General features: G+C 42.4%; 2 protein-coding genes across 6 annotated transcripts; both read left to right on the top strand.

The window, feature by feature from the left end:
* The first annotated feature begins 207,340 nt into the window (after nt 1–207,340).
* Nucleotides 207,341–297,731, top strand: Slc4a7 (solute carrier family 4 member 7). 3 transcript variants are annotated; one of them, XM_059274198.1, is made up of 26 exons: nt 207,344–207,506; nt 235,009–235,090; nt 238,785–238,931; nt 243,811–243,949; nt 244,655–244,815; nt 247,059–247,247; nt 249,872–250,240; nt 253,225–253,340; nt 255,264–255,421; nt 257,558–257,645; nt 259,685–259,831; nt 263,115–263,221; nt 265,232–265,406; nt 268,412–268,545; nt 269,675–269,920; nt 275,333–275,438; nt 276,643–276,804; nt 277,343–277,456; nt 278,641–278,802; nt 278,964–279,215; nt 282,155–282,223; nt 283,426–283,599; nt 286,677–286,808; nt 290,032–290,129; nt 292,136–292,243; nt 293,825–297,731. In XM_059274198.1, exons 1-26 carry the CDS (start codon nt 207,459–207,461, stop codon nt 293,904–293,906), a joined length of 3,765 nt encoding a protein of 1,254 aa, XP_059130181.1. In that variant the 5' UTR covers nt 207,344–207,458; the 3' UTR covers nt 293,907–297,731. The 3 variants fall into 3 exon arrangements, 2 of the variants coding, with proteins under 2 accessions (XP_059130181.1, XP_059130182.1); XR_009381412.1 differs by lacking the exons at nt 292,136–292,243; nt 293,825–297,731 and adding an exon at nt 289,144–289,273 and having other exon boundaries at nt 207,341–207,506; XM_059274199.1 differs by lacking the exon at nt 249,872–250,240 and having other exon boundaries at nt 207,347–207,506.
* A 3,324-nt stretch (nt 297,732–301,055) lies between these two features.
* On the top strand, nt 301,056–498,005 carry Nek10 (NIMA related kinase 10). 3 transcript variants are annotated; one of them, XM_059274195.1, is made up of 37 exons: nt 301,057–301,288; nt 312,017–312,127; nt 312,376–312,436; nt 317,762–317,892; nt 320,204–320,302; nt 331,485–331,569; nt 335,440–335,481; nt 337,514–337,592; nt 338,693–338,760; nt 340,485–340,564; nt 341,467–341,553; nt 344,103–344,327; nt 347,024–347,163; nt 348,654–348,715; nt 350,718–350,795; nt 353,280–353,344; nt 354,817–354,919; nt 355,009–355,137; nt 356,237–356,374; nt 358,753–358,798; nt 360,799–360,920; nt 361,034–361,136; nt 381,170–381,245; nt 422,543–422,672; nt 423,265–423,335; nt 429,759–429,972; nt 444,738–444,927; nt 445,006–445,092; nt 446,955–447,009; nt 454,192–454,229; nt 463,121–463,150; nt 464,726–464,826; nt 472,183–472,293; nt 485,176–485,284; nt 488,859–488,911; nt 488,988–489,043; nt 492,475–498,005. In XM_059274195.1, exons 2-37 carry the CDS (start codon nt 312,054–312,056, stop codon nt 492,530–492,532), a joined length of 3,396 nt encoding a protein of 1,131 aa, XP_059130178.1. In that variant the 5' UTR covers nt 301,057–301,288; nt 312,017–312,053; the 3' UTR covers nt 492,533–498,005. The 3 variants fall into 3 exon arrangements, with proteins under 3 accessions (XP_059130180.1, XP_059130178.1, XP_059130179.1); XM_059274196.1 differs by lacking the exon at nt 463,121–463,150; XM_059274197.1 differs by lacking the exons at nt 485,176–485,284; nt 488,859–488,911; nt 488,988–489,043; nt 492,475–498,005 and adding an exon at nt 475,755–475,921 and having other exon boundaries at nt 301,056–301,288.
* Nucleotides 498,006–558,992: the final 60,987 nt, after the last annotated feature.

The raw sequence follows: 558,992 nt of genomic DNA, 5'->3' as shown, positions 1-558,992 counted from the left end.
GCTGGTCCCGAGGGCAGGAGAACTGGCTCCACTCTTGCTGAATGTTGTAGTAGATTTGCTAGCCATGGCAATGCTAGAGACCTCGACCTGGTGGTGTGGATGATAGAAAGCTGACAGGCTGACCAACCCGGCTACAATCCAGGCCCAGAGCCAGGCTATGGGTTGGCCCAGCCCAAAATGCACCTTATCTGTGAACTGCTGGAGCATGTGAAGAGGCCAGGCCTGCAGATCCAAAGCTACAGGATCTCCATGACATGGGGCAACAACAGGATATTCAAGAGGAGTCCCAGTGAGAGCCTAGTATCAAGGATGTAGCACAAGTTAGAGGCCTTGAATCAGACCAATGACTCATTGCAAAGAATATTTACAACTAAAGATGTATGGACTAAAGTGTATACTGTGTGGCTCACTGTATCACACTACAGCTTCCAGGCTGAGACTTTATGTTACATTTCTCTTTTTGTATGTTAGTTTACTATTTGTTTTTGTTTTCTTTTAAATTTTATTTTATTTGTGAGGTAGAGGTTGCAAGAGTAGAGGGTAGATATAAAGGGACAGGGAGATAAATGGGCTTGGGACACATGATGTGAAATCCACAAAGAATCAATAAAAATAAATAAATAAATAAATAAATAAATAAATAAATAATATGTGAATATATTATATGTAAACATTTAATAAACTTATAGTGCTTGAAGTGATAAAGCTTTCCCCAAAAAGCCATATACTATGCAACAAAACCCCCAGTGCCAGGCATAGGAAGCCTTTCTTCACATAGTTGTTTGGGGGTATGGGTCCAAGGGATTTCCAAAACAATATAGGCTATTACTGTTGTCCTTATTTTCCTCCAAGAACTTGAAGATAAGACCTTATTGCTGAAGAAATCACACACTTTGGACATAGGAGTTGGAAAAATTGAGTTGAAACTTATCTAAGAGTTTCTTCCCTAAGGACTAGTGCTTGTAATTTCTTTTTTTTTTTTTTTTTTTTTTTGGTTTTCCGAGACAGGGTTTCTCTGTGTAGCTTTGTGCCTTTCCTGGGACTCACTTGGTAGACCAGGCTGGCCTCGAACTCACTGAGATCCACCTGGCTCTGCCTCCCGAGTGCTGGGATTAAAGGCGTGCGCCACCACCGCCCGGCGTAATTTCTTTTTACCAGAGCCAATTCTCTCTCAGTCTCAGCTGACAATTTGCATTACTACTTAAGTCCTTATCACCTTGTAAGGTTTGAAATAAATTACTTAGTTCTTGAGTAGTTAATCCAATTATGGGCCATAGCCAGTTAACATCTCCCAGCTATTTTTGAAAATCATTAAGAGTTGGCAATTGAACTCTCCTGATTTGTACTTTCTGTGGTCGAATTTTTTGTAAACCTATCTTATATCCTAAATAATTAACAGAATCTCCTCTTCGTATTCTTTTCAGGAGCAATTTGCAACCCCCAGCAAGACAAAATTCTCTTTACTTTATCAAACATTTTTTTCTGAAGTATCTGTATCTGAAACAGTCAGTAAGATATCATCCATGCAATGAAAATTTTTAGATTGAGGAAACTGTTTACAAATTATTTCTAATGGCTGTTTTACAAAATAGTGACAAATATGAGGCTGTTTAACATTCCTTGTGGAAGTATTTTTCACTATGTCTTTTAACAGGTTGAACATTATTATAAGTAGGCATTGTGAAGACAAATCTTTCTTTATTCCTTTATTGTAAAGGTATAGTAAAAAGGCAGTCTTTTAAATCAATCACTGTAATAGATCATCCTTAGGTAATAAAGAAGGCAAGGTAATTCCAGGCTGTAAAGAGCCCATTGGCTGAATCACCTTATTTGTGGCTCTTAAATCTGTTAACATTCTGCATTTTACTGACTTCTTTTTAATGACAAATATAGAAGTTCAAGGACTTGTTGATGATTCTTCAATATGTTGAGAATTTATCTGCTCCTGTACCCATTGTTCCAGTGCCTGTATGTCAAATGCCATTGTTCCACCCACACAGGTTTGTCAGTTAACCATTTTAATGGTGGGACTGTTGGTACCTTTGAAAGACCAACAGCTGTTTGTGTCCTGCTTATGAACAACCTGAATGGTCTGTATCTGTTCTTGATGACACCTTCTAATATTTTCTCAGAAGCACTCTTTATTTTAGGGTTTGTTTCTGATATTGGAAGAATGTTAATCTGTGCTTTCCATTGCTGTAACAAATCTCATTCCTATAAATTCATGGCTATATTAGCCACATATGGTTTAATTTTCCTATTTGTCTTCCTGGCCCTATACAATTGACCCATCTTACATTTTGTTTTACTTGAGATAAAGTTTCAAATCCCTAAAAGCTGAATAAATATTGTCCTAAAGAGGCCAATCTGGATGCCAAGATTTTGGTGAAATTATTATTACATCCACTCCTCTGTTTATTAAACCTTCTATTTCAATGCCATTTATTTGTGTTTTTAGCTTTGGTTTCTGATAATTTGCCAAAATACTTGTTTTCTGGTCTCTCCTGAATTTTTTATTTTATCTATTGAAGCTGTTCTGTCCTTGATTACATCCAGAGTAGTGTTGTTTTTAACAACAGGCAGTAAATCTTTAATTGCTTTGTGGATGAGTTTCTCAGATGTTGACAGGGAATGACTGAATCAAATTTGATATTGTGGCCTGTAGGAGTTCCCTTAGGGAATTTCCTGATGGCAGATGGTTATCTTGCCTATCCCTTGTTGATCTGCATTCATTAGTCCAATGCCAGCATTAACCATACCTTCTGCATGCTCTAGAAGACTGGGGCCTTTGTTTCTAAGAATGCCATGCCTACAATCCCTTTTCAAATGACATTGCTTACTATAATTAAAACATCTGGCATTTTTATTTTTTCTTAAACCTTTTTGAAATTACTTCTATTATCAAAGCAGCATCATAAGCATGAAATCCAATATCCATTCATCTATTGGTGCTGATCTTGCCTTTAAAGGCCTAAGCACCCTTTTGCATTCTGAACTAGCATTTTCAAGAGCAAAAAATGTGATTAACAATTGTCTGACTTCTGGATCTGATACTATTCTATTTACAACTGAAGTAATTCTTTGCAAAACAAAACAAAAAAATCTGAAAGCTTCTTTTGTGCCTTGTATAATTTTAGTAAATGACTCAGACCTTTTTCCTGATTTTTCAACATTGTCCCAAGCATTCAAAGCTGCTAATAACGTAGCACCAATGTGTGATCATCAAATCTGCCTTTGTGACTCAGCACATTGACCTTCACCTAGATATTGGTTTTGGTAAGTATTCATTCCTCTAGCCCTATTTTGTTGTTCCATAGCCCTAACTTCCTTTTTCTACCATGTCCACCATTGTAAATGAAGACCAGCTTCCAATACTTGGGCCACCCTTCTTCAATTTTATTATGTTGTGGTACATTAAGTTCTTATCTAAGTTGCTCTGTCTGAGTCTGAGCATTTTTCTTATTTTCATTTACAGGTCTTTCTAATATTTGTGTCTTATCAATCCACTTTTCACATTTGGCACAAAAGACTACTATGGCTATTAAGAATAAAATACAGGGGTTGGGGATTTAGCTCAGTGGTAGAGCACTTGCCTAGCAAGCACAAGGCCTTGGATTCATTCCTCAGCTCTGGGGAAAAAAGAATAAAATAAAAATTATCAGACTGATGCAATTATCAGTATTATATCAATCTCAGTGAAGTCATTTATCTTTTTATTTTCTGCTTCTATTTTCAAACCATATAAAGTAGCATTATGTAGGGTCTTAATGCCCTCTATTATGATATTTCCCATCCTTAATGTAGGAAAGAATTTTCCTTTTAATATTACTTAACTCTCTCTTTGAGGACTTCCCAAGTGTGTTAGCAAATCTGATGGCTTCTCAGTTTGTCCACAGCTGGCATGATTTCTCTCTCTGTGTAGTCATGCCACATGCTGGAGCACCAAATGTTATTTTAAACTAAATCTCAACTGTTTGATTTTAACAATAAATATTCAGGAGCCAGATGCTGTGGTGAAAGCCTGCCAGCTCAGAGAGGCAGAGACCTCTCTGACCTTTCTCTTCTGCTGATGTCACAGAAAAAGTGACTTTTTCCTACACCTTCTCAAACAAAATTCATCAAACTCAATGTTCTTCCTTGTACTTCCTGTGCATCTCCCTATCCATCCTCCTGGCTCCCTCTTACTCTCTGAAGTTATTTCCTGTCAACTGGTTGCTTACTTTGCCTTTTGACCTATGGTTGACTTTATTTAATTCTGTTTACAATAAAAAGAAAACTCTTACATTAAAGGTGTGTGCTAAGGCTGAGCTACACACTAGAAATAGGTTTTTCTAGTGGATAATGCAATCTCTGGGTTCATGATGTCATCAAATAACCTGCAACACAAGCACTAACTAACCTTAACCCTAACATTGATCTTAATGCTAAACATATCCATAATCCTGAAAATAAATCCAGTTCTTACACTAACCTAAACAGTACCCTGGCCCAAACCATAATTCTCACTCAACCCCTAACCATAAAACTAATATTAATCCTACTCATAATACTAACACTAACCCTAGATTATTCCTAGCATAATCTTGTACCCTAAAACTTGACTTAAATATAACATGTATCATTTATGTAACCCTAATCATAGTTCTAAATATAAACCTGACACTAAATCTAACCCTAATTTTGGCACTAGACCTACCTCTAACCAATAATTCTAACCCTTGTCCCTAACCCTTTACCCTACAACATTTCCCTAAAAAATAACCTTAATCCTAATACTTACTTCTTGATTTAATTCTACCCTAAGACCTAACCCTAAACATTAATCTTAAATTTAACCTCTAAGCATAGCTCCTAAACTGAAATTCAACTCTCATCCTAAACCCTAACCTTAACCTTAAACCTAATCCAAAACTCTCATCCCCATGATGGCTATTCTTGGATGTCAATGAAGCTGGATCTGGAATTAACAAAATTGCAAGCTTCTAGGCACTCTCATGAGGGACTTTCATGATCAGATTATTTGAAGGAGGAAGGTACACACTAAATTAAAGTGGGTCTTTGTGGTGGCAGCCCAGATTAGAGGACACAGAATCAGAAAACTGCATTTTGCCTCCTTGCATTTACTCTTACTGAGGAGTTCATGTATATTGATGCTCAGCATTCCTTCACTATTATTCCAACCATCTTATTTGAACTTCCAACATAAGCTGAAGACCAGCAGCTCTCCAATAATCCTCCATGCCTTCAGCACCTGATTGAAACTGCTGAGAGATCTAGCCTCCTGAAATGGAAACCAGTGGATTTTCCATCTCTCCAATGTGACACAGCAATTTTTGGATTACTGGGACCATATCCTATAAGGCAGTCTAAAAAAAATCCCAAGCATATGTATTCTATAAGTTGTCTTCCTTTAGAAAGCACTAACTAATACAATCTCAAACCCAAACATACCAGAAACAGAACCTTAACTTTAAGCCAAAGTACTAAGCCAAACCCTAGCCTAAACAAGCCTAACCCTATAGCAGGCTTTCTTGGACCTCCAGTCCCCAAATTATGACAGAGACTTATTATGAATTCTTAGCCTTATCTAAGCTTGTTTCTAGCTTGTTTTTTATGTTAACTTAAATTAACCCATTTCTATTAATCTACATGTTGCCCTGAGGCTCATTTACCTTATCTATGTACTGTCCATCCAGCTTCCCTGCTTCCTCCAGGTCTGGCTAGCTGGCTCCCAGCTGTCTGGCTTCCAGCTGGCTGGCTGGCTCCCCTTTTCTCTCTGACTCACCTATCCCTCCTGTGCCTAGCTATTGGCTGTTCAGCTTTTTATTAGATCAATCAGGTGCCTTAGGCAGGCAAGGTGAAACAGCAACACATCTTTACATAGTTTAACAATTATTCTGCAACACAAACAAATGCAACATATTTTTACATAGTTAAACAAATATTCTATTCCACAACACTTTCCCCTTTTGTCTAAATAAAAAAGAAAGTTTTTAACTGTAACATAGTAAAAATATATACAATAAGAATAATTATCAAGTAAGAATTACATTTATAATATCCATTCCATTTGTATTTGGCAAATTCAGAGAAAATAATCCATTATTTATCCTATCTTGGTGAGTCCAAAGTTTGTGCCTAATTTACCTTTTATTATATCTAAGGAAAACTGTAACTATAACTATCTAGTCTTCAACTCAATCAAAGACCCCAGAAGGATATAATATTACCTGGGTAAACAGGAAGTGCATTGCAAGTCACCTCCAAAACTATAGACATGACAGAGACATCTGGTTTCCTGGACAGTCAGCCAAGTTTCCTCTGCATCCATCTTCAACCTACAGGCCTAGAATATCTGGTAGACTTTTCTGTGAAGCAGGAATTTTGAAAGACTATCCAGCTTTGTCTTGCCTAAGTTTGGCAGTTGCTTTCCTTTGTGCCCTGCTTGTCCAGTTTGGATGGTATACTGTCATTAGTCAAGACAAGGACAGCCCAAATGGCTAGCTTTGCCACAATAAAAGCAAACTCCAAATGGAAGTTCTTTAATGCCCATCATTCTTTTATGAATCAAATTGGTGTTGCCAAGAGCAGACACATCTCACTGTCATGAAAACCTTAGGTTATTAAACATCTTGAATGCCATATTCTTTAAGTCTCTGAAATGTTTGAAGAACACCTATCTAAAATATATCTGTTTAACCTTGAAACATGCCTAATATGACTACAAGTTTTATTATTATAGATAACTACTAACCTCCATTTCTAATTATACATTATATTTTTAAATGAGTTACATAGCAAAATACCCCAAATAAAAGTAGAAACATACATACAGTATAACAAAAAATAACTTTAAATTTGTGTCAGTATACCAAAATCCATACCAATGGATTAATAGTTGTCTTTTTTATCTTATATTCTTATATCCTGTGCCCCCTAAATGACCAAAAACACCATAACCCATCAAATGACCAAAAACCACCTACCCTGGCTCTTGGGAATGTAGGTATTGTGTCTCTAGACTGCTTCCTACTGTCTGAGGGTGACAACATTTGGGGAATCCTGAGAAAATTGAGATAACGGTCAAGTCCTGGGAAAACTAGTTGTAATATTTTGTTGTCCAATCTCAGAACTGTTCCCATGCAGAAGGATTAGTATATATGTCACCTGACTTGTAGTTTTTCTTGGTTTGTTTCTTTATGTCTGTAGCCAAGATTTTCAGGAAGTCTCCTCAATCAATCTTTATCTCTATTAACCTTTATCTCTATGAACCTCAGCCTTCTGTTTCCTGTGGAAACAAAAACATAACTTCTCCCCCAATGCAACATATTTCCTGAATTCCATTCAGGAAAGTTAATATATCCCTAAAATACCTAGACTGGTTTAATTCAGCAGTCTCTTTCACAATCCAATGTCTCTCAGCAGTTGTCATTCACATATCAGCATTCAATATATTCAGAGTCAACACAACACCATACAGGATCCAGATTACCTGTGTATTTTCCACCTTTACATGCCTTTTCTCTTTATATTACTTTACTCTCTCTTAAAACTTTATTGTTTTTAAAATGTTTATTTTTTCCTATGACTGTCTATACCATTTTCTTTTCTTTCTTAAGCACTTACATACAGTGATATTTTATTTGCACTGAAATGTGATTTGTACATTAATAAATAAAGTTGCCCAGGGGTCAGAGCTATTAGCAAGCCATAGCGAAAGCTGGACGGTGGTGGTGCATGCCTTTAATCCCAGCACTTGGTAGGAAGAGCTAGGTAGATCTCTGTGTGTTCAAGGATACAGCCAGCATTGGAGACACATGCCTTTCATCTCAATACCAACAATAGAAGACCTGGAGGTCTGTACAGACAGGCAGTGACTAGGAGGTCATGTGGTTGGGTTTACAACCAATGAGAAGGCAGAACAGAAACTCTATAAAAAAAAGACAGACACAGGAAGTAGCTCTCTTTTGGAGAGGTACAGCGACAGTGAAGTATAAGGTTTTTAGCTCTTAGCTATTGCTCTGACCTCTTGTCTTTCATCTCTGTATTGGCTCTGTGTTTCTTATTTAATAAGACAGTTGGTTACATCTACATTTGGCACCCAAAGTGACAAGAATCCATTAAAAAACCACTTGGCTTGGCTTGACAGCAGGTCCGGTTTCCCTCGTGGGCAGCCCGGCTCCCTAGCATAGGCCTAGGTCAGCTTGGTCTCAGGCCAGACTGACCATAGCCCCAAGCAGTTAGCTGCAGCTGGAGCTACTTGCTTAAAGCCGGTGCTACAAACAACTCAGGCCTACCCTGCTGAACAGGGCCTCTGCCTGTAAAGCCAACCCACATGGTGGGAGCTTAAGGAAGCCGCAGCCCAGGTTTGACTCAGCTCAAGCAGGAACACGTGGCTGGATTTAAGCTTTTAGCCAGAACTTGTGGCTACGCTTCCTCTCTCTCTCTCTCTCTCTCTCTCTCTCTTTGGATTCACACCATGGACACTAGATGGCTGTTTTGAAATTCTTTCGGATTTCTACTGTTCTACGCAGACTTGGTAAGTCAATTAAGATATCAGATATTTTAAAGAAAGCTATTTAAAAGAGAAAATTTTGCCACATTTTAAAAAAAATGGGTTTTATGTGTACATTGGAAGAAAATTGGGCTTTGTTTGAAATTTTAGGCAGTCTGACAATGGAACAACTATATGAGAAGATTAATGTTGATCGAATTATGTACTTTATTACTTTTCTTATCCTCATTTTACTATTTAAAAAGATAGTCAATTTAAGTGCCAGGATAAAAGTTTTAGAAAAACCTGTTAAACTTGTTAAAATGAATTATAAAGAAACTCAAATTCAGACAGAAGAAATTAACAGTGAAGTTGTTTCAAGATTGGATCATAAGGTTACAGAAAGAAAGCCTGTTTTTACACAGTCACCCTTAATTTATCCGGTAACCATACAGCAGCTACCTGATCAAGTGAATAGACAAAATATTTGGACTCCAACTGAAATGTTAGATTTACAAAGGTTTAAGGAGGCAATAGCATTTTATGGCATGCATTCCCCATATGTAAAGCAAATGTTAAACACCTGGTCAACTTGTAATAGGATTATACCACAGGACTGGCAGGAGCTGACACATGCTGTTTTAGAACCCAGACAAAATCTTCAGTGGCAAATGTGGTTTAAAGAGGAGGCTAAAAACATAGAAAAACAATGGAGGGATAAAGGTATACAAGTCTTCCAGGATCAGCTTATTGGAGAAGGCCAATATGCTTTAATACAAACACAATGTTTGTATGATATCCAAACCTTAATTCTATGTTGAATGGCAGCCTTGAATGCATGGGACAGAGTTGAGGAAGCAGAAAAGAAAACTGAGCCATTTACAAAGGTTATACAGGGCCCCAAAGAATCTTTCACAGATTTCTTGCAAAGATTGACTTCAGCAGCAAAGAGAATGGTCCTGAATTCAGAAGCCAGTCAGATAATAATCAAATCTTTGGCTTTTTTGGCAAATGCAGCATGCAAGAGAATAATCATGCCATTAAAGGCAAGATCTACACCTTTGGAAGATTGGATTAGAGACAAGGTTAATGTTGAGGCTCATGACCAAGATGATATGTGGGTAGGAGAAGCAATTTCAAGATGTGGAAAGCAAGGACATTTGAAAAGGCACTGTAAACAGGTCATCCCTAGAAACAATGTTTCTTCAAAGAACAATGGTAACAGAATGCCCCTTCCTTCTGGAGTATGCAGAAGGTGTGGTAAGGGAACACACTGGACCAACTAATGTAGATCAACAAGGGACAAGCAAGGTAATCCTTTGCCTTGGTCGTTGGGAAACTCCCAGAGGGGCCTCAGGCAGGCCCCCACAGTAAATCCAGTTCAAACTTTTCCTGCAGTTGTAGAGGAAACCCTTACTCAGAGGAATTAAATAACCAAATGCCTATTGGAATAAATCATGCTGGTCAGGGTGATGAAACAGAGAGAATAGAAAATTCAGGAAAAAACACAAAGAAAAATTTTTGGCAAACTTCTATTAATGAACAAAGACAAAAATTAACAATAAAAAAAATGGTGTTTTGTTGTCTGGTCTGGTAGACACAGGAGTAGACGTTACCATAATGCACCAGAATTTTGGCATCCAACTTGGCCTCTTCAGGAGGTAAACGTTCAACTGTTAGGAATTGGGACATTATCTCAAGTGAAACAGAGTGCAAGATGGAACTATACAGTTCCAGAAGGACAGAGAGGAAAATTTAAACCATATATGGCTAACATAGCTATGAACCTGTGGGGTTGAGACCTGTTGCAACAATGGAATATTCAGATTAACATACCTCCAATCTCAGAAACAAATCATAAACTAGCAAATGTTTCTGAGAGAAATATTAGAAGATATTATTCTAATGAGTGGTCACCAGCCATCCATATTATACAAGAACAGGGCACAACAACTGATGATCTTCCAAAAACACCAACAGCTGTACCTTTAAAATGGTTAATAGACAAGCCTGTATGGGTTCAGCAATGGCCTTTAACAACAGAGAAACTCCAGGCTTTAGAAGAGCTGATAGAAGAGTTAAATGCTCAGTATATTGAAGAATCAACCAGCCCTTGGAATTCTCCTGTATTTTTTATTAAAATGAAATCTGGTAAATGGAGAATGGTAACAGACCTTAGAGCAATTAACAAGGTAATTCAGCCAATAGGCTCCCTACAATCTGGAATTCCTTTGCCTACTCTGTTACCAAAAAGATGGCCTCTCATAGTTATTAATTTAAAAGACTGTTTCTTTTCAATACCTTAACAAGAAAAAGACAGAGAAAGATTTGCTTTCACAGTGCCTACTTATAATAATTCTCAACTGGGTAAAAGATTTCAGTGGAGGGTCCTCCCACAGGGAATTTTGAATAGCCCAACTCTGTGCCAATATTTTGTACAACAGCCATTGGAAGTGATACGTAAAAAATTTCCTAAATCTATAATTTATCATTATATGGATGATATTTTACTAGCTGACTCAAATGCAGATACAAATCAGATGAAAAGATACAAAGAGGAGATTCTATTAATTATTTAGGATATAAAATAGAGCTACAAAATATTAGACCCCAAAAGGTAAAAATTAGGAGAGATCGACTACAGACTCTTAATGACTTTCAAAGATTATTTGGAGACATTTCTCATCTACGAACTATTGTTGGGGTAAAAAATGATGAACTGAATAATTTGTTCAAAACCTTAGAAGGTGACAAGGCCTTAAATAGTCTAAGAGAAATATCACCTGAAGCTGAGAAAGAATTGGCCTTGGTAGAAAAGAAAGTACATGAAGGACATGTGGATCGTATTGATCCAAAGCTGGATTGCATTTTGGTTATTTTACCTTCTAGGCAGTCTCCTACAGGTTTATTAATGCAGAGGGAAGATATTATATTGGAATGGATATTTTTACCAAATAAACCAAATATAAAATTTAAAACTTATGTGGAAAAAATCTCTGACTTGATTTTTAAAGGAAAATTGAGACTTCATCAATTAGCAGGAATAGACTCAGCAGAAATTGTTGTACCTTTAACTAAAGAGGACATTGAAAAATTATGGACAGAAGGTGAACCTTGGCAAAGAGCTTGCAGTAATTTTTCGGAGAAATTAATAGCAAATATCCCAAAAGTGATAGAATTGATCTTATAAAGAGAGTTGATCAGATATTGCCTCGAATTGTACAGGAAAAACCCATATCTGGAGTGCATACATTTTATACAGATGCCAACAAACAAGGAAAGGCAGGTTACAAATCAGAAAATTTAAGTGAAGTGGTTCAAAGTCCTTATAATTCAGTTTAAAAATCAGAATTATATGCTATTCTGTTGGTATTAATGGATTTTTCAGAACCTCTCAACATAGTAACTGACTCTGAGTATGCTAAAAGAGTGGTATTACATATTGAGACTGCAGAATTTATCCCTGATGCTTCAGAATTAATTCACTATTTATTCAACTACAAGATACAATCAGGAAAAGGAGTCATCCTTTATATATAACTCACATCCGATCCCATACTGGTCTGCCAGGCCCTCTAGCACAAGGCAATAATGAAATTGATAAATTATTGATAGGAAATGTGCTGGAGGCCTCAGAATGTCATAAAAACATCATGTCAATAGTAAAGTTTTAAAAAAGGATTTTTCCATAACCTGGCAACAAGCCAAAGAAATAGTAAAGAAATGTCCTACTTGTTCCTTCTACAATCAAACACCATTACCAGCAGGATGTAACCCAAAGGTTACTCAGAGGAATGAAATCTGGCAGATGGATGTGTTTCACTTTGCAGAATTTGGAAAATTGAAATATTTACACCATACCATTGATACTTATTCAGGATTTCAATGGGCAACTGCTTTGAGTTCTGAAAAAGCTGATTCTGTAATCACTCATTTGCTAGAAGTTATGGCCATCATGGGCATACCTGTGCAAATCAAAGCTGACAATGATCCATCATATGTCTCTGTTAAAATGAAACTTTTTTTGCTTATTTCAATATAAAGCATATTACAGGTATATCCCATAATCCTACAGGACAAGCAGTTATAGAAAGATCAAACAGAACTCTAAAGGATATGCTAAATAAACAGAAAGGGGAAACAAACCCCCCCCCAGAAATAGACTGCATAATGCTCTATTAACTTTGAATTTTCTCAGTGCCAATGAGAAAGGAACAACAGCTGCATAGAGACACTGGATAATAGAAAAAAACTACAGAATTAAATCAGCCTATATACTTTAAGGATGTGCTGACCTCAGAATGGAAACCAGGATATGTGTTACGTTGGGGATGAGGTTTTGCTTTTGTTTCTATGGGAGAAGATAAGCTGTGGGTACCATCAAAATTGATAAAGGTTTGATTTGAGCAAGAGAGAACTCTTAATTAGAGGAGGTTATAGTTCATCAACCAGCATGAACATCCAATTTAAACTAACTTATACTATTAACATATGCCTTTTCATTTAATCATATAATAACTTGCCAAAAAGGAACATCCCCAAAATTAGTCTTGGGGAAAGATTTTTGTTTTTGTCTTTTAGAAGAATGAAGGTTAAGTAACCTGAAGAACACTGGACAAATGAGACAACTTAAGAAAAGGGACAAATCATCTATCCAAGGAAACAGAGTGAAATGGCGTATGGGTATATCATCTAAAAAAATTTATGTCTTCCTAAATGTTTGTTTCTGCTCTTCTCTAAAGATCTAACACTATTGGTCTTCTAATAGTCCCAGTTCAATCAAAATTTAAAGCTGACTTTGGAGTTGGAGAATGGCTCTCCCCTTCTTTAAACTCAAGCATGTTGTTAAAAGGAAAATGCAAACTCCCTGTATTATCCCAGAAGAAAAGAGCCATCTTCTGCTATGGGACAGGAGAAAAACCAAATTAATTAAGGGACTATTCTATTACTAATCTCAACTCTTTGATTCTATTCTGATTCTTTAAACTTTTCTTAAAGTATGAATTTTATATCAAAATTTACAAGATTAATACATATATAGCTATATATACATTTTAAACTTTGTTAAGATATGAATGGTCATATAGAGTACTAACTAATTCTAGAAAAGAGGCTTCAATTAGCTGAATATATATGTCTTTGTGTTCGAGTCTCTTATCAGTTTTCTGCAGGAAATCACGGCCAGGCCTAACATCAACTGAAGTCTCCAGGGAGAAGATGGGGCCCCACAACAACAACAATTCCACATGGGCAATAATAATATGGATAAGCTGACAAACATCATCTACAGATCAGCTTTGAACTACAAACTGCTCAGAGCAATTTTGAGAGGGCTAGCTGAGATGATTCAGTCTCAAAGACTACTTGAATAAGGACTTGAGATAAACCCTGAACTTTGGCATTATACACAGACTGGATAATAAAGGATATAGTTACCTTTTCTAGAATTTGACAATTAACCTAAAATTTTTCTTTTCAATATAAAGATACCTTCGCCCATACCCAGCAGGAAGCAATTTCAAGAATACAACACCCACATTCCCAAAGAGGTGGTGTGGGGAGGGTGGTTTTTTTGGTCTTTTAATGGGTTTTGGGTCTGGGATAATTTTCATTGTTTAGGGGGGTTGGTTACAAGTTGTTGTAAAGGGTTAGGAAAAAGGCTAAGCAAAGGAGGTTAAATTTAAGGTTCTTGTTAAAAAAAAAAAAGAAAGAAAAGAAAAAGAAAAAGACAGTTACTAGTTTTAAATACTTTACATTGAATTGGATTGTACAAATTATATATATTGAAATTGATATTGTTAGAAGATGCTATATGTATATTTCTAATTGTACTTATACTGCTCGTTTAACAATGTAAAGCAATTTGCTGATCCTTGAATGTTATTATTACCAACTATTAGGATATAAAGAAATGAAAGTTAGTAGTTAGACATTACAATCGAACTTGTAGTCATATTAGGTATGTTTTCAAGATCGAGCAGATATATTTTAGATAGACAGGTCGTCTTCAAACCCTTCAGAGATCTACAGAATATGGCATTTAAAATGTTTCAATAACTTAGAAAATTTTTATTTTTTGTTATGACTATGAGACATGTTGGCTCCTGGCAGTACCAATCTACTTCAGAGAAAATATGGGCATTGAAAAAACTGCAATTGGAGTTAACTTTCATTGTGGCAAGTTAGCCACTGGACAACAAAGTATCCTTGAATCAACTGCTGACAAACAGGACAGACATGACATGAAACAAAGGACTACTGATTCTTGCCAAAACAAGTGTGTTTATGGCTTTATCAAAAGGCATCTTCTGAGGCCAGGACAATATGGCACTATCCCTGAAGTGGCCTTTGCAATCCGGAAAAAGTACAGTGCCCTTTTCTTTGAAGGCAGCTGAACAGGCAATGGGCTGATGGCTTCTGATGTGCAGTGGAACAACAGCTGAAACAGTTATTCTTGAAGAGTAACTAAAGTCACAGCTCTCAATAGTAGACTGGCATTTAATAGAAGGATATGGAGAAGAACAGGATGCTGAGATAAAGCCACACACACACACACACACACACACACACACACACACACACATGCATAGCCAAGAAGAATGGACAGCTGAATTTTAAAAAAAAATCAACCATTTCCAGAATTTAAAATCCTGAATCATGACATAACACTAGTGGAATTCAGGTGTTTCTGGTACATGGACTGCTCTCACCCAATGTGAAGTCGAACTATTGACCTTGTGGACATCCTACTTCACAAATGAGTCTATCAGATACGCTAAGCCTACAGGCTGAAGATGATGCCCCAACACTGCAAAGAAACCTCAGGTGACTGTCCAGGCAGCTGGCTCTTTCTGTCAACTCACATTTTTTTTGGAGGCTGCTTGCATGTACTTCCTTTTTTTATTTTTTATTATGTAATGTTATTTCCTTCTTGAGTCTCTGAGGGAGGTGAAGATTAGTTAGTTATAGTTGAAGATTAGTTAGTTATAGTTGAAGAGTAATTAGGATAAAAAGTGAATTAGATACATTTTGGACTTACCAAAATAGGATAGATAATGGAATTATTGTCTCTGAATTTGTCAAATACAAATGGACTAGACATTGTTTAGGTATTTATTACTTGTATATATTGTATATAGTTATTGTACTTTTGTATGTAGTTTTTCTTATGTTAGTTATAACCTTTTTCCTTTTTTCTTTTTATTAAAATAGAAAAGGGGAAATATAGTGATATTTTATTTGTATTGAAATACGATTTGTATATTAATAAATAAAGTTGCCCAGGGGTCAGAGCTATTAGCAAGCCATGGTGAAAGCTGGGCAGTGGTAGTGCATGCCTTTAATCCCAGCACTTGGTAGGCAGAGCTAGGTAGATCCCTGTGTGTTCAAGGATACAGCCAGCATTGGAGACACATGCCTTTCATCTCAATACCAACCATAGAAGACCTGGAGGTCTGTACAGACAGGCAGTGACTAGGAGGTCATGTGGTTGGGTTTACAACCAATGAGAAGGCAGAACAGAAACTCTGTAAAAAAAGACAGACACGGGAAGTAGCTCTCTTTTGGAGAGGTACAGTGACAGTGAAGGGTAAGGTTTTTAGCTCTTAGCTATTGCTCTGACCTCTTGTCTTTCATCTCTGTATTGGCTCTGTGTTTCTTATTTAATAAGACAGTTGGTTACTTCTACACTTACATGCGTTTTTAAACACACTATAAACTGTTTAGAGTTTTTTTTGGGGGGGGGAGTCTGGATCTGCTTTATGGTGCACCTGTAGCATTCTCTGACCATGTGAGCCAAACCTTAAACTTGCCATGTTGCTTTGCCCTGGCAGCTGTCTCCGCCCTCTTTGGGTTCATGACAGCTGAGCTTTATGCCATGGACCTGGCTGAGAGTTGTGTTTAAATGGGAGCTGCATTTAACTGTCCCAGTTCTGGGAAGTTGGTGCCCACACTGTGGCAGGTGTCTTTACTTAGCTTGTTGTTTCTACTTAATGTGCCAGCCACTCAAGTGCTTGCTGTATGGCAGAGCTATACCTCTGTACACTAGGAGAACTGGCCTACTAGGAAGCTATGTTGGTTTTTTCTTTCTTTTTCTTTTTTACCCCAGTTTTCTCAAGCCCTACTTAGAAATATGTGCCCCACATAGGGCACTATAACCTCAATTCCTAACTCTTAGTCTTGACCCTCTAACCACAATCCTAAATCCTAATACTTTAAACTCTATACCCTAAATCAAACTGCTAACCCAAACCTAGCCTTCTAACTGCTAACCCTAAACCCTACCACTAACCTTAAGCAATCACAGCCCTAACCTTAACCTTAAATAAGTTAACCCTAACACCTACCTTTCAAATCATCTAACAGAACCCTAGCTATGCCCTAACCATAGTACCTAAACACAAATGTAAACTCTATACCTAAACCTTACTTTAATCCTGTGAGTAATCATAAGAAACTCATTAATTCATCAAGTGAGTCTTCCATGTGATCACTATTTTGGTGCCAAATTTGGGGCCAACATTTTTTGACATTTCCACAAAGAAAACCCATATACACTTGGTGCCTGAACAGGGACCAACAGAACCAAAGATGATTTGGGGGAAATCAATTACATCATCCTAGTACCATATTGCTTCTTGCAGCTTAGACAGGAAAAAATGGTAAAAAAAAAAAAAAAATACAAATTAACTCTGTGCAAAAGTGTCCTCCCTAGATTCCAAAAATTTGCAAAATCTGGCTATAATCAGAGCAAAGACTAGAACTTAGTAAAGGTGATAGAAAATACCCCTCAGACCCAACCTTTAATTGAGCAAAAAGGAAATTCTGATCCAGCATGCAGACGGGAGCCTTAAAAGTGAACCAATACAACAGAATCTGATAATCATGGGTATTCAGCACCTGGGATGCTTGAGTTGGAAACTCAATTTTTCAATAAGCAATGATATAACCTATTACAACTTAGTTTGTGATATAAGAGAAGATAGGATCAGTCTGAACACTATAGAACATAGTAAAATAGCTATCTGTTCCTCCTTAAGAGAAAGGCTGTGTAACCTGAGTCAAAACAGTGGAAAGCAGTCACTGGTAGACTGCTCATACAAGTCAGTAGGAATACTTGGTTAACATGACTGAAGTCCCCAAAAATATCAGGATATAGAAAACATTAGAGGAAGAACAGGCATTGAAGGAACTAGAAATAGAACACATAATATGTGAGTCTCAGTGCATGGGGCCAAACAGAACTATATTCAGAGGAGCAGTCTTTTGTTTGTTTGTTTTTAAGTTGATTTAACAGGAACTTTGAGACTGGTATTGGGTTTTAGTGGCTTTCCTGAGTCCCATAGTGTGGCATAATATTTACAAGTAGGAGAGGGTTTGACAGACCTGAACTATATAGACTGGTGCTGGGGGATGTCTTTCTGTGAATATATATTGTTCCCATCGGTTAAGAAATAAGCTGCTTTGGCCTGTGGTGAGGCAGCTTAGAGGCAGACAGGAAATCCAAGGAGAGAGACAGGAAAGAAAAAGGCAGAATCGAGAGAGACACCAGCCACCACTGAAGGAGTGGCAAGATGCCAGCATACCAATAATGCCATGGCCATATGGCAATTTATAGATTAATAGAAATGGGTTAATTTATAAGAGCTAACTAGCAAGAAGCTTGCCATAGGCCTTGCAATTGGTAATTAATACAAGCCTCTGAATGATTATTTTACAAGTGGCCATGGGATGGCAAGGCCAGGTAGGACCAGAGAAAACTTTCAGCTACAGACTGCCATTTAAATTGAGTTCATAAGGTTCTAAAGCACTCAGAAGATGAGAGAGAAAACAAAGAATGGGTCCTGTCTGAAATACTCAAAATCACTACGGTTCATCTGGAGTCCCTGGAGGGAAATAATTAAAAGCCTAATGCCGTGTTTGTAAGTCTTGAGAAGGCTTTAGGACTTGATCTGAAAGAATGGAGGAAACAAAAGACAAGGAAGTGCAACTGACCCCATCGTACCTTCTGCTATGGAAGGAGATGTTCTAGGGTGGAAACCACCCAAGCTTCTCCTCTGATGGGTTGGCCAAGGTTACCTGTAAGTAGAAAGCCACAAATATTTTATTGAATTACAGATTCATCAACATGCTATTAAGATCCAAAATACTGGAGCTTTGGTAGACACTGGAGACTAGGTTACCTTAATTCATGGGTACCCCAAGAAGCACCAGGGGCAAGGGAAACAGCAAACAAACATGGAAATAAAATCATACAGAAAAAAGGACCAATGTTATCTTAGGGTTGGGCAATTATCCCATCCAAGAGTCTACAGGATGCATTTTCCACTGCAAGAGAACATTCCAGGAATGGATAGTTTGCTGAGGCAAACTCTTTATATCACCATTTGGAAGTTGTGCCTCAGGATACAAACTATGAAGGCAATCATTTGTGATTGCTCAAAATGAGAACCTGTAAAGTTTCCAGTAAGGTGAGGAATATCAACAGAAGAGACTTCATGCATGTGTAGAAAAGTAAACTCCGAGGCCATAAAGGTGGTTAAATAAAAATCCCAGTGCAAAGAATAAGATGCCTCCCATGACCTGTTGGTCAGGGAGGCTCTTTATACCACAAACCATAAAAAAAATAAAGCTGGATGGAAATAGACCTTCCCTCATTATTGGCTGGCTTTTATTGTGCCAGAAAATGCTATCTGGGTTGCTGGAGAATTGTCATCAACAGCCTGTTCAACTATGGACCCTGCATCTTATACTACCAAACAATATGTGACTCCTGGTGCAGTAGTGGCCTGATTTTCCAATTGGGTATAATGCTCATTCCACAAGAAGGAATTCACGTCTGGTACTGTATTCTAGGACAAAACTCTGTGCTTGGGGTTATCATGGGCCTCATTAGAAGTCACTGCTATCATTTCATTAAATTGTGTATATGTCTGTCAAATTGCAAACTGCCATGTAAACATTTATGCTTATGCACACAGGTCTCTATTGTAGGCACCCACACTCATGCAAGAAAATTTCTTCTTGCAATATATCATGTACCTGAAATTACAGGTGACCATTAATTTTTCTGAAAACTGAAACTGAGATATGGTTACTACTGCTGTGATGAAACACCATGATCAAAACAAGTTGGAGTGTTAAGGGTTATTTCACTCACAGTTCCATGTAACAGTTCACCATCAAAAGCAGTGAGGATAAGAACTTAAGCAGGACAGGAACCTGGAGGCAGGAGTTGAAGCAGAGGCCATGAGGGATGCTGCTTACTGGCTTGCTTTCCTTGGCTTGCTCTGCTGTCTTTCTTAAAGAACCCAGGACCACCAGTCCAAGGATGACACCACCCACAATGGTCTGGGTCCTTCTACTTCAATCACCAATTAAGAAAATTCCCTACAGTTAGATCTTATGGAGGCATTTTCTCAATTGAGGTTGCCTCCTTTCAGATAATTCTAGCTTGTGTCAATTTGACAAAACTATCCAGCACAGTGGCCCAATACCTAGCCATAGATAAACACTTGATCATCCCCTTCAATGCTCAAAAAAAAAGCCACTAGTGGAATGCTTATATGAGCCAATACAAGGTTAACTGCACAAGAGCAAGCCAATCAAAACTCCAGCATGAATTAGGAGAGGAGCCAGGAGACTGAAACCTGCTTATATTGGAGGAGCTACTAGCAGGTGATGGCACTAAGGGAGGAACAGTCACTCTTCTTTGAGGATGTGCCCACTGGTGCATTGCTCATGACCCAGTGGATGGCAACACACCTATGTGCATATGAGCAGCACTAATTAGACTCAGAGAGTTACTAATCATAAAAGAGGAGGACATGAGGCTGAGAGAGACATGGGTGAGGGAAGTTGGGAGGAGATGGTGGTGGGTAGCTAGATCAATATACTGAACTGCAGCACTCCCTGCAAGTTATGCAGAAAGCTCCAGGGTTGCAACTTTTATTTGTTTTCACTTGTGCTGGGATGGGCATGCTGGCTAGTTTTAGATCACTATAACACAAGCTAGTGTTATCTGAGAGGAGGGAACCTCAAATAAGAAAATGCCTCCATAAAATTTGGCTGTAAGACATTTGCTTAATTTGTGACTGATGGGAGAGGGCCTAGCTCATTGTTGGCAACGCCATTGCTGGGATGGTGGTCCAACATTCTATAAGAAATCAGGCGGAGCAAGCTAGGAGGAGCAAGCTATTAAGCAATACCCCTCCATGGCCTCTGCATTGGTGCTACCTCCAGGTTCCAGCCATGCTTGAGTTCCTATCCCAATTTCCTCCAGTGATGGACTACAGTATGGAAGTGTAAGCCAAATAAACCCTTTTCTCTTCAGCTTGCTTTTGGTCATGGTGTTTCATCATAGCAATAGTAACTCTAACTAGGACAGAAATTTGTACCAGAAGTGGGGTATTGCTTATACAGACCTGATCATGTTGTTTTGTGGAGAATTGTGAAAGGACTTTGGAACTTTGGGCTGGAAAAGCCATTTTGTGTTCAAAGCTTGTTGAGTTATTCTGTGGGGGCTTGGAAGATAAGAGTGTTGAGAGAAATGCAGACCATGGAAGCCTCCATAATTCTGGTTAACTGGGGGTGAAGAATTGGATATGATTAAAAAGAGACCAGACCACCGAATTAAAACTTTTGCTTTACTGGGACAATTGATGCTGGTCAGCTAGAGCTAGAAATTAGCAGCGATTAAGAGGAGAAGAGCATCACTGAGGTGAAATCTTCTGGGAAGTGTTTCCTCAGAGTCAGCACACAGAAGCTGTTTTCTAGAAGTGGCCAAGGTTGAACTTGGCACTGTCAGCTGAACTTGGTAATTTGCAAGAGTCACCCAGGTGGTACTGGATTTGAAGGCATAAAGATGTCATGAAGAGTAGCTGAGGCTTGGCACTGTGAGAGGCCAGAATAAGCCATTAAAAAGGAAGCAGCCTCACTAGAAATTGAAGCCCCAGAACTGAAGGTGTCATGGAGAAAAGTTAAGGCTTGGTACCATGAAGAGAGCCTAGGAGAGGCTATTGGTTAAAAAGCGAAGACTAGTTGCAGCAGAAGTCCCCAGCATTTTGGAGATTACCATACTATGGGATGAACAATAAGAATAGCAGCAGCAGTGGAGTGGAATCAGCCAGAGCCTAGAAGGCAATCTATGTGTGCTATAGAGGGCAGAGCCAGAGAAGTGACTCAAGCCTTTTGGAGGAGCCCAGAAAACAGTGAGGGGATCCCAGATGTTAAACATTGAGTTATTTATACACTTGGGAGTTTGGTTTTGCTTTGACTTGATTGTGACTGGGCCCTGGTTCTTTTTTCTTTAAGTAAGAGACTAACTTATTTTTTATTTTACAGCAATCCACAGTTGAGAAACTTTGAACTTTTAAAGAGATTTTATAATTCTACAAAGATTTTGAATTTTAAAAGAAACTGAATAATTTAAAGAGACTGGATATTTACGTGCTTGAATTTTTAAACACAGTGGGACTTTCAAAATCTCAAATGTTTATATTGCAATATCAACATTTATATGTCATCTTGTAGATGAACAAGAAAGGAAAGGTTATAGATTTAACAATGATATGGTTGTTGTCATGCTGGCAAGGGGTGAATTGTGCTGGCTAGTTTTATGTCAACTTGACACAAGCTAGAATTATCTGAAAGGAGGGAACCTCAATGCCTCCATAAGATCTGGCTGTATGCAAGCCTGTAGGGCATTTTCTTAATTAGCAAATGATGAGAAAAGGCCTAGCCCATTGTGGGTGATGCCATCCTTGGGCTAGTGGCCCTGGGTGCTATATGAAAGCAGGTTGAACAAGCCATGAAGAGCAATCCAGTAGGCACCACCCCTCCATGGCCTCCACATCAGCTCCTACCTCCAGGTTGCAGTCCTGTTTTGTGCTGACTTCCTTAGTAAAGGACTACCAAATAAACCTTTTCTTCCCCAACTTGTTTAGGTCATGGTATTTCATCATAGCAACAGTAACCCAAACTAGGAAAAGTGAGATTTGTGCTGATACATGCCTCTGAGTCATTCTTGCTTCTGTATGTAACCCCTTACCCACATTTTATAACTGATAAATTCACTAGTTTGCCAAACTAGACCTTGGTATAATTATTACTATTGTTGGTCAACAATGTCCTATATGATATGACTAGATATTTCTTCACATCTCCCCAGGAAAAAAGCCTCACCTCTAGCCCTAACCATAACCATAACCATAACCATAACCATAACCATAACTAAAACCCTTACACCTAACACTGACCTTAATCCCTAGCCTCTCAAGGTCCCATACAAGACACTTAACTCTGTGCTATATGTGGGTATGGTGGTTTGAATGAGAAAAGTCCAAAGGCTCAGGCATTTGAAGACTTGGTCTTCAGTTGTTGGTGCTGTTTGGGGAGGTTTAAGTGTGGAGCCTTGCTAGAGGAAGTGCATCACTGAGTTTCAAGCCTGTGCCACTGCCTCATTGCTCTCTCAGCTTCCTGCTTGCTGTGGAGGATGTGAGTTTCTAGCTTTCTACCATGTTGTTCTTCTATCCTGATGCAATCTTACCCTCTGAAACCAAATAAACTCTTTCCTAAGTTCCTTTGGTCATGATGTTTTATCCAGCAACAGAAAAACAATATAGTCAGTTAAATGCAAGAACACTGGCCACTGATAAGTATGCAGGCCACTGGAACTAGAGGTCACAGCTCATGACACATCCCAGGTTCAAGCACAGGGTTCCACTGTGAGAAGAGAAGTTCCTTCCTCAGGGTGACAGTCCCTGCTGCTCCAAACTGAGAATTCTCTCCTTGGTCTTTCAAGCTGGGCCCCACAGGCCCCCAGAGGGATGTCCTCTCCTGAGAATGGTGAGAGGCCATGGGAGCATTATGGTGGGCATTTCCCAGCTCCAGCCTCCACTAGGCCTGAGTTTCAGTCAAGTTTCAGTTTGTTTAGGTCTCAGTTTCTGTTTCAGTTTTGGTTTCTAATAAGGCAGGTGGGGGAGATACTGCATACCAGGCATGATTCAGCATTTACAGCCCCAGCCAATCAAAAACATGTTAGTGTGGCTGAGGCTCCCTTGGCCAATCATATTTAGGATAACCTAATCTCCTCCTGGTTGTCTATCATAGGAGCATGCAAGTTTCTCTGGGGCTTATCATTTTGTTGTGTGGCTGACCCCTGCATACAGGAATTCTTCTCTTGAGAAATAAATGCTCTTGCTTTTGCATACATAAGTGGTGGTCTTTGTGGGGTAAGCTGTGGACCCTAACATTTGGGGCCTCATCCAGGATCACCTCCCTTGACACATTGAGCATTTAAGAAACCTGACCAGTAAGTGGGAGCTCTCTGTCTTTGTTCATCTCTGTTTGTTGTATGTGACTCTGTAAGGCTTGATCCAATCCTGAAGGCCTGGGTGAGCCAGGTGGATAGGCTAGTGCCACCCATACCACGTGGGTTGAGAGACATCTCAGACACACCAGAGGGGGACTGGGTCCCATTGGAAATTAAGGCGGGACAGAGCAGGTCCCTCCTGCCAGATGGGGCTCTCTAATAGTGGGAGAAGTCATCTGCCAGATGGGGCTCGCTTACAGAGAGAGAGGCCATCGTCTCAATTTTGGTTCCTTTTTTTGTGTGCCATACTGGTACATTGTCTGGTGTGTTGTGTTGTCCTGTGTTTTTGTCTTATAGTCACTTTGACTCTTTTAGAGGAAATGGGGCAGACAATCTCAAAACCTTTGAAACTTTTGCTGAACCAAGGACTTCCAGACTCAGGCCACTAACCTGGGACTTGTTGCCTGGATAGGAAAGCTCCCACATCCTCCACATTGCAGGAATGAGTGGCTGACTCTCAGTGTAGGATGGCCTGAGGAAGGGGCATTCAATCTCCCCACTATCTACTGGGTGAAGGACATAGGCTTTTGGTCATCACGGCACCTGGATCAGGTTCATTATGTCACTACTTGGCAAGTGTTGGTAGAAAAGCCCCCTAAATGGCTAAAATCTTTTCTGCCACCACCCCAGGTAATAGTTGCAGTGACAACAGAAAAGAAACTGAAACCAGATAGGGAATCCAACCCTCAGCCCCTCCCTACACTGTCTTACCCTCTCAGGAGGTGACCTGGAGGAGGGAATTTTGTCAATACCACCCCCCATCAACCTTAGGGACATGAGAGGGAGGCCAGGCGAGCCCCAAGAGGGGTCAGGAGTCCTTTTCACATGTGTGCCCATTCGCAGAGGAAGGAACCACTGGTGGAGGCTGATTCAACAGCACTTCCACTGCTAACAGTGCCCCCCCATGCAGATGGCAGGCAATAGCTGGTCCACTGGCCCTTCCCCACTAGCAGCCTCTACAATTAGAAGTTATAGAACCCTAAGTTCTCTGAGAAGCCTGCCAAGCTAATTGACATGTTAGAGTCTGTCCTCTTTACCTATCATCCAACATGGGATGACTGTTACCAGTTACTCCAGGTCCTCTTCACCACAGAGGAAAGGAAATGAATACTGGCCAAGACCTGAAAACTGGTGCTGGGTGCTAACAGGAGACTCACCATGAACCTAGAACTTATCAATGCCAGGTTTCCCCTGACTGACCTGAATGGGACTTCAACACTGAGGAAGATAGGGAGAGGTTGAAGGTCTACCACCAAACTCTAATAGGGAGTCTCTGGGCAGCCACAAGGTGACCCACAAATTTGTCCCAAGTAGATATGTCAGGGACCAAAAGAGTCACCAGGGGCCTTTCTGGAAAGACTTATGGAGGCTTATCAGACCTACACACCCTTGGATCCAGAGGCACCAGAGAACTGGTCTGCACTTAGTCTGGCGTTTGTCAGCCAGTTGGCTCCAGACATCTGCCATAAATTACAGAGGCTGGAGGGATTCAAAGGTAATAGACTGGATGCTATGCTTCATAGCCATGGCTGAGAAAGTAAACAATAATAGAGACATTCCTGAAGATAGGCAGACTCAGGGGTTGGCTAAGATCCTGCTAGCAGCTTCAGCCAACCCTGAAGCAAAAATTTGGGATCTAAGGAAACTGGATTTTGGGGATTCAGCATGTAGGGAGAGGAACATGAAGCAGAGACAGGGAAATAGGTCTTGTCTACAAAAAGACCAACATGCCTACTGCAAAAAGCTGGGACACTGAAAGAGTGAATGCTCTGAATGACAGAGCTTGGGGACCAAGGTGTCAGAGCTGAGAGAACTGAGTGATTGATTGGCACCCTCCCTGAGCCTTGGGTAACCCTAAGAGTGGAGGGGAGGTCCATTGACCTCCTGGTGGACACAGGAGTACAATACTCCATCCTAAAAAGTACCTCTTAGCCAAATATCCCAAAAGCAATCATGGGTACAAGGGACCACAGGAATGAACCAATATTCATGGACTACCCAAAGATTGATGGACATAGAGAAGGGACAGGTAACCCATTCCTTCATGGTTGATGCCCATACGCCTTGCTGGGGAAGGACCTGCTGACCAAAATGGGGGCCCACATCCACTTGGACCAGGCTGGAATCATGGTGACAGACCAAAAAGGGGAACCCCTACATGTCCTCACTCTGGCCCTCATAGACAAGTACAAGCTGTTCATATATCTCCAAGAGTAGGAAAGAGATGGGGAGGTAAGGAGCTTGCTACAACAATGGCTCCAGGAAATTCCCCAAGCCTGATTGGAGACTGGAAAAGATTGGAGGGTCAGGACTGGCCAAACACTGGTCCCCCCCATGGTGGCACAACTGAAGGCCAATGCTATGCCAGCTTGCATCAGACAATACCCAATACCCAGAGACACTAAGCAAGGGATTGCCTTGTACATCAGACACCTGAAAGATGTAGGCATCCTTGTCCCTTGCCAGTCTACCCTGCTGCTGGTCAAAAAGCCCAACTCCACTGACTATAGACTTGTCCATGACCTCAGAGATGTAAACAAGTGGATAGAGGACATTTATCCCACTGTCCCCAACCCATATGTTCCCAACCCTTCTTAGCACCCTGCCACCTAAGCAGGTTGTCTATACAGTGCTAGACCTCAAGGATGCCTTCTTCAGCTTTCCCTTGGCACTAGCTAGTCAATACCTGTTTGCCTTCGAATGGTTGGTTCCAGATGACATGTTCAATGGACAACTGACCTGGACAAGACTTCCCCAAGGATTCAAGAATTCCCCCACTATCTTCAATGAAGCCCTCCATAAGGATTTGGGTGAGTACAGACAGGTCCACCTGAGTGTCAGTCTGTTACAGTACATGGATAACTTGCTGATTGTCACAGACTCTCCAGAGGCCTGTTAGACTGCTACTGAGGTACCATGTATCTGCAAGGAAAGCTCAACTCCACCAGACTGAGGTAATCTACCTGGGGTACATACTCAAGGTGGGTAGAAGATGGCTGTTAAAGGCAAGAAAAGAGATCATTCTAAGAATTCCCTGGCCCACAAACTTTTGATAGGTGAGGAAGTTCTTGGGGTCAGTCAGGTTCTGTATATACCTCTGGGGGGAGGGTCCCTAGAATGAACTGAGCAAATGGAAGGGGCCTTCAATAAAATCAAAACAGCCCTGCTAGAGGCCCCGGCATTGGCCTTGTAGGATGTCACAAAGCCATTTCACCTATATGTGGATGAAAAGAAAGGAGTAGCCAAGGGAGTAATAACCCAGACTCTAGGACCCTGGAGGAGGCCAGTAGTCTATTTGTCAAAGAAGCTGTATCCGGTGGCGATGGGATGGCCCCCATGCCTTCACATAATAGCTGCCACAGCCTTGCTGGTCAGTGACTCAGGCAAACTGACTCTTGGCCAGGCCCTCATAGTAACCATATCACATGCTGTAGAAGGAGTCCTCAAACATCCACCTGACAAATGGCCGACTAATGCCAGGCTGACTCACTACCAGGCTTTGCTCTTAAATTCCCCTCAACTCAAATTTACCTCCAGTAGTGCTCTCAACCCAGCTACCCTGCTCCCAGGCTCAGGTCTGGGTGGCCCTCTACATGACTGCAAGGAAATCTTGAGCCATTTACAGGCAACAAGGCTGGACTTTGGTGACTCACTTTTAAAGGAGGCCTATGTCATGGATAGCAGTAGCTTCATCAAGGATGGCACCAGGTATGTAGGGCAGCAATGACTAATCATCTGGTCAGAAGCCCTACCCCCAGGTACCATGGTCCAAAGGGCTGAACTAATAGCCCTAACCAAGGCCTTACTGATGGGGCAAGGGAAGAGACTCAACATATATACAGAGAGTCAACATGCCTTTGCCACTGTGCATGTCCGTGGTGCCATCGACAAGGAAAGCGGCCTCCTGATGGCAGAAGGAAGGACTATCAAGAACAAACAGGAGATTCTGAATCTCCTGCAACCCTAATGGCTGCCCCCAAAAAACATCTGTCATGCACTGTCTGGGACATCAAAAAGGAGAGGACTCTGTTTCTATGGGAAACAAGAGGGCAGATGCAGCCACTCAAGAAGCAGACCTCCAGGTGGTAGCCCCCTTGACGGTCAACCTACCTAAACTAGCAGCCCCAACCTTGCCTGAAACCCTCCCCATACCAAGAAGGAACTTCAGAGGGTTCGAACTTGCACCAATGCCTACAGAAAGGATGGATGGTATAGGATTCCTGATGGGTGGACTATCCTCCCTTCAGACTTTGCCAGCAAATTAGTCTGACAGATACATCAGAGTACCCATTGGGGGAGAGGAAAAATATAAGACCTACTAAGAAGAACACACCTCAATGTGTTTGACCTGAGACAAAAAGGAGGAAGCTGTAGTCCACTGCCCAAACATGTCATCTGGTGAACGCCAAATCAGGCACAGGAGCATCAATAGCAGCAGAGAAAGAGGAGCATGGCCTGGAGTTATTTGGAAAATTGATTTCACTGAGGTAAGACCTGGACTCTATGGCTATAGGTACCTATTGATCTTTATAGATACCTTTTTCAGGATGGACTGAAGCTTACCCTACCAAGATTGAGATAGCCACTGTTGTAGCCAAGAAAATTCCAGAAGATATCATCTCCAGGTATGAACTTTCTGCCTTATTAGGTTTAGACAATGGACCTGTCTTCATCTCTCAGGTAACCCAAAAACTAGTTAAGGTCATAAGGGCAAATTGGAAGCTTCATTGTGTCTATCACTCCCAAAGTTCAGGCTATGTAGAAAGAATAAATTGGACCCTAAAGGAGACCTTAACTAAATTAACCTTTAAGACTGGCACGACTGAGTACCTCTCCTTCCTGTCAATCTTTTTCAGGTTTGCAATTCTCCTTATACCCTGAACTTTAACTTGTTTAGATAATGTGGGCCAGACCACCACCCTTATTTTCCAACCTTAAGGCAGAATTGTTAGTTGAATTTGATGACCAAAGATTTCTTTCCTCCCTACAAGTCTTGTTCCAAGAGCAGGAACAGCTTTGGCCCCAAATATGTGCTGTCTACGAGAAGGCACCTCCACCTGCTCCTCATGGGTTCCAGCTGGGGGACTTGGTGATCATCAAAAGAAACCAAAAGGAGAACTTGGAGCCTGGCTGGAAGGGACCCTTCACTGTCATCCTGACAACAGCCAGAGCTGTCAAAGTAGATGATTTCTCCACCTGGATACACCACTCCCACATGAAGCCCGTAGATCCACACTCGGCCCCTGGACTGTGGAGGACCCTTACACACACACAGGATGCTCTCAAATTAAGAATCCAGAAAGTCATTGAACCATCTAAGTGGTTTTCTTGGTTTGTTTCTGCTAGGGTTTTCTAACCAGGCCACCGCAGAGCATCAACTCCCATCAGCCCTTTAACCTCACTTGATAGGTCATCAATACAGACTCAGGGGAGGTCCTAAATCAGACCTCCCACTCTGCCCCATTAGGGACCTGGTTTCCTGATCTGTACTTTGACTTGGGGGCACTTTTCACTGAAATGGCGAACCAGGTGTTGCATGGGTGCATCTACACTGACCCCTTTATTCAAAAATACTATTTCCATTTCTATGTTTGCCCTGGACATGATAGAACTAAGGCCCAGGAAAGGACCTGTTGGGGAGCAAGTGCCTATTTCTGTGCCTCATGGAGTTATGTATCCACGGATCACCCCCCGTGAGAGGCCCGCATTATCAGAGTAAAAAAGGGCATATGAACCCTAAATCTAAACCCTAAACCCTAAATGTGGCTATAGATGCTGATGTTGGTTTTAAATGCAGTGCTTTTACTCTGCGAGGAAAATGACAAAATCCAGTATCAGAGCTTTATTAGCAGCAGGGAAGGGACAGAAGAGAGTGTGACCAGGCCTGTTGGAAAGACACATGAGGAGAAGGGAGAGATGGGGGATGGGGAGAGAGCAGAAGAGAGAGGGGAGGAGCCTGTGACCAACTTTTTAAGATTCCCTTGCACATGCACATGTGGGCTTACAGAGCCACGCCACGCATGCGCAGATTGAATGACCACACTGCACACATTGCACAATCATACAGCGCACAGATTATGTAGGACGGAAGACCCCTTGCTTGGCTACTGACTATGCATATGCAGTCATATAGCTGGAGGAGTGGCCAGAACCCTAACAGCTGACACAGCCACTCTAGAAAAATCTATCATTCACCTAGAAAAGTCCCTCTCTTCCTTCGCAAAGGTAGTACTTCAGAATAGAAGGGGACTAGATTTGCTGTTCCTACAACAAGGAGGTCTCTGTCTGACTGGGAGAACAATGTTGTTTCTACACCAACCACTCAGGTGTTATCCAAGACTCTATAACCCTCCTCAGGAAAAGACTACATGATAGACAGCTAGAAAAGCAACGAAATGAGTGGTGGTATGAGTCGCTCTTCAACTGGTCATCCTGGCTAAGGACTCTGGTATCTGCCTTGGTCAGTCCCTTGGTTCTTCTGATGCTGGCACTAACTTGTGGACCCTGTATAATTAATGTTCTGGTAAAGTTTGTAAAAAGCCAGATCTCCACAGTGCAGCTGCTGATCCTAAGACAGCAGTACAAATCACTAGGTCAGGACTCTGACACAGAGACATCTCTAGGAATTGAGATGAACCACTACTCAAGGAGGGGGGGATGAGAGGCCACGGGAGCACTACGGTGGGCTTCTCTTGGCCCCAGCCTCTACGAGGTCTTAGTTTTAGTTTCAGTTTTTGATGAGGCAGGTGGGAGAGATATTGCATACTAGGCATGATGCAACACTTACAGCCCCAGCCAATCAGAAGCTTATTAATGGGGCTGCAGCTCCCTTAGCCAACCATGTTTATGATGACCTAATTCCATGCTGGTTATCTATGAAAGAAACCTGCAAGCTTCTCTGGGGATCATCATTTTGTTGTGCAGCTGACCCCTACATACAGGAACTCTTCTCTTGAGAAACAAATGCTTTTGCATACGTGAGTGGTGGTCTTTTGTGGGGTGATCTGTGGATCCTAACAAATGGTAGTTCCCCATTGTATCTGAGCTCAGGTGAGGAGCTGGAGGAAGGCACCAGGACTTCAGGCCCAGCCCTACCTGTGGATACTGGACAGGGCAGGAGACATCACTTTTTTTTAAGTAATAATGAGTCTGTGTAGCCTTTGGCTAAGATTGAAGCAGAACTCTAGGCAGACACCCAACCACAGCTACCACCAAACAGGAAACTGGTCACCGACCCTAAAGACCTGGCATGTGCTAGAGATGTCTACGGGGCTTCTTCTGGCCACCACCATGACCAAGGGCTTCAAGCTGCAGCAGCGGTGCAGACTGGAGCTGGTGATGGGCCACAGGTGGTGACTGGCTGCAGGTGTGACTAGTCCAGGCTGCAGGAAGTGGCCAGTGCTTGCAGTCTTGGAGATTCCTGACCAAACCGGTCCTGCCTGTCAGGACTTTAGAGTCTGGGGCAGTCCACTTCGCTGAACTCACAAGCATTTCTTGACCTTTAAAGGCTCTGACAGTGGTGGCATTAGAGCCTTGCCAGGGTGGAAACCAGGGAAAAGCAAAGTGCTTTTCTTTTATGGCCACAAGAACAGGTCTTCGAGTTTAGAAAGTAAAGTGTAAATAATTAGTTTCAAACTGTTAGTTTTTGTTTCATCTTATAAAAACTAGTAGCTTTCATGGCGTAGTTAGGGTTATGGTATTGGCCTACGGAGTTGAACGTGTTTGGGGACGGTCCTTTGCAGAGTAAGTCAGCCAACCCAGTGCCCTGGCCTTCCCTGGGCTATTTGCTTCCACGCTGCCTTTGCAGGGCTGGGTGAGCTTGACTTCTATTAAGGTTTCTTTTTTCAGTGCTATCAATAGCTGATCTTTAAACAGCATGGGTAGTGACTTAAGGAGACTTTATAATTCAATCTTTTCAAAACCCTGCAAGTCAGATGATTTTATTATCCTCATTCAGAAGAAAAAAATTGGACTGAAAATGGTTATTAGATAAAAAATACATATGCCTAGAGTCATTAAACTATATATCCTCTGCCCTCTTTGGGAAGATTGGGAATTAGAAATGTTTCAGGACATGTTGTGGAATTCTTCTGTACGTCTACCTTTGTGCATAATGTTTTACAGATCCCAGCACTATGGGCCATACAAAGATGAATCTGTCATAGGGTCCTGCCTTGTAGGGACTTTCTGTTGGACAGGTGGGACAAATCTGTGTCAGCTAATATCAGGAAATAAGGAGTATTGACTGTTGTCCTGGTTAATCATCTGGATGGAACCATTGGATTGGCTTTAGGGCCTCTTCTAAAAGTAGGAAGAGTGGTAGTTGTAAGTTGTCTTATGGAAGCTGGGCTTAAAAAGGTGTCTATGTGGTGTGTGTGTGTGTGTGTGTGTGTGTGTGTGTGTGTGTGTGTGTGTGTAAATAAAAATATGTGTAGTAAGAGTATTGAGGGTGTAGAAGTTCACATCTACTTGTTTCCATCCTGGGCAAGTGACTAAATATTTAAATATTATCTTGTTGAGCTATACATGGGCTCAGACCTGTAATCCCAGTGCTCAGAGCATCATTGTGAATTAGAGCCCTGTCTGAGCTACAGAGTGAGCTCTAGGTCTGTCCAGTATATAAGACACTGACTCTAAATAATAATACCAACAACAACACCCTGTTACTCTTCTCCAGAACTTATTAGCCTATAAAGTATTGAAGGAGATGCCGGGGACAGTTTCTGTCCTCTTCCCTCCTTCCCTTTCTTCTCCTCCATGACAATTAACTAGAGCTAAATTTTCATTTAGTTTATTCCAGGAAGTGAAATTTTATGGGCTGAGAGAAAACTTATCTTCAGATTCCTTTTTGCCTTGGCTTTATTATGTGGACACTTGTCTCTATCCCATTAATTGTTCCATGGCCCTTAGACTAAAAGTTAAATCATATTATCATTATTTAAAAGATCCCATTACTTGGTAAGACAGAGAAAAGTTTCTCAAGCTTCTAAGATTCATGTGGAAATTGTATCCTGCAGCCCAGAGCTGGCGCTGGCTTTCGGTGTTTTGGTAGCATATTTTATAAAACTAATTAAATCAGAAGGTACATCCATAAATTGATCATGGCTGTTGAGTTAAGTTGTTCATTGAGTTAAGTTGTTCATTAAGTGAGTGTACATTTTCCCCACAAATGTTGCTGTTTCTTTTCTCACTCAAGCAGCTATGTACTGGCCTTGGCAATGCAAAGCAAATGTCTCATTAGACTAGACAGAAGAGAATGGCTGTTGCTTCCAGATGCTGAGGGTGCCTTTGTGGCTTTGAACACAAGATGGCAGACATTCACCTTTTTAGACTTGCTGGGCTGCAGAGGAGAGGGACTTCCTGCTGACAGCATTGAAGAGTTACATTAATTATACTAATCAAGATGCATGACACTTTGGCCAGTTTTGAGTCTCTGTGTTAATAACCATTTACTGAAAATAGAAGTATCTCACAGGAGGGTTGAGAGATGCCTTAATCTATGTGCATAACAGTAAGTCATTACGAGGCAGTTAAGTATTATGTCCGTTGAACAGAATAATAGTGATAGGTTCTCCCCTATGGCCTTTGACCAATGTAGCCACAGGTTCTTGGCCCAGTAATGGTACCATGTATGGGTTTTATCTTGTAGAGTAGATATAAATCCAATCAGAAAGCGGTTGATGTAAAGATCACAGCCTATGAGTTGTAAGGCTTTTGGCAATTAAGATGTCCACACAAGATTTGTCTTTTGGATACACTCACTTTATTCACACAAACATTCCTTAAAGTATCATGCTAATATAAACAGACATCTCACCAAGCAGGGAACAGTTGTTTGGGCAGAAATTCTGCTACAGGGTTCGACTGGGGAATCTTCTCTGGTGAGGACATTTCAGAAACTTGCAGACTTGACCCATGTCTCAGATGAAGTCCTTCAGCTGTGGCAGGTAGGAGGATGGCACTGATGGAGGATCAGAAGGTCCTTGAGAGTGTTGGCCAGTGGCTGTCACTGACAAGCAGGCCTGTGTGGGCCCAGCGACAGTGCTACAAGTTCAGTGGCCACTGAAGCCAGGGCTACACACAGTCTCCAGTCCTGCCCATGGGTATTAACACTGAGGCTGTAGAAGCTGCATCTCAGGAGTATGGCAGTGCAATCCTAGACCATCCTTGAAGTCCCAACTTTTGTATCATTTTCATTGGACATTCAGGCCACTGTAATCATGGCTCACAGCTTGGAGCTGACTCACTAGCAATCAACAACACCTTGGGGGTAATTCATTAACATATTAATAGCCAGGTTGCCAGGTGTCCTGCAGGGCTTGCTTCTAGGACCTAGCTCTTATCAGAGCTGCCTGGTGGCAAAGTTAGGCATCCTATTTCACATCATACAAAATGGCTTTTTAAGTTCACAAAATGGTCTTTTACTTACGTTCCTGACACTTGGTTGCTCCTGTGATGTTTATGTCACTAATGTACCAATGGGCATCTTGTCAGGCCAGTCATTACTGAAGCTGACAGAGTTCACAGCTGGATAAAATTGATTACTTTTCTCCTGCAGTTGTGTGCACAGCATCTGCCAGCACTGTGAAAGCTTTCAGATCACTGCCAGCTAGGTTTCTCCATGCTCTAGGACTGTGGTGTCTTCAGCAATAGGGTCCTATGGCCATCTTCCGGAGGGTGATCCATAGCACTCACAACAGCCTGTAATGTGTGGAGGTCTATGGAACCTCACTTGTCAACAACTTCAAAAGAGGTAAGCCATTCCTGGCACTGGGATTTTTATTGGCTAGCCTGTGGTGTCTAATGGGGCATTGTTTGTGTGAACTGAGGATCTGGAGTCACCTTGGTTGGGGGGGCAAACCTACAGGCACACTTGTCAGGAATTATTTAGCCTCTGGACTTGGCTATGAAGGATCATGTTGATTAGATTAATTGAAGTGGAAAGACCCACATTAAGAGTGGGCAGCCCAATTCCTGGGCTTGGGTCCCAGAGTGTATAAAATGGAAAGATTGATAAACACAAGTATGCATTACTCTCTGCTTCCTGATGTGGATGTCATGTGACCAGGGCCTGCTGCTGTGACATACATCATGGTGAACTATGAACCAGAATAAACATTTTCCCCTTAAGTTCATGTTAGAGCAGAGGCAGTTGAAATCGAGTATAAGGCATTGTTTTCTTCTCTAGAACTAAAGTGTTTCGGAGGAAAATTTATAAGAAAAGCAAAAATCTTGGAGACCAAATGTCCCATGCTATTTCATTTGCAGTCAGCATGAGCTGTAGACCCCAGGTACCACTGCCATTTGAATGCATGTGGCACTTTTGAGACTGTAATTTGTTCTGAGACCCTGCTTCTCAGAACAGCTCTTGCTTTCTGATGCCCAGTCCCACACCTTCACCCATTTAAAGACAGAGTTATGGGGAGAAATAGTTTTCCTCACAGTGAGTTCCTCATGAAGCAAGGGAAGATTCAGGGAATGCACACTGCTGGGTAGAGTTTCAGATGACCTATAAACATCACTTGAAGCTGCTTATGTATACTTTGGAAAACTTGAGATCCTGAGGAACCAGGCAAGACATTAACTTTTGTCCCTTCAGGGTACATCCTTCCAAAGGTTTCCTGCTAAGTCTAGAGAACAACTGTTTCTCTGGGTACTGCTTATTTCACAGAAGGTAAGCAACACAGACAAGATCAAAGTATGGAGGCAGAAAGATCCTGAGCTTTTCCATAGTTCCTACTGCACGCTGTAATGTAAGAACAGATTTCCTCTAAACCTGAGAATGCTGATGCAGCATACCCCACAGGTAGGGGGAGGCAGAGTGAGAAGCATGTGCAAAGAACTGCTGTGGCTTGGTACATTACATGTACCCAGGCTAGCCACTCTGTTACTGGTTGTGACCATCTACCAAAAGGAGATATGTTAGATTCCAGTTGTGATGTCAGCCACTGCAGAAATCCCTCCCTCCAAGAACCTTTAGAAACCATTACTCTAATTATTATTGCATATAATTTATTTATTGTTATTATTCTAATTTTTCCAGTATTGAGGATCAAACCCATGCATGTTGAATAAAAACTCACAATGAGCTCCATTCCTACGCCTTTATGTTAATGTTTGTTTAAGTTTGAAACTCACTCTGAAGTTCAGGCTGGCCTTGATCTTGTAGCTTCCCCTCCTCAGCCTCCCAGGTATCTGAAATTACAGGCAGAAAGCACCATAAGATTTTAAAAAACATTGTTTTCTCCTTTGGTGAAATCCACCACCACCCTTCTATTGAAAATAGATTATTTTCTCATTCAATGTATCCTGATTATAGTTTCCCCTCCCCCACTCCTCCCAATTCCTCCACATCTCCCCTCCATTCTGGATCCACTCTCTTTTGTCTCTCATTAGAAAAGAACAGGCTTCTAAGGGATAACAACAAAATATAACAAAAAATATAATATGATAAATTAAAAAAAATCACATCAAAGTTAGACAAAAGCATACCAACAGAAGAAAAAGAGCCCAAGAGCAGGCACAAGAATCAGAGACCAACTAGTTCCATAAAAATACTACACTGAAAGCCGCAATACATGCAGAGTACCTGGTGGAGACTCGTGCAGGCCCTGCTTCAGTCTCTGTGAGTTCACATTACCTTTGCTGGTTGATTTGGAGGGTCTGGTTCTCCTGGTGTTCCCTGTCCCTTCTGGCTCTTACACTCTTTCTGCCTCCTCTTCTGCAGGGTTCTCTAAGCTCAGATGGGAGGGATTTGATGAGGCCATCCCATTTACAGCTGTATGTCCCAAAGTCTCTTTCTCTGAGTAAGTCTGCTGGCCTGTGACTCTCTGTATTTGTTCCCATCTTCTACAGGAGGAAGCTTCTCTGATTATGGCTGCATAAGGCACTGATCTATGAATATAGTGGAACAACATTAGGAGTCATTTTATCACTATTTTTCTTAAGACCAGCAGTATTTGGTTATACCCTAGGTCTCTGAGCTATCTTGTCTCTGGTTCTTGGTCACTCAAGCAGTTTTGTGTATGGTTCCACCTTGTGGAGTGGGCCTTAAGTCAAATCAGAGGTTGGTTGGTTACTCCCACAAGCTTTGTGCCACCATTGCCCTAGGATATTTTGCGGGCAGGACAGCATTGCAGATCAAAGGGTTTCTGGCTGGGTTGGTGTTTACATTTCTCTTTTGGTAGCCTGTAGAGTACCTTCCCACACCAAAGACTTTAGAACATAGACGAAGGTTCTATGTAGGCATCAGCTCAACCTCTCCATGTTCAATGACTTGTGTGGGTATTTTCTTCACAGTGTGGCCTCGATGTTGGTGAAATTCTTTAATCTGAGTTTAATATACATTGCCTCCCTTGTATAACTTTGACTCCCATCAATCACACGAGCTAGAAGAAAGGGAAGAGAAGTGCTTGGCTCCCGTTTGTTAGGTCATCATCAAATACAAAACCTCGTAAGAGAAGGGGAAGGTAAGGAATGGGGAAAGCTTGATCAATAAGGTTGAAGTTGCATCTACTTGAGAGTATGAAGTCCCAGTGTGACACTTTGTGGGTGGGTGACTTTTAAAGAGCAATTCTGTATGGTTCACCTCAAAATACAGGAAGAAAATATTTTAAATGTGTTACAATAAAAAGTAATGTTTTTATTTTATTATTAATTAAATTTATTCACTTTTTTTACATCCCAACCGCAGTTTCCCCTCCCTCCTCTCCTCCTGTTCCTTTCCTCCACCCCCTCCCCCAATCCACTCCTCCTCTGTTTCTGTTCAGAAAGGGGCAGGCCTCTCATGAGCGTCAACAAAGCATGGCATATCAAGTTGAGGTAGGACTAAGCTCCTCTCCTTGTGTTAAGGCTGGGTAAGGCAACCCAGCATTAGGAACAGGTTCCTGGAAACCAGCATTAGGGACAGGCCCTGTTTCTACCACTAAGAACCCCACAAGTAGATTAAGCTACACAACTGTCACACATATGCAGAGGGCTTAAGTCTGTCCTATGTAGGCTCCCTAAACTGTTGGTCCAGAGTCTGTGAGCTCCTATGAGCCCAGGTTAGTTGTTTTTGTGGGTTCCCTTGTGATGACCTTTACCTCCTCTACCCCACCCCCCTCCAAGGCTGGAAATGTGGTACATTTACACAATGGAGTATTACTCAGCTGTTAAAAACAATGGCATCAGGAAATTTGCTGACAAATGGATGGAACTAGAAAAAACATCCTGAGTGAGGTAACCCAGACCCAGTAAGACCAACATGGTATGTACTCACTCATAAACAAATATTAGCTGTAAAGTAAAGGATAATCATGCTATAATCCACAGCCCCAGAGAGGCTAGGTAACAAGGAGGGCTCAAAGGGAGGATGCATGGATCTCCCTGGGAAGTGGAAATGGAAAAGATCTCCTGGGTAGTCTGAGAACTAGCAGGGATGGGAATTTAAGGGATGGAGGAGGAGGGTACTGAAAGAGACATCTTGATGTGGGAGGTATTTTGGGGTCAGGTAGAAAGCTGGTGCAAGGGAAACTCCCATGGATCTACAAGGATGACCCCAGCTAAGACTCCTAACAATAGTGGATGGGTAGCCTGAACTGGCCTTCTCCTATAATCAGATTGATGACTACCTTAATTGTCGTCAGAGAGCCTTCATCCGGTAACTGATGGAATCAGATGCAGAGACCCACAGCCAAGCACTGGGCCGAGCTCCAGGAATCCTGTTGAAGAAAAGGAAGAAGGATTTTAAAAAGTAATGTTTTTAAGAGCTAGATCTGTTTAACCTGACTATACAATGAGTGTATCTCTTGAGACATATCACTAGGTGCTCTATTCATGTTTACAATTTTTCCATTTTTATGTACCAGTTAAAAATTTTGATTGGAAAAAAACAAACAAATATAGGGACAGGGCAGATAACTTTCTCCATGAGTCCCCACTTCTCTGCCCTTTCCCTCGTGTCTTGGCATGAAAGTGTGATGAGGCAGAGGTCAGAGAATTGTTGGTGCCTGAGGAGGTAAACCAGGGCCTGAGTCATTTTCATTGCTATTAATATTCCCATCCACCTCGGGCTTGCTCCTTTCAACTCCTCTGCAGTTGATGTAAGGGTCTGTGCCTGAGGAAACCCATGTCTCTGCTCTGACATGTACTCAGGATGCAGCAGAAATGCACCGCGGTTGAACTTCAGGAGGAGCTGGCAGCACATGTCCCAGTTTCTGTCAGTTACTCAGCCTGTCTCACTTTCTCCTCAGCATGAGTCGAACTCCTCACTCCTCTTTATTTCAGGCAGGACTGGCTGAGCAATCCCAGCAAGGCTGTCTCTGTACCCATTTCATCACAAACGTGTAACAAGCTTGGTTATGAGACTTGTCCTCAACCAAGTGGGGATCTGAAGGCAGCACACAGTTCATTCTGACACTGACTCAAATGGGAAGGCATGTTTGGGGTATGTGTAAAGGTTGGGCTGAAGCTGTATGTACACGTTAGTTACTTGTTGAGGGCAGACATAATACAAACAATCAAACAAATGTGCAAATGAACAAAAACAAAACTGTACCTCAGAGAGGGTACCCTCAGTGATCATTTATGGATACCCTATCTCCTCAGCATACTGAGAAAAACAGTGTATTGGGTGGCCCCTCATCTTGAAATCTGCTACCATAACCATGCAGAGAAGGGAGAGATTATCTTAATTACTGTTTCTATTGCTCTGGTGAAACACTGTGACCAAAAGCAACTTGAGCAGGAAGGGCTCAAGTGGTTTATAGGTTACAGTCCATCATCAGGGGACACCAAGGTAGGAACTCAAGGCAGGAGGAAGAACTGAAGCAGAGACCACAGGGGGGCGCTGCTTGCCGGCTTGCTCTCTATAACTTGCTCAGCCTGCTTGCTATACAACCCAGGGCTACTTGCCTAGAAGTGGAATGGCTCCCACTGGGCTGGCTCCTCCCACATCAACCATCAGTCAAGAAAATGCCCCTGTAAACTTGTCTCTAGGGAATCTGATGGAGGCCTTTTCCCAGCTGAGGCTCCACTTCCCAGACAACTCTAGCTTGCGTCAATTTGACAAAAAAAAAAACCAGAAAAGATCTGAATGTTTTTGAAACAAACAAGTAAGGATAAGAATTAACAATTGATAAATGTCTCAAAAATTCAGATGAGGAAGGTTTTAACTGAAGATGGGTGGTGGTGGTACACACCTTTAATCCCAGCACTCGGAAGGCAGTGGCAGGAGGATTTCTGAGTTCAAGGCCAGCTTTCTCTATAGAACAAGTTCCAGGATAGCCTAGTCTACACAGAGAAACCCTGTCTCGAAAAAACAAGACAAAAAACGAACAATATTTTAACTGATTTTGTGAAAAGGACTCAGTCTATGGACCAGGCTAGCCTGGAACTTAGAGATTCGCCTGTCTCTGCTTTCTGAGGGCTGAGATTGAAGGCATTCGCCACCACCACCCAGCCCTTTGTGAGAAGGAAGCAGGTTTCAGTTGATTGGTGAGGAATGACTTAGGGTACCACAAATTTTGATAATTACCTCTGGGTTGTGTATGAGGATTACCTAATATTTTGTTAGTATACTTCCAAGTAGCTACAGGCACCTCTTTAATTCTAGTACAGCCTTTACCTGATTGATATGAGACCCTCTAACGACTGCCCCCAGCGTAGCTTCAACCAGCAGTGCTAGGGCTACCGCAGCTTTTGGACAGAGGCTCTACTCTGATGCAACAACATCTTTGAAAAAATAGGTTGCAGACCTCAATTCTGTCCCTAGACACTGAGTCAACACCCCGAAGATAAGACCTTGCTTTCTGCCACCAATAACAAGAAGGGTTTTTCAAGACTGGGAATGCCCAGTTCTGGGGTTCTGTGAGAGCCTGCTTCACTTGATTAAAGGATTGTACCTGTTGACCTTCTATCTTAGTTAATTTTCTATTGCTTTGATCACATGATGACCAAAAGAACTTATACAAGGAAGGGCTCATTTAGCTTACAGTTCCAAAGAGAGAAGAGTCCGTCATGGCCAGGAGACATGGCTGCAAACAGCTGGAGCAGAAGCTGAAAGCCCACATCTTGAACTGCAAGCACCAAGCAGAGAGGATGAACTCAAAAGGACATGAGCTTTTAAACTCTTGAAGCCCACCTCCAGTGACATGCTTCCTCCAACAGAGTCATACCTCCTAAACCTCTCCAACAGCACCATCAATTGGAGACCATTAAGTGTTCAAATGCCCGAGACTATGGGGGATATCTGATTCAAACTATCACACTTAGGGACCCAGAGTTTGGGTCCTAGATGGCCTCATTGAAAAAAGAAAAGAAAAAAAAATGAAACGCAAAGCCTGAACTATAGTGCTGCCAGTTGTGGAGAAGAGAAGACCATGAATGACTTTGGCTCTCTTGTTTGAAATCACCACTACAGTTAAAAGTCGATGAGGGTGACCCTCCAACCTCACCCCTTCTTTGCTCTAATGCTCAAGGTGCTCTCTGCCTGTGCTGAGGGCATCTCCACAATTGCATGGGCCCACCCACCATCAGGACACGAATTCCCCTGGGATCCATGCATCTCACAGATTAAATGTGCACAGTTACCCAGCAGCAGCTTCCCTATTTTGCATTTCTCAGAGGGCCAAGCACACTCTCTTCTCCTAGCCTTGGGGCACTGCAAGCCTGGAAGAGGAAAGAAAGAGATTGGATCTGATTTCCCTAGGCCATAACCAACCCCCTTTTAGAAATCGCTCCCCCCATTTCCAAGTACTCAGGAAAAGGAGAAATCTTAGCACCGTGGTGCCCACCTCATGCTTGCCCTTCTCCTGTCTGTCTCACCAAAATGACGTGGGCATGGATTTGAGCGTGGAGGTAGCTGCTGGTGTTTCCAGGCGCTTGTGCCTCTTCATATCGAGTTGCATAGAGACATATGAATAGTTACAGGAAAGTAATTCATTAAAGAAGAGATATAGATGGCGGGAACTCAGATGAGACCAGAACCATGACCCAGCTCCAAGACAAGAAGGGGCAGGCTCTCATGACATTTTATGCCTCATTAACATACATCTGAGGCCTATACCTGAGATTTCTCCACTTGGCTGCACCCCATTTCTGATGTTTCCTATTCATGTATTTAAAATGTCTTGATTCATGACTTCCTTTGCTCTGTTCATATAAAAACTTCATGAAACAACTTGCACATTGGCACATGGAATTTTGAGCAATCTAAGTCCATGTTCCCAGGTCATGGTCACTCATATTTGGCTCTAGCAAAATGATCTCTTATCCTCTTGGAGGTGAGAACTGTAGCTCTTTTGCATTGACAGTTGTGCCACGTGTGGTGTTCCAAGAATAACCCACTTTTCACCAGAGGGGTCACCTGGGGGAAGGAGAGGTACTGGCATGGACACATTGAGTCCTTCTGGTGTGAATGTCTATTTGCTCAGGTGGATTGTGGTGAGCTCCTTCTAGGCTCTCACAGACCTCCTCGCTTGGTCCCTGCTCCATTTATTTATTCTGAACTGGTTATTTCAGGGTCCTGTCTGGTAGATACCTTTCTGGTTTGGGTTTGTTTTTAGAGTTTTTGTTGTAAGGTATGTTTTGTTTGTTTGCTTTTGAAGCATTTTGGTCTAGACATGTGGTTGGTCTTTTGTTTGCTTGCATGCTTTCAGAACTCTGATGGCATTCCTGACCCAGTCTGCTCGGCTAGTGTTCAGTGTTTGCTCACTTTTAGACCTTTGAAGGCATTTTAGTTTCTGTTTGGTTTATCTTGGTTTTTGTTGTTGTTGCTGTTGTTTTGTTTTTTGCCTTTGAAATTTTTTGATTTATCACCATTTGACCTTTGTCTACAGACACTTCTCAGATAACCAATTTTGTGTTTTTTATGTGGCTTCCCTTGTTTATTGCAATCTTGCCAAGCCTTTTGCTTAGGAATTTTATGAGTTCCTAATGATAAAGACAGCACTTGTTCCTCTTAGGAAAACACAACAAACATACACTATTCATAGGTCAAAAGGAACTTTATTGGCTCATCCAGGAAGACACGTATAAGGATTTGATCACCCAATGTCTTGAACATCTTCATGTTTCCACAAACATGCAGGATCACCCTGAGACCCATTGGGAGAAGATAGTTTCAGGATGAAAACTGAAAAGTCAGTCCCCAAAGAACATAGACCTGATGTAAAACACACATCCCTAGCTGATAGAGAGTGGCTTACACATTTTCAGGGGGAGGAATGAGAAGCAAGGTTTTCAGAAAGGAGGAAGTGTTCAGAGATTAAGTACCACCCACATTCCTGGAAGCTTTATATGGTGATTAGAAATGGTGAACCTTTATTACTATAGCTCTACAGTAGTGCTTGAAATCAGGGATGGTGATTCCTCCAGATCTTATATTGTTCAGGATTGTTTTAGCTATCCTGGATTTTTGTTTTTCTATATGAAATTGAGTATTGTCCTTTCAAGGTCTATAAAGAATTGTGCTGGAATTTTGATGAAGATTTTGTTGAATTTGTAGATTGCTTTTAGTAAGATGGACATTTTTACTATATTAATTTTACCGATCCATGAGCATAGGAGATCTTTCCATCTTCCAATATCTTCTTCAATTTCTTTCTTCTGTTGGCATAAAAACAGACAGGTGGATCATTGGAATTGAGTCAAAGACCAGGCATAAACCCACACACCTATGGACACGTGATTTTGTGATAAAGAAGACAGAAATATACTATGGGAAAAAGACAGCATCTTCAACAAATGGTGCTGGTCTAACTGTATGTCAGCATGTAGAGAAATGAAAATAGAACCACATTTATCACCCTGAACAAAACTCAAGTCCAGGTGGATCAAAGACCTCAACATAAAACCAGACACACTGAATCTAATAGAAGAGAATGTGGGAAATAGCTTTGAACACATTGGCACAAGAGACAACTTCCTAAACAGAACAACAATAGCACAGGCAATAAGACTGACAATAAATGGGACCCCAGCCCGGTGATATAACCTTCAACCCACAACCTGTCCTGCCTGCAAGATATGCTGGGGCAATGATAGCTCAGAGCTTATGAAAGTGGCCAGCCAATGACTGGTCTAACTTGAGGCCCAAGCCATAAGAGGAAAGCCATGTCTGACACTGTCCAGATGTCCAGGAACCAGAAGCTGGAGGGCTCAGAAACCTAGGGTAGAGAATAATACCACAATTTTCAGCCAAATTTGAAGCAAGCTTGATTGTATTGAGGTGTACCCAAGAGCTGGCCAGTGACTGCCTCCTAAATTGGGTTAAAGAGAGCAGCCTTGAATCCGTTTCTTGGGCCCCTTTTAAGTAGTAAAGTCATAATTAGTTGCAAAGCAGTTTTACAGAAGAGAGACAATGGACACTACAGAAACACAGAAAAATCTCAAAAAACACCATGTGGTTGCCACGCACCACCAGGGAGGGTGCCTGGGGGAGAGGCTAGGGAGGGTCAGGCCATTTTCCTTTGGGAAGCTGCATTCACACTTGGATATATCTTATATATGTTTCTTGAGTGGCTCTTTTTTTTTCACATGAAAATATGTTTATTATATTAGCTAGTCCTAAAATTCCTGTCAGCATTGAAGCCATGACTCCTATTTGGCTAGGTTCCCAAAGTGTAGAGGACTCCTCCTGTGATGCTGTCTCCATTCCCTTGCTGCTGATGCTTCTGGGGTACTGAGATCATCTTAAAGCATTGCTGGTGAGCTGTCTGTTGCTTGCCTTAGTTGTTATGCTGAGCATGGTTTTCACATTATTTTGTATTCTTTTGCTTCTGCTTTTCTAACCAGCGACCACTAAATGTTTGCATGCCACTGGCCTCAAAATTACACATCCCCTAGACCAGTGGTTCTCAACCTGTGGGTCGTGACCCCCTTAGGGTTGCATATCAGATATTTACATTATGATTCATAACAGTAGCAAAATTACAGTTATGAAATAGCAATGAAATAATTTTATCGTTGGGATCACCACAACATGAGGAACTGTGTTAAAGGGTCACAGCATTAGGAAGGTTGAGAACCACTGCCCTAAACACATCTGTACTCTGTTCTCGGGTCAGATGGAACAGTGTGTGGCTTTTCCAGGGAACATCATAAGAACTGACCCCCTAGATGTCACATGAAAGTCTCTTACCTCCAAGAGAGCATCCTGTGACACTGGAGGACCACTTCCCAAAAGCAGTGGTTCCCACCTCTCCTGCCTGTCACCTGCAACCTTACATAGTGGGGAGACAGCTGGCTTCCTGACAGAGGTTACAAGGGCTGACTTTTAAGGTCAAAATAGACTCATTTAGACTCCACATTATTACCACGCACTGAGAGGTTTAAAAAGCAGTTATGGTGTGTATCTATGTCTTTAAACTCTACTCTGGACAGAAGCATTTCTGACCCAATAACTCTAGGGCTGCCTTAGAGGGGAAAGAAGCCATGTGAGTATTAACAATGACCAAATGCTGGGTACATTACTGTATGAGACAGGCCAGTGCTATCTGATCCAAGAGACAGGCCAGCATTACCAGATCTAGGAGGGGAATTCCAGTCCAGATTGACAATAGGTCAGTAGATGATGCTTGCTGAACAGAACACACACACATACCACACACATGCACACACACATGAGCACATGTATGCACACACAAGCACACATGCACACACACACACACACACACACACACACACATGCACACACACAAAATACAAACATAACCTTTGGCCTAAAGTAATACCAGGAAACACACTCTCATGAATAAATGCACCTCCTCAATAGCTGTTTTGTTCTTTTAAAGAGGAAGAAATGATGTTACCTTTAGTCTACAGGATAAACTTCAGATTTTGATCTTTATGCTATTATGCCTTTCTTTATCTTACCTTTTCTCTAAATGGGTGCACCTAGATTCATATAATTGTGTCATATGTAGCTAATATATCATAATTATTTCCACATGTTGCTTGTGCCAAAAAAATTAACAAAATGTGGGCATTTCAGTTTTAATTTCATTTTTTATTACGTGCTAAAATTATTTTAGTTTTTGATATGCCCAATTAAAATGCAATTCACAGTTTTACAAATGTGAATGTTTCCATGCTATATTAAGAGGCCTTATTAGTACATACTTCCTTATAAATTTGGATGCTCTGACCATTTTAAAAACTATTAAAATTATATCTTTTGAGTCTATTAAATGTTTCATAAAACCTTAGAATGCTGTTTATATAAAATAATTTTCATTAGAACCATAAAGATAGCAATTTCATTAAGCTATAAATTTTGATTCATAGATTTTGTAAAGACTTTCTTCCAAACCAGGTTCTAAATAAATATATACTAATTGAAATTTTATTTCATTTGTAAAATGTCATGGATAATGTAACAGGCCCTCACACATTAGCACAACTGACTCCATGATGGCACTCAGGTCATAAAACTCAGCACATAGACAGCACTATCTACCAACTTTGCACATTAGAGGCTACCTATCTTGGCTACCAGTTGAGGGGAGGCAAAAGGAGCCTATCTCAGAGGATTGCTGACGTCCTTCAGATCCCAACTCCAAAGACTAAGAGACAGGTTCATGAGGTCCTGGGTGCAGCCAGGTATTGCTGCCTCTGGACACCAGAGTTTATGAAAACAGCAAGTCTTCTATACACCAGCACACAGTGGGGCACTGAACCCCTAATCTGAACTGAGACTAAACAAAAGGCATTTGAGGCTTTACAGCCTAAGGTGGGCTGTCTCTGCCAGTTTCCAGAGTCAATCTGGAATGAGACTTTTGTGCTCAAGTCCAAACCAGAGGGCCCTTATCCAGAAAAGGGTCACAATGAGAGACCAATACTCTGGTGAACTCTGGGAAAACTGATTTCATCAAGATCTGGCCTGCCAGGGGAAGATACAAGTGCTTGCTAGTTTTTATAGATACGTTTTCCCACTGGATAGAAGTGTTCCCCATCTGGACTGAAATTGCTCAAATGGTAGCTTAAAAGCTCCTCCAGAAACTGGTCCCCTGATTTGGCTTTCTCCTAGAAATGGGGTCCGACAATGGCCTTTCACAGACAAAACTCAATTAACAGAAATTCATTGTGCATATAAAACACAGAGTTCTGGGCAGGTAGAAAAAATAAACAGAATGTTTAAAAACAAAACAAAAAACTCTTAACAAAAGTCTCATTGGAGTTCAGCAAGGGGTGGATAGACCTCCTTCCTTTGCTTTGCTTTGGACCTGCTGCACCCCATATATGGAGGGATTTACCCTCTATGGGATTAAGTTTGGAAGACCTCTTCCACTGCTGCCTTGGCTCAGAGATCAGCAATAGCCAGAACTCTCTAACCACTCCATTCTCAAGTCACTAATAGGCCCTTCAGTCCTCCACAAAAGCTAGTCATTGTATTTCCCAAAAGACCCAGCTGACCTCTGAGTCCACCACCAGTTTCCCTTTGTTCAAGTCTCATGACACCATCTAGGTCAAGCAGGTAGCCAAGGGGTGCTGAAACCCACTTGAAAAGGACCCTACAAGGTGACTTTCTTCACTCTTATGCTATGAAGGTAGGCAGCATTATACCATTGATCAACCACACCCAGGCCAAGAACGTAGAAGCCGTGGATGATGATGCCAAATGGACTGTGTCATAGACTGTGGACCCATTAAGGTTTCATCAGGGCCCAGGCCCTTCTGCTCCCTGCCCTTCTACTTCCTCCTGAGTTTTATGTTTGGTATAAATACAGGATCAAGGTTCAACCCCCACTGCCTTCAGGCCTGGATCTGGGAACTGAGAAAGACAGATACAGAGGAGGTTATAGTTAATATGGCTACAGACCAACAACACATACTCCATCTTGACCTTTGCTCACTGATGCCCACTCTAAGTGTCTGGTTGTACTGAAGAAAAGAAAAAGATGCAAGTTTATCTTTCGAGATAGGAATAAAGAGTTTATAATTTTATGTATGCCTCATAGCAGGGGCCCCCTAGTTGCCAGGAACAAGAGAATTTCCATTCCAAAAGTTGGGTTTGTAAAAAGAGACTTCCTGAGCACACTGGGGCCAGAGTCCCACCTCCTGCTGTCCAGGAAGCCAAGGTATCTACATCCCTGTTTTCCACTCTTGACAAGGTCCACCACTTAATCATTCCCAGCCATTGGTTGGCCACTATTGCTGGTTATGCTTAGACAACAGCCCTATACTACATAGGGATAGGAACTAACCAGGCTGTGAGTCCATTGACTAACAAAATTCACTATAACTGGGTAGGGTGAGGGGCGCAGCCAAAATTAACCTTACGGGGTTACAAGGCCTGGAACCTGTCTAATAACCAAAGCCTTTTCCCCCTTATTCTGATGCCTGCTATTCTGCCTTATGGGTTAATTCATTTTGATATTAGCAATATTACCTGAGACTACCTGGCAGGCATGTATGAATGGATTGACTAAACATGCCTCTTCTGATGTTTTCCAAACTGAGAAACCCCTTTTATGTGACTTAGTACACATTCTGTACCAGGTATTTCTATATAATGGGAAAGAAAAGAAAATACATTTTAATATGAGTCCTGGACTACAAAAACAAAACAAACATAACAACAACAACAACAACAACAGAAGCTGTTCCTGTCCTCACCCCACTCCTGGTCAGAGCAGACTGCTGACTCAATAGCTACAGACTCGTTAGTCTTTATCATGGAAGATAAAAGTTTTTATAAAACTAGGTAGACAGGCTCATCAGGACCTAGAGGTGGTAAAAGTTTCCATTCCTGAATTAAAGCAACTGTTAGATTCCCTTGCAGAAATAGTGCTATAAAATTGGAGAGGCTTAGCCTTACTTCTCATGAGATAAGAGGGACTATGTGTGGCTTAGGAAAAAAAAAATCTGTTGTTTCTGTGCTAATCAATCAGGAGTAATTAGAGAAAATCTTGCTATACATATAGGCATTTTAAGAATTTTAAAGACTTTTTTAATCACCACTGCCTCTTTGAAAACACACACACAAACGGACAAACAGGGTTTTTAAGGTCTTAGTTAAGCCTATGTAAGCTACAACTCTCTCTATTTTTTAATAATCATTTAAAAAACCTGCTTCAAGACTTATAATCTTATTAAAAGAAAGTTGTTTTGTTTTGTTGTTTTTACTTTGGGGTTGGTTTTGTTGTTATATTATATTTTTTTGTTATATTTCTCAAGACAGGGTATCTCTGTGCAGCTCTGGCTGTCTAGGAATTCACTCTGTATACCATGATGGCCTTGAACTCGGGGATCTGCCTGCCTCAGCCTCCTGAGTGCTGGGATTAAAGATATGTGCTCTACCACTTAGCCAAAGTTGTTTTTTTTTTAAATACTATATTGTTATCTAATTTCTTCTATAATGTGTCTTTTTCATTTACTTTTTCAAACTAAATCTGGTAAAATTCCAATATAATAGAACAGATCAAGTCAGGACTCACAGATAAGAGCTATGATAATTTAAATATTAAAGATCAGCCTTGTTCCAGAGTTCTATCTGGCCATTCCTTACAAGTTATAACTAGTTTGCTAGACAAAAGAAAGTAGAATTAAAAGATTATTTTAAATACTCCACATGCAAATAAGATTGTTCATAAGTACAAATGAGTCTAAATACAAGGGGAAATGTATCATCAATCTAGCTTTTTTAATGTAAATTTTGGTTTCTTAAAATACATACTTTCTTTACCTGTTACCTTCACTCCATTAGGCCAAGCAGTATTTTTGATTATTTTAAGTATAATAATCCTATTGTATATCACATGCAAGTGTGGCATCAGACACAGGGAAACAAGTCAGATTTAGATCATGACCGATAGTTGTTTTGATAAGATCTGAGAGTTTCTCTCTCAATGGCTTTACCATTGAGTCTCTCTCCAGAAGACTGCTGCCATGCCTACTACTCAGCCTCACCTATACCAGATCCCAGTAAAAATGCTTCCTTGCTATGTGGGATGTTATATTATAACACTAAATAAATAATATATTGTACCCCACATGGGCAAAATGTGATGTTTGACCCACAAGGGGACGTGAACAAACTGAAAAGAAGCTGTGTCTACAAAGGGTGGTTGACCAGTTGTTCCATGCAGAGAGGGTGGAATGTTGCAGGTCCAGAGCCTAATTACAGTTTGCCTTGGGCTATGTTTAATCCACTAAAGAGCCATTCCTTGGCCCCCTCTGTTTTGGCCCTAACTAGCATCCTGTGATTAAAAAAAATCCTTTGAAATGTATAAACTTAACAAAACCCTATTGTCTACCAACTAAAGGGCTAAGAATGCTATCAGCACTTGAAGCCTGTAGCTGAAATTGCCCCACTTGGCTGTACCCCATCTCTCTGATGTTTCCGCCATTGTATTTGAAAAATGTCTTGGTTTATGACTGTATTTGTTCCATTATTATAAAAATATCATGAAACGACTTGTATGCTATAACATGGATTATGGGGGTAATCTAAGTCTGTGTTACTGGGCCACAGACACTTACATTTGGCTTCAGAACAAGGACCTTTTACCTCCTTTGAGGTGAGAGCTGTGCTTTAGTGTCTAGAGAACAGCTCTTAATTGCAAACTGTTACAGGCACCCAGTTCTCCCTCCCCTCATGGAACAGTGCCAGCTGTTTTTGTAACCAGCCTGCCTGACAGAAATGAAGATATTTCAGACACACTGTGTCCTCCACACTTGGCCTCTCAGGCTGGTGAAAAATTGGGCCCCCCACCCCCTCAAATTAGAATTCTCTGAGGAATCTCCTATTGAGAGAAGAGGGAGCACTTGTCTTTCTGAAAAGTACTCCCATCTTGGCAGATGACCTTGCAAGGGAGACAGACCTCCAGGAGAGATTGGAGCTGAGATAGTGATGAACGAGGGGGTCCTTGTCTTTGTCTTCAGACACATGAACCTGGAAAGCTCTAGTGAGTGCTCCTGAGCCTGGATCCACATCTGTAGTAATGGTAGCCCAGCCTGTGACCCCAGGACTGAAGAAACTGAGTCAGCAGGGTTGTGAGTTTGAGGTCACCCTATCTCAGACAGGAAGAAAATGGGGGGAGGAGTCAGGGAGATATCAAAGAAAAAAACAGAGCATGGTCACTGTACCCAGAACCCTGGCTTTGACAGTCAATATCAAATATGTCAGGCAAGATTTTTAACTGCTCTGTGTCTCAGTTTAGTTGTATGTAAAATCCCAAGTACATCTAATCAATGCAGTCACTTTGAGGATATAAAACATGAAGTCCATAGAACAGGAGTAGAACACACCTTATATGCCCCGGTCCTTGATGGGCTTTCTTTATAACACATTACACATGCACCATATCACATGTGCTTGTCATGCTTTCCTCCAATCTCCCTTTTATCCTTTTGATAAACATCTAAAAACCTTCCTAAAGAGTTTTCTTTACCAGCTCTCAAACCCAACCCTAAGAATTAATTCACCTGTTTTTCAAGACAATGGGATTTTGTATGTACATCTACTTGTGTACTTATAATTTTATGCTATAATTAATTGAGGAGTAGTGTTTGTGTGTGTGTGTGCGTGTGTGTGTGAACCGTGAATTCCCTGAGGGCATTTTACTCCTCTTGCTGCCTCAATGCCCAGTATAGTGGTTCCAACACAAAGAATGAGTAAGTGGATGGGTGAATGAATAAGTGGGCAGGAATATTGGATAGATGTGTAGGTGGATGGGTGCGTGAATGAAAGATATGGATGGATGGACATGTGCATGAGTGGTTGCATGGATGGATTTTCTGCAGGAGATAGGGTAGAAAATATATCTAGAGCCCAATTACCCTCCACTTTTCTTAAGCCTCTAGAATAGTGAAGGAAATCTCCCTCAGTTTTTCATCAGTCTGTTTGCAGCCCCGCCCACCCTTTCTTCCCACCTTGTGAGCCTGGAGGACATAGGATGAACTGCTGGAAGATGCTGAGCACTTGATCTGACAGGCAGGTTCCCGTGTCAGCTGGAGGACATAGCATGAACTGCTGGAAGATGCTGAGCACTTGATCTGACACGCAGGTTCCCATGTCAGTTACTTCTCTTCAAGCCTCGGCTTCCTACCTGGTCACAGCTGGTGGGAGACAGCATAGAGACACTCAGTGGCATTCTCTAGGACAATGCCTCCTCATTGTATGGTCTTAGAAGCTGTGAAGCCTGCTTTTCTGGAGGGATTTGAGGTTTTTGTTTGTTTGTTTATTTATTTTCTTTTCTCTTTTTTTTTAGATTTATGGTGGGATAAGAGCGTGAGAAATGAGCAGAGGGAACCCAAATCACTTTGTAAATGCTCATTAGACCAGTCTCCAGCTCCTACTTCCTAGGCAGGTTTGAATAGTAGTGAAAGGAAGCCTTCTCACTAATGCTTTCCTCCCTTTAGTGCTTAGGAGCTTGGGACACAGTTTCACAGGTGTGCTGTGCTGAGTCCTTGGCTGGAGGACCTGGGCCCAGAAGGACTTGTCCTGATGGTTTAGTGCTTTGGGTCTGTTTTTTACTGGGTCTTTAACATGGGAGGAACATGTTTCCTGCAGGAACAGCTCTAGAGAACTCTCATAATAACAAGCAGCAGTCTGGTGACCTATTCTTAGAACTCTGAACCTGGAGAAGTTTCATTTTTTCCATGGACCCTGGTTTGTTTTTGTTTGGTTGTTTGGATGGTTTTTATTAATGGACAGTGGGTGCCATATGGCTTTTGGTTACATATATTCCAAATGTAATTTTCCTCAGCCAGCACATCTTATTACAGTATTTTTCCAATATTCTATTTAATTGAGGTTTTTGAAACTGTTACTTTAGTAGAAATTGTCTTATCTCTCTTTTGGTAACTGGAGTGAGACAAGAATGAAATAAGTATACCTGGCATATTGAAGAATTCCAACAAAGGCAATTTCCCACTATATTTCTACTGATTGTACTAGTACATCCCCATACATAGCAATGAAATAGTGCCTTTCCTTCTGGTTTGTGTGTTTCTGCACATGTGTGTATGTGTTTGTATATGTGTGGGTGAATGTGAGTAGACACGCATGTGCAGGCCAGAAGACAATCTTAGTGTCAAACATTGCCCACCATGTCTGTGAACACTGCCCACATCTCTCTCTCTCTCTCTCTCTCTCTCTCTCTCTCTCTCTCTCTCTCTCTCTCTCTCTCTCTGTGTGTGTGTGTGTGTGTGTGTGTGTGTGTGTGTGTGTGTGTGTGTGTGTGTAAGAGAGAGAGAGACAGACACAGACAGAGTCTCTTGCTGGCTTGGATTAGAGCTTGCCAAGTTGGCTGGGGTAGCTGGCCAGCAAGCACAGAGAAATCCCACTGCCTCTGCCTCCCTTGTGCTGGGATTACAAGAGAAGGTCACTATAACCAGCTTTAAAAACAGGGTTTTAAGACTCTAACTCGGGTCCTCATATTGGCAAGGCAATTAGTTTAGCAACAATTTCCTCCTCCCTTCTTTTGTTTTTAAAAGTATCTTTTTGATCTAAACCTTCAGCCTGTTTGTATTCCTGATTTCCCCTCCTTTTCAATCATTCTAACTTTGCATCTTGTACTATAGTCTAAGACTGTGAATCTTCTTCCAGGAGTGACAGGAGGTGGGAGGAGGGAAAAGAAGCCAAAGTAGCAGTTTTCTGAGGCATGAAGAATCTGTTTTTGCAGCTCCTGGCATGGCCCTTTACCAGCACTGTGGCAGTTTGAGTACAGGGCTGAAGTAACAGTTCTCATCTTCTCACCTTGGCTGGGCTCTGAGCAGAAGGAAAATAAATTTTGTAGATTGCCCTACACATCAGTGCTGCTTCACACGAGCAATGTTTTTGGTGGGTCCAGGCTACTGTGCTGCCTCTGTGGATTCCCAGGTCGGGGAAACAAAGCATTCCATAATAGTGAACGGCATAGTTGATGGGAATCACTTTTTCCAGGGTGGTTTAAAACTTATTTATCTTTGCGTGAGAGGGTATTGGGATATTGGGGACCGATTGGTCTATCCAAATCCTGACAGTTGCACAGATGTGTGAAAGTATGAAACTGTTTGCATCTGTAGGCTCCTCCAGTCAATTTTACTGTAGAGGCAAAAATCCTGTGCCTATTAAGAGAAATGTCAAATACACATTTCTTGGCAAGTTCTTTTTTTTCCACTTCTTTTTTTTGCCTTGTCGGACATCCAGCCCAGGATCTCCTACATACTAGACAACATTCTGACACCAAGCTATGTCCCAGGGGCTTGGAGACATTTACTAGAGTAAAAAAACTGTAAGTGACACTTAATGGGATGAGGTCAGCTTCACAAGATGATGAAGGTAAATACCAGGACAGGACCTCTCCTTTGCATGGGACAGTGACTAGTGGACTTCAGCAGAAGCTGTCCTTACACAGTCTGCAGTGACTGGTGAACTTCAGCAGAAGCTGTCCTTACACACTCTGCAGTGACTGGTGCACTTCAGCAGAAGCTGTCCTTACACACTCTATGGAAGAAGAAAGAGAAACTCTTTTCATTTTTGTGAATTTCTGGTAAATTGCAGTGACATCTCAAAGGAATGCTGTGAGTTCTCCAGAACACTAGTAACTTGGTGTAGAATACTTTAAGGTGTGTTACTTTTGTTTATGCTGTATTTGTTTAACTCTGTGAAGCTGTGTTACTGTGCCTGTGTAAAACACCTGATGGTTTAATGAAGCATCCATTAGCAAGGCAGGAGAAAGGATAGGCAGGGCTGGCAGGCAGAGAGAAGATAGAGGGAGAAATCTGGGAAGAAAAGATCGAAGAATGAGAGAGGAAGGAGGAGGACATCAGGGGTCAGCCACCCAGTCACCCAGCCACCCAGTCACCCAGCCACCCAGCCACCCAGCTACACAGCCACCCAGCCACCCAGCTACACAGCCACCCAGCCACCCAGCCACCCAGCCACCCAGCTACACAGCACACAGCCACCCAGCCACCCAGCCACCCAGCTACCCACCCACCCACCCAGCCACCCAGCCACACAGCCACCCAGCTACACAGCCACACAGCCACCCAGCTACACAGCCACACAGCCACCCAGCTACACAGCCACCCAGCCACCCAGTCACACAGCCACCCAGTCACCCAGTCACTCAGCCACCCACCCAGCCACCCACCCACCCAGCCACCCACCCACCCAGCCACCCACCCAGCCAGCCACCCAGCTACACAGCCACCCAGCCACACAGCTACACAGCTACACAGCCACACAGCTACACAGCCACACAGCCACACAGCCACACAGCTACACAGCCACACAGCTACACAGCCACACAGCCACACAGCCACACAGCTACACAGCCACACAGCCAGCCACAGAGTAGGAGTAAGAGTAAGATTTACAGAAGTAAGAGAATGGGAAAAGCCCAGAGGCAAAAGGTAGACAGGCTAATTTACAGTTAAGAAAAGCTGGACAGCAACAAGCCAAGCTAAGGCTGAGTGTTTATAATTGAGAATAAGTCTCCATATGATTTGGGATCTGGGTAGTGGGCCCTCCAAAAGAGAAAGAGTAAAGAAAACAACGAACAACATTTTGGCATACCAACATGGTGCTCAGATTTCCATAGTGCCTGAGAAAGCTTTAGGAAAAAAAATTTAAAAGATACAGCTCCTTTAAGAGTTTCTGCTGGTTAGTGAGCCCTTGAGCAGCTAGAATGTCAAATAGGAAAAAAAAAAAAAAACTAAGTAAAAATGCCTGCCACAGTATAAGCATCAGCCTTCTAGAGCTCTAGGAAGGTTGAATGCAGTTCCTGGTCAGACAAGCCTCTGACTGACCATGAGTTTCACACTTGGTTGTCATGGTTGGAGAAGCAGGCTGAGCCAGCTGAGAGCTGTGTGTGGAGGACCCAGGTGTAGGTTAGCAGTTTAAAGGTTTGCTCATACACTCAAAATAGGTTGAAGAAACACAATAAAAGAGGTCCAGACAGAAAAACCTCTAAACAGGTTCCAGAAAAAAAGAAAAAGGGTATAGTCATAGAAAGAAATGAATAGTTTAAAAGTAATAATAAAGTTTTTAAAGAGAGAGTAAAAGTAATATAAAAGAAAAAAAGCCATGTGAGATGGGAAATACCCAGGGAATCTATATGTTATTGTGTTGATTTTGAATTTTATGATTGTTGAAAAGCAAAGGCAGCTGCAAAGAGACCTGGAATTGAAAGAGGGACTGTTGAAATAAATCAAAAAATGTATTTTTCAAATGGAAATAAAAAATGCTTTGGAGTTTTGTTTCCACAGGAGATGAAAGACTGTGGATTCCTTCAGAGTTAATAAGGATCAGGTTTGATCAGGCAAGACCTCCTGAAACTTGACAGGTGATATCTATCAGCAAAGGTTACTATGGTCTTCCCAGAATTTGGTCATTATCTCAAAATTTTCTCTCTGAGACCCTAAAGATACTTTGTCCACAAACAGCAGGAAGCAGTATGGAGAAAACTATGCCCATATTCCCAAGAGTTGGGGGTTATAGGTGGTTTTTGGTTATTTGGTGGATTATGGATGTTTGTTATCATTTAGGGGAATATAGAATATTGATACAAATTTAAAGTAATTTTTATTACACTGTATATATGTTTTTACTCTTGTTTAAAAGATTTTTGTATATTGATAAAAATTTAAGGTTATTTTTATTACAACATATTGTATGTATATTTCTATTTTTGTTTGAGGTATTGCATAGGCAGTTCATTTGGAAATATAGGATGAAGTTCTAGTTTTTGAAAGCTATTATTATAAACTATATAGGATAATCAGGAAATATGTGTTAGTGGTTAGTCATTTATAACAAAATTGTAGATGTTAGGTATGCTTTCTAGATCATACAGAGATATATTTGATTTGATAGATGGACTTCAAACCTTTCAAAGACCTCCAGAATATGGAATTTAAAATGTTTTGTTAACTTAAAGTTTTTCATGACAATGAAACACATCCATTCCTGGCCGCACCAATTTACTTCTGAGAAGATGATGGGCATTAAAGAAACTCCTTATGGAGTTTGCTCTCATTGTGGCAAGGTTAGCCACTGGGCAAAGAAACTGCTTTTGCCTTTGACTGCTGACAAGGTGCTGTGCAGACTGGACATGAAGGACACACAGGAAAAGACTGTTGAACTTTGCCAAAACAAGGCAGGACAGTCCTTCAAATTTCCTGATTCACAGAAGAGTCTGTCAGATACTGTGCAGGACTCACAGGAAACAGACTGTTGAACTTTGCCAAAACAAGGCAGGACAGTCCTTCAAATTTCCTGATTCACTGAAAAGTTTGCCAGATATTCTGAGCCTGTAGGCTGACAATGGATGCACCAACATTACAGAGAAACTTTGGGTGATGTCTAGATAGCCAAATGTCTCTGTTGTTAGATAATGTCACATCTTTCTGGGTCTTTGATGGAGTTGAAGACTAGATAGTTATAGTTGCAATTTTCCTTAGTTATGATAGAAAGTAAGTTAGGTGTAAAACTTTGGATTCACTAAAATAGGATAGACAATGCATTATTTTCTGTGAATATGCTAACTTCAAGTAGACAGAGTATTATAAATGTAATTCCTACTTGATAATTGTTTTTGTGGTATACAGTTTTACTATATTAAAGTTAAAACTTTTCTTTTTGTTTAGACAAAAAGGGGGAAATGTAGAATATTTTAAAGTGTATTACTTTTGTTTATTTTGCATTTGTTTAACTATGTGAAGCTGTGTTACTGTGTGTGTCTAAAACACCTGATGATCTCATAAAGAACTGAATGTCCAATAGCAAGGCATGAGAAGGGATAGGCAGAGAGATAAAATAGAGGGAGAAATCTGGGAAGAAACAGTCAAGGAATGAGAAAGGAAGGAGGAAGACTTCAGGCACCAGCCACCTAGCCACCCAGTCACCCAGCTACACAGCCAACCATGGAGTAGGAATAAGAGTAAGATTTACAAAAGTAAGAGAACAGGAAAAGCCCATAGGCAAATGCTAGACAGGATAATGTAAGTTAAGGAAAGCTGGCAAGAAACAAGACAAGCTAAAGCTGGGCATTCATAAATAAGAATAAGCATCCATGTGATTTATTTGTGAGTTCAGTGGCAGGCCCCCAAAAGAATTAAAAACAAACAACAATAACTTGATGTTTATATATATATATATATATATATATATATATATATATATATATATTCATACTTAATATTCTTTTTCTTAAACATGAATCCTTACATTCCACAAGCTTTAGTTTCTGCAGGACCTGGATCCAGTTTGCTCAAGTGGAACAGAGGTTGTCTCCAATGTTTTTACAGCCCAGTGTAGTTGTCAGTGTTCCTGTTTCCCAGTGCTGGAGTGCCTGCCTGTGACAGTGTGACAGTTTCCCAGTGCTGCTTCCTTTCTGCTCATCTGCTGTGCACAGAAAACCACACAGTGATGCCATGGGTTTACTTAATCATCGACTGAGAATTCAACAATTTCCTGCGTTTGACCATAATGTTTAGAATTTTTTCTCCTTGTTTCCCACCTCCTTTATCTATATTTGATAGCTGGTGATCCTACCTAAAATTCTCAAGTTAGGTTTTTATTATTTTTTTCATTAATGGATGAGAATTTTTCACTTGGAAAAGAAAAACAACAAAAGGAAAGAGGGCTGTACATAGTTGAAATTAAATTCTATTTCTTCAAGCTGCTTCCTACAGGTTTCTTGGACTTAATGAACTCCAATGTGTGCTAGGCCTCCAGTGCTCAGTACCTATGAAGTGGGTTTCAGGAAGCTCCAGAGACACAGGATGCATCTCTTTGTTGTCTTGAGTAGTGTGCACTCAGTAACTCTTTCCACTAGATGGGCTTCTAAACTCAAGGTCTTCCTCCAGAATTAGGGTGGAGTGCTGAGACGTCATTGCAGCCCATGGCCAGCAGGGGGCAGTGGCATCTAATGGCCTCCCAGGTTTAGATTTCTAGGATGCAGAAAAACAAGCAGAGGAAGTCCATTCAATCTCAGAGCTTAATATGGTGAGCATTACATTCTCGCAGCCTCATTCTCCAACTCCAGCTTACATCTGATGTGCATTCTGGTGATAAGTCTTGCTGTTATTATTGACTACTATAGTATTAACATATTACCAGTGCTCATCAGGAACAATAATATGTCCTTTTTGTTCGTTTGTTTGTTTTTGAGCCAAGCTTTCACTATGTAGCCCTGGCTGGCCTCAGACTTGCTTTGTACAGCAGGCTGGATTAACTCACAGAGATCCCCCTGCCTCCACCTTCCAAGCATTGGGGTTAATGGCATGCACTACCAAGTCTGGATAATATATACCTTTGAAAGACTTTGGTCCCAATCAAGATATTTCTTTTCTGACACAGCCAACTTTTGCTGATCGGTGGAATTACCCAACAAACCGAAGCCAGGGAAGAGTGTCATTGTCTTTTACATTCATTACCTGGGGCAGCCCTAATGGGTACAGCATGACTCATGAATCTCATGCCCAGGCAGTCCTTGGGCCCATTTCTGTCTCTAAAGCTGGTGACTCCCATGATAAGTGACTATGAAATCTACTGTGTAGTTGTACTTTAACCCTGACCAGTTGAGATAATAAGACATCGAGTACAGGACATGTGAGACCCGCATTGTTTTCTGTGCCCATTTAAAGGACAGAGGATGAAAGGCTTTCCTGATAAAGCATTGCTGCGTAAATGACAATGAAGTAGCAAATTCAGGGACAAGAGCTTGGGCTCCCAGTTTTGTCCCTTCATCGTGAGATCTTAGCTTCTTCTGACATGACCAGACTGAGCTGGGCCATATGGGGAGAGGGGAGATGGGGGACCAGATGCAGCAGCCAGGAGGCCCAAAGTACAAAGAGAGCTTCTGTAGGGAAGAACAGCCCAGCACCCCTGGACTGGAGAGTTCAGGGTAGTTCTGGTAGCTAGCCAGAAGGACTCTGTAACGGGTAGTAACTGAGGGATGCTGGGAGAACCCGGCTGCCAGGTCCTCTTTAATATGTTAAATAAGTGCCTCAGCCATTTGACCCAGGTCTGAAACCTAACAAATATCATCATGTGTCTCTCACACTGGAATAACTCTTGCCTTTGGAGACTGGACCCTTTCTATCTTTAGAGCCGGCTTGGTGTCCTTATCCCAAATGAGCCCCTTCCCATTTTTGCAGAGAATCAGCAGAGGGCCAAGGAGAGAGCTGGGTCAGAAATGAGGACATTAACTCCTTTACCAAGCAGTGATATGTGGTCTATGGTCTTCATGCATTAAGCTCTTCAGCAGAAGGTGCCAAGAGGCATGGAGAGATTTTGGTTGAGAGTTTCATGCTATTCATTCTGTAATGGATTCCATATGATATTGCAGGTTCAGAAGGTGTTTATTGATGGAGTATAAGCAAAACTTAAATTCTGAGTTCTTCAGAGTCAGAATGTGAAACATACCTAAAAGGACCACCCTAAGAGCAAAACTCCCTAATCCAAGACATCTCGAGGAGAGGGCAAGGAGCAGAACAAAGGAGCCCACCATTCAAGGTGCCATGGTCTCCACTGGAAGCTCCATGTACAAAGACAATGCACTAGTGGTTTGTGTCTCTCTCCTCCGTGGCCTTTGAACCACATTTAAACACCCATGAAGCCTCTGGTACACCGTGGCATCTGCTCTGAAACTTCCATTTTAAGGAAAGCTTTGTATGTTTTGCTGATTTAGGCAGCAGTGGGGATTAATGACGTATTGGGTGGAGTGTTTCAACCCAGATTAAGCTGTTGCCAAGATAACTGTTGCATCAGCTTGTCCTGAGATGGGACGGGCAGCCCCAGAAGAGAGTCACACGCAACACAGCCTGCCCAGACTCAGGACACTGCTTGTGAAAAGGGACCAAATGGTCCCCTTTCTGTGAATGAAGCCTGCATTTAAAAAATCCATATGAGTCTTTGATACCATGACAAATATAGCTCTAGATAAAAGGTGGCATCAGCAAATAGGACACACAGCTGCTGGTTTGGGGGAAGCTGTGACTGTCTGGACTACATAGTTGCGAGAGTGTGTGTGTTGCTGGTAGTGAAGGCTGGTGGTCTCAGATAGACCAGACTGAGGCCTCTACCCAGTGATTCTACATTCCTATCATCGGCAAAGAGACAATTTGAAAAGGAGACAAAATGCAGGATTGGGAAGGAGGTATACAGGCTCTCAAGAGAACTGTATCCCAGTAGCTTCACACAGCTCACCTTGGGAAGGTGAGAAATTCTAGGAAGTTAATTAGGATGTTTTCTAGGATGGAATTGATTCTCTATCCTCTCTGCCTTATAAGGGTTTTCTGGTGTGTTGTGGCATCAAACACATGATGAGAACAGCCAATTCTGCCAGACAAGTGGTCTGGAGATGACAGTATAATGAAGTCAAGGTCATTTTCACTAGCTGTGTGGATTCCAGATGGTGTTGGTGATTTTTCACTATGTGAGTGGTCCCACAATGTCATAATACTGTTCTGCAGTCATGTCAGCTCTGTGTGTCTGCCTCTTTTGTCCCATATGTTTCTAGTCTACCTCAGACTAGACTGAAGAAAGCAAGGTTTCCCTCTCACAGACATGTGGAGTGAATGAGAGTGTATAGAAAGAAGCCTGCAAAAGCTTACTGGCTGATGAAAATTTCAATGATGTAAAACTATTGAAATGTTATAAACTCAGAGCCAAATTGTCTTGGGCTAGCTTTAGCCTCCTTAACACATTTATTTCCCACCTCTGTGTGTGATCAAACATGCTTATGATTATTAGGTAAATTCTTTGGAATATATGAAAAGACCAATCCAATACCAATCCAAAAGCTAGAAATAGCATCACATAACACATGAGGCCTATAGCAAAGTTTTCTCCACCTTGGTATAAACTGCCTACCTGATATTTCTACCAATGTACTTGAAAAGTGTCTTGATTTATTATTTTCTGTGTTCTGTTACTATTTTTTTTAAGTTTCATGAAATTGCTATCATGCTGGGTCATGGAATTTGGGTTAATCTAAATCTGTTTCCCCAGGCCATGGTCACTCATCTTTGGCTTCTGAATAAACTATCTCTTATCCCCTTTGAAAAGGTAACTATGTTTCTTGCATTGACAGAGACATGATTCTTGGCCTGTATCCCACAAAGCAACTTTTGGGACAAATGCCACTCCAGTGAAATAAGAAGCATCCATCCTGAGAGCTGAAACATGACATTTATAGCAAGGCATGGAGAGAGAGAACACAGAATATTATTTCTGCACCCAGCTGCCAAGTTGTCATCAGTGAGCAACATGGGATCTTGGAGCATTTTTACCTCGCCAAGTAAGACACAATGACATCCTCCTTGTGGGCTGTAAACTTGGGGTTTCCTGGCAGAAGGTAGCTGATGTGGCTCGTCTCTGCTGCAGGCACTCTCAGGGTGCTGCGGTTCACTCTGCCTGTGCTATGGACAAAATGGGAGAAACTGCTCCCTTAATTTCTATCATCTCTCAGAATAAGGGGTTTTTATACAAAGTTCAAAATTGATTGGCATCGCTGAGAAGCCCACATGTCCCAGTGTACGCTATGTCCTCTCAGAGTTCCATGATACACTGCAACGTCTCAAGTCAACTATGTGTTAAAATCTTGAGTGAGGTCCTAGGCCCTGGATTCTCAGGCTGCACTTCAGACCAGCCCACTGAGGTTATTATGTGAAGTGACCCCAGGATCCATATATGGTGATATTTTAATTGTACTGAAATGTGATTTCATTTGTATGTTAATAAATAAAGTTGCCTGGGGGTCAGAGCTAATAGCAAGCCATAGCAGGATCTGGGTGGTGGTGGTGCACGCCTTTAATCCCAGCTCTTCGGAGGCAGAGATAGGCAGATCTTTGTGTGTTCAAGGATACAGCCAGCATGGAGACACACGCCTTTAATCTCAATACCAACCATAGAAGACCTGGAGGTCTGTACAGACAGGCAGTGACGAGGAGATCATGTGGTTGGGTTTACAACCAATGGGAAGGCAGAATAGAAAGTCAATAAAAAAGACAAACAGACAGGAAGTAGCTCTCTTGCTGAGAAGGACAGAAGTGACAGTGAAGGGTAAGATTTTTAGCTCTTAGCTATTGCTCTGACCTCTTGGGCTTTCATCTTTGCATTGGCTCTGTGTTTCTTATTTAACAAGATGGTTACACCTACATCCATATGTATGCAAATGTGAACTAAGGTTCCTGAAAAAAGGCTGCACCCCCAATTGAACCTTCTGCCAAGGCCAATTGACTGACTAGAACCTCAATGGGGAGGCAGGAATATTACAGATAACAGCCATTCATTGTCTGACCTGACATGTTTGTGAGTATCATGTGAAACTTTTGGAATACATTAAGGTTGAAGACCACCAGCTTCCATCCAAAAACTAATGATAGTATCATAGAGTACCTGAGACTATAACAGAGGTTTTCCTACTTTACTATATATTATCTGCTTACCTGATATTTCCACCAATGTATTTGAAAAGTTTCTTGATTTATTACTTTCTTTGTACTGTTATGATGAAAAGGTCATGAAGCTTTTAACACAATAGTAAGACAGGCCCATAGGGTTGAGGAAATTGGCTCAAACCAGTTTCCAAGGCATGCATATAACGTACTTCCTTATGAACCAATCTGGAGTCTGCCTGAGGGCCTAGCAATAGGCACTGTCAGAGTTCCTGGTCACTGTCGGAGTTCCTGATCATGTCCAGCCAATGAGAGATGACCACACAATGTCACCAGATCAGAACACAGCCTGGGTGCTGGGAGGAAGATATATAAGGCCTTTCCTGTTATTGAATAAACGAATCTGCTGTTTGCCTTCAACAGACTCCTGGTGTCTGCACCTTCTCACCCTTTCTCCCAAGGGAGCTGTTAGGATCCAGCAATACAATAGAGCATGGAATTCAGCTGTTCTGGTTTATTTTCAGTTGCTGTGATAAGACACTGACCAACGAAAAGCACTTTGGGGAAGGAAGGGTATATTTGGCTAAAGTCCATCATCAAGGGAAGCTGAGGCAGGAACCTGGAGGCAGAAAATGAAGCAAGAGACCACAGAAGAATGCTGATTACTGACTTGATTCCTGCCTCTGCTCAGCTGGCTTCCTTATACATCACAGGACCCCTACCCAGAGGTGGCACCGCTCACACTGGGTAGGCCCTTCTCCATCAATTAGCAATCAATAAAATACCTACAGACATACCCATAGGCCAATCTGATTGAGGCAATTCCTCAGTTGAAGTTCCCTCTTCATACGTGTGTCAAGATGACAACCAAGATCAACCTTCACACTGGGTAACCTGGATCTGTGCTCCTGGGCCATGGTCATTCATATCTGGCTCTAGAATAAACCATCGTTTCTCCTTTAAGGTAAAGGCTGTGGTTTTGTTTGTTTTCGTCAGGTACATCCTTTCTGATGACAATATATAGCCTAGTTTGGGGATCAGCATTTAAGAGCCTGTGGTGTTGTGAGGTATCTACCAGAGAAAACCAGTCACACACAGGTTCAGGTTCTGTACTAGCTGGCCCGCACTACACTGCGCATTCAGGGCCTGAGTGCAGTTCTGGGCCTTTTTCTGGTGAACTTTTAAGCATAAAAACCACATCCTGGGTTGACACACTTCAGTCATAGAGGTCAGTTAGTCCGAAATGGAACTACAGAAGTCGAAAAGCAATGTTAATACATTTAGGGACTTTCCTGAAAAACATGGACTTGGATGGAGTAGGTTTTTGTTCTCATTTTAGCAGGTGTTTCTGCCTGTGTGCTAGCTTCCATGGCCTAAATATTACTTCTGTCAGTTTTGCCAAGATCTGCGGGTCTGGTACATTGGAAATCAGGTGTTGGGACCATGCTCCATGTTCCATATCTAACTGGAGAGAGAGACATTTTCCTGAAGTGAAGAAAGAGAATGAAAGAATCACAAAATTGTAATCTTGATGCCCACAGACAAATGAGGCAGTGTGTCTCTCAGAGCCTCTATCTCTGCTTCAAGAAAAGCACAAACATGTCTCAGAATTGGAATCTTAAACAACAGGCTGAACAGTTATGGATCTTCTAGTTAGCTAGACAGCATCAAGCTGGGATGCCATTGAGAACAGATCCCTTCCTTGTAATCAGCTTTGGACCCTACCTCCAGTTTCCCTAGTAACGTCATTTTTAAGAAAGAAAAGCATCCCTATTGCCCTCTTTGGAATTTAAAATGCCATCCAAAAGGGAGGAGAATGAAGGTGTCATTGCTTTAGTGAGACTAATTAAGGAAAAACTACTTCTGGGTAAAAGATGGAGGTCTGTGCTCTCCCACCGGCCCGAGTGGACATGACATTCTAAACTGTCAGCAGCATTACATACATACCGTTGTCTCCTCCCTTAAGAGTTAATTGGACCTGTCAGTCTCCTGACCCAGAGACCTGACGACATGTTAATGAGCAGGAGAAATAATTATCCCCTTAATGAAACAGCACACATATTCACCCCAGAGGGTCTGCCCTTGAGGCAGTTACGTAAAGATCTTCACTGCTAAGCCTGCTTGTCTTTCTGAATTCTAACTCAATAGCACAGCTTCTCTTTCTCTCCCTTGTGTCTCTTCTTTGGGTACAAGACAAATCCTGAGCACACCTTCCTTACACACTCTCTCACTCTTCTTTGCTGAACATGCCTATTTTCCCGGACCCTGACTCAAGAAGTGTGGCATTTTCCCTTCCTCTTCTCCCTCTCCCTGTTACAGGCAGCTGTCTGGACTGACAGCTAACGTGTCCCGTGCTTTCTCTCTCTCTTATAAAGTGGGCCTTCGGCTTTCTTCTGAGTCCATTTACAAATTCCTTTACCAGAAAGAGAAAGAGTGCACAAAAGAGAACCCTGGTTTTCTGGTAAGAAGTTTCGATGAAGCCGACACTTTAAGCATCCAACAGCCTGAACACATCCAAGTCAGCTGTTATTGGAGATAAATTTATTCTGTGGTCATGGATAGTTTTTTTTAACTGTACTTTCTTTTGTGGGGAGATGGTCTTGAGCAGATGAAACAAACTGCACCAATGTGAGAGGGGCCATCTTCCACAAATGTTGGAAAGCAGACATAGACCCTCCCCCTATCTCTTTATATTTGATGCCTGGTTTGTTGGCTGGGGGCAGGGAGCATACAACCCCTCCTATCTGTTATAGTAAACATTACATTTTGTGAAAGGAGCTGAGCTGTCCCTAGGTAAAACACGGGAGTCTTACAAGTTGCAGCAACTGATGCCTAATTTTGCAAAGTGGGGCCGTGCATGATGACCAGGCAAGCTTGCTAGACTAAGGAAATGGAGGTGTCACTAAAATCAACTCTCAGTAGCTCTTCAGAAAACCAAGGTGTCACCTATAAAAACAACTTTCTGGGAGCATCACCATCTGGGACTATACAGAAGGACAGCATGCAGGATGCAGGACAGGTAAGAGGTAGCATCGTTGAAAGATCCTGATTTCTGATGGCACTCTCTGAAGAGCAAATGTTCTTAAACTCCCGGAGAAGAGAATGATGAGGAAACACTAGCAGGTAGTGCTGTAAATCCTTGGTGAGGTGGCTGCTATAGATCTGCAGCCATGTATGTATAGGAAGGACTACTTTGGTGGATTGTATCTTAATTTAGAATGTTTAGCTTATCAGCATGTGTATGTGTGTTTGCACATACGCATGTGCAAACCTGTGCACTACAGTGCACATGTGGAAATCAACATTCAATAGACAGTTGTCTCCTTCCAGCGTGAGTTCTGGGGTCAAACTCAGATCCTCAGGGTTGTGTGACGGTGCTGTCACCTGCTCAACAACCTCGCTGACCCTTGTATTTAATTTTTAGTTCAGTGAAGCATTATAAAATAAAATTAGAATGGGACAGAAGGTAACAAACTGCAAATTCTCTGAAACTTCGTCACCCAAAGAAAACCATTGTTAATGTTATCCAAAATGTTTTCTAAAAATGCACACACACCACACACGTGCATATATTATACATATACAGATATTCAATGTAGCTTTGTATTTTCACAGACTTGAAACATGATGCACAGTCTACTGTTTACAACTGACTGCCTTTCAGTCAACAATTCATTCTAGACTTCTCTGTGTCAGTAAATATGTCCCCACAGTACTTTCGGTGCCCACCGTTCCCCTAGCTGTCCATGTCAGCACAGATTCTTGAGAAGACTTGCAGAAAGCCACCTTATGACTGTGTCCTCGATTGCCAGAGAAGGAGCAAGCTCTCTGATGCCTGCTCTTACAGGGTTACTGAGACTATTATGAGAGTTCCACCCTGTGACTTTATCTCACCCTGATGAACTCCCAAAGCTCCTATTTCGGAACACCATTACACTAGAGGATAGTACTCCAATATATAACTTTGGCAGCACACAGGCATTCACCCTGTGTATGCTTCTGTTTAAGGACACTGTGTATGACACATATTGTTGTGGGGTTTTTTGTTTTGGGGGGGGGGTTGGCATTTACTTCAGCAACAACAACACTCTAACTTCTACCTTGGTAGAGGTTACCTGACAGCATTTTCTCCATAGAAAAGGTTCTAAAATGTAAAACAAACAAGCAAACAACAAAAGAAACCATGGCAATGAATAGCCCACCAAAAGATATTTGTTTATAGTGTTTAGTAACTATTTGCAGAGCTGAGGCAAGAAAGCAGAGTTGCCACGCTCCTCTTAACCTAGACTATATGAGTCGGACAATTCAAACTTTTCATTATCTGCACATATTCATGAATGGGTAAAAATGCTGCAAGGATTTTGGAGTTACAAATTTTAAGGAGTAAGTGAATTTGAAACTATTTAGGATTAACTGTATTGCTCTAGGATATATTTCAAGATCTTGCTGGATAATAGAATATACTCCTTGAGTATTAATAGATATTGTCAAATTTCTACCCCCCACATATGCTCTATGAAAGGATCTGTTACCTCCTTCTCTTTTTAACTAATAAAAATATGTGCTGATCTTCCACATCCTTCAACTTGGGTTGAACTGAACTTCTATAAATGAACTGTGTCCTATGGTGTCTGGCATACATACATACATAGATATGTCTGTATGTATAGATATGGATATAAAGATAGACAGACAGACAAACAGACAGGCAGATTGATAGGTAGATAGATAGATGAATGGATGAAGAGAGAGAGAGAGAGAGAGAGAGAGAGAGAGAGAGAGAGAGAGAGAGAAAGTCTTACAATGTATGCCTGGCTGTTCTTGAGGTCTCAGAACCTTTCTGCCTCAGCCTCAAGCTCTAGTATGAAGCATCATGCCAGGATTATCTAGTATGTTCTCAGTGCTGACTTAGTGATTGTCCATTGACTGTCAGCTTAAACAAAAACAAGGGTGACTGACACTCTACAGACTCTGCCCTCTCCCCCCTAGCTGAAGGCTTCCTAACTTTCTAGATTTGATCTTGACATTAGTCCCTGGATCTCTTCTGTGTACTTTCCTCCTTAACACCTAATACAGCCAAGCAGTGCAGGGAAACAGAACTTTGAAAACAATTAATAATTTGGGTCCAGTTTTCCTCTACAAATGCCGGAGGCACTAGCAGAAAGCGTGGAAACCTTCATAACCCACTCTGCAACTGGCCTTTCGTTCCAGAAAACTATGGGGCGCTTTGAAACCACTGATGACACCAGAAAGCATGTAGCACATGATCAAGTTTCCCACTTTCATCAATGAGTCTGTTGAGTTGCCTGAACATCACTGAGCAGTGGAGATTCGGGGACCGATACGTGCTTCCCAGCCTGTGGAGCGTGAAAATGAAGTGGCTGCCTCATTAGCAGGGAAAACATACTTCAGTGAGCTTCCACAGCAGAGGACGGAATGAATCTGCGCCCCATTTCCTCCCATTTTATTACTCAATCATTTTACAAATGAATGCAATTATAAATTAGCTATTCAACAGTGCACAATAGAATTCATGAGCAAAATTGGTTAAATAATTTCTGTGACTGAACTGTATGCATAACATCTTTAAAACAAGGACTAGATTCTTAGTTGAACCTCAATTAATCCATTCTCTTTCTTTGAAAAATTCCAGGTTGTTTATTGGTATGGTTGTGTAAACACTGTGCTGAGCAGCCCTGGTCACAAATATGAATCCCAAGGGGGAATGAAAGAGAAGGCTTTTTGTTTTTTGATAAGATCCCCCTTTGTAGCCCAGACTAGCCTGAAACTCACTATCTTCCTGCCTCTTTCCCCTGGGTGTTTTGATTAAAGGAATATGCCACCAAGCCTGTTAGAAGAAGAGATTTTTTTTTAATTTTGTCTTTTAAATATCATATCAAAATTCTATCTTCTGTTGATAATAAAGCAAGTTCATAATAATGTGATTCATATACTGCTGTTTATGTTCAACTAGAGGAATCTAGAAGAAAGTATCTTAGATCCTTTTCCCATTACTGTAATAAAACACTCTGGCAAAAGCGAATTATGAGAGGAAGGGTTTCTTCTGGCTGGCAGTTCCAAGTCCAGTCAGGCAATGAAAACGGATGTGTAGATCAATGGAATAAAAGTCCAGTATAAACCTATGGAGGTACAGCCACTTATTGTTTAGGGTTTTGTTTTGTTTTGAGCAGAGATACTAAAATACACATTGGAGAAAAGATAGCCTCTTCACAAATGGTTCTAGGAAAACTCGATGCTCACATCTAGAAGGCTGAAGCGAGATCCCCATCTCTCACCCTGCACAAAAAATGAATTCCTAATGAATCTGAGGCCTTAACACAAGATCTGAAAGTCTGAAAGTGCTAGACAAAAAGTAGAGAAATCACCTCAAGATATTCAAAGACTTTCTGAACAGGACCCCAGTCACTTAGAAAACACGGCTACCAAAACATGGTAGGTCATGAAATTAAAAGCTTTAAGAGGGTTCAAATCTGTGTGTGTTGGGGGTATATGCAAGCACCTGTTTGCATATGTGTAGAGGTGAAAAAGAAAAGTCTCATATATCATTTTTCAGGAACCATAAATTTTGTTCCATGAAACAAAGTCTCCACTGGCCTGGAGCTGACCAGGTAGACTGTGCAGGCCAGAAAGACTAGGGATCTACTTACCTCTGCCCCCAAGGGCCAGGACTGCAAACCCACACCACTAGGCTTGAATTTTATTTTTAGCATGGGTTCAGAAGGTTTAACTCAGTTTCTTATGCTTGCAAAGCAAACACTTTACTCACTGAGCATCTCCCTAGCCCAGCTTCTGTATAAAGTCATAGATTTTAAAATCAAAATCTGAGTGTCAGATATGGGTTACCTCCCTGTCTTACTCACCGTTCTATTGCTGTGAAGAGATACCATGACAATAGCAACTCTTACCAAAGAAAGCATTTAATTGGAACCTTGCTTACAGTTTCAGAGGTTTAGTCCATTATCAATATGGCAGGGAGCATGGCAGCATGCAGACACACAGTGCTGCAGAAGGAGCTGAAGTTCTATATCCCTATCTGCAGGCAGCTGGAAGAGAGAGACTGGGCCTGGTTTGGGTTTTTGAAATACTTCTCCTATAAGGCCACACTTCCTAATCCGTCTAATCCCTTCAAACAGTTCCACTCCCTGGTGATTAAGCATTCAAATATAAGAGCCTGTGGGGCCCTTCTCATTCAGACCACCACACCCCCTAACAGTGGCTGGCCAAGAAGGAGTGAGAATTCCAAAAACAGGTCAGGGTACTGCCAGAAAACTCTCAGCTTGATTTTTTTTAAAGAAGGGAGAAACTTGGAATGTTTTTGAAAATTTTATAAATAGTAAAGGGATAGATAAGTGTATGAGTATACACAAATAATTTCTAGACCAAAAGGATTTTAGTTTATATTTAAAATGAATAGCCATGGTAATTCCATTAACAAGACACCACTAATGACCTAAAATTGTGTTAATCTCACTTTTGCAGACATTTGCTTTGTTTTTGATTTTCTGAGACATCGCCTCGTGCAACTCACACTGGTTTTGAACTTGTTTTAATGTTGGCCTTGGACTTCTTATTCTCTTCTCTACACCCCCAAAGTGCTGGAGTTATAGGCATGCACTATCATGTCCAGCTGACACTTGTATTTTTATATAATACCCTGTACATGGGTCCTTCCTGGAAATACAACAAAACATACTGAAAACAAACAACCACAAAAACAAAGCATAAAACAAACCAACAAAAAACCTTGAGTTTAAATATGGCATAAAGCCACAATGGAATTTTAATTAGCTGTTAAGAAAAATGAAATGTGCAGGTTTTATAGTGTATAGCAGCATGAAGAGAAGGGATTAGGAACTGAGACGGAGTGGGGTGTAGATGAGGTAGACAATCTGGCCACATATGCAGGATTCAGAGGAAAGAGATGAAAGAGAACAGAAAGAAAAGCTCTCAATTGATCTGCTAGCATAAGCAGGGGAGTGGGAGGCGAGTAAAACAGGGCCGAAGGAGATGAGTGGGGATTAGAAAGGGCACATTTGTCAGGAGACCCTGGTACTCAGAGTTGTGTCAATGGAGAACACAGAGTCATGACTCTATTGTGTATAAATGAGACTTAAAAATTCCCAATAAAGAAAATAATGAAGCACATTTTAGAAGCAAGTGTTGAAACAGTCAGAAAGGACAACTGTAGAACATGCTGGGATGATTGATCAAGGCCGGGAGGGAGCCCAGTCTGGAAGAAGTCCCATGAGGATGATGGCAGCTCTCCTCTCCCTACAAGAACAACCTGGGGAACTAGCTTGTACAACCCCAAGAAACCAAGCTCCCCAAGGACTGTCTATACTATCAGTATTTTCCAAAGGAAATCTGTCCGTGGACGTCAGATTAAGCATTACTTTGTTTTCTAACACTACAAATACAATGCTCTACGAAAAGCTTTGCATCAGCAATATTAGGCAAAAGAAAAGCAAGATCTTACAGAAACCTGAAGAACTGTTGATTCCGCCCAGGCTACTGGGAAAGTTCCTGAGAGAAATCTGAGAAAGTTAATGTCTAACCAAAATTTAATTTATGGTCCAAGTGTACAAACCACTTTCAGGACTATATGACTGACTAATGAATTCATTAGGAAGATTAATGCTCATTATCTTTCATTTTGAGCTGTATTGGTATGTGCTAACTTGATTGCTTTACTTTGGAACATGCTGAAACAGCCTAAGGTTTGACTGAATGGTAGGTGTGTTCAAGCCAAGTGCTTCAGTGTGCTTGAAGTGGGAGTAGAGTTAAGGGAAGCAGGACACTCCCGAGCTGCCTTCTGTATCTCATGGCCCTGAGCCAAGGCTGCTGCAGCACACCCCCACCCATCCATTCTGCCCAGGAGTTGCCTTGGGTAGATGTAGAGATAACTGTCCTCACCTCCCAGCACCTGAGTGCCCACCTCCCTTATAGAAGGCAAATATAGTTCTATACATATTCCAGTGCAGAATGGGAATATTGCCACTGTTACCCACCCCCACCTCATATACAGAAGCAGTCATACATACTGGGTTACCAGGAAGAAATAACCCTTTTCTGGGCAGTATTTGGTAAGTAGGACTCATTGGCTGAGTCCAAATCAAAGCACTTCAAATCTTAGTCTTTTTGGAAAGGGTCCAGTAGGTTATTCCTTGTTTAGACACGTGTTTTTCTTTAGCTCAAGGTCACATGAAAGTAGCCATGGGGATTAAAAGACTTTATCTGATTCATTTATTCTTTGTTTAATCTAGATCATGTAACTTTTTTATTATGGTATATGTGTGTTCCTTTCAGAGAGTTGGTTCTCTCCTTCTAACCATGTAGGTTCCAGGGATCAAACTGAAGTCCTCAGACCTGTCAGAGGAGACTTTCCATCTGCTGAGTCATCTCTCTGACCTTAGACCATCTCAGGATGAATCAGAAATGTTCATATTATCACAAAGCACATGGTATAGTTTCTGCTTATCTGGTCACAGGACACCAAGGTTCTAAAGTGACAGGAGATGTCGCCTAGGAACATGGTTAGGCTGGTGGAGCTGGAGGTACTAGAGCTGGAGAACTTTGAGAAGTTTCTGTTTCAGCACACCAGTGGAGATGCCCTGACACCATGTTGTTGATGCAGAGGCACACGCTGAATTGGAAAACTCTGCAGGTGGCCCTCTACATTAGGATGCCAGCAAAGCCCGTGGGAACACTTCCTGAGTGTGAGGATGTTGCTGAGGATAGAAAGTCAAGAGATGGCCCAGGAAAAGAATCAATGACTGTTTGAGGTCCAAATTCTATCATGTTTGAAAAAACATCAAAAGACAAAATGGGGGTAGAAGAGTACCACTGGCTTCTTAGAAGGATTGTTGATCACACTGTGACACTGAGACTATTAAATAACGTTTACCTTGAATCTTGGGGCAGAGCTAGTGACTAGCTGACCACATTGGCCTTAAAGAAGCCAGGAATTTGGAAAGGAAGATGCACAGGAAGGAAAGGGCTGGGATCTGAGTTTGGGGCTTTCTGTTCGGTTTCAGGATGAGTGAAGAGACACATCTCTTGCTGGGTCTCAGAGCCAAAAAGCAAGGTCAGCTGGTTGCTTCTCAGCTTCTCTGATCTAGCAGATTTCCACTCTCACATACTGACCTCCAAGTCTTTGTTGGTAAATAGAACGCTAGACACCTAGTTTAAATCTACACATTGTGGCTGCAGCAGAGCCGGGGCCATGGGATGGGAAGGAGGCCTTACAGGCCTTGGCCTAAGTGGCCGGTGGGGTGTTGACTGTGGGGCCCTGGGCCGGCAGATGATAATTAAAATAACAGTGGATTCATATGCAGCGCTAAACCGAAAGAAAAACTACAAAGGATTTCCTTCCTTCCTTCCTTCCTTCCTTCCTTCCTTCCTAATAATTTGGTACATGTTCATTGTAGATCTTCTTTGAAAGTCTAGTAGAATTCTGCCGTGACTCCATCTGAACCAGGGATTTTGTACTTGGGAGGCTTTTAATTGTTGTTTCAATCCCCTTTTTGTTATGGGTCTGTTTAAGTTGTTGATCTCATCTTAACTTTGGTGGTTCTGACTAATCTAGAAATTCAACCATTTATTTTCAGTTTTCCTTAATGGAATACAGCTTTTTAACATATTCCCTTTATAATATTTTGGTATATGTGTGTGTGTGTTAATATTTTCCTGTTTGTCTACAATTCTGTTCACTTGAATCTCCTCTGTCTTTAAGAGTCTTTTAATCATGTTTTCTCAAAGAAACAGCTTGGTTTTGTTGATTCCTTATACTGTTTTTTTTGTTTCTATTTTGTTAATTTCTATTCTGAATTTTTATTATTTCTTCCTATCTACTGAATTTGGATTTGGTTTGTTCATGTTTTTTCCGAATTCTTGAAGCCACCATTACGTCATTTGTGTTCTTTCTGATTAAAAAGAGAGAGAGAGAGAGAGTCTATGTATTTTTATTTGTGTGCATGAATGTTTGGCAAGCATATGTGTAAGTGCACCATGCTCATGCAGTACTAGAGAAAGCCGGAAGGGGGCACCAGATGCCCTGGAACTGGAGTTACAGGTGGCTGTGAGCTGTCTCGCAGGTGCTGGGACCAGAACCTGCATCCTCTGCAAGAGCAGACAGTGCTCTTACCCACTGAGCCTTATGTCAGTCCTCTTTTTAATTTTTTATTAATGTAGGCACTTAGAACTATAGATTTAGGGGTGCTTTTAATATGTCCCATGGTTGTGTGTGTGTGTGTGTGTGTGTGTGTGTGTGTGTGTGTGTGTTGTGTTTTACTTTCATTTAATTCTAGGCATTGTCTTATTCTTTTCTTGATTTCTTCTTTGACTCATTTATTATTGGATAACATATTGTTTAATCTCCATGCATTCATGTAATTACTAGAGATTCTTTTGCTGTTGATAGGAATTGTTTTACATTACAGTCAGGTAGGATTCTCTGCTTTTCAGGCACCATGGATTGAGCAGATTTCCTCTGCTCACCCTGATGTCCTGGCTTACCACTAGTCACAATGGAGCCAACTGGTCAAAGACACAAAACTCTGAAACCAAGGGCAAAAATATGTCTTTTCCTCATGAAACTGCTTTTCTCCAGCACGTTGTCAGCATTGAAAAAGCTACTAACATTAGCTCGATGCATCTGGATTGCTTGATTGGGATCATTTCTATTAAATGTAGATTCATCTTCTGTTTCGTTTTTGTTACTTTTGGTTTGGTTGGTTGGTTGGATTTTCCTCTGTTGTATGATATTTTGTTTGTGTTCTGACAAATAAAGCTTGGCTGGAAAACAGAGAAGCAGAGCAGCAGCCACTAGAGACTTCTTACCTCTACAAAATCTTAGCCCGAATGTGGGAGATCCTGTTTCTAAGAATCCTCAGACTGAATAGGGGCACCAAGATCTTGTCTCCACCTGCCTTATATTCCTGTCTTCACCTCCTCATGCTGGGATTAAAGGTATGAGCCTCCCAAGTGTTGGGATCAAAGGTGTGAGTCACCACTGCCTGGCTCTATTTCTCTTTTAGACTGGTTCAATCTTGTGTAGTCCAAGGTGGCCTTGAACTCCTGATCTTCCTGCTTCCTCCTCCTAAGTGCTGGGATAAAAGAAGTGTGCCACCACTGCCTGGCCTCTACGGTTAATTAGCTCTGTCCTCTGATCTCTAGGAAAGCTTTATTTGTCAGAACACAAACAAAATATCATACAATATTCTTGCAATTTTTGGCCAAATGACTGGAATTGTTTGAATTTTATCATCTCCTTGAATTGCTTGAATTTTATCATTTCCTCCTATCTGTATTCACCTGGCTTCATCCTATGAGGTCACTGAACACATTTCTATGACACTTATTTTTCTTATGAATGTGTAGTAGCATCAGAAAATTCGACTACAATTCTACAATGCCCTGGAACTGGAGTTAAAGGCGGCTGTGAGCTGTCTCGCAGGTGCTGGGACCAGAACCTGCATCCTCTGCAAGAGCAGACAGTGCTCTTACCCACTGAGCCTTATGTCAGTCCTCTTTTTTTTTTCTTATGAATGTGTAGTAGCATCAGAAAATTCGACTAGGGGTTGGAGAGATGACTCAGCAGTTAAGAGCACTAGCTGTTCTTCCAGAGGATCCCGGTTCAATTCCAGCACCTATGTGGCAGTTCACAAGCATCTCTAACTCCAGTTCCAGAGAATCTGATGACCTCTTCTGGCCTCTGCAGGCACCAGGCCTTCCACAGACATACATGCAGGCAACACACCAATACACATAAAATTTAAATTGATTAATTTTTTAAATTTGATTAGCCTCAATTTTCTTTTTCTTTGTAAAACTACAACACAGGTGATAGTGCCATGTGCTTCTCCACAGAAAGGACATAAGGTCCATGTGGCTCCTGTGTAAGCCATGTGCTTCTCCACAGAAAGGACATAAGGACCGTCTGACTTCCTTGCATCATCAACACATAATGCTTCCTGCCTAGAGTCAGGAATGTTAAGGGTGATATACTAGCTCTGTCACTCTTTTTTTCAAGGTAGGGTCTCATATATCCCAGGGTGACCTTGAACTCACTGTGCAGCCAAGGATAAACTTAAATTTCTGATCCTTCTGACACTGCCTCTGGAATGCTAGAATTACAGGCAGACACTACCACCTCCAGTTTAAAGTGGTACTGGGGATGGAACTCAGGCCTCTGTTCAGTCTGGGCAAACACTCTATTGAGTAAGTTACATCATCAGTCCTCACTCTCAACTTAATAGCTTGACATTTTCTAATTTAATTTTTCTAGTTCAGACACCTTCACAAATTAGGCAAGCAAAGCACTCACCCTGAGGGGTACCCCTGGTGGTAAGTCACCTAGGCTGGCCTCAAACTCGTGACTCCCTGCCTCAACCGCCCAAGTAGCCTGATTTACAGTGTACACTAATTGGAATTTTTCTTTGAAAACAAAATTTTCACATCAATTCTTGAAACCCCTTTAGTGTGGGGCATTTACCCACCAACCCCACAGCTTCCCAGAGTTTTCTTGAGTGTGAGCAGCAGGAAATATTAGATAGAAGGATTTATTGCGGAGAATCTTGTGGAGATAAACAGAAAATAAAGGATAGCCTCGAGAGGGCCTGGAACCTTTTCCAATGAGCTCTGACTGTCTCTGCCTCAGGGTATTTATAGAGATGCCAAGGGGTGGAGCAAAAGACCTCCTCCCCCAGCACAGCCAAGTGCAGACCATCCCAGACACCGGCACTCAGGCTCGTGGTCCTAATCATCCTCTGTGTGGACCTGCTGGGTAAAGCCACAAGGAACCCGAAAACGGGCTCCCACAGCCTAGTAAAAGCAAGATTAACAGATAATCTAATTCAAAAAATTATTTTATTTTATGTATATGCATGTGCCTGGTTGCATGTATGTGAACCACAGTTGTGCAGAAATGCAAGAAGATTAAAAGAGGACATTGAATATCAGGGAAGCAAGTTACAGGCATTTATGACCTGCCACGTGGATTCCGGGATCTGAACTCAGGTTCAGTGCAGTAGCACTTTTAACCACTGAATTATCTCTCTAGCCCCAATGGGTGATATATTTAAATCTTAGTATTCTTCAGAAGGATTCAGTGTTGAGGGGTGTGTGTGTGTGTGTGTGTGTGTGTGTGTGTGTGTGTGTGTGTGAGTGAATTTCTGTATTTATGCATCTCTGGTAGGGTTAATTCATTATTAATGATAGATTTACCTCAACTTTGCCAGTGAAAAATGTCTTGTTACATCACCTGGGTTTTTAACATGATCCAAGCATCCTTAGAGCTGCCTTACTCTAGCTAAGTGGGGCAATCTCATGTTAAACAATGGAAATGAATAATTTTACAAATTGGAATCAGAGTCAGAGTCGGGGTGCCAGCAGAAAAGGTGATTAGTATAGTTAAGTCTTCTCAGTAGACAGATCCAAGAAATAAAAACTTTTTTATACCATCTTTTTGGGGTACCATTTATATATAATACAATTCACACATGTTAAACACACAGAATTTTGACAAAATATTAAGCATCTAAGCAGCACACTGGTGCAAATTTTTAAAATTCCGTAATTTCGTAATTTCAAACTTTCATTTGTACTTCTGAGCAAATCCCCTCCATTGGTCAGTCACTGATCTGATCCAAGTCAATAGGTGTTGGTTATGACTAGTATAAAGTTCTTATAAATTCTGGCATGCCACCAGCTAGAGCCATTTCTCAACTGAAAAAAAAAATGTCACCATTAGATTGTCCTTTGGGAAAGCCTGTGGTGCATTTTCTTAATTGGTGATTGATGGGGGAGGGCTCAGCTCACTGTGGGTGGTGCCATCCCTGGGCAGGTGGTCCTAGGTACTATAGGAAAGGAAGCTGAGCAAGGCTTGCAGAGCAAGACAGTAAGTAGCAATCCTCCATGGCCTCTGCATCAGCTCCTGCCTCTAGGTTTCTGCCCTGTTTGAGTTCATGCCCTGACTTCCCTCAGTGATTGACTGCTGTGAAACTGTACATGGAAATAAACCCATTCCTCGCTTCTTCTCTGTCCCTCACCCCTCAAAATACCCACCATGCCATGTCTTTAGCATCTTTTCTTCTTAAGAAATTATCACTGTGGTGGTTTGAATGAGAATGGCCCCCATAGGATCATATATTTGAATACCTGGTCCCCAGTTGGTGGAACTATTTGGAAAGGATTAGGATGTGTGGCCTTTGTTGGGGGTGGTGTGTCACTGAATATGGGCTTTGAAGTTTCAAAAGCCCTCTCTCTCTCTCTCTCTCTCTCTCTCTCTCTCTCTCTCTCTCTCTTCTGTCTGCCTCCAACTTGCAGATCAGATTGTAAGCTCAGACCTACTGCTCCATGTCTGCCGGTCTGCCTGCTGCCATGCTCAGCATGATGGTCACTGGATCTAACCCCCTGGAACCATGAGCTCCAATAAATGCACTCTTTCATAAATTGCCTTAGTCACGGTGTCTCTTCCCAGCAATAGTGTGTGTGCACACATGTGCACACCACTGCGTACATGCAGAGGTGAGAGAACATTTGCAGTAGTCGATTATTTCTTTTCACACGTGAGTCTGAGGTACTGAATTCGGGTCGCCAGGCTTGTCAGCAAGTACCTTCACACCCAGTGAGCTGTCTTGCCGGCCCAAAGCATCTTACTGCTATTCAATATGCTCTTGAGATACATCCATGATAGGGTATAATTCATCCATTTATTAGTTATTAATGCCTCATTTCATAAATACATTCTAAATTGCTTTTCTATTCACCTGTTAATGAGTATTTTTGACTTGTTTCTATTTGGAGGTCATTATAAATAAAGTGATACATGTACGTGGCTATTATCCAGCATATTTTACACTTCTCTTAGATAAACACCTGGAAATAGAATTACTTGGTCATATAAGTGTATGTTTCATTTTATAAGAAACAGTCAGCTTGTTTTCCAAGCTGTTTATTCAATAGTCTTTAGAAAAGAAAGCTGCTCCATATCCCATCAGCATCAGCACTATGAGAATCCTACTGTGGAGTTATCATATATTTCCCTTGTGAACACTTTATCATATACTAAGTATATAAGGTTTTCAACTATTTTTTAATCAATGGATTAATCTGTAGTTAGCTAATGATATATTAGCATTATAGTGGGAGTTATAGGGAACAGAAAATTTTTATTTTTGTGAATCATCAGAATGCATCATTTCTCTCCTTAAAATTGATAAATTTCTAAACCACACTGTATGAAAATCTTTTAAAATTATAATTATTATAATTATAAACATTATAATTGTATTTTATGTGGTATGGCCAGTTTTTAATTGTACTGCTTATCCCATACTTTTTACAAAAGTTCTTTATATGTGAAAACAATTATGCCTCAGACACTGTGTTCTGAATAACTGTCCCCAGTCAGTGACTTGCTTTTTCCTGTTTTAAGTATGTAGTGGTATCTTAGAAAACAATATTTTAACTGAAAGAACTTGGGGTTTTTGTTTGTTTAGTTGGTTGAAGGGATTTTCTCATTTCAGTGCTGGAGAACAAATCCACAGTCTTGTGTGCAGGGCAGGCACTCTACCTCTGGCATTCCCAGGCCCAAACTTAAATTTTGGCATATGGTGTTTTCATGACTCAACTTTTTTAAACCTTTTCCCACCTCAGTTCTACAGTGATCTTTTCCTGTGCTTTCTCCTACAGGGAGGAAAGTTTTATTTTATGCTGAGACATGAGCTCCGTTTTAACTAAATGTGTTTTTGGTATAGGGTTCTTTTCTCTTTATAAGTCTGAGTTCTTCTATCAGTTTTAACTCTTAAAATTTTTTGTGTTGTTTGTTTTTACCTATTAGTACTTTGCCTGTCTATATTTGTGTGTACTGCCAGCATGCCTCATGCTCAAAGAGGCCAGAAGAGGGCATCAGATCCCTTGGAACAGAAGTTAAAAATGGTTGTGAGCCACAGTGTGATGCCAAGAACCAAACCCCGGTCCTCTGCAAGAGCAATAAGTGCTCTTAACTCCTAAGCAACCTCTCCAGTCCTAATTCTAATTATTTAAAAGATTATAGTTTCCTTCGGTGACTTATACAAATCTCTTTAACAAAATCAATTGGCCATTATTTAAGAACACAGCTTTGGGCTCTCTCTTGCTTTATTGACCTATTAGCTTTGCTTAAGCTTGCACTTTCTTGATAACTAAAATTCTACTTGAAGTGCTGTTATGTATGTTTCTTTGTCAGGTTAAATCACAGAAGCAGAGCCACTTGAAGGTGACATGTGATAAATAAGGTATTTGATACAAAATTTTCACTGTATATAATTGTAGGACCTGGTCAAATTGTTTCTGGTGGATTGTATTTGTCTGGTGTAAATTACTGTGATCAAAATACCTGACATCACTGTGACTGAAATACCTGACATAAATAATTTAAAGAAGGGAGTTTGTGCTCATGGTTTCAGAAGTTGAAGTCAGTAGTTTCAAGGCTTCACACACTTTAACAGATCACCACAATAGGAGGAATAGATGATGAAAGACAACTCTTCACATAATGGTGGACTGGAAGACAGCAAGTGACAGAGGCAATAGTGTAGCACAAATTTACCCAGAGCCAGATATCAGGGTAAATGCTAAAAGATCAGAGAAGCAGAGCAGTCAGCCACTAGTTCTTACCTCTACGAGATCCTCAGTTGAAAAGACTGAGCTCCTTTCTCCTCCTGCCTTATATTCCTTTCTCTGCCCAGCCAGATCACTTCCTGTCTCAACCTCCCTGGTGCTGGGATTAAAGGTGTGTGCCACCATGCCTGGCCTCTGTGGCTACCTAGTGCTGGCTTTGTCCTCTCATCTTCAGGCAAGCTTTATGTGTTAGAGCATACACAAAATATCACTACACAATAGTGTCTGGTTTTATACCTCCAAATGTTTCCCTCCAGTTTCCTACTATGGCCAGCTAAGACCCAAAGCTTCTACAGCTTCTCAAAATAATGCTACTAGCTTGGAGAACAAACATTCAGAGCATGAGCCTGAGAGGAAGTCTCCATCACTTCCATCCCTGGCTCCTAAAGGTTTGTGGTCCTCTCCAAATGCAGAAACACTCACTCTGCTTTCAAGAGTCCCCATAGTCTTAACAGTTTAACACTGTCCAAAGTTTAAGTTCAGAAACTCTGCTAAGATTCAAGGGAATCCCTCAGCTATAAGTCTCTGGAAAACAAAAAGTTACGTACTTTCAATATCAATGTCACAGAACAACCATTTGAATTTCAAAAGGGAAGAATGACTGTATAACAAGGAACAATTGAACCAAAGCAAGACACATACCTCACAGTGAGTGGAAATATTAAATCCTATAGCTCTACATTCATCATCAAGGACACAGCCCTGCTTTTTTGGCCTTGCCACTGGCGACACACATGCCCCTTCTCTTGATCTAGCTACATTTAGGGTCTGTAGCGTTCCTAGACCCAACATGCCTTTAGGCTTTACCCTCACGGCTACATGAACCACTCCGTCAGGGGCTCTCTGCAAGGAATCTGACCCTGTTACACACCATCTAGCCTCTTAGACTTCCCTTCAAAATCCTGGTACTTATCCTGGGCAGCACTGTCACATGCCTTTAATCCCAGCACTGGGGAGGCAGAGCCCTGCAGATATCTGTGAGTCCGAGGCCAGCCTGGTCTACAGAGCTAGATGCAGGACAGGCACCAAAACTACACAGAGAAACCCTGTCATGGAAAAAAAAAATCTTGGTACTTTCCAGGTGAGATGACATGTCTTTAATCCCAGCAATTGGGAGGCAGACAGGAAGATCTCTGAAACTGGACACCAGCCTAGTCTACATAGTATGACCTTGTCTCGAAAACAAACAAACAAACAAACAAACAAAAAAAACCTAGGTGCCAACTTCTTAACTCCCACATTCTACATGCCTGGCTAAAGTGGTACCTCAATGCCAAGTTCAGCTGTCAGCTTGAGTAGTTATGCCCTCTTGGATCACAGCTGCAGTGTAGACTAAGTGCTTGGATAGCTCAACCCAGGATAACACTTCCCTACATGTTCCTGGGTGGGTGGAGCACCATGGGATTCTCTATTCAAATGCTTTTTGAAACAAAGCTTTTTAATGAGTTTGCAAGTTTACACTCTGGTACCAGTTTTCAGTATTAGATCACTTGTGAGTTGTTGTGACCAAAGTACCTGACATAAAGAACTTAAGGGGTAAAGATTTATCTGGGCTCAATGGTTTCGGAAGCTCCGATGCAAAGCTGATTAACCCATGGGTTTGAACAGAGCAGGCAGGAGTGAGCGGTGGAAAGCAGCTGTTCACTTCATGGTAGACCAGGAAGCAGAGAGCAACACAGGAAGTCAGGGCTGGATATGTACTCCCATTAAAAAAAAGGCCCACCTCCTAAAGGTCCCACAGCCTTCCAAAACAACATCACAGTTGAGGAACAAGCATTCAGTATGTGAGCCTGGGGAGACATTTCAGATTCAAACCTCAGGAACCGAAGCAGGCCAGCAGGAAGAGAAAATGAATATAATGGTGGGAATCAAATCATTTAGAAGACATGGATAGGTGCTAGATCCTCAGGTAGTTTCTCCTTGACGCTAACCTTGACGTGAAGGACCCCCCCCATCCCAGCAGGATACAGGAGAAAGTGCACCCCTCAACACACTGCAGGAATGACAGGTAAGGGACAACCGTCCTGGCCTCTGGCAAACCCATTGCTTCACTTTTGCCCTGCCATCTTACACAGGAAACCTGTTTCTTTAGTCTCTGAAAACACTCAGAGAAAGCAATCCTGGGAAATAATTAAGCTTTGCCAACTTGACATCTTACAAAGCCACACGTCATCCAACTTTGTTGTCATGGAAAATTGTCGTGGTTATTTAGTTCCTTTACATTTTCATGTGAAGTTTGCAGTACCGCTCATTAGTGCACTGGAAAACAAAGCTACTGTTTCCTCAATTGAGTTCAGTTTGATGAACAATGGAAATTCAAACCTGATATTCAAACTTTCCACTCCTCAAATTTGCTCTCTTAGGGACCTCTCTCGACTCCTCTAAACAATGTCAATATGTAGCACATCTTTCAGTAAGTTTATTCCTGCCCCTTAATGTTTGGCTGGAATCTTCAGCTTGACCCTGCAAAAGCCTCCTTCTTGCCTCTCCAATTCCTGCCCACTCAGAGAATCCCCAACAAAGAAAAACCACCAAAAGCCCAGTTCCGCATTCTTGGCGGCGGTAGCTCCTCCCCTAAAGTCTCTGCCTGGAGCACAAACTCAGCTTGTGGCAGGCACATCATCACCCCTCAACTACAGGGTACATAAGTTTCCCGCTTTAATTCAGCCATGTGATTTTCTCCAGCCCCTTCTCCCGCCTGGATCTCTGGGGACTGGAGGACTGACTCATCCTGGAATGGCTTTGCCCAAAATAAACCTGGTCCTTTACTTTTTTAATTCGGCTTGATCTGACTTATTGTGTCAGTGGAGAAACCTGGGGCTACAGAAAATGTATTGTTACTTAATACAATTAGTAAATTATATTTGAAAAATTCATTTTCAATGCTTATCACTGGCAGTTACTTAAAGCTTACACTCTTAAACATGGATAAATTCCTGACTTATACCACTTTAATAGATTCTTTAGGATTTATGTAAATGATCATATTGTCTATGATGTTTATGTTCTTTTTCAAACCTGTGCCCTGAAGTTTTTACCTCTTACCAGAAACTTTCAATCTATATTGATTAAAGGATGAACATTGTCTTGACTCTGGAGGGAAAACATTTCTGTTTGCATCTTAAGTACATAACTGTGGGGCTTTAAATATTACGGCTAAGGGATCTAGGGAGCTACCTTTAGTTTTTCATTTGCTGGGAGGGTTTTTTTTTTCTCATTAGTAAATATTGAGCTTTTTTCTAAAATACTTTCTGCTTCCATTGAAGTGCTTCTCTTTTTATCTGAATTCCATACGCATGTTGGTTGGTGTTTATGTGTTGATTCAACCTTGTATTTGATATACGATTTTTTTTATATGCTGCTGGAAAAATGGTAGGGCTTGCCTCAGGAGCCTCCCTCTCTTCAGGACCTCTGTTCTATGTTGCTTCTTCTCTGATAGATGAAGACATTTGTCTCATAGCCTTGATCCTGCGTTAACATTCATGGTGGAGAGTTAATGCAGTTCACAGAGTCTCTCATATGTAGACTCAGACACTTCATTTACCTTAATCCTTCCTGTCTCTTCCATCTCTGCTCACCTTTACATCCTCGTGACACTTCTGTTCTTCGCCTGTTGTAGAGCATTACCCGTGTGTCCATACATCCTTGTGACACTTCTGTTATTTACCTACAGTAGAGGGCACAGCATACAGATAGCACCAGAAGCCAGAGTTGAACACTCAGGCTTTTTTCTTCAGCAGAAGATATTGACACCTGTTTTCCTTCCCGGAGCCAGTCAATGGATATGTTAATTCCTGGTCATCTTTGCTAGTCTGTAAACCAGCCGTTGTTGACTCCCCCAGCATCCTAAGCCAATAGAACCCATCCTCTTAAAAGAAGTCCAATGCAAAAGAGGTTGCTACTATGTTATTAAAAATACTTCCTTCCTAGGCCCTTATCTTGAGCTCTGTTTCTCAGTCAATGGAACCCATTCTTCTGTAAAGGGTCACAAGTGCTTTGGTAAAGAGATGTAATTAGAAGGGAGTTTCTTTTTTTGTTTGTTTGCCTGCATTTGTTTTTTGTTTTTTGGATACAAGGTTTCTCTGTGTAACAGTCCTGGCTGTCCTGGAACTCTGTAGCCAGGCTGGCCTTGAACTCACTGAGATCTACCTGCTTCTGCCACCCAAAGATGGGATTAAAGGTGTGCTCCACACCACCCTGTCTAGCTAAGGAGGTTTCTATGCCTAAGGCTCAATTGTGATAACTGTTATGAGAAAAACTATTTCTAAAGTTTTACTGTTTTAAATGTGTAAATATTAGAATAAACTGCTTAGTCAGACTGCAGAAGTTTTGGCTCAGTGCTGGCTAACTAAAATCAAACTGAACTGAGTTTTGTTCTTATCTCACCTAAATCATTTCACTGCTGGTGGTGCAGCTTTCAGTTAACACCTCCCACCCCCCACCCGCACCCACCCCCCACCCCCGCCAACACACACAACATACAAAACGCTGTTCTTGTGTTTACAGACCATTTCCTAAAGTGAGCTTTTCTCCATTCCCCACTCATATCTGATTTTTTTTTCCATTCCAATCTTTACTGATTTTTTATTTCTATTACTTGTTACTTTATTTTAGCTCATTTTGAAGTTTCTTGTTTTGCAGGATTTTTTTTAACATGTCATATCCATAAGACATTATTCTGCTCCTTATTCCATTTCTCTTAAATAATGTTGCATAAGATGCCACCATGATTTTTCACTGCTTGAAATTTTTAAATAAATCAATTTTATTTAAATGTGGAAACGCTTCTACTTTCACAAATTAATCAACTCTGTGTGTGACCCCAAACTTAGTGAGATATTCCCGTATTTGTTCTTGTCTTCCTCTTGCCGCCACTGCCCAGGTCCTCATCGGTTTGGATTACGGCTACCAGGTTTTCCTCACTGCGGAGCTTTGTTAGAAGGGCACTGTTGTCTGTCACTGAGAACAGTTTTCCAGCGCTGTCAGATTTCACTGTTTCTCCACTCCTTTCACATGCATGCAGAGGCATCAGTTCCCTGGCTCTGCACAGATCAACCCACCATGCTTCTGTGAATCAGAGTCTCCCTTTCTCATAGTTCTCTGAAAACTACTCACGTTCCACCATTTCATCAACTACAGTTTCTTATTCCAGCCAGATATTGAGGACTGGAGTGGCCGGTGCTCCCTCCTGTAATGGATGGGATCTGTAATTAAACTTGGTTACTCAGGTTAATTGCTGCTCTATTGATAATCGCCAGAAATTGGAAACAACCTAAGTGTCTGGCAGCAGATGAACGGATAAGGAAAATGTGCTACATTCACACCATTAAAAAGATGAAATCATGAAATTTGCAGGTAAATGGATGGAACTAGAAAAAAATCCTCCCGAGTGAGGTAAAAGATAGATAAATACATACCATATTTGCTTCTATATGGTTATTAGTGTTAAATCAATGGTAACCAAGCTACAACCCATAAACCCCCAGAGGTTAAATGTAGAGTAAGGACTAGGGGTGAGGGTCAGCTCTCCTTAGGAAGGGTAGGTAGAACAGATAGTTATGGATGGATGGGGGTAGGTAGAATGGGAGGTTAAAGTGGAGAGCAGGAGGGAAGGGGGGACAAAGGAGGGAATATGGGGAAAGACAGCTAAAATTGAGGGCCGTTTGAGTGGTAGTGTAGAAACCTAATACAATCGAAGCTTCCTAAAATATATACACATATAAAGGCAATCCAAATGAAATCAAATAACGAGGGAGACCAAGCCCCAAATGGACAACTGTTGTCACCAAACAAAGCTTCCAGTACCAGAAATGGGTTATGTATATCATTGAGTCCCATGGGAACCCCAAACAACCCAGGCTATTGTCAAGACTATATTCGTGGCTCTCCATAAACTGATGGTAGGCCCTATTGCTGAAGACAACATCTATATAACACATTGCACACAGAGAGCTTGAACTGGTGCCAACCTAGAGCTTTCACCCCTACTGGCTTGTTCCTGCTACTTGAAGGTACTCTGCATACTCCCAAAAGAAAAACATAAACACCAACCCAGATATAAAACCTCCAGTATACAAAGGTGTTCTGACTGCAAGATACGCTAGTGCAATAGTGGCACAATGCTGTGGGAGTCACCAACCAACATCTGATTTAGTTTAAGACCCACTCCACGAGATGGAATCCATACCCAACACTGCTTGGGTGATCGAGAACCCAAGGCTAGACAACCCAGGGGCCTATGGAGAAACTAAATATACTGTTTGATTAAGGGAAATAGCGATAAAATGACTCCAATTGACATTCTGCTATACTCCCAGATCAATGCCCTGCTCAGCCTTCATCAGAGAAGCTTCCTCCTGCAGCTGACGGGAACAAATACAGAGACCCACAGCCAGACAATATACAGATAGTGAGAGACTTTGAAACACTCAGCCCTAAATGGGATGTCTCCATCAAATTCCTCCCCACAGGGCTCTGGGAACCCTGCTGGAGAGGAGGCAGAAAGAGTATAAGAGCCAGAAGGGATAGGGAAAGCCAAGGAAACAAGGCCTTTTAAACACAGCAGGACCAACATACATAATGAACTCACCGAGACTGAGGCAGCATACACAGGCCCTGCATGGGTCTGCACCAGATAAGGTTCTAGAGCTGAAATGAGAAGCGGACACATGCCCAAAAGCAACCTCTAATAGATAACCACTTGCAAATGACAACTTAGTTCTTTTCTGAGGGAATCTCACTGGGGAAACAAATCACTCTTAAGGGTAAGTGGTACGCTAAGCAGTTGACCAACAGAAAACAAACTCAATGGCATTGAGTTTTGAGGTTCCTTGCCTCATATTGCCATGTCAGGTCATGTGTGTGTGTGTGTGTGTGTGTGTGTGTGTGTGTGTGTGTGTGTGTTAATGTTTTATTTGTATTTTTTAACCCTACAGGTCCTTTGTATATATATTATGGCTTCTAGTTTCCTGTTTTTATAGGATTCCTGAGTATGTGGATGAGAGTCTCCCCATCTACATCTGCTTCTTGTACTCTTTGGGGGGCTCTTTTCCTTCTGTTTGTTTTGTCCTGTTCTGATTTGATTGGTTTGGTTTGGTTTTATTCTATTATGATTCCTTAGATGCCTGCTTGTTTTCTAATGAGACAAAGGAAGTGGATCCAGATTGGAGGGGAGGTAGGGGGAACTGGGAGGAGTAGAGTGAGGGGAAACGGTAATCAGAATAAATTATATTAAAAAATCTATTTCAATAAAAAAAATTTAATTAATAAAAAATGAAACAGCCCGTGAGGTAAGCACTGGGGAGGCTAATCCAGGAGGGTCGGGTGTTTGAGGACAACCTGGGCTACATCACAAGACTGTTTTAAAGACCGATCGATCAACCACCCGAAAAAGAAAAAACTGAAGACCTATAAGCAAATAGCAAAGTTATAATGACTTCATAAAGGCCCAAATCCTGTATCAATAAATGCTAACTTGCTCAGCACTCAATGATTGGTAGTACTAATATTGAGAATAAAATTAGTGTTGCATTTTTTAAAGGTAAATTAGGGTTCTCCAGAGAAAAAGAAACAATAAAACCAATATTATGTCATTCATAAATACATAAGGTACAGTCAGAGGTTGTGATTAGACTGACTTTTAAGTAAAGAGTTCCATAATAACCTATAGTCTGCAAATCTGGGAAGCCAGCAGCTGCCAGTCCAGGAAGCAGAAAGCCTCAGAACAAGAGACCAGGATGGAAATCTGAGGTAAAGCTAATGGCCTGGGAACTCCTTAGGGAACTGCTCTGTCAAGTTCAAATGCTGAATCTGAAGCCTGATGGCCTTGAGCAAGGACAGCAGCAAAAATGAGCCAGCTCAAGAGGTCAAGCTTCCCATTTCTCTCATGTGTACCTTCTGTTTTAGTTCCGATGTTCTTGAATGGAGTAGTCTTTGTTCAGAATGAGATTTCTCCAGTCAGTTCACCGACCCACAAACCTAATAAAATACCTCTCATAAAGACAGACAGCACCGGTCAAGACAAGAGGCTTCTGAAGTAGGAGAAATGTTTATACTTTGATCTAAGCATTGTTTACCATGGATGTTTTCTACTTATAAAACATTATCAAACTGTGTAGCAAATTTTGTGTTTAACAGAATTTCTAGGCACCTTTCAATCCAATCTAGTCAATATATAAGATTAGTCATCATAAAAGATAACCACTGATTTTACTCCTATAATAACTTTGTCTTTTTTTTAATCAAATTGAATTAAATAGAATTGCTTTACAGATGATATGGGGGCTTAGCATCTTTGGCTTATAATTTTCTGTAGCAGACCTATATTTGTAAAGCATTTATTATGTGATTACTAAATAGTTTCTATGTTAGAATACACAATGACTTATGTATTCGTCTTAAAAGTAATGAAAGTTGGCAATAAAATATGATATAAACAGAATATAAAAATATATGAATATTTTGGTAACTTTTTTTGGGTGCAAACAGTGTGAGGGAAATCTCACTGTGAAGCCATGGTGAGGCTTTAATGAATGAAGGTCCTGCTGTGTCACCGGGCTACTCTCGCTGCTTTGCTCTAATTGTTGGGGATCTGTACCTGTCTCTTCCTCCTCAGTGGCACGCTCTTCATTTCTTGATCTCATCACTTTCCTGTTGATCAAGGAAAAGGTAAAGATGCAGCATCCTTTTTGTCGTGACATTCTGTCCTTTTGGAAGCACTCAGCTGTGAGAGTGAGAGATTGTTCTCACGACTTCACTGTGTTATGCCCAGATCGTGACCCCCAGAGAGACCACCAAAGATAAGCATGCCGGAATGCAAAAGCAAGGTTTAATTCTGAATATCCAAAAACAATACAAGCCTAGGCAGGGACTTCATCCAATACATCCAACACAGTGGAGGCTGGAGGAAGAGCCCACCTCTCTGCAAGCTCAGTTTTTAAAGGCAAAAGCCACAAGGTTACATCATTTAGGGGTGCTAGTACAGGTACAATTCTGATTGGCTCACTTCTAGGGACTTTCTAGAAATCATGACTTAATCTTATTTCTAAGGGGGTGGTTGCCCACCACTATTTCTCGTTGGCTGCCCTCAGGTGGGGACATTTTTATGGTCAGTTACCTAGGGAACCAGAGAGAGGACATTCCATAGTCTACCTTGTGACTCTGTACTTTTACACTTCCTGTTTTCTGGAATCTGGACTGACTGGTTTCAGCAACTCATGGCCTATTCCAGTAACTCATGGCCTGTACCTAAAAGGAGAAATCCTAGGCCTTAGTTTTAGGGTGAAAGCATTTCGGTCTTATTTCTAAGATGGCTCATTTTGGTCTCACAACTGTAGGTGAGACATTGAAGTTCCTTGCTAGACAGGTAACATACGGCTGTTGTTTACTGTGGAGAAGCTGTCTTCTTCTGGCTACAGGGAGTAGATGTGGGTGAGGGACTCAAGAATACAAAATGCACCATATGGGTGTGAGGTAGTTAACATTGATTATCAACTTGGCATCATCTAGGATCATGGAATGGAAGGTCTCAGGCATGTCTGTGAGAGGTTTTCAGTATTAGGTTAATTCTTGTGGGAAGATGAACCCTGAGTGTCGGCAGTTCCATTCCATAAATTGGGGTCCCAGAGTAAATAAAAATGAGAAAGTGAGCTGAGTATCAGCATTCACCTCTCTCTGCTTCCAGACTGTAGAGGCAAGGGGACCAGCCAGTACAAGCTCTTGCCACCATGCCCTCCTCACTAAGGTGGACTGAAACTTCTAACTGCACACCAAAATAAACCTTCCTTTCTTTAACTTACTTTTCTCAGGCATTTTGCCACAGCAAGAAAAACTGAGAAGATGTGTTATCTTCTGAAGTCCCTTCCTTGTCAGGAAGTAATGAGAGTAATCTTAGCAACCATTTATTGAATTATTATACCAGGAGAAATATGCAAAATCTTTACAACAGAAACAACGCAGATAAATCAGTTGTCCAGTATACTAGCTGTAACTTGCCCTTGGCCTCTAGGTGGTCAAGCATTCTGACAGTGAGATATTTGGATAACTGAGGGCCATCAGTGATCTTTGCCCTACTGCATAGTAGGCACTGTGCCCAATACAGCAAGTGAGTTGTTTGTTGAATTTTCCCAGCCACTTTACAAGAGGAATACTCTCTTTGCTTCACTTTGAGTGATGGGGAAACTGAGGATTAAAAAGATTAGTGATTTGTCCCATGTCACACAGCTGACCCAGGAGTGCAAGCTCGCTGCCATCCTCTGCAGACCTCAGACTCCAGCTTCTTCAGTGTTGCAATGTGGACTTGACTCTGGTGACTCCCTAGGTGGCTCCCACTCCTTCAGCACTGGTTTTGACTGCTGAAGTGTCCTATGTCCTACGTTGGGACAGCTGCTCTGTCCTTTACCTCTCCAGCATGCCGGCAGCCATTGCTAGACTGTTCTTCCTTTATGACCACACATTAAATCCTTTTGCACCACATATCTACAGACATCCTGAGCTTCAGTTTCTGTTCAGAGTACTGCCTAACACAAAGATGAAGGCTACACTTAATCATCTTGGTCTTTGTGAAGGAAAGCATCCAATCCATGAAGAAATGGCCTTCAATCTGCATGATGAAAAAGGCAAACAGGAAGAAGCCCTGAGGCCCGGTCTGTGCTTAAGCAATTATTCTGGGATTAGTCTGAAGCTTTTAGTACTACAGTAGCCCAGACCAGCCTTCTAGCCTAAGGGAGTAATTTCCAGGTAATTGTCACAAATCCTGACTCCACTCCCCTGTCAACATTAAATGAATTCTGCCTGACTGGGACTTTTGAACTGTTCCATTCAGAGCAGAACAAACAGCCAGACTTGAGGGACAGGCTGCACTGACCTGATGTCGCTGTCCTTTCTGGACCTCCTTGGTTGGAGGTTTTGTTGCTCAGCTGGCAGTGACTCCACAGTCACCACTGCCTGTGGTCCACTCTCACAGTGACCCTTGACCATCTCCAGAGATTTTCTTTTACAGCTGAGAGACACAGGACCACTGAGATCCACATTCCAACCTCTGCCTTCAGGGAATCTCCAGGCTGTGTGACATTTCCAACCATCCCCTCATGCCTTCGTCTTGCTTTCAAGAACATATAAAAGTGTATAATGAATGGGATGATGTCACTAGAGGAATTTTTTAAGCAACTTTTTAATCAATGTTCATCCTCAGCCTCCTGTTCCTGTTCCCTCAAGAGCACCCATTCCCCACAAATCTCATCTCTCTTCTCATACTCCTACTTTTCTTCTGTCCAAACGATAGCCATACATTCACCACCAACTGGCACCCCTAAATTCATTAACTGTTCAGAAATCCTCAGACACCAAAACTCTGAACAAATCCTACACTCCCAGTTACAAGACATAACTAAACCCAAGCCATCTCCTCTCTTACACACAAGCACTCTCATGGCCAAGCCCTCACTTGGGTCCAGGTCATCTACCAAACTCTCCCCTCAACTTCACTGATATCTCCTTCAATGCCTCCCACTGCTTTCTCTGAGCCTCTCTTTGATGGGTTCACAACACGCCCCCATAGTTGGACGTGTTTGCACATGCCCAGTGGACCTGGACACTTCCGCCTAGCCAGTTACGGGTCAAAGTGTCTTGCGTGACCAGGATCCCATGACTTTGCATGGTTGCATAAGAGCGTGCACGCAACGCAACCATGTGATCTGCACATGCGTGGAGTAGTTACGTAGACCTGTGTACACACGTAAGCCACCCAGCCTTTATACGCTGGCACCAGATTCCAGGCTTCCTCTCTCCTCTTCTTCTTCTCTACACACGTGTCTTTTCCACAGGCCTGGGCACTCTCTGTCCCTTTCATCTTAATAAAACTCTTGTTAGCGGATTCTGTCGTGTTTTGTGACATTTCTTCACAGGGTAAGAGCACCACAAAATAACTAACACTCTTCCAAGCCCTCCATTAGTTACAGTCCCTCTCACGACCGATATCCCAGTTGCCAATGGCCCACCCCAACTCCTGACCACTTTTCATCTTGACCATCCAAGTCTCTCTTTGGGAACCAAATCCAAGTTCTCTCAACCTTTCCACAGCAACCCCAAAAACCTGTTACAGACCATCTTTCTCACAATTTGCCAAGACCCTATCCAATCATTCATGTTCCTAAAACATTTCAATTTCAAAACCCACCTAACCCCACAACCCAGGAAAGACTATTCTGATGTAACAAAAACCTCTCAAATTATATTCTTCTCAGTACAACCAGACACCGCTTTCAGATAACATTTGTTCCCCAATTAACCTTATACAGCCAATCTAGATTTTCCTGCCTTCTCTCAAGAACTCTCAAACAGACTCCAAATAAGTACTTCTGTCAACAAACAGCCTAAGTTTCCCTGCCTATTGTCTATTTCTAAGGGTGGGATCTCTCCCCTTCTCCCTCAGTCTCTTTCCCATTTCCCTGGTCTTGGGACTCCTCTTCCCAACTACCAGGGCCATGAGCCTAACAGTTTCAAATGTACATCCAAGAAAAAAAAATTTCTAAACTTCACCTCCATCCCTAGTGTGTATCTCTCCCAACAGATTTCAAATCAACTACAGACTGCTCCAACAACCACAGTGCCAGCCCCAGCTCTTTCCCCAGAATCTCTGTCCTGGTCCAGCCTCACACACTACACTTCACTCATTTCAGATAGTTCTATAGAGCCTGCACACCTGACTGACACAGCCTGCTCTTCCCATCCTTGACCAACAACCCAGCTTCCTTGGGTCCCCTAACAGCACCGTAATGTCAGCAGGAAGCAGCCAGAAAGAACAATACCCACTTACTCAACACCCAGCGACCCAATAATAATACCAAATGGTGGGAATGAAGGGCCTCTGGCTAGCTCAACTGTGGTGGTCATGGCTCTGGCAGGCTTTAGCCTTCTCCCCATTCCCTCTGCCTTGCTAAAAAATGTTAAATTACACTCATAAAGCTATCCCCCAAGGTCTATTCCCTTATTTGGCCATTTCCTCCTCCTAAGGCTGACTACCAAGGTCCAGCTATCAAAGCACTGAAGTCCAGCAATCAAAAGCCCCCTTTGGCTCACCTAATTAACATGCCAGATTAAAATTAAACCTCATCCTAACACAGGGTTTTCCCTTTTACCTCTATAAACCACCATTTTCCTGAGCCACATCTGTCTCCTCTCTATCCAGAGGTGGTCCTTTGCCCCTTTGGGACAAATCTCCCCACCCCCTTCCCCTTGTTCCTTCTCTTCTCCCTCTTCCTCTGTCTCCTGTCTTTGTCTCTGCCTTGCCCTCTGTCCCTCTGGGGAAATAAATCTCCTTTGTGCTGAGAACTTGATCTTGGGGATTCTGAGCCCATACTGATCTCTTACAAGAGGAGGAATGGAAGAAAGCATGTCTAGTCAGATCAAATCTATAGCCAAGCTTTTCCATAATGCTGACATACACAAACGAAATCACATTCTCAAGCTGCAAAGAATGTGTTCTTAACAACTAAGTCCCAGTATTTGTGTTAGCCTTGCTATTACTACCTAAAATACTACCTCACTCCTACTCACCATGATCATAATCATGACAGTTGCTATGCAGGGGGTGTTCATTCTGTTTGGGCACTGTGCTTACTGAGACACATATCATTCATCCTCAGAATAACTTATGAACTTAAGGAATATAATATATTGTGGGTTTTTGTTTTTGTTTTACCATCGCTCTAGAAAATGCCAGTAGAGTCTAGGGTAGAAAAATCAAAATGAGGTGGTCCATGTGGAGATCCATTGTCCACTAATCTCCACCAGCTGTTATCATAAGGATACTGAGTGCAGACATTGCTTGCTATTGACTCTAGGAAACTGTAGGCTCCTGGTCAGTGTTGTCTAGCTGCTGATGCTGTTCCTGTGAGAAGCATAGGCTGTGCTGAGTAGCTGTGCTGGCTGTTGTATCTGCTGGTATCCACAGGGAACCCCTCCTCAGGAGCCTGCTGAGACATCATTGTCTATTGACCATCTAGCATGAGGCATGTCTTTACAGTCTCAACACATAAACAGATAAGCAGAGCTCATGGGACATAATCTACTTGGCCTGTAACACAAGTTTCTGCTCTTGAAGTAGAAGGTGAAGTCATAGACATCAGGCAGGTTTTCAGATATGTGAAAAATTCTGAATGTGGCACATACCTTCCTAGAGTCCAGGGCAGTGAGTGTGGCACATACTTTCCTAGGGTCCAGGGCAATGACAAAATATCCTGGGTTGTTTTAAGTACTGAGTAAACCATGAAATACAGTCTATTGAGACAAACTTTAGGATGCTGTGAATACACATGCAATTTATTATTAGTAAAGATGCTAACAATGCAACAATCAATAGTATACCAACATTGCTATTTTATTGATAGCAGCATACCCACAAATCTCCATGAAACATCACATGACCATGCTCTGCTGTGAACCCTGCTGCAGACAGAGAAGGTGGGCCCAACGTCAGGGAGTAGGGGTTGGTTTTCCATACTGGGCTCTGCTTACTTACTGCCTCAGAGGAGATGGCCCTGTCTCTAGCAAGTGTGAAGGGGAAATATTGATAAACTGGCCACTACTGCATGCAGAAACCAGTCAAAGAGGATGTAATGCAGACAGGAACATTCTTTTGCATCAGATCGTGACCTAGATGGTGGTATTGACACATTAGATCTAAATGTTCTTGCTTCCAAGGTCACTCTAGTCAGAATACAACTCCACATCACCAGTTTCTCATTTTTTTTTTTAATTTTCTTGAAATGTTTCTCAACATCTTAATACATGTTTTTTTCTAGGGTAACATTAAATCATGTGGGAGATTTAAATGTTGATGAGCCCTTTTTTCCCCATACATGACACATCTTCGAGTCTTTGGGTATTAGAAGCTAAAAAAATCTGCAAAGGGTGGGAAGAATGGCTTGCTCAGTAAGTGCTTACCACCCAAGCATAAAAACCTGAATTCAGAACCCTAGTGCCCATGCAGAGATTTTGGCATAGTATTGCATATGTCTGTAATTCCAACTCCAGAGAGATGGGAAGATCCTGGGACCTTGCTAGCCTGCTAGTCTAGCTGACACAGTGAATTCCAGGTTCAGTGGGATATCCTGTCTCAAAAAAAAAAAATACATTGAAATATGATTGACAAAGGCACTTAATGCTGAATTCTTCCTGTACACCCACACACTTAGACCCCACACACATTTGCACATACACACAGAAAGAAAAGAGGAAGAAAAGAGCTATGAGTTCCTCAGTCCGGTGTAGCAGTAGAACTCTGCAGTGACTGACAAGGACGGTTGACGGAGGTGGCTACTGAATCCCTCAGATGTGGCTACTCTGCCTGAGAAATCGAATTGTTAATTTTGTAGAGCACTCATGAACAGACATTTAAACATGCATCTGTGACTAATGTTCCCAACTGGCTAGCAAAGCTCTAGTACAATTTGTTCACAGGCGTGAGTGGTAATGACCTCTCAAAGTCATTCCACAGAGCAACTGGAAGAAAGCATTGAGTGGTGGCTCACTGTGTCCACAGCCTCATTTTCCCCAAGATAAAAACGGCTTTCTGTACATCTACTTAGCATGGCAGGAAAAGGAGAAAGAGTAGGGTGGGAGAAGGTGGGGGAGTGGGCGGGTGGAGAGGGTTGTGGAGGAGAGGAAAGCCATGAACACAACAAAATCCAGCTAGCAGAGGATTCTGCACATACCCTGAAACATGGGGCAGAGTCAGCCTGTTCTCCCAACCAGACATGCTTTTCAGGCACAATATCTGTGTTAACAGTGTGTGTAGACACGCGGTTCTACTCTTCCTTTGTTCTTCAGACTTTTCTCAGTTCCTGTTACCATACTCAATCATAACACATGTCTTCCCTAGAGGATCCAAAATTCTGTAAGAGAGAAAGACTCTGTCTCACCCTGGGAATCACTGGCCACCATTTTCCACAACAGTGATGCCCAAGTACTTCCTGCTGCATGGTGAGCAGGCAGCTGCACAAAGAACATGAGGCAGCAGCAGGTCATTCGGAATTTGATTTCGTAACTTCTAGATGTAGGAGGAATAGACTATGAACTTTGTCGGCATAACCAATGCAGTGAGGTTGGTAAAGCTTTATTTAATATGATAAAATAGTCCAGATTAAACACACATTATTCTTTATATGTAACTGATTACATTTTTTTTTATAATCATAAAGTCAACAACAGGGGATGGGGAGATAGGTCTGTAGGTAAAATGTTTCCCACACAAGCACGAGGCCTGAGTCTGAGCCCCACAGTTTGTGTTCTTAAAAAAAAAAAGCTGGGCATGGTGGTGTGTGCTTACAACCTCAGTGCTGGGCAGTCAGGTAGGAGCACTGCACACTGGCCAGCCAGCCTCACTTACTTGGTGAGTTCCAGGCCAAGTGACAGAGCCTGTCTCAACAAGAAAAGGTACAGAGCATCTGGGGAATGATACCTGACGATGTCCTCTGCCCTCCACACGTGTTCACACATGTGCACCCACATGTACACCCACATGAGCATTCTCATGTGTGTTACATGCACCCAAACATACACACACTCGCACTCGTGCATGTACACACTTGCACAAACATACAAATAAATAACTGCATATGAAGACTTCAACAATTACAGTAAAGTAAGGATATTGATAAGCATGAACTCTATAGTAAGGCTTCTCAATTTTTATTGACAAGTCTTTACTCTGTTTGGATGAGTAACTCTTACCTCTAGTCACTTAGTGCAAACAGCAGTGCCCTAGTCCTAAAAATTGTAAGAATCAATAATATCTGCAAATATCATCCAGAAGCAGTCTCCCATGGCTCATAAGCACTTCTCTGAGAAAGCAAGAACAAAGGCTACCTCATTAGCCAAGTCCCTTCTCTCTGGCAACCTCCCTTTGTGGCTTCTGTTTTCCTAATGGTTTTGACCTTGCCAGTCTTGGATTCCTGTATTCTTCAAAAATTTCCTACAATATCCATCTACAATCATCTGTATCAGATGTCTAGTTTGTTTCCAGGTCTTAAGGATTTGTCCAATAATAGAATTGTTGAACCTGGAGTTCTCTGCTTAGCTTCCCACCTTCAGTCCGAGCCTCGTTTTCTCCTGTAAATGTCAGATACGAGGAGGAGACATTAGACACAGGCAGAAACGGGTCGTTGATGTGTCTGCGCATTTGTGGCACATACTTTTGCCAAGTGTGGTTTGAACTCCTGGTGCACTAAACAGTGGGAGAAATGAAGTAAGAGCGATACAGAATGAATGATTGACATGTCAGAGAGAAGAGGTGATGGGAAAAGAACAGACTCCCTAAGATCTAGTAATAACATTTTTATTTTAAACAATAGCATTCTGGGGGCTAGAGAGGTGACTTAGCCATTAAGAGCACCAACTGCTCCTCCAAAGGACCAGAGTTTGATTCATGGCAGCCACATGGCAGCTGACTACAGCTGGCCTCTATGGGCACTGTACACACATAGTGCATAGACCCCTTACACATAAAATAAAAGATATCATTCTAGCTAAAGAAGTCTTACCAAGTCCAACCATAATACTGCCATTCACATCCACACAAGCCTTTTCTTGTAGTTTTTTTTTTTTTTTCAAATGTCAGGCCAAGCAAAGTAAGGTGGCCCATCACCCACCACCATGAACTGTCTCTTAACACTACACCAATGAATTTCTAGGGTTGAATTTTACAAAACAGGTCAAATAAAAGACTGTGTTGCCAAGAACTGATACATTTCTGAGAGGGTCTGAAGAACTCTGAGATCTACTCAAAATACCCCTCAAAAATTTGCATAATTTCCTCTTTGTGGAATATGAGGGAAAGCCACCTCTCAGGTTTGAACCTGCCACCGAATGCTCACTACCAAATTGGAGCAGGCAAACTCAATAACTCTTCAGGGGATGGCAGAAGTGGACTCAGAGACCATTCAAAACTCTGGAATCAAGCAAGGCGTGTGTACAGGGCTTTCATCCCAGAACTCTGGAGGCTAAAGTCAGGGGCATCCTGGACTACAAAGCTCTGTTTCAACAAAACACCTCTGCCATTCAACTCTGGTCCGTACTTCTGCTGGCCTAAAGCCTCACTGTACTTCAAGTCCCACATGGAAACTGCTCATCACCAAATGTCCATGCCCTTATGGTGGTGTGTTTCATTTGTGTGCATGTAATATGTGTGATATATGTATGTGTTCACATGTGTGCCTGGTACATACGTATGCACATGCGTATGGACCCAGAAGTCAACATCAGGTGTCCTCTTCAATTGCTCTCCACTTTAGTTTTTGAAGAAGACCTCTCATCACTGAACACAGAGCTCATAAATTTGGGTAGGCTGGCTGACCAATGAGCTCCATGGATCTCCCTGTCTGTCTCCCCAGAGCTAAGACTATCATACATGGGTTCCGGGGATCTGAACTCAGGTCCTCGTGCTCACATGACAAGCACTTTGCTGACTGAGCCATCTCCTCTGTCCCCTGTGGTTGCATTTTTATTATGATTTTTGTACTTTAGTCATCCCTGGTTCATTTATATTTGTCCTTCCGAAATGGTAAGCTTCTGAAGGCTGGTATTTTTGTAGTTCATTGTGTGTGCATCTACCTCTGCACAGAAGAGGAGCCCAAAAAGCATTTGTTGAATTTGGACTGAATTTTGTCATGTAAAGTGTATGGGCTGAGGAAAGATGGTGGGGGAAAGGAAGGACAGGGGAGAAGAAGAAAAAGATGAAGGAACACAGGAAGGGAACATGCTGGAATGTTGTTCATATGTGTTTTTGTACCAGACATTCTTAGGAGATGTGATATGCCCTTTGAAACTATAATAGGGTTATAAAGGATAGTTGCCTCTTCAGAAGATAAAGGTCATTATTATTAATGAGAACTAAATCACTACCATTCTCCTCCTGTCCCATGGTTGTAAAAAGGAGTGGAGAAAGAATGTATACTGCAATTTAGGGTACAGATACAACTTGTTTCCCATTTCTTTTTGATTCAAACCCTGCTGTTGCCCAACTTTTCCTGTGGCCCAGCTTGAGAGGATAGGGGTAAACAAAGCACGTCTTTATCCTTTGGCAGCACCGTGATCCTTCTGGTGTGTGAATGGTCTCCATTTAGAGCAGGAACTCGGGCCATTTAAAGGCATTTCCTCCAAATGTAAGATCCATTGCACATCTGGATATTCCATTATAAAATAGATTCTGCAGCACCCTGCAGCTCTGTCCACTGGATGGCCCATGCAGAACCACCATGCCCACTGGCTCACACTGCTGATAAGAGCTTGTCGAGAATAATCAAAATGGAGTGAACCTTGACGTGTAGTAAGGGACACTTCAGATGACCATGAGAAAGATTTCCCAGTCATTGTGGGAGCCTGACAACCAGACTCAAGACACATGGACTTGGCCCCCAGCCTACACAAGTCACATAGACAACCACATGAGATATGCTGTATCAGTTATTTTCTTGTTACTATCTCACCATGACAAGATACCAGATAAAAAGCAATGGAAGGCATAAAGGTTCACTTCAGTTTACAATTTGAGGAAAAAACAATTCACCAGGGAGAGGAAGTCACAGTGGCAACAAGAGTCACTTGAGACTGCTTGTCACAATGCATCCAGTCAGGAAGCCAAGAATGATGAGTACTGGTCTTCAGTTCACTTTCTTCTTTTTATCCATCCAAACTCAGACTCCATCCCACAGAACGGCACCACCCACAGTGAAGGCGGGTCTTCCCACCTCGTTAACCTAACACAATAATCATTCACAAGCATGTCCAGAGGCTAGCCTAATTTAGATAACCCCTCACAGGCATACCCATGGACTGGTCTCCTAGATGGTTTGGCACCCTGTCAAATTGACAATAAGCGCTAACCATCATAGATGCCAGTGAAGACATGGTGGAATTGAGAAGAACCCCTTTGGTTTACTCAGAGGATTTTAGCACCTAATCGTCAGGTAGACAGAATTAAGAGAATACACTTAACACTGGAAGCTCAGTCTAGATGATCCGGTGGATGACTAGGTCCTAAATGCTGAAGATATGGAGCCTTTCCTGGGGTTCATACCCCTAGTGGGTAGGTAGGCTTCAAGGACTTAAGTTAGCTATTAGATTTTGAACCTTTCTCTGGAATTCGTTTCTAGAAAGTAAAAAAAGCAAACTGGTTGACTGAGGAATTAGACTCTTTTTTTTGTTTTGTTTTTTGTTTTGTTTTGTTTTTTTCGAGACAGGGTTTCTCTGTGTAGCTTTGCGCTGTTTCTGGAACTCACTTGGTAGCCCAGGCTGGCCTCGAACTCACAGAGATCCGCCTGGCTCTGCCTCCCGAGTGCTGGGATTAAAGGCGTGCGCCACCACCGCCCGGCTAGGAATTAGACTCTTCAGCAAAGAAAGAAGCCAGGCCCTATGTACAGTCTGTAATTCCTGCCATAAGGCAGGAGGGCCCTGAGCCTGAGGCCAGCCTGGACTGCATAGCATGTTCGAGGCCACCCAGAGCTCTGTAGCTAGACTCTCTCAACAAAAATGAAACTAAGCAAAATCAAAGAACAAAGACAAGTGAGAGGAGATGAAACTTGGACAATTAAGGGATATTTTCAGGGGAGCAGGGCCTAGAACCCCACAGACATGTGCAGCGCATCAAGCCCAGCACACGGGGCCCCCTAAGAGATGGTAAGCGCCAGTGTAGGAAGGAAGGCGCAGACGCCTGTCATCTGCATGCCTCGCACTATTCCACTGACTTCCTAAGGTCAGAGCCTGTATGGTGTGGTGACTCCAACTGCTCTGGACTCTGAATGTTTGATGATGGATGCCTTTCACCGGCTTGCTCTATTATTCATTGGACCATGAGCTCTGTGGATACCAGGGCTGTGTCAGAGAAGCTGACTGAGAGCACATCTGAAGCAGAAGCCAGGGAAGTAGGCGTGTTGACTGAGGAGTACAGAGGATGGCCTTGTTCACAGCTTTATCGGAGGTGTCATAGATACCACGTCCACTGATTGGCTAGAAGCGCGGTCTAACGCCACTGGTAAGATCCTAAGACTGTCTTAGCTCCTCCCACGATGTGGGAAATGCCACTGAGGTACTTTATTATAAACCAACTTTCTCTTTTTCCCAACCAAGAGTATATGGAGTAGGCCCACCTTTTATTTACCTAAAAAAATAATGATGTGAAGAGGAATAAAAAAGATTAAAATGGTGAGAGTAGCCAAGTGTGTTGGCGCATGCCTGTGATCCCACCACCCGAAAGGCTGGGGCAGGAGGGTCACTAGTCCAAGACAAGCATAGACCCATAGCAATAACGTGCTAAAAAGCAAACACAGAAGGGGAGAGCAGAACTGAAGGAATGATCCATTGGGCAAACAGAAGGCAGAGAGCCAGAGGCACAGCATAAGATTCCCTGGCTGGTCCCAGAAGCAAACCTAACCAGCCTCGTGGACTTGATCAGAATCAGCCCCTGGGATGCAATGTACTCGGTTTTAATGATTAGACATTAGGTTTGAGCTTAAAGTGCCTTAACGCATGTGATAGTCAAGACTCACTTCTAGCCAAGCATCCAGGGCCGACTCAGGCTTCAGGGCTGGTTTGCTTCTGCTGAGCGATGGCAGAGGCACCTCAGCTCTTTCCACGCAGGCTTCATCAGTTTCATGTTGGGGCCACCAAGCCTTCATGCTTCCTGATTTTTTTTTTTTTTAAGAAAAAAAGCTGGATTCTAGGAGCTCTTCTCTGAAATTATGTTCTCATCTATCACTGTCCGTTATGTGGGAAAGGCAAGGGATATAAATGTTTCTTCTTTTAGCTCCCACTTGAGCTTGTTTGGGAAGATTTTTACTTGTCGTATACGCTCCACCCATCACTGGGTTACTTGCTATTTGCTTACACAGGGTATTACAAGCAGAAATTCCTACACCAGGAAGCAGAAAGTGTGGATGAGCTAAGCATAGTAACACATGCCTTTAATCCCAGCACTCAGAGGGCAGAGGCAGGAGGATCTCTGTGAGTTCAAAGCCAGCCTTGTCTATATAGCAAGCTCCAGAACAGCCAGGACTACACAGAGACTGTCTAAAAAACAAACAAAAACAAAAACCAGAGCAAAACCAAAACAAAACATGTGGATGAGAAATCAGTTGAATAAGAAGTGGGCTAGCCAACCAAAGTTATATATGACTCATACAGCCCATGCTTACATTTGAGTGGTAAACCCTAGTGTACAAAAACATGATTACATATCAGATAACTCTGATTCTCTAGGGTACAGATGATGTTGTTTCCTTTCCTTTATAAATGAGTACCTAAAGAAGAAAGACATAGACAATTCAGCTGAGGTCCCCCAGCTGGCAAGTCAGGAGCTGTTGGTGGTGCAGGGACAGATGTAGCTCCATGCTGTCCCCCTTGGCAGTCTGCAGCATTCTAATCTTTCAGGGACCTATACTCAAGTCAAACCAGAATTGTGGGTTCAGTGGAGAAAGCAAGCCTACCTTGTTTGAAGTAAAGCTGGAGATTTGATGAAAGACATTTTAATATAGGCTCAAGAACAAGCGTTAAGAGAAAGAGCAGCGTGCAGAAAGAAAGCAAGACACACCCCAAAGCGTGGGGTGGGCTTCTCAAGGAAAAGCTGCAAAAGGTATGACGTGCTCAAGTGTAAGGAAGTGTGTGCTCCTCAAGGGAAAGTTTCAGAGGACAGGATAAAGCCAAGTATGAGGGAGTGAAAGTTAATTGTCTTCACATTAGCCACACACCCCACTTAGGAGGCTCTCATGTAACACCTCAAAGGGTTACTAAGGATGTTTTTGTTGTTCTCCCCCACCCGTCTCTTTTGATAAGTAATACAGTGACTCTGGAGATGCCTTGGGTTGAATTAGAGTCTGATAAGGTAAAAGCAAAAGCCACTAGGGGTGGACAAGGGACTGGATACAGGTCCTTTCCCTGTAAAGTGGTTTCTAGTGGGATTCAGCTAGTAGTCAGCTAATGGCTGGGGAGGGAGAAAGACCTTAAGTGGCTGGTAATCGTGCTATAATTCTTACCTCTCCACCGTCAAGGAGCTTCATCTGGATTCCTCCGTGAGGGCTCTTCTTCCTTCTACCAGCCTCATAATCTCTGTCTCTCTATTCTGCCTCCGAACAGGAATTTGGACTCGAGCTCCCTGAATCTGAGTGTGCAAGCTTAGCCACTTGGCTACACTGCTTTCATGAGAACTTTACAAAAAGATGAATGTTTCATAGCTCAGGGATCCTGGAGACTCTGCCAGTTAGCCAGACAAGTCAATCTGTCTCTACCAATAAACTTACTTTGACAATGAAGAGCTAAAACTCTAGAGTCATATTTTAGAAGGAGTGTTGAGACACGGTCTCATGTAGCCCAGGTTAATCTTGAACTCACTCCATAGATGAAGTTGGCCTTGAACTCCTGAACCTCCTGTTTCCAGCTTCCAAGTGATTATTACAAATATATGCTTTTTAGAATTTTTTGAAGCTACTTTATAAAACGTGGCTATGATGTTATGTTATACATATTTTACCTTTCTTCCATATTTCCCTACCCTAAGACAAGCCATGGAAATTAGACATTCTCTTTCTCAGATGCACCATATAAGTGAACTTCCTCTTGTCTTTCTGTCTTGGAACTGACTATAAGGAAGTCTTTGACTTACCCTGTCTGATGGCAGAATATAAGACTCACTTCACAAAGGATACTTCACAGAGAAACCAAGAATAATCTGGGCAAATGGCCCCTCCCAGATCTATGAGTAGCCTACACACTTTGTTTGTCCAATCACATTTCCACACAATTGTCCACATTTCCATCATGCTTATGCAAGGACAGGGACAGAGAGCTTCTGGACACTCAACCACATGAAGGTTATATATGCTGAAAGGGGTGAGATACTCTGTGCCTCCCAATCTATACTTTACCCTCCTCAGTTCTTCATTTGCACCCCTTGGAAAAATGTTATCTATATGGGAACCAGGTAAAGCAACCTATGGCTGCTGACTGGCATCTGCAGGTGGAGTAGTCCTGTGTATTGAACCTTTAACCTATGGGATCTGAGCTATCACCAGGTAAATGGTCTCAAAATTGCCTTAAAGGACACCCACATGGTGCATACTGCAGAACTGATTGCTGACTGGTAGGGAGAAAGCCCCACATCATTGAGTGGCACAACTCTCTTCCATGCTGAATTTTGTGATGTGAGGTTGGATGGAGAGGTTGCATTTCCTACCTATTGCCCTTTGTACGGGGCAGACTATGAGAAAATTAGGCTTGCACAAGTGCTATCTCAATGAGAACAGATTCTTAGAACCATCATTTTGACTCCTAAGAAACAAATGGGCACAGAAACCTATATGGTCTGTGTATTTGTGTCACTTAAATATTAGCTTCTATTTTCACTTTTGTTCTGAGATAAGGTACTAGCATAAGAATTTCTGTTTATTTGGAAGGCTGAGGCAGGAGGATTGTAAGTCCCAGGTCAGTTTTGTCTTGAAAAGTAAAACAAACAGAACTGGAGAATCAGCTCAGCAGTTAAGAGCACTTGCTGCTCTTGCAAAGGACCAGAAGTTCCGAGCACCTACGTGGTGGCTCACAACCAACTGCACTCCAGCTCCTGGGGATCTGATGATGCCCTCTTCTGACCTCTGCAGACTCCTTCACATATGTGGTGTACATATATACACTCAGGCACACACACACACACAAAAATAATAATAATAATAATAAAATAAAACAAGCAAACAGTAAATAAATTATGTCAGAGCCAATGAAGGAGAGGCATACACAATATCAAACAAAAGGGGCATTCATAAAACATGCTGTGTAACAGTACACTTTATAATCTCTCAGAGAAACTTACATTTGTTTGACCAGAGATCAAACGCTTGGCATAAATAGAGTGATGTCAAAGTCTGCTACAAAGCGACAAGAATAAACCGCAAGTTGAATGGGCAGTAAGAGTTTTTTTTTTTTTTTTTTCATTTTTATTTATTTATTTATTTTTCTATTATCAGCTTGATACAGTACAAATTCTTATCCTAACTGTGAAATGTTTCATTGAGGCTTGCCCAGTAATTGAGTAAAACCAAAACTTATTATAAGCCACAGTCATCCTAGGGTTCCCCCTGCTATATAGCCTCCATGGTTCTGTGGGTTGCAGGCTGATTGTTCTTTGCTTTATATCTAGAATTCACTTATGAGTGAGTACATACCATATTTGTCCTTCTGGGTTTGGGTTACCTCACTCAGGATGATATTTTCTAGTTCCTTCCATTTGCCTTGCAAACTTCATGCTGGCATTGTTTTTCTCTGCTGAGTAGTACTCCATTGTGTATATGTACCACATTTTCTTAATCCATTCTTCAGTTGACAGGCGTCTAGGTTGTTTCAAGCCTCTGGCTATTACGAATAGTGCTTCTATGAACATAGCTGAGCATGTATCTTTGTGGTATGATTGAGCATTCCTTGGGTATATGCCCAAGAGTATGGCCGTTTCTCAGAAAATTGGGAATCAATCTACCTCAGGACCCAGCAGTAAGAGATTTGACTATTTTCTTCTTTCAGAATCATTTCTATCCATAGTGACTCATCCTGTAGTTAACATTAAGAACACTGGCAATACTAATGGTTGGCAGGTATAATGTAAGTGACTATAACCTATTTATGTGGCTGAGGTGACCACTGTAATCATCAACACACAGCAGCTATGGCAACCCACATAAGATCTGCACACAAAAAAAAGACATAAAAATAGGAGAGTGTATTAGTTATTGTAAAACAAACCAAGCTAAGGAAGAAAGAGTTCATTCTGGCTTACACGGCTCCAGGGGTAGAGCCCATCACGGCAGGGGAGGCATGGCCTGAAAATGGGATGGGAAGCCAGCTGATCACACACACAGTGTCCACCATTCTGGCTTATGGCCTGACAGTGGGATGGGAAGCCAGCCGATCACACACACAGTATCCACACACAAGAAGCAGCAAGGGAACAGTTAGCTGGGTGAGGCTAGAAACCCTCAAAGCCTAAGCCCATTGATACGCTTCCTGCAGGAAGGTTCTGCCTTCCAAAGGGTCTATAACCTCCCCAAACAGGACCACCGACTGGGGACCAAGTGTTCAGATATGGAGCCTATGGGGGACATTCTCATTTAAGCCCCCAGAGAGGCTGGTTGGGAAGGGAGGAGAACAGGTAGTGAGGGTGCTGTGGTGGCTGAACATGAACGGCCCCCATAGGCTCATAGATTTCAGCACTTGATCATCAGGGCATGGCACTACCTGAGAGGAATTAAGAGGTGTGGCCTTGTTGGAGAAAGTGTGTCACTGGGGGTGGGTTTTCAGGCTTCAACAAGCCCATTTGAAGCCCATAGTTTCTTCCTGCTGCCTGCAGATCCAGATAAAGAACCCTCAGCTCCTCCTCCAGCACCATGTCTACTTGTGTGCCTTCATGCTTCCTGCCATGATGACAATGAACTGAACTTCTGAAACTGTAAGCCAGTCCCAGTTAAACACTTTTCTTTATAAGAGTTGCCATGGTCATGGTGTCTCTTCAGAGCAAGAGAACACCGACTAAGACAGATGTGCACAGTCACAATACATTACATGCATATAGGATATTGTCAACAATAAAAAGAGGGAAAATAAGGAGAAAAAAAAAAACAATCACTTAGGAAAATTTAAGGTTTTTTTTAGGTACCCTGTGGTCCAAAATTCTACTTCTAAACATTACCTAAGAGAAATGAAAACATATAGTCAAGAACTTAAAAAAAAAAAGCCAAAATATGTTTTAACAAGTGAACAACTGGCTGCCAATACTAACCATTAAAAATAAACTAATGGTCTACACAGTAGTGTATGTGTTCGTGAATAAGGATGGTAGGCCAAGTGGAAACTGCCATCCCTATGTGAAGACAGAGAATTCATGCTGAGAAACCAAGAAGGCTGCCTGAGAAAATACCCAACTGTGCAGGAGCACAGAGGACACTCGCCACTCTGATTATGGTCGAGGTTAAATGATCCGCTCTACTTGTCAAAACTCATTGAAAGGCCATGCATTTTCCTCTGTGTAATTTGTACTTCAATAAAGATAAAAATAGAAAAAAGTAAAGCAACCTGTCATGGTCATAAAAAGGAAATGTGTGACCTTTTCAACTTGCTCTTATCTCCTTAATATGGCCTATTTTAAAATTCATTTATCTTGTGGACTATCTAACTGTCACTCTTTAAGCTGAAAGTACACTTAATGAAACCAGGCACGAAGGTCCACAGTTCACTTCTGTGCTCTCTGGTGTTGAACTTTAATTTTTTTTTTCAATACGGGGTCTCACTATGTAGCTCTGGCTGTCCTGGAATGCACTTTGTAGACCAAGCTGGCCTCAAGCTCACAGAGATTGACCTGCCTCTGCCTTCTGAGTGCTGGGATTAAGGGTGTGAGCTACTACACCTGGCTGACCTTTTTTTAAAATTTATTTATTTTTATTTTATGTGCATTGGTGTTTTGCCTGCATGTATGTCTGTGTGAGGGTGTCAGATCTTGGAGTTACAGACAGGTGTGAGCTGCCATGTGGGTGCTGGGAATTGAACCCTGGTCCTCTGGAAGAGCAGTCAGTGGTCTTAACCACTGAGCCATCTCTTCAGCCTTTGATCTTTACTTTTAAGTCCTATTTTTTTTCAGTGCTGAAGATCTAACCCAGTCACGCACTTGCTAGGCAAGCACTGTGCTAAGGAGCCACAGGCCCAGCCTCGCTCTCTACCTCAGTAACTTGAATGATTTTGAGACTGCTTGTTGGGCTTAGGTACTGCCTCATTAACTGGATTTGAGTTACTAAAGGCACTGTCATTCACTTTCACGTGGAGGTCAGAGGGCAACCTGAAGAAATCAGTTTCCTTCTAACTTGTAGGTCTCAAGTATCAAACTCAGGTCCTCAGGCTTGGTGGGAGGTGCCTTTACCCACTGAGGCATCTCACCAGCCCAGTTCACACATTCTTTCTATAATTAAAAATGTAAAGGAAAACACACAGGTTTTGCCTCGGACCCAGTCTTCTCAGGACTGCAGAAACCATCCACTGGCCATTTGACGTCACCTAGCTGTCTCAAAGATGACAGATGTGCTATCTTCTCAATAAATTACCTATCCTATAGCCAGCAGTCAGTCATTGTGACACAAGAGTCACCGTGATGATCCTCCTGTTGTGATGAAACCAAAGTGCCCTGGAGACTGGTTCCTTAGCAAGCAAGATTTAAAAAAATGTTCCCTTAATTCAGTTTGTCATCAAATTATTCCACTCAGTGTGGGGAACTCCTGAATCAATTAAAAAAAAAAAAAAAAAGAGGCCAGGAGCAGATCTGGATCCCCTTGTGACTGAGATGTGTTCATCTTTCTCTTCTTTCCTTAGACACGCCTTCAGCACCTTACAGTGCTACCCTGGCATTCAGTGGTTATGAACAGCTTGATATACAGCAGATACACATGTATCCTATGCCTGTGTGGAAAACAACACTGTTTGCTGCAATAGTGATCAGGCCAGAGGTGTGGCTCAGAGTGTGGTTCATAGTTTCTGCTTTTGGAAACACTAATCCCTCTCTCTCTCTCTCTCTCTCTCTCTCTCTCTCTCTCTCTCTCTCTCTCTCAAAACTTTCATTTTACTTTTTCTTTGTCTGTTTTTAAAAGACAGGATCTCTCTTTGTAGCCTAAGCTGGCCTTAAACTCCCTGTGTAGCCCAGGCTGTCCTCGACGACACTGCAAGTCTTCCTTCCCCCAGCTTCTTGAAATGGCGAACATGTGCCGCCCCGCCGCCCCAGGCCCATTTTCTCACAGTGAATGTACTTCTTTGGCTCTCGTTTCCTCCAGGTGTGCAGAGCAGGGCCGCACATGATCCAGAGACAGGGAATTTTGTGCGAAGTTCTTCTAAAACCAGGCCTTGATTCTCTTTAAAATGCTGTACAAAAAGGACTTTCCAAGATCAAAAAACAGAGACTCAGGGATATGCTGGATGGGGCAGAAGGAACCCAACCAGGAAGGCAATGCGAAGCAGGACCTCATCAGACTGCTCACCCTGTAGGGGAGCTCAGAGAAGGGAGCTGTCTGAGGCAGAGATGACAGAATAGACACCATGATGGTCACAGCCATTGCCTCCACACCTATAGCTGAAAGCTACCTCAGAGGTGATCTGCTGGCCCTCTGGGCACACATGCGAAGTTAGGTATGACCTCTGCACAGTTCCTCTCCCATCTCCAGATTGATGCCTTTAATTCTCTGCTCACCACTCTTGGAGGACAAGATGGCTGCTATACTTCAAGACATCTTCCACTTAAGGAAAAAAGAAAAAAATGTGTTGTATGGGGACAGTGTTAGACTTGAACCTTTTTGTCTCGCTCTTCTCCAAATTCCTACTACTGTGTTTCTTCTAAATGAGCATTATTTTTCCCTGAGCCCCCCACTCTCCCATCAGAGAAGAGGACATAGCAACTGGTCAAGAAGACAAGGAATCACAGTTCCAAGAATGTCCTAGCTGGAGGCCAGGAATTCCGGGAGAGCTCTGCAGCCTTATTACCTTTACCCTTGTCTGGGAGCTATCTGTGAGGATTGGACTGAATTCACAGCAGGCACCTGGACACCACATAGTCATTGTTAGGATTCTTCCACTCCTCCAGCTGCATGACCACACATGAGCAGTTCAGTAGCTAAGCAAGGGGTCTTACGTCTTACATTATCCGTGTGCTTCATGATTATGTAATACATGAGGCATGGTCATGCAATCTGTGCATATGTGGCGTAGCTCCATAAGCTTACATGCACATGTGCAGGAGGATCCTTAAAAAGCCAGTCACAGACTCCTCCCCTCTCTTCTGCTCTCTCCTCCTCCCCCCTCTGCACATGTCTTCCACAGGCCTGGTCACTCTCTTCCATCCCACCCCAATAAAGCTCTGATACTGGGTTTTGTTGTGCCTCGTGACCTTTCTCGCACAGTAACAGTGCCGTATTTATATTAAAAACCAAGAGTCAGGACAAGTGGACTGATAGCTTGTCCCCTCCCCATATCTCACCTCATTTCTGCCATAAGTCCTTTAAATAAATAATCCCCCAGACTAGCCTCAAGGCTATTCCTTTTTGGGGCATGGGCTCCTGCTGCACAGAGCTAGCCTTTTCTCTTAAGTTCTCCCCTGGAAACTAACAAACTCACCCTCTGTATGCCCTGAGTTTCCTTCTCCAAATGTGTGAGGTAAGAACCTAAGAGTCACTGGTTCAGGCAGACTGGCGCCATGAAGTTTTCCTGAACCTTAGCCCCTTGAGCTAAGTTCACCAAGACCCAAGACACTTTCAAAGGGCTCCCAAATTCCCTTATCACCAGGCAGGAGGATGAACATTGTGCAGTCAGACTGCTTTTCCAGAATACAACTCATCTCTGTTTCCTTCTTTCCAAATAAGTGTGTAAAATGCCACCACCAACAACAACTCATTTGTTTGAAAAACAAAAGCTTTCCTAGAATTCAACAAATTTTCTTTATGCTGTTGAAGAAGTTAAACTCTTCCATTCTTACAACTAAATTTAGATTTCAGTTCTCTGAGAAAGGCAAAGCAGGTGTCTCTCCCACAAAAGGCCATTTATCCACAGTGTCCTTACAAAACACAAGCCCTAATTCAGGTCAGCCTCACAATGTCTCCAGGACAAATCCTGCAGCCCCCTTCTGAGTCACGTCTGTACTGGCCCAAGCTTGTGCAAGTGTGTCCAAAATGATAAGACTAATCCTCAGCCAACTGAAAGTATACTAGCGTAGCTGCTGCTTGTTTAACCAATTATATATGAGATGACCTACCTGTCCCTAAAACCCCCTTAACTGTGCTTAAAAGGAGCCTGCATGTTCCTCTTGAGGTTGTCACCATTTTGTACAGGTGGCGAGGTGGATGACCTCACATTTGATGGTATAATAAACACTCTTTGCCTTTAAGTACTACTTAAATCTGGGGTCTTCCTTCAGTGTTTCCTCGGACCCTTACACTGTGTGTTCTGAGGTCAATCACTTGTCCTTGACAACATCAAGGGAAGCTGGGAAAGGAAGTATCTAGTGACCAGGTGACAGGGGAAGTGGGTGAACACAAGCCCTGGGTTAGCCAATAAGCACTGTCTGCCAAGTGAATCAGGAAACTGTTTGAATTGATAGAGTAATTTGTATTTCCCCAATAACTTTGAGGTCCAAACACAAATCTGCTATAGGCTTTTCATGGTGCTAAACACAATTGTATAAATGTATGATTTTGTGTATTTGTACATAATAAGATTATAGCTTATTGTAATATGTACTATATATTAGTATATTATAAATATATTTTAAAATATATATCCTTGCAGGATAAATTTATAATACTCAGTAGATATATTTTCTTTTCTATTTTTACACATTTTATCTAGCTGTTCAAGTTAGCTGCCATAGTGCAAACTTAGAATTCTCTGATTCCCAGAGGAAAGAGAGGACATCATTTTGAGGAATGTGTGATCTTGAAGATTTGGATAGGAATGGGTTAGCAGGGGCTCACTGAGTTGATGCTCATCTGTCAAACATGGTATGTCGCTGGTAGTACCTGAAATCGTGGAGCCTGTTGGCCTGGGACCTTACACAGAATCTACAGTGAGAAAGGAGAGAGAGACAGCTGCTGGTAGGAGTGACCTTGGCACCATCTGACCTGGATTTTAACCACTCTGTTTACAATGTGCATTTAAAATGTGGGTACATAAAAAGAATGCTACTAAGAAAATAAGAAATCATCTCAGCATCAGGAGGCTGAGGCAGGATGGTTTCAGGCTCAATGCCAACCTAAGCTATATAGTAAGATGCTGTTCCAGGGCATATGGGACACATTTTTCCCATTATTTTTATTACTAATGCAATCACATACTGTTAAATGGTGCTTCCAAATGTAAACCAGATTTTTTTCTTTTGGCAAAATTACTCTTATTCAAGGTAAGACAAATTAACATGTACATTCTTGTTTTTCTTCCTCTTTTTTGGAGGAGGGGGCACTGTTTTGTATTTTGTTAAGAAGGGTGAGTTCTGAACATCTATAAGAAAAGTCTGGAAGCTTTTTATGAGCTTATCATCAGCTGCCACTTCCCCACAGTGTGAGCTCATATCTTGTTACGAAGCTCACCATCAATTATTTACATGTGAGGGAACTTCTGGAACAGAATAGATGAGCACAGATAAATAACTCTCATCTAATCATGTGAAGCATCGAGTCTCTTCCCATCAGGTCAAGGAATCGCTGAAGCCTTATCCACCTTGTTACTGGGTGGGGCTGTCAGACCTACTGTCATGTGTGGCTTTTATCCAAGATGCTCCTCAGACACCCGATCTCCACTTACCATGTAATTTCCTTTATTCGGTCTTGGCTGCATTCTGGAAGACAGAGAAAGGCTAGTGCCTGAGAACTGTGCAGCCTGACCCTCACTGGCCCGTGCAGAGCATGGCCATATGCCAGGTTGTCAGTCCAGAGATATGTCCTTACTCTGTAACAAGTTTGTGTTATTTTCAGACAGGTTAAAAGCTGATTTACATGATAATCTCTTCAAAAACCCATACTATTCATCTTGGTCAGTGGTCTATTGCTGTGAAGAGATAGTATGACCATGACCAAGAATAGCAGAACACTTAGGAAAGCATCTAACTGGGGTTTCAGTAGTTTCAGAAGTTAATCTGTTATTATCATGGTGGGGAGCATGGCAGCACGCAGGCAGATACAGTTCTGGAGAAGGAGCTGAGAGTTCTTCATCTGGATCCAAAGGCAGCAGGAAGAGAGAGATACTGGGACTGGTCTGGGCCTTTGAAACCTCAAAGCCTACCCCTAGTGACACATTTTGTTCAACAAGGACACACCTCCTAATCCTTCTCAGATAGTTTCACTCTCTGATAAATAAACATTAAAATATATGACTCAATGAGGGGAGCATTCTTATTCAAACCACTGTATTCCACTCTCTGACCCCTATAGGCTTGTAGTCATATCATAATATAAAAATTCAGTCCAACTTCAGAAGTTCCTCCATAGTCTATCAAAGTCTCAACAATGTTTAAAGTCCAAAGTTCAAAGTCTCTTCTGAGGCTCAAGGCAATCTCTTAATGGTAACCCACTGTAAAATCAAAATCAAAGAGAAGATCACATACTTCCAACATACAGTGGCACAAAATATACAATATCATTTCAAAAGTGTGAGAAAGGAGCATAATGATGAAATACTGGACCAAAACAAGAATGAAAACCAGCCAGGTGAACTCCAAACTCTTCATCTCCATGTTGTATGTCAAAGTGTTCTTCAGATCTCCAACTCCTTTTAGCTTTCTTGTCTGCAACACACTTCTCTCTCTTGGGCTCGTTCCATTCCCTCTCATTTGCTCTCCTCAACAGACTCTGGCATCTCCAACATCTTGGGGTTTCCAAGGCAATTCAGATTTCATCTTCACAGCTTCACAAAATCACTTCTCTGAGTGTGCTGGTTTGAAAGAAAATGGCCCCCAATGGGAGTTGCACTATTAGAAGGTGTGGCCTTGTTGGAGTAGGTGTGGTCTTATTGGAGAAAGTGTGTCACCTTGGAGGCGGGCTTTGAGTTCTTATATATGCTCAAACTATGCCCAATGAGACAGTTCACTTCCTGTTGCCTACAAGATGTAAAATTCTCAGCTCCTTCTCTAGCACCATGCCTGCCTGCATGCTGCCATGTTTCCTGTCATGATGATAATGGACTAAACCTCTGAAACTGTAAGCCAATTAAATGTTTTCCTTTATAAGAGTTGCCATGGTGATGGTGTATCTTCACAACAATAGAAACCCTAACTAAAACAATGGGCCTTCATGCAGGCCTCCTGACACACACCTGGCCTCAGTGGCTTTTCTTAGCCATAGAGGGAGATTCCATAACCCCTTTCTTGCATCCTTGACTCTAAAGCCAGAACCGGCTGAAGCTGCCAAGTTCTGCTATTTGATGGGCTAGAACTCGGCCCCCTCATTCAATTACATTTGCACCAGCTTTCTATTCTCAATGGTTTCTTTCACTGCTTAAGCATTATTAATTCCTTTCCTTAGCTGAGTGAGGTCTGCCCTGAGGTCACCACTCCCTTTATTTCATTTAGCATCAGGTGTTTCTTTAAACTTTTTATTCCTTTGAGCACTGGACTTGCCTCCAATATCACCTTTTTTTGGTACTTCTTTTCTCCTCAAACTATGTATTTTGTGTTTCTCCTTGTCCATCTTGCTCCTTTTCATTATAGATCAGCATTAAGAGTGGCTATTAATAACCACACTATACAGTCAATACTAGGTAGTCTTGAAATCTTTTCTGCCAATGTCACCATTAATCCAAAACTCTTTAATTTAACTTTAGGCAGTTTTTAGGACAAGGGCAAAAAGCAGCCATATTCTTTGCTAAAATATCATAAACATGGTCTCTGGCTCACTTACTAATGTTCTTCTCTGAAACCTCTTGAGCCCAGCCATCACAATCTACATCACTCTCAGCACCACTGTCTTCCACATGTCTACTAATATGGCCCACTAAGACCAGCTTAAATTGTTCAACTGCTTTCCTAATCCAAAGTCCATATTCTGCCAACTAGCAGCATGGTCAGGCCTGTCACAGCAATGCCCTATTCCCTGTCAACTTCTGTCTAGGTCAGAATTCTGTTGCTGTGAAGAGACACCATGACCATGCAACTCTTATGAAAGAAAGCATTTAACTATGGGCTTGCTTACAGTTTCAGAGGTTTAATCCATTATCATCAGTGATGGGGAGAATGGCCACTGGCAGGCAGACATGGTGCTGGAGAGTAGCTGAGAGTTCTTCAACTGCATCTTTGGGCAGTGGGAAGAGAGAGATGCTGGGCCTAGCTTGGGCTTTTGAAACTTCAAAGCTGACCCCACAGTGACACACTTCCTCTAACAAGGCCACACCCACACACAACCTCTCAAGTAGCACCACTCCCTAATGACTAAGCATTCAAGTATATGGGTCTACTGGGGGGGTGGGGGGAGGCATTCTTATTCAAACCACCACACTACTATTCACTCTGTGCCTTATTCGTTCTCAGTAGAGCCTTCTTCCTGTCTTCTTGTGGTTGGTTTCCACTTAGGAGGCTGAGGTCCCTGCAGGCTGCTATCCCTAGTGATGCCTCAGGGCAAGGAAATAGTTCAGACAGGAAGAAGAGAAAGGAGATAGGTAAAAAAATCAATGAGTGTTCAAGATTATTTATCATACAAATTCATACAATGAAACAAAACTTCATTTTTAGTGTAATTCTTTAACCTTTAGCTGCAAATGCTGGCATTCTCCCCAAGGCCCTTTCCACTGCGTGACTGACAGTGATTGGTGCATTTCCTGTGGCTTCCACTTCTTGTCTGGTTATCACCAAGTAGTTCTGATCAAGTCAACGGGAAATCTGGGAAGTAATGATTCCAAGTCCGCGGCTGCTAGGCTTTGTTCTCATCTTTGCTGCACTCACCCAGATAAAAACAAGCTGCTGGAACCCTTCAGTAAGAGCAACAGCGGCTGCTGACGCAGATCTCCAACGCCTCAGAGTCCCTCTGCCAAAATGATACGGCTGCTTAGAGTCCAGAATAAAATAAAAACCCAAGAAGAGAGAGAGGGGAAGAGAGAGAGAAAAATAGAGAGGGAGGGAGTCACTTACTTAGAAAGGAATGCTTGAGTGCCTGTGTGTTAGAAAAAGACAGGGGGAGAACCCTTGGTTGGGTGATAGAGGAACCTTGATTGGGTGATGAAGAACCCTTGGTTAGGTGATGGAGGAGTCTTGGTTGGGTGATGGAGGAATCTGTTTAATTTAAAGACCAGATTAAGGTTAAACCCTAGGCAATTAACATCCTGTCCTCAAGGAAGAGGAAGACCAGAAGATTGAAGGCCAGATTCCAGGCTAGGGAAAAGCTGTTGGCAAGGTTGTTCCAATGGAAGGTTGCTGTAGCTTGAATTGTGTGAAGAGTGAGGATCTTTTCTGCTTCACCTCAAAATCCGTCTGCTGCTTGTCACTGCCCATCTTAGAAGGGCAGAAAAGGCAAAGTGAATGGAAACAATAAAGAATAGAAAAAAAGGGCTGCTGGGAGCAAGTAAAGCTTCTGGGTATACTGGGTTTGTCCCCCACCCCCACCTCCATCCTGTTTGTTGATTCATAAATGGATCACAGGGTCACAGTGGAGAAGCAAGTTTATTATACAAAGTATCCCAGTCGGAACACCGAAAATTCTGAAAGAAAAACATTATTTACCAAGGGAAGTTCTCCTGGCAAAATGTATACAACAGGAGGCTGTGTGACTCTTTGGAACTGTTGGCAAAAGAAGCTCTAAGGGAAGAGAAAGTATCCAGGCTCGATTAAGACCATTTCTTCATTCTGTTTTTCTTCGGCCATTAGCCAACTTAATGCACCCTTGTTAGCAGCTAAGGACGGGAGATAAAAGTAGAGGAAGAATCTTATTGCCTTTGAAGATTGTGCTAAACACATGAGCACATTGCAGTTCTCTGAGGGACAAGACTCCTGTAATCTTTCCTCAAGACTTATCACCGGAACTTCCTTCACAGACACAGAAAGCTGTAGGGACAGGGAGCATCCTCAGACACGCTTACAAAGAGTTGGAGAGTAACCTCCAGGGGAAGTTGCAGCTTCTGTTTGACGTTTTCCCTCCCATGCATGGAAACATTTGTTTCACGTTCCCTGCCAAGGGAATTGTGAGTGGATGAAACAACACACACCTCAGAAAACCACCTTTGTGAGATTGTACAGGGAGATCTGGAATAGACAGTGAGTTTTCTTTGAAATAAATTATATTATTCTCTCCTGGGAGGTGGGAGGAAAATATTCTGGGTCAACACCCACTACCTAACTTTCATTCCAAATGATGATTAGTAGCTTAATGGACTCTATAAGACTGTCCCTTCTGCACAGGCCTTCATGTTTCCTTGTGGACAATGTATCTCTCTGGCTGGGATGTAGTTCAGTTGGTACTGTGCTTGCCTGGCATGCATAGAGCCCTTAGTTTGATCCCTGGTACTGCCTTAAATCAGGCTTGGTGGCACACAGTTGTTACCCCAGCACTTGGAAGGTAGAGAGAGAAAGATCAGAAATTCAGGGTCACCCCAGGAGACCTAGTGAGTTTGAAGCCAATATGGCAAATATGAGACACTGTCTCCAAAAAGAAAACAAAAGAAAGAGAGAGACAGACAGACAGAGACAGAGACAGAGAAACAGAGAGAGAGAGAGAGAGAGAGAGAGAGAGAGAGAGAGAGAGAGAGAGAGAGAGAGAGAGAGTGAGCGAGCACGCACACCTCTCCTCCGTCAACCTCCCACTGTGGCAGCCCAGTGAAAACAGTTCCCAGTGTTTCTCCTGAGGACTTTTGCAATTACAGGAAATTGACCTCTGTTTGCTGTGCTGTGGACAGGGTCGAGTACCTTTACACGCCCGGCAAGCAACTCTACCACTAAGCTACACTTCCAGTGGTTGATTTTGGAGACAGAATCACACTACACATAGCCCAGGCTGGCTTTGAACACTTAGTACAGCAGCTAGTGTCCTACACCACCACGTCCTGTGCAACTTCTCCTCACTTTCATGTTATCAACAGAGGAGAGAAGAGAAAGGTGGAAAAGTAAAACATCTCTGTCTTTCCACTGTGGTGACATATTGTTACCCTAATAAACTTGCCAGAGGATCAGAGGACAGAGCCAGCCACTAGATTAGACATAGAGGCCAGGCAGTGGTGACACACACACCTTTAATCCTACCCTCAGAAGGCAGAGATCCATCTGGATCTCTGTGAGTTCAAGGTCACACTGGGCTACATGAGATTGATCCAGTATAGGAGAGAAACAGAGCCAGGCAGTGGTGGCACACACCTTTAATCCCAGCACTTGAGATCTCGTGCCTTTGCTTGGGAAGGACACACGCCTTTAATCCCAGAAAGTAATATGGTAGGGCAGAGAATGGTATATAAGGCTCGAGGAAACAGGAACTCACTCTCTTTAGACTGAGGATTTCATAGAGGTAAGAACTAGTGGCTGGCTGTTCTGCTTCTCTGATCTTTCACCTTTCATCCTGATATTTGACTTGGGTTTTTTGTTGTTGTTGTTGTTGTTGTTTGTTTGTTTGTTTGTTTTAATTAAAAGACCATCTAAGATTCGACCAACATTGCATTCTTTCTGACTACTGTTGGTATAACCTTCACATCTTCTGTTTTTATTTTCCGGCTGGATTTATATCTTTTTGTTCTAACTCTTGCTTTGCTTCCTCTCCATGCCACAGTCTGATCTCAGGATGGGAAAAGAATGCAGTAAAAGGAACAGGATCAGCCAAGTTCTGGATCTTTAGTTCTCTTAGCTCTGTCTTCGCTGTGTGTTCAGGATCCAGCCACTTGCCTCCACTGTGGCTGCTGCTTTCTAGCCCCCCTCCATCTCTTGCCTAAGTTATTGTACTTGCCCTCTACCTAGTTACCCCTACCACAACCTTTGTCCCTATATAGTTAACACATCACCCAGGGTGGTCCTTTTCAATGGTAGAGCAGCCAGTCCTGGTGGCACAGACCTGTAATCTTGACTCAGGAGGCTGACACAGGAGTATCACAAGTTCAAGGCCTGGCTGAGTTACAGAGAGAGCTCAAGGCCAGACTGGGAAACTTAATGAGAGCCTGTCTCAAATTTTACAGTAAACTTGGAGCTCTGGGAATGTAGCTCAGAGGTAGAGCACTGGCCCAGCATGAGGAGCTGTGTTCCAGCTCCAGCTCACACTCTTAGAACTCATTCCTAATCCACTTATGGCTTCCCATCTGGCCCAGGACACAAGCCAGGTTCCTCACAGGGTCTATCTGACTGTAAGCACTGTGAGCCTTTCTCTTTTCCCGGTCTTGCTGATGTCCCTCCCTCTGGCTTCTTCCACTGTGGCCACTCTGTTCCTTCTCTGCTCTGCCTTGGGACATTTGACTTAGGAACCTGCTTCTCTGGCTTCTGTGCTTCATTACCGACCTCTCATCAGTGCCCCAAAGAGGAAACCGACCTCTGTACCACACTCCTTTCTATTGCTTTCATTTGACAGCTGTTCCTACCCAATAACTCCTTATCGTTATGTTTGTCTTGCAGACCAAAGTGAATGTAAGAATGTATGCCCTCAGCATCTAAATGCTGTTTGGCAAATTCAGCATGATAAATATTGGTGAAGTGAGTGAATGAACAGTTGTGATACAGCTAAAATATGTAGCTTCTGGCCAGGCACCATTTCTATAATACCTGCATATTCTAAGGCAACAGCATGCTATGGTAAACAGCCATACTGGAACTTGGAGCCCCTACCTGAAGGCCAGCTACTTTTTACAAGCCTGAAGGCCTGTTTTCTTGTCCTTAATTTATTAGGAAGGAACAGCCCAATCATGTGCTTGATTTATGCCCTTCCAACAGGAACAGTGTGCCTGCCCTTTCCCTGTGACCGAGTATCAGGTACTGTGCCCAATGTGCACTTTTTGTTCTTATTCATGGTCATGGTTCGGCCCCACTAGAGTGCTTATGCCCAGACAGTCTTGTGAATTGAAGGTCACTCTTGGATTCTTACAAACTGGTCATGTGGAGAAGAAAGCAAAACCTTTCCCCAAGTGGCATGGAAAGCTAACGCATTCATGCTTCGTCCATCATGAGGCCTTAAAGAGAGTAAGGAAAATTTTAGGTCATGGTGTATGTACATTACTGACTTCTTTTTAAAAGAACGGTAATACTTTTTATTCAAAGAAACTCTCTTCTGGAATTCCTGCTAATCAAATGCATCAAACAGGAGCATCTCCAGACTGTAGTCAGGGATCACAGTGGACTTGGCTTGATCAGCTCCTACCAGGGGTTTCCCTTCACAGCCCAGAGGTACGATAGAAGTTCAGAGACATGAATGGGTTTTATTGAGAAAGAGTTCTAAATTTTTCTTCTTAACTGCTTTGCTGCATCTATTGAGATGATCATGTGGTCTTATCCTTTAGTCTGTTAACATGATGTATCACTAAATAATGTCTTTGTTATAATGTCTTTAATGTCTTTGTTGGCTGAACCAACCTTGTATTCCTGGGACAAGTTCAACTGAGCCATAGTGTATATTTTGTTTTTTAATATAGCTAACAGTTTGCTAGCAATTTTTTTCAAGTTTTTTTTTCATCTCTCTGTATATTCATTGAAGATGTTTGTCTATAATTTTCTTTGTCTAGTTTTGCTATCAGATAATACTGACCTCTTAAGATGAGGGGAAAAGTATTCCTTCCTTCTACATTTCTGGAAGTTTCTATAAAGGACTGAGGTTAGTTCTTCTTCGATATTTGTAAGGTTTTCCTATGGAGTGATCTGGTCCTAGTCTGAGTACTGATCAGTCTTCATGCTTGTTGCCCATCTGTTCAGAATGTCTATTTTAAATCAGTTTTGTAGCTTTGGCCTTTATAGAAATGTGTTCCCATTGTCTAGGTTGTCTTCTTTCTTAGAATACGCTTGCCCATAGCATCCTCACATAATACATCTTTGTTTACTTGCTTACCTATTTATGTAACGTCTTTTTATGAGACTAAGTCTCGTTACATAACTCAGGCTATGGAACTTGCTGCATGGCACAGACTGGCCTCGAACTCACAATCCTAGTACCTATATCTCTGATTGGTTGCAAGCCCCTTTTCCTTTTCCTTTTCCTTTTCACAAGGTTGTCAGTATTGTTATCACTTTCATTCATACTGGTTTTAGTATGCTGCTTTGTTTTTTTGTCAATCAAGCTTTGATCTTTCTGAAGGATCAACTTTGCATTTTGATGATTTTTTTTTTCTGTTTTTCTTCTCCTGAACATTGAAACACAAGCTGCCAAAGCACTGGGAACAAGAGGAAAAGTGAACAAATGGAACAATACTGAACTGAAAAACTTATGTTCAGCAAGGGAAACAATCCTCGGAGTTAAAAAATAATCTATAGAATGGGAGATAATATCTGCAAACTATAATTTGATCAAGGGTTAAAAATCCCAAATATATAGGAACTCAAGGAAACTCAATATCCTAAAACAAAATAAAAAAATAAATAAAAAATGAACATTAGATCTGAATAGACTTTCTCAAGAGAAGTCACACGAATGGCCAAAGCTATACAAAGAAATGTTCTGTGTCATTCAGGAGGACCGGAGTATAGTCTCCAGAATTCACATCAAAAGCAGGATGCAATGGTGCCTGCCTGTAATCCCCAGGGGACCCTGAAATAGAAGGATCCCTGTGGCTTACTGGCCAGCCAGTCTAGCCAAATCAGCAAGTTCCAGGTTTAATGGGAGACCCTGACTCAAAACATAAGATTGTGAAAGACACTGATATCAACCTCTGGTCTCCATATGCAAGTAAACATACAAGCATACAAACCTGCACACATATGTATGCACACACATGAACACATACTCATACAAAAATTAGAATTATTGTATGGTCCAGCAATCCCACTGCTGGGTGTGTGTGCAAAGGAAATACATCAAAAAGACTTCTGTACTCATATATTTATTACAGGAGTATTCATGGTCACCAAGAAATAGAAACAATGTAAATGTCCATCAACTGATGACTAGATAAAGAAATCATGATAAATACATGCCATGGAATGGTGTTCAGGCATAAAAAGTGAAATCCTGTCATTTGTGACAACATGTATGGAACCAGAGATCATTCAGTGAAGCAAGCAAGGCAAAGAAAGAGTGCCACATGCTGTCAACCATGTGTGGACTCTAAAACAGTGACCTCACATACATTAACAATAGAATGATGACTGCTAATGGCTAGGGAAAAAGGAAGAAGTGAGGATTGGAAAGGTAGCTAATGCAGTGTGACTGTGGAGGGACAGGCCAGGGACAACCAGCTGAAAATAAGGCAAATGGTGTGGCCAGTGATCACCTCTATCTAAGCATAGGGCCTTTAGAGTTTGTGAGCAAGAGAATGCCATTTACACTTACATTAGAACAGGGTAGCTGTGAGTAATTTCTAGAGAATAAAATATAGGACAGAATGAGAAGAAGTTGAGACACGAATATGGTAGCTACACCTTCCAGTGGCACCCAGGAAGTCATGCCCTGGATTGGACCTCTCTCTCCTATGTGTAGACAGGACTAATGATCAGAAGCTACCAAAGATGAGTGGTTATCACACTCGTGCTTGGGTCATGAAGAGCCGATCTAGAGATTCACTGGTTACATTATAAAACAACCACCCTGGTGTGAGCTGCCCAAGGACAGGCCACTTGCCAAGAACTGTGAGAGGCACCTCAGACCCAAGGGAGGTCCTTAGCCGGGAGCCAGTAAGGTGCTGTGCCTCTCTTGTATAACCAGAGAGCTGACTTTTGTAGTCAGAAGGTTTCTCAGGTCCCACCTGGCCCCCCTATGGACCCACAGCCACTTGTAAAATAATCATTCAGAGGCTTAATATTATTTATAACCGCTCAGCTATTAGCTCAGGCTTATTACTGACTAGCTCTTACACTTAAATTAACCCATAATTCTTATCTACGTTTAGCCATGTGACTTGGTACCTTTTCTCAGTTCTGCCTTCACATCTTGCTTCCTCTGTGTCTCTGTTGACTCCTGACTCAGCCCTTCCTCTTCCCAAAATTCTCTTCATCTGCTTGCCCCACCTATACTTCCTGCCTGGCTACTGGCCAATCAGTGTTTTATTAAACCAGTGTACATTATCCCACAGCATTTCCCCTTTTCTGTCTAATCAAAAAAGAAGGTTTTAACCTCTAAATTACATATAGTAGAACAGTTATCAAGCAAGAATTATAGTTACAATATCTGGTCTATTTGTATTTGGCAAAATTAAAGAAAATATTCTATCATCTATTCTATATTTGTGAGTCTAAAGTTTCATATCTAATTTATCTTTTATCATAACCAAGGAAAATTATAATTGTAACTATTTAGTTTCAACTACATCAAAAACCCCAGAAAAATATAATATTATCTAAGTAAACAGGAAGTGCATTGTATACAATTTCCAAAAATCTAGAATGGCAGAGACAGCTGGTAGCCTGGACAGTCACCCAAAGTTCCTCTGCAACGTTGGGGCATCCATCTTCAGTCTATAGGCTTAGAGTCTCTCAGTTACTTCTTCCTGTGTCCTGAAGAATGTCTGGTAGTTTCTTCTGCGAAGCAGGAAACTGAAGGACCATTTTTCCTTGTTTTGGCAAATTCAGTGGTCATTTTCCTATGGGTCCCGCATGTCCAGTCAATAAAACATTTTTTCAAGCAGTCCAGGCAAGAACAGTTTCTTGCCCAAATGGCTAACTTTTGCAATAAGGAAAGCAAACCTCATATGGAGTTTCTACAATGCCCATCATTGGTGCTGCCAGACATGTCTCACTGTCTAGAAAGTCTAAGTTTTTAAAACATTTTAAATGCCATATTCTGTAGGTCTTTGAAGTATTTGAAGATCATCTATTTAATTGAAATGTATCTATGTAAACCTAGAAAACTTACTTGTGATTATCATAGATGACTATTAATCTATGTTTCTTAATTATACATTACAATTCAAATGAGTTGCACAAACATACTTTAGAAAGAGTAGAAATATCCATACAGTATAACAAAATTAACTTTAAATTTGTATCAATAAACTAAAATTCATAGCAATGTAAAACATTTCAAACAAGTTGTTGCTCTTTAAAAGTAGGTTCAATAATCTACCCTGTAGATTTATCCTGTCATATTTATATTATCCCCTTTTCTGTTTTAGGAAGAGATTATATTTATAATCAACCTGCTTTAAATAAAAATAAACATTTATAAACAATATTTTGGGAATTTGGTGTAGCTTCTCCTACTACTTCCTGCTGATGGGGGCACTGGTAATCTTATGGCGATCCTGAGAAAATCAAGAATTATGGCCCAGTCCTAATAGTCTGTGAGGTTACATTGTCTGAGTCAGTTGTCTGCAAGCTGATCTGGATGTTGGATCATCTGGGGACCACTTATTATGATCAATCCATGTGAATCTATTAAATGGGTAACAGAATTTTTTAAAATATAAATTGAGGCAATACACTCACAGTTACGGAATGGAATAGACAGTAGAAGTCTTCCTCTAATCTGGCCAGGAGTAATCCACCTCACAGCCAGGAGCAGAGAGAAGGGGCATCTGTCCCTTCTCCAGCTCCTTATCAGAGGTCATGTACAGTGGCAGGTAGCACTGCTTCCTTTGGGCCGTATAGTCCAGGGTCATGGGCAGAGCAAATACCACTACAGGCTTTCACCCCCTGTGAGTGAGCTTGGTAATGGGCTCTTTCCTGCTAGGATCATGGGTTGAGAATGGTCTACAAATACCTTCATTACAGACTGGGACCTGAGAGGGGTGTGTGGTTTAAGCCATTTCTAGACTCCAACCCAGAAAACTTTACAAAGGACATTGTGCAGTTTTAAGATGTCAGTCACATTTGTAGAATTTGTTTCTCAGTAACAGAAAACTAAGACAGCCAATTAGCAAATTGTTGTCATAGTCCAGACAACAGGTTATTTGGATGAGGCTAGTTATCATGGAGATGTGAGTTCAGGTGTGTTTTAACAAAAAGATGACACCATTTTTTTCTTCTTTTTTTAGATAAGGTCTCATTATATAGCCTAAGCTAGCCTTACCCTCTTGAATGCTAGAATTATAAACAAGAAACATAAATTTTTTTCAATAGAATTTGCTGCCTATTTGGAGATGGTATGTGAAAGAAATAAGGAGATTAAGGTGATGCCAACAACAGCCCTGTGAATCCAGGCCTTCTGCTTATAAATCTGCAATTGATTTATATTTTGCAGGCAAAAGCAGTTTGGTCAGTCTCTGCTGGTGCATGGTATCGTCTATGTGATCCAGGAATGTGCATGACCTTCTCCTAAACCAGGATATGTTTGCCTGAACTGCTTTCTCTCCCTGAAACCTCTCACTGAAGGTAAGCAACTTACATTCCTTCAGTACAGCACTCCAAAGTCTCTTACAGCTTTTGTCTCTAGAACTGTATTCAATGAATACCAGGGACATAGATAGTATAGCTGGGACAGTAAAGTGCTGACTGTGCACACAAGAGAACCTGAATTTAATCCCCAGAACCTTCGTAAAAAGCTGTGAGTGGGGGAATAAGCGTATAATACCAGGGTTGGGGAGGCAGAAAGGAGTGGATCCGTGGAGCTCTTCAGCCAGCCAGCCTAACCTAATCAGTAAACACCAGTTTTCAGTGAAAGAGCCTGTCTCAAAAAACAGAATTGAGATGGGGTCTCTCAGTGCACCCCAACACACATAGGCACCTACTCGTGTGTGTGTATAGGTCCCCCATACACACACACAGAAAGAACTGTAATTTATTCCTGTGGTCTCTGACACAAGCAGATGCCTCATTCTTTTCCTCTTTGTTTAGCAAGAGCCCAGAACGTCTAGGACTTTTAGAAAACACTCTATAGTGTCTAATGAATTAAAAGTTATCATCATTAGGAAAACATTTCAAATCACCAGATTGGCTGAATATTGCTTGGTTCTGTCCTTTCAGATCAATGTACCACTGTATGATCAAAGAAAACATGCAAATTGTGTATCCAGTGTGTGTGTGTGTGTCTGTGTGTGTGTCTGTGTGTGTGTGTGTGTGTGTGTGTGTGTGTGTGTGTGTGTGTGTAAGAGAGACAGAAAAAGCATTCTATAAGCTGACAGAAATTTTATTCAATTTGAGTTGCAGATCAGGCATTTACTCTCTGATTGATTGCTTTCCATGCTTGTAAAAGGATGAAAACAATAGTTTTAAAAAGAGTTTGGGGAAGGACACATCAAAATCAAAATACAAAAAAGGAATGGGACAGAGTCTAGGCTTCTTTAGCAGGAGGAAAGGAACATCCTACCAGAACAATATGGCATTTGTGGGCTGCAGTTTGTTCTGACACTGGGGTGATTTTCCAGGCTTCTGTCCAACCTCGCAGAGTCCTGAGCCTCCTCAGGAATGTCCCAGAAAAAAGGCTGAAAGTGGCCCTGAGCTTCAACTGTCCTGAGCACTGCAGTGTTGGTAACAGAGGGAACAAGTTCTGCTCAATATTCAACCCAAGTTAGCAACTAGTTTCCCTAGTTCTGGAACACACACTACACCACACTACACCACACACACACACACACACACACACACACACACACACACACACACTTCCTTCTTTGGCAAGGAACCAGAAATCTCCAAACCAGATTACCATTTTGCTTTAAGCATCGTGGTCTGAGGCATGATGAACTTCTGCCTTTCTGCTTGATCACCATGCTCAAAGTAGCCCTTACTTTGCATTAGTTATTCACAGAATGAAACCAAATCCAAAGTGCCAAGCCTAGATGACACCAGGTCCTCTGTGGACAAAAACAGGAAAGCAGAGCGAACCCTGGGTGCATGTTACCTAATCTAGAGTACATTCTTTTCCTGGTTTGCTTTCTATTGCTATGATAAACACTGTGACCTGCTGTCCAAGAATACATAGCAAATGCCAGACCTCAGAATCTGACGTCAGAAGATGCCAAGGAACTATCACTATTGGAAATGGATAAGAATTAGAACCTGCAATTAGAAAACACATTTATTAAAATCATTAAAGCCCTCATAGACTCTTCTGTTAAGGGAAAGGGAACCAAATACACACCAGAGATTCTGTGAAAATGAACATGCCCAGAAAGATTGTAAGAGCCAAAGGTGGTGGATGATTCCAAGGAAACAGCATCATCCAGACACAACACAAATTCACAGACTGTGGCAGCAGGCGCAAGACCTGCACAGGTTCAAACCAGACTAAATCCCAGCACTGACAAGGGAAAGTGGGCAAAGCCCCATCCCCGTTTGTAGTTGATACCACCCACTGGAAAGGGCAAATGAGTTTCCTCCAACTGAGTGCCACTGGATCCATCAACCGTATTCCAGGGCAGGCCTCATGCCCAGAAGAAGCTGACCAACACAAAATGGACTACGTGGGGGTTTTGTTTGTTTTGTTTTGTGTATTTTTGTTCTAGTATTTTGCTGTTGTTGTTCATTTTTTCTATCTGTTTTCTACTGTTTGTTTTGATTTTCATTTTGTTTGTTTGTTTGAGAAATAGAATGAAGTTGGATGATATGGAGGTGGGAAGAATATCTGGGATGAATTGGGGAAGGGAAAGAATATGTTCAAAATATACTACATAAAATTTTTAAATAAATAAAAAGAAAGAAAATGTACATGCTGGAGTGGGAGGTGTCTACTTGGTAAAGTGTCTGCAATGAGAGGATAATCTGAGATTGGATCCGTGTCCCAGAAAACAGAGTTGGAGAGCAATCAAGGAGGGCCTTCACCATCAACCTCTGGCCTACATGTGCATCTGCATGCACATGTACTGGCACTGTACAACACACATACAAAATGTGCATGCATGTGAAATGGGGGCTGGGGGCAGAAGTATTTGGGAGGCTGATAGAGAAACCCAAATTTAAGGCCAATCTAAGCTATATAGTAAATTCTGGGTCAGAATAGATCACATACTGAGATCCTATCTCAAAAGCAGCAACAACAAAAAAAGTCAATAAACACCAGTTGAGGATAAAACTAAAGGAAAGAAAAATGATTCAAGAAACAAAATGCAGTCTTGGGGTTGAGGGAGGTGATAGCTGGGCGGTAGCGCTAGGTCTCCCTGCAGGGACGCCACTGCCCAGCACCTTCTTCTTCTTCTTCTTCTTCTTCTTCTTCTTCTTCTTCTTCTTCTTCTTCTTCCTCCTCCTCCTCCTCCTCCTCCTCCTCCTCCTCCTCCTCCTTCTTTTTCTTCTTCTTCTTCTTTCTTCTTCTTCTTCTTTTTTCTTTTTTGTTTTTTCTGTTTATTTATTTTTATTTTATTTAATATGTGCATTGGTGTTTCACCTGCATGTATCCTCGTGTGAAGACGTTGGATTCTAGAACTGGTGTGAGCTGCCGTGTGGATGCTGGGAATTGAACCTGGGTCCTTTGGAAGAGAGGCCATTGCTCTTTTTTATTTTTTTTTTAATTAAGAAACTTTTTATTTATTCCACATACCAATCATAGAAGATCCCTCCCTCATCCCTCCTCCTGCCCCCCTTCAACCTCCCTCCCCAACCCCCACTTCCCCTCCTCCTAAAAAGTAAGGCCTCCCATGGGGAGTCAGCAAAGCCTGGTACATTCAGCTGAGGCAGGTCCAAGCCCCTCCCCCTTCATCAAGGCTGTGCAAGGTGTCTCACCATAGGTAATGGGCTCCAAAAAAATAGTTCATGCAGCGGGGATAGATCCTGATCCCACTGTCAGGGGCGCATTGAAGAGGCCAAGCTACACAACTATCACGCCTATGCAGAGGGCCTAGTCCAGTCCCATGCAGGCTCCACAGCTGTTGGTCCAAAGTTCATTCATGAGTACCCACTAATCTGGTTTGGTTGTCTCTGTAGGTTTCCCCATCATGATTTTGATGCCCCTTGCTTATAGAATCCCTCTTCTTTCTCTTCGACCTGGAGCTCGGCCTGGTGTTTAGCTGTGGATCTCTGCATCTGCTTCCATCAGTTACTGGATAAAGGTTCTATGATAACAGTTAAAGTATTCATTGATCTGATTACTGGGGTAAGCCAGTTCAGGCAGCCTCTATCACTGCTAGTAGTTTAAGCTGGGGTCATCCCTATGGATTCCTGGGAACTTCCGCTGAGCCGTCTCTCCAGCCGCACTCCCAGGACCTTCTTGTAGCATGTGCTTGCTACTCCGGGCCCATCAGGAAGGAAGGACGATAACTCTCAAGGGTGTTCTCCATCCTCCCCGCAGCACCACACTCCTCCTAGAGGTTCCACAACCTCCCCAAACAAGCACTAGTTAGAGTTGAATCTCAGACCCTGAAACCAGAACACAAGGTAAACCTACACAAGCAGACGTTGTCAGAGCAGCGTGGAGGATAAACTAGATGTCTTCGGGTGTGGGCACTGGGCAACAGTAAAATATTTCGGCTCTCTGTAACAAATATCATTTACCTCTTAAACTGTACAACTCCATTACTTCAGAACCTTAAGGAAAGTCAATGGAGAAATTCAAGTTCTCAATCTTCTCTTGGAAACATAAAAAAATATAAAGAAACATCAAGACCCCACAATCTAAAAAGCAGCCGGAAATTTCCATTTTCCTATTGTAATCCATTACTGCATACGTTTCAAAGTATCTGCATGTTTGCATATGCAGAACATGTTAAGTAACACATGAAACTAGGAAGGAAAACACTCCTTGCTCAATGAGGCAGAGGTGAAAATGACGTTATCTATGGCAGGTAGGAAGGCAGGCAATGGTTGCTTCCAAACCTCTAAGGGATCTGTTAATGTCTTCCCAGTATGGATGATTGACACTGTGTTTCTGTTAAGTATCACCCCAAGATTCAGGGAGACTTTGGAGGCCAAGCCAGCAACCTTTCGAATGTACACTTTCTCTTCTGACCTACACTCTATTTTCTTCCCCCAGGGGACTGTGCCCAATCCCACTGGACCGCTGGCCAAAGTACCATGCCTAGGTGTGGGGTTGAAGGATTTGGGGCAGGGGTACCTCCACAGCTCAAGCCTGACTGCCTGAGACCACACAGGGTTGGGCTCAAGAAACAAGAGTGAAGAGAACCGGCGAGAGACAGGGAGATCACAGACGTGAACCTTACCCCAGCCGCCTCGAATTACATCTGTCCACACACGTATGTGAAATGCTGCTTAGAAATTAAATGAGGTTAACTTCTCTTTATGAGTTCTCTTTCATCTCAGGAATTCAAAGCGTTTGGTCACAAAACCTTCAACTTTGCCATTTAAAAAATGTAAATGCGAAGTCAGCAAAGTCCTTTAAACTTCTGAGAGAGAAAAAAGTGCTAAAATAAAAGTAATTCCTTTATCATTCTAAGATCCAAGTGGCCAACCTAAGACCACACAGCCAGAAAAAAAAAAAAAAAAAAAAAAAAAAAAAGGCGGTTTAGATGAAAGCGCTCCGCCTCCACTCCGATGGCCTGTGTCTAATTAAAATCACAATTACACCAAGGGGGTGAGAGCGTGACTAAGACTGTAAACCAGATGCAAAGCACTCAGACTGACTCACACAGGATATGTTGGATTTTCTCCGACATTTGGTAAAAAGAAATTCGAGTCCCAGTCATCCTCCCCTGACCCAGTAAACTCCCTCGGGGCGGGTGACGCAGCGGACCCGCAGCCGGCTCTGCAGAGCCTGTGCGAAGAGCCCACCCGGGATCCGGTGGTGCTGTCCACACATGAACTTTTTAGCAAGGAAAACCTTGGAATCTCCCGGGCTCCAGCTTCTGAGTCATTCGTGGGTGTTTGTTTTCTGGGGCCCTGGATTTGAGTCACCACCCTTCCTGCCGTTGGTCCTCTCAATCCAGGGGACGATGAGAAAAAAGAAACAAGAGGAAACTGTGAGTTTAGACTAGACACTGATAGCTTGGCCAGTCTACCTCTCTTTACTTTGAGAGTCGATCTTTCTTCGGTTAAATGAGTGCGTAAGATTTGAAGACTACGGTGGAAAGAGGAAGAAAGGAGTTGAGAATGGAGTCTGTTAAGGATGTGGCAGAGGCGGAAAGAGTGACCAAAGTAAAAATAGGCAGCTGCTTGCTGCGGGCTGGCGAGGCAGCCTGAGTCCATGGTCAGTCCCAAGAGAGCCGGAAGCCTTCAGGAATCTGAAAACGCTTTGAATGTCAGCTCAGTAGAGTGTGGAAATTGAAGCTTGAAACTGGGCCTTTTGTATGCTGCAGGAAACTGTCCATCATCCCTAGCACATATAATTGAATGATGCTGGTAAGACTGCGTGCTATTACCGTGTTCACCAGACTCAGAAAAACTGTCTGTGCCCTGCCTGTACGAATGCTTGGCAGAAATGTCAAGACTGTGAAAACCAACTGAGGTTGCTCAGCCTGGCCACTGAAGGAAGGAGACAGTTACCTGATCCGACTCACTGTCATTTATAGGAGAAAGCACTCATTACCAAGAAGAAAACAAAGATACACTCCGGGTTGTTTTCTCGGGACATTGATATTTTTAAATAAACGGAATGCATGTTTGCTGAACATTTTTACATTAACGTCTTAGTTGGAAGACGTTAGGTTTGTTTGTTTATATTCTCTGTGTAGGGTTGTTTAACTAAATATATGTTCTGGTACAGAATGTGTGTGCAGGGCTTCCTCTGGCCAAAAGAGGGTGATATATTCCCTGGAAGTGGAATTACAAATAGTTGTGAGCCACCCTGAAGGTGCTGGGAATCAAATCTGGGTCCTCTGCAAGAACAAGAAGTGTTCTTAACTGCTGAGCCATCTCTCCAGTTACCATTTTCTTGCTTTTAAATGTAAAAACCTTTACATATTTTTTTACATACAATCTGTATGTTATTACAATAACATACAGTTATTATACAATCTGTGGTTATTACAAAAGAACTCCTGAACTATATACTTTGTAAACACATAGACACATGTATGTAAAAGACACTCCAGGCCTATTCCAAACCAACACACCTAACTTTATGGCTAAGTATCCTGACTCTGGCTAGCAGGAACTATCTACTCTTTCCAGAATAATTCTGCTTATATCTCACTTAATCATGAATATACCTTCTCAGAAAGGGGGCTGATGAGACAGTCTCAGATTTTATCACAGCAGCCCCCACTGCTTCTAAGTCTGATGTCCAGTATGTCCAAGAATCAAGACCCCGGGGTCAAGTGTTCCATGCCAACTTGGTCCTTTAGCCATGGAGCTACCGGAACAGTTTGCACCAGATTCACGTCATGCCTCTGGCACAGCTGACTCGGAGTTTCTCAGATGAGAGATTGGTGATGAATCTTGTATTCTCTTGCAAAAGAGTGTGTGATTTGAGCCTTGAAAGTGTGGTCATCCTTACAATACAAAAGAGGCCAGTTTCAGAAGTAGAGAAATGAAGTCACAGCTGGAGAGATGACAGAGGGTGCTGAGAATTAGTTTGTGGTGTCATGTGTCCTTCAGAACGTTTGGACCACCACTCATTAAAGCATAGTGGGTTTTGTTGTTGTTACTGTTTTATTAACTATGATTTTTCCCTAAGCACAGTAGTGTGTCCCTGGAATCCCAGTCTGGAATCCCAGTCCTTTGGAAGTAGAGATAGGAGGATCAAGACATTGCCCTCTGTTACACAGCTTGTTCAAGGGAAGCCTGGACTACATGGAATTCTGTCTTGATAAAATAAAACAAAATAATCACTCCTAAAGTTTTTGCTTTGTTTTTGGCCAAAGCTGCTTCACATCTCATTTCTTTTTTTTTTCTTTTCTTCCTTCTTTTCTTTCCTTTTTTTTTTTTTTTTAAAAAATGGCACTGGTGTTTTGCTTGCATGTATTTCTGTGTAAGGGTGTCAGATCTCCTAGAACTGGATTTTACAGACAGTTGTGAGCTGCCATGTGGGAGCTGGGAATTGAACCCAGGACCTTTGGAAGAACAGTTAATGCTCTTAATCACTGAGCCATCTCTCCAGCCCCCCACATCCAGTTTCTAACACAAGAAAGGATGCTGACTAAATGCATTTGAATGATGTAAGATTATTAAAAACAAAGTTTTTCTTAAAGAAATTTTATCCAAAGCACTATAAAGAGATACACATTTACTTCATTAAAAAATCTTTCAGTGAAGTGCTTGGTGGCTCGGTGAAGCATGTGGCTCGGTTGGTAAAGCCCTTGTTCCTCATGTATGAAGGCCTTGGGTCAACCCCTAGGAGGTCTGTTGACACATAGCCATAATCCCTGGAGAAGGAGGATCAGAAGTTTAAAACCTTCCTCCCACAAAGAGAGTCTGAGGCCACCCTAGGATTTGTAGGACTTTGACTCAAAATCTCAAAACGGCGTTGGAGAGAGACCTCAGGGTTCAGAGCACTTGGCTCCTCCAGAGGACCTTACACTCACATCAGACAGTTCATAACCACCTATACCTCTAGTTCCAGGGGATCACTCACTCTTCCGACTCCCACACATTGGGCAGCCAATGACACAAACACTCACGTATACACATGAAGTAAAATAAATGAACATTCTTTCAGCAAAGGTCTGGAGAGAATGCACATGGCGTGTGCTCCTTGAGTGCTATTTTTAGGGCTGTATGACAAGACAAGGGCCAATCATCTCTGCCCTTCAAGGAATGTGACATCGTATTAGAGATGTAGTTAGCTGTGTTTCTATAGGAACTGAAGTGTCTTTTTCACTGAGTTTCCATGCTCTGTGAGAACTGAGCAATACAAAGCAGGGATACTGATTTTGTTCACTGTTGTATCCAAGCACCTGGAATGGATCTTTGCACAAAGTAGGTCCCCAAGAACAATTTACTAAGTGGGTGTGTGCGTGTATATATATGTGTATTTGTACATGTGTATTTGTATATGTGTCTGGTTCTTTTCTTGAATAAGTCTAGACATAGAAGGAATAATAGAACTCAATTAAGGAAAAATAAACATTAAGGTACTTGGGGGGAAAAAAGAAAGCTTAATGGTCAAAGGGGATTTTTTTTCTTTTTCTGTCTGTAGCTTAGGCTGACCTTGAGTGCCAGTGCCGAGAACATGGACTCGTGACTTGTACCACCACACCAAGAAAGAACTGTTTTTTAATTTAACAGTTCGAGCTGGTTGTGGTGGCACATGACTTTAACTCCAGCACTCAGAAGGCTGAAGCAGAGGGATCTCTGTGAGTTTAAGCTTAGTCTACACAGTGAATTCCAGAACAGCCAGGACTAGATAGTGAGACCCTGTCTCAAAAATACAAAAACAAAAACAACAAAACAATTAACAATTTGATGGGTGCTTATTGCCAAGCCTGATGACCTGAATTCAATCCTAAATCACTTCCACATGATAGAAGGAGAGAATGGACTCCTGAAAATTATTCTCTGACTTCAACACTCATGCATGAAGAATGAGCATTTGCACACACACAAAATAATTAAATGAACAATGATATATGTTCTGATAAGTACAATTTCATCATGTGCAAATGTCTAGTATGCCAACACAAACCTAAACAGGATAATGGGCAACCTAGCAGGCACGTAGGCTATGTAATGCAGCCTTTTTTTCTTGGGCTATGAGCCTGGACAGCACATTGCTGCACCAAATACTATAGGAAATTGTAGTGCAAGAGTAAGTATTCATGTGTGTAAACATTCAAAAACAGAAGAGCTAGCATGGTGAGTATCTTAGTTTGTGTGATAAATATCGTAACTGTCTTGGTCAGTGTTCCATAGCTGTGAAGAGACACTATGACCATAGCAACTCTTTAAAAGAAAGCATCGAATTGGGGCTTGCTTAGAGTTTCAGGGGTTTAGTCCATTGTCATCATAGTGGGAAGCATAGCAGCATGCAGGCAAACATGGTCCTGGAGAAGCAGGAAGTTCTACATCTGGATCCACAAGCAGCAGGTAGAGAGAGACACTGGGCCTAGCTTGAGCATCTGTAACCTCAAAGCCCACCCCAAGTAACACACTTCCTCCAACAAGGCCACATCTCCTAATCCTTTCAAATAATGCCACTCCCTGGTGACCAAGCTTTCAAATATATGAGCTTATGGGGGCCATTCTTAAACCACAGCAATAACCAAACAACTTGGGGAGGAAAAGGTTTATTTCAAGTTGTATTTTATAGTCAGTCCATCACTGAGGGTAAAGCAAGGCAGGATTTGGAGGCAGGAACTGAAGCAGATGCCATGGAGAAAGGCTGCTTACTGGCTTGCTTTCTCTGGCTTTCTCAGTCTGCTTTCTTTCTTTTTCTTTTTTTTTTTTTTTTGGTTTTTCGAGACAGGGTTTCTCTGTGTAGCTTTGCGCCTTTCCTGGGACTCACTTGGTAGCCCAGGCTGGCCTCGAACTCACAGAGATCCGCCTGGCTCTGCCTCCCGAGTGCTGGGATTAAAGGCGTGCGCCACCACCGCCCGGAGCAGTCTGCTTTCTTACATGCTTCAGGACCCCCTGCCCAGGGATGGCATTGCCCAGAGCAATCATCAATCAGGAATATGTCCCTCAGGCTTGCCTACAGGCCAATCTGTTGGAAGTATTTTCCCAATTTATACTCCCCGTTCCTAGTTTGTGCCAAATTGACATAATTAACTGGCACAGGAAACATGCCAACACCAATGCTCTGGGTGGAGGTCAAAGGTTGGAGGGCACTTAAAGGGCTTCCAGGTTCTCGTGTCTCATCTTCATAAAGCGTTGGAGGCTAGGGACGTGAGACTACGCATAGAAATCGTGACTGTCTACCGAAAGAACACTGCCACGGCTGCAAGTGAGCCAGACAACTAAGGCAGGCAGGAGACACGCAGGCTCTGGGCTAAGAAGAGTCGAGACCCTTTGTTTCATTTACATGGTAGGTTTTCTTAACTCTTCTTGTCCATTGCATGCAGTCCTTGGTAGAAGGAATGATGTTCTAATCTGTGTTTACCAGTTGTTTCCTTTCATATGTTGATCCTGACTGCTGCCACCCTCCAGTCAGGACTCAAGCACTTGAGAAGTAGAGACAAGGAGCCTGAGCTGTAAGAGAGCTTGCCTCGAAAAAGCCAAAAACAATATAAAAGTGAAAAGGCGCACATTCGCCATGCACGTGCATGCATGCACACCTGCTCACCACAGTCTTATATATTTGAACACTTGGTCCCCAGCTGGCAGTGCTAGATTTTTCTCCAACTTGTGGTGTTGGGAATCAAACCAAAGACTATACCACGGCATGAAAACACTACCATACATTTACATCCTCAGCCTCTTTTAAAAATTATTTTAATTTGAGATAGGGTCTTACTAAGCCCAAGCAGGCCTTGACTCTCTTGCATCTGCCCGCTAAGCATCTAAGCTCCCTTAGAACTTATGGGACCACTGTTGTTTTTAAGGTTGATTGTTGGCCAAAGTGTTCTAATGTGGTCTATAACTGAGTCTGTCTGTATCCTACTTTTATCTGATCTTATTTTACTTAGTTACAGATATACTTCATTAGGGGGCATTCACAGGTCCATGCCACCTCGCTTGCTGACAGGGCTGTTTGGGGAGGTTATGGAACCTTTTGACTTCGGGCCTAACTGGTGGGTAGAGCTGGAGGGCACACTTGGAGGATAACAGCTCCACGCCCCCCCCACCCCTGTCCCTGCCTGGCTCCGCCCCCTCCCTGCCTGGCTCCGCCCCTCCTCCCTGCCTGTCTCCATTTCCTTGCCTGCAGAGGTGTAGACCAGTTGCAGAAGCTCCCACAAGCACAGACCAAGCTGTCCCAGCTGCCATGCCTTCTCTGCCGTGATGGATTTTCTTACCAGAACCACGAGCCAAGTTAGTCCTTCCCATCTCAAGCCGCCTCGGCCTGGTATTCTGGCAAACAACTCAGGTGGGCTTCTAGAACCAGTGGCGCTTGCAGGACTAGAAGTTGCTCAGAGTGAGCTGGTCACTGGGCTGAGTTAGTTGCCTTCTGACATAATGCCACTACCAGAATACTCAAACACTGGGCTCTTAGGCAATGCCAAATGTACTAAAATAGCTTCATCCAATATGTTAAAACAAGTTCACAGTAACTATTGTGCTTCATGAGCTTTTAACTATTGTTAACTTTCATGGTAATTTAGCTTAAAATATGCTTAATACAAATGCTATCTTCATATCTTCAGCATAGAAGCTTCTCTCTATTTTTAAACTTTTAACTTATTAATATTTTCATTTATTTTTTTAAATGACACAAAGACGCACGTTAGCCCATGGATCCTCATTGCCACTGCCTGCCACCTCATCATATTTCCCAGCAGGTCTTCAGGAACAGTAACATACATGGCACTGCTGTCTCCTATGATGACAATGCTTTCCTCTAAAATCCTCACCAAGCTGGAGCTGTTTGTAGTTAACCATTTTGATGAAAAATATCATGTAGAAAATACATAGTCTAATAACAGCCATTTATCATCGTCAAGTGTTGCAAACAGCACATAATTATATGTTCTGTGTTTTTATGGGACTGGAAGGCAGTTGGTCTGCTTACACCTGCACTACCACAAACACCTAAGTAATGCATTGTACTGTGATGTCACAACGGCTACTGATAATAAGCTTCTGTCACTATGACAAACATGTCTGAGAAGCAGCTCAAGGAAAGAACAGCACATTGGGTCCAAGTCTCAGAGCTTCTAGTCTGTGATCACTAAGTTCTGCTGCTTTGGGCTGGTCATGAAGCATGATATCAGCTGAAGCAAAGCTGCCAACTCCATAGTAGACATGAGGTAGGGAGGAACAGAAAGGGGCCAGGGACAAGATGTATCTTTCAGAGACACATTCCCCTGTAACCTACTTCCCCAACCCGGCTCCATATTCTAATGGTCCATTAAGTGATGAATTCACCAATGGAATATTCCATTGATGAAGTTAGAACTATCTTCAGAGACACTTCACAGTCAAACAATAGCCACCATGGTGGCACTTATGCAGCAGATATATTTATAGCTCCCTTAGAACTTATGGGACCACTGTTGTTTTTAAGGATGATTGTTGGCCAAAGCATTCTAATGTGGTCTATAACTGAGTCTGTCTGTATCCTACTTTGATCTGATCTTATTTTACTTAGTTACAGATATACTTCATTATATATTCTCCCCTTTATTTATTATTCCTTCAATTTTATCTAAGCAAATGGAAGTCCAGCTCAAAACTGTATTTTTCAGTGTCCTTTGCTTCTAGACGGTTGTGTGACTACATGTTAACCAGTAGGATATTAACAGGAGTTTCACTTCTACATCATGATTGTGAGAGGCCTAAGGAGAGCTAAGTGTGTGGTTTGGTGGTGTGGCACACAATTAGCATACACAAAGCTCTGGCTTCACCCCTCAGCTTGAAAGAAAAAAAGAGAAAGGGAGTTACAGTGGCAAAAAGAGGAGAGCTGAGAAAGAGACAAGAAAAGACCCAGAAGCCTCTAAGTCTGTCAGTGCCTGAAGACCATGAGTCCAGGGCTGGCCTGTGTTAGCTTGTTATCTCAAAAAGCAAAAAAGGGGGGGCGGGGGAGAGGCACTTGTCAATATGCCAAGCCACCTGAGTTTGATACACGAGGCAGAAGGAAAGAACCAACTCCCGTAAGTTGTCCTCTGACTTACACAACATCCATAAATAAATGTTTTGTTTTTGTTTTAAGAAAAAGGGAAGAGGGGGAGGGAGGGAGCAGAGAAAGCATGAGTAAGCTGGTTCCTGGCCTTTTTTCCTTCTTAATGGCTGAGATGCAATGTGCCACAAATTCTGGATGCATGCACTGCTTATGGTAACAGAACAAGATCTCAGGAGGCATCCTGGAGGCCAGCAGCTGCCACAGCTGTCCTTACAGTTAGTCAGGTAACATGAAAGCAACATACTCTTCTGTCTTACAAACGCCATTCCTCAGAGGTCATGGTAGTAAAGAAATGATCAGGCCTGGAATACTTCCTATCTTTGAATACTTCACATAGTGCTCATGACCTGCAGGGTTTCTACAGCTCGGTTGGATGCATCGATCATATTTCTCATTCACACACTCAGTTTCTCACTCCTGTGTGGATTCCCACGCATCCTTAGATTAGAACCTGTTACCTGAGTCCTGTTACCCACTCATTCTGAGTCAGTGGCTCTCCACACAGTGTAAACTTGTTCTCTAATTCCTTCTGCAAAGATTAGCCTGCATAGCAAGATGACACTTGCCTTGAGGGAAGGGACTCTGCTCTTCATTTTCAAGCCCCACCAGGCAGAGCTTAGCACAAGATTGAGCAACTGTTAAGTACCACATAAACGCTCCACCTCTATAATTAGAATCTCCATAATTCACTGGTATTCACATACTGTCACAAATGACTGGCTGACATTTTGGTTGTGTAGCCTAACATAATAGCCAATCTTCATATGTCAAGATAATCAGCAAGACAAGCCTGTGCTAAGTTCCAGATTCAACAAAGAGGAGGGCACCACAATAATTCACCAAAAGGGCAGGGAAAGTCTCTGGAGGAGTTGGCCCCTGTGCTAGATGTCTTGATGCCAGGTGGCAAATTCTTGCTAGAAGCAATAAAGAATGAGCTCTGAGTTTATGGCCCAGAAGGACAGCCTCTGCAGCCTTAGGGAACACAGGACAGAGTGTCATGCTTGAACCCTAAGCCATAGGCAAACATTTCAGTCTCAACAGATGGTGGGTTGAACTCTCAATAGAACGAACTTCATCAAGGACTAGGGTTCCTGGCTTTGCTTTGGTCCATGCCTACATCTTCCAGGCATGGGCCATATTTAGCAAGCAAGACAAGTAGAGAGAGGTGGAAATATCTTCGTAAAAGAAGAGAAAGTTGATCCAAGTGGAAAGGGAGCATGTGAAGCTTGAATAGCAAGTCAGGAAGGAGCCTGTGTTCCAATTCACAGCTCACAGCTCAGACAGCTCACAGGTTAGCATGTAAGAGAACAGGTGTGTTGACTCATCTTGGTTCCCTTTCTCTTGGGAGCAGCTAGTCTGTTCCTCTCTGCGCATGCTGTTGCCCTGCCTCCTACCTTACAGAAGTGATGTGGAACTTAGTCTGGCCAGTGAGTACACTATCCTCCTGGTTGGTCTAGAACAAGTAGTATTCTGGGAGTAAGCAGGTAATCTGCCACCGGAGTCCATGGAGGGTGGGGTAAACTGCATGCAGGGGAACCAGGCTAAGTCCCTTTTTGGTGGCTGTCAAGACAGTAGATTTGGCTGTGTGCTGAGCCTTACAGCCCTGACAGAGAAGACAGCACCGTGGGAATCCTGAGGCTTGAGCTTGCTGTCTCTGAAACAAAATTCCCTACCCCTTGGACATCCCAGTTGCAGGGGCCAATGAATTCCTGTTTTAATCAAACATTATGTACAGCTGAAGGAGGGCTGATTCAGGTAGATGGTAAGTGAAGGTGGTGTCTGAATGAACATTCTGGCATTGATTTTAAAAGAAACAAATGGAGCCATTTAAAAAGGAGCTGTTAAGGTGGTGCAATATGGAAAGAGAATACCATTGACATGACCTCCAGCATTATTACTTCCTGGTAATATGACCACATATTGTGAGCCACTGTCTTCTCATCTGCAAACTGCAAGTCATTACTGGCACCTTGCTGGTGGCTGTGAAGGCAAGCCGAAGTACACAGCGTCTGCCATGACAGCTCTTCTGGCAGGGATGGAGCCAGGTGACAGCGGTGAACGGAGAGAAGAGGGAGGAGAGGGGAAGAAGTAGAGGGTGAGAGCGAAGCAGGGCAAAGGAGAAGGTACAGGGAAGGAGGAGGAGATGGGAAAGAATGGGCAAGCGGGGAGGAGGGAGTGGAGGCACAGAAGAGGAGTGCTCTTCTACAGTTGGCCAAGGAAGGGGCTGACTAGAAGAGCAGAGGGGAAGCGGATATGGAAGTGTGGATCTGAGCTCTGTTACGTGGTGTCACTGGGCTCATGTCAAGACTGGAAAGAGAGTAGCACAGAGGAAAAGTCACCTCCGAAACTGACCAGACTTGAACTTTATCATTTGTTTCAAATGCTGCCAAATATAGGAAAACCAACCATAAAAAATAGCTTTGTGTTGGGGGGGTGGCAACTAAAATTTCTTTGACTATTTTTCCTATTCGCCACCAACTATGTAATCTGTGGGCTTCATGGAAACTGAAAATCCATGAAACTTCAGAGGATTTGAATTGTTCAAATCAGGGAACGCTTTCCTTTCCCTCACATCTATTTCTTGGTCTGTCATGGGGTTTTGTTATTATTGCTGATTGAGATTTGGTGTCACATTCATTTACACATGTACCTGCTAACCCCAGGTACCTGGAGCCTGGCTCTAGCAGCTGACCTATGGAGTGTACATTCCTAAATATGATCCTTCTCACACTTGTTCCCAGACTTTAGGACCAGACCACAGAACTGCAGCGTTCTTTGAGTAGTGGGAGAGTAAGGGGCAAGGTAGCCAGGCACTGGCTTTAGCTTGCAAAGACTCTGAGAGAGCCAGGATTCTAAGATTCTGGGGTGTGTGCTGCTGCCTCCTTAGGCTTCCTGTAGAAAATACAAATTCAAAGATTATTAAACCCTTGTGTGTGGTTAACTCTATGTAACAATGTAACTAGGCCACAGGGTCCTCAGGCATTTAGTCAAATATTTTTCTTGGTGTTTTGTGAAAGTGTTACCAGTGAGACTAACATCTAAATTGTTAGATTGAATACAGCAGACAATTCTCCCTCACATGGACAGATCACACCCAATCAGCTGAAAGCCCAAGAAGACTGGGAAGACTGGCCTTCTCACAAATTAGAAGAAGGCTTTGCAACTTCACATTCAAATTCAAACATCATTTTTACTTGGGTCTTGAGACTGGAGAGATCTTTCCGGTGGAAATCTCCTGGTTCTGTAGCTCACCAGTTCATCCTGAAGATCCCAGGGGCATGGCAGCCTTCAAATTATCATATGCCAAGTCCTTAAATAGCTATCTACACACACACACACACACACACACACACACACACACACACACACACACTACATTGGTTGTGATTCTCTGAAACACCGTGACTAATATCCCTTCTGAATAAAGGGCCTTGTGTGCCTCCACTGGTCACACATCCTGTTCCTATGTTTCCTACTCGTTTGTGCATCACACACAGAGGGAAGCAGAGAGAATGGTTAGTGGGAAGAACAAATGAGCTTAGTTTTAAGGGCTTTCAATCGCTTGCTGTCACTGTAAAGCATTCATAAGTTTTCCACATAGTAATAGAGGAACTCCCGGAAAATAGCTTATGAATTTCTTCTGTTCCAAGGCCACATATTGAACATCATACTGACTTAGAAAAATTTTAATTTTATTTGGTGGAGATAAGAACACAGAAACAAAACTAGCAGAACTGAGGACTTCTCTTTAAGAGTTCATGTGACCCTCAGTCAACGGTACATCATGTACTATGAGACCATAAAGCCTTACCCAAAATCCTTGAGAAGGATGTCAGAAGGCAGAATTTATTTTGAGTTTTAGGAAAGAAACACAGTGTAATGTAATATACACCACAGGATTGAGATAGCATTGTATGGTAAGACATATTGTTGTATCTAGTAAAAACATGTTTGTGCTGGTTAAGCAAAGTCTTTAAGTAACATCATGTCAGATCAGGTAGGATTCTTCTTTCAAATGAGTCCAGGTGAGTTTGGATTTTGCCGCTAAATGAGCTACAGAAACTCAATTTGTTGCTCTTTCTGGAGACTCGGGATTATTGGATTTGAACTTCTAATTCTCATTGCTTGGGCTTCCTATTCGCCCACATTCTCTTTCCAATCATAGTGAACCCTGATGGAAATGTAGAAGGCCAGTGCTCTGGGAGAGCATCCCATGATGTTTTCTAACTTTTTTTTTTTTTTGGTTTTTTTGAGACAGGGTTTCTCTGTGTAGCTTGGCGCCTTTCCTGGAACTCACTTGGTAGCCCAGGCTGGCCTCGAACTCACAGAGATCCGCCTGCCTCTGCCTCCCGAGTGCTGGGATTAAAGGTGTGCGCCACCACCGCCCGGCCTCCCATGATGTTTTCAAAGCAGTAGAAGGGTCAGGAGTGAGGCTGAGGGCTTGACCTTGTAGGTAACTGCCTTCCACATCCGTTGGTCCATATCACCGAGAACTACATGAGCCTAGACACATGTCAGAACCAAGGACAGGAAACAAAATTCCCCACAGACCTCTCTTGTTCCTTCACACTCTGCAGCATACCTGAAGAGACTTCCTCCTGACTCATCCTAGTGGGGTGTGACTGCTTTGGGGCTAGATTGAGAATTTCCTCTAACTTCCTTAAAGCATCAGTCCACTAAGGAAGGACTGGCTCTACTTAACCTTGAAGACAGCCTCAAGGGACTATTGCAGCATCCAACCACACAAGGGATTATTTGGAATCATTAACTTTGATACATAGATGAACAGTGCAGTCACAAGCAACTGGCTCATGTAGAGTAACTGCCCACTCCAGGGCTCCTTAGAATATATTTAGTCATGCATTTTGTTACAGCATCCTGGACATGGTCAGATGTGTGGCTGATGTATGGATGTATTAGAGGTCATCTTTAGATGATGGAGCTTCTAAGTAATTGCACATTGCTTCTTGGAGGACACTGCTCACAGGGGCTTCTTCAAAGTAGTCCATTCTCATCCATCTTGGAATCACTCCTATTCTTAGAGGCTCAGGACTGTCTGCTCTAGAAAAGTCACAGTAAATTCTTCCCCATTCCCGCAGTTGCAAGGGAAGCCTCTGTGTCTCCTGAGTGTCCACTGAACTCTTTCTGAACTTCTTGTGCAATGGCAATGATTTTTTATCTGGATAGACTGTACATAACTCTAGATAGGGCTGTTCTTCTGAAAGGCAATCATTTCCACAGCAGGAGGCTGTGGACCTTAAACCTAGGTGGAAACCTTCAATGGAGGCAGATACAAAGTAAATAATGCAATTAAGGAAATAACTTAGGGCAAATCAATTTTGTGGAAATTTAACTTAAAAATTTCAAGTGATCCAGTATTTTCTAGTAGATAACCAAATAAATTAAATTGAATAGTCAGTGTGTAGTAGAGATTTTTCCTTCTTTGTTGCCAATACCTCATTGTGGTAGTATTTATTAATATGAATACTTATACACTTAGTTTTTCAGTATTTCTTTCCTTATTAGTTTGCTGGGAGAATGAAGTCAGTCTAAAAACGTTTGATCTGATAAGCTGTTGGTGAAACTAAATTGGAAAGATATATTATATCTTTGCAAAGGAAATTAGATTACTCATTAATTACCCAACATTATTCACTACTGACTGTGCAATAATGAAAGTCAAATTTAAATCAGGAAACTCCAATGTGAGTCATCCAACTAGACTGGGGTGGAATGTGTAAAGGAGAACTAAGCAGTTCTCATGGCTGTTCTTAGGAACTTAACCAGATAGTGTTTAGAAAAATGGAGAATGAGAAGGAATGTAAATTAACCAGACTACACAAAACCAGGCCATAGACACTGAGCAAGGAGCCTACATGACTGCACTTATTAGAAACAAAAAGACTGGGAGCAGGGAGAGGGGGTTTATTCATCTCAAACATGATCCCTCGTTAGAGTGAAAGAATTGGTTGAAATTACTAATCCAGTTGTCTGATATGTAGAATTAGACAACTAATTTGCAAGAAACTTAGCCAGATAAAATGCAGAACTATTAGCTAAACTTGAATTCAGATAAACTACTCCTCAGTAGTTGGTGAATGCACTCTTTTCTGGGCCAGCCTCTGATAGTACGACTCATTCGTTCATTTCCTAATTCAATGTGGATGTATCTTTGCAGAACATTGTGACTACTTTTCACCAGGTGGTGATATCAAAACAGCAGAGTCCTATAGTCTAGGAAGCTGATCCAGGTACATAAAAGCCAGTCCCTAAATGTGACAAATGTCATGATTCAAACTTTATTCATTGAAGTGGCACTTACCTCAGGCTTGGGTCAGAAAATGACTTGCAGAGAGGGCTCCTTAGATCAAGCCAAAGACACAGAGTCTAAAATGGAGGGAGATTCTGATTAAAGAGAATGTCCCACAAAGGGAAAACTTGGGAGCAAGGGACGTCCCATCCAATATTAGGCCAGATTGCTGAGGGGCAAGATGATGACAGGAAGTGTGTGCATGAGCCAGTCTGGAGAGACTTTACACACAGCCAGTCCAAACCCCAAGAATGGCGCCAACAGTCACAGTTACGAATCCCTAAGTGTACTCTGGCTCTGGAGCAGAGAATAGCCAAAAGTGAGGACAGGACTGTGGTTTGGGATGGGTGTAGAAAGTAAGTGGATATGAGAACTATATAGAAGATGACTCGGAAGATGTTTGTTTTTTAGATGAGTGCAAAATCTTTAAGCCTTTCTCAGCATTTGTTTGGATGTTGCATGTATGACAAGGCTGTGTTGTCTTACTTTGCAGGGCAGGTTTGCCTCAGTTATTATCAGCAAGCTATCTCAACTAGAAGCAGGTGTGTAATAAGGGGATGTGTAATTGTCTGTATCAGCATATTTAACAAAGTACACATCATTTACCTACAGTGTGGTTTTGGCTTATCTGTGGTTACTTAGAACCAGCCGAGAAAAGGACTAGAGACATAATTAGGCCTTGCTTAGCTGCTTGCAGTTATAAACTATCAATGCAAAGAGCTCTTATTAGTAGAGGAACATGTTCTCATTTTCTCATGAAGATAAGCTAGGCACAGTCAGAATGAAAGCAAGTAATGTTTCAGAACAGAAGCCTGATGTGGAACACCACAGCATGTAGGAACGACGACCCCATGGACAGTCTTCCATTCCCACCATCCTTCAAGTCATGATAAGGATGAGTTTCCTAACACATGCGTCTGTCACTATAGGATCCTCTATTCTACAAAAAACAAAGTTTCCAGCCTGACAGGTAACTCACAGTATTCCCTGACCAAGCGCAGGCCATCCCATCCCCATGTCTCCTAATCCACTCATCCCACAATTATTTCACTATTTAGTCAGCCATCTCATAAGCGAGTTCAAGGAATATCTGTCCAGCTAGAGGACTATGGAAGACAGCAAGGCCATCCTTCACCTCACACCTGCTCTAAGAAGGAATCCGTGAGAATCTCTGAAGCCCACCCACTGACACAGAGAGACTCACAGTGGAGAGGAGCTGGTTGACCTCTGCAGTGGTGGTGGTGCCCCCATCTCGGATTCCCATTCCAGCGTAGTGAGAAGGGAGATAGATCTGATAAGCAGAAGGGTCCAGAGGAAGCACGGGAACATGGTCATGGGAGGAAAGGTCCACAGCAGGAGGGGCATGCACCATCCTTCTGCTACGTCATCCTTCATCCCAAAGTACAAAACTAAATGTAGAAAGCTGAGGAAGGCCAGACTGACCATTACAAGGAGAAGTGGAAACATACAAGATTCTTAAGAAATCCTCTTAGAAGACAATGGAGCAAGGGCCAGAAACAAAGGACCCAGGTGATTTTAACAACTGAATTCTGTGTCATTCCTTCTGTCTGCTGCAGCAGGAGCTATCCCCAGGGAAGCTGTTTGTCCCAACAGTTGTCTGTCTTACAGATTTCCCCTGGTTCCAGGATGTTTCTCTCTGAGGCTAGACAGGTTCCCATTTCCCAAACCTCACCCCATAGCCTGAATGCTCACTCCAGTGATGGGTCATGCACCAGTGTCAAAGTTATATTTACAAATGGCAAGGACTCTGTTGGAATTTATGAAGTAAATAGTAGTCTTAGCGTCCCTTTTGGATTGTCCATCATTACCTGTAAAATGTAATTCATGGGTTGAGGAGAGGGTTCAGTTGGTAAAGTGCTTGCCTCATAAGCATGGAGACCTGAATTTTAATCCCTAAAAACTCACATAAAAGCCAGGCATTTTGGAATATATTTAAAATTGCAATGCTTTTAGAGTAGAGACAGGAGGGTGTCCTAAGCAAGCTCCCTGACCATTAGCCTATACAACTGGTGAAGACTGCTCAGTAGTTAAAGGCATTTGTGGCTAGAAAATTCAAGTCTGAGGACCTGATTTGTGTTCCTGGAATTCACATAGAGGTAAGAGAAAATTAGCTTCACAACTATGGAAAGTTGTCTCTAACCCCCACACATCTTACTATGACAGACACACCCTCACCTTTCTAACACACACATATACACACACACATACACACACACACACACACACACACACACACATACATATTAAAAATTTTGCAAACATTTCATATTAGAATATGATTTTGGGGCTACTTCACCCTCCTTGGCAAAAATTGTGAATGTTTTTAAGAAGTTAAAAAAAAAAGGAAGGAAGAAAGAAAAAAATCTAAAACCCAAGTTGAAACAATGCTATTTCTCTTTATTTCCTCTCTCCAACAAAAGTTGAATTCTAAGGAACTCCTAGGGCTGGAGGTACAACTGACTGGTAGATCTCTAGCCTACCATGTGAAAAGCCCTGGGTTCAATCCCTAGTATGGGCAAAACAAAACCAAAAAACTAGATCCTAATGTTAAGGCTACCTACAGACAATGAAATGGTCATTAAAGTAAGCACAAGATAGAACATAGTATGCTGTGAATATGTGTTGCTCTTATGGGTTCATAAATAAAGCTGTTTGGTCTGTGGCAAGGCAGCTTAGAGGCAGGCAGGAAATCCAGGAGAGAGACAAGAAGAAGAAAGACAGAGATGGAGGAGACACCATCCCGCTGTCCAGGGAGCAGTATGTAATGGCACACAGGTAAAGCCATGAAACACATGATGACATATAGATGAATAGAAATGGTCTGAGTTTAGTTACAAGAGCTAGCAAGAAAATTGAGCTGTAGGCCATGGCCATGCAATTTATAATTGATATAAGCCTCTGTGTGTGTTTATTTGGGTCTGAGCAGCTACAGGACCAGGCAGAACACAAGAAAATTTTCAGCTACATTTGGCTGCCCAATGTGTTGGCTTGACTTTTCACTTAAAACTTGAAAGAACTTAAAAAAAAAAAATTCTAAAATGGAACTAAAAACAGCTTTCTAGTATGTTTCTTAGGCCAGCCACAGCCTGCTGGCTTGAGCTACAGTATGGCAAGTTTGCAGTGTGTGGGCTTGACCTGCAGCATGTCAGATTCCCACCATGGTACACAGGTGTCTCCAATCCATGCAGTACGCTGTGTGGTAGATTTAGCTTTTGCTAGTACAGACCAAAAAAAAAAAGATTTCTTGGCTACATGCTGCTGGATGGAGGCATGGACCCACTGCCTCCCAGAATCAGTGGACAGCATGGCTCCCAGAGCTGGAGGTGAATTACCTCCACCATGCTGGGAAGCTGAAATGGGCAGAGTCAGCAGCCAAAGCTGCCACTTCAGTCCTAAACACATAGTTTAGCAGTTTTAAATTTCTCCTTGTCAGAGAAGGATTATAGGTTCATAATAAGACAGATTCAGTTTTAATAAACCTCTAAATGGTTTATATTATGTATAAAAATGCATGTAGGCTTGGAAGAGAGAGGAAAAGGAGGATTATAGGTTGGAGAGTTTTGTCTCCCAAGACTTAGTTTACCAGGCTTGTACAGGTCCCTTCAGCTATGGATCATGCTAAGCAAATATATATAAACAGTTTTATATAGTTTTATATAGGTAAGCAGATATATAGATAGATAGATAGATAGATAGATAGATAGATAGATAGATAGATAGATAGATATAGATATAGATATAGATATAGATATATGTAGATATATATCTGTAGCTAGAGTTTTCCTGCCTGGCCCACCTCAGGACAAATCTCTCTCACCTGCCAGTCCCACAGCTGCTCAGACCCTACCAAGTAAACACAGAGACTTATATTGGTTACAAACTGTATGGCCATGGCAGGCTTCTTGTTAACTGTTCTTACAGCTTAAATTAATCCATTTCCATTAATCTATACCTTGCCACATGGCTCGTGGCTTACTGGCATCTTCACATGCTGTTTGTCATCATGGTGGCTGGCAGTGTCTCTCTGACTCAGCCTTCCACTTCCCAGCTTTATTCTCCTCCTTGTCCCGCCTATCCTTCCTGCGTAGCCACTGGCCAATCAGTGATTTATTTACTGACCAATCAGCAATACACTTGACATACAGAACATCCCACAGCACTTCCCCTATTTTTTTTTTTCAAAAAGGAAGGTTTTAACTTTAACAAAGTAAAATTACATATAATTTGGGAATTTGGGCGTAGCTTCTCTTACTAATTCCTGCTGGAGGGGGGGCGCTGTATCTTATGGGAACACAAAGAAAATTTTAGGATTATGGAATAGTCCATGATGCTGTATCGTCTGAGCCAGTTGCCTTCAAATGGTTCTGGATGTTGGATCATCTGGGCCATGGTGTCATCGGAGACCTTTCAGGGGGTCTTGGCTGGTCAAACCTGATGTATCTTAATCTGGAACAAATCCATAGCCTCTGGCTTTCTGTGGAAATAAAAGCAGAGCCTCCTTTCCAAAGCATCATATCCTTACATCCAAATTTTGAAGTCAAAGTATCTTTAAAATATCCATATTGGTTTAACTCAACAACTTTTACGATCAAATGTTTTTCTTCAGTTACGAATATCAAAGAGAACATAATCCAGATTCTCTGTGTGGTAGCCATCTTTACATGGCTTATTTTTTATATTAATTTTACTGTCTCTTTAAAGACTTTATTTTTTAAAACTATGTATTTGTTTCTATAACTGTATATACCACCTTTTTTGTCTCTTTCAAGCCTATGTATATTTTACACACATTGTAAACTATTACATCTGAATCTGTCTTATTGTGAATCTATTGCTTTAAACTGCAGCAGCTGTGGCTGCTGGCTCTGCCCACCTCAGCTTCCCAACATGGCTACGTTTACCATCAGCTCTGGGAGCTATCATGGGTCTATGCTTTTATCCAAGCAGTATGTAGTCCAGAAACCTATTTTTTTTGTTTTGTACCTGCAAAGGCTAAATCCACCATGCAGCTTAATGTGCCACTTGCAGAGGCCTCATTCCCGCCATACGGCAGGTCGAGCGCGCACGCTAGGAACCCACAAGTAGCTCAAACCGGCAGCTGCCGCTCATTTGAGAGAGACAATTAGGAACTGTTTTTAGCTCCGTTTTAGAATCTTTTTTTTCAGTTTTTAGGTGGAAACTCTTGCCACCATGTTGGACGCCATTTGTAGCTAAAGTTTTCCTGCCTGGCCCACCTCAGGACAAATCTCTCTCACCTGCCAGTCCCACAGCTGCTCAGACCCTACCAAGTAAACACAGAGACTTATATTGGTTACAAACTGTATGGCCATGGCAGGCTTCTTGCTAACTGTTCTTACCGCTTAAATTAATCCATTTCCATTAATCTATACCTTGCCACATGGCTCGTGGCTTACCGGCATCTTCACATGCTGTTTGTCATCATGGTGGCTGGCAGTGTCTCTCTGACTCAGCCTTCCACTTCCCAGCTTTATTCTCCTCCTTGTCCCACCTATCTTTCCTACCTAGCCACTGGCCAATCCGTGGTTTATTTACTGACCAATCAGCAACACACTTGACATACAGAACATCCCACAGCATATATCAAATAATTATATAAAGTAATAGTCAAAAAAATTAAGTCTTTAAAGAGACAGCAAAAGTAATATAAAAAAAAATAAGCCATGTAAAGATAAAAATTACACAGAGTCTGGATTATATTGTCTTTGGGATTTTTAAATGCAGAAAGACATTTGATTGTAAATGCTGATGAATTAAACCAATATATATATATATATATTTTAAAGGTATCTTGACTTCAAAATTTATGTCTAAGGATATGGTGTTTTGGGAAAAAGGTTCTGCTTTCGTTTCCACAGAAGATAAGAACCTATGGATTGATCTTGCCCAGGACTTCCCTTCTGAAGCACAGGTGAGTGCCCTAGCTTGCCCCAGACCCCATCCCTGGACACCAGCCACTCCGGGGAAGACCTGCCCCAACTTGGGCCCAGGTTCTGGTCCCCGGGCAGGTGCCCTTCTACCCCAACCGGGAAAGATCCCCTTCTCCAAGACCCCTGGCAGACCCTGCAGTCTCCACGCCCTGCCCCCACGCCCATCTGCCTGAGCCCCAAGCCTCTTCCTGAGACTTAGAGGCCGGCCCCCAGCTCCCATCTTGCCCAGGACTTCCCTTCTGAAGCACAGGTGAGTGCCCTAGCTTGCCCCCGACCCCATCCCTGGGCACCAGCCACTCCGGGGAAGACCTGCCCAACTTGGGCCCAGGTTCTGGTCCCAGGGCAGGTGCCCTTCTACCACAACCGGGAAGGATCCCCTTCTCCAAGACCCCTGGCAGACCCTGCAGTCTCCACGCCCTGCCCCCACGCCCATCCGCCTGAGCCCCAAGCCTCTTCCTGAGACTTAGAGGCCAGGCCCCCCAGCTCCCATCTTGCCCAGGACTTCCCTTCTGAAGCACAGGTGAGTGCCCTAGCTTGCCCCAGACCCCATCCCTGGACACCAGCCACTCCTGGGAAGACCTGCCCAACTTGGGCCCAGGTTCTGGTCCCCGGGCAGGTGCCCTTCTACCCCAACCGGGAAAGATCCCCTTCTCCAAGACCCCTGGCAGACCCTGCAGTCTCCACGCCCTGCCCCCACGCCCATCTGCCTGAGCCCCAAGCCTCTTCCTGAGACTTAGAGACCGGCCCCCAGCTCCCATCTTGCCCCAGGACTTCCCTTCTGAAGCACAGGTGAGTGCCCTAGCTTGCCCCCGACCCCATCCCTGGGCACCAGCCACTCTGGGGAAGACCTGCCCAACTTGGGCCCAGGTTCTTCTCCCCGGGCAGGTGCCCTTCTAGCCCCACTGGGAAGGATCCCCTTCTCCAAGACCCCTGGCAGACCCTGCAGTCTCCACGCCCTGCCCCCACGCCCATCCGCCTGAGCCCCAAGCCTCTTCCTGAGACTTAGAGGCCAGGCCCCCCAGCTCCCATCTTGCCCAGGACTTCCCTTCTGAAGCACAGGTGAGTGCCCTAGCTTGCCCCGGACCCCATCCCTGGGCACCAGCAACTCCAGGGAAGACCTGCCCAACTTGGCCCCAGGTTCTGGTCCCTGGGCAGGTGCCCTTCTAGCCCCACCGGGAAGGATCTCCTTCTCCAAGACCCCTGGCAGACCCTGCAGTCTCCACGCCCTGCCCCCACGCCCATCCGCCTGAGCCCCAAGCCTCTTCTTGAGACTTAGAGGCTGGCCCCCAGCTCCCATCTTGCTGTGGATTTCTCATCTGGAGGAGAGAGAGAGAGAGAGAGAGAGAGAGAGAGAGAGAGAGAGAGAGGAGAGCACCCATCCTCCCCCGGACTTCCCTTCTGAACAAGAGCTTCCATCCTGTCCCGGACTTCCAATTTGGACAAGAGAGCTCCCATCTGGACAAGAGAGAGAGACTTCCTGAATCTGTCAGCTCTGAACCAAGTGTGCGAATAAGGCCAGGAACGAACCACAAGGAGATGGGCAGACGTCAAGGCAGAAACACATACAACAAAATGAATAGTAATACACCATCACCAGGCCCTAGCCCTCCTCCAACATCTAGACCTGAACATCAGAAATTGGAAGAAGCAGAAGAAAATAGCCTTATGAATGTCATCATGAAGAAGCTAGAGGCTCGTGTAGAGGAAAAGACAAAAAAATGTGAAGAACGCTGTAAACAACTAGAGGAAAGGGCAAACAAATTAGAAGAAATCAATAAAGTCCTGGAAGAGAACAATAAAATACTGAAAGAAAATCAAGAAAAATCAATGAAACAAATGAAGGAAACAGTCAAGACCTGAAAAGGGAAATAGAAAAAATGAAGAAGACACAAACAGAGGGAATGCTGGAAATAGAAAATCTGAGAAAACGATTGGGAACTTCAGATGCAAGTATAATCAACAGAATGCAAGAGATGGAAGAGAGGATCTCTAGCGTTGAAGATACAATAGAAGAAATGGATTCATCAGTCAAAAGAAAACACTAAAGTCAACAAAGTCATGAACCAAAATGTCCAAGAAATTTGGGACACCATGAAAAGACCAAACCTACGAATAATAGGGGTAGAAGAAGGAGAAGAATACCAACTCAAGGGCACAGAAAATATATTCAACAAGATCATAGAAGAAAACTTTCCCAACTTAAAGAAGGAAATGCCTATGAAGATACAGGAAGCCTATAGAACACCAAACAGACTAGACCCCCAAAAAAAGTCCCCTAGCCACATAATAATTAAACAATTAAACGTACAGAATAAAGAAAGAATATTAAGAGCAGCAAAGGAAAAAGGCCAAGTGACATATAAAGGCAAACCTATCAGAATAACACCCGATTTCTCAATGGAGACTTTGAAAGCCAGAAGGTCCTGGACAGATGTAATGCAGACATTAAGAGACCATGGATGTCAGCCTAGACTAATATACCCAGCAAAACTTTCAATCGTCATAGATGGAGTGAACAAGACATTCCATGACAAAGCCAGATTTAAACAATATTTATCCACAAACCCAGCCCTACAGAAAGCACTAGAAGGAAAATTCCAACCTAAGGAAGTCAGATACAACCTCGAAAACACAGGCAATAGATAAAGCCACAGCAGTAGACCCCAACGAAGAAAAGTACACACACATCACCACCAAAAAATAACAGGAATGAACAATCACTGGACATTAATATCCCTCAATATCAATGGACTTAATTCACCTATAAAAAGACATAGGCTTACAGAATGGATACGAAAGCAGGACCCATCTTTCTGCTGCATACAAGAAACACATCTCAAATTCAAAGATAGACACTACCTAAAAATAAAAGGCTGGGAAAAGACTTTCCAATCAAACGGTCTTAAGAAACAAGCGGGTGTAGCCATCCTGATATCCAGCAAAATAGACTTCAAACTAAAATCAATCAAAAGAGATCAAGAAGGGCATTACATACTCATCACAGGAAAGATCCACCAAGATGAAGTCTCAATTCTGAACATTTATGCCCCAAACACAAGGGCACCCACATATGTAAAAGAAACATTATTAAAGCTTAAATCACATATAAAACCCCACACATTAATAGTGGGAGACCTCAACACCCCACTTTCACCACTGGACAGATCCCCCAAATCGAAACTTAACAGAGAAATAAAGGACTTAATTGATGTCATGACTCAAATGGACTTAATCGACATCTACAGAACATTCCATCCTAACAAAAAAGAATATACCTTCTTCTCAGCACCCCATGGAACCTTCTCTAAAATCGACCACATACTTGGTCACAAAGCAAATCTAAACAGATACAAAACAATTAGAATAACCTCCTGTGTTCTATCAGACCACCATGGTCTAAAGTTGGATTTCAACAACAACAAAAACTACAGAAAACCTACAATCTCATGGAAACTGAACAATACCCACCTGAATCACCAATGGGTTAAGGAAGAAATAAAGAAAGAAATTAAAGACTTCCTAGAGATCAACGAAAATGAAGACACCACATATCCAAACCTATGGGACACTATGAAAGCAGTACTAAGAGGGAAATTCATAGCACTAAACGCCCACATAAATAAGCTGGAGAAATCTCACACTAGTGACTTAACAGCACACCTGAAAGTTCTAGAACAGGAAGAAGCAAAGTCTCCCAGGAAAAATAGATGCCAGGAAATTATCAAAGTGAGAGCTGAAATCAATAAAATAGAAACAAAGAGAACAATACAAAAAATTAATGAAACAAAGAGTTGGTTCTTTGAGAAAATCAACAAGATAGACAAGCCCTTATCCAAACTAACCAAAAGACAGAGAGAGAGCATCCAAATCAACAAAATCAGAAATGAAAAGGGGGACATAACAACAGACATTGAGGAAATCCAGAGAATCATCAGGTCATACTTCAAAAACCTCTATTCCACAAAACTGGAAAACCTAAAAGAAATGGATAATTTTCTGGATAGGTACCACATACCTAAATTAAATCAAGACCAGATAAACTATTTAAATAGTCCAATAACCCCTAACGAAATAGAAACAGTCATTAAAAGTCTCCCAACCAAAAAAAGCCCAGGACCAGATGGTTTCAGTGCAGAATTCTACCAGATCTTCAAAGAAGAGTTAATACCAATACTCTCTAAATTGTTCCATACAATAGAAACAGAAGGAACATTACCAAACTTCTTCTATGAGGCTACAATTACCCTGATTCCCAAACCAAACAAGGATACAACAAAGAAAGAGAACTACAGACCGATCTCCCTCATGAACATTGATGCAAAAATACTCAATAAAATACTGGCAAACAGACTCCAAGACCACATCAAAACAATTATCCACCATGATCAAGTAGGATTCATTCCAGGGATGCAAGGATGGTTCAACATACGAAAGTCTGTCAATGTGATACACCATATAAACAAACTCAAAGAAAAAAACCACATGATCATCTCACTAGATGCTGAAAAGGCATTTGACAAAATCCAACACCCCTTCATGATAAAGGTCTTGGAGCGATCAGGAATACAGGGAACATACCTAAACATAATAAAGGCAATTTACAGCAAGCCAACAGCCAACATCAAATTAAATGGAGAGAAACTCAAAGCAATTCCACTAAAATCAGGAACGAGGCAAGGCTGTCCGCTCTCCCCATACTTATTCAATATAGTACTTGAAGTTCTAGCCAGAGCAATAAGACAACATAAGGAGATTAAGGGGATACAAATTGGAAAGGAAGAAGTTAAGCTTTCCCTATTTGCAGATGACATGATAGTATACTTGAGCAACCCCAAAGATTCCACCAAGGAACTGATACAGCTTATAAACACCTTCAGCAACATAGCAGGATACAAGATCAACTCCAAAAAATCAGTAGCCCTCCTATATACAATGGACAAAAAAGCGGAGAAGGAAATCAGAGATACATCACCCTTTACTATAGCCACAAATGACATAAAATACCTTGGGGTAATACTAACCAAGCAAGTGAAGGACCTATATGACAAGAACTTTAAGTCCCTGAAAAAAGAAATTGAAGAAGATGTCAGAAAATGGAAAGATCTCCCATGCTCATGGATAGGCAGAACTAACATAGTAAAAATGGCAATCTTACCAAAAGCAATCTACAGATTCAATGCAATCCCCATCAAAATACCAACACAATTCTTCACAGACCTGGAAAGAATAATACTCAACTTCATATGGAAAAACAAAAAACCCAGGATAGCCAAAAGAATCCTGTACAATAAAACAACCTCTGGAGGCATCACGATCCCTGACTTCAAGCTCTACTATAGAGCTACAGTAATAAAAACAGCTTGGTACTGGCATAAAAACCGACATGTGGACCAATGGAATCGAATTGAAGACCCTGATATTAATCCGCACACCTATGAACAAATAATTTTTGACAAAGAAGCCAAAAGTGCACAATGGAAAAAAGAAAGCATCTTCAACAAATGGTGCTGGCAAAACTGGATATCAACATGTAGAAGGCTGCAAATAGATCCATATCTATCACCGTGCACAAAACTTAAGTCCAAGTGGATCAAGGACCTCAACATAAATCCAGCTACTCTGAACCTGCTAGAAGAGAAAGTAGGAAGTAGTCTTGAACACATTGGCATAGGAGACCACTTTCTAAATAGAACACCAGTAGCACAGACACTGAGAGAAACAATCAATCAATGGGACCTCTTGAAACTGAGAAGCTTTTGTAGGGCAAAGGATACGGTCAACAAAGCAAAGCGACAGCCTACAGAATGGGAAAAGATCTTCACCAATCCCACATCTGACAGAGGACTGATATCCAGAATATATAAGGAACTCAAGAAATTAGACATCAAAATGCCCAACAGTCCAATTAAGAAATGGGCTATAGAACTAAACAGAGAATTCTCAACAGAGGAAACTCAAATGGCTGAAAGACATTTAAGGAATTGCTCAACATCCCTAATCATCAGGGAAATGCAAATCAAAACAACTCTGAGATACCACCTTACGCCTGTCAGAATGGCTAAGATCAAAAACACTGAAGACACCTTATGCTGGAGAGGATGTGGAGCTAGGGGAACTCTCCTCCACTGCTGGTGGGAATGCAAGCTTGTACAACCACTTTGGAAATCAATATGGCGATTTCTTAGAAAATTGGGAATCCATCTCCCCCAAGATCCAGCTATACCACTCTTGGGCATATACCCAAGGAATGCTCAACCACACCACAAGAGCACTTGTTCAGCTATGTTCATATCAGCGTTGTTTGTAATAGCCAGAACATGGAAACAACCTAGATGCCCTTCAACTGAAGAATGGATAAACAAAATGTGGTACATATACACAATGGAATACTACTCAGCAGAGAAAAACAATGACATCATGAGGTTTGCAGACAAATGGATGGATCTAGAAAAAATCATCCTGAGTGAGGTATCCCAGACTCAGAAAGACAAACATGGTATGTACTCACTCATAACAGGATACTAGATGTGGAACAAGGATGACTGGACTGCTACTCACATCACCAGGCAGGCTACCTGGAAAACAGGACCCCAAGAAAGACACAGGGATCGCCCAACGACAGAGAAATGGAATGAGATCTACATGAACAGCCTGGACATGAGTGGGGGTAGTGAAGGGCGAGGGTCGAGGGAAAGAGAGCTTGGGTGAGTGGGAGATCCCAGCTGGATCAAAAACAGAGAGGGAGAACAAGGAATAGGAGACCATGGTAAATGAAGACCACATGAGAATAGGAAGAAACAAAGTGCTAGAGAGGCCCACAGAAATCCACAAAGATACCCCCACAACAGACTGCTGGCAATGGTCGAGAGACAATCCGAACTGACCTACTCTGGTGATGGGATGGCCAAACACCCTAATTGTCGTGCTAGAAACATCATCCAACTACTGATGGATCTGGAGGCAGAGATCCATGACTAGGCCCCAGGTGGATCTCTGGGAGTCCAATTAGCGAGAATGAGGAGGGTTTATATGAGAGAGAATTGTTGAGACCAAGGTCGGATAAAGCACAGAGACAAATAGCCAAACAAACGGAAACACATGAAATATGAACCAATGGCTGAGGGGTCACCAACTGGATCAGGCCCTCTGAGTGGGTGAGACAGTTGAATGGCCTGATCTGTTTGGGAGGCATCCAGGCAGTGGGACCGGGTCCTGTGCTCATTGCATGAGTCGGCTGTTTGAAACCTGGGGCCTATGCAGGGTCCCTTGGCTCAGCATGGGAGGAGGGGACTGGACCTACCTGGACTGAGTCCACCAGGTTGATCTCAGTCTGTGGGGAAGGCTTTGCCCTGGAGGAGATTGGAATGGGGGGCGGGCTGGGGGGAAGGTGAGGGGGGCGGGAGGGGGGAGAACAAGGGAATCTGTGGCTGATATGTAGAACTGAATTGTATTGCAAAATAAAAATTAAAAAAAAAAAAAAAGAACCTATGGATTGCTTCTAGGCTAATGTGGTTTGATCAGCTAAGACCCCCTGAGAGGTCTCCAGATGATCCAAAATCCAGAACAGCTTCAAGGCAGCTGGCTCAGAGAAAACAGCATCACAGACTACTCCAATCAGGACTTGACCATAATTCTTAATTTTCTCAGGATCCCCATAAGATTTCCAGCACCCCCTTCCTGCAGGAAGTAGTATGAGAAGGTACGCCCAAATTCCCAAAATATTGTTTATAAATGTTAATTTTTATTTAAAGGGGGTTGATTATAAATGCAATCTCTTTCAAAAAAGAAAAGGGGATAGTATAGATATGATAGGATAAAGAGCAACAACTTGTTTAAAATGTTTTAAGTGTTCTATTATACATAATTTTACTATGTTAAGGTTAAAACCTTTCTTCTTGATTAGACAGAAAAGGGGAAATGCTATGGGATAATTGCTTTTGTATGCTGGTTTAATAAAATGCTGATTGGCCAGTAGCCAGGCAGGAAGTATAGGTGGGGTGAGTATACAAAGAGAATTCTGGGAAGAGGAAGGGCTGAGTCAGGAGTTGCCAGCCAGACACAGAGGAAGCAAGATGTGAAGGCAGAACTGAGAAAAGGTACCAAGCCGCATGGCTAAATAAAGATAAGAATTATGGGGTAATTTAAGTGTAAGAGTTGGTCAGTAACAAGCCTGAGCTAATGGCCAAGCAGTTATAATTAATATAAGCTTCTAAGTGATTATTTTATAAGCAAGCTATGGAATTGCAGGGGCCTGGTGGGACTGGGGAAAACTTCAGACTACAGAACATAGCTGTAACCATTCCAGGTAAACCACTGGCCTTCCCAAGCCACCAGAATGCCTTTCCACACACTGAGTCAATAGCTTTATGAGATCCTAGCCCGTGCTCTTTCTGTTAGTTTGGAAAGAATGACTAATCCTTCCCTGTATACTGTTTTTAGAAACTGTTATTTTGGCCAACCTAGAAAAAAACGGACAAAACTAATAATATCTAACATGGTATGCTCACAACTTACAAAGCCTTTTCCATTTAATCCTCACACAGCTCCCACAAGTAGAGCTTTGTCCTTGCCCCAATAACTCCGAGGCAAAGCAGTATAGAAACATGGGTGTTCTGAGCGGTCTTCAGTCTGAATGGGAATAGGACAGGGTAAGCAGGGTAACCAGTAGGATGGCATGGTAGAATCTATTCCTTTCTTAAGCACGTTTTTATTTGAGAATTTCATTCATGTACACAATGTATTTTGATAAAATACCCCCATACTCCCTCCCCTCCAACTCCTACCAGAACCACTCACCATGTATCTCACCTGACTTCATGTACTTTTTTTTCTGAGACAAGGTCTCAATATGCAGCTTTTACTGGCCTGGGATTCACTAAGTAGACAAGGCTGGCCTTCAACTCACAGACATCCATGCCTGTCTCTGCCTCTATCTCTGTCTTCTGAGTGCTGGGATTAAATGCAAGCACCACCACACCCAGCATGTACTCTTTTTCTTAATCCCCTGAGTCCAGTTAGTACCGCCAGTATGTACATGGACATAGGACTACCCACTGGAGCACAGCAACCTATCAGGGCCACACCTAGAAGAAAACTGACTCCTCTAGCAGCCATATAGTTCCTCAAGGTGGGGCTGTTTAAGCCCTTCTTCCATCCATGCTGTAATTTTACCTGCCTTGATCTTGTGCGCACAACCACGGTCCCTGTGAGATTATGTGTACAACACCACTGTCATGTCCAGAAAACCGTGTTCTGTAGCAGTCCTCTGCAACTTTGCTTCTTTCCACATGCCCCTTTGTAATAATCCTGAGTCTCAGGAGAAGAGGTAGTCATATAGATGCCCCAGTTAGAGCTTTAACAGGGAAAATCTATTTCTTATTCTTGTGACAGTAGCACAAGTAGATGGGCTAGCAATTCTGCTCCATGAAGTCACACAAGTATTCACCTTCCCTTTACCCATGGATTGATACCTTCTACACATAGCATCCAACGCACTAGAGAATGGCAGAGAGTAAAGGATCACTTTGTTGGGCTTTGGGCCATGTCTGGAACTGGCTCATATCTCTTCCTGAGTCCCTTTAAGAGAATGTAGTCTTATCAAAGTCAAGATGTCACTCGGCAGCCTGACCAGGCTCAATACCCTTGGGAAAGTAGGCTGGAGAGTTTTGTCTCCCAATACTTAGTTTACCAGGCTTCTACAGGTCCCTTCAGCTACAGACCATGCTAAGCAGACTCTGGAAGTTATCTTCCTTCCATGCAGCTTCCCTTTAGTCCTATCATTCCAAGAACCAATGTTATCTGCCACTGCCTTCTCCCTCCTCAAAGGTGGCTTTGGGGTATTTAATCATTTCCTGTTTTCCTTATCCCATGTCCTTGTTCCATCACAAAACAGATGCCAGTCAAAACCAGAAATGTATAACTGTCACAATATGAGGTCTATTCCCTCTATCCTCCTTAGCCAATGCTCCACTTTCACCCAAACTCAGTTCTGCCCATACTGACAGAGCCTCATTATGTATTAGTGCAGTACTTGCTGACATTTGGGAAAGCCGGAGGAATTAGGCATGGGACTTAAGAAGTGTTCAAAGGGAGACTTAAGTGTGTAAAGGGAGTCTAAGGGTGCAAAGAGAACATAAGTGTACAAAGATATAATAATAAGAATGTAGAAAGTCACTCCTCTGTCTTTTATCTAAGTTCAAATGACGAATGAAGAATCTTAGGGTTAAGGAGACTTGGTGAGAAATGAATTCTGCACTAAGACCATGGGAAGGGAAAAGGCTTTGCTGGAGAAATGATGACCATTTCTCTATGTGCCTACTGAGTTGTCTAACTCTAATGCCTACTGAATTGTTATGTGAGCACTCAACAGGTTGTACACACTACCTCATTCTCAAAACAACCTTTGAAGGGGACACTACTGTTCTTCCCTTATCGAGACTGTAACAGGCATTGGGGAACAGTGTGCTATGAAGGACAGAACTGGTACAAGTGGTATGGTGTGAGTATCACAAGGATGCTAAACTTCTTGATTTTGACAACAGTTTTATGATAATGTACGAGATTGTCATTGCCCATATTAAATGCACCCAAAACTATTGAGAAATAAAAGAGACTTATGTACTTTAAAATCATTCTCAAATATTTTAGAAAGCAATAGCTCTCTTATGATATGTAGATATAGACATGAACACACAGAAAGAGAGCGAAGGGAGAGAGGGAGAAAGGGAAAATTTTTAAGCGAACATGGTAAAATATTGGCAGCTGCTTACCTGTGCTGGCTTGGGCTGCTGTAACACAATACCAAGGGCCAGCATGTTGTTCAGCAGCATCCACTTTCCACAGTCATGGAGAACAACACCCCAGGAGAAGGTAAGCTGCCCAGGTTCTGGTAGGAGCTGCTCCTGGCTTGCAGATGGCTGCCTTCTCATCATGCTCATGCCTTGGTGGTGGTAAAAGCTCTCTACTGTGTTTTCACAAGAACATCAGGAAGCTGAAAATTTTCAAGACAGATGGATAAGGTGATGAGGATAGCAACAGTGTTATAAATAAAAAACAAATATTTGTTAAGAAAGTACTATTTGGGTCTGTGTTACCCTCACTCAGGATGATTTTTTTTCTAGTTCCATCTATTTTCCATCAAATTTCTTATGTCATTGTTTTTAAGAGCTGAGTAATATTCAATTGTGTATATGAGTTTTCTTTATCCATTCTTTGGTTCAGGGGTGTCTAAGTTGTTTCCAGGTTCTGGCTATTATGAATAATGCTGCTATGAACATAGTTGAGCAAGTGCCCTTGTGGTATGATTGAGCATCCTTTAGGTATATGCTCAAGAGTGGTATAGCTAGGTCTTGAGGTAGATTTGTTACCAATTTTCTGAGAAACCACCATATTGATTTCCAAAGAGGCTGTACAAGTTTGTACTCCCACCAGCATTAGAAGAGTGTTCCCCTTGCTCTACATCCTCTTCAGCATAAGTTGTCATTTGTGTTTTGATCTTAGCCATTCTGACGGGTGTAATATGGAATCTCAGAGTCATTTTGATTTGCATTTTCCTGATGGCTGAGGATGTTGAACATTTCTTTAAGTGTTTCTCAAACATTTGAGATTCTTCTGTTGAGAATTCTCTATTTAGATCTGTAGTCCATTTTTAATTGGATTATTTAGTTTTTTGATATCTAGTTTCTTGAGTTCTTTATATATTTTACTCACTCATAAGTGGATATTAGTTGTAAAGTAAAGGGTAACCATGTTACAGTCCATAGACCCAGAGAGGCTAGGTAACAAGGAGGGCCCAAGGGAGGAGGCATGGATCTCCCTGAGAAAGGGAAATAGAGGAGATCTCCTGAATGGACTGAGGGTAGGTGGAGACAGGAACTGGAGGGATGGGGTAAGGGGAAGGTGAATGGAGGGGGAGAGTACTGAAAGAGATGACTGGAAATGAGGCATTTTGGGGTGAAGTAGAAACCTTATGCAAGGGAAACTCTCACAAATCCACAAGGATGACCCCAGCTAAGCCTCCTAACAATAGTGGGTACATAGATTGAACTGGCCATCTCCTATGATCAGATTGGTACCCCAATTGTCATCAGAGAGCCTCCTCAGTAACTGATGGAAAGACCCGAAACCAAATCTTAGGGTGAGCTGGGGGAATCCTGCTGAAGAGAGGGAGGAAGGATTGTAGGAGCCAGAGGGGGGAAGGACATCACAAGAAAACCCACAGAAACAACTAACCTGGTTCATAGGAACTCACAGAGTCTGAACCAACAACCCAGGAGCCTGCATGGGACTGACCTAGGCCCTTTATATATATATGTGACTGTTGTATAGATTGGTCTACTTACTTGTGGGACTCCTAACAATAAGAGCAGGGGATGTCCCTAATGCTTTGGCTGGCTCTTGAGATCCTGTTCCTCATATCAGATTGCTTTCCCCAACCTTAATAAAAGGGAAGTGATTAGTCTTACTGCAACTTGATATACCATGCTTTGTTGATACCCATGGGAAGCCTGTCCCTTGCTGAACAGAAACAGAGGAGTGGATGGGGAGGGGGCAGGCGAGAGGTGGTGGAAGGGAATGGGAGGAGAGGAGGGAAGGGGAACTGTGGTTGGGATGTAAAATAAACAAATAAAATTTAAAAAAAGAAATGGAAAAAAGAATGTACTATTTGGCATTGAGCATTTATCATAAATTGACATTTAATCTTAACAATAATCCTATAACATAGGTTCTAGCTCTTAGACGGACTTTCTGGTGCTAGCTAAGTTCACTCAGCAATGCTACTCCCTTAGCTGTAAGTCCGTGTCAGGTATCTCCTTCGCTGAGGAGAGTGACCTCACCTAATGTCACTGGCAGAGCAACTCAGGTGCAGGACTGACTTATGTGGTATATAGGCTCTGCCTCTTGCCAAGTTCAAGCCAGCTCTGAAAAGTACCATCCTCCTCTCCCCCCACCCCCCGCCCCCGCCCCACCCAATTTTCAGATCTCCCCATGAGGTGGCCTCAGCCCAGTTGGGCCTTCCTGACAGTTCCACTTCTTCATCTGCCCAGCTAGGCTGTTTCCTTCACTTGCACAGGGTGGATGGCAAGAACATGCTCTAGGAAGTCTCTGACACACTAGCCTATCTCTAAGTGTGCTTCCAAAGGAACCAGACTGTGTCAACCAGCAGATCAAGGGACGTGTCTTCTTGCATTGAGTTACTCTTTGCCATAACAGGCCGAACAGACTGGCAACTGATACGCAATCCTAATTAGTCTTAATAATAAAAACCCAGAGTCAGATATCGGGGTAAAAGCTGAAAGATCAAAGAAGTAAAGGAGCAGCCACAGTCGCCTTTTACCTCTCCAACTCCTCAGACCCAAAAGGGCCAAGCGCCTGCCTCCGCCCCGCCTTATCACTTCCTGTCTCCTGTCTGTACAGACCTCCAGACCTCAATGGTTAACTAGTGGCTAGCTCCACCATCTGATCTTCAGGCAAGCTTTATTTGTGAGAACACAAAATACCACAGCAGACCACTTCTTCTGCTACTGACTGGATACAGTGTGACTGTGTCAGCCAAGGCTCATAGGCTGAAATCAATCCCTGCTGTGAAGAGAGTGGTCATGTTAGATGTAAAGTATCTGATAGGGGATTTGGATTATATAACATCATCATGGTGAAGCTCCCATGATTGGATACCAGTGGTTTTATATGAAGACAAACCAGAAAATACACACGTGTACACTCACATGCACATGCATACACACACACATGCATGCACAAACATATACACACATGCACATATATATTTACTCATGTTCCTTCTTGTCTTTTGCACCGTTGGTGGTTGATATTGGCCTTGGTTGCTAATATGACTAGATTAATATAGATATCTTTGAGGGCATTTCTGGAATGGTCATGAGGGACAGTGGTGGAGGAGAGCTGTCTTGAGAGTGGGCCACCTACCAGCAGGCATGTCTCTCTCTGTGCACCTGTCCTGGGCCATCCTCTGCCATCCAGCTTCTTCAGTCCTTTTGTGGGACTCAGCACCAGTGGCTCTCCACAAGGCCAGACTGGAACTGGTGAGATGTCCCACTTAGATTTAGACCATAGTTCTCTGTCTTTTCAGTGTGAAGACAGCATTACTCAACTCTGTCATGTATTCCAATGCTTACAAATCCCTCATATTATATGTATGCGTATTCTATTGGTTCTTCTCCAGAGAATCCTGCCTGACTCACCCTGTGGTGTTCTGTGCCATCTCAGGATGCTTCACTCGATCTTAGCTGAAAGACCAAGAAATGCCTTATCAGGACTCTTGAGGCCAGACCATCACCAAATGCAGGTCCTTGACACTACAGAGATAAACACCCTTGCTTTACAAAGTTAGGCTGGTATAGCTGTTGTAATACTGAAACCAGAGTAATGAATCCTCACAGGACCAAGAGGCCATCACCTTATAATTCACAGAATCAGTGGCATGTCACTAATGAGGAAATAAAATACACCAGGTGGTTCTAAAGAGAGGGATGCCGACCTGGAACTTTGGGAATTCAATTCTGTGCTCAGGTAATATACTTTTTATTGGGGGTCTAAAATTGGCTTTCTCACCTGTGGAAGGAGCAGTAGAAGCTACGGTGCTTTCTATGCTTTGACAACCAAAACTAATCAAGGTCTTAACTTCTGGGAAGACCGGGCGTGGAGGGGTGACATGAGGAAAGCCACAGATTTATACATCTTTCTGTGTCATTTTGACACTTCAGAAGATGCTGACTTCTACTTTTCCAATACAAACGAACAAAGACAACAAGAAAAAAGGTAAAAAAAACAACAGAGTTCATGCCACACTCTCTTCCTTCTAGATTATTCTAGATTATTCACTGTGCATCTTAAGTTTGCCTTGAACTTGCAGTCCTTCTGCCTCAGCCTGTGGAATGCTGAGGTCAAAGCCATGTGCCATCACACCCAGGTTCCTGCCTCTTTAATGTCATAGAATCTTGGGAGCATAGGTGTGCACCCACTAACTATATACCTCAGGTCACTATCCGATCCTTGCTCTCTGCCACTGCCCCTGTCAACACAAACCTGAGAGGGTGTTGTGGTGGCTTGAATAGGAATGGCCCCCATCCATAGACTCATGTGTTTGAGTGTTTGGCCCATAGGGAGTGGCACTATTAGGAGGTGTGGCCTTGTTTGAAGTAGGTATGGCCTTGCTGAAGTAGGTGTGGTCTTGTTGGAGGAAGTGTGTCACTGTGAGGACAGGCACTGAAGTCTTAAATATGCTCCAGCTACACCCATTGTGGCACACACTCTCCTTCTGCTGCCTGCAGATCAAGATGTAGAACTCTCAGCTCCTTCTCCAGCACCATGTCTACCTGCATGCAGCCATGTGTCCCACCATGATGATAATGAACTAAACTTCTGTATAACCCAGTTCCAATTAGATGGTTTCCTTCATAAGAGTTGCCGTAGTCATGATATCTCTTCATGGTAACAGAAACTCTAACTAAGATAGGTCTCAGGCTGTTTCTGGGTGTGTTATGCTAGCAAACACTCTCCGACCACACCAGATACTTACTCCTAGATCCTTGCCAACTCTTGGAACAGTGTTCCCTTCCCTGGCCTGTATTTTCAGCACCACTTCCCAGAACTATTTGTCATTGTATTTTGTAATTTCCTCTCTTTCTTCCTGGAGTGGTGCTTCTAATACCATCTCTAATGGTGTTCTATGCTCCCCTTCAGTCTGTTGTAACAGCAGCAGTGTTCGTACTGGCTGGTTTTGTGTGTCAAATTGACACAAGCTAGAGTCATCAGAGGAAGGAGCCTCAGCTGAGGAAATGCCTCCATGACATCCAGCTGTAAGGCATTTTCTCATGTAGTGATCAATGGGGGAGGGCCCAGCCTATGGTAGGTGGTACAATCCCTGGGCTACTGGTCCTGGGTTCTATAAGAAAGTGGGCTGAGCAAGTAAGGGAAAGCAAGCCAGTAATCAGCATCCCTCCATGGCCTCTGCATCAGCTCCCTCTTCCCGGATCCTGCCCTGCTTGAGTTCCTCCCCTGACTTCCCTCAGTGATGAACAACAATGCTGAAGTGTGAGCCAAATGAACCCTTTCCTCCCTAGCATGCTTCTTGGTCCTGGCGTTTTTGTCTCAGCAGCAATAGAAACCCTAACTAAGACAGCGTTGCTCTCTGCCTGCCTTGGACTCCTTGTCACTCTGGGCACAGTTCACAGCTCTCACCTTTATTTTCCCTTGGCATCTTCCAATTATCACTTTTCTAGCTCAATTTTTTAAAAATTACAACATTAATAAAAACATATGTTTTAAAAGAGAACCTGAAGTAGGCAAGAATACAGAAAAATGGCAAGTACCAAGCCTGCTACCCACGTGGAAGCCAGTTAGTGGTGCTCGCTATGGTGTCCTCTTTTGAAATATTTTGTACTTTTTGAAAATGATCACACAGGATTTAGATATGAATGTAGCATTTTTTAACAAGTGTGTTTTGGTGATTCTCCTTCCATCTCATCTCCGCCCCCGCTTTGCTATCTCTGATTTTCCCTGCTCCAACCACCCCTGCCTGTCTCTTCTCTTCATTTTCCATATCCCGTGTGTCATCTGCCCACCCTTCATCCTTCCTCATGACCTATTTTTCTCCCTCTCTTGATGTCCTGCTAGTTTTTTAGGCTTTACTTAAACTTACACACACACATATACCCCACAGGTTAGGATCCACATATGAGTAAGAACTGAGTTTTTGTCTGAGTATGGGTTACTTCATTAATATTATAATTTTCTTATCCATCATTTTCCTTACAACTTTTATGATTTTATTTTTCTTTACAATGGAGTAAAATTCTATTTTGCACTTATTATCCGTTCATCTGTTGGAGATATTTAAACCAGTTCCATTTCCTTATCACCATCAGTAGAGAAGCAATAAACTTGGATGTACAAATATAGATGGTGGGTATGGAGCTCTTGGGGTCTGTGCCCACGAATGGTACATCTGGGTCATGTGGCAGTTCTATTTTTTATGTGCATTAGTGTTTTGACTGCATGTATGTCTGTGCAGTACATGTATAGGGTCTCTTGCCCATAGAAGCCAGAAAAGGGCACAACCTCCTATGCTAGCTACTCTTACGTCAACTTATGTCCTGTTGCAGCAGAAGATCCCAGTGTTTCAGAGATGTCAGGGCCATGGGATGGCCACCAGAAAGAGCAACATCAGTGGAGTGGAGTCAGCTGGAGCCTAGAAGACAAGCTGTGTGTGCTGCAGAGGGCAGAGCTGGAGAAGTGACCTAAGCTCCTTGGAGGAGGCCAGAAGATTGTGAGTGAATCCCAGATAATTGGACATCGAGTTATTTACACTGTTGGAGTTTGGTTTTGCTTTGTTCAGATTGTGATTGTGTCCTGGTTCTTCCCTCTTGAAAAAAGTATTTATTTAATTTTGATTTTTACAGTCTCCCATAGCTGAAAGACTTTGAACTTCTGAGACACATTTTGGATTTTTAGCAAGATTGGATATTTTGAAGAGATTGAAATTTTAATGTGTTTACCATCTCAGGGGATTGAATCTAGGGCTACATACATGCTTGCCACTTAGAGTTTGCTCAGGCTGGCATTTAATTGCAGTCTTCCTGCATCAACTTGCTGAGTAGCCAGGATTATATACCTGTGTCGCTGTGCCCAGCCAACTACCACTCCTTATTTTCGGAATATGCACAGGCTTTATTTCTTAGAGCAGTTTTGGGTTTACAGAAAACTGAGCACATATTACAGGATCCCAGTTAGTACTTCGTTTTCCTATACTACTGAAATCTTGCTTGGGTGTGGTACATCTGTTCCAACGATGAGCCAATACTGGTTTATTCTCATGTGTAGTCTGTGGGTTCTGCCAAACTCAACAGTATGTCTGTAATCACAATAGCTTTATTGCCCTAAAAATCATCTGTGCTAAAAGAATCCTGTCCTGTGATGTTTGCACCTGGAAACCCCTGATCTTTTTATGTCTTTCACCGGCCTTTGTGGAAGGCCATATAGTTATGGCGATTATGTTATATGTAGCTTTTAAGACTTACTGCTTCCACTGGCCCCAACTCACACTTAAAATCTTCTGTACATTTTTATGGATCTAATTATTTTTAATCAGCACAAATGTCTTTCCATGTCCTTACGTTGACTTCTACCTTTTCTCTTTAATGGTCACCAAAGTATTCCACAGTGTAATTGTATAAATGTCCTTTTATATTTCCTTCCTGACAGACATGTGCAAAGTCTTTTATTGTTGTTTGTTTGTTTTATTGCTGTTGTTACAGTAAAGCATTGTAGCCAATAAAGAGTTGTTACCACTGTGTCCATAAAGAGGACCTAGCTACACAACTTAGAGTTGGTGGTAACTTGAAGCAAGAAGAGGGATGGTCCCACAACTGTGGCAGAGGGGTGGTTTAGGAGAGGAAGGGGTGCTAGGCTAGGGAAGAGGGGATAGAAAGGAGCTCAGAGGAGGTAGAGTTTAAAGCAAGCCTTGAGAGATGGACAGAGACTGGAAGGACTGGACTCTTTGGAGAAGTTAATATGGAGAAGTTGCTGACATCCTGATTCAGAGCCTAAGAGTTGTGATGCTGCTCTGACTATGTAAGGGCATCCCCAGCTAGCCTGCTTCAGCCCCAGGAAGCATGTCCTCAAGGGCCTCCTCACCATTGTAGTGCTTTCAGAGATCAAGGGCGGTGTGCTCAGGTGGCTCTTTTTGGTGAAAAGGGACAGACATAATTTCTTGGCATCCTTATGTCAAAACTGGTTTTGTTTGTGGAAACAAGGAAATACTGAAGTACCAAAGTACTCCAGAATGAGCCCTTGATGTGCAGTCCTGATGTTTGTGTCTTCTCTGGCTCATAGTCAGCCCTCTGCCCTTTCTAACACCGTGTATCCTTGAACTCAGCCACGTTTTGGGACTTCAGTTTCTCTTCTGTCATCTACCATCCCACGAGCAGGGGCTTGCTGGCTGCAGCCAACCAAGCGAAGAGAGCCCGTGAGAAGGCACATCCATCTCTCGACTGTCGCTCCAGAACAAGGGTTCAGAAGCAGGTGGTTTATTTGGGAGTTGATCCAGAGACACCAGCAAGGAGAAAGAAAGCAGGTGGAGCAGGGAGAGAATGCATACAAGAAAGGCTTCTCTGCGGTTCACTGGGGCTTAAGCTCTCAGGGTAACTCTGGGAAATAGTAGAAATGTGCCTCACAATGACTGTGGCCTGGGGAAAGGAGACAGAGATTGTTCCTGGGTGCAGCTGTGTGTGACCCTCCTGAGGACTGCTCCTGGGTGATCAGAACTTCCTTCAGCCAGACACACAGGAGGGTCAGCACTCTACAGTTCCAGAAAATTACCTGTGGTGGATGTGCAGACGCTGGAAGGTGAGAGCTGGCTAGAGCTCTCTGGTATGGGAATTCCGAAGGCTGTGGTAAGGTACATACCACCTTTCAGAAAAACATCCTCAGGAGCCCTCAGTCTTCTCTACAGCACCTGGCACACTAACATAAAACAAACAGCACATTTCAAGGTAAAGGACTGCACTCCCGGCAGGCCTTCTGACTTTGAGCTCTCCCCATCAAACTTTCCAGGGTCGGAACTCACTCCTCCACCTGAGGAGAGCACTCACACTGATTTTGTAAAACCTCCTTTTTTGAGCCTTATTATTTGGGTTAGACTGTCTCCACCATCAGTTTCAAAAGAGATCACTTGGTCAAGGCCTAAAAGGCAGGTATGAAAATGAACGCTCTTTTGCAACCCAGAACTCTGTGTTCACTGTCAGTTTTGATACACATAAGAAGGAACATGAGGTAGGAATGGTGGCCCATGTATTTAATTCCAGCAGTCAAGAGGCAGAGACAGGGGAATCTCTGGTGGTGTGAGTCTAGCCTAGTCTACATGGCGAGTTCCAGGCCAGTCATGGCTACATAGTCAGAATTTGTTTCAAAAAAAAAAAAAAAGAAAAGAAAAGAAAAGAAAGAACATGATAACATAAGTAATGATGGTATTTAGAATGAAATTGGTTCTAAGGAGACTTTATAATTCAAAACATTGGTAAGAAAACAAAGACATACAAGATGAATGTTCTAATTTGTGTACAATAAGTGAAAATTCCCTTCTTAAAAGGCTTGTCTTAGGGGGCTGGAGAGATGGCTCAGAGGTTAAGAGCAGCAGGTCCTGAGTTCAATTCCCAGCAACCACATGATGGCTCACAACCATTTGTAATGAAATCCGGTGCCCTCTTCTGGCCTGTAAGCATACATACAGGTAGAACACTGTATAATAAATAAATAAATACATACATACATACATACATACATACATACATACATACATACATAAATCTTAAAAAAAAGGCTTCTCTTGAACATGAAGTCAAGAATTAAAGATACCTCTCTTACTATGAAAGGATGTTTGTTTCAATGTAGTAAGTGACACATTGTTAATTTAAACCTGCTGGGTTTTCAGAAAGAGAGACTACTTTGATCTGAGCTCTATAGCAAGTCACTATGTGTCACTCTTAGCTACTGGTTAAAAGATGAGCACATGTAAAAAGCTAAGCTCATACTCCATTAGATGAAGGACACTAAGTTCTTTGTTCTACTGTGACTAGTGATTCTATGGATGGAGTGAGCTTGAATGTGGCAGGAACTGTGTACAGTCATGATGGCAACATCAGAGAGGACCGCTGAGGTGAGGGAACAGGGAGACCCCACACGACTACTTGAGTGCCTACATCCAGCTATACTTGGAGCCCATATTAGTCTTGAACGCCTCAGTTACAGGATCATTAATTAAAAACTTCTCTGTCTCTCAGACATTCTCCCACACACTGTCACATGTTCACACACATGACTTTCTTTCATATACAGATAAACACACTCAAACACCTTCCCTCCAACACACACCTGTCCGATGTCATTAAAGTCCTGTGTTCCTGTTCTGAGGAGAAGCAAACATTGCTAACAACCCAAGTAATAAAATAACTGAGAAGGTGGCCTGTGCTCCATCTGCTCTACTCCTCCTTAGGAAAGAGAGGCACATATGCTATCATCTTTTCGTTTTTGCAGCCTGCACACAGACTGAAATCAAGCAGTCTTTATTTGTCACTTCCCTTGACAGTGAGAGCACGCTGGGCACAGGCTGCCACTTTCTGGAGAGCCCAAAAGCTCGGGCACAGCTCTGAGGTGTCCATGGTCCTCCCAGCCTAGCCTGGGCCCCATCAAAGCCCCAAGCAAGGAGAGCACTCCCCAAGCAAGGAGAGCACTGGGCCACACACTAAGGTGTTAATGAGAATTTTAAACTCAACCAACGTGTTTGTTGTTGGTGCACCACTGACTTTTTTGTTTTTCTGTCACTGTTCAACTTGTTTTCAACTTGTCACATAAGCTTGACAAGCGAAGTGCTATCCTGGAGCCAATGTAAGGTGAAAGGAGAAAACTCACTCCACAAAATTGTCCACTGACCTCAAATCATGCACCACGGTGCGCGCGCGCGCGCGTGCGCGCGCGCGCACACACACACACACACACACACACACAAATAATTTAAATGAGGTAAAGGATTTATAATAAAAGAACTGCCCATGGGGGTACTTGCTTGTCTGTATTTTACTGTACCCCAATATGAGCCTTTGTGATGACCATCAACCAAGCATCTGGTGGGGCAGTATCACTGTCAACCCAGGACGTCCTTCACATGGTTGCCGTCAGCAGAGCCTGCTCCCCATCATTGTCTCGGAAAGACATTGTGTCCCAACAACACCCCCACACTCTGTGCTTGGTACACTCTACAGAAAACAAATTTCACAGTGCCATGATCACAGTTTAGTATCTCAGATGCCCTTTCTAAATTCGGAGTGAGTACTAACTGATAAGACTAATGTGTTTAGGGGATGAGGGGGCTGATATCAGAGGCTAGAAGAGGTACCTCACAACCTCACCTGAAGGAATGTTTTGGCCTGCTGCCTAGTTCGCAATCAGATGGCTCTGGGCCTCCGTGTGAAGGAAGAAAATGCTTGCTGTAATTAATTCTGGCTTTCTTAGGATTCAGGTGTTTCAGACTGGCCTATTTTTCATGTCCCTGCTCTCTTACAGAGAACCTTAAAGAGAATTCTTTATGTTGAACAGGAATCATGTTTACCACATCCAGAACAAAGACTCACTAATTCCTTGATTCCTTGCTTCACTGCCGGAAAGAACAAAAATACGAAAAGTTTAGGGTGCAGTCACAAAACACTGAGTGTTGTTTCTTTAGACAAGCCTCTCTATCATGGCATCCATGTGTACACACTGCCCTGTCCCCCCAGTTAGAGGATGGCCAGCCTTGTTTCTGTTTCTGTTTAGCAGACAATGAATTAGAAATCAGGATCTTGAGTGTGTTATGCACAGTCTCCACAGGAGGGACACCCCAGTCCCCAGAGGCTTAGGTCCCTAATTCCTGGGCCACTGTAGGGTATAGGCCAGGCGCACTCACAGAAGTTGGATACAGCGAAAACCTCTCACTAAATCGGGGTGACCACGGCACCACTTGCTAGCCCCTGATCAGTTACAAACCCAGTTTTGTTTCCTGAATCCCCCAGAGTAACTCCTCAGTCTAGCTCCACAGGGATAGTCCCTGTGTCCTTTCTTCTGTGAAGACATTTCCAATGCCCTCGGGCTAGCCACAGCTGCAGCTTAACCCATCTTACTTCCTGTTTCTTAGCCAGAACTCAGTTCAAATTCCCTGTGTCCTGGTCCTATTCTGGCCTGCTTAAAAGTGTTGTGTCTTTCCTTTCTCCTGACCTGTTGAAGATCTCTGAGGCTCTGAGCCTGTGTCTACCCTCACATGTGACCTGGTATGTGACAGTAGCATAGTATCTCTAGAATGGTAGGGCCCTTCTCTGACTCCAGAGCTGGCTTTTGACTTGACTGTTGAACTTCATCTGCTATGGAATATCGGAGAACATTCTCTGCCCCTTTTCAGTGCCTGGAACAGGCAGCAGCGCTGACCTCCATAGTCATCTCCTTTCTGAACCAAAGGAACCAGAAGCATATGCCCCATCCCGAGAGAGCACCTGAACCCAGGGCACCGTGTGGTGGAGCCCTGAGATAGGACATGGCACTGGCTCGGCTTGCACAAGACAGGCAGACAGGACCGTCCTCACAGGTTTGGAATCAGCTGTGCCTGAGTTCTACCCCAGCTTGCTGTGGACTCTGTTTACTGCTGCATAAACACAGCGAGTAATGAGACTTTTTAAACCCAGGCTTCTCATCAGTTAAATGAGACTAATAATAATTCTACATTGGATTAACATAAGAGTTAATTGGCAAGACCCTAGAACTTCTCAATGCTAATTAAGTATGAAATCTTATACTTGGATCTAGATGGTGTGAAGGTGTGTGTGTGTGTGTGTGTGTGTGTGTGTGTGTGTGTGTGTGTGTATGCATGAAAGAGAGAGACAGAGAGAGAGATACTTAGGCTAATCATCCAAGAGATGCTGATGACCTGTGCATCTGTGTAGCACCTAGCATACAGAGAACACTCAAGAAATGTAACACTAAAAGAGAAAAACAGTAAAGCATTAAAACCCAATAGATGGATCAATAGTTCTTCCAGATCACAAAAGGGTAGTAGCTTATATTTAACCTTATAGATTTTATAGGGTTACAACCTACAGTAGAAATTCAAGTTTCCAAAGGGGAAGATGGTCCTTTGTATTTAACTAGAAGGGCCTGCCTTCTTTAAGGGTTGGGGGACATTTTAGTGATGTCTATATTTTTGAAAAGCTACTTCCAAACCTTGGAACATTTCATTTTAGAGTAATCACTTTCAAAATCCAGTTTTCCCCTTAAGTTTGAATACACAACCTGATAGCAAGAGTTGAATCATTTAAAGCCTACACCGAATACTCTGTACTCATAATCAGTAAACCAAGACCTACAGGCCACATACAGCCTACTGGCTGTTTACATAAAAAAGTTTTATTAGAACATAGACATGTCCATTCACTCATATATTGCTCAGGACTGATTCTCAATGTAAGTGGTAGCATTGAGCAGTGGGAACAGAAATTGCATAGCCTGAAAAGTATAACATACTTGCCACCATGGGGCTGGAGAGATGGTTCAGTGGTTAAGAGTGCTTGATGTTCTTCCAGGAGACCTCAGTGCAGTTTCCCACATGCATGTCCTGTGGCCCATGACCATCTGAAACTCCAGCTCCCAAGGACCTCAAAGCCCATTCTGGCCTCTAAGGATACCTGCATACATGTGGCATACGCTCACACAGACTCACACACTTAAGTAATAAAAATAAGTCTTTAGCTTTGGGTGGTGGCATTTGCCTTTGATCCCAGCACTCAGGAGGCAGAGGGAGGTGGATCTTTGTGAGTTTGAGGCCAGCCTGGTTTATATGGCAAGTTCTAGGTCAGCATAGGCTATGCAGTGAAACCCTATCTCAGTACTAATAGTAAAATAAAAATCTTTTTTTTAATGCTATCTGTCCTTTGCTGAAAATGTTTACTAGTCTCTATCCTTTATCATATGAGTCAGGTCTTACAAACTGTCAATTTATAAACGACACATTCTCATGTGTGTTTGGTCGACCCGGGACCCGGCCATGCCTGTGCACAGGTGTGTCTTATCATGATACTTGAACCTCAGTCAGGTGCAAATGCTTTAGAGCCTTGACCCCCTTCACTTCATGTGTTTTCCAGTCAGTCTTCTCCTGTCTAGTCCTATCCTCTGGCTATTTGCCAAGAGGGTAGAGTTGGATTATTCTCTTTACCCAAACTGGTCATTTTCCAAGGACCCAATCAAGCTCTGTGTCACCCAGAAGGGCTCTACTGCACTCTTGCCAGAAGCTACTTCTTGGGGAACTTGTCAGCGACTTTTGTTTATGCCTCTAGGATGCCAGAGATTATTTCAATCCTAAATTAATGACTTTCTTTCTGGCAGGATCTCATGTATCCCAGGCTGGCCTTGAACTCTCTATGTAGATGAGGAGTATCTTGTACTTCTGATCCTCCTATCTTTATCTCCTAGTGCTGGAGTTATAGGAGCATCCTGTTTGCCCACACTGGGGATTGAACCCAGGGCCTCATTCATGCCTTACAAGCACTCCACCAGCTGAGCTATATTCCAGACCCTTCTGTATACTTTTTTTGTATCATGATAATTATAATACCTGACAGGAACAACTCTGGGGAAGAAAGATTTTTTTCTGTTTCATGGTCTCCCAGAATTCAGTCCATCCTGATGGTCAAGGCATAGCAAACCAGTTCAGTTAGTGGCAGTGGGCACACGAGATGCAGGTTGTTTGCATCATGGTAGACCAGGGACCAGAAGCCAGGGCTTTAAAGACCCACCTTAAGTTACCTAGTTCTGCAGAGGCCCCGCCTTCTAGAAACTCCACAGACTCCCAACATAGTGCCACCAGCTGGGAAACAAAACATGAGCTTGTGAGGAACATTTCAGGTTGAAATCATAACAACTTCCTGGATTTTCAGAATCTCCAGGAAGGTAGGTAGCATCTGGTGGGCAAGACACCATGTCTTGTGGTACCACTTGTGGTTTTCTCTATTCCCTTTATCACAAAGTTCTGCGTCACCTCAGGAGACGCAGAGGTAGTTGCGAATACCTTTGAGCTGGCTACAGTGATAGCCTTTCCCTTTCTGTCACTTTCTCTCCCTAGTCAATAGGCCCTGCTCTTCACTTGGACAAACACCCCCTTCATCTCAGTTCAAACAAACAACAAACAAACAGGCTCACGCTTTCCTTTAGCTTCATCTTCTCTCTCATGCTCTACCCTCCTGGTTTTGCTTTTCCAATCTCCTTCCTGCGGCACTCCAGCCCGTCTTTCTTTCCTTTCTGTCTACTCATTCCTTTCTCCCTATTTCTACTCTGTGCCCTCTCCTCCTGTTTGGCCTTCGTCTTTTCTCCTGGCTCCTGTCTGTCTCAGTTTGGTACACCGTGGCAATGACATGTATCTTACATAAACTTTTATAAGAATTATATGCTATTTTACTTTCTTTGCTTATGTGAAAAGTAAGTGATCTTAATGGTTAATGTGTCTTTAAAGAAAAACAACTCTAAATTAATTACACAGTTTTCCTTTAGGGGATGTATTTAAAAAAGATTATCCACCCACACTGTATGACTAGCTAGAAATAAATAATTGAAACAAGATACAATCATCACAGAGTGATTGTGAACACTGGTAATGTCTTGTGAAGTAGTATTTGTTGTTTGCCTGTTCTTTGTGTAGACAGGCCCAAGTAAACCGTTCAGGCCATGGAACAAAAATCTCCTGCATAGGCAGTTTTGTTTGACTCATAAACCTGAGTGATTTTCCCGTAGGAATAGCCTTAAAGAAAAGTAAGTTCTCTTCTGAGGTCATCCTCAGAACAGTGAATTGTTTATTTGTTTTCTGTGATCTCAGAGAATAAATACAAAACGAATTCCATTAACCTCAGACTTGCTATCTTCAAAATAAAATTCTAATCTCTGATTTGAATGTTGATTTGCTGGAGGTTTTGGTTTGTTGTGGTGGTGGTGGTGGTGGAGTGTGTGTGTGTAAAGGTCAAGAGAAAAATGTTTTCCTTAATTGTCATTTTGTATAAAGTATTTATTTCATTTCCTGGGGTGGGGGGGAGTTAAGAAAATGAGTTGGCAGAGGCAGGTGGGTCTCTGTGAGTTCGAGGCTAGCCTGGTCTACAGAGCAAGTTCCAGGACAGCCAGAGCTACACAGAGAAACCCTGTCTTGAAACCCCCTGCAAAATGAAAGAAAAAAAGAAAGAAAGAAAGAAAGAAAGAGAAAGAGAAAGAGAGCAAGAGAAGGCTAAATTTCTTTGGCCTTCACAATTGAAATTCTAGCACCTAAGGGTACTGGCATCCAAGAGATGAGGAACCCAGATGGCAGTCTCAGAAGCTATCCTGAACAATGTGCCTGTTTCGTTAGAAAGGTGAGGAGAAGGCCAATTAAGAGGCTGTCTGTCCTGTCACTCTGGAGCTGCCTGTAGTCCACGGACACAGTGTGGCGGAAGGATTCGAGCTCCCTTTGGCTATCAGGTGTCAGGCACTCTGAGGTAGCGCCCAGCAGACACATCTCTGCTCCTGCTGGGTTGTAGTGGCGCCTAAGCCAGCACCGAAGATCCTTCCAGCAAGACTAGAATTTGCATCAAAAGTGAGTTTCCTCCTTTTACTTCAAACCACAAGGCTGTCTCCCAGTTTGCCCTGTCGCTAGCCAATCCCAGTTAGGCCATAGAGAAGGGAGTCCTGCCTGATGAGCTTTGGGTTACATGAAGAGGCCTAGTGAGAGGAAGAACCACTTGCCAGCCAGAAACCATGGCTTACATAGTAGGAAGCAAGCTTCTATTATGTTCACTACCATGTACTTTAAAGCCTACTTATTATGGCTGGCACGACTGACTGATTCTGTGTCCTAGTGTATTTAGGTTGCTACAAAAAATTCCACAGAAATCTTACAAAGACTAGAAATCCATTCTAGAGACCAAGGGTCCAAACTCAAGGCAGCCAGTACCTGAGGGTGGGTGAGGGCTGCAGCATGCTTCATGCCAAGGTGCTCCATCAGACTCTCCCTCCTGCCTGTTGTCCTTCAGTAGTCCTCTCTGAAAGACTGATTTCTCTTTCTTTGGCCATTCTAAACTCAAAAGAGAAGCCCACCTAAAGCTGAGACACAGAATGACCTTTTTGTAGATGGATAGTAGGAAGTAAGCTCCTGTTATATCTGAATGATTCCTGGTGACTTTGCGAAGACTCCTCCTTAGTTTAGTTGCCATAAGGTTTAACTTGCAGAAAAATACTTTTGGAGAGTTTAAAGAAAATACCAGAAGTGGAGGACAAAGTACAGTTCTCTTGTATTAGCATGCCATAACGAGGAGCATTGCTTACTTTACATGTGAACCTAACCTCAGGAGATTAGGTCCACTGTGATGTTCTGGCCAGACCAGAAGAAAGAGATGGAGGTCCTGCATGACGATGCTGCTCAGCATGCAGACTTTCTGTCCTGATCCCTCTTGCTCTCCTAGAACACCCCTTTATGCCCCTGAGCTCCGTGAGATAGAGCTTCGAGGTTGACCCTCTTTATTATTTCCAGATTGCTAGCCCTTCACCAAACCTGATTCCTCTGGCCAGATCTCAGCTCCTGAGTCCTGATCTTCAGCAGAAACGGTTTGGGTTTTCTCCAGGATCAGGCTCATGAGATTCAGGCACCTCACCAACAACACACATTGTGGAAAGGATAAGAGAAGTCATCCAGGACTCCCACGAGGCCAGCAGTCTCACTGACCAATCACCTCCCAAAGGCACACTTCCCACGCTATCACCTTGAGATCTAGAATTTCAACATGTGAATCTGGGAGTGGAGGAAGACATAAAACAGTCAGGCCAGCATACTATAACATGATAGGAGTATATAGCAACTAAAGGACAAGGTTGTTCCCTCCCCGAGGGCCTAGGAAAGGCCCTCAGGAGCACGGCCCTTTTATCATGCCTTTGTTATCTGGGATAGAGCAGCCCATCTGGTGGCTCCCCTGCCTCAGCCTCCTGAGTGCTGGGATTAGAGCTGTGCAACACTGAGTTTGCCATTTTCTTCCTCGTTTTTTCAGGGTCAATTTATTGTCGACTCTCTACATGTTTCATGTTTCAAAATTATTACTAATAATTTTGTCTCTTCTTCAAAACTTCCCCCTTCCCCCCTGCTTGCCAAGTGTGGTGGAACACACCACTATGTAGGAAGTGGAGGCAGGAGGCTTATAAATTTGAGGCCAGCCTGGGCCATATAACAAGAATTTGTCTCAAAATAAACAACAGAAGCCCTCTCCCCTCATTCTGTACCCATTTACTTTGACTGAGTTTGCAAAAAGCTAGCAAGAATTAGCTGTGCAAAACTTCCAAGGATGAGAATGAGCAGGCAATAGAACTTGAAACTCGTGCTAATTAGGAAGACCTGGTGTGTTCAGGGCACTTGGCTTCTTTTCATCACCGAGGAGGTGAGGAGGGAATCTCATGCCATTGAGGTATGATAGATTGTTTGAAGTGGCTTTTTCAAAGCTGTCAGACAAGGCAGGCAGAGTGTGCCACACCTGTTATCTCAGCACTGAATAGACAGAGGCAGGAGGATTACCACAAGTTCGAATGCCAACCTGGTCTACAAAATGACTCCTAGGCCATCCAGGGCTACATAGTAAGACCCTGTCTCAAAAAACAATAGCAATACACAAAAAGTTTCTTTTCTATTTTATAAGAGCCTGGATAAGATTACATTATGGGGACTGCAGATATGGGGGAAGCATTGATGGCTCTGTTGGTAGAATGCTTGCCATGCCCACACGAGGATCTGCGGATCCCCAGAACATATGGATAAAAGCTGGGCACTGTGGTATGTGACTGTAATTTCAGTTCTGGGAAGGTGGAAATAGGAGGATCCCTGGGGAGTTCTAGTCAGACAGCCTACCTCCAGGTTCAGGGAGAGAACCTGTCCAGGAAAAAAAAAAAAAAAAAGGTGAATAATTAGTTACTGAGAAAGTGACATTGGCCTGTGGCATCCACGTGCCTGTGCATAGATGTATACACACACACACACACACACACACACACACACACACACACACAGAGCCCACACAAGAGAGATGAAAATTTGTAGTCCAAAAAAAAATCTTCACAATTATTTATAAATAAAAGGTATCATAATCTTTAAATTTTGAGATGAGTTTAAATTGTAATTTATTAGTAAGAAAGTAAGACAAAAATTCAGAAAACACCTATTAATTTCCTTTCATACATTAGGTACTGTTACACTTATTTTGTATGTCAAGCAAATATGTATATTTTATTTCTCCCATAAGTTTTTGTTAGTATGATAGACAAATGTATATAGTACCTCTGCATTTCTATGACACAATTTTTACACACCACTAGAAAAGTGATAGAGCTGACAGTGGGTTCAAACAAACCCTGCTTTTGTGAGGTGTTCAGAACCTCAAATACACTGAGTAAATACAGCAGATGCTCTACCACCGAGTTACATCTCCAGGCCAGATAAACACGTTTTTATTTTCATTTCCTCTTTTTTCTGCCTCCCTGTGTGGTGCCACAGATGGAACCCAGGGTCTTGAAAACGCTAAGCAGGAGCTGTGCCACTAAGCCATGATCTCAACACACGTTCCCTTTCTTGGTTGTCCAATCCCATTTAGAAGTTCTGGGGAAGTTCCTGGGAACTGGACACAGATTTTTCTGCAGAAGCTCCATTGGTTGAGCTCTTAGGAACAGCACAATGACAAGCTGGGACACCACAGCTGTGGAGCCAGGACAGCCCTTCAGAAATTCACACAGGGAGGCCAGGCCCAGGCCTCTGGAGTTACTGCTGTCCCTGGGAGTCTGGGATCTTTGGCAAGCTGGCTTCCTCAAGCTCCACTCAGTTTCTGAAAGGAACTGAGTTATGGGCCGTCAGGCAAAGTGGAGTTCCTTGGTCTACTTGGGACTATGAAAGGGCATAACACTCATTTTGTATGTGTTAGGCAGGACATTTTGTCACAAAACGGGAGAAATAAACAGAAAATTCCAGAAAAGAGAAAGAAAACATTGTAAGCAAGGAGAAAATACAGAATAAACAGTGAAAGTTAACTAAAACTAAAACATAGTGTTATGGTGACATAATCATAACTCTGGGGCCAAGGAAGAAAGATTGTTATGAGTCTGAAGTTAGTCTGAGCTTTAGAGTGAGATCCTGTATCAAAAAGCATAAGAAAAATTATTTCTGTTTCTTAATCCTGGACCACAGTTTCACACTGTGCATCCTACGTGAATATAGGGATTACAGCAGCCAAGGTCACCTGCTAACCTCTGTATATGTGTGTGTGTGTGTGAGTGAGTGAGAGAGAGAGAGAGAGAGAGAGAGAGAGAGAGAGAGAGAGAGAGAGAAAGGAGACAGAGAGACTGCGGATTAAACTCCATGCCCTGCCTGCTCTTCTACCAGGAACAACCCTAACCACGAATTAGCAGCTTTGCATCATCCTTAGGATCTGGGGATCTTAGTGGACTTGTTCTGAGATCCATTGCGAGTGCATTTCCTAAACTTTAAGCCTACTTTGAGCACAGGAAGAGAAGTATTTTGAGTTTAGGGAAGTGGTCTCTGACGGAGGCAGATGCCGACAGTCTGAAGCTTGCATGTGGGAGCTGGGAGGTGCAGGCAAAGACCTGCCACTATTTCCTCTCCCATCTTGACAATGATAAGTGTGTCTTGCTTGTTTTGGCACTGAGATTGGCTTGTATCCTCTGAGAATACCTCGTGAATGCTGAGGAACAAGAGGAACCCATTCTGAGATTAAGCGTGCTGTCTGGAGTAAGGACAGGGCAAAATGGAAAGTTATTGCTAGCTTCACTAAGTACCCAGGCTGTGCATGAGAGCCCACAGAGGCAGTTTCCTCTTGACAGTCATTTGGACCACAAGATGTTGAAGCGGAGGTTATGGCGGAGTGGAAAGTTTCCAGGTGGCAGTTCCCTGGCTTCGTGCCAAGTGTGTTACTCAGCACTCGCAAAGCTCCAGCTGGCATTTACCACTCAACAAAAGAGGAACGAAAAAGTACCTCTGAGCTTTTCAGGTCACATTGTTAACAAGGCATGCAGGAGGAAACAATATTACGAGGAAATGAGAGAGACGTTCCTGGTCTTTGTTCATTTTTATCACAGGACCTCAATTATTTCTACTACTTTAGAGAACGTCAGAATCTGAAGTGTTATTTAAGTCTTTTGCCAAAATTTCTTTACGAACTTCTGTATCTGAGGAAATGACAATTTAATCGGCTCACTTCCTGATAGGCTGGTTTCACTCCTGACTCAGATGATAGCAGAGCGGTCAGGGCACAAGCATCCCCTTTCTTCCCCCAGAAAGCTAGCTAAGTAAACAAATAAAGGTGCTTTTCTCTCTGGTATTTGGTTCTGGCTGAATTTTTATTTATTATTATTATTTGTTTTTAAAGATTCCTTTTATGGAGGATCAGGACATTTCTTGCCCCCCATCTTTATTTCCTTAGGACCCCTAGATTACTCTGTGTCCAACTGTTCAACTAATACCAGAAGATTCATTATTGCAAAATTAATTTTGAAACTTATCAGTCACTTCCATGCACTTGAAAGTCTTCTAAGGACTTGTTAAACTTTGGTAGATCCTTCATGCTGCACAGCAAACTGACTATGTCACAATACTATCTCCCAAGCATTTCCTGCCCCTCCATACTACTCTACCCACAGAGCTGAAGAGGAAACACAGACACAAAACCCCTGCTTTTTAAAGGGAATGTAAACCTGTGTCTTCATATTTGACTTCTAGCTTGTCCAAAGATTTGTTCAGTTAATACTTCCTTGGGGATATTATATTTGCTTTGCAGAGTGAGTTTTTTTTTATGGAGAGGGGTGTGACGCCTGCTTGTTGTGGTGCTGTTCACAACAGTCCACTGATGGAACCAGCCTACATGTTCATCCACAGGGAGAAGAAAATGTGTTATGTGCACATAATGGATTTTTGTTCCGCCATAAGGAACAAGGAAACAATCAATTGCTGGGAAACTGATAGACCTGGAGATCATGTCTAGTGTAATAGACCAGACTCAGAAAGACAAGTGTTGTACAATTTCTCTGGTATGTAAAGTGATTTTTTAAAAAGAGCATGAAAGTAGAAGAGAGAGGAGACTAGTGGGAGAGGAGGGAGACGAGAGAGGAGAACAGACAGGTGATGATGACCGAAGTTCATGACATCCATGTACGGAAGTGTGAGGAAACTCAGGATTTTGTACAATTTACATGTGCTGACTTAAACGTCTAGGGTCTGGCAAAACACACAAGACCTGCCCAGGTTCAAGCCAAATAGGGTCCCAGAACTGACGGGAGAATGTGAACGTGGCTCCCACTCCTAACCAAGAAGCTACGTGAAACTGATGCACTCCAGCAAAGGAAACACTAGTTTTCTCCACTGGAATGTCACTGGGTATATCAACCACACTCCAGGGTAAGGCCAAGTGCTCTCCTCCTCCTCTCCTTCTCCTCTTCTTCCTCCTTCTCTCCTTCCTCCTCCTCTTTCTCCTTCTCCTCTTCTTCTTCCTCCTCCTCCTCTTCCTTTGAAAGACAGAGCACAAAGTTGGGTGGGGGTGGAGGTGGGGATGATCTGGGAAGAGTTGGGAGAGGAGAAAAACATGATCAAAATATGTTGTACAAAAAAATCTAAAATGAAACGACAACAACAAAAACCATCTAGGGGCTGGAAAGATGGCTCAGTGGGCAAGACTGATCATTATACAAACACGGTAACCAAAATTCAGATCCACCCACATAAAAAGTCAGGCATAGGGCTGTACGGATGCCTTTTGCCAAGCTTGATGAATTGAGAACTGACTCTTGCAAGTTGTCCTCTGACTTCCACATGCATGCTATGGCACACACATTCACACACACATACACACATAAGCACACAAATAAATAAATTTTTAAGAAAAAAATTAAGCCAGGGGCTGGAGAGATGACTCAGCTTAAGGTAAGAGCACTGGCTGCTCTTCCAGAGGACCTGAGTTCCATTCCCAGCACCCACATGGTGGTTTACAACCATCTGTAACTCCAATTCTGATGCCTTCTTCTGGCCTTCACAGACACTGCATGCACCTGGTGCACAGACATTCATGCACATAAACATAAATAATTGTTTTCTTAATTTAAGCCAAGCATGGCCTTGTGCATACCTGTAAGCCCACGCAGTGTCGGGCAGAAACAAGAGGATTGCTGAAGTCTGTGGCTGCCAGCCTACCTCCAGATTTAGTGAGAGACCCTGCCTGAAAGGAATGAGGTAGAGAGTGGTAGAACAGGTGGAGCAGGACATCCAAAACACACCTCTGGCTTCTGCATACACCAAATGCATGCACACACACACACACACACACACACACACACACACACACACACACGGTGGGAGAAGAGAGAGAGAAAGAGAGAGAGAGAGAGAGAGAGAGAGAGAGAGAGAGAGAGAGTCTAAGTAAGCATGGTGGTTCACGCTTGGAATCTTAATACTTAGAAAGCAGAAGCACGAATATTTCTGTTCCAGGTCAGCTAGAGGTGCATAGCAAGAGCCACGTACCCAAGAATAGCTATTGATCCTTGCTGCTGTGATGACCAGTGAGTGGCACACACCTGCTGCTAGGCTGGCCTTATCCTCCCAAAGAAGCATAGTCATCTGAGGTTGCCCACTCTGGTATATTGGACCCCACCTAGTGATCCGATACTGCCTGTAGAGTTACATGCATTGGGCTGATACTGTTTCTTTTCACAACATGAACTGCTCTAAGAATCTATCTGGTGCGTCCCACAAATCTCCAAACTGAGCTCTGCTTCTCCTACCTTCACCCGGCCGTCTTTGCTTCCCAACTCCCCATGCCAAGCCTGTGCTCTGCTGCCGAGCTCTCTTCTCCACTCCTTGGCACTTGCTTTTCTTAGTGGCAACTTGAACGATTTCTCTGTACCCCAGTCGCTCTGAGTAACTGTCAGCTGCCCCCAAGTGGCTCCCCGCTGCCTCAGATGTTGGAACTGACTAACAAAATGCAGAAACTTATTTCCAGTTACTGTCCGTGATATGTGGCTCCACTGTAGCCAGCCTTCTTGTTTGCTTCTGAAATGCCCTGTGCTCTCTATCCATTTCTCCCGAGGCTGTTTCTTCCACCTGCAGATTGTCTTGGTTTTCTTCCTCTGTATACTTGTCTTTCTAGAGGTCTCCAGGTGCACAATTTCTGTCTTAATTTCCTTTCTTTCTTCTTCCTAGGACGGGGGATTGAACCCAGGACCTTCTGCATGATAGGCAAGCTTTCTATCATTGAGTCATGACTTCAGTTCTTTGTGTTTTATTCTGAGGCAGGAACTCAGTAAGCTGCCCAGTCTGATCTCTGCCTTCTGTTCTCTCTGCCTCACATTCCTGAGCACTGAGACTAAGACAACAGGTGTGTGCTGCTATACCTAACATGTTTTTTATTTTCTTGTCTCTTCTCTCTGGTAGTCAGAAAGACTTATCAGTCAGCCATTGTGGAGCATTTTGTAAAAATTTATTGCTAATTGATGTAGGAGGCCCAGTCCACGGTGGGTGGTGCCATCCCTAGGCAGGGGAGCCTGGGCTGTAAAGGAAAAGCAGCTGAGTAAACCATAGGGAGCCAGCCAGTAAGCAATGTTTCTCTATTGCTTTTTGACTCAAGATCCCAGCTCAAGTCCTAAGTGCTTCTCTCAGTGATGGACTGTGGTAGAGATGTGTAAGACAAGTAAACCTTTTCCTTCTAAAGTTGTTTTTGGTCAAAGTTTTATCACAGCCACAGAGAAACAACCTAGAACAGATACCATGCCCAGGAAAATTTTACATGTCTCATGGTGAATTGGGATTGAAGATAATTTTCAAGTATATATTTTTAAATATCTCAAATGAAATTTAATAAGTGCGTAATGTTCTGGGGTATCCACCAGAAAAGACTGTTCAGATATGGGTTTAAGCCAATAGAAAGTCTTTATAAGCCAGCCGACAACTACACTGGGTGTTCCAGATCCCAGGATAGCACTGAGCCTTTCTCAGGGTCAGCTTTTAAGCAAAAAAAAAAAAAAAAAACATATCCTGGGTTGACATATTTCAGTTAACAGGAACAATTAGCCAGAAGCAGAACTACAGCCAAAAAGCGAGGTTAATATATTTAGAGACTTTCCCAGAACTGTGGTATTTGGTGGATTAGGTTTTGTTTTGGCAGGTGTTGCTGTCTGTGTGCTGAGTTTTATGGCCTGAATGGTACTTCCATCATGGAGTTAGTTGTGCTAAGGTCTGGGGCACTGTTATACAGAATACCTGAAGTGAATAAATTATGATTTAAATGTGGAAGTTCTAGAGTCGATATGTTGAGATATTGTCTCAAGAAAGAGAGAGGGAAATATACAAAGCATATTTAAATAGCCAGATGTTGATTAATTGACTATTTTGTGAATATATATTCAGAACTTGTCTGCAAAAGTTACTGCGTGACCATAGCAGGGCTATTGCACACACTATAGGTCTATACATTTTACATTTTTAGACAATGAATAGTCATTATCTCTCATTTCATCTTTTAAAACTAAAAGGATTTTGGAGAGTTGATGGGGCTAGATATATTATTCTTTGCCTTTATAATTTGTGGTGAGCTGAATATTAGCAGGTGCTATTACCCTGTTCTGTAGTCACTTCTCAAGGGTCTGGCCTCAAAGGAGCAAGGAATTTGAAGTCTTACCTCTCTTATCTCCTACCAGATCTCCACAAAAATATGTTTGCCTGAGTAATAGGCGATAAATATGGACAAGATGTTTGTTTTCCCCGTGAACTTAATGTCTCCATGCACCATGTCCTCTTCTGCCATACTTTCCCAGGGTTGCACGGCCCTCCCTTCAGGCACCGCAGGACCCATGTCAGAGCACAAGGTATCCAGATGCAGGGCTTTCCCTTCAATCTTCAGAGTGATCCAGACAGATCTTCTCGGACAAAAGAAATTTTGATTGATTGATCCAAGAAATCAATCCAAAAAAGTGTTAAGCATGTTAGTCTACTTTCTTTTGATTTTTTTATTATTAAGTTTTTCATACGTTACCTTTAATTGATCTTTCATAGTCACAGTTGATTCTATCCAGAAACAAAGTGAAAGGCAGGTACCATGGCTCATGTTCATAATTCCATGGCTTGGATGGCTGAGGAGGACAGATGCAGTTTTAAGGTAGATGTGCTTCATAATGAGATGCTGGCTCAGAAAAACCAAAACAGAGGGAGAAGACTGATCTGATTTGGTACTTCCTTCTCTTGTACACTCATTGTGACACAGGCACTCGCATGTGTGAACCCCACACTTTGCACAACCAGCATTGCTCCACGGCCATCATCTTAGAGACGCCACAGGGCAGCTTAGACCTGGTGCTGACACCATGCAGGGCCTGTCACGGGGCTGCCCTACACATTGACTGCTAATTGTTGTCAGTCGATTACCAGGTTTTATCTAACTAGATGACAAGTGCAAAGTCCCCATGATCCTCCACTTAGATAATTTTCTAGAGAACCCTTTGAATTTCAAGGAAATACTGGATTTACCAGTGTGTTACAGTCAGAATGTACAGTATCTGTACATTCAATCAACCACAGACCAGAAACACTTGACAGGAAGGGTACCAGGACTGAACATACAAATGGTCTCAACAAAGCATGAGATTTATCACATACTACCTGTACTGCATTGTAGAGATGACTGAAAGCATCTAAGGGAATGAGTGTACCTTACAAGCTTTATACAAAGAACTTCAGTACCCATGGGCTGCGAGGTCTGTGAACACTGAAGCATGATTTCTTTAAGATAATAGATGACATGCTCTATAGGGCAAAGTCTGGACAGGTTCTGTGTTCAGCAGTTCTGTCTCTGTGGCATTGGAAAACAGTGTTCCATGGCCCTGTACATGTGCTCACCTACCCAGAACGTCCCTGTACACAATAATACAGGACTTTGATGGTGCATTGACCTGTAGGCATCATCCGCACTGATTCGACAACCAATCCCCCTCACATCTCAGGAGAACTTAGTGTAGGCTGAAAATACTAAATGTCTAACCGTGGTCTGGGGTCTCTGCTGACCAACCCCACCTAGGAGCAGCTTGTGTCACTTTACCAGAACAGGAGATGTTCCCATCACCCAGAAAATTCGGAGGATTGGCCTCGCTGTGTCAGGAATCAGGCTCCAAAGCCAGATATTAGAACCAAGGATGAAGTCTCACCCCACCTCACAGGGCACGGCATAAGCTGTAGGAGCTCTGTACCAGGTGCTCCTTCCTATTGCTGTCACAATAGCATATGCTCAGTGTAATAGTTTGTATCTAGATATGTGCTAGGTGCCACATTGGGGTGGTGCAGTCACAGGACACATTTCTGTTTTGACAGGACTTACTGCTTGGTAGTAGAAACAGACATTAATATGTTACAGGTAAGGACATCATGTAATTACAACTATCAAGAACTACTAGAAAATAAATGATAGTTTACAACCATGTTTCTCAAACCTGCTCACCAAAATTTTCAATACTTTGCCTCCATTCTAGGATGGATTCCAGGAATTCATATATTTTACAAATAACAGATCTAAAAATACCCTGCTCTAATGTTTTCAAACAAAGGTTGCAGACCTAAAACTACTTATGTTTATTCTTTCAAGTTTTTTAGATTTATTTATGTGTATGAGTGTTTTGGCTTCATGTATGAATATGCACATGTGTGAGCTTGATGCTCTTGAAAGTCAAAAGAGGGAATCAGATCTCCTGGAATTGGAGTCTGGTGTTTGTGAACCCATGTGAGTGCTGTAAACCCAACCCAGGTGCTCTGTAAAACTGCTGAGCCATCCCCTCAGCTCCACCTTTCCTGTTTCTTACGATGTAATACAAAGCTGGGCATGATGGTGCTCACCTGTAACTCTAGCACTTGGGAGCTAAGGGAAGGAGGATTAAGGGTTCATGGCTAGCCTGGTCTGCATAAGCCCTTGTTTCAAGAAAAAGGAAACAAATCAAACAGACCCCAATCAAAGATGCCGCAAAGCTGCATGCAGTAGCCTGTCACTGCCCAGCCTGTTACAATCTTGCAGTATATTCAATACACTATTATAATATAACTCCGTCCTGACAAAAAAGCAACAAAAGCCAAAAAGATAACAAATAAGGAAACGTGGCAGTTCAGGGTGTGGTGGCTTCATTAGCAGTAGGGTGTCCTGAGAGTCCAAGCTTTGCCCTTTGCAGCTCCACTTTCTAGCTGTCCTCAAGTTCCCTTTGAAGCTGTCTTCTTTATATTTCTGAGTTTCACAGACTTCTGTGAAGAATAGATTATTCTTATACTGAGAAAAAGTATGTATTTTGTTAAGACAAAACAATTTAAAATACTAATTGAAGAAGCAAAAGAATTGTTGTGAGTTCAATTCCAGCTTGAGCTACATAGAAAACTACAGGCTGGCCTAAACTATGAGTAAGACTTTGATACATACATATACATATGAAAAATATTATGTGTATATGTTTGTGTGTGGTCTTACAATGGTTTATAAAGAAACTTTTTTTTTTTTTTTTGGTTTTTTTCAAGACAGGGTTTCTCTGTGTAGCTTTGCGCCTTTCCTGGAACTCACTCTGTAGCCCAGGCTGGTCTCAAACTCACAGAGATCCACCTGCCTCTGCCTCCCGAGTGCTGGGATTAAAGGTGTGCACCACTACTGCCCGGCATAACTGGAGAGATGGCTCAGCTGTTAAAGGCTAGGCTCACAGCCAAAAATATAAAGAAACTTTAAAGTTCCATTTTCTTTTATCTCCTTCTTCTTCTTCCTCCTCTTCCTCCTCCCTCTCCTTCTCTTTGTTTTGAGATAAGATGTCACTCTGACCCCTGGCTGCTTTGTAACTCACTATATAGTTCAGGTAGCTAAAAAGTAATGTCTTTCCTTCCTCAACCTAGTGAACTATTGGTTTATGGATTTGAGTTACCATCCAGCTAAACATTACTTTCAAAAACCCTGAGCAGAATGCTGGGGATGTAGCTTAATTGCTAGAGGGCTTGCTTAGCGTGCCTGAAGCCCCAGATTCAGTTCCTAGCATCATGTGATTCATCCGTGTAATCAGAATACTTAGCATATGGAGGCAGTTGCAAAGCTCAGAAATAGCCAGTTTGAGGCAGCCTTAACTGAGCCTACATGAGTTGTTTGTTTTAAAAAGTTACAAAGCTAAGCACATTACTAATAACCAAAGCTAAAAAAAAAAAAAAAAAAAGTCATTTCATTATAAACCAGCCCTAGGAGCACAAGTTTGTACTCTCAGCTACACAGAGCAGTAGAGTAGAAAGTTCAAGACCAGTTTGAGCAATTAAGTAAGACCCCATGTCAAAACAGAAAGTAAAACAAAGCTAAGAGTGGTAGTGCAGGCCAATCATTTCAAGGCTTGGGAGGCAGAGGCAGGAGGATCAATGCAAGTTTTACAGTGTAAAAAAAAGTGAGGTGTGCATTTCAAAAAAGTATGATTGCATCATAGAAAAGGGGGCAGAAAGAGTGTAAGAGGCAGAGGATGGGGAGGCTGCTGTGAACTGCTGTCCTCTGGATATGACATGGTTGTTACATATTTGAGCATGTTATATATATATATATAACACAGCAGCCATGGTTACATATACAAGATGTGCTCAACATCAAGCCAGTCAATTCCAGTCTGGAGAAGGGTGGGGAGCTATTGGCAGTTGATACCTGCTGGAGGAGGAGGAATCCCTTTTCTTCACAAGTGTGGCCAATGGAAGGTTGTCCATGCCCCAGTGAATCAGTCCATGCCCGTGTGCATGTAGGCAGCACCAACTGGTCACAGTGGGTTAAAAAATAAATGAATGAATTATAAAAGAAGGACATGAAGTTGAGAGTGGAGACGTGATGGAGATTCTGGGGGGAGTTGAAAGGGAAAAATAAGGAATAGATATGACCAACATATATTATATGCACATATGAAAATTTCAAAGAATAGATTCAATTTTTAAAAGTGCAACTGCAATATGAAGACACACATGACCAGTTAATGAGGGCTTCTCTATTGCAGGCTAAGCCAAAGCTGAGTGGGTCAAACATGAACTTTCTAAAGACCTATGGTGTATGCAGTGAATCTTAAAGAATGTGAGATTCTCAGAGCAGAGAGTAAATATTTTCCATGACATCTTTTCTGGATAAGGGAAGTAAAAAGAGCATTCAAACAAAGAAAATGAAGGACTTTCAGAAAGTGTTATGTCTAGGAAACAAAATCCAGCTGGTAGCAGACATTGCCTGGCAATATAGAGTTCCACAAACATTTAAATCCATAGATCATCGGTTCTGGCAAACACAAATTTGAATGTGAAGAGATTTCCACCAACTTTTATAAGCAATCTTCAAAGACTTTCCAAACAGTCCTTTAGAATGAAGGCTCCTAAGATTACCAGCTGGTTAGGAGCTAGGATTTCCTTCTTTGTCTGAAATTCTGGTAGGCCAAGATTTCCTGTCTTGGCTTATGTAGAAATATTGCCTGAGGTTGGGTCCGGCTCAGCTTGCCTGGCCTGTGAAGGCTCTGGGAGCCATCCCCAGCATGGGGTAAGGGAGGTGCTAGTTTTTCAAAGTTGTGTGGACTTTGCAACTGAGGAAGGATTGTGGGCTGCTGCACTATTTCCATTCCTCAAGTGACATGTAATACCCATCTCTTCTCTTCTGAGTGGTTTTTGTTTGTCTGTTTACCTTTTTGACACAGGCTCTCAGTAGGTAGCTCTGGCTTACTCAGAACTCACTATGTAGACAGGGCTGGCCTTAAACTCACAGAGATCCACCTGCTTCTGCTTTGAGTGCTGGAGTTAATGATGTGCTTCACCACTCCTGACTCTCCTCCGACAGTTTTAGACTGTATTGATTGAACCTAGGACCTAGTATGGTACCCCTAGCCCTTTCTTAAAGCCATCTTTGTTTGAACTCACTCCGGAGCCCAGGCTGGCCTTATGACCCTCCTGAGCAAACCTATTGAATAGTTGGCATTGCAGATTACGGGCCTGCACCACCATGTCTGGCTTCTTTCTTTCTTTCTTTCTTTCTTTCTTTCTTTCTTTCTTTCTTTCTTTCTTTCTTTCTTTCTCTTTCTTTCTCTCTCTCTCTCTCTCTCTCTCTCTCTCTCTTTCTTTCTTTCTTTCTTTCTTTCTTTCTTTCTTTTAAAACATAGTGTCTGTTTCTGGTGATCAGTTTCTGTCTTAGTTAGGGCTACTATTGCTGTGAAGAGACACCATGACAACAGCAACTCTTATAAAAAAAACAAAAACGAAACCATGTAATTGAGGTGACTGCTTATAGTTTCAGAGGTTCAGTCCATTATCATCATAATGGGGAGCATGGCAGTGTACAGGCAGATGTGGTGCTGGCTACATCTTGACCAGAAGGCAGAAGGAAGTTGACTGGCTGTTACACTGAGTAAAGTTTAAGAGACCTCAAAGCTTGCCCCTCACAGTGACACACCTTCTCTAACAAGGCCACACCTCCTAATAGTGCTACTCCCTTTGGGAGCCATTTTCTTTCAAACCTCTGTAGCTTCCAATTCATGGTTTTCCTGCCCCATATTCTGAATTTTGGTACTATAGGCACACACCACCATGTCCAGCTTCAAGCAATTATTTATACCTAAATGAATGATAACAGTGTGTTTTGGGAATTTTAATTCCATAGTAAGTAATCTTCTTGATTTCTGATTGCATAAATGTCTATTACAGCTTTCTGTTTCTCAATATGGGGCCTTAGGAATTTAGATTTCCCTCAAGTATAGGTGTTTTTCTCTGAGCCTGTTGCATTCCACTTCATAGACTTCACTGATGGACACACTTTCATAAAAGGGTTACTTGATGGAAGTTTTGTTGTATGTAAAGAGAGGTATTCCTTACATAAATTGGACAATAGGGATCGAATGATTCCACTGCCAAAGAGGAACCATCTCCTGAAAGTAATTGGATCATAAACCACACCTAAGTATACTTAGGTGTGACCAAAATGGACTCTTTTAAATAATATTGCCTAAATCAAAACATGTGACACCTTTAAACCGAAGTCTGCTGGAACATCTTGGATGTTCGTCTTGGGAGTGGATCGACACACACACTTCTGTACTCCCCACCTGCTACTCAAAGGCACATTACTACAGTCAGCTTGACTGCTGACTGCTGAGAAGTCTAGGGGGTCAGGGACTTGGAATTGACTTTAAATAAATCAGAATTGCAAAAGAAACAATGAGTTCTTAACCTGAATAGGAACCCTTTCTAACTCACTGTGTTATTTAACTGTATGAGTACTTCCAGCCTTCAGTTAAAAAACAGGTGGTGGCGCACGCCTTTAATCCCAGCACTTGGGAGGCAGAGCCAGGCGGATCTCTGTGAGTTCAAGGCCAGCCTGGGCTACCAAGTGAGTTCCAGGAAAGGCACAAAGCTACACAGAGAAACCCTGTCTCAAAAAACAAAAAAACAAAAAAAAAACAAAAAACAAAAACAAAAACAAAAACGTAGCTCCTTCTGAATGTATATGTGTAAAAAGAAATTAGAAACAGATACGTAGTTGGCAAAAACCTGCTGAATGAGGCAGAGCCACACCTATAATCTCAGCACTTGGGAAGCAGAGGCAGGAGGATCAGGAGTTCAAGGCCACCCTCTTGTTATCCTGCCTCAAACAAACAAAACAACAACAAATCCTAAAATAACTGAAAGGTGACAACTGAAATTATAATTATCTTATAATTACAAGATATAATTATTATGTTTTATTATGCTGTGATATACTCTTTCAGAGCACAGCATAATAAAACTATTATAGAACTATAGATAGGTAAAATCAAGTGGCCGGAAGAACAACCCACCAGCCCCAGATGGTGGAATGAGTATGTCAATTGTGCATATGCTGCTTTTTTTTTTTTTAAGACTTATTTATTTTTGTGCATTGGTGTTTTGCCTGCATGGATGTTTGTATGAGGGTGCTGGTAATTGAACCTTGCTCCTCTGGGAGAGCAGCCATTACTCTTAAGTGCTGAGCCATCTCTCCAGCCCCATGTATATGTTTCTTTTGCTTATAAATTAGGTTGACTGAGGCATTTCCATAGAGTTCATCCACTAATAGACAGTATTGGACTTTACACCCAGTCTGTTATGCACTACGAGGAAGGAGAGAGACAACACTTATGGGTTCCAAAGATTTTAATAAATCACCACATAAGCGGAGTCACTGATCCATCAGGGCTGAGGGCTGAAGTCACTGAAGGACTTGGGAGCCTTATTTCTCCTGGTAACCCCGAACGTGAGCAGAAGCAGAGCTTATAAGCACAAAACCACAAACATTTTTTGCCAAGTTACGGTTCCAATTTTCACCAATCAGGAATCAAAGATTAGGGACTTTCCTTGTGTGTTCCATCATTGTCAAGCGACATACAATGCAAGCCTTTCAGTCTAACCAATCAGATTCATCTGTTCTTTCTGTTGTTAGGAACAGCCATAATATTTCTAGAGAACTAAAGATGTATAGTAACTATTTCTATGGTTTAAGGAGGAGGTTGATCAGCCATTGGAAAGTTCTCAGCTCCCTCAGGGTTTGGGAATCTGAACTTTACTTCACCCTACAGGTAAAATGAAGTCTGAAGGCAAAATGGCAGTACTTAGGCCAAGGTGCTTTCACCTTTCTTTAATGTTACTGTGATATCTGATGAAAACAAATTAAGAGAAATATGATTTCTTTTGGTTCACAGTTTCAGAGAGTTCAGTTCATGGTTACTTGGCCTCCAGCATTTTAGCATGATATCATGGCTGGAAGAGCTTAGGGCTGGAACCAAGGGTAGGGATACAACCTTTAAAGACCACCTACTAGTGACTCCGCTTTTACTAGCTAGGTCTCACCTCCTAAAGGTTCTGCAACCTCCCCAAACAGCACCACCTGCTGTGGAACAAGCATCTATGTATGTTTCTAATTTTTAACAGTTTCACTAATTAGCTCTGGCTGGCCTAAAGCATAGAGCAGCTGAGGATGACCTTGAACTCCTCGTAATCCTCCCACCTCAGCCTCCAGTATGCTGGGATTAAAGGTGTGCACCATCATCCCCAGCAAATTCTTTCTCAAAAATTACATTTTATTTATTAGGGGGCAGGGAGCATGGTACAGTGCAGGTATGGAGGCAAGAAGACCACTTGTGGGAGTCAGTTCTCTCTTTCTACCCTTTGGGTTCCAGGGATCAAGTTTAAGTAACCAGGCTTAGCGGCAAGTAAATTGCATTTCATCATTTGGAGTTCTAAAATATATTTAGCCAATTTCTGTTGGCAGTAGACATACTCATGTTTGCTAAGATTTTTTGTGTATTAGGTTTCTGATTTTGACATTGTCTCCAATATAGCCCAGAGTGGCCTTAAACTGATAATTCTCTTGTCTCAGCCTCTTGTATGTTGGTATTACAGACATGGGCCACCACCTGCAAGTGTGTACATAGGAGAGGGAGCAGAAAAGGTTTCCTCTGTGTCATGTGTTAAGGGTCAGACTACTTGCCTCTGGAAGACCAATATTTTGGAGACCAGAGTTGGCATTATGAAATCAGGTTTATTTATTTTTATTTTTATTTAATTTTATTTTATTGTTTTAATGCCGAATGCCGTTTATTGAAGGAGGGAGGAGGTCTTAAATACAGGCTTACAGCACAATGGGAGAATCTCGGAGGGCAGAAGAAATCAGGTTTATTGAAGGGCTGGAAATCTGGAGAAGACAGAAAGGCTCAAACTTCGAAGCACCATCTTCCAGGGGCTCAGGAGCAAAAGCTTTTCTAGGTGGGGAAGGGAGACGAGGAAGGCTAATTCCTGAAGAGTGTAGTATCTTCCGTGAAGTCATCCAGGACATATCACCTTTCCCCCAACCCCAACCTCGAGTGTTTGGGACATCACAATGAAACTGAGATTTTAAAACTAAAGCTTGTCTTTAATCCCAGTACTAGGGAGGCAGAGCCAGGCAGATCTCTGTGAGTTCGAGGCCAGCCTGGTCTACAGAGCAAGATCCAGCACAGGCACTAAAACTACACAGAGAAACCCTGTCTTGAAAAACCTAAAAAAAAAAGCAAGAAAAAAAAAAAAAGCTCTGATTTGGACCTCCCCAACAGACTAGGCCAGTTCTAATATGCCAATCAAAGAGCCAAGTGCTCTGCCTCCTGAGTGCTGGGATTAAAGGCATGAGCACCGCCACCCAGCTGGTTTTTATCTTTTTTTCAGTTTCTACTTTTTTTTTCTTTTGTGGCCATCGCTGGATTGGCCGTTGCCAAAATAAAGTTCAGTCCCTCACTGACTTCCAACTGGAGCAAGAACTGCAAACAGCCTTTCAGTTCACCTTCTCACATCCAGGGAAGATCATGTCTTCCCCACTTCCTACAGAGCTGAGATGGAAGTATAATGTTCTGTCTATGCTCGGATGCTCGTGAGAAAGGACGATGAAGTTCAGGTTGCTGGGGACACTACCAGCAGATAGGAGAAGTGTTCCAGGTGTACAGGAAGAAAAACGTCATCTACACGGAAGGAGTTCAGAGGAAGAAAGACTAATGGCACAACCATCCGTGTGGACATCCACCCCAGCGAGGTGATATCACCAGGCTAAAGCTGACAATGAAAAACAGGAAAGAAAAGAAATCCTGGGAAGGAAAGCCAAGTCTAGACTTGAAAAAAGAGAAGGCAAATACAAGAAGAAATGATTGAGAAGATGTGGCATTAGAGGAATCTCATGCACAACTTTTTCATTAAAGACTACTTAAGTAAAAATAAAAATAAAATAAATAAGAATAAAAAAAACCAGAGCCAAGTGATAGTGAAAAGTCGAGGAAAATTCATTCACTATGTTCTCACTGGGAGGAGGAACAGATAAAGGGGTCTTATGACCTTACATCCAACCTTAGGTTCTGGCATGAGGTTTAGGTTTAAATAGAGGACAATATCAATGGCTGGGCATAATAGTACATGCTTTTTATCCCAGCACTCAGAAGGCAGAGGCAAGAGATATCTAAATTCAAGGCCAGCTTCGTCCACCGAGCCAGTTCCAGGACAGCCAGGGCTACACAGAACAACTGTCTCAAACACACAAACACCAGAAAAACATATATACATCATTAAGCAGTCCTGGTCTGAACCATCATTGGCTCATCATTTTTTCACTTTGGGTTCAGCAAGTCAGTGGGACAGTTAGGAGTCTGTTAATCACTGTCATTGTCCTAGGCAAACTATCAGGTTCCTACAGTACGATTACTTTTGATCCAGGGTGCATATCACCCATGGGGTTGGGGGTAGGAGGTGGGAGAGGAGTTGGTCTATCCAATGAGATTTTTGTTTTTTGAGTCCAAGGTGAACACAGGTGTAGGACAGTGACTTTTATCTTTTTATCTTTTGCAACAAAGGGATAGAGATAGGTTAAGTGGCAGAGTTAAGCAGGAGTCTTACCAAAATAAAGAACACAGTCCAAACTGTAACAGATCACCAGACCTTAGCATAACTGACTCCATGATGGAAGTACCCTTCAGGCTGTAAAATTCAGCACATAGATAGTACCACCCACCAGAAGGAAAACAAAGACCTAAATCCATCAGAATCCATAGTTCTGCAAAAGTCTCTAAATATAATAACCTTTCTTTTAGACTTCTGCAGTTCAGCTTCTGGCTAACTATTCCCACTAAACATTTTATTGCTTAGATGGGCCTTCTCTTTGGAGTTTAAGATGTCATGTCCAAGGGAAGGGAACTGAACCTTACTGCAAAAATTAGTTAGCAGAAGGGCATAGGGAAGGAAGAGCCAAAGTTGCTTCTTCAGGAGCCTGGGATGCAAGGTCCTTCCCTTTATATGACCTTACACCCACCTCTCCCCCCCACTTCCAATCTGATGACAGGTGCATTTTCTGTTCTTACTTAGCCACTGCAGTTAATGGTTGCATTTAACCAACCATTATTGCAATTCCATAAGGAGACTACTACATTTATTCCCAAAGGAGCTTCCAAAAAGTTAAGGGGAGATGAGTCACCTAAAGCCTCAACTATGAGTCCAGAGAGAAACAGCTCAGGGCTATTTCACCCAAACTTGGCAAGCTTTATCATTTATCTTGCTGCTACCCTTCTGCTGTTGGGATTAGGCTGTGCCCTGCCCTATGTTACTTTGTTTTGTTCAAAAGTGTTTTTCCAGACTGTGCCTAGCTCTAGGAGACTGCATTAATAAGTAGCTTTGGGCTCCATTTTTAGCATGAGGACAACCTCACATTGAGGTGGATGTGTGAGCAGCACTGTCTATCTGGCATCACCCACACAGGTGGTACAGACTGATAAATGACTTATTCCTGGCAGCAGAAATGCTGTCACCTGTATATTTATTGATGTGAATTGGGACTGTAGGGGCACATGGGTGTATTAAAATGTTATCAAGGAATCAGGACTGAGAATTTACTGTGCACACCGGACCAAGGGAAGGGTACAACTTCCTCACCTGAACCTGTAAAAAGATGGGTATCTAGTACAGCAATGTGATGCCCCCGCCCCAATCTGTCATCTGACCATCCTGTGTGGACCAAGGACCAACAAACACAGAACTGCTGACTATCCTGGAGGCTTCAGCTTGGCTTGGTCCCACTGTAGACTCGGCCTACTTGATGTGCCATCTCCTGGTCCTCCTGCTGGTCTCTTAGGACTTGCTGTCCCCCTGATTGTTTGTCTGGGTCCAGTCTGTCCTTTTGCAGCTAAACTCAACTCTACAGTGCAATGCTGACCCTGCAGCCTGATTCTATGGTCCACAACCAGAGCAGTTTCTTTCTCTTTCTTTCTTTCTTTCTTTCTTTCTTTCTTTCTTTCTTTCTTTCTTTCTTTCTTTCTTTTCTTTTCTTTTTTGGTTTTTTTAGAGACAGGGTTTCTCTGTGTAGTCTTGGTACTTTTCCTGGAACTCACTCTGTAGCCCAGGCTGGCCTTGAACTCACAGAGATCCGCCTGCCTCTGCCTCCCAAGTGCTGGGATTAAAGGCATGTGCCACCACCGCCTGTAGCAGGAATCTTAAAAGTTCTTATTAATAAAATCAAACCTGAAGCCAGTTATTGGGGTGAATGCTGGAAGATCAGAGAAGCAGAACAAGCCACAGCTACCTCACCTCGCCAATTCCTCAGCTGATCCTGTTTCCTCAGACTGGAAGCTTCTGAGTCCTCATCCAAATGGATCTCAGCTGAACTGCTGCTCGAAAGCCTAAAAGCTTAACCAGCCAAATGCTTCCAGTTCCTGGTTTTTACACCTTATATACCTTTCTGCTTTCTGACATCACTTCCTGGGATTAAAGGCTCACTTCTTGGGATTAAAAGCGCGAGTCACCATGCCTGGCTGTTTCCAGTGTGGCCTTCAACTCACAGAGATCCAGATGGATCTCTGCCTCTCAAGTGATAGGATTAAAGGTGTGTGTGCCACCATTTTCTCACCTCTATATCTAGTGGCTATTTGTTCTTTGACCCCAGATAAGTTTATTAGGGTGCACAATATTTTGGGGAACACAATACCACCACAACCGCCTGTAGAGCAGTTTCTTTAATTAGACCTGCAGCAGGGTTGGTTTGCCGTCAAACAGAGAATCTTGCATTTCTATCAGTTCCTCAACTTTCACCTCTCAGGCTTCTCAGACTATACTAGCAACTTAACAGTACATCTAAAAGCTCTAGAACACAAAGAAGAAATCACACCCAAAAGGAGTAGATGACAAAAAAATAATCAAATTCAGGGCTGCAATCAATAAAATAGACACAAACAAACAAGTAATAACAACAACAAAACCCCCAAAGAATCAATGAAGCAAAGAACTGGTTCATTGAGAAATTCAATAAGATTGACAAACCCTTATCCAAATTAACTAAAGCGCAGTGAGAGAATATCCAAATTAATAAAACTGGAAATAAGAAAGGGGACAGAACAACAGGTACAGAGGAAATCTAGAGAATCATAAGGACATACTTTAAAAACCTGTACTCAACCAATTGAAAAATCTAAAAGAAATGACTAATTTTCTTGATACATATAGCATACCAAAGTTAAATCAAGATCAGCTAAGCAGTTTAAAAAGATTTATAACCCCTAGTGAAATAGAAGCAGTTATTAAGTCTCCCAATCATAACCATGTTGCCCAGAGAGGCTACGTAACAAGGAGGGCCCAAAGAGGGACTGATGGATTTCCCTGGGAAGGGGAAATAGAAGAGATCTCCTGGGTAAACTGAGGGTGGGAGTGGGAGGATGGGGATGGGGTGGGGATGGGACCATGAAGGAGGGAGAGTAATGAAAGAGATGTCTTGATGTGGGGGGCATTTCAGGGTTAGGGAGAAACCTGGTACCAGGGAAACTCTCAGGAATTCACAAGGATGACCCCAGCTAAGACTCCTAGCAATAGTGGAGAGGTAGCCTGAACTGGCCGTCTCATGTAACCAGATTGGTGATTACCCTAACTGTCATCAGAAATACTCTATCCGGTAATGGATGGGAGAAGATGCAGAGATCCACAGCCAAACATTGGGCAAGCTCTAGGAATCCTGTTGAAGAGAGGGAGGAAAGATTGTATGAATGGAACCAAGAGAGGCAGGGGCCAAATCACCACAAGGGAACCCACAGAAACAACCAACCTGGGCTCCTAGGAGCTCACAGACTCTAGAGCCTGCATGGGACTGGCCTAGGCCCTCTACATATGTATGACAGTTACATAGCATGGTCTATTTGTGGGACTCCTAGCAGTGGGATCAGGGCCTGTCCCTAATGCTTGGGCTGGCTTTTGGGAACCTACTCCTCATATTGGGTTGCCTTGCTCAGCCTTAATATAAACAGAAGAGCTTAGTTCTACCTCAACTTGATGCACCCTGCTTTGTTGACACCCATGGGAGACCTACCCCTTTCTGAACAGAAACAGAGGAGGGATGGATGGGGGGCAAGTGCAGAGGAGAGGTGGGATGGCAGGAAGGAATGGGAGGAGAGGAGGGAGGGGAAACTGCAGTAGGGATGTAAAATAAATGAAAAAATTAATTAATAAGGAAAAAAATCTCCCAATCAATGCTGGGTGTGGTGGCACACACCTTTGATTTCAGAGCTTAGGAGGCAGAGTAAGGTGGATCTCTGTGAGTTTGAGGCCAGCCTGGTTTACAAAGCAAGTTCCAGGACAGCTAAGGATGTTACACAGAGAAACCCTGTCTTGAAAAAACAAACCAGGAGTGGGGTGGGGCAGGGGTGGGAGGATGTTCACCAACCAAAAAAAAAAAAAAAAAAAAAGCCCAGTGACAGATGGTTTTAGCTTTTAGCGCAGAATTCTACCAGAATTTCCAAGAAGAGTTAATGCCAATACTCTTCAAATTAGCCCACAAAATAGGAACAGAAGAAACATTGCCCAATTCATTTTATGAGGTCACAGATAATCTGATAGCCAAACTATATAAAGACCCAATAATCTGATAGCCAAACTACATAAAGACCCAACAAAGAAAGAGAATTACAGACCATCACCTGTATGAATATAGATGCAAAAATTCTCAACAAAATACTTGCAAAACAAATTCAATAACCCATCAAAATGATTATCCACCATGATCAAGTAGGCTTCAACCCAGAGGTGCAGAGTTGGTTCAGTATGCATAAATTAATAAATGTAATCCACCATATAAGTAAACTGAAAGACAAAACCACATGATCATCTCGTTCGATATAGAAGAGCCTTTGACAAAAATCCAATACCTTTTCATAATAAAAGCCCTGGAGAGATTAGGGATATAGGGACATATCTTATAGCAAGCCCATAAACAACATCAATTAAAATGGAGAGAAACACAAAACAATTCTACTAAAATCAGGAACAAGACAAGGATGGCTACACTCTCCATACCTATTCTTTAGTACTTGAAGTCTTAGCTAGAGCAATAAGACAACTGAAAGAGATCAACGGGCTATAAGTAGGAAGGGAAGAAGTCGAAGGTTTATATTTGCAGATGATATGATGGTAAATTTAAATGTTGCTAAACATTCCTCTAGAAAATTCCTATAGCTGATAAACACTTTGAGCAAAGTAGCTGGATACAAAATTAAGTCACAAAAATCAGTAGCCCTTCTATACACAAATGACAAACAGACTGCGAAAGAAATGAGGGAAACAACACCTTTCACAATAGTGTTAAATAATATAAAATATCTTGAGGTAACTCTAACCAAGTGAAAGACTTGTATGATAAAAACTTCAAGTTGTTGATGAAGATATTAAAAGATAGAAAGATCCCCCATGTTCATAAATCAGTAGAATTATCATAATAAAAATGGCCATTTTACCAAAAGCAATAAAAAATAATTCAATGCAATCCCCATCCATATTCCAACACAATTCTTCACAGATCTTGAAAAGACAATTTTCAGCTTCATATGAAAACACAAAAATCCCAAGATAGTTAAAACAATCCTCAATAATAAAAGAACTACTGCAGGTATTACCATCCCCAATTTCAAGTTGTAATATAAAGCTATAGTAATAAAAACAGCATGGTATTAGGACAAAAACAGACACATTGATCAATGGAATCAAATTGAAGACCCAGATATAAATCCACACATCTATGGATACTTGATTTTTGACAATGAGGCTAGAAATATATACTAGAAGAAATACGGCATCTTTAGCAAATGATGTTGATCAAACTAGATGTCTGCATGTAGAGGAATGCAAACAGATACATAGTTTTCTTCCTGCAAAAAATTCAACTCCAAATGGATCAAAGACTTCAATATAAAAGCCGATACACTAAACCTGACAGAAGAGAAAATGGGGAATAGCCTTAAATACATTGGCACAGGAGAAGACTTTTTGAACAGAACATCATTAGGAGAGGCACTAAGATCAACAATTAATAAATGGGACCTCATGACAATTGAAAATCTTCTGCTAAGGATACTGTCATTTGGACAAGGCGGCAGCCTATAGAATGGGAAAAGATTTTCACCAACTATACATCCCATTGAAGGCTAATATCCAAAATACATAAAGAACTTAAAAAAACCTGAATATCAAGAAAATAATGCAGATCTAAACAGAGAATTCTCAATAGAGGAAACTCAAATGGCAGAAACTCTTAAAGAAATGTTCAACATTTTTAGCTATTAGAGAAATGCAAATCAAAACTACTCTGAGATTTTTATCTTATGCCTATCAGAATGGCTAAGATCAACAAAAGAAGTGACAGCTCATGTTGGCAAGGATGTAGAGTAAGAGGAACACTCATCTATTGCTGGTGGGAAGACAAATTTGTATAGCCACTATGAAAGTAAGTGGAATTTCCTTTGGAAGATGGAAATTGATCTATCTCAAGACCCAGCTATACCACTCTTGGATATATACCCAAAGGACATTTTATCCTACCACAGAGACATTTGCTCAACCATGAAATTGCCATAATGGGGGTGACAGAGTCTCAACTGGCCATTTCTTGTCATCAAAGAGACTTCCAGTACCAGGATTGGGGTATATCTAATTGAGTTGTTGGCCAAAGAGTTCCTGCTGGAATCTTCAAACAATGCAGGCTGTTGCTAAGGCTGTAGGTTGATGTCCACAAATGATGGCCAGGCCCCATTACTGAAGACAATACCCACACAACTCATTGACCATGGTGAAGTTGAGCCAGTGCCTACACAGAGCCTTCCCCACTATGTTCTAAGGTCTTTTGTACAGGAAGGTGCTCAGTACACTACCAAAAGAGAAACTTAAACATGGAGCCAGCCACAAACCCTCTGATCCACAATGGTGTCCTGCCTATAATACATGCTAGGACAATGGTGGCACAAAGCTTGTGTGAGTAGCCAACCAATAACTGATTTAATTTGAGGCCTACTCTACAAGATGGGACCCATACCTGACACTGCTTGGGTGACTAAGCACAGGGACCTATGGTAAAATCAAATACTACTGTTCTAGAAGAAAGAGGAGGAGGAGGGGGAGGAGGAAAAGATAAAATGACTCTTAATGACATTCTGCTACACTCATAGGTCAGTATCCTGAGAAATTTCCTCCCACAGCAGATGGGAACAAATATAGAGACCCACAGCCAGACATTATGCAGAGAATGAGAGACCTTGGAACACTCAGCCATAAATGGGATATCTCCCACCTTCCCCTAGAGCTGGGAAAGAGTGTAGGAATCAGAGGTCATGGAGGACACCAAGGAAACAAGGCCCTCTAAATCATCATGATCAAAGCTCATATTAACTCACAGAGATTGAAACAGCTTTATGAGTTTCCTTAGAGCATGAAAGAATAAGTATATGATTCTTGTGCTTCTCTTGTGTTTTCTTTCTATTGGCTTGTCCTATCCAACTTTGATGTTATATATTTTGCTATAAGAGAGTTGAGAACAAATTCTACTTATTATTATTTTTTGGTGTGTGCATGCATGTTTGTATGTCTGTGGAAACTTGTATGTGGAGATACATGTGCATATGTGTGTGCAAGTGGATGAGCTGGTGTTTTCCTCAATCACTCTCCACTTTTATTTGTTGAGGTTGGGTTTCTCAGTTGGACCCAGACCATGCAAAGGGCTAGTCTAGCTAGCTAGCTTGGTTGGGAGATCACTGGTCTCTGACTCCCATGTACTATGATGGCAGGTAACTGTAGCACCTGCCTGGGTATCATGCAAGTTGTAGGGATCTGAACTTGGCTCCTATGCTTGCTGGGCAAGAGCTTTATCCAGCAAGTCATCTACCCTTCTTCAATACAAAGTGCATTCATAGGATGGGGAATATTGCTCAGTAGTAGAATATTTGTCAAAATGAGTGAAGCCCTCGTTTAAACTTTTGTGCAGAAAAAACTAAAAAGTCATTAATCAATCAATTAATCAGTTATTCCTTTTATTTTTTCATTCTCTTTATTCCTTTACTGAAATCTTCCTGAATTGTGCTTAGTGAGGCATTAGAATGGTACAAAAGAGCTCCTGTACTTACTAGGACCCCTAGTTATTTCTATTTAGTCTTCACTTCCTCATCTGTAAAATGGTGATACAACACTCACCTAACTGTATTTGGTGTGGTTGTGCAGAACAAGGCAATCTGAGTCATTTATAAAGAAAAGCAGTATTTCTCACAGTTCTCAAGATGGTGGAGTTTAAGGTGGGAGGGCTGCATTTGGTGAGAGAAACTTCTTCCTGTGTCAACCTGAATCTGAAAGCAGAGGGCTAACGGCATTTATGAGACAGCAAGAGTTGTATTTGCAGTCCCAGATCCTTGGGCTATAAACACTAATACTCTCATGAGCTTGTGAAGCCTTATGTCCTAAATACCTCATCTCTCAACACCATGGCACTGGGGATTAAGTTTCCAATACAGCTTTTTGGGGGACACAGTCAAACCACAGCAAACACACTCTGTAGTAATGTGAGGATTGGAGATGAAACATATTTGCAAAATGTCACCGTCTGTAATTGTAGGTCTCTTCAAATGGTAGTTATTAATGGAAGCACATCTGCTCTTGGACACATTAGTCACAGTCATGAGCCAGCCTACCCTGTACCTCCTCTCTGGGAAATTTAGAACAAAAGAGGGTCTAGGACTCAAAGCAGGAACAGCCATCCAGTACACTTTGCCATTTATTGTTGACAATGGGCTTTACTAATATCCTGTTAAGGATGGGCAGGAGGTGTGCTCCTGACCTGCTGATAAGTATTTCCTTCCACAGTCAGATTTGGCTTTTTTCAACTCAACCTTTTATTGTCTTTATTAACATCCTGAGAACCCTGTTAACAATAGTGATAAGAACCACACCACATGCCAAGCACCTTCACAGAGGGACAGAAATGTACTTAATCCTTCAATGACCTTGTGTGGTGGAGACCGTCATCACCTGGATACTTGACAGGTGCTCTATAGGGCAGACCCAATAGCGGGAAGGGCCGTGGTACTAGGCCAGTGCAGGGAGCACACCAGGCAAGTGGTCAACTGTATCCCCTCTTTTACAGGGGCCATGATAGAGTTTCTCTAGGAGAGAAACTTGCAGAGGCGGAGAATGAATCGGGCGTCGTCCTATTTCCCTCCTGCTGGTAAAACACGTGGTGAGGAGCCCGTAGGGGTGGTGACCCCATTCCACTTCAAAAGTCTGTAGAACTTCCGATCTGAAAAACTGAGTTCCACTCTTAGCCTCGGTCAATTAAGCCTTTACAAAGAGGGGTGGGGCCTGTAGGAAACTGACCGTGGGGGCGGGGGTGGGGGTGGGTCCGAACAGAACATTCCGCGCTGCTGATTGGCTGACACGAATGTCTGTTCCCTTCTGCCTCCGCCCCATCTCCGAGCTGCCTAGCCACTGGAGGCGGTCGCTCGACGCCGGCCGTAGTGCCAAACAGGCAGGGGGCGGGCTCCGGGGGGGGCGTGCCCGAGCGCGCCCCGCCCCCGGCCGCCAGCCCCGCCCCCGCCCCGCCTCCGCCCCGCCCCCGGCCCGGTGCGGCTGCCTCCTCCGCGCCGCGTCCTCTGGCTCCCTCAGTCCTCGCGGCACGCCGTTGCCTCTCCGCCTGAGAACGCCCCGCGCCCGCAGCCCGTTCGGCGCCAGCGCCGCTCTCCGCGGCCAGCGCTCCGCACAGGGTCGCCCGCCGCGTGCCCGTGTCGGCCGCGGCCTCACAGTGCCCCCGGGCGGGCCATGGAGGCGGACGGGGCCGGCGAGCAGATGAGACCGCTACTCACGCGGGTAAGGAGCGGGGAGGCCGAGGCCCGCAGACAAAGGCGGCGGCGCGGCGGGGCTGCCGGCGGCCTCTGTGGGCGGCCGCGCGCCGCCGTCGCCTTTGTGTGGCGGGGGTCGCGGGGGCCGGCAGCCCGCGGCCGGCCTGGAGCCCTGGCGGACGGCTCCCCCGAGGGCGCGCGGGTCCGCCGGCCGCAGCGCCCCGCTCGCAGCCTCGCGGCGCCGCCGCCGTGTTCTCCCGCCGCGTGGACGCCGCGGTCCTGCAGCCCGGCTGCTCTTCCTGCGCCCGCCGCCCGTCACCTCTGGCCGGACCGTCGGTGCCAGCGCTCTGTGGAGTGTCGGGTCGCCGGCCAGGAGAAGGACCGTGTGGATGTCCTCCTCCGGGCCCCATAGAAAGAGAAAGGACCGCGTCACCAGCCCAGCGGACCCCGCTTTCCCAGTGACACTAGCAAGCTGCTTGAGTAGCCGTGGGCTTGCAAAAGTGGGGTTCTCCTTTAGACGGAGGACAAGTGGCCCTTTCTCAAGAAACAGGGGTGCATATGTGCTCCACAGCGGAGACTGTCTTCTTTCATGGGCTATGACTCAAAGGATGGGGTGGTATTAATTTTCCTACTTGCAATTTTTACTCTGACCAGCGAAAGGGGAGGGAAGCTTGCAGGGATAAAAATTTTCCAGTCTTTTCACATCAAGGAAAACAACTTTTCACTTTCCTTTTTTAAATTAGAATTTTTCTTAACGTCCTTATCCCACGTTAATTTTAAGATTATTGTGGAGGCCACGGGCAGTGGTCATTCATTATTACTTCACCATATTCAAATAGAAGTTCTTTAAATATAAAGGGGAACTTGAGTCTGAAGACAGTGAATTTGTTCCGCAGTGGTTATGGGTTTGATGGGTCACAGTGATGGCGTACTGGAAACTCTTAAGGATTCTTTTTATGGTCTTTGAATGAACTGTTAGGCAGCACCTTCTCCAAGAGTATCTGTCAAATACACTGTTGCTTATCCTTAACCTTATTTGCACATTTTCAGCTGAACAGTAAACAGTATCAGTTTTCATAAAGCTGGGCAGAAATGTATATTCTCAAACACTGTCTTCTTAAGCAGATGTAGTACATAATACCGCCATTGCCACTCATTCATTCATTCTGTGCAGTAACTTATTAAGATATATACTGTAGTGTCCAGAGTAGAACCCGCTTTTTCCTAATAGCTTCATTCAAAGGGATGTGGGTGTGTCTACAACGAAGGACAGGATGGGACAAACAGATGGCAATGAACTCTCCGTTCTGGTATTAGTGGCATGATAGGAGAGTATTTTGGAAAGTCATACTCCCTAAGTCTTTGGGAGAATAAATGTCAATAGTAAACTTACAGAAATTAATAATAGAAATAAAATTCAGCAAAATTTTCAAAATTTTCTGACCAGAAGAAGCCGTGAAAATGGGTGAAATGGTAGAGGGTGCTCTGATTTTTGAAAAGTGGGACACTGACAAAGTTAGAGTTTCCCATGCTCACTTTACTTTGATAAGTGAAAGTCATAAAAATGAAATACTCTGACGTTTGCCAATTGTAACTTTTTCTTTCTCTTTCTGTCTTTTCCCTCTCTTTCTTTCCTTCCTTCCTTCCTTCCTTCCTTTTTTTTTTAAACAGGGACTCACTTTGTCCTTTAGGCAGGCCTCAAATTTGCTAGTCTTTCTGTCTCAGCCACACTAGTGCTAGGATTACAGGCATGAGCCACCATGCCCAACTCACTTATAACTTTTGGTTCACAATAGACTGGCCTTGCCAAAAGAGTAGACTAAAATCGATACTTAGGCACCACCTTAAGTTTATAATTATGCAAAGAATTGAGTGGCCATTAAGTTGGTGGCCATTTATATTACTCTGAAAATGGGGCCCATTCTTTTCATAATGTAGTATCTAAGGTTTCTTCTCCTAGAATTATGATTCTCACTGACCATAGCATTGGAAAGAGAAATCTTACCTTGCATTATCTCTTGTTTTAAGGGATTGAACAGTGTGAGGGAAAGCTCACACATGCTAGGCTTGTGCCACCATGTCTGGCTGCAACTTTTGTTTTGCTTTAATAAAAATATCACCTTTGTAGGTGTCACTTAGAATTTATCAAAGTCTTACTTTTTTTTTTTTTCTTCCCCGAGACAGGGTTTCTCTGTGTAGCTTTGCACCTTTCCTGGAACTCACTTGGTAGCCCAAGCTGGCCTCGAACTCACAGAGATCCGCCTGGCTCTGCCTCCCAAGTGCTGGGATTAAAGGCGTGCACCACCACCGCCCGGCTCAAAGTCTTACTTTTTAGTGTAGAGTAAGTAGTTGTTTGTTAGTCATATTTTCTAGTGTAGGCTATAAACAAGTGGTAGCATTTTTCTAGCAATAGCAAATAAGCTTTCTTTTGAACATTTTGGCAATGTCCCATGAAAAGGTTGCTTCTATGATTTCTTTCATTATTAGGCTTTTTGTTGTTTTTATTTGTTTGTTTTTCAACACAGCTGTTATAGGTCTGTGTTTCATCTCTGGCTGTCCTGGAACCCACTTTGTAGACCAGGCTGGCCTTGAATTTACAGAGATCCGCTTGCCTCTGCCTCCTCCTGAGTACTGGGATTAAAGGAGTGTGCCACAACCCACCTGGCTTTTTTTTTTTTTTAAATTATTATTAAAGACAAGGTTTCTGTGTATTTGAGGATGATCTTGAATTCACCATATAGCGAGAACTGGCCTCAAAATGTATCAGTCTCCTGTCTCAGTCTCAAATGCTGGGATTATAGGCATATTTTACCTCACCCAGCTTCATTTCATAGATATTAAGTGTCTCATGGATACTAGGTTCTGGGAAAATAGACATACAAGGTAGATGGAGTCCTGCCTTCAGTGAGTTTATTTTGGCATGTTGGGAGAACACAGTGATAGCCTTTACATTCCACTTGTGAATGCCAGTTAAAACATTTCATGAGTCTGTTAGAAATAGTTCTTGAAAAATAGGTATTAGGCTAAATGTAATAAGACTCAAGTAACCCAGCTTTTGTGAGTCTGTAAATAGCCTCATTTTGGGGAACTGGGTTGCTATTGACAGCTTTTAGGTGTATGGCACCCCAGGAGTATTACCAGAATTCCACTAACCTTTTGGCTTATTCTTGGTAATTTGAGTTCCAATTTGAGTTCATGGGTTTGTAACCATAAAGGGAGAGGCAGCACACCTGTCATTTGTCTAAGGAAACTGGACTTGGATTGGGGCACTTGGATTGGGGGACCATTGTATCTGATCCTGAGACAGACGAGGGCTGCTCTCAGAGGAGCCTTCACAGGGTTTCTTTTGATTGAGCAGAGGATATGAAAATTAGCATGGTCTTATACTAAACTCTTATTAGTTGAGTAGATTAAAATTAAAAGCCAAAGTACCCTGGCATTGGAGGAACCTAATATAACATTTTAGTGGCATGTGGTGTGCTAGCCAATATATATATATAAACTTCGGTAGTTACTTGTCAACATCCTGTAATGGGTTGTTTTTCTTCCTCTTTCTCTCTTCTTTCTTACTCTATCTTACCACAAATAAGATCTTAGAGCGGATAGGATTTGCAGCTACACAAAGGGACGTTTATGTAAAGGAACATACGGGTTGTTTATAAGGTTAATGCTATGAGTTATTTATAGATAGATACATAGTTTAAACATTCTTTTTGGTGTGTGTGTGTGTGTGAGGGAGAGAGAGAGAGACAGAGACAGAGACAGAGAGACGGAGAGAACAAAAGAACAAGAACACATAGAGGTCAGTTACGGGTGTGGAAGTCAGTTCCAGCTCACCATTTTTCTGTCTCAACCCTTCATACAGCTGGGGTAATAATCAACACGCACTATTTTACATTCCTGCAGTTACCATTCTTTTGTACATTTAGTAATTCTCAGTTCTGAAGTAAATGTATCAATAAGAAAATTATAATTTTTATTAATAATAAAATATGTATCTTCTTTGTTTACCAGAGTATCACATATTTTATTGAGATTTAATGATTTGGACAAGTTTAGAGTTGTGTTTTTGAAGATGCTTAACCACCAAGGGGGCCTGTGACTGGTGGTGTGATTCAGGCTGTAGCCGTGCTGGGGGTCTGTGACTGGTGTGATACAGGCTGTAGTAGTGCTGGAGTCTGTGACTGGTGTGATACAGGCTGTAGTAGTGCAGGAGTCTGTGACTGGTGTGATTCAGGCTGTAGCAGTGCTGGGGCCTGTGACTGGTGTGATACAGGCTGTAGTAGTGCTGGGGTCTGTGACTGGTGGTGTGATACAGGCTGTAGTAGTGCTGGGGTCTGTGACTAGTGTTGTGATTCAGGCTGTAGCAGTGCTAGGGGCCGGATACTAGAAAAGTGCTAGGTTGGCCTGTGACTGCTATAGCAAGAGTGGATTAGAATATTATGTGGTTATGATACAGATTTGCTTTTATCTGGAGCTGATACTATTTGAATTTTAATGCATTTAATGAAGCATTTTTTTTTAACCCCAACAGTATAGAAGTAAAGAGTTACAGCACATTTTGACAAAACGCATTAGTGTTTTAAATACCCTATTCTTGTGCAGAGAGTGTTATGTGGACTAAAGCCATTTGCTTCCCATTCTATTCATATCTCTGTGGAGATCTTCCTCTGCCTGTGGATTCCAAGATTGTATTACTTATTTTCTACTAGATTGCCCAGTTTGAGAAGCTCTTGGTTGTATATCATTTCTGATGAGGATTAAGATGTATCTTTGAAAGTAGGGTCATACTCGTAAGATGCACATTTGATTAGAAAGGAGTGTGGAATGGTTTCTAAAGGAAGGGCGATAGAAAGTTTTTCTTTGCAGCTTTCTATAACATATAATCAATAACTTGGTGTGCTTGTGCTTTGTATATCTTTATATACACACTTTCCCTACTTAATAATATTTATTTTAAAAAATTCTTTTTGAGACAAGTGTTGCTGTGTAGTCCAGGATTGCTTGGTACTCATCTTCAGCTCAGGCTGGCCTTGAAATTTTAGTCCCCCTCCTACCTGCGCCTTCAGAGTGCTGGGATTACAATTGTGTATCAGTACATTAACTTACTAGCAGTCTTCATTTTGGGAAAATACTAAAGGTCTACAGAATCTCTTTTGCTTTAAAAATCAATGTATTCAACAAGAAAATGAATCAGATTCATGTAGAGCCTCTTTCTCTTAAATCTTCCTGGTAGAACTACAGATGCTTTTGGTAAACGTCTTCTAGGAAGCATCTAAAGAGTCTTACTCTGTAGCCCTGTTTGGCCTGTATAGACCAGACTGTCCTCGAATTCACACAGGTCCTCTGCCTCCTGATTAAAGGCATGTGCCGCCATGCCCAGTAGAAACAAATTTTTTATGTGGAATAATTTTACACTTTGCCATGAAGATATTATTTTGATTTGGAAATAAATATCTTTGAAAACTTTAGCAGTTTTAAGTATTTGTATGGTTGGCTGGAGTGTGGACAAATAGGAGACCAGGGAAGTGAGGGGAAGACAAAGTGTCGATAGACTAGAGGATATGTGTGAATTCCTGTGGACACTTTTAGGCAGATGTGGTCAGTCGTAAGTGGAGCTCAGGGGAGTTGGGTTTCAGTAATCTTCACAGTTCTCTCCATCTTCCTCCCTCCCTCCCGTGATCTTGCTATGCATTCTTGGTCCATCTGGAGAAAAGGCTGGCCTTGAACTTCTATTGAACTTGACCCTGCCTCCAGAGTGCTGGCATTACCACACTTCACTGCTTTGATGCACATTTAAAACTGGATTTCTTTTCTCCTTGGTGTTCACATTTCCCGTTTAGATTGAAAGCAGAACTTGTTTTTTTTTTTTAGCAGCGACTCCTAACAAATTGTGAAATTCATTGCTTTTTAAAAACTCCTAGGATTTGGGTTCTTATGCATGCTTGTGTTGCTGTTAGCTACCTGGGAGGCCAAGGGAGGGGGGTTGCTTTAATCCAGAAGTCCAAGGTTAGCACAGGTAGTTAAGCCCATTTTTTAAAAAAAAAATCTTGATTTTTATATTCTATGAAATGAATTGAAAGGACCAAATTTTTGTTTTGTGAGAATGTAATTTATTTAAAATATGAGAAAAGAGACTCCTGTATGATTAATGTTACCTCATAATACAGCACTGTATTTAAAATTGATTTAAAAATAGAGGTGACTGATATGGAATAAGGCAGGTTCATGAATCACCCCCCAAAACTTGCTTCTATTTTTTTTTTTTTCTGGGAGAGATAGAAATAGCTTACATTGAAATCTCGAAGGAGTCCAGAAGACAGCTAAAGAACATATCCTAAAATTTTACTCAGTTTGACTACATGTCTTTAAAAGTTCGTAGGTTTATAGTTTGCTTAAATAATTGTTAGAAATTTCTGCATCCACCTCCATAACATTCATTTGCAATTTATTTCTCAGATTCTAATGTCTATAGGAGAGTCTGTGAAAGAACAATTTGTAGTCAAATAAGTTTGAGAAATGTCACACAGACTTTTTGGAAATTCGTAATACATAATAATACATTAAAGACTTTTGAGAAATCCTGTAATAGATAAGTATATTAAACTTTGAGAGAATACAGCCACATTCAGTGGTTCTTAGAAAACATGAACATGATCACTAATATATGTCATAGACCTTTAAAAAAGCAAACCCTGTGACACCAGCTATGTAAACCTGTATAAGATAGACTTTTCTCTGTTTCAGTTACTGTATAGGAAAGATGGAAAATTGTGTCATTTTCAAAGTTGCTTCTTGCAATCATACCATCTGGGAAACTGAGGCAGGCCATTGGCTGTGATTTTGGCCTACATAGGAATACACTATCTTAAATAAAAACAATTTCGGAAGCAACCTCCTTGTGTGGCACAGGTAGAGTTAATTACGGGATATCCACCTTATGCCATCTGACAGTTGGCTGAAGAGTGGCTGAAGAATGAGGGTGGTTCTTTGTACTGATAGAGAGGTAGCTAGATCTAATTGATTACAGAGACTTCTCTAAGGGAAAGGTAAGAATATGTATCTAAATACACTGGAGAGCTAAAGAGGAAAATGGTGTACATCCCTATAGAGGAAGAGTGTGAACAGGGAGAGTGAGAGGAGGGAGCAGAGCTTCACAGCGAATTGTTTTCATACCTATGACAAAAGACACAGGATGATTTTTATTTTTATTTTATTTTACTTTTGTTGTTGTTGTTGTTTAATGACAGGGTTTCACTGTGTAGCCCTGGCTGTCCTGGATCTCGCTCTGTAGACCAGGCTGACCATGAACTCACAGAGATCCAACTGCTCTCTGCCTCCTCAGTGCTGGGATTAAAGGCATTTGCCACTACCATTCATCTTTTTTATATAAATAATTTTTATGTTTACACATAGCAGAAAAAAAAATTTGAGCCTAGGCCGACCTTGAACTCACTGCTGACCTCAAACTAAGGCAATTTTCTTGCCTACATATATGCATCACCACACCAGCTTCTAATTCCTCCTCCTTCTTCTCTCCTCTCCATACCTCTCTTCTTCTCCCCTCTCATCTTCTCCCCTAACCCCCTCTTTCTGAGATTGGGCACCTCACTACGTAGCCCAGGTTGGCCTCAGACTGCATTGTTCATGAACAGAATCTCTATCCTCCTTCCTTAGTCTCTTGTCATACTGCCATGCCCAGCAGATGATTTATGTCATGGGTTGACATTACTTCATGAGAGGTGTTAATAGAATCTTCTAACATATGAATTACCTAATTTTCATGTTGTGAAGGTACTTCATCGATGCTATAGTTTATATAGTATATAATAGCTCAAAAATCGTAACTAATATTAATGAACTGCATAACTCCTACCTAATTATGTACCGAATTCATAACTAATATAGTGAGCTGCATACCACCTACCTAATTGTGTACTGAGTTCATTTATCCTTTAGAAACTGGAGTTTGTAGTTACTGATGTTCTTTCTAATTCTGTTTACATTCTACCCAGGAATTCGAGTCAGTGAAGTGTAAAGGAAAGGTTAGGGGCACTATTTAAAATGCAATGGCTTAGGTATAAGGAAGTAACAGTTTGGTGATTGTACTGCTTATTTTTGTCAACTTGACACAGGCTAGAATCATCTGAGGAAAAACATCAATTGAGAAAATGCCTCCATCAGACTGGCCTGAAGACATGGCTGTGAGGCATTTTCTTGATTAATGATTTCTGTGGTATGATTCAGTTCACTGTGGCAGTGCCTCCCCTGCACAGGTGGTCCTGGCTTGTATAAAAAAGTCAGTTGAGCAAGCCATGGAGAGCAAGCCAGTAAGTCACATCCTCCATGGCCCCTGCTTCAGTTCTTGACTGCAGGTTCCTGCCTGGGTTTCTCTTGATGACTATAAGCTAAAGTAAGCCATTTTCCCTAAGTTGTTTTGGTCATGGTCTTTATCACAATAGAAAGCAAGCCAGGACAGTGATGTACAATATGACTTTGTTCCTTTCTTTCTGAGATGGTTTGGCTGACCTTCGACTTTAGACAACTTTTTCTGACTCCTGAATGCTGTAATTACAGGTGTGCTACCATGCCCAGCTGGTGGATACACTGCTGTAAACCTAGACTTTCCCCTTGAGAAAATACTTACCTTTTAATTGAAATTCGTAATTGTTTTTAAGTTATCCATAATGTACTTAAGATTCATATATATAAAAGTTATTAAATGTTTTAAGTCATTTAAGTTATGAATAAAATAGTCATAATTTTTTCAGTTCAAGGGCTAGGGATGTGTGTAACTCAGTGGAAAAACACTTGCTCAAGGTGCTTAAGGGACTGCAATTAGATCTCCAACATCCTGAGAAATAAACTAAACAAATAATCCAGGTGAATTGGCATTTGCTAAAATTACGGGGACACAGTTGTAGGGGACACTGGTCTTATTGTATTCCTGGTTTTATTACAAGGGGCACTGTTTACCAAGTTTTTAAAGTTAACATTGGGAAAAAGATTATTTTTCCATCTTTTGAAGTTATTTTTCTTTTCAAGAAAGTATTTTATGTTTGTTTTTCAATATAAGCCTTAGTGTATGTTCAGAGATTACACAACCCCCTAGATAAAGTAACAAAACCCACTAAAGGTTCTTTTTTGTTGTGTTTGTGAGATAGTCACTTATTTTGTAGCTCAGGCTAGCTGTGAACTTGGACATAACCTTCCTGAGTGTTGGGACTGTAGCAAGTGCCCACATACTCTGAGGGCATTTCATTTTCTGTTTGTGTTTTGAGATGAATCTTGCTACTTTATTGCCCAGGCTTTCTAGGAGTTCAGTACTTCGCCTCAGCCCTTCTTGATCTGGGATCTCAGACTAGCCACTTGAGCCCTGTCCTTAATTTAACTGGAGGTAAGGCTTTATTTAAGCAGGTGATAAGTATTGAACACCAGGAACATAGAAATCAGTTTTCACCAGTTTTAGATATTTTTAAATTTTAGATAGTTTTTGGAAACTGTGTATTTTACTTGTTTGCTGTTCCTTGTGTGGTTTTTGCTTTATGGAAACCATGGGTTTTTCATATACATGATTATAAATGACTAATGACAAGAGGGATTTCCAAGCTCAGATTAGATGACAGCTGTTACACTGTTCTGGAAGTGCTGAAATGTGCTATTTCTAGTCCATCTTTAAGAATTACTATATAATAGGAACCTTTGCTGCTCATCTGCTTTTAATTTTATGATTTGGGGTTTGTGGACACTCTTTATGACTACAATTGCCCCCTAGCCTCATAGTGCATGCCTCAGTGGGGGTCTTTTAGGAAGAATGGGATGATCTTACCTACTCCCAGTTGTCAGGAAGAGCTGCCTTGGGTATTTTTGCATGTCATACCTGCAGGGTACAGTTTTCCTTGGGATTATTTTTGCATTTGGGAGACTTAGTTTCCCTTTTGCTAAGAATTTGGGATTCTTTCAGAATAAATTTAACTCTCATTCAACTTTTTATTTTGTCTAGCTGTTTTATTCAGAAATAGGGAATTTGAGAAATGATCATAAGGTCTACAAACTTTTTCAAAATAAGACAAAATTCAGAGACAGCACAACCCAGGCCAACACATTCATAGTTTCAGACCGTCTTATCACCACCAGGTGGCTCCCGGCTGCCAACACACCTTTGTATTCTCCTGCCTGCTGCAACTTTAAGTGCTGGATTACAGGTATTGCCCTGCTGGCTTTATGCATTCTACTACAATGCAGTTATTTGACTAATGTGTTTAATTAAAATCTGAGTCTTAACCTTATTTAGAAGGATCCAGAGTAGAGCCTCTGCTGAGAAAACAGAGGAAGCTGGAGCCAGTGCAGACAGTGATTTCTGGTGGAACTGAGAAGAAATACATGACAGGGATGAGAAGGTTAGAGGTAGCTATTCTCTGAGGCCCTTTCCTAGTTGTCCTGTAGTGTTTGGTCATCATTTCTTGGATCCCAAAGAGAATTCTATGACTTTCAGAAAGAATCTGAGAAGTTTAAACAAAGTTCTAATAGAGAAACCAAGAGAAGCCTGCTTAGTAGCCTCACAGAATTTCTGTTTTCTTACTGAGATAAATACCAATTATGAAATAGCACTAATATAAGAATTCAGATTAAGGCATTGCTAAATTGTTATGCAGGTCAACTGGCAGATCTTTACCAATTATAGCAAATGCTTGTTGCCTACATTCAAAGCTACTCTTTGACACTTCTTTTGGACATTTATTTCAACAACTCATATTCCAATGAAAATTACTTCATAGTATAACAGTGTCTATGCTGAACAGAATACAAACTAAATTTTTAAGTACATTTATTAAATAATTTTAGCAAATACTTGATTAGATATTTAACTTAACATTCTCCAAAGTGCAGAGATCCCAAACATATTCCCAGTGTTTTCCATATTCTCTAACAATACCTTTTTTTTTTGTAGATAAGAATAAATACTTCCTGACTGGATCTGGATGTATAGACCTGTAATCCCAGCTATTTGGGAGGCTGAGGCAGGAACATCACAAGTTGAATCCCCATTTAGGATCCAGAGTGAGTTCAAGGCCACTCTGGGGAACTTATTGAGACCCCTGTCTCATAACAAAAAGTAAAAAGGAGGCAGGTTTATATAGCTCAGGACTAGTCTTTCCTAACATGTGTGGGGCATTAACGATTGTAACAGAATTAATACTTAGAGGAAATAAGGAGGTAAAGAAAAACAACTTGGAGGTCATTGGACCAAAGATTTGGGTCTGGGTGATTTCTTGCCCCTCCTCATTTGTTTACACAGTGGCAAATTTTATGAGAGTAAACAGACAAGAGTTAAAGAATAGGAAAGGAAACAGGACCGAGCCAGGAAGATTGCCAGCTTGAGGCCAATCTGGGCTACAGAGTGAGGGTCTGTCTCCAAAGAATACATAAAGAATAAAACGGGAGAATGGTATAATAAAAGAGGAATTTAATAAAGTCTTTGGGAATGTGAATGCAGGTGAGGCTACTCATTTAGAAAATCATTAGAACTCTAAAATAGGTGTCGATTTCTAAGAAGAAATGAATAGAATTCATTTTCTTCAACAATAAACTTTATTCCCCTATTCACTCAATTATCTAACAACATTTATCAAGGAGCAGACATACAATATTCCAAGACCCAGTTGTTCAGTTTAGTGTGTTCAAGTCTCTAAAATAAGTTGAGAATGGTTGAGGTATTGAACAGGAAGGAAACACGGGCTAGGAAGACGGCTCAGTGTTAAAGAGCACTTGCTGCTCTTCCAGGCACATCCACGGCAGCTCTCAGCCCCCTGTAACTTCTTTTCTCGAAGATCTGACACCTCTCCTGGCCTACCTGGGATCCAGGCATGCATGTGGTGCACAGTCATAAATGTAGGCAGAACACATGTACAAATAAATAGCGAAGTAGACCACAGGCAGTGTTGGAGAAGGGAAGTAAGGTAGACCTTTGGCTTGGATTCTTCCTGAGAGCTGTGGATATTAAATGGGGGAGCAGTCGGTACTGTCTCCTCCAGACAACTCTAGAGACAGTTATGTGGAAGCTGGAAGCCAACAAGAAAGTTACCATGTTTTCCAGGCCAGTGAAGATAGAGGCTTGAGCTGTGATGATCAGAGAAAGTAAAAGGAGAAGCAGGCTGCCTTAAGATCCATAGGCAGCCGAATCAGCTGGATTTGGCACTTGACTAAACTAATAGAAAAGCACTGGGTAGTAGTCATGTTTCTACTAAGCAGCCAAATAAGAGGTAAATGTAGAGAAGAGAATGTCGTTTAAGTTTAAATCTTCCCTGTATAGCCCTGGCTGTCCTGGTACTTTTTTGTTTGTTTGTTTTTGTTTTTCAAGACAGTTTTTCTGTGTAGCTTTGCGCCTTTCCTGGAACTCACTCTGTAGACCAGGCTGGCCTCGAACTCACAGAGATCCGCCTGCCTCTGCCTCCCAAGTGCTGGGATTAAAGGCATGCGCCACTACTGCCCGACTCATCCTGGTACTTTTAATGACTTTAAATTAGCAATGGTTCTCCTGCTTCAGCCTCCACAGTGTTAGGGTTACATAATATGCACTCCTGTCTTAGAATTCAACATATCTTCAACATAACTTAGCAGTTTGAGTTCTGCATGGGCTGCATAGCAACACTGTCTTAAACCCAAAACGAAACCAAACAAACAAAAGTGCAGAGCCAAGAGCTAATGACTTTACAGTATGTTTAGTAGGTCTGTGAGATGAGTGTAGAAGTGCTCTGGTTTTGACAGCCATTTTCATATGTGAAAGTTCAGTAGACTAAGGCCTGAAGACTTGTTCTGTAACATTTGGAAGCACATAGAAAAATGTTTTTCAGCTCCCTTTTATGGATTTAAAAGTATTTTATGGAAATAGCAATAGGAATACAGAATAACATTTGTGTGCATTTATATTTCTGTGCCGTGGAAAACAAGTATATTCAGTAAAACTCTTTAAGTTCAAGATGTGTTTAGGTCAGTTTTTGTGAAAGGATGAAGGCTTTGCTTTCTGTTTGATTTTTACACATCTTCATACTGTTGCTGAGATGGAACCAGGTAGATTTAAATTTTCTTCTTCAGGTTCTTTAGAATTAGTAGTGCTCCCTGGTTATTTCCAAAGCAGTGGATTTCATTGTGGTTGGGCCCAAGGTATCTTTTTACCTTCCAGTGGACATTTGGCAGCATCTGGATATTTTAGTTTATCCTAACTTTGGGGTGTGTGTGTGTGTGTGTGTGTGTGTGTGTGTGTGTGTGTGTATGTGTTTGTGTGCACGCTTCTGACATCTGTTAAGTAAAGACTTAATATGTGATGACCTACCAGTTGTACAGCCTGCTAAGACAAAATGTCATTAACACTAAGGTCCCTGTCCCAAAGGATTTGATTCAAGAGTCATAGAGCAAGAGAACAAAAGTGTCAAAAGAGGGAAGACAGAATAAGTTTATCATAGTTTATTATATTAAACCACACACACACACACACACACACACACACACACACACACACATATGTATATCCATTCCAGAATGGCCTTGAACTTTTATTGTTTTCCTTCATGTTGGGGTGACAAACATACATCACCATACCCAACCATATTTGATTTTTTTTACATGTGTGCATATGTATGTATATATGTACACATGTATGTACACATGTTCACATGTGTATTGGGTGTGCATGCAGAGGCCCAAAGTTGATGTCAAATGTTTTCCTTGATTGCTCTACAGTGTCTTTATTGAGACAAAGTTTCTTGCTAAACTTGAAGTTGCTTTTGTGGCTAGTCTGGCTACTCAGCTTGACTCCAGGGATCCCCTATCACTTCTCTCCACTACTGGAATTACAGGCAGCTGCCATGCTTGCATGGCTTTTATGTGGCTGCTGGGAATTTAAACTCAGGGCTGCTCATTTTTGCAGAAAGCATTTTATTCACTAAGCTATCTCCCCAACTCATATTTTGACGTTGTTGTTGTTGTTATTTGTGTGTATATGTGTCTGAATATGGGGTATGCTAATGTGTTTGTGTCTGTGTGTATACATGGAAGCCAGCCTTCCTTCCTTCCCTGAACCTGGAACTGTGTGTCCTGTACCCCCCACACCCTCAGCTTCTAGCTTAGAAGCCAGCAAGCCCCAGTGACCATTCTTTCTCCACCTGTCCTTGGTGCTGGGACCTCAGGGATGCACTGAACATCCAGCTTGTTATGTGGTCCCTGGTATCTGGATTCTGGTCATTAGCCTTGCTTGGCCAGTGTATGTTTGTTTGTTTGTTTGTTTGTTTGTTTTCTTGTAATTTTCCGGAGCTGAGGACCGAACCCAGGTCCTTGTGCTTGCTAGGCAAGCGCTCTACGGCTGAGCTAAATCCCCATCCCCTTGGCCAGTGTTTCTAACCAGTGAGCCAATTTCATACATATATACAATGTATCTTAATACCGACTCCCCTCCAACTTCCTCTGTACCTTCCTGAGGCTTCTTCCTTCCTTCACCTTCATGTTCTCCTAGTCTTCCTCTTCTTTTTTATAACCATTGAGTCCAGTTAGTGCTGCAGGCACCTGTGTGGGTGTGGGGCCACCCACTTGAGCATGGGAGACCTAGTATTGCTGTATCCAGAAGAAAAATGATTCCTCCTCTCCTGATCCTCAGCTTGGTGTTGAATCTCATGAACCTTCTCCATCATTGCTGGAATACTAATTGGCTTGCTCTTGTGCAGGTCTAATTTGACTTTTTATTTTAAACTTGTGTGTGGGTGGGGGCGCTTGTCTGAGGGGATCAGAAGAAGGTATCATCTCTTGGAGCTGTAGTTACAGGTTGTTGTAAGCTGTCTAACATGGGTGCTGGGATTTGAACTTGGGTCCTCTGGAAGAGCTACAACTGCTCTTAATTGCAGAGCCAACTGTATCCCCTAGTTTAACTTTTTAAAATTATATTTAGATAAGTTGGAGTTTGTCCTTACCAGGTTTATCTTTTAATTTCTTAGGTAAAATTTTCTAGCTAAGTGTAGTCCAATATGATTATTGCATCTTTATGATTAAATATTGTATGACTTTTCTTGGGGAGATAGGAACAAATGTCCCCTTCAGGTAGGACACTGATGACAGACCAAAGAAATTATTCTACAAAGTCTAGCTTAGTGAACCAGTGAATTTATTGGGGTTACTTCCAGGGCTGTAGGTGGTGGATTACTCATAGTAGCTGAATCACTGAGAAAGGACAGAAGTTATACCCCTGGAGCTCCCTATTCAACTTGTAGGCAGTTTAGCCATCCCAGCAGTCTGGATTAACCTTGAGGATCGGCTTGGTGATTCCTGTTACTTTGAACTGTTGAGACCTGTAGGTTTTGTTTACTTTCTGAGTCTGTAACTTTCTCTCAATTCTGAGAGAACAATTACTAGACGAGTACTATAAACACTGTAACTAAATTGACATTTCTCAAAGCAAATGCAAGTTGAATTTATATCGTTTTCGCCTTTGAAATTTAACTATGAAACATTGTTATTGTTGTATTTGCAGTGCTGAGGATTAAACCCAAGGCCTCCTGAATGTTAGCAAAGTCTTTACTTTGGCCCCTGAACTATTACTCTTAAGAAAAACAGAACCAGATATCTTGGTATACTCACAGGTACATACGTCAAAATATAGTTATAAACAAAATTCTTGAAATGCTATGGCATTTGATACAACTTTAAAAATGGCCTTGAGGAGTTGTCTTTACCTCATATATAACATAAGGAGAAAATTTCCTGTTTCTAATCAAAGCCATTAGGTGGTGATCTTATGGTGAGGCCTGAATTTTGGTGGTGGTGAAAACTGAAATGGTTGCCTAAATTAAGCCATGTGAATGTAGCAGTGTGGAGGATGTGGTCTGGCCTTGTGCTCCTTCAAGTATTGTAAATGAAGAAAGTCTGCATTTGGTTTATATGGATTTTTTTTCTTCAATAATTTCCTTCTAATTTATCTGTAGAAATCAAATTAAGACCAAATATTCACTTTTATTATATTTATGCTGACCTACTACTGTGTTATCATTTTTGCTTTTTATGGTAATACTTTTAATGTTATTAGCTGTCACTAAATTACTAGTAGGTTTAAAGTATTGAAAAATAATTAAGTGAGCATTTTTGTGAATGAATAATTTATTTTCTTAAAATTCTCCCATGAAATGTATGAGCAAATAGCATTATGTAGGACAGATAAAGTTATATATAGTTTAACTTTGAGGATAGGTGATGTGTTGAAACATTGTGGCTTTGACATTGACTAGTACTTGATTTGAATAGTGACCAAGTTCATGGTAACTAACTTAAAGAACTCTTGTGAAATTAGGAATGTTTGAGTAGTCCAGCAAAGAATGAGTAGTTTCCGGAGGTAGGACACGGTTTCTTGAATAGATGGGTATTGTTGGTTTTTTTTTTCTTTTAGGGGGTCTGCCACCCAGCTCCCAAATAAATCACACATGGAGGCTTATCTTTAATTATAAATACCCGACCATAGCTTGGCTTATTTCTAGGCAGCTTTCTTTAAATTATCTTGTCTACCTTTTGCCTCTGGGCTTTTATCTTTCTCTTACTTCTGTAAGTCTTTTTTTTTTTTTTTTTTGGTTTTTCGAGACAGGGTTTCTCTGTGTAGCTTTGCGCCTTTCCTGGAACTCACTTGGTAGCCCAGGCTGGCCTTGAACTCACAAAGATCCACCTGGCTCTGCCTCCCGAGTGCTGGGATTAAAGGCGTGCGCCACCACCGCCCGGCTCTTCTGTAAGTCTTATTCTTACTCCATTGCTGATTGTGTGTGTGGCTGGCCCCTGATGTCCTCCTCCTTCCTCTCTCATTCCTTGATCCTCTTCTATATATTCTCTCTGCCTGCCAGCCCTGCTTATCCTTTCTCCTGCCTTGCTATTGGCTGTTCAGATCTTTATTAGACCATTGGGTGTTTTAGACAGGCACAGTAACACAGCTTCACAGAGTTAAACAAATGTAACATAAACAAAAGTAACACACCTTAAAATAATATTCTACAACAGATGGGTGTATGGATCAGTGAGTGAATTTGTGTACTTGGGGCTGAGAACTGAACATAGGACCTTTATGCATGCTGATCACCTTTTTTAATTATTTTCTCATGTAACACTTAGTTTCACTTGAACAGCTGAAAGTATGGCATATAATAGATGTTTCCTCAAACATAAATGAAGAGAGCCTTTTACTTTCAATAAGACAATTGATTATGTGTGTGTGTGTGTGTGTATGTATAGTTTTTAACTAGTAATAATAAATAATCATCTGGGCTTTCAGGCAAAAAGGACTTTAGAAAACTTGTGTCTACCAGCCTCCTGACACTGATATTTCTCAATCCTTGGTCTTAACCACACATGGTGATAGTTTTGTTGACACATGTGAGTTGTTATTTTTCTTACCATGTCATGAAATATGACATTTAGAAAGACACAAATATTCTGTATGATAACCATTCAAATTATAAAAACCAGAGTGGAGGCACTTGAGAAGTTGAATAAGGAAGATTTCTGTGACTTCTAGCATTCTAGTCTGTAGAATACCTTGTCTCAAAAAGGAAAACTGGTTGGGGAGATTGTTCAGTGGGTAGCTTTGCAAACATGAAAACCTGAGTTTGGGTCCCCAGCACCCACAAAAAAAACAGAGCTAGTGTGTACCTGTGACTCTAGTGCTAGTGTCCAGAGACTGGTAGATCTTTGGAGGCTCACTGGCCATCCAGTCTATTCAAAATGGCAAACTCTGTTTAATGAGGGACTTTGTCTGTTTCCCCACTCTCACAGACACACATACCAAAGCTAAAAAGAAGACACGAATACATACAGACACACACTACAAAACTAAAAAGAAGACAAGAATACATACACAAATGGGTTTTGATAACTGTATACGGAATATTCATTTGAAATTGTTTCAGGTTTCACATTGCAGCTAACTTTACAGAAATGGTTTGAGTTGAATTGGTGTTAAAGAGGAGTTTCCACTGTTAATTGAGAAGAATATTTGCTATGTGTGATGGCAATACCATTATCATCCCAGCACTTGGGAGACTGAGGCAGGAGGATTACAAGTTTCAGGCCAGCCTAGACTACATAGGGAGAACTTGTTTCAATCAAACAAAAACACAAAGTTATCCTCACTGAAGTTTGGATTGTTTTTGATATACTTATTTTCATTAAGGTGTTACATAAGTTACCATGTATTTTTTTTTATTGTTTTCTAAATAAACTCTTTAGTTTTTTGAGTTTTAATTCTACTATGGTAAAAGTAGATGTAACTATCAGAAACAAAAGCCCCTTGAAGTTTCCAGTAAAAAGAGTATGGAAGGGTCTTGGTCAGGTGCTGGGGCTATGTTGCTTATTTTTGTCTTCCCTTCAAGTTGTTAGAGATTATAGGATGGAGGTAATGTGGTATAAATTTAGTACTCCTCAAAAACAAGATCTCTCTGAATAAAAGCATTTGGGTTGTGCTGCAATTAAGTTTAGCTTACTGAAAAGTACAGTAAGGTACACACATACACTTAAATATCCACACACAGGATACTTAGACTATGCTTTCTTTGTTTTAATGTTGTTGAGAGACTTCCTTTAAACTGGTTGCTTCATTCTTTCAGTTCATCTTTCCTTTCTTGCCCCCCCCCCCTTTCTCTTCCCTACACTTTGTTTTAAAGATAAAGTTTCATGGCACTCCCCTCAGCTAGCTGTGAATTCACCATGTGGTAGACGCTGGCCTTGTGAATTCTTGGTCGTCTTGTCTCCATCTCCCAAGTGCAGGGATTGCAAAAACACCTGGCTTCTTTCAATATTTCTAAATGTGTTTGTTACAGTTCAGATCTGGCTAGTGCCCTGACCCCTTTCTAAGTTGTAGTTAACAGCTTGGAAGATTAGGTAACATAGAAGACAGTGATTGGCTGCTCCATAAAAGCAACTTAGAGGAGTTCATCTGTATAAAGCACAGTGACCTAAATCAGATGTGCCCTCACTGCCCCTGGACTCTTCTAGGGATTTACTGCATTGTAAAAACAAGGCCTGTCCTGTCAGTATTACTATGGAAAGATTTCGGCTGGCGAGGAAGTTACATGTAGGTATCTATTAGTTAGAATTTGTGTTTTATTTACAGATAAACTTTAATCTTTCTAAACTTTATAGTGTATCTTGGAGAAATGTGGGGTTCAGTTAACGCTGGCTTAGAATTATCATCTCCTCTGTCCTTGGCTGTGGAACTCATCTGCGGAAGAGTAAAGCCTGTGTAAAGTTAGGAACATTGGCAGCATCTGTACCACTGTACAAAGTTTTTTTCAAGGAAGGGCATATGGGAGGCTTGGAGGAAGGAAAGGCAAGGGGATGATGTAATTATACTATAATCTCAAAAAATAAAAGAAATAATTAAAAACAGTTACATAGCTAAGATAGTTGGAAAGAAATCACATCATATTAAGCACATTTGGAAGCTAAGATGTTTGGTAGCTAAAATTACTCTCTATAATGTTTAGTAATCAGAATCTATGAGAGGTCTTGCTTTTGGGTTATAGCCACATGTGATGATAGAAAAATAAATTTCTAATGGGGATCTCTGATGTCTCTTTTAATACTGGATTTTCCTAGCTTTGGTGTCAAAAGCTCTTATACTAGGTTAAAATGATACATTTTAAGTAACTTTAACATGTTATTCATACTATGCTAAGTCCCATATTTTGATAATTTGACCAAGAAAAGTATATGTTGTAAATGTTGCTTTTTCAGGCAAGGGAAATGACTAAGAGAAATTTTAGTTATAGCATGTAATTTTAGTAAAAAAATGATTTGTTTGATTTTTTTTTTTTACTAGGATTCTTATTTGTGAATTGAATTTTGACTTTATGCTGATTCTGGGCTTTCAAAAATATAAATTGAACGATTACATTTTAAAGTATCATTTATGCTCTGTGTTTGGAAGGGATCTTTTAAAGATTTATTATTATTATTATTATGTGTAGTTGTGTGTGCTGCATATGGGTGTATGCATGTGAGTGCAGGTTCCTGCATCAGATTCCCGGGAGCTAGAGTTAGAGTGGTTGTTAGCCCCTGATACGGGCCTCTGGGAGAGCAGCAAGTGCTCTTAACTGTTAAGCTGCCTCTCTAGTCCCTAGAAGGGATTTTTTTTTCCCTTTTAATATTATGTGCTTTGGTATTTTGCCTGCATGTATGTCTGTGTGAAGCTGTTGGATCCCTGGAACTTAAGTTATACACAGTTGTGAGCTGTCATATGGGTTCTGGGAATTGAACCCAGGTCCTCTAGAAGAACAGCCAGTAATCTTAACCCCTGAGCCATCTCTTCAGCCCCGCCTCCCAAGGGATCTTTGAGTTTTTTAATTTTTTAAAATTTTTAATAGTGACTTATTCTTTCAGACATAATGGACTTTCAGCACATTAAAATAAAGGACTTCCCAGGGCCCAGATACTGCTTGATGCTGGGAACTGAGTGGAGAACAAACCAGATGTGCTTACTGACTTTAGTAATTTATTGTTCAGCCTGTGAGATAATTAAGTGATTCCATGAATTTGTTATTAAGTAAGAAATGCTGTATTATGACAAGTGACCTTGATCTGTAGTTTAGTGAATCAACAGTTCACATAAATGGCAGTCAGGCCTTGGCTTTTCATTGTAGTTCTTTTACTGGCAATGTGATTGAACAAGTCACTTAAACTTCGCATATTTCTTTCATCATTTAGATTAAAAGAAAGAAGGAAAGAAAGAATGAAAATTGAATTGGAAAAACAAATCATATTCCATGTAGATGCCTTTATGGTCTCATTGGTCAGGATTTCAAAAGATAATTCCTTTGCCTCCAGATCCCGATCCCCCCCCCCCCCCCCCGAGGATCATGTCTTAAATAAACCAGTAAGTTGGAGGCTTGAGTTTTCACTCATTGACACATACCCGATTGTAGTATAATACTCACATTGTGCCCTGGGTATTTGCTAAGTGAATGAGTTTTAGTTCCAAATCCTTAAGGAAATTATGCTTGTTCTCCTCCCTACCTCGTCCCTCCTTCCCTCACTCTGCTCTTCTCCTTTTCCTTCTCTTTTTCCACTTTTCCTTCCCTTTATGTTTTTGAGACATGACTTCATACTACAGCTGAACCCAGCTTGGAACTCTAGCAGTCCAATTATCTCAACCTCCCAGTTTTGGGAATTGCAGTTTGGGGTCACCACACCTGATTTGTAGACCTTGAAAAGCATTCAGTCAGTCTTTGTAGACCTCCTCACATCCCACTCTGGTTTTCTATAGTAAAGAGGTAGTTATACAAGTTGGTGTGTGTGTGTGTGTGTGTGTGTGTGTGTGTGTGTGTGTGTTACAAGATCTTACTATATATACCTGGCTGACTAGAAGACCAAGCTGGCCTCAAATTCATGACAGTTCTCTTCTCTGCCTCCTAACTGGAATTACAGGTGTGTATTACTATATTTCTCTCTGTACCCCAGGCTGTCCTGGAATACACTATATAGTCCAGGGTGGAACTTGTGATAATTGTTGGTCTTGGCCTCTTATGCTAGAATTACAGACATGAGCCATTATGCTAGGCTAACATCAGTAATTAAAATAATATTTAAAAATTTTTATCTCTGTTACTTTGTACATATTTGACTGCTAAAGTATTCTTGTGTCTTAGCAAGTCTGTGTTGGTTAAATCTTGGAGTGAGTATGTCTCTTTGTAAAACAGTGAAATCTTAGTGTTTAAATTTCACACAGAACCCAGTGAGGTTTTTGAACTGGCTGGTGACAGTAATCCTCTGTTACGTGCCTAAGCTCTCGTTGTTGCCGAGGCTTTTCCTCGCCAGTGCTTGTCTCATCTCACTCCAGTTTCCCTGCTCTCATACTTCCTTTTTTTCACATTCCCTTTGTTTTATTTTCCTTAGAGGCTTTTTGTTCAAATTTGGATTGTCTTTAGTTAAAATTCAAATTCCAGCATAATGTCACGGCACAAGAAAAGTCAGATCTATAGATGAATAAGTCAGATGTTATGCCTTTTACCTGTTTCCCAGCACCCAGAAGGCTAGGATAGGAAGATTTCCTGCAGCATGTGAATTCCAGTCAAGCCCAGGGTAGAGATTGAGGTCTTGTTTCAAAACAGACAAGCAAGACATAGGGAAAGAAAAAGGAACCCAAATTATATCAGCATTCAAATTTGATTTCCTCTAGTCCTGAAGACACCTTATTTCTATGCTGTGTACTACACATTCCTTTATCAAGGAATAGTAAGTTGTTTCTAGCCTTTTCCTATTACAAGCGCTGCTGTAATAAATAACCTTGGGTACCTGTTACTTCATGTGTAACATTTAATCTCTTTCTGGAATAAGATATCCACGTGCCTTATGGATAATTAGTATTATATTTTATGTTGTAATATAGTGGTGTTTATAAATTTAAAAAAATTGACACCAGAGCAGAATTAAGATAAGATTAGATTGAGCCTGACTTGCATAGATATAATTTGGATGCTTTTTTATTCTTTTGTGTTTTTGGTTTTTCTTGTGACATGGCATTATTTATTTAGGTAGATGTTGTCGGTGTTATTCTTAGCTATTGCTATCTTTAGTTTACTGCTGTGTTCTTAGAGGTAAAAATGTTGAAAGAGTCTTTTCTATGTGAAAATTTAAAAATAATTGACATTGAAGTGTGAATATTTAAAATGTTATACAAGAGGTGAAATGCCACTAGGACTGCTGGGCTCTGTTCATTAGTGTCTCCTTAGTGGGCTCATTACAAACATTTAATATGCACATGGATTTGCATGTCAACTTTTAAAAAGAATGCACCTTTTGCATGGAGTATTAATTTTCTGTGCATTGAAATGGCATAAAGCATTATTCTAAAACAATCGCACCTAAAAACCATGCATTTAGACCAAGTTTTTACCCCCTTCAAATACCCAGTGCCTTTGTTCTGGCGGTTTTAGTCTGTGGTCACATGTACCCTTTGTACTTTTGTTGTATTTCTTCCCATACAGCCAGATGGCCAATTTTTACAGCCTACACAACACAGGCAGTTACAACAGATGCTGTCTTTACTACTCATGTTCCACAGTTGAAAGACTAGGGAAGGGAGAAGGGCATTTGTCTCCTGTGCTCCTTTGGTCAGTCAGTGCTCTAAGTTTTTATTGGCTTGTTTTTGTTTTTGTGTTTTAAAAGACAGGGTCCCATGTCACCCAGGCTGACCTTGAACTCCCTGTGCATCCTTAGATGACCTTTGAACTTGTGATTCTCCTGCTTCTACCTTCCAAGTGCTGGGGACTGAAAGCCAGCACTGTATTCATGCCAGCTAATCACACATACACATACCTAGCCCTATGTCTGTAATATTTTTATATTTAAAAGATTTTAACTTTAAGCCAGTTTTGGTGGCTCATATCTTTAATTCTAGGATTGTCATTGGCTCAAAGCTAGTTTGGGTTACAGAATTAAACAGCGCCCCCCCCCCCCCCAACTTTAGGGCTAGGGATATAACTCTGTGCCAGAGCATTTGCCTGACATATGCAAGAACCTAGGTTCAGTCCCCAGAACTGTCAAAAACTCAATAATAAAATTAACTGTATTTTGTTATGCTAGTTACATTTGAGAACTGTAATAGCAACTGTATGATATTTGAACTTAGTTTTCCTTCAGACACATTTTTCTGAGCAGTTAATAATTTGTTGCAGATTCCATCAAACCTTTCTCTTCACTTATTACTAAACAGAAATAAACACACATGGAAACAGACATTTGGGAACAAAACTGGTTTAATTGATTTTTAGTGTGTATGTGATTTATTTATAACTCTGTAAATTACTTTTTCACCAAATAATATATCCTTGAGATCTTTCCTAACTATGTATTTAGATCTACTTTCAGCTTGCTTTCCTTTCTTTCCTTCTTCCTTCCCTCCCTCCCCCTCCTTCCCCCTCTTCCTTCCTTCCTTCCTTCCTTCCTTCCTCCTTCCCTCCTTCCATCCTTTCTTTCTTCCTTTCTTCCTTCCTTCCTTCCTTCCTTCCTTCCTTCCTTCCTTCCTTCCTTCCTTCCTCCCTCCCTCCCTCCCTCCCTCCTTCCCTCCCTCCCTCTCTTTCTTTTGTACCCAGGGTAGTCTTGAACTCAATTCGTACCCTAAAGTCCTTCCAAGAGTCTCCTCTTTCTGCCTCTCAAGTGTTAGTTGGTATGAGAGGTCTTTGCTACCTCAAAACTTGCTTCCAGTTTTTAGGTTTTGCCCCCCCACACACACTGTGTGTGTGTGTGTGTGTGTGTGTGTGTGTGTGTGTGTGTGCCAAACCCAGAGCCTGTGCATGTTAGGTAAGCATTCTCCTACAGAGCTACATTCCCAGCCATTTCTTAGTTTAAGAAATACAAGTGGCCTGTTTTTGTTTCTTTTCTTTTTTCTTTATAAGTAGAAGTTATAGGCCTTGTGTGGCACAGGAGGCAGAGGCAGGCAGGTCTTTGTGAAGTCAAGATCAGCCTAGTCTATATAGAAAGTTGCGGGCCAACCAGGGTTACACAGTGAGACCTTGTCTAAAAAAAAACAAAAAACAAAAAAACAAAAAAAACAAAGAACCTACTACATTGAGAATGGAAGGGAATTGTAGAGTATAGTCTCCCAGGAATAAGATGAGTAGATTAGTAAAGGGGGTGTCCACCCACCTCCTCTGAGGATTTTTGCACAAGTGGAAGTATTTTTCTTTGACAAATATTTAAAATGATAGAGTATGTATATTTTTAACTCAATATAGTCGTAAAGTAAGTGTAATGAAAATATAAAGTAAATGGTAGATAGTGGACTTAGGGTATTTTTAGTGCAAGCTGATTAGCATTGTTGATGCATCTGAACACGTAAGTAGAGCTGTGTTGTTTGTTTGAGGCCAGGAATTAGTTGTATTGTTTCTTATCCTGGCAGTTGTACAGGCTAAATGAAGGCTTGGATGGGAGCAGTTAATCCCTTTCGTGTGGACAGTATGTTGCCTATGAGGATACAGCCTTGGCCTCTTAGGTTTAGGAGAGAGCTGGTCAGTTGGAGGATTGGTGCGTATGTGAACTCACAGACTGGCAGCATGTTCAGGGCCTTCATGGGTCTAAGCCAGATGGAGTCTCAGCAGTGAGAGGGGAGAGTTTACAAAGCCCCATACCTAACCCAGTATCTTCAGTTGATAACTTCTCACGAAGGAAAAATAAATTTTCTTTAAAGGATTCTCACTGGGTGTACAAACCACTATTAAGGACAGACCCCATGCCCAACAGTAACACAAAACAAACTCAATGGTGTTTTTGGAAGATCTTTGTCTCATAATGCTCAATCCTGCTGTGTTTAGAAGGCTTTGTTATCATGGTGTCCTCCATACCTCTTCTGGCTCTTACCCACTTTCTGCCTCCTTTTCTGCAGTGTTCCCCGAGCCCTGAGGGGAGACATCCCTTTTAGGACTGAATGTTCTGAGTTCTCTTACTCTGCACATAGTCCAGCTTTGGGTCTCTGCATTTATTCCCATGTGCTGCAAGAACAATGATGCCTGAACAAGACACTGATCTATGAGAATAGCAGAATATCATTAGGAGTCATTTTATTGGCTAATTTCGTTAGTAGAAGATTGGATTTCCCCTAGATCCCTGTCCTCTCAGGTACTTGGCTATCCAAGCAGTGTCTTGTATGGATTCCATCTTAAATCCAATCAGATACTAGTTGATTACTCCTAAAAGCTTTGTACCACGATTGCATGAATGCGTCTTGCAGGCAGTTACCATTATCAATGAAAGGGTTTATAGCTGGGTTGGTGTTTCCTTTTCTCCTCTGGTAGCATGCAGAGTACCTTCCAGTATCATGAACACTAGTAGTAGGGATGAAGTAGTTAGGCACCAGCTCAACTTCTCCATGTTCACTAAGGTGTGTAAGTGCTGTCTTCAATAATGGGGCCTTATCATCAGTTTGTGGGAGCAACCAAAAACCTTGGCAATAGGCTGGATTGAGTGTCCTTGGGTCCCCCTTTGGCCAAAAACTCAGTTAGGTTTTTACCCATTCCCAGAACTGGAAGTTTCATTTAGTGACAAGAGATATTTGTTGGGTTTTGTAGTTTCTCACCCTTAAGCTGTTTTAGGGCCTGGCTTTGTTTCTGACTTTGGCCCTATTACTAAGGAAGTCTGACTAACTGGTGTCTCTTTTCTCAGTTTACTGTGTGGAATTGTCTCATGGTTCATACAGCCTCTTACAGCAAGTCATTTAACTTCTTTGAATTGACTTGAACACTGCCAATTTGGAGATCTATTTGAGGTTTTCTTTGGGTGTCTAGCTTTAGAAAGTAAGCCTGGATAACAGAAAACTTTTATTTCCTTGGAATGCTATGCCTGGTGCTGAATTTGGTGGATTAGCTAGTGAGTTGGGATAGCAAGAAATTTATTTGAAAATTCAAGCAGACCAACCCTGTTTCTGAGTTTAGATAGTGAGAATTTGGGGAAAGCTAATAAACAGCTTGTTAATTTATTGTGAGTATATGGAAAAGCCTTACACCGCAGGCCAGCACTGCTAAAGTTGTGCAAATCTTTCCTGGCACAACAGCCTATGCAGGGTTCAGAGAGTCAAATGTGGTTGTGCTCAAACCCAGAACCAGGCTTTGAGAGATGGTGTGTTACCTGTTTGCATGTGTTGACAGAGCAAATACATTTATACTGTGTAGATGATGGTGATCACAACGTTCTTTTAAAGTTGTTAGGACTTGAGAAAGGAAGTATAAGCTACAACCTCCTTTAACATGGTACCAACTATTTTGTAATACAAGTGTTTACAGAATATATTTTTGTAGAGCTGGGGAAGGGAGCAGCTTGAAACTTAGACTTGATTAAGGTTGAGTGTTCACATAATAAGCCAGAATTTCCCTAGAGGTTACAATTTTGGCTTTTCCTTTGTAGGGAAATGAACCATTCTAATTTTTGCTGTTTGTTAACTTACAAGTAAATATGGTACTACACATTGAGCTCACCACTTATTTTGGACAGTGTTGTGTTTATCTGTAATCCATGGCAATGGTTGTTTTCCTTTATGATTTTGGAGCAAATGTCAAAACAAGCATTCCACTCTGACACTTAAGACAGCATTCCTTTCACATAAGATCAATTACCACCCCCCACTCCCCACCCCACCTTTGGCCTTGGGTGTGTTTTATTGGGGATAAATGTAGTATTTTTTTTTTAAAAAAAATAGTTTACAGCTCTTTGCTGATTTTATTCTTAACTTTTGGTTTTTCAAGACAGGGTTTCTCTATGTAGTTTTGGTGCCTGCCCTGGAACTCGCTCTGTAGACCAGGCTGGCCTCAAACTCACATAGATCCACCTGGCTCTGCCTCCCCAGTGCTGGAATTAAAGGTGTGCGCCACTGACGCCTGGCATAATTGTGAATTTAAAAAGTTCTTATAAACACTTTTAAAAAGATGCAGTTGCTTTCAGAACATTTTGTGAGAAGGTATCTGCTTTTGGTTCTTTGAAATAATATGTGCATTGGTTTATAGTAAAGCAGAATGTCTTGTTTCTAGGGTCCTGATGAGGAAGCCATTGTAGATCTTGGCAAAACTAGCTCAACTGTGAACACCAAGTTTGAAAAAGAAGAACTAGAAAGTAAGTTCATTTAAAATAATTTCTTATGCTTAGCAGGGAAATGAGCAACTGATGCTGTCAGTGTTTTCTTAAGTTTTACTTACTGCTTCTGGAAATGTTGCTGTGGGGTCAGTATTTGTTTAGAAGACTGAATGCTTTTCTAGTGTAGTGCAATGAATAATAGTGTAGAAGATATTCTTATCTATGGGCAGACTATCTCCTGATAATTTATTGTTTGTTGAATTATTGGCATAGATAGATTTCATAAAGCCTTTCCCACCTCATTGATAGTTGCCATTACTTGGGAAAATGAAAGGTAATGATTACAAACTGTGCTCATTTCCCACACTTTGGGTAGACTGGCCAGAGTACTGGAGTTTAAGCCACAGTGTCACTAGTTGTCATCAGTTGCTCATTTCATTGGTGCTACAGTAACCACCACTTAGAATTGTGTAACAAATGAGCTCTTTGTCCTCCCTAAATGGGAAGAAATCTTATTAGATAGTTCCTTTTCTTCCTTTTCTTTTGGAAATAGTTTTGGAGTTATAGAATGTCAGCATACACAGTACAGAACATTTCTGTGTGCACCTTACACAGGTTCATCTAACGTTAAGAATATTAATTTTGAAATCATACCATTTGTGAAAATACAGAAGTTAACACTGGAGAACTAGAAAATGGTTTACTTACAGTTTCCTAAGCTACAGCTTTTATTTGGAATTCACTAGTTTCCTACTAACGGCCTTTTCTGTTCCAAGGACCCAGTTGACACAGTGTAAAATCTGTAGCACCTTTAGTTATGTCTCCCTAGTCTCCTTTAATCTGTATGAGTTTCTCATTCTGACCTAGTTTCATGACAGTGACAGTGGAGGAGGAGTGAGTGAGTGGGTTTGTGCTTTGTACAGTGGCCCTCAGTTTGCAGTAATACCCATCTCTGTGCAACATGTCTGTGGATATGAGACCACGTGTTATTGTTGAGTTAATGTGGAACATTTGGCTAAACTGGTGTTCATGGCAAAGTTTTCATAGACACTTTAGGGACTTTTTATGTTAAAATTTGCCAGTCCTGATGAAAGCAGATACAGAGATCCATGGCCAGGCCCCAGGTGGAGCTACAGGAGTCCAATCAGCGAGAGAGAGGAGGGATTCTATGAGTAAGAGATATTGAGACCATGATTGGAAAAAGCACAGGGACAAATAGCCAAATTAGTGGAAATACATGAACTATGAACCAATAGCTGAGGAGCCCCCATGGAACTGGATCAGGCCCTCTGGATAAGTGGTTAGCTTGAACTATTTAGGAGGCCCCCAGGCAATGGGACTGGGACCTGTCCTTAGTGCATGAGCTGGCTTTTTGGAACCTAGGGCCTATGCTGGGGCACTTTGCTCAGCCTAGGTGAAGGGTGGAGGGGACTGGACCTGCCTCAACTGAATCTACCAGGCTGAGCTGAATCCCCAGAGGAGACCTTGCCTTGGGGGAGGTGGGAATGGGGGATGGATTGGGGGGAGGGCGGGGGGGGGGGGGTGGCAGGAGGAGGGAGGACATGGGAATCTGTGGCTCATATGTAAAATTAAATTAATTATAAAATAAAAAAAAAAATTGCCAGTCCTACATCAGGCTCATAATCTGTTGCTGTTAAAAAAGAGATGGAGGCCAGGCGGTGGTGGCAGACGCCTTTAATCCCAGCACTCGGGAGGCAGAGGCAGGCGGATGTCTGTGAGTTTGAGGCTAGCCTGGGCTACAGAGTGAGTTCCAGGTGCAAAGCTACACAGAAAAACTCTGTCTCAAAAAAACCCCAAAAAACCAAAAAAAAAAAAAAAAAAAAAAAAAGAGAGAGAGAGAGAGAAATGGAGTCCTCTGCATTTTATCCTGAATTTTCTGCCTCTGCCTCCTGAGTGCTGGGTTATGTTTGCATGAGTAAGACACCTGACTAAAAATGACTTAAAAGTCTAAGAATACCTGTGTAATGTATTATAACAGAGGATACCAAAGGCAAAAGCAGAAGAAACAGACTGTCTTCCGATCCTTGAATTTTAGTATATTCTTACTTTTTCTAGCTTTTCTGCTATTAACTCATAGAATTTATTTTTATCTTGGTATATTGGCTTGGTGTGCCAAGTGCCAGCTGGGCCCATGGGATTGTAATCTTAGTACATAGTGATGGGAATTGACTCCCCAGTTTCAATTTCACTAAAATAAAATTGTAAAATCACTGCGTTTACTTACAAGTTTTACTTTAGTGAGATATAATTCACATAAGTACAGAAAGCCATTTAAATGTATTCAGTTCACTGTTTACTATAAACTCAGTTTTAACTCCAAAACATACCTGTCATCCATGAAGAAGTGTTGAGTAATTAAATTTTAAATCTGTAATTTCTAGTATAGTTTTTCTGATAATTCAGTTAATTTCTGTAGAGATGTGTCAAGTTCTTAGTATGCCAGGCAGAATGCTTAGGTACGAGGAGATATTTTAACAAATAAGTTCAGTGTGTTTCTAGGAGTCTGGTTTTTTTTTTTTTAAGTTGTTCAGTTACTTAATTTTTTTTTTTTTTTTTTTTTTGAGACAAGGCCTTGCTGTGTAGCTCAGTCTGCTCAGGAACTCACTATATAGCCCAGGTCTGATGGTTAGCCTTCATTGTCAAATTGAGTAGATTTAGAATGATGGAGGCTCCACACTGTGGGCAGTCTATGAGGGTATTTCTAGAGAGTTTAAACAGAGGACAGAAACCCTATCTCTAATGTGAGTAAGACTATCTCATGGCCTGGGATCCCAGCATGGAAGAAAAGGAAGAAGAAGAAAGACACTGGAGTGGAAAGGAAGAAGGAGAACACTAGCTAGCAGAGTTTTTTAATTCCCCTCTGCATTTTATCCTGAATTTCCTGCCTCTGCCTCCTGAGTGCTAGGCTTTTGTTTGCTTCCTGATCTGTCAAGATATGAGCAAGAGCCTGGTGTGTCTGCTGTCATGTGTTACTGAATTTGATGGACTTACATATCCCCTCAAACTAAGTGAAATAAATTCTCCTTGTTTGATGTCAGCATCCAGAAAGGTAGTGTGAGAAAAATAGCTAATGTACCAGGCCGTCCTTGAATTTACAGTTCAGCTTCAGCCTCCCGAGTGCTGGGATGATGGACTGTGCCACCAGGCTACATTTACTTAATTGACACTAATATTTTGACAGCTGACACATGACAACAGTATTAGTTTGGAAATTAAAACAAAATTTTACTGAGCCAGCAGATTTGCAAGTAGGGAATAGACATGATGAGGATCAAATGTAGTTGATAAGGGTCAAGTGCACTTTTAAATCTCATCTAAGAGGCCAGGTTTACCATGAAATCTAAATTTTCTTGCCTTAACTTCCTGAGTTCTGGGACTATAGGTACATATGTCACCACTCTTTTCTAAGGTAGAATAAATTTATCTCTATATTGTATGGTATATCTAGCTTTTCTTGATTGTCCTTAGATGACAAACTGATACTTACACCAGTAATCTATGTGGCTAGTTAATTTTCGGTTTAGTTTAATTATCAGTTAGTAGTGCAGAGCTCTACTGTAACATAGTACTTTAAAATATATCATTGAAGACGACCATTGTTGACATCATGAGCTTACATGCAATTCTTTGTTTCTAAAGTGTGATGTGCTTTCTTGAATTTCATACTTGTACTTTGGTAAAACCAATAATACACTTTTAAAACTTTTAATAGGCCACCGAGCTGTATATGTTGGTGTTCACGTACCATTTAGTAAAGAGGGTCGTCGGCGTCATAAGCATCGAGGGCACAAACATCACCACCGGAGAAAGAAGGACAAAGACTCAGATAAAGAAGATGGACGGGAGTCTCCTTCTTATGGTAGGAAGAAGTTGCCCTCCACTGATGGCTTAAACTTTTTTCTAGGAAGTATCATGTCTTTCACTTCATTCCTTTCTTAACTATATATCTACAATAATTTGGGCACATTGGGAGGAGCCAATAAAAGTAGGACGTTTTTTGTTTTGTTTTTGAGGTAAGGCATCTCGGAGCAGCCCAGCTGGCCTCAGATTTATTAGTCTTCTGAATGCAGGCACACTTGGTGTGTGTGACACCAAGATTTTTTTTTCTCATCTCTTTGTTTCTTCTTTTCCCTTCATTTCTCTTCCTGTCCCTTCCCTGTCCCTTTTGTTCCCTTTTGCTCTTCCATTCCTTCTTTCTGCCTGCTGGAGAATTAAATCCAGGGCTTCTTGCATGTTAGGTAAGCATACTACCACTGAACTATTTTCTCGTCCCATAGGATTTTTTTCTTTATAAGAAGAGTATTGGCTAGTAGCTTAAGGCTTCATTGATATAAATGGTAGTGGTGGTAGTGGGACCCTTGTTTTCTTTTTATTTAAGACTTTGAATTGTAAACACTGGTTCTTGTCATTTAGCTTTCAAATTAGTGTTGTTTATATACTTCACTGCCTGACTGTACATGAAGCAAACATCTGCAGTACTAAAGCTGGAGAGCACTGCACTTTTTACTTGGACACTTCTGTTCTTTTGAGATAGGGTCTCGCTGTGTGGCCCTATTGGGCCTGGAACTTACTGTGTGGACCAGGATGGCTTTGAACTTACAGCTGTTTTCCTCCTTCTGGCTCTCAGTGCTGAGACTACAGGTGTCTGTCACCATACCTGGATTTCTTGTTTCTTTTTAAGCTATATTTTTGGCTAGAAGATTTTAATCCCTTGATTACCTGGTTACCTAAGGAAGAAATAGTGGTCTGATTTGTCAGTATTGCCTGTTTAGAAAGACAAGAGTTTCTTTCCTCCCTCTTCTCCTTTTCCTTCCCCTCCCCTCCTTCCTCCCTCCCTTCCATCCTTTTTTGTTTTTGTTTTATTTTGTTTTGTTTTTTTGAGACAGGGTCTCTCTATGTAGTCCTGACTGTTCTGGAACTCATTATGTATGTAGATCAAGTTGACCTTGAATTTATAGAAATTTTCCTATCTCTGCCTCCCAAGAACTGGGATTAAAAGCATGTATCACCACATCTGGCTTTAGAAGGTCAGGTTTTTATTTTATTTAAAAGCAGAGTGCCAATGGAATTCAGAAAACAAAAGGTATTTACATATGGGCAGAGGACAGAGAAAACTATATATTTCTACTGTATAAAGATAGACAATTAGGTGGTCCTGAGATTCAGTGTATCCTGAGGAAGACTTAGGTGACATGTGCGACATCACTGGTATCTTAGTGAGTGCTTTCTGAGAAAGCTGCATGAACTGTACGGTTTTCTCTGAAGCTCAGGCTGGCCTGGGGCTCACTACAAGTCAGGCTGTCCTTGAGCTTGTGCCAGTCCTCCTGGGGTTTGGGATTACAGCTGTGTCCCAGCTACACCTATCTTGAACTTTAGGTTCTTGTGTGCTATACTAAAGTGTGAAGAAGTATGGATGGAAACCTGCTGTATATATGATCATGAAGCCAATACTGATAGCCTGCTAAATATTGTGTGCTAACACCAAAGTCTGATATGTGCTCTTTAATCTCAGGTATCTCCTCCCCCCCCCCCCCCCATGCAAGGAACGTCTGTTGAAGCTTATTGAAAATATGTATTTATTTTAATTAGCTTATAAACTAGGTGTTTTCTTAAGACTTCCTCATACATCCTTAGTTTTGGTTAGCTCGCTCCCTATCCTGCCTTTTCGCTCATCCCACTGCCTCCATCCAAGCTGTTTGTCCCCTGTTCTTTTATAGCAATGCATTCTCTTGTATCCTCTTACTGTATTTTTTACTTGGGTTGCAAGATCATAGGTTTCCATATGGCTTTTTCATACTCTGTTCATTGTAGTTGACCCTTCCTTAACCCCGTGGTTTCCTCATACCCAACCTGACTCCCTGCTTGAGCTTCCCACCTCCAATAGTCTTCCTCTCAGTTCCCGTTTTGTCTATATTATGGTATCCCCTCTTTCTTAATCTACCTTCCCTCCCCTCTACCACAGTGCCTTTCACACATAAGAGAGAATATGTGGTATTTGTTTTTCTCGATCTGGGTGACCTTGCTTAATATAATATTTTCCAGTTCCATCCTTTTACTGAAAATTTCATAATTTTTTCTTTATAGCTGAGTAATATTCTGTCACATATATGTATCATATTTTCTTTGCCTGTTCATCTGTTGATGGACGTCTAGGTTCATTTCCATTTCCTAATTATTGTGACTAGATCAACAATGAACAAAGATAGCAAACATCTCTCTAGCAGGGTAGAGAGTCCTTTGGGTATATGCCCAGGAGTGGTATTCTGGGTCATATAGTACTTTTATTTTTAAAAATTAAATCGTCAGGTGCACCTAATGCAATGCTTAGAGACTTAGGCTCTTAGATGCTTGTATGTTAGAAAGAAGGAATAGGAGTCAGTGATACCATGTTCTAACTTAAGAGACTAAAGGAAAATGTAAAACATAATAACCTCAAAGAAAGAAACAAAACTAGAAATGGAGGGGTGGCTCAGTGAAGAGAGCTTGCTGCTCTTTCAGAGGACATGCGTTCAGTTCCCAGCACCTGTGAGAGTTCATAAAGATTCCAACTTGTGGTTTGACTCAAGATCAGAGAGTCAGAGTTTATGTTGCTCTCCAAGGCTGCGTAGTAGGGTGCAAAGGCTTGGTTATCAGGTGTTTTATATTTAAAGGCCAAATCACAAGATACTTTGCTATGGGGCCTGGTTACCAGGTGTTTTGCAGGGTCTACACTTGTTTGTACTTTGATCTTGAAAGGGGGAGGGAGGTCTTTTGCTTCTCTCCTTGCTAGTGTATAAAAAAAAGCCCATTAGGAATAAACTCGAGGCTATTGGGTATTGACCCAGGGCTCTCCTGAAGTTATCCTGTGACTCTATATCTTTTTTTCTTCATCTACTTCTATATTTCCTATCTAGCATTTCTCAATTCCTCACTTCCCCCTTCAAGGGACTCTTCAATAGGTCAGGGCTGGACCCCAACACTGGGCCCCGACAAGCACCCATCTCAGTCAGTTCACAACTGCCTGCACTACCTGTAAATCCAGCTACAAGGGATCCAACAACTTTTTCTGGCCTCTGCAGGCACTATATACATGCATACAAATGCCACACACGCACATATATGTACATAATTAAAAAATAAACCACTGGGCATGGTGATGCATACCTTTTATTCCCAGTCCTGGGAGACAGAGGCAAGTGGATCTCTGTGACTTCATGTTTTCGACTCTCTCTGCTTTATTGCTCCAAGGCAGGTTCTCTCAGCTCTCAGGACTGTCCCATCTCTTTCCCAGTGCTGGGGTTACAGGCATGCATGACTGTGCCTGGCTTTTTATGTGGGCACTCAGAATTTGATCTGAGGTCCTCATACATGCAGAGCAAGTACTCGTATGGCTGAGCTTTCCCCAGTTCCTGTGTCCATGTTTTACCTTTGCAACACACATTGTGATCTACAAACCTCATGTTTAAGAACTACGCAGTTGTGTTTAAAAACAAGTAATGTCGATGTTTTAAGTAAGTTTACAGGTTTTTTTTTTTTTTTTTTTTTTTTTTTTGCCGGGGAGCACATTCATAACTGTCCTTGGCCACATGTCTGGAGAGGCTTTAGTGACTCAGATGAAGGCTGAAGTACCCTGTCTTATTACCTTTATACAGCATTGTCCTGCAACACCTAACCAGTGTGTGTGTGTGGGGGGGGGGGTAGCAAGCACACATGACATGCATGTATTGTGATGAAGGAAGAAGTCTCTCTGCAGTTGTGGGGCTGTGAGGTAGTAAACCTGAACAGTCTGCAAACTATGGGACTAAGTGACTCACTCACAGTAGAAAAATCAACCTTTCCTCACTAGTAGCAGTGAATAACACTAAAAGAAGTTCTTTAGTAATAAATCCATTAAAAATCATGCAAGTCCTGAATGCAGGACAGTAATATTGCTTTGGCCTCTAGGCATTCATTCAGCACAACACCTGTGGAAACTTCACATGTTTTGTATATCAACTCTCCCAGTTCTTACACTTTCATCTTTCTGGAGGGTTCCTGTTGGACCTTCCTCCTTTGGTCTCCATATCACTTAATTTTCTGTTTTCTTCATTTCTCGTTCTGTGTCATTTCCTTGTGTTTGCCATTTCTTTGCACATCTCTAATTGTCCTCTTCAAATATTCTGTTCATTGCATCCATAGGGGCCTGGAGGATTGCTTACATGGGTGTCAATTTTAGTGTGAACTCCCTTCTCATTTAATACAGGGTGGATTTTGTTTTTAATTAAAAGCCTTAAGGTTTTCTACTAAAAGAGGTAGTGTCTATTTTGTTAGTATGTCTCCTGCAGTGGTTCTGACATAAACCCCAGCTAACAGTTGTATTTCTCGAGAACAGCAGGAAAGCTGGCCTGCACATATTGACAACTTGAAGTTTCACATCTGTTTCTACAACTTGAAGGCTTCCTTTTCTCTTAATTCATAAACTTAGCTATCTTAACTATTTTATCTAATACTTCCATCTACGCATATATGACTTGAATATATATGCTATGTATATTTTTGGATTTTGGAAGTAAGATTTGTACAATCCTGGCTTGTCTGGAACTTACTGTATAGACCAGGCTGGCCTAGAACTTGAAGTGATCTTCTTGCCTCAGTCCTCTGAGGACTAGAATTGTACTTGTGAGCCACTACACCATACCATACCAAAATCTATTTTACGTAACAGAAGTGTTTCAGTTTCAAAGCTTACCCTTAAATGTATGTACTGTTGTTTTGTTAAGACACACCGTCGCAGAGGGTGCAGTTCATCCTTGGGACTGAAGATGATGATGAGGAGCATATTCCCCATGACCTTTTCACAGAGATGGATGAGCTCTGTTACAGAGATGGAGAAGAGTATGAGTGGAAGGAGACGGCCAGGTCATTCTCGATTTTATGAATTGAAATTACAAGTTACAGTTGATTTGTTTATTTATTTATTTATTGAGGGTAGGGTCTTGTTTTATAACCCTGGCTGGTCTGGAATTTAGGATGTAGCCCAGGCTGGTCACAAACTTGCAGCAATCCTCCTGTTTCTACTTACTTCGTGCTGGGATTATAAGAATGAGCCACCTTTCTGGTGCTTTAAATTACAGGATTTCCTTGTTAATGCCTGGAAATTTTCTTTTGTTCTCTGCTCTCAATTTATTTCCTTGAATGCATTCATTTAATGTTATAAAATGGTTTGTATGGTTGGTATTCAGATGTCTTTGAACAAATTTGAAGTTAAAAATCTTACATTGTGAAATGCTGTCGTTTTGGTTTTGTGGGCTTATTATTATTATTATTATTATTATTATTATTTTAAATATAAATTTCATTTATCATACAATGGAACAAACTGTGATGACCTATTTACTTATTGTTAAACTACAAACTTATCATGTGATGTAGGTGTCAGGTTTTGATGACTGCCAACAGTGTAAACTATTGGCCTATTTTGTGGAAATGTATTTGAGGTAGTATTTTGTTCCAGTAGTGATTTCTTGTTTCTTTTTAAAAATCAAGTTTAAGTTTATGTTTATGGCATTAAAATAAACAAATGGAATGTCCATTTTTTAAAATTTTACTATATTATTCATTTAGGTGGTTGAAATTTGAAGAGGATGTTGAGGACGGTGGTGACCGATGGAGTAAACCCTATGTGGCAACTCTCTCCTTGCACAGTCTCTTTGAATTGAGGAGTTGCATCCTAAATGGAACAGTCATGCTGGATATGAGAGCAAGTACTCTCGATGAAATAGCAGGTTATATAGTAAACTGACTTTTTTATGTATAAGATAATAAAGAATAAGGTGTGATTTTAAGATACTTGTTTAACAACTGTATATGGAACGTCTACTCTTTGCAGGGGCAATCAGTGTAGGTTTGTGTAGAGACTAACAGGTTAAATTAGAAGTAGGACCACTGTCATCAGCGCATATGTGGTCTGCCCTCTGGGAGTTCAAAGGAAAGTCTTTCATGGTGAAGGTCCAGTGAGAACATTAAATATACAGCTCTAGAATCAGAGTACCTGGACATAAGGAGCAGGTATATAAGAGAAAAGACAGTGTTTATGGAGGAGTGTGGGCAAGAAGAAGTTGCAGTAAAGTGTAGACAGTGGGACTTGGGAAGGTCAGCTAGCTCTACAAGCAGGTGTACATTTCTTGAATAAAGATAGAGGGCAGAGAATATAGCTCAGTGTGTACAGTGCTGAGCTAACGTGTGAGGCCCTAGACTCATTTGTCCCCTTGCCCAAAAGGGATAGATTATGGCCACCCTTGAATTACTGGGCTGAAACACTGATTTTATATGATGAGCATTGGGGCAGTTTTGGTGATTAAGTTGGGAAGGGAATGATCCTGACATGTGCTTTCAGAACTGGGATGGTGATAGAAACGAGACCTCCAGCTATTTCCTTGGAGTTGCATAAATTAGTAAGGCTGGCATTAGATATAGCAATAGAAACAAACAAACAAACAAAAGATAGGTTTGAAGGATTATAAGGAGGGAGAGTGGAAAAGTGGAAAGAGAGAGCTGTGATTATTTTACAACTTTGGTCTACAGTTGCTCAACACCAACGTCGTGTGTGTTTTAGATAAGTGTAATACTGTGTAATCACTGAAGATTGCTCCCCAGAAAAACCAATCAAGTATTTTAATTTGTTAAGAAAGCCATAAACTTAACTGTAATTCTTGGACTATAAATAATTTGAATTTTACCTGATTGCTAGATTTGACTCTGTGCTGCAGATCTTTAAATTGTCAAGTCCCATTCTTGTATGAACGACTGAAAAACTGAGTAGAGTTAGGAATATTGAGTATGGACAGTGAGTCCCACTGTCACTTTGTGGTTGTCACAAATAGAGCTTTTCCTTTTAAAAAAGAATTTGTTACTTATTCTTAGACAGCTCCATACCTATAGTGTATCTTGATAATTTCTATACCGTATCTTCCCAGTCACGGCTTCTCAGTCCCCCAACACACCCCCTCATGCTTCCATCTTGTTATGGCCCACTGAGTCCAGTTGGTGCTGCCATCCACTAGAGCATAGCGTGTGGTACCTTGAGAGAGTACAGTCAAGCATGTGATGAATGTGTTTATGCTAGTGTTAAGAATTACCTGCTAGGTTGGTTTTTCCATTTTTCTTTTAGGATAATTTTTTCATAGTTTTGAAGATTGGACTTAAAATGATCTCTAACAGGGCTGGGGATTTAATTCAGTGGTAGAGCATTTGTTTAGCATGTGTAAGGGCTCCGTCCCTATCAGAAAGAAAAAAGCAACAACAAAGAAAGCCACCCCACCAGACTGTTCTTAGAGCTATTACTTAAAAATCTATACATGGGCTGGAGAGATGGCTCAGTGGTTAAGGTCATTCATTGTTCTTGCAGAGGACTTGAGCTTGATTTCCAGTACTCACATGGCAGCTCACAACTGTCTGTAACTCTAGTTCCTAGGGATCTGATGCCTTTTTCTAATTTCTACAGGCTCCTGCAGGCACATGGTACATGTCAGCAATAGACATAGATTTGTAAAATAAATACATATATTTTTGAAACTTTGTGCATTTTTTTTGTACATTGAAAATATGCACAGTAGTGCACAGAACAGCACTGGCATTAGTCCTTTCATTCTTCCATTCCTTTTGTTTCTTGACAGTATTTACTTTGTCTGGGATTTTTAATCTGCTTCATTGGTTTTGTACCTCCGGCAGAGTAAGAGCTACCATTTCGTGACTGCTCTGCTCCTAGCACGGCACAGCAGTCGGAAGAAGTCTTTGGAAGCCCATGCCATTGAATATTTAGTTAAAGAGAATTAATTACTTTCATTTATTGACTAAATTTACCATGTCTATATAGGAAAGCAACCTCTTTAAAATATACTACTTAGTAAAATAAGGGTCTCACTAGTTATTTTTTGTTGGATGGATAATGTTCATATTTGTCTTTATGCATATGCTTACATAGTGTTTATATAGTAAAAATAACTCTAATTTTTTTTTCATTGAATAGATATGGTGTTAGACAACATGATTGCTTCTGGCCAGTTAGATGACTCCATCAGGGAGAATGTGAGAGAAGCTCTCCTGAAGAGACATCATCATCAAAATGAGAAAAGATTCACCAGTCGGATTCCCTTGGTTCGATCTTTTGCAGATATAGGCAAGAAACATTCTGACCCTCACTTGCTTGAAAGGAATGGTGAGATAAGTTGTGGTGTCCAGTTTTTGCTAACATTTCTCTAATGGCATTCCAGTGTGTTGTAATTAATATATGTTGCAAGAAAGGTGGTATTTCATTTATTCAAAGTTATCATTTCTAAAGTGTTTCTTTTCGTTTGCTTGTTTTTGTTTCTTTGAGACAGTCTCATTATCTATCACAGGCTGACCTGTGTAGCCTTTGCTGGCCTTAAACTTGGATTTTTTTTCCTTAATTTCCCAAGTGCTAGAATTATAGGCCTGTACTAACAAGACCAGTGTGAGATGGAAATCACTTGAATGAAGAAAAAGCATTCACTGTTACTAAAATGTCATAAATTTTCCTTAAGCAATCTATAAGTACAGTCACTATCCCTTACCCTAAGTCATCTGCTTTTGTTTTGATTTGGGGTTTCTTGTGTAAATTATTTAAGAGGCATAAATTATGATCTGTGACTTCAATGTTTTTAATTCTAAATACTAAGTTTGAATTTTATGACTATATCAGATTTTTTCTTCCCTCCTAAATATGCTAAAAGTACTGATCATAAACAAGTGTTTTGGGAGCTGGTTTCAGATATTTATATACTTTCTGGAAGGTTTCATGATAGGGCTATCTTACATGCATGGCAGACAAGTTGATGTCTTTCAATCCATTGAGAAAGGCAAACCTAGGTGCCCAGACCCATTTCTACCCTTCCTTTCAGAGGATGGTGGCACGTTACGTAGGACTTGAGACAGTGTTTTTGTTTTTCAAATTTTACTTTTGTATTATGTGTGCATATGTTTTGCCTGCATATATGTATGCACACCATATGAGTGCCTGGTGCCTGAGGAGGTCAGAAGAGGGCATTGGGTCCCCTGGAACTGGAGTTAAGGATGGTTTTGAGTCACCATGGGGTGCCAGAAGCAAATCCACTTCCTGTGGAAGAACAGCAGGTCTCTTAACTACTAAGCCATTTCTCCCTTCTTCTCCAACCTTAAATAGCCAGTTAGCTGGGTCAGTTTCTTAAAACTATTGCACATTGAACATCCATCCACTTTTTCCTTATTATCTTCTTTCCAAAGCAGGAACACACCAGTATGGTTCTCACTTGACTATTAAAACAGAACTGTGATAACAGAACCTAAAAAGGCCAGATGCAGAGACTTATGAGGGTCATCACTGCCTCTAATTGTGTCATTACAAGAAGCCTAAGAGGATTGCAAGTTGGGACAAATGGGTTATGGGACACAGTAGCTTTTTTCTCTGCTCTTTTTCTGTCTCTGAATGGCTCTTAAGTGGTTGTCTGAGTCATCAGCCATATGTGTAAGGCCTTAACGTAACAGAAGTTGAGAGCAGCCATTGCTTGTAGCTCAGTCTAAGATATTTTATTTGATCATTAAGGAGTCTTTTAATCTGTTTAAAATTATGATGTGGTACATTTAAGGGATCTAAGTTTAATTTAGAAACAAGTTGTACATGGCATAGTTTCTGCTTTTATTTTTCATTTATTGTATATTCTCCACTGTGGTGAAGTAAATTTATTTACCTCAAGGACTCTATTAAACTTTTATTTCCCTTTTATTCTCTTTGTAGTTTAATTTCTTTTCATCATGAGACAATGCCTACTTTCTTTTGAATGCAATTTTTATCACGTTAATTTTGTTACATTATAATTATAATGTAATAAACTTTATTGCATGTAGCTCTTTAAAAGCTAAGTGATTATTGTTTATGTATTAACAGTTGTTTCTATTCATTTATTTTAGTTACCATACAAATAAGGGGTTTATCACATTCTTTATTTCTGTTATATTTGAATCTTCTGATCATGTAGCTTTGATTTCTTAAGGCCACAAGAGATTGTTACATTTCTCATACAACTGCCATTTAGTTTTTAAAAAGCTTCAGGAGAAACAATGTTTCTCTTTTAAGCCACACTTACTAGTAGTATCAGGTATTTCAAGTATAAGTATTCCTGTGCTTTGAAATATTCTAGATTTACTCTCCTATTGCTCTTGGTACAATGTTAAAATGCTTTGTTTTTAGCCAGCTAATACAGCGATTGTATATCGTTGATTAACTGACTGTACTATGGTAGAAGCAAGACATGTTCTTTGGAATATTGATTTAAAACTTAATGTTATAATTCTCTTTGTTTCTCTCTTTTTTTTTTTTGAGACAGGGCCTTACTGTGTAATTTTGGCTAGCCTGAAACTTGCTTTATAGACCAGGCTAGCCTTGAACTAAGAGATTCATCAAGCATACCTGGCTATTAATTCTCTTGAAAAATAATTTTTATAATTTGTTTTGTACTTCTAAACTGTACTTAAGGGCATTGACCAGCCCCTGTTACAAACATTTAATACCAGTTTTAAGTTACTTATTAGGTAATGCTAATGTGGAATCTTGTGAGAGATAATTATCTATAGATGTTCCTATTTACATATTTTTTAAATACATATTGAGTCACGGAACTGGTCACAATTGAATAACTTTTCAGTAACACTATAACAAGTAAGAATCTGACTGACCTGCTAACCCTCACAGAGGACTTTGAAGCTTGTGGTTTGTGGTTTGAGTTTTGTATTCTCTGTTTACCTAATGCAATGAACATCATTTTTTACTTACTTGTTTTATCTCAGGCGAAGGCCTGTCAGCCTCCCGCCACTCTTTGCGAACAGGTCTGTCTGCCTCAAACCTTTCCTTGAGAGGAGAATCGCCTTTATCTCTTCTTCTCAGTCATCTTCTCCCTTCTTCGAGAGCTGGAACCCCTGCAGGCTCGAGGTGTACTACCCCAGTGCCCACCCCCCAGAGCAGTCCTCCTTCCAGCCCTGGCTTAAGTCGCCTGGCCTCCAGAAGTTCCCATCAGAGTCAGCGTCAGGCCCCAGAACTCCTGGTGTCACCCAACAGGGATGATATTCCCAGAGTAGTAATTCATCCGCCTGAGGAAGACATAGAAGCACTCAAAGGCCAAGAGCAGAAGAATGAGGAGAATGTTGACTTCACTCCAGGCAACTGTCCAGAGTCCTCCACGTGTGGTGCTTTCTGCCTCTGGGTCACTTGCACTGAGAATGCCTGTCAGCACATAGCTTGAGCAGCATATGTAGATAATGCTTATGATTTGACTTCTGCATGTTTTTGTTCTTTACAGTGTATTACAGAAAAGAATAAAGTTATTAAAACTTAGGTTATAAAAATACTAGGAAGAAGGCTATACATAAGTCAAGCACATAATTTTTTTTAGAGATCACAATATTTGGGTGGTTTAGCAAACACATTTTTGATGTGACTCTTAGAAGGGTGGATTTTCTTGTGCAGTTTACTTGTAAGATGAGGAACACATGATAGTAATGATCGGTGAGGTGCCCTTCATCTGTCTGATGCTTTTCTTCAAAGAGTGTAGTACAGTTTAGCCTTCCTAATATGATAGGATGCGATGTTGTTTTTCCCATTCTCTCTCTGACAAGACTGAAATTCTCTATTAATTGCTTGTAGTCGTTATTTCAAGAGGAGTGGTATAGTTTGGGACAGACTTCAGTTGTCTTTTATTTATGGTTGTGTGTAAGTCCAACTTTCCCTCGATATTTTACAAAACTGCAGGCTGTATACTCAGGCTGAGGATCAGAACTGCAGGCTCTGTGCTCAGGGTGAGGATATAGTTTTGTAAGTGGATTACAAAACTTGCTTATGGAGCTGCAGAGGTATTTTAATATCATGAATTTTTATGATAAGATAGGAGTTTTTTCTGAATAGATTAAATTAAAATGGTTGGTTTTCCAAATACAAAAATAAAGCTCATAATTACTGAGAAAAGTCATAGGTAAGCTGTCACCACTTCCTTTGTAACTGTCATTTGCACATAGAACATTTAGCCGTTTCTAGCAGGACTCTGGAAGCTGATGCTAGTTAGAGGAGGACTTCTAGAACTTGACATAGTATGCAGTGGCAGGAAGCTGCGTTTGCTACTGACTGACTTGATTCTCGGTCAGCAGAATTAGTATCAGGAGCCTGGAGACTTTACCAATTAAGGAGAGACTTTTAACTTAGCTGAGGCTTGGAAAGATTACTCAGAGAGAATCATGGTAGAATGCTTTAGTTTCTTTTCTAAGAACAAGGTCGCAAGCTAGCTTTGAGCTTCTGATCCTTTTGTCTCTGTCTTCCAAGTGCTGATATTAACAGGAATATGTCACCATGCTTGGCAGGTGAAATGTTCTTAATATGCACTGCCATTTGAAAAAGGGACAGGTTGAAGATGACCAGCATAGCCAAGCAATCTCAAATAATTTCTACCTTTGTCACCATTGAATTTTACTTGATTTTTTCTTTCTGTTCCTACTGATTTTGCCCCTCCCCCATCTCCACAGGCCTCCTTGTTCTTAGCTATCCAGTCTAGTGGCTGAGCCATTCTAGAAACTGCATTATGTTCTTCTTTTGATTACCCGTAGAATACATTTGAACTGTCTGTAGTGCCTAGTGCTCAGTCACAGTTGTCACCAGGGTTTTAATAAGCTGCTTCTTGATTTTCTTGCATGTGAGTGTATTGAAACCACTGATAAGGATAATTCCTCCCAGCCCCCTTGGGTGAGGAAGAGACACTACTCTGAAAGCATAGGGACAAAGGTTAAAGATGAGGAATCTTAATAACTTTTCCATGCTAAGTCAACCTTTAAAAAAAAGTAGTTATTTTAGAAATTTTTTTTTGTTTCAGAATTGTTTAATTTGAGAATTACATGGCTAAATCAAGTGCAGTGCTTTTTATAGGAAGGTTTTTCACTTGTATCAATGCCCCAGTCTGTTGACCAGAAAAGTTAATATCACAGAGACTTACATCCAGAGTTGAAGCAGCGAGCCTAGATTCCTTAAGTTATGTGCACTAGTTATAATTGCTCCATCTAGAAGAATAAACATGCTTGTATGTATCAAGTACATCTGATAGGCTTGAAATTGCAGAAGTAATTACTAATTTTAACATACAACTGATACTGACAAGTACTAACTGAATTTTTGTAAAATAGTAGATTGTATTATATTGCAGTCTCTTTCTCTTAAAATGTTTAGTGTTTTGAATGTTAATTAGTTTATATTCTTGGACTAGAAGTTTTTTTTTAATCTTTTAAGGGAAAAATAGACGTATTTAATGGTAGAAATCTGTTGATGCAACTTGGATTTTAAGTTTTTGAGATTTGAGCTTTTTATAGAACTCTCAGTGGTAAAGATAGATTAGTCTAGGCAATGCTTTTAAGCTGTCTTCCTAGGAAAGGCTGCTGTTGAATTAAGTACTAACATGAACATGCATCATTTATAATTCACACAACAACCATGTTAGTCCCACGTTAATTTATAGATAGGCTTGTGAGAACCATAGAGGTTGAGTGAATGACTACAAGTGATGAGTGTTATTTATCCTAAATCTCTTTATGTACTTTTAATCTTTATACTGGGAAAGCTTGTTTATGGTCTTAGGTTTCTTAGGAAGAATGACAGTAGAAATTAGACATAAATACTATAAAGCAAAATCAAAGTTCTTAAGGAAATATGATGAATGAAGATTGAATGTAGCTCTTAAATTTTCTGAATTACACTTGGAATTTATCAAAGAATTCATATTGGTATTGATATGAGTGTCCTAGGTGAAGTTAGGCCCCATTGAGTTCCATACAATTCACATGAGCTAGAGATGCTCAGAGTGTTTTACCTAGAAGCATTTGTAGCGATCAGACTGGTCTTAGTTCAAATCTTTTATGGTTCCACAGACTCACTTCTTTTCAAAAGGCTACTGTGTGGATTCGGTAATGCTTTAAATATTAAGATACACAACTTCATCCTGTTGATGTGTTCTAATTCATGTTGCTGGTATGAAGCTAACACCTGGCACTTTTTAACCTCTCACATTTGCTTTCATAAATAAACCATTGCTTTAAGGATATGAGCAGAATCAGGCTACATGGTGAATTTTCTCCTTACTAATTTGGGTTGTGTATTTCCTTAAATACAGGGATTTTGGCTTCCCCACAGTCTGCTCCTGGAAACTTGGACAATAGTAAAAGTGGTGAAATGAAAGGTAACGGAAGTGGAGGAAGCAGAGAAAATAGTACTGTTGACTTCAGCAAGGTAATTCATTAATTGTAAATTTTCGTTAGCTTTCCCACTGAGAAATAACTAGGAATGTGCTGCTTTGTTGCCATCGCTTACAGTAACTGTTTAGTAGACTGGTGCTTTCACACCTGCATAGGATGCCTGTGAAGTGTTAGGACAGAAACTGGGGTAGGCTCCAAGTCCATAAGTACATGGTTACAGTTTTTAGCAGTTCAGAAGAACACACTGTAAACGTATGAATTCTTCTTTGTACCTGCTCATAGATAACCGGAAACCTGGGTGTCTTTGAAGAGGTTTTTCTGGGAGCGACATTGCAGCACGGACAGAGCCTTCTTCCTAGGCTGTATTGCATCCCAGAATTACTGACTCATGGTGTCAGGACCTTCTGGAATGCCACTGGGAAGCATGGTAGATAGAGGCATGGTTTAAACAACAACAGCAAAAAGCTCCTATGAATTTATTTTGTTTGATGAGTAATTAATTGAAATAAAGAAGAAAACAACAACAACACAAAAAGACCCCCTATTCTTCAGCACTAAGCTCAAGTGACAGCCTAGTTTCCTAATGGTTGGGAAGTACCTTAATTTGCTGCCTGTCAATTTACTATTAACTCATGAAACATTGACATTTTTACAACTTATTTCTAAAGCTTTGTTTTAAATATCAAATAGGATTCAGTTTTTAAAGCTTTTTATTCTGTGTCACAGTGTGTCCACAAATCGTGCACACTTCACTGAAAAAAGGTTTAAATGATTTGGATTGTAGTTTTGTGGAGCTTTGTACTCTTACATTGTAGAAAGACTTGCAATTAGGGATTTTGACTATTTGAGAAAAGTGTTCACCTGAGCATGATGGCATATGCCTGTAATCCTAGTTATCTAGAGGCCAAGACAAGAGGATCTCAAGTTTGTGGCTAACCTGGGTTACATAGTGAGCTCTAGACTACCCTGAAAAAAACAAGCAATAAAAATTAAAAACAGACAATAAAAGGCTGTTACAGTTGTCATTTCTAACGTACCTTGTTTTCATTAGTGCTCTGTTTCAGATCTTCAGAAAGTGTTCCTAGCTAAATTGGAATTTATTCTTTGTTGCTGAAAAGTAAATGACTATCATTTGCATTGTGGATCTTGTCTAGGCATGGCAGTTGTGGTTGATCTTTGTTCCTCTGTCAGTTTCACTTTTTTACTTGGCCTATTCTTGTATACCCTCCCTGTCTCTTGTTGGGCAGGAGTCTGCCTCCTGGCACTGTAGTTGTGGCACACTGGGAGTGGGACTCAAGAGGCCCGCTGTAAGTGCTGGTTTTATCTCTTAATAGATAGTCTTGGTAGTGGTCGTTTAGTAACTGTGTGAGCCTGTGTATAAATGAGAGCTTCACCTACTCTGGTGTCATGTTTGTAACCATTTTGTAATTATACACAGGCAGCTGAGTTTCCTTTACACATTGTCCCATGTGTGAACTAATCAAGGCTATAGATGTACATTGTATACAACATGTTTTTCCACGTAAGGAAAAATACTAGGAAATGGTAGTTTTTTTTTTTTAAGGACGATTTATAAAGACATATGAAACAATAATAATAATAGAAAGTCATGCAATGAATATGTTGTAGCACTGTGTATAATTTCATGAGCCATTGTTAGTTTGTGTACTGTATGTCCTCACCAGTGTTTAATGAATAGTCTATTCATTGAAAATTTTTCAAGTTTATGTTTGATAATATAGAGCTCTAAAGTAATGAAGATAGTAGTAGTTAAAACAATAGACGATGAATTTTGCTTGCACTTTTTGTATTTGTCTCCTCCGTTCTTTATATCTGTGGAAATTTTGGCATTATACATCTTTTAGATTGCAAGTTTTGTTTGGCAGTAGTCGTTTTAAAGTCATTCTTTCATTCATCTCTAAGCAATCATATTTCTAAATTATTTATTTGTCAATAGGTTGACATGAATTTCATGAGGAAAATTCCCACAGGAGCTGAGGCATCCAATGTTTTGGTAGGAGAAGTGGACTTTTTGGAGAGACCTATCATTGCGTTTGTGAGATTGGCTCCTGCAGTTCTCCTCTCCGGGTTGACTGAGGTCCCTGTGCCCACTAGGTAAAAAGCAGTTCTCCTTCATGACGGTTCATATGGACCCACTGAAAGAATACTTGCTTTGGGTAATAGAGGCACTTTTGAATTACTAATTACTGATATTCAGGCATTGTGCCAAAATGCTTTTGAGTATTGGAGTGTAAATATCCTCCTTCCTCCAGCTTTTACCATGTTTCATTCTGCAGCTAACCTGGAACTTACTATGTAGCCCAGGCTAGCCTCTGACACCTCCTTTACACCCCCAAATGATGAGATCATAGGTCTGAGTCACCCTCTCCAACTGTAATAATACTGTGTAAAAACAACTCTTCATTTGTATCTTTATAAGAAACTTGGTATCTTAGGAGCTTTTGTTTTACAAAGCCGGTCACTGAGATTCATTTTGTGCTGGGGACCCAGAAGGGATTGCTCATATTCAATTCTCATTCTATCCTGAGCTACACTCTAAACCCCAGTCAGTCACTTTAGAAATGCCCATCCTTTGTGTATGCATGCAGAATTCTTTGTTCTGGCTTTCCATTCATTTACATTGAGTGTACAAATTGAGACCATAAAGAATAATTAGCAAGTTATGTTAATCAGTTCATGGGCCCTGAAAAGGACATCTCTGCAAGTCATTAGTATCAGAAACTTAATTGTGAATGTGACTTGTTTTGAAAGTAACTTTTTGTTTGAAGCAGTTTTTTTGTTTGTTTGTTTTAGATGAAATCTCTTGTATGGCCCAGGCTGACTTACTATCCTTGGCAATCCTTCTGCCTCAGCCCCCTCAGTGCTGAGCTTCAGGCGTGTGTACCTTCTTAGGGGGATTTTTCATCAGGGAGGTTCCACAGTGCCATGAAGAGGTGTGGTTGATAATGTATTCTCATGACTGATTTAGTAATTAAAAATTAATAGGAGTTTGATGGAAATATACTTATTTTATATATATTTACTCCATTTTCACTACTGGTACAGTGTTATTAAGTGAGGCAAAATTATTTGATTATTTCATATGTAAAATTTCATAAAGCAGGAGGATAAGTGTTTGCATAAAAATATTAATATTTTATATAAGGTTGAAGAAGTAATGATGAAACCCATTATTTTGTATGGTAACCTACAAAAATAGTTAAGATATTAATATCTGCTCTAGTATTAATAGGGTATGACTATACTTTTTATTGAACACTAAAATAGTTACAGGTTTGATATAGAAGTTGGAAATTCTTCCTCCAGAAAAGTTACTTGACTAAATGCCATATTTACAGTATTAAAGCTTTGCTACGAATAGTTTCAGACTGCAGACTTTTTTTGTGGATATATTCTGAACTATTTGATTTGACAGACCTTACTTTCAAGAAATGAGTGTGGGACAAGGAATGTGGTTCAGTTGGCAGAGAGCTTGCTTAGCATGCACAAAGCCCTGGTTCAGTCCCCAGCACTACATAAACCAGGTGTGGTAGAGGGGGCAGTGGAGGCAGGAGGATCCAGAGTTCAAGGTTACCTCTGGCTACATAGTAAGTGCTAGATCAGCCTGGGATACACGAACCTTCTTTCAAAAGAGAAATCAGTGTGGAAACAGTGTGGTGCTGCAAATCTGTAACCCAGCACTTGGAAGACTGAGTGAGGAATTTGAGGTCAGCCTGGTGACTTGGAGACCCAAATAAGATTGTACAACTTTGCTGTTTTGTCAGTTCAGACCAGAGTAAGTTGCTTAATCCAGAAGGATATAAAAGATGGAAATTTTTATGGAAACACACTTCCTTAGTGACTGTTTTGCACTAAGGAAGTTGGGAAAGGAGAACACTGGTAGAGTTAAGTGTGAATGCCTTTTATAGTTTCATGATCTAATGTTTGCTTGTTTTGGTTTGGTTTTTGAAATAGGATCTTCTGTAGCTTGAGCTGAGAGGATGACTTTGAACTGAGATCCTCTTTGCCTCTGCCTTTCAAGTGTTAGAGTATCAGGCTTGCCCACCACACTCAGTTAAGATCTGTTTTGAATAGAATTGCCATTATTTTGATTCTTGTGGGTGATTGCAAAGAAGGTCTGAGTGTTGTTTCTGTATTTATAATAGAATCATTTTTTAAAAGTTTCCTGGATTTGTATATATATATATATGTTGTTTCTTTTAAAATCTGCATATTTTAATCTTTTCTTAGGTTTTTGTTTCTGTTACTGGGCCCAGCAGGGAAGGCCCCACAATACCATGAAATTGGCAGATCCATAGCCACTCTCATGACTGATGAGGTAATTAAAATACAGTCAAATCCCATTGAGCTAGACAGTGACTATGCAATTATAGTCCTTCTTTCTCTCATAGTAAGCTTATAAAATTATCTTTGATGTCTATGCTATTTTATTTCATATGTATGCTTCTAACACATGGATTTGTTGAGAGTTTTAAGACCTATTTCTCAGGAATAGTAGTAGTTTTTCATCTACTTTGTGCTATTCTTTTAATTTGACCTCATTGACTACATTGACATTTTGAAATTTGTTTGGTTCTAGATTTCAGGATGTTGCTTCTTTGGGGTTTCCTTGGGCCTTACGATGTTTCTCCTTACCTCTCTCTCCTGATTTTGTGATGTCATGTTTAACTGTAAACTCTTTAGTGATCAGGACTTCTGCTTCTTAGAGAGAGATTTCTAACAGTGCTTGCCAGACATTCCAACATATCTCGCAGGGCATCAGAAATCCTGCAAACCAAATCTGATCTGGGTCAGTTACTTAGACTCTGACCTTTACTATGGCAGTTCAAGTGATTTACTGTGTTTTTATCTTTGGAATTTCTTACCTATATTGACAGTAGTAATATGTACATGTAGGTCTAACATCTCCTGATCCAACATGTATCCACAGCCTCATTATTTAAAGGTTTTTTTTTTTTTTTTTCTGCGTTGTGGTTCTGTATAACCCAAGCGTGCTTCACCCTGGCTGTGTAGCTCAGCCTGACCTGGCTCTTGGCAGTCGTCTTAGCTTAGTTTCTCACATGCTGGGGTGAAGTCTGACCCACCACATTTGCTTTAAGCTCCGGTGCAGACCCTTTCCTGGTGTTGTCAGGGACCTTGCTCTCTTCTCCATGCTTGCGTTCAGATACTGCCTGCCCTCCACTTTCTTTGGGCCATAGGAGCGTCCTTTCTGTTTCTTGGATGGGTTTTGCTGCTTGTACCCCTGTATATTACAGCTATGATTCTGTTTCCCCAAGTACTGTTTCACCATCCCCCTGCACACTCTACCTGTGCTGTGATTTCCCCTCAGATAGCACCTCTGTTTTGGTTTTGTTTTTTGTTGTTTTTTTTGTTTGTTTGTTTTTTTGTTTATTTGGTTTGTTGGCTTTTCTTGGACAAAGTCTTGATGTGTAGCCTGGACTACACTCAGACTCACACCAATTCTCCTCCTCCTCCTGCCTCTGTTGCTGGGGTTCTCAGTCTTCCCCTGCAGCAGTTTTGCTTGACTGCCTATTTTTCTCTTGTCATCCCTCCATTCTTCACTGCTTAATTTTCTTCTTTTGTGAACAGTTATCTCTCTTAGAAGTTTGTCTTTCTTAACTTAACTCTGTTCTTAACAGTTAACTCTGTTCTTAACTTAACTTAACTCTGTTCTTAACTTAACTCTGTTTCTTAACAGTTAACTCTGTTCTGCCTGGAAAGGCAGGTTTTTGTTTTTTGTTTTTTGTTGGTAGCACACAGCATTGCAACTAGCAAATAATAGATAACCAATAAATATTTATTAAGCAAAATAACTTCTTTGTCCATAATTATTCCTTCAGGATAAATAACACTTTCATGGCAGAAATAGAATGACATGACATGACATTATTGTGATGAATTAATTTGCAGTGAATTCATTTTTATCTTTGTAACAAATTATTTACCCGTGAAATTTTTTTCTTTGTGTTAACTCATCATTTTCTTTGGTTTGTTGTTGATTGATCTGTTAATACTAATCATGGGCTAATTCTTGCTAGGTAAGGTGAATTCCTGCAGCTAATGAGAATTTATGTCATTTTTATGACTTTATTTCGTTATTTATTTCACATTGTATGCTTATGTGCACATATGAGTGCAGGTCCCTCAGAACTGGAGTTGCAGACAGTTGTGAGCCCCCCAACAGTTCTGGGAACTGAAAGCATGTCCTCTGAATGCAGTGCTCCCTGCTAGCCATGGTGCTGCTGCTCCAGTGCAGTCTCTACATGTCCAGATGTAGACATCTAAAGTGCGTTTTGATACAGGTAGATCTTTCTTTCCACTGTAAAATCCTGATGCTCAGTATCTTTTTTTCCTTAGATTTTTCATGATGTAGCTTATAAAGCAAAAGATCGAAATGACCTCTTATCTGGAATTGATGAATTTTTAGATCAAGTGACTGTCCTTCCTCCAGGAGAATGGGATCCTTCCATACGCATAGAGCCACCAAAAAGTGTTCCTTCTCAGGTAAGAGTCTAGGTGTGCTTCTGGGGTTGTTTTCTTTTTTAAGTTCAAAACTTCTAATAAAAAATGTAAGTTATGCATTTTTAGGACTCAGAAGTCATAACTATTTACAATGGATGTGGCTCAGTGGGCGCACTTTGGATTTGGACCCTAGCACTAAAAGTAAAAGCAGTAGAAATCAGAGGTAGAGTCAGAGAGAATGGACCTGTGTTACTATGTCCCTTGTGCACTCTTATTCCGAGCTGATGTTTGTCTGTCAGCTTTGTGGTTGTTTGGATGATTGTTCTGTACCTGGACATGGGAATGTTAATAGTCTGCCTGCTCTTTTGTTATTTGCATAATTTTAAGTTGTATATATGTATGTATGTATGTATTTTACATATTTTTTCAAAAATGTCTTCATGTGCTATTTGTTCACAAAAAAACAATGAATAACTTTGGGGTACTGGTTCTTGAGCACTTTAAATAGTATGGAATAATTTGTTTTTGCAAGTTTGAAAAATTTCTGGCATACATTTTTGAGCTACATCTCTTGCCAATTGTGGACCCTAACAAGTTGCTTTGTTCTTTTATGAAAATTGGTTTATGTGAGCTTTTCTTCTTTCTCAGGTCAGTTGTGATAAATTTTGTTTGCCTAGTATATTACCCATTTTGCCCAGATTTTAAATCTTCTTGGAATGCTTATATTATTAAACTTTCCTTGGTTTGTGGAGTTACATCCTGACATATCTTAGGTTTTACTAATAGGTAAATTATTTATTATATTTTTCAAAGAGTAGTTCATAAAATTATTTTAGATTTCTTTTTAAATGTGGGTCTTTTTCTAATTCTTTTCTGCTTTTAGCTGATTTACTTCACTCCTTCCACTATCCTTCAGTAAAGATGTATTTTCTCCTTTTCTGCCTAGCATATTTAATTATTTTCATTTTTTACTTTTATTTTATATGTATGAGTGTTTTGCCTGCATATGAGTGTGTACCACATGCGTGGCTGGTACCCAGGATCAAATAACCCAAAACTGGACTTATTCATAATTGTGAGCCACCATGGTAATGCTGGGAATTGAACACAGGTCCTCTGAAGAGCAGCCAGTGCTCTTAACTGGTGAACTATCTCTTCAGCCCCCCTCTTTTAAATTTTTCCTTAAAAAAAGAAAAGAAATTTTGTTTTATTTTGTTTGTTTTGTTTTTTGTTTGGGACAATGTTTTACTATATAGCTTTGAGTGGCCTGGAACCCTCTGTGTGTAGACAAGACTATCTTAAACTTGCAGTGATCCTCCTGTCTTAGTGTCTCAAATACTAGAATTGTAAGCATGAGCCACTGCCTGATGCTTCATATTTTCATGTTTTAACTACAACTTAGATATGTAATATGTTCTTCTGTTCTTTTCTTGGGCTTAGGTAATATTTTTTGTTTCCCCTTTGATCTAAGATATATATACAGTGGTTTTAGCTTTGACATTTTCTTTTTTATTTATCTTTGGTGACTTCAGTTTTTCTAATTAATTAATTAATTAATTAATTAATTTTGCATACCAATCTGTTTCCCCTCCCTCCTCTCCTTCCATTTCCTCCTTCCACCTCCTTTCTAGTGCCCCCTCCCCCATCCACTCCTCAGAAAGAGAAGGCCTCCCTCCTATGGGAGTCCACAAAGCATAGCCCCTCAAGTTGAGGCAGGACCAAGCTCCTCCCCCTGCATCAAGGCTGGGTGAGGCATTCCAGCATGGGGAATTAGGTTCTGCCAGGGACAGGTCCTGATCTCATTGTTAGGGTCCCCACAAACAGACCAAGCTACACAACTGTCACCCGCATGCAGAGGGCCTAAGTTGGCCCCTTGCAGGCTCCCTAGCTGTCTGTCTAGAGTCTGTGAGCTCTCACAAGCTCGGGTCAGCTGTTTCTGTGGGTTTCCCCATCATAATCTTGACACATCCCCACCCCCACCTTTGCTTGTATAATCCCTCCTCCCTCTCTTCAGATGGACTCCAGCTTTGACATTTTCAAGTGGTGATCTTACTTTTTTATCCAAATCTAGCTACTGTATATTAATAAAATGTCGAGGTCCCTGGGAGTCTTAGACATCGGGAGCACTTAGAACCACACATGTCTTATTGGGTCTGTCTTTCGCTCCCTGCGTATTCCATTCCCTCCCTCTTCCCACTGTCTGTGCTTATCTTCCCATAGGTATTCCTTTAGCCAGTTCTTTCCTGAGGTAACCTGTGAAATACTCCTGTGTGTTCACCTCGGGGAGAACAGCCTGTATCTTAGAAGTGGTTTTATTGACTTTAAATAAAATATAAGAGGTCACTGAAGGAATTCTTGTGTTACGTTTCTAAGGAAATGTTTTAGTAAAAGAAAAGTGTTGTTGATTTTCCCCCCTTCCCCCTTCCCCCAACCCTTTTCTTGAGGCACAGGGTCTTTTCATAGCCCAGATTGATCTTGAATTCAGTCTTTCTGCTTCAGCCTCCTGAGGGCTGGCAGTGCAGGTGTGTGGAGAAAGCAGGGTCTTTAAAATTAATGTAAAAGTTCTTTGATAGTCAACCGTGAGTAGTACTGTAAATATTTTTGTGAAAAATATGCTTCTTTGGGAGAATGTTTATTTTCATAGCTAGGCTGTCTAGTGCCAGCTTATCATAAGCTTGAGTTATACAGGAAGGAGGGAATTTTACTTGACAAAATGCTTCTGTAACCAAGTCTGTAAGCATTTTCTTGATTGATGCTTGATGTGGGAGGGCCTAGCTCACTGTGGGTGGTACCACCCCTTGGCTGGTGATTTTGGATGCTATAAGAAAGCAGGCTGAGCAAGCCGTGAGGATCAAGCCAGCAGGCAGTGTCTCTGCACCAGTTCTTGCCTCTAGGTTCCTGGTCCTGACTTCCCTTCATGAAGAAATATGATCAGTACATATGAGCTGAACCCTTTCCTTTCCTTCGAAATTTGCTTTTAGTCATAGTGTTTTATCATAGCAGTGGAAACTTTAATTAAAGCCATGGTTATTGCAGAACAGAAATTTGAAGTGGTATGTATGAATTTATCTTATGGTACACTAATGTTAGAAGGTGCGGAAAGCTAATTGTCAATTTAAAATGTGAACAGAAAGAGATAGTAAATTATTTTAAATTCTATCTTATTTTTAAATGTTGTTAAATGTTATTGTTTTTAAAGGTTATACTAGGAAACATTTTTTGCCCAAGTGTACTTGTTTAAAATCCTCATGAGATGTAATATTCCCTCTAGCCATCACAGATACCTTGTCAGTTTTCTTAAAATTGATATTTTTGTGGAATTCAGGAAAAGAGGAAGATTCCTGTGTTTCCCAATGGATCTGCTCCAATGTCTGCTGAGCCTCCTAAGGAGGCAGCTCATCATGCTGGGCCTGAACTGCAGAGGACTGGACGGTGGGTACAGATGTTACTTTGGGGGATTAGGCACTGATTTAATGGAAAGGCATCAGCAGTCTTCTAACTCCTCAGATATTTGGAACCTAATCTCATATATTATTTCTTCTGTGGTTTTGTAAAAATGCATTTCTATAAGATATGACATTAAGGAGAATTTTCATGCATTTTAAAACAATTTTAATAATGTATACCAATCTTTACTTTAAAATGAATATAATAGGACATATATTCAAAATTGTAGCTATTATAGTATGTGGGCTTTTTGGTGACCTCTGCAGAAGGTTCTGAAAGAAAATATAGATCCTTTTCCTAGTTAAAGAATTATGAGATGAAAGAGGAATTACAGTGAATGATTTTTATACATTGTGCATGGATTTAAAGCTTATATGAACATTACTTTTTGAAATACTATAAAATTAGATGGACAAGCATGATTAGACCCTACTATTGGCATCTGGAAACTTTATTAGAGAAATTAGAAAGTTAACTTTAGAGTGAAGGACAGAAATGCTGCCTGATAAGATGTAATAAAATATGTTTAAAATACTTTGTCCTAGCTTATTGTGACAGCATTTCCATACTGTAGAGAAGTATAGCTATTGCTATTGCATGGGGTACTGGTAGTCATTGTGGAACTAAAGGACCTGGGGTCAAATCTTCGTTTATAAAACTAGGATATCATATACAGACACATTGTTGACAAGAACAACAACTAATACATTCAACACAATCACTGTGACTAGTGAAATGTAGGAGTCTTTGTGAATGTACCAGAATATGATTTTATTTCTCTGCCAATAATGCTGGTCTCTCATTGGCTGTACTTTTCTTTGTACTTTAGAGATAGAAGTACCTAGTTAGATGCCCATTCATCTCAAGCACCTGAGAGCTTCCTTTGCCACCTGTTAAATAATCAGTTGTTTATTTGATGATGGAGATTCATTTTCTATGTTGTCATTGGTATCTTTTAAATTGAAAGCTGATTCCTTTTGTGACAGATTTTAGAATCACTTCTAGTTGTCAACATACCCTCAGGATTTATTTTAGTATTTAACTTAAAAAAAATTAGAGTGGTAAAGCTTGAAGCACCCAAACCCTCAAAAACTTAAATTTAATATTTACCCATTTCCCTGCATTTGGTGTATGCATAATCACCTGTTCCTGAGTCATCAGACTACTGTGAATTTTCAGTTCAGCAGTGTTTATTTGGCACCATCTGTATACCAGGCAGGGTTCCACGAGCTAGAAGCATGGCATTGAACAAAAGAAGAGTCCTGTCTGCTAGGATGCTTATATTTTATTGGAGTAATTTCAAATTAAATATATCTAAAGGCCTAATTTTTTTAAAGTTGAAAAGGTATAGTTTTGATGTTTTAATGTAAATATAGATTTTTATTCTCACTAAAACCTCGTAGTTTTATTAACATGCACATTATATATATAATATACTGAAATAGCTTTTAAGGTTTTTTTCCCCTGGACAGAAATACTCATATAAATAAATCAAAAGTTAAAAATCATTAAAAATAGTTATTAGTTGACTTCTGTATTAAAGCTTAGCATATTACATTCATTCTAAAGACCGTGTAAGAGATAATTGCCTTCTCTATATTTCTGTCCATTGCCTTTCACGTCTGTATTACAGATAAGGAATAGAGTTGCAGTTGCACATTTATGTGAATGGCTGGTTAGGTTTTGTTGATTGTATGTTTAGTTGTATATTTGCATTCAGAGTTACAGTTACTCCTATAAAGTCATTTGCCTGCAGCCTTTTCAGCATATAATCCATAATATAATTTTATGTTTCCATTAACTTAATGAGATTTATCTTTCCTCTGACATCATTTCATTAGAGTCAATGAGTGTATCTTCTATAAGTTATACCATGATTTAAATTTTTATTGGCAAAGAGTAAGCACCTACAATTTTATGTAGCCCATAGATTTAGTTTGAACTAGTTAGAATCCTCTAGTCTACAGCTTGACGAGTTTCATCTCACCTATTTAGGCTTTTTGGTGGTTTGATACTTGACATCAAAAGGAAAGCACCTTTTTTCTTGAGTGACTTCAAGGATGCATTAAGTCTGCAGTGCCTGGCCTCGATTCTTTTCCTATACTGTGCCTGTATGTCTCCTGTAATCACTTTTGGAGGGCTGCTTGGAGAAGCTACAGAAGGCAGAATAGTGAGTACAAAAGATTGGTAGTGGCCAGGCTCCCAGCTCCTCAGAGGCAAGTGTCTGTATGCATTTGTCTCACTATTCGTGCTTGTATTTGAAGAGTCTCCCCCACAGCATTAACCTGTCCCAAAGCAGACTTCCCCCCAAAGGTAATTGCTGTGGAAAACATGGGGAAGCCATTTGAACAGGAGAAGATGCACAGTTGAGGTAAAAACTAACAAACTGACAGTTTGTCCTACCTGGCTTGATGAAATGGTTATAAATTGAGTAAAACTTCCATTGTCTTCTGGGGGATGGATGGGTTGTGGGGGAGATGAGCTACTGTGGGTGGATCATGGTGGGAAATTTACCCATGGGGCTCCCTGTCCTGTTAGTTACCATAGAGTTAGGGTTATGGCCATATTTAATTCCTCAGCCCCAGCTGGTGACTGAGCTGAGACCATTTGAAACAGCAAACGTAGCTGTGGAATTTTGAAGTTATATTTATTTTCATTTCTCTATTTAATCTGTGTTTAAGTCACCAAAGCTTTTAATTGTAATTGGGTGCTGCTTCTCTTTTTCCATGTGAATGTAGAGTCCTGTTTGATGTACTTGCCAATACTGTGCTAGGAACTGGTGCTTTGTAAAATCTTGAATGGCATTTTATGGGGGTATAAATATATTTTAATGGCATCTAAATGACATGATTTATAATTCTTGATTCCTGAAGTTTGTTTTAGTAATATTTACCCTTGAAAGAAATTTTATATTTTTACGGATAAAAGGTTAAAACAATAACTAAATCTAAGTGGTAACAATTCAATTATAAAGGCATATCTTTTTCTAAATAACTGAAAATTTCTCATTCTGAATTTAGTTTTTACTACTTAGATCTCTTTTTGCCTCTTCCTTTAATCATTGTTCATACATGTTTTTAGTTGGTATGCTGTCAAAAATAGTACGTGTAACTCTGCTGGGCACTGTTGAAATGTGGTTTAGCTATTACCTCTTGGAAATATTGCTGCTTGGCTCATGGACTATCACTGCCTGTCTCTCCTTCTGCCCTTTGACACCTTGTACCTGAGATAGTGTGTTTGGCACTGGAGAAGGAAGAGGGAAGAGGGCACCTAGCCAGAGAGATAGATGGTAGCTTGTGTTCCCTGGGCTGTTTAAGTGAGAAAGGAGAGCTGGGGAGTTGAAGTGACAGAAAGAGGAAACAGGATGGAGATGAGGTGTTTGTTTTCATTGTCTTTATTGAAATAGACATTTTAGGAGCTTGTGTTCAGAAGCTATAGAGCAGCAGCATGAAATGTAAAGATTGGTGACCATTCATATGCCAACGAGGGTGAAATTGAGCTTTAATTATAGGGAGGGAAGGAAAGGTGAAAGGTGGAAACTTAGCTGATTTATAGAATGGAAGTAGTACAGTGGTCCAATCAGACCCTTAGGATGGAGAGTATGGATGTAGAGCATTTCTGTAGTAGTGAAAGGTGGGGCCTTATATGGCTATAAGCATTGGAGTGGTGAAGGTGGAGTTTCTGGTGGCAGTTTCCATGTTTTTAACCTACAACTTGGGGAGAGGCCTCTACTTTGTGCCCACGTGCTCCATTTGAATTTTGTGATGTCCCTCTTTTCAGGTTTGTGCTTTTCCCCCTCTGAGTTTCACTTACGCATTTTCACCTTTAACTCAAGCTCATTCTAAATTCAGTTTTAAATTGTCCATATTTTAGTATAATTAAGGAGCTGGTGATAGCATGCCAGTGTATTGTAGTGAAGCCCTATTTTTCAGAGAGAAAACAAATTTGTTCTTTATGATTAATGTATGTTATTAATATGGATGTTTGTTTTTTCATGTTGCTGTTAGTTCATTTATATTTTATTTGGTTACTTTATGATTCTGTTTTGGAAGATGCTGTTAGAGTTGATGGCAAGAAATGCTACCTTTGTGTGATAGGCCCTAGGTAACAGACAGGGTTTGTAGGTTCCATTCATAAACACTAGTGGGGTCCTTCTAATTATCATCACCCCCATTTTAAAATGAGGGCTGTTAGACTGCCCAGTTGCTGCACAGCTGCAGTCCAGGCACTGGCCAGGCTTGCAGGGCAGCCCTGTCCTTGTCTGCTGTCTCTTGTTTCAGGAGTTTGTTTCTTACAACTTCTTGTCTTGCCTTCACCAATCCTGGGCTTTCTCCTTTCTGGATGGCACACCCCAGTTGGCCTTGATGCCTAAGAATGGCCAATTCTTGTCCTTTCTCTCTGGTCCCACCCTTTGTCTAGTGACATAGCATTGTCTTTGCTTCACCATCTAACCTCATTAGCTAGGCTGTAATGCTGATAGCGAAACAAAACTTTACTGCATCTTACTAAGAACTCCCCCCAAGGCTTGCGTTTTCCCAGTGTTCTCATTTTGCTGAGCTTTGATGATAAAATACTTACTCATTTATTGTTTCTATGAACCTTTTACAGAGTCCTCCCCTACTTGTTTATGTTACCTATATCATTTTAAAGTAAATCAATTGAGATTGTCATTTTACATTAATTTTCAAGAAATATATGGAAAGTTGCTTTCTTTCTTTTTTTTTTTAAACTGAGAGGGGGTCACACTCTTTTTGGAGAAACTTTTAATTACCATATTGGGTATTTAGTGTGCATTTTATTTTTAGAATGAAAAAAAATACTTATGTTAGTCATATAAGAGTAGTAAAAATAACACATATGCTTTTCTGCTTGAATAGGCTTAGAAATAAAAATAGGCTTTAAAATAAAAAAATAAAGTAAAAACTTAGAAATAAAACACCACAGATGAAATTGAAGCCCTGTGTGTTTCCCTTTGCGCCTTGTATCTTAGGATATTGAGTGTTAAATTGAGGATGATTGCTAAAAGTTCAATTGAATATGCAGAAGCAAAGCAGTTTTTCTGATGTACTTGATACATTTGTACCTACTTGGCTAGTATATATGTTTTCCAGATTCTGAAGTAGGTTAGAGATACTTTTTTGATGTGTTGCTTTTATTCATTTTTTCCTTAAACAGAGTGCAATAGAGTCTCTTTTTGGAGCATCATTAACTGGGATTGCCTATTCATTGTTTGCTGGGCAACCTCTAACAATACTGGGGAGCACAGGTCCAGTCCTAGTGTTTGAAAAAATTTTATTTAAATTCTGTAGGTAAGTAGCAATTCCTATCCCTTGTATTTGTATACCTGTCAATTATATGTTATAGTGTACTGTTTATGAACTACACTTAGCTTTGTTAGCAGTGTGTGTATTTTCAGTATCTCTGGGTGTTTTATGTGGTTGTCCTACCAAAGCTACTGCTACCGCTTCTTCTCAGTAATGTAGAAATAAGGAAAAATAAGATTGCCTATCATTGTTCATTTAATGAATTTGAGTATTGATAAGCAAATCATTTGATGAGTAATAAAAATCCTTAGTGCTAGCAAAATTAAACCAGTAAGATGTTTATATGAATTATTTGTTAGCGGAAATGTAGATCTTACATAGGACAGAGTGAAATAGATCTTGAAAGCCCAGGCTGGCTTTGCCAGACAATCTTGTATAAAGAGATAAGGGCTCAAAGCTATCAGAGTGCAGAGTTAGTATCTATGGCTAGGCTGTTCATGGCATGGGAATACTGTAGCTAATAGACTTCAAATTCAGCATTAACATTACCATTCCTTATATGACATATGTGCAGTTGAATATTTTAGCTTGAAACAATGTAGGCATTTGACTATTTGATTGTTTTAATTCTCTTGCTCTGATTCTCTGCTCATTGGCTAAGCTGGTTCTAATTCTGATATGGCATGCTCCACTGACTAGTAGGGAATGAAATGACTTAAAATATGTCTTATTTGAAATTAAAAATAAGAAACTACTTTTTGTTTTTTAGGGATAGTGGTGGGTAAAGAATGAGTAGTGGCGGCAAGATATTGGGGGTAGTGTGTGTGTTTACCTTACTGATACGTATGGATTCTTCATCTTTAGAGAGTCAGCCAGTTGCTTTCAACCTGTCATTTGTTTGATAGAGCTGATTGCTAATGTAAGATCTAAGGGCTTTATCCTTTTATGGCCTAGCATATTTTCACTGTAAATCTTTAATATAGTAACCAAGTCTCCAGTTGAAGCAGAAAAACACAGAGCTTCATCTAATCATTATTTTGGCCATTTGGTAATTGTTATTTTTAAAGGAATCCTGTGTTGCTTGTGTTCTTACTGCTTGTTATGAAAAACTTTAGGTGCAAATACTATTCTATATGTACGTGGTGATCATGTCTCCATTTATATTTCTAAACAGAGATTATCACCTTTCCTATCTATCATTAAGAACCAGTATTGGTCTGTGGACTTCTTTCTTGTGCATTGTATTGGTTGCAACTGATGCGAGCAGCCTTGTGTGTTACATTACTCGGTTCACAGAAGAAGCTTTTGCGGCTCTCATTTGTATCATATTCATCTATGAAGCCTTAGAGAAACTCTTTCATTTAGGAAAAATATATGCATTTAATATGCACAACAACTTGGATGAACTGACCAGTTACACGTAAGTGCTTCTATTGCTTCCTTATGTTAAAATAATATTTTTTCTAAGATATCAGAGCATATTTTTCTAATGGATTTTTTTTTCTAAGAGCTCAGCATGGTGGTATACACTTTTAATTCCATTACTCAGGAGACTGAGGCAGTAGGAAGTATCACAAATTAAAGGTCCACCTGGGCTACTTAGCAAAAAGAAAGAAAATGGAATTTTTGCAGTGTAGTAGTCACTGTATCTGGTTGTATTTACCATATAAGCCATAGCATATTTGACATTTGTTTCAGATGAAATTTTGCCAAAGCATTCATGGGTAGAATTATAGTTAATGAAGTTTATTCACTTTTGTTTACTGATGTAATGATTGGTTTAAGTAATCAACTTGACACAATCCAGAATTACCTGGGAGAAGAGTCTCATTGAGAGATTGTCAAGATCAGGTTGTCTTTATGAGCTTGTCTGTAGAAGATTCTTATTAATTGAGGCAGGAAGACCCACCCACTATGGGTAGTACCATTCTCTAGGTAGGGGATCCTGGAAGCGAGCTGAGAACTAGCATGTATATATTAATTTGTTCTTCTCTGCTTCTTGGCTATGGATGCAATATGACTAGCTACTTGAAGCTGCTGCCCCTATGACATCCCTGTAGTTGATGGACCCAGAACTGAGATAAAATGAACCCTTCCTCCCCTATGTTGCATTTGTCAGGGTATTTTATCACAGCAATAGGAAATGAAACTAGTACAACTGAAATAACTTAAAGTAACTGAAGTACATGGTCTTCTGTTTGAGTTGGATTGCAAATTTAAATATTACTAGTGTATTAGTCAGGGTTCTCTAAAGGAACAGAGCTGATAGATTGAAAAAACAATGTGTATATTGGGTGAGGGGGTGAGGATGATTATTAGCTTAGCTTTTAGGATGTGTTCCAGGTAATCCAACAATGGCTGTCTTACATTGGAGAGGTTGAGACTCTATTAGTTGTCCTGACCAAGACACTGACTCTCAGCAGTCCCACTCTGGTGCTGGAGTCCTGGAGGATCCCAGGAGAGTTGCTGCTCTTTGTACTTTTGATTCCCAGAGAAGCTGGTTCTGATATCAGTGAAGAACCACCTCAGTGACAGGATAGATGCCAGTGGAGTGAGGGCAAGCAGGCAGAAAACAAAGCTTTATTTTTTTTTTTTTTTATGTCTCTTTATCTCAGCTACCACCAGAAGGTACTGTCCATATTTAGGATGGGTCTTCCTGCTTCAAATAATCTGATCAAGAAAATCCCTCACTGGAGTGCCCAGCAGCTTGTGTTTAGTTGATCGCAGATGCAGTCAAGTTGACAATCGAGATTAATCATCACAATTGGCAATCTGTGTTCTATGTATATTCCTGTATTCTTTAACCACTCGGGTGTAGGATATATTTTTATATTTATGTATTCCTTGCATTTTATATAATTGCATTTTTAAAGTATAGAATGTTCAACAAATGTACCTCTTATTCTTACATATAGTATACTCTTGTCAAGAAAGGTATTTCATTAGTACTTTTTTGTTACACTGGAGATGGAACTCAGGGCTTTGTGCATGGTAGGTGTCTTAAGGTTTCTATTGCTGTAAAGAAGCACCATGGCCATGGCAACTCTTATAAAGGAGAACATTTAATTGGCTAGCTTACAGTTTCAGAGGTTTATTCCATTATTGTCATGGCGAGAAACATGATGTCATGCAGGTAGATATGGTGCTGGAGAAGAAGCTGAAAGTTCTATATCTTGATCCATAGTCAAAGGAAGTGAACTGTGTCACTGGGTGTAATAGACCTCAAGGCCCACCCCCACATTGACACACTTCCTCCAATAAGGCCATGCCTACTCCAACAAAGCCACAGCTCCTAACATTGCCACTCCCTCTGAACTTATGGGACCAATTACATTCAGGTTACCACATTCCACTCCCTTGCTCCCATTAGCTTGTAACAGTATCATAATGCAAAATGCATTTAGTCCAACTTTAAAAGTCCTCATAATCTATCACAGTCTCAAACTCATTTAAAAGTCTAAAGTTCAAAATCTCTTCTGAGATTCATGTAATCTCTTAACTCTAATTCCATATAAAATCCAAATCAAAAAGCAGATTACTTACTTACAACATACAATGGCACAGGATAGACATCACCATTCCAAAATATAGAGAAGGGAGCATAGTGAGGAAATGCTGGATTAAAGCAAAACCAAAAACCAACTGGACATATTCTATATCTCCATGTCTGATGTCAAAATACTCTTCAGATCTCCAACTCCATTCATATTTGTTGACCACAGCACACTTCTTTTCCTTGAGCTGTTTCCACTCCCTGTTGGTAGCTCTCCTTGGCAGATATCCCACAGCTCTAGCATAGCCAACGTCTTAGGTTTGCCAAGGCAAACCAGGTTTCTCCTTCACAGCTTCAAGCACTGGCCTTTCTAGGCCTATATTCATGGACATCCCTGATACATACCTGGCCTCAACTGCTTTCTTTAGTCATAGAGGAAGATTCCACAAACCCTTTCTTCTATCCTTGACTCTAAAGCCAGAACCACATGGCTAAAACTGCCAAGTTCTGCTGCTTGCTGGGGCTGAAACATGGCCCACTCCTTCAACTACATCTTCACCAGCATTTTGTTTTTGATAGTTTTCTTCACTGCCTGATCTTGGCTGTCCTGAAACTTGATCTGTAAAACAGGCAGGCCTCAAACTCAAAGATCCCCCTGCCCCTGTTTCTGAAGTGCTGGGATTAAAGGCATGCACCACCACTCCCAGCTCTGAGGTTTTCTTTAATCCCTTTTCACAAATTGGAGGCTTAGCTGGTGGAATATTGCCTTGAGGTCACCACTCCCTTTATTCCATTTCTTAATCTGTTTATCTTCTTGAACACAGGATTTAGCTCTATTCCACTTCCTGATGTCCCTTTTCTCCTCAAATTGTACATTTTTTATTTTTCCTTTCTCAGCTTGCTCCTTTTTGTTATAAATCTTTATAAGCATGAACACTAGTAACCACCTAACAGAGTCTGTGCTAGGCTGTTTGGAGATTTCCTTTGCTGATGGAATTGGTCCAAAACTCTTCACTTTAGCCTCAGGCAGACTTTTCAAACAAGGGCAAAATGCAGCCACATTCTTCACCAAAATATCACAAGAATGATCTCTAGGCAACATACTAAAATTCTTCTCCTCTGAAACCTCTTGAGCTAGGCCCCATAGTTCAAGTGACCCTGAGCATCACCATCTTCCACGCTCCTACTAGTATGGCAGCACTTAAAGCATTCCACCACTTTCCTAACCCAGTGTCCCAAAGTCCAAGTTCCTCCAAACAAAAATAGGGTCAGGCCTATCACAGCAATACCCCAGTCCCTGGTATCAACTTCTACCTTATAGTTTCTATTACAGTGGAGAGACACCATGACCATGGCAACTCTTATAAAGGAAAACATTTAATTGGGGTGGCTTATAGTTTCTATTACAGTGGAGAGACACCATGACCATGGCAATTCTTATAAAGGAAAACATTTAATTGGGGTGGCTTATAGTTTCAGAGATTTAGTCTATTATCATCGTGGTGAGAAGCATGGTGGCATGCCGGTAAACATGGTGCTGGAGAAGGAGCTGAGAGTTCTACATCTTGATCTACAGGCGACAGGCTGTTTTCCCAGAGGACCCAGGTTCAATTCCCAGCAGCCATATGGCAACTCACAACTGTCTGTAACTCCAGTTCTAGGGTATCTGACACCCTCACACAAACATCCATGTATGCCAAACATCAAAGTGCATAAAATAAAAATAAACATTTTAAGAAAAGTTGCAGATATACAAAATAAAAGTCAAATTCTGTTAAAGTCAGATATGTCTAGGATGTCCTCTTTGCTCTCTAGCAATAGTATGTGACACAAATGTGGTACTCCACTTCATTGACCTATAAGGAGAAATATAATCACTAGAACACAAAAAGTATGCTGGAGAGATGATTTAGTGGATGTACTGTGCTTGCTGCCAAAACTTACACCTGAGTTCAATCTCCTAAAAGTTTTCCTTTCACCTCTACAGAATTGTGGTGACCTGCCCTGTTTCCCCATAATAAATAAGTATATAACATTCAAAACAAAAAAAAAAGGCAATCTGGGTGTGGTGGCTCATGTCGATAAACCTAGCACTTAGAAGGTAAAGTCAAGAAGATCAGGAGCTCAAAGTCAGCCTTAAGTAAATTTGATTGCAGGCTGGGCTACAAGAGGCAAGCAAACCCAAAATAAACAACAAAAAACAAATAGACCATCTTTCTTGGCCCTAAGCCTCAGATCCCTATCCTCTTCTCTTCCCTCAATCCAGTTTTTAATCACCTGGTTACCTTCTTTGCAGTCTTAGCTTGATGGGCAAAACAGGAAGGGGTCTGAAATGACTGTGATGCTGAGCTACTTAAAATACTAAGACACTTTGATGCCCAGTGTTATCTGTAGCATCTTCGTGTCTTCTTTTCTTTTAAATGCATAATGTTTTGACATTTATAAGTTGGTAGTTGAAATAGTTCTAGATATGGACTGAACTCTGATCTTAAGCATCTCCTATCTCATCCCGATGAAAAGCTATTTTATTTGTTTAAGAGTGAGTCTTAAACATGAGAGTGTAGGCAATGCTAGCCTATCATGCCAAGGCTTTGGCTTCCATTCCTAGCACCACAAGGGGGAAAAAGTTCCTTTTCTTCTGTTTAGGTTGCCTTACTAGCAAAGGACGACCTTGAATTCCTGTTCCTCTTTCCTCTACCACCAGAGTTCTGGGATTGTAGTCTGTGCTACCACTCATGCTAAGAATGAATTTTAAGATCATAAACAATGAGCATGAGTAGGGCAGTGGTGCTGTGGGTTTTATTTGGAATGTTTATGTGTTGTTGGAGCATCAAGAGATAGCAGTTAATAAGATTTAGTGGTAAACAGTCTTACTGTAAACATAGTGGTGTCTTTTTATCCTTCCCAAACATTATTTCCAACTAGTGTTATTAAGTAAATGTGTCATTGACAGTTACATTAGTTCTACTAATATCACCCAAACATTACTCCATTTGGTTGTTTGTTTGTTTTTGATGCATCCTCACTTTCTCTTCTCCCCTCTCCACTGCTCCTGAAGCAGCTTCTTTGCCCCCCACATTGTTTTTTGTTTGTTTGTTTGTTTGTTTTAAGACAAGGTCTTGCTACATAGCTCCAGCTGGTATGTAATACCCTGTAAAACATCCCAGGGCTTCAGACTTTGGGTGCTCTGCTTCTGTTTCCTGTTTTACTTCCTACTCCCCATGCTTGCTACATGGAAGAAATGCCGAGATGTTAAAAGCTACAACTTTGTGCAATTGATTTAGTAAAAAAAAATTAAATGTAGGATTCTTAAAAATGTATCTTGTTCTGATTTCTTAGATGTGTATGTGCAGAGCCATCTAACCCAAGCAATGAAACTATAGAACTGTGGAAGAGAAAGAATGTGACGGCAGACAGTATTTTCTGGGGAAACCTCACTGTATCCGTAAGTATAGTAGGATTGAGGACTATTTGAGGCCCATCGGAAGCTGGCTTTCCTCTCTTCCTGTTTTGTTTTAGAGGTGGTTTCACACTGTAGTCGATATTGGCCTAGGGTTTACATGAGTGCAGGTACCCACAAAGACCAGAAGAAGGTGCCAGATCCCTTGGAGCTGGAGTTTCAGGCAGTTGTGGGCACCCAACATGAGTGATAGAAACTGAGCTCAGTTCTGCAAGAGTAGCAAATGTGCTCTTAACCTCTGAGCCATCTCTGTAGCCTCTGTTGTGTAAGCCTCAAACCAGTGCTTCTCAACCTCCCTGATGCTGTGGTCCTTTAATACAGTTCCTCATGTTGTGGGGACCACGACCGTAAAATTATTTCATTGCTACTTCATAACTGTAATGTTGCTACTGTTAATGAGACATAATATAAACATCTGATATGCAGGATATGATATGCGCCCCTGAGAACCACTGCCCTAGACCTAGGACCTCACACATACTAGGCAAGAGCTTTACTGCTGAGCTATAGCTATAGCACCAGACCAAATGCGGTGTTTTCACTAAAATTTTAGTTACTACTTTGCTGCTTATAAAAGACTGTGTTTTAATCCCAGGTGTCAAATCAGAGCTAAACTGGTTACCTTTAAATTTTCCTGTTTTGTTTTTTTTTTCCCCCCTAGGGGAGGGTGAGTGCTAAAGTCTCATTTATCCCAGGCTGCCATCTAATTATAAATAGCAGAGGCTAGCCTTGAATTCCTGGTCCTTTGGCCTCACCTTGAGAGAGATAAGGATTACATGCCACCATGCCCAGCTCCAGTTGTCCTTTAAGGCAGTGCTCTATCCATGCTCCATTCAGCATCTATAAAGACCTTGGTGTGATTTTCTGTCTGCTGCTGATATTTAAACCACCTGCCAGACAGTGCAGTTGTGGCCTACAGGGATGCAGAAGAAACTTTTCACAGTTAGCACTCATTGTGAGCCTTTCTCTAAGGTATCATGCAGTTGAAAGAAAGGGGAATCTTGGTGAAATACTCTATTGTGGTGATTTTGATAGGAATATCATAGTCTCTAAGTGATGATGTGTGGTTAGCTTAGCATTAGCTTTCTGAGTAGAGCATAAAATCAACATCTTAGATTCAACCATGTTCATGAGTACTTTATTGGATACTTGAAAAATCTCCATCTTCTTCCCTCTACCACCCTTCCAGGAATGTAAGTCCTTCCACGGTATGTTTGTGGGATCAGCCTGTGGTCCTCATGGGCCCTACGTTCCCGATGTGCTCTTCTGGTGTGTCGTCCTGTTTTTCACGACGTTCTTTCTGTCTTCATTCCTCAAGCAGTTTAAAACCAAGCGTTACTTTCCTACCAAGGTAACTGAGTTGAATTTTGGTAATATTTATGTTAGGTTTCATTTCTTTTGGTTTATTTCAAAGCAACAATTTATTATTTAAAGTTAATGTTCTATGCTAAATATTTTAAAAGAAATTCCTTTTAGTAAAAAATATATCATCTAGGTGGTGGTGGTGGTGCACTCCTTAAATCCCATCACTAGGGAGGCAGACACAGACAGATCTCTGTGAGTTCAAGGCCAGCCTGGTCTACAGAGTGAGTTCTAGGACAGTCAGGACTGACACAGAGAAACCCTGTCTTCAAAATCAAAACCAAAACAAAACTATACATGTATTGCATATCTGAGCACACAGAAGGAAGATAATACTGTGAGAAAGTGGAGGTTAGTTGTGACTTTTTTCTTACGTTTGGGTAATTAAGTGGAAGTATACATATGTAACACCATTATTAAAAGTCTCCTCCATGCATTGGGGACATATTTTATGAGAAAGACATGAATTATTTACAAAGTACAGGAAGTAATTCTATGTTTATGTTAATGTACTCTCTCTATTGTAGGTACGATCAACAATCAGTGACTTTGCTGTATTTCTCACAATAGTAATAATGGTTGCAATTGACTACTTTGTAGGAATTCCGTCTCCTAAACTTCATGTTCCTGAAAAGTTTGAGGTAAATATTAAAACAAATGGCTATTTTTTTTTTCCCGGAAATACCAAACTACTTAGTGAGGAAGGGACTTGAGCCCAGGACCTTGTACTTATTAGACCAGAGCTCTTGTGAACTGCAGTCCTCAATTTTCCTTTGTATTGACAAATATAAATTTAAATTTTAGTACCTGCTGTCTTTCAGAGTACTAAACTCTCTAATTCATGTTTACAGTGTTTGCTCTAAAAATTAATTTCATGTTACATTGTTGAAATGTGTTTGAATCTGATAAGGTGCCAGATTTTTGTCATTAGTTGTTTTTTGCCAGTTCTGACTCAGTACCAACCTTGCCGTGACTACTAGTTTCAAGATTGTAACTTAAGATACTTTAAGAATTCATACAAGAGAGATTTATTTCACCATGTATGGTGTATGTAGGTCCATGTTAAAATGTCATTCTTGTTTACTTGTCCTGTGTCTGCATGCCAAACCTCATCAAAACCCAGTCTCTAGGATGGGCACTGTGGTACATGCCTGTAATCTGAAACCGAGGATGTTGAAGCAGGATGCTTGTGAATTTGAGGCTGGCCTGGACTACATAGTTACATAGGCTACTTAGCAATACCTTGTTTCTCCATAATAATTACATTGAAACAAACAAAAACCCTAACCCCAAACCACCAGTCTCTAAACAGTAAACCTCTGTTTATAATCCTTTGGCAGTTGGGCTTGCCCAGGTGGAATGTGATCTGGTCAGTAGGTCTCACACTCTTCACATGTCTAGTCATCTAGTGGCTTGGTGGGGACAGTTTAGCTTCATTTACTGACCTCGAGACTCAGCTGAAACAGTTGGAGTGGTGGTCTTTCTCTTCCCTGCTTTTGTTTTGTAGCTTCCGCTCCAGAAAGCTTATTCAGCACAGTCATCTCAGGACTTCAAGGGGTTATAACGGAAGCTTCAGGGTTTCTGAAGTCCAAACTGGACATGTCCCTTTGGTCTTACTTTGTGTGTTAAGTTACAAGATGGTCTTGAGTTGAAGAAGAGGGGTAGATACTGCTCTAGTGGTCAAGCCCCATGACAAGGGCATGCTTGTGTGCACAAGATGAAGTCTGGGCTTTGTCTGCAAACACTTCACCCCACATCCTAATGTGGTGGAAGTTTAGTACAATAGAGGAATGAAACTTTTCTCTTTATTTTCAAACTTTAATAGCCTACTGATCCAAGTAGGGGCTGGATCATAAGCCCTTTGGGAGATAACCCTTGGTGGACATTACTAATTGCGGCTGTTCCAGCTCTCCTTTGTACCATTCTCATCTTTATGGATCAACAGATCACAGCTGTAATCATCAACAGAAAAGAACACAAACTCAAGGTAATTCTCAAAGACTTCTTTAAGGGGTTGGGCATTTTCTTTAATAACAAGAACATTAAAAAATACAAGAGAAAAATTAATTTCTTCCTTCTTTATAATTAATTTGGAATTTTAATATAAAGGAACAATCTGGACTTACCAGTGTTCATTTCCTTCTTCAGAAAGGAGCTGGCTATCACCTTGACTTGCTCATGGTTGGTGTCATGTTGGGAGTCTGCTCTATCATGGGCCTGCCTTGGTTTGTGGCTGCGACAGTATTGTCTATAAGTCATGTTAACAGCTTAAAAGTAGAGTCTGAATGTTCTGCTCCAGGGGAACAGCCCAAGTTTCTGGGGATTCGAGAACAACGAGTTACAGGGCTGATGATTTTTATCCTGATGGGCCTCTCTGTGTTCATGACTTCAGTACTAAAGGTAAAATCCTTTGTGGTAGCATTCTAAAATCTCACTTAACATTTGTATTTAATTATATAGAAATGAAACATTGAAATATGTGTGGAATATATAAAATCCTCTTCCCCCTGTAATTTAAAATCCATTCAAGTTTAGAAATACCCTTTGGCATTGTTTTTCATATGGTAAGCATGTAGATTAATGAATTATAGCCGTAGATCCATCAGTTACAGCCTGCAGTTGGAACAAGTTAATCAACGTGTAGTTAGAACATAGCACAGGAAGTAATTGGAAACAATAGAAGAAAAATGCTTTGGTTTCTTTAAAGTACTGTTAGTGAATTTAATAAGTTTTTTCTTAATATATCACATGAAATAAAAGTAGTAAATAAACACTAGAAAAATAAATAAAAACAAGATTACCAGTGAAACACATAGGAAATTCTGTTAAACACATTTTTCTCATATCCATATTTTACAGATATACACTCTACAGAATATAGTCATTAAAAAATAATTATGTAGCATAGTATCTAATCTGAAACCTTTTCTTTACTGTGTAAAAACCCAGCTCCATGTTTGTCTTTGTTGTTTTGATTATTTTTGTTGTAAAGAAATGGCTGAATGAAAGCTGACACCACTATAAACTAGAAGAGACTGATGTGTATTAGCTTTAAAAGGATATTCTTCAATATTGGAATTCCTTGGGCTTGTTTCATGGACTTTTTACTAGCCAGTTTAAGTACCAAGTGTCTGGACTGTTTGCAGTGCCCTTAGACCAGGGGATAGTAATAAATAAGGTATAGTATTGTCTTCCTACAGGGACTCCACAGTCTGTCGATGAAATTGATAGGTAAATGGGCAGTTTTATAGTACTGAGTGTATTTCAAAGGAACTTGGAGACAAGAGAGGTATTTTATATAGTCTTCTGGGGGTGAGGACCCATTGAAGCTCTTTGGAAGTTGCCCCTTAAGTCTTATTATAGTTTCTAAATTTCTAATGAATTAAATACTGCACATAACTAGAAAAACTCAACTCGAACATTCAGAGAACTCTAAAATAAAACTTAGTCTCCATATTGGTTTTTCACTTTTCAAAAGCAACTCTTCAGAGACAGTTCTTTTCAACTTTGTGATTTAAATTAAAAAAAAAAAGTGTGTGTGTGCGTGTGTGTGTGTGTGTGTGTACATGTGCACATACAGGTGCACATGTGCAGTAATGGGAGCTTGAAGGTCAGAGAACAAGTTCAGTTTCTGTTGTTCTATGATGTGTTTCCAGAGACCACACTTAGGTTGTCTGGCTTGCATAGCAAGAGCTTTGACTTACTGAGGAGCTGCTTGTTGACCCTCAACTTGATTGTTTAACTTCCTCTGGCAGTATTTGGGTATGGTGGTCTATAGTCCTAGCTTTTAGACAGGGCTAAGATGGCAGTGGGGTTAATTGTTGTAAGTTAGAGGATAGCCTAGACTACATAGTAAGTTCCAGCCAGACTGAGCTCAGTATGAGTCCCTGCATCAAAGTTAAAGGACTGGAAGGTGGGTCAGTTAGCAAGAGCACTGCCGATGCCAGGTTAGACAGAACCACATGGTCGTGTCTTTGACCTCCACATGTACATTATGACATGTGTGCTTGTGTGCACATGCACCTGCACGCATGTGCATACACACAGGTCAGGAAGGAAGGAAATTAAGTTAGTAAGTTAAGTTATTCTGGTAGTTATCATCATTGTAATCTTGAATATTGTTATAATTACATTTTTTACACTTATATTTATATTGACTCTTTTTTTCCTAGAACAGAAATTTTCAAGGTCTACTCCAAGGACTTTTTGGAGTCCCTGGCATCCTATCAGGATTCCACTGGGGCCTTCCATTCCAAAGGCTACATACTGCAAAAGGCAGGGTTTTTTTCATGTATGTCATACAAAAGAGGATATTGTACATATTGCTGTAAACTAAACACAGTTGCAAATCGACTCCTTGTCTCCTGTTAAGCAACCACTAAAGAAATTTACAGAAATGTAAAGCAGTGCTAGTCTTGAATTTCACTTTGTTGTAGAAATTGTAGTCTTTCATAGAAATGTGTTCCTGGGCGTGGCTCAGTTGGTAGTAAAGTGCTTCCTGTACAGGTGTGAATCTGGGTTCAGTCCCTAGCACCCATGGGTAAGGAGCCTGTCATCCCATCACCCTGGACGTGGAGACATGTCTATCTTCTGAGCTTATTGGCCAGCTAGTTTTGCCTAATTGGTGAGCTCTAGATTTGGTAAAGGACCCTGTCTTTAAAAAAAAAAAGAGGGAGGAAGGCACCACACAACTCACATCCACATCCACACAGACATGTGTACTTCTACACAGATAGTGTTCTTTATGCCAGCTTATCATGGTTATTGATATTATTGCTGTTATTTTAAATTGATAATAGCTACTTAAAGGATCTTTGAATTTTACACACACAGCCAGGAGTTCTGACAAAAGGCCTGCCAGGATGGTGGTTTGTCATCTCCATCCTTCCAAGTTTTCAGGACTTCATGTTAATGCCGTTCTGCTGCATTGGTGCTGGACAGCAGTAACTTAGTACTTTGGTGACTGATGGTGTATCAGCTACTTTGTGGAATGTTGTGTGTATTTAAAGAAATGTAGTCACACAGCAAACTGATAGAGAAGCTGAAGCACCGAAAGCTGTTTGTTTCAAAAGTTAACTAGGTTTAAACTAAGCTGTCGACTGAAGGGCCCTTGCTCCTCATGCCTGAGTGCACTCCTTATGAACAGTCTGTAGGTCAACTGACTCTCAAATGTGTAAACAATATACCTGTTTTCTTCTTTCCTGTAGGAATGTTACTCCAATCCTTATCACAAAAGACCTTTCAATTCTGTCATCATAGTTACTCACCAGTGTTTCTGTATTTTATTTGTAAAATTATTTCAGTACAATGAGTTCTAATTGTAGTAATTTTATTTACAGTTTATTCCAATGCCAGTTCTGTATGGTGTTTTCCTTTATATGGGAGTTTCATCATTGAAAGGAATTCAGGCAAGTATTTAATAATGGCACTATTTAAAAATTGCAAAAGTTGTACTTGTGATTATTTTCTGTCTGGTTATGTCACATCCACATTTACTGAGTGATTATTGCTCACTGTGTGTTTTTACTCCAAAGAATGAGATGATTAATTCACCTGATTTGACTTAAACCCAGTGAAAAATCACACACCTGTTGAGGGAATACTAGTATAGTGAAAGGAGGATCAGAGGGTCAAAATGGGAAGGCCTTTGTCTCAAGTGGAGAGCACTTTCCACTCTGAGAAAGAAAGGGTATGCAATTGTATGTCACAGTGAGGCCTAGCACACTGACTGTTTTCTGTCATTCTTAAAATGCTGACTGATGGAGGGAAGGAGGAGCTCTTGCTCTATGAACCAGGACGCTGAGACAGTGGGGCTCAGTGGAGCTTGGGTGGTAGTGAAGCCTGTGCCTCGTGCAAACAGTCTGCTCAAATGTGGTCAGGTTGGTACAGGCATGAGTAGAAAATGTTTAGATTAGCACAGCGAGCCCCACAGCTCACAAAAAAAAAAACTGTGCCATCCACAGTCACTCTGGTGTACAGGTAGCGTGCAGCACTTTCTGAAGCCAACATTTTTTTTTTTAAATCATGTCTCCCATGGTGAAGAAATGATACTATTGTACTCACTTGATTTTTATAACCGTTTTGTGAGGTGGGTAGGTTGATTTTACTTCTAGTTGATAAATAAGGAAATCAAGTTCAGAAGTATCCTGTGAATGAACTGGTGATTTCTCTTCATACCCTTAGTGGTGTTAAGCTTGGAGAAACCTCAGAAGACTGTTAGTATTTGTGTGTATTGGAAACAGCCCAAAGAGATTCAGTATATTTGGAATTTGACCATACAAAGTAAAATATTTTGTCCATTTTGTTTTGCTCTTTTGAGACACAGCTAGCCTCCTAGGCTGGCTTGAACGGTAGTCTCCTGCCTCAGTCTCCTATCTGGTAGGATTACAGATGTATACTACCAGCCCTGGCTGCCCTGATCTTTTTTTTTCCCCCTTTCTCTTTGGTTTCAGGGATTCTTTCCCAAAACCTTCATCTGTATTATAAGAACATACCAAAGAACTTAGAGTTTCCTTTAACACATATACAAAACCCCAAAAGTTAAAATTTCTTAAATAACAAAAATGGTTTTTGTTAATAAATCTTTTCTTTTCCTTCATTACATGTGTAGTTTTTTGACCGTATCAAGCTATTTGGAATGCCTGCCAAGCACCAGCCGGACCTCATCTACCTCCGCTATGTACCCCTGTGGAAGGTGCACGTGTTCACTGTTGTCCAGCTGACCTGTCTCATCCTGCTGTGGGTAATCAAAGCTTCTGCTGCTGCAGTAGTTTTTCCCATGATGGTAAATTTTCAGATTTATTTTGTTACTAATTTGTAATGTAATTGTCATTTTCATGGTAACATTTAAAAAATTTATAATTCACTTTAAGGAAAGAAATAACCTCCTTTAACTATCTTAAGTATTGAAAAATGTAGATGAACTGTTTCTAGCTGTAAACTAGTACTTTGCGTTCTGGGTATTCTTTTGGTATTCTCAAGAGTTTTTTATTTTTAATATTTGAGTCCTAGGTCTATAGGGCTCTATTTTGTAATGCTATGTAACTCCAGACCTTAGGACATTCATAGAACAAATGTGAAAAACAGATACATAAAGCATAGCAACTCTGAAACATCTTAGCTTTGAAATGGGATGCTGCAATGTGTCTTTTCTAGAAACTTACAGATCTAGAAGTTTAAAACGTATGAAGTCCATAGAGGATTTTAATAGGACACAATCCATATAATTCATTAAATCATCATTGAGTTTTTTTGCATAAAAATTATGCAAATAGATAGTTCTTGTCTTTTTCTGGGTACTATATAAAAGATAATTATTGACTTAGCTCCAGAAAATGTTAAGAGACTCAAACTCAACTGTTAGGACTAGCTGAGCAGTACTTCCTGATTACAGTTAAATCACATGTCAAATGAAGCTTTTAAAGTAATGTTACAGATTTGGAAATTAAATCCTATGTAAAATGTCAAGTTAAAGAAGGAAAGAGCATTGTAATGATCTGTTTCTAAAGCTTTGAGCACAGCTGGGGTTGTATACTCAAAGGAAGATGTGCACCACATGTGGGCTTTATTATCAAAGAAGACAAAATAAATGCAGCAAAAATCAGTCATGGACCAGTCTCTCCCAAGTCAGGGATAGAAAGAAATGAGAGAATAAAGTATTTATTTGAGCTTAAGAAGGAAAGAATTTAGCCACAAATGCACAAAAGATTCAAATGGACGTAAGTTCATTGGACATCTAGAACAGAAGGGCCAATAAGTATTTTTCTATAAAGGGCCAGATAGTAAATATTTAAGGCTTCGTAGGTCAGGAGAATATTCTGTAGGTACTTGAATAATACAAGAAAGAAATACATATTTATGATTTCTTAGTGGTAAAGTTAAAGAAATAGTACTTTTTTTTTTTAATGCAGAACTACTAATGAGAAGAATGGCATTCTCTTTTACTGAGGGAACATTTCACTCAGTTCAGGTTCAAGGTCAATCCTGCATTCATTACTAAGGTTAGGGGGTGTGACTCAGTAGTAGTGTTGCCTAGAATATGTAAAGCCTAAGTTTGATTCTTAGCACTGAAAAAAAAAAAGAAGGAAAAAAACAAACGAACCTTTATTCTTAGAACTCTTCCAAAAGTTGTCTATAAAAACCATTTTTAGTTCATGAGCTTTACAAAAAAGGCTGGTGGCCCAGGTTTGACCTAAGACCTATGAGTTGTCACTTCCTGATTTATAGGAAGTAGATTCTTATCATACTGTGTATGAATTTTTACAAGTAGCCCAAGCAAAAGGGTTAAGTAGCTGAGAATGCCAGGCGCAGGTTCATGAACATTTGAAGACCAGTGATTTAAAGCCAAGAAAAAGATACAAGTTTTTCTCAGGAAACACTGGAAAGATCTCAGCACCAAAGAAACCTAATGAAGTTTTGAAAGATCTATGATGTTTTCTTATGATTAAATACAATCAGCTTAAAATGCTAGTGTATATGCTCAGCATTATTTTTTAGTATTCTATACCATAATAAAGCAGATAATGATACTTTAGCATCAAAAGGAATTATCAGCATATATGTCATTATATACACTTCAACCTTTTAGTTAGAATCTAATGAAAAAAGAATGAAGACCTTACTACAATTGGTAACAGTTGTATTTGAATATCTGGATAAGAACATATCAGAAGTAGTAGATAGTATCTACCTCAATAGTAGTGTTAATCATGGAAAATAACAATTGTATAGTAAACTATACAATTCTGGAGACTAAAAGTGTGAAATCAGGTTATAGGCACAGGATTACCTTCTTAAACCTGCAAGGAGTCCCTCTTCCTAGCTGCTTGTTGTATTTGTCCTGTAGCTGCATAGATACAATCTGAATTGTCCCAGCATGTTCTTCCTGTGACTCTGGTTGCACATGGCATATGTATGTGTACATGTATGCGTGTGTGTGTGTGTGTGTGTGTGTATCTCTATCCATCCCTATGGTTAGAAAGACCTTTTAAAGAAGATGGGAAAACTTACAGGTAAAGGGTAAATTTATTTAGTCATGGGAAGTGTTTTTATGTGATAGGAGACATTTTAAACAGAGTAGAGTTTTAGAGTTGTGAACCAGGAGGAAGTATTTGTAACACACAAAGTAGATGGAAGGTTTCTACTAAAGTACAGAGTCCACTAAAAAGTTAACAGTTACTTTTCAAATGAGGGAAAAACAAGTAAAAGATAAAATATAGCAAGCAACAGTAATGGAAAGCCAGTTGGCCTCTGTAAACATGCATATTCACAACAGCTGTCATAGGATAGCAAGTTCAAATACACCCTTTCCTCTCAGCTCATTGAAAAACTAAAGCTCAGACCTGAGATCAGGTATTCCAATGCATTATCTAAGAGTTGCAGAGCTGTTTTTATGATGGGTACTTACATACTATAAAATCTTTATTGAGAGGGAGTAAAATGGCTTTTTTTTATTTTATTCCTATGTGTTGTTTTTGTTTTGAGTATACAGTTAGAAGATACAAATAAATAACTCTTTTTTTATAATTTTTATTTTTTTTTTAGACATTTTCTAGCTTTGAGTAATCAGTGTGTTGCCTAAATACATATGAAATCTTTTTTTTTGGGGGGGGCAATACAGTTCAGTTCTACATATCAGCCACGGATTCCCTGGATCTCTGGGAGTCCAATTAGCGAGAATGAGGAGGGTTTATATGAGCGAGAATTGTTGAGACCAAGGTTAAAAAACTCTTTTGTTCTAGTAAGTGTTAACTAATTTTTAAACAAAATGAATGTAGCATTTCCTATTATGTATAAGCTTTAGCAAGCATTTACTTTTCTTTTTCGGTGTATGTATTACGTTTCTGTCTCTCTCATCGTCAGGTTCTTGCCCTAGTCTTTGTGCGTAAACTCATGGATCTGTGTTTCACAAAGAGAGAACTCAGTTGGCTTGATGATCTCATGCCAGAAAGTAAGAAAAAGAAAGAAGATGACAAAAAGAAAAAAGAGAAAGAGGTAAAAAGACATTCCTTTGTTTAGTGCTTTGCACCCCTTAGCAGATACTGTTGCCATCGCTCTAGTTTAATCCTCATGGAACATTATGAAGCACAAGTACTGCTAGGTATTGTTTTACTAGATGAGGAAGGTAATGTTCCTCAAATACTGCGTCTCACCCATTTCCCTGTCTTGCCCCTGTTTAACTCTGACAGAAGAATACTTTTTTAAAATTGGATATTATGGCTGGGTGATGGTGGTACAACCCTTTAATCCTAGCACCCAGGAAGCAGAGGTAGGCGGATCTCTGTGAGTTCCAGGCCAGCTTGGTCTAAAGAGTGAGTTCCACAACAGTCAGACCTGTTACACAGATAAGCTCTGACTGGAAAAACCAAAAACAGGGGGGGGGAAATGCATATTCTATGAACTAAAAAATACAAGATTAGAGTTTTTAACAGTACTAAAATATCACACAATAATATTATGTCTGATTTAACCTTGCACTGGTTGTGTTAGTGTGTAGCACAATACCAGTATTTTAGTGTCTGACATATACACTGACGAAGTCTAAATGTGTTTAAGACTCTACTAGGGGCTGGGGACGATGATTTATCAAGTAAAAGCATTTGCTGCACAGGCATGAAGACCTGAGTTCACAGTCCTTAGCACTCATTTAAAAGGCAGGGTGTAGCTGTTTGTACCACTCTCTGGAGCCTAGACAGGAAGCTAGCTCCTGATTGAGTGAGAGACCACAGCTGTATAAAGTAGTAGGTGAAAAGTGATGGAGCAGGACACCAGAGACCTCTGTTCTCTGTAGGTACACACACGTAGACACACATGCAAAGTCTCTTAACTTTTTTGTTTTGGACAGGGTCTCATGTCTGTGCTGCTTTTGAACTCTTGGGTTGAAGGATCCTCCCACTCCAGCCTTCAGAGTAGCTAGAACTAAGGAACTTCACCATGCCTGACTAAAAAATGCATTTATTTATTGTTTTGTGTGTGTTCATGCTCAGGATGTGTAGGTAGAGGCCTGTGTGCCACAACGCACACTTGGAGATGAGAGCACAATTTTCAGGAGTTTGTCTTGTTGACTTTTAGGTAGGTTCTAGGGTCAAGTCAGATTGCCAGGCCTGTACAGTAGGTACCTTTTCCTGCTGAGGCTTCTCTCCAGCCTGGATTTTAGTTCTCATATTCAGTATTATGTACCACCATTAGTTGATCAGTACAGTGATATTTAAAAAGAAATACTTTATTCTGGGTTTTTTTTTTTTTTTTAACTACAGTTGTGCATTTACTGAATAGGAAGTAGAAACTGAATATGGTCTTGTTGGTCGTAGTACTTTCCTTAATATTCTGTCTTAGTTACTGTTGCTGTGATGAAACACCATGACCAAAAGCAACTTGGGGAGGAAAGAGTTTATTTCATTCACAGTTCATTATCAAAAGCAGCAAGGGCACTAACTCACATAGGGCAGGAACTGATGCAGAGGTCATGGAGGGATGCTGCTTAACTGGCTTGATGTCCATGGCTTGCTCAGTCTGCTTTCTTATAGAACCCAGGACCACATGCCCAGGGGTGGCACCACCCACAGTGGGCTGGGCCTTCTTTCATCAATAACTAATTAAGAAAATGCCTTACAGACTTGCCTACAACTGGACTTTTATGGAGGCATTTTTCTCATTTGAGGCCCCCTCCTCTGTGATGACTCTAACTTGTGTCAAGTTGACATAAAACTAGCTGGCATAATTCCTATTCAGAACTTTGTTTGAAAATCAGGTGAGAGAGATTCAGTTTTTTGTTTGTTTTGTTTTTGAGGAGGGCCTCACTATGTAGCTAAGGCTAGCCTAGAACTTGTGCCTATTCTGCTTCAGCCCTCCCTACTCTGAGTGCTTGGGATACATTTGTGTACCACCATACCTGACTACTTATTTTTAAATGTCATAGTCTTACTTAAATATAGATAGGAAAGGGTATATTTCTCAACTAGAATTATGACTAGGATAGTCATTATAATTATTTGAATGAGATTCTAATTTTAAAATAAAAAGGTTTTGTTTTCTTTAATGATGCATGCATAAACATGTAAGATTTTGGTGGTTTTTCTTTGTGTAGGGTATTATTTATTTGCAAAACACATAAAATAAGCAGGTCAGATTGCTTGCTTTTTGTATTAGTTAGTCCGGAAGCATATAAATTTAAAGGACAACAGTGAAAGTGCGTTTTAAAAGTCCAAGAATCTGCTTTCTAATATGGAAGAACTCTCAGAAGTAAGTGATCTAGTGTCATGATTCTGTAGAATCATCAGGGGTTCTAGGTTACTGTTCCTTGTGTCAAGCATACAGTCTCCATTTTCAGATTCACCTTCTGGATAAGAATAGCCGATAAATCCCAGCTATCACGCTAGAACAGAAGCAATGGGAAGAGAACACAGAAGGCAAAATGAACATTATTTTCTTTTCAGGATTCTTTCAAAAACTGTCATTCAGTAAGTTGCTTGTGTAAGGTCTCCCATTGAGTTGCAAAGAATGCTGGGAAATTAGTGTAGCAGTTTTAAATCTGGGTGCATTGCCAATTGTAAATGGTGGGATTTCTGTTAATAGGGAGATGAGATGAGATTGAGTACTCTTATGCTTCTTTGTGTGTTCCTCCATTATTAATGGGTCATAGTTTTAGTCCTTTTTTTTTTTTTTTTTTTCTTTTTTAAATGTTCAGGTGGTTTTCAGCCCAGGATGATGTCCTCTACAAGGGATATATTCAGTGTCAGAGTCACCTTTTTATCACCTGGAGGGGCTGCTACTAGCACAAGTTACATATGGACTTGAAAAATGTCCTGTATCCTCAAATCTTCCCCTTACACAAATATGTATGCTCTGTCAGTGTTGCGGAGGCTGAGAAACTGACTAATATAGATGAGCTTTTACTGTGCCCCTGTGATGAGACATGAGATATCAGTTTTCTCTCCTTTACATGTATAACTAAGTCTTGAGACTTAGGTGAAACTGCCTTTTAGATAGCATTAATTATTCATTTTCAGAAATAGAGGATATAACTTGGGAAATAAATTTCTACAAGTAGTTCTTTTAATTTCATGCTTTTAATTATGTATACATATTGCCAAAAGAAGTTTTCAGTTCAGACAGATACATGTCAGTTCGGCTTTCCAAGTCTTTAAGGTATTCTTGGTAGCAGATCCTCCTGGGGATATTCTGGAGAAAGTAATGTCTTCATATCTGTGCTCTAAAGGAAGCTGAGTGGATGCTTCAGGATGATGGGGATACTGTGCACCTTCCATTTGAAAGAGGAAGTCTCCTACAAATTCCAGTTAAAAATGTAAAATATAGGTAAGATACAACTTTATTTTGTACAATGTATTTTTTACATGTGTCAGGTGTACAGATAAACATGTAATATTTCTTTGAAATAGTGGTGAATAAATGTTTTCAAGTAAACACAGTGGAAGGTTAGAAGGCTTACTGTTTTCAACTTGGACATTTGGCTTATGTGGTGAAAGTCTAGTAACCATTCCAAGACTTTGCATTGACTTTGTCATACTACTCTGCAGTCTTAATGGTGTGTGTTTGGTTGTTTGAGCAGAATTACACTATGTAGCCCAGGTTGGCCTGGAGCTCACTGTGTAGACCAGTTTGGCCTCCAATTCACAGAGATGTATCTGCCTCTACCTCCAGAGTGCTGGGATTAAAGGTATGTGCTCCCATGCCCAGCTGCAGTCTTAACTTAAATATGATTTAAAGTATGAGCAGAGGTGGAATACTTTTTAAGCAACTGGTATCAGTCACTTATAACATAGCTGCTATTAGACTGTTATTTTAATGTGATCTAATTTCTTATTGTAGTATCTGGTATTGAACCTAGGATTCTGTGTATGCTTGGCAAGCCATCTCCCACTGAGCTACTTCCCCAACTTTTTTTTTACTAGGGTTATTATTGCTATGATCAAACATGATGACCAAAAGCAACTTGGAGAGAGAAGGATTTATTTTGCTTACTTTTCCATATCAGTGTTCAAGGCTGTCAGTGCAGAAACTCAAGCAGGGCAGGAAGCTGAAGGCAGGAGCTGATGCAGAGGCCATGGAGGATTTTGGCTTATTGGCTTGTTCTCCTCATAGCTTATTCAGTATGCTTTCTTAGAGTGCCCAAGACCACCATCCCAGGAATGCAGACACCACAATAGGTTGGTTTTTTTCACATCCATCACTAGTTAAGAAAATGCCTTACAGGCTTGCCCACAGCCGATTTTATAGAGGTGGTGTCTCTGTTGAGGTTTCCTCCTCTCAAAGGACTCTAGCTTTGTCAAGTTGTTGTAAACTAGCCAGCATGCCACACACTTTCTGTTGTTTATTCTGAAATAGGATCTTATTGAGTTAGCAACTGCCCTCAGACTTACTGTGGTCTACTGCTTCAGCCTCTGCCTCCTGGTAGCTGTGACTAAATGCTTGCATTGCCTGTCTCACTCATGTAATTCAGTATGACATTCATGTTTGTAGCTTGTTTGCATGACTTGTATTTCTTTTGGTTAAAAAGGGGAAGGGCTAATAAGTTATTGCAATTTTATCTGTGGAATGTTCATATTTCTTGTGATCAGTAACATTGAGCCCATGTTATTTATGGATATAATCATTATTGGATTGGGGGTCTGAAGTCATTTTTAGTATTTCATAGAAATGTAGAAATGTTACATTTGACTTTTATAGTAAATAGTATTACTATTCTTTGATTTTGATACATCTGATGAAATAACACTTTGACACGAAAACTATGAGACTATCTAGCTAAAAATTGGTGGAGTCATTTTTTTTTTTGTGCCATCTTTGCTAAGTTCAGAACTTCAGTTGTTTTCCAGCATTAAAAAAAAATGATTTGCAAAAGAAAAACAAAGGGCTTTTTTTTCTTGTTGTTGTTGTTGTATACTATTGTTTTACTTGATGAGAGTGTGAAGTCTAAGAGTTTTGACTAAATCTCTATTTTTAGGCTTTTAGACACAGTAATTGGTTTTTATGTTATCTCAACGATAGAGCTTAGATGATCAGAAGGTGTCATGGCTGGAATACTGGTGAAGAACCATCTAAATCCAAACTGAAGTGGATTTTGCTAACATAATCAGTCCTCTTAGTTTTGATTGTAAAAGAACTTGGAGTTCTTTGTGAATACTTGATAGCAGAATTCTAAGTTTATAATACTTTGTTAGATTGTAGTTTAAGTGCATGCCAAATGTTTTCTCAATTTTTAAATTGATGAAAACAATAAATTATATGATGCTTATAAAAATGACAGCATTAATGCTTTTGCAAGTACTGGATACTAACCACAGAGTGTATTTGTTCTTCAGTATTGACCCTTCAGTTGTTAATATATCAGATGAAATGGCCAAAACTGCCCAGTGGAAGGCTCTTTCCATGAATACTGAGAATGCCAAAGTAACCAGACCTAACACGAGGTAGTTATAACTATTTATGCCTTTGTAACTGTTCCCAGTTTTCACTCATATTAATTTACCTAATGTATCTAAATATATTTTCCTTGCTGAACAAAGCCAGTCCTCTCCCCATTTCCTTCCATCTCTTCTACCTATATCGTGTTCTGATGCAGGCTGTGATTGTTTTTTCCTCATGATTATCTTTTATAAGTTTTAAGTTTACAATTTCATATTTCAGAAAAATATTTTTACCATTTTATAATAAAAATAAATTCTGAAAAGTAGTGCATATATATTTTTGTGAATTTAATTATATTCAAAAATTGAATATATATTCATAATTAAAGGTTCAATTAAGGATAATTATATTCAAATTAAAAGAAAAATATATAAAGAAAGATAATTACTAAGTTAAATTAATGCTACCGGGATAGTGGCTCACACCTATAATTCCAGTCCTTGGAGGCAAAGGCAGGAGGAGGGACCCAAGTTTGAGACTTGATGTAGTCCATGTAGTGAGCTCCAGGCCAGCTTGGGTTACATAGCAAGACCCTGGCCTAAATAAATAAATTGTACTTTCTTTTTTGGGGGGGAGGGGGGAGAGAGGGAGAGAGGGAGAGAGGGAGAGGGAGAGGGAGAGGGAGAGGGAGAGAGAGAGAGAGAGAGAGAGAGAGAGAGAGAGAGAGAGAGAGAGAGAGAGAGAGATTGATTGATTGATTGTGCTCTCAGGTTACATAGCAAAACCCTGGCCTAAATAAATCAATGAATAAATATATAGTAATAGAATAATTGTGCTTTCTCTTGGCTGAGCTCTACCTTGTGATAAGTGTTTACTTTTTCTCTTCTTTTATAAAACCTGTATTCTACCTAATCTTCATCTTTTCTTTCTTTTTCTTTTGGTTATTTGACATAGGGTCTCACAATCTAGCCCTGGTTCTTCTAGAACTCACTATGTAGCCCTGACTGTCCTGGAACTCCACCTGCCTCTGCTTCCCAAATGCTGGGATTAAAGGTGTGAGGCCACCATGCCCAACTCTTCATCATATATTTTTGATTTTTGTTTCTTGAAGTTCTAATTCTAAGCTTCACTGTTCCTTCTTTCTGTTTCTGTCTTTAGCCTCTAGGATTTTACAGTTCTTTGAACTTCACCCTGAGTTCCTATTCACATTCTGCCAGCACTCTTGACTCGGATTGCTAATAGTGTTGTGGTGAAAATAAAGGCTATGTAGTAATAGTAGTGCCTATCTTTATCCTTAACTGGTCATGTGGGTTGGCTGTCGATTCAAAATCACATTAGAGTAAAGACAACATCCTGGCTTTACTCATGCTGAAAAAGTGACGTCATGGGAACAAGAAAGGGTTCAAAGAGAATGAGAGGGATGAATATGATCAAAGTATGTTATATTCATATATGAGATTGCAGAAGAAACAAAAGCAGCCAGACTGTAATAGCAAGTTGTAGGCTGGCGTTAGCAAGCAGCTCATAGGTATATTGTAGATTTTATATATATATATATATATATATATATATAGTTGACCATTTGAGAATTTATGATTGATTCTTTTAAAAATAATTTTTTCCTCATTGTTTGTTTTAAACAGCCCTGAAAAGCCTGTGAGTGTGACAATAAATTTCGAAGATGAACCATCAAAAAAATACATGGATGCTGAGACTTCATTGTAAAGTCAAACCAAAAGGAATATATAGAGATATATGCCTGTCTGTATATATATACACACACACACACACATAAAATGCACATGTGCCGTGCCATTGTGTATAATAGTACTACGTGTCACGCTGTTTATGCGTGACTATGGGGCTCTTTGAAGTAGCATCTGACATTTGTTGGGAGCATCATGGAGACTGTTTTAATGAAATGGTCTCTAAGAAACGAGGTACATGATTTTTACTCTTCAGATATTTATTTTCTTGGGGGTAAAGCCTTTCTGTTATGCAATAGAAAGATGTGGAAAACTGTATTCAATCTGCTTTTCTGAAATCTCTTTGTCAGTGGCAATCATATCAACCTTAAGTGATACATACTTAGTCTATATATTTTTAATTTTGAAAGATTATTGTCTCCCTTTTGGTAGTGTTTTATAGGTAAATAAGGAGTCTGCCCATGTTGTGGGAAAACGACATGTCCTGGTTTCTCTTTGGGCTTCCTTCATGTAGCTCTTCATCATACTTCACAGGTGATGAACACAGATGTGATTATAGATTACTGCAGATTTTCTAGGTAGGAACTTTATGTCTTAGGAGTGATTTTTAAATTTTAAAAATTACCTGGGCTTCCATTCTGATGGACAAGTAAAAAACAAATTATATGTGACTTCTAATTTAACACCTACACCATTCATAATATTTTGAGTTTTAGAAACTATAAAGTGCCCATTTGCAATAGTTAACTTTTGTTACCTTGGTAGCAAGACTTTTCCAGTACTTATCCTTTTCTAGAAACCCAGAGTCCCATTGTTCTTGGTCTTTGCTCTCTTTTACTTAAAGTGATCTCGTGTGCTCTAGGTTCAGATATCTTCCTGTTATAAGCAGTAATAAAGGGTCAGCACACTTTTAAATGGGCTTGTGATCAGTGTTCCTTTATAAGAATTACCTTTCATTTTCTGTTATTACTCTGTTGTATGCAATGTATTTAGTAGGTTTTATACACAATTTCCTTTTAAAATATTTTATTTATTCTGATACTTAAATATTATATAAATATTTGAGACAGTAACAAATATAGAGTAAATTGTTCCTGTTGTAGATATTTGGTGCTCACTTGCATTCTGAAATCAGTGACAAACATATCTTTGATATAAAGCACTGCCATATTTATATTTTAAGAGGAAATTGGATATTTTCTGTGCAGCTCAGGTCAATGACATTGTTCATTGTCTGTGATAGCATTGGGGTTCCAGTATTTCTGAACTGTCTTTTAAATGTATAGCAAATTGTCATCTTTTATATATTCTTAGCTCCCCACAAAGTAAATAAATGCTGTTTCAGCCTGTGGGACAAAAGTGATATAACAAGAGGATGGATAATACACAGAAATAGTGAGAAGCCCCAGGAATGCTGAAGGTGATAGGGACATGAAAGTTAGAGCAAACGTGTTAAGGAAATTCTAATGTTCCTTAGTCATTTCAGACTAAAATACAGAAGTATGGAGAAATTGATCAAATGAATAGAATTGCCCAAAGTAGATATTCCTGGCAAGTTTGAAGTAGTTTTAGTTCATTCTAAACTGTGTACCAATTAGTGTAATTCACTCATCTGAGATCACATAATTCAATTCTAGTTAAAATAGTAGTTGGCACCATCTGGTACTATCTGGAGTTCTATTGGACTCCCTTAACCTATGATGGGGAGTGTTGCCATGGTGCTTATGGTCATTGGTAACCTCCACTGAAGTGATTGCTCGTCACTCAGCAGTGTAGTGATTTCCAAAGTTCCCATTTGCTGCTAATTATAACCCCCCTGATGTTCCCAAACAAGAGAATTTCCTCATATCGTTTCCTTGTGTCTGGACATCAAAGGGTTAACATATTTTACAGGAAGTGATTTTAAAATTTAAACTGAAAACTACCTGGTATCATAATCTTCCTGTGATTTATTTAATTATAGATATGTATGTATGTATTATCCGGTGCCAGGAAAAAAAAAAAAACATGACGTACAAAATACTTTGCATCTAAGATGTTTCACTGTGGTTTTGGTTACTAATGACTTCTCCTTTCTTTTGACTACTTGACTTACTGATCTGATGCGACTACTCCTCTGAAGAGCAGAGGGAATTAACTGCTTCCTTCAGATGGTTACATTTCTTGTGCTATTTTTTTTTTTGAAAATAACAATCATGAATAACACTCATTGCAAGACAGCAAGAGAGATAATTTACTATATATATTGATTTTTAAATGCTGCCTTAAATAGGTGTATATGAGCAGTAGTAATTGCTATGTACTGATTTACCTCAAGGTGCAAAATAATTAAACTTGTACATACCCATTTACAAAATAAATTCAGAGAAAAGCCCTGCACTTTCTTAGATGCCTTGATTTTCAGAGTAGAGCTTAGTGCTACTGAACACCATGGCCATGGAGCCACCTCAGGATACTCTTCCCTCCACCATATTTTATTTATTTGTAGAGTGTGTTTACAGAGACTATAATAAATCCTGGTGTTAACTATCCGAAATTTACTTCCTTTGTATTGCTGTTTCAATCTAAAGTAGGAGCTTTTGAGAAAACAGTAAACTAGCTTCCTGATGCTAAAGGGGTGATTCTATATATATTTTTAATAATATTAGATATGCAAAAGTGAAGTACAAGGTTTTTAAAACATTGTGTGAGTGTTTGTGTATGTGTATGAAATCACTCTTAACTCTCCTAACTTTTTTTAAACTTGTGGCGTACCAATGTTCAGATTTGCCAAGCTTTCTATAAGACACGTAGGATGAAATGTTTTTGTGTGCTAATGCATGTATTTATTACGATTTGTTTACTGCTGAGAATCACTAACGCTTGTTTCTCCATTCCCCAAAGTGTTTGTTTCTTCCACACACTGAAAGATGTGGCTTGAGTGTAAGCTTTCTGGCTTCCTTTTTACAAAGGCAGGTTCAAAATTCTGCAGAGAGAATGGTCTCTGACAGTGAGGTGTCACACCAGAGCTTCCTGTTTAGGTTTTATGAGTGTGCACCGCTCAGCAGCTCAGAATCTGCATCCTGACAAAGTGCTCAGAGTGGGATACGTGAGCCATCAATACAGCATTGTAGTTCAAATGTGTTTATATTAAGTAATTTACGTGTCTGAAATGTATTCATGTAGGTTTCATCATTGTTATCATTTGTAGCGCTAATATGTGAAACTGTCTTCATTTAGTCCAACAATTATTTATTTTTAGAAAGTAAATTTAAAGACAAACTGCATTCAAGTTTTCAAATAGTGTTCCAATCACAAGATTTATTCATTTTAATTGCAAGGTCCCTTTTAACTTTCTGGAAAGTAAACTGTCAAATAAAATCATGTAAATCTTATTTTAAAGTTTTAATGCGTACTTATAATTTAAGCCCCAGTTCTATGTTTTTTAATCATATTTTTGCACATTGATTGTTTCTGTGTAGCTTTTCTTTTGTTCCTTTGTTCAAAATTTTTGGCTTTTTAGGGGTAAGGTGTCTTCCAGTGTTTACTATGTTAGAATTAAATTAAAATTCAAATTTGTTGTCCATTTATATAATATTTGATATTGGTGTGATTTCCCAATCTAGTTACAATTTTTATGGTGTTTATTATAATTGCAATGGTATTTTCTTTTGTAATAAAATCCAAAGTCAATTAAACAAATTGTAGACCTGATATTTTTCATCTATATGAAGTAAAAGTCTCTACTTGAGTCTATAATGTGAACCATCCTGCCTTTCACATTTGTTTCCTAATTGTTAGAAGAAATTATTTTTTTGTAGATGTTATTGAAAATTGAAAGAGCAATAAAAGTCTACATAGCAAATTGTTGGCTGTTGTTTTTACTCTGTTATTGGGAGAGCTGCAAGTCTAAGCTAGGGACAGGGAAGAAAGGAGTGAGTGCCTTCTGCTTCCTGCTTCCCAGTTCTTCATGTAGAAGAGAAAGAGAAAAGAAGAGGAGAAGAAAAAAGAAAATGATGGCATTTTTATAGTTAGGAAATGTTGAAGATAGCATTCCTTTCAAAAGCTTGCCCAATTTTCCCTTGTGTTTTAAACCTAGAAACTTGTACTGTGTACTGTATTACCATTTTCTTAATAACACTGACCTCTGCTCAAGGCCTGTTTCTCTTTTGGCTAATTTGATTTTGATTTTGATTGTTTTCCTGTTGCTGCATGTAACACTTTGCTCCTGTTTTCCAAATTGAGAGCCTTCTTGCATCTCATTGTAAATTTAAGCCGTGAGAGTGAGATGAAGAAAAATGTTTATGGCTTTCGAGTGTTCTGTTACAGTTGAGAGATAATTTACACTTACCATACTAGACTGTTGTTACCACTGTCTACCAGGAAGGCATTCCTTACTCAGGACTGCTTGCTGCCTGCCTAGTCTGAGTTTGAGCTTGCTCTCCTTGTGGTGGGCCTGCTATTCCTGTGCTTGTAATGGAGACATTTCCCATGTTTGCAAAATGTTTTCTGCTTTTGCTTTTCTTTCAAAGCCCATCTAAAGGTCTGCATCGACTTCAGGATCAGTCTTATTCCTGTTACAACGCCCCCCTCTGCCCCTATGTGTGTGTGTGTGTGTGTGTGTGTGTGTGTGTGTGTGTGTCTGTCTGTCTGTCTGTCTGTCTGTCTGTCTCTCTATGTCTCTTTCTCTCTTCCTCCTCTTTTGCTCTCACAGTGTGTGTGTGTGTGTGAGTATGTGGTGATATTTTGAACAAATTTGCCTGAAGATCAGGACAGAACAAGCCACAAACATAGAGGTCAGGCAGTGGTGACACACACCTTTAATCCTAGCACTCGGGAGGCAGAGGCCCAGATCCGTCTGGATCTCTTGAGTTCTAGGCTACGTTGGGTTACACTTGGAGAAGCTGAGGAATTGGTGAAGTAAGAGGTGTTGGCTGTGGCTTGCTCTGCTTCTCTAATCTCTCAGCTTTCACCCTGATATCTGGCTCTGGGTTTTTATTATAAGACCATTTAGGATTCGTGCAACATCTGTGTGTCTGTGTCTGTATGTCTCTGCTCTCCTCTCTTGTTCTCGTGGTCTATGTGTGTGTATGTCTGTCTCTGCTCTCTCTCTCTCTCTCTCTCTCTCACACACACACACACACACACACACACACACATACACACACACACACACCTTTTGTTTTAATAGGCCATGGGTCTTGAAAGTGTGTTCAACCAACCATTTGACATTGGGACACTGTTATCCACTGAGTACATACTTGAGAACTATACACTCAAGTATCAAGTTACCTCACCCTACCAAAACTACGAAATTTTCTTTCCATAATGTTGTTAAGTTTGCTATTTTATATTGGGCTGCATTGATGTCTATCCTGTAGCACTTGTGGCTTGTGGGCCACAGGTTGGACACACCTGATATTTTCAGAAATTTATGATGCAATTTTATCTTGAATTGATCCTAAATATCTTGGTGTAAGTTTAATTTGCCTTTATTTCTTTTCTTTTAGTTTTTTGTTGTGTGTGTGTGTGTGTGTGTGTGTGTGTGTGTGTGTGTGCGCGCGCGCGCGCGCGCGCGCGCGCGCGCCCACTGAGACCAGAAGAGGGTATCAGATTCCCCAGAGCTGGAATTATAGGCAGTTGTAAACTGTCTGATGTCAATGCTGGGAAATGAATTCTTATCCCCTGCAAGAGGAGTAAAAGTTCTTAACCACTGAGCCATCTCTCCAGTCTGCTTATTTTAGGCTATAATTAGGACTCAATACATTTTACTTTATGTAGTTTAGACATTCATTTCAAGATAGCAAAGGAAAGAAACAAGAACAAAAAAAAAATGGTAAGTGTTCTAGGATTGAGCTGGATTGACGGGATACACATAATGCCTCAGACTTGTCCCTTATAGAGTCATGGATTCACATCACACTGCCTGGGTCCTTACACTGGGGCTGATCACCTGTCTTTGGCCTTAGTGGGTCATGGGTCCTATTACACAGTTTGGGCGTGTAATAGGTTGGAGATAAACACCTGTCTTCCAGAGCCAGGGTGTCATGCTCTCTTATGGAGCAAACATTGATGACTCATCATGGAAGGTCAAAGTATTAAATTTATACTTATTTTATGGAGAAGTAGAAAGATAGGAAAGCATATTTGGTATCTCACCAAAAACAAGTCAATCATCAGCTAGTTGCTTTAGCTCCCTATTTGGTAATTAGGAGTTTACAAAAATAATTTTCTGTTCTATTCTAGCTTTATGCCCCATGACCTTTTTGGCTTTTATTTGGGAAAGTCAGCCCTGAGGGTTTCATGCCCTGGAGTTAGTGCTGTGTTTGCCTCAGTTTGCATTTCCTCTCCCGTGCTTTCACTTCCAGTGTAGAACTGTACTTTACAATTTCTGTATGTTGAACTTGGTTTTGATAGAGTTTTTTGTGGCAGTGTCTCAGCCCAGGCTGTCTGCGAACTCCTGATCCTCTTGCTTCCACTTACTGAGTGCTGAGTTACCCACACCCCAGTATTCCAGTGCTTGTAGGTAGGGCACTACACCTGAGGGCACTGTCAAGGCCACATCCGAAGTCACTGTGTCATTTCTTGTTCACAGCTCTGGACAATGGTGAAATGACATCTTAGGACTTGTGCTCACTAAGAATCGACCTTTGGTACTTTCAAAGGCTCTATCTTTTGCTTTTTTAAAGGCGATTTTAATGCAACTCGAATTTTTATTTTAAAAAAAATCTCTACAGACTTTCTAAAAAGTTGTGTCACTTTGCAAAGCCACTGAATGATCTGGTGACAGGAGTCTGATAGAAAGCCCTTGTGCCTGGGGAACGTGTTGTCTCAGGATTTTCTGCTTGAGACATGTATTGTGCGGTAGCAGCTTGAAGTGATTTTGTGCATCTAAGAGATACTAAGCAGGTGGTCTTAGAGTTCTGGTCCTGCCTGGCCCACAAATCAGATTCCAAGTCCTTCTCAACCCCCAAACCCAGAAACTGAGCATGTGACGTGCTTCATTTTCCCCTTTAATCTTTGAGAACTGATTTGCAGTCCATGATAATTCTTGGAGCACCTGAGATAAACTATTTTGGATTCCAAGCCTCTTCTGACTAGGATACAGCACACAAGTTTAGGTCCACGCACCCTGAGCTTCACCGCGCCTTTTCTGGTTGCTAAGGTAGCCGGGTAGGCGTCGCCCGTCGCTATGGCGCTGCTCTACCTTGCAGCGTTGTCATTCCTGATTGGCTGAGCGCCCGAGGCTGTGGAAGAAGAAGTGTAAGCGTTGGTTCAGTCCCTCAGGGCCAGAAAAGGAATTGACTGAAAAACCAACAGGTGTCAGTGAGGGAGCTGGTTTGAGTTCGCTCGGGTTCTGCAGCAAGCAGGATGAGGAAGATGACTTGAGGTTGGCCTGAAGGAGGGCCGCCTTCCTGAGCGGTGAGTGGTGAGGGAAGTTGGGTGTCCTTGTGCCCAAGGCCGCCGGGGCAACCTCCCTTTCCCAAGGCCATCCACAGGGACCTTCCGTGAAGGGGCGATGTCAGCCTTGGGGTCAGTCAGCCAGAGCCTGCCTCAAAGTAGATAAGCTTGTGCTGAAGAGTGTGTTGAGAGGTGAGTTCCGCGTTGCGTGGTGCTTCCAGGAGCAAAGGACCTGGTATGGGTAAACAGCTGGTATCCGTCAGCTCTCATGCCTCTGGAGGCTTCTGATCTTTGTGAACAGTACACTCCTGCCTTCCTTTTACAGAGTGGGCTCTGCTCACCTCCACCTCAGTGCCTGCCTTTAGGTAACTTCTGTTACAGATGTGAAGAAAGTCTTCATCACATAGAAAGCTCTCCTTAGCCAGAGCCCAGCACCCAGCACCCAGCACCCAGCTGCAGTTGTTTAGCGACTCTCAGTGCAACCCTACCCCACCATATCCGACTATCCTTGGACTCCTATGGGTACTACCACTATCTACATTCCCAAAACCACATCCTGGACAACACTTCATTTCTACAAAACCATTTCTACAAAGCTATCTCAGATTCCACCAGTCCCTTGGTTAAACTGAATATATATATATCCCTATATTACTGATTGTTGTCTGTCCCTATCCATCCAATCCATCTGCTCACCATTGTTAGACTGACTTATCTTTTATTTTTTTAAATTTTTTAAGTGCCAAGATGTATTTTCCTTTCCTACTGGAAGCTCATCTTCCCCACTTCCCTATTTTCCAGTCTTTGGTTAGCCAACACAAACTCCATCTTTGCTATGCACAGAATGTGGTCCATGCCACATCTGGGGCTGTCTCAAATGTTCTCACACTGCTGAGAATGGACTGCCTTTGTAGGGCAGTCCACTCACTTCCCCATCCTTGTCTCTGTGTTGCCTGATTTCTTTGCTACCTACAAGTATGAGAAGACTGACTCATTCATGGCTCAGCATCTAGCTCAGACACCTAGCAAGTGCACTCAATATGTACTTGATAAAGAATGATTCTCTTAAGTTACCAGTTTTTCAGAACACTCTCCTGACTTCTGGAGAAGTCAGAGATATCTTCTCCTTAAGTGAATGTTAATTTAGGGATTTTGCTTTAATTGTAAAAGTCTGGAAGTTCTTAATTTATGCTCTATTTAATGCCATAATAATTATTTAAGATTGTTCAAGGGAGACAATGCAGTGTGGTTTGCGAGAGCTGAGTCCCATGCAGTTTAGCATTTTAACTCTCTGCCCCCTAACAAATCACTGCCCCTTAAGCTTTTAACCTATGCAAATAATGATAATGTCTTTAAATCATTTAAACATTGAATGTACACCAGACTTAGTTCCACACACATACAGTTTTCATGCATTTAAAAACAGTGAAAGTAGCAGTTAGGAAATATCCATGGCCGGTTCACAAAAGATCAAGTTTTTGATTTAGTCAACAGTAGTTTCTAGGATACCATCTCGTCATTAGACTGCTTGGTGTATGGCTTCAGCACTGATGAGGAAGAGACTCATTAATTTAGTGACTATTTACCAGTCATTTGAGGAGTCCAGGGTCAGGGCAACTGAAGGGAGGTCAAATAAAGTTAGTAAAGGATGTAGGCGGTGAATGGGGAGTCCAGAATGTGACTGTCAAAACCAACCAGGCCTTGCAGCTCAGGTTAGAGCCTCTTGGAGAGAGAAGTACAGAGCATCTAGAAGGAGCCCGTTCGAACAGGCAGTATTTCCTGAGCACCTGCGTTTTAGACAGTGAAAAAGCCAACACAGTCTGCTGGCCTGATAGCACCCACCTGTAGTGCCAGCAAGCAGGAAGGTGAGGCAAGAGGATCAGAAGTTTGAGCCAAGGTTGTGCATATCTGTTACTTTTTAGGTTACTCTGACCACATGTCTGACAGCGGCTCAGGTCTCAGGGAATAGTCCATCCTGTCAGGGAAGGCATGGTAGCAGGGGCATGAGCAGCAGGGGCATGAGGTGGCTTCACACAGTGCATGCATGAGGTGGGGGCTTTGCTGTGCTCAGCTGGCTTTATCCTTTCTCCCTTTTTAATCCGTGATGGCCCCCAGCCTATGGCTTGGTACTTTGAACATTCAGGGCGGGTCTTCTCTGGAACCTTCTCAGACATAGTGTGCTTTACCAAGGTCCTATTTCCTTCCTTTTTTGTCTTTCTTCTTTTGATACAGGTCTCCTATAGCCAAAGCTTGCTTTGTACTCCTGATTCTCCTGCTTCTGTCTTCCAAATGTCGAGTAGATGTTTTACAACACAATTGAGGTGAAAAATGAGGCAAGTGGGATACAGGGAGGGAAAGAAGAGCCAGGTGTAGGGATCCCAGCTTTTGGGAGGCCAAGGGCAGAGGATCCTAGAGAACGTGAGGCTGGCCTGGGCAACCTTGGGAGACTGTCAAACAAGAAGGGAAGGGGAGGGCAATGAGAAGACATCCAGAGGCCCTGGGAGTGGCAGAGCAGCCCCTGCAGCTGTGAAAGCGTCAGCCAAGGCCATGGAGGCCAAATCCCAGCCCCACCACTGCTAGGAGGGCACGCTTTGGCCCCTCCTTCATCTTTTGATATCTGGCTTCCTTACCTGTAAAATGGGGTGGTTAAAACAAATTTCTTAGACTGCTGGTTTCCTAGAAATACCAAGTGTTAACTATTGTAGAGGACAGAGGCAAATGGATGGGGAAAGCAGAGCAGCAGGATAAGGGAGATGGGACTTAGCGTGAGAGTGTCCAGATAAGACTTCTCAGGCTTGCTATGGTGGAAAGTGAACCTTAAACATACTCAGTCAGACCTAATTTAAATCAAGATATTTTTTAAAGCAGATGAAAAGCATGAGTGTTAGCTCTGAATGAAATGTACTATTTCTCACTTGTAAAACAATTACTTATTTTAAAAAATTACTTCTTTTGTTTATTTGAAACAGAATCATGTTATATAGACTAGGCTGCCCCTAGACTTACTATATAGTCCAGGCTGGACTCAGATTCACAGTGATCACTCTTTTGCAGCCTCCCAAGTGCTAGGATTACAGTCCTGAACCACCATACCTGAGTTATTTGAATCATTATGCCAGACTTTCTCTGTGTCAACTCAAATTGGTTAGCAGTGGCAATGACAGCTGTTGAGATCAAGAGCTTATTAAATCTTCTAGTGGGAATATTTGTAATGGACCTCAGAGCCAGAGTGACAAAATGATTTGGAAAGGAAATCTCTCCTATGAAAATTAAACTAAAATTAGAGGCAGAGCAAACCAAGTCTGGGCCACCAGGAAATGAGCTCTGTGTTTATCATATCTTGCCAGTATTTGTGGCTAATTAATTTGAAAAAAAGTTGCTAGAAAAAAGTGCATCTAGTAGAATATGGATCTTGTGTATCACCATTTCTGTCATGACTGTCCTGGTGGTCCAACCTGAGGGAGTCACCTCCTCAAACGTGTGACTTTCAAAGGTGGAGACTGGCCTGCACAGATTTGCCACATGCATGCTACACTCTGCCGGCATCTTTCTTTATGAAATCATACTGTGCTGTAAGGACACTTGATGTCCATTTTTAACATAAACGCCATGTTTTCTTTATCTATAAAGAGATTTCACCAAGCCAGCACTGTAATCACCTTGGAGCTTACAAATCATACTCTACTTGGGAATTTTCATTAATACCCAGGGGTCTCCGGGAGCATGTCTCTGGAGAAGCAGGTTCAAGGCCCAGTGTGAGCAGCAGCTGGCTGGTGAGGCAGGGCCTTGGGTTGCAAGAAGCACCTCACCAACAGAAGAGAAAGCAACATCAGCTAATGCTCCGTTTCATTTTTTGGGAGGGAGAAGGCACTGTAGTGAGGAGCGATGATGTAAGCTTGCACTAGGTCTTGCTGGCCAGACTAGAAAGAAGCTGGTAAACAAGAACCATATTCAGAAGAAAAGTCCTCAAGATATAATGACCAAATGCCAGATACGGGGTTGCAGAAGGGGGGCCACTTTTTCTGTGCTCTGTGCCAAAGGGCCCTCTGCTCTACTTGAGACTAACACTTAGCTCTCTTCCTTCTGCTTTTTAGTGCAGTTCATTCGCGTTCTATGATTTGTTTGGATCGAGTCAGGTAAATTCCTCATTCACCATGTTAGTTAGCCATGAAGTAATGGAGTAGAATAACAAATTGAGTAACTCACATACAGATACATTTTAACTTCAGAGGACACCCTGGCTCCCACCCCCTTTGGGCACTAGGAGTGCCTCAGGCTCCATAGACTTAAAGGCTGCTGCTCTTCATTTCCCTTGGGCTCCTGTGCTCGCTCCACCTCAGCTCATCTTCCCACCATCTCCCAGGGCCTGACTTCTGCTATGATCAACCTCAAGATGTGCCCACTGCTCCCCTTATCCTCCAGACCTTCTTCAGAACCCCAAAAGGTACAGACTTTCCAGAACCTTCCACCTCACAGTGACCTTTGATTTTGTTCAGTGCACAATCTCTTTTGGACATGTTCTCCCTGGTTTTTGTCATCCCTGTGTTTTTTAACTTCTTACATTTGGCAAAAAATATTTTTTAAAGTATAATTTTCAGGAGGCTGTGGTGGCTTACTCCTAATATGATCCCAGCATTAGGGAAGCTGACACTGGAGGATCATTGTGCATTCAAGGCCAGGCTGGACTCCACATAGAGAGTTCCAGGTCAACCTAGGTAACAGAGTGAGACCCTGTCTCAACAACAACAACAATTTTTTTTTTAAAAAAAAAAAGCTGCACATGGTGTCACACACCTGTAATCCCAGTGTTTAGGGGTTAGAGGCAGGAAGATTAGAATCCACAGCTACATAGTAAGTTCACAAGCTTGTATGGACTCCATAGAAAGATGTGGGGCTTTTGCTGTTTTTCATTACTTGTTATAGAGGTGAAAATTCTCTAACTTCTTTTAATTTGTCCAGTTGAGTAGAGCTGGAACTGGACCATCTGGTAAGGAAGATTGACCACAATTCATCCAAAGACATTAGGAGCTGGACTCAGTAGTTGTATGCCTGTAATCTTTGCACTGAGGTGGAGGCAGGACAATGGGGGGTCCAAGGCTGGTTCAGCTGCATGGGACTGTAGTTATGGGAGAGGAATATAATCAGTATGATAACACCTTCAGAGGATGTATTAGTTCGAGATGCATGCTTCCCTCATCTGATACCTTTACTTCTTTAAGCCGTACCATGCTCCTGATTATTTTAATTTTAGGTATCATAATCCCATTATATGACATATGTAAAGGTTATATCAGATGCAGGGGGTGAGGAGAAAAGAAAAAAATCAGACCCAGATCATAACGGTTAGTAGATTTTAAATGATTCAGTATGTTTTCCGCAGTGGCTTTACTATTTTTTCCCCAAAAGACTACTCTCAGCTTCCTCTATGTCAGATTCTAGGAAAGCGTCTTCCTAGCACTTTTAGCCTCTACAGGGACAAATTATGACACTTGACCAATAGGAAGACATGTGAACTGAAGTTCTTATTAAAAACAAAACAAACAAACAAAGCCCCACAAAACTGGGTCTTCTCAGTAATTCAGGCTGTAACAGCAGGAAAGCAGAGGACTGCAGCGTGATGAGCACAGGTCTCCCCAGGACTTGGGAGGCAGAGGGAACTCTGAGATGTCTATGAAGAAAAAGCAAAATTAGACTCTTGACTTGGGGCACATTTAGTTATCCAATACAAAAGTAGCTGGATCTTCTGTTTTTCTACACTAATTTACAGTTCATTCTTCATGATTTCTACTTCCTTTTCTCCCTCCTTTCTTTCTTTTATGATAATTGTATTAGTTTGCTTTCTATTGGTATGATAACCACCATGACCAAAAGCAACTTGGGGAGGAAATGGTTTATTTCATCTTACAAATTCCTATTATAGTCCATCGCTGAGTGAAGTCAGGGCAGGAACTCAAAGCAGGAACCTGGAGGCAGGAACTGAAACAGAGACCTTGGAGGAGTGCTGCTTAGTGGCTTGATTCTTTTGACCTGCTTTCTTATCCAGGACCATCTACCCAGAGCTGGCACCTCCCACAGTGAGTTGGACCTGCTCACATCTACCATTAATTAAGAAAGTGCCCCACAGACTCAGACAATCTGATGGAGATATTTTCTCAGTTGAGGTTGCCTCTTCCAAATGACTCTAGGTTGTGTTGTACAGACAAAAACTAACCAGCACAGTAGTATAGATGCTAAATGTATCTTTACTTTAGCAACTCACAAACATGTTTTAAAGCTAAGTGGGTTTTCATTGCTTATGGTAGAGTTGCATACGTGTGAGAGGCTCTGTTACCTTCATCAACTTCAAACTGAGCTTAAACATAGTAAGTTTTTAGTAAATGTTTGTTAAATTCATTAGTCTACAGCGTTCTACCTAAATTCTAAAGTATTCATTGTGTCTTCTTTCTTGCTATGCACCAGTGACAAAAGCCTTGGCCTCTAAATCTTGACCTCAGATCAACTGTTTGTCACAAATATGGTAACTATCTTGGAAAAATATTTCTTAAAGCCAATATACCGTATTTGTGCATTTCAAACCATTTAGGTTCTCTACATCTTGTTGCACTGAAACACCCATCAATTGGCAGTTCTTTGCTTCTAAACACCTCTAGATTTTCCTAGACATTGAAGTATGCAATTCTAAGACAATAGCACATGGTTTTTGTTCATGCCTGAACAACACACTGAAGTTCAGTTGTGGCACAGAAAAGAAATCGAATTTTTGGAATATCCAATTTAATTAAACCAATATTACATTCAATTTTATATGTCCTATGTTATCGATACATTATAGTTTTGATATGAACTCTTCCATTCATGCAAACACTTGGTCCCCAACTGGTCGGATTGTTGTGGGAAGTGTTTGAAACTCTAGGAAGTCGGTTATAGCTGGAGAAAGCAGGCCACAAAAGGAATGGATCTGAAGGCTAGGATTGGTCTTCATTTCTTACTTGCCTCTACTTCCTATCTGTGAGGTGAGCAGCCTATCCCTGTGATGTCCTGCCTCATCAGAGGCACAGGAAGAATAGAAAAATGAATGGAAACCTCTGAAACCATGGGCAAAAATAAACCTTCCTTAGCTGGGGTTTCTATTGCTGTGAAGAGACACCATGACAACTCTTATAAAGGAAAACATTTAATGGGGTGGCTTATAGTTTCAGAGGTTTGTTTAGTCCATTATCATCATGGTGGGATATGGTGGCATGCAGGCAGACATAGTGCTGGAGAAGGAGCTGAGAGTTCTACATCTTGATCAGCAGGCGACAGGAAGTGAACTGAGTCACTGGTATGACTTGAGCACATATGAGACTTCAAAGCCCTCCTCCACAGTGACTCACTTCCTCCAACAAGGCAGCACCTACTGCAACAGAGCCATGCCTCCTAACAGTGCCACTCCCTGTGAGCTTATGGAGGCCAGTCACATTCAGACTCCCACACTTTCCTTCTTTAAGCTGTTTGTGTCAGGTGTCTGCTCACAGCGATGGGAAGTCTGATGAGCACAGAAAGGTGATACCAGAGATGGAGGGTTGGTGTTGGGGCTAAATCTCATCATGTGACTTTGGCTGTAGGAATTAGTTTGTGAGAGGAGTTTGGAAAAGTGTGTAAGTCGGACTAGAGAAGCCATAAAATGTAAACTAAGCATAATGATTATTCTGGAAGGATCTCAAAATGCTGCCAGGAATATAGATAGTAAAGGCCATAGTCATGAGGCTCCAAAAGGAACATGGGTTCTATTGGGACCTGGACGAGATACTATTGTCTACTTTGTCTACTTTGTCTACTTTGTTTGTATCCTTAGACCTTGTGGAACAATGATGGACTGGGCTCAGCTGTAAAGAGAACTTAATGCTCTTCTAGAGGACCTGAGTTTGATTTCCAGCACCCATGTATAATAGCTCATAACCACCTCTAACTCCAGCTCCAGGGAGATCTGATACCTCCAGCCTCCTCTGGCACCCTCACACACATGCACATTCTTTTCTCCACACATACACGTACAAAATTAAAGCTAAAATAAAAAAATATTATGGACTAATCAATCTGGTGTAGGAAGCAAAGTTACCCCAACATTTATGTATGGTACAAGTATTGACAGATACAGTTAGCCAAATATACAGTGAGAATCTAATCTGCAAATATGCAGATTAGAAAGATTTAAAAAAAAAAAACAAAAAACAAACTAGTAATTACAGAAAAGCCTGGGGAAATTTGGAGTTCAGGAAGTCATGATTGCTGAAGAGAATACAGCATGAAAATAATGTCAATTGCTTTGCACTGGGGCCAAAGGAACGATGTTACAAGGACACCTCAAGGGTTGGCAAGACTCCACACATCCAGGCGAGCATATGAAAACTAAAGAGAAGAGAACACCTGTGGGCATATCCAGGGTACCACAGGATTCATTTTACCATACTCAGTTGCCAAGGTACTCAGAGGCCAATGTGACAAGTAGTCCAGTGGGGCCTAGTTGTTTGGTAAAGCTGGTGGCAGACCTTGGTGTCATTTATGAGGTGCTTCTTTTTTTCAGACATGCACAATGCAAGAGTTAAAAGGTCACCTAGGCTGCAAAGATCTTTAAAGGAAGCAGCCCCCGAGGCAGGGAAGCCCAAGTTGCACTGGAAACCCAAGGGTGCTGGAGATGCCAGGAACATGAAATGTCCTTTGACAAACATAAGCAGTGAATGGAGTCAGCCCCAAAAGAGTGTATGTGGGATGCAAATGGTAAGGCCTGTAGGCTGGTAGGAGCTCATATACACTGGGTACTGGACATGGAGCTACAAAAGTTAACGTTTGCTCTGCTGGCTTTCAACCTTTCTTTGCTAGGCTCTTATTCCTCCATTTTGGAAGGCGGATGTCTGTTTTGTACCACTGTATCTTAAAGCTGAGCCTCTTTCTTGGTGATGTATGGAGGTTCACAGGTGTGAGTTGGCTTTGACTTTCAGAGGAGACTTTGGCTATGAACTTTTCAACACTGTTAGAACTGTTAGTTCTCTGGAGGTGGTTTAAATGGCTTTTGCATTCAGAGATAGCTATGAGCTTTAGGGGGCAGAGATGGAATGTTGGTCAGTCTCCAGCTTAGGGAGTGTGGCGTAGAAGAGAAGAGTCACTGGCTAGGGGGCATGACTGTAAAGCCTAGATCTGATTCTTCATCCCTTCTCTCTCTCTCTCTCTCTCTCTCTCTCTCTCTCTCTCTCTCTCTCTCTCTCTCTCTCTCTCTCTCTCTCCCTCTCTCTCCCTCTCTCTCTCTCCTGTCCATCAAGTTGTGAGCTTCTCACATGCTTCACTGCCGTGGTGTTTTGTGTCGTGATTGCCCTGGAAGCAGCAGAGCTAAGGACCATGGATCTTTGTAACTGTGAGCCATAATCTTTCATCATGTAAGTTGTTTATGCGAGGTATTTGTAACAGCAGCAGAAAGCCATGAGTATCTTCATCCTTCTGCTTCTGTTATGAAAATGAGGAGAGTTGAGAATAGAAATCAATTAAAAGAAAAAAGCAAACAAGTCAACAAAAGTGTGTTGGTGAACTCATATCTTTCAAGTGGGGAAAAGTAGGATTAAAAATAACACTAGGAAAAGTAACCATGGCAATATTAAAATGCTGAATTCAGAGTATTGAAATGCCTATTGAGCTGTATTTCCAGGCAGGCCACCTCCCTGCCAGATACTCAGGTAAGCTTATGGACTGCACAAGATTGGCCTGACCATAATTATGACTGCTGTTAACATGTATTGTTCAGATACCAGCTTTCACACTTGAAGAATTCTGGAAGGGAGCTGGAAAGATGGCTCAGTGCTTCATAACACTTACTGATCTTGTGAAGACCTTGGTTCAATTCTTAGTATTCATATCAGGGGGCTCAACACTACTTGTAACTTCAGTTTCCGGATATCTGGAGTCTTCTGGTCTCCACCTCCCCAGGCACTTACATATATGTAGTGCACACAAATTCAGGAAGGTACACAAATACACATAAATAAAAAAATAAATCCCTTAAGGAAAAAAATCTTTAAAAAGAAAAAAATTGGTAATTCTGGAAGCTGAGCATGGTCATACACATCTGTCATCCCTGCACTGGGAAGATGGAGGCAGTGGAGTTCAAGCCAGCCTGCTCTACATAAGGAGTTCCAGCACAGTCAGGGATACTTAGTGAGACCTTGTCTTTAAAAAATAAACAAAAAACAAATGGAAAAAAAAACTTCATAAAGAATTCTGGAAGTGTGGCAACATCATGACACTGATCGCTTACTTGTGAGTGAGTGTGGCTTTCTCTGAGACACTTGGGGACACGGCCCATAATGAGAGAGGGCTCCTTTGAACCCATACTGTGTAATTCAGAATATTTACGGAGAAAGACAAGTAAGGTTGCATAAAATTACTGTCAATTAAGCTTCAAATATTTGTTAGTTGACATATTTTATAAATCCCAAAGAGGATTTATACCTTATACTGATGTACAGAACAATGTTTGTGAAAAATTGGCCAGAATACTTAAATCAAGCATGTGCCAGAAAATATGGGCTGAAGACATGGCCTAAATCTATCCAAGAAAGACCTTTGGAAGGTAAAGAGTCAATAATATTCATTTTAGTACTTGCAGTTATTAATTTTTACATGTTTGAATAGACATCATGGATGAATTTTACCTGTTTTAACTGAGACTACTTTGGATCATATAACCCAACTAAAAGCTATCTCCATTTACTTTGCAAGGAATGCAATGTTAATTCTGAGGCATTGATGTTTTACAATGCCTGATCAAGACAAAAAGGTGAAGACCTCAGAGAAATCAGCCGATAAAAAGCAGCAAGGGACAACTACCAGGTAACCAAGTGTTTGTGGTTATGCACTGGGGCAGCACTGTTGAGTGGGTTTAATGCTTCCTGGAAGTTGACTCCTGGGTTGCAATGTTTACTCAAACACTGGGCCCTTTCTAGAGTTTGGAAAGAAATGGTTGACATGCATACACTTATCTTCAGAGGCAGGCTTCCAAGTGGCAGTGTCATCATGGTAATGTGACCATGCTCTCCTGGATCCTTCTGTGGTTAACATTGTGTTGTTCTTTCTCCTAGGGACTATTCAGACCTTAAAAGACTTCGGTGCCTTTTGAACGTTCAGTCAAGCAAACAGCAGGTAGTGTTTTCAAAGGATGCAGCATGGGACTAAAGACCACATGTTTCTGAAAGGGTCCATTTCCCATCCTTGTGTACGCTCCCTTTGCTCTGCCATAGCTTTCCTCACTTCCTCGGGCTGCTTCTCTCCCCTGGGTCAGGCTCTGCTGAGACGTGGCATCTGCGGCCTTTTCATTTCTCTGCTTGTCACTATGTATCCTAACCAGCAGAACTTGGGTCCTCCAGTCTGTAAACAGCCAGTTCTGTCATCAAATGCCAATGTTTATCTTCTGGAGCTTCAGGGAAATTTATTCTCCAAACACAGTTTACCACATCTTTGTCCTCTCTGTACCCTGCCATCCTTCTCTTTCATAGAAAATGGCCCCTAATGCTTCTCAAATTTCACCCCAACAATGGAGGGATGAGGTCTGGGCTATTTTTATGCTTTTATTAGTCAAGGAGGGAATGGCATTCCTGGTTTATATCTAAACTTGACGTTTTAGTCTTGCTTCTAGAAGACCTTGGGAAGTCACGAGAGTAGATGTTGTTGTCTGGGGGGATGGGAAACAACCTAGCAGTCCTAAGAATGACAGCAGCAGACCCTCATGCACTGCTGCCGACTGGGCAGTCGGGATGGGCTTGAGCCCTGGTCTTCTGCCTCCAAAGGTTGGTAATGCAGCTATGATGCTTTATCTTATATCATCCCAACCTACCCAAGAAACATGGCATTCTTATCTGTTTATTCTAGAGAGTGACTTCTCAAGGTTTGGTGGTGTCTGAAGCGCAAACAGGACAGTTCATGCTCAGGGATTCTTGCTACCCACAGGTGCCTTGGCTGCACTTTTACCCTTCCCAGTATTTGCAACGTCTGCTTTCCCGGATGGAAAAGCTGAGGCACAGAGAAATGATCGTCTCAAAATTACCAGTCTGCTCATGGAGTCTAATTCTCTAACTAGGCACCCCCAGCCTGTGCTGTGTGCCCTAGCCATGGTGATGCTGTTCGATGAACTGGAAAATTAACTTAGAGTTTAAACTACTTGACCGAGTCAAGTGTCCTTGAAATAGCTTTTCTCTGTGAACTCTTCCCTCTGTGTCATTCCTGCTGCAAGGTCCCTGAGATTCCTCTTATCTGCGTGTTCCGGAAGTTATTTACCTCTGGTCACTTGCAGCTGTCTCAGATCACATCCACTCTTCTTGGGGAGGAAGGAAATGACCCTGACCATGGTTTTTGTCACAGACCCATTTTTCCCGCTCCGTATATCCTCCAGAATGACCACAATATCCCAAGCTGCTGTTGGCTTGCTTTCTCCCACACTTCTATCTGTGAGTTCTGTCTTGTTTCTTAGGTCCAAATCAACTGCTCCTCCTTCACCCACGGCTGCCTTCCTCATATGGAGCTCCTTCTCCACGGTAGCAATTTCCTCTCTTGGAGACTCTCTTAGTCATATTTCCTGATAAGATCCATCCCCTCGTCGGCAACATTGGCTTTGCTTCTGATCCACTGTTTTATCTTTTCCACAAGTTTGTGGTTGTTTCTCTTAAGTTGACCTGGGACTTGGGACCTGGGTCACCATCTGCATGAACAGCCACTGGCTGGGTGAAAGAAATGCCTACAGTGCCTCTGGATTTGGTTTTCGGCTCAAAGCCTTCAGTGTTGAAGTTTACAGTGGCTAGGTCTACTGTGCCTCCATTTTACCACTCCCTTGTTTCTCCCTGGCAGAGCTGATTAAAGTTAATTTAATGATTTTTTTTTTTAGCCAACTTGGAATTCTCAATCATTTTTTCTGACAAGTTCATATCTTTTTGCTAAATTTTTATACACAAATAATGCATATTTAAATGCTGGAATTATTTAGAGAGCAGAGAGCTGTAAGAGAGCATGCGGTGACTAGCCTCACTTGGAGGAAGGTTCCTAAACCTCTCAAATCTATGGCTCGTTCTGGTGTGAAAGTTCCCTGCATCTGTCATCCTGGAAACAAAAGTTACTCCGAACTCTGTTCTCCTTTCCTGAAATAATGTGAGATATATATGTGAGACGGAGGATTCTAGGACAGCTCAGAAATTTCCTTGTGCCCTGCTTCTTCCAGGAACAATATAAGGAACACCTAAAGATATACAGTGTGTGGAAATTTATCATAAACTAAAATCAGGGCCAAAGTTAAGATGAACAATAAGGGCTGGGAGAGTCAGAGCAAGAAGCCCCCGACAACATATGCAAGTAGGAACATGCTCCCTTCTCAGATTTTCAGTGGTCCATTTGAGGAGGGATATTTGTGAGTCAGGTCCACTTAACAGAATCCTGCTGATGTGGCCTTTTTTTTTTTTTTTAAGATGTATTTTGTTTACAAATGGACTGTGATAACCAGTTACTAGAAATTCTAGGGGAAAAAATGTCCCCTGTGATTTGGGCAGAGTTGCTAAGAAGAGAATGTCCTTCTATGATTCTTCATGGGGCCAGGCTCCCTCTTGTTGAGTTGTGCTGTGGTACTTTGCTCACTGTCCTGACTGCCTGTGCAGATGTGTCACTTCAGAGCTGGTCTTCTGTGGGACTCCCTCTGCCTGACAGACCTTGGACCATGACCACTGTCTCTTTACTTTCTGCCATGACAAGCCCTGGGCACTAACTTTGAAGAATGTTTTTCAAGCCCATGTAATGGCTTCGAGCTCCTTTCTGTTCTGCACTGCAAACCCCTTGATCCCGCGACTTCTCACCATATCTGGTATGCCGTGTGTCCTCAGCAGGTGTGGTGACTAGAGTTGCCTGGGGACAAAGCAGCCATTCACTCAACAGCTTTGCACTTGAGTAGCTGCTATCTGTTGGTTTTGTGTGATGTACTAGGAACATAAGAACCGGTAGCTGTGGCTCTGTCTTTAGGGTGACTGAATTCAGGGAGGTGGCAGATATATAGACCAGGCAGGACACTTGACTGTGGAGAGTGCAGTGAGCACGGGCCACTCTATTAGGAAGGCCTGAGCAGTCTATAACTTGTGCCCTGGCCTGGAACCAAGAGCTCTGGGTTCATCTGACACAGTGGATCTGGGGTACGGGGTAGCGGGTGGCAGGGGTAGGGGAATTGCTGTGGTTCCTGAACTAATGTTGCTTTCATCTGAAGGAGCTGATTGTATCAAAGTTCTTATTATCAAATACCTGGGCTTTGCAAATAGAGCTTCCAAGTACAACTTGCCTCTGCGACTCTCTGAGTTGATTCTTAGCACTGGCAGCCTGACAGTCTATGTGTGTGTGGGGGGGGGGGCAGGGAGTGAGAGCTATATCCTCTCTTTCCTTCCAGTGGCTTAGACATGTTTGCTCTGTGCTTGTTACCTTCTTTCTTTCTTTCTTTCTTTTTTTTTCTTCCGTTTTTCGAGACAGGGTTTCTCTGTGTAGCTTTGCGCCTTTCCTGGAACTCACTTGGTAGCCCAGGCTGGCCTCGAACTCACAGAGATCCGCCTGGCTCTGCCTCCCGAGTGCTGAGATTAAAGGCGTGCGCCGCCGCCGCCGCCGCCGCCGCCACCACCACCACCCAGCGTTACCTTCTTTCTTGCAGGCAGTATTTTAGGAGTTTTGTCAATAACAAAGAGCTTTGAAATACCTTAGGCCTAGAAAACCTACTTCCTATTGTGTGTGTGTGTGTGTGTTATGACAGTTCCTGTCTATCAGAAAAATGAACTTGTTGCTATGACTTCATATCTAATGTCTTTTAGGTTATAAGCCCACATTTGGAAATCACCTAATTTGTAATGAAAAACTTATTTACTTAGCAAATTTATGGTAGTGGTTACAAGGTTTATAAAAGTGTTTATAAAACTGTTAGATCTGTGCCTGCACATAGCAAGTACTGTGTAAACAGTAACTCGCTTAGCTCTCATAACGCAGAGTTACACACTGCTATTATTCCTTCTATTTTAATGACATGGAAACCAGCGTACACAGAGATTAAATAAATCCTCCAAGGTCACACTGTTAACTGATGGTGGATTCAAACCCAGAGAACCTGATAGGGAGTGTGGTTTTATCACTAAACTTTGCTTGCTCAAGTTCTTTTGGCCACTTTCTCACAAGGGGGCATAGATTGGGTGCTGGGCCTGATATACAAAGGTTGTTTTTATAGAAGGAATGTTTACTGTCACTGATTTGAAAATTCAGCTGAAGCTAGAAGATAGGAAGCATGTTGGGGTAGCTACTAAGCAGTAACACTGTCATAAAGCATTTTTTTATCTACAGCCTTACAGGAAGTAAGGATAATCACCTTTACATAAGGAAATTGTGGTCGATTTCTGTACTCTAGCTTCTACAGTTGTGATTGTGCACAATGAAATAATTTATTGAGAAATGGATCCCTTATTATGCTTTGCTTGCTTCATGTTTAATAATTGATTGTAGGACATATTTCATTCAGACTTTGGAAAAGATGGGGCATTTTTTTTTCATGTTATACTCAATTTCATGTGGTACCAAAACTAAATCTCAGGGTAGTCTCAACTGTAGTGACTACTGGTGTGTGAATCTTGCTGACATATAGAACTAGCAGGTAGGCTTCCAAATATGTATTTCATTGTGGTAAACTCGACATTTAAATCAGTGTCTAAGTATCATTGTTCAAACTGAGCAACAGTGATGGGTTCTTGCCTTTGCCTGTGTGCTAAGCCCTTGGTGAACAGTGTGTACACTGGTGAATGCAGGCAGAGGAACACTCTTCCATGCAGTGTGTGCTATCTGGATGCAGATACTCTGCAGGTGCATATCTGCAGCACACAAGACACTTCAGAAATCTCTACTGGCCAGGCTCACCCCAGATCTGTATCCCTAGCACAGGTTTAAGTGCCCAGGAAGTATCACTGAACAAAAACATACATGTCAAAAAAAAAAAATACTCGTGTCAACATGAGACAGACTGAGCATACAAAACAGTGAGCTATGGCATATGGCATTGTTAGTGATGAAAAGGGCCCAAGCTTGGGAGTAAACGTTTAAGTTAAAGATGTTTAAATCTTGGGAACCCCTTTCCCATTTACAAGGCTGTCATCTCAGTTATTGGTCTAATGGGAAAACTCTCATTCCTTTGGCCCTCCCCTCCACCTCTCCCATTCTGTGACTTGTTTTTTTTTTTTTTTTTTGTTTGTTTGTTTTTTTGTTTTTCAAGACGGGGTTTCTCTGTGTAGCTTTGCGCCTTTCCTGGAACTCACTTTGTAGATCAGGCTGGCCTCGAACTCACAGAGATTCGCCTGCCTCTGCCTCCCAAGTGCTGGGATTAAAGGTGTGCGCCACCACCGCCCGGCTCTGTGACTTGTTTTATCATGTGTTGAATGAACCATAAAGGCTATGAACTCTTTGTTTCTATTTCTGTAGCTTCCAGCCATTAACTTCGATAGTGCCCAAAACAACGTGACGAAGTCTGAGACTGCCATCAAGGCAGGGGGACACAGGGCTCGTGGTCAGTGGCAGGAGTCCACAGAAGCAGTTGAACTTGAAAATTTTAGGTAAGAAATCTCCCTTGCTGTCAGAACCTTAAACTTTAAACTTTACTTATTTAAATGTATCACAGAAGTGAAAATTTAAAGTTTGAATATTCTTAGTTTAGTAATCTCAGTTAACATGGAAAGTGTTCCCAGGGGAGGAAAAAAGCCCAAGTAACAGGTTGACTAGAAAAGCATAGGTGGACCTGTCCTGGGAGGTCTGGACATCTTTCGAACACAAAGGTCAACAGTTGTCCACTGAGGAAGTAGCTCCAAGATGTTGATGTGAGTAGGTCCATCCCAAGCATGGCCTTAGCTTTTGTTGTATTTCCGTGTTTCTGGTGATGAAAAGGCATAAAAGAACCTGTTGCTATGAACCGATGTGGCGGCTAAAGAAGATGTTAGTTGGGCTGGCAATATGGCTCAGTGGGTAAAGGGGATTGCCAGCAAACTTTACAGTCTGAGTTCAGTCCCTGGGACCCATGTGGAAGGAGAGAACTGACTTCTATTCTACACACATGCACACGCGCCCACGTGCGCGTGCACACACACACACACACACACACACAAACAGGTATACACACACAGACACACACACATAGACACACATATACAGACACACATATACAGACACACACATAGACACACACAGACACACACAGGCACACACAAAGACGCACACACATATACATATATACACATATACACACAAACACACACACACACAGAAATGTAATAAAACTTTTTGAAGATAGTAGCTTAAAAATCTGAGTTTCTCAATTGCAGAGACAGGGCCTTGGCTTAACCAAAGAGAGTTAGTCTGTGTTTCTTTGTGTTGCTGTATAGACCTTCTAGAAGCATGCATTCCTGTTGGCCACTTCCTTTCTGTGTTACAGTGTGTTTGGGTTGTTTGCTAGTGAGTGCTGTGTACACAGAGAATGGCTGAAGTATCAGCATGGATGTTCTGGGAGGATCTTTTACTTGTTTGGTTTAGCTTGTTTCTCCGACATTTTATGATCTTGAACAGTTTCAGAAAAGTCATATGAAAGTGGGTGTTCATGTATTTTTTACTCTATTTGGCCTTAATCTTAAAATTAGCCGTCTTTTATGTTTATTTAGTGTACATTTGTGCATGTGTGCGTGAGTAGGTGCGTGCGTGCGTGCGTGCGTGCATGTGTGTGTGCGTGTGCGTGTGTGTGTGTGTGTGTGTGTGTGTGTGTGTGTGTGTAGGAAAACTTTTGGGGGCTGGTTCTTTTCTTCCACCATCTGAGTTTCTGAGATTGAACTGGAGTCCTCAGGGTTGGTGGCCAAGTACCCTTACCCAGTGAACTAGCTCCTCAGCCTCCAATTTCATTATGCACGATGAAAATATCCTGTCACGGTAGCAGTTTGACCCGTTTATGTAATATCTTATACTCTCCAAGGTTTAAAGTAGAATGTTTTGGGAATATTTTTAACCTATCTGTTGGGTTGTAATATCAATACAAGAGACTGAATTTGGAATATGAAAATTTTCTTAAACATATATACAAAACAGATAACAACAATGTATCAGTTGCTGGTCGAAGAAATGTAAACTGTCAGTAAATCCATGTTAAGTACAAATGACATCTGCTGAAATACATATGACATTTGCTGGTGTTACCAGCTGGAACAGCCAATGGAGGGTGGGAGTGTGGGTAGATCTGAGTTTGAAGCTTCCTTTGTGAGAAGAACAGCTGCATAGAGGGAAGCCCCGGAGCCGTTCCTCCCTTCTCTTCCTTCAATTTGAGCTGGAGGTGCCTAGAGGAGAGAATTGAATTATATGGTAAAATGAAACACCAATGTTGGAATGTAATTTTTGAATTAAAATGTATTATTATTGTGTGTGATTGCATAGTGTGTGTGTGTTTGTGTGTGTGTATGTATGTGTGTTTGTATGTGTGTGTGTGCATTTGTGTGTGTTTGTATGTGTGTGTGTGTTTATATGTGTGTGTGTTTGTGTGTGTGTGTGTGTATGTGTGTGTGTGTGATCTCATGTGCCACAGTGCACATGTGGAGTTCAGGGGACAGGTTTGTGGAGTTACTTCTCTCCTTCTACTTGTATGGGGTCCAAGAGTAGAGCTGAGGTCTCCGGACTTGCTCAGCAAGCTCCTTCACTAGCTGAGCCATGAGCTCTTGAGTGTCACCTTTATAATCAGCTTCACCATTGAGTTCCTATGTAACAGTTGTTGCTTGCCCTTGCTAATATGTTGACCTTAAGACTCCCAATGTAGATGACCCTTGTTTTCATTGGTAACTTTGTTAACCCCAAAGATGTTGATTATAAATCGTTTTCCTGTTGTTTTTATCTTAGTATAAACTACAAGAATGAGAGGAATTTCAGTAAACATCCACAGCATCAGTTATTTCAGGAGATCTTTACGGCTCTGGTGAGAAACAGACTCATATGCAGGTAAGGCTGTGCCTCAAAGACAGACCTCTACCCAAGAAAGGTGTGTTTCATGGATCCTGTATGGAGAATGTGCTTCAAAGCAGTCTGCGAGGGAGCACAGTGCAACTGCAGTACTTAGGAATGTATATACATACATACATACACATATATATATATATATATATGCCATAAATGCACATATGTATTCAGATTTATGGCTTATTTATTTTTCTTTAATTGTTATTACATATATGTGTGTTTGTATATAACACATATGCACATACAAACACATAGTAACAACTAAAGAAAAAGAAGTCATAAATTTGAAAGAGAGCAGGGATGGGGTGGAATGGGTGGTAGGTACATGGGAAGGTTTTAGAGGAGGAAATGGAAGGTGGAAATAATGTAATTATTTTATAATCTCAAAAATTGAAAGAAATTATTAAATGTATGTAAAAAAGAGAGAAAGGCTCTGTGGTGGTATTTTACTTGTACTGAAATGTGATTTTAATTGTATGTTAATAAATAAAGTTGCCTGGGGGTCAGAGTTTTAGAGCCATAGCAAGTGCGTAGGGTGGTAGCGCACGCCTTTAAGGACCTGGAGGGCGGTACATACAGGCAATGACAAGGCAGTCACGTGTTTAGGTTTACAACCAATGAGAAGGCAGAACAGCTAGACTATAAAAAGGCATACACACAGGAAGTAGGCCCCTTTTTCGGAGAGCTCTCTTGGCTGAAGCAGGATAGCTGAAGCAGGAAGGGTAAGGCTCTTAGTTCTGACCTCTTGGCTTTCTTCTCTGAATCGGCTCTGTGTTTCTTATTTAATAAGACGGTTGGTTACATCTACAAGGCTCTGGAATGGGATGGATGAGCTGTCACTCTGCTCACTAGAATCACTTGTTGGATTCTGAATTTAGTGGAATTTGGTGACAACTAAGATGTGGGAGAGCATTGTTTTCTTTAATGTGCTTGGTTTGAGTGTGGACACTCAAGGAAGATTTACTGTGTAGTCCTTATGAAAAAGCCATCGATTAACACTGGGGACAACATGACAATGCCCTTTGTGTTACACCTTTGCAGTTGACACAGTGACCAATTAAGCAGGCTCCCCCAGCCTGGACTTTGAAGAAAGAGTGAGCATGTACCTCCAGCCCAAGCCCCATGTCCTGCTATGGGTGATTGATGGGCAATCTTAGGCTATATACCTAAGGGCCAGGTCATTCTTGGGTGCTACAAATTTCAGAGTTGGGTAAGGGGTGTATTAAATGGTAAGGTCCCCATTGTCCTCACCTCATATAATTTTGTTAAGATGCCAAGGCTTCCTCCTCCCCTTTCCTTATATTTTTAGAACAATTACATCTCAGAACTCTTTTGGTGTGGCTTCCTTGCCTCTTCCTTTGTGAACATCAGGGTTAATGTTGGATTAAAAGGCATAGATTCAACTTATTCAAATTGATGAGTGTAGATGAATTTCTAAACGATCTTATTAAATAAGAAACACAGAGCCAAATATAGGGGTGAAAGCCTTAGAGATCAGAGAAATAGTAATAACCACCAACCTTACCTCTCCAGCTCTGCAGGTACCAAAAGGGGCTCCTTCCTGTCTAACCTGTGCCTTTTTTGCCTTGCTGTTCTGCCCTCTCATTGGCTCTTAGCCCAGCTACCTCACTTCCTTGTCACTGCCTGTCTGTACAGACCTCCAGTCTCTATGGTTGGTACTGGGATTAAAGGCATGTGTCACCATGCTTGGCTGTTCCCTAGTGTGTCCTTGAACACACAGAGACCCTGCCTGCTAAGTGATCGGATTAAGGACGTGTGCTACCACTACCTGGCTTTTATGTTAATGGCTGGCCATTTCCTCAGATCTCCAGGCAAACTTTATTTATTAACATACAAATAAAATATCACCACATTTTAGCACAAATAAAATATCACCACAGGATACTTTTTGCCAAGAGGGGATGAGGCAACCCAGGAGAAGGAAGATAAGATAAAATACCAAGGTGAATGCTGTGTGGTCCTTTTTTTCCTCAGCAAAAACAATTACCCATATTCTAATTCAAGAGGAAGCATAAATATTTACAGTCAGACAACTAAAGACTGGGTGAGATTGGTGGGTGGGAGCTTTAGACTTTGGCCCAATTCTGGGTGTGGACAAGACTACACATATTTGAATCTCAGTTTCACCCTGAAAGCATAATGATTAGGAACTGGGCTTGGGTGGAGCATGGCTCCTGCCCTTCCCCTTTTTTCTGCCCCGTTACCAGTGTTGCCCCCCCCCCCCCCGTTCACACTCCTCAGTTGTGTTCTCTTCCAATCCACGTGCTCAGACACCTCCTCCTAGGTTCTTCTCAGACTGACCTGCGATTAGTCCTTGTTCTGCAACTAAACCTGTTCATCCAGAGTCATCTGGGGAAAGCCTGCAAGGCTTTCAGAGGAGTCCTGAAAGGAAGTACTGCCTGGACCTGAGGCAGGCTACCTTGGATGCATGTCCACATGCAGGAAAATTCCTTTCCTTCCACTCTCTTTCTGCTCTAACATGATTTATCTGTAGTAGAGTGTGATATTAGGAATAAATTCCTCTCATCTGCCTGGTCTCCAAGACCAAGTTGTCATGAGGTTGTGCAGGGAATAACAGTTGTCACAATGTTGGCAGATTCTCGACTGCCATTACTCTTCTGTGTGCCTGCTTCCTGTTGTCTGTGTTTCTCGATACATAGTGTCTATGTTATAATATGATGTAATTAGCTTGTGAAGTGAACTTGCACATGGGATTGGAGACAGAGGGTTTCATGAAACTAATGAAACTGGTTTTGAACTGGTGGAATTTGGTGCAGAAGGCTGTGAAGATGACAATATGGGCTACAAGAGTTGGATTTGGAGTATTAAAGATAGAGGAGACGGGGGAAATGACGTGTCACTCTAATGTATTTACAAAAAGGAATCTCATTATGTTCTAAAAGCCAAAAGTGGGTTAAAGGATGTCAGGTCATATAATATGACAATTTTAATAAATATAATATGAAATTTTGTCAAAACTATCAGAATGCATTCTGTGTTTGGCATGGTTACTAAATTAGGTGTTATTTCAAAGTGAGCTCATTTAGCTGGCCTTTCCTGGTATTATTTATTCTAGAATAATGAAGACAGCTCCTCTTCCTTGCCTATGACTATGTGGAGGTGAGCAGAACCAAGATATTCTGGTTTTAGTTAGAAGAGACCTGCCCAACTCATTTGATAGGACTGTCCAAAATATCTTTTACTTCCCCCAAGCAGATTAGTTGTCATCCTTATTATTATCATTTTACATCAAATTTCACTAAGTATTTGCCACAAATTTGAAACACTTCTAAAATGAGACTGTAGCATATTTTTTATGGAGATATGCTTATATACTAGAGAGAGTTCTGTGTGCTAGAATATATCTGGCCAACCCGTGACCATCTTTTATTTTAATTTAAACTTTTAACGTTTGAGAATTTTATACATGGGTACTGTATTTGCATCATTTCACTCCTCCTCCCAACTTTTCTTGTGTCCTCTTCTACAACCCTTTCAAGTCCATGACCTCTTCTTCTATGATTATTATTGTTACACACACACACATACACACACGCACACACATGTGTGCACACACATACATACATGCACACACACGTACGTGTGCACACACATGTGCACACACACACACACGAGTGTATACACACACACATACACTGTACCCTTCTGGGCCCATTCACTGTTCCTCTTTTGCACACGTCTTTAGGGCTGACCACTTGGGATTGGATAACTTCATCAGGGACTTTACTCTTGCAAAAACTAACTCTCCCTCTCTTATTAGAAATTGACTTTTTAAACCACAAAGTTTATAAAACTAAAATAATAATCATAAAGAAATCGCTATAAAAGTGTTCTGGGAATACACTGGCTGTCCCTAGCCGAGAGTACCAATACTGTACTTGGTTAACAATAGGACTTGTGTTGTCCAAGCTGACACTGGGGCACAGCTCATGGAGCAAAGGGCACTTCTCTTGATCTCCTGGTCCTCTGCTTGGGCTGTGTAGGCTCCCCATGCAGTGAGAGGACCACATGTCAGCATGCAGTGAGGACCTCTTTACGGCTTTAAGTTTTGAAACACATCGAGTTAACAGACAGATGCTCATGGTGTGCTTTTACCATCCTGGTCATGAAGTGCGGTCTGTAGCTAGTGCAGAACTTCATCCCAGGTCTCAGACTGTGGCTCTCTGTGCTTAACGTCCAGTTCTTCTGAAGAACCTCTGACTCCTTCTGGGCCTCTTTCATTCACTCTGTGGTGCTGGTGATGAACCAGGAACGCACATGCTGAGTATGTGTTGTGTTGCTAAGCCACACACCAGCTTGTTAGTCTCATCTGTTGATGCTGCCCTCCTGCATCCCTGTGCTCAAGAGGGTCAGAGTGACGTTCTCATTCGTCTCTTTCTTCCCAGCTTCTGCCCCTGGGGTACCTCAAGTGTAGCATCCTGCTTCTCTGTGGGCCCAATTTGTTCTGACCCCTCATGTAACCTGTCGCAGTCCTCATCATTCTCATGACCCTAGGCTCTCTTCTTCCTTAGTATGCACTAACTTTCTACAGACCAAAACCTGGTATTTTATCCCCAAACTTAGCCACTGAAGTTGGTTTTTATTGCCACTGTCATAGAACAAATATGTAGCTCTTATTTTTCACTAAAGGGAATGGAACCCAAAGGCTTTATACAGGCTAGGCAAGTGCTCTACGACTGAGCTACATCCTCAGCTCTTGGTTTGCTGAAATCAGTCTTGCTGTGTACATATATCCCAGTCTGGTCTCAAATTCATGATTCTCTGTCTTAGCCTTGCAAGTTACAGGTGTGCACCATTATATACAGCTTCCTTATGTTGTTAGTTCTCATACAATGTTAAATTTTTCCCTACACTTTAAATGTGTGCACACACATGCCTGATGATGCATGAGTACTCACACACATGCATGAACATATGCACATGCAGGCATGGACACACATGCATACAATTACATACACATACACACACACACACGAATACATGAACACACATGCACTCACATGCATGCACACACACATGCACAAAAGTCATAACAATTATGGAGATGGAGTGGACTCTAAGAAGGTCAAACTGGTGCCATGGGGTAAATGGGAAGGATGAGATTTGAAGAGGGTCTTGGCAGATCTGGGCTGGCACTCTTGTCCTGTGCCCTACACAGTCCCCAATTCCTTCCTTTGTTTTGTGAGCACACTTTTAATGAAAGGTTGGCACCAGGGCAAAGTATCTCTTTGATGAGTGTGTTCTCTCTGCTGTGTGCTGTGGCCTCTCATCCCAGAGGAGCCTGACAGGCAGGAAGCCGAATTGCTCTGCCTTCCCAGGGAAGAACTGCTTGTCCTTGGCCAACAGATCACCATGCAAAGCAACCATATCCTGGCCAGGATCATCATATCTGTGCGTGACAGATGTGTTTACAATCTACATGAGCTATTGAGAGCCAGGCAGTGAGTAGCAGTCCCATCCCAGGAGCCACACTTTCACAGCTGACAGGTCATCTCTCCTCCCTTGCTCTCCCTCTCCTTCTCCACCTCTTTCCTTCTCCTCCCCTCTTCTTCTCTCCTCTCCCCTTTCCAGGGTCTCATTTTGTAGCTCAGGCTAACCTTGAACTTCTGATCCTACCTCAGCTTCCAGATGCTATGGTTATAGACCTTGACCACCAGGCCTGGCTTTATCAGTCTCTCGGTGCTTCTGCCCTGCTCCATCTCCCCTGCTCCATCATCTCCCCTGCTCCATGATCTCCCCTCCTCCATCATCTCCCCTGCTCCATCTCCCCTGCTCCATCATCTCCCCTGCTCCATCTCCCCTGCTCCATCTCCCCTGCTCCATCTGCCCTGCTCCATCTGCCCTGCTCCATCTCCCCTGCTCCATCTCCTCTGTGGGCCTTGCTCCTGGTGGCTTCCTTGCTAGAATCAACCTCTGTCTCCCATGTCAATGGGGAGACCCTTCCTGCTTTGTCATTCAAAGGCATCATTCCTAAAACAGGACACTTGACTTTTCTCTCAACCCATGAGGAAACCTCAGCTCCAGTCCCCACTGTCTCCTGAGCTAATCCAGGCTGCTAGCAATTCTGGCTTGCACAGTAGTAGGCTACCTGGGTTCCCTGCTTTCCCCATCTGGTTCTCCCTTACTCTGTTCTCAGTATAGCTTCTGGAAGGATCCTTTCAAAGTCTCAATCAGCTCATGTGAGTCCTTTTTTTAAAGCCCTCAAGTACCTTGCTAGACTATCCAAAGGCCAGATTCCTGTTCCTCAGGCCCTCAAGTTCTGTCTGGGGCCTTCTACCTGAGCAAGCTTCTGTTTTCTCACTCTACTGCTTTCTGCACAAACCCCAGGGCCTGGGCTGCTGGCTTTTCTGCTGTTCTGACCCAGGCTTGCGCAAAGCTCCTGCCCTCAGCTCATGTGGAGCTAATCTTACAAGAGAGCCTCCCCTGACTATCCCAAAATAGCATCCTGCCCTAATGAACCCTGGTCCTGGTTGTTCTTTGCCATCACCACTTGACAGATCTACAGTCTGGGCTTCTGTTCCATGCCCTTCAAAGGGGCCCCAGTGGAGCCCAGGCCCAAGCCTTGCCTCTGCTGTACTCTGTGCCCACTCAGAACCAGGCTGGTGGGGCATGGTGGTGAAGATGTGGAAGCACTGTGATGTGTCCACAGCCCCCACATGGGTTTCTTCCTGGCTGGATGTGGGCTAGGCTTCGTGGGTAACACAGGATGAGCAAGGAGCATAGGGAAGTGAGAGAGGAGTCGGTGTGGATTCTGGACAGTCCTCACATGTGTTCTTGTTTCTGTTAAGTGTTTGGTCTATTCTGGTATAGTTTTACTTGTCCACTTATCCAGAATAAAAAAGGGTCATTCTAAGAATGAGGATATTTATTTTGGAAGATGGACTTTGTTTTTTGGTGTGTGTTAAGGAAAGCAGTACACAACATGAGGAAAGTGTTCATTGTGAGCTGAAGTGTGTTAAAGGCAGGTGGAGGCAATAGCCTCTCCAGATGTACACCGTGTGTTTTCCACAATGGCCGCCTGTCATTTGGAGCACTCGTGTCACATATGGGTGTCTTCCTCTCTGAAGGAAGTAGAAACGCCCCCACCTTCTCTCTTCTCAAACATTATATGTGCAGTGACATTTTCCTTTTCTTTTGACACTGCTGGCAGAAAGTGGTGTCCTGGACAAGGGTGGTGGGAGCTGAACACACTGAGTATATTTATAGTCCTGTGGAAGCCGTGGCATCAGCTCAGGTACCAGAGAGGTTAAATGCTTGCCCGCTTATGAATTTGCGCCTGTGTGGCTGCCGCGTTGAGACAGCCTCCAGGGAAGCGCTGTCACTGCAGATTCATGGCTTTCCGGGCTGCCTCCAAGGACCCATCTCCCGTTCCCATGGTAAATGTATCTGAAGAGTGCTTTCACCCACATTTGTGTGGAACCCCAGCGAAGGGGCCTGCCTGCCTGAGTCAGTCTGATGAAGACACTGCTCTCCGTCTGTGCCTATTTTCTGCATAGTTCTTTGGCTACACTAAGTCCTGTGTTTTCCAGTTCCCCTGAGTCTTGGTGAGCAGAGGTGCATGTAATTCCCCACAGAGCCAGGGCTGCATCCCTGTGGCCCTTCTGTCCTCCTCGGAGTTCCAGGCCAGGAGCCAAGGAAGGTCTCCTTCTGAGGTCATTCTCGAGGGGCAGAACCCAGGGACTCAGCCATCAGGAATCCTATTTACAATAGCAGGAGAATAGCTATGAGAAATATTAATAGTCTTGGGCTTCCATCCCAAAACTGCAAAGCAAAACAAAACAAATGTGATTTGCCTGGAACAGAACTTTCAACTCAGACTATTCTGGATCCCTTCATTTGGTTAGACACCATTAAGAATGAAAATTAAAGTCAACATTGGAATTTTAGTTCATTTTCTTGAGGAATAAGGAGAAAAACAGAAAAGACCTTTTAATATGTATTTTAATATGGAAAATCCACAGGAAAGGTCACAGACTTTCCTGTGAAGACTGGCCATGGCTGACAGGAAGAATACCGCACACATAATTGTAGCACAGATCCTGGCTTTCCTCCTTGGATACTGAAAATGTTGTTGGCGTTCAGTCACATCAGATGGCCATGGCTGTTGCAGCTGTTGCTAGCCGCCATAGTTCGCCTGGGGAGGGGGGGAGAGGGTCTTTGAGCTGTGTGCCTTTGCCCTGTACTTTCTTCAAAATAAGAGTATTAGAGTTATCATATTTTTGCAGGTGTCCTAAAATTTTTCATGTTTCCACCAACGGAGAGTCTGAAGTATGATAAACCACAGTGCTATGGCCAGTAAGGCCTCATACGTGCTTGGCAAATGCTCTGCACTGAGTTACAGCCTACATCTACTTAAAACACAACAACCGCTTTTAAATTTAACATATAAAGTGCTTGGTTTTATTCTGTCATTTTCATACTTTGTTCAGATTTGTTCTTTTCTGAGCCCCCTTTCACTTATTTTGAGACAGTCTCACTAAGTTGCCCAGGCTATCTGTAGGCTTGCTCTGTACCTCAAATTTGTAATCCCCCTGTCTCTACTTCCCAAGTACCTGGATGACAGGTCTGTGCTTGGAGAGTTCTGTTTACCAGGCAACCCAAGGGTTGGCTGAGTCTTGTTTTTATTTTTCCAAAGAAACTGGCTGTGCCCCGTGGCACAAGGGTCACCGATAAAGTGCCTGTGCTGGAGAGGGCCATGCTGTTGTTGGTAGTGGCAAGGGGCAGCTGCTGGTAGCCTCACTGGTGGTGGTGAGGGAGAGTAGTTCCCAGTGGGTGGTGGTCACAGGTCTTTCCTTCTGCGTCTGTGTGCTGGGGGCATGGACTGCAGGGAGCACACAGACATTCCAGGAATAAATCAGTGGGTCTAGTCCCCTGCCAACCTCTGTCTCACCAGAAGGAAGGGATGGTGAGTGGTGTTGCCAGGGAATGGAGGATGCCTAGTGCAGCTGCCACAGATGTCACCCTGACTCATTCACTCAGCTTCTAAACGTGTATGTTTAGGGGAAGAGTTGAACTCCTCAGTGCTATAGAGAAGACAACTTGAATCTTATCTCTAGAGCCCAAGAATAGATTTAGGACAGGCCAGGGGACAGTTGGCCTGGGTCTTCAACTCAGGTAAGTGTTCCATATGGCAGGAGTGTTTACGGCATTATGACATTGCCTTATGCACAGCCAAGTGAATGGCATTGTTATTGTAGTCTGAAAGAGTTCCTGCTCTTTCCCCATTTCCCTTGCCTGAAGATGAAATTATGGACCCTTTGTGTTTCAGGCTTTTGTTAATTCGGGCACAATGATTACTGTGGAACTGGCATGCAGGGCAGTATGAGGCATGCGTCACCAGGCTGGACCTGCCTTCTGTGGACAATGCCTGGCTGTACATGCAATAGCAAGATCCGGGGAGGGCAGTGCTTAGTGACCTTCTGCACCTCAGGAGGGTACCGGGCTGTGCAGTAGTAACCTCTTCACTAAACACGCTCTGTGGCTAGAAGTAACCTCTTCACTAAACACGCTCTGTGGTTAGAAGTAACCTCTTCACCAAACACGCTCTGTGGTTAGAAGTAACTTCTTCACTAAGCATGCTCTGTGGTTAGAAGTAACTTCTTCACTAAGCATGCTCTGTGGTTAGAAGTAACTTCTTCACTAAACATGCTCTGTGGTTAGCACAGTAAAGACAATGGGAGTCCTGGGTTGGAGAGCCGGAGGAGGCTGCCATTGGGAAGCACCTTAGGCCCTGGCTCACAGACAACTTGTCACAGGGCTGGAAGGGAACAGGGGCTATGGCAGGAGGTGGGCTTAGAGGCGTATGATAAGACAGGTCCTGCAGAGCCTTATGGGCAAGAGGATGGATTGTGAGACTTTCATTCTGAGGGGTTTTGGTGCTGCTGGGGAATTTGGAAAACAAGGTAGAGGCAAGGAAGGCACCTTTAATGTTTTGACACATTTACTACCAGCTTTAGCTGGACTAAGGATGGCACGTGCTCTCTGAGGCCCAGCTTGAAGGACAGAGACATTTTGCAGGGAAGGGAGCTGGGGCGAGGACACCCAAGGGAACTGTGTTGTCTTCCCCTGTGCTGACCGGAAGGGAGGTGGGCTGCTGCTGCTGTGCTTTCGTTGTTGTTGTTCTGAGGACGTCTCAGTGTAGCTCAGGCTCGCTCAAACTCAGTATATGGCCAAGGGTGACCTTAAACTCTGGGTCCTTCCCAGCTCTAGGCTCTTCAGTGTCTACTACCATGTCTGGCTCAGAAATGTGATGACAGGACAGTGAAGGATTCTTGTTAGGCCAAGCTGGCCTTGAACTTAAGATCTTCCTTCTCCTCTTCAGCCTCCAGAGTTCTGGGATCTTAAGTTCAAGGCCAGCCTGAGTTATAGACTGAAACTTGTTTAGGGGAAGAGTTGAACTCCTCAGTGCTATAGAGAAGACAACCTGAATCTTATCTCTAGAGCCCAAGAATAGATTTAGGACAGGCCAGGGGACAGTTGACCTGGGTCTTCAACTCAGGTAAGTGTTCCATATGGCAGGAGTGTTTATGGCATTATGACATTGCGGTGGTGGTGCACGCCTTTAATCCCAGCACTCAGGAGGCAGAGGCAGGCGGATCTCTGTGAGTTCAAGGCCAGCCTGGTCTACAAAGTGAGATCCAGGACAGGCACCAAAGCTACAGAGAAACCCTGTCTCGAAAAACCAAAATAAAAAGGGAAAAACTAGAGTGAAACTATCTCACAATGCTTGTTTGTTTGTCTGTTTTTGTTCCTCAGTATATGCATGCAACTTTTTCAGGTGGAGACTAGGCTCTTGGGACATTGATGCTTCTTAAGCTGGACCTAGTATTGGAAGTTTTAGCTCTTAGTTTTGATTTAGGGACACTATGAAATATTACTAAGCTAGTGTGAGTGCTCAGAACCAGATTTGTTTGGAGGGTCCTGTTATCAAAGAGACGAAGATGGCTTCCAGTGTTTTACATTGGTGTGGGTCAAGGCTAAAATACCAAGTCACATCCCTTACAGAGGAAGCTGAGATGGACCACTGGCTGATTCCTTCACAGATTTTCCTTTCCTTCGTAGCTGTGTGTTGTTTGTGAATGGTCTAAACACCAAGACACCCTCTTTTGTTTTCTTCTTTCAGAGAGTGGGTTAATCGAGCTCCATCCATTCATTTTCTGAGAGTGTTAATTTGTCTGAGGCTGCTAATGAGGGATCCATGTTATCAGGTTGGTTGGAAAAAATAAAACTGTTCTTCACTTATAACCAAAATGAAATAATTAAATTAAAAACCCAGTGGGCTTTTCTTTGAGATGCACCATGTTGATGTTTGCTTCACAAGGCAGGACCTTCCGGATGTGGCACACAGCTCATCTGCTGTTTGAAAAGACTAGGACAAAGTGATTTGCAGGCCGGTACAGCTGCATGCTTATAGACTTAACCTGTAAGGTTCAATGACTGAGTTCTGGTCTATGTTTGATACAGGTCTATGTCAAACCTTTGAAGCCATTTTGAGTTCAAGGAGGTACACAGTAGTCCACGCATTGAAGCGTGTTTAAGGTCACGAGGCTCACCAGGGCAAAGCCACCAGTGACAAGAAGGGAGCTCACCACATGACTCCAGAGGCAACCCCTGGGAACAGCAGGGCTGCAGCCTGTTAGCTGCCAAGAACCCATCCCTTCCCAGCTCTCGGCTGGTAACTCTAAGCCCAGGAGAGCATAGGGCCTCCCTCCTATTGGTCTCAGGGGAGGGGCCTGCAGTTCTAACCTTCCCCGTTTATCACTGTTACTTGGATGTGTCGCCTCTAGTTTACAGCTTCTTGCATTTTAATGTGCACATAAATCAATGGGGATCTCATAGATACAGATTCTTAGTCAGGAGGTGGGAACTGAGGCTCCTGATTCTACATTTCTTTTTAAAGATTCATTATATTTATGTGCATGTGTATGTGTCTGTTCTGAAGTTATGTGTCTTCCCATGCCTCCAGAGGCTGGAAGAGGGTGTTTGGGTCCCTGAAACTGAAGCTGCAGGTGGTTGTGAGCCACCTTGATAGGGATGCTGGGAACCAAACTCCAGTCCCCTGCAAAAGCAGCAAGTGCTCTTAACCACCTTGCCTTCTCTCCAGCCTCATTCTGCCCTTCTAAAACAGTTCCAGGAGATGCCAGGGATGATGAGCCACAGGGACATAGTTTGCCTTGAATAAGAAGGGCTTGGTCCTTTAGCAATGGGACTTTAAAGAATGGCCTACCCAAGGGATCTGGTTCAAAGCTTTCTAGCCTGGCTTGGAGGTAGGGAGGGAGCTGCAGGTGCTGCTGTTTGCTAAGTTGACTGTGTTTCTGAAGCACCTAGAGGTGTTTCTGATCAGCAGGTCTGTGGGCAGGCCATGACAGTCAGTTTCTCAGTAACAGTGAGGCTGCTGGCTGGGCTGACACAGTGTGAGAGGCCTCATGGCGATTCTGTTCAACCGTGTTAACATCTCAAGCATGCCTGTTATTTGTACAGACTGTTGGATTTTTTCCTTCCAAAGGATCTTGTTTTATGCTGAGTCTTTCCAAACTACTGGGAAGCTCATAGCACCTAGATACTTATGGTAGATTCAGTTTTGTTGGTAAAGACAGAATGTTCCCTTTCATTGCCCCAATCATCATCTTTCCCAAACTTAGCACTAAAACAAAATGCGTTTCTGGGGCTGCTGATCACTGTATCTTCTGTTCAGAGGCTGCATACCTTTCCTCACATACATTCTGAACCAGGTTTGTGCTGTTATTGTCACTTGAACCCTTTGCATGTGCTGTCAGGGTGTCCACCAAATGGCATTCTGTCCTGGTTGTCCACAGACCTGTGAGCCACTGTATGGAGCTGGGTGAACTATGCTTTTCAGAGCTGCCTTCTGCCAACTGTGATTGGTGTATGTAAGGAGAAGAATGCGGCTGATTTTTCCTGCCAAGCCCAGGGTGTGCTGACTGCTCCCCTTCATCAGTGAGCCCCACATTTGCTCTCTGATAAGTCTCCATTTGGATAAAAACCCTACGTGCAGAATATTAAAGAGTATTCAAGGAGGAACAGCTTGTTCTCAGGCTTACAAAACATCAACAAAAGGTTTACCTCAGCATACCTTGTTTGCTGAGAATATTGGTGACTGCTGATCTGCTTTTAAAGTATGGCCTTTTTTATGTTGCCTTTGATTGATTGGCAGAAGGTAGATCACACTCCTCTTTAAAGCAAGGAACGCAGTGACTACTTTGTTTATGGCACTTTGACACACACTATGTCCGTGTCCCTGGTTGACAGTCTTTCCATAGAAGGGGATTCTCCCGAGCGGCTGCTCCCAGCCTGACCAGAAGAGCGTGCCCTCTGCCAGTTGTATAATGCTTTGAGTTGCCAAGAATTCTTGGCCACAGCCACAAGGCCGTGGTGGGGATTACTGCACCATCCTCCGGCGAATGTCAGCAAGGCTTCGCCATCACTGCGCTTCGTTCCCCTCTTGTCAGTGTGCAGGTCTAGAGTGCAGCTCCAGACCATCTCCACTCCATGCCCACTCCTCCTGCCTGTGTCCTTACAAAGCTGCATCATGAGTTCTACAGAGGAGCCCCAAGCCACTCTGGTGGGAGCCTTCTTCTCCTTTCTTCTTTGTTATTTGAATATTTGGATTATTGTGCAGCTGTCCTTCCTTCTTGCAGAAGTAATGGCCCTTCTGCTAGCCAGGTTTTATCTCTCTTCCACCTATCATTCACTATATATATATATATAATACCTGAATACCTGAAAGCATTCCTTTCTTTGTCCAGCTGTTCAGGTCTTCTCACATTTATAACTGCAGTTTATCTTTTCAATTTTTAAAAATTTCATTTCTATTTATTTACGTACGTGTGTGTGTGTGTGTGTGTGTGTGTGTGTGTGTGTGTGTGTGTTATGTAACAGAACACATGTGTTGGTCAGAGACAGCTTATGGGAAGTGTTTCTCTCCATCCACCATGTGAGTCTCTAGGATGGAGCTCCGGTCATCAGGCCTGGCAGCAGGTGCCTCATCTTGCCAGCCCCACTCCTCCATTTCTTAAAGCGTCAGGCTCTCCACCCAGTCCGCTTCCTTCTGTCGTGTCTATGTACTGCCTCACTTACACACTGAACTTAATGTACAAATTTTGCTTCGGAAGACAGTTAGCTAGCCTGCCATGAGCTGCCAGGCCTTCTTCCTTGACTGATATGGTTTATAGACTTGGCTGCTAATGTCCTGAGGCTTAGGTGAGTGTTTAATGGAGCTTCTCAACCACAACAAAGCTAGGAAAGAACAGAGAAGCCATTTTTAAAGATATAGTTATTTAGAATTATTTGCAATTAGAGGATTTAAGTTGGATTTTAAAGGCTAGGTGGGGTCCTCCACAGGATAAATGCTCAGCTAAACTGACTGTAGGAATCTCTAACACATTGCTTGTCAGAGGCAAGAGCAGATCTTAAAAGCCTCCAAGCTGTAGTTATTTAGAGATGATGATAAAAGGTGGTGATGGGAGGTGATTTTTCTTGACCACTGGGCAGGAGGGCACAACAGCACCACCTTGTCTTGTGGCTTTGCTGCTCTGCAGAGACCTTCCTCTTACCTAGCACCTGAGTGCTGTTTACTCCATTCTATTTTTAAATCTTGGCTTTTCCAGAATGTTCTTTTCCTTGTTCCCATCGTAGCCTGTAGTGCCTGAGCTCCTCACTTTGCCGCTCACCATTTGCTGCTGCTGCTGCTTTTTGTCCACAAGTTCATATTTTTAGCCTTGGGCATTTCCCAGGTCTAATTTTTTTTTTTTCTGGTGGTAGGAAGAAGTACAGAGAATGAGAAATGGGAGGCAGGTTCCAGTTCTGACCAAATGTTTTTTGTTTGTTTAGTTTTTATTTTTGTTTTTGTTTTTTATAAATCTCAACAAACACAATTTTATATTCATTAGCAATTTATCTTAAGTATGAAATGACAAATACTAAATATTCTGTGTTTATGTGAGAATGTGGAACTTGAAGAAACAATAATAAATCATACAACTTAGTAGTGGAGTCACTTGTAAAATATGTACCTCTTCTCCTCTAACATGCTCTATCTATTGCTTTTATTTTATTAGGAAATACTCCATAAATTGGGTGGGATTGAAGACCTAGCCCAGGTAGGATTGCTTCTCTGGAAGCTGCTCTTGCCTTTACATTCTGGGTTAATTTCTGGATAAGGTTTAAATAATCATGCAATGGTGGGCTTGGTGCCTGGTTCTCTCTAAATATTCACCCTTAATACGCTCAGGTTGGAGGTAAGTATAGTAGCTGAGGGATTAGGATGCCTCCCCGGCTTGTCTTCAAAAGAAACAAAGGGGATTTGCTTGTATTGGAGCTCAAGTCATGAGCTGCTAATGCTCAAAACAGCCAACAAACGCGTGTCTGTGTCTGCTGCCTGCCAGGCAGAAGCAGATGGGGTTGGTAACTGTGGCTCTGAGACATGACACTCACAGGCAGAGAGTGATGGAAAATACTTTGTTCTTGCTAATTGGCCTCATTTACCCAGCTGGTGAAAATAAAAAAAGTGTTGTAAAAGGTTTCATTTTTTAATTTGCAACATTTTAACTAAGTTAAAAAACTTTTAAAGTTGAACATCTTTAGCTAATGATGACAAGAAAGACTATTGTCATCATGATGTGCATTGCCTGTCCAGTCACTTCCCATGATGTAAAGAAGTATGACGTCATTACGTTTTCCCCACATAAAACACCCACTCTTGATTAAGTATTCATAAGTTGGTGATAATATAAGGAATGATCCTGATTTTAGGGGTTTTTTTGCATGAAAAAGAATTTTATAACAAACTACTTTATTAGCCTCGTGTCTTGTAGTATCTTAAATTATATTATGAGGAATGATAGACAGGTGACTATATGTGCTGAGCAACTACTGAGCAACTCGGGCTTATTAAGAGAGCAAAACACGTGCTGGGTGTTGGTGGCGCACGCCTTTAATCCCAGTACTCGGGAGGCAGAGCCAGGCGGATCTCTGTGAGTTCGAGGCCAGCCTGGGCTACCAAGTGAGTTCCAGGAAAAGGCGCAAAGCTGCACAGAGAAACCCTGTCTCGAAAAACCAAAAAAAAAAAAAAAAAAAAAAGAGAGCAAAACAGTTTCTGAATGGCCCAGTCTCACAAAAGCTATGGTAAGAAAGGTGATATCTATCTATCTATCTATCTATCTATCTATCTATCTATCTATTTATTTATTTATTTTTATTCTATTTTTTATCTTTTCTGGGTAAGAAAGCTAGGCCAGCATTCCACCAACAACCGTCATTCCAGCCCTTATGTTGACTTTTTGTGACTTTTGGGATGGATCTCACTATGAAACCCAGGTTGCTGCAAACTTGCAGTCTTCTTGCCTCAGCCTCCTCTAGTAGCTAAATAACAGGTTTATACACACTCTGCTATTTTTATTTTATTTGCTTGTTTATCCTTATATGATATGAGCAATAATCTCACCATGTAGCCCAGGCTGGACTAGAACTCCTGAATCATCTGCTTCAACCCATGACAACTGAACACAGTCAGATTAACACTGGATCCTGAGAAGGTGATCCATGTTCAGTTTTTAAAAAGAAGTTTAATTGGAGATTTACCTCATTGAACAAAGTGAACTTCCATATGTTGTAAAGGATCTTATCACTTACCTATCACTCCTGCTCTCTTATTATGTATGTTTCTCTGAGTCTGTTTCTCAGTTATTGCCAGGAAGGAGTTATCAGATATCTTATTTCATTCCTATTACTAATTTTTGCATGTATGCTGGTTAAATATAATTTGAGATATTATAAAATATTAATTATTAATATATATATATATGTTACAAACATTTCACTGCAAGGTAAATCAAAGAATCGAATTATCATGTATATCTTACATAAAGCACACCATGAACTTATTCAGTTACAAGTCATTTTGGGATTTTGAAGGCTTTCAGAATTCCTTCAACTTTTTGAGCATTCAGAAAAAACTTGGGAAACACTAAACCCAGTATCCTGCCCTTGAGTACAACAGGTGCGGGAGTACTGAGCAGCGGTTGGATTCCCTCTTGTGCCATCTGGGGCTCCTCTTAAGCCCTGCACTCTTGTTTCCTGTGCACTTTTGGTGCCAGCTTTCTGACTGGCTTGTTGGGTTGGTCTTTCAAACAGTACATGGAGATCGTGGCCAACGAATACCTGGGCTACGCAGAGGAGCAACACTGTGTGGACAAGCTGGTCAACATGACGTGTAAGCATTGTTGCCAGGGACACAGCTAATTCTGTGGACTTACTGGGAATGGAGTGTGATGTTCGCAGCGGGAGAAAGGGCACCTGCTGTTCTTACTGGTGTTTCACTCACATGGTGTGTGCATTTGTGCCAGCGGATGGATTCTGTTGCACAGGTCCCCAAATCTTCCCAGGGCAGCTCTTCCTTTGGCAAGAACATTTGTTTCAGGAAAGAAGTCTTCCATATAAGCCACATCTGGTGAAGAGTTCTACCTTTTAATTTCTGTGAAAATGTCAGATTTTAGGGGTTTTTTTGCCCCTAAAATTTGGGTAATAATTATATGTAGCTCAGAGAATTTGGACTATCCAGAGCCTGAAAAAGAAAACTGAGAACCTCACCTGGAGAGCAGCGTGGAAGCTGTGGCCTAGGCATGGGGCATCTTAGTCATTCATCTGGCTTCTGTGGGAAGCTTGACCAGTTTCTCTTCCCACCTCTTCCCTTACTTCCCCTCTACCCACACCCCTCCACCTTAGAGCTCCTGCATCCCCACCTTCCTCCTTCCTCTCTCTCCCCTCTCCCTTCCAGTCCCTCTAGGTGTGGCAAGCCACAGGCTTCCTGCTGCTCAGAGTGCCAGCTCAAGCCCTTTGTCTTTGTGTGGACAGACTGCTTTCCTGTGCTTGCTGGCTGGGCACACACTGGCTCTCATGTGCAGGGGAGATGCCAGGCCCAGAAAGTTACTTTAAGGGCAGCTCTCTCAGTTCAGGAACCTTCCCAGGTTTCATGTCCTGGCTGACCTCCCTTCTCTTCGTGAGTTGGGATATTTATGAGCAAGGCCTCTTAAGTACAAGGCCTTCAATTTGTAAAAAGGTTCAGGAACCTGTTTAACTTTAAATACAAGGGGATTTGCTTTTGTGATATTTTCATATTTATAATACTAGTTGAGCTTGTGGATAGTTCTTAGAGTTGAAAGGTATGTCCTATCCTCCACTGTTCCTTTTGTGGGTCTGTGTTTCTGTTTTTCCTTTCTCTACTTTCCCATCACATTTGAGGACCTGAAGTTTCATGACTACTGCCTCTTTTGATCTCTGGATCTCCCTTTGAATGATTTCTTTCTTTAACAGATATTTTTCAAAAACTCGCTGCTGTGAAAGAACAAAGAGAATGGGTCACTGCGAGCGGAGCTCACAAGGTGAGTGGGCCCTCAAAGAGCTGGTTCTTGAGTTCCACACTACTCTGTGTGGCATCAGTTCACATGCACAATTTCAGAGCCTGATGGTCAAGCTACATGTCATTAGAAGTCATAACACTGTTCACCCAGCCTAAAATGATGACTTCTTATCTCCTTATTTTCTTTATGAACATAAGGACTAAATAACTGGCACAGTGCATGATGGATTTTACTTTTCTATTCCATATAATGCAAGCTGAGTGCATTAATGTTGTAAACAGAATGGAGTTGTTTGCTGTTTATTTAAAATAAACAAATGAAAGTCATCAAATAAAAGACGTACACGTTTACATATAAACAAAGCCCATCTGTCTTGTAGGGTTTTATTAGTTAGAATCATATGAAATCACCATTGTCTGTAAGCCAAAGATAATTGGATATAGCAATTTCACGTGATGCAGACTCACAAGGTGGTATAGTATTACAAGCTTATGGGTCAAGGATTTACTTTAAAGGGAAGGAGATGTGACTCAGAGAAAGAACATTTGCTCAATATGCCTGGGATCCTGAGCTCTGCATTTCCAGCAACACCACACACACCTGCACATGTGCACACATGCACGGACACACACACACACACACACACACACACACAGGCACAAGCACAGGCACAGGCACACAGGCATGCACCTTAAAATAAATTATTCTACTATTTAGCAGGCAGCTATGTAGAACAGATTTCAATAACCTGTTGAGTCTTCCTATCCAGGAAGCAATTGTATGTATAAGAGCATGATTGCCTGAAATACGTTAACATACACTGCTTACGGTCTAGGGGTTGAATCTAGGTGGTGCACAGAAGTTTTCTCAACAGACAGTGATTTCACTGCTGTTGCTTAAGATCTGACAAAAAAGTAACATTAAGTTGTTAAGTCAGCTGGCAAAAATTTTGAAAATGATGTTTCTGGGATTGAAGTTTGTGAAACACATCAGGCACTGGTGGGGATGAGCAAGGACCTGGAGAAAGATGATCATGTCAACAGAAGGAAGTGTAAAGGGTGCTCGTGTGATGGAAACAAACTCCATCCCAGCAGCCACTTCACACACTGCAGCTCCGACTGGAGGTGTTTGGCAAGAATGTTTTGGGGGGATGGGAGGGTTCTATATTCTGAAAACCTAGGAGGAAGAGAATTTACACCAATGAGGATTCAGGGACTGCATTATTCTCTAAGGAAAGCCATGAGGTATTAAACAATTTGGCCCTGGTTATAAAAAAGTTATGTTTTACAGTGATTCTCAACCTGTGGGTCCCAACCCCCTTGAGGGGGTCGAACAACTCTTTCACAAGGGTCAAATATCAGATATCTTGCATGTCAGATATTTACACCATGATTCATAATAGAATCAAAATTACAGTTATGAAATAGCAATGAAATAATTTTATGGTTAGGAGTCACCACAACATGAGGAACTGTATTAAAGGGTCTCAGCATTAGGAAGGTTGAGAACCACTGGTTTATAGAGACACTCAATACCACTTTAGTTAGTAACATCAGGAAGAAAACAAATAAGTAATATAAAATCATATATACATTTTCCACTTGTGTACATATATTTTTTAATTGAGCAAAAGAAAAGAATCCAGAAAAAAATAGCAAAGAGTCAGTGTCTGTGATCTTTAGGGACAGTGCACCATTCAAGAGGCTCCTAGGACTTCTGTAATTGTGTTTTCTCTTTCATTTCAGACATTAGTGAATCTACTTGGTGCCCGAGACACTAACGTCCTGTTGGGTACTCTTCTGGCCCTAGCTAGCTTAGCAGAGAGGTAAGTGTGGCTACTACAGAAGCAGAGGTGGGAGAGATACAAACACACAGGCTGATCTGTTGCCTGCTCAGTTAAAGCCTGGAGTGGAGGCACATGGGAAACGCCATATGGGGAAGAGTCACCTGGTTAGAAAGCATAATTTACATTAGAAAGGAAGGCCCTACAGCAGGGCATCCCACTTGCTCTCAGGTGCCATCTGGTGTTTGAGGGAGCATGACTGATGGTTTCCCTTCTGTGAGCCTTCAGAACAACTACATTCCTATGCCAGCTGAATCTCCCAGACCTTCTTTCTTCATTCTCACCTATATATCCCCTGTAATATATAGGACATTTTCAATGATAAAATTTGGCTTTGAAAACCTGTCCTTCTATAGTGTCATTATTTTAAATGATAGAGCTATAAATATACTTTTATGTCAATGAGCAGATCATTACGTTTTTGTGAACAGTATACAATTCCTAGTTTCTCCGTGTTCTTGCCTCACAACTCCTTACAAGTGTCTAAGTTACTTTTCTATTGCTGTGATAGAAGAAAAAATTTATTTGGGGCTTACAGTTTCAGAGGGTGCATCCATGACCATTATGGTAGGGAACATGGCTGCAGGTAGGCAGGCATGGTGCTGGAGCAGTAGCTGGGAGCTTATATCTTGAGACACAACCATGAGGCAGAAAGAGTTAACAGGATTGCCTGAGTCTTTTGAAACCTCAAAACTGCCCCCAGTGACAGGCAACATCTCCTAATCCTTCCCAAACAGTTCCATCAACTAGGGCCCAATTAGTCAAACCTATGCGCCTATGGGGGCCATTCTCAAGCCACAGAAGCGACTCTGACCACTAGGACAGGAAAATGTGGCTGAAGTCAAATATGTTTTTAGTAACTACTAATAATTTTGCATTTGTAGTCCAGAGTGTAGGGAGAAGATCAGTGAACTCAACGTAGTAGAAAACCTCTTGATGATTCTGCATGAATATGACTTACTTTCCAAAAGGTAGGGTCTGATCCTCATGAAAATGCTTCCACAGGAGAACATGGAACTTGTAGTAATTAAATCTATGATCTCCCAACATGAGAGGGAGATCATCAAATTTGGCTCCAGAATATTGCTCTCTTTCTCTCCTCCCCCTTAAAAGCTGTTTCATTTATGATAAAAATACTTTTTAATTATGTCATCTATATTGTTAATTGAATATCATGAGTCAGCTTGGCAGTTCTTTTCCATTTAAGACAATGTGAGGACACTAGGGGAAAGAGGTACATAGAATCCAATCATAATTTTATGATTGTATCATTATTAATTTTGTTGTTGCATTTGTCTAAATAAAAAGTTTAGGGGAAGAAATTTTAAGTTCTCTCTCTCTCTCTCTCTCTCTCTCTCTCTCTCTCTCTCTCTTAATCTTAGATTAATGTGTGGAATAAATGAAGTTGCTAAAAGCCATTGTGTTTAAGGCAAGTGAGCTAAGATGTTGACTGACTCACATTGTAACTCACAGCAGAATCTAGAATAAAATGGATTCCTTTCTGCTTCAGCAGTGCATTACTCTAAAGGAAGACTCTGTATAGTCGATTAGGTGTGCTTAGGACTGTAAATCTGTATTGTTTGGCATTTAAGCTACAATTTTCTGAAAAGCCAGGAGTATAGAAATCCTAAATGATGGAGATCTAAAATTTGCAGTGACATTTTTGAAATTCCTCTTCCAAGCTGACTTAACACTGTTTTATAGGAGTGTTGGTTTAGACAAGAGTCTATGCTTTCAGACTTGGTGATTTGAACTCATTCAAGAGACAAGGTGCCAGACCCTACCACAGTTGAGTAAGATCAGAGCGTGCCGGGTGAGGTTGGGACAGGCAGGGAGAACTCCCTGGGTCCTTGCAGGACTCAGGTGCCCTGGAAGATGCAGTCAACAAGGTTTATCACAGAATAGAAACTCCTGATCAGAGTGACGGGGGACAGGAGGAAGTGTCTCAGCAAAGACTGTGCTGCACCGTAGAGGCAGACACTGCACGTGTGAGAAGAGTGGGCTGGCAGACACTGAAGCTGGGGTGAAGGAGGCAAAGGGTCAAAAACTAGAACAGTTGATGATAAGCAAAAAAAGTAGCTAATTCTGATCAGTTCTTTCCCTACATCAGGACCTTCCCCGAGCCCTCCTGAGGCCCCTTTATCTACACAAAACTATTGTTTTTCATATTTTACAGATGAGGTCATGTAACATGTTTATCCAGGTTTTTAGGATGCATTTTGCATGGTAAGATGGTGTGGATTTTCCCATGAACATGATGTGAATTCCCAAAAAGACTTTAAGCACATTTATATTCTGATAGCACATGTGGAAACAGGATAGGAGTGGAATACATCTACATGTTGAGATGCACTTGGAATAAAGAGAGAATGTTTCTTGCAGAAAGTTTGAGAAGATAAAGCATGCTGCTTACCAAAGAAGACACATTTGTTGTTGTTGTTGTTGTTGTTTGAGATGGATTGATAAGTAGCTCTCCCTAGGCTGGGCTTGTTCTTTCTGTGATCCTTGTGTCTGCCTCTTTAAGTGCTGGGATGACAGGCTTGACCCACCACATAGAACATATGTTCTTAACATCAGAGCTGGAAGGGGAGGGGGGCTTGGGAGGGAGAGGAGCGTCGAGAAGTCCTCTGGGAGTGGAATTGCAGAGCAGTGTGGGAATATGAACCCTGAAGAGTGTTTAGGAGAAAGAGGGCATAAGTGAACACTCTGCTCCAGCAAGGAGCAGACATAGAATTACCCTGCAGAAAATGAGCTTTATAAGGAGAGAGAGGGCTGGCTTTGAGGAGGAAGAGTGTTAAAAGGGGTAGTACATCATACCAGACAGAGGTAATAAGATGCTGCTGTGAGGTAGGACAGCATTGTAGACATTATCAGCTTAAATTGAAAGTAGGAGAGATTGCCACCATGGATGCATGGTGTATGAGTTGGGGTAAAAGGGGGAGAGAGAGAGGGAGAAGAGAGAGATAGAGAGGAGAGAGAGTGTATGAGAGAGGAGAGAGAGTGTGTATGTGAGAGAAGAGAGAGAGATAGAGAGGAGAGAGAGGAGTGTGTGTGTGCGCGCGCGCGTGCTTGCGTGTGTGTGTGTGTGTGTGTGTGTGTGTGTGTGTGTGTGTGTGTGTGTGAGAGAGAGAGAGAGAGAGAGAGAGAGAGAGAGAGAGAGAGAGAAAGAGAACCCTTACCTTTGTAACAACTTACCCCAGGGTATAGGGAGCTTGTCTGTAGCTCAAGCCAGGTAGAGCATGAAGAATTCCTGTTAGGACAGTAGGACACAGGGACAAAGGCAGCAGAGAGTTGGTCAAGACAGACCATAGGAGAGGTGGATCTGCTCTTAAAGTGGTGGGCCATGATTTAACAGAGAGATGACTGGCAGAGGGTCCCACCCCTCACTCATGATCGAGGATCACAGGGTGAGAAGAGCAATGACTCAAGTGTGGATTCTGTGTCCCAGTGGATGCTCTGGTCATGTGATGTCACTGATGCAGGGTAGGGGTGATTCTCACGCTTGCTTCCATCACATCAGACTTACAGCAGAGCTCCTGCGCCTGCTTTGTGCTGAGCCCCAGGTGAAGGAGCAGGTGAAACTCTACGAGGGCATCCCCATCCTGCTCAGTCTGCTCCACTCTGACCACCTGAAGTTGCTGTGGAGCGTCGTCTGGATTCTGGTCCAGGTGTGTGAGGACCCAGAGACCAGTGTGGAAATCCGTATCTGGGGTGGCATCAAGCAGCTCCTTCATATTTTACGAGGGTAAGTGGGGGCCTGGGTCTTATAAATTAGTAAAATATTCTAGTAGCTCTTTTTTTTTTTTGTTTGTTTGTTTTATTGTGTTTTGAGACAGGGTCTCTCTATGTAGGCCTGACTGTCCTGGAACTCACTATTTAGACCAGGTTTGCCTTGAACTCACAGAGATCCACCTGCCTCTGCCTTCCAAGAAATGGGATAAAAGGTATACTGTTCCTTTCTTGGTCAGTGTTCTATTGCTGTGAAGAGACATCATGACCATGGCAACTCTTATAAAGGAAAACATTTAATTGGGGCTGGCTTACAGCTCAGAGGTTTAGTCCATTGTCATCTTAGCAGGCAGACATGGTGCTAGGGAAATAGCTGAGAAGTCTACAGCTGGATCAGCAGGCAGCAGGAAGAGAGAGAAAGACACTGGGCCTGGCTTGAGCATCTGAAACTCCAAAGCCCAGGCCCAGTGACACACTTCCTCCAACAAGACCACAGCTACTCCAACAAGGCCATATGTCCTAATCATTTCAAATAGTGCCACTCCCTATGATCCTATGGGGGTCATTTTCATTCAAAACACCACACCTCCATACCTGCTTTCTAGTAGCTTCTATCCCATCAGCATGAAAGGGGATGGTTTGTTAAAATAGTTTGAAATTGAAATCGCTTGGGTATATATTGCATTGTAACTATATTTTATGAATTAAATATCTTGAAGTATTGAGTAGTAATACACATTGGGACCATCTTTGGGAATATTCTGTTACTGAATATTATTATAAGGCATAATTCAGCCCAAGTGTGCTAAGTCAGAGTCACAGGTAGATATTTCTGCTCAAAAGAGACCAGCATGCTTGATCCCTGGTCCATCAATAGAGCTTATTTTGTGCTCTAAGGCAGAGTGGCTTATCCATTTTAACATCACCAGAGATTATCAAATTGATATGACTAAGACTTTGTACACACAATTCCTTTATGGATTTTCTCTGTGGGAATATTTCAGAGTATTAGAAGAGACTGCGGATGTATGAACAATAAACTTCCTTAATGATTTCTGTCACTGTGAAAACAAAGGAAAAGTATGTGGCCTGCTGACAGCCTCCTAGCTTCATAAAAGCCTCAGTTACTTGGATGTATAGATTATAAATATTTCACCAGTTCTGTGACATAATAGGCTATTCCCTTGGTCAGAACAGCTACACAGTTGTTTTGTTTGTGCTTGTAGGGTGAAGATAGTGGATGTAGTCATCCTTGGATAGTTGCTATTTTCTCAGTGATGACTGGAATTCTGTAATAGTGAAGTATTAGTTAAAGCTAATTATAACAGGCATTTCCCCCTCATTAGCTCAAGTCATAGGTTTTTATATAATTGATAGAAAGAAACTCTTTCATGTCTAAAGACTCATGTTCCAACTCCATCCATGTATGGTGTTGGAAAACTTATCCCTGAGAAGGTGATACATGTCAACTCTTATTGGATGTTTAAAGTAGCTAAGGTGATTTGGAAGGGCTTATTCCTAGCTGGGTAAGTACAGTCTGCTTGGACCTATGCCTGCACCTGGCCCCGGGCAGGTGCTAGAGGAGGATGCGTGGTGACTGGCAGTGCTAGTGTTAACAGGCCGTTGCTGGGCCGTTTGCTGCGTGGAGGCTGGCAGTGCTGGTGTTAACAGGCCGTTGCTGGGCCGTTTGCTGCGTGGTGGCTGGCAGTGCTGGTGTTAACAGGCCGTTTGCTGGGTGGTTTTCAGGAAACCCATTTAGGCCTGTACACCTGCAGCCTCCAACAGCAAGCACATTCCTGTCAGGCACATTGATCACTACAGAGAGTTCCAAGATAGTTATGTCCACAGATAAGACCGTCAAAGGAGCTGCTCCTTGTCCCAGCTCATGACAGAAAGAACAGAGTGACCCGGATAGCACTGAGGGAAGACGGGGAGATTCCATTTGTGTTATGTGTGGGAACGTACAGACCCAAACAGCTGATGTCATGAGGAATAAATAAATAAAGGAACCCTATCAACCAAAGGGAACAAAACAGATAACAGACAGAGTCTGTGGTGGGAAGCTGTGCACCCAGCACGCAGCAGACCAACTGCCGAGCATGGATTCGTGAGCTGTGGCTGAAGATGAGTAACTGAGCTGTAGAAGGGAGGAAGTCAAACAGTCAAGATGGGGAATGAGGGCTGAGTGATGAGCACAGCCCTGAAGACTGACCTAAAGACCAGGGCAGCCCCTGAAGCAGCAAAACAGAGGGCAAGCTTTCAAAAGGTGCTTTCAGCCAGAGGAAAGAGAAGAGAGAATAGAGAGAAAAGGCTGGGAAGGCCAGGTGGAGACAGGGCTTCAAGCCATGCTCATGGAGACTCCTGTGGTAGGGAGACAAAGAGCAAACAGTTTGAAGATTCAGCAGGATTGATTTTCACTAAGAGGAACTCAGAGGAATCCTGGCTGAGATGCACCCACACACAGACTGCAGTGCCCCAAGAGTTCAGCCATGGGGAGTGCAGGGCCTCTCATCTCACACTAAACACCACACTTGGTTCTAGCTGAGTTTGCAGATGAAGCAATTACGAACATAGAAAACCTCACAACCTGATTTCTGTTTATTTACTTGTTTGTTTATTATACAAAATATGGGCTTGTTATGAGATTTTCATTGTGTTTAAGGTACAGAAGAAAATAAATAAGTGGCCTGAGCAGTAACTTTCCTTTTCCAGAGATAGGAATTTTGTTTCTGATCGCTCCTCCATCGGCAGCCTATCCAGCGCAAATGCTGCAGGACGGATCCAGCAACTGCATTTATCAGAAGAGTTAAGCCCTGGAGAAATACAGGAAAATACTGCCTCTCTCCAAGCAGGTGTCTGCCTTACATGACTGGGTTTTGTTACCTAGTTCTGCATTCTTTATTGTGTTGTTATTCCGTGTTATAACATTAGTATAGTGGTGTTGAGTGTACCCAATTGCAGGAATCCAGATGTGTGACAGTGAATCCGCATGGATGCCAGAGCCTTCTCCGTAGTGGCATTGGACAGGCAGGTTAATGATACAGCAGATGAGACCACTGCTAAGGCTGGACTAAAGCCCACAGCTTGGTCTGGGCCTGAACCATGCTTCCTACAGTTTCCTTGATCTTAGAGTATCCTATTGAATACAAACATCCCACTCATAAGGGGTCAGGGAGTCTTCTTCCACAGACCAGCTCCAAGGAGCAGAGAGAGAAGGCAACTGCGTGAGCTTTTCAAGGGAAGTGAAAGCTGATCTGAATAAGCCTTTTCCTGGTCGAGCTTCCTCCAGCTTGCACCTGTCAGGGTGCCTGACCTTCGGGCTTCGTAGAATGGCCATGCAGTGTGGGTGCTTCAGGTCGGTCTGGACCCTGGAGCAACCTGGAAAGGAGCAGAGGGTGCTGGAGGCCAGTGGAACGTGGGGAGGCACTGAGACAAGGGACATGTGCGGTGGAGGGCAAGAGCTGAAAGGCAAAGGTCACAAGACAGGCTTGCTTGTTCACAGAGATTTGCTGCTGGAGAACCGAAGAGTTTTGTCCGGCACACGAGGGCAGAGACTAGATCTTCCTTCCCTCTGAAGTTTGTGTGTACTCAGGAAGGCCTCTACCTCTACACAGGCTGTGCTGGGTACCTTTTTAAAGGTTCCTGGTACACCATGCTAGTTCATCTCAGAGTTCCTGGTAGTCTGGCTGTTCTCAGACTCGTGGAATTAGTGGTGATCACAGTGGGATTATAGGGATAGTCAATGCTTAGAGAGGGACATAAGAGGCTTGGAGGCTAGAATTCCCCAGGTGTTCTGCTTGATGGAGTACCTGGGGTACATATAGTTTTCTAAAGCTGTATACATGATATGGGCTTACTTGACATCACCCCTTTCACATTTTAGTAAGAACGATAAGCAGTTAGTGGAGTCCGAGTATTTCCTCCACCTAGGGGGGTGGCCATGTGTCCTTAGCCATGTTCCTCAAGATCCCCAGGCTTTAGCTTTGCTCCTGTGAAACATCGTGAGAAATACATGATGATGTGTAGAAGTCTTCAACGTAACATGTGTAGCTCAGTAGGAGGAATTGTGTCCCAGGTGTCTCTGATGACTGACAGTCTGTCACCTGCTCTGAAACTGTAGAACATAGTCTGGTCACCAGGGTTTTGGGGACTGTACTGAGAGCAGTGATTCATTTACCCACCAGTTTATTGTATTTCTGGCAAATGCTGGGCACATGCCGGGTACTGGAGATTATGACAGGTCTGATTCCTTCCCTCCTTGCTTGTTTATTGTATTTCTGGCAAATGCTGGGCACATGCCGGGTACTGGAGATTATGACAGGTCTGATTGCTTCCCTCCTAGCTTGTTGTGCTGCCCTCACTGAACTGGCTCTTAATGATACCAATGCCCACCAAGTGGTCCAGGTAAGAACATCAGGACCAAGTGCCCTTGGGTTGCAGTTTGTATTCCAGCACATTGGTTTGAGGACCCATCATGTAATTTAAAAACTATTTTAACATTTCTTCTTTAGCTTATAGAATTCCAGTTTATATTTTTGTCCTTAGTTAACTCAGTTGTATTATGCTCTAGTCTGCTTTCATGTTATAATAAAACACTGACTAAAAGCAGCTTCTGAGAGGTCAGGGCCTATTTAACATACACTTCCAGGTCACACTCCGTCCCTGGGGAAATCAGGGCAGGAACTCAAGGTGGGAACCTTGAGGCAAGAAAGGAAACAGAGGCCATGGGAGAGTGCTGCTTACTGACTTGTTCCCTCTGGTGTGTGCTCAGCCTGCTTTCTTGTACACCCCAGAACCACTTACCCTGGGGTGACAATGCCCACAGTGAGCTGGACCTACCTAAATCCACTAACAATCAAAAGCATGAACTCCGCACACTCACAAGCTAGGCTGAGTGAGGTAATCCCCCACTGAGGCTCCCTCAGGTAACTGGGCTGTGTCAAGTTGACAGCTGAAGTAACTCTTCCTGGCCTCACTTGTGGTCCGTTCATTCAGGCTCTTTCGGGGTAACTCCCTCGTGTTGAGTTTTACAGAGGAAAGGACTAGCAGCTGCGGAATCACCTTCAGAATGCATGGTGGCAGTGGCGTGAGATAAAGCCCATACATAGACAGCATGACGGGGGAAAGTGGTGGGAAGAACAGCCAGGTTGGGCACAGTTTCTGTTGTCATGACTGGTCGGGTTCGCTCCCAGAGGGGGAACATGGTTCCACCTCTCCTCATGAATAAAACAGAATTATAAAATAATCTACAGGATGGCTATGGCTGTAGTGGTAAGATTCGTGGAGGTGGATAAGATGCCATATACTCACAGCTGGCAGAAAGCTGAAACAGGCTTTTTTCACCTCCATGTATGTGTCAGAGCAGTCTAAAACAGTGCTGTTCCACAATTAACTGGATTTCTTTAAAGTTTGTCCTTCTTTGTCATTGTCTTTTTCTTAAAAATACTTATTTTAAAATGATTAATCTCTGTGTATTATTTAATTATCAAAACAAAAAGGGAGAAAGTATGTTTTATAGTTTGAATTTGGTAGTTTTGGAATGTATATGTACCTGTGTTTTCCTGTGTCTGATCATTCATGTGTGTGGGTACGCATGCATGTGTGTGTGTAGGTCAGAGGAAGCATTCATCAGGAGATGTCTGTCCACTGTTTTAAATTAACATAAAAAATGATGCATGTATGTGTATGTCTGCCTGTGGGTTTGTGCCCATGAGAGTGCAGGTGCCTTCGGAGTCCAGAGGGGGCATTGGATCCCCTGGAGTTGGAGTTACAGGTGGTTGTGAGTCACCGACTTTAATGCCAGAGACCAAACTCTGGTCCTCTGCAGGAGCAGTGTGTGCTTTTAGTTACCAAACTGGCCTTCCATCCCCAGCCTTGTTTCTGAGGCAGGGTATTTCATTGGCACAGGGCTCACTGACTCGGCTAGACTGGCTGGCCAGTGGTCTGCAGGGGGCTCCTATCTTGGCTTTTTCAGCACTGGCATTACAAGTGAGCCCCCTCGGCCAGCCAACTACTACTTTTTTTTTCATCTTCGGTTCTGGGGACTGAACTCAGGTCTTCATACTTGTGTAGTATCGCTGACTGCACTGTCACTCCAGCCCAGAGTTTGACTACGAAGATGTTTGAATTCCTTTATCCTGTCCCTTCATATTCTCCCACTCTTTGTTTTGGTAATATTTAAATCATTTCAAATTTATGTAGTTTAGTACATAATATTATCATATAATTCTACCTTGAAAAACTTAAGCTTGTCTGTAGTCTTTGGCATTTGAAAGTATTACATTAACAGTTTTAGTCCTTACTGTCTGTTTAGGCTGTTGTAAGGCCCTTTTACTGCTTCTGAATGCTTGTCTCTCTCTCTAGTATTGCTACTGGTCACTGATACATGGCCTCTTTATTTTTCCAGGAAAATGGTGTATATACAATAGCAAAATTAATTTTACCAAACAAACAAAAGAATGCAGCAAAAACCATTCTACTACAGGTAACGAGCCAGTCTTTTGCTTTTTATCTCAAGGTATTGAAATCTGGGGAGCCTTTGATAAGAGAATCTGTACTTTTTGTTTAGCTGAGTATTGGGCTCTGTGCAGCTGGAAGGGAATGTGCTCAGTGATGGAGTCAGGGTGGAAATCAGTGACTCCAAACAGCATGAAAAGCCCATCAGTAGTTCCTTTGTGTGTATGACTTATGTGGCTTATTTGGTGACTTCTTTGTTCACCTGTTGGTTGTACTTTTAAACGAGATTTCATCATACACCAAAATATAACAACAATGTAAAAGTGGTTGTCATCTTTAAACATGAACCACAGTCACCAACATTTTTGTCTTTGAAGAGGAAATCCCAGGAAATGGACTTTGATGGATGAGAAGGGATTTAAAAGGGGACAGGGAGCCACTGGACACAGCTGCTCCAGGGTGGCAGGGATTTCCATGGGATTGTTATTAGCAGGGCAGAAGTGGAGAATTTAGAGGGTACTTGGGGACAGGTGAGCTGCTGAGTGGCTTGGGTTGTGTGTCTTAAAACAGAGTGTCAAAGGCAAAGAGTAGGCACACTTATGTAGGATCTTTGTGCTTTTCTGGGGGGTGAGCATTAGGGACTGTGTTCCCAGTGACACCAGAATGACAAAGGTCACTTTTGTGGAGTTGCAGTTTATTATTCTTCTAAGTCATTTACAAAAGGGAGCAAAGCTACTTTGAAGGCCAGTGTTTGAGGGGATAGGTGTGTTTAGCTTTGCTTAGACATTGTACAATGCACAGGTGCATGAAGATATCATATGCTTCCCCATAATTATGTACACTTTCCATGTTTTTATGTGTGTGTTCAAAAGGAAGGTCATTCTAAAAAGGACTTTAATATTGTCATCTAGCATAACGGCCAGATTTTCAGAGCCTCTTGCTACTACTATGTGCAGCCAGGCAGGGGTTTTGGAAAGCTACTATGAGAACATAGGAAAGCTGGGCTTCTCTAATGCATTCAGATACATGACACTGCCCTTGGACAGCACAGTCAGTCAGAGTTGTCATGAGCACGAGCTTTGGTAAGCCAAGACAGGTTTTAGAACCCCATCTAGAAAGGGTTCCAAGGAGTACAGTTCTCCACCATTTCCCCAGGCTCCTTTATGTCCCTTTATTTTCTGTCAGACTCTGGGCAGCTTTGTTTGGGCGTTCTATGTTCAGATCATCAATTTTATGAAATGATCCCAGGTTTCCAGAAGACCATAATCACTCCACTGGTGGTCTGGGTCACAAGTGTACCTGTTACTGCCCCCGCCCAATCCCACCATCCTAGTCAGGGTTTTTATTACTGTGGTAAAACACCATGACCAAAAGAAAACTGGGAAGGAAAGGCATCAGCGCAGGAACTCAGATGGGCCGGAAACCTAGAGGCAGGAGCTGATGCAGAGGCCATGGAGGGGTACTGCTTACTGGCTTGCTCCCCACGGTCTGCTCAGCCTGCTTTCTTATAGAACCCAAGACCACCAGCCCAGGGATGGCACCACACCTCTGCCATCAATCACTAATAAAGGAAATGCCCTACAGCTGGATATTATGGAGGCATTTTTTCAATTGAGGTTCCCTCTTATCAGATGATTTTAGCTTTTGTCAAGTCGACACAAAACTAGCCAGGGCATGCTCCCCCCCCCCATTTCTTTTCTCCTTGTGTTCTCTCCTCCACTCCTCTTCCTTCCTACCCCATCCCCTCTTCTTCCTTCTGCTCTCTCTTTCTCCCTTGCAGGATATTAGAAGTTTATTTTCTTTACATATGAAAATATTTAACTGCATTTGTTTACTTGTGTGTGATTATGTGTGTAGGCAGTCATGCCATGGAGCATATTGGATGTCTAAGAACAGTTTGTCACCATGTGGGTCTTGGGGATCAAACTCAGGTCTTCAGGATTGACAGCAAATGCCTTTACCCACTGCGGCATCTTGCTGGCCCCAGAAAATTGCTTTTCTCAGTTAAAGCACTCAGGCCTCTTTGCAAGCCTTCTGATGATCAACTGTCCATTGTTCTATTTGGAGATTGGTTAGGACTTTTATTCAGGAGACCAACCTGTCACATTTGAATCCAGTGTGCCTGTTACTGTTTTTATGTGCAGTAGTTTCTAGTGGTTAGAAACCGTATGAACAGAGAATGTGAACCCTGAGTTCCTGGAAGTCTTTTTTGTATGGCTTCCTGGGCAGAGGACTATTATTTCTTATCTCTCTGCTCATTTTGTACTTTCTAGAAAGGAATCAATGGCCAATGTGGAGTAAACAGGGCCACATCTCCAGCATGTCACAGCACCAGCCCTGTAGACAGGAGAGGGACCCCAGAGTTGGTGCTACTTTTCCTGTTTATGGGCTTGGCCTGCAGCGTAGGCCAGCCACGCACAGGGAAGCCTCTGTAATGTCTGCTCCCGGTAACTCTGCACTGAAATGTTTGTATTTGCTGGGCTGCCCTTTAACTGTCCTCTCTTTGTCCTAGTGTTATGCATTCAGAGCCCTGAGGTTTCTCTTCAGTATGGAAAGGAACAGGCCACTCTTTAAAAGGTATGATCTAGAAGTGACGTGGGTGTAAAAGGTGTGAGCTGGAAGTGATGTAGGTGATTATTAAACCGAAGCTCTGGTTGGGCCAGCCTGGTTTATCACTCTTAACAAGGGACTGTGGGAAGAGGATGGCTCCATGCAAGCCATGCCTCTCTAGACTTTTTTTTGTGTGTGGTTTTTCGAGACAGGGTTTCTCTGTGTAGTTTTGCACCTTTCCTGGAACTCACTTTGTAGACCAGGCTGGCCTGGAACTCACAGAGATCCGTCTGCCTCTGCCTCCCGAGTGCTGGGATTAAAGGCGTGCGCCACCACTGCCCAGCCTCTCTAGACTTCTTAGACTCCACCGATTTAACAGCTTTTGCAGCCACCTCACAGGCCACGTGACAGTTGACTGCATCAGCACAACACCTCAAACCATGTAACTGCTAAGGCTCTGCTTGTAACTAAGAGTATCAACACCGTGAATGGATTGAATCAAAATACGTACTTGTTGTTGACCATTCAGAAGTTCCAAAGTTAGTCTCGTCATTTCCCCTTACCAACCAAGAGTTTGTTTAGGTGCCCTTGAGAGGCTGGGACTCAGGACTGGGCCAGAAGTGAGTTGAGTATGGAAAAACAGGCCTTAGAAAGCAAACACATTAAACATATAGGGCATGCACACCATTTGGACAAAATCCAGGTCCACAACCTTGTGTACCAGAATTTTATTGATGAAGGAAGTCTGGATGTCAGATCAAATCCTTTGTTGAGAAGGTGTGGTTCACTCTATATTGTTGCTTTATTTTCCTGTGACATTTGAATTTAGGGGAAAAGAAAAGAAAATTATTTATTATAAACTTTCATTTCATGGCCCAAGGCCATCCATTTTAATGAACTCAAACATTTTAAGAGGCCATTGAAGCCAGTACTTTGGAAATGCATAATTCTCTCCATTTTTTCAATTACTAGTATTTTATTTTTATAAAACATATAATTTAAAAATTAAAAGTATATTTACATCCTGGGGTTAAGTTTAGAACTATAATAAATGACTTCATGTAAGTGCTAAATACTTTGTAAATACCCAACAAATATCCTCTTTGAATACACTTAGTGTGTGTACCACCAAATAGATTACAAACAAGGCCATGGCATAATCTGTTTCAGCTGCATTGCCTTTTATTGTCATAGAAACAAATAATGTGAGATCCACCCCTCCCAATTTCTAAGTGTGAAGTACAGAGCAGGTAACTACAGCACAGTGTTGTTCAGTGGGTCTTTAGAACATTGCTCTTCGTCTTTGCTTACTCTGCGGGAAATATAGCTACAGTATAACTTTGCATGATAAGACAGAGCACGTTATTTCCGTACTCTGCTGATAACCTAGTGAAATTAGGTTGGTTGTTAGGGTTAACTGGTGAGTGAGCTGCATCCAGAAGGGAAGCAGTGGCTCACTGTTCCCAAGCTCCACATTAAGTGTGTGTGTTTCCCTGTAGGCTTTTTCCCACTGACCTGTTTGAGATCTTCATTGACATAGGACATTATGTTCGTGATATCAGTGCCTATGAGGACTTGGTATCACAGTTGAATTTGCTATTGGTAAGTCTCGAGTTGTAAAACTTTGGGCAGGCTGCTCTGTGGTCAGGATAAAATAACAGCAACCCATTTCCTTTTTATAACTTGGTTAGGAAGATGAACTAAAGCAAATTGCTGAGAACATTGAGAGCATCAATCAGAAGAAAGCACCGCTGAAGTACATAGGCGACTATGCTGTGTTGGACCATCTTGGAAGTGGCGCTTTTGGCTGTGTTTATAAGGTGATTCTGCCCTGGGAAAGAGTTCTCAAATTTCAAAACAAACTTGAAATCACACTTGGATGTCCATACTCATTTTAACTAGAGTCCTTGTCACTGAAAACTAGAGAATAAATAGAAATGAAAATGAGAATGATTGTTTTTGTCCAACAGGGAGTGGTAATGCTGTGGGTGTTGCCTTGGCTCTCAGCTCTAGTAACTGCTCACTGACTGAGACAGGGCGTCTTCACCTTTCACAGGAAAATAGTCAATACAGGTTGTCTCAGTGCATGACATAGTTTATACATTTACACCAGTGTTTCTGCTCCTCACAGTGAAGTCTTACTGAGTACTGCAGGAGGGACCAAACCAGAAGATAACAGACCTGAGCTTAGCTTAGTGTAAATGCTGCTAGAACAGTTGTTCTCATCTTCCTAATGCTGTGACCCTTTAATACAGTTCCTCACATTGTGGTGACCCTGCCTTAGTTAGGGTTTTTGCTGTGGAGAGACACCATGACCATGGCAACTCTTATAAAGGAAATATTTAATGGGGGGGGGGCTGACATTTTCAGAGGTTTATTCCATTGTCATCATGGTGGGACCTGATGGTGTGCAGACAGACATGATGCTGGAGAAGGAGCTGAGAGTCTTACATCTTGACCCACAGGCAATAGGAAGTGGTCTGAACTAGGTGTAGCTTGAGCATAGGAGACCTCAAAGCCCGCCCTCACAGTAACACTTCCTCCAATTAGGCCATATCTACTTCAACAAAGCCATACCTACTCCGATAAAATCATACTTCCTGATAATGCCACTCCCTTTGGGGGCCATTTTCTTTCAAACCACCACAACCCCTAACCATAATTTTATCTCATTGCTACTTAATAGCTGCAATTTTGCTACTGTCACTTCACTGAATCGTAATGGAATCGTAATGCTTCCAGGGCATCTGGAAGCAACCCCTGGGAAAGGGCCGTTCGGCTGAGAAGTGCTGAGCTAGAATCTCATGTTATGGCTTGGTTAACTGTGTGATTTTGTTATTCTAGTTCATCTGTCTTTGTCTTAACCCTCAGTTCTCATCCGAGTATTCAATTACATTTTTTGTTGTTTCCTTATTTTAGGTTAGAAAACGTAGTGGTCAAAATCTTTTAGCAATGAAGGAGGTCAATTTACATAACCCAGCATTTGGAAAGGATAAGAAAGACCGAGACAGCAGTGTGAGGAACATCGTTTCTGAATTAACAATAATTAAGGAGCAGGTAAATATTTGTCCTATTTCTGAGATGTCTCTGACATAAATGTCATCGAGCTTGAGCTCTTGTGCTGTTCTTTTTTTTGTTTTTTTGGTTTTTCGAGACAGGGTTTCTCTGTGTAGCTTTGCGCCTTTCCTGGATCTCGCTCTGTAGACCAGGCTGGCCTCGAACTCACAGAGATCCGCCTGGCTCTGCCTCCCAAGTGCTGGGATTAAAGGCGTGCGCCACCAATGCCCGGCTCTTGTGCTGTTCTTATCCATGCTGTTCATAATCCGGTTCAGTGTGAAATGCTGGACATTGGTGCAGTGATATTTTTACCAATGTTTTTCCTAAAGCTTGTTATTGAGGTATGGAAACTCTTTTAGGAGTTTATAGCAGGGCCTTGGATGCAAAGCAATTGAGCTTACAAGCCAGAACACACCATGGATGAGAAGCCCTCCTGTCTTCATCATGATCACATTCAGTGCTTAGCTACCGAGTTACTACACGGGAATGGGTGGAGTTTCCAGCCTCAGTGCTTGGTTCCCAAGCTGCTACACAGGCAATGAGAAAGACTCCCAACCTCCATCCAACTTCAGCGCTTGGTTCCCAAGCTACTTACTACACAGGCAATGAGAAAGACCCCCAACGTCAGTCAAGTAAAGCCAAACTGCTGACACCCCCAGTCTGACTTGTTAAATCTAGAATGTGAGTTTTGTTTCCTTTTTCTTTTCTTGACCAGCCTTGTGTAGTCTAGGCTGCTCCAAAGCTTGCTGTGCAGCCAAGGGTAACCTTGACCCCTCCTTCTGGCTCCCTGTCCTGAGTGCTGGGATTAAAGGTGTATACCACTATCCTCAGGGTTACTCTCGTTAGCACAAGCACTGTATGCTGGTGTGATATAATAGCTCAGTTAGCTGTGATCATGAAGAATTATTTGAGGAAAAAAGAACACCTGTCAGAAGAGAAGTGGGATTTCTTTTTGTGATCCAAGAACATGCTGGTTTCTTTCAGCCTTCCTTATGTGTATGTCCTGGGAAACTCTCAGTCTCCCTGCTCTGTTCTCTTCCATCATATTTGCGTGGTGTCAGGGCTGGAGCATGAAGAACCGCAGTCATGGTCCTTATTCGATGAAGTTTGACATCACTAAGTTACAACCGATCACTAAGAGCATTGCTGACTTTCATGCTTCAATGGATTAGATTTTCAGCAGCTATCTCATCCTTCCACAGAGTCTCCTGTTCTGTACAGCACAAGCTCAGAATGTGACTTTGATCTGAGTCCATGTTTTGCTTAGGTCCCAAAGCTGGATCTACCCTTGCTCATGAGCTAGGGCCAGAATATTGTTCTGTTTGTTGGCCTGGTCCCATATGGTTTAAAAGCTGGAGTCACTTGTGAGCTGATGAGGGTACAAATTTGTTTAAGTGCGTTTCCTATGAAAAAGTGTCCAGGAGAGGCCAATGAGGATGCTTGTTTAGACTGTGAGGTCACTCAAGATTGTACACTTGGTCCCTCACTGTGGAAACAAGCCACTTGAGCCTAAAAGGAGGAAGTCATGAGGGCAGGAGGCTGGAATGGGAGGTCCTGTTTGTTAAGAGATGACAGTGAACCCGCAGTGTCACAGAGGCTCCAGACCAGCAGGCTCAGAGAGGCGGTCTCACACGCTGGTGGGTCACTTTTACATATAACAATCTGAAGAGAGTGGGCAAGTTGGTGTTGTTCCCTGTTTCATGCTTCTCCTGGTGACACATTTACATCCCAAGTGGGAAGGAGAGCAGGAGAGACAGTCCCAGGGTTAAAGGCTCACACGTGGAGTCTGCAGACTCCTTTTGCACTCACAGCTAAGCGCTGAGGGACAGGCGCACTCCTGGGGGTAGGCGAGGCTGAGAGATGTCACCTTTGCCTGGGAAACCACATCCAGCTGCTCCGTTGCTACTGATGTGAGCTGCTGGGTTTCATGGTTAGCAGCTAGCTGGGCCCTGCTCAAAGGGATATACAGAGAGAGGTGCAACACATTTATACACATAGTGGCAATTCTTATGAAATTAGACACTTGTCCTAGAAACCAATAGTTGCAGAAATAAATAGTTGCAGGCATTTTTACATTTTTCTCCTTTTAGACAGGTTCTCCCTTCATGTGTAACTGAGGCCTGGCATTGGGGCCATTAAGTTCTAAAATTCTCTACTCTAAGTTAGGAAGTGCAGCAGTTTCTAGCCTCATTTACATAGCCATAGAGGACACTGAAATTTTTATTAACTTAAAAACAACAAAATGTAAGTCATCAAAATCTTAAATGGTAGCTGACAGTCTGAGATGTAACTACAGATTACAAAATCTAAGTGGTTGTGGAAAAAAATGTGTGTGTTTGAAACAATCTGATAAATGTATGTTATTTATTTTCTTACAGCTTTATCATCCCAACATTGTACGTTATTATAAAACATTTTTGGAAAGTAAGTATGAATTGTGTTTCTAATTAAGGAAATATACCTTTGTTATTTATAAGATTTGTCATACGATAAACTCACTCAGCTATTTTCTTTACTCTTTCATGATTAACAGTCATCACTTTCTCAGGCAGTGAAATAATTTCATAAGTGATAGTCTGAAAATAGTTAAAAGTATTTTGATCCCCACCGTAGAGAGGCATGGTGTAAACAAAACAAAATAATTAAATTATCGTACAGAAGAATGAACTGGATATGATCAAGAAGAAAAGGAACCAGCCGTTGATGGTTCTTTTTGTCTAGCTCACGGCAGCTCGTGTAGCAGCTGGCGGCAGTCTCCACCCGAATAAAATGGAGTAGACTTCCCCTTCCAGGTTTTTTTCAGTAGGTGCCACCAGGTGGCGTCGGAGTCCTGGCGGAGCCCACTAGCTGGGCGGCTTGTTTCCTGCCGATGGGATGGAGAACACAGTCAAAACCTTTAGACAAAGCCAAGCTCAGTCACTTGTTTACAAGTGAAGTAAGTATTGAAACTTAACGATCTGTAACATAAAATTATCCCGAAGTATTTCCGCGTGAAGGAAGGTTGACGGCCACGCGGGCAGTAGCTGTAGGGGCTCAGTCCCTGCTGCGTCACCAGTGCTGATACTAACCTTTGCAAACTGGGAGGTGGTGGTGCACACCTTTAATCCCAGAACTCCTGAAGGAGAGGCAGGCAGATCTGCATGAGCTTGAGGCCAGCCTGGTCTATATTCCAGGATAGCCAGGGCTACACAGAGACCCTGTCCCAAAAGAAAACAAAAAACGTTCTGTGTGCTGGGGCATTTGTTATGGTTTTACCCATTTCTCTTCTCTAGATGACTTAGAGTCACTCCTGCCTCTTTAGTGGCTAGTTCTTGATGTTGGGATAATTTCCGGTAATTAAAGAGATGAGAATTAGCTTCTGACTTATACTGAGGAGATAAATACAAGTCATTACAAAAGCAAAACAAAACACTTTAAAAACCAGACAGCTTCTAAAATGAATTGGAGGTAACTTAAAATATGTAAACTATGATGCATCAGGTTATAAATTACAGTGACGACTCTAATGTGAGGAGATGAAAATAAAGCTGTAGCTGAGCTCAGCGCAGACTATACGTATTTCACGACACGGTGAAACCTTGGAACTATAGATGTCTGCCAGAGAGACATTAAATAACAGGGTTTATCCACGCTGTGCATCCCCATGAGAGCCAACAGGAAGAGCAGTATGTGTGCATTCATTTTCCCACGTCAGAGCGGAAAAGTCAGCAACGTGGCAGTACAAGAGGTGTAGCCCTTTGCTGATAAGTTGTGTGTGTGTGTGTGTGTGTGTGTGTGTGTGTGTATTTTTGTACATCCAACAGTCAGAAAAGACACATGTCACAAGCCATTGTTAATAGTTCAAATTGGCTTTAGATGAAGGTATGCAAAACAACAACAACAACAACAACAACAACAAAAACAAACCAAATAGCATTAGCTAACAAAAGCTTTGTAAACCATAAAACAGAATCAGAGTCCAGGTCTCCCTGCTCAAGAGAGGCCTAACAATGGTTTCTGTCATGGGTGATTGTGTCTGTCCCTGGAATGTCACAGTGTGATCCTAGGGTAAGCTTCTATGACATAGTCTATGAGACTGTAAGAAATGCAGTTTACAGTGCAGTTTTCTGAATGTCTTATTTGATCTGAGGTACTAAGAGGCAGGACCTGTGACTTAGGACGGTTGGCTTGTTGTCTTTGGCACCTTCCAGCCATTCCTCATGATTACACTTACCAATGTAAACTTAAGTGGGGAAAGTCTGGAGCCAGAAGTTGCTGCTGGGCTGTGATGGCCCCAGTCCTGCTCTGTACTCTGCCAGAGTTCAGTAGATCCTACCACTTATTCTCTGCATGCTCTTTGGAAACCATAGCTTCTCATTTGTGAAGCCTTTCCAGGGTTCTGTGTTGACTTTAAGTTTCTGTGGCCCTTTTGTGTCTTTGGGTAGATGACAGATTATACATCGTTATGGAGCTCATAGAAGGAGCCCCACTTGGAGAGCACTTTAACTCTTTGAAGGAAAAACAGCAGCATTTCACTGAGGAAAGACTGTGGAGAATATTTATTCAGGTACACCCTTCTTTGAAATTTTCATTACACAGCAAAGTTCTGAGCTGCCTTACAGATGTACCGTTGGTTATGTATACAGTGGGGAATCAATTTGCTTTCATTCTTATTTCAAGTTGTGCTTAGCTCTTCGGTACCTACACAAGGAGAAGAGGATTGTCCACAGAGATCTGACGCCAAACAACATTATGCTGGGAGATAAGGACAAAGTGACAGTTAGTAAGTATAAACGTCTTAAACTTTTTAACTGAAGAACCCCATTTCAGAGCAGTGGCATATGGTCAGTAGAACTTTGGGCATGGATAGAAACATTCTCTCTGAATTGTCCAGTGGAGTAGGCACTTGACACTTGACACTTTTGGCCTGTGTGACAGAGGAAATGGCCTTTTAGATTTATTAAATTTTGAGCTGGATGTAGGGATCCGCACCTGTAATCCAGTCCTTGTAAGGTAGAGACAGATGGAACTAGAGTTCAAGGCCAGCTTAAGTTACATAATAAGTTTGAAGCTAGCATATGCCACATGACATCCTTTATCAAAAAGCAAAATGAAAACAAAGACAAAATGCTTTTGTTAAATTTTAATTACTTTCCACATCCGTGAGAGAATAGTGTTCACACAATATTGGATAGCGGCAATGCTGTTCTAAATGACTGGTTTGCTCATCTGAGAGAATGCAGTGCTCTTAGGATGCTCCCTGTGTAATTCCTCAGTTAATGCTTCCTGAGTTTTTTCTTTCTAGCTCATGAAGAGTAGCTTTGATAATTAACACATTAAGCACATTGCTTTGGATCATTTTGTCACAGTCTGTCTTACAGGTAACAGACTTACAGGGCTACAAAAGTACAGCCATTTGTATACTTTCATATCCTTGGTTTTGTTGTTGTTGTTGTTTTCATCTACAGCAGAAAAGCCGTAATAGTAGATCAAATTTCATTGATTAAGACAGGTCTTGGTGGTGTACACCTTTAATCCCAACACTGGGGAGGCAGAGGCAGGTAGATTTCTTTCAATCTGAGGCAAGCCAGGCCTATGTAGTGAGACTCTGTCTTCAAAAAATAAATGAATAAGTAAAAAAAAAAAAAATGACAATAAAAATTAAAAAATTTCCCCCTAAATTAGTAGCTTTATTTTTACCCCTACATTTCCCTATCTTTCTATGGTGAACTACTCTTTAGTTTAGATTGACATGTTACCTTTCTTCTCTTTTCCCCTGAGCTCTTTTGCTTGTCATTTGAAGTATTTATGGGTCACCAGCTACAAGGGGGAGGCGCTGTTCCTGTAGATTTGTAGTCTCTACACAATTTTTCTGAGATCCCTACAGTAGAAGAGTGTTTGAGAACACATTGCTAGGATCTGGAGGCTTACCTATGCATCCCTGTATGAAGACACCGGAGAACACAGCAAATTCTACAGAAGTGGATGATAAAGGGTGCATTTAACACAAAAGGAGGCTGGCCATTTGGTATTGCATAACCAATTAGTATCTTGTTCCCTGGGAAGACAGCTTCTCCCTCTCTGAGACTTCCTTGGACGCCTGCAGTCCTTTGCGTAGGGTTGAGGCCTCGGTGGGCTTTCAATGTTGTCTATTATTGTTGTCTTTGCTCAATCATGTTGGTGAGACTTTATGGGTGTAGTTTCTGGCATTCTTAGGAAACACAGTCTCACAGTAAAGCCCCTGATTCTCTGGCTTTCACAAATCTGTCTGTCCCCTCTTCTACAATGACCTCTGACCTTAGGTGAAGGAGTTATGTTGTAGCTGTATCTGTTGGGACTGGGCTCCATAACTCTGCATTTTGATTGGCTGTAATTTTCTGTAATGTTACAAGATACAAGTAATGTTACCCAGACTGAGCAGGTTTTGTGTGTGTTATATGTATGTGTTTTTATATGTGTGTGTGTGTGTGTGTGTGTGTGTGTGTGTGTGTGACAATACTTAATGAAAAAAGAGACCATGAATTTGAAAGAGAACAGGAAAGGGAAGAGAGAAATGATGTAATTATAATCTCAAAATATAACAAAAAATAAAGAAAAATAAAATTAGTGGTATTAATGTTTTTCCTGATTGCCACCATACCCCAGCAGGCCACAGCCTAGTGCTCCTGAGGTGAGGGACAGTCAATGTTCCCCTTGCTTTCATAAGACAATAATTGCTCAGGAGGCATTCCAGATGAACACTTCCCAGACCCATGTGTACTCATAAATCAGGACTGAAATATATTGGCCAGATTTTAAACAGTAGAGCATACTATACTAGTTTAAAAATTAAAAAACAACTTAAAATAGAAACTCTCTAGATAAACCTGCTATGGGATAATGCTTTTGTACACTGGTTTAATAAAACACTGATTGGCCAGTAGTCAGGCAGGAAGTATAGGCAGGATAAGCAGACAAGGAGAATTCTGGAAAGAGGAAGGTTGAGTCAGGAGACGCCAGCCCGCCATCCAGGGAGCAGCATGTAATGGCACACAGGTAAAGCCATGGAACACATGGGGACATATAGATTAATAGTTATGGGCTAATTTAAGATATAAAACTAGCTAGCAAGAAGCCTGCCATGGCCACAGTTTAAAAATAACATAAGCCTGTGTGTTTACTTGAGGGATGTGAGTGGGAGAGATTTGTCCCAACACAGAAAAACTTCAGCTACAACCTTCAATGCAAAGTCACTTTGAAATATTTTCAAGCCAATGAATTATGAAATAAAAAATCCAAGAAATCAAACAATTGTGAATCTTTATTCTAGACAAACATTTGCTTAATCATTTGAAATCAATCATAATTTTGTTTACCATAAGCTTTTGCAAATCTGACTTGCTTTTACTTAAGATTATTTTTTGCAATCTATTTCTACATAGTTATCTCAATTTATAAATTAATGGGTATTATTAATAATTGTGAGCTTAAATTGCATAGTGAATTGTGTGTATGTCATAGAAAAACTCATTAAATTCCTCTTACATGCTCATTCAGGTGATTTTTTTTTTCTGAGTAATAGCCCTCTCTACATACTATTTTCTCACTAGATTAGCTATAATCATCTTTGGCTATATTTAAATAAACTGAATTTAATTTCTATTGCAGTAGTTTGATTCATTTTTAGCTTAGTTTTTACACTTATACTTTATTTCATGGCACACATTAAAATAGTTCACAAATTAAAATAGTGTCATGATGTTTATGAAGGTACTTGGTCCACTTGTTTTCAAATTCTAGTTCTGTGTCTCCAGAGAAGGGGACTTTTAATTCCTTTTTAAAATTCATTATGATGGTTTGGTTTCCCTCTTCCCTGTCAGCCCACCTGGCATCCTCTCGGCACAGCTCAGGGTTAAGCCAGTACTCAGTGTTTACATCTTTGTTACTGTGCAGTTACTGCCTAGTACTAACTACTTTTCCTTCGTCATAGACCTTTTAATTTTCCTCCGAGTTAATAGTTGCCTTTCTTTCTGTTTGTGTTTCTAACCTTCTGTGTACCCAGCCTTATCTCTTCTCAAGATTCTGAGCTTCATTTGCACGGTGTCCACAGGATTGATTAGGAAAATTTCCAATTTCCTGTTCCTGGACACTCCACTCCTTTAGCTGCTGTGGCAACGTAAACTGAACTTCACCTTAGGTCTGGTACACAGCCATTACTGTAGATCTTTCCATTTTCTCCTGTTCTTCCCTCCTGCATCAGCCTCCTGGCTGATGGCATGCACCAGGAACACCTTGGCCTTCCTGATTTTGAAGGCATTTCTTCATGCTTTTAGAGTCCTGCTGGCTGTTAGGATCCCACTGCCGTTCTTACTTTAGCTGCCCAATCAGTGAGCTATGGTATCTCTCTAGAGATTCTAGGGTATTCCTTGTATCCTTGGCACTGAGTAGGCCTTTTTATTTAGTGTGTCTGAAAGAGTGATCTGAAGTCTGGCGTCTAAACCTGCTTCCTGGGACACGTTCTGCACTGTTCACTGCCCTTCTTGTTGCTGTTTTCTTGGGTCAACTTTCTAGAACTCCTAGGTACTCTTTGTCTCAGCAATCTCCTAACTTTAGAGTTTATGTGTCTTTATCTCTGTTATATCTCTGGATTTTAAAAATCATTTTATTGAGCACTTGACTTTTAAACGTGGCTTTGCTCTCCAAATGTTCCATGCTGTCCTTGGTTCCATCCTCACAGGATCTGGCTTTTACTCCCTCCCAGTGTAAAGTAGACTTCCTGCATCCATCTTTGTTTCCCCTCGCATAGTCTGGTCTCTTTCTGTTGGATGCTTTCCTTATGTCTCTGATGATGAAGGATACCTTTGGTATTACAGAAGGGAGTGAAAACCATTGTTGGAATCACTCTGTGTTCTAGCCAAGGCCATCACCTGGAGACTCAAAGCATGGTGGAGATTTCTTCAGTGATCCTGAAGTTGGTGTCCATCTAAGCCTTGCTCCAAAGAAGCTGTCTAGTGTCTGGCCCGGTCCCATGGCCTGTGTTGTTATTGTTGGAGGCACGTGGTTGGAAGGGCTCAGGGGACCATATTCGATTTGGTTTTCACTGAGTTCCCTTGAGCATAGCTATCTGCTTCTTGGTGCCTAGCTGGCTGTGGTGCTTGGGACAGTGAATCTGTTTCCTGTTGGTGTCCAAAGCACTGTGTGGGCAGGAGGGGGTCTTCTCAGACACGTGGAAAGTGTGCTCTGTCTGCCAGGCCACCATTTTTGTTTCCTCACCATCTTCCAGGGTATCATTGTGACACCTCATCCTCTGCTGTCACCACACCCATCCTCAGAGACAGTCCCTGCCCATATATACCAAGGCTTTTAGAATCGGAAGAGGTAAACGTGCACGATCAGTTCCCCTTTAAACTGGAAGTGGGTGGGCTGGCTATGTTAATTAGGTATAAACAATAGCAGCACACCTCCTTTTTATATTGACTCTGCAACTTAAAAGATGTTTTCGGGTTTTGCCAGGCTCCCTAGAAAAGTAACTTGAATTTAGTAGAATGAGCAATTGTTCACTTTATTTTTCTTCTCCTGCCTTGCTGCTCTGCTCAGTCTATTGATTTAAGACTTATTAGAGTTCCACATAGCCGTTATTAAGCTAAAAGTGTTTCCCTCTTTCTGGGCATTTTAGCTTGAGTGAGGCAGCATAGACAACCAGCCCCACAGAGGCGGGGAGGGATGACCCTCAGGGGAGAATCTCCTGCACTGTTCTTTCTCTAGCACAGTGACGATGTGACCAGGGCATTGCTGTGACACCCTTGTCATGAGTGAGTGGAAGAGAACTTTCTGGCTAGCACGGTAATTAAGAGCCTTTATATAACTCTTTAACAGTATCTTCAATGCAATAATTCTGCACTATTTGATCGTTATCTATCACTGATAATTGAAATGTGCACATTAGACTCAGCTTTAAGAGGGGCTATGATTTGGTTAAAATATCATCACATTAGTTTTGAACTAAATATATAGAATCCTAATACTTTAGGTAGTTGGATGCAGGTGGCCACACTTGGCATCACTGTTGACACAGGTGCTGTAGCTGATGAAGAATGTGGCCACAAGGGGGCAGTCGCCACACAGGGGAAGCTGCCACAGACCTTGCAACAGCTGCTTGGGTGGATTCATCAAGTCTCCACAAAGGGGCAGCCTTCTACACATTATTGTTTGTAGTGGTATTTTATTTTCTGATATGGGAAGTTTATTTACATCCAGAAAAGAAGTACAGATTTGTCAAATGATGTCAGAGATGAATGGGGCAAAGTGTATTGAAAAAAAAATGTAACCAAGAAAAAAAAATTTAGGAAAATGTAAATGTTCTTCTGTGTAAGAGCTGGCTTGCAGTCGTTTCTAGTAAGCTTGCTGCTGGAGTTTGCTGTCATTTGTAAACAGAGCTTGGAGCACCACCATGGCTGTGTGTGGAATTATAGATGCTTTCTCTTTGGTTTCCCAGATCTGGCATCCAGCTCAGTGCTCTGAGCAGGTTGCGCTGCTCCGCTCCAACCCGACCCCGATCTGTCTGCCTTCAGTGTGTGAGTCTGTTTCTACTTGAAAGCTAGCATCTGGATGTGTGCGATGACACATGCGCAGGCCTGGCTCCTGCTTGCTGTGGTGGGCTTTGTGGCACAGGTGGAAGCAGACCCGCAGTGACCCTCCAAGCCCAGTGGGCCCTGAGTGCTGCCACCTGCTGTGTGGCATCCATACTTGGCTGGTGCATTGCAGAGCTGCTTTGGGGAACCCATGCCCAACCCCACCATTTCGCATTTCTTGGCCTTTTAAAATGTCCATATTTTAATGGAAATTTTCACCTTTCTTGCTTCCTTGGCACCCAAATAAAGAAGAGAAAAACACAAAATTCATATGATAACAGGTAAAATTTCAGAATGGACTTTTTGGTATGGCTCAGGAGGTCACATGCTCCTGTTACAATGGTGAACATGTACATGTCTTTTTCAAGTGATATCTGGTTGCTGTTGGAGGGAGTAATAAAGCCATACTTGATTTGGAAAGACATTTATCCAAAGCTTGATGCTCACCAGATGCTACTGCAGAGCACGATGGCTATAAAGCCAAAAGCATGGCGTCTGCTCTCTGACTTCACAGCTATGTGGAGAGATCTAGTATTCAGTCAACAAGTATTTCAGAAACGGACACATGCTGCAGCTAGCAAGGCCAGCAGGGCGGACAGGGCCCTTCCTTCATGGGTTTGTGGTGACAGTACACAGTGGAGAGGGCTAGAATGCCCTCTTCCGTCAGGATGGGACAGCAATGCAAGGTGGCGGGGGGAGAATGTTTGAAGGAACACTGTTAGGATGAGGCAGGGTATGTTGAGATAACGAGGTGCCTAAAAGTCCCAGCAACTTAGAACAGTGGCAGACAGCAGACTGTTGGATAAACCCAGGCATGTCTAATTTTGTGATCTTCTGAACTATTACTGGTTCTCATCTGTTTAAAGGGTTGTTTTGTTTGTTTGTTTGTTTTTAAAGAGAGAGCTTATTGCAAAGCTGTGTGTTCCATGAGGCTAAAATGTTTGGTGACTAGACATTCATGAGAATGTCTTTCCAGTCCTAAGCTAAAGCCACAAAGTCTCTAATCAGATGCAGCTTGCCCCTCACAGGTCAGTAAGGGCTGTGCTGAACTCATGACCCATACCTGCTGATGCCTGCAAAGCAGAGAGAGAGAGGACGTGGCAGCCATACCTCAGCTCTGCAGATGTCTGCACAGAACTCTTTATGTTTTTATGCTCAGTTTACTTTAATATTTATTTATGGGGGCAGAGGTGTGTGTGTGGGGTTAGTGGACAGCTTATAAAATTATTTCTTGCCTTCCACCATGTGGACTCTGGGATTAAATTTGATCATCAGGTTTGGTAACAAGCAATTCTACCCTCTGAGCCATCTGGCCAACACTATGCTCAGATACCACTGATCAAAGTAATTCAGCATTAACAGTGTGTGGCTGTATTCCTCCAGAGAAAGAGTATGTGGTCTGTGGTGACTGTCAGTGTTACTCACTCTGCTGGAGGGACCTTTGGGCAAAGAAGCCAGAAGAAAGGATGAAAGTGAAGTCATGGACAGAGCAAGTGACAGAGGTTAGAGACAGGAAGAACACGGTACTCTTGGGTGCTACAAAGAGGCTTGGTGTGGCGAGAGCCAGGGAGCTTCAGTATTCACACTCCAGATTAAATGATTAGGCTTGGGAGCAGTGTTGGGGCTGTGCAAATCAGGAAGGGCCAGAAGCAGTTAATCAGGCTAACAATGGACCACACTGTGAGAGCATCTAGCTATCTCTGAATATACATGGAGAGGTGTGGGCCTGCTTGGGTTGGCAGCTCAGAGTCTGGTCATCACCTAAGCCTTTCTCTCCTTTCTCTTTGGTGTTTGCAACAGGTTGGCTTCTAGTCCATATGCTTGTGCTCTCATAGTTGCAGAGGTGGTTGCTGGAACTCCAGGCATCACTTCTAAACTCATAGGCATGAAGTAAGGAAGCTGCTATGGTAAACACAACAGTAAAAAGGCCCTTCTTCAAATACTTTCTGCTTCTTATCATTCCAGAAAGTCAAAGATCTCCCCAGACTTCTTATGTAGTATTGGTCAAAATCAAAATCAATATTTTTATTTTTATTTTTTGGAGCTGGGGTTTATATGTATAGTCCTGGCTATCCTGATACTCACTTTGTAGACCAGGCTGACCTTGAACTCATAAAGATCCACTTGCCTCTGTCACCTGAATACTGCATTTATAGGCATGTACCACCACACCCAGCCTAAGAGCAATCTTGTGATCACATCTAGCTATAAGGGAGATGACAGGGGCATTAGGGACTGACCAGTGGTGACTGGATTTTTTGTTGCTATTATGACTGAAGGCTCTGGCCCTGTCCAGGATAGGCAGCATGTACACATTGCATGCTGCAGCAGGAGAGATTCAGCAGCCTAGGGACCCAGAGCTAAAAGTTCTGGTACTCAGTTAATGAAGCATGAGAAATGTTGGAGTCCCAGTTTGCAGAGACTGCGTGGTACTGACAGAGAACAAGGGGGAGGGGGTTGAAGGCACTTCATTAAAATCTAATTATGGTGTTTTTGTCTAAGTCAGTCATGCAGCTCTCTGAGAAATGTAAGACAGCTTGGTTTCCAGTGGGTCCCCAACGCTCTTTCTTCATGATAACCCACTTGTCTCTTGATCCAGCCTCAGATCCTAAGCAGACCAGGCTATGCCACTGTCTCTGGGACTTCCAACACGCCACCCCACTGCTTTAATGCTCTCTCTTTTTTGTTACCCAAGTCCAATTCTGCTCCTCCAGCTTCATCTTTGCTGCCCATGTCTGGCAGGTTGGCTCCCAGAGTGCACACCCACCTCTCACAGCATCCAGAATGTGGAATTTAAACATCAGGTTGTTGCTGTTGCTTCCTTTGGCTATGATTCTCTGTCAGAACTTAACAAATATTTATTGAGTAAAAAGGTAGAAAAATGAATACGGAAATGAATGAGGTTCTTTGGGGTGGCTTAATGGGTAAAGGCACTTGCCCCCAAGCCCTACTACCAGTGTTTGATCCCCAGGAACCACATGATAGAAGGAGAGAACTGGCCCTTATAAGTTATTCTCTGACCTCCACATACAAGTGTGATGCACTCACATATGCCTCCCCACTCCAAATAAATAAATCAATGTTAAAAAAGAAGAAGAAACAATAAATGTAGGTGCAGATGAGTAAAATGCTTGCAGGTAGAAATGTCAACAAGAGACGAGGGTGGAGGAGTTGCCTGGGACTGGTTGCTGCCTGAGAAGTGTGTTTAATGCAAGGGAAGTTGTTAATTAGTTTGAGGGTGTTGGTAATCCTCACTGCCATCATGAACAGTAACCTGAAGGAAAAGTTTTGTCTCCTGAATGCCACAGGACTCAAGAGAACAGAGACCTTGTAGACTGCTGCAACCCTTGGCATTCTTCAGAGGGTTTGGAGATTGTCGTCATTGTCCACTGATGTTTGCTAGGATCTGTGACCTTAGAATAGTGAACACTGACTGGGATCACAAACGCCACGGGGCATGCTGTTCATACCTGGAAAATCTGGCCATGGAGTGACTCTTCCTGTGGCCTCTGTAGGTCACTGGATCCACCTAGCTTTGAACCTACTCTGGGGTCTGTTTGAATTCAAGGTGATGCAAAGCTTTCTGTGCCATGGGCATAGCCCAGTAGAGCCTCAGCTGTGGGGAGTGTGGCCACTTTATCACTCCATTGCCCTCACGTTACTATGAAGCAAGAACGTTTTCTGCCAAGTCCATCATAGTTGCCTTATACTGGAAAAACAGAGGGACTGTCAAAGGAAATCCAGCCAGCTCTGTTTCTAGATGATGAGGTTTCTAAGAGTCAGAAAAGGAGGCTGCAGTGGAGTTAGTTCTGGCAGTTATAGAGGTGGCAAGGTCTCTGGTGGACAGGATCTCAAGCTGTAGGGCAGGGAAGTCCATAGCAGAAGCCTTAGAACCAGGGAAGCTGATGGCTTAGCACAGTGGGGAACCTGGAGTTGTGATGCTAACAAATGAGAGAGGGAGAGAGGGAGAGCTTCAGCCGCTCCCCAGGGGCTGCCTGGGAAGGGGCACAGTGGGAAGATCAGGCTCCCAGCCCACGAGCCTCCTCCCCAGTTCAGGATACTCCATTTTAGACTCAGCATGCCATTTGTTGAATTTAAATAGGAAGTTGTTAGTAACAGTTGAACTTCATTTGTGGGAAGCCCAGGAAGGAGTCTGGAGATAGAGATGAGGGATCTCTGACTTTTGGAAAAGAAAGTGCAGTGTGGCAGGACTCTGCTGAAGGAAGACACTGAGCCTCTTCTTGGAAAACCCTGTTCTCTCTGGGGTCTTGAGTAGGTGGTGCAAGGCTGTGGGTATCTGAAAGGGCAGTGATAACGAGACTGGCTGTATGGAGCCAAGCTTCGAGGTGGGCTTCCCCTGCCACAGTGCCACAGCTGTGCTCCAACAGCCTCCCTTCCTGAGCATGATTTGCTTCTGACTAATGCTTTCCTGAAGCTGTCAAGGTCACTCCTTGTTTTTATGCTCCTTAGGAAATACCCAGCCTCTCAGGAGCATTTGTTTGTGGACCAAAAAGAGCATGTCTCCAATGTCAGCCAGTGCTCTGAGCCATATAGGCACATAGACACATGGGCACATAGACACCCTCAGAACTCCTCTCTTTAAGTCTCTGTACAATCCTCCCTGAAAGGGCCACTTTAGGTAGAAGAAAGGCATCTTGAGGTCACCATGGAGTTTGTAGTCACGGGCTAGGACAGGATGAATGACTGGTAAGTGTGCACAGTTATTACAGCCTGAAACACCAACTCCCAGTACTGCATCCTGGGTAATAGAAAGAATGCCTTTAGAGTAGCGGGACTTAGGAATAATTCTTATCTATCTGAGGGAATAAGACTCATGTACTGAGGTTCGTTCTCTTTATTTTTCTCGAGTCTCTCCTTTCTCTCTTGTTCTGTCTCCTCCTATATACATCCCAAAGAAAATAATAAAAAGTTACATCTGAGGGGAGTGAGTAACCATGGCAATGCTCAGCTGCAAGATTCAGGCTGTAACATGAGGCTGGGGCACAGTGCCCAGTGAGATAAGCTGCTGAGGAACTTGTGCAGGGAGTAGCCACTGGTCTGTGGTATCAGATAGGCATAATAATTTAAGTCATTTTTTGTAACTAAAAACCTTGGTTCAACAAATCAGACACCTGGGAATTTGTCCTTGTGTATTATCTGTGAAGGTTTAAATTATGAGGCATTTAGTCTAGTTTGAATTTGCTCTGAGGCCTAAAATCAGCTAGTTGTATGTAGCTTGTCTTAGAACAGAGAAGAAATTGCTATTTTCTTTATGTCAGTTTGAGTTGATGTTATAAAACAGGCTTAAGTGTCTTGCAGTCCTCATGGAGCAATAGATCTAGTTATGAAGTATATCCTAGTATATTTTCTATTCATCAAAATTGTACAGCTTAAGAAGAAATCATCTTTCTGACCATCCACATATATATGTGCCCCAAAAGTATGAAACCCACCCCCAGTGGGCTGTGGAAAGAACCCCACAGCTGTTCTTTTTAGGGAGCAATTGTGGCGGCACCTGAGAAAATTACAGACAGAAGCAACCAGTTTTCAGAGTCTGTGGTCCTGTAAGCCTTGCTTGAATGGGGCTCCTCCATCAGAGAGTTATTCGTCTGGTGGGTTGACACCTGAACTATCAATTGCCATCTGCTATATGTTCCGTGGCCTCTGGAAAAGCCACTGCTGTCAGCAGCTACCAGCACACAGTTTATCCTGTACTCACTGGATATGTCAGATATCTGAGTGTGGCCTTATGGCCCTGCAGCATCTGGCACTGTCCCACTCCCTGCACTCTGGCCTTGCAGGCCTCTCATTTCCTCAGTGGATCCTGCTCATTTCACCACAGGACCTTTGCACATGCAGACTCCTCTGCCTGGAAGTGTCCCCTCCTACTTTCATCCCTGTTAACTTCTCCATCTGATATTTACTTAGTTACTGTGTTTTAACAGTCTCTCTCTCTGTGCTTTCTCTCTGTGTCTCTGTGTCTGTCTGTCTGTCTGTCTCTCTCTGTTTGTTTGGGGTGGGGATGTGCCATAGATTGTGTGTGCGTGGAGGCCACAGGACAATCTCAAATGTCATTCTTCAGGGGCTGTTCATCTTGCTTTTTGAGACAGGACCTCTCACTGGCTGGAGCTTGCCAAACAGATCATGTTGACTGGCTACAAAGCCCAGGGCTGTATCTGTGTTTGTCTTTGTAGTCCTGGAATTGCAAGTGTGTGTCACTGTGTGCAGCTTACTTATGTGGAGATTACACTCAGGTCCTCAAGCTTCATCAACTCCTTTAACTTATGAGCTGAACTGTTTTCCCAACTTCTTTTTTTTTTTTGGTTTTTCGAGACAGGGTTTCTCTGTGTAGCTTTGCGCCTCTCCTGGAACTCACTTGGTAGCCCAGGCTGGCCTCGAACTCACAGAAATCCGCCTGGCTCTGCCTCCCGAGTGCTGGGATTAAAGGCGTGCACCACCACCGCCCGGCTGTTTTCCCAACTTCTACAGAAGCTTTTTCTGATCTACTATTACCCTACCTGCCCTGCCCTTTGAAGGTCTTCTCAAATTACAGATGAACATTTATACCTTGGGAGTGATCTTTTATTGAATGTGCATCAATGCTAGTTCCTAAGGTCTGTGTCAGAGGTGGCTCTGGCCTGCTGGTCATCTTCTTTGTCCCTAGTTCAGTACCTGGAGCACAGGTCTTGACATCTCAGTGAATGAACACTTGATGACAGTCTTGAAGGCTGGAGGAGGATGATGGAAGCTGTCTAAGTGTAGAGCCACTGCCATGAGGTCTTGTTGGGGCTCTTGTTGCTGAGTGCTCCCTGGGACTGAGGAGAGGCCTTCTAATCAGGTGCACTTGAGAAAGGGGGGTTTTTAGTCCCTTCAGACTGTGGCCACAGGAGTGAAAAGGATATATGCACACATGAGAATTGGAGCTGGAGAGGAAAGGACCAGGAGTGGAGAAGAAGAAATGCCTTCTGCTATCTCAGCCACTTTGTACTTCCCAGACAACTGTGATAAACCGAGGATAGATTGGGAAATGGAAGGTGCTTTGTAGGACTAGAGGAGAAAGCCCACAGGAAGATCTTGGTGGTTGGATTGTGGTTTGGGAGAAACTGATACAGCAGATGGTCAAAAATTTGTGACCAGATGGATGTCCAGGCAAAGGCACCTCTATCTTCAGTGTGTCAGAGTACTTTGCGTCTGTTGTCATATAGCTAGAGCAAGTCCTGAAAAGCCTTCTTGTGAGTGAGCCAGTATGGAAGACCACCCAGAGAGGCCGAATGAGGAGTGCAGTGTCACAACATAGTAAGTAGAAAGAGACACAGCAAGGGCCTAGGACTCAGCTCAGAGCCGGATTCCTTGCTGGAATTCAGGGTCTACAGGCTGCATGTGAGCAGCACCCTGCCATTTGTCCTATCAAAGTTTTCCCATGCGGTATTAAAATGTTTTCAGTTGTTAGTGTTGAGTTCCTATTCAAGCACACAGATGCCTTCATGATTTCAGAAAGAAGGCATTTCTTCCCCATATGTTCCCACAAATGAGGAAAGAGTAGCAGAAACATCTCCTGCTGCCGCCAAAATCTTCCCGATGGCCAAACAGCATTCATTTTTACTATTCAAGCAGTTCTCAACTATCTGTGTTTTTGTGAACATCTGTCTAAGCTCATGCATTGCCTAAATTAATAGGAGTGAATAAAAAGCATTGTAACATTCCTTGGCTTTCACTTTTGAAATCAATTTTTATAAGGTGATCTTCACGCGTCATTTTAGTTTTTAAATTAACCAAGGATACATGTGTTCAAATTATAGTGAGCTCCCTAAAATTTTGCTGTAGTATCCTTTTTATTTTGCAGAGTGCTGACTTAGTCTTACTAATTTTCTTCAGTATATGCTAGACCAGCAATACTACAGAACGGTGGGTGGATGTATGACCTGTGCACACAGGTGTGTACTTACCTCATCCAACAATGGCAGGCATTTACTCCCATGGAGAATACTAGACCCTCAGAAAATATTTATATAATGACAAGGATAAGCAAAGTAACTTCCTGTAGTGACAGATACTCAATTAGATGAATGCACAGAGGCCTTTAAAAGGAAGGTCAAGTTTTTGATAGCGTGTGCTGTATGCACATCTCTGAAAATTCAGATCGTGGCTGCTCTTTAGCCGGGTAGAGTTTGGTGTTTGTTCTTCATATGCATCAGGAGGTTTTACAGAATTTCAACCTTGTCTCTAGTGTTTTTGGTGTGGAGAATTATGGTTTCAGAGGAGGGACAGAGGCCAGGAGTATAGGAGCTGATGTCTACGTTCCTGGGGTTGGTGACATGGCCTGAGGAGTCCACTGATGGGTAATCCAGTCCTATAGAATAATAAACATTTTTTTTTTAAGTTTCTGAGGGGGAGTAATCCAGGGGAAGCCTGGCTGAGTGACTGTGGTTCAGGGTCAGTCACAGATCTGAAGGAAGTGGTCAGCTGGTTGCACTGTAGGAAACCTTGAACAGTTCCAGAGGGCAGGCTTTCAGGATAACTTGTACCACACAGCCGACACCACCTGGCTTTGGTGTGGAGTGAGTGCCTTACAGGAGAAGTAAGGGCCCATGTGGCCCATCATATGGAGCCGGTTCTCTTCCCACTGTGACATCTTCAGTAGATTTTGACAGAATCCATGGTGAGCACACCAAAGCAGAAGTGAGAGTCCTGTAGTCCAGCTTCTCATCCCATCTGCTCAGCTCCAATCACAAGTTGCTTCCCCACTGAAAAAAAACAAAAGAAAGAAAATTAACATCTACCTGTTGAAGTCAAGAATGTTTTCAAAACTGTTGCTATAGTGCAGGGGGATGCTCAGCTCCAGGAATGTTTTCAAAATTTGGTGTTGAGGTGGTCCAGCAGAGCAGGAAGCTTCTCTGAGATGCTGGCACACCTCTGTGACCAGCGTCAGTGGAATGTACTGAGAAGCTTCTGGCTGGGATGCCTGTGACAGTAGCTGCCAAGTAGGGTGCCATGGACATCCTGGGGACCTCCCTGCGAGGCTCTGGGCATCCAGCTTCAGAGCTGGCGTTGTTGCTGGTGTACTGTCTTCTGAGTGTTGTGAGACCCGTGGGAAGCTGGGTAGGTGCCAGCAGAGAACTTCATGGCTGCCCTTGGGGGAAGTGAGCCACCCCAGGCACCATTGCTCACCATCCTCCTCCTCTTGCATCACTTCTAGTACCTTCCACTACAAAGTTCTCTGTCAGGGTAGCTGGAAAGGACAGACATTCTAGGGGCCCACTCCTACATCACAAGGCAGTTTTTGATGGTGTTCTTCAGTACAGTCAAATTGATACCAAAAATTAGCCATCTGAGCAACCTATGTAAAAATTAAAAAATAACTTAGGATCAGAGAGAGAGAGAGAGATATTTATGTGAAAGACTTAAGTCATATGTAATTCCAGCATTATAGAGGCTGAAACAGGAAGATTGCTGAGTCTGAGGCCAGTCTGAGCTACAGTGTGAGTTTCAAAATAAAATAAAAAAAAAAACCCAAACCACTTAAATTGTAAAATTTCTGAAAGAAAACAAAGCCTTGTAAATGCAAATGGAAAACAGACAAAAAGATGAGCTTCGGAACAAGCAGAGATCTTTGCAATATATATCTACCAATGGACAGCAGAAAAAAAAAATGAACAGAAACGTCACTGAGACAAGATTCACAGATATCCAATAAATATGAAAAACATCCAAGGAAATGCAAGTGAAAACTGCCTGGGCTCTCAGCACATGCTATGAGGACCCTTGCAGGAGCGCGGGAAAATCTGGTGCTAGATTGAGTACGGCAGCTGAGACCCTCTAACAGTCCCTCTGAGAGGAAACATTCACTTACCATTTTTTTAAAAAAAGACAAATTGAACATGCCCTTATAACATGATCTAATCATTTTACTGCAAGAGAAATCGAAGGTTCGGTTCACATGTAAATGTGCATACAATCATTGTTGAATGTTGGGTAGAAATGTGAGTGGCCATCCCTGACTTTTTTAATTTAAATGTTTATTTTTTTGAGACAGGGTCTACTATGTGTCCCTGAAACTATAATCCTGAAACTCACTGTGTGGCCAGGCTCGTCTTGAACTCATTATTCTCCTGCTTCAGCTTCTCCAGTCCTGGGACTGTGGGCATGTGCTGTGGCATCACCATTCTTGTTTTGAAATTAGAAACCAAGTATTCGGTCTTTCTGAATTAACTAGTGTCTTGGCTGTAGGTTTTTATACATTCCCACTATGAGATTGAGGAGGTTCCAGTGTATTCTATTCTGCTGAAAGGAGTGGACACAGGCAAGGGCTCTTTGTGCATTTACTGTGATGATTGTGCAGTTTTCCTCTCTCTCTCTCTCTCTCTCTCTCTCTCTCTCTCTCTCTCTCTCTCTCTCTCTCTGTGTGTGTGTGTGTGTGTGTGTGTGTACAAATGTGAATGTTTGTGTAGGCCAGAGAACAACTTGTCATCCTCAGTCACTCTTCTAATTTTATTAGACAGAGTCTCTCAGAGTAACTGGTGCTGACTAGCTGGCTGAACTGGGTGGCCAGCAAGCTTGGAGGGACCATCTGATGCTAACCCTCATGTGCTAGTGTTGGTCCAGCATGCACTCTATCCGACTGACCCTCTCCCCAGCTCTAGTCCCCTTTACTGTAGCCTGGCCACCTACCCGGGATGCTCTCTAAAGGCTGAAGCAGCTGGTTGGTCCGTCTCCTGCTCTGGTGACACTCTTTGCAGCTGTTGTGTTTTGGCCTGTGTGTTGCTGGAGGGGTCTGTGAGGGGCTCATCTGTCTTTGTTCCCTGTGCTGTGGGAGGTGCTGCTCTCAGTCCTTTCGCATCAGAGCCATGTGGTCTGGTGATTGGCCATCTGTGCACAACAGATGGTTTACTTCCTTACTATTGGACTGGATAGTCGATGAAGCCAACGGGGCTGGAGTTCTCCTTTGTTGGCACTGTTGTGTTCTGTAAAGAATCATTTGACTTCAGATTAATACCTGACTGCTGATTTCTCTTTATACGACATTAAGCAAGCTGCTCATTGTCTCTGAGCCTCAATTTCCTCATGTCTATAAAATGCATATTATACTACATGACTTCAAAATATACTACAAAGCTGTGGTAATCAAAATAGCATGCTATTGGCATAGAAATAGACCAATGGAATGAGATCAAGGGTCTAGAAAGAAGCCCGTCATCTACGTGCATCTGGATTTGACAGAGGTGATAAGAATACATATCATAAAAACACAATTCGGAAAGGACAGCCTTTAAAATGAAAATGAATGGTGCTGGAAAAGAATAAGACTAGAACCCCCTCTCTCAGCAGTTATGAAACCAATTCAGAATGAATGTAAGATGTAAGTGTGGAAACCACTCCCCACAAGAAATGCTTGAGAACATTGGTATGTTTTGGGTAGGGCCCCAAAGCACAGGAAACAACAAATCAGACCTGACACATGGATTCCAACAAACTGAAAGGATTCTGTAAAACCTCAAACAACCCATGGAAAGTTGGCATCTCAGAAGGACACATGAATGAAGAGCAGGTTTTTTTTAAAAGGCCCCACATCTAATCTGCAAGAAAATGCAAACAACCACAAGGGTAGCATTTTGCCCCAGAAAAAATGACCGTGATAAAAATGAGTAAAGGTAATTTTGTATAGCAACTTAAATAAATAAACAAATAAGTGGCTACCTTCTCCCTGCTGGAGAGGGGAAGGAAGCAGGCACTGGCCAGGAAGTGGAGGGAGGCAGCCCTGCTGGAGAATGTTAATTAGCACAGTGATTATGGCAAACACTAAGGGAGTTCCTTGAAAAATTAAAAATAGAACTACCATATGATCTGAGCCAGTGATTTCACTCCTAGGAACATCCAGAGGAAATGGAGTCAGTGTTCACAAGAGATACCTGTACCCTCAGTTTATTGTAGCCTATTTCAAGTGGGTAAGAAATGGAGACAGCCAGGTGTCCATCAGATGATGGATGCATAAAGAACATAGCCTGGATACACAGTTGAATGTTATATACAAACTTGGAATCCTGTCTATTCTATGGCAACACAAATGGAAATAGATCATTTAATGAAATAAGCTGGGCATGGAAGAGAGTCATTTTTACCTGGCATATAAAAATGTTGATCTCATATAAGCTAAGAAGAGTGATGGCCAGAGACTGAGGAGATAAGGGAGAGAAGGATGGGTAAAGTAAACCAGGCTGCTGTTTACATACTATGAACTCAGAAGCTAGAAGAAAAGATTTGAAATGTTTCCACCACAAATAAATATGTTTAGCCTGATTCAACCATTATATAATGTGTACACAGATCAAAGTATAACATTAGTCCATTGAGATTTATAACTTTTGTTTTTATGTATTAATTAAAAGTTAATTTAAATCAAAAGTAAGAAAAATACAAGTTATCTTGATTTTAATGGATATGATATATAGATATTAATACATTTATTGAACTATCATACCATACCCTATGAACATGTGCAAGTCTACATTCATCAAAAGTATGTTATTTAGGACTGTTACATGGCTCAGCTGATAGAGGCTTCCATGCCAAAACCCTGAACTCAAAGTTCAGCAGAAATGGGCAGGTGGCTCTTGTCTATAATTCCAGCACTTGAGACATGGAGAAGGATCAGAAGTTCAAGGTCATCCTAAGCCACATAGGGCATTTACACAAGATGAGAGCATCATCTCTGAGATACATAAGACTGTGACTCAGAAATGTGTTATTTTAAGTGAAGAAACAACAACCAAACATCACTAGTCTCCATGTCCAGCATGGCTTGGTCCTAGGCCCCTGATGGGGGAGGCAAGAAAATGAAGAATGGACAGACACTAAAGAAAAAACAGACACACAGATGAAGAAAAGCTTGGGTCAGATGGTCTATGTGCACTCTGATGGAGTAGCACCAACTACCTGACACTGGACTGTTCATTGTGAAGAGGTCTCTATGGGCAGCAGCCTCGGGCTGTAAACCAGGGGGAAGAAGCTGCAGCTGTTGGTCTTTGTGCACACTGGTCAATCACTAGTAAACACTTGTACACACTGCTAACATTTGCACTCAGGCCAGAGGGAGGCTTTGACAGTTTCCCAAGGGTTGGAACATTGGTTATTGTCCATTCAACAGTATACATTCATTCAGGATTTCGTGTTCTTTACACAGTTACTTAAGGCTTCTTTGGCTGCCCACACCAGTTATTACATACTATACTGCACATAGTTTTACATGATATATAAACTCTGAATAGTGAATTATTTAATTTTACTGTTGTACTAGTTCCCACTATGCTATGCCATTTTAATCCTTATTTTTTACAGATATGGTGAGTTAGTGCCAAAAGTTGCTATTTAATTTCAGGTTCTCAGAACTTCATGCTGGCTGCTCAGGCTTACTGTACTTTGACTGTTTTCTCTCTGTCCATCCCTTCACCTCCCCTTTCCTTTCCTCCGCTCCATCACCCTCTCTTCCCTCACCTCCACCTCCCTCCCTTCCTTGAGACAGGATCTCACTGTGTAGCCCAGGCTGGCCTTGTTCTTGATTTTAGTGCCTTAGTCTCTAAGTACTGGGACTTCAAGAATCTATTCACCAAGACTCAGCCATATTTTAAAATAATTGTCATATAATTTGCATACCTGCCAATAATTAAAGAGTATATCATGGCACACTTAACATTATTATTTTACAATTTCAGCTGCCCATTTTTAGTTGTTTTGATCTTTTTCTTCTTTTGTCTTCTCCTTTTTGGTTGTTGTTTTGAGAAAGGGTCTCACTGGTTAACATACGCTCTTCTGCCTCATTTCTTGAGCTGGGGTCACAGGCTAAGTAAGCCACCACACCCACTTTCCCCCCTCAGATATCTGCAGCTTTGATGCAGGTATATACATAAATGCCACAATCTTTCTATTTATTTAAAAACTTAAAAGTAAAAATTGCAACATCAACAAGGCTTCATCTGCTTTAGTTAGCACAATTTACTTTAAATTGTTTTAAAAAGATGAATCCCATTATGTCAGAATATAAAGCACAGTAGTATAGAGTATGTCTGAACAAAGGTTGGGAGTGGACGGAAGATGGGGGCCATTCTGTGAAAGCATAGAGAAAGCAACTGATTACTTTGCAGGCTGTCAGACGCTAGGGACTGCTAATCCCGGGGAAAGACAGTAACACATTGCTCTGTTTTGTGAATTGTAGCTGACTTCGGCCTGGCAAAGCAAAAACAGGAAAGCAGTAAGCTCACGTCGATGGTGGGAACCATCCTCTATTCTTGGTAAGGATAATTGTTTTATGGATCTTGAGTGGCACACTTAATTGTTTCCAAATTTTGTTACTGTTCTTGCTTGCAAAGGGAAGAGAGTTTGGAAAGGAAGCTGATTTAGTAAGTTTTGTGTTCCTAGGAAAAGAGTTGTGTATCATTATGTGTGTTTACAGCAACAACCACAGGGTTAGCCTGTTTATAACCTATCTCTATTCCTTTGGGGGACTGCTTTTTCGCACTCTTCTGATTGAAATAATCCTGGACACTAAATCTGCAGATGAAGGAGGGCTTGAGGACCACATGACACCAGGAGCATCCCATTCCCTGACTTGCATGCAGCGACTCGGTATTGTCCTACCTGCGGAAGGATTTCTGTGTCCTCTTACCTGTCCTGTAGCGAGACAGTGACAGGGACTGAGTCAATGCTGGTGCATCTTGAGTAGATGACCAATGAATAGATGGCCAGTGCTTTGACCCCTGTCCCAGAGGCTAGCTAAGCTAGTGCTCTGCTGAGATGAACAGAGACACTTGTGACATATTGTGCACACTGTGAAGGTTTTTGCCAGCTGTTATCAGGACATCAGACTGTTATGTGGCTTGTCTGGAGTAAAATAACGTATTCTCAGAGAAATATTCTGAACTCTCATTTAATAAGTAACCAAGAAGCCTCCAGTTTACTCCCATCTAGCCAATTGGTATACACTGCATCCTAGGAAGAGAGTGAAAAATGATCTTGAGGGTTGCTGGGAACTTGTCTGGAAATAAGAATGCTGCTTTGCAAGGTCCCCTCATGGAGCATCCTGGGAAATGTCTGCTGAGGTGGGCTTTTGTCTGTCTTACTAGAACTGATTGTGTGTCCTTTTGGAAACTGACTCGTGGGAAGATGGGCAGATGGGGCTCACCTTAGCAGCACTTCTTAAACATCGAGGTTGATCTTTATGCTTAACTTCTTAAGCACAAGGCTGGCCCACTCAGTACTCAATCCAGGTAACTTGGTCACTAAACATTAACTCTGTACATATTCTGTCTCAACAGATCTCACTACCAAAATTACATGTCAATGAGATACAGAGTTAAATTTCAGTTAGTCATGTTTGATATTACATTTTTATGGCCAATAGTATATGAACTAAATTCAGAATGCTAATATTCTAACTAAAAACCAGGATTTCATTATGACACTCACATGTGTATATGTGTGTGTGTATAAGTGTGTTGTATGTGTTATATGTATCATTTTACCTTGTTCAGACTTGCCCCGACTTTGCTCCTCATCCATCCCCTGCTAGTCTCCTTCATTCCTTAAATTGTGTCCCTTCTCATGACATATAGACATTTGTGTAAATATTTATGTATATAGAGTTGAGTATAGATTCTGCATATGAGAGAAAATACTTCTTTTTACTTCATTATCTCCCCCTTGGTGTGCCCCCTCTCATTAGACCCCTTCTTCCCATCTCATAGTCCCCCTTCTACTTTTATGCCATTCATTCATTTACTCATTCATTCAAATCTAGATTTTTCACATGAGAGAAAACATGTGCTAGGTATCTTTATAAGAATGATTCATAGTGTTCTCCAGCTCTATTGGCTTTTCTTGTTGATAATGTCAGTTTCATTCTTTACAGTGGAATAAAATTCTCTCTCTCACTCACACACAGATGCATACACACAGACACATGTACTGTATTTTTTCCCATCAATTTATCTGTTGATAGATATCTAGACTTATCCCCTATCTTGGCTGTTGTGAGTACTACAGCCATAAAGACGGACTTGCGAGCATCTCAGTCATATCTAGCATTATTCTTTCCACAGTGTTTTTTTTTTTTTTTTTTTATGTGTATAACTGTCTACTTGCAAGTCTGTACGTGCACTTTGTGTGCCTGGTGTCTGCAGACACCAGAAGAGGGCACCAGATTCTTCTAGAACTGCAGTTACAAAGGGTTGTGCTCCACGCTGAGGGTGCTGGGAACCAAACCCAGGTCCTCTGCAAGAGCAACCGTGCTCTTTCTGCTGAGTCACCACTCCTGCTCTTTCTGCTGAGTCACCACTCCATGCCGCCACAGTGTTTTACAGTGCTCAATGTACAGGTCTTTCACCTCCATGGTCAGGTTTGTTCCTATATATTTTATTATTATTCTGGAGCTATTGTGAATGGGTCCCCCCCACCCCATTTGCTTCTTGGCAAGTTCATTACTGGTAAATAGAAAAGGTACTGATTTTTGTATGTTTGTTTTGTGTCCTGGTGTTTACTGAAAGTGTTTATCACTTCACAGTTTTCTTGGGGAATCTTTCATGTGTTTTTATTGGCATATATTAATTATACATAATAATGGATTTCATTCTGACATTATATGTATTTTTATCATATTCTCCCTTTAATGCTCTCTCTTTTCCTTCTCCCATCTGTGGACCCTCTTTTTCTTCCCAGTTCGTCTTTTTTCTGCTTCTGTGTCCTAGTTTCGTGATCCCATGAGTTGAGAGTTACTTACAGGAGCATGGACAGCCTACCAGTGGCCATAATGGCTGCCCCTCCCACAGCAACTGGGAACTACCTGTCAGTCCTCAGGGAGAGGGGAAGCTTCATGAGCCCCTCTCTCCTCGCAAACAGTGCCTGACTGTAAATCCTCAGGAGAGGTGGACCTCATAATTATGATCAATGCCTAGAGTCATGTGCTTTGAAGAAAACTGGTTGTTTTTTTTTTTTTTTTTGGTTGTTGTTGTTGTTTTACTGTAAGGCAATCTCCTCCCCACTCTCTGATTCTTCAGATCTGCAAAGTGTGCGTCCTTTGGGGCTGGCTTCTTCTCTTCGTTCTGGTCTCCGCTCAATGCCACTTCAGCACACAGGTTTTCCCTGATCATCTGTGTTCCTGTAGTCCCTGCAGCTTACCTCTCTCAGACAGTATGTTATACAGGGGGGCCTCAGTGTGAACTCTTCTAACTCAGCAACAAGACAAAAGTGGCAACATCTGGTGGGAACTGCATTTGAACTTTCCTTTTCCTGGACTAGTGGTGTGCTCTAAGACCCCTTTGCGGTACTGGGTCAGGTCTTAAGGCTGGCCCCCAACTTCCAGAGAGCCACATAGTTGAGGCCAGTTCTTTGCACAGTACCATGTGTCTAAGCCTGTGGTTTGTAACCTTCTTGATGCTGTGACCCTTTAATACAGTTCTTTATGTTGTAGTGACTCCCAGTCATAAATTTATTTTTGTTACTACTTCATAACTGTAATTTTGCTACTGTTATGAACATAATGTAAGTATTTCTTTGGAAGTAGAGGGTTACCAAAGGGGTCACAACCCACAGGTTGAGAACCACTGGTATAAGCTTTGCTGTGCATAAGTGAGGTGTGATATACATTTTTGGCTTAAACCTTTTCAACTTACAAGGGCCTATGGGGTGTGACCTTACCTTAGATGAGAAGCAGCCCCATTTTAGCTGCATGGTCATGAGCTGTTGCACACTGCTACCTACCTACTGTGGGACTGGCAGAATCTTCGTAAATATTTTGAAGTGAAGTGCACTAACAGAAGTTCGATCAAGCCATTCCATGTGGCAGTGGGTGAAAGGTTCGTGAGCTAATTAAGGCTCCATGGGACTTCCCTCCTTGGGCTCCACGAAGCCTGACGTGAGCATTGTTAGTCTGAGGCTGTCATAGTTTGAGGCTATTGGCGCCCTGATAGCAAGGTCTGTGTTAGTTTATTTTTCTATTTATCCTATTTTTATAGTTTCCATAGTTGCAGGGACAGCAAAATAATCGGATTGAGTAGACTAAAAAGACTTGGAAGGATTTGGAATTTAATGAGACCAATATTCTTGTACAGTTGACACATAGTTCCAAGGAAAATTACAAGAGAGTACCTGCAAAATAAAGGTAGAGTACTGATGCAGGCTGGCGGCTCACCCTAGGACAGGCAGACTGGAATTAGAATGCCTGGCTTTAAATTGGACTGTAGAATGCTGGCCTCAGTTTGCTTGTCTATAGTATGGGCATAATAACAGTACTGCCCGTCTCTTTGGACTGTTGCAAAGTCCAATGTGACATTCATGTCTGGTGCCTGGCAGCCATCCTTTAAGAGCTTGCTGAAGCTGAATTGCTGTTATGACTTGTCTTAGCCCACACCTTGGAAGGGTGGTTGGTACGTATGAGAACAGATAGGGGAGATGGCCTAAGAGTCCCATTTGCTTCCTGGTCATTACGGTGGGCTTTTTCTAGTCTGTGTTTGTTTGTGACTCCTTTCTTCCTCCCCCTCCCCCAAATATGTTTTGGTCCCTTCGTGGCTGCTTTGGGGTTTTTTATGACAACCAGGCCAAGAAGCAGAGAATTTCAAGATGAAGGGAAGCTGTTCTCAGTGTGCAGAGACAGAAACCCACAGAGTAGGACTGTCTGCAGAGTAGGAATGTCTCCAGGGGTGCTCTGAGCTGGTGGGCAGGGAGATAAAATTACCTGAATAATAATGTCACCTCTCTCTGGCCCTTGACCTCTCCCCATCTCTTGAAAATTGATAAGCATTCACACACACACACACACACACACACACACACACACACACACACACACGGGTGGGGGAAAAGAGACAGAGAGAGAGAGAGAGAGAGAGGGAGAGAGAGAGAGAGAGAAAGGCTTTATTATCTTCTTAGGTTAGATAGCAGAGGATTTTGAGGCAACTCAGAATTTAATTGTACAAACTAAATTCTAAGTACATCTTAAAGACTCAGTGGAATAGGTCACGTGGTCCCCTGAATTCAAATAGAAGCTGCTAAATAGAAACTGCTGGAGAGCAGGTGTTAGAAGTATCCCTGCACTGTGTCTTGCTCACCACATAGCTTTGCTTGCTGATACTGAGCACACACCTATGCAGAGCTTGCTAAGTGGCGGGCACTGTCATGTGCAGCCTTTTAATCCTCAGTCCTCTGATAAGAACAGGGTGACACTCCCCGGTAAACTTAGGGAGGCCACACATTCTTTAACTCACTATCTTGTAAGTGAAGGAGCCTGAATCTCATGCAGACAGCCATGGCCCCTTGTGCCTCAGTGCCTGCCTGCTGCCTAAGCCTCCAGGAAGGGGAGTGTGTCAGGAATCAAAGTTGGATAACACAACTGATGCTTTGCAAGGACAATTTTGGTTTGTTTCTTGGGATATAGCCATTCCAAGTGGCCTTCATAAATGCTTTTATTAGCTGTAAGTTTTGCATATACTCAACTAAAACTTTTTTGTTTTAAATTTTTTCTAATTTTCATGAATTCCTCAACTTTTGGTACTTTGTAAAGTTTGGAGTAGGTTTTAAACACAGACAGCAGTCATGATAGTGTTCAGTGACACTTTCTGATTTCAAAATGAAAGGTTTGGCATTTATAGAAAAGGAAAAGAACAATACAACATCACTTTATAACATTTGTGTGGACACTAATATCCTTGAACCCTCTGACACAGAAGGAAGTGTGCACATGAGAGAAAAATCATCTTGTAGTATCCAGGAAGATGTGCCTGCTTTCATTTTGTGTCTCCCTGGAAACGCTGAACACCGGCTTTAGCCAAGGCCACAAGTCTGCATGCGGGTGCAACATGCCAAGCACATTAGCGGTGCTGGGAGTCTGGTCTCTGTGATGTGCCCCAGGCACAGGAGGAGAGCCGTGGGGAGCTATCCTCCAATTGCAGCCAATCCTGCTAGGGAGGCCCTGGCTTTGTCTTTACTAAGGACAAAGTTTCTTGTCTTAAGTTTTGGTTTCCTGGCCTTACGTAGTGAGTCTGCCCAGTGAGGAGCCACACCCAGTCACCATGTGCAATATGAAATTTGGAAAGTGCTGCTTTACTTGCTTTTCTGAGGGTGGGAGACGAAGAAGTACTTCCAGGAATTGTCTCAGGTTAATTTAATGAACAATTTAGACGTTAGTAGAATTTATTTGATTGTGGGAGATACAGACTTTAGTTATTGGTTGCTAAATAGTATCCCCTCCCAACATTTTTCGCTTTAGATAACAAATTGGTGTGACTTGCTAGGCAGTTCTGCAGGTCCCTGGCAGCTGGTGTGAAAACTTGGCCTGGGGCATCTCTTCCAAGGGGCCATTGTTTATGTTATATGATAGTGTATGACAGAATTCCAGGAGGGCCAAGTGGAAATACAAGACTCCTTCAGAGTTGCCCTGGAATATCACTGGATACCCCTCCTGCCACAGCAATGCAGGTTAGCCTGGTTCTGGAGGGATCCAATGAGGAGGGCGCAGTGACACCGTGGTTACATGGAGAAATTTTAATATAGGGAATAGCTAACTTATACGGGAGCAAAAGAAGACAGAAGGAAATTCTCGCAAGGGTGTGTGTGTGTGTGTGTGTGTGTGTGTGTAATTACAGTAGTGGGGATTACTCAAAGGCAGCTGCATCACTGAAAATCCCACTCCAGTACTCACAGGAGCTGAGCTCTGGAGATCCTTGCAGGACTTGCTGGATTCCAGGAGTTCGGTCCAGAGTCAGCTGGAGACAAGGCAGCTAGCCGGTTAGAGGCTCTTCCAGGGCATTCTTCTACTTAGAAAGGACACCCCACACTGGTCAAGGTCTCTCTTCCTAGCTCCTGTAACTGTATTGGGCAGGTGGGAGGAGGTGTGGGGATGGGGACGGGGAGGTGTCATAGTACAGGACTGAGGAGCTTACACAGTTCATCCCTGCCCACTCACATTTGTTACTTCCCTAGTCTCATTAGCCTCCTTCTGTCTACCAAGAAGAAATGTTTGAGTTTGGAGGAAATTACTACACAACGCTGTGGCATTCCAGGTGGAGGGAATAGGTCATGGATGTACAGAAGGTTGGATCAGATGTTGAGAAGGCTGTGGCCTCAGGGTAGCAGGACAGCATGCTCTGGGCCAGTCCCACACCCATGCTGTCTGCCCCCTTAGTCCACACTAGAAATTTCAGAAAACCCCTCTACACACAGGATGTACTACTTCACATTGCTCTCCTGTTAAATAAGAAACACTTAGAAGGACTTCATTGTTTGTGGAAGGGAGACACAATAAGAAACTTTAGGGTACGGCCTGGCATACTGGTGGACTGGACAGCTGGTGGAACCAGGGTATAGAATGTCTCATGCCTTTATTCCCTCTGAACATTGGGAGTTTTATTTTTTTGTGCCTCCCACAATGGTTCCTATAGGGAATAACACTTGAATTACGAAAATTAAATCCTTTTCTTGTTCACTTCTGAGCATGGAAAGAATAGTTAGGGACGAAAGGGCTTGACCTGGGTAGGTTGAGATTTATGTTGGAATGTGGAGAACTTGCACCTTTCCTCTGGGTGGTCACTTGATGGAACTGCTGTTTTTCAGAAGGTCTAAAGATGAAGCTGGAGGCAGAACAGAAAAGGCACGTGCATGCCTCACGTCCCTGCCACTGCAGGACCAACTTGTCAGGAGCAGGTGGCTCAGTCTTTCCCTGCAATGAGACTCAGTTTAACTTGTTACCACCCAACACAGACCCGCAGAGCCGCGTGCCAGTTGAGTGTGGCGGGATCCACAGTTAGAGAGTCCTATGAGATTTGTAAGGAACCCCAGTCAAGCTCAGGGAGAAAGCCCCAGGCAGTGCAGAAAGCCATGGCTAGACCAAGCACCTGCTTATGCTGGAACTCAGAAAGGTGGCCGAGGAGGGGCGGGGCGCTTTCCAGTGCCCTAAGGAGGATTATACAAAGTGGTATCTTTTCTTCAGATTGAGACTAGGATGTATGCACTTCGGTCTGAGTGGCCTGAGGAAAATGGCAACAGGAGATCAGAGAAGAAAAGAAAGGGTTAAAAAGAGAGTGGGGCAGCCAGGAGCTTAAACTGCAGGGAAATACACCGAGCAAACTGCCACTCCAGGAAGAGACTGAAAGAACAGTTGAGTCACCTTGCGTGGCTATGTTCAGCTGGTCTAGTTTTTAGATATTGATTCTTTTACTTTAGTTTCTTTTAAAAGCATCATATTTCATAATTTTAAATTTAAAAAAAATTATTCTTATTGTGTGTATGTAGTTGCGTGCATGTATGTCTGTGTACCATGTGCACACAGTAGCCATGGAGGCCAGAAGTGGGCATTGGTATCCAGGAACTGGAATTACAGATCACCGTGATGTGATGCTGGGCATTGAACCCAGGTCTTTTAGAAGAGCAGCCAGTGCTCTTAACTGTAGAGCCATCTTTCCATTCCTGAATTTTGGTCTCTTGAGACAGGATCTTACTATGTAGCCCTGCAGTCAGGAACTTCTTATGTACACTAAAAGAACTTTTGGCAGTTTTATGCCTCTGCCTCCAGAATGCTGGGAACTTTTCACCTTGTCTTGAATATTCAGAAGGATGAACTATAGAAAATGACCTACTCAATGGTAGATCTCTTTATGCCAACGTATTTAGTAGCCTACATAGTTAATGTCAGCATTCTATACTAATAATTATAAATCTAATTAATTTTCCAAACTAATAAGTCTTAATGTTGGCATTCCAGGCTGTGCATTATACCCTGGTGTGGTAGTTTGGATGTATTTGGCCTCCATAAACTCATAGGGAGTGGCACTTTAGGAGGTGGAGGAGGTGTGGTCTTGTTGGAGGAGGCTGCATGACACATGCCTTTAATCCAGACCTTGAGCCTGGAGGGCACGCCTTTAATCTAGGCCACACCTTCTGTTGGAAGTGTGTCACTGAGTGGGCGGGCTTTGAGGTCTTTTTCTCAAGCTTCACCCAGTGTGGCTGTCAGTCAACTTCCTGTTGTCTGTGGATATAGGACACTCGGCAATTTCTCAAGCACCATGCCTGCCTGCATGCTGCTATGCTACCTGCCATGATGGACAGAACCTCTGAATTATAAGCAAGCCACCACAATGAAATGTTTCTTTTATAAGAGTTGCCATGATCATGGTGTCTCCTCACAGCAATATTAAACCCTAACTAGGACACCTGGGAAACAATAGCATTTTACCTAAGAGCACTTCTCCAACATCCACACTTCAGGGACTTAAATTATAGACTTGGTTGATCTCACTTTAGTGATGGGCCTGGGGAGGTGGGCATGAGGGTAGGGTGGGGTGGGGGCAGTGTAGGGCCTGGGGGTGGAGAATGAGTATGGGGTGACTGAGTGTGGTGTTCCCAGGTGGCCTTCATTAATTCTGAAATTTGCCAGAAAAACGAGTTCCACCATTTTGGCCAAATTAAAGCAAACTTTTATTAAAATGTTAAATACTGACCAAGATGGAATTTGGTCAGGACTGTAAATAAACTGCAAAAACTCTGGGTTTGGTGTCCCAGGTTTCAGCACCAAAATGTTAGTAAATTGATGGCTGAAACTGCAAGGAGACAGTTCAGCCCTAGAGAGCGAGGTATTCCAGACACCTCTAGCTACTCAGAACAAGAGCTCTGCCCTGAAGGTGTCCCGGACACCTGAAGCTGTTTAGCACAGCTGTAATGGCTGAACTGGAGACAGTTCAGCCCCAGAGGCGAGGTATCCCGGACACCTCAGAGCTGCTTAGGACAAGAGCTCTGCCCTGAAGGTGTCCTGGATACCTGGAGCTGTTTAGCACAACTCTGATGGCTGAGACTGCAAAGAAACAGCCCAACCTTGGAAAGGAAGGTTTTCTGACTTCTCAGGAGAGTCAGGCCTGCAACTGCTTCAGCAAGGAAGCATATCCTGACTCTTCGGGAAAGTCAGGGTATCCTGACTCTTCAGGAAAGTCAGGATATACCTGGTGTGATGGGGGATGCTCTCCCTGCAGGACACAGCAATCTTGCTCCTCTCCTGGAGAGCCACAATCTCTGCCTCAGTGTTACCAGCTCTTTCTTGCTCATTCCACTATGGGATGTCCCAGCAAGGTTCTTCTGTTCAGCTCCCCCTTGCTCAGTCCACTATGGGACGTCCTAGCAAAGTTCTTCTGTTCACCAGTCAATGAATCAATGAAGGTCTTTATCCAATACTCTTTTGAGAAAGAGGTTTATTTGGGAAGGAGGAGTCCAGGAGAGTAGCTGCCTCTACCAGAGTGGAGAGAATAGCTCACAACTGACCAGGCAGGGTGGGATGTCTAGGGGGCGGAGTCAACTGTGATTGGTTAGTTTATTTTCTGTCCAGGGATTGGCCAGTTTTGTGAGCAAGGGGCAGAGATGGCCCTGATTTCAGGGCCAAACTGTGGCTTTCTTGGCTTTTTGACACTACCTCTAAGGCCAGGGCATATTTCTTTCACTGACTGTGATTCTAGGGGCCAAGAGTGTTATTTTGGTACAAGTTTCAGAGTCAGGGCATATTTCCTGGGTTCTGGGTTTGGAGATGAAGTGTTCATTTCTCTGGCTCAGGTCCCAAACACAGGCTGTGTCTTTCCCTGGTCCTGGGCCCTAGGGCCAGGATTCTACTGTCCTGTTCTGTGATTGGTTGATTTCACAAGTCAGTTGGACAGGGGCAGAGATGGCTCTGATCTGAGCTAAACTGTGTTTCTCTCACTTGCCTTATCTGAGCCATCCTTCCCTAATTCTGGGCTCCAGGGTCAGGGTGGGTTTCTCTAGCCAGCCCCTTTTCCCTACAAGGACCATCACCTGGAAACTTTCCAGTAGCCTCAAGGCATGTATTATCTGGGCTTATATGGACAAAACCCATAGGCCACAATACTTTCCCATGAAGCTTTGTTGTTATTTTCAAGAACTACAACTCCCAGAATCTCAGGAAGTTACCTGGTACTTGGGAATGTGGGGCTTACATGTTAACTTTGGGTCTAACATTCCCCTAAAGTTGTATCCTTGGTCAAGTCCTTGACTCTATGATGGGTACTAGTTTACATTTGGATCTAATAACCATCAGCTTAATGGTACCCAGATAGGAATTATCATTTAGTTATTATATCAATGATGTAAGAGCCAACAGTAATTAGCATAAAGTATAAGGGCCAAAGATCCCATGATGGATAATATCTCTTCATTTTGCATAACGCAAGTCAAGTGTCCTATCATATTATAGAACCATTTTAGTTAATGAATCTACCTGTTGCTAAATCTGAGCCCACTTTCCCCTGGTATAACAATTGGCATTATAGGTAGCCATTTTGTCCCCTATGTTAAGGAGTTTCCTTTTGACTTAGCATTTTCAGCTTGTAATGGGGGCAGGGACAATATATTCTCTTCTGTAGCTGCTTCCATCTGATCTGGGATGTCGTTTGTCAGGGCCCAGGAAGGCTGACAGGCTAGTCAAAGGCTGGGCAATCTGATTGGCTGATCCAGATGAAGGAACAGGGAGTAATCACATCAGCTGGACTGGTCCACATCAGCTTTCAGAGAGTCCACAGCTCAGCAGCTTGCAGTCCACAGGTGCTCCCTGGATAGGGTCTGTCAGTCAACAGGAAATCTGCTGTGGTGAATAGACACTAGGGACAGAAGTTAAAATTCAGGTACTTAAAGAAAAACCTTACATTTGGAACTTACTTGTTTCACCTGTGACAGGGGGATCCAAGTCTTATAGCCAGTTTTTGATTTTCTTAAAGTATATATGAATTTTAGTTTATCAAAGGAGATAAAAGTTTTCGATATATTAGCATTGTATTGAAATCCACATTGTAAAAAAGCATTTAATAGGTGTCTGTAAAATAGCTGGAACAGATTAACACTTTCCAGTCATAGCAAAGCTATGACTTTGGGTTAAAGAACATGAACATTTTTCCCTTATGTCTAGAGAGCCTGATAGATGTTTTATCCCAGTGAAAAGCACCTTTAAGTCTACACTTATAAGACAACCAAAGGAAATTTAAAATCTTTAGCTTGTGACCAAATAGTAAGTAGTGAGTGCTCTACCAGTTTATTAGAACTCTGTTTGTCAATGTTAAAATTTGAACCCTTGAAATCTCAGTGTAATAATATATCTTTATAGGTTGTATTTATATATTGTTTTTTGAGACCCTGAGAACTTACTCAAGTTTTCACATCCTCAGACTCTTATATAGGACATTTTGTTAGACCACCAGAACTTAGACCTTGTATGGACTTTACTTATTCACTCATTACTCAGAGACACAAGTTATTGCTGGGAACAGTCATTGCAAAGCACACTTTTTTTTTTTTTAGTAGAAAGTCCTATCTGAACCTGTTTATCCTTTAATATGAAGCCTGTGAACAAGGCAGACCTGTTTGTCTTTTTTAAAACATGAAAGCTAGTAGTTTAACTAACTAACAAACTGACTAATGACCTAACAAGGTAGCTGCAGTCCTGGGAGAAAAAGCTGATTGTCTGCTATTGACTAGCTGACAAAGCTACAGTTAGCCTAGCCAATAGTGTGACCAGAGATTTGAGAAGGAATGATTGCAACGACAGAGACTAATGCATAGTCCTTTAGCTAGACAGTTATCCCAGGCTCCTGTGGTCTCCATGGCATCCAGGGCAGTGGTATCAGGACAGTGGCCTTGGCTGCCAGCCCCAGAAAGTGAGAGGCTTTCCTGGGGAAGAGGAACATGGAAAGGACTGATCTTACTTTGTCTAGGCAAAGTGGGGCAATCACCTCTCCCTTGTCCTGTTTGTTCACAGTTTGGTCAGAGCCTTGGCTTCAGGTGAGGCACTAGGGCATCTAGCCCAGTAGTTAGAGTTACCACAGCCTAGGTGGGGTTGTCAGTCACTGTGTCCATTGTCTTCCTGGAGACTGTGAGGGTCACTGCTAGGATCTGGGAGTCTCTGTTATGTAAGTTTAAATATCTTAAATGCCATCTTCAGCAAATCTCTGACAGTTTGAGGGCTATTAAGTATAGTCCTGAATGTCTCAAGGCTTAATCATCTGTAACAGTTTATAATAAAAATAAAAACAGTTTTTGAATTGAAGCTCCTTTAGTATCAAGATAAGACTTTAAACATGGTCCATAAAGAGACTAGAAACTTTCCTTATCCTTACATAGTGCATCATTATAGAACAGAACAGTTCCCTGTGTGACTCAGTTTACCAAAATAGTTATAGCATAACAGTGCTAGCAAAACCAAGGAGGTTAGATATAAATCTTTAAATCAGTCTCTGTTGGTCTGAATAGACGTGAAGTAAGGAGAGACATGTGTAGGCCAGTGGTTCCAAGTTCTCTGTCTGACTGCTTGGGTCATCATATTACTGCATCAGAAGATAGGAACACCTCAGTTTCTGGTGTTACCTGTGGCCCTAATTTTTAGCTTTATATTTATCTATTTATCAGGATCATATATTAACAAAGATATTATAATAAAATATCTTATACATTTTAAAATGTTCCCAAGCCTTATAAATTTAAACATTTTTAAAAGCTGTTTTTTTTAAATATCCAGTTTTTAAATTTTCTGTAAAACTCTAAAATTTCCTTTCAAAGAAGTTTAAAATCTCTTAATTGTATGTTCTGATAATACCAAAATAAAGTACCATTTTTATTTCAAGAGTGAAGACATAGAGTACAGTCATAATCTGCATGAGGGGAAACCAAGTCTGAACAGTGCAAACAATTCAAAGCTCAATATCTGGGATTCATTCACAGTCCTTTGGGTTTTCCGGAGAGCTTGGATGACTTCTTTGGCCCCACCCTCAGCAGCATATACATAGCCAGCCTTCTGGATTACAGCCTGCTCCATTTCATTGTGGCTGATGTTTCTGGTGACTATCACATGGCACTGGCATTTCCAAAACTCCTAGGGTCCACCATTACAACTGGGCTTTCTTTGGGAACTCTAGTCCTGCCATATGTTTGCAAGCCTCAGCTGTTTCCCATAACTCCTTTATGTCTTTAAACTATTATCATCTGGGTGACTCTTACGTTAGAGATTGGCTGCCAGTGCAAGGTACGTTTTTGTATATGCAATCATGGAGGTTTTAGCTTTAATACCTCATTAAACAAGCAGTGTTTTGAAATCCTTTCTTACATAAACATGGTTTTTAAGACACGACAGGAATTACATAAAAATCATTTTAAAATATCCCTGGAGACCTGTTGTTTCCTTGCCTGGCTCATACCATATGGTTGCCCTCAGTCAGACAGTGGTGAAGCCATGATATCCGTCTTCTCCAGCCCTAGTCAGAGTGGCAGCCCTTAGCTAAGATGACGGCAAGCCACATGTTGTTTCCTAGGATGGCTCTAACCGTGAGTTATGAACTTTAAGTTAACTTTTGCTACAGATGTCACAGACTTTTAACCATACCCGATAATTTATAAGTCATTAGTCTATAATCAAGACATATAGAACACAGTACATTCATACATCTGAGACCAGTCAGAAGCAAACATGCAGTGGTCATATACATCTACATATTTAATTGAGCCTGATGCAATTTTGTGCTGCTCCATGTTTGCAACAGAACCTACAGGCACAGATCCAGCATACATACAAAACTGACAAAACTTCTCCTACATCCTCTAGTGTTAGAATTTCAGGGGAGGAGTACCTTGTGAGCTTCTGAATTCAATTTTCATGGGCACAGCAGTGTTGTAGTGGGGCTGGTGCTGCTGGCTTCCCTAGAGAACACCGCCAATTGGCCCCAAGTATTGTATTCTGTGAATCCCATGCCCCAAAGCTCTGTCACACTGATGCTTTTGGATGTGAATTTTTTTGCAGACCATGCTCAACATTGCTCAAGCGTTGGAGCAGTGGCTGCTTAAGGAGCCACTGTTGAGGTGACACAATACAGCTCCAAGTCAAAACACGTAAAGACAGAACAGACATGACAAGACAAAAAGCCAAAGTGACAATAGAAAAAGAGAACCAATGACAGGAAACACGGGGCAACACTGGACAACTGAAGTTCTGTGTTCCAGAGTCCATCAGTCCTTCCTACAACCCAGATGCTAGGTACCCATCAGGCTGAGCCCTTCCGCATTTCCCTGGTCCCCAAATCCATGCTGGGCCCATTCCCCAGTCCTGTGGATTTACCATAATAGTTCCTAGGTTCAACAGAGAACCCCAAAGTGCCAAGCCTCTCCAAAGTACACTTTGTACTTGGCTCTTGGTCTCACAGGGGTCTTCAGGATTCCAAGCTTAGGACAGAAAAGTCTGCTGTCTCCAGCTGAGCTCCCCAATTCACCAGAAACAAACCTGTTTATCCCAGCTGCTAGGAGTCCACGAAGACAGAGACAACAAACAACAGGGACACAGTGACATTTGGAGTCACACAGCGCTTACCAGTCTGACCAAGATAACTTGATGATATGAGGCTGTTTAGTTTTCCCCTAGTGCAACTCCAGGACCACCTGATGTCCCCACACTGGGCCTTTCCAAACTCTAAGTTGTCATAACCCTCCTCTGCTACCCGCCCAATGTTCTGGAGAGTCCTTGACTTTTGTTGTGCAGCCTAAGGTTTGGAATCTTGCTGACATGCCAAGGTGCTGGGCCACCGCGAGTTTGACTCCGTCTCCAGGGTCACCAGGGCATGAAGTCAGAGATCCAATGCAGGCCAAAAAACAACTCTGGCTAAACTCCAATTAGCCAGAAATAAAACCAGAAATAACCAGAGGGTCCTGGCATGTCTTTTTGTATCCTGGAAGAAAGATTTTTGTAGGTCTTGTTAGACTCCCTTCATCCCCAGTAGGGTACCTCAAAACCAGAATCCCAAAACCAGGCAGAAAAGTGTCATAAAGATTTTTTTGTTTTCTTCTTCTTCTTCTTCTTCTTCTTCTTCTTCTTCTTCTTCTTCTTCTTCTTCTTCTTCTTCTTCTTTTTAAATGGAGCTGAGGACTGAACCCAGGGCCTTGTGCTTGCTAGGCAAGCGCTCTACCACTGAGCTAAATCCCCAACAAGTGTCATAAAGTTTTTAAAAAGTTTTCTATGTCTTACCAAAATGAAAGGGAGGCCTCCATAAAAAATGCTTGCTGCTTCCTTTTCTAAGCATGGCTATTCACTGCAGGGGGGTGAGGGTGGAGTTTCCCAGAGCTGGAGTGAAAAGCCTAACTTCAGAGTTTAGAATGAAATTATCTTGCTCGGCCTCCATATTGTTAATCATGAAATTGGCCAGAAAAACCAGTTCCACCATTTGGCCAAGTTAAAGCAAGCTTTTATTAAAATGTTAAATACTGACTAAGATAGAATTTGATCAGGACCATCACCTGGAAACTTTCCAGGTAAGTGGCCCCAAGGCACGTGCTATCTGGGCTTTATGGACAAAACCCATAGGCCACTATACTTTCCCATGAGGCTTTGTTGTTATTTTCAAGAACTACAACTCCCAGAATCCCAGGAAGTTTCCTTGGTCCTTGGGAAGTTTTACTGGTCCTTGGGAAGGTGGGGCTTGCAGGTTAACTTAGGGTCTAACACCTCTCTGCTCCTGAATAAAGCACTGGCCTCTCAGTGTGCTTAGGCTGTCTCCTCTGCATTCAGTTCTGATTTTAGTAGCAGAGTTGAAGTCTGTAAATATGATGAGCAGTGCCCTGGAGCTGTATCATGTGCTAAGCAGTTGGACCTCAGCAGAAAGCATTCTCTTCCTCAGCACCAAGAGGACATGTTATAGATGCTGGCTGAATCCTTTGCTCCTTTCTTTGTGATGATCAGCAAGCTGAATTTTCCTGAGCTCTAATTTTACTCTCTGAAATGATGTATGTATCCTTGTGTGTGTGAGGGAGAGAGTGAGGGAGGGAGGAAGGGAGTGAGAGAGGAAGGGAGAGATGGAGGGAGGGAAGGTGAGAGGGAGGGGGAGAGAGAGAGAGAGAGAGAGAGAGAGAGAGAGAGAGAGAGAGAGAGAGAGAGAGATCACTATAATTTTACATAGTGGAATTGTTAAGAGATGGATGATGGATGGATGGATGGATGGATACATGGATGGATACATGGATAGGATGGATGAATAGATAGATGGATGGGATGAATAGGATGGATGGATAGGTTGGATGGATGGGATTGATAGATGGATAGATAGGATGGATACTACTTATAGCTTAGCAGGAAGTCAAGAATTATCATCTACGCTGAAAACAACAGCCTCATCTTTAGGGAAATACTTGCCCTGCCCTTGACCCAGTCTATTCACATGGCTTAAATGCTCGATAAGTCTCATTGCTTTGGAAATCTTGCCTCCTTTGCTGTATGTATGGGTGGGCCAGCCCTAGCATTCTTGCCTTTGTTTGTGACTCAGACTAGGCTTTGCCTAACCTGGTTGGAGCAGGAGGGAGCATTTGGTGCCATGGGAGGTGAGCACTCAGCAGGAAGGGGATGGGAGTGAAGAGAAGAGAGATCTGTAACATTACCCCAGGTCTAGGTTTTATGTCCCCTGGCTTAAGTTGCAGCTTGCTCTTCTGTAGTTACTGGAACCTGACACACATTTCCTCCATTTCCTTACCTTGCATTCTCTTCTTTTATCGTTTTTCTCTTATTTCGGTTTTCCTGCAAACATTCCCCAGGGCAAATATTCATCAGAGTGGTTGATTCTGGAGGTGAATCTGTAGCATGTGGTAGAGGGGGACGCAGCCAGAAGTGGAGAAAGCAGCAGACAGAAGCATTCTTGGTAGGGTCTTTTCTGCTCCCACGCTTGTTGAAGAACTCGGAAGCTTCTTTTACCAAGAATTATCCCTCCCCAAGGGAGAAACTGAAGTGCATGTTCCTATCAGTCACTGAAGGGCCAGTCCTGAGTGCATGAGCATGCCAGGCCTCTCAAGCAGCAGACACAGGGGGTCAAAGGGGTTAACTTTGTCTATACAGACTGCAAATGGCTGGAATTCTGTCCTACATATTCAGGAGAATCAAGACAAAGGTGTCAGCAGGCTATCCATGGCATCTGTGTTGTTTGGAGACACATATTGATAAACATAACAGGGTTATATTTGCAGGGTTAGCCCCCAAGATCTCAAAGACTTTGGATATGCCAAAGTGTGATCTCTCTTTTCTCTCTCTCAAAAAAAAAATCTAAAACTTCCCTCTGATTTTGCAGACATAGTCATCTGTATTGATAGGCAAATTCACCAAGGAAGACCCACATAGTTAGAAAGAGTGAAGTTACCCCAGTGTTACTCCAAGTTACACTTGTAGGGTCGTCCCCATCCCCAGTGCTGATTTCACTGGTCTAGAGGTCGTTCCAGGTCATTTACAAGTGGCTATGATGACACTGAGCAATCTGTAGGAGGTGGGATGTCCCCCTATGAAGAGCTCTACTCCTCTCAACTGCTTTTATCATTTTTGCTAAGGATCAATAACACACATTTTATATTCAGAAAGGCCTTTGTATAATCATATTATAATTGAGAGACTGCGTTTTCCTTTACAAAATCACCATAATTACTTTATCTAGTTATGTACTTGATTTCTTTTTAGAAAGCTGGTGATATTTGGCTTGAATACAAATTGAAAATCTATGATGTCACCCTATAATGCCAGCTGTCCTGCCCCCATTGAAACCATCCTTAGAGACAAGCAAGTGGTAATTGATATACAGTGAGAAACTTCAAGACTTAGGGATTGAATTTAATTTGTGTTTGTGACTCAGAATTGGCTGATTCTCCTTGACCCCTGGAGTCTGGCACTGTATAAGTGTGACATGCTTGCTAACTTGCCTGGACTGTGCTTTGCACTCAAGTGGGTTCCCAGTTAGATCCTCAGGGACTGTAAAACAGTGGGCTGGAAAAACCTGATGTGTTCATTTGCTTAACCAAAAGTGGCTTCAGAAGTAAAGGGTTCATTTGGCTTACACATCTCAATCACAGTTCATTATTGAGGGAAGCTGAGGCAGGAACTCCAGACAGGAACTGAAGCAGAGGCCCTGGAGGAGTGCTGCACACTGTCTTGCTCTTCATAGTGGGCTGGGCTCTCCCACATCAATCACTAACCAGTGTTCACATCAGGTGAAGGGGAATGTCTCTGAGTGGTACTTTATAAACGTTTCTAACTGCTTAGAGCCTGTGGATGTTACATAGCCTGGAAGCTAGGACATCTAAAGTATTCTTATGTCCAATGATAGTAATAATAAGGGAAAAGACAGGTGGATTGCCACTAGAATATATTTTATGATCCTTAAAAGCATAGAAATGTTTGAAAGTATCACCAGTAAGTACTCCATGGCCTCCACTTCAGTTTGTGTCTCAGATTGGTTCCTGGAGAAAAATGGAGCTGGAGTGGGTCCCTACAGGAGATTACAGGTGTGTGGAGCTGGAGTGGGTCTCCACAACAGGAGGTTACAGGTGTGTAGAGCTGGAGTGGGTCTCTACAGGAGGTTACAGGTGTGTGGAGCTGGAGTGGGTCTCTACAACAGGAGGTTACAGGTGTGTAGAGCTGGAGTGGGTCTCTACAGGAGGTTACAGATGTGTGGAGCTGGAGTGGGTCCCTACAGGAGGTTACAGGTGTATAGAGCTGGAGTGGGTCTCTACAGGAGGTTACAGGTGTGTGGAGCTGGAGTGGGTCTCTGCAGGAGGTTACAGGTGTGTGGAGCTGGAGTGGGTCTCTACAGGAGGTTACAGGTGTGTGGAGCTGGAGTGGGTCTCTACAACAGGAGGTTACAGGTGTGTGGAGCTGGAGTGAGTCCCTACAGGAGGTTACAGGTATGTAGAACAGTTAGACTTGGAGGGAAGGCAAATTCCAACTCAGGAGGGTTTGTCACCCTGGGTCACCATGAGGAAACAGATGATGAGATGTTTAAGAGGTGGACAGTTTTGCTTTAAAATATAAAATCACAAATATAGCAAATGGAGCAAGGATTCAAACTTTGATTTGCCTGATACCATAACATAAAAAAAAAAATAAAAAAAGTTACTTTATATAGCAAAATAATTACCAGTATGTAGAAAGCCCAGTGGTCAGGGATCTCGTTGCTGATCTTATTTTCTCTCTTCCTGATTTCGAAGAATTTCTTCTTTTTGTTAGCATATGTTAATTATGCATAATAATGGGCTTCAGTATGACATTTCCTATTTCTTAAAATATTTTATTTTTAAATTGTTAATGAATGTGTGTGTGTGAGAAGGACTGTGCATGTGAGTGCAGCACCCATGGAGATTTGAAGAGGGTGTCAGACCCCCCGGAGCTGAAGTTACAGGTGGTTGTGAGCTGTTTGATGTGTGCTAGGAACTGAACCCAGGTCCTCTGCAAGAGCAGTTTGCCTCTTAACCACCGAGGTATCTCCAGTGCCCTCATGGTGTTTTACACACACACACACACACACACACACACACACACACACACACACTGAAATATATACTTTTTATATATAATTTATATATACAAAAATACATTATATGCATATTATATTATATATTATGTATTTTGTCATATTCATTTCTATTACCCTGTCCTGTTTACCTTCAGCTCCAGCTGATCCCTTCATCTTCCTTCATCATCTTCCCTCTCTCCTTCTCTCCCTCTCTCCATTTTTTGATGACCCAATGGATTTCCTTAGGGTTGCTTACAGGATCCTGAGTGAGAGATTATTTACAGGAGTATGGGCTCCTAACTAATGGCTATACTGAAGAAAATCTCTCCTTCCCTAAGGAACCATTAACTGGCTTTAGATATTTAGAGAGACATGAGACTTTGTTTGAGTATTCCCTGCCTCCCAGTACAGCTACCATTATCTGTCTATAGGTTGAAGGGGAGGAGCTAATGTTCACTTACTCCTCCCATAACAGGATATCAGCACAGGACTGGTTGGTCCTGTGTTGATAATCAAATAGCTTTGAGCTCAAGAGTACAGACAAGAAGGCTGGGAGATGATTCTGCAAACGTGACTGAAGTTTGAATCCCCTTCACCCCATAAAAAACAGGCATGATTACACATGCTCACACTCCTGTAACCCTGACATGGGGGCTGGAGACAGGTAGCTGCCAAGAGCTCCCCAAGCAGCTATCTTAGCTGAAAACCCAAGGGCTTCCAGTTCTGGGCGAGAACCTTTCTCCAGGCAATGGGGCAAAGAGCTGTGGAGGAGGACGCTGACCTCTTGCTTTCACTGGCAGATGGCATGGTAAGCTAAATGTGTCTCAGCTCTCAAGCCTTTTGAGTGAGTAGTTTTGGATCACAATGTCAGTCATACTTTTCCACCATTCCAGACTCCGCAGGAATAGTGGCAAAATGGCCACTTCATGACACTTTCCAGAAGGGCAGGGCCTCTCTTCCTCATCAGCTTGCATGCAGTTATAATGAAATTGCCATTCTCTGTGTAAGCTCCAGTCATGGAAATGAAAAGTTTCCATAGTACACTTACATTAAAGTTGTAAACTGTTGAACAACACACAAGTTCCTCCAGTAAAATGCAGTGTTTCCCATGCATGCCAAGGCCAGCCTGGTGGGCAATGCAGGCCTTGGAGGGCTGTTGGAGATCAGAGATGGGCACCTTGGTCCGTACTCTGGGCTCTGTAGGGAGGAGGCACTTGTGAGCAAGACAGTATTTGATAAGATTAATTGCTGGAACGACTTTTAGGGATATAAATGTTAGATTGATTTATTTTCTTCTAGTAATTTCATTTCCATTTTCTTGTCCACAAAGAATAAAAACTATAATCTTAATATTCCAGATACAGCTGGCTGGATAGCACTCTTCATAGGGATTTCTGGCTAATGGCAGATGATTAACAACGGACCACATAGAAACTCCTTCTGTTCACTTAGAGTTTTGATTACTCTTCAGAGTTGACTGAGAATGACACAGAGGTGACCCTGCATTAAAAGTGTTTAGCCTTCTCTGCCTGGGGAGGCCCGTGTATTCCATAGATCTCAGCAGCAGCTGTGTGGGTCACTTGGTAACAGCTGCTGCTCAGCCGGACCCTGAACAGTGTGAAGACCTAGATGGCATATTTTGCAAGAAATACCTGAGGAAGATTATTCTTCTCTCCTCTTTTCTAGTCTTTCTAGAATTGTATTTCCAAAGACATAGAGTAGCAATATATCTTATTTCCCAACTGTTAAGATTGAATAAAATTCCAATATTTGAGGGAAGAATTAGACCTTCTGAATATCACTTCTGAAATCATCAAAAGGGGACTCTTTGCACCTTAACCTCAGCAGGCTCCAGCCTGCAAGTACAAGATGGGAGAGAGTAGAGCTGGACTGAGTCCATGGTGGAGCAAGGGAAAGGAAGAGGTGGAAGATGACAGATGGGGTCTGGTATTCACTGCCCATTGTTGGTGGCATGTGCTGTTCCTAGGGCAATATAGTCTTAATGCTGCTTTCTTCTTTATTGCACAGCCTTCGAGCATGACTCTGTGATTCTCCCAGAGACCTTGTAAGCCCCTAACAGCCTTTAACAAATGCTATTTCTGTACAGATGAGCTGTAGAGCTGTAGAGCTTTTGTGGGGCAGTAACGATTTTAAATGCAACACTAGAGGAATTAAGAGAGGGGCATTGTGGATGTGCTTGCTCCAATTCCATCATCCTCACCAGAGCAGGGAAGGAATGCAGATGTGGCTATGGATCCCCCTCCCCCACCTTTTGGAGTAGCAACCATAGATGACATTTTCTGAGCACTATCTGTTTCTAAATCCTGTGCTTTTCATGATTGTAGATAGTAGTTTTGCTAGTTTGTGATAAGAATCATCATTTTCTCTACTTTTGGTGGTCCAAGTTTGCACATAGGCCTTGCTTGACTTCTAGATCATGTTAATCGACCTTGAAGGGAGTCTCATGAGTGCAGGGAACCACAGACAGAGCACTTGGCAGAGGCCATAGTGCAGAAGCTATGTGGTCTCCCCAGCACTGAATGAGCAATCAATTCTGATGAGCTAGACAGATAAATGTGCTGGGAAATGGGAGCCTCAGTGGAATAAGCTGTCCGAGGACAGGGCACGTGGGGAGAACATCCTTGTATGGCTCTTGCTGTGGCCTCTACCCATCACCACACACTGCCTGTGTCTCTTGCTCTCTCTCTCTCTCTCTCTGTATTGTCTGATATGACAACATTTATATAGGATTAGATGCACTTAATCACCTGTGCCCTTATCTTAATGTGATCATATCTTGAAAGCAAAGTCACATTCGTAGGGATTGGGCTTTGGGACTCCACTGGACCCTCTTGGCAGACACAGTTTAGCCCACAGCACTTAGGAGACTTAGAAAGATGTAATTTTCTGGGAAAGAGAAATAAGCCATTTAATTTGGAATATGTTGACTTTGGGTTGTTTTTAAAATAATGAGGCAACATGTCTAAAAACGGAACATGATGCGTTAGTCAGGTTCAGTGTAAGTCCTGGGAAAATCAACTTAAAAGAAAGTGCATCTTTGACGTAGTGTTAACAGAGGTTTTTTTGATCTGTGTTCATTTGTCTTTATTGTTTCTGGGCCAGTAATGAGGCAAAACATCACGGTGGAAGCAAGCCCAGAACTAGGGCTGGAGAGATGGCTCAGTGGTTAAGGGCACTGGCTGCTTTTCCAGAGGTCCTGAGTTCAAGTCTCAGCCATCACATGGTAGCTTACAACCATCTGTAGTAAGATCTGGTGCCCTCTTCTGGCCTATAATAGAACAGTGTATACATAATAAATAAATCTTAAAAAAAAAAAAAGACAAAAAAACTGCTCACCTCGTGGTGGCCAGGAAGCAAAGAGAGAAAGCAGCCAAGGACAAAATACACACTTCAAGGACATCTATAATGATCTACCTTCTTAAGTACCCCCACATCAAGTGTCCACTACCTCCCAGTAACTCATTAAATGATGAATAAATGAATGAGTGTATCCATTGATGATGTCAGGCCCTCATTATTCAATTATCTCCAAGGGCCTCTCTCAACACTGCTTCAATACAGACCAAGTCTTCAACACATTGCCTGTGGGACTTCAGGAGCCACATCCACAGAGCCACCCCCATCTGCAGAAGTTGCTGTGAAATGACTCATGCTGAAGACTCGATGGTGAGAGAAGAGAGAGAGGAGAGAGAGGAGAGGCAAGAGAGAGGGAAGAGGGAAGAGAGAGAGAGAGCACGCGCACGCGAGAGAGAGCATACAACTTTGAGGGAAGAGATGGGAGGGTAGGAAGAAGGAAAGCTAGGAGAGAGCACCATCAGATGAGACAGTTCCCATCAGGGAGCAGAGATCTTTGCTGAGGTCAATGCCAGCTAGCTGTACAGACACCAAGTACTGAGAGCTGTTCTTTCCAGGGTATGTTATAGGATCACATTCAAAGACCAAAGAACACCCATGGGTCTATAAATGATCAGGGACGGACTGATTACCCATTGAGGTCTCGAAGGAGGAGTTAAGGGCTGAGACGAGGCATCAGAGGACTGGGGGCTGAGATAGAGATGGAAGGCAAAGAGAGGGCAAGTTGGGGATGCAGGGGAAGCTAGGCCCACAGCCAGCAGACAACCATCCAGGGTAGTTGGAACCTGGAGTCCGAGGACACTTGCTTTAATACAGGTGAGCCAAGAGGGAAGGAGAGGGCTCAAAGTGAACCCCAAGGTGCCACCCACCTGCATTGCCAATTCTCTCTGAAAATTGTGCTTCTGTATTTTACTGCTAAAAGAGATTTCTAAAAAAAAAAAAAAATCTCTGGACACTGTTGAATTACATAGTCTGGCTCTTAAAAAACCCTTTTAGCTATTAAATATAGCTCCACACAGGGTAATTTGCAGTAATAGCTTGGGTGAGTGCACTCAGACAGTCCTGGGTTATCTGAGGTCATGTTTTCAGAAGGCCCTCACTTGACTGGAATGACTGTGAATGCTGTAATTATCTACATTTTAGTTCCTGACTAGCTGTTACAATTTGGAAATGTGTAAGTGTTAGCTTTTAAATGTTGGTTTGCATTTGAGGGAAGGATATTTCTCAGCACTGGACTATTCAAAATACCTGTGAAGATTTTGATGCCAAAATGAGCTTTGATACTGGTTCATTTTAAAGCATATATTAATTATAGTTTAATAAAAGTACGTTATAGTTCTTGCCCTAAAGTTTCTGGTAATGATAGCTTTTGGAAAACAACATGTATTGTATTGTTTTTTGTTATCATTATAAGAGAAATTAATGTTGGTTGGAAGAATTTGAAAAAATGCATAAGCATATTGAAAAAATTGCAAATACATATATTTTCACCAGCTGCTATTAACCATTCAATATTTTTTCAGTCTTTTATATTGTGAAATATTTTATAAGTATAACAAATACACACTTATATATACTAGGTTTCAAATACATTTCGTTCTATTCTATTCTATTTATTTAATTGTTTTAAAGAAAAAAGAAAAGGCAGCATGAAAGTAAGGAAAGGCACTGCCAGGGAAGAGGAGGGAGGGTTGGGCAGGTCAGGGTAACCAAGGGGCATCAATACAACAACACACATTATATCCCTATATGAAGATTTGCAGTGGGACTCAGGATTTTGGATAATTAAAACCCCAAAGGAAAGAATGTTATTGAATCCTTACTCACCTACATTTCTCCTTCTCTCCAGAGAGAGAGAGAGAGAGAGAAAGAGAGAGAGAGAGAGAGAGAGAGAGAGAGAGAGAGAGAGAGAGAGAGAGAGAGAGAGAAGAGAGAGAAGAGAGAGATGCTCTCTGGAAGTTAGTCCTCCCTTCCTGTCTTTTCCTATACCTTTCTCAGCCTGCACTTGCTCATTATTAGCACACAGAAGTATCACCAGTGTCTGGGAGGTCTGCCTCAGAAGCTCCTAGAGGGAAAGGACTGAGCTATGCAGCGTGGAAGAGACAGTGTCAGCAGTGCAGACAAGCAGACATGCATGGCTGGTGAGCTTGGGGAAAGGAACTGCTCTAGACTGTGTGCCATGCAATGTAGACAAGCTGAGGTGCTTGGTTGGTGAGCTGGTGGGGAACTACTTGCTCTAGACTGCATTTGCCATGCAATGTAGACAAGCAGACATGCATGGCTGGTGAGCTGGTGGGAAAGGAACTGCTCTGGACTGAGAATGCCATGCAATGTAGACAAGTCTGTAAGCATGGCCAATGGGCTGGGGGAAGGAAAAGCTTCCTTCTCATGTCTGGTATTGAAAATAGTATTGGTAGTTCCCTACCACCTGCACAGTCTGCCAGGTAGAGCCTTATAGCTGACAGGGGTCCCTGCCTGAAAGATCATAGGTGGGAACTTGGCCTGGCACTGAGCTCCTCAGTCTGGTAACTGGTTCAATTCTTTTGAAGAGCTGCCAAATTGTCTTTCACAGTGGCTGCCCCATTTGACTCCCATCAACAATGGTGAAGGCTCCAGTTCCCCACACCTCAACACTGCTGTTATCATTGGTCCTTTGAGTGTAGTGACAGGGATGGTTATGGTGCAGCGTCTTGTCACACTTTCAGCTGACTTTCCCCTGTGACTAGTCAGGTTGGCTGTCTCTGGAGTCACGTGTCCTGGTGTGTTTTCTTTGGAGACATATACAGTTTTGCTTTTTTCTGGGTATCAGACCCATATCAGTTACATGATGGGTACATGTGTTCTCCCATGTTGTGCATTCTCTTACTGTCTTCATACTGTTTTTAATAATGATGAATACTAGCTAATTGCTTTGGTTGCTTACACTAAGAATGTAATATTTAATTGAAAAACAGAGGCTCAAACCTCTTTCCTTATGTGAGTCTTACCTGTGTGGCTCTTACAGTCACATCTGTGACTTGTGTAGAATTAACTCTGTGCGATATGAGGCAGGTTCACATCACTCTTTTAGCTGTAGTTTATCCAGTCCTATCCTCTGTTACCACACTGTTCTCTCCCTGTTTACTGTGATGGTGTCCTGGTTACTTTTCTATTGCTGTGATGAGACACCATGACCAGGGCAACTTACAGAAGAAAGTTTATTTGAGATTTACAATTTCAGAGGGTGAGTCCATGACCATCATGGCAGAGAGCATCAGTGGGGCTCACGTGAGACACAGCCATGATGCAGAGAGAGCTAACTGGCAACTGGTGGGGTCTTTTGAAACCTTGAAGCCCACCCTCAGTGCCACACCCCCTCCTACAAGGCCACACCTCCTAATCCTTCCCTAACAGTGCCACCAATTGGGGACCAAGTATTCCAGTATATGAGCCTGTGTGGGCCATACCATTTAAAACCCCACAGCATCATTGTCAGACAGGTCATCTGGTGACTGTTATCATCTGTCATTTTGATTGTAGTGACAGGAGTGGGGATGGCAGAAGATCTCACTGTGCTTTGATGGGCTTTCCCTGGTGACTAGTGAAGTTGAATAATTGTCTTTGCTATGCAGATTTTCTGTGTGTTTTTATTACTGAGATTTTAGGTTTGACCGTCAGTTTTATTTCATCATATAGGTGTTCTTATGTGTGTTCTACAGTGTTAATAACTGTAGCTTTGTAGTATGTTTTAATATTGGTGTGTATAAGCCTCCAACTTTGCTTTTGTTTTTGTTTTTTTAAATATTTTTACCTATTCTGCATTCCATTATTTTCATATGAGTTTTAGGATCAGTTTGTCAGTTTCCACAAAATGCAGCTGTCTTAAATCTTAGAAAGATGACCCTGCTCCCAAAAGTCCACACCTGTGAATATGTTGTCCAACAGTGAAGAATAATTAAGGGAGAAGGTGGATTTGAGGGTGCACAGTGACGTGGCAGGTGCCTTTCAACATGGAGAGTGAGGCAGAGGAGATGTGAGGGTGAGTGCCAGAAAGACTTGGTTGCAGTTGTTAGCCACAATAGCGGGAGTCTCAGCTGAGGAGCATGGCCACTCTCTGCAAACCTCAAAGAGCAGGGAAATGGAGCTCCATGGAACCGTCAGAAAGAAACACAATCGTACCAAATCCCCATTTTAATCCAACAAGAACTACTGTAGACTCATCGAACTATAAATGTGCCTTATGCCTCTGAAGGTCTGATTGTCACAGGACCTAGAGAACACCAACACAGCTCTTTATGCAATATCAAGTCATTGAATTTTTGAACACAAGATGATATTCCACTTCTTTAGGCCTTGTTAAAAAAAACTTAAAAATGACGTTAGATAGTTTTTATGTCATGTACTTTTAATAACCCCCAATTTTGCTGTCATGTTTTATCTTCATTGTATCTTTTAAAATTTCTTCTTTGCTCCATTGATTATGCAGGGGCATTTTCTATAATTCACATCATTTCTAAATTTCATTTCATAGCATTTACCAAAACATGTGTTGGATTAGTAAGAGAGTTGGTCATTTCTTTACTCTAAGCCTGTGTTCTGGAAAGAGCCTGATGAGAACAGCTCACTCACTGTACTGATGTGGTGAGGGGGGGGGTAGACTGCCTGCAAGTTCCTCTGTGGCTGGCGGCCGGATCCTCCATTGGCTTCCGGGTGACCTCTTCATGGCTGCACTGGCACTGTGTTTCAAAGTTCTGGAGTTGGGATCTGGAAGAAAATGTCCCAAGAATTCTGAAAATAGAGCACTTCCCAGGCATCTGTGTATAGCACACTTGCCAATACCTTACTGCCTAAAGCCAGTCACATGACCAAACCTAGAAGTAATGTAAAAGGGACAGACCAGTCAATGTAGACGAATTTCTAAATGGTCTTGTTAAATAAAAAGCATGGAGCCAAATATAGGGGTGAAAGCCTTAGAGAGATCAGGGAAATAGGAAAAGCCGCCAGCCAACCTTCCTCACCAACCCTGCAGCTTCCAAATGTGAGCTACTTCCAGTCTACCCATGCCTTTATATACCTTGCTTTTCTGCCCTCTCATTGGCTCTCAGCTATATCACTTCCTTGTCACTGCCTGTCTGTACAAACCTCCAGGTCTCTATGGTTGGTACTGGGATTAAAGGCGTGTATCACCACACTTGGCTCTGTTCCCTAGTGTGGCCTTGAACACACAGAGACCCTGCCTGCTAAGTGATTGGATTAAGGGTGAGTGCTGCCTGACTTTGTTTACTTAAAGTGGCTGGCCTTTCCCCTCTGATCTCCAGGTAAGCTTTATTTATCAAAGCACAAATAAATATCACCACATTTTAGCACAAATATCACCACAAGTCAATCTGTGTTCTTTTCAGAACACTAAGTGGTGGTCTGTCGTGCTTGATCTGCAGGAAGGTTATAAATCCCTCCAAAAGTGTGTGCTTTCTTTTCAGACCAGAGTGTTCAATATGTATGTATTCAGCTATACATATTGACAAATTATTCAAATCTGCCAGATTTTTTATTCTTGTATGCTATCAAAATTACTTGTATACTAAAAAGTTGTGAATTTAGTATTTACAGTCCTCTCTGCTTTGTTTCTGTGGGGTCATGTAAGCTTCCTAAGTCGGTCATTGTCCCTGTCCCCAGCAGCAAATGGCTTTGCCCCCTTGTTCGGATGCTGGGTTACGTTGGTGTAGTCAGTTCTCATCCTCGTTGCCACCCCAGTCATCTGAACGCTTGGTGTGTGTGGAGTTTGTAATGACCCTCTCTACAGCACCCGGCTCTCACTCACTATGGGCGTCACTCCTGGGCAGGGGCTCTTCTTTCTGCTTCTTTTCTTAACCATGAGGTGATTATCTCTAAAGTTCCCTAAACAGTGCACAGCTTACAATTCTCAGTCTGTCTCTTATCTCTCCCTCTTTTCACCATTTTAAATATCTAAGGAAAAGAAGATGTACAATTATTTGAGTAAACTTATTCTAGGTCTTATATTTTAAAAAGTATTGCATTTTGAAGCTCTTAAAACTCTGAATGGAAACTGAACACAAAGCTGCCCTGGTCCTGGGTATCACTGTATCCATCCCTCCAGCCAGCCAGAGCCCACACCATCACTGTATCCATCTCTTCAGCCAGACAGAGCCTCCACCATCACTGTATCCTTCCCTCTATCTAGACAGAGCCATGCTGACACTAGCATTCCCTCCATCTGCTCTGTCCATCCGCTCTGTCCACACAGAGCCATGCTGACACTAGCATTCCCTCCATCTGCTCTGTCCATCCGCTCTATCCATCCGCTCTGTTCATCCGCTCTGTCCATCCGCTCTGTCCATCCGCTCTGTCCACACAGAGCCATGCTGACACTAGCATTCCCTCCATCCGCTCTGTCCACACATAGAGCCTCCACCACTGAAGGAAGCACTTCAAATCTGGAGTTGAGTAAAGTGCTTTGTTCCCACACTCAGTTCTGAAAATCTCCAGTGACTGTGCCGAAAGATAGAACAATTTGACAAATGCTGAGTGGTGGTCACAGTGCCGTAGGAAGTTGGGTATCCAGAAGTCCATCCTGTAGGCAGATGCCCTTAGAGCAGTGCTTCTCAACCTTCCTAACGCTGAAATCCTTTAATACAGTTCCTCATGTTGTGGTGATCCTAACCATGAAATTATTTCACTGCTACTTCATAACTGTCATTTTGCCACTGTTATGAATTGTAATGTAAATGTCTGACATGCAGGATATCTGATGTTTGACTCTAAAGGAGTCGTGACCCATAGGTTGAGAACCACAGCTGCTTCTTTTTAAACCTCAGTTTCTAGTCAGGTTGGTTTAAATGGTAACCGTGGCAAACCAGAATGTCAGCAAAGCAGAGCAGCTTCATTTGTTGTTGCTGTTGTGACAGTTGCTCTGTCGCTCAGGCTGGCCTTGAACTTGCAATCAGTCCTCTTGCTGTGTGCTCTGTCTTCCCGAGAGCCACTGCTTCAGAAGAAAGCAGGCTCCTTTGGGTCGGAGTTACAGATGCTAAGGGACAGTTCAGGAAAAGGCTCCTCCACCATCCGACAGTCGTGATCAAACATACATATGCTGGCCCTGGGTTTCCCAGGCTTAAGTCTCTTCCTCCATTTATTACCGACCTTCCAGAAATACCTTAAAAGTAAAGATCCTTGACTGTCAGGAATATGCTGGGGATGGGGTTTTCTTGATCCTCCTCAAACCACGTGGCCTGTGTGTTTTTGTTACCAGCAGGCGGTGGGGAGTTAGAGTGAAATCGGGGTGGGGAAGCTGCACAGTCCCACGTTCAGTGTCTCTTCCACTCTCCATTGATGAAAGTGCCATTCCTTGTCTTCTTCAGTCCCACAGGACCGTGGAGTTTAGATCTGCTCATCTAGCATTTACTGAGCAAACCTAGTAACCATTCTGTCTAAGGCATCTTGTAGAATAAAAAATTCCTTATTTGTTTAAAAATAATAATATATATCTGTTAGCAGTGTACCAGCCAATCACAGTGACATGTGCCTGAAATTCCAGCACCTGGGAGGCTGAGGCAGGAGCATCCTCTGAGTTCAAGGCTAGCTGGGCTATATGTAGTCTTTAAATAGCCCTTTACATATTTAAATTTTTTTCATATTTACTCATATTCCTCCTTTAAATAACTTTTATGAGGCCAAAGAACAGGGCAATGCCAGTTCATGAAATAAACTATATCTTAAAGTATTCTATTTTCTTTGTAGCACTTTGTATACTTTTATTAATATATGTGTTAGTCTCCTTAGCCAGAACATGCATTCTCTGAGGCCAGGGCTGCGTGTGGTCCTTGCTTGTCCCTGTGTAGCTAAGGCTTGTAGCAGCACGAGTTATACAGTACTTGATCAGTAAACATGTTTGTTGACTGAATAAAAGGATGACTATCTGGAGGTGGTGAAGCCTATCTGTGCTGTTGGAGTTTGCTGCAGACTACCCCTGCAAACTTACCTGCAGGGTAAGAACATGTTCTGCCCATAGGTGGATCCTGACCTGGGTTAGAGGGTGGTGGCTCTGAGGATGAGCATCCTTCTGGAAGACGCCAGGCGGAAGAAGTCACAAAGAATGGCAGAGATCAGGAGGGAGGTTGACCTGGATGGCACAGCTGAGAGAGGTCACATATTGATCCCGAACTGGGCCTACAGGAAAGGACAGCTGGATGACACTGTCACCACGGGCAGCTTTTACATAGGAGAGTCCATGACTGGGACCCTGCACTGTATAAAACAGAGAAAAGAAACTAAGCCCATGCATGCATTCTTTGCTTTATACTTCTTGACTGTAGATTAAATGTGACCAGCTCCCAGAGCCCTCCCCCATGACTTAGCTGCCATCATGGACTGTAACTGCCCCTGGAGTATTTTCCTTATATCACAGCACCAGGAAAAGAAACCATGACATCATTTGTCTCTCCCCTGATAAGGAGTTTGTACTTCAGAAACATCCAAGAGATGCTCAGAGTACGTCTTGATTATCTGTTTGATGGCAGCTTGTGGCTGTGAGCTGAGAACAGTGTGATGGCAGACTAGAGACAGTGATGCCTCAAAAGTCTGTAAAGACTGTTGGCACACAGCAGTATTAGCCATCACTGTGCCCAGCCATGGATCATGCCAGCATGACTGTCATACTCTAGCTGGTCTAACTTCTTCCTCCATGTCTGCTTCCCTTGTCTCCATGTTAAGGACACTACTACCCACTGGACTGAGACACATACCTGGGAACCAGGAGGAGGAAAGGCCTTCCCATCTCACATCTAGTCAGTACTGAAGTCCAGTGGTCCACAGTGGTGGCAGCCTGCCTGTCTGCTAGCTCTGTGTCTTCATTCCTCCATGGGGTGGTCTGGGTGCCTTTTGCTCTGGTAGGAATCATGATAAGTGGGTCTTAAAAGAAAGGATTAATATATTTTCATGATGCTTCTGAGAGCCTTTTTAACCAAGGTTTGGGTATCACCAGATACCCCACTGGTATGTTCTTTCTGTCTAGAAAATGCACCCATACCTTCATTCCTTCTCAGTGCCCCCAACTTCCTTCCTCCTCATTAATTCTCACTGACTCATGTCCCACCATGGTGATTACCTTTGATCCACCTCCCAGCAACAGCTTATCCATCTCAAGCAAACACAAGCAGCCACAGAAGCACACATAAATATTTACATAGACACAAGTATGCACGTGTATACACAGATACACACATTGTATTCACTCTATGTTGCTAAATCTCCAACTGAGCTGAATTCTGCATGGACTACTTTACAGTCCAAATTAGACATATATGCCAGTAGATACCATTTATCATGCCATCTCAGTTAGATTCTGTACTCAAAGAGCAGAGGGACCTTGGTCTCTGTGGGTGCACAGTACAGATTCCTTGGCTCTAGTGCAGATGTTCTATGTTTTTTCAAGTGTATGATTTTGTTTCCTGTTTGGTTTACAGTGATGTGTTAGTTTACCTTCCTTTAAAAAAAAGCCTTATTTTATTTTTAATTATGTGTATGTGTGTAAGAATATGTTTATGTGAGTGCAGGTGCCCACAAAGGCCAGAACAGAGCATTACATCTTTGGAGCTGGACTTTTAGGCAGTTGTTAGCCACCCAACTTGGGTGCTAGAAACCAAACTTGGGTCATCTGCAAAAGCAGCAAGCACTGAGCCATCTCTCCATTCCCCCATCCCCATTTTCTTTCCTAAAGTCAGTCAGAGGAGATGGAAGTGTGAATCAATATCTGAAAACCAAATGTACTTCTTAATAGACTCAGAATTAATACACTCAGTGGGATGTGAAAATCCCATTTCTATCTTTTCCTGATGCAAACATTATCAGGTGAATTACTTCAATCAAGAACTGAGTCTCCAAATGCTTGGCCTTTACTATGTCCCAAGCTCCTCGGGGTTCTGTATCACTATTTCTAACATTTGTTAGGGAAACATTCTCTTTTATGATGTCTCCAAGCACCACTTCCACAGTGCTACATCACTACATTGTCAATGAGATACTTTCTCATTGACCGTCTTCCAGTTTCTCTCAAAGTGCTAATTTCATTAATTTCACAGACTCCTCAACTAATGATCTGTCTCAGCCCTGTTATTTCCCTCTAGTTATTCATCTTCAATAGTCTGGTCCGTAGACATTTCTATCCGTCATGTGTAATCTTGTCTTCTGTGGGATGAACTGATGCCCAGAGGGTTAGGTATAAGTGTGAGTCATTCGTGTGAGGTGGAGGACACACCAAGAGTTAGGAATCCATGTAAAATATCAGGTGCAGAGGAGACATTGAATCTGCATCAGAGAAGTCCTCAGGGAGGCAGGGGTAGCATCCTCGAGTGCTTCCGTTTAGGAACAAGCTATTGGGGCGCATGTGGGATGAGGTGAGAAATGACAGTGAAGGTGGAGGAAGAATGGGAACGTTTCCTCGGGAAGGTGTGCAGGGGAGAGGCAGGGCAACCCAAGGCAGATGCCTGCTGGGGCTGTCTCCTGGCTGCAGCAGTAGGTCAGCATCCTCAGAGAGGGCCAACCCTGTGTGTACCTTAGGACCAGCCCTGTAAATTCACAAAACAGATTACTGGGGACACCAGGGGCCTAGGCTCCAGATTGTAATGGAGCCAACTCACTCACCTCAGTGGCAGAGTCCAGCTGTCACTGTGCCTCAGAGTTGCTGGTTTGTGACAGAGCCTGGGGCTGGTTGAACTTCTTTCTCTATGGTGGCATGAGCGGTAAAAGTTATCAGAAAGTAATTGACTAATTAATTGCATACAGAGTATTAGGTTTTATCCTGGCATTCAGTCATAATTTGTTTTTATTGATTTTCTTCTTCTCTCTTTGTCTCCATCCCCCTGCCACCTGTATCCTTTGACTTGGAGTGGCCTCTACTTACATTCTGCCCCCTGTTCTATCACCACCCCACCTTCCTCAGCACCTTTTGCCCATCTTCTGTTCCCTGTCTTAGTTTCATTTCCTGTTGCTCTGAGATGTCCTGGCACAGGCAACTTAGGGGAGAAAATGTGTTCTGTCCTGGAGGTGGCAAAGGGATCAACTTTGCATTTGGGGACAGTCCCATTGGTGTCTCTGGAGAAGGTGGCCTAGAGCAGAAGGGCCTCTCTGCTTTTAGGATATGAGACACTTGGGATCTAACCTGTAGCAAGAGGGGGCAAAACAGAACAAGTAACTGTGTGTAAGGGAAAGTGTGGGAATATGGAGGGTTGTTTGCCTTGTCTCAGGTTAGGTCAGGGAGGCACATGATTCCTACATGTGCCACTTGGAGAAACATGTGTCTTTGGAGTAGGCCATTTCCAGAAACACAGAAGGCTGTCTCTGTGAGTGTGAGATTATTTGACTATTGGTATTTCATCAATAATAAATTCTATAGTTAATATATCACTGCTTTTCAGAAATTCAGCATTTTCACAAGTGGTCCTTCCAAACGTTCATGCTGAGGTGCTAGCCTCCAGGATAGTGACATTTGTAGGTGGGCCTGTTATGAGGATGTCTGAGTTAGAGTTTTCACTGCTCTGAAGAGACACCATGACCACAGTAACCCTTATAAGGAAAACATTTTATTAGGGGGGCTCACTACAGTTTTCGAGGTTCAGTCCATTATCATCATGACAGGGAGTATGGTGGTGTGCAGGCAGAGGTGGTGCTGGAGCTGAGAGTGCTGTATTTTGCAGGCAACAGGAAGTCAACTGAGACACCAAGTTGTAGCTGAAGTTTTCCTGGTCCTGCCTGGCCCACGGTCAGGACAAATCTCTCTCACCTGCTAGTCCTGTAGCCACTCAGACCCAAGCAAACACACAGAGACTTATATTACTTATAAACTGTGTGGCCATGGCAGGCTTCTTGTTATCTAGTTCTTATATCTTAAATTAACCCATTTCTATAAATCTATAAGATGCCATGTGACTCGTGGCTTACCTGTATCCTACATCATGCTTCTCATCATGGTGGCTGGCAGCGTCTCTCTGACTCAGCCTTCCACTTCCCAGAATTCTCCTTTCTCCTTGTCCTGCCTATACTTCCTGCCTGGCTACTGGCCTGGCTACTGGCCAATCAGCACTTTATTTATTTATTTATTTATTTATTTATTTATTTATTTATCAATCAATCAATCATCCACAGCACTGAGTGGTATCCTGAGCATAGGAAACCTCAAAGCCCACCCCCACAGTGACACACTTCCTCCAACAAGGCTAAACACACTTAACAAAGCCACACCTCCTAATAGTGGCACTCCCTATGAGATTATGGGGACCAATTATATCCAAACTACCACAGAGGGTGAGCCTCATGGTCAGATTTATACCTTTTTTCAAGCAGACACCAGAGAGATTGCATTCATTCCCTCTGCACCATAAGAGAACAGTGAGTAAGGGCTGTCCTCAGGGAAGGAATAGAGCCCTCACTGGGAACTTGAACTGGCTGGCACAATACTCATGGGCTTCCCAGCCTCCAGAGCTTTGAAAAAGAAATAGCTGTTGTTTCCTGTAGTCTATGGCATGTTGTTAATGGCAGCCAACTCAATTAGCAACTATTTCACTTATTGTGTTGCTGATACTGCCCCATATTCTGCCTCTGTATCCATGTGACATACTCCTTTCATTATGAGGTAGTTTAGCTTGCTTCTTTTAGTTTGAATAACCTTATAGGTTTTCAGCCTCAGCCCTAGTCCTGAAATGAGCACTGATTATCTCTATCGAAGAAAGGATCCAGAAGCAGAGGATGGATGCTGTGTGACCATCACTGCTGGGCCTGTGTTTCTGTGCATACGACCACCTGCATCTCCATGAAGCTAACTAGAGTTCCTACTGCAATCTCCAATTATAATCCATTGTGAGGCAGACTACCTCTAATCCATAACTTCCCACCCTATAGCTTAGCCAGCTTTAGGCGTGAATTGTTGACTTGTTCTATTCCAGTGCAACTGTATAGCTGTGGCAGAATGGCTACTCTGAACGTCCATGGAAAAACATCTTGAGTAGCTTGCGTGTCATTTTTATGTGTATTTCTGCTTGGTTTTCATCTTAGTGCTTCTAAACCTTGGATGTTTCAAATGTGCAATCATCTTGTGCAGGGTTCATGGCGGTCTTCATGCTTCTCTGTGGCACTCATCAAAGCACGTGTGTGTGTGTGTGTGTGTGTGTGTGTGTGTGTGTGTGTGTGTGTGTGTGGCGAGCACAGTGACACTTTGGCTGCCGAGTGTCACAGCTGTAGAAAAGTGTGTGCTTCCTACACCCGAGGCTTTCAGCATGGATCATCTCATCTCATCCACTTAGTTCCATTGGGAAGAAAGTAAATTATTTTAAAACTATCATAATGTTCAGGTCTAGTATGCTTTGAAATTCACTGAGGTCCCCATTTATTTTCCTTGTTTAGCGAGTAAATAAGAATTACTTGCAATTAGCAGCTTAATTGTTTGTATATCAGCGAGGGAACACTCGTGAAAAATTAAAATGAAAACAATTTGTCTTTATTTCTCAGTTAGATCCTTCTCATTTTCTTTCCCTTTGCCTTTACTCTTGGTGAAATCACCCTTCAAAGGCAGACGTGGTGTGTGTGTGTGTGTGTGTGTGTGTGTGTGTGTGTGTGTGTGTGTGATGTGTGTATGTGTGATGTGTGTGTGTGGTGTGTGTGTTTGTGAGTGTGAGATGTGTGTGTGTGTGTGTGTGTGGTGTGATGTGTGTGTGGTGTAGTATGTGTGTGTGGTGTATGTGGGGTGGGGTGGGGTGGGGTGTGTGGGTGTGGGTATGAGTGGATGTGGATGTGTGTATATGTGTGTGGTGTGGTATGTGTGTATGTGTGTGTATGTGTGTGTGTGTATAGTGTAGTGTATGTGGTTTGGTATATGTGGTGCAGTATAGGGGGAGTGTGTGGGTGTGGGTGTGTATGTGGTGTGGCGTGTGTGGTATGGTGTGTGTGGTGTGATGCACGGTGGGGTATGTGTGTATGGTGTGGTGTGTCTGGTGTAGTGTGGTATGTGGTATGGTGTGTGTGGTGTGGTGCAAAGTGGGGTGTGTGTGTATATGGTATGGTGTGGTGTAGTGTGGTGTGGGATGTGGGTGTGTGTATACATATATGGTGTGGGGGTATGTGGTGTGGGTGTCTGTATACATATACATACATATACATATATATACACACACACACACACACACACACACACACACATATATATATGGTGTGGGTGTGTGATATGGTATAGTGTGGTGTGTGTGGTGTGGTGTGTGTGTATACATATGTATGTATATGAGTGTGAAGTGTGATGTGTGTGGTGTGGGGTGAGGGGTGTGTGTGGTGTGGGGTGTGTTTGTGTTGCATAGTGTATATATAGTGTGTTATGTGTGTTGTGTGTGTGTGTGTGTGTGTGTATGTGTGTAGTGTGTCTGTGGTTCAGGAGAAAGGTATCCTAGCCTCCCTTCAGAGGCAGCTGGATATGAGTTATGCTTATTTGTTTACTAGAATATTTCAGAGGGATACGTATAGCTCCTCGACATGTACCCAACTCTACTCTACCTTCAAGTTTACTTGGACATTTTTATTTTGTATAAAGTACAATGATGACAGTTTTTGCACACTTAATTGAAGATGTTTTCAGTTTTTTCAAAGATCTGTTTTTGTTAAATGTTATATAAGATATGCTCTGTGCATTAGTTAAATCTTTTTGGTTTTTCAAGACAGGGTTTCTCTGTGTAGCCCTGGCTGTCCTGGATCTCACCTCTGTAGACCAGGCTGACCTCAAACTCACAGAGATCCGCCTGGCTCTGCCTCCCGGGTGCTGGGATTAAAGGTATGTGCCAGCGCCACCCGGCCTCATTGGTTAAATCTTTATGGAGCGACAACACAGGCTTCCTCTTGGATTAGTCTGACCAAGAGTGAGCCCAAATTAGAATCCCCGCTTCTCTCTCTGTGTCTTCTATCTGTGTCTAACAGAGGGCTTTGTTTTCTCTTTTATTAGTCAGCACAGAAAGCATCACTAAGGAAGGAATGAGGGATACTTTACAAAAACCTTCAGCCAGCTTTTACAAAGATTAAGTCACTGGCTCCAACTGACCCCAGCTGACCTGGAAGCAGTCAGTGTTTCCAACACAAGCTGTATCTGCAGGGTGTTTCCAGCCTGTTTGCAGCTTTCATCAAATTATTACCATAACACACATGCACATGCATCACTCAGAGTCAGCAGCATGGAAGAAAGTAGAACTTGAGATTAAAGTTTGCATTAGCTTAGGCTGTAAAAGCTGATTACCTGGGGGATTAGAGGGAAGTAAGGTTAGTTCTTACACAGTTCTCTTAAAGGCCAGCTTCAAACAGACTGATGGACAGTGGGATAGCAAGTATTAAGTGATCTCAGGTGTATTATCAACTTGGCTGTGAGGGCCAGGGGAGTTCAGACTCAATGTAAGAGATGTTTTCATAAAGTTGTATCATTACAGCACCACACTCATTTCTTTTGTCTTGGAAAAGAAAAGTCCATCTTAAATTAGGAGTGAGTAAGTGTGTATGTGAGGGGTGTGTGTGTATGTGTGTGTGTGTGTGTGTGTGTGTTGTTTAACTTCTACAAAAGCGTAGTTAGCTTCAATTCTTTTATGTCCATAGTGTTGGTGAGCACATCTCATGTGAGGAAATTGAAGGTTATTCAGTTCACGAGACATCAAATTATTTTATAGTTATTCAATTCACAAGACATCGAATTATGTTATGGTTATTGCCTAAACAATAACCACACACATATCTGCCACCTGACATATTTGCAAGTAGTGATTATATATGACTTCAGCCATATTTCCCAAAGGCTGGTTTCTTTTTGAAGATGAAAAATGCATGAGTCGCCTTTCTCACAGAACTCACATTTGTTTGCTGGACGACTTAGCAGTTGGAAGTTGCTGTCTCCTCCATTTGACTGTCCTGTCTGCCAGCCTGGTTTGTCAGAGGTCTCGGTCCTTTGCCCACTGTGTTCACATGGCTGAATCTTCATCACATTCCTCGTGGCTCTTCTTATTTTTGTTTTGTGTTGAAACAGGGTCTCACTAGGTAGCCCAGGCTGGCCCAGAGCTCTCAATGTAGCCAAGGCTGTTCTTGAAATCATAATCTTCTCATTTCAGTTTCCTGAGTGTCTGGGTTGCAGGTCTAAGTCACTATACCCTGTTTTTCTTCTCTTTTGATAAGCTTTATCAGACAGCATCTTTTTCCCTTACTCATATAAGCCAAAGAAAGGTAACTTCAGTGAAAGTTAACTTGGACAGACTACCTCTAATCTCATTGGCTTTAATCGGTTGAGTCGCCCCACGAGTGCACTCTTATTGGCAAGTGCGTTTGGTTCCAGCTGAGGCTGTGGGTCACAGTGTTATACTTACTGTTCATTGGTGAAGCAAGTCAGGACAGGGAGTCAAACAGGGCAGGAACCTGGAATCAGGAGCTGATGCAGAGGCATGGAGGGGTGCTGCTTACTTGCCTGCTCCCCATTGGCTTGTTCAGACTGCTTTTTTTTATAGAACTCAAGACCACCAGCCCAGGGATGGCACCACCCTCAATAGGCTGGGCCTTTCCCACCAATCACTAATTAAGAACAATGCCACAGCCAGATCTTATGGAGACATTTTCTTAATTGGGGTTCTCTCCTCTCAGATGACTTTAGCTTGTGTCAAGTTGACATAAAACTAGCCAGCACAAACTGAATTGCTTGATTGTGCTTCTGGATCCATCTGAGGCCAACACAGTTCAAGGACAGTATGTATTTGTTTATTTGTGTTCTGCAGTACTGGTGATTGAGTGTAGGATCTCTCACATGCAAGGCATGCATTTTACTACTGAGTTATGTCCCAGGTCTCAAAGAGATTCTTTAATATCTTTACTTGAAATAGTGATTAAGAATTTCAGGTACCTATTTTTTAATTTTTAAAATTTTACTTTTATATTTACTATGTGTGTGTGTGGGGTGGACACATGTGTGGAAGTCAGAGTACAACTTGTATTAGTCAGTCTCTTTCCTTTCACCCTGTGGGTCTTGGGATGAAAACTCATACCATCATTCTTGGTGGCAGGCACCTTCACTGTCAGCCCTCAAGTACTAGTGTTTTTTTTAAACAATATTTTTTATTAATTCTTTGAGAATGTCATACAATATATTTTCAACATATTAATCCCCTCCCCCACCTTCTCCTATAACCACCTTCGCCAGCTGCCTATCCCTTCACATCAAACTCTGAGGTTTCTTCTTTTGTTATTCATTTTTCTTTCCCCATACAGGCCAGTTTGTGTTGCCCAGCTAGTCTTGGCAGTGGGGCCTACTGTGGGGTGGGATAGACCTAACAGGTGTGATATCGGTAGAGAAAACTGCTGTCTCTCCCAGCATCTATCAAACGCCAGTACCTCCCCAGATATTGGTGGGACTTTTGTGTTTTCTACACTGGGATTTTATCTGGCTGTAGCTTGCATGGGTCTTGTCCATGCTGTCACAGTTGGCATAAGTCATAGTGCATCTGCCCTGTTGAGTCTGAAACTATGTGCTGTTATCTCAGTGGATACACTGCCTCTGGTTCTTACAATCTCTCTGTCCCCTCTTCTGTGAAGAGCCCCCTGTGCTTTGGGGGGAGGAGTATAATATGTATTTACCATTTAGGGACAAGTACCACACAGTCTCTTATTATCTGTAAATTGACTAGTTGAGGGTCTTTGTGTCAATTACTGTCTACTTCAAGGAGATGCTTCTCTGAGAAGGGTTGAGAGAAGTATGGGTATAGGGCAAAGTCATTAAGAGTCATTTTAATGTCTATTTACTTGTTTTTTATATCAACACCTCCAATGTGAAAATTGGATTTCTTCCAGTGCCAATTAATTTCCCTTGCTGAGTGTGCATTAACATCCTTTATGTATTTCAGCCCAGAGGTCCTGAAGAGTGAGCCGTATGGAGAGAAGGCTGATGTCTGGGCTGCAGGCTGCATCCTTTATCAGATGGCAACTCTGAGTCCTCCCTTCTGTAGCACCAACATGCTCTCCTTGGCTACTAAAGTAGGCCACAGGGAACAAAAGGGCCTCCTATAGCTACCAGCCACACCCTGTTCTTCACAAAACCCTTGTGACTTACACAGCCATCAGTTAGAAGCATGCATTGTTTGATTTCCTACACAACCCAGTCGACCTTATCTCTCCTCGAAATATCTATCACAGTGCATGTATATTCCTATTTGTTGTATTCATTTGTCATATAAAGTTATGAAAATAAATTTCCAATTACTGTTTCTTTGTGGTTTGGAGATGGAACCCAGGGCCTAACCCATGCTAGGCAAATGCTCTATCATTGAGCTTCATCCCCAGACTCCACCTTAGGCCCACAAGCCACCATATTATATTATCCCATGTATTACTTTATCATGAGCCTAAGGTTAACTTTAGCTCAGCTTGGAGAATAAGATTCTGTATTCTAGAACTGTCTAATTGGCTATTGGCATTAACGTTCATTTGTTGGGATGTTTCCATTCTTGATTAACTTTTGTGTGTGATGTTATATGAATTTATTAGCAATCCACATTGTAGCCATGAATGGCTGCTCACAGATAGCATGGTTCTTTGATGCTGTTTCTGTTTTCTGTTTGCCTTGCAGATAGTGGAGGCAGTGTACGAGCCGGTGCCAGAAGGCATCTACTCTGAAAAAGTGACAGATACCATTAACAGGTAAATAGTCTCACAATTTAAAATGTATAGCTGCCATCATAAAATCCCCATGTCCTTATATAGTCACTCCTATGGGTAAATAGTTACGAAATGTCCCTCAGGTAATCCAAACCTAGAAAGATGTTTGAGCGTCATTAGTAATAGTGACTCTTTGGAAACTGTTGGGATATCTAAGAAGAACTTGACAGAGATGTGCAGATGTTAACATGAAAAATGTGTGTAATATGAAACTAAGTAAAACAAATAGTATGAAAATCTATTTTTCTGAAATAAATAAAATACGCACAGATACGGAAAAAAAGAGTAACATAGAAGCTAGATAGGGCTGTGTTCAATGATAAAACTGCAGGTACTTTTAAAAGTTGGTAATACTGTATTTTATACTAAATTCTCAAAAAATGAGAGGCTTTCCCCATTAATATAGAAGGAGTTTATTAAAGGTTGTTGCCTCCTGGCCTCACACTCAGACCAATCCTGCCTGCTGCTCTCCGGGTTCCAGCTACTCCCTTCATGACCTTTCCCCTACTGGTGCTTTCTTCTGAAACCCTCTCCTCTCAGACACACGCATGGTTCTTGCCCGCACTTCCCATGGATCGACACAGAAACATCTCAGATCGGGAAGCCTACTCTGAGCACCTACTGTCTCGGTGTTCTCTAGCCTGCTTTAAAATCCAGTCTCTGTGCTTCTGTGACTGTTAACCTTTGTTGTCAGTTTGGATGGATTTGGAATCACCTAAGGGACATACTGTTGGGTATATCTGAGGCAGGGTTCCCAGAGAGGCTGAGTGATGAGGGGAGACCCACCCTGAGTGTGGGCAGCATCACCATATGAGATGGGGCCCCAGACTGAAGCAAAACAGAGAAAGCGAGCTGAGAACCAACAGTTTCTCTCCTTACACTGTGTGCAAATCGTCACATCACGCTCCTGCCATCATGCTTTCCCATCATGAGGGACTGCATCTGCTCTTAAGTGATAAGTCAGAATGAACCCTATTTCCCTGAATGGCTTCTGTCAGGTAATTTGATTGTTACACCAAGGAAGAAAACTAATACACAAAGTCGGTACTGAGAATGATGTTGTCGCTGTGAGAAATCTGACCACATCATTTGCAGATCTTTTTTGTTTTCATCTTTATTTAATTTCATTTTATGTGCATTGGTATGGGGATGTCAGGTCCCCTGGAACTGGAGTTACAGACAGTAGTGAGCAGCTGTGTAGGTGCTGGGAATTGAACCCTGGTCCTGTGGAAGAATAGCCAGTGCTCTTAATCGCTGAGCCAACTTTCCAGCCCCATTTGTAGATCTTTGCAACTGGTTTGTGGAACAGATATGGAAGAATTTGGAGCTGTGGGCTAAAGAAGCTGCCAAGTGCTGTAAGGAGAGCTCCGTGGGCCACTCTGGTGGGAGTTTCGAGCACCAGGGTAGAAAGGAAGTGCCAAATGCCCAGCTGTTGAGGTTTCAGGAAGGAAGGCATGTGCTTGCTAGGAACTGGACTGAAGCCACTCTGGTTTGCCTGGTGATCCTGCAGCTTGCCTTGCGGCCATGGTGGACAATTTCCTGCCCTAAAGCAGGAGCCAAAATAATCCTCCATTTAATCAGGTATTAATATTTGGTGACAGCAGCAAAAAATGTAACTTATGCCCCTAAAATATCACACATAAGCATACACATACTTATTTGTTGACCGTCTCTTCTTTACTAAGTAAACTTGAAAGCAGACATTTTATTACCTTGCTTCCAACTTGTTTAGTATGCAGAGATGTGCCTGTCACAGACCAGACCCTCAGTCAACACTGGCTCTGGGAGTTATGGCTTACATCTGGTGTCAGTGTCAAGGCCATCTTGGTACTTCCATGGGACCAACAATAGTTTTCTGCTCCGTCAGTCTGGACCACATCCTTTTCATTTTGGATGTTAAAAGTCCCACAGTCTCCTTAGATGGACAAGTTTCTGCCTCTTTCTGAGACTCTGAAACCCTGGCTTCATGTCTATCCTGCATATATCACCATCTCCAATAACATACTACAGTGGCCATTCCCTTGGCTCTTTGGTTACTCTTGCAAGGTCCTTGTTTTATGTTGGTTAATGCCTTACCTCTTTGTGGAATAATTTCTTGACCACGTATACGGAATGCTGACCTAGTCTCTTGAGCCTCGGCTTCTATAGAACACCCTGCTCAGGCAGACCCTGTGTGCTGGGGATGCTGCTCAGGGAGACCCTGTGTGCTGGAGATGCTGCTCAGGCAGACCCTGTGTGCTGGAGATGCTGCTCAGCAAGACCCTGTGTGCTGGAGATGCTGCTCAGGCGGACCCTGTGTGCTGGAGATGCTGCTCAGGCAGACCCTGTGTGCTGGAGATGCTGCTCAGGCAGACCCTGTGGGCTGGAGATGCTGCTCAGGCGGACCCTGTGTGCTGGAGATGCTGCTCAGGCAGACCCTGTGTGCTGGAGATGCTGCTCAGGCAGACCCTGTGTGCTGGAGATGCTGCTCAGGCAGACCCTGTAGGCTGGAGATGCTGCTCAGGCAGACCCTGTGGGCTGGAGATGCTGCTCAGGCAGACCCTGTGTGCTGGAGATGCTGCTCAGGCAGACCCTGTGGGCTGGAGATGCTGCTCAGGCAGACCCTGTGTGCTGGAGATGCTGCTCAGGCAGACCCTATGTGCTGGAGATGCTGGTCAAGGGATTTCTATATCTGCTTCCACATTGGTGTAACGGATTGTCACCAAGGGTGACACATAACAACAGCTTCTCTTCTCAAAGCTCATGTTGGTGGGCTCCTGAGGAACAGACAAAGGGGAAAAAAGATGGAGGGAAATGAGATTCCATTATATACAGGGCAATGTTTGACGGGGAGTGGAGGAGGTGGGGGATGTTGCTTGTGTTGTGGATTGCACACCGTGGGTATAGTGCTAAGACGGACAAAACCACTGGGAAAGTGGACTAGTTTTGGGGATATGTAGAGTTGGATTTGTTTAGTTACAACTTTGAGACATGGAAGCAAGACCAGGGGAAGGGCAAATGTCAGCAGCAATATAAGGACAGGTACCTCAGGAAGTACACCCCAAGATTAGCAATGGTTGTCTGGAGGCTTCAGAGGGGGCTCCAGGAGTAGTCTTCACAGTAGGTTCTGAGTTCACTGCGTCATAATGTTTCAAAGGATGAATGGTACTTAGCAGGGATTCCAGATGAAAAGCTTTATTGCTGTTGTTTTGCATGTGTATGTGTGTGTGTGGTGGTGTGGTATGCATACATATATGTAGTACATATATATGCATATAATGTGTGTGTATGTATATATGTCCACATGTATGAGGGTGCATGTATATGTGCCTGGAGGCCAGTGTTGATGCTGGGTGTCTTTCTTGATCATTCTCTTCTGTGACACTAAGTCTCTCAATTGAACCCAAGCTCACCAATCAGATAGTCTATGGCCAACTTGTCCTGGAGATTCCCTTTTCTCTGGCTCCTAAGAGCTGGCTACCACAACTGTGTGACTTTTATTTGGGTTCTCCATGTGCAAATCCTTTTGTTGGCCAGTGCTTTATCCACTGATTCATCTCCACAGCTCCCAGATGAAATGTTTTTGAAGGTGTTTATAATTTAAAATACTAAGCAATGACAATAATTTAGACCTGATGATTTAACTTTATAGCTAACTCTAAATTAAGATCACAAGGTATATGCTATAACATTTTCATTTAAAATTATTCAAGATTCCTAATTATCTGCATTTGCATTAAGAAAGTTTTATCTCTAGAGCACTTGAAGCCATGATCTATTGTGAGTTTAAGGCAATTGTATATTTAATTTGCTTTGAATTTTTAGTGTTGAAAAACTAAGTTCCAGTAGAATTAGAGAAGAATTTCAGATTTCCCATTTTCTTAGTCTCTTATTTTCTTCAAAACATTGGTGCAAGGTTATGTACAAGCCGAGTTCTTAATAACTATCGATGACCCAGCAAATTACTATGTTCAGCAACCACCACTGAGTTTGTTAATAACTTAGTGATTTTTTTTTTTTAAAGGCTGGCCTGGGCTCCTTATTCTCTTGTCTCAGCCTCCTGGCTGCTGGCATGACAGGCTATTAGCAACACACACTACTCATTCTTAAACTCCGTGTTTTTTCCAATCATATACACCTCATTTCTTGAGTTCCCTAGCACCTCATTTTTACTTTGCACATTCTTGTCAGGCACAGCCCACAGTATTTGCATTTCTAACATGCAGTCTTCCCTTCTTCCTGTTTACATGGAGTGTTCACACATTTTGTTATCCAAATTTTCCTTTCCTAAGCAAGCTTTTAAATTGGGAGAATAATTTTGGCACCCTGAAGAGTCTGGAGCAACAACAGAATCTATCTTGTTGCTTTGCCTGGTACCGGCATTGCTATTTTTACCAGCCAGTGTGCGGCCAGCTGTGGAGTAGCAGTGCGGGCAGCGGGCAGACGGCTTCCTCTCCTGTCTTTTCTCCTTTCCCTTTTCTTTTCCAAGGAAGACTATTTCCTTTTATGCACTAACTATTCCAAGTGTGTGAGTTTTGCTTTCTGGCTGACTGCATAAGCTGCCTGCTGCTTTGTTTCCAAGCAGACATGATGCTTAGCAAGCTTAGCCAGCCGTGAGCAGTAAGGACAAGGGAGTCATCACATGCTCACCCTGCCTTCAACTCTGTTTTGTAAAACATGAACACTATCCCTTGCAGTTTTTTTTCCATCTCATCTCTAACTGGAGCACAGAGTTGGTGAATGAGAGGAGTATTCCAGATTTTTTCCCCTACAGCATGATGTTATGCTTATTTGATTAGGGAATCATACATGTGTCTCTGAAGAATGTATCTTCATGGGAATGGAGATCCATGGGAACCTCTGCTAGTGTGTTCGCTCCCAGAAGTCCACAAGTCTGTGTCTGGACATTTTAGTTAAGGATAGGTAAACTCTTCAGGTGTTAGGCTGTGTTCACCCATTTACTGATTCATTTGCCCATTTATCGAGTATTCCTCAGGAGTCAGATTGTGTTTTAAATGCTAAGATCATTGTGAAAGGGACACACGCTTTTCCGCTCAAGGCGTTTTCAGTGTAGTGATGAATGAGAGCATTAAAATCCCATCATGCAATAGTTCATAAACTGCGATACCAACAGTGCAGTGATCTTGGTGTTGACTCCATGACTATGTATATGGCCTTCTGACAGTATCTGGATGATGTGTGAACAGTACTCCCTTCCTGATGATATTCCATGCCTCTAAACCCACAGAAACATTAGCACTCAATGTGTCAAATTACTTAAGCAAAATTTCTTAAGAAAATTTGAGAGGGCAGTTTAGACATATTCCAGTGAAGACTGTCTATAACAGTGTATCCCAACTTAAATCATCCCCAGGTCCCTGAAATTCTGCCATCAGAAGCAAAACACAGAATGTTAGTATAAGACCCAGTGAAATGAAAATAATCAGACACGGAGTGTAAACAGCTCTGTTGGCCTTAAAAGGAATGATAAGGCTAATTAATACCCAATTGCAAGAAAAGTCCAAAACGCTCCCAGCTTTATATTTCATCATATATGAAATATTTCATCAACTTCTACATATCAGCTTTTCATCTTAGCTCAGAGTCTCTCAGTTTGTGAATAGTTCTTTTGTATGTCCAAATAAGCTATCATCTTAAAAAAATAAAAATACATAAAAAAATGACATTTTTTTTCTTTTTAAGAAATTGTAACCCAGGTTGCCCTCAAACTGATGGTCTTCCTGACTCAGGCCCCTGAATAGTGGGGCGTTAATTTTGACACCCTCTTAAGTCACTGGCCAGTACTTTGTATTTGTCTGTGTTTTGTAAACCCAGACTAATCATGTTGTGTTAATATTGGCAGAATATGGTCAAAAAGTTGTAACCTCCCAGAAACTCTCCTTCCTTTATTTGCTTCAGAGAGGCCCTGTTTGCCTGGCTGACCAATGAGCTAGCTGCAATTGCAGAAAGCAGCCAAACATGCAGGAGACCCTTCCTTTGCCCACCTTGAGACCCGAGAGATTCATGGCCAGCCTACAACCCTGGGCTGTGAGCCCAAGTGCAAAGCCCTGCAGCTGGCCCCTTTCCCCAGGTTTCGGATGTGTTTTGAGAAGTGCTGGGTTCAGAGCTGTGTCTGAGGCTTGTCCTGTCCCTGCTCTTTTTTTTTGGTTTTTCAAGACAGGGTTTCTCTGTGTAGCTTTGCGCCTTTCCTGGAACTCACTTGTTAGCCCAGGCTGGCCTCGAACTCACAGAGATCCGCCTGGCTCTGCCTCCCGAGTGCTGGGATTAAAGGCGTGCGCCACCACTGCCCGGCCCTGTCCCTGCTCTTGGGTGCAGGTACCATGATGGACACTCAGTTGGGCTGAACTTGACCCCCCCTGCCATTCCAACCATGACCTTGGTTACACTTACCTTGTCTTCTCTCAGGTGCCTCACTCCTGATGCAGAAGCCCGTCCAGATATTGTAGAAGTTAGTTCCATGATCTCAGATGTGATGATGAAATATTTAGACACCTTATCCACATCCCAGCTGGCCTTGGAGAAGAAACTGGAGAGGGAGCGGAGGCGCACACAGAGATATTTTATGGAAGCCAACAGGAATGCTGTTACATGTCACCATGAGCTGGCTCTGCTGTCTCAGGTAAGTAGAAAACTCTTGGTCCCACATGAGGCCTACTAATAGTCTGTCTGGTTCTTCATGTTTGTCTTAAGGAAAAATTGCCGACAATAAGGAAAATAGTCAAAAAGCAAAGTATTTCCTCATCATATAGTTACATATTTGTATCCATTATTATATTCTACAAATGAGTTTAAATAATTCAGAATTACTGATCTTCCACAGAACTGATCCGTAATGTATTGTGTACTGTGAAACCAGATCATCAGGATGCACTCTTAGAAAGTCATCATGTTAAGCTAATGGTCTCTGTGTGTAGCACCTCGTGCTTATAAGTATTTGTTTTCCTTAGTCATCTTGTCGCACTTGAGGATAAACATGTATGTTCACTCAGAGAAGAGTACCATTTGTCTTTCTACTTTTCTTACTGGTCTGTGTAGCCTCTCTGCTTGCTGCCTGTGTATGCCTTGTTGAATGAAGCCTCAACTCCCAATACTTCTGGGTTTTTCTTTCCAGAACTATTTTGGTATCTAAGTGTTTCTCAGAGTACAGCTTGGAGGAGTCCAGAGCTTCGCTTGGGCTCCTGGTGGCTGGCAATGCTTTTGCTCTGTCCTACCTCCCTTTCCTGGACCTTGGCAGTGCACTGAGTCTTCAGACACTCCTCAGAAGTGCTGCTCCTGTCCTGAGGGTGGGTCTCAGTACGACAGGATCATAAGGCTCATTCTTGGTCGTCATGTCTGGTCATTGGTTCCTTCCCACCATCCCAAAGACTTGCTCTATGTGAGGAAATGAGACAAAGAGTCAGTCTCAGGGAACAGACCACACTGACTCCTGGAGTAACGGCATTTCAGAGAACCCTGTTCTAGAGAGAAAGAAAACACCGCTCTAGAGTATGCATGTCTTGAGGTACTCAAGAATCTTAAACTTGAGTACTCCATGCTTTTCTTTTCTGGGGAGACTCATCCTCATTACTTTAACTGCTGAGCCCAGCTGTGGCTTCAAGGCTGATCTACGTTGGCTTTCTAATGGAGCTGTGGATCTCACTGAGCCCCAGGCTGGGAGCAGGGCTCACCTTGTTTATTATTTTCCTCCTGACTGCATAAAATCAGAGAGCAGTATGAAACACACCCTTCCACGCACATTTTATGTTTTAGTAGATTAAGATGCAAGAGATTTAGCTGTTTCTCTCCATCTTAGTACGAGCTTGGAGGCTGGTATTAAGCTCTGCACTGCAATGCTCCAGCTGGATCCCAGGTGGATATGAAAGGGTCATTTTTCATTAGGTTCATGTGGTGGTGGGAGGGGTTCATTTAAAATCGAACAAGAGGAATCCTCTTATCTTCAGCAAAACACCTTGAGAGAGATCATTTTATATATTTATTATCACTTCTAAGCTTTAAAAATTTATCTGTGGAAAATCTCAAATATATCAGCAAACCATTTCCTCCACACAGCCTGGAGCTCCAGCACTTGGCTGCTCAGAGCTAATCTCTGTCATTTCTGTACCGTCTGCTTCCCAAGCCTCATCTGTCTCAGATCACTCAGCAAATCCCCAATGCCACACGGTTTTACTCATCAATGTATCCTTACATATTTGGAGACTGGGTTCAGCTGGAGACATCAGACTCTCAGGCCATGGCTAGAAAAACAGGGCAATCGGTGAAGCCAAAGAAAGGGGTTTTGAGGAAGCATTTACCAGCTTCAGAGAATATTGGAATTAAAAATTTAATGTGTTCAAATCTATAGCACAACTTCAAAAGTCAGAGTACAATTGAAAGATTGGTTTTACTTACATATGAGTACGGGAGTAATTCTTCTATTTAACTGTAAGCATGATTTTTTTTTTTTTGAAGAATTTATATCTTGAAGGGACTGTAGATCTGTGATGTAAGAGTTCTCTGAAATTACCGACCCATGTGACCTGCAGTTAGGCAGTACTTTTCACATAAGCATTGCAGTAGCACATTGTCTGTCAGAAAGACAAAATACCCAGGACTTATTGCTGATAAAGAAGATAGGGAGCCAGGGCAATGACTCAGCAGTCAAGAGAACCTGGCTGCTCTCTCAGAGGACCAGAGTTCGATTCCCAGCACCCATGTAGTAGCTCACAACCACCTGTAATTCCAGTACCAGAGGATCCAAGGCCCCACTCTGGTGTCTGTGAGTACTGTCCGCATGGGGTACACAGATATATAGTCATGCAAAACCCCACACAGATAAAAATAACAAATAAATAAAATGTTCAATTTTTTTTAATTATTATTTTAAAAAGGAGGAACAGGGTTGGAGAGATGTCGGTAAAGTGCTTACCTTGTGAGCTTGAGGATCTGAGTTCAATCCTGGTACTGCTGAGTGACTTCTCCTGGGGGAAAGGAAAAGTGTCTATGCATTCCAGAGAGGGCACCGACAGAGAGCATAGCAGAGAAATGATTCCCCCAGAGTTTGACTTGACAAGCCAATGCGTTTATCGGGGTTACTTACAGGAGTATAGATGAGGGGTTACTTAGAAATGCAGGCATGGTTCCCACGCAGCTGTGGCACCAAAGGGCCCCCCAGCATGGGTGACAAGTCAGGACAGCTGCTCCCTTGGAGTTCTCTGTGTGACTTGCAGGTGACTTGGCTGGTGGGAGAGTTTCCTCTTCCCAGCATCCATCTTACTGTTTCTGTCATCTGGAAATCTTGTTAACTTCGGGAACTTCTTGCTATTTGTGAGCTATTTATTCCCTCTTTCTGGAGGGGATGTTTTAGTTCAGAGAAAATCAAAGCATAGCAAATATTCACATAACATAAAAGACCAAACCTGCCAGTCAGGGACTGCTCGATGGCTGGGGTGAAGACACTTGCTTCCCCAGTTTGTTAACTTGAGAGTGATCCCTAGCACCCATGTAGAGTCAGATGTAGAGAACTGAACCCACAAAACTGTTCTCTGGTTTTCGTATGTGTACCATGGTACCCTACTGAGGCCCACACACGCATCATGCACAGATAAACACACAATAACAACAACAGCAACAGTAAAACTCTGCAGATACCATGGCAAATTATTGTAATCCCAACACTAGTAAGGTGGAGAAAGGCGAATCACTGAGGCTCACTGTCCAGCCAGCCTAGCCTGCTTGCTCAACTCCAGTCCTGTAAGACACCCTGCCTCAAAAAATAAGATGGGGCCACTCAGATTCAGTAGGTAGAGGTGCTTCACTCCAAGCATGATGACTGGGAATCCCAGGGACATACATGGTAGGAGGGGAGAAGTGACTTCTATAAGTTTTCCTCTTACCTCCATGTGCATACCGTGGCATACACACATGGACACACACACACACACACACACACACACACACACACACACACATGGGCACACACACACATGTGGGTACACACACACAAAAACAAACAATACATTAATATGAGAAAAGGAATGACCTAGGTTGTTCTCTAGCCTCCACACACATGAACACACATGCACACCTGTACACACCCACACATAACCAAACACACACCAACAATTTAAAAAGAAAGAAAAGAAAAGATTGCTTTGTTCCTAATTGTCTTGGCTCATGCCCTGGCTCTGTGGCATATGACTTAAGATGGCATCAGTTCTATCCAATGTGCAGGCCTGTGTTGGAAGGAGGGCTTTAGTCTGCAGCTGGCTTGTCCACGTGGCGGTTCTGCAGTAAGCAGTGCATGCCAGTCATGTGGATAGACATAGTCACTGGGTCCCTAATCCAGCACAAGGTGCCTCGTGGGGTTTTCAGTCTTTATGGACCATCGAGAGACAGTTGACTTCAAACCTAGCTTCTGTGACTGCCTTAAAAACACAGAAGTTCTCTCCTTGTACTATCTTAAGCACACTAATAATCTTTCCCTTTCAAAAGCAATCAAATACTAAGAGGAAAACACAGCTTTATTAAAGAACCAACAAGAACAATATAGTGCATCTTATCAAAAGAAAATGAGCAGCTAGTCTGCATTACTCTCACTAGGCACCAATTTTTATTATGACTATTATTATCTTTTCATTGACTTCTTTATTTGTTTTTATTCTATTTTAATTAAAAATTTCAATTAGCATCTGCAGAATTGAGTTTTATTATGGCACTTCTAAACTATCTTTTTTATTGGTTCTCTTCCCTCACTTCTCTTTGTTCCATTACCCCTGGTGCCCTTCGACCTCCCCCAACAGCCTCCTTTGTGCTTCCTGGTTATGTAGGTCCTTTGCCCTCTCCATTATTATTTCCACTTATGTTTTATGCTGTCTCTGCTCTCCTCAAGCAATGTTATGATTGTTCCAAGTATGAGGAAGACTGTTTCAGAGCAGCTAATACCAATAACGCAGCCACAGAACTCATTATGAATGAGCACTAAAGGGAGGAAAAATTAGTGGACCACTGCAGATCCACACGCCTGGAGGGAGATGTGTGGTGAATTGGTGGAATGCTGTAGATTGGTGGGTTAGCTGATAACCGACAGGAAACATCACAGACTTCCATCTCAGGGGGCATGTGCTGTTTATCCCCATACTTTAGCTTATTTTTGATTATGGAAATTTTCATAATAGGCTGCTAAAGATGAGTACAAATATATATTTCTAAAGAGCCAAGGAAGCTTCATTAATGAACTCCGTTCCTGCTGGGTACTGCAGTTACCTACTATGAAAGTGAAGCAAGGCATTCCCTTTAACTTCTGAAATTCCAGATGAGAACTGATACAGGGAGCTGTTAAGAATGAGAATAAATTAGACTAGAATAAGGTACAGGCTTCACTCCAATGTCTGACAATGAGAGGTATATGGGGGTGCATCAGAGACTGTGACTGCCACATCTTGTTTGGGGTTCTGGCACTGTTCACAATGCATTGAGCCCGCAATCATGACCCTGTGGGGAATTATTTTAGACCTGAGACAGAACATCAATGTAGGAATTGTAAAGAAGACTTTGCTTAGTTCTTCCCCACCAAATAGGAGGCAGGCATTAGTGCTGGGGTTGCAGATGTGCATGCATCCAGGACGCCAGGCTCAGCCTTCAGTGTGGGTGCCGGGGATCTGAACTCAGGTCCTCATATCTGTGGAGAGCATATTAGCAACTATGACTGTACATCTTATTTCATGGGAGTTTGGGTAGTAGTTAGGCATGCGGATTTGTCACTTGATTTGAGCCTCCATCCCTGCTGGTTGCAGCCACAGGTAGGCATAGCCTCTGTTGACTCTGTCTGTCTCTGAGGACCTAAACATACTGTTTCCATTTTGAGAGTTCTGTTCTCCATCTCCTCTTGCCAAGATGGCAGCTGGGTACAGGAGGAGGCTGAGGAAGGCTTATGCCAGTGGGAAGGCAGGGCCCTCTGGCTGCCTGGGGTGACCCCTACTGATATTCATTGCTGTAAACCTATTTCTATGGTTTGGGGACATTGACCTGTCTTTGTTAAATGTTTGTGTCCTATGTGCTCATGATCCTTGAAGCCCCATCTCCAGCATGGGGTTCGCTATTTCTGCCCCTCTTCTGAGACTTGACTGTTGTAGGAAGACTTTTTGTCCCACCCACCAACTTCCAAATAACCACACCAAGACTTATTATTAATTATAAATGCTCAGCTGATAGCTCAGTTTGTCACTCAGTAGCTCTTATAACTTAAATTAACCCACATTTCTATCAACCCTCTGTCACATGGCTCAGTACCTTTTTTCAGTATGGCAAGTTCATCTCCTGCTTTCTCTCTGTCTCCTTGGGACTCCCAAGACTCTTCCTCATTTCCTTCGTGCTCTTTTTTTTTGTCTGTCAGTCCTGCCTGACTTCTAGCTGTCTAACTATTGGCCAGTCAGCTTCTTTATTAAACCAATCACAGTGACCTATATTCACACAGAGTAAAGGAATATTCCACAGACTGTGACTTCTTTGGTGACATCCATAGTCTCAGTGAGACACATGAGAGTTTGGGATGCCTCTCTATGCTACACACATGCCATGGGGATCTCACTGGAAGCAGGAGGCACTAATTCAGTCCTGCCAACTCAGGTACCTCCCATTCTTCCACCTTTCCTGCCCCAGATGCCTGCCATTCAGTTATCCTTTCAGCCAGGACCCATGAAGGGCCCCCTAGGTGCCAGCCAATATTGGAGGCAGCAGTGTTACCCCAGTGAAAAAAGCAAACTAGGCCTCTGCCCTTGTGGGCCATTTGATAAGTGTCCAGAATAACCATGTGGTCTGCAGCATTGCAGTGGGCCCTGGGCTGCTCTCAAGTGGCCTGCCTTCTCTGACTGCAACCAGACTTTCCTCAAACCCTTTCTGTATTTCTACTAACACCCAACTCTAGTCTTTGGGTTCAGATGTGCTGGAGCAGCTGAGAGGAGTAAAGTCAGGGTCACTTGCAGCTAACCTGTCACTGTCCTCTATCTCCTGTCTTCCTCGAGGTCCAGAATTTTCCCATGACTCTCTGACAGAGCCACCTCCCTCTGTCACAGCCAGTTCTAGTTCCAAGCATCCTTCACCTCACTGTCCTTGACTCTGTGGTGGCAGCATCAAAGCTTGGTCTCAGCAGTGTAAGAGCTTTGGGATGGGGGAGTGCATACGCCATTCTAAGACAACAACATGCCTCACCGTATGTCACAGTCACAACCTCAAACCGATGTGTCTGAACTGAGCGTCACCTCAGCCAGACATCCACCTATAGCTAACAGGCACATAGCTGTGGTAAGCCTCATGATATAATTGGGCAGGGTCTATAGAGGACCATGAGGAACACAAGCAATAGAACGTGCATATATTATAGAAGGGGTTCTTTAGCTTGGCTTACACAGGAAGGTCTGGGTAATCTAACAACGGTTGTCTGTATGCTGGAGAGGCTCAGAGACTGCAGCTTCCCAGTCCACAGGGCTCGAAGCCTAAGCATTCCCAGTCTGGCACTAAAGGGCAATACTTCAGCCAGGATGCCACCTCTGTACTATCTATCTACCAGGGACCAGGGGCCACTAGAACACACACCAGGGGAACATGTAGTAGGCAATAATTTCTGCTTACCACTGTGACTTTGGATGGAGTAGACATTTAAAGTGTGGTCACTAAGGTTCTCACTACTCTGTGCAGCACAGGCCTGCACCAGCAGACTCTTGAAGAACTGCCTTGTATGTCCGAGGGAGCAGGCCAGGCCATCATAAGGACAGGAGTGGGAGGACCAGGATGGTACTGCAGCTGCTGTCCACTGTAGACGTCCTCCTTGCTGGGAAGGAGCACAGTTGTGCATAAAAAGCTGTGTCCACATACAGACTCAATCGGTTCCATCCACCCTATCTAGGATTTGTCTCCCTCTCTGTCTCTCTTCACATGCTTACCCAAATTATCATTCACAAAACAAACCCATACACTTGATTTTGGCAAATTACTCTATAGTTAAGATGATGATTAAGTGATCCTAGAAAAGATTCAGCTTTTAGTGAATTAAAGACGTTTATCTTAATGTGATACAGTCCGACAGTTTAAATATGTCACACAGAGCATCATCTTAAATTCCACCCTTGGAGAACAGAGCAGCTGATGTACTGCTTAGCAGCAAAGATCATTTTTAAATCACAAGTCTTTCACAAACTCACATCATGATAGGATTCTGATAATAGCTTTCTAATAGAGCCTGTTCTATGTTCTTAGAAAACTTTATTGACAGAGGTTTGATTTTTTCCCCTTAAATTCGCAGATATCTTTACAGTTGGGTGCTTAAATTGAAGTGTATGCAAGCATCTGGATGCTCTTTTTTTCTGTGTGTACTTGGATTTTAAAAGTGTGCTATTTATTTATCCATTTTGCCTTGTTTTGATTGTACCATATGTCATTCACAAATGCTGAGCCTGCCACTAAAAGCTTGTGCTTACAACCCTCTGCTAAGAGATTAAATTAAGCCATGCAGAAAATAATGTATTTTAAAAGGACAGTGTTTTGCTGGACAATTTTGCTTTTATAGTCTGGTTAATTGCTAACTGAATTTCTCCCAAGACCTCGAAAATGCAACAAGCAATGGTATAAGGAAAGAAATATCAGAAATCAGGAAATCTCAGCTTGTTGGGAAATGTTTTTTGCTTATTAGGTTTTAAGAAAACAACAGTGTTTCACCAGCTCTACTCTCCCCAAATAGATAAAATTCTCTCATCCACTTTGCGAACTCCCCCTTTCAAATCAACATTGTTTACATATGCATAGTGTTATGTTTAAGTGCTGAGCCTAATGACTTTTGACATATACAATCATTAATACACACACACACACACACACACACACACACACACACACACACACACACAAAATTCTGTGCACATCCCCCTGAAAGCTCCCTCACATCACCTTAGGTGACTCCTACCTGGGGCTGAGGCTGGAGGTTAGTGGTAGACTTCATATACATCTAACATGTACATTCTAGCCATGCCTGTAACAGTTCTCCATCTTATGCATATTAGTTCTATTTACATTAGGTTGTGTCTCAACTCCCATTATCTTTCTCAATTGGTTTTTTATTTATACATTTAAATATATTGTATATTAGATACACACTATATTTTAACATACAGTACCTATGTGTGCGGATTAAATACATGCCACATTTTATTGTCGTGATGCTGAATACTTATTTCCAAAATTGGAATGCTAATCAAAACTGCAACAAACTTTTTCACATGAGACATTTTGTGGATATGTTTCTATTTCTTTTAGGTAATACCTAGGTATTATTTCATGTATTTTAATACCTAGGTATTACCTAAGTAGTTGTTTGGTTTACTACAAAAGAGACTCCTAGCTTTCCAACATTATACTGTTTAACACTCTCTAGAGCAGGATACAGAATACGGTGGTTTGCATGAAATTCCAGCCTAAGTCTCAGACGTTGAATACTTAATCCCTAATTGGTGGTTATTTGGGGAGAGTTAGGAGGTATGGCTTTACTGAAGAGGGTGCATCACTGGGGGATCCTGCCTGTGGATCAAGCGTGGGCTCTGAGCTGTTTCTGCTGGCGCCATGCCTTTGCTCCACCATCCTGGGACTCGAACCCTCTGAACCCATAAGCCCAATTAATACTTTCTTTTGTAAGCTGCCTTGGTCATGGGGTTTTGTCACAACAACAGGAGTGTAAGTAAGACGCGGTGGTTCTGATTGTGGTGTCTTAGCTGATGTCTGTGTCTCTGGTGTCCGAGGTGTTTTGTTTTTCCTTTAGCCTTGGTGTCTCCTTTGTGCCTTTAGTGTGTGTTTTCCTGGCAGTCAGTGCTGCCAAGCTCTGACTCCTGCTTGGTTATGTGTCTGTGTGTGTGTGTGCATGTTTGTGTGTGTGCTAAGGTGTCTGTTCAAACAGTTTGTTCATTATTCTGTTAGATTACTAGTCTGTTATTTTAATTTTTTACCTTTTCATGTATTTTAATACTAGCTTTTTGTTAAGGATGTTTTATAAAAATTCATAACCTGTGGTATACCTACTCACTTATTAATATTTTTTGAGGCATAGAAAAGTTGTAATTTTGATGGATACCAACTTATTTATTTAGTTTTTATTTACTTAGCCTTTAATGATTTCTACATTCTAGTAAAGAAAACATTTTGCCTATCTCATGGTTGAAAAAGTAAGCTTTCGGGGAGGACTATAGGCCTTGAATTATTATTCTCATTTAAAATAAAATTTAATTTTGTATGCAAAAAGTAAGCTTTCTTATTTTGAAAATATATCAATATATTTATTATTTATGTACTTATATAAATATATTTAAATAAATATGTATTTTATATTTAGATCAATGATCCATTTTAATTTCACTTCATGTACATAATAATGAAGATACCATTTTTTCCATGTGACTATGCAGCTCTTCCACATCATTTTTAAAAATTTTAACGACAGTGTGTGTGTAAAATCATTTGACAAAAGTGAATAACTATTTCTGAGCTCTGTGTGGCTTCATTGATCTGTTTACTCATTCATTGACCAATTATCATTATCTGTTTTAAATATTATAAAGTTGACACTTCTTTGAAGTGCAAATTTATCTTGATTTGAAAGATATGCAGCGTGGAATGTTTGAAATGAGAAAATGCATTTCCATGTGGTTGCTGTCTGTCTCTGCTCTCAGGAGTTTCCAGGACACGTCGGTTGTTGTACTCCAGTGGAGCCTGTGGGCTGGAGCCTGTGGGCTGTCTTTCCTCCCGGTTCAAGCCCTGCCTCTGAGTATGCACTAGGAAACTAGTGTTGGAACTGGGCTGTGTGAGGCCTCCAGCTTGGTTGCTCTTTGTCAACTTTGGTTTGGATGGTGTGGGTCTATTGGGTTTCAGTGTTAGCTTTTTTATGTTGTTTTTTCTTTTAGATTATATACAGAGTAATGGGTTCACCGTGGAATCTTCACTACATATTTTAGTTTTGTTCACCCTCCTCCGCTCACCCTGGCTTTCTCCACTCTCCTCCTCATGCTGGCTCCCTGCTCCCACCTCCCTCTTCTTCATCACATATATTGATCCTGTTGCTCTCAATTTTTTTCTCTCCCCAACCCTTCTTGAAAACCTCCTTTCTCCCCTCAGTGACACCCCTCAAGTTAAATGACGCATATACCCCCAAACAAGACACAAATACAAAACATGAAGTCCAGAATCCGCATAGGAGAGAGGCGTGTGGTATTTACCTTTCTGGGGATCTGGAATATTTATCTGAATTTCCAGTTCCAGCCGTTTGCATACAAATATCAGTTCTTGAGGTTACACCATGTGCTGTTAGAGCCCTTTTCACAAAATCTTTGCCTATGCTCACACCTTGAAGTGTTTTCTCTGTGTCTCTTAGCAGTGTTGGTGTTCCAGGTTTTAGATTAAAGTCTTGAATACATTTTGAATTGATTTTTGTGTGGGCTAAGAGACTTGAATCTAGCTTCATTCCTCTGCATGTTGATGTACAGTTTCCCAGAACCATTTTCTCAAGAGTCTGTCTTTTTTCCCCCCAGTTTATGTTTTTGACAACTTTATCAAAGAGTAAATGGCTGGAGCTGTCTTTACTCCTGGCTCCTCTGGTCTATTCCGTTAGTCTACCTGTCTGTTCTTACACCAGTACCATGCTGTTTTTGTCATAGTGGTTATGGAATATAATTTGAAGCCAAGCATTGTAATACCTCCAGTACCAGTACTTTTTTTTCTGTTTATAATTGCTCTGTCCTTTCATGGTCCTTCAGTTTCCAAATGGATTCTTGGATTTTTTTTTCTAGTCCAGTGAAGAAAGCCATTGGAATTTTGATGGAGATTGAGTTGAATCTGTACACTATTTTTCATTAAGATAGCTTTCCCCACAGTGTTAGTTCTGCTAGTCTATGAGCATGAAGCATTTTTTCCATCTTCCAGTTTCTTCGTCAGCTTCTTCCTCCAGTGTCTTAAGGAGTTTATGGTTGGATCCAGCCAGCGTCGGCAGCAGTGTGCAGCCGGGGACAACTGCTAGCTTTTTGTGGAGACCCTAGTTGACCCCTTTTCAGTTTTCTGTATCTCTTTCTTTTATTTTTCTATTGGTGTTTTGTCTTTTCTTTCTTTTTTAAATCTTTCCTCTCACAGATAATGGCTTCTCATCTGCTCTCTAAACCAGAACCACCTCTGACTGCTTTAGAATGGGTTTGTAAGTTTCTTTAAAAGATCAGAGTACAGATTTGATTTTTAAACTCTGTTGTAATATTAATCATACCTTTGCAATATTTTAAATCCATCTTTAGTTTCACTTATTCAGCAAAATTTATGGATCATTTATTGTTTTTCTGAAGACCATAGTGCTCTCCTGACAAAATATTTGATACGACAAAGGCTTCGTGTTCTGCAGTGAGGGAGAGAGTAGGTAGAGAGGAATCTGCAGGTCATTACAGCAGCATATTTTAAATCAAAGTACGTCCACCTCCTTACCATCTCTCCCAGCTTATGTATGTTCTGAAAGAGTGTCTCTCCAATATTGAGAATTCCCTGTCATCAGGATTTACAGATGCAGTTCTAGAAACTGGTTTACAGCCGAGCTGGTTCTGGACTAGCCAAACCTCCTGAAGTCTGGAGTCACCTGACTCAGAACTCACAGCCTTACTCTACTCTTCCATGGCTCAAAGAAAAGTGTCTTTAAAAATAATTATGTGTGTGCACATGCCATGTCACATGTGTGGAGGTCAGAGAACAGCTTGTGAGAGTGGATTCTTTCCTTCTACCTGGTAGAATCTAGGGATTGAGGTCAGATCATCAGGCTTGGCAAGGCCTTTACTTACTGATCCTTCCCACTGACTTTATAATTTCCATTTATGATTTTTTTTCTTTTTTTTGTTTTTTTTTGAGGCTCTGCCTCCTGAGTGCTGGGATTAAAGGCATGCGCCCATTTATGATTTTTTATTGATACCTGTTCTTAAGACAGATGAAACCATTGCTGCAGGCTTTGCAGATGCTCACATCTAATTGTACTGATGCAATATGAAAATGTCAATGTGTCTTATGGTGTTGTGAATTGGACCCATTGCCTCAATAATGCTAGGCAAGAACTTTGTCACTTATTTATACCCACAAACCTCTTTTCAGCATTGATTGGATAGAGTCCTTAGAAGGATTGACATGCCAAGTGTGGTCTTTACATACAATGGGAGCTGATAACTTATTCAGACTGATGTGGTCAAGAGCACAAAGCCAAAAGTGAAGTGTTGATTTCTAGGACAGTGTCTACTGATAACAGTTGAGGAAACTTACAAGAAGCACAATTCTGTGTGTTTGTTTAGGGGGAAAAAGAGGCCAGCACAGAAAATACTGAGTAAAAGTTGGGTCTTAGAAGATCTTCATAGGTTTGGAAGCAGGAACATTTTGCTCTGCAGAGACTACCCAAAACATACCCTGTCTAAGTTAGAAGAGCAGGCAGGACCCTAGATGTAGGAATTAACCCAAGATTGTCACAGCAGACTAGACATTGACTAGAAGACTAGTTATGGAAAATCAAATTAGAAGTGTGTTATGGAATATTATTTTAAGATGTGTTACATTTGTTTATGCTGTAGAACATTTGTTTTAATGATGCAAAGATGTGTTGCATTCATTTGTGTTACATTTGTTTAACTCTGTGAAGCTGTGTTACTTTGCCTGCCTAAAACACCTGATTGGTCTAATAAACAGCTGAACAGCCAATAGCAAGGCAGGAGAAAGGATAGGTGGGGCTGGCAGGTAGAGAATAAGTAGGAAAAGAGGCAAGAAGAGAAGGAGAAAGAAAAGAAGGGGCCAGCTACCCAGCCAGCCACAAAGTAAGAATGAAGGTAAGATTACAGAAGTAAGAAAATAAAAAAGCCCAGAGGCAAATTGTAGACTGGATATTTTAAGTTAAGAAAAGCTGACAAGAAATAAGCCAAGCTAAGGCCAGGCATTTATAAGAAAGAATAAGCCTCTGTGTGTGTTTTATTTGGGAACTGGGTGGTGGGCCCCCCAAAAGAGCCAAAAGAGCAAAGAGTAAAAGAGTAAATAACAACAACAGAAGTGTGTTTCTCCAACTGCATATTAACTTCCACAAAATGAAAGTTGGTGAACCTGAGGTAAAGAATGCTGAAAAGATCCATGGGGAAATGATAACAGACAGCAACTTGGGCAGGCAGATGCAGCAGAGAGATATCTTGTTTAGATGACATATGCACATGAATGCTGTCATGGATTTATTGACTCATGTACCATGAGATCTTGAGTTTTCTCCATCTACAAATTTCGCCACCAATGGATTCTGAACAACATGCTCCTTGAGCCCATTAGTGCTGCTTGAGTTGTAGGGAAATCTGTAAAAAATAAATGGGCAAACACATACCAGCCTTGCAGAAAGGCTTGCTTCACATTGAGCAGTTTAGTAAAGAAGTGAGGATGGACTTAGGAAAACAGAGTCTGCCGGATCACAGCATCACAGAGTGTGTCCTTCTCTCCTGCCTGGAGCCGTCCTCTTTTGTAGCTTCTCCTTTTGTGCCCCTGGCCTGTACCTTAGCTCTGCTAGCGATCTTCAGCCATGCAGCCTAAGCTGCTCTCCACACTTGCTGTGAATGGTCCCACCTGGTGAATGCCTTTGGTATTGTGAATTACGTGGGTAGTTTCTTGTTCATGTCATCTGCTTTGACAGCCCCAAGCTGCCAGCCTTTTGTGTCACTAAATGTTTTTACTTTTATTGAACCTGAGAAACATGTTACATGTGGTTTACTATACGGTGTAGCAGAATATTGAGACCTGGGCCAGATGAATGACTTAGGTGTGGTCTCAATGTAGACATACTTTCATTCTCTCAGGACTTTCTGGAGGAGTGTGTGTCCAGTTCTACAAGAGGGAAGGCAGAGTTGCTGGAGCCTTGAGTGACTGAGTCCTCATCACTGCTGTCCCTCATCTTGTAGGGGGTGTCGTTGCTCATTCCTCATGGCCTGGCTTTGTCTTATACTCATGTTCCTCCAAGAAATTCTTTCCTAACTGATGTGGGGATGAGTAGCTGCCATTGCAAATATTTGGGAAGAGACTCAAAGGGGAGAAATTTCTGGTAAATTTTCATCTGGGCTCTGTTCCTTAGATACAGTTAGGCCACCAGCTCTCTCAGGCCCTTGGTGTGGGCACTGCTGTCTCTGGTCTTTTGACAGATAGTTGATTTTAGTTTACTTCTTGGTGTTTATGGATTAAATGGGCCCAGCAGTGGGTGCATAGGTGGAATTACTGCTGTCACTTCTGCATGAAGTATTTGCAGTGGTATCTTAGACACATGTGCATTGTAACGTGTTGGGTCCTGCAAAGAAAAGAGAGGATGAGGTGGGTGCTGAAGACTCAGAATTCTCCTTCCAGGAAACCTTTGAGAAGGCAAGCCTGAGCAGCAGCAGCAGTGGGGCAGCCAGCCTGAAAAGTGAGCTTTCAGAGAGCGCGGAGTTGCCTGGGGAGGGCTTCCACAGTGCCCTGCAGTGTGGGAAGGAGGAGGACAGGACCTGTGAGGAGGTGCTGTCCGAGGACAACTTCCACCTGGAGAGTGTGGAGAAAGGTGAGTCGGCAGAGTGGTGAGGGCAGGCATGCACTGAGGACCTTCTGTTCTAAGTTCACCCCCTTCTTTTCTTTGCAGATGTGTATTCTGAGCTGGATGATGAGCTGGACATCTTGGACAACTGTAGCAGCTCCAGTTCAAGCCCTCTAAAGGAGTCTACATTTAGTAAGCTCACTGTACAAGTTTGTCATTGTGGGACTGCAGTGGTGTGGTCCTGAGAGTGAGAGAGTAGATGGAGCATAGGACTGCTGTCTCAGGTTCAGCATTCCTGTGGACAGCCAGAGGCCAACACCAGGCAAAGGGGTGCTTTTTCATTTTTATGGGCAAATGCAGGTTGTGACCAGGGAGCTGAAATGACTAGGTTGCAGACAGCCTGGGCCCCTTAGGAATGATGGACATGGCATTTCATCAGTCTGTGGGTTAGAGGAACTAGGAACTCATGGGAGAAATCAGCCAAGGTGTACCATAACTTTTGTGCAATTGTGTTCTCACTCATTGCTCTTGTTTCATCTCTGTCACTGATAAAACAACAACAAAGGCCACTTAGGGGGAGGAACAGCCTTTTTAGCTCACAGTTCCAGGATGGCATCCATCAGAGCAGGGAACAAGATGGCAGGAACTTAAAATAGTCACAGATGAGAGCAGAGCAAAGTGAGTGCGTACATGCTTGTGTTTGGCCCACTTTCTATACTCAATAGGCCAGGACCAAATCCAGGGAATGGCACCACCCACAGCAGGCAGGGCTTCCCATCTCAGTTAATCCAACTGAGAAAATCCCTCACAGGCATGCCCACAGGCCAACCCAATCTAAGGCAGTCCTCACTGAGACTCCTTTCCCAGCTGACTCTAGAATGCATCAAGTTAATAGATTAAACCAAATATCACAATTATATATTTATTGCATCTAAGTAAAATAAACATCTTAAATGTTTAGGACTATGAAAAATATGATGTGTAAAACCAGCCCAATATTAGTCTTAAATTGAAATAATAACAAAAAAATAAAAAAATTGAGGAATAGGAAAGAAAAGAAAATAATATATTTAGATAGAATTTAAATACTGTAAGGAAAAATGGGATCAAATCAACTTGGCAGGCATGAAACTGAAAGAAATGTTAAAATAGAAATGGAGAAAAAAATAAATCTCACTGAAGAGTGTGTTAACTGGATTTAAATTTTCTAACTAGAGAGACTTTAAATAAATGTGAAGTATAAATAATTCTGTCTGCTCAGTGATTATGCTATGAAAACCCCAGGAGAGAAGACAGAAAATAGCCTTGCTAAAGATCCACGTGGAGTTCCAAGGATTTAGCCATATTCCTTGTCTTTTCTATACTTAATGACTCCATCAAAACAGTGACTAGATCTTCCAGATTTTCAGGAACAATCACCATGACCAATTCTTTGTTCTATATTTCCTAAGAGTTCCTGCCTGGGAGACAAAGTGCCTTGATTTGTAGTTGGAGGATGATGGACACCATGCAGGAGAAATGAATGCTTCATGCATGTAAATGTGTAGCAAATCCTAGAAGAGCCTCTTTGGTTGGTGATGAGCATGTTGGTGTATATCCCTAGTCACAGCACTGGAGATGGGCGGCAAGGAGGCAGAAGGAGAGACAGGACCTCCACGTGGAGATGTCCGCACAAATGCTTGAAGATTAAAATGACACAGACATGCTGTTGTGCTTAATAACAGTTTTCTGTTTATCATCTTTCCTTTGGAAGAAAAAAACCATTATACAAACCAATCAAGTGCATGTTAATTTTTAACATTATATTTGAGCAAATACTTTCAAGAAAAATAGTGGTTACAGTGAAGGGCGGCTACCATGACAGTAGAGCCTGAGCAGTTGAAAAGAGGGTTGCTGGAGGCCAGGACACAGCTTGTGGCTGAGCACTGCCCGGGAACACACACCCAGCGGGGACTCTCCCAGCACTGGACACAAACCAAGGCAATATACAACAGCAGCAAAAGCCACAGTTTCTGGAGTGATAATTTACAGTTACTTCTATTTTCTCATTTTAGGTATTTTAAAGAGAAGTTTCAGTGCTTCGGGAAGAGAAAGGCATTCACAGGCCAGGTATGTCTGGAAGTGCGTTTAGTCTAGGCAGAGCTGAGCCACTTGGGGCTAAGTTACCCCATAACTGGCAGAAGTCACTGTGGACATATGGACATAGAAACTGTCAGCTTTCCCAGAGCCAGAGCCTAGGACTGCTTAGTGGTTTAGCATGCTGGAGAGTGCTAGGCCTCGGCTGGCCCTGGTGGGTCTGCCTTCTTCTAGTTCTGTGACAGCCAAACAATCCGTCTCTCTGAGCATAATCTGAGCCAAGGCAGTGGAATAGCCTTGCGCAGTGAGCTCACCTGAGGCCCTGGGTCCTTAGAACATGGGTGTGTGACTCAGTTCCATGGCAAAGGTGGGCAAGGTGAGGAAAGGGGACTTGGGGACACACCCTCCCTCCTAAGGATCCAGCCTGGATGTTGTGTTTGTGACTCCTGCTCAGACATATTTGGCATAACTCCTTTATACAACCACTGCCATCTTAAAAAGATGATGACACACAAACGCGCGCGCGTGCACGCTCACACACACACACACACACATTCTTTTTAAGAGAAAGGAGAACTTATTAGGGGACAATAACTTTTGGGGGTAAGAACTAAAACTAAACTATTAGATTTGGCCTTTGCAAGTCCCATGATCTTTGGGAGAATGGTTTGGGTGGCATTGGGGAAGCATGGCTGGGACCTCAAAGGCTGGCTGCAGTAATCTTGGAGCTCTAGAAGCAGAAATAGGTGCAGAATGTGAGTAGTGGCTGGGACAGTTAGCGTCAGGGAAAGAGCCTCCTGGAATCAACATAATGTCAGGGATGCCCGTGGAGAGGCAGTCTACAGGGAACACACAATCAGGAATTGTAGCTAGAGTTTTCCTGCCTGGCCCACAGTCAGGACAAATCTCTCTCACCTGCCTGTCCCACAGCTGCTCAGACCCAACCAAGTAAACACAGAGAGTTATATTGTTTACAAACTGTATGGCCATGGCAGGCTTCTTACTAACTGTTCTTATATCTTAAATTAATCCATTTCTATAAATCTATTCCTTGCCATGTGGCTCGTGGCTCACCGACATCTTCACATGCTGCTTGTCATGGCGGGGCTGGCAGTGTCTCTCTCTGCCTTCCTGTTCTCTCAATTCTCCTCTCTGTTAGTCCCGCCTATACTTCCTGCCTGGCTACTGGCCAATCAGTGTTTTATTTATTGACCAATCAGAGCAACACATTTGACATACAGACCATCCCACAGCAAGGGATGATTAATTTGAAAGAAATGGCACCAGAGAAATGTGGGGGGAGGGGCACAGCACTGGCTTTCTGTCTGCAGAGACAGAACCATACAATTAAGATCCTCAAATAGAGAGGAGGGGCCTACTTATGGGAAGATGTTCTCTGCCACTGCACAGAGGATGGCCTAGAGTCAGAGTACCCTCATCCAGGAGCACTCAGTACAGGGCTGGGGAAGATGAGCAGACGGCAGAGGGACACTCAGAGGCTGAGCACCCTTAATGCGGACGCACACCCAAGTGCCGATGCCAGCAAACTCTTACATACAGCTGGATGCCCCAGTTAAGAGGGCTTTACATAAAAATGGAAATTTCTACCAGATAAATTCGGACATCTTGAAAGCGCCAAATAATTGTAGCCTTGATTTCTAGAAGAATCCATGGGAACCTTCCTCATTTGTAATAGTTCTATTTGCGTCCAACCCTTTGGAGATAACAAAAAACATATGTTACATATTTCAAATCTTGAGGGGATTTTTTAAAATCTAGAAATTAGTTAAAATTTTTGTAACAAATTATATTAAATAGAGTTAGTAGATAGAAGTGCTGTGGGTTGTCTTTCTGTACTCTAAATATGTGTTGCTCCCATTGGTTAATAAGTAAAGCTGCTTTGGCCTATGACAAGGCAGAATAGAGCCAGGTGGGAAATCCAAGCAGTGATACAGGGAGAAGAGGGTGGAGTCGGGGAGTGGGCAGAGTCAGGGAGATGCCAGCGAGCTGCCCAAGAAGCAGAATGTGAAAGTACCGGTAAGCCACCAGCCACATGGTGGTACATAGATGAATAGAAATGGGTTAATTTAAGTGTAAGAGCTAGTTAGTAATAAGCCTGAACCACTGGCAGAGCATTTATAAGTAATATTAAGCCTTGGAGTCAATTATTTAAGAAATGGCTGCCAGGTATTTGGGAACAGGCAGGTGGGAGAGAAACTTCTGCCTACATAAACGTTCAACCAGAAGCAGAAGCACTATGGAGTAGTGTCTACCGGGTATTTATGAATCTGTGAATATGGCAAGTGGCCAGGACACCGAGGCTGGTGCTTCCCAAACTGTGTTCCAATATGGCCGAAGACTGACCTAAAAGCCCATTCCTGTAGCGGTGTCTCGTGTGTGGGACATGCTGTGTGACAAGCCCCCGCGAAGCACAGTGGGTTTAAGACAGGCTGTTTTCACTGCAGGCGTTCACAGTATAGAGTAAGGAATATGGCACAGGGTAGACGGGGACAATGAGAGAAGACAGTCTGCACATTATACAAAGCAGGAGGAAAGAAAACTAAACATTTTTTACTTCTTTCCAGGTGACTCTAATGGAGTCTCTGAATTAAAATGAGACAGTTTTAATGTATAATTTCTAGTTATCTTAAAGTCATTATATAAAGCTAAAGTTCTTTTTTTATTTAATTTGTTTAGGATTTTCCTAGGCTTCTTGGTGTATTAATGTGAAATATAAATTAATAAAATATGTAGAAACCAAATGATGCATTAAAACCTAAAAGAAGATCAAGATACTACATACTAGAGTAAAAATCAATGGGAAAGTCATCCCCGTAGAGGTTTTTGGCTTTTCTGTATCCAGCACGAACAAGTGTGGTGGTGACAAGGAGACCCTGAGTACTCGTCAGAAAGCCACCTGGTCTGGGATGAGCCACTGCCACAGCGATGCACAGGCCTGCCCTAAGCACAGTTTCTGGAATTTAGAATCCAGGCGTGATGGTGGCTAAACCTAACAGAGAGAAAGCACAGGCAAGACATTCTCAAACGTGATCACCCCAGACAGAAGCAGGAAGATCCATGGAAACAGTGAATTCAAGACCAATCTGAGTTTCTAAGTTAGGGGTTCTGCTCCTGTGATGAAACACTGTGACCAAAAAGCAAGTTGAGGAGGAAAGGGTTTGTTTGGCTTACACTTCCACATTGCTGTTCATCACTGAAAAAAGTCAGACAGGAACTCAAACAGGGCAGGGTCCTGGAGGCAAGGAGTTGAGGCAGAGGCCATGGAGGGGTGCTGGTTTCTGGCTTGCTTTCCATGGCTTGCTCAGCCCACCTTATAGAACCCAGGACCACCAGTCCATAGGTGGCACCACCCACCATGGGCTGGGCCCTCCCCTATTGATCATTAATTGAGAAAATACCTTATACCTATATCTCAAGGAGGTATTTCTTCAGCTGAGGCTCCTTCCTCTCTGAAGACTAATGTGTGTCCAGTTGACACACAAAACCAGCCAGTACACTGGACAATGTTGCAGGAATCCCAGCTCAAAAAAGTAAGAACATTCATCTGGTCATTTATTTTGGTATGCCAGGCTTATGCTAAATAGTATGTGGGTGTTTCTTTACTTCCCTGCTACAGTGTGTTGCATACAGATGCTGATCCACCGATATTTGTTGGGTGCTTGTTCATTAGTAAATTAATGAGTTATCTCACTACAATTCCGAGTTTCTTACTGTAAAGGACTGAAATCTTGCTCACTTCCTTGAATTAATTTATAGTGTTAGCTGTAGATTAAGGCCTGCTTTTTTTTTTTTTTATTCTGTTGCTTAGGCAACAGGATTTCTCCATGCCTACTTGCCTTCTGTTGCCAAGGCAACAGGGTGTAGTTGGCTGGCTGCTCCGAAACATCGGATGTTTGCAGTGTCAGAGATTCCTGCAGTGAATACCTTCTTTGTGAGGATGGTTTTACTTGAGGGTATGCTCCTGACTCTAATCTTCGTAGAGAGAGATGGTTGCAGAGGGGTCTGACCATCCAGCATCGTAGATGTGACCAGAAGGACCCTTGCGTTGTCTCAGGACCCACAGTCCCTCCCTCCTGACAGCCATCTCATTATTTACGTGCAGCCATCCTGCCTCCACTTCTCATTCATAATCTGGGTCTCATTTTGCTTTTACTGAATATGGATGCTTGATCACTGCTTACCAGAATCAACCTGGCCTCTCTGCCAGGGTCACAAGCCAGCAATCTTCCTAGCAGCACCACCACAACAAACAGTACTATGCCACCAGGAAGTACTATCCCTTTTCTATGGCAGTTCTAAGATTGCCTGGCTGTTGCTCATTTGCTTCCAGCCATCAATACAGTCTGAAGAGAAAGCTAGGAGCCTGGCACCACCCCCTCACCGAGATACCAACTCTGTTAACACGGTCTGAAGGGAAGGCCAGGAACCTGGCACCACCTCCTCACCAAGATATCAACTCTGTTAACATTGCTGTGGATGAAGACCTTGACTAAACATGAGAGCCCAACCTCCCTCAGTTCACCTCTCCTGCCTGTCATGGTCATGAATGTTGAAGGATTCTTTTTATCTTGTATGTCATGGCTGCAGTGATCTCAAATGACATGTATTATAAGACAAGCTTCTCATTTCATATGATGTATTTAAAGGATTTCTTTGAGAGAAAATTCTAGAGCATTATCTATTTCATGGCCAGGACTTTAATGACAAAATAATTATCCAAGTAATTCACGCTTTTCTGACAAAATAATTACCAAACCAATTCACACTGTGCTTTCATTAATTCAGAGTGAAATCTGTTTTAGAAACCATGGAGTTCGGCTGCATCTCCTGCCTTCCCACTGACTGCTGTGGAGGGAGGTCTATGCTAGCACGCACCTCAGCATGTCAGTCTCCTCAGGCTTATGAGCTGTGGACTAGTTCATGCTGGACTTGAGGACAGCTAGAGGTCATGACCTTTAGAATCCTTTCAGCTTCTGAAGTGCCGTCGCCAGCTTTAGAAGCCGTTTGTGCCCATTTAAAAACTTTAATTAGACAACGTCTTCAATATGCTGTCTTCTCACCAGAAAACATGTCTGAAATCTCTCCCTGTGTTAAATCATCCCTGTGGCCAGCTTGAGCTGTTGTGGGAATGCCATCATCTGGAATCACAACTCTCCATAGGCCATAAGCATTCTGTGTGCCTCAGTGTAGAATTTCCTCAGGCTCTGCCTCATTCCTACCATCTGTCTGCCTGTGGGCCCAGCAATTGCCCAGGAAGAGCTGTGGCTTCTGTTCACAGTGGAGCTATGCCATTTTGAAGTTACAAATGACTGACCCTCCTTGTGGCTAATGGCTCGTCTTCAGAGAAAGTAATGGCTTTCTGCTGCACTGCGGAGAAAGCAACCTTAGAGGCTGTGAGACTATGTGGGGGGTTTCTTTTCAGTACTCGTGCAGGGCCTCTATGGAAAGAATAAGTTTGTGTGTGTGTGTGTGTGTGTGTGTGTGTGTGATGTTTTCTGTGAACATTCTCTAATGCTTGTTTTATTTTTAAGTACGTGTATGTATGTATATGTGCCCACAGAAAACAGCAGAGGGTGTTGAATCCCACTTGGAGCTTGGAGTTATAGGTGGGTGTAAGTTTCCCTATATCAGTGCTGGGAACGAAACTTGGGCAAGAGAAGTATGTGCTCTTAACCACTGAGCCGTCTTTCTAGCCTCCGCCTTAAAGCTTACTAAAGAAGAATCTAGAATTGTACAGAGCAGCACATAAGTTGGAGCAGCTGAGCACAGTTGGGGGATCCATGTCATTTATCCCATCACACATATTATTTAATAAGAATATTTGAAATAAGAGACTTTTCAGGACAATAAAAATAACAATCCAGCTAACTCAGTTTGTGTGTTACCAGCCTTTCCAGAACATCCGTAAACACAAATGAAAGCTTTCCACAAGTTGTATTTTAATTCACTTCTAAGGCAATGAGGACCACAAGGTGTCAGGCCCAGCAGCTCTGTGCACTGACTAATGCGTGGGTAAGGGATAGTGGCCAACGGCTTCTATAGAAAGTCAGGACAGTTTAATATGGAGATAGCTAGGCACATGTGTTGACTTGAGCAGTCAAAACTGTGCCTAGTGCCACTGAGGCCCCGAATGTTTAGTTTGATAGTACTTTAAATGTAAAACAGTATAAAACAGTCGTTTTCAAAGGTTGATAGTTTGGATCTGTTTGATGAAAATATAAGATTAATCTCACCTTTTTCTTTTTACTTTTTAAAAATGTGTCTACCTAGAAAGTTTTAAATTGGTGGTAAAAAGAGGTGGAAAGTAATAAAGGAAGAAGTCATTCGTGGTGCAGAGTTTGGGGATTTTTCTTGCATTTAAACTTGATTGATTGGTAAATGCATGCCAACTTTGTTACACTTCATAACTTAGATATGAGCTGCATGTGAATACTGACAATTCTGTGATGAAATGGAAGTGTGGGGGCAAGACAACTGTCAGCGTGTTAGCGAGAGGAGTCCTCACCTCACATTTGGGGCTGCTGAGCAGACTCCCACCATGCACCTCACTGGTGCTCAGCATGTACCTGCTGGATTGGGCGGCATCATGTGACCTGTTAGGGTGCAGAAAACTAGTGAAAAATAGGCTTTGCATTCCAGTAGGAAGAGTAAGAAGGAAGGTTGTTCACCAGTATCCCCAATGGGGGTGAAGGCCACCCCCACAGACTAGAAGGCTCTGGGACCAACTTCTAAAGTGATTGGGCAATCTAGAATTGAAGCATGGAGGAAGGATGTTAAGAGCACTGGAAGCCCTATGAAAATGTAATTGTTACAGTGTAAAAATGATTTCCTCTTGTAGAAATATTATACAATGGTTGGTTTTTAATTTTTACTTTTCATCTGAAGGACAAATCATGGAAAATACCACACATAAAAAGTTAAATTATTTTTAATACAAAAATCACAGCCAATGAGGGTTTAGCTACGTAGCAAGTTTGAGACTAGCCTGAGCTTCCCACTCTTGCTCATCTCAAAGATTTGCTCATCACAAACCACCTTGGCAGGACAAGGTGCTTCTGTTTGCCAGCCCAAAGTCTATGTTGTATTCAAAATGCTGGTTTCTCTCTTTATTGAATATAGCACAATGCCACTCTCAAGAACTGTTTGTCACTAGGTGGAACTTTCCTAACGGCCCCTATCTGATTCTGTTTCCAGGGACTTCATTGGTGGACTGGGATCAAGACCAAGACCAGGTAACTCAGAGCTGACCCTAGTCATGCCTTTCTGCAAACTAGTATGAGCTAGTCAGCTCACCCCCTTTGCTATTCTAGCCTCAGCTTTGTTGCCTCTCGATTTGATTTGCTTTTGAAAGCCCACACCCGCATGCCCAGGACATACTTAAGGAAGGAGAGGCCAGTTAGTGGCAGGGTGACAGTTAGAGCCTGCCTGCTGGGATTCTCCACAGTCCCAAAGATCATGGCAGTACTCGGTAAATCATTTTGATGTTAAGCACATGATGAGTGAGTCTAAGATATCTTGAATGATACCCCAAGGGAAATTGTGACACATAGCAGGAGAATTCTGTCTGACTTGCTTGCCACTGCTGCTGTTCAGTGGCACAGAACTGATCAAACTATTGTAAGCTGTTTTCCCAAAATTTGCATTTCTGCCTTCATGAAAATATTAACCACTTACTCTATAAAGTATATAGCTACTCCAAAAAATAGTGACTGTATTTTTATGTAGATATTTATAAAAACTCAACCTCTCCAATACCAGAAAGTGAATCTTCTTTTTTTTTCATTTCTTTTACTCTGACTGACACAGTTATTTTTCTAGACACAGTTATTTTTGCTTGATTGAAAAGAAGTGATCACATCATTTCTCTGAGTTTAAGATTACCCTTAGATTTTATTTTATCTCTATTACTGTGTATCTGTGCTGCAGCACACCTGCTGTGGCACACCTATGGAGGTCAGGGGACCACTTGATGGCTTCAGTTCTTTTTTTCCACAGTGATTCATAGGGATTGAACTCTTGGCTTCAACAGCAAGTGACCTTACCCACTGAACCCTCTCACCAGCCTGAAACTATGTATCTTTAGATTTAAATGTTTATAAAGATTCTGTGGGACAAGAAGAGTAGGTTACTTAGTTTTCTATTTCTAATAAGGATTATTAAGGAAGACCAATGTCCAATAGTAAAATTACCACCTAAACCCAGACAGTTCAGCAGACACTTGGTTTCATTTTTTATATGTGAGTATATGATTCTTGAGCAAAATGTATTTTAGTGCGCGGGTCATTTGGAGTTATTGTTTGGTGCCGTTTTCACTTTTACTCCTTAGTTCATATTTGGTGTGTTTAATGTGTTCAGCAAGCACAGATAATATGGATGAAGTTACAGTAATTTTAGGCTCTCTTCAGTTAGTAAAATTTCTTTTTTTCTTCTTTTTTTTTTTTTTTTTGGTTTTTTTTCGAGACAGGGTTTCTCTGTGTAGCTTTTGGAGCCTGTCCTGGATCTCACTTGGTAGCCCAGGCTGACCTCGAACTCACAAAGATTCGCCTGGCTCTGCCTCCTGAGTGCTGGGATTGAAGGCGTGCGCCACCACCGCCCGGCTAGTAAACTTTCTTTGAAAGTATTATGGACAATTTAAGGCTGTCACAATGTCAGTATAGATGCAAAGCGACATGGTTTTTATTGTTAAAATGCCTAAAAGTGTCACGTTGACCCTGGCTGCCATACTGTTGTCTTAGCAAAAGTGAGTCAACAATATAAGTGTGGATCTGAAATGAGGGTTGTTTTAGGCTCTTTAACAGTGAGAGCAGAATTCCTACACATGCAAGCAAGCCATGGCCTCTGCATCATAGAAATTTGGTTAGTTTTGAAGAATGGATTGAGTTGGTATAGTGTAAGATTTGATTTTAACCAAACAATTTACACTGCAAATATGTATGTAATCTCTTTATACTTTGCCTTAAAAAATGTTGATCTATAAAAGTATGAGCCACAGGCACTAACACATTTTAAGTGTCAGTGAATGCTACCTTTTACTCAAAGAACAAGTTTCATTTTTACTAATCATGTGGAGCACACTCACACACACGAGGAACAGGCTACCACCTGCGAGCGATTCTGCTTCTGAGTTCAAACTTTGGATCTTTATTATCCTCCATTTTAATGCAAAACTGCTTTCCTGCCTATTGTAAACGTACTTTAAAAAGTGTTGCAGGTAAATTTGGACCACTGTTGGTTTAACAAGTTACAAATAGCTGGCAGCGGGCAGTTTGCTCACCTGCCCATGACTCCACTCCAGGCACACCTTGAGACTTTCCTCTGTGAGAGTAAAGGGTGATACTGACTGCACACTTCCACCATATGGGTTAGGACATCTGTTGTGGATTACACTAGCATCATTCACAATTACATGTGTGAGTGATTTGGGTTTTTTTAGGCATGCTCTATTATTGTATTTTTACTTATTTAACCTTAAATTAAGCTTTCTTAGGTGGAGAGGAACACATTTGAAATAAAAAAAAAAATACCATCCACAGCCCTGAATTTCCTGAGTATTCTGTTACAAATGACAGGGAAGAGGGAATTTAGTGAAACCCTGAGCAGCCCCAGGAATGTATCTAGCATATGGGAACCATTCTCCTTGTGCTATGCAAGGACAGAGGTGAGAACCATGAGTTTGGAGTTGCGTGTCACTGTCTAGTGTGATTGTGACTGGTTCTTAGGGACCTTTGAGTCCATAGTGTGATAATGGCAGAACTGAGAGGCACCCCAGTCCTGTAGAATCATGAATGCTGAACTACCACAGTTAATGCTGTTAAAAGACCCCATGCTGTCTTTTCCCAGTAACTAGATTGTGGCAATAGTATGTTGCATTCATGGTCCTTGGGCTGAGTAACAGATGTAGTTCCCTGCCTACAGCTCTGAAAACTTAGAGTGAAAGTGCTGACAGGAATTAGCATGGAGTCCATGAGTGAGTGAACATGTTAGTTCAGTCACTTGTGACATCTTCTGCAGATTTTACCATAGCGAAGTGCCATTTATATCATTTCTCTAAGCTTTCTCCATTTGAACCTTTTTACAGACATTTATATTATCTCTGTAATGGGAAGCCAGCACAGTGTCACTTGCCTAAATAGAGGACAGTTCTAAACATAAATAAAGATCTTATAAAAACACCTGACTTCTGTGCAGATTTTGCTGCCTGCTCACCCTGAGCTCTGGGGTCATCATGAGAACCAATAAGCTAGCATTTGAGAAACTGAAGACATATGTGTGCCTCACTAAACTTCATTCATGATGTTATCAGTATGAAGAAAAAAAGAAAAGAAAAATTGGAAAAGGAATATATTTTCTATGGTGCCATTCCACACTCAGTGTGAGAGAGCATCAGGTCTCAGAAAACCCTGCTCTTTATAAATAATTGGTTGAGTCTGTGCCCACATAATCACACAACTAGTCACTGCTGACTATTCTCTTTTTGAGGCAAGGAAGATGGCGTATGTCTGTGAAAATGAAATCATATAAAAATGTAACATAGGAATGTATTCCTTCCACATATGTGGAGTACACTGTAGTGTCATGAACATCGTTAGTGTGGGTTGAATTTATGTGTGTGTGTATGTGTGTGTGTATACTTTATGAATGTGTTCATGTGTGTGCACGTGCATGTGCAGGTATGGTGGATGCCAGAGGTTGATGTCAAGTGTCACAATTACATGCTACCTTATTTTTTGAGAAAGTGTTTCTCGCTGAACCTGGAGCTCATCCATTTGGTTGGGCTAGGTGGCCGGTGCACTTCAGGGATCCTCCTGCCTCTGCTTCCCCATGGCTGGGATTGCAAGTCTGTGATTCTGCGCCTTTCACGTGGGTGCTGGAGATCCACATTCAGGTGCTCATGCTAATGAGCAAGCACTTCACCCACTGAGCCTCCAAGTCAAACTCCTCAGTATGAAGTGCTGTCAGCCAGGAGCATGGCCGGATGTGGCTGGAGTAACCCTGATGTTCCCTCCCTCCCTCCCTCAGCTTTTCACTTAGACGGAACATGACACCCAGGCGCTGAGTTGATGTATGAGGGCTCTCAGTCTGCACTATCAATAGAAACTGTCACTTCACGATTGCTGGGCTCTTAGATAGGTGACTTTAAATGACTGTGATCTATTTTTGTACTTGTCCTTTGTTCATAAAAGTCAGCTCTGAATAAAGTAGTCTGTGTTTCACCTGAATATTCCAGAGTCACAGATCATGTTCTGGCTGGCTTCCTATGGACGCCCTTTCTGGTTAGTTATTAGCACATGCTGTGTAAAATGACTTTCTATGATAGCCAAAGTAGCCACATGTTTATCTTATTGTATCACATGGCAACCTTCTTAGGACATAGGAGCTCAGCAGATTTTTGTCCAAATGCCTGTGCTAGTGGCCTATACAATGCAACTTGGCACATAGTTGTGTGCCTTTCTGTATTTCTGTTGGAATTTTGAGTATATTGTTTATATCTCTCAACTAGCGGGTAAGCATCTTGAGTAGACATTTACACACACACACACACACACACACACACACACACACACACGTGCGCACGCACGCTCCTTTGAGGTCAGACATTCGAAATGATTTGTTGAGTAACCAATGCAGACCCACTGCTACAAAGTTCCTTGTTTCTCTTCACATCTAATCTGAAATCCAAACTCAGAAACACTCCAAAACCAGAAGCTTTGCATGCTGATGCGAATGATTCTCACTTGATGTCATATGCTGAATTCCAGTCAGTGAAGACACTGTGTGAAATCATGGCCAGGTTGTGTGTGTGTTAGGTGTGCACGAACTATTATGTATTTAAATGTATATGAACTGTAAATGAAATTTGGGTTCAGACTTTACTGCTATTCTCAAGATAGCTCATCATGTGTGTACTAATATGTCCAAATATGAAGCAGTCTAAGCTTCAAAACATTTCTCTTCCTAAATACGTCAGAGAAAAGCTCATCATCAGAATTTTGCTTTTAGGTTTGGGACTGGGGTTGTAGAAGGAAGGACAAACTCACTTTACCAGTGATGACTTGCTTTCTAGCCAAGGAGACACTGAGCAAGGTATGCCGGATACCAGGAGGATGCTGCCTATAGATGAGGATTTTTTCATCATTTTTCTATATTTTATTTTTAATTATGTGTATGTGTGCATGTTTGTGTGTGGGTATGCAGTGCATGAATTTAGGTGTCAACAGAGGCCAGAGGCATCAAATTCACTAGATCTAGAGTTATAGGTGGTTATGACCTGCCTGATATGGGTTCTCAGAAATGAATTTAAATCCTCTGCAAGAATAGCGAGAGCCCTTAATCACTGAGCCACCTCTCCAGCCTCCATTTCTGTATCTTTGAATTCAATAATCAGGGGGCGATGATCTCATGGAGGACTCAGGGATGCCTTGCTTTGTCATCCCTCTTGCCTGCAGGTAACTTTTCAGTATGCTATTGACTTGTGTCAGGCTGACACTAGACAAACTGACGACTGCTGGTCTCCTCTGCCTGGGAAGCAGTTTTGTACCCATAGCTTGCGGTATGGTAGCTGGGGTTTTTAAACTGCCCGTGCTGATGCTGGTCTAGGTATTGAATGTGGCAGAACCCTACCCAGGGTATGTATGTGCAAACGTGTCCTATACATATGCATATACACCAAAAAAAGGGGGTGGGGGAGAAAGAGGGAGGGAAGAAGGAAGGAAGAAGGAAACAAGAAAGGTTGGGAAGGAAGAGGTTTATTTGGCTCCTAGTTTGGAGTTTCAGAGGCATGGCGCTGGCCATGGCCCAGGCTGGAGGCAGTGTTGTTGCTGGCCGATGTGAGACAGTACATGGCCTCACACAGCAAAAACTAACTATGCACATCCGGGTCTGTGTTCCTTTTCTGAATAAGACATCAGAGTTCATTGGTGGGGACTCTACTCTGTCTCAATGTAGTCACGTTCTCAAGGACCAGCCTGGCCTGGAATGTGCCCAGGCATGTTGTTCATATCCACATAGTACAATCACATGATGGATGACCGGGGTTGAATACCCTGCGTTTTTAGGAAGTAAATCAAGCTCAAACAACAGCACATGTCATTCTCTGAGGCTGACACTTCAGCAGCCATCTTGGCTGTGGCTCTCCACAGACAGCTGCCACATGTTGTAGGTCCCCTGCAAAGCATGTATGACCTCACCACTGCAGTTTACTCCACTTCAGATGAAGACACTAGGGCTGAGAAGGGTGCCTTGCCTGAAAGCGTGCTGCTGGTACCCTGAAGAGAAAACCCACTCCATCCAGGCCTCTGCCTGCAGCTCCAGGCCTCCTATGGAAAGGTCTTCCTCACTGTCCATGTGACTCCTGGCTTCCTCTCCTGCTGAGCACTGGCTGTACCTTTCATGGCACTACCCAGCCAAGCCAGAAATGACTGATGATGTCCTTTGTGAAACTGTCCTTGTACTTGGAGGCTGCTAGTCAAGTGTGCCTTCCATCATGCCAGAGCTGTGTCCCATGCCTAGTGAAGGCCTACATAGTCATTACGGTCCCCACAGCAACCCCCACATCCCCACCCCATTCCTTATAGAGCAGTATTTCCCTTCTTCAGGAGGCCCTGCCTCCTCTACTGTTACTTTGTCTTCCTGTCTCAGAGTTTCCTGGCAGGAAGAATTCAGAAAAATAACAGGTTGATACTTTATCCTGGTTTACTATTAGACTAGAGTGTTACCTTTCTGTTGTTCTGCTTTTAGTAATGAAAACTATAAAGACTTATACTTAAAATATTTTAATTTTGTTACAGCTAAATTTTAACAAGAAATAATGTATATATAATATTGTGCTATACAAAGTAAATTGATAACATATTATGGATAGCTGTCCTTATATATTCCTCCTCTCTTCCCCTAAATGTGTGTGTGTGTGTGTGTGTGTGTGTGCATGTGGTGTTGTGTAATATTTGTGTGTATGTGCTATTTGTGTAGGGGGTTGTGTATGTGATGTGTGTGTTTGCATATGTATGGTGTGGTGTGTGTGTGTGTGTGTGTGTGTGTGTGTGTGTGTGGCATATAAAGTGTACTTCTATGTATGTGTGCTGTGTGTGTGGTACTTGTGTGTGTGTGTGTGTTTGCATGTGTGTGTTGTGTGGTGTGTGTTTGTGATATGTGTGCACATACATGCATACTTGAAATTAGCTCAGAGCTGATTATTCATTGGTATTTTAGGGAAGCTTGTTTTATAAAATGTTAGTAGTGAGAGGGCTATTAAGGAATAGCCAGGAAACCAATGGGAGAAGAAAGGGAAGAACTGTGAATAATAAAGGGCTATACTATTCTATCACCATATACACATATAAACATGTCATTGTGATCTGACATTTTATGCAATTAATGTGGATTTATTGAAAAAGTAAAAAAAAGGACACATTTGTCAATGCTTAAGTAGTGCAATATTGACAGGGAGCGACTCTGGAAAACGTGTTAAGAGAAAGTGACTCAGAACCAGATAGTGATGTGCCTGAGAGGGCCATATCACCAATCACTGAATAAAGAATCTATTTATTTGGATCTTAAAATTGTTTTTGTCTGCCTAAGGGAAAGTCACTTACTTTTCCGTGTAGAGGGTTCAGGAGGCTGACTGACGGCTCAGAAGACAATGAGCCGCGGCTCCCAGACTAGAGTTAGCTGAAGTTGTCCAGGAAATCCATTGTTTGCCAGTGTTACAGACTCATTCCCTGCACACCAGTCTTGCTTTGAAGTTTTCTTTCCTTCCTAAAGCCAACTCGTGCCACAGGATAGTATCCTTGCTAGAACCACACCCCAATCAGGAGTCCTAAACTCCCCACAATGTAACAGCAGCAGGAACCTGAGAGATTTCTGGCAGAGTGGGGATTTAGAATCACCTTATTCTGTGTGTTAGTAGTGAGAAGTAACAGATCAGGTAGAAATATGTAATACTTTTAACATAAAATTCAAACGGAATAGAATTCAGGATATGTGAAGAACGTTTGCAGATCAATAAAGGAACAGTATAAGCAATTATCCAGCAGCAATAACAAAAACACCCAATAATTTCACTAACATTCAGCAACTACAAAATAGAAAAAAATACAGATTGACACCATTAGAATTTGATAGTAAGTAGTATTGATCCAGCTATGGTAAAATGTGTTCTCCCCTAGTCAGAGTGTGAAGTAATTCAGGCACTTTAGAAGGTGTCTGTTCCAATGAGAAATGAGTGTGTCTTTGGCCTTGGTAACCCTTGGCTCCTCAGTGAGACATGCACTACAGCCTTGCTGACGGTCATGAGAAATGGCTGGCAACTGAGGTCCTGGCCAAGCGGAAGTTGCTAAGCAAAACACACGGTACACAGGCAAACCATAGCCTCTTCCAGGGTCCTAAGGAATGAGCCGGAACTGGTCTATCCACGATACACAGAAAAACAATACCCCCCCTTTTCTGTGACAATAATGCATCACCATTCCACTGATGAGGAGATGCCTCGAGGGGAAAGAAAGAGGAAAATGAAAGAGAAGGTTCTATATCTAAATTCTCTTTGTGGTTTTACCTTTCAAACTCTGTTAGAAGTGGCCCACAATGAGTAGTACTCTTCCTACCTGAATGAGCCCTTGCTGCGTGGGTGTACTCGGAAGCTTGCCAGTTCTCTTCCAGTTCACTGCCTTCACTTCTCACAGTGCGGCTCATCACCTATTACACTGATGTCAGGACTCAAAGACAATTTAAAAGCTGCTGTTCGGAGTTACTTGTGCACGTGTGTAAAATGGATGGGCGTAGGGGATAGGAAGGCACCTGGCTAATGTCAGCAGTCATTTCTGATGAGTGGTCCTCAGAAGAGGTGGTCCCAGAGCCTGGAGCCTCATCTGTAATACATTTTTGTGTGCTTGATTTACAAGGGACTTTTGCAACTAAATATTTGAAATTTTGTTTTAAGAGTAAGCAATCAAAGCTATTTTTGAAAGTCCAGGTTGTCTAGAACTGAGGAGTGCTGTCAGATGGACTCAAATAAAGTTTTTTTTTTTTTTTTTTTTTTTTTTTTTTTTTTTTTTTTTTTTTAAGTGAAAGTGCATAGCTGCGTGTTAAACAACGGGCATTCTAGCTAATTCTTTGTTTTTGTGTTTAGGGCCACAGATGAGCACATGTTTGTGGAAAGGTACAGTCAAGCCTGTGTGGTACCCATTCAAAATGCTGTCACAAACGTAAAAGTGCTCAGCCATGCTGAGAGACTTTAGCTTGTTATCTACAAATGCTGTATCTGCAAATCCGAACAGACTAGCCAGCATGAAACAACACAACCCCAAGTCCTCCGGGTTTCACTTGCCAGCATGGCCTGTTTTTAGTGAGCTTGGGCAGAAGGTTGTCTTTCCGGAGGTCTTCGGTGGGGATTACAGGGAGAGGTTGGGGCTGCTATGGGGATCAGCCAGCATTGCCTGCTCTGGTCTCAGCTACAGTCAGCTGCTATGGGGATCAGCCAGCATCGCCACTCTGCCCTGAGGGTAGTTTATTAAGTCACAACTGAATGATCCAATAATTGATGCTTATGAGGAGTTTTCAAGAAAGACAGACCCTTTACATTTAACAAGAAATTGGCGTCAGATGGCACAGAGCTGGGTTATTTCTTGTGCTAATTTTCAAACACATAAATAGAGATATTCATAAAGAGAATCTTCTTATTTTATTTTCCTCTTGGTTTTGTATCTTAAATGGATAATTTTATGTTTTTAAACAACCACATTAAATTCTCTTTAATGTTTTTGAGAACAAAGTATTAATGGCAAGACACACAACCTTCTTCTGAAAGTCCACGTAAAAGAATCGTCTTTAAATCGTAGTTAATGCTGAAGCAATTACTATAACAAATTTAATTTCTTAAATGTTTAAAATGGTATGGAAGAAAGAAAAGGGAGTCTTGGAAACTTAATTTTAATGAGAGAAAACTGGTAAATGAGTATTATCGCAGAAAACAAGGTATAGATGGGTGGCAAAGGGAAGAGGGGGTGCTATGCTACTGGTGTCTTCCATGTTCTCCATTGCAATCTGTGGGTGAGAGGAGAGAGGTGCAGCTAACACAGGGAGTGAGGCCATTCCTGTATTAGCTTTGGAGTTCTCAAGAATAGATGGCCGTGGTGAGGAATATGAAGCTGGGGAAGCAGCGCTTGTGCAGATTGACAGCAGTAGCCTGAATCTGTGACGGTGCTGTGGTTTTACGGTGAGAATTCAGGGCAAGTTAACCTTGTCCCCGGAGACCCAGAAGGAAGTCAAAGTAGATTTTAAGGTTTACAATATTTAAGGATTTGAACAGTACTTAATTCTACTGTGAAGTTTTTGCCGATTTGATGTTTGTGTCTAGTAGTTTTGATAATATTAGATTTAAAGTATGTTATGGAAGGTATGATAAATTTATTATTTAAACACAAACAAACAAAAAGCCCTCCTCAGAACTGTGTATCTGAGGCACAACTTCCTCCCAATGGCAGCGTCCTGCATTTGCAAACAAAATATCCTAGGGCATCTGGTCTTTCAAATACTATGCAAGGAATATTTTTGTTTCTTGGATGCTTGAGAAGTGGAGGGAAAGAAGAGCTTGTTTCATATTATAAAACACAGAAGTGTTACAGGTCTCATTGGTAAGATGAGATCCTGGTTGCTTTTTTCCCAGAATTTTCTTCCATTTTCCACGAATACCACTTTTAAGTGAACTTGACTAACTGGAATTTATCACCCACAGCATCTGCAGGCATTGCTGTATCCCAGCGGAAAGTACGGCAAATCAGTGACCCCATCCAGCAGATTCTCATCCAGCTGCACAAAGTCATCTATATCACACAGGTCGGTGTCCACAGTGCCTCGCCTCTCGTCTCTGCCACAAGGCCAGGGCCAACCCTGCGGAGAAAATACGGCCTTGTGGGACTTGGAGTTAGAGTGAACACTTAACTCTTTCCTCCTCTCCAGCCACATGTATGTGTATGTGGGGACACTTTGGCCTAGCAGTAAATGTGCCCGTTTTCTCATGGCCTGTACTCTCATTGTACTTAAACAGACTTCCACACAAGTGGCTCCTTAGTGTGTGGGTGCAAAGAGGGACAGGACCTGGTAGCTTTTTTTACAAGCAGCTTTATCATAGGAATGGGGAAATGGGATCTTTCTCCTTTCATCTGCTTTGACAACAGAACCTCTCAAGGATGTGAAAGCCAGACCCCTGACTCCCATAAAACCCAGGACCATTAAGACTTTGTGAATCTGAGTACTGAGTACTTAATACTGAGAAGCTCAGGGCTGAAGATTAGCTATTGATTGTGGACACACTTCTGTCCTTCACCTAAAGCATGGACCACTTACTAGTAATATCTTTTTTCTCTTTCTTTCCTTTATTTTTAAGAAAGGATGTGTAGATATTTGGATAAGGAAATAAGTAATTTCCAGTTTGAGATAGCATCATCTGGTGATTCTGTTCATTCTTTCACTCACTTGTCTTACACCTATCAAGTGCCAAATACTAGTCTAGGCATCCGGTGGCATGGATGTCTTGTAGTTAATCTTGATTTCCAACTAGATAAGCATTGGCATTGGCATGAAAGAAAATGTCTGTGAGGGGCTCTTAGCTTGAGTTAACTGAAGTTGGAAGAGTTACCTCAGATGTGGCTATCATGGGCTGGAACCTGGGCTGAATAAAACGGAGAAAGGCAGCTGAGTGTGAGCATGTGTCCAGATGTTTTGTTCCTGCCTCTGAACCTTCCCTGCCTGACATGCTGTGTGCCCTGGAACTGTAAGCCAAAATAAGTTCTCCAAAAATCCTCCCTCCCTCCCTCTCTCCCTCCCTCCCTCCCCCTCCCTCCCTCCCTTCCCCTCCCTCCCTCCCTCCCTCCCTCCCTCCCTCCCTCCCTCCCTCCCTCCCTCCCTCCCGTCAAGCAACAATATCAGTAACTAACTCATGCCCTGGTTCCCATAAGGGCCTAAGAGCCACCGTGGGAGCTGTTGGAGCCTGCTGTGGAAGTCTGTTTATACCTCTAGGGCCTGCGGAAAAATTCTGCAGGCACGTGCACCTCCTGGGCTGCCTCCCACAAGAAAAATATGCACTCAGACTTCATCTATCATCACAGCCCTGTCTTAAGAGACAAAACCAAAGATGTTGGTTTCTATAAGCTAGGAATAGTTTAAGACTGTAGGAATCACCGCTGATTTATAACCAGTGCCTAGGGTTTCTGAGAAGCCGGCATATTCTTTCCCCAGTAGATGGTCACTTTGATAAACGGCTGCACATTTTCCTGGGGATAGTGCAGAGAAAAGGTATGGAGAGTTCCTGTTGCAATGTTTCAGGATCCCTTATCCAGGGACTCCAGCTTCCCTATTAGCCAGGGGACTTTGGCTGGGCCGAGTTGACTCGGTTATGAAAACCATAAGAGGTAGACAACCTTCACTGAGGCAGTGGCAACTCAGGCCAGAACTTTGCCTACAAAACCTGGAGCTTCTTTTCTGCTACTACAACAAACAAAAATATTCAGTAGTGTACTCCTTTCTGGGAAGGCCTGACTAGTCACTCCACCAAAGCTTGCTGCGGCCAAGGCGCTCCATCTATCAGCACACGCTTGCCTTTCTGTGTGGCAAATGCTGTCGCTGGTCACTGGGAATCTAGTTTTATCACTCCACCTGTGCCGTTAGATTTCACTGAACTCTGTGTACCTCAGGGTCACATGGCCAGCTAAGGAGAGCAGCTTCATGGTTTGCGTGGGTGCAGGGCCCCTGTTGCACTGGCCAGTGCTGTCCTGGAAGGAATACCTTCTGGAAGTTTATTCAACCTCAGTTGAGGAGGGCGTGCAGCCCACGTGTCCACAGATAAGAAATCCAAATCACCCCACCATTCCCATTTCTCAGCACCTCGGAAAATTCTCTCTTCCGTAAGCTCTGCCTCACGCCCCTCGAACAGAAGCTCTCAGTCAATCAGGCGATCCTCTGCACCGACATCTGCATGAACCAGCCCATCAAATGCAGAATCGTGAGTGTGCGTACTCACACCTGTGGACATAGCTGGATCCAGTGCTTATTTATCTCTCCCCGCATAACATCCACAGAATATACTTCCCACACAATCTGAGGTGCCACTGTTTTGTACTATAGTCTTGTGAGTTTGGGGCATGTAAATCACTTCTTCTTGAGCCTTAGTGTGGATCAATGCCCATGACTGTAAGGAGAGCTGATGTTATGGATTTGACCTTCATCTCTGTAGGTCTTGTGAGGAATGTGCATACCTTTTTAAGATCTCTGCTCCCAGTGAGTTTCTCATCCAATTTCCAGGCGAGGGGAGGTTTGTTTCCTCAGGACAGAGCAACAAGTTGTGCCCACTGACAATAAAAGCTGAAAGCAGCTTGATTTAAGATTCCTGGCTTCATCAGGGCTCACCAAGATGCCCCCATTTCATATTTTGGGGTCCAATTCAGTACCTTTAGCGCTAAGGCATTGTATTCAAGAAGATGTCAAATGTGGGAGTAGACACTTGCGCCCTGGGCCCAGTGAGATTTGCTGAGGTGCTGTGCCGGACAAACTTAAAGCCTGCGCTTGGAGCCAGGGCAGACCACCCGCCCTGAGGTCCCTCTGAATTCTGCTGGGAGTCAGCACTCCAGGATGGTGTTCTGAAAACACCCTCTGTGGGATCAGGAAGGCCACTGGGGCTTGTTGGTAGAAATATCTAAAATGCCACCTATCGATGACATCACTGAATGTGACTGGGAGTATACCAACCACCTGGAGTCCCAGCATGTACTGACTACTGTCTGCTGCTGAAGCTAAGCAAGAACAGAGGATCCTGGACACAGAAGGACAAGCTCCATCCTCCTCCAGGGTCTCTCAGCAGCTCTTACTTATAGAACCTAGTATCTGGCCAGCTAGCCAGGGAGAAATGCCCTGCTGACTAGCAGGACAATCATGATGGACTGACAGACACTGACCTCTACCTCCCTGGGGACAAGGCAGGCAAAGCCCCTCCGCCTTTGGTACTGTGCAGCCTCTGGCGTTTCCTTGCCTCCCTCACATCATCCCCCCCTACTTTGGGCATCTTGTGCTTGGAGATGAGTGCCTGTTTTGTCTGTCACTTTTGCCTCAAATCTAATGTTCTTTTCAGTCACGCTGTCAACTGCCCTTCTGGACCCAAGATTCTAAAACTGATCATTTTTCTCACTGTTTTCTGATGTCAGCTTGTGTCTTAGGTAATCACAAAGAACTCTTTGACTGATTAAATGGAAGAGTGTGGAGGAATACAAGGAAACATCTGGGAGAGAACTTGGTTAGTTAATATAGGAGTATTACCTTCTAGATCAGACTGTAAACATAGCATATTAAAGTGCATGTTCATTCATGCACTAGCATGAACGTTTGGGAAAATACTCTTTAGTGTTATAGGAAGCTCTGTAAATAGCTCTTTAGTTCCTCTAACTGTTAATCATTAAATTGAGAGAAATAGCCTTTGAAATTTAATATAATTTCTGTTTCTAAATTTCTGTATGGTAAATAAACTCTTTAATGGATGTATACCCCTTCTTTGTTGGATTTCCATGCATTTTAAAGCAAGGGTAGAACCCTTATGAATGCATCATTATCCCTTTAAACTGCTGGTGTCCTGGATGATTTTGTCTTCTTCGGCTGGTGGCAGGCATCCATTCCAAGCTGCCAGTCCAGGCATAGCAACTGTGATTCTTCCAAATGAGCTCTTAGAATACTTTCAACTTCATGTTATTGACACAAAAGGAAAGATTTCCCCTCTGGAACTTTAACTTACAGTGCTCAACACAGCCAGTGCCATTCACAGGAAGGAGAGGCACACAGCTGAGACATCATGCTGGTGCATTTGCTGCACAGAAGACCAGGCTCTGCAAAGGAAGCTTGTTGTGAGACTGACCTGAGAAATGGGTCAGCCTGCTGCCTTCTGTCCTCCTGAGGACCGGAGTGGGGACTAACAGAAAACCTAGCTTCTGGTTGGTGGGGACCGTTCCCATCCAGTTTCCATGGAGACGTATCATCTAATGGCAACAGTTCTACAAGTCAGGAGGTTGAAGTCCTTCTTCTTACCTCAATTGCACATCTGTTTTCATCAAGCTGAGTTAGAAGTCTTGAGACCAGCATGCTAAGAAGGCGAGTGGCTTGTCTTAGATGCTGGGGACCAGTGTGTCTGTGAGCAGATGGTGACTGATGCTCGGATATTACCTTTTAGTTACTGCATAGGTAAGGCCTGCATAGTTGAAGGAATGAGACTGGCTTCAGTTCTCTGCTATGCTTTAATCATTTTGTTAAATAAATGCTTTGAAGTCATCATATAACAACTTGAAAAATTACAACGTATCTGCCTCCAGCAGAAGAGATAAGAAGTTAATGCCCACAGTATTGCCCATCATGGGGGTGTTATCCGCAGCAGATATTGTCCCCTGGCTCTCAGTGAGCTGTACTGTGTTGTACAGCAGCAGTAAAGTACAGAACAGTCTGTTCAGTCACCGAGTCCCCTGGGTGCTCATGGCTAGGGTGACATAGAGTCAACAGAATATGATAGTCACAGCATGACTGGATTTCTCATATCAACTGTTTTTTAGGGACTCTAAATTCTAAGAGAAGTGTTCGATTTTATTTCTTTAAATGGTAATCTTACAACATTTGATTTTAACATTTAGGGAAAAATTTTTAAGCTGTAAAATGTCAAAATAGATTAAAGTACTATTTTGGTCTACTAGTTATCCAGTGGAGCCCTACAAATTGCTGGGGCCTTTGCTAATGTATTCCTGGGTAGAGAATCCAGGTTTTTGGAAAGACTCCATATAGATGCAAGTTTAAGAAAACATACAGACTGATTTCCCCCCTCCTTTTATTACTTTATATGGTACAGTAAAACCTTTTAGATATGTGCATTGAAGAAAATATTATCTTTTCTAGAGTTGTTTTCTTCATCAGGTATGTGGGATCTTATGGGCTGTGCATGCCTTGGGTGTAATAAAGGACATGGGAATGTTTATAAGCTGTGAGGTGTTGTGTGGCAGAGGGGTGCTAGTGGTATTGACTCAGGGGTAAGGCTGATGCAGAAGGCCTACAGCTCAGAAGCAAGGTGTGTGACACATTCTTTCCTCACCTAGAAAAAGAACCTGCTGTGTAAGTTTACTGTGGGGGAAACGCAAGAATGCGAGCATAAAGGAGTGATCACAGATCACCGTGCCCAGCACTGTGGGTTTTGATTCTGTTTTTATAAAGACTATATTGTTATACTCACTTCATTTACAGTTGAGCCCTCATCATTCAGTGTAAAATTTTAAGTTCTTATGGAAAGCCTTATGGATGCGACACTGTGCTAATGATACTTATCCCAGTGAGACACAGTAGCTTGCTTACACTGTCTATGTGCGGATCTTAAGTCGGCTGGATGTGAGCATACTCAAATGAGCTGTTACACACTGAATTCAGGGGTAACGAATGAACCTCCAAGTTAACTAGAAGCTTATCAAGTTAAATAAATAAATAGCAAGACTTTCCAGGATCTCTGAACTAGTCTGGCAGTTAATCTGATACCTCCCAGCCTTAGGCTGAACCCATTTGAAGAGGCCCGCTGGTGATCCTCACCTTCCAAATGTCACTGTAGCAAGCTGCATGTGTAGCCTTTCTTTTGCAGGGACTTGAAGCAATCAGAAGGTTGCTGGTTGGACCTAGCTCACCACTGCCCTCTGCTGTTTGGTTTAGGGAGGTGGCACCTTCAGCTATGAAGCAATAGAGAATTACCAAATCCTGTCTCTCCAAGATGAGCCTTCATCCGCTCGCTGCTCCATCCTGCCCCTTGCTAGGAGACTAATGCTAAAAACTCTCCCCTTCACCTTACATGTTTCCCCTTTAGTCCACGTGAAGGGCAATAATGACTGATGTTTGAGGATTTTGCATTACCTTACCTTCCTGGTGGCACACATCAGTTTTATTGGCCCCAAATAGTCACATGGTATTGAGCCAAACTGGAGAATCCCAGGCAGGGAAGCAGGGCTGGGACGTAATCACTGCAGTGTTTCTGCCTCTTTTGGTCAGCGTTTGCTTCGAGTTTATAATTTTCTGTTTCGTATTAATTGTGAATACTCAGTTCATCCCCCTACAGAGCCATTTCTCCTCAGCTCTTCTTTTGATATCTAGCCATAGTAAAAAAAAAAAAAAAAAAAAAAAAGTTCATCAGCACTTGATAATTCTGATCTTGCTTCTTTTGTGTTACTCTTCTCCCAGACTTCACCTCACCCCTGGGCCATGGGAACTCTGATTCTCTGATTCCTCATGTAAATCCTGCCTGCAAAGCCCTGTTTTAAATCCCCTTCTAAGATTCTGCAGTGACTGCCTGTGTATTTATGAAATCCACGTCCTCCTAGTCAGGCCATAGTGCATGTTAATTCACCTGTCTTCCTTCCCAGTAATACTGTTCCCTAGGATTTGGTTTCTCTCCAGCTGAAGAATTCAGGCAAGATTTTTTTTGTTTTTTGGTTCAAAGTATCAGATCCTTCTCTGATACTTTTTCCCAGCTGTGGCTGGGGTGCTTGGCATGGTTCTGGCATGCCATAGACACCTAAACATGAACAGAATAGATCTTCCTTGTCAAGGCTGTTCTTCACAAAATGAAACATATGTGGGCACAGATGTCACATGAAAGAGTTGTGTCAGTAAGTGTAACCATGACAAGACAAATGGAAGCAGAGCCACCCTTCTCTACAGAGGATAAAAACTATAGCCTATCATTTGCTAGTTCAGACTCTTCCTCAGTCTTGTTCAGTGTGTATTGTTGTGCTGCATCAGTACTTCCTGTGGGGGTGGAGTGTGGTGAGGGTGGTTGTAATGACTGTCTTGTGTTGAGCGTGTATTGTTGGGCTGTGTTAGTACTTCCTGTTGTGTCAGTACTTCCTGTTGGGGTGGAGTGTGGTGAGGGTGGTTGTAATGAGTGTGTATTGTTGTGTTGTGTCAGTACTTCCTGTGGGGGTAGAGTGTGGTAAGGGTGGCTGTAATGACTGTCTTGTGTTGAGCATGTATTGTTGGGCTGTGTTAGTACTTCCTGTTGTGTCAGTACTTCCTGTGGGGGTGGAGTGTGGTGAGGGTGGTTGTAATGAGTGTGTATTGTTGTGTTGTGTCAGTACTTCCTGTGGGGGTGGAGTGTGGTGAGGGTGGTTATAATGACCATCTTCTTGTTTTTTGCAGCTCCCTCCAGCTCTGCATCATGATCTGAAGAGAAGAGTTATAGAAAGATTCAAGAAATCCCTGTTCAGCCAGCAGAGCAACCCTTGTAACCTGAAATCTGAAATTAAGAAGGTATGTGTTCTACACATAGGGATCTGTCCATGGAAAAGCCCTGAGGGTTACGGTTCCCTTCTCCCAACTCCTTGAATTCTGTGCACTGTTAAAAGGTGTTGCTTAAAATATCAGATGGGTCCATCCTACCTTTGATTTCTCATCTTTATTTCTGTGGCTATTATTTTCAAGTGACTAATACAGCTTGTTCTTTATTCCTACATGTTTTCCTAAAAATAAATGTTGTCTTTAATTTAAAAGCATGTATATTGTAGCCTGCTTTTGAAGAGTCTGTCACAGTATTTTGTGACAAGGCTGTTCAATGAGCCCCTAAATTGTGCGTTGCCAATCTGAAACGGTCACCTGACCATGCAAGGCCACAATTTTAATTATCTGTGGGTGCATAATGAACTTGTCCAGGTCCTTCCATCTTCAACATTCTGCAACCTTCTCATCTTTGGGTAAAGCAACAGTTTCTGTTCACACATACCGAAGCTAAGTTTTTACACCAAATGGGAAGAAAGTTGCTTACCTCTGGCAACACAAGTTGGAGACAGGAAATCCACTTTGTCTGGGAAGAGATAAAAGCCCTCTGTCCTGTCTGTGAAGTACCTGGGCATAGGAAAGTCTAGCTACCTTGATGGAGATCATTTGGTCCATGCCCCCCACTTTCCTCTCCTCCTCCTCTTCCCCTTCTTCTTAAGTGTCCTTATATGTTTAAACCTTGGTTGTGGCCTATGAACTCTTCCACAGAGGTTTCTTTTTTCATTAGTCAGTCTACTTTTAGACACAAACTTCCTTCCAGGCTCTTGAAATACACACACACACACACACACACACACACACACACACACACACACATTTCTTAAAAGGCAAGTGGCCTGTTTCTGCTTTGTTGGCTCATGGCGGAGCCGGAACCATTGATACAGGTACCCAGAAGTGGCTGCAGGCAGGTAAACAAAGCGTGAGCCCATCCCTCAGAGACAGGAGAGCAAGGCGCCCTCCATGTGTCCTGCTGGCCAACAGCAGAGACAGGGAAGATGAGCAGTGGTGTGAGGGCCTCACATTTACCTACAGCATCCTAAATACTAAGAACTAGAGTTGTAAATGCCAGAAGCTCGTCTCCTACAAAAGATTACATGATGCTTGGTTTTATATTCTTATTAAAGTAATACTGAGAATAACCCAATTTGCATACAAATTCATTGTAGCAGAAAGTCTGGTTTTAAGGGATGAAAGCTTCCACCTCAGAAGGATGTTCAGAGGTGCGTTCACCTCCCACCCAGTGGTTTTTAAGCTTGTGCCTGGCCTGAAGGCAAGTCCTTGTTGTCTTTCTCATGAGGGGCTCCCGCTGTTTCTTCCCTGACATTTTCTTCTGTTAAATCACCCTCCTGCCATCCTTGGTTCCCTCTCTGTGGTCTGAGAGCATCTCTGGTCACTATCCTGGTCTGAGCCTAAAGGTGGGATTGTTGGGGGTAGTGGAGGAGTTTGGGGGTCTCCAGTGAGAGAGCTACTGAGCCAGGCTGACAGCCTCAACCCTCAACAAGCCAACAAGGAGCCAAATTAAGAGTGAAAAGCAGGTAAAGGAGACTTACTCAATGTGGCCACGTAGAGAAGAGGGACAAAGGGATCCAGTGACCCTCTGAGGGCCCAAGTGGCCTTCAGGGACCTATGGGGAAGGCAAGAGATGGGCATCAGTGCCTGGCTGGAAGCTTTCTTTCAGGGTGGTCTGAGAAGTTGTCTGAACCATGGGCTCTGTCTCCAGGAGACAAACTCCCCTCTGGCACCAAATTTCAGCCTTCCCTTCTCCAGCATGAGATTCCTGGGAAAGCTCTCAGTCCCTTGTTTCCCAGTCTGATAGACAAAGGTAGGCTTTGCATCTTTACAATACCCTCAGGCTTGCCAAGCTGGTTTCTAGGGCCTGGGGACAGAGTTGTCTTCATTTTCAGCAGGTTTAGGAGGCAGGTCACACTGTCTAGTGACTGGTGCCACTGGCTCTTTTCTGATAAACTGGTGTCAGCTTGAAACACACTCAATGGAGCCCTGTGCCTCAGGGAAGAGGACACTCAGCAGTTAGGGTTCCGCTGTAGTCAGCAGAGGTGAGGTCCTGCTCTACCACGGGAAGCCTGGCCACGTAGTGGAGTGAGCCTGTACTCCACTGATAGGCGCCAGTCAGCTCCTCCACAGAAGCCCTGCTGAGGCTTCCCTGTGCATAGCCAGCATCCCCCTCTTCCATGACCAGCTCACCTCTTCACTCCCATGTTTAAACAGCTTTCATCTGCTGTGTGTCTCACGAGTGCAGCAGTCTCTTATTTTTGATTTCCCAACATCTTGCACATCCTAGACTGTGGTCAGTGCTTCATATATAATTGTGAAAGTAGCATATACTATGTACTCATGCATTTCATAAGGAAGTCTTCATTTCTTCAGTTCTTTATTAAAATGTGTGTTGGTATGATCTACTCATGCACTTTTATGTATGTGGAAAGATGTACACCAGAGAAGTTCATGACCCCCCTGCACCCCGCCCCTTTCTGGTAGTCTTTTTCTTGCAATGACATTTGTTCAGAAATGGGCATTTCATCCCCTGTGCAATCAACGGAAGTCAATTAGACTCTGACTGTCAGACACTCTCACATCTACCCACCCCCATGTACTTGGCTTTTACCTTCTTCTTCCTTCCAAGACCCTGGGAGCCTGTGCCTACAGTGTGAAAGAGCCATTATGGGATGGCTGCAGCCACGTATCAATGGCGCTTATAACTTATCAGTGGCCAGTGTGGTATGTGCAGAAGTCAAAAGGTGGAAAAGCCCATTTCTGAGAGCTGAGTTCTTTCTCTCCAACTCATCTAAGCAGCTCTTTGATCCAGACTTTTCCATCTTGGCTGGAATAGTTCAGGGGCACCAAAGCCAAGCGAGTGATAGCACAGTGCCATGGAACTGGGATTTTTAACACGGGAAAAGAGAGAAGCAAGATAGAAAAGATGAGTTCATGTCAATATTTACACAGCACTGTCAGTAAGCATAAATTCATGACAAATCTTCTCTTTTAAAAACATACTCACTAAAATACTCTAGAAACTAATGCATAACTAAGCACAATTCAGTTCATCTCCACATGTTTCTGAGGAGACACAGTTGATTGGCGCAGAGCAGGGATCTATCTCACAAGCTTGGAATGTGCTCTTTTGAGGTATAGCACACGGCACTGCCAGGGACTCCTGATGATGTGTCCAAAGGACTGGGAGCCGTGTTGAAGCTGTTCCTAAGAATACAGCCACAGTGTGATAGCAGCATTAAATTCAGGAGTTAATAATGGTACTAAAGGAAAAAGATCACTCATTGGTTACTTTTGGGGCATGAAAAGTAACCCACTCATTGTTTTAACACTTGTTTTTGAAGGGTATCAATCCTTTTCCTTTCTGTTTTAAATTCTGTCTCAGGGTAAACTAATTGTTAATGAAGGGATATTTCATGTTATAGATGAACTTCAGCTGGCACTTGGGTTTATAGTCCCAGGGCGAGAAGGGATGGAGATGCCACCGAAAGGGGGCACCTGACAGCACATGTCACCCAATGCAGGACACAGTCCTTTCTGCCAAAAGCTTGCAGCTGCATCTGATCAAACTTCTAAATGTGAAAGTCAGCGAACTCTAACCCTCAAGCCAATCTGGCCTGCTGCCTACTTGTATAAATAAAGCTTTATTTACATAACCATATGCATTCATTTCCATCTGGCCTGTGGCTACTTTATCATTACAGGCAAAGCTGTAAAGTCAGAAACCCTACTTCCTCCAGGCTGGAAATGTTTACTGCACAACTCCATAGAGCAGTTTGCCAGTCCCTGCTCTGGATCTTGCAGCAAACACAGATAAGGACACGTAATAAACAACACAGTTACCAGGGCCTGAGGTCTTGTAACCTACCACTGTTACCAAAACAAATCAGGAGAAAGAATGATGGAGGAGACAGTTTTATAAGAATCCAGGCTTGAGAAAAAATGGGATAGAGACTACGTGCCCATTTTTCTCCTCTCTCTCTCTCTTTCTCTCTCTCTCTCTCTCTCTCTCTCTCTCTCTCTCTCTCTCTCTCCTCTCTCTCTCTCTTCCTCCCCCTCCCACCCTTCCTTCTTTTTAATTCTTCTCTCATACATTCCATCCTGACCAATTGCAGTCTCCTCCCTCCACACTTCTCAGTCTCCACCATTTCCCCTCTTCCCCAGATCCTCTGATTCCCAGGAATATCAACTGAACAGGGCATAATAAATTACAATGAGACTGGGCACAAACCCTCATATCAAGGCTAGACAAGGGAACCCAGTAGGAGGAAAAGGGTCCCAAGTGCAGGCAAAAGAGTCAGAGAAAACTCCTACTCCCACTGCGAGGAGTCTCACAAGAACACCAAACTACACAACTGTAACATATATGCAGAGACCCTAACTCGGACCCATACAGGGTCTGTGATTGTCACTTCAGTACCCGTGAGCCCCTATAAGCCCTGATTAGTTGATTCTGTGGGCCATTGTGTCCTTGACCCTTCTGCCTCCCTGGGAAGGGGAAATAGAATAGATTTCCCATTTTTCAAAGGGATGAAGCTCAGGGGTAGTATGGGACAGTAGGTGGAACATTTCCATGCTTACTGCTCTTTGTTCTCCCATGGATGTTCCTTTAAGGGCTGAGGCTTGGTCTTACTTTTCTTAGAAAAGTGTATGTGTATGTTTTCAGAGCTGATCATTTGATATTGGATAGCCAATCATGTTCTCTTCCCCGGTAAGACTATTTCCCCCGCCTCCCAGCATTCCTCAGCTGCCTGTAGTTCTTTGTCCAGGGCTGAGGCCTCCTGAGTGTTTCCCTTTTCATGTTAGCGTGTCTGTTGGTGCCATCCTCGTTCAGCTCATGTCTAGTCAGCCTTGGTGGTTAGACTTCATGACACTGTTGTGCCCGCGTTGCAAGACCACCACAGAGCCAATATCCATTGCAAGCACACAGAGGTTTTTAATAACAAAGCAAAGCACTCACTTTAAGGGGTTTATATCGGAAAGGTTTACATGCAGAGAGTTACATATCTTGGGATTGAATGAGGGGGCTAGGGTTTAGGTAGTTCTTTGAAGTTACTGGCTGAAGTATAAGCATGAGGTTACTGATGGCTAACAGGATTCAGGGTATCTACACAGACATAAATTTTTTACTCCCTATGTCCTGCTTTTGCTGAACCCAGGATATATACATTCAGATTTATTGTTTCAGTCCTATTTTCCCATAAGTTCAATTTCTGGTCAGTTGAGTCCATTACTCCCCATATCCTGTTTTACCAAGTCCAGGATATATAGATTTATTGTTCCAGCCTTATCTTTTCATGAGTTCAACTTTTGGTCAGTTCTAAAACTGCTGGTCAGCAAATACCTTTAGAGGAGGGGGGGGGCGTCTCTCTAGATGGCTACTGATTTTTCCCTTTCAACACTTCTGTGAGACAAAATCTCACAGCTACTCCTTGATCCTCTGCCTCTTTCCATCTTTCTGCTCCTTCTTCTTCAATGCCCCCTGGGCCTGACCTCAAGGAGCTGTAGATGTACAAGCTGAGAATGAACGGGTTCTGCGGCTATGGATTTGATTGGTTGTGGTTTTCTGTCTTTCTGAAGACATGAGGGAAAGAGCAAAGGCAAGAGAGGAGTCCAGGAATGGTGAGATTGGAGCCCTGTGAACAGAGCAGAATTTCATCCCCGCCCCCAGGAGCAGGCGCGTGTTTATAAAGAAGCCGAGGACAGAATGCCGGGACTGGGAAAGCACCTGGGGCTCCTCTTACTCACCCCTCGGTGCCTACCCTTTTGGAAGCTGCCACTGGGACAAGAGCCATGGAAGACACAGGGGAGTGGACACGTGTGCCCAGTGTGTGTCAGCACTGCTGCTTTGGGAGCACATGGAGGAACTGGGAGGGGGACAGCATTCTGCAGCCCCACCGGAGAGCAGCATCTGGTGAGGCCCTCCATGTAGGCAGGATTCCAGGTCCCTTAGAAACCAAATTGATAAAAAAAAAACAAAAACAAAAAACAGTTTGTAATCTAGAGAATATAGAGCCACATAAAATAAAACTATCTGAAAGAACTCAGAAGGTGATGGCATCAAGATGCCCCTTTTCCTCAGCTTGTCACCAAATTGGAAGTGACAGCAAGAGTGAGGGCACCTGGAGCATGATGAGTCTAGCTGGTGGTGGCCTTCCCTGGGTCTCTGGGGGGGGGGACTTGCTGGCCTGTGCAGGCAGGATCAGCTTAGGGTTGCTGGCATCCTGTGCATCTGCCAGACGTGGCATTGGGTGGCCAGGAATCTGTGTGGTCCTCCAAGGCTCAGCTGTTTCAAAGAGCTCATTATCCTGGCAGCTCTGCCTCTATTTATCCAGGCATGAATCCAGATAATGTCCTATAAAGCAGGTATAGCATTTAGGGGCACTCTTGGCTTTTACCCATGGGGCACTATATGCCATGGAAAGAAAAGAAGGAAAAGGTTTAATCTGATTGCCCCAGGCCATGATCAATACTTCTGGAATAAAATCATTTCCTTGCTCACATGAGGAAGGATGAATGAACACTGGTTAGTGGCAGGAAAGGTTAAAGCTGGGGTCCTCAGGCAGCTTTGTCTCCAGCCTAAGCTCAGCTCACTTCCTCTGGTACCCAGCCTGGGATAGAAGAGATGCTGGGAAGGAAGAATGAAAGGGAGAAGTGCTTCCCCCACCCAACTAACATTAGGTCTTGGGAAAAGTGAAGGGCAGTATTAAAAAGAGAGAGGAAGACAGGAACTAACACAGCCTGTAGATGAGGTAATGGCGAAACAGGAGAGGGGGTAAGATGTCACGGTTCTCGATGCTCATCGTCCCAACAGACGGGGAATGTGTGTGACATCCCACACTTATCCCGTGTGGGATATCACACTGATTCCCAACCTGCTCACCAATACGACACAGGGGAACCAGTGGTGACAGCTGGTGGGGTGTCCTTGGGGGCCACAGAGGCATTCTCACCTCAGGTGAGCATAACTCAGGGCCTGAGGGTCCTGGACACTCAGTGGCCACCAGTGAGCTTGTCTTGTGAACTTGAAACGTGAATTTCACAGACAAGGGGAGGGTGAGTTTTAGACAGCTTTTATCACAGGCAAGTGCCAAAGAGGAAGGAAACAAGCAGAACAGCTTCCAAGGAAGGGATTGCCTCTGAGGGTTGCTGTGTTGTGAGTTAATAAACCTTTTCTGGGCTGAGGCATGAGGTGGGGTGGGGGCTGGGCATGAGCTGAGAGTTCTGCTGACCTACCCATGAAGCATCTGTGTCTGTACCTCTGCATCCCAGGTCTCTGGACTCATGTTTTGGTTATACCCTCATGTATAGAAGAAGTGAGACTAGAACCCTCCACGAAGAGCAAGTGACTTCATCCTACCAGGAACAAACATGAGTTCATATAAGAGCTCCGTATCACAAACCCTACACAGAAAAGGAGAAAGATGAGGAGCCAGCCCAGAAATGAGAGCCCCAAATACGCCAGCATTTCTAGTCTCCAGCTACTACGCACCAAGGGCATTGCTAGCTTTTGGTTAAAAACAAAAATCAAAGTCCCTGCCCCTAAACTCCTGACCAGTTTCCACCTTCTAAGAGTGTTGAGGCAGGGGGTTGGTAATGTGCACATGTGCATGTAAAGGCCAGAGGTTAACCTTGGGTGTCATTACTCACCATGGCTTTGTTTTGATTTTAGACAGGATCTTTCACTGACCAAATTAAGCTAGACTGGCTAGCAAGGGTCTGATAGTCTCTCCCTCTCCAGCACTAGAATTACAAGCGTGTAGAGCCACTTGTGGCTTTTAACATAGGTGCTAAGGATCAAACTCAGGTCCTCTTGCTTGCGCGTCATTTACTGTCTAAGCCATTTCCCCAACCCCTTTAAAGTGGCTGCCTGTTGTTGTTGTTGTTTATAATCAAGAGTCATTTTCTTTGTTTGCTTCTGATGCTTGTCTCAGGCTCTTCCCAGAAAAGGCCCGGCCATTGACATTTGAAAGGAGCTCTCTCTCCTGACTAAGTTGCCACTCAGAAGTGGACAAGCTTATGTCCTATGAAAGGGCTGGGGTGAAAGGGGCCGATCCCCTGTGACAAGAGTTGACTGTTCCTGATTGCACAAAGGCATGGTACCATGTGATTCTAACTTGTCACCATGGCTTCTCAAGACCTTTACATTACAAGGTTCATGTATCGTCTGAACCGGAGATTACAGTAAACCGAAGAACTAAGGCCCACCTGGGAAATGGTTGTTTTGTAAGCACTCAGCCACGTGTGGGGGAGTTCTCATAGTTTCCTATTCATTTGACTCTCCTAGGGATTCCAAACCTTCTGATACTTCTGGGGGTTTGTTTTCTGAGGGTTGGAACCAGGTACTTAGTTTTGAGATGCTCCCACATGGCTCCAGCATGGGAATCAGGGAGAGAAATTAGTAACCTGGTAGGGACAGTGTTTCTTACATTTTACGGTGCATCCCAGTCACAGGGGATACTGTTAGCCTGGTTCTGAGGCCGTGGACCTGGGAAGAGCAGAGCTTATGCTGTTTTCACGGTTTCCAGGCATTGTCCACTGCTGCTGACTCAAAAGCATACAGAGAGCCATGCCTGCCCACTGTGAACATATCCAACAGTCATAGGGTCTTTGTTAGGAAGATAAGACAGTCTAGCTGGCCAATCACATTCTTTACACAGTGACACTCAGGAATCACAACTCTGTCCTCTTCCTCACTCTAGAAGCTACCATTCTGCAGAGCATTTGGTGTAGGGGGGCAAGGACAAATCGGTGACATTTTCCCACTATGGTGGGCTACCCGACTCAGAACTTCAGTTGGCCTCTTGGCGCTGCCTTGACTCTCCACTTGAGTGCGTATCTGCAGATCCAGTTTGTACTGTTTAATGGCTGAGTTTCCAGCTCTTTTCCAGATAGGCAGATTGCTCAGCTCCCAGGACTTCACACCCGTGATAACCATGCTTTATATTTACCTGGCCCTGCCTGGGATCCAGAGGCTCGCTAAGTCAGTAGGGCAACAGTGATTAGTTCTGACCCAGAAGAAAGGCTCCAGTGTCAGGGGCCACCTTCCTGGAAGGAAGGCCACCAGCCTTCTTGCCTCGATGCCATCATCATTGTCTAAAGTAGGTCTGGGGAAGACTAGGTCCTGTGTCTAAATGACACCACACAGAACATTTCCATCCTTTCCATGATGACATTCTGTTAGGGACATGAGTCTTAGAGAAAACGTAAACACTATATAGCTGAGTGCTTTGGTAGAAGGAGCTTAGAGTGTGGCAGAGCTGATGAACTGTTGGCTAGTGGAAGAAAACCAGTGAATATAGATAGTGATCATTTCTGTTTACAAAGTGCTTGGGAAAAGCTAGTAAGAAGCTAAAAGAAGCAGTAGATTAGAGAACATGGGACCTCTTCCGGCTTCTAACAGTGGCATTCAGTCTCAGAGGACAAGGAAAGCTGAAGGAAATTAGACCAGAGGAGCCGGGAGTGCAGAGTGGTGGCCTGTCTGCAAACTTTTCTCACTTCTGGCGTCCACTTTCATTCATCTTTGGCTCTGTCTTCCGCAGCTCTCTCTCTCCGTCGGTTAGGTGCTGTGTTCTTTGTGACGTGGGTCTGCAGCGGAGGACTAGACTTTCTGGTCTGGAAAAGAAGAGGTAGTCTGGGAAATGATAGTCTCTCCTTGCTGGCTTCTCTGTAATTTCTGCCTGAAGTGTTTGCTCTTAACTGACTAAGTGCTAAAATGCCTCAGTAGCTGCCCCAACTCAGGGATGTCCTGATACAGCGGTGGTGACAACCACAATCAGTTCTATCAATGTACTCCTTGACTTGTTCAAAAACGTTCACAGCCACCTGCACTTCAGAATTGAGGGTGCTCCCTGGTGTCATGCAAAGAGGGAAAGCGTGGTGAAGTCAGGTCTACATACAAGCTGAGTGCTCACAGTGCCACAGTGGGACCAGTAACCACCCAGAGGTTACTCTAGCCACAGGGGCTGCAACTTGGAAGTCATTCTGTGTTTCCTCTCTGTCTCCACCTACTGGGTTAACAGGAACTTTGCCATCTGTCACATCCATAATTAGAATCACCTTCCCCTCCCTATGCCCACATCAGGACCACTAGAAATACCATTCTTTTTGCTTTGTTTAAATGTCAATCTCTTCGGACTGTTTAATCTTCATATCCTCAAGTCACTCAAGCCAAGGGGTGGAAGGTTCACTTGACCTTTGATTGTGGAAAGCCCTGGACTCTAGCTCAGATTCTACCCCTTTTGCTATGCTCCTTAAGTAAATGCCCTCTCCAGCTTCCATATCCACAAGATGAAACGAATATTTACCTTATAGGGTAGTGGTAAGAGCCCAATAGAATGACAGAATTTGCCAGAATGTCTTAAGCACTCAATCAGTGGTAATGAGTTCTGCTGTGGTCACTAAGAACAGGGCAGCTTCTTCTGTGTCTATACCTCCTCCATCATCACCTGGGTGAAGCTCTCCACCATTACTTCCTGTGCTGGCAAATCTCCCATTTTCCATGGTGCCATCTACTGCACTGCCTATTGTACATGCATTATCTATACACACTCCTCTAGATCTGCTGCACTGCCTATTGTATATGCGTTATCTATACACACTACAATATATATTCCTGGACAGATTGTAGTCTCATGGTCATTTCTGAGTTGTGTGGCCCAGGGGCAATGTAAGATTTGTATCTCTGTGTGTGTGTTTGTGTTTGTAATTTGACTGAACAGTTCTCAAGTGTGAACTCTGTAGATGACAGCCTCATGCCACAATGTCAAAATTGTGGACACTATAACACACAGTAAATGGAGTGGGCTGGGGAGATTAATTTGCAGAAAGAATATTTATACCTAGAATCTAAACTATAAAAAGAAGCTCTGCAGAGTTCTGGAATAAAAAATAAATATATCTGGATTCAAACACAAGAGTATTGAATTTTGGCCCTGGCCTTTGTTCCTAGGCCATTTCTCCTCCCCAGAGAGGATCTGAGGCTCTCAAGCTAAAGGAGTATGCCAATGTGACACAAGACTAAAAATCTTAACAACCTGCTCCTCAGGGCTGAATACCAATAAAAGGGTCACCTTACCCTTGCCATCTCAAAATGGCAGTCTTGAGGTCCCCCACTCACAAGTTATGTTCTTTTACTTGAAGGTTCAAGCCTTTTAGTGGCTGTATAATCTTTAGGACAACAAGGTACACTGAATAGTTTAGTTGAGTAGACTACCTCCTTACTGAAAAATCTAAAGCTATTCTAACACAGGAAATCATTCTGAGGATCCCAGGGAATATTTAGAAGCTCAAACACAGTGACTACTGTTAGCCAGACTACAAGAAAGGCAGAGCCTAGGGCCATCAGATGCTTCTGCAGTATAATACATCAACATCTGACAATCTTGTCATGCTATACCCAAGTTGTCAATTGTCACTGAAGAACAGCACATTTTCAAGAATGAAAAGAGACAGGACCACATTTTCTTCTAATACAGTATATATGTGGAGACTGGAAAACGCCTGCAGTGTGTATTCATAGTATATGATGTGCCATGATGGAATAGTTCTGACTTGCTAACTTAAAATATATCAAGACAATGCAGAATGTACAGTAAGGTATGTGTTTGCCCATGTGACCTCCACCACAGCAACCAGCAGAACTTCCTCACTGCTCATCGGGCTCCATCCTTGTCACACCGCATCTGTGCTGCAGGGTTATCGGAATCCTGATATCCATCACTACTCCTTGGTTCTGCAGGATGGTGAGAGTGCACATAGGTGAAGCTTTCTGCTGTGTCTCCTGTGCAAGACTTTATTTGTTCACTATTCATCCACATTCTGGATGTCAATCATTTGTTTCATTGCTTTGTAGAATCCCACAGTGGAGCATACCATGATGTATCTGTCTTTCTATGTGGACATTTGGGATTTTTCCAGCTTTTAGTTATTATAAACAGTATGTTATGAACATTCTTGTACATTTTATTTTCATAGAAGAAAGAGGGGATAGGGAGGTCAGAGAAGATGGGGTGCATATGGAAGGAGGAGGGGACCCCCTCCACGCACGTCTTTTAGTTTACCAGGTGGCACATGTTGTTTGGTTGTGGCTTCTGCTGCCAGTTTTCTCAAGTGATTGGAAATGGATGTGCTTAACTCATGAACAGAGTTTGTAAATCCAAATTAACTACAACCTTCCAGTTCAAACTGTGCTATCTGCTTCTGCTTTATTAATATTTGACATTTTAAGAGTAAATTAACTCAGGCACTAAAACTTGGCCGATCCAAGTGTTGGGTGGAATTAAAGGTAAAGTGAATTGGAAAATATTTATAGCCTTAAATTCCATTAAGAAATTCCATTTAAAAATTCAGCTTCACAGAAGAGCATTAAACAGTTGGGACTTAATAAATTCTACCATTGGGTGAATAGAGTGTTAGGAACCAAGGTTTGAAGAGCCAAGTTAATTAATAGTAATTTAGAAAAATGTATTAAGAAATTTGCTTGCTGTGTTCCAACAAGAAGGTGTTGTTCAAAGCAGATGATGGGCTAAACATACTGTTCTGTTGAATAACTGGGATTTATAATTGATTAAAAATAACACCTTGATGTCCCAGACCCTTTTGTCTTTTGCCTTTATAAAGCATGGTTTTTCTCTTGTGACTAAGGAATGGTCTGACTTGCCTTCACTGTAAATTTCTGCTTCCAATCCATCAGTCCCCTGGAAGCAGGATGTGCCTCTGTTTACAAGGGGCCACAGAGCCCCAGCATTCTCATGCAGACACAGAGTTCCTGAATGGAATGGGAGCACCTCTCCCAGAAGCTGCCTGCCCTGTGTCTCTGATGTGCTTTCTCATTTTCCTTTTCAGTTATCTCAGGGGTCTCCAGAACCAATTGAGCCAAACTTTTTTACGTCAGATTATCACTTACTCCATCATTCACTGGCTGCAAACAACTGGTCCCAAAGTGACCCCACAGGTAAGGGGGGTCTGGCTTTCATCAAAAGTAACAACAGAAAGAACCATTTTGTTCCTATGTCCTAAACACCACTCCCACCACACAGAAAGTCTGGAATATGTCCTCTGAGATGGTGGTTGGGGGTACAGTGACTAGGATCTGGAGGTTCCTAGAGACCGTGCCCCAGCACAGGAAACCCCTCTCTTGCTCATTGACATGACAAACAGCAGGATCTTTGTGTGAACTGTATTTCCTTTTATTTTTTTCTTGGTTGCCTGTAGCTGGAAGTTTCTTCAGTTCTACCTGGCCCTGTGGTCCTGTAGACACTTATAAAATAATCACTCTAAGGTTTATATTAATTACAAACTGTATGGCCTATGGCTTCAGCTTCTGGCTAGCTAACTCTTCCATCTTAAATTAACCCATTCCTACTAATCTATATGTTGCCATGTGGTCCTGGCATTACCGGCATCTTGTTGCTCCTTCAGTGGCTGGCATCTTTGCCAACCCTGCCCTTCTCTCTCTATCTCTACTTGGATTTCCTGCCTGGCTGTAAGCTTTCTTGTCATAGGCCAAAACAACTTTATTTATTATCCAGTAGGAGCCACACATAGTCACAGCATCCAGAAAGATATCCCACAGCACTTCCTCCTATCTGTCTAATCAAAAAGGAAGCTTTTAACTTTAACATAGTAAAATTATATATAATAAAGCAGTTATCAAGCAAGAATTGCAGTTACACTATCTAGTCTATTTGTATTTGGTAAAATTAAAGAAAATATTTTATCATTCATCCTATTTTTGTGAGTCTAAAGTTTTATATCTAATTTACCTTTTATCATGGCTAAGGAAACTATAATTATAACTATCTAGTCTTCAACTCCATCAAAGACCACAGAAGGATATAATATTACCTGAGTAAATAGGAAGTGCATGGGAGGCAACTCCCAAAATTCTAGAAATGACAGAGACATCTGGCTGCCTGGACAGTCATTCAGAGTTCCTCTGTAATGTTGGGGCATCTGTCTTCAGCCTACAGTTCTAGAGTCTCCAGCATAGTTTTCAGTGAAACAGGAAATTTTAAAGACTGTTCTGCCCATTCTGGCAAAGTTTATAAGTCAGTTCTCCCTGTGTCCCATAGAATGTCTGACAGTTTCTTCTGTGAAGCAGGAACCTGAAGGACCATCTTGCCTTGTAAAGTTCAGTGGTCATCTTCCCATGGGTCCTGCATGTCCAGTTTATACAGCATACTGTCAAGTCCAGGCAAGAGCAGTTTCTTGCCCAAATGGCTAACTTTTGCCATAAAGAAAGCAAACTCCATATGCGATGCCCATCATCTTCTCTGAAGTAGGTTGATGCCACAAGCGGAAATGTCTCAATGTTCAGAAAAGTCTAAATTCCTAAAACATTTTAAATGCCATATTCTGTAGGTCTTTGAAGTGTTTGAAGATTACCTACCTAATTGAAATATATCTATGTATACCTAGAAAACTTAACTAACTTAACTATAAGTTTGATTATCATAGATGTTTAATTATTAATCTGTATTTCTTAATTATACATTGCAATTTTAAATGAGTTGCATAAACATAATACCTAAACAAGATTAGAAAAATATATACAGTATAACAAAATTAACTTTAAATTTGTATCAATAAATAAAATCCATAGCAATGTAAAACATTTCAAACAAGTTGTTGCTCTTTAAAAAGTAGATTCAATAATCTACCCCTTCATCCTATCATATCTATATCTGCCTTTCTTCTTTAGAAAGAGATTGCATTTATAACCAACCTGCTTTAAATAAAAAAAACATTCATAAACATTTTCAGAATTTGGGCATGGCTTCTCATACTACTTCCTGCTGATTGGGGGGACACTGGCAATATTATGGGGATCCTTAGAAAATTAAGAATTATACTCAAATCTTGGCTGTAGTCATCTGTGAAGCTGAATCATCTCAGCTTGTTGCTTTGAAGCTGTTCTGGATGTTGGATCATCTGGGCCATGGCTGTCATCTGAGACCTTTCAGGGGGACTTGGTTGATCAAACCACATTAGCCTGGAATCAATCCACAGGTTCTCATCTTCTGTGGAAACAAAAGTAGAATCTCTTTTCAAAAGCAATATATCCTTAGACACAAATTTTGAAGTCAAGATACCTTTGAAATATATATATATATATATATATATATATATATATATATATATATATATATATATATATATTGGTTTAACTCAGCAGCCTTTACAATCAAATGTCTCTCTCCAGTTAAAAATCCCAAAGACAACACAATCCAGACTCTCTGTGTAATTTCCATATTCACATGGAAATTCACAGTGTCTCCTGTAAAATGGAAGTAACTGTAAGAATAAGACAATAAAATGATAAACAAGATAAACATTGTATAGTACTTGTATAGTCAGTGTGACATAACAAGGGTCAGGCCTTTGGAGGGACTCAGCATGACTGTATTCTTCTTGTGATGTCTGAACCCTGGGAAGCAGCATCCCATTCTTCCAGGACTTCAGAATTCCCCAGGAACTGCAGTGATGGTCCTGGACACAGCAGCCAGAAGTCAGGTTTTCAGAGTTAGATAAATACTTGACAGCTTGCAGGAGTGTATTGTTATTGTTGCCTAAGAAGTCATTTTTGCTTGTTGTGAAACTTTGTGAATGTATATTCATGTGATAAATCAACTCCTGGGTGAGTACAGTGTTTTTTAAACTGAACCTGGAGCAATCCCAAGTTCACAATAACGTGATGTCTGAAGTCATTTGCTTTTAACTGGTCCAGGTTGGACCAGTTCACCTGCTGGTCAGATGTCTCACCAAAGCAACTGAGATGAAATGAACTCTGAAGTCTCTCAAAAGCCCAAGACTGGGTTAACTAACTGCTCCCCTGTCAGAGGAGGCTTAGCAAAACTAGACAACAGAACTTGCTGGCACCATGGGCAGTGCCTTTAAACAAGGCTTTAAAATGAGCCAGTACTCTGTCTTCATGTTTTCAGCCAAGCTAAGAACCCCTCCTCTTGCCTTCCTCCAGTGGGGCTCCTCCTAGGTCAATGCAGACTGAACTGACAAGAACTGGTTTGGGCAGCTCCCAGTGGGTTGGAGTGCTGTGCATCTGGAATCACCCTTCACCTAACACACATACCCTTACCTCCTTGATTGGTTCACACTGAGTTTGCTCCGAAGTCTTCACTCATTGCTGCATAATGACATCACCCAGAGCTGCCAAGCATGGGAAAGAAGCAAGGCCAAGACATTTTGGAATTTACTTTTATTTTTAATTAAATTTATTTTATTTGTGTGTGTGAGTGTGAGTGTGAGTGTGTGTGTGTGTGTGTGTGTGTGTGTGTGTGTCAGAAGACATCTGGGAGTCCAGGGAGGGATCAAACTCAGGTCTTCAGGCTTGTTGAAGCAAATACATTTTACCTGCTCAGCCATCTCTCTGGCCCTGGAATTTGCCTTTGAGTCTTTACAGTTAAGAAACTGACCCTGTTTCCTACAATTGCAGTATTAATTGCCGGCAGTAAGGTATAGTGAAGAAGTTCTGAACCAAAGTCTGACTTTCTGTAACTGCTGTGTTTCAGGTCCACCCACCAACCTTGAGGTGGAAGAGGGACTCACATACGAGCAGATGCAGGTAGTGTTCTGCAGCCACAGGTGTTTTAACTGTGTTGCTATTAATTCCCTATTAACCGAATTTCTGTCAATTTCAGACTGTGATTGAAGAGGTCCTAGAAGAAAGCGGCTATTACAACTTTACAACTAACAGGTAAGAGTCAGAGTTTCCTTTCAAAGGTGAAGGATGAATTGAGATAGTTGGACATTAACTCTGCTTTCTCCATCCTTGGTTCCATAAAGCTTTATTTCTACAAACTGATTAAAACACTTTTATATTCGCTTTGAGTAGATACAGACATAGGGGGAATATGTGTTGCCTAGCTTCTGTGGAGACCTCACTACTGTGTTCTCCAATGAAGCAAAAGGTTTCTGCCTGCTTATTAGACTTCAATGGGAAAGCATTTCTGGGTTGGTTGGTTCCTTGAGTTAAATAGTTGCTAGATCATTCTAGATGAGGTGGAAGCTCAGATATCCATTGTTCTCATAGTCAGGCAAACCACACTTGGTGTGACTTTAAGATACATAAACTATTTGATAAATTTAAACCTAGTTTAGAACTCCTGTAGTTAGGCAAAGTGATGCCATAATAATTTGAAGGTACTTAGTTTATTTGATAGGTGGTTCTGGAAAATACTGACAAAGATAATGAAGTTAGTAAGATTTCACTGTCAAGCAAATTTCCATATTCGGTGTCTGAAGCTTGGGCCACTGCACCACACTCTGAAAAGCCTTGTAGACAGTGTGTCTGGAGGGAGGGGGTTGGAATAGTCATCTTTCAGCTTTAGCCCATCATTGCTGGTTGCCTTCCTCAGGAAGTACCCATTCCTGCTGTTTCCAGCCTTTCCTAACAGACAAAGAACCGAGTAAACACCAGAGAAGTTCAGTGGGAAAGAAGTCAGGTCCTGGCATTTGGGGATTGGCCAGCACTGTGAAAGTACTGTGCTTGGGAGGCCATGAGTTCCAGGAGCAGCAGCTGACAGAGGTGTCCCTCTGTGTTCCCAAGGAGCCATTGAGTTGAACCATCCACATCCAGCACATACCCCAGATGCTCAGGACTCCTGAAAGCAGGCTTCTCCTGGGGAAAGAACACTTCTTTTTGTAGCCAATAAAAGATACTTTGTGGTAGCTTTCTAAGTTATTCTGAAAGTTTCCCTTAAGGATAGCAAGTAGCCTTGAAAGTGAGGACTCGGGAACTGCTTGCTAAGGTTATTACAGAGAAATTACATTCCTCTTTGAGTTCAGTTCAGTGTCCTGCTTTTCTCTTCTGATCCCATTTCTGTGAGCCTTTCTTATGAATCACACATGAGATTATCATCCACTTGCTCCTTTGGCTTGATAACATGTTTCTAAAATATAACCTTTGCAAATTTAGCTGTGTGTGATTTGAGGCTGGGGAGCCAAGGTGATAATCTCCATGTTGCAAGGACACATTGTGGATAGAAATTACTGTCCTTACAGGTGCTCTCCTCCCACCATCCCAGGGAGATGTTTGTGTTTTCACTTTTGCTCAAGTGCTGAGCATACAAGCCTCCTGCTGGTAGTGTGCACGTCTCTGTTCTGTTCTTGACTTTCAGCATCTTATTATTTCAAGTGTCGTTGGCTTGAAGTAGTGGGGCAGAGGCTATCATTGTATGGTTATTGTCATTTGTGTATATTTCCTCAGAGGCTCAAGAGCAAGGGAAGTGAATAGCTTCATATTCTGGCAGAAAATCAAACTATGTGTCAATGAAAAATTAGGTGTATGAGTTTATAGAGACTTATGATTGGCATTATTGGTTTATTTAATGGTACCTCTCCATTCTCATTTGTGAATAATTGTAAATCCTGATAGACACATACCAAATTGCAGCTTAATGATTCAGTGATTGACCAGGAGAGCTGTGTGTAAGTAAGGGAGAGTCATAAATTCTCTAAGTGTGGGGCTGAGGAGACAGCTCCATGGGAGAGGGCTTGCCAAAACTCAAAACTCAAGTTAAAAAAAAATAGGCATAGGGGCTGGAGCGATGGCTCAGTGATTAAGAACATTGGCTGCTCTTCCAGAAAACTTGGGTTCAATTCCCAGCACCCACATAGGGACTCACAACTGTCTGTAACTCTAGTTCCAGGGGATCTGACACTCTTCTGGCCTCCAAGAACACCAGGCAAGCAAGTAGTATACAGACATATATGTAGGCAGAATACCTATACACAAAATACTCTGTTTTACAAAATTTAGAGATAAAGAAAGAAGAAAAACAGGTGTGATAATGTATGCTTGTAATCCCAGCGCTGGCTTATCCCTTGGGTTCAGGCCACTCGGTGAGTTCCAGGCCAGTGAGACTCTGGTTCAAAAATCAAGGGAGATGGTGTCCAGGGAACAACAGTCAAGGTGGCCTTCTGGCTTCTCTCTCTCTCTCTCTCTCTCTCTCTCTCTCTCTCTCTCTCTCTCTCTCTCTCTCTCTCACACACACACACACACACACGTACAAATAAGAGAAAGAGAGAGATTAGTAACATAATAGTATTTATGATATAACTCTCTACAAGTGGTGTGTAACTGAGACCATTTAAATTAATTACATTTTTGAGTGTGATTGTGTGTGAGAGAGAAAGCAGGGATGCTCATGAAAGGTGAGAGGATAACTTTGAGGAGTCAGTTCTCTCCTTTGACCATGTGGGTCTCAGGGATTGGACTCAGATTTTCAAGCTTGTCAGCAAGTACCTTACCCTCTGAGCCTTCTCCAGCTCCTATGATGATTTAACAATATTTTGTCAGGATAATGATGGTGGAAAGTGTTGAGAAACATATATACAAGTTAAAAAGCAGTGCACATTGAATCTGCTTGCATTGTTTTGCTTGTTCAGACTGATGAACATGTGATATAGGTAGATGAGCACAGATGTTCACATGTGTCTTAGTTAGGGTTTCTATTGCTGTGAAGAGACACTATGACCACTGCAACTCTTATAAAAGAAAACATTTAATTGGGGCTGGCTTACAGTTCAGAGGATTAGTCCATTATCATCATGGTGGGACATGGCAGCATGCAGGCAGACATGGTGCTGGAAAAGTAGCTGAGAGTAGAGAAGGAGCTACATCCTGATCTGCAAGCAACAGAAAGTTATCTGAACTAGGCATAGCTTGAACATAGGAGACCTTAAAGCCCTCCCCCACAGTGACACACTTCTTCCAACAAGGTCACACCTACTTCAACAAGGCCACATCTCCTAATGGTGCCATTCCCTATGAGCTTATGGGGCCAATTACATTCAAACTACCACAATGTGATACAGGTAAATGAACACAGGTGTTCATGTGATACAGGTAAATGAATGTAGAAGTTTATGTGGTGTAAGCTACTTTGAATGCTGTTGATTTTCCACTATGAAGAATCACTCGTTCTCATTATACTCAGAACAAGAGAAAAATCCTATCACCAAGTTTCAGCAAAAGGTCAGAGCTTTCTAAAACTTCCCATTGTATTAATTATTCTTTATTAATTGTGGTTTATTTATTATTCATATTTGCTTAAGCCAGAGCTATTGAAATTTGCCAGTTGGACAGAAATGTTTGTGACTCTATGGCACTCTTTCCACTTCTAGATCTTCTAGATGTCACTCTTATCCATGGGGGACCAAGAATTACCCAACCAAAAGATAGGAGTGCTGCACTGGAGCAGATGGCCTTTCCCAGTCAAGTTCAAGTTCTAGGCTTCAACCGAGACTGCAAGATGCCCAGGACTGGCTGCTGCTAGAGTGGTACAGGAAACACCAAGTCCCAGAGCTGCAGGAGTGTGTGGCAACCGCAGAGCTGGGTCTCGGTCCCCTGTGTGTATTACATGCACAATGGTGCGCTAGTGTGTGCTTCTGGGAGAAAACACTGCAAAATGGCTGCCAGGGTAGGTGTGGGAGTAGCACAGAGCTTTCCTCGAGGTTAATCATAAAAACAACTTCTATTTTTCAAAGGAACATTTTATACTCATGATTGCTGAAACTATGCTTAAAAGTATCTAGCCTTCCTTCTACACAAAAGAGTTTTGGATAAAACAATTACATGACCCAGTGAAAAATACTATGTATTCCATTGTGTTCCCCATTTTTAATCTTAAAAGAAATTTAGAATATGATAGTTTGTAAATGAAATGATTGATTCTTTCTGATCCACTTGGGTGCTAGAGGTTCTGAGACATGACACATTGCAGACAGTATTTATAACCTTGCACACATCTGGGAGCAGCTGTCATTGTAACCTTGCACACATCTAGGAGCAGCTGTCATTGTAATATCTGGGAGAAGCTGTCAGATACTCTGATTGCAGCTAGACTAGTAGAGTCTACTGGTGTAGAACATGTGTTTCTGTGTGTGTGTGTGTGTGTGTGTGTGTGTGTGTGTGTGTGTGTGTGTGTACATATGTCCAAGGAAGGAGGGAGGCTTGATTAGGTGACATTTTGCTGTTAATCAAGCTTGCAATGTTTCTAGAACACTTTGAAGAAGTCACAGACCATGAAAGAGATGACAGCCCTTATTCTAGATCTTACCAAATTGCTTATGTGTAAGATAAATGTTTGTTGTTTGGGAGTCCTCCCAGAGTTATAAAACAAAATATAAATTCTTTCTTTACTCATTGAGATGGCCCAAAGAAAGAGAAATCAGAATGCCAAATAGCATCCCACCTCTATTGAGACAGGATTTGCTAGGTCACTGAGTTCAAATTCCTCCTCTTCAACTGGCTTCTGATCACTCTAGTATGGCATCAACCCAAACTCTGCGTGTGTGTCCCCACTTCAAAGGCAGTTTATTGTATGTAATTAGCAAGCTGGAAGGTGAGATTACACTTCTAACTTCCCATTGATTTGTGTTATCTTTAACTGCGCTGATGTATTTTAGCATGATTGAATAGTGAACATATTGGCAGTCATTGAGACACAATATAACCTTCCTGGATAGTATGCAAATCACTTAATGTGAATTTGTCCTATTCTTTAGAATTAGTATGTTTAACATTTAAATTATATCCCAATTCCCTTCGATCGCAGACTAATGCCTTTCCAGGTTACTAATGGATATTTTCTTTCTTTAAGCCAAGATAACAATTAAAATATATTAATTTTAAATATTAATACAGTGATGAAAAATTTCAATTACAGCTCTCAAAACAATTCTATCCATATATGAATTTTACATACAGAATCCAAACACTATTATTGATTCACTGAAGCAAAGTTTTATTTCTGTTTGCACAGTCATTTTATAGATCACCTGACATAGCAAGAGGCATAGGCCTGGAGGGGCATGGACTTGAGTCACAACAGAAGCCTTGCATAGAACGTTCTAAGCTGTGGGGTAAATGCTCAAACAATCATATTCTCTTTCAAACTGTAATATATAGTAAATAAAAAAAATGGCATCCATTGCCTTGGTAAAGAAAACAATATTTAATTGAAGTATTTTTTAAATGAGTGCAGTCTACTGATGGAAAAGGAAAAGATATACAGTTTCTCCATATCTCTTTTAGGCCATAGGAATGGCACTTATCACAGAACAAGCCAGTAAAATTAGCAAAAAGATGCCAACACAAACCCCTGTAACAGCTGCTCAGGCCTAGCTGTGCAGTAGCTGGGTGGATTTGCTAAGGTGCGGGCTGTGTGTGTGCCCCTTGAGTTGCTCCTGAGTCTCTGCAGTCACTGACGTCATCCTCCAGGTATAAGGAGGCCCTGGAATGCAGCCTCTCCCCAGCAGTGAAGTTAGCTTTTCCAAAGCGCTCTGTGACCTTCAGACAAGAACAAGACGTCATTTAGTCTTGATCAGCTGATTGTCTTTAATGCAAAGAAGTGGCTCCTCGAGATTAACGGCCTCCTCATCTATTCTTGATCACGTTTACGTGTTTTCTTTTTGTCTTGTATGATTTTTAATGATTTGTTGTACAATGAAATCCTGTGAAATGTTGAATCCATCTCCTTCCCAGTGACCGACTATTGTATGGGGTAGAATTTGAATTAATCTCTTCATATAACTTTCGATGCACAAATGCTTCGGCTAATTATGTTTTGACCCAGCAGCTCTTTCTGTTTATCTGTACTTGAAACTTCCATTCCCTCCATAAAAGCAAAATGTCCTGTTCTCAGGAAACTGGCAACGGCAAATATTTGTCTTTGTCTTGTGGCAGATATGCAGTCCCGAAGGGAGTACCTCGGGAGTACAGAGGGACAGACAGACAGACACTGCTGCAGAGGAATTTCAGAAACCTGGAGGAGTGCTGTTGGCTTTCATGTGGGCACATGTGTGGCACACTAATGCAGAACACCGATGGGTTCTGTTCTCAGCAGCCCCTGTGTTCTCGAGCCCACACTCATGTATGAACGTGCGTGCACACACACACGTACACTGAGGGGCATTGTTAAGAAGTTTATACAAGTTAAGGTCTTCCTATATAAGTGCCGCCTGGAGCTCATTAAATGCAATGAATTCTAACACTCAGGGACAAAAAGGGAACAGGGTGACTATGTCCAGTTCCTTTGATATCACCACTAATTTTAAACTTAACTTTAAGATTTGTGAAGACAATAATATTGGCTAGTCACTTCTATCAGTATTAATATGTACAGAACATACACATTTCCCCCTTTTACTTCCCTCTTCTTGTTTGGAATTACATAAAATGAACATGCTAGTTCCTTTAGAAATACCCACATTTTCTGCCCATCTGAAGGTAGAAAAATTGTTTTAAGCAACTTTGACTATTCACCTCTTACTTTTTGAAAATGCTGGTTTTCATGAGTACCCAGATCACCTGCCGGGCAGTGCAAGGTCACCTGGGTGGGACAGCTTCTCAGCACCCAGACCATGCAGCAGTGAGTAGAAGCTAGAGGCTAGCACACTCTGACCTTAATCCTGTGTGAAATTCTGTCTGAACATCAAATCTTTATGTTCAGGTCCTGGATGCGATATATATGCATTTGCTGTCTTTTGGATTGTGTTAATGCTCCTTTGGGATAAAGTGACAGCTTTGGATAAATTGTTTTTGAAATTAAAATGTGCTGCTAGCACATGCCACTGTGGGATGCTGTTTTCCATGTGGATAGTAAGTCACATGTATCTCAAGGAAGCAACTTCATGGTGAAAATGTGCATGTTGTAAATGTAATATGCATGTTACATGTTTACATGACTGTTTATATCCTGTTACATCTGTGCAGCATTTGGCTGACTATATTGAGATGATTAAGCCCAGTTCATACTGTAAAAGTGGCTCACCTTAGTTGAGAGTGTGCTGTTATTTTTCTGAAAGCAAGATGCTCCCCTTTCCTCCCGTTTTGTCCCATGAAGCCAGCTCTGCCCTGTGTCTGGCTACTGTGGTCAGAAATAAGAAAAGCACACGCGAGCAGTGTGGCTGCTGCATGAGCTATTGAGGGAAGCTTATGTTTCCTCTAAACGAGAGGTTTCATCATTGTGGAAAGTCATGCCTTGTTGCCATTTTGATGATGACTGGTGAGATAGCTCCTTGGAATCAGTATGGTGAGATCACTAGTGAATAGTACTAAGTATTGGAAACATGTCAAGAAAGAATTGTCCCACAAAACAAAGAGAAGTTTATACCAGAAATAATAATCCAAAGAGGCAATGCCTGTGGACTGGTCACTGCTTAAGCATCCAGTCAAGGCCCCTAACAGAATCTCCTTATCACACTGTTTAGCTCTACACTCCAAGAGCCACTGGAGCCAAGGTTCTAAGAAAGAATATGAGACATTAAGTGAGTTTTAGCTAAATTCCCTGTCGTGTTTACCTCACACTTTAGTGGATTTGAGCAGAAATAGCACTGTTAGGGGAGCCTCATGTTGTGACAGGACACGGTGTTTGTGGGGACCCAGAAGTCCTGCCTTGTGACGATGACAGATCATCCAAGGAAGTTAGTCAATTCCCAGACACAATCTTGCTTCCAGTAGTTGGAGGACCATCATTCCCAGGGTAGGGCATCAGCCTCACTGAGGAGCAGTCGACAGAGTGAAGCCTCTAGGTAGATCCAGAGGCCCAAGTGATCCCTGCTGCTGGGTCTCCTGGAACTAGCGGCTGTACATGGTGACAGCAAGCTGGCCTCTCCCAGACATCAGCAGAGCCCCCTTTAAAGTCCCAGGACATGCTGGGGACTGCATGTCCCTGTGAGGCATAGAGGCGTTGCACTCCAGGTAGGTCTGCTGCCGCTGCCGCTGCCGCCACCATTTTTTAGTACGGGGGACTGAGCCCAGAGCCCGGCACATACTAAGGAAGCATTTTGTTGCTGAGCAAGAAACAAACCCCAAAGCAGAAATTTTATCTGCCTGTGAGTGAATATGAGTGTGCCCCTGGGGCCTAGTTTTCTTCCCCCTCTTCCAGCTCAGGCTCATTTTATCTGACAATAAAAATTTTACAAAACAATTTGTGAAGGATTTGAGTGTACATGCAGAGACACGTGAACATGGTTGCTCAGTCCGATTTGGAAGGGACACTGCAGGTATTTTCATAATTTGTCGGCAGCTGCTTGATGGCTAGCTGTGGAAAGATCCCTCCATTTTATCCTTCCAAATTGGGAAACAGAAATGCATAGAAGAAAAATCTTTTCAGTATTTTTGCTTGCTGACATTTAGTGGCTAAAATCTGAATTGTAAGGCCTCCTGAGTTCTGCTGTTCCCAGTGGTGATTCAGTGGCCATCAAAGAGTGCTGCTGTCCTCCCAGAGGGAGTGGAGTCTCTGCTCTCCTGCAGCACAGAGCTCTTTCCTGGATGGCCCTGTGCCCAAGGAAGAGGTTTGTGCCTGCAGCAGGCATGAACCTCCCAGTGGCCCTTATTCTCCTTAGTCTCTGAGATGGGACCATGTTTTGTCCTAGCGCCATCCACCTCGGTCACCCCAGCCTTGCAAGCCCCCAATGCCCTCATTTCAAGTAACAGACTGTGACTCTCCTGAAGGGGGCCTGCATTTTAGGGGAGTGCCAGTGGTTCCACTGTTGTGGAAGACAACGAGTGTGCCTGTTGGCTGTCCCCCAAAGCTCTCTACGGACACCGTGATTCTCTAATGCAACCACACAGTCATAGGCCGAAAAAAGGGAAAGAAATGCTTCTATCAAAGATTCACATGAAAGATGAAAGCAAATGTTATTTTTTTTTTTTGCTATTGTGTAAATGTGCTCTGTAAAATGCTAAAGAAAATAAAAATGTATTTTCAAGTTATTGGAAAATAATTTTGTTTTTGTCAAGGGTAAGTGTCATTTCTATTTTTATTAACTTCTCCATTCTTTCCTTTTGTGTTTTTAAGTCTCCCTCTTCCTCTCCCCCCAACCGCTGCCTCCTATTTTTTTTCCTCTCTTTCTTTCCAGTTAGATACAGCTGGCTTGGATCTTGCAGTGTATCCCAAGCTGACCTCAAACTACCAGCTTCAGCCTTCCCATTGATGGGATAATAGATGTGCATTACTGCATCAATTCTACCCAAGCTGCCATGTGTATTTGTGTCTCTGGGCTGTAACTGGTGGATTCTCACAGTAGTTACCCATTGACACAAATGTTGCGTAATGGCTGGCAGGTAAGCTAGTTCTTGCCACCAACCTGGACCCCAGAGAATGCAGAGTGGAGGGAGAGAAGGCCCCACCTTTCTCACATTCCTTCTCCTCTGGTGTCTCCAGTAGTATCTATCCAGCAAACAGGTGTGGTTTATGACAACAGCAAGAAGTAAAGAGAAAATTCAGGACTTCTTTGTCAAGCTCCAGAGTATGTCAGGTTCTCCCTGTTCCCCCTGGGCCAAGCAGATCTCATGATCAAAATCAGCATGGGTGTGGGAAGATGGGTCAAGCGCTGATTGCTCTGTAACATCGCTGTGAACCGAGCGCTTTGAAGCAACGCTGCTCCGCATCTGTCAGAACTCTAAGCACAGCTTAGCTGATCTGCTAAGTGCCACTGCAGGAATAAGTGCTGACTAGAGTCAGGACTCCACCTGCCAAATGCATGCCATCATTGTCACGTTCTGTACTTTGGTGACCGAGTGCCTCAGCATCTAAGTACCACCTACAGCTCCTGCCATGAGGCTCAGTCCACAGACAGTTCACACCAAGGTGGCTGCTTTTCTCTGCAGCGGGCCGAGACAAATTTACCAACAAACTAAGACTATGGATCACACCGCACTGTTGCCATGGTGAGCAGGGATGATGATCAAGGGGATGAGACTGAGGTAGTCTGTAGGGTGAGCTTAGCAACCCCGGACCTTTACCTGGTGAGGTACACATATGCCCTGCTTTAAACAAATCCATCCATCAGTCTAGCAACTCGCCCTTGTAATCAGATGCATCTTAGAATATATCCTGAATCTAGGTGCAATGTGCCTATCCAGCCTGGACTGGTGGAGGTGCATGTACGGTAAGACAAACTGTCTACAAAGTGAACTTTTAGAGTGAATCCCATACTTGCCATCTCATGCTTATGCATGATTGGAGAAGACATGCTTAGTGAAAACAAAGAAGCGCCTACACCTTGGCCCCAACAACCTCCTCCTCCTGGACACACAAAAGGAAGCCCTGAGAAGTAGTTGCTAGTTCTTGAGTAATCTCCTTAGAGTGCACTGCTCCCTTGTAAGTATACCCACCCTGTACATTCACTTGTTTGCTCGCTTCTCAGATTTCTGCTGCTTAGCTATTTGTGTACGTTTCTTCAATTAAAACACCCCACCCAAACTGTGAACACCTGGTCCAGACAACAACCACCAGTAACAGAGACTGTGCGTGGGCACAGAGCAATGATATTACGCTGGAGTGTTTCTGTCTCAGAGTGCAATACCAAAGACTACAGGTGGTAAGGAATAGACTTCCATCCCCAGCACAATGCTCACACATATACAAAGTCACCTAAAGCCCAGAATCCCCTAAACATATTTGTCTGTGCTATGAAAAGTGAACATAATTGAGAATTTGGTCCCCGGAGTTGGGTTCAAATGCTTGCTCCGTGATTTTCTGCTTAGACTTCAGATCAAGGGCTTAACTGTCCTAAGCCTTTTGTGTTGATGATGGGGAACTTTTCCTGAGGAGAACTCATGGCAGATCCTCAAGAGACCCCAAACAGAGGCTGGAATGTGGAGAAGGGATGATGGTGAGAACATCGAGACCGTCACTCCTGCCTCAGAACACTGGGTATCCACATATCCACCACACTGTAGGTGAATCCCATCGGGTCTGACATTGTAGATGAACCCAAATTCCCTCTGCTTGTAGCCCAGAACCTCACCCCTTCACTGAAGTTCTGTCTTAGGCAATGAACACCCTATCCAGGCAAGACTGATTTCTCATATATGCTTCTGGGGGGGGGTGTTTGAAAATGTCATTAAATGGACTGAAAGTGGGTGGGGATGGGAACATGAGGGATCAGGTGGGGGTGTGGAGGAAAAGAGTACTGAAAGAGATTACTGGAACAGTGGGGCATGTCGCAGTGAGGTAGGAATTTAGTGCAAGGGAAACTCCTGGGAATCTACAAGGGTAACCCCAGCTAAGACTCCTAGCAATGGGGGATATATAGCCTGAACTGACCACTTCCTGTGACCAGCTAAGACTTCCAGTGGAGAGACTGAAACACCAACCCAACCACATTAACCTTCGACCTACAGTCTGTCCTTCCTATAGGATGTGCTGAGGTAAGGGTGACACAGAGATTGTGGAAGTGGCCCATGAATGACTGGGTCAGCCCAAGACTCATGCCATGAGAGTGAGCTTACCCTGACACTGCCAGATGATGAATGGCCCAAGCATACTAGGATAGAACCAAACAGGACTGGCAAAAAAAAAAAAAAAAAAAAAGTCAATGTAATGGTGCCTAATGCCATTCTGCTATACTCATAGGTTGGCACTGAGCCCAATTGTCATCAGAGAGGCTTCATCCCAGCAACTGATGGAAACAGACCCACAGCCAAACACTAGGCAGAGCTTGGGAAAGACTGTGGAAGTCGGGGAGGAAGGATTATAGGAGTGACAGGGGTCAAGGACACCACAAGAAAATGGTTTACAGAATCAACTAACCTGAGCTCATAGGGGCTCACAGAGGCTGAATTAATAACCAGGGAGTCTGCCTGGGACTGACATAGGCACATTACATATATGTTACAGTTGTGTAGCTTGGTCTTCTTGTGGAACTCCTACCAGTGGGAGCAAGGGTCTGTCTCTGACTCTTTTGCCGGCCTTTTGGATCCTCGTCCTCATACTGGTCTACCTTGTCCAGCTTTAATACAAAGGGAGGTGCTTAGTCTTACTGCAACTTGATACACCATATTTGTAGATATCCATGGGAGGTCTGTCCTTTTTCTAAATAGAAATGGAGGAGTGAATGGAGGGGGGACAGAGGGGAAGTGTGGGAGGGATTAGGAGGAGAGGAGGAAAGGGATGTAAAAATAAAAATAGTAAAGAATATCTTATTAAGCAGCTGTGACCTAGCTCCTAAACTCATTCCTGCTGTAAACTATCTTTTTTCCTTGCTCTCTGGAATGGGTTGTCTTCTCAATTTAAATAGGGGGGGGGGATGATCACTTCTGTTCATCTACAATGTTACAGGAAATTAGGAAAAATACATGAAGATTAACACCAGGGAAGACAGTATGTTGAGGAGGATGAAGGCCTTCCTAACGTGGGCATCATCTAAGAAACAGAGCATGCTCAAACAAAACAAAACAAAACACCTTGAGAAATACAAAATGAGGACACTGAGTGGGGTGGGTGTACAGGACCACATACCCTGTGAGGGCAGATGCTCTGGGGGCTCTCTCTTTGTTCATTAGCCCACTTCCGTTCTTGGGAGTGTTCCTTCCTTTTGTGGTAAGCTGGCTGTTTGACTATGTCTACTCTGTACTCATAGGGCATGACTTGTCCATCTTTCACCCTAGAGGCTGCTGGGATTTTCACCTGACTTATACTGTGCTCTTTTCTTCTATTCCAGTAAAAATGTCCTTGAGCTTCCTTCTAAGTCTGTTTTTAAATTGTTTTATTAATGATACTAAGATCTCGAAAAGGGACCGTCAGCTTCCCCTGGAAGAGGTTACCACTTCAATTTAAACTGCTGTGACCTCCACATCTGCTGAGGTCAACTCATGGAAAACATCCATGACCCATGGCCATGGTTTACAGCTGTAGGAAACAACTAAGGACCAGAGGCAGCTTTCTGAGTCACTTGTTGCTGGCACACAATTTCAGTGTCCTGGCTTTTTAACCCTTATTGGTGTGTTAGACACGCGACGGCAGAAAGCTCTGAATGACAAATGGTGTGGTGTCATGGACCAGTGCTGCAGGGAGCGCTCAGAAAGAGGCCTTATGAGGCTTTACTCTGCAAATTCATAGATGTGCCTAGTGGTTCTTTAGTGTGGAAGAACACAGAGGGCCAGACCAAGGCTCTTAGCTATAGGAAGACTGTATCAGAAAGTCCTACTTGGCACAAAGATGGCCTGGGCTGGGCTTCTTTCCTGACTATACTTTAGCAATTGGCTGTTTGCTATGGCCTGTCACAAAGCAGCTCTTTTGGCTTCTGATCTGGATGAAAATGACAAATGGGAAGATTTTAAGAATGCCTTTGCCAAGGGGCCCCTTAAGCAGATCAAGCTACACAACTGTCTTGCTTATGTAGAGGGCCTAGTACAGTCCTGTGGAGGCTCCATAGCTGTTAGTCTAAAGTTCATGAGTGCCCACTAGTTTGGTTTGGTTGTTTCTGTATGTTTCCCCATCATAATCTTGATGCCCCTTGCTCATAGAATCCCTCTTCTCTCTCTTCAACTGGACTCCTTGGAGCTCAGCTTAGTGCTGTGGATCTCTGCATCTGCTTCCGTCAGTTACTGGATGAAGGCTCATGTTTGCCTTTCTGAGTCTGGGTTACCTCACTCAGGATGATATTTCCCTGGTGTGTGAGCTGGCTTTTTGGAGCCCACTACCTATGGTGGGACACCTTGCACAGCCTTGATGCAGGTGGAGGGGTTTGGACCTGCTTCTACTCGATGTACCAGGCTCTGCTGACTCCCACTGGGAGGCCTTACCTTGTTAGAGGAAGGAATAGGGGGTGGGTTAGAGGTGGAAGGGTGGAGGAGAGGGAAGAAGGAAGAGAGGGGGATCTGTGGTTGGTATGTATTATTCATACAAAATTCCTTAATAAAAAAAAAGAATGCCTCTGTTACCTAGCCTTTAGAAAAATTTCTCTCCAGAGTGCCATTTTTTAGAGTAATGTATCCATTTCTGTGTTTTATTCCCACTTCTCTAGGGAAAGATGAATATAATATGAGAAAAGAGGGGAAATGACACTAACCATCTTGTTATCTGGAGTATTCTTTAGGTTTTCATGATTGTTGTTATTCCTTAAGGACGTGTTTTCAGCCAGGTGTGGTGGTACATGTACACAATCCTGGCATTTGAGCCAAGAGACTCTAGAGTTCAAGACCATAGCAACCTGGTGACATGTTCTCTCAAAACATCCAAGGATACCTGCTTTCTAACTTCACTTTTTCTATTTGTCAATAGAACGTGGGCACCTTGTATACTAAGGAAACATTGATCTGCATATGGTTTCAACAAACTGTGGCCCAAGGGTGGAAGCCTTTCCAATCTGGGTTTGTAAATAAAGTTTTATTTTGGTCTTACCTTCATTTGTTGCCTCTGGCTGCTTTTGAGCCATAATGGCAGAGCTGAATAATTGCAGTCAAACCTGCCTTGCTCATGAATGCTAAAATGTTTACTATTGTTAGCCTCAAGAAAAAGTTTTCTGACGCCTAAGCAATAGGTCACATTTTGATACTGGAGAAGCATTTACCACCAGGGTCTTGCCAGTCTTGTCACTGGTCAGTCAGTCCCTATGGACAGATAATTATGTTGTTTCATTTTAAATTTTGTTTATATCGTTTGTCTTTGCAAGAGACACAGGCCTGGACATCTTCATCATTGTTTACATCTTTATCTTCCACAGGGAAACACTCTAAGGATTAGACTTCCCAGGGCTAAAGGCTTTATTCTTGGCCTTTTTGTGTGTGTGTGTGTGTGTGGTACTAACTGAAATGGACAGTTCATCTATTTAGTTCTTTTGCTTGTATTCCACTAGGCTGTGTTCAAACAGCAGGAGCGATTTGAGCTGTCCAGATTGCCTTGGGCAGCCACATCAGCAGCCTTAGGAACCAATAGACAAAGATCCAGGTGTTCTAAATCCCCATGATTTTGTTCTCTACGCTAGTTCATACCACCGTACATACTCACAAAAACAACTTCATACTTTTCTCATTTATATGTGGTGTGTATTTGCTTGTGTGTGGGTAGATGGGTGTGGTGTGTGTGCCTGTATGGAAGCAAAAGGCTGATGCTAGGAATCTTCCTCACCTACTTTTCCACCTCATTTACTTTGGAGGCAGGGTCTGTCAGTCAAGCTCAGAGCTCACCAGCATGGCTAGTCCTGCTAGCCAACTTGCTCTGTGCATCTCCTAACATGAAGGACTGGTGGTCTGGTGGTAGGGTATTGCTGCTGAGGTTGGCCTTAAATGTGCTGTGGTCCTCCTGCCTCAGCCACTCAAGTCCTGGGACTGAAGTTGTGAACTCTACTCAGTTGTTTTATTTTTGAGGCTAGGTCTCAGTTTATCCTCAAGGTGCCTGAAGCTATGTAGCCAAGCTTGTCCTTGAACCCAGCACAATCAAATCCAAGTGCTGGGTTTACAGGCAGGGCCTTCCTCACCCAGCTCCTTCCTTGCTTTACTCAAAACAAACTTTTGTTAGTTCAAAGAACACAATTTAAAAATATCTGTCCCTGAAGCATGCAGATAACCTGACCGGAACTCTGAATTCTGTTCTGAGCAGGTGAGAACAGCTTACAGCAGCTTCCACTGCATTGACCTTTGCTTTGTGACATATGTAAGTGGTGGGGACACACGCGCCTCCCAGGACAAGTGTGGACAGCCACTACACGTCTGAGCTTTGCTGTTGTTGGACCCTGATGGGGGAGCTTGCCCATTGGGCCTGTTTGCTTGACATGTGAGCAATTTCCATTAGAATACAGATGGGGTGGGGTAAAGCTTAGCAGTCGAGAATGTGTTTAGTTTCCATAAGGTCACAGGTTTAATATTCAGTACCTGAAAAAAGAAGAGAGGCTAGGGGGATGACTGTTGGGAAAGGCCTCACCACACACACATGTGGACCTGAGGGTGATTCCTAGCTCCTGCCTGGAAAGCCAGTCGCTGGGGAGGATCGACAGGAGCATACCTGGTGCTCACTACCTGACCAATCTAGTCAGATCTGCAAGTCCTGGGTTCAGTAAAAGACATGTCTTCAAATAAAATGAGGAGCAATGAAGACACCTGACACTGAATCCTTCACATGGCACGTACACACATATGCACACACAGACCAAACACTGACTCCTTCACATGGCACACTCACACTTATGCACACACAGACCAGACACTGACTCCTTCACAGGGCACGTGCACACATATGCACACACAGACCAGACACTGACTTTTTCACATGGCACATTCACACATATGCACACACAGACCAGACACTGACTTTTTCACATGGCACATTCATACTTATGCACATACAGACCAGACTTACTCCTTCACATGGCACACTCACACTTATGCACACACAGACCAGACACTGACTCCTTCACAGGGCACATGCACACATATGCACACACAGAACAGACACTGACTCCTTCACATGGCACATGCACACATATGCACACACAGACCAGACACTGAATTCTTCACATGGCACACTCACACTTGTGCACACACAGACCAGACACTGACTCCTTCACATGGCACATTCACACATATGCACACACAGACCAGACACTGACTCCTTCACATGGCACATTCACACATATGCACACACAGACCAGACACTGACTCCTTCACAGGGCACATACACACTTATGCACACACAGACCAGACACTGACTCCTTCACATGGCATGTGCACACACATGCACACACAGACCTGACCCTGACTCCTGACCTTCACAGGGCACATGCACACATATGCACACATAGAGGCATATATATACATACAGGTTTTGTTTTTAAATTACTCATTTGTTTTTTTGTTTTGTTTTGTTTTGTTTTTTATGTGTCTTTTTGTTATACCTGTATGTGTGTTTGTGTATCACATGTGTGTCTGGTGCTCACAAAAGACAAAAGGCCGCATTGGGTTCCTGAACATTGAAGTTACAAGTTATGGATGGTTGTGGGCCACCATGTGGGTGCTGTGAACTGAATTCAGAAACTCTGTAAGAGCAACAAGTGCTCTTAGCCAATTTTGCTACTGTTATGAATCATAATATAATATAAATATCTGTGTTTTCTGATGGTCCTAGGTGACCCCTGTGAAAGGGTCATTGGACTCCCAAAGGGGTCTCTCCAGCCCCCCCTACCTCTACAACCACACACACACATTTTAAAAAAGAAGCCATAGCCTGCTGTTAAATGTTTCAGCTTTGGAAAGTGGCCTGCCCAGGTTGGTCCCGCTCTGTCTTATTTTCAAGTGGATCCTACCTCCCTACTCCTGGCTCTGCTCTTCCGTGTCTAAGTGGTTGTCAGAAGGAACAAAAGCAGTGAGACAGGGAAGAACTCTGTAAATTCCGGGTGACCCACCAGTACTGACATGGCTATGACTATCATCATGAAGCACTGTGTCATATGTACCTGAGGTGGCTTCATGAGGCACAGGAGTGGGCTACAGTTTGTGTTCGCTTTTCTGTGCTCCTCCGTGAATCCTCACTCACACTCTGGGCATCCTCACCAGAGGCTCCCTTTGCACCGGCATCTGAATTCAGCATCACACACAGGACTATGCATTGCTCTTCGACCCACATTTTCTTTTGCCCATGATGCCACATTTGGGATTGGAGTTCCAGGATGTTATGATACAGCATGCGCGGGAGGCCTTGGCGGGTTGGGCCAAACTGCCCCCGTGGGTGAGGGAGACACGGTGAGGGAGACATGCCATGCAGATGCTGTGGCGGGCTGCGGTGTGTGGAAGTCACTCATACCATGCAGACACAGCATCCACGTGGAGAGTTTGTTTTGGAAGGAGGGGAGAGGGAATGGAGGGAAGGAGACAAAAGAGAGAGACAGAGAAAGAGAGAGAGAGAGAGAGAGAGAGAGAGAGAGAGAGAGAGAGAGAGAGAGAGAGAGAGAGAAGCAGAGGTGTGTGTGGCCTCATGGAGAAGAGAGAGGGAAAAGGAGAAGAGGAAGGAGGAGGAGGGTTTTTTCCCTTAAAGGGGCTTACGTCAGGACACAGGGTGGGTCCCCAAGGGGTGGGCCAGAATGCCAACACAGGGCCCCTGCATTCTACAAATATTACTTTTAGAAAAGTTTGATTTTCAATGCAATAGTTCTTACTTGGTGAAGAATTTACACCAAACGTAAGGAGAGGATGTGAAGAAGAGCCTGGAGTTCTCAGGCTCAGCTGGCTTCCTCCAACCCCGAGCCTAAGAACAGGCTGGGCCTTTGCAGAGGTAGCCTGTGGTACTCCCTAAGACTTCTGGTTTGACAGGAAGGGATGTACCACTGAGCACATCTTTGCTTGCCTTCACCCCATTGCTCCAGACCAATGATTCTTCACCTTCCTAAAGCTGCGACCCTTTAATATGCAGTGGTGACCCCAACCATAAAATTATTTCATTGCTACTTCATAACTGTAATTTTGCTACTGTTTGAATCATGTTGTAAATATCTTAGGCGACCCCTGTGAAAGGGTCATTGAACTCTCAAAGGGGTCTCAACCCACAGGATGAGAAACGCTGCTCTAGAATCTGTCCTCTGACCTGAACTGAGCTCACTGCTGGCCCAAGAGCTTCATCTAAATCCCTCTCGCTGGCTTCCAGTCTCTTGATGACCAGCTGTGGCTTTGAAGCAGGATAACACCAAAGTATGAACGGGGCACTGACTCTCAGCTTCTGGGGCGCGGGGGTGGGGGGTGGGGTGGGTTGGGGTGGGGGTGGGGGTTTGCAATCTGCCTTTTCCTACTTTCTTTCCTGCCCTGGCTTCCTATTTTCCTACTGCAATTTTTTGGGCTTACATAGGTAAATTACTTGCACTCAAATTCCAGTCTCAGCATATGCTTTTTTTTTTTTTTTTTTTTTTGGTTTTTCGAGACAGGGTTTCTCTGTGTAGCTTTGCGCCTTTCCTGGAACTCACTTGGTAGCCCAGGCTGGCCTTGAACTCACAGAGATCCGCTTGGCTCTGCCTCCCGAGTGCTGGGATTAAAGGCGTGCGCCACCACCGCCCGGCTAGCATATGCTTTTTTTGCCTTTTGTTCCGAGAATGCCCCAGGAGAAATGTTGCCTCCCCAAACATTTGCACACATATCTGGTACTATTTGTTTAAGTGTTAGACTGTGAGGTTGCGGAGGCACAGGATCTGTGCCATTCCAGTCACACAGGCTCCTTGCTTTCTATGAACCGGTCTCACTGCAGGCTCTCAATACTTTTGAATATATGGAGGGGGAGTTAGCTTTACTTCCCTGAGCAGACCTGACTCTATCCTGGCATGGCCAGGATGCCTCAGCAGCTCTTTTGAACCTCTTTTGTCATTGGCATCTTCACTGAAAACTGGTAATATGATTTTAAGATTCCTTGGACTTCAACCAGCATGGCAAGAAGTAGCTATGGAAAAATCACAGAGGTGTCCAAAGGTTAAACAAATTTGTAATTATAAAAAGTTCAACCTAATAACACTTGCGGAGTTGTGAATGTTTGTAGGATGATTGCCAAGTGGGAAGGTTAAGCTAATGAGAATGGGCCCAAGACCTAGCCAAAAAGAATGGATGCAAGCTCCAAGTCAGGCTGAGCCTCCCAGCTCCCACTTGGCACAGGGCATTAGAAAGGGCATTCTGATTATCCTTAGAAGGAGAAGAGAGGCACCATGAATATGAGGCCTCAGCAAGAGCTGAGCTGAGGCCATGAACTAGCTGCAGTTCAGTGACCAGCTCACCTTAGTCTGAGGATAGACAGGTAGTGAAGGCCAGTGACCACAACATACCTTCAAGAAAAATTCCACTGAAATAGCTGATGACCAGGCAGAAACCAATGTGGGCAGGTGGGGCAATTAGAGTTCAGGAGCTGTGAACATAGGGAGATTTTGTGCCAGAGAGAGTATTTCCTCTCTAGGCCCTCTGGTGATTTTAGGGAAGACTTAGGAAAATTCTGAGAGAATTCCATCTCCATGCTGCTGAGAAGAAAAGAGTAACAGCCTGCAGGAGAGTCATGGGACTCTCTCAGACCCCATGGAGTTGAGATCAGAAGTCATCACCACTAGACCTATAAGAGAGCAGGAAACCCAAGCAAAGCATGGGAGACAGAGAACAATAAAATATGAGCTGGAACTTTTTTACAAAAACTCCGTAAGTGCACATGACACAAAAGGATGAGGGCAGCAACCACACTGAGCAAGCCTACAGTTGTCTGAATTGAGAACGTGTAAACAACAAGGTCATTAATAAGTATGTGTAATGCCAAAGCAACACCTGTGAACACTGGAATAACCGTGGGGAAAAGAGTGGATCATCTGTAGAACTAATAAAACAGAAGGGATGAAGGAAATAATTCATCCACCAGAGGGTCTGAGCATAATCCTTACAGCCAGGCACAGTCTAGATAAGGATGCTAAAATGTGTGGAAAGAGTTGGAAGAGAAACAGTACATTGACAGTTCAAACTATAAAGTAAAAAAGAAAGCCATTGTTTGGACACCGAGTGACATCCAAAGGAAGTCCGTAGTTGGGTTTAGGGACTTGCACCAATGTTAGTTTCTCAGTTTTGATCATTGTGCTATGGCTGTATACAATCAGAAGTTTTCCTATGTCCCACCTGATCCCATAGTGACTTAGTCACAAGTAAACACACAGAAGCTTATATTAATTACAGTCTCATGGCCTACAGCTCAGGCTTCTTGCTAACTAATTTCATCTTAAATTAACCCATTTCTATTAATCTGTATGTTGCCACATGGCCATGATGTTAGCAGTCTGCTGGCATCTTGTTGCTCCTTGGGCAGTGGGCTGGCATCTCCCCTGACTCCACCCTTCTTCCTGTCCATCTTCAGTTTGAATATACCACCTAACCTTATTCTGCTCTGCCATTAGTCAAACAGCTTTATTTATCAGCCAATCAGAGCAACACATATTAATAGCATACAGAAAGACATCCCACAGCACTTTTCCTTTTCTGTCTGTTTTAACTTTAACATAGAAAAATTATATATAACAAAACAGTTATCAAGCAAGAATTACAGTTACAATATCTAGTCTATTTGTATTTGGTAAAATTAAAGAAAATATTCTGTCATCTATCCTATATTTATGAGTCTAAAGTTTTACATTTAATTTAACTTTTATCATAACTAAGGAAAACTATAATTACAGCTATCTAGTCTTCAACTATATCAAAGACCCCAGAAGGATATAATATTACCTAAGTAAACAGTAAGTGCATTGTAAGCAACTCCCAAAATTCTAGAAATGACAGAGATATCTGGCTTCCTGGACAGTCACCCAAAGTTCTTCTGCAATGTTGGGGCACCCATCTTTAGCCTAAGATGTAGAGTCTCTGGTAGACTTTTTTGTGAAGTAGGATATTTGAAGGATTGTCTTGCTTATTGGCAAAGTTCATCAGTCATTTTCCTCTTTGTCCTGCAGAATGTCTGGCAGTATCTTCTGTGAAGCAGGAACCTGAAGGAGAATCTCACCTTGTTTAGGCAAAGTTTAGTGGTAATTTTCCTATGGGTTCTGTATGTTCAGTTTTTACAACATATTGTCAAGCAGTCTAGGCAAGAGCAGTTTCTTTCCTAAATGGTCAGTTTTGCCAAGAAGAGGAAAATATCCATATGGAGTGTCTTTGATGCCCATCTTCCTCTTTGAAGTAAATTGGTGCTGCCAGGAACAGACATGTCACACTGTCCAGAAAAGTCTAAGTTTTTAAAACATTTAAAATGCCATATTCTGTAGATCTTTGAAGTGTTTGAAGATTACCTACCTAATTGAAATATATCTATGTATACCTAGAAAACTTAACTAACACGACTATAAGTTTGATTATCATAGATGATTAATTATTAATCTGTATTTCTTAATTATACATTACAACTTAAATGAATTGTATAAACATAATATCTTAAACAAGAGTAGGAATATATATACAGCATAACAAAATTAACTTTGCATCAATAACTTAAAATCCATAGCAATGTAAAACATTTCAAACAAGTTGTTCTTTAAAAGTAGATTCAATAATCTACCCTTTCATTTTATCATATATGTATCCCCTTTACTTCTTTAGAAAGAGATTGCATTTATAATCAACCTGCTTTAAATAAAAATAAACATTTATAAACAACATTTTGGGAATTTGGGCATAGCTTTTCATACTACTTCCTGCTGATTGAGGGTGCTAGCAATCTTACAGGGATCCTGAGAAAATTTAAGTGTAATGGTCAAGTCCTAGGAAGACAGGCTATAACCTTTATTAATAGACACCATATATCAAGGTTCAGGAGGTCTTGCTTGATCAAATCTGAGCCATCTTAACCTGGAATGAATCCACAGCCTCTTGCTTCCTGTGGAAACAAAAGCAGAGCCTCCAAGCAACATATCCTTAGATCCAAATTTTGAAGTCAAGATACCTTTAAAATATATATCTTAGTTTATTTTGGCAGCCTTTACAATCAAATGTCTTTCTGTAGTTAGCTCATTAACAGTCAAAAAATTTACAGAAAACACAATATACATAATCCAGACTCTGTATATTTTCCATCTTTGCATGGCTATTTCTTTTATAATACTTTTATTGTCTCTTTAAAGACTTTATCTTTTAAAACCATTTATTTCTTTATATAACTGCCTATACTTGTTTTCTCTCTCTCTCAAGCCTATGTACAGTTTTACACACACTGTAAACCATTTAGAGATTTATTCCATCTGACTCTGTCTTATTGTGCATCTATAATCCTTTTCTGACCAGGAGAGATTATAAACTGCTAAGCTGCACCCCATTCAGCTTCCCAACATGATGGAGGTACATTTACTGCAAGCTCTGGAAGCCATGCTCACAACCAACTCTGGGAAGCAGTGGGTCTATGCCTCCATCAAGCAGCATGTAGCCCAGAAACCTTTTTCTTTTGTCTGTACTAGCAAAAGCTAAATCCTCCACACAGCGTGCTGCATGGCTTGGAGATTCCTCTGTGTACAGTGGCAGGAATTCACCATGCTTTACTCAAGCTCAAATGCATCAGTGTCTCTATGCCATGGCCTGCATGAGAGACACAAACTAGAAAGCTGTTCTAGGCTCTGTTTTAGAACCCCTTTTAAAAGCTTTTTCAGGTTTTAGGTAGAAATTCTTGCCCCTTGTTGGGCACCACTTCTTAAGATCAACCATCTGAGTCTATTTAGTAGGTAATAGGGATTTATTAAGATATAAATTGAGAAAATACATTCATGAATACAGAACTGAGTAAACAACTGAAGTTGTCTTCTGTTCTGACCAGGAGCACATCCACATGGCAGTCTGATCATTCCAGGAAGCAGGGACCTCATGACCCCTCTCCCTTTCATTTTAAGAGGTCATGTACAATGACAAGAAGCACTGCCTCCTTTGGACTGTATAGCCCAAGGTCATGGGTGGAGCAAATACCACTACAGCTATGTGAGATGCCACAGTGGGGGAAACTAGGTGTGTGATGTATAAGAATTGCATTAGTTCAAAACTTTATTAGTGTAAAATTTATAAGTTTAAGAACATACTGTCTTTGTTAGGGTTTCTATTGCTATGAAGAGATACCACGACCACAGCAACTCATAAAGGAAATACATTTAATTGGGGCAGCTTACATTCTCAAAGGTTTAGTCCATTATCATCATGATGTGACATGGTGGTATGCAAGCAGGTATGGTGCTAAAAAAGTAGCTGAGAGTCCTATATCTTGACTCACATGATGTTGTCTGGCACACTGGGCATGGTTTGAGCATATATGAGATCTCAAAGAACACTTCCACAATGACACACTTCCTCTAACAAGGCCACATCTATACAGGACCACATGCCCTAATAGTGCATACACCCTTTGGGGGGCATTTTTTTTCAAACTACCACATTCCACTCCCTGGCTCTTAAAGGTTTATAACCATATCATAATGTAAAATTGCATTCAGTCCAACTTCAAAAGTCCCCATAATCTATAGCAGTCTCAAACTTATTTAAAAGTCCAAAGTTCAAGGTCTCTTCTGAGATTCATGCAATCTCTTAACTGTAATCCCCTATAAAATAAAAATTAAAAAAAATAGATCACATACTTCTAACACATAGTGGCACAGGATATACATTACCATTCCAAAAAGGATGTAAGGGAACATAGTGAGGAACTACTGGACCAAAGAAAGACAAAAAAACAGTGGGGCAAACTCTAAACTCTGCATTTCCATGTCTGATGTCAAAACACTCTTCAGATCTCCACCTCCTTTCAGCTTTGTTGTCTGCAACATGCCTCTTTCTCTTGGGCTGGTTCCACTCCCCGTTAGCAGTATTTCTTTATTATGTTCCCTTACCTCCCTTTTGGAATGGTAATATATATCCTGTGTCATTATGTGTAGGAAGAATGTGATCTGCTTTCTACTTTATAGGGTATCACAGTTAAGAGATTGCATGAATCACAGAAGACACTGAATTTTGGACTTCTAAACATTGTTGAGACTGACAGATTATGGGGACTTTTGAAGTTGGACTAAACACATTTGCATTATGATATGACTACAAGCCTATAGGGGCCAGGAAGTGGAATGTGGTGGTTTTAATAAAAAGGACCCCCACGGGCCCATAGAGAGTGGCATTATTAAGAAGTGTGGCCTTGTTGGAATAGGTGTGGCTTGTTGGAGGAAGTGTATCACTGGAGTGGGCTTTGAGGTCTCAGATGCTCAAGCTAGGCTCAGGGTGGCATTCTCTTCCTGCTGCCTCCAGATCTAGATGTAGAACTTTCTGATTACCTCTCTAGCACCATGTCTGCCTGCATGCCACCATGCTTCCTGCCGTGATGATAATCAACTAAACCTCTGAATTTTAAGCAAGGTCCAATGAAATGTTTTTATTTATAAGAGTTGCTGTGGTCATGGTGTCTCTTCACAGCAGTAAAAACCAAACAAAGACACCATATGCATTCAATATAATACTTGAAGTCTTAACTAGAGCAATAAGACAACTGAAGAAGATCAAGGGGATAGAATTGGCAAGGAAGATGTCAAAGTATCTTTATTAGTAGATGATATAATGGTATACATAAGTGACACTAAAAATTCTGCCAGGGAACTCCTACAGTTGATAAACACTTTCAGCAAACTGGCTGGATACAAGATTAACTAAAAAAATCAGTAGCCCTCCTGTATACAAATGACAAACAGACTGAGAAAGAAATCAGGGAAACAACATTTTTCACAATAGCCTCAAATAATATAAAATATCTTGGGGGTAACTCTAATGAAGCAGATGAAAGACATGTATGATAAAAACTTCAAGGATTTGAACAAAGAATTGAAGAAGGTACAAGAAGATGGAAAGATCCCCCCCCCCATGTTCATGGATCAGTATGATTAACATAGTAAAAAATGGCTATCCTATTAAAAGCAATCTGCAGATTCAAAATTCCAACACAATTCTTTACAGCCCTTGAAAGGACAATTCTCAACTTCATATGGAAAAATAAAAACCCAGGATAGCTGAAACAATCCTGTACAATAAAAGAATTTCTGGAGGTATCACTATCCCTTATCTCAAACTCTACTACAGAGCTATAGTAATAAAAACAGCATGATATTGGCATAAAAACAGACACATTGATCATTGGAATCAAATTTATGTCTGGAAGACACAAACATAAATCCACACACCTATGGTCATCTTATGTTTGATTAAGAAGCCAGAAACACACACTGGAAAAAAGACAGCATCTTCAACAAATGTTGCTGGTCTAACAGGATGTCTGCATGTGGAAGAATGCAAATAGATCCATATTCATCATCTTGCCCAAAACTCAAGTCCAAGTGGGTCAAATACCTCAACATAAAACTAGATACACAGGCCCTGATGGAAGAGAAAGTGGGGAATAGCCTTGAATGCATTGGCACAGGAGACAACTTCTGAATGTAATACCAATACCACAGGCACTAAGATTGAGTCCCAAGTAGGGGGAGACAAGAGACGACATGTGGCAGGTGATCAGAGAAGTGGGTAGGGGTCCTAGGATGATCTGACATTAACTATCTCATGGTTGTGTCATCTGTAAAGCTCATAGGCCTGACTTCAAGACAGATTTGGGAAATGGGCAGCCAAGGCAGGTTGTCACTGATGTCTGATCCTGAGCAGAAGCCAACAGAAGGCCTGAATTTAACCATTTCCTTCCTTGTGGTGCCATCTCTGAGACAGGATCACAAGCTCGCTCTCTCTCTCCCCCTCCCTTTCTCCCTCTCTAACACACACACACACACACACACACACACACACACACACACCACACACACACACACACACACACACACACACACACACACACACACCACACTCAGCTCTCTCTTCTGGGAGCCTTTACAATGGGCAAGGCAGCTACCAAAGCAGTTCCTGGACACTTAGAGAGGCAGTTACTTGAGCACTGACTTGTACTGAGATCTGTACAAAGTGTTTGCTATGCTGTGTTTTCTCCACTGGAAAAGACCCCTGGAGAGAAAAGTTCACTTCTAATAGGATAATTCAATCTCAGTGTAAGCAGAGCTAGGGTCTGCTGGGTGTGTGTGGGAGGGAATGGTCAGCAATAGAGGGCATAAGTAGGAGGATCCCAGGAGGCAGAGAAATGCTATAAAATCTTCTTGGTTATGGCTCCTTTGGAGCCATATATACTTGTTTTTAATCAGACATAAATCCCAAGAATGTTGACATAAACTGATAATTGTTCACGTGCAAAGACATTTTAGTTCTGCTTAAATGGAGTAGTGTTTCTCTGCCACTTAGATGTGGAACTTTCTGAAAAGTTGCATCATGCTGCTTTGTGAGTGTCTAGAACTTCTAGACTCTGCAGACATGGTTTTCTTTTGTTTGTCTGATTTCACAACAAAGCTTATGCTTTCAAATGCCTACTAATCAGGTAAAGACTGGAGAGAGTCACACAAGCAGGCAGGCCTTGAGAACTCAGGCTGAGGCCTCTGGAACTCCGGGGCCTCCCTTTGCTCAGCAAATTTTGTCAATTAAACATAAAGAGCTATGGTAGTCTAAATGAATAATGCTCCTTGTTTATGACTTAATGCCTCTAGACAGTTCAGAATATAGTGTCACTTGCAAGAATCACTAAAGTTATCCTAGATTAGTAACAAATGTTAAAGAAGCCAGCAGTCAACCCTGCTGGGAGTCAAGCCTGCAAGAGGGCATAAATTGTCCTTGCCCTGGATGTCTACTTCACGCAGGGCTCACTAATAAGGTGGGTGCAGACAGGTCCCCAAGACAATAGGGTGTCAACGCAAACAGGATTTCTGTTATTGATTGCAATAGACAAACATTAACATTATTTAGGTGGACTTGTCTTTCTTCCCTACATCTTTCATCTTTTATTGGTGATTACCAATTAGTTTCACAGTAGCTTTTAGTCCTGGAGAGAGGAGCAAATCAAAGTGAAAGATTTCTGTTGGTGTCCAACATGACTTTGTTGATCATAAACTAGGTGAAGAGAGAAGCCATCTACAAGTTCCCAGCCACTTTGTGCTGCGCAATGAGTACCAGGCCAGCACAGGCTATGGAGTGAGTTCAAAGACAGCCCAAGCTGCATTACATGCAAGATCTGTCTCAAAACAAAAACAAAAACAAAAATATCTGGCCTGAGTCCCTCATTTTGCAGAAGAGGTACTTAGGGTTAGTCATTGTTTTCTATCAAGATGGGTTGGCAGTTTTCACAAGACTTTCTCAAGGTAGTGGTGTTGTGTAGAACTCCATTGAGGATTCAGGAAATGTTCTGTGTGTTGACACAGAGCAACACTCAGCTTTCAAGTCAAACTTTGTGAACTTGGGGCTGAAGGAAGTTGTAATGATGTTATTGGGGGAGTGTGGGCAGGTTTGGGGCTTACAGTTAGTATTGTAGACTTGAAATGTTGAGGAAGGATGGACATTTTCACTGTGTGTGTGTGTGCTTAAGAGGGCATTTCAGTTATTGTGCCTTTATCCTTTCCTGTCTTTAGAATTTCTGGGATTCCAGTTGCCCAAGGCCAGGTGCAAAGGTCAGTCGACTGCTGCAGTGTATGGGAAGGTGCTATTAAATGATGTCATTCTTACTAGACAGCCCACAGACTCATCCATGACTGGAAAAGTAGCTGGCACATTGCAGAGTGTGGGACACTGCAGTCTACATGGGATGTTGGTTCATCTCCCAACAGCTGCTGGATGCTGCCCACAGACCTGCTCTCCAGGTGGACCCTAACGAGCCACGTGACACTCATTCCCCACCCTGCCTCCACCTCTCACTGGTGTACTTCTCAGTGCAGCAGGAACGAGACAGAACAGCCGTGTCTTCATCCGAAGCCCACAATGATCATGAAACAGTTGCTCTCTGCTCCTCCAAATGTCAAGATGTTGCAGTGCACGCTTTTCCTTTACAAATCAACTGTCTTCTCCAAAGGCTACTGAAGGATACTGTGAAATCCAAAGATATGCAACCACCCATTCTCTCAGGGAGTGCGCTGTAATAACAATAACCTGAGGGCTTGCTGTAGAACAGAAAGTCCTATTTGCTACGCATATAGCAGAAGGAATGGATGACAGAGCAGTGCAGAGGATGTTAATGATTCTATGTGGTGGGCTGGCTTGTTTCCCACCCAGACATCATTACAGAGCAACACAGAGGATAGCAGAGGTAGCCATAAGATGGGCTGGATTGTCACCTGCCCAGCATTCAGGCTTACTTTGTTTCTCTCAAATGAACTGAACTCCAGTCTCATTCAGGTTTCTGTCCTTAGAGCCACATACTTCAGGGAAAGTGAACCTTGTGCTTTTGCTTCCCTTAACCTCTGAGAGATGAGGGAGTACGATGGTAACTATTCCTGGCTAGAGAGAGCCGAGGAGGAACTTTCCAGTGGACACTTGGGTGTGGTCACTTGAAGCTGTTGTAGTGTCTTGCTACACTCAGAGGACACAGGCAGCAACGCTAAGGATGGAAGACTGCAACTGAGGCCTCCGTGACATTGCTACAGTCTTGAGCCAGCCCAGTCTGAAGACTGCTCTGCTTTCAGACTCTCTTTTGCTGGTTTATCCAGTTTGAGCAAGTAGTTCTGTTTCTTGCAGCACAAAGAATCAACTTTGCCAAGAATTACTGAGAATACCAGATAAATGCAAAGCATTTAAAGTCCGTTTATTAATTACTTTTCTGCTGCTGTGAGAAAACATCATGACTGAGGCATCTTACAGAAGAAAGAATTGCTGGGAAGTGGTGGTGCAAGCCTTTAATCCCAGCACTCAGGAGGCAGAGGCAGGTGGATCTCTGTGAGTTTGAGGCCAGCCTGGGCTACAGAATGAGCTCCAGGACAGCCAGAGCTACACAGAGAAACCCTGTCTCAAACAAATAAATAAAACAAACAAAAACCAAAAAAAGGAGAAGCAGCAGCAGCAGCAGCAGCAGGAGGAGGAGGAGGAGGAGGAGGAGGAGGAGGAGGAGGAAGGAAGGAAGGAAGGAAAGGAAGGCAGGCAGGCAGGCTTTACTTGGCTTATGGTTGCTGAGGGGTAAGAGTCCACCATGGTGAGGAACCATGGCAGAAAGCAACAGGCATGGCAGCTGAAGTGAGAAACACATCTTCAATCACAAACACAAAGGAGAGAAAGTAACTGGAAGCAGAGCAAGGCTGTAAGCTGTCAAATCCCATGTCCAGTAGCATACTTCCTAAAGCAAGGCCACAGCTCCTAAATCTACCTAAAAAGTGCCACCAACAGGGACCATGTATTCAAATACAAGAGCCTTTGAGGGACATTTCTCATTCAGACCACCACAAGCACACATTACTTATTGCCCTCATGGACCTACCTGTAGGGCTGGCTCCATCTCTTAGATACTGGCGTGTGTGCTCTCCATACATGTCTTGCTGTTGAATCTCAGCATTTTCTATTTCTAATCCTTCCTAAGCTATGACCACCAAGAGAGGGAAGTGTGTGTGTGTGTGTGTGTGTGTGTGTGTGTGTGTGTATACACACATGTGTTTATATGTGTGCTTGTAAGCATACACAAGTGTGTCTATAATTATATCCATATCTATCTAGTTCTATCTATCTATCTATCTATCTATCTATCTATCTATCTATCTATCTACCTACCTACCTACCTATGTATGTGTGTATGCTTGTAAATTGTTACCAGAGTTATTAGGGTCTGAGCCTATGCCCTGGAAGTCATAACAAGCCAGGCTTGGCTACCCATCTTCAGGACCCAATTAAATAATCAAGTAAAGATAGAAAGCATCAAAAAGAGATTTATTAAATGCAGCCACATGAGGAAGAAGAACACAGAGGCTTGGGATCCTCTGAAGTACAACTTTGAGGTCCTAACATGAGGGCTTAAATAAAAGCAAGAGGTACTCATAGCTAGGCAGTCCTTGCCAAGGCCTGCTGCTTCCTCGCAGTCTGTCTCGAATGGCAGTCTGATAAACTGTCAGAACGGTGTGAAATCTGTTCTTAGGAGACAAGTGCCCCTCCACTCGACATCAGAAATCCAGCCTTTTTCTTCTTTCAGCGTGAGATTCCTGGGGAAATTCCTATTTCTTGGATCCCATTCTTTCAGTAGTCAGATAACCACAAGGAAGGCACCGTGCCTTTAGAACATGTTCGTCATTGCCAGTGTGGCTACAGTTCCTCACATCTGTTTTAACACCTCATTCTTTTTGTTCCCCAATAAATATTTAATGATTATAGACTATATGCTGTAAAATCTGCCAGCACCAGGGAAAACAGTCAGCAAGTTGTAATCATGGGATCTGGAGACTTTATATCATAGTGGGTAGAGACAGACAATAAATAAATAAGCAAGATAAATGTGTGGCTTCCTTCCTTTACTCCGTGTGTTCTTACCTTGCACTTTATTAACTTCTAATTAATCTTTTTAACATTTTATTCTCTAGGTGAAATATGCCTGTGTGTGAAACAAATATGACAAATAGCTTACAAACAGGAGCTAAGATTCAAAAAATACTCTGTTAGTGTCAGGCTACGGCATTGAAGAACCATTTCTCTATTATCCCTTCCTTGGCTTTGTTTGCTTTTGGAAGGGCTAAAACAAACAACTCCACCTTGTTGCCGATTTGAGGCAGGGACTGGCTATGAATCCTCGGCCAGTCTCAAGTTTATCAACTTCTATCTTTAGCTGGGATTAGAGGCCAGTGCTACAAAGCCCACCCTGGCATCATTTACACTCTGATAATGTCCTCTTCTTTGAACAACATTCATGGTGACTCACCGCTGGGTGGTCTGGTCTCCACTCTCCCTATGGATCCAATATGATCCCATGTTGTGGCTATAAGTGACCACTGTCAAGGATTCAGTGCCAATAAACCATTTGTGGCCAATTTAAAGTGATTCTGAGGTGTTCAAGAGCATGTGGTAGGTCAAGCAGACCCAGAGTCCTTTCTGTCTGTTCTATAGACAATGGCCTAGCATCTTAAAACTATGGCTTACAAACAGTTTTAAGAGACAATAGTCAGTTATAAAGATATATTAGGTGTGTATGTATGTGTATGCATATGTATATGTGTGTACATATGTGCACACATGGGTATGTTTGTGTGTTTGTACATCAAAGGAAATGATTAGAGTTTGTTCTTGGAGACTGATGAGGGTGCCAAAAGATGTGACTCATCCCTTGATTTTGCAGGGCACTGGGGAGGATTTCTTTTATGTTCTTGTGTCCACATACTGCCTTTTTCCTTTTAGGATTTTGTCATATGTTCCTCGGTTTATCTCACGTCTGGCCTCTTGGACCCACTAGGATTCCCGCTCTCTCTCTTATTCCTCCTTGATGTTCTCCCTTGGTCTGCTCTGGGTCAGATATTTTCCATCATCCTGGTTCAAGGATCTCCTCAATGGCTGGTAGCTTCCTTCCCTTATTATCAGGATTCATTTACTGCTCAAGCTCTCTGTGTTCATGTCTCTCGGGATTTGTGAGATGTTCCAGAGACACTGTCACCACAGATATTTTGTCACAGAATTAAAATGTATATCTACTTATTTCTAGGCACAAATGAGATCATCACATTAAAACTACCAAATGCACTGAGCACCGCTGGAGTATAGTATTAGTGACACATTGTGCTTAGGAGTCACCACTTGACGGACCTGTCTTTTGCATATGCTGAGTTGCCTTGGGATGTGTGGTCACTCCAGAACAGCTTTCAGAAGCTCTGTCTCTGGAAACCACTAGGTTTGGGGAGCCCTCGGGTTACTATGATCCTGGGATTCTCATGTTGTCACTTTGCTTTGTTCGTTTCCCAAAATTAACCCAGAGAACTGGGACTGTAGAAATTGAGAGCTGCTGTATCTGAGACAGAAAATAGAATGTTGAACATGTCATCTATTAGAGCAGGACAGACATTTTCAACTCCATGACATTTCTGTAATTAGGGAGCCGTAATCCAGACTTAAGACTATTGTAATTAGGGGTCATCAGCTGGGAGATGGGTTAAGTCAGCAGTTATCCCAGCTGGCTTGAAATTTCTCATTTCTTAAGGTTAATTCAGTGTATAATTTTAGTAGCATATATCTCTCAAAGGGAAAATAAACAGTTCAAATTCCTTACTGGGTCAACAATAATCCCTTTTATGAATATTACTTTATGGTCAGTCAGCTTCTAAATAGTGCCACAAAATTCAATAACAGCCCTTCCTGCTAAAGAGAGTCACTGATAGTTGTGTGTCAAGGGTTATGACAGATGACCTAGAAAACAAGGAGCTACTCGATAGAGAATCGTCAAAATCTACTTGGCCAAGAGTTTCATCTTCAAATACTTTTGTCTAGATGTTAATTAAATAGATTTTTACACATTCTTTTCCTGGCACTATTTATGAAATGGAGGAAGCTGTATAAAGGGTCATGGGGACATTTGCTGAATAGAGGGAACTTCCATCTCACTCAGTTTCCATCAGCAGTATTTAGATTCTGTGGCTCGTGAGAATCTCCTGGGAGATTTTTCATAAATCCAGGGAGAAAGCTGAATCTCACAGCAAACCCCTAGCACATCATGAGCTCCACCTTGCACACTGGCTGCTAATGGTGGGAATGGCTTACAGAGGCAATATCTGAATGCAAACCTGCCCTAGAATGTTCCCCTTGAAGACGTGTGTAGCCTCTCCTGCTCAATCAAACAACCCTCATTCATCTACTCATCCTGGAACTTGGAATTAAATCCAAGGCCCTTGTATATTCTAGGCAGGCACTCTACCATGGAGTCACACCCCCATCCCCTCACTGGGGGATTCTAGGCAGGCACTCTACCATGGAGTCACACCCCCATCCCCTCACTGGGGGATTCTAGGCAGGCACTCTACCATTGAGCAACATTGCTAGCTATAAACTGATGTATTTGAAGATAGCACAGTATTTATGTTAACAGTTGATTTTCTGTATTATATTACTTAATTTTTTTGTGGTTGTGACTAAATTTCTAGGAACTATATCATGGTGATGGGGTAGTTATGCCAACTGCTGGGGTTCTTGAAACAATGGCTGCTCTCCAGTCCCCAACCCCGACCAGGACCCTAAGGTGTATTCAGCTATGCTAGAGCTTTCTTATTCTTTGTTACATGTTCTCCTGTGGATACACATTGCTGTGGCATAGATACAATTTCATGTGTCTTCCAAGGATTTACATATTGATATTTGATCCCCATTATGAGGCATTAATAGTGCAGAAGTTAGTGTAGTGAGACCATGGTATTGAGAGGTGTGGTTTGTGGAGGTGGTTAGATATATACAATTAAGATCACCAGGCTCAAGCAGCATGTTGAACCTTGGTAGTTTTCTAATGCTGTATAAAGAACAGAGGGTGCACACACATACTCAGCCTGTGCTCTTGTCTCTTGCCATGTGTACCCCAAGCCACCTTGGTATTTTCCAGGAAGAAAGCCAACTCTAGATACGATCTTTGAATCTCCAAATCTGTGAGCTAAATCACCTTACTTTTATATGGTTATTCAGCCACAGACACTTTGTTATAGCATTGAAAAACTGGCCAATGCACGCACACTGCCTAAAATGGGTGCCTGCCATGCTGTGCAGAGCTGATGAGCAGGCGACTTCGCTCCTCTAGCTGAGCCCTGCAGGTGGCAGATAGCACCCCTGCCTGCTCCTTTCCTGGTCTGCTGGGCAGTGATCATTGTCATTTAGATAAATAAAGGGATGTGTTCTTGGGTCTGTGTAGCCAATTTCCTCTTGTCATTTATAAACCTCCTTGGGAGACGGCCTGATGTGACAGGAAACATGCCAGGCAAATCTGAACTTTAAGGAGGAAATGAAGCAGTTGGCTTGGGAGAGAGCAGCTGAGTAGAAAATGGGCTTGTGTTCTTCTGGTTGGGTACCTGGAGGGAGAAGCAGCCCCGCTTAGACTCCTCCTCTGACTCCTCAGATTTACCTAGAGCAGTGAGGATGACAGGGACTCAGGGGGAGGAGGGCAGGACACACAGGGGGACAGCTCTAGAAAACACCTTATAAAGACAGGTAGCTAGTAACACCAGGCCGGCAGAGGGAGAGTGCTGTGGGATGGTCTGTATGTCAAATGTGTTGCTGATTGGTCAATAAATAAATCACTGATTGGCCAGTGGCCAGGCAGGAAGTATAGGCGGGACTAACAGAGCGGAGAATTGAGAGAACAGGAAGCTGGGTGGGAGAGACACTGCCAGCCGCCGTCATGACAAGGAAGATGTAAAGTACCGGTAAGCCACAAGCCACGTGGCAAGGTACAGATTTATAGAAATGGATTAATTTAAGCTGTAAGAACAGTTAGCAAGAAGCCTGCCACGGCCATACAGTTTGTAAGCAGCATAAGTCTCTGTCTTTATTTGGTTGGGTCTGAGTGGCTGTGGGACTGGCGGGTGAGAGAGATTTGTCCTGACTGTGGGCCGGGCAGGAAAACTCTAGCTACAGGAGAGTGCCTCCTCTTTCCCATCAGCCGCTTTGCAGTGGCCTCACCAGAGACTTCCTTTCCCTGGACCAGCCTTGCAAACTGACAGGTGGGCCAGCATCAGACAGTTTAGGCCACGGGACTGCCTTGTCCCCAAGGTCTTTCAAGAGCTCTGAGCTCAGGGTATTTATTTTTGCAGCCCGTTTCCAGCCTGCAGCGTGGATGCGCTTGGCTGGTGATGAAGGCAGCTGGAACAGGTGCCCTGCAGAGCTGGTGGGTAAGGATTTTCTGCCAGCTTAATTTGAAGTGCACAGGGATTCCAGCAAAACAACCGTGACTACAGGGAGGTAGCTTCTGAGAGATTTTGGTTTCTACCTCATTCTGGGGATGCCTAGAAGAGGGAGCTGTGTGTTCAGTAGGAGATTGTGCAGACAGCCTGCTTCCAATGGGGGAATAGAAAAACATCCCTGAAAAAAAACACCATGGTAAACACAGTGGGCCCTGTCCTTGGTGGATAGGACCATCTCAAGACACAAAGGGACTTACGGCAATAACCCAGGAGAGTCACCAGGTTTATTTATCCTCTCTAGACAGTGTACGCCTGCAGGCATGTAAGAGCCAAAGCAGCAGCACCCCAGGTCTATGTCATCAAAATCACCAGGTGTCTACAAGAGAGATGCCGAGCTTTGCCTGTACACTCTGTGATGCAGTGGGTCTGAGAGAGCCTCGAACCTGCAGCTCTAACTAGTCCCCCATAATACAGTGCTTACACAGGAAGCACAGGAGTTTGTTTCATGGGTAATTACAAAATTACACACCAGATACCTGTATAGATACTGGGGACCCAGAAGTAATGAAAATAGTCTTGTTCTCATGGAATTTATGACTAGCTGTAAGAGACAGCAATAAACAAAATGAGGAGATTAAATGAAACACGTTCATAGCATCATAAGTAATGAAAGAGGGAGAATGGTAAATTAAGTAATAGAAAGGTATCTTTCCACATGTGAGGGTCAGGGTGGGATGTGCCAATACACTGACATCTGAGCACCACTCTGAAGGAAGTGAGTGAATCTGCCTTTCAGATACTGAAAGAGGAACATTCCAGGGAAGAAAAAGAGCAAGTCTAAAGGCCCTGAGGCAGGTGTGTGCCATCTGTGTTTGAAGAGGAGTAAGGCAGCGCATGTGACTTGTAGAGAGACTGGGAGGAGGGACTGAGCCCTCAGAAACTGAGCTGTGACATATCCATCCTTTCTTTGAGTTAGTCTCTGGCATATTTTGTTTCTTGCCATATATATCCCAAGGCACTCAGAATATGAGCCTTGAATCTCTAGAGCCATGAGATAATCACCTTTTTTTTTTAAACTAAGTTATTCAAACTGCAGGCATTATGTGACGGCAATGAAAAGTTGACCAGTGCACACTCCATGAAATGGTATTTTGGTCTCAGCTACTCAAAATTAACTAATATACATCATAAATGTCTGCCCAGTAAGTGTGCTCTTGTGTGTCGGCAGACTGGAGTCATGCTGTGCTTCCAGTGCAGTTATGGTGACAGCTTTTTTTTTTTTTTTTTTTTGGTTTTTCGAGACAGGATTTCTCTGTGTAGCTTTGCGCCTTTCCTGGAACTCACTTGGTAGCCCAGGCTGGCCTCAAACTCACAGAGATCCACTTGGCTCTGCCTCCCGAGTGCTGGGATTAAAGGCGTGCGCCACCACCGCCCGGCTGGTGACAGCTTTGATCTAGAGGGCTGGAGTCTGAGGCTGGCGGGCTTGTCACATGGGTTGGCATGGCAGGCTTGCTTGGTGGACATTGGGAGAACTTCCCTGCTCTGCAGCATTCCTGGGCTTCGATGACAGTGCCAGGGGAATCAAGCCCCTAGACCTAGTTGTTTCTGGATTGGACTGCATTCACCCTTTGCTTTTGCTGACTCCATCTAGTATGAATCTGCTATGATACTGCCACCTGAGCACAACAGCTTTGGGGTCCACGAAGGTGTCTCATGAATTCCCAACACACCACGTATATGGGAAACCGAGAACTTGACTTTGGACCCGTCAGTTTGAGAAAGCTGTTGGACATCTGGATGCAGATGTCTGCTGAGCAGCTGTATCTGTGGGAGCTCAGGAATGTGGGCTGTAAGCAGAGCTCAGAGAGAAGGTGGTACTGCAGGATCTCTGGCTTTGGCTGTTGTTCTCAGTTTTCAAGTGCCAGCTTTGGTTAACCGTAGCTATGGTTCCATCCACAGGTGGTATCTAGTGTTTTGAGTTCTCTTTCTACTGGTTTATCTTCTTCTTAGGAACACATTTCTATTGGGTAAGGTGAAAAGCATGGTGCTCTTGAGCTGCTGGGAAGTGAGGACCTGGGACTTCGGTGGCCAGAGAAAAACTGAATTCACTTCCTGATCCAATCTCTGCCACTTAGCATCACACATTGTTCCTGCGACCTTCTGACACCACCCCAGACATCCAGGTGAGGGGAGCCAGCAAGTGGTAAGAAGACTAAGGACTTTGTCTTGACCAATAATAACAAATGGCTCGTGTGCAAGGGTGCTGTGGCTGGGCCTCACTTTTGCTGTGTTTTAAGTATTTGTTAGTGAAATGCCTTTTATTTTTAGGGCTACAAACTCCATTATGTGGACAAGCAGGCTTTTTGCCCCTGTTCACAATCATTCAATACAGATACCATGACAGATGAACACAGAGAAGAAAACCCAGTCTGTGGACAGATGGACTGGACACAACATCAGGAATGGACTCTTACCTGTGAGGTTTAAGCGTGTTCACCCCCAGATTGACAAATGTCTGTGGCTTTCTGGCTGACAGGTTTTTCATGCTTTACAGATTTCAGTCCTAAACCAAGTCTTAGACAAACTGGGTCAGATGGTCACTCTAGTTTACCCAAGAAACACATTTGACTTTGTTCTTTTCCTCTCTAAGGGCAGACATGATTCCTACTGTTCATTGCATGAATGAGAAGGTGGCATGGAGGGTAATTTTATAGATATTTATCTCCTCATTCCTGGAACCTGGCTACTTACACAGAAATGGGTGGTAGAAACAAGCTTTGTCCATTCTCCAAAAGAGAGGGTCTGAGTGAAATATTGGCACATGCAGACACAGACACACACACACACAGACACACACACAGACAAACACACACACAGACACACACACAGACACACACACACACACACACACACAATGTAGTTAAAAATTGTCTGGAGTGTCTGCAAAATCACCTCTAACAATGCCTCAAGTTTTGTGCTGTGCTTAGCTGCCCAGAACTGTCTTTTTTGGATTCACCCATTAGATAGAATGGGTTCTTGTAGTTGAACAACTGGCTTCCCATGATGAGGAGCCAGGGCTCCCCACCCGACTTCTGGTTTCCAGTCCAGGTTGTAAGCATTTATAATCTGGTAAGTAACACTTACATCGATATAATAACACACAGAGAGAACACAGAAATGTTTTGGTTTTCAGTTGAAGGCTTTGGCATCAGAAGGAAAGATGTTACTGAGTTCCACCTTTCCCAAGATCACCTGTCTTATTCTCCTATACTAACCCTGAGAAGGGCATTTTCTGTGCCAGGCCTATTTAACACTTACTCTTTTTATTGTTTCCTGTATTAGATTCTCTCAGGAAATATAACAATAGAACAAAGATAAATTACAGTGGAGTTTATTAGATTGGCTTACATGGCAGGGGCTGCAGAGTTCAACAGTACTTGTCTGCACACTGGAGAGGCTCTGAATCTAGTATCTGTTCAGTTCACAAGACTAGTTGTCACAGCGGTCCCGATCTGGTTCCAAAGGCTTGGAGGATTCCTGGAGAGTCACAGGAAGAGTCCACACTGGAAGGCTGGGTCATTGGAGGAGGGCAGCTGCAGCAGACACAGAGTAAATGCACTCTCCAGCAAGGAGAAAAGTTGGGCAGGCAAAAACAGCAACCTTGTCCCCCAACCTCTGTATCTGGGCTGCTGCTGGAAGGTGCTGCCGTTCTGAAGAGGTGCTTCTCACTCAGTAAATCCTTGTAGGAAGTCCCCTCACAGATCAGTGCAGAAGCACATCTCTTGATTGATCCCAGATCCCAACAAACTGACAACAAGATAAACATTCCCAAGGTTCCTTTAATGGGGCTCCAGAAAGTTTAAAATGGCTTTTTCATTTCCTGTGAAGAAGAGTGATGGGCTGCAGAACAGTATGAGTATATCAGGTGTTGACACATATTTTCATGCACCAGATAGAAGCTCTTTGTATTGTGGGAATTCTGTCCGATAAACCAATGGTATTGGGGTGACTGAGCCCTGTGGGCGTGGTCTTCTCTGGGTATGTGACCAGATAAGGACTGAGGACAAGGGTTGCATGCTCTCTCTTGGGGACAATGAGAGAACCAGCAGAGCTACAGCTTGGAATTCCCTTTGGCCTTCTGGAAAGAGGTTACAGTGCAGCCACAGAGAGCTGGCTCCCTGTTGGGATGGCAGAGAGGCTGGAGATGAGACCCAGATGCTTCCTTCTGTCTTGAAATCATTGTGCTTGGATTTGTTTAATAAATGGCAAAACAGTCCCCAAAATTCCTGCTTCAACTTTGAGTTCTTAGGGTAATAGCTCTCTATTGAAACTGCTCCACTCTGCTGCTTCTGGGTGAAGATAGCCAGGATGGTAGCCATCGGCAAGCATGGCTGTGTCACAATAAAACTTTATTTACAAAAGCAAGTGCCCACTGTATCGCCCAGTTCTTAAACCTGCACTGAACATATTGTATGAATCATGATTTACTTTTTTGTATGTAAAAAAACAGTAGGTGCTCAGACAGGGCGATAATGACATGGACTATCCTGCTGTGGTCGTGGCTTTTGGTGATTGGCTTGTTTTCTGTGTTATCCTTCAAGCTCCCGACCTTGTCTGTAGTTATGGTAACTATTATAACGGTCAGAGTTTGAGACTAATTATGCCTGCACAGCTGTGACTTTCCATCATCACTGGTCCCTCTGTGAGAAGTCATGCTGCCTGGATTTGTAGAAGGGAAGACTTCTGAAACAGAGCGGGGGAGAACATTCATCACAGACGGGGACTGATGTGGAACTGAAAAGTGATGGAAGTCTGGCACTTGGTTTTAGAAGCCAGGCTGGCTAGCAGGGCTGAGTAGGGCTGCCCTTTGGGGTACACTGAGCACAGATGCTTTCTCTAAAAATAGGTGAGTAAAGTATCCAGGTGAAGCCAGCCCAGCACTGTAGAGACAAGGCTCAGGGGGCAAGAAGGAGAGAGTTACTAAGCACAGGGTCAGTCAGTTCCCTGGGCCCCGGTGTCCAGTTTCTCATCCAGATCCCACGCACACCGTATTAACTTGCTGCAATGTTTCCTTAAATGCCTCTCTGTTCCTTGTATCTTTACAGGGTAGCCTAAGGCTCTATCTCCTCTTTTTCTTTTTTCTTGCTTTTGTGTTTCCAAAGCCATCAGTGACTTCTGCCTGCGGGGACTGCTGAGGCTATGTGAAATTCATGATTGTCTTGATGTCAAGTTAGAGAAAACAAAACATCACAGGAAATACAACACTGGAGTGTGGGCTTGAAGTAAAAGGCATGGGGCTGGAGAGATGGCTCAGTGGTACGAGCAATGCAGCTCTTTCAGAGGTCCTAAGTTCTCAGCCATCTATAATGGGATCTGATGCCCTCTTCTGGTATGCAGGTGTACATACAGATGGAGCACCTTATACATAAAAAGAAATAAATCTTTAAAAAGAAAGAAAGAAAGAAAGAAAGAAAGAAAGAGAAAGAAAGAAAGAAAGAAAGAAAGAAAGAAAGAAAGAAAGAAAGAAAGAAAGAAAGAAAGAAAGAAACAAGAGGCATCTGGCTTTGGCTCCTGACTCTTCCATGTGCCAGCTTTGTGGTCATGTGACTCGGTTGAGCCTAAACATTGGATGACTGGACTGCTACTCACATCACCAGGGAGGCTACCTGGAAAACAGGACCCCAAGAAAGACACGGGGATCGCCCAATGACGGAGAAATGGAAGAGATCTACATAAACGGCCTGGACATGAGTGGGGGTAATGAAGGGCGAAGGTCGAGGGAAATAGAGCTTGGGGGAGCGGGAGATCCCAGCTGGATCAACAACAGAGAGGGAGAACAAGGAATAGGAGACCATGGTAAATGAAGACCACATGAGAATAGGAAGAAGCAAAGTGCTAGAGAGGCCCACAATAGACTGCTGGCAATGGTTGAGAGACAGCCTGAACTGACCTACTCTGGTGATGGGATGGTCAAACACCCTAATTGTCGTGCTAGAAACCTCATCCAACTACTGAGGGATCTGGATGCAGAGATCCACGGCCAGGCCCCAGGTGGAGCTCTGGGAGTCCAATTAGCGAGAAAGAGGAGGGTTTATATGAGCGAGAATTGTTGAGACCAAGGTTGGATAAAGCACAGGGACAAATAGCCAAACAAACGGAAACACATGAACTTTGAACCAATGGCTGAGGGGTCCCCAACTGGATCAAGCCCTCTGAATGGATGAGACAGTTGATTGGTTTGATCTGTTTGGGAGGCATCCGGGCAGTGGGACCGGGTCCTGTGCTCATTGCATGAGTTGGCTGTTTGAAACCTGGGGCCTATGCAGGATCACTTGGCTCGGCCTGGGAGGAGGGGACTGGACCTACCTGGACTGAGTCTACCAGGTTGATCTTGGTCCGCAGGGGAGGCTTTGCCCTGGAGGAGGTGGGAATGGAGGGTAGGGAAGGGGGAAAGGTGAGGGGGGCGGGAGGGGGGAGAACAAGGGAGTCTGTGGCTGATATATAGAACTGAATTGTATTGCAAAATAAAAAAATAAAAAGAATAAAAACAAAAAACCCAGGCAGTAGTACCTGCCTCATGGCCTGCAATGGAGCTGAGAGGAATTGCTGCAGGGAGACATCATGGCAGGGTGTCACCACCACGTTGGGGCCGCCCACAGATGCCGCTGCAAACAGTCCAGCCCACAGATGCCGCTGCAAACAGTCAACATCTGAGCTGGAAGAGGAAAGGATGTGGATTGGTTTGGTATTAACAAAAATCATCTGTCTGGGGATGCCCAAGAGTTGAAATTGGCGATAAGGTGGAGAAATACCCCGGAGTAAGAACTCTGCCATGTGTGAAGGGAAGTGTCTGTTGTGTGGGTGTGGGCCTGCCCTCCCAATCTTCCTGATACATAGGGGATTTCTCCTTTCTGTTACTTCCTCCGCCCCCTCCTCCATCTCTCCTTCCTCTGTAATCCTTTGGTTATGTTTCTATCCTTGTGATTCTGCAGGATGTGCTCTACCTGGTGATGCATGACACAGCATACCTTGAAGACTTCTGACCCACGCTTCCTCTAACCTGCCTAGACTTGGCACTTCCGTACTTTCTATCCTGAACTGAAGGCTGACTTTGTTGGGCCCTTTACAATCATAACTATGCTGTTGGCTTCCCATGTGTATAACAGAACTCGCTCTGGTCAGGTGTCTATCAGGCAGCAGTGCTCCCAGTTGAGAGAGCTCCTTTTGACACTTTGAGGACAAATCAGACTCATCTTCATGGAGCCATAGTGCTCTCAGTTCCTTTGCCAAGTAATAAGGGGCAGCGTTCGACCCATTCTAGCCCCCAAAGATGAGGATAAAGTCTGCTGAGCTTCCTGACAAAAGATGTATAGAGTCAAGCACTGCTCAATGACTGGGACATGTCATTTGGTGGCGTCCTTGCTCACTGTACCTTTTAGAGTGCACTCACGGGCTCAGGTTAGGCACACCATTTGGCCTTTGATACAACCAAGAGATTAGTCAATGTGGACATGAACAGAAGGATTTTCCTACCATCCTAACACAGTGTTCTGTAAACATTAGGTTTGTCTGTATTTAAGTAGAATACTGTCTTATCCCTCTGGAACTGGAGCCAAATAAACTCTCTTTTCTTTGTTGCCTTGATTATGGTGTCTTTTTTTTTTTTTCTTTTGCAATACAATTCAGTTTTACATATCAGCCACAGATTCCCTTGTTCTCCCCACTCCTGCTCCCCTCCCGCCCCCCTCCCCTTCCCCCCATCCCATCCCCCATTCCCACCTCCTCCAGGGCAAAGCCTCCCCCCCCCCCCCCCCCCCCCCGTGGACTGAGATCAACTTGGTAGACTCAGTCCAGGCAGGTCCAGTACCCTCCTCCCAGGCCGAGCCAAGTGACCCGCATAGGCCCCAGGTTTCAAACAGCCAACTCATGCAATGAGCACAGGACCCGGTCCCACTGCCTGGATGCCTCCCAAACAGATCAAGACAATCAACTGTCTCACCCATTCAGAGGGTCTGATCCAGTTGGGGACCCCTCAGCCATTGGTTCACACATCACCAGGGAGGCTACCTGGAAAACAGGACCCCAAGAAAGACACGGGGATCGCCCAATGACAGAGAAATGGATGAGATCTACATGAACAGCCTGGACCTGAGTGGGGGTAATGAAGGGCGAAGGTTGAGGGAAATAGAGCTTGGGGGAGCAGGAGATCCCAGCTGGATCAACAACAGAGAGGGAGAAGAAGGAATAGGAGACTATGGTAAATGAAGACCACATGAGAAAAGGAAGAAGCAAAGTGCTAGAGAGGCCCACAGAAATCCGCAAAGATACCCCCACAACAGACTGCTGGCAATGGTCGAGAGACAGCCTGAACTGACCTACTCTGGTGATGGGATGGCCAAACATCCTAATTGTCATGCTAGAAACCCCATCCAACAACTGAGGAATCTGGATGCAGAGATCCATGGCTAGGCCCCGGGTGGAGCTCCGGGAGTCCAATTAGCAAGAAAGAGGAGGGTTTATATGAGCGAGAATTGTTGAGACCAAGGTTGGATAAAGCACAGGGACAAATAACCAAAGGAATGGAAACACATGAACTATGATTATGGTGTCTTATCACAGCAGCATTAAAGTAACTAATACATTGACCTCTGAACTTTGACTTTCCCTAGCTCTCATAACAGGATAAGAAGCTCCTACTGGCTCACCCTTCCTCAGGTCAGGCACAGTCCTCCCTGTGCTCAAAGCCCTTTACACAAAGCTGCTATCACCCGGATGCCCTATAAAACCTTGCTAACTGACAGACAGATGGGAAGTTAGTGTAAGCCTGAGAGAAGCAGAGTGGCTTTGAGCCAGGGAAGACCCGGGGCATGATAAATCCTGTGTCTGGATGCGGGTGGGCGTCCTGCCAAGACCCCAGGAATGGAGCCCTAGTAGCTAAGTCCTGCTTTCTGGTCTTTCCTGAAGTTTGCAATAGAGTGGAAGACAGAAAGAGACAAAATGAAGCTCAAGTGATCATCATTAGGGTTTGCCTCCCATGGGCACAGCAAGCACAGTCAGCTAATTAGCACATTAATGAGCCCTTGATTCAAACGAATGTCGGGCTTGATTGCACACACTCATCACTGCTGCAGACCCCAGTGAGTCAAAGTTGAATAATTTTCATGTCATGTAGCGTAATGAACTGGACCTGTGGAGCCCTTGGCTGACCCCGCCCATCCTCCTACCAAGTCCATACTCATCGCCAACATGAACCACAGCTTGCTGAAGCCCAAGGACAGAAATCTGTCCCCACATGGGGTAATCGGAATCCTAGTGGGGAACGGGTCTGGACGGTTTTGCTGTTATTGTTCAGTAACATTCTCAGTACTCAGGGGCCTTCCTGACAGGCAGAGAAGCACATTGTAACTTAAGAGTAACCCCTTTTCATCTCTGTATCTGTTTGGGGTAGAGTCTGGGACACAGTCCAGTTTCTAGAGGTATTCATTTGAACTTGTCCAATGAACAAGTAAATGGATGAATAGGTGAGTAAATGAACAGAATTCAGTGTATGAGTAGAGGTATTTAAGGGACACCCATATTTCTTGCTTTTCTAAGTACCAGCTGATGCCATGAAATCACACATCTTCCCACTGTAACTCTGAAAATGTTGAGATGTGCCATTTCCTCCATGAGCAGTTCCATTGCTCACTGTAGGACTTAAAGGGAGTCAAGTGATTCTCTTTGCACCTCTTCCTCCTCACCAATGAGAAGAAAATATAAATACAAAGCACATTGCATTTAACAACTCATACAACGAGCTTGGCAAACAATGGCACTCAGTTGATGCTGTTTCCCTTCCTTAGGATTTCTGAGTGAGTGAGTAGCAGGTTGAAGGGCATTATTTGGGGGGTACATTGGTATGTTCTAGGTGCAAAGATGAGGTCAATTTTTTGTTGTTGTTGTTCATTTTTTATGGGGAAGTGATCATCGAGGCACAAGATGCTATGTCTTGAGATCTCACTGCCCCAGAGCGCTGGCACCCGAGAGTAAGACAGGGCAGTCGCTGAGCTGTGTTAGATGAATGGTGGAAGGTGACATCTGTCACCAACCTTCTCTCTGGGTGGTGCCAGGGCTGGCCGCCTGTGACCTGGAGAAAGCCCTGCTGTCCTAGCATGAAGCGGGGATATGAGCATTGACAGAAGTCCCTTGTGCCAGTGTTTGTCTCTGAAGTATGGCTGCGAATGTCACTGCTTTGGATCGTCTTGTTGGGGAAGACAGGATTGGTCCCACCTCGTTCTCTGCAGTGTCTTAAGATTTTAAACTGAGAATGACAAAGCATCTGTAAATGAAGCACAGGCAAGAGTGATGGTCCAGAGTGGATGCAAAGGGCTTCCTCTTCGCTTTTCTCTTCTCCCTTGTCAGAACCATGCCTCATCTGAACTGCACTCCATGGGTTGTGCAAGAGGTGATGTTTGTAGTTTTTTACTTTTTTCACTTATTACTAAATGCTCTAATCCATTAACTTTGTTCTGGTTAATTTTTTTCTACTTGATTCAAGTTAGAGTCATCTGGGAAGAGTAAACCTCAAGTGAGACAATGCCTCTCTCTATTGGATTGGCCTGTAGACAAATTTGTGGAGTGTTTCCGTGATTAATAATTGTTGTGGGAGGGCCCAGTTCTTAGGGTGGGTGTAGCACCCCTGGGCAGTGGTCTTGGGTTGTATAGGAAAACCATGGAAAGCAAGACAGTAAGCTGAATTTCTCTATGATCTTTCCTTCAGTTCCTGTCTCGGGTTCCTGACTTGAGCTCCTGCATTGGCTGCCCTCAATTATGGGACCACGATTAGGATGTGAAAGCAAATCAACCCTTCCCTGCAGAAAGTGTTTTGGTCATGGTGTTTTATCACTGCAACATAAATCAGACTGGGGCTGTTCTGTCCACCTAGCTTATGGGTAAGACTTTCTACTGGGCTATTGTTCATCTCATTTTGTATTTCCAGGGTTTCTGTTTGCTTACTTCAAAATCTTCATCTCTTTAGTAAACATGTCTTTCATATCTTGTATCATCTTCCTTAATTCATTTAGATATTTTTCTTTATTTTCTTGGAATTCATTGAGGTTTTATAAAACAAGTCTTTTGAATTCTTTGTCTGGCCTTCCATTCAATTCTATCTCTTTTGAGTCAGTTACTAGAAAAACTCGAACACTTGGAGGACATGTTTTTCACATTTCTTACATGTGTTAGTTGATCTTTATACATCTATTTGGGTGCATGAATTTTGTGATTTTACTTGAGGATATTTTAAATTATTGTTGTCATTGTGTGTGCCAAATCAATCAACCTATTAGTAAGTTCAATTATTACTATTGTTTTCTTAAGATTTTAATAAAGAGAGCATTGCCTCCCCTGAGTGGTTGTTTGGGCAAGAGTGGATATATCCTTCCCTGACAATCTGTACTTCATTTCATGTCTTTTGGGGCTGTGTTGCAACCCTTGGAAAGCAAAAAACAGGGGCTAGACCTGTCCCCTTTTATGGTACTGGTCACCAGTAGTTCAGTGGAATGGTTCAGGATCCTAGCTGACTGGAATCACCTTGCTTTCTTGTTTTCTCTTACAAGGTAGTATGAGACCAAAGTTTCCTTGGCTGGAATTTACTTTGAACAGCTTGTCTTGGGCCCCCTGAGCTGGTGGACACTGAACTGGGCTCTGTCTCTGGACTGGATCATAATCTCCTCACTCCATGAATCTTCATGTTTTGTTTGTTTCTGTTTGGATTTTTTTGTTGGTTTTGTTTCGTTTTTTTGAAACAGAGTTTCTCTGTGTAGCACTGGCTGTCCTGGAACTCAATCTGTAGACCAGGCTGACCCTGAACTCACAGAAATCTGACTGCCTCTGACTCCTGAGTACTGGGATTAAAGGCGTGTGCCACCATCGCCCAGGTTTACCCCATGAATCTTACATAGAAGATGTCAGTCAGGGCAGCAATATGGACTGTGAAGAGGGGTACAGTAGGACCCATGATTTTCAATATCCAAGACTACTTTTCTGAGTCCTAGTCCCTGTAGGCAGACTGAGACCCTGTTATCGGTGGTTGGAGCCACTGCTCCAGAAGGAGAGCGAGGTCTACTCTGCTCCAGGTCACAGTCCTAGTTCCACTGCCCAGATGAGCATCGTCCAGTGTCACCTGAGTCACAGGGTAGATGCTGGCTGGGACTGTGGAAAAATGCTCATTGTGAGTCCCAGAAAACAGGGGAACAGAGGGATGCATGTTTTCCAAAACAGCAGGCATGGCTGAGACCTTCCCAAGGTGGCTTCTGGTCCAACAGCAACATTTATGTGGAGACATGGAAAGTTCTCCAGTGCCAGCATGCTGGGAGCTCCCAGATCAGCAAAGCCCAGTGTCCTTCTGACTGACATTTGTTCTGTGCCAGTTGTCCTCCATGATTCAATTTCCCTTTTTCCTACCCTTCTGTGGTGTTGCAGGCTGCTGCCAGTGGAGGCTAATGCAAGGTTCTTCATTGTTCCAACAAGCAGAGTCTCTGGGTCTTCCCAAGGCTCTGTCTATCCCATATCAAAACTTCAGCATGTTCTTGCAGCTACCCATCTCACTGAGAAGCTGCGTTTTGGCTGTGGTTGACTGTGAGCTGAAGACTTCTGCTGTCTTATAATTGGCTGTCTTGGCTCCTCAGGAAGGTGTTTGCAGGAGCACATTTGAATTAGCTCCTAGTTCCAGGAGAAGATGAAACAAGCTGAGCCCAGTTCAGGTCAGTCACCACCTGTAGAAGAGCGCATGGCTGCCATCCTAAGCCCCTGATGTGGCTCAGCTCTCTTTCTCACAATCTTAGGGCAGTTTTAGAGGACACTCCTACCAATACAGCACCAATGAATGTGAGGTTTATTCATTTTGGCTGAGTATAAGCCTTCTGGAATGGGGTCTAAGAATCATGAATGGAATGGGACTAGTGGGAAAAACCTCACTTTTGCCTAAGATGGGACTCAACAGAACCATGGGAAATCCCACTATCATTTGTTGGCTTTGGGAAACTGGATGAAACTTTGTCTGCAGGAAGAGTGTGAAGCTTTGAGTTACAAAAATGTTAAAGGAGCCTGGAAGTCAGTTATATTAGCTTGCTATTATCACATACTTGATGACTGGGAGGTCAGCAACCTGTTGGTCACTGGCTTTCTTCTTTCCTTCCTCCCTCCCTTCCTCCTCCTCCTCCTTCCTCTCTCTCTCTCTCTCTCTCTCTCTCTCTCTCTCTCTCTCTCTCTGTTTTGGTTTGGTTTTTAAAACAGAGTTTTTCTATGTAGCCCTGGCTGTCCTGGAACTCACTTTGTAGACCCTGGTCTGGAACTCACAGAGATCCGCTGCCTCTGCCTCCCAAGTGCTGGGATTAAAGGTGTGCACCACCACTGCCCAGCAGTCACTGGCTTTTTTCTGTTGAGTAAAAGCTTTTTATTATCATGCATTGGTTGTACAAAACATTGCTTCATTATTATTTTTTATACATTTATATAATCTACTCTGATCACATTCACCTCTCACTGTCATGTCTTGCTTTTTTGATCCCTCCCACTGGTGGTTCTATTTTTCCTAAATAGTCTACATTTTATTGACATTTTTTTAAAATCTAAATTCCACATATGAGAGAATCGTATGTTTCTTCTTAGTCTTATTTTTCTTGGCATTATGATGTCCAGTTCTATCCATTTTCCTGCAAGTCACATGATTTTATTCTCTATAGATGAACAAAATTTCCATTATGCACATGCACTGCATTTTAAATTAAATAATCTATTGATGGACAGCTGACTGGTTCCCCACTGAGGCTGTGAGATCAGTGCAGCTACAAACACTGATACACAGTGTCTCTGGGGTGTGTGGATTGGGATTCCCCTTGGTATATCTGGGTCCTATGTCACTTCTAATTTTAGTTTTGTAGGGGAGCCTGTGTGCTGATTTTCACAGTGGCTGGACCTGTCAACTTTTCTGCCAGCAGCATGTGAGGGTTCCTTTCTCCATGTCCTCACCAGCATGTGAGGGTTCCTCTCTCTGTGTCCTCACCAGCGTGTGAGGGTTCCTTTCTCCGTGTCCTCACCAGCGTGTGAGGGTTCCTCTCTCAGTGTCCTCACCAGCGTGTGAGGGTTCCTCTCTCCGTGTCCTCATCAGCATGTGAGGGTTCCTCTCTCTGTGTCCTCACCAGCGTGTGAGGGTTCCTTTCTCCGTGTCTTCACCAGCATGTGAGGGTTCCTTTCTCCGTGTCCTCACCAGCATGTGAGGGTTCCTCTCTCCGTGTCCTCACCAGTGTGTGAGGGTTCCTCTCTCCATGTCCTCACCAGTATGTGCTGTCCTTTGCTCACTTGCTGACATGCATTCTGACTGGGGTGAGGGGCCAGCTCAGGGAGGTTCTGCTTTGCATTTCTCTGATGACTAATGTTGAATGTTCTGTCACACATTACTGACCGGATGGCTGTCCATTGTCACCCGCTTTCTTTTCCTATGGTAGAAACTCTGGTTTCACCCATCTACTTGTTTTCTGTGTTAATGTCAATCTGTGTCAGCCAAGACCTGATGTTCTTATGAACCCTAAATGATGGGCTGCATAGGAACACGGAATTTCATAGTTCCAGAAATGGAAAACCCAAGTGCTTTTTCAGAGTGACTAAACTCCGTAACTAATCCATTATTGAAGGATTACTTTCTAATTTGCTGACATGTTAGAACACAGCTGGCTGCCACACCAGGAAGAAATGGACTGGTAAGGGGTACGAGAGTCAAAGGGATTGAAGCTAGAATAGCAGCCTCGGTCCCAGACGCTGGACCGAGGGTCTGATGTGCTGTTCAGTGCTGCAGGGACACAAACACAGGCCATGTCCTTTTCCCCAGCTTCTAAGACCACCACACAGTGAGATTCCTCACTGTATTGACCGCAGCTCACAAAGCATGACCTTGACAATAGGGAGGCTTGATATGGCGCACATTCTATGATGAAACTGTATGATGCTCAGAAGGTCTGGTTAAGGAGAAGCTACTTACAAAGAATGGATGAGGACCCAGAAAACGCTTGGAGGCTAAGTGGAGCCATGGTCAAAAGGAACTCCAGTTAGCTGTTCTTGGTGAAGATGTGTCACAGCATCAGCTTCCTGCCTGTAAGATTCTGGGAGATCCGCTGTCTTGACGTGAGCTGTGGATGGGGAGGAAGGCAGACAGAACAGAAAGGCGTGGAAGGTGCACTCTGTGGCCATCGGCCCCTGGGGGCCCTTCACTGGCCTCCTTTGGTGCCGCCTTAGCTGGCTGTAGGCACAGCACCTTCCGAGATTCCAAGAGAGCCACATGTGGGTCCCCTCTGTGTCACTCAGCTGTGTCACCTCAAGTCCATTGCAGCACTTTGAGCTGTATCTCAAATACAATGCTGGAAAATTCGCATCCACCTCACATATTCTGAGTTAAAGCTGAAACAACGCAGGCAGCAAAGGATCTCAGCTTCAACCTGGGCTCCACCCATGTGGCTTTCAGTACCTGGTGATGGGGTTGCCTCAAAGGAAGCGAATTTCCAGGGGCTATAAGGAACTGTTCTGATAAACATGTACCTTGTGCTGAGAAAGAGGCAGACTTGACAAATTTGATTATTTATGGCAGTGAGAGATCAGTTTGTAAAAAGGAGCCCCTCGAATTCTAAGGGAGGAAGGAAGTCTTGCAGTTTTAGAAACTTACAAAGCAGTCCACACAAGCCTGTGCCTTTATGTCTGCAGGGATGGCAGTTGAGAAGGGAAGTCAAAATGTTGCATCAGAGACCAAGGGAAAATAAAAATCTTCAAAGACGAGCTGGAATCCATGTCTGTTTCTCAATTTCTACCATCTCAGTGCTGAAGGTTCTCTGCCCATGGTGTGGATATCCCACCCTCCGCAGCCAAAAGCATCTTGGTCCAGGACTGGGAGAAGCTGAAGGCAATGGCCTGGTAGGAGCTGAACGAGCGAATTGTCTGCTGCTCTCACTCAGCCGGGTGAGTCTGTCCTTGGAGCAGTGACAAGGCACATGGCCCTGCACCTGACCCAGTCACCTCAGGCTTAACAAAACTGCTGTGTGCATATTTTTATATCTCAAACAACTTTCTCTGTAGTTAAAGCAGAACCACATAAGGGAATTTGGGGATGTCGTTTCAGCTGAGTTGGCAAGCAAAAATCCTATATTAATAAGGCTTTAGGAGGCTTGTCAAAGTATCGGTGCAAAGGAGTCACAGCTTGGCCCAGACTCACTAATGATGACAGGGAGCACCAAGTCAGTGAGTTCTGTCTACTGGCCACGTATCAGGAGTGCTGGAGTCTGTGAAGGGGTGCTGCCTCTCTGTCAACGCTGTTCCAGAGCACACAGTGGGAGTGTGTGGACTTACACACCTGAAGAGCAGGTGTGTTTGGTGAAGAAAAACAGGCCTGGAAATACGTTACAGAAACACAGTTATGAAGATTGCTTTTCCAGAATAAAAAGGTCACTCTCAAGGAGGAAGTGCTTCTGCAGCTCAGTGGATGGAAACTGGTGAAGGAAAGGGGATATGCAGTGGCCACCACAGCACAGGGCACCCCTGTAGACAGAGCATGTTCTGGGAAGGGCGTCATGTGACTTGGCAGGTTGGTGTGTTGTTGCACACCTGTAACCCCAGCACTTTGGAAACTGAAGCAGGAGGATGGCAGGTTTGAGGCCAGCTCAGGTCACACATCCATTATTATCTCAAGGAACAAATCAAGACACAAGCAAAAAGAAAAAAATACAAATGTTTTCAGCAGACAGTGAAGAAACAGAAGATTAAAACAGAGCTGTGGTTATAGGCTTACTGGGATGCTGTCACAGAGTTTCTGTCCTAACTTCCCCACGAATGTGTTCCTTGGGTTCCCTAAGTGACAGATGATTCTGACTACATTGAAAGTACTCCTGAACACAGACAGACAAATGAGGGCACTGTGGGTGCACCACCAGGACTCCAAGGCTGCTCTAGAAAGTATCTCTCGGGCTGTAAGCACATGACTTACAGCATTGTCCTTCTTAGAGGAACGGCCTCTGAGTGGCCTCTGAGTTTTAGCCCACTTAAAATGACCTGTAAGGCAATGTGGAGCTGCACAGCAAATGACGGGCTGTGGTGGGCTACATCAGCTCAGTTCTACCACCTCCTGTGAGGGTGCTCTGTGCTTGTTTATGCCAGAGCTTCCTGGGGACTGGGTAGAGACAAAGAGGCAGCTCGAACCTGATTTTGGCATAGCATGTTGCCCTTACCTGACTCTTCTTCTGCTCCTGCCCCACAGCTTTCTTCTGGAAGAAATCCCTCAGTCAGTCAGTTGCACAGAATCTCCGGTCAGGTCTTGCTTCTGTGTCCCGAGGAAATGGTCGACTGACAAGAAGATAACAAGGAGGAAAAGAAGAGAGGCTTCCTCTGCGTACTGAGCTGAAAATACCAATGGATAACTAATGTAAATGGTGTCAGTGATGCATCAAGACTACACGGCTTTATTTCCTAAAGTAAAACTTCCTGCTACAGAGTCAAATGCCCCTGCTCATAGCTCAGAAAACAAAAACAATCATGCTGAAGTCATGAGAGCCGATAAGCTTTAAAGAAGCATTTTTTTCTTTAATTTCATCTTTTATATCTGTTACTGAAGAGGCCTAACTTAACATTAGTGCAGCCATGACAGGCTGCAGACTAACAATACTAGAACTAGGCCTCACCATTACAATAACCAGGAAAAGCCACAAACTGTACCCTGCAGGGGAGCCAATCAGAATTGAGACAAACAAGTACTAGATGCTCCAAGATATAAAGGATAGCTTACATCACTTATACATAGGTTGCCAATTTCCTTGCAGTATCAGTAGCAATTCCTATTTGACAAGACTTCTGTTACCTCACCCCTACTCAATCAGGAGTTCAACCCACATCTGAATCCAGAATTTCCCTACCCCTCATACTTTACTCCTTAAAAACTCTGCCATAACTGAGCTCAGTGCTCTCCCTGATCTGACTGCTGTGTCAGAATGAATGGGAAGCCTAAGCTTGAGCTTGTAATAAAGGTTCTTTGATTTTGCATATGAACTTGGATTCCTGATGGTCGCAGGGGGCTCATAATGTGGGCATAACACTATACATCTATTAAGAGCTGAATAACTCTTCCCATTCAGGGATTCTGCTAATCAAATCATTTGGAAATGTAAGCAGGCAGGCTTAAAGGGAGAAAACTTTGAAAGAGGGACCTGGGAAGGAAACTTAATGCCTACTGTGTGGGTCCTCCTGACTCCCTATTTCCACTTCCAATTTGTGATATATATATATATATATATATATATATATATATGTATATATATATATGTATATATATGTATGTATATATATAGTAAGCAGAGAACAAGGAGCCCCAGGCTTTGCCAAGGCTCTACCTGTGGAAGAAAAGACCCTAGAACTTACATGCTTGGGAGCCTCAGCTCCTAGGAAATGTCAGGTTGAGTGACAGCTGTCACATGGCTAAACTTTCAGGACTATCGAAAGGATCTGATAGACATACTTTGTTATAATTTTGGTAACTACTTTTTTCTCTTTTAATGTAAGTAAAACAAGTTTACTTAAAAAAAGAAGTAAAGGGCCAGCATCATAAGTAATTACTGCATCCTTGAAAACTCACGAATCCCATTAGATTTCTGTGGAAAGAAACAGAGGGTGGACAGAGAGCAGAATTTGACCATAAACAGTTGAGACTTGTGACTATTAGCATGCACAGTGAGGGAAGCCTCTCTCCCTTGGGAAATGGAGGGGTCTGCAAGGGGAAAAAGCTGACTGGGACCCTTTGTAAGGGTGAGCTGAGGGGCTTGGATATGATGAAGTTGCAGCTGTAAGGGGCTATGTAGGGGTTACTGCACCTCCTTCCTGAAGTCGTTTGTTCAAGATGAGGCAGACCATCTTGAGAGACAGGCTGTCCCAGCAGACATTCCTTTCTGGGCTGATGATAAGGACTGAACAAGGCTAACTGTAAGCTCATCAGAGTCCTGTTTTTATAACTGAGGCATGCTATCACTTACCATGTTGCTGTATTTCCTTCTGGGTACTTTTAACTTGTTACTAATTACTGAGCTACTGATTTTTCCAGGTGTCTGGTGTGGGACCTACCATATAATATATACATGTCATGCATATGAAATGCCAAATGTGTTATTTATTACATATTATATTAGTTCAAGTCATTTTAATAATTGACATAAAATGTCCTCTCTGTATTCCAGAGTGCATTATTGTCTAGCATTCAATGACTCCCCAGTGTTGCTAGGCATGGACTACATAAATAGCTCTTGTTGGATATTTGGATGTTTTCAAGTTCTTCTCATTAGAAAGAGTGATAATATGCAAATATTGGGGCTAAGTTTTTGCACACTGCCTTAACATTTTTTTCTCTCTCAAGGCAAACTCTGAGAATCGAAATGCTGGATCAAAGACTGGGCACTTTTAAAAGCTATCTTGTGTGTCACCAAATTGCTTTTTAGGAAGGTTATGTCAACTCCTTCCCAGCAGAGGGAAAATTGGCTTTGTCTTAAAATAATCCCAGCCAAAGGGCATGCACAGTCATTCACACTATATGGAACGAATGTCTATCATCTACAAAGTACAATCTGCCAACCACCGCCCCCCCCAACACACACACACTAGTATACAAGGCAATTAGCATTTTATCCAGGAAGTAGTTGAGCAGGAGTCGAAGTGGCCTAAGTGTGCTGAGAACCTCTCACAGTTTTCAGCAGTGGCTCATAAGCACAATAATTGAACTCAAGTCTTAGCAGCTTTAGCTAAGTACTACAATCCTTTTTGTTTTTAGTCATTCCATGTTCTGAATGGGAATGAGAGGATCTATACTATAGAATTGTGTGGAATTTAAATAACGCATGCAAAGTTCAGTGCTATGCCTGCCATGCAGAAAGTGTCATGACTTAAAAGTGCTCAGTGTTACTACTTCAACTAAGGAAAACATAAAAAGGCCATCTAGAGAGAGAACAAGCCTAACCTGCACAGTTTAGTGGTTAACTATGTTTGCTGAACTGGGCTGAACTAGGGTATGCAAAGTCAATGCCATCTTTCTAATGCCTTTCTGAACGTGAGCTTCTGCTGTGTAGAAATGTGAAGAAAAGGAAAGCAATAAGGTGAATATCAAGACAATAAAGTGCTAAGGAAGATCGGGGGTCTCCTTCCTGGAAATTGGGGTGAACTTCATAGAAGTACAAGTTGTTAGAATGAAGTAGTATGTGGGGGGCAGGTTCTGTGAGTGGGAAAAGCAAAGGCTGTGTGCAGATGGTGCTGTTCAACCTTGAGAGCCTGGTGGGTGCTGGAGAGTGCCTCAGTGCTGGGACTCAGGGTGAGGGAAGCCCACTCATAGCTGTTAACAGGTTGAGATCAGAATGATGGAGGGTTGAGCAGAGACATGAGCTCTAAGGTCAGACTCACAAGATTTGAAGACTGCAAGGGTCACTGGCAAAAACCTGGGTCTCATGTTACCTTGACAACCAACTATAGCCAACTGATGTAATTCTCTTGGGAACAACATCTCCCTCCCCCCACCCTCACCCTTTCTTCTCTCTTCCCTCTCCTTCCTTCCCTAACTTCTTCTCATTTCCTGTCTCCCCTCCTCCATTTCCTCCCTGCCTTCCCCTCTTTTTCTTCTCCCTTTTTCCTCAGTTGTGCTTCAGGTCAAAGAAAGAGAATGACTGAATGCCCTTCAAACAGAAAGCAACCTTGATGTCAGTTAAAAGAACACTAAAGCTGTTAGCCAGCTGCTTTTTGCCTTTGTTCTTGGGTTTAATTAGAATGGTAAAAGACTTTTTGATGGGGCTGGATCTCACCAGTTAAGAGAACATACTGTTCTTGCAGAGGACCCCAGTTCCATGGGGCTTACCACTATATCTCCAAGGGGATCCAATGCCTGTTTCTGCACACACACACACACACACACACACACACACACACACACACATGTGCACATATGCAGTTTTTTTTTAAAGTCTTTTCATTTTTTGTAGTAATCCTGGTTTCACAGAAGAGTCACAAAGAGGACAGAATTTCTGCACAGCCTCAGCCAGTTCCACCACTGCTAACACTGTGAGTTACTAAAGACTGTCAAATCTGTCCATCCAGAAACATTACACATTAAAGAGCAGATGTTGTTAATCCCACCAGTCGAGACTAAAACCACTACCACAATTTAAAGCCAAATTTGAAGCAAGCTTTAATTAAACACTAGCCAGGTGGATGGGCTCTGGCCACTCAGTCTCTGATTTTCCAGAAAAATGGTCCCAAACCAAGTTTTGCAGGGGCTTAAGAAGGCCAAACACACAGCTCACATTTCCCAGTAAGTCCAATCAGGGCACAGCCTGACATATTTCCTGCCTGTGAACCTCCCACCCACACGTGACCAAGCACATCCAGTACAGATGGGTCAAACAAACTTGTTTAGGGGAGTGCAGACATGTGGTTTGTTATCTCCATAAACAATAACCTACAGCATTTCAGGAACTACCTGTCTTTGGGCAAGGCGCTTACAGACTGGAGGTATTTTTGTTTCATGGATCTCTTAGGCATAGTCATTAAAACTTCAAATGTAACATTGGATCTCACAATGTGGACTTCACTACATCTCCCATGATCTCTCTCTCTCTCTCTCTCTCTCTCTCTCTCTCTCTCTCTCTCTGTTCTGCTCTAGGGAGCTATATGACATTTAGAGATCACATCTTCCATTTCCATTTGTCCACAACAGATTCCAAGGCATTCTTTATTTTTCTTTAGAGTCTTGAAAACTATTGGCTAGGTATTCGGTAATATACCCAATCCAGGTTTTCCTGCACAGCCAACCTCCACCCCCACATCAGGATAAACTGAGGTTATGTTTTTGTTTTTTAAGATTTATTTATTATGTATACAGCATGTATGTTAAGATTTGTTTATTTATTTATTATGTATACAGCATGTATGAATGCAGGCCAGAAGAGGGCACCAGATCTCATTACAGATGGTTGTGAGCCACCATGTGGTTGCTGGGAATTGAACTCAGGACCTCTGGAAGAGCAGTCAGTGCTCTTAACTGCTGCGCCATCTCTCCAGCCTGAGGTTATGAGTTCTAAGAAAGAAAACTGATGAGTAAAACAGTGGTGCTTGGTCAGCAGAAAAGTCACAGGCCATGGCTACCAGAGTTAGAAAGAGCTTTATTAGAAAGAAACCAGGCCTGGAGAGAAAGAAAGATGGCGGGAGGGAGCAGAGCAGAGAGAGGAAACACAGAAAGGGAGTGTGGGGGTCCTTGTCTGGCTTTTTAAGGTGGGGATTGTGTGACCATGCAGCGGGTACACAGTCGCCCGAGCCCCCTGATGATGTAAGACGCCAGAACCTGGAAGAGTGAGGGCAGGATCCTAGCAAAACCCACAGGTGTAAATGGCTCTCACAATCATGGTAAATGAAAAAGTGAAATACAAGGAGGAGGACATGACCACTCTCCAACTATAGAGAACATTTTTATTGTAGATGTAAGGGAGAAAGCAGGCAGAGGTCAGAGTCCAGCTGAACATGGCCAAGGGACAAGAACCTGACCAGGAGAGGAGATGGGGGAGGGAGAGCCAGAGAGGGATCAGGCTGGGGTTGGGGGGAGTGGAGGGTGAAGGGAAGCAGAAGACCCTGGGAGGAAGAGGCTTGGGGGAGGGGGGGATGAGAAGTGCTGGCAGGAGCCACAGGTGCTGAGTGAGACCAAACACATGGTATGGATTCAGTTCAGAAAGGTAGATTTACATCGACTGCCTCTGTGGTTCAGAACACTATGTCCCATCAGAATCACGGATGCATCCTTGGCTCCTTTCACTGTGTTGAGAGAATGGTGGATTCTCAGGAAAACAAGAAGTAAAGAATTCTAGGGTATTGGAGCTGAAGATATAAGTCTGGGGTTTAGAAGCCTTAGATGTGGAAGTGTATCTCCTAAGGAGGAAAGCTAGATTCTTAACCTCCAATGAGCTGGGCACTGGCCACTCCTGAGGGCTGGGAGCAGGGGACTCCCTCTTTGAAGTCTTCCCTTGAGCAGTTCCCTTAGCCAGACATCCACAGAGAGGGAGTCATAAGAAAAGGCTGCTGCAGCACTGTGAGGTGGCCACTGGGGTGGCTCTTACAGTGTCCCCTGTGTAGTGTTGCCTCCAGTTGCCCCTTCCTGCACGTGGGTGGCGACAGATGAAGACCTTAGACCCTTGCTCAGCAGGCTCTGCACTGACTCTACTCCACTCCCATGACTGTCTCAGAACTTTCCTCTTAATACTGTCAACTGAGCACCCCAGCAGGAAGATCCTTCCAGATTCTGACTAGACACTGAGTCGTGACACAGGTGTGACTGCAACTGAGTGTCAGCCTCCAGCCCGGAGCAGCACTCCAGGTCTAGAACACAGTTGGTTAAATCTTGTTTTAATTTGTTACCATTGAAATGTATTCTTTCCAAGTCATGGTTGCTTCCCTTGGGTTGACATTATAACACTGAATACACCACTCCAGGATTCTGAGAAGGACTGGTGTTAGTGGGCAGTTGTCATTATTTGGATAGTGTAGCAACAATTCTTCCTAGTCTGGCAGACTGATTCTGTAACACTGCAGGAAGAATGCCTTCAATATACACCTTAAAGGGCTTGCTTAGTAATGTGGTTGCTGTGGTTACATCATCAACCACTGTGGGAGCCAGAGAGATTAAATTGATCTTAAGGTCCCATGAGAGGAGTTCATAAAGTGTTCTCTCAGGAAGTTATGGGTCCCGGAAGTGGTTTTGTCCTTCCTAAGTCTGTTTTTTCAGCCTTGGTCTTGCCCAGTGTCCTGGTTTAGTTTTGCTGCTATGATAAGCACATTGGCCAAGAGTAACTTGGAAAGGAAAGTGTTTGTTTCATCTCCTAGTTCCCTTCTCCAGAAATACCAGAGTGGAAACATGAGGCCAGAACTGCAGAGACCATAAAGGAATGTTGTTGTCGAGTTTTTTTTTCTCTTTACTCTTTGGGGGGGCTGCCACCCACCTAGCAAATAAATACACAGAGACTTATTATTACTTATGAATGCCTGGCCTTAGCTTGGCCTATTTCTAGCCTGCTTTTCTTAAATTATCCCATCTACCTTTTGCCTTTGGACTTTTACCTTTCTCTATCTCTAGATATATTTTCTTTTTGACATCCTTCTCTCCTTCTCCTTTTTCTTTTCTCACTCCTCCTTTCTTCACCCATTTATTCTCCCTGCCTGCCAGCCCCACCTATTTCTCTCTCCTGCCAAGCTGTTGGCCATTCAGCTCTTTATTAGACCAATCAGGTGTTTTAGGCAGGCAAAGTAGCATAGCTTCACAGAGTTAAACAAATGCAACATAAAAGAATGCAACACATCTTTGCATCATTAAACAAATATTCCAGAGTATAAATAAATGTAACACATCCTTAACTAATATTCCACAACAGATTAAAGCTGATGAGTAGGGCTTGTCTGCAGACCACCAGCTCGAGGCCAGCCTGGAATACAGTCGGTCTTGGGCCCCTCTGACCCACAGTGTCTGTGTGCTGACCTTAAGGAAATACTTCCTAGAAGATTTCCCCCTCAGTGATGCTGGTTGCTCATCAATTACAGCTGATTCTTTGGCTGTCCCTGACCAGAAGCTGCAGAGTCTTATTCACGATGCTGTGTGGTATTTTACTTGTACTGAAACGTGATTTTAATTGTATGTTAATAAATAAAGTTGCCTGGGGGTCAGAGCTATTAGAGCCATAGCAAGTGCGTGGCACCTTTAGGGTGGTACCTGGAGGGCGGTACATACAGGCAGTGACAAGGCAATCACGTATTTAGGTTTACAACCAATGAGAAGGCAGAACAGCTAGACTGTACAAAGACATACACACAAGAAGTAGGCCCCTTTTCGGAGAACTCTCTTGACTGAAGAGGATCACTGAAGCAGGAAGGGTGAGGCTCTTAGCTCTGACCTCTTGGCTTTCTTCTCTGAATCAGCTCTGTGTTTCTTATTTAATAAGACGGTTGGTTACATCTACACAATGCCATAGGAATATCCCCGACAGAGTCTGTGAGGGACTTTCAAACTCCTCTCTGAAACTCACTAGCCTTGTTGCCATTGTCCACATTAGAGGTTAGAAACTGTGACCTTTAACAGGGATCAGAGAGGAGTCCCTTGTTGGATACAAAATCTGCATCCTTGCTGAGGACTGCTAGCTTTGGGTGGCATGCCTGGCTTTTCTGGGTTCTCATTTGAGGTCTGAAGCTCGAAAGAACTCCTGCTGTGGTCCAAGCTTGGCCTGTTCTCCTGGAGAGTTTGGCCTGAATTCTACAATTACACAGAAAGTTAAAACTATCTTGGATGGCTTCCTAAAATAACAAAAAAGGAGAAAACAGGTCAGAGAATCTCTGCTGTGGGATGTCTTTCTGTATGCTGTGAATATGTGTTACTCCCATTGGCTAATAAGTAAAGCTGCATTGCCTATTGGCCAGGCAGGATGGAGCCAGGCAGGAAAATCCAAGAGAGACAGTGAGAGGAGAAAGGAGAGGAAGGGGAGATGTCAAACTGCTCTCCAAGGAACAAGTAATGGGACGCAGGTAAAGCCACAGAACATGTGGCGATATACAGATTAATAGAAATGGGTTAATTTAAGGTGAAAGAGCTAGCTAGCAAGAAACCTACTATAGGCCATACAGTTGATAATTAATATAAGCCTCTGAGAGATTATTTTATAAGTGACTGCAGGACCTCAGGGCCAGATGGGACACAGGAAATTTTCCAGCTACAACTCTCAAAGTAAATTTCTCAAAATAAATATTTGTTCTGTACAGAGCAAGTCTTCCTGTTTTCTGGACTTCTTCTGTCAAATATGACTCCACAGAATGTTGGCACTGTCCGTTTTGTATAAACACCATATAGTGAGGGAAATCCAGTTGTCTGAAAAATTGAAAATAAAACCTCTAACCCTAAAGACAGTATTCCAGCATTTCTCATTTTTGGTTTCAGGGCCACTTTACAAATTTCAAGATTATTGGGACCCCAAAGAGGTTTTGTGTGTTATATGTTATATGAGGAAAATTTAAATTTTTTATCATTAATAAAATCATTGCACTGTTATACACTATTTTATGCCCAAATCCCTCCCTGTTTTCCCAAAGAAAATGAGAAGAATGGCCCCCATTTTTATTTTGGGAGTTCTTTAATTTCTGTCTCCATAGAAGATGGCTGGGTTCAAATAATCTACTTATTCTGTTGAATTTGCTGTGGTATGCTGTTTTGTTGAAGCATATGAAGAAACTCACGAAAACAGCCTGGCTTCTCACAGATGTGTAAATCAGACAGGATCATTACCTCATAGAGGCCTCAAAGCATTGATGTAACTCCAGGGAACATCAAAATTCATGCTAAGAACAAATACTCTAGCAGCCAGTAGATAGGGAGCTCAGACGAAACACGGAAGACCCATTCTTTCAAAACAGTGAAGGACTCACTGGGGGCCTCCACAGCCAGCCACATACAGGGCAAGATCCGCCATGTCTACATAGAAGAGGTCCCACAAGTTATAGCTGTTAGTATGCTGAAAATTAATGATAAAAGGCATATACTTATTGTTAGAAATGAGTATGAGTTCCCAAGAAAGTGATTGCATGATTTAAAGTATTCTGGCAAATCGAAAGTTTTACTTTTGCAGAAGAATATGAAGCCCTTAGAAATTAGGCCCATCAGCAGGAAGTCTGTTGGGTTTTCATCCTTTACTCACAGGGTCCTGTGCCCCATTCTGACTGGTCAGAACTAGGCCTCACATTCTTACATAACTGGCTAATAAGAATAGTGAAGTTTCTAGGGAGAACTGAGACCTAAGCATATATTTTGATTTCAGGAATTGCTGACTCAGGTGAGATTTTTACCAAGTAGCATCTAAGTGTGACCTCATTTTAGCTAGTTAGGTTTATAATAACTGTTTCCAGGTAGGGTTGAATTCTTAGGTTCCAGGAAGGGCTTGGATTGGGAAAAAGGTATACTGTGCAATCTAATATAGGTAGTGTCTTAGGGTTTCTATTGTTATGAAGAGACACCATGACCACAACGACTCTTACAAAGGAAGACATTTAATTGGGGCTGGCTTACAGTTCAGAGGCTTAGTTGATTATGGCAGGAAGCATGGCAGCATGCAGGCAGTCATGGTGCTGGAGAAGGAGCTAAGAGTTCCACATGTGGATCATCTGATACCCGGAAGAGAAACTGTGAGCCACTGGCTTAGCTTGAGCATCCAAGACCTCAAAGCCCACCCCAATTGCAGGGAAAAGGGGCTGGCTAAAGAAGCCCACCCTGACCCTGGAGCCCAGACTAGGGAAAGATGGCTCAGATAAGGCCAGTGAAAGAAACACAGTTTGGCTTAAATCAGAACCATCTCTGCCCCAGCCAACTTACTTGTAAAACCAACCAATCACAGAGCAGGAAGGTAGCACCCTGGCTCTGGGGCCCAGGACCAGGGAAAGAAACACAGCCTGGATTTGGGACCTGAGCCAGAGAAATGAAAAGTTTATCCCCAAACCCAGAACCCAGGAAACATGCCCTTGTTCTGAAACTAGTGCCAAACTATCACTCTTGGTCCCTAGAATCAGAGTCAGTGAAAGAAATGTGCCCTGGCCTTAGAGGTAGTGTCAAAAAGTCAAGAAAGGCCAGTGAATGAAACACAGTTTGGCTCTGAAATCAGGGCCATCTCTGTCCCTAGCCCACAAAACTGGCCAATCCCTGGGCAGAAAAAAACTAACCAATCACTGGTTGAATTTGCCCCCAAGGCATCCTATATAAACTGCCCTGCCTGGTCAGTTGTGTGCTGTTTTCTCCACCCTGGTAGAGGCAACTACTCTCCTGGACTCCTCCTTTCCAAATAAATCTCTTTCTCAAAAGAGTTTTGCGTGTGAAGATCTTCATTCACTGGTGTAGAAAAGATCCTGGCTATGACATCCCTCAGTGGACAGAGCAAGGAGGAGCTGAACAGAAGATCCTTGCTGAGAAATCTCTCAATGGACAAAGCAAGGGAGAGGTGAAAGAGCTGAAAAAGTAACACTTTTCACCAGAGCTGAAGGAGATTATTACATTTCTGCAAATTCTTAGGCAAGAGAAGCAGAGCTCTGCTAGGAAGCCCCTTAAGTGGGGGCTGAGCAAAGCTCAGCTGTAGCAGCTCTCCAGGAGAGAAGCAGGATTGGTATATCCGGCGGGGAGACCATTTCCCACCACACTAGGTATAGCCTAACTCTCCTGAACAGTCAGGATAACCCTCCCTCCTGAAGCAGTTTCAGGTCTGACCCTCCAGAGCAGTCAGAAAAACTCCCCAAGTAGTCAGGACACCTTTCCTAGAGTTGCAGAACTCACATTTTGGTTCCCAAACCTGGGATCAAACCCACAGAGTTGCAACAAATTTACTTACAACAGTGATGAACTTCCTCCAACAGGGCCACACCTACTCCAACAAGGCCACATCCCCTAGTAATGCCACTCACTGTGAGCCTATGGGAACCATTTTCTTTCAAACCACTACAAGGGAGATGATTCTGTCCTCATTTTGTAGATTGATAAACCAAGCAGTGAAAAGTCAAACTTCTCATGGTCACACAGCTCGTGATGACAGAGCTGGGAATCAAACCCAGGACATGAGTGTCCAAAGTTGATGTCCTTAACCAGTATACCATATTGCTTCCTATAAGAAGAGTGGCTAAGGATTAAAGTACTGGCTTTTGTTGGGGAACACTAAGTTCATTGCAAGATGCTGTTGAGGGTAAATCCTTTTCTAAGAGGACTCCAGTTCCAAAGCCCAGTTATACATCTGGGGTCATAGAGCCTCTGGTTGACTTCCAGGCAGGAAGCACTTGGACAGGACTATCCAAAATGCTCAGAAGCCTCACTTAGCAGCCACTGCATCTGCACACTGTTGCTGCTGTGCCAATTTAGCAAATGAATGGCTTAACGTGAATTTTTATCTTCCAATTTGAGGCGAAGAAGTACAAAATAGTTTCCATCTGGTTAAAAATCAAGATGTCGCAGACTTTAGGGGGAAATCTATTCCCTACCCTTTGCTGTGCTCTAGCAGCCACTACAGGCCACTTGCTGGCAGCCTGTTCTATCTCTGAGACCAGCAGTATCGCATCTCTTTGGTTTTAATTGTTCTGCCTCTCTCTGCTATCCTAAGGTTGCTTTGAATTTTACTGGGCTAACTCAGGGAATCCAAAATAATCACACTAGTCACACTAGTCCCCTTTGTCATGTAACGCGACTGTCTTAGTTTGCTTCCCATTGCTGTGATAAAACATTTGGACAAAAAACAATTTGGAAAGGAAAAGGTTTATTTGGCTCACATTTCCATGTCACAGCTCATCATTGTGGGAAATCAGGGCCAGAACTGAAACAGACCCTGGACAAGTGCTGCTTACTGGCTTGCTCTCCATGGTTTGCTCAGCTTGCTTTCTTATACAAGGCATGACTACCTGCCCAGGGGTGGCATCTCCCACAGTGGGCTGGGTTCTCTGTTATCAATCATTAATTATCAATCATTAATTATTAATTATTAAGAAATGTCCCACAGCCTGGCCTACAGGCCAATTTGATGGAGGAATTTTCCCAATTGAGGTTTCCTCTTCTCAGATAACTCTCTGGTGTTGAATTGACAAAAACTATCCAGCTCAGTGACACAGTTACTTGGGGATCCGAACATGGATATCTTTAGGGCCACTCTACCAACAGCAATGCAGAGTGAGCAGAGGAGGGAGCAGGTGGCTTGGGGTTGGCCGTGCTTCTCTGGTCAGAGGAGTTGTGAGTTTGAGTTAAGTTGTTGGGAAGGATCCTTGCCATGAAGCATGGGGTCTGACTCAGGCCAGTGGGCAGTGCCGAGATGTGAGGTGTCAAAAACTTGGGATCAAGCTGGGATGGTTCAATTGGGAAACAGAGGTGGCGTCTCCTGTCTACCAGCAGCCCTCACAATGAGTACAGGTGTTCTCAGCCAGATGTTAGGTGTGAGTCAGCAGAACTTCTAAAAGGAACTGTGGTCTTAGTCCTCATCTTGCCATTGATCGTTCTACTTTTCAAATTGACTGGATACCATCAGTACCTCCATTGTTCTTCACGATCAACTTCAGACCCATTTACCTTTCAACTATTTTTGGTTTTGGCCATATGTCTTTCTTGTCCCCAAAGTTTGCTTTGTATACCTGTTGGTTGGCCAAAAAATGTTATGGGATTCACTCTTTCTTCCTCTCAACAGTATATATGTCCCACATCCCTTACTACCTTGTGATGGGTTAACTCAAGCATTTGTCACCTTAGAGTTCCCCAGACTCTTAAGATCCAGCTGCCCACTGTGTTACTCTGATTGATGCTGGATGGCTCACTGACCCAGTTTCTCCCCTCCCTCATTACATTGCCTGCCCTGTGGGTATCTGCTGGATCACATCCCAGATCAACTTCTTCCATGGAACCTTTGTCAGAGAGGAACTTAAACAAACTAGACTGTCACCAAATCACCAATTCAACCTCTTTAGGGGTAAAGTTAATCAAGGAGAGGGTGTTTACTAGAAAAACAATAGCAGAATAGCTATAAGGAGAAAAGGGCAAAGAATGTAATCCATGATAAAAAAATCGTTCTGATTATGACCATTCAAAAACATAAATCTGAGCCCACGTTCAGGGCAAGTGTGACATAGGAAGTGAGGTCTGTCAGCCACGAGAGAGATCCTCCTGAGAAGACTGACCAGCACAGACAACCTTGTAATTTGCGTATTGGAAAGAGGTTGGCTGAACTCAGAATTAATATAAGCTTTTGTGTGTTTATTTGGGTCTGAACAGCTGTGGGACCGGGTGGGACACAGGAAAACTTCTGACTGTAGGGACTTCTTCTCAAGGGAAGCCTGGAGTTGGGACTTTGCTGGTTCATTCTTGGCTTGCCACTTCCTGGATGGGCACTTCTTCTTCTCCATGGCCTACATATAAGACTGGGAGCCTCAACTGTAAGTTGCTGTGGTCAGTGCTAACTTGTTAGCCCCAAATACAGATCTCATTCTGAAAGTGGCACAGGAATTCTCTGACAGCAATAGTCAAACAAAGGCATGAGATGGATGTCTACAAAAGGTTCACATTAGTGAAAACATTCCAATATCTTAAATGTTAAGAGGAGAATGGCTAATTGGCTAAATAAACTGTTATGTTAAAAAAAAAGAGTGTTACTGTTGGAGAAAAACCTGAACAGTCTGTTGAATTTGTGGCGTTGGATCCAGGGTCCAGATTTTATTTATATTTTTTGTATGTCAGTGCTGGGCATCAAACCTGTGGGTGCTAGGCATGTCCTCACCCACAGAGATATACCTGCCCCCAATTATCATTCTTATTTCTGCTACTCTTTGTTTTTAGGAAAATTAATGAATCATATATACATACATATATATATATATATATATATATATATATATATATATATATATATATATATATATATATATATAAATGAATTGCAGAGAAGTTGGGGAAATTTTGTGAATGTGTGTGTGTGTGACTTCTGCTTAAGATATGCAAAAAGGGGAACTTAGAAGATTGGTGGTGGGTGTTAGGAAGTCCAGATGATTCTGTTGGGGCCAATTCACTCTGAAAAGTGCAGACTTTACTGTGAGTTGACAGGGACACACTGGGGATCTTAAAGAGTATGAATGGCATGATCCATATGTGAATGGTGTCCCTCCAAGGGGACTTTCCCACTCTCGTTCACAACACCACAGGATAGATTAAGTTGAACCATATGAAATAAGGTCTGGTTGCTTTTGTATATCAAAACACATACTTCAGTTTCATGAAATTCTACCTAGTAAATTCTAAGTGAAGCAACTAGAACCAGCTGGAAACTTCTGGTTGGGAACAGAATCCAGGCTGTTCTTCCTGTGTACTGCTGCTGAGTGGAGGGCTGACACCCAGGGGAAGAGCCCCAAGAGGAAACACACTCCTTTTCCTGCCCCTGCCTGGCAGAGCCAGCTTTTAAGAGTGTTTCAGAGGATTCATGCTGTGCTAGGTCCAGTTTCCAGTTCCTCAAGGGGAGTCAACGCCAGCTGGTGTTGCCTCTTTAACTTCCTGGGAGGGCAGCTGGCTTGTCAAAGGTTGTCTGGTGCCCTGTGGGATCATCCAGAGCTGTCACCAGCCTCCTAAGCATCAGAAGCAGATGGCCTTTTGTGACCCCCCGGGTGGGCCACTGTGCCTTCTTATAGATATGTGAGGAAATAAGGAAAAATATAGAAAGAATGAAAGTGAGAAAGAGAAAGGATAGGGAAGATATTAAAAGAGACTTGGAAGTGAAGCTTGGAAATAAAGACATTTTCCAGGTGTATGTCTTCAAAAAAACTGTTACATGGGGAAATAAGGGGAGCTAAACATCCCACATCCCAAACTAGAAAGTAATCTGTTCAAAGATTTACTGATTGTTTTGTTCTATAGATTTATGTATGTGAGAAACTCCTAAAACATGTCAAGATTGTTACCTGAACAATCCCTCTCCTCCTCCTCCTCCTCCTCCTCCTCCTCCTCCTCCTCCTCCTCCTCCTTCTCCTCCTCCTCCTCCTCCTCCTCTCCCTCCTCCTCCTTCTCTTCCTCCTCCTCCTCCTCCTCCTCCTCATTCTCCTCCTCCTCTTACTCTTCCTACCCCTCTCCTGCCCCTCCTCTTCCCCTCCTCCTCCTCCTCCTCCTCCTTCACCTTTTTTTCCTTTCTCTATAGACCAGCCTGGCCTGAAACTCATGGCAATCCTCCTGAGCCAGCCTCCCGAGAGGTAGACTCATAGGCATAAGCCACCACACATAGCTGACTTTTCTTATAGTTGACCACAGAGCTGTGTCTTCTTCCTCTCCTATCTACACCGCTATTTCAGTTGGATGACCTGGCCATATTACTTGGTTATTGAAGACAGTGGGGCTGGGGAAGGAACTAAGAGGGTGGAGCACTAGGAACTTGGTGCTTTTAAAACCTGAGTCTCTTGTTTTGTTTCAGCTTCTTTCTCAATTTGGTGATTCTGGAGCCTTTGGATGAAACCCTTTTCTATCCTGTCCTCATTTTATCTCAGAGTGACCCCCAAATTTTCCATGTTTTCAAGCACTTCTATTAGCTCCTTTGCCTAAAATTCTGTTGGCTATTAGCTTACCTTCTTCAGTGCAGACTTCTCATTATTGACACTAAAAACCAGAAAATAAGTGTGTCTCCTAATAAAAGGCATTTCCTTTTCATTTTATTTTTTCTAAGAATAGCTGTTAGATATGGTCTTATCCAGTATTTGAATGTAATGGTCTGAAAATGAGACTTCAGACAAAAATAAATGAGATTGATGGAAACACTGTCAGTGCCAGAATCCAGGCATCTGGTGGAGTGTTCCATTACCTATTTCTTCACTTGAGGAGAAAGATTCATTTCTGCTTTCTCTGAGTGCAGCAGAGGGAAGGCTGAGGTTTTGCTTGAGAAAGCGCTCTTATTATCTGCCCCTATTTTTAGAAATTTTAGACTTCTGACTTATTGACGTGAGTTTATAATTTAGGCTTACAACCTTCAGAAATGAGCCTTCCCTTTGAAACTTCTCATGCGTTTAACCCAGAGGAAAATTCTGGGGAAAGTTTAGCAGAACCTGCCTCAGTATCACAGTTACAAAGCCATTCACAAGGGAAAGAGTGCTGGCCCGGCCACTCCCCAGAGACAATTGGAAGGATCATGGCATGTACACAAAATGGATTATGATGGATCAAAGATGTTCCTTTCCAAAGACAGGCCTCCATCACAGAATTTTCTGTCAAGGGCTGAGGCCTCTTCCTCTCCTTGGGTCTTATCACTGACCACACTGATAGTACAGGAGCAAAGCTTGCCCCAAGATTTGTCAAGTGCAGATGCACGAATCCTTCAGAGTCTCAGCACTATACAGGCTTCAGTGGGGTCAGTTTTATTTAGCCTTTTTATCTGCCCAGTCAGGTCCTCTTGCTTCCTCATAGCCATTTTTTCCTACCAACTCCCCTGTGTAAGAATCCTTATCATGAGTTTGTAGGGAACATAAACTAAGACAGTACTATTTATTTTATTAATGGATCTTGGTGTTTTCTTAATTCATATTCATATTTTCATATTCAATCATAATTTCACAATTCATATTCATTGGTGAATAAGAAAATCGAAACAGCATACAAGGACTACAAGGATGAATAAATGCCCTAGGCTTCAGACGTTTCCGTTGTTGACCTCACCAGATATTCATTTATTTAGAAATAAGCTGTGCCTATCGTCACACTGTTAGCCTCCCGCAGACGCGTCTCTGTGTCTGGGCCCTGCCTCTTCACTGTCAATTCTCCTGCGTCCAGCACGGTAGTGTTTTCATCAGGCATGGTGCAAGCGGAGGCTTGGCATGAGCTTGCCTACCGGGCCCTGTGCTTGCCAAGTTCTCTGACTTTTAGCTCCCGATGCCTTGGCACTGTGGGCCTGGGTCCTGGGGACACTTCCACCTGAGTACTAGCTGATTCCTCCTGATAGCAAGTGTTTCTTCTAAGTGTGACTTTGACATACAAACCAGCTGGTTCAAAGCCTGTACCCCAAGCAGATGTTGCCCTGCCCTGTAATCATCCCAGAGCCATGTGCCAGCCCTGTGCCCTATAATTATCGATACTCTCCAACTCTTAGCTTACCCAGGGTGCCTATGCTTCCTCAAGTACA

The sequence above is a fragment of the Peromyscus eremicus genome, chromosome 9 (genome assembly GCF_949786415.1).
Source record: "Peromyscus eremicus chromosome 9, PerEre_H2_v1, whole genome shotgun sequence".
NCBI classification, from domain to species: Eukaryota; Metazoa; Chordata; class Mammalia; order Rodentia; family Cricetidae; genus Peromyscus; species Peromyscus eremicus.
Note: the sequence above shows the minus strand (reverse complement) of the source record. Positions and strands in the feature narration are given on the sequence as shown.

Bases quoted from the DNA above. Each gene is read 5' to 3' on its own strand.
- Slc4a7 (XM_059274198.1), top strand. From the start codon at position 207,459: ATGGAGGCGGACGGGGCCGGCGAGCAGATGAGACCGCTACTCACGCGG. The intron at 257,646-259,684 runs GTAATTAAAATA...TTTTTTCCTTAG, and splicing joins CCACTCTCATGACTGATGAG to ATTTTTCATGATGTAGCTTA. The intron at 277,457-278,640 runs GTAAATATTAAA...AAACTTTAATAG, and splicing joins ATGTTCCTGAAAAGTTTGAG to CCTACTGATCCAAGTAGGGG.
- Nek10 (XM_059274195.1), top strand. From the start codon at position 312,054: ATGCCTGATCAAGACAAAAAGGTGAAGACCTCAGAGAAATCAGCCGAT. The intron at 344,328-347,023 runs GTAAGTGGGGGC...TTCCTTTTCCAG, and splicing joins CTCCTTCATATTTTACGAGG to AGATAGGAATTTTGTTTCTG. The intron at 472,294-485,175 runs GTATGTGTTCTA...TTTCCTTTTCAG, and splicing joins TGAAATCTGAAATTAAGAAG to TTATCTCAGGGGTCTCCAGA.